Source organism: Mastigoproctus giganteus, chromosome 10 (genome assembly GCF_048544385.1).
Source record: "Mastigoproctus giganteus isolate SK-2022 chromosome 10, ASM4854438v1, whole genome shotgun sequence".
In the NCBI taxonomy this organism is placed as follows: Eukaryota; Metazoa; Arthropoda; class Arachnida; order Uropygi; family Thelyphonidae; genus Mastigoproctus; species Mastigoproctus giganteus.
In genome coordinates this window covers 143,674,727-144,251,442 of record NC_143584.1, presented here as the reverse complement: position 1 = coordinate 144,251,442, position 576,716 = coordinate 143,674,727, and the positions used below count along the sequence as shown (strand labels likewise).

The 576,716-nt window shown below is 38.3% G+C and overlaps 2 protein-coding genes across 2 annotated transcripts; one reads left to right on the top strand and one right to left on the bottom strand.

Moving 5' to 3' along the window:
- Window positions 1-33,639: 33,639 nt before the first annotated feature.
- Window positions 33,640-286,673, bottom strand: LOC150079334 (methylmalonyl-CoA mutase, mitochondrial-like). The gene is made up of 19 exons (XM_090383601.1): window positions 286,567-286,673; window positions 265,812-265,940; window positions 231,801-231,932; window positions 211,693-211,983; window positions 195,144-195,278; window positions 165,904-166,021; window positions 132,508-132,587; window positions 123,497-123,628; window positions 111,747-111,923; window positions 107,249-107,332; window positions 99,756-99,861; window positions 91,500-91,636; window positions 71,763-71,888; window positions 65,005-65,106; window positions 63,864-64,004; window positions 55,592-55,719; window positions 41,380-41,468; window positions 34,112-34,227; window positions 33,640-33,919 (listed from the first exon to the last, which is right to left on the bottom strand). Exons 1-18 carry the CDS (start codon window positions 286,606-286,608, stop codon window positions 34,145-34,147), a joined length of 2,232 nt encoding a protein of 743 aa, XP_090239727.1. The 5' UTR covers window positions 286,609-286,673; the 3' UTR covers window positions 33,640-33,919; window positions 34,112-34,144.
- A 37,610-nt stretch (window positions 286,674-324,283) lies between these two features.
- Window positions 324,284-573,974, top strand: LOC150079333 (corticotropin-releasing hormone receptor 1-like). Its single transcript, XM_090382550.1, has 13 exons — window positions 324,284-324,455; window positions 447,676-447,801; window positions 450,011-450,099; window positions 465,429-465,532; window positions 474,302-474,397; window positions 478,589-478,603; window positions 488,449-488,467; window positions 505,189-505,345; window positions 520,869-520,999; window positions 532,003-532,088; window positions 549,289-549,424; window positions 566,354-566,395; window positions 573,497-573,974. The coding sequence occupies exons 1-13, from the start codon at window positions 324,332-324,334 to the stop codon at window positions 573,773-573,775; spliced, it is 1,404 nt and encodes a 467-aa protein (XP_090238676.1). The 5' UTR covers window positions 324,284-324,331; the 3' UTR covers window positions 573,776-573,974.
- The last annotated feature ends 2,742 nt before the right edge of the window (window positions 573,975-576,716 follow it).

Sequence of the window (576,716 nt, the reverse complement as noted above, 5' to 3'; positions counted from 1 at the left end):
GCTAACTGTTGAGCCTGCATCTTCCCCAAGTATTTGTAGGCTTCTCCTTCTACCATGGCTTCGATCTCTTTACCAGTCTGCAGTTGGTAATTTCGGCTGACTAATTTTCCCTGGTAATCCGTGGGTCTTGCATTTGTCTAGACCAAATTTCATCCTAATATCATTGCTGTATTCTTCATTGATCTGGAGTAGTTGCTGGTGGTGTTTCTCGGTTCCCGCGTAGAGCTTGATGTCATCCATGTACACCTGGTGGGTAAGGGTGTGCAGGTTGTTCCTTCCTTCTTTGAGGTTATATCCGTACTTCCTACTGTTGAGCATGGTGGACAGTGGGTTAAGTGATAGACAGAATCATAATGGACTGAGGGCATCTCCATGAAAGATTCCTCTTCTGATGGGGATTGGCCTGGATGTGATGTTTTCGACCTTAATGGTGGTACTCCATTTCGCCATCGTTTCTCCTAGGAAGGTTGTCACTATCGGATTGACTTTGTAGATGTTCAGTGCCTCTATTAGCCAGCTATGAGGCACGGAGTCGAAGGGCTCGCGGTAATCGATGCAAGCTGTGTACATATTGCGGCGCCTCTTGTTGGTTTGCTCCATAACCGCCGCATCTATGGTTAATTGCTCCTTGCATCCTTTGCTCAGCCACTTTCATCCTTTCTTCTGTTCGGCCATTATGTTCTGCCTCTCTAGGTGGTCTGATATCTTCCTGGTTATGCAGCTGGTCAGGAACTTGTACATTGTTGGGAGGCATGTGATCGGCCTATATTTCGCCGGGTTTCTTGTATCTTCGTCTTTAGGCTTTAGATTAACCCCGGGGGCTCACATCTGGTGAGTATGGGATTGGCAAACCCAGGGTCCTGAGCTGGATATCATCATTCTTCTCTTTCTTGGTGATTCCTTTCTACTTCTCTCTCTCTCTCTCTCAGGGTAACTTGGGAATTTTTTTTTTTTTTTTTTTTTGGCTGGTGTAGCATAAGCCTCAGGCTTCCTTGTGCCGTGTGGCTAATAATAATAATAATAATATGTGATTCCTTGAGTAAGAAACTTCGGGACTGTCTCTGGGTTGGGTGCATTATCATTCGTGTGATCTGCTCTGCCAGGTACTTGTGTGTGTAAGTGAGCTTCTTGATCAGTAGTTGTAGACGTTATCTATTCCTTGAGTTCGCCATTTTTTAGAGTTCTTGATCGTCTGCTTTACTTCTTCTTCCGGAATCACCCACCCTCTCATTTGTTGTATGTCCTTGGTTTTTTGCGTTCTAGTTCTATCCAGGTGGCTCAGCTGTTATGTTTTACTTCCCTGCTCCATATATTTCCTCAGAACTCCTCAATTGTCTTCTTCTCGGGTGGACCGTTCCCTTCTTTCGTCTTCTTCGAGATTAAGCCTCTTTGGTCCTCATCGAAGAGTTCGTTGTTTATTTTCCTCTGGGAGCTCTCTTTGTATCGGCGTAGTCTCTTGCTGAGTGCAAGGAGGTTCTGCTTCAATGCGTCCAAGTACTCTCCTATTCTCTGATTTTTTGTCTCATGTTTGCTGTGGACTCTGTCTTAAATGTTTTAAATGCCTTGACTATGGGCATTCAGCTGTGTATTGTACTCATAAGCTGGTAGCCTGTGGACATTGCACACAAGGTGGACAAATATTTGTTGACTGTCCTAATAAAGAGTCAGAGGCTAAGTGTATTAACTGTAAGCGGAGGAGTGGAGATTGTGAGCCCTCTGCACGAGACAATAAATGTTCTGAATATATTAGGGCTTTAGAGTTAGCCAGTTAAAGGATTTGTAATGAATAATAATCATATAAATAGAAGGTTACAACCGAATAACATGTTAGATAAGGAGGTTATTGAGATTATGCAGCTGAATGGGCAAAAATTCAGATCTGTTATATATGAAGCTAGGGTGGTAGTGATCGAAACCGATTTTGATATTTTATGTTTGCAGGAACCATATGTAGGTACTTTTGGAGGAAATTTTAAAGTCACGTCTTATGTCAAACCTAAGACTGCAATAGTTGTCTTTAACAAAAATTTAAATATAACAGTCATTTCAAAATTATGTATTCAATGTGCTACATGCATACATGTTTCAACTGTTACAATTTCCTTTTACTTATTGTCAGTTTATTGTTCTCCAACAATGAGTATTGATGTATCTATCCGGTATTTGGAAAGAGTCATGGAGTTTATATCTGGCAGTAATATAGTTTTTACAATTTACAGTAATGCTAAATCATCTTTGTGGTACAGTAACACAACTGATAGTAGAGGTGTAGCTTTTGAGCAGTTTATTTTCTGCCATAACTTGACTGTTTTAAATGTCAGTGGTAAGCCAACCACTTTTGATAGTATTAGTAGTAGTAGTAGTAGTAGTAGTGGCATGTGATGCAAGAAAGCAAGTGTATGAGCTTATGCAGCATCAGCCAAACAAAAAAAAAAAAAAAAAAATCGCACCATTCCCTCCAAATGCCTGTACAGTTCCTCCTTAAATTTATTCAACCTATCAACTTCAACAATGACAGATGGAAGTTTGTTCCAGCAATTAACCACCAGCTAGCTAAAGGAAAATTTCCGCACATCTATTCTACATCTGTCCTTTCTTAATTTGAATTCATGCCCCCTTAGATTCGTAATCTGAACAAGTGGAAACATCCCATCAGATTTCAGCGTGCTCAACCCATTCAAGGCCTTATACACCTCAATCAGATCACCGCGCAAGTGCCTAGTCTCCAGCCACTGAAATTTGCAGAACTTAAGCCTCTCTTGGTAAGAGGAGCCCTTCATTCCCCTCACCAATCTTGTTGCCCTTCTCTATACATGCTCAACCAAATCTACATCCTTCCTAAAATGAGGCCTCCAGACCTGTACGCAGTACTCAAGGCGTGGCCTGACCATTGCCTTACACAGAGGGACAATCATCTCCTTCTCCCTGCTAGCAAAATTCCTATATATCATTGACAAAACCCCATGACCTGCCCTGGCAGCCTGGCTGCATTGCTCAGAAAATTTCATATCTGCCTGCACAATTACTCCCAGGTCTTTTTCATTTTCTACCACCTTAAGTGTAGTACCACGCAGTTGGTACGTTTCTCTGGGGTTACTTCTACCCATATGCAGTACTTTGCATTTGTCAAGGTTAAACTTCAGTTGCCACTTCTTAGCCCATCTGCCCAAATTATCTAGATCCTGTTGCAGTAGCACACTGCCATTACTGTCATTAACAACCCTGCCAACCTTTGTATCATATGCAAACTTCGACATTAAGCCTGATATACCTTCATCAATATCATTGATATATATACAAAACAACAGTGGACCCAACACCGAACGCTGTGGGACTCCACTAATAACATTAGTCCACGAAGAGCAGCACCCATTGATTACCACCCTCTGTCTGCTCCCACTTAACCATACTTTTATCCATTGTAGCAACTTACCATTAATACCATTCTGCTCCAATTTCTACAATAGTCTTTCATGCGCAACAGTGTCAAAAGCTTTCCTGAAATCCAAATATATGATATCAAAATTATTTTTTGCATCCAGTTCCTTTGTAACCACATCATAATATCCTATCAAATTTGTCAGACAAGACTTTCCCTTAACAAACCCATGCTGTGTCTGAATTATTGCTGCAGTCTTGTCTAGATGATCCTGCAATGCATCTTTAACCAGTGACTCCATTATTTTACCCGGAACAGAAGTTAAACTAACTGGTCTGTAGTTACTCGTCATCCTGCGATCCCCCTTTGTGAATTGGGGATATATTTCCACTTCTCCAGTCCGTGGAAAACTCCCCTGAGTCCAATGATGCTCTCATAATTATGGCTAAGGGTTTGCTTAGTTGCTTTGCCGTCTCCTTTAATATAACTGGATAGATCCCATCCACCCCAGGTGCCTTTCTTATGTTTAACTTCAACAATTTCTCCTCCACTTTGCTCTCAGTTATTACAAAATCATTAAGTATCCTGCTACAATTTGATAACCTTCTGCCATTTTCAAACCTTAATAATTCCTCATGTGTGAATGTAGATGCAAAATACTCATTCAGTTTGTTTGCTATCTGAGTAGGATCATCAACAGTTGAACCATCGATGTCAAGTGGACCATGGCTCTTCAAATATTGATATTATCTTGGTGTCTCAGCTTTTAGATAGAAAAAGTTTTCTGTGGGATATAGTCACTGATTACACTAACAGTGATCATAGAACTATTGTGTTCAATTTATCTTTGGTAAATAGATCTTGTGATCAGGAGGTATTTAATGAATGTAACAGATTTAATTACAAAAGAATAAATTGGGACGAATTTAAAATTTTCTTGAATGACAGGTTTTTTTATTCAGCTGATGATTTTAATAACCTAAGTGCAATAGAATACAGGCGCCCCCGTAGCCAGGTGGGAAGGAGCAGCAGTGCGTAGCACACGCTTCTTCATTAGACCGGGGTTCGAGCCCGTCACGACCAAATATGGAGGATGCTGACCTTTCCGCATCCTCTAAATATGGAGGATGCGGAAAGGTCAGGGAATGACTACCGCATATCCCGGAGCAATATGGCCTTAGTTGCTAATGCTCCTAAAAATCAAATAACAAACAAACAAACAAAAGACATGTAAGGCTTACTTTCGTTGTTATGTTAAATAAAACTGTCTGCTTCATTAATTCCATAGCCAGTATTCATTAATTCTGTAATAGTTTTTTTATTAAGTTTTATTATTATCAGTAATAGTTATTCTCTATTACTGATGAGAGTAGATTCAGTCTCAGCAGCGATTCTCGACGTCAGCTAAACTGGCGAGAGGTTGGCACACGGTATCACCCCGGAAACATCACTGAAAGGGATCGATATGACGGTCGAGGTGTCCTCGTATGGGAAGGCGTTATCTTCGATAGACGTACACAACTCCAGATACTGGAAGGCGGTACTGTAACCGGCGCACGCTATTGTACTGTTTGTTCCCCATGTTTGTTCCGAGGTGCCATTGGCCACGAGTTACTGTTTATGGATGATAACGCCACACCCCATCGCACTGCAGCTGTTGATATGCTTTTGGAAAGTTCGTATGGATTGGCCCGCCCGTTCCATCTCTCTAAATCCCTACAGGTGACGCCTACTAGTAGTATTACTTCACCAGAAAATGTTCACCAGCTGAAGATGGTGCAGACAGCGGAATGGACGATGTTACCGCAAGAATTTATCAACATTGTTTTAAGTATGGACAGGCGATGGAAAGCCTGCATCGACATTAGGGATGGCCATATCTCCTACTGAGACCACCTCTTCCCTTTATTCCATGTTTGTTTTGGCACTGATGCATCTATATCATGGCAGCCAGTGCTGTGTTGCCTTTTTTGAATCAAGTCCCTCTGTACCGTTTTGTTTCTGTCGTTCTGTCGGTGTTGTTTCCGTCATTTGTGTACCTCACGAGGTTCCTTTGGTATGCTTTTCTCATATCCAGGCCACTCCTATAGGAAGCTACAGATGAAAACCTGACTGGTCCTTAAGACCAGTAAGGTTTTCACCTGTAGCTAGAGTACTAAGTTTTATTTTCAAATGTGTTTCACATGAACGATTATCATTTCAGTTTGTCTGTTGTAGGGTTTTAGGCACATCAGTGACTTAGGCTGTATATATTATCCTTTTTTTTTTTAAATTTTTTTTTAGTTGTTTGCGTATTGGCTTCTGTAGCCATCATGCACCTCCCAAAGGTTTTGTATTTTTATTCTGATCCAAGCCCGAGACGGGATTCGAACCCGCGACCTTTGGGTTGCCAGGCAGGCACTTTACCCACCTGGCTAGCCCGGTCAGCATATCCTGTAAACTGAGTGTCCTCTCTGGTGAACTTGCTGTTTCCTGGACGAAAAAACCCAAGGTTCCGGGAGAAAAAATCGTGCTGCTCCCGCCGAAAGTTACGTAGTGAAAAAGGCACATGAAAATTGCTTACTTCATCAACGGGATTCAAACTCAGGTACTTGCAAAGAGGTGTGGGGGGAAGATGGCGATTCTACCAACTGTGAAACCCGCAATGACTTATCATTTCCGACATTAAGACAAGAGCCCACAGTAGACATATTCACCACACCTCAGAGCTTGTGGGTTAAACCGAAAAAGATAACAATCTAATATTCAAAAGAGACCTACTTAATGGTACATTCAACTTCCCTGATTTAAAATTGATTGTATAGTATGTAGAATGTCCAGTATGCTGACAGGCTGCAAGTAACAATCAGTTTCGTTCGCAATATTAACGTTCCTTCTCACAATTTTGCAATGGAGCAACAAAAAAATAATACACTGGTGTTCAAAGTGCATCTAGGATTGTCACATTTATAGCCCTTTTTCGCGATGATATGTTACATTAATGTCTAGCATTACAAATAGAAATATAAACAAAAGATATTTATTAATAGTTAAGGCAAAGCTAAGTAATACACTGTGCTGCCACATTAGTAGGTACACCTACCAAGTAGCGTTTTGAGCCTCCTTTAGCTTTCAAAACAGCCTTAATTTGTCTAGCCATGGATTGAAGAAGATGCTGAAAACGTTGTGCAGGAATGGAGTACCATGCAGACATTAGTGTTCATGGTACTCCATGCACACTAATCACGCACTTCGTCGAGATTCAACGGAGGTGTATGCCTGCAGTGAACAGCCCTTTCCAGCTAATCCCAAGATGTTCAATAGGATTGAGATCCCAGGACTGAGCGGTCCACCGCAGCACAGTAATACACTGTGCTGCCACATTAGTAGGTACACCTACCAAGTAGCGTTTTGAGCCTCCTTTAGCTTTCAAAACAGCCTTAATTTGTCTAGCCATGGATTGAAGAAGATGCTGAAAACGTTGTGCAGGAATGGAGTACCATGCAGACATTAGTGTTCATGGTACTCCATGCACACTAATCACGCACTTCGTCGAGATTCAACGGAGGTGTATGCCTGCAGTGAACAGCCCTTTCCAGCTAATCCCAAGATGTTCAATAGGATTGAGATCCCAGGACTGAGCGGTCCACCGCAGCAAAGAAAAGTCATTATGTTCCTGGAACCATTCCATAGTGATTCGGGCTTTGTGCACCGGCACATTATCCTGCTGGACGTAACAATCTGACTGAGGATAAACTGTCAACATGAACGGATGCACTTGGTCAGCAACGATGTTTAGGTACGATGTGGCATTCAGATGTGAATCTACGGGAATCATTGGACCCAAATGTGGCAAGAAAACATTCTCCACTCCATAACATTGCCCTCACCACCTTGCACAGTAGTCGTCAGACATGACGGGTCCCTGGATTCATGTTGTTTTCGCCAAATTCTGAGCCTTCCATCAACATGATGCACTAGGAACTTCGACTCGTCAGACCAAGCAATTGTTTTCCAATCCTCGATAGTTCAGTGCTGGTGTTGCTGTGCCCACAGGAGGCATGCTCTATTGTTCTTAATTGATAAAAACGGTACGCGATGGAGCCGTCGTCTGTTGTAGTCCATTCGCGACAAAGTGTGCGTAGTGGTCCGTTGCGATACTTTGTTCTGCGCACCAAGGTTATATTCTGACGTGATGTGCGACATTGTGGCCCGTTTGTTTGCTTGCACAATTCTAGCCATCCTGGTCTGACCTCTCTTGTTTTTATATTATAAAACAATATTTCTGCCAATAGTTTCATATGCGGCAAACATTTGGTATCACAGAGTCATAACGATTAAAATGAAAATGAAACTTTTTTCTCTTCAAAGATCCATGTTATTATCTGTTTTAAATTCACATAGAACTGTACCAAACAACACATTACAAGTCTTAGCAGGAACCATTCCCCCTGGATCAGACCAGAGCAGGAAAGCAAAAGGCTGAAGCTAATGGGAGTGCTGTGGCTCAGGGGAGAACTGAGAGGGATGGTTGCCCTCTGAACCACAGCCTTTTAAAATTCACTGCTTGCTTGTTTGTGGAGCAATCAAGTACGGGACATGATATTGCCGAGGGGGATGTCTTTGTGTGTGTGCGCACAATGTAAGGAGTTTGAGGAAATCAGGCGACAACTCAGCATTTTTATGGGTCTATATGAGAGCTTGAAGGACAGGGTGGGTGCCCTCGAAGGATTTAAATTGAGGGCCCATCAAGCCTCTCAGCTGCCCACATCAACGCCAGAGCTTGCACTTGATCATCACGCAACACAGCGGCAACCACCAAGGCAAAATGCGCTGGTTCCACAGGAACAAATAGTTGTCGGTGTCTCTATGTCAGGGAAACGGGGAACGTATTGTGCAAAAAGATATGTGGAACAGGAGTAGGGTATGTCTGTCAGGGGCAAAGGTTGATGACGTTGTAGAGCAGATATCATCTTTTAAGGGCACAAAAGGTGATATAGTTGTACACATTGGCACTAATGATATTAAGAGTAGTGCTCACCAGGCTTATTCACGGCCTACCTATTAACAGGACATGGTGCCATCAAGGCCAAGTTGACTCCACTCGAATTTACAGATGATCCCAACTGTACCTGGGGCGAGCAAGAAACCTGGCAGCAACTTATGTATGACTGCCACCAATATGATGACCTCCGTTGCCAAATGGTCACAAGAATACAATACTGTCCTAAGACCAAGAACAACGTCTCTCAGAAGGCAAGGAGACATACATCGCCTTTTCTGAATATTCACAGGAACTATTCGCGAGACGCCGAACCCTGCAACCCCAACAAGCGAACCAAACAACCTAACCAAGAGGAATAGGAGAAATCCGATACGGGGATCTGGACAACAACAAATCTGAGGCAAGAAACAACCACAAACAAAACGCACAATTGATTTAACCACAAAATATGGCAGGTGGACTAAGACTCACCCCTCCGGAAAACAGAATCCGAGCCACAACAAGAGACTGACTAACTGGACACTCTAAAACGACGCAAATCCACACTTAACAGAAGACAACATGAATGACCATAATCCTAGGACCGGACTGCTACACACTAAGCCTGGACTACGCAGCTTGCTGGCAATAGCCTTATTGGCGACCTGAATCGAGCACTCTAGCCCTTTTCACTTTAAACCACACTCCCCGGGGGAGAAGGGGAAGACAGCCTCCTGGCTCTCCCTTCCTCCGCCGATCCTCTATCGTCCCCATTCTTCTGCCTTTACCTCCTAGTCTTCAGCTTCCCCTCCCCCACTCTATCTGCAAACAAGCGAATGCCCCCACACATTAAATCCAATCTCGACAAAATTTAGAGTTTCCCCCAATCTCGGCCTATCCATTTCAAGCGATATCCCAACGCAATCGATAATTTTTTTCTTTTTATTTATTTTTTTTTTTAGGTCTAGCCGCTGAAATCTCAGGGAAGTAATCTGCCAGACTACCTATTTAAAATACTGGTGTACCTGGTCTGCCTCCACGGGGCGAAGTGTGGGCAACGTTGGGCCTCAGTAGGGGTATAGCGGCTAAATGGCTGAGGAACAAGGGCACATGACATTACGCATTTACAATGTCCAAACACTTTTAAATCTCTAGCCTTCCCGGTGAACTGGTTCACCTACAATGAAAGCAACACGGAGATGGGGGGAACCCCTGGTGCCGTTTGACCTCAACATAATTTACACACACACGATAGGAGGGACTATATGATGAGAGCCTTGTCAATCAATTCGGCCCTGGAAAGATTGCGCAAGGCTCAAGGGGTAGAATTTTTTTCAGCCTGGTCTGTACTTGTTAACAGGAGAGACTGCTTCTTCAGGGATGAGATACACTTAAATAAAAAGGGTTCAAGAATATTTGCTAATGCTATCGAGGCAGTGTTAGGTGAATCGCAAAACTGCTAGCTTGGAGTGATACAAGGACAAATAGATTAACAGTAGCCACTGGCAGAGGTGAAAGTGATTCTTGCACTGCTTCTATTGGAAAGAGCAGCCGCCTGGAAAACAAGATACAGGGTATTTCAGAGACTGCTGGAAGTCATTGCGGTACAAGTAAACACATGGGTTGTGTTATGGTAGCTAAGAATAGGAACAGGTGCATGTATACTTGCATGTACACCAATGCTAGGAGTTTGGTAAATAAATTTGATGAATTTGAGGTATTGCTCAAAACATCAAAGGCAGATATTGTTGGGATATCAGAGACGTGGTATTACACAGATATAAGGAATGCAGAACTGGAATTTTGGGAGTACAACTTCTAAAGAAAGGATAGACAGGATAGGAAGGGAGGAGGGGTTATGCTATTAGTTCAGAAACACATAAAATCCAAAGAAGTGAAGCCGGTCGACATCGCTGGTCAGTGCAGTGTCGAGTCAGTTTGGCGTGACATAAGCATTGGGAGAGCAAAATTGAGAGGAGGAGTGTGTTATAGGCCTAATGACTCTGATGAGTATAATAAGAAACTGTACAGGGAAATAGAGTGGGCCAGTAAAGCAGAGAGTCTTATAATGGGCGATTTTGTGATGACATTCCAGGCTTATTTTGGAAAAGGACTGTCACTACATTGAAACCCCTCATACTGCGGATCTTCAACCTGTCTCTCAGGCTGGGGAAGTATCCCAAGCACTTTAAGCAGGTCAATATAGTTCCTATTTTCAAAAAAGGTGATAAAAATGACGTATGCGATTACAGACCCATAACCTTGCAAAACAGCCTGGCTAACTCTTCGACACAGCAGTGCACAAATATCTCTTCGAATTCTTCAAGCCTTTTATCGATCAGAATCAACATGGTTTCTGCAGTGGCAAGTCAGTAGTCACAAATTTACTTCCTTTCTGGCAATACACCTCGGAAGCTCTTGATAACCACCTACAAGTTGATGCAGTCTACACAGACATATCCAAGGCATTTGATAAAGTCCCGCACGAACAACTTCTAGAAAAACTTAAGCTATATGGTATCCGTGACCCTTTGCTCTCATGGCTACGCAGTTATATTACGCATCGCTCCTTGAGCGTTATCATAGATCAAGTGAACTCAGACTGTTTTATACCACAAAGCGGAGTACCACAAGGCTCTCCCTTAGGTCCTCTTCTCTTCATTGTTTTCGTAAATGATCTTCCTTCTTTCATGTACACCTCCAATGTTCAAGTTGCTCTCTATGCAGATGATCTTAAGATCTACTCAGCAGTGAAGGAGACTACCGATTCTCAACAGCTTCAATGTGCTCTCAATAAATTCTCTCTGTGGCTATCTCTGAATGGCTTGTCTGCTAACCCCTCGAAGTGCAAAGTAATCTCTTTCTCATCTTGCAGATCTCCACAACTAATGAATACGGAGTATAGTATTAACTCTGTGATCATCGAAAGATGTGACCAAGTTAACGACTTAGGGATACTCTTTTCCAGCAGTGCTAAATTCGATGCCGATGTCCTTAAAATCACCAGCAAAGCATTCAAAACACTGGGATTCATCAAACGGAACACATACAAGTTCAAAAGCTACAGATATGCGGTTATCCTCTATAAAACTATTGTTCTGCCAATCCTTGAATTCAGTTCACCCATCTGGAATACTCACACAAAGACTTTAACTAACAAAATTGAAGCAGTCCAAAAAAACTTTGTCCGTTACCTTACGTACCGCAATCCTCTATTCTATCACTCAGTGTATTATGAATCGCTGTGTAATTACTTTCATCTGAGGCCTCTGTGCACTAGAAGAGTTACTGCTGACATCGCCCTTCTAGCCAAAGTAATCACTGGAATTTACGAAGCATCTGATATCCTGAGTAAAATAAACTTCAATGCTCCTTGTAGACAAGTCAGGAACCTTACACCGTTTCGCCTTGACTCTGCCAACACGGACTTAATGAAGTTCAGTCCACTGAACAGAATCAGCAAATGACTTTCGCATTGACTTCTTTGACAACTCCCAATCACTGATGAACTCCATCCACAAGTTTGCCTCTTCACTTAAACTGCAAAGTGACTAGCTCACATCTAATTATTGTAGCTTTTTATTTGTTATATTATTTTTCTATTCTCTAACGGATTAATTATTACTTGTTTTACCGGTAACTTAACTTAATACGATCCTCTTTTGTACATATGCTTTTATTGTTTGAATCTATATCAATGTTTATCGTCCTGTTGGATTTTATATTATTGTTATTATGTTTATTGATCTGATCTCAGATACACTGTTAATGGTTACCTGTTGTGTATCTTGTTATTAATAAAATAAAAAAAAAAATAAAATAAAAATTTTAATTTCCCAGATATTGACTGGAATTTGTGGGTTGGTCACTCACACACTAGCAAGGCTTTTGTGGATTTATTGGACGATTGTTTTCTATATTAGTATGTTCGGGAAGCAACTAGAGGGAGTAATACTCTTAATCTGATTATCAGTAGTGATTCTTCATGTATTAAGAATATGCAGATAAAGGAACCACTAGGTGGCAGTGATCACAGTGTGCTGAAGTGGGATTTACTCAGAGAGGTAACTACCATAAGGGGTTAAGGGAAGGTTTTGTGGTTTAGTAAAGGCGACTACGGTGGTCTGAGACAGTATTTAAATTCTACACGGTGGGACCATCTGATGATGTTACCAACAGCAAATTCAAAATGGGAAGCATTCAAAGAATTTATCTTGGATGCTACTAGGCTTTACATACCAACTAAGAAATATTGTTCAAGGTTTAGGCCTAAATGGATTTCAGATAAACTAATGAGACATGTGGCAAGAATAAAAATGCATGGGATATATATATATAAATTAATGGGTGACATGGAAGTCTATGATAGATATAAGCTGGTCTGTAAACCAAGTCCAAAGGAGATTAGGCAGGCAAAGGCAGATTATGAGAAATCCTTGGCAAAGGATGCAAAGAAAAACAGAAAGAGTTCTTTACTTATGTAAACTCTAGAAAGAAAGGGATGAATCCGTTTGGTCCACTGGATATTGATGGTTCAAATATTGATGATCCTGCTCAGGTGGATAACAAACTAAATGAATATTTTCCATCGACATTCACACATGAGGAGTTATTCAGCGAGGAGAATGCCAGAGGTGAAGTATACTCTGGCAGTGAGCTAGATGATTTTGTAATAACTGAGAGGAAAGTGGAGGAGAAATTGTTGAGGATAAACATAAAAAAGGCATCCGGGGTGTTATATTAAAGGTGCAGTAAAGGAAGTAAGCAAACCCTTAGCCATAATTATGAGAGCTTCTTTGGACTCAGGGGAGGTACCCATGGACTGAAGATGTATAAATGTGATCCCAATTTACAAAGGAGGATCAAAAGGTGACAAGTAATTAAAGACCTGTTAGTTTAACTTCTATTCCAGGAAAATTAATGGAGTCACTGCTTAAACAAGCACTGCAGGATCATCTAGACAAGACTTCAGTTATAGCTCGGTCACAGCATGGTTTTGGTAAGGGAAAGTCCTGCCTGACAAATTTGATTGGATACTATGATGTGGTCACAAAGGAACTGGATGCAGGGAATAACTTTGTTATTATATATTTGGATCTTAGAAAGGCTTTTGATACTGTTGCACATAAAAGCCTGCTGAACAAATTGGAGCAGTGTGGAATTGGAGGCAAATTGCTGCTATGGGTAAAGGGATGGTTGAGGTGGAGAAGACATTGTGTGGTAATCAATGCTGCTCATCGTGGACTAATGTTATTAGTGGAGTCCATTGTTGTTTTCTGTATTTATAAATGATATTGATGATGGTATATCAAGCTTAATGTCCAAGTTTGCAGACAATACAAAGGTTGGCAGTGTCGTTAAGGGTACTACTGACAGCACGCTGCTGCTACAGGATCTAGAAAAGTTGAGCAGCTAGGCAAAAGCTGAGAGGTGGCAAATGAGTATGCTCAGAGTAACGTATCAACTCTGTGGTTCTACACTGACAGTGATAGAGAACGAAAAGGATCTGGGGGTAATTGTGCAGACAGATATGAAGTTTTTCTGATCAGTGCAGACAGATCTGCAAGAGTAGCTTATGGTGTCTTGTCAATGATATACAGGAATTTTGTTAGGCTACACCTTGAGTACTGTATGCAGGTCTGGAGGCCTCATTTCAAGAAGGATGTAGAGCTGCTGGAACGAGTACAGAGAAGGGCAACAAGATTAGTGAATGGAACAAAGGGTTGCTCTTACGAAGAAAGGCTTAAGTTTTGCAAATTACAGTGTCTGGAGACTAAGCTCCTGCGAGGTGATGTGATTAAGGTGTATAAAGTTTTGAATGGTTTGAGCATGCTCAATGCTAATGAGATTCTTCCTCTTACTCAGAATAATCACCTGAGAGGGCATAAATTGAAATTGAGGAAAGACAGACGTAGGATAGATGTGCGGAAGTTTGCCTTTAGCGAGCGGGTAGTTGTTTGGTCGAACAGACTTCCATCTCTTGTTGTGAAAGTTGATTGCCTAAATAAATTTAAGGCTGAGGTGGACAGGTATTTGGAACGAACGGAGGGGTGAAATGGTGAAATGGAAGCGGGTTTTCTTTTTTTTTTTTTTTTTTTGGTTGATGTTGCATAAACTTGCTTTTTTGCATTATTTGCCCCTGATAATGCTAATCTGTATATCGTATTCAAGGGGATGACAGGTCGGTTTGGGAAAGGTTTGGCTTCGGAACTAATAGGAATAACATGTGCTCCAGTGAACGAGGTCAAACGAGAAGAAATGATTGTGGGAACATCTCACATCTGTGTGGCAGGATCGGTGGAATGCCAGAAAACATGGAATAATTACGAAGCAATTTATAACCAAAGTGGACTTTACTGCCGCCGAGGAAATCAATCCTTGGTTTGCTCCTTCGATGAATACAATGTACTTATTAACGGGACATGGCTTGCTCAGAGCCAAGTTACATGAAAGTGGACTTGAGCCAGATCCTTACTGCACTTGTGGGAGTCTGGAAACTTTCTGATGTTTTATTCGACTGCCCACAGTATCTTCAGGCACGTTTAGAGTTGTTTAGCAGTGTACCGGATCTGACAGAGGATAACAGAGGTAAGTCCCTTGGTCGAAAACTGTAGGAATTTTAATACTTTACAAACATTTTCAGTGACTGTTTTTAAAAGAAGGCTAGAAATATGATCCCTTCACCCTCGAGGAAATTAGATGTAGGAAGTACAGATGAATTATTAAAGAAACTTATACTAAGATTATTTGATTAGTTTCTCAGCTAGTTGGAAATCGCTGACCGGATGTTTGGATAGAACTCTAATGGGGGGATATACAGGGACCCTCAAGTGTTAACAGAATTCTCTAAAGAATGTTGATTGGCTCTGGGGCATGTTACCTGAAATTAAAAACTAAGGAACTAGATGGAAACATAGTTTACAAGCATAACTTCTTCTGAAACTTATGCAGTTATACCTTGTGTGGACTTAAGTGACATCTAGATTTGTGACCATATAGATATGAACTACCACATACATATACACTTGAACTTAATGAAACGTGTTTTTCACAACGAGAACTTTTGTAAGTGAAAATACTCCATTTGCTTGCCTGTGATTGGAATTCTAAATCATACACAAGTTAAGATTCTCTGGAAAAAGAGAATAATTAGAAGTCTTCAGCAACTAGAAGTGAAGAGTTTTTTAAGACTTATGCTGGCACAGAACGGAGAAGACTACTGGAACTGACTTCTTTCTTGAATGAAATCAAATTGGACAGTTCAACTTGTGACTTCATTTGAAAATAAGAAAATGTATTGAGAACATTTGGATTGTGGTGAAAAAAGACTAAGACCTTAGGAACTCACGTATATTTGTTAATATAATTGTTACAATTGTTTTGCCAGAACATCCTCCTAGCCTTGGAGTGGTTGGTCCTGGTGACTCGGGACCAAAATTACATATCTCCTAAGAACAAGAGTGTTTGGTCGAGATACTCAGACCATAAATGTATTTAACTATTAGTTTTTTTTTTTTTTTTTTTTTTGCTGCCTCTCAGGTATGGGCAACCTGGGAGCGAGATTGCAGGCACCCACCAGTTTTGCACTACCTCTGGCGGGTGCGAGATTTTCGGTGGTAATTACACCGGTACAGGATGACTGTTGACCCAGGCCCAGTACTAGAGATGGGCACCAGGCAGCAGCTGCCCATACGTTGGCTGCACCCTGGTGGCATAAGAGCTTGACACAAACAAAACAACACACATTAATATTGCACACATACACTGACACCTTTCAGGTCCATTATGCAGAGTTTCTGCACCATAACAGAGCACAAAGATGGAGGTGGGCTAATGCCTAGGAGCCACCCCGATTTAAGAACACACACACACACACACACACAGTACCTTGATTACCATTATATAGAATGGATATATATATATATATATATATATATATATATATATATATATATATATATATATATATATATATATATATATATATATATATATATATATATATATATATATCTGATAATGTCTATAAAACTGTATATAATCTTGTATATACATTATTTATATCACGAGAATGTACATAAAATTGTGTGTGAATAAATGGGAAAAGAAATGGAAAATATCATCAACAAGTGATTTTCTTCCACAGGAGTGCCGTTGAGAGGACGTTTTTTGTTCGTTGCACCATTCTCAATATGCCCTTGAAACTGTGGTGCGTGAAAAGTTCAGAACTGACGTTTCAGAGATGCTTTGTTCATCACGTTTTTCACCTACTACCATGCCACGTTCGAAGTCCGTTAGATCACTCCTTTACCCCATTCTTGCTATGGTTTGTATACTTAACTGATACTAGAAAGGTTGTTCTGCTGCATTTATATCCACAACTGTGGCCATGTGACTTGCCACTTTGTGGGACAAACCATTTGTGTGCACAGCAGGGGTGTACCTAATAAAGTGGCAGCAGTGTGTTTGACAAGTGCTCTCAAAATATTCCAAAATGAGCATTTGCAACCTTTATACAACAGTTTTGGTAAATAAACACGACAATTATAGGCTGAAATATTATCAGAAGACCTCAATTTGCTTCAGTTTATCCTTTTAAATGGAAAACAAAATGAAAAGTTAACCAGGTGGAAACTAATATTAGTCGAATCGCCTCTGACCCTGATGACAGCAGCAGCACACCATCGAGGCATTGATAAGATCAATTTCTTAAGATAATCAACTGAAAGTTTGTGGTTCCAAACACGAATTATGGCTTCCTCAAGTTCACGAAGGGTCTTTGGTCACTTTCTGGCAACTACAGATTCCACACGATGCCAACAGTTTTCTATAGGATTCATGTCCGGGCTGTTTCCTGGCCAGCTAAGAGTTGTAACGGACCGTTCTTCCATTTTTTTAACCTGTAACAAATGTAAACACGTTACTGTCGAACCACTAATGCAGAAATGAAGCTAAAGTAAGTACGGAAGTGCCCGCTTACTTTTCGACCGATGACAAGGAGCAGACTCGTCCTGAAAGAGGCAGTTACTTGATAGGTTAAAATGGTCTCTAATGGTTGGCAGCAATTTGCCTTCCAACATAGCCCATATCATTTGGCTGGTAGGGAATTTCACTGTAGACAGTGAAATGGCAAATCGTTTGCCTCCCACCAGAACCATGCAGGTTGAATTTCTTCTCATCGGAGAAAATAACTGACTTTCACTGCTTGGGGTCCATTTGACATGCTCCTTTCACCAAATTAATTGGGCCTTTTTAATTTTTTTTGTGTGAGGAGGGGCTTCTTCTTAGGACGACCGGCTACAAGTCTACTTTTGATGAGGCGTCTTCTGACTGTTACTGCACTTGCTACCACTCCTGTATGTTTTTTCCATTCATTCTCTTTTCAGCTCAGATGAAGCTTTACGGTTTTTAAGGCATAAGCGCTTCAAAACGCGGTCCTGTTTTGGCACAGAGACTTGTTTTCATTCGGTTCCTTTTTTCCTATAAGCAGAAACAGTATTCTTGAGTTTGGAAAGAAATCTATTCATAGTCGACTGATTACAAGACACTCTATAAGCAATGACGGGAAGAACATTCTTCCTCACGTAAAGAACAATAGCACTCTTTCTTTATGTCGTCAACTGCCTGTAACTTGCCATCCTGACACAAGCAAGGAATGACTACAACTCTTGCAGAGCGTGCTTATATAGTTGAAAGTAGCTGATGCAATATATTTCGTCATAATCTATGCGTGTCAATCTTATCTGATGTAATCTGTAAGAAATATTGCCATATACTTACTTTGTTCGGACAATTACAATTTTGAGGGTGATGCATTTTCTTTTAACACCAGTGTAAATTTTGCTTTAAAATTGGAAAAATCTGCAATAGAAACGTAATAAAGGTTAAAAACTGTTCATGGCGATGAAACATTAAGCCACACCAATGTTAATGAATGGCATAAGTGGTTCAAAGATGAATGTGAGGATGTATACAATGACCCAAAAAGTGGGTGTCTGCCAACTTCTCAAAATGAGGACTTTGCAGAGTTCTGGAAATTGTGGCAAGAGATGATTATTTGACCCTTAGAATGATGGTTTAGTTGGATATGAATAAAGAAACGATTCATCAAAGTCTGTATGAAGACTTAGGGAAAAGAAAGGCTTGTGCCAAATTTGTGCTGCACAGCCTCATGGATGAGCAGAAGCAATGAAGAGTGTCATCATGCAAAGACAGTCCCGATTTCCTTAACTGTTTTCACTGGACATGAGTGTTGAGAGTTTCAGTATGATCCAGAGATGAATTGTTCTGTGATGTTTCTGGGCTTTTAAGAGCTTCGGCGGCTAAGGCCATGTTGCTCAGTGTGTATTGTCTGAAAATTGCATGTTTTGAGGTCGATTTTTTTGTTTTGCTACACGAAAAATCCATTTCCTGGATTAAAAAAAAAACATGTTACCCTTGCGCAAGACCGACTAACTTAGCCACGTCATGAAAGACCCATAAAAATTCCTCCTGTCATCAATTCAAACTCAGATCTCTGATATCACAAACTCAGATTTCTTTCACCCAGTGTGGGGAGGATGGCGATCCTATGAACTGTGTTGCTCATGAGTACCCCAGAGATGAAGTGTCAGTGCATGCAGTGAACTGCAAAATCATCACCAAGGCCCAAAAAAGTTTTGTTTACAGAAGTCCAGGATGAAGATAATGTTGAACGTTTTATGACAAATGCCATGATTTACAAGGAATTTGTACCCGAGGGGAGAGTCAATGTTTTGTTCTGCATATAGATACTTCAGGCTGTTGAAGCACATTTCACAGGCAAGGATGCAATTTTAAATTGCAGTTGGTTCTTGTCGCCTTACAATGCCCCTGCCCATTCCGCACTTCTTGTGAAGACATTTCTCACAAAAGATGGCATTGTTTCCTCTTTCCCAATGTAAAAGCTGTCCTCTCAAAAGAGATTTGAAGATATTGAGGACACAAAGAAAAATGTAACCGCCGAACTAAACATTGTTTTGGATCCCTTTGCTGACTGATTTCAGAAACTTTGAGAATGATGTAATAAGTGCATATAATCAGGCGGTAATTATCTGAATTAAAAAAAAAAAAAAAAAAAAAAAAAAACTTTCTTGAGCTCCCTTCACCTTGTGTTCTTTTTATTGTACCAGTCCGGGAACTTCATTGCCGCACCTCGTACATTGAGATTACTCTTTCCAGGTCAGTATTCTGCATTTTACATCATAAGTCCTCTGGACATGGACAATGATGACATATTCTATATCATTCTCTGAGAATATAAAAAACAATTAAGAATGTGCCATTTGTTGAATAGGGAAAAGTAAACTTCTGGTCTTTAATTTCTTAAAGGAATACAGATAATTCTCAGATGTTTCAAAGTATTTCTTGTACTTTTTCAGCAAACGAATTGCTATCCTTATCAGTGTCAACAGAGGAGACTGTGTCAAGTGAGAAAAAATCACACCATTGCTTCTGTTCGAACTAATTCAATTAATAAACGGCACTAAACTCCTGAGAATTATTTGTATTCCTTTAAGAAATCAAAGGCACATTTTATTTACCACAGGTTAATGTGCTTAATTTTTTTTTTTTCTATTCTTGGTACATTCACTCACCACTATTATGGCTGCATCAGTATGAAAGTCAGTGGTGCAACTATGATATCACAAATGTTGTGATACACACTGTATGGAGTTAAAAAAAAAAACAAAACTTGTAATAATAACTTTATTTGTGATTTTTATATAAAAAAAACCGATTTTTATTAACTAAGTGAATTGTTATAAACTTGCGACTTTTAATATAAAACCTAGAGCATTTTTGATAATTTAGTAATTATAAAATGAAATAGCAAATGCTATTTGGCTATACTGAAATTATATGGAGTAATAAAGACTGTCCCATCCAGGATCAGTCCCAGATTTTTCTGAATGGTGGGGCTAAGGAAGTTATTTCTTTTTCCTAAAAAAAAATTATTTCTAAAGTTTGCAGCTGGCAGGATTTAAATTGCTTAGTTAATGCAATTTTAATGCTCCTCGCCAAAAAGTCTTTACATGGCCATTTGCAGAGCCTAGGGCAAGGGTACAAATGGAGGCCCTCACATATGTCTAAATATTTAAAAGTTATAAATCAAGCTAACAAACTGTTAAATAAAATACAGTAGGCTGTCAAAATAACGGCGCCCAAAACAACGGAACATTCGAGCTAACAGTACATTGAGATCGGATGTTTACATACAGTGCAGATGTCTTGCAGTGTGCTGAAAAAAGAAAATGGCAAGTCACATGATTACTGTATTTGTTTACGTTCGCCATTTTGAAAGTGAATTCTGTACTGTCACAGATTATACCGCTGTTTTACATTTATTTTAAATTAAAAAACCCTCACTGTGGATGGTGACGATACCAGTGCAGACTAAACTTGATATATCCTTCATCTTCGCCTTCTTCCCACGTTTATATGGGGTCGGCATTTCCGTCCTTAATTCTTTTCCTCCATTCCTCCCTATCCTGGGCTTCCTCTCTCCTCCATCCTCTCTCTTTTAAATCCTCTGCCACCTTGTCCTTCCATCTCAGCTTGTCTCCCCTCGTCCTCTTCCCTATCACCTCCAACTTTTCACACCTCTTCCCCACATACTCCTCACTTCCTCGTTCCACATGTCCAAGCCACCTCAACCTAGATTCCTGCATTTTTTTACTCAGAGGCCCCACCTTAACCGTACCTCTGATGTAGTCATTTCTTATCCTGTCCTTCCTCGTCACACCACACATCCATCTTAGCATCCTCATCTCTGCCACTTCCATCTTCTTCTACTGGGCCCTTGTAATCGCCCCTGTCTCAGCACCGTACATCAATGCCGGTTTACCCACTTTTATACACTCTTCCCTTCATTCTACAATTTACTTACTTATCACACAGCAGCCCACTCATCTTTCTCCAGTTCAACCATCCACATTGCACTCTATGCTGCATTTCCGCACTCAATCCTCCATCCCTCTCAACGTTCGATCCCAGATACTTAAATTTCGAAACTTATGGTAGCTTTTCCTCCTGCAATTTTATAGAACTCTCATCTTCTCTATTCAATACCATATATTCTGTCTTTGCTCTACTGATCCTCATGCCTCTCTCTTCCAACGCTTTCCTCCAATTTCATCTCTACCTTTCCTTGGGATGGTTCGCACAGTAGGATATCATCCGCAAACAGCATACTCCATGGTGCTCTACTCTTCACTTATCTCACTAACACATCCATTAGCATTAGTAGAGGCATATGATGCAAGAAAGCAAGCTTATTCAGCATCAGCCAAAAAAAAAAAAAAAAAAAAAAAAAAACACACACCACTCCCATTTCACCCCTCCGTTCGTTCGAAATACCTGTCCAGTTGAGATTTAAATTTGTTTAGGCTATCAACTTCAACAACAAGTGATGGAAGTCGGTTCCACCAACCAACCACCCGCTGGCCAAAGGCAAATTTCAGCACATCTATCCGACATCCGTCCTTCCTCAATTTGAATTTATGCCCTCTGAGGTGATTATTCTGAGCAAGATGAAGAATCCCATTGGCATTGAGCATGCTCAAACCATTCAAAGCCTTATACACCTCTATCAGATCATATCTCCGGTGCCTAGTCTCCAGACACTGTAATTTGCAAAACTTAAGCCTTTCTTCGTAAGAGCAACCCTTTGTTCCATTCACTAATCTTGTTGCCCTTCTCTGTACCCGTTCCAGCAGCTCCACATCCTTCCTGAAATGAGGCCTCCAGACCTGTATACAGTACTCAAGATATGGCCTAACCATTGCCTTATACAAGGGAATAATCACCTCCTTATCCCTGCTAGAAAAATTCCTCTTTATCATTGACAAGACACCATGAGCTACTCTTGCAGCTCGTCTGCACTGCTCAGAGAACTTCATATCTGCCTGCACAATTATCCCCAGGTCCTTTTCATTCTCCACCACTGTCAGTGTAGTACCGCAGAGTTGATACGTTGCTCTGGGGTTACTGTTTCCCATATGTAGTACTTTACATTTGTCAATGTTAAACTTCATTTGCCACCTCTCAGCCCATCTGTTCAACCTTTCCAGATCCTGTTGCAGCAGCATAGCGTCAGTAGTGTCCTTAACAACCCTGCCAACCTTTGTATCATCTGCAAACTTGGACATTAAACTTGATATCCCATCATCAATATCATTCATAAACACCGAAAACAACAACGGACCCAACACTGAACCCTGAGGAACTCCACTAATAACATTAGTCCACGTTGAGCAGTGTCCATTGATTACCACTCTCTGTCTTCTGCCACTCAACCATCCCCTTATCCATAGCAGCAATTTGCCTCCAGTGCCACACTGCTCCAATTTGTGCAGCAGTCTTCCATGTGCAACAGTATCAAAAGCCTTTCTAAGATCCAAATATATAATATCAAAGTTATTCCCTGCATCCAGTTCTTTTGTGACTACATCATAGTATCCAATCAAATTGGTCAGGCAAGACCTGCCCTTAACAAAACCATGCTGCGTCTGAGCTATAACTGAATTCTTGTCTAGATGATCCTGCAGTGCTTCTTTAACCAGTGCCTCCATTAATTTACCTGGAACAGAAGTTAAACTAACAGGTCTATAATTACTTGTGTCAGCCTTTGATCCTCCTTTGTGAATTGGGGTTACATTTGCACATCTCCAGTCTATGGGTACCTCCCCTGAGTCCAAAGAAGCTCTCATAATTATGGCTAGGGGCTTGCTTACTTCCTTTGCTGCCTCCTTTAATATAACTGGATAGATCCCATCCACCCCAGGTGCCTTTTTTATGTTTATCCTCAACAATCTCTCCTCCACTTTCCTCTCAGTTATTACAAAATCATCCAGCTCACTGCCAATGTTTACTTTACCTACATCATTCTCCTTCCTGAATAACTCCTCATGCGTGAATGTAGATGCAAAATACTCGTTTAAATTGTTAGCCACCTGAGCAGGATCCTCAACTGTTGAACCATCAATATCCAGTGGACCAATCTGATTCATCCCTTTCCTTCTTGAGTTTAAATATGTAAAGAACTCTTTTCTGTTTTTCTTTGCATCCTTTGCCAAGGATTTTTCGTAGCCTGCCTAATCTCCTTTGTGACTTGGTTACAGACCAACTTATATCTATCATAGGCTTCCATGTCACCCATTAATTTGTATGTATCCCATGCATTTTTCTTCTCTGCCACATGTCTCATTAGTTCCTCTGACAACCATTTAGGCCTAAACCTTGAACAATATTTCTTAGTTGGTATGTAAAGCCTGGTAGCCTCCAAGATTAGTTCCTTGAATGCCTCCCATTTTGAGTTTGCTGTTGGTAACATCATCAGTTGGTCCCACTGTATAGAATTTAAATACTGTCTCAGACGATCATAGTCACCTTTACGAAAACAAAAACCCTTCCCTTTACCCCTGATGGTAGTTACCTCCTTGAGTAAATCCCACTTCAACACACTGTGATCACTGCCACCTAGTGGTTCATTTACCTGCAGATTCTTAATGCATGAAGAATCACTACTGATAATCAGATCAAGAGTATTGCTCCCTCTTGTTGCCTCACGAACATGCTGATGTAGAAAACAATCATCCAATAAATCCACAAAAGCCTTGCTAGTGTGCGAGTGACCAACCCACAAATTCCAGTCAATATCTGGGAAATTAAAATCCCCCATTATAAGACTCTCTGATTTACTGGCCCACTCTATTTCCTTATACAATATCTTATTGTACTCATCAGAGTCATTAGGCCTATAGCACACTCCTACTCTCAATTTTGATTTCCCTATGCTTATGTCACACCAAACTGACTCGACACTGCCCTGTCTATCGATGTCAACTGGCTTCACTTCCTTGGACTTTATGTGTTTCTTAATTAATAGCATAACCCCTCCTCCCCTCCTGTCCTGTCTATCCTTTCTATACACATTGTATTCCCCAAATTCCAGTTCCGCATTACTTATATCTATGCGACACCACGTCTCTGATATCCCAACAATATCTGCCTTTGATGTTTTGAGCAATACCTCAAATTCATCAAATTTATTTACCAAACTCCTAGCATTGGTGTACACGCAGGTATACACGCACCTGTTTCTATTCTTAGCTACCCTAACACAACCCATGTGTTTACTTGTTCTGCAATGACTCCCAGCAGTCTCTGAAATATCCTGCATCTTGTTTTTCAGGCTTCTGCTCATTTCAATAGAAGCAGTGCAAGAATCACTTCCACCTCTGCCAGTGGCTACTGTTAATCTATTAGCCCTTGTATTCCCCCCAACTAGCAGTTTTCCGACCCACCTAACACTGCCTCGACAGCATCAGCAAAAATTCTTGCACCCTTTCTATTTAAGTGTATCCCATCCCTGTAGAAGCAATCTCTCCTGTTAACAAGTAGTCCAGGCTGAAATCCATTACATGGTACAATCCATTACCAGATCAAACAGATATGGGCTAAGAGCTGATCCCTGGTGCAGTCCAACGTCTACAGAGAACCCCCTCAGTCATACCTACACTACTCTTAACCTGAGTCACTGCTCCCTCGTACATTTCCTTCACAAGCCTTACGTACTTTTCTGATGCACCTTCTCCCTCATGCATCTGAATACTTCTTGTCTGGGCACGCTATCATATGCTTTTACCAGGTCTATGAACACCACATGCAACTCTACTTGCATCTCCCTGTATTTTTCCATCACCTGCCTTAAAGCAAAGATCACATCTGTTGTTCCTCTTCCTGGCATGAAACCAAACTATTCCTTTCCTATTTCCGTCTCCTGCTTTATCCTTCCTTCCACAATTCTTTCCCAGATCTTCATCGAATGAGACATTAACTTTATTCCCCTGTAGTTCCCACATTCCTGCACATCACCCTTTCCTCTATAGATTGGCAAAAGTATACTTTCCCTCCACTCATCGGGTATCCTCTCCTGCTGCCAGTTTTCCCATAAAATCCCATAGGATATCGATCCCTTCTTCTCCATACCTCTACTGGTATCTGATCAACACCTACTGCTTTCCTCTTCATTTTTCTGAGTGTGCCTTCCACTACTCTTTCATTCATCTCTCCGTCTTCACATAATGCTCTTGGGTTTTCCTCATTTAATAACTTCATAAAATAGTCTTTCCACTTTTCCTTAACCTTCTCCTGGTCCTGTATAACCACTCCCCTTTTATCTGTTTTATTGATGAGAAGTCCTTTGATGCCTTGTCTCTCGCTTTGGCTATTCTCATCAATTGCCTATCTCTATCTTTCCTTTCCAGTTCCCCATAGGCCTTGTCCACTGCCCTCGCCTTTGCTATTGACACCCTTTTTGCTTCCTTATTTGCTAATTTATATTCTTTATCTTCCTGGCTACATGTTAAATCCCATCTTTTCTTCATCTCCTTTTGTTTTATCACCGATTGCACTTCCTCATTCAAACACCAAGCCTCCTTTCCCTCCGGCACCCCCCCCCCCTTTTCCTGATGTTTTCCCCAACAACTCTTCTTATGATACAACTATTTAACTTCCACCATTCTTGCACGTCTTCCGGTAACTTATTCCTTTTAGTAACTTTTTCCTAAACTCCTTCCTCAAACCCTCCTCTTTCAATCTCCACCATTTTATCCTTTTCTCCCTCTGTCTTCAGTATTTCCTACTTTTGTCCACTGTAACCTCCCTATTGACCACAAGCAATCTATGTTGTGCAGACACACCTCCGTTTATCACCTTGCTGTTCCTCATTTCCTTTAGATGCCTCCTACGGCACATGATATAGTCAATCTGGCTTGTCCTTTGCCCACTCTTGTATGTTATCAGCTGGCTTTCTTTCTTTTCGAAGTTGGAGTTAACTATCGCCAGGTCGAATGCCACTGCTCCACAATACTCCACCTTCCATACACTCTTGCTTCTTCCTAAATGCCCCCAACAATCAACCTTTCTTTCTCAGGTATTGCCATGACCACTCGATCCATTTCCATCCAAAAACTGTCCTTTTCTTCTTCCCCGCATCCTACTTGTGGGGCATACACACATACTATTGTGGTCAAGTGCCCACCCACTTCCAGTTTGATGCTCATAATCCTATCACTCCTTCTGTTAATTTCACACACTTCATCTTTTAACTCCTTATCAACTACAATACCTACTCCATTTCTTCCTCTCTCATCTGCTCCCCTAAAGAACTTGTACCTTCACTGAGTTCTTTTGCTTTATTTCCCTTCCACCTCGTCTCTTGTAGGCATAGGATCTTCACTTTTCTTTGCATCAAATCCACAATCTCTCTACACTTTCCATTCATCGTCCCAATGTTCAATGTTCCTATTCTAACCCTTTTCATCCTCTTCTTCTTCTTCTCTAGCCGACTAATTTCTTTAACCGAACCCGTCCTTTGTTCGGTAGCCCTGACCCTTTTCTCAGTTTCCGGGCGACATGACTGCACGTCGCTTATGGGGTATGCCCTAGCCATTCCACATCTATTTTCCGTCATTCTATCATTTTCAGGAAGGGCATCCGGCCGCAAAAAACTATGCCAAAACAAAAGAAAATGATAGCAGACTAAACTTGATATAATAAAGAAAATAGAATGGGGCATAAGTAGAAGTGTATTAATGGCAGAATATAATATTGGATCATCAACATGTTTATGTTTTTTATGTGCAGTTAATAAAATTGCATTCTTAATCTCTCTATTTCTTATTTACCCTCATTATTTCTGCATTAAACATATTAAAAACAAAACTTTCTAGATAACGGAAAAATTAAAATAACGGCATCTTAAATCCCTGAAGGTGCTGTTATTCTGAAAGTCTACTGTATGCTCTATCCTCCTACCTTGATAAATATACCTTCATAATGACAAAATCAAAAAATATGTAAAGCTATGGTTTTTGACTGAAAGTCAACAAAATATCAAAGACGACTGAATATAATTAATATTGCACATATCTGGGTGTTCTGTTGATGGGCTGGTGATGTTTGTGTAAGTAATAAAATAAAGACATACATAATTCATAAATTATTATATATTTATTCCATTAAATTTATTTTTCTTGCCTTCATTTCAGCAAAATCATAATTATGTCGTGATAATCAAGATTTTCACATAATTTGTGTTCTATTGACAGTAATGCCAAATTAGACAACCTTTTTTGAGTCACTGTAGTTGTTAGATAGTTTTTATTAATTTCAATTTGGGAAAACAGCTCTGCTGAAGCAGTAGTAACTGGAATTGTCAATAAATTTCTAAAAGCAATACTTAGATTCCGAAATGAACCATGAATATTACATATGTTCAAATATTATAAGGGGGTGACATATGACAAATTATTGTGATAGCAGAAAATATTACAAAATATTTCAATTTCATCATTTAAATCGCTATCACTTATATCACGATTTTTCACAGTCTCTTAATATCTAGACCCGTGGTGGCGAACCCATGACAAGTGGGTCAGATACTGACCCACATGTCATAGGTTACTTATAAAGCCTTCGTGGGTCAGATACTGACCCACAAAGGCTTTGTAAGTAATCCACACGCACGCGTTTATTGTAACATTGGCCTACTTTTTTTTAAGTATAACAGAGAGAAAAGATAATCGAAAATATTAAACAATTATAAAATATAAATATATGTCATATTTATAAAAAAATAAAAATAAAATATATAAATAAAAAATAACAAAAATCCAAGTGGAATGTGGACATCGCGCGTCGGCAAACAGTGTTCTATTGTATTAAACTACGCATGTGGATGACTCATTACACTGTGACATAAACTTGGCGCGATTTGTCGTTGCATTGAAGAACGGAGATGTATCGGGCTAGTACAAAGTTACCAGCTCGCACTCTCGCAGTATTGGACTAAGAGGCAGACCTGACGTACGCATCTAGAAGTGTTAATAATAAATTGATTATAACTTAATTTTTCTATTGTCAAATTTTCTCATCTACATAACCGATGTAAGTATATTAAGTGGGCCTACGTTTATAAAAGTTCATCTAAAATTATTGCATCCTACATATATAATATATATGTAGGTTATAAAAATATGTATATTATATATATTCTTTGCAGGCGTAGCCCTGAATTATGTCAGTGGTTAAAAAAAAATGAAAACTAACGGTACAAGCTCCAGACCATATCAAACAGAATGGTCTGATAAATATGGTGTGATTGAAAAGAATAAAACAACTCTGTGTGTTATTTGTAACGAAAAAGTCACCTCTTGTACATTCAATGTAAAAAGACATTTTGAAAAGTTGCATTCAAATCTCGGCTTCTCAACAGACAAAAAAAGAGAGAATATTTTTTATAAAAGAAAAAACAGAATGATTCACAAACAAGTGTTTTAAAAACTTTTTTGACTCTGAAAAATAACATTACAGTTGCTAGTTTTCAAGTAGCCCATTGCATTGCTCACCATGGGAAACCACTTTCAGAAGGAGAGTTTGTAAAACAAGCATTTTTAGAATGTAGTGCTACTCTGTTTTCAGATTTTAAAGAAAAAGACTTGATTATAAAGCATATAAATGAGTTACCAATAAGTTGCAATACTATTAAAGATCAAGTAATAGAATTAGAAAGAAATATTTCTTCTCAAATACATAACAACTTAAAGTCTGTAGAAATATATTCAATTGCTTTAGTTGAGAGTACTGATGTAAATGGTTATGCACAACTAGCAGTTTTTGCTCGATATAATGCAGGCAATATAATGAAAGAAGAGTTAATAAAACTAATAACATTAAAAGGAAGGTGTACCGGTCTTCATATTTTTAAAGAATTTGATAATGCATTTAAAAAAATGGAAATTGACCTACAAAAAATTGTTTCTGTAACAACAGACAGTGCTCCCAATATGGTGGGAAAAATCATTGGTTTTATTCAGCAGCTTAAGCAAAATATTAGACATTCTCTGATAGAATTTCATTGTATAATACACCAGCAAGTTCTTTGTGCGAAGCAAGGTTTAAAAACATTTTCTAACGTAATGTCAGTTGTAATTAAAGTTATTAACTTTATAAACGCAAGAGGTCTTAATAAGCGAGAATTTGCACAATTATTAGAGGAAATTTTGAGTGCCAATATTCTGGAATTTTGATATACAACAATGTTCGATGGCTCAGTTGCGGCCAAGTTCTTAATCGGTTTGTCATTTTATTAGACGAAATAAAGCTCTTTGTCTAATGACAAAATTCTTTATGATGAATTTTCAAATATAGATTGGCTAAATGATTTAATGTTCTTATGCGATATCACTCAGCATTTCAATGAACTGAATTAAAAACTTCAGGGACATGGACAAATTGCATTAATGATGTTTGAAAATATCAAAATATTTATGAAAAAACTTGACATCTTTACTAAAGATTTGGAAATAAGCGCCATGAAATATTTTCCTCAATTACAAAAACATTTTCAAAACTAAAGATTTTGAAAATATTCTTGACATTCAAGAAAATGTAATTAAAAAATATTTAACCATTTTGCAAGAAATAAAACAAGCTTTCCATGAGAGATATAATCAATTTAAAAGTTTGTAAAATACATTTTGCTTTATTTTATGCCCACATAAAGCAGAGTACGATACAATGCAGCTAAACGATTTTATGTGGTGGCTAGGTATCACTAACTTAGAAATGGAATTAATTGAATTCCAAAGCAGCATAGTGTGGAAAAATAAATTTGAAAACTTGATTTTCGAAGTAGAAGGAAAAATTTCAGAAAGTAATGCAGATAGACCTAATGAAGATCCCACACTAAAAGTTCAAAATATTATATTAAACGCATGGTATTCTTTACTGAACAATTTTATATGTACGAGGAAACTGGCTAACGCTCTTCTCACAATGTTCGGGTCCACATATTCATGTGAAAAATTGTTTTCCTCAATGAATTTTGTTAAATCTTCCAACAGGAAAAAACTTGGAAATGAATTGACTGCAAAATGTATTAAAGTAATGAACATGAAGTATGTACCTAATATTAAGAAACTGTCTATAAGAAAGCAACAACAAATTTTGCATTAAATATACTTTTATCAACTTTATTACACATACTGTATCTGTAATTATGTTAATTATTAATGAAGAATATTTCAAAATAAAAGCATTTTCTTTTATTCCTTGCTCATTCAAATACTTTGTGCAGAGGCAATACTGGTCATGATGTCACCTGGTGCGGTACAAGGTATCAAATCAAGCTTCGATATCTACTTTTTTTTTAGCTCTTCACTTGCAAAAGTTAAAGTTATAAATGAAAAAGGAAACTAAAACCGTTTTTGGATTATTTCAAAAGTGAGAACCAAAAAGATTCAACTGTCAACTTTATCTCTTAACAAAATGTTTGATGTTTCCAAATAATTGGCACCCTTTTTACCCCCCCCCCCCCTTTCTAACTGAGGCCACTAACTTATGACTCACGGGCTAGTATTTAAAAAAGAAATAAAAATAATTGACCCACTCTTCAAAAAGGTTCGCCATCACTGATCTAGACCCATACAGTATTTCTGAAGTAGTTCTTTCAAATCTTTTAATGCTGGGATATAAAGAAAACCAAAAATAGCAGTATGTTGCTCAATTTGTTCAAGTCTCTTTTCAATCGAGACTATAACTTGATCTATACTGGTCAGAAAATAGTCTCTATAGATAGTTTTGGCATTATTTGTATGCAAATATTCTCCTTCATAGTTTTCGTTTCTCCTGCAAACATTTTCATTTCCTTTTTCTAATTTCCTTAATTTTATTAGAATTTCACTTTTGTAACAAATTTCTGCAACAATTTTTGCACATTTCTGGTAGCAAATGTCGTCAAGGATGTACATATCAATCAAAGAAAAGGCAGCACCTGGTTTCAGGGCATCAAAATACTGCATAACTTTACTTGTTGGCAGAAATGCAAATAGCAACAAAAAACTAAAGCCCTTTACTTGACTACAGGAGTTAAAATCTGAGAGCTTTAAAAATATACCAAAAAGTTTACTACTGATAATATGGAAGTCCCAACGAAAAGCATGGATTACGAAAAATAAATATTCCATGGCTGGTTTATTACTTTTTTTGTACCTGAAATGAAAAAATATTGAGAGGATTGGCACATCCAGGGTCCTGAGCTGGATATCATCATTCTTCTCTTTCTTTGTAATTTCCTTCTACTTTTGTGTCTCTCTCTCTCTCACACAGGGTAACTCAGGATTTTATTTTTTGGCTGGTTATAGCTAATAATAATAATACTAATAATCATATAGAGTTCAAGGTCATTCTTATTGTAGACAATGCCACAGCTCATAACATTGAAAACTTGTGCCCTAATGTTAAATGCTGTTTGTGACTATGAAGAATGCAATGTGACCGGATTACAAAATGAAATTGTTAGTCTTGCAAACGAAGCTGGAATCCATGTAAAATGAGGAGCTAGCAGAATGAGACCAACTACCCACAGAAGAGGAGGAAGCCAAAAATGATGATACAATGGAATCACCAAAGGATAAAGATTTGAAAATTAAAGAATTAAAGGAAGTGCTTAAGAAAATTGACCAAGCACTTGAATATTTTTGTGAGAATGACCATCTTCATGATTATGCAGCAATAATTAAGTGCAAAGGTAAAGACATAACTAAATGCTATGGCACAATTTTATCTGAAAAAAGTATGGCAAAAAAAAAATAAAATAAAATAAAACTAAACTCTGGATTCATTCTTTATTCATAAAACTGAAAAATAGTGTAACTTCAATAAACTTTACTTCACCTTACATTATTCAACATATTATAATAAAAAATGTCTATTAAAATAATTGCCCCATTTTTCATTTCCTTCAATCCATTTTTTACTATGTACAAGTACATAATACGCATTACGAAAATTTGGTCCTTGTTTTAAGTGGAATTTTCTGGAATCAATTATCCTTAGATAATAAGGACCCATGTAATGGAAAAATTCATTTTTGTTTAACACATTTTTGCTTAAAGACTGACTTTCATGGAGCACATCACTTTTGTAAAATGAGGAATTAGCATATAGCAGAAGTTCCCAAACTTTCTCGGTTCACGGTGTCCTTAGTATCTCAGTAATTTTTTCATGGTGCTCCTAGGCCATAAGAAACACCTAACTGTTCTGGTTATTAAATAGTTAGGTACAAACAACTTAATAAGTAATGTTGAAACTGTGAACTACCTCGAGCTAGTAGTTCACGTGGCGTCTGACAGATGTCGAGCATCACTGTGTTTCCCTCGAAAATTTAAATCCCACGGTGCCCCTGTGAGTTACCTGCAGCTCACAGTTTGGGAATCGCTGGCATATAGCATTTTTAAAATTATTTATACAAAAAACATTAGGAATTAATCAGTATTGTGATGGAATTAGTGTATAGCATTTAAGATTACTCACAGAAATACTAGGCAGGGCCAGATTAAGGATGAAAGAGGCCCCTTTAATATATATAGATCAAAAATGTTTTATGTTCTTAGACTAGAAAAATAAAGTAACAATAAAAACAATTTTAATAGAACCTTTTAACTTGTCTATTGTACAATAATAAGGTATAAGAATAAAATTTAAACACTTAACAAGTTAAGTTTAAGTATGCTTTTATATTACATATTTTCTTGGTTTATTATTATTATTATTAGAAATTTTTATCGATACTTTAGAAAATATTTACACTGAAAATGAGGCTCCCCTCTTTGGGTGAGGCCCCCGGCTATGCCCAGTTTGGCCATAGCATTAATGTGGCCCTGATACTAGGAATTAACCAATATGGTGGAACATCCTCAACTTTTCAGAACTTATCTTGTAAAATCTTGTGACATGGCACTCTAACTCATCTGAATTTTACATTAGCAAGACAAATTTTCTCAACTGTCTTCAAAAGTCATTGGTTTACAGTGCCAGACACAGTATAAAATACTGTATCACAGTGGAAACTCTGAACATCATGACATAATGCAATTTTTTTGTTGAGAACAAAAAAAAAAAAAAAAAAACCCTCATTTTTTTATAACTTACATAATACATGTGAAGCACAGTTGTCCAGATTTACATGACCTATACCAACTCCTTAAATACTGATCTCCATACACTTCTTCAGTGTGTGTGTGTGGGCAGAATAACTTAGTTAATTTCAAAACTTTTAAAATGATATCTGTCATATTTCCCATAAAAAATGTAAAAAAATAATTTATTTCTATTATATTTATCTTCAATAATACCCAAGCAGATTTTTCTAGTTGGAATAATGTTTTTTTGCATATTACTCCCAGAGTTATATTTCTTCTGGACAACTGTCCTAAACAATTCATTTAGGTGCTCTAGAAATCTCAGATCTATTTAAACATGGATACTCTTTTAACTTTTGGGACAGTGTTTCTAAAGATTCTCTAAAAGTCCTCAATGTAATTTGAAAAAAAAAAAAAAAAGAAAAAAAAAGTTAATTGAGACTTTTTTCCCCCCTCCACAACAAATGCACTCCATTCAAATGATGCAGTCCATCACACATCATCAAACTAATTAGTAGCTGTAGATAGAAGAAACTGTCATGCTTTGTGCAATGACAATATTAATGGCATCTGAAAATAAGATCAAAATCATTTATTAATGAGAAAATAATAAAATCTATTTAATATATCTGTGATTTCTTAAGAATTATTAATTAAATGCTTACACAAATTAAAAACATTTCATCTGAGAGTATTTTAAGAAGGATTTGTAAATGAATTCCATTGCATATATAGTGCCATATTTTAATTAATTTTACTTACAAATAAATATTAAAGGAAGCAATTTTTCATGAATTATTTCTTCTGTCTGGCAAATTCAGGAAAGGAACTGGTAATAAGATCTAAAACTTTCACTGCAGCATCAGTTAACTTAGTCCCTGTAAACAATGAAAATGAAATATCCACATTAATTCATTTGTTTGATTTTAAATAGGAAAACATATCTACAAATACATGTACTGATTATACTAAGAATATAATTCAAATAAAGTATCTGCTTTATTATAAAATAATATGTACATATGTAGACTAAGATAAAGTATAGACAATAAAATGTAATAAAGTAATAAGGAACTTCGTCTTCATGCAACTTCGTATGCAACTTTGTCAACCAAGAGAAGGATGAAGATGATTTGCTTATAGCACCATAGAAATGTCAAAAACTATGTGTGACTTAAGTCACAACACACATTTATAGAGAGAGAGGAGGAGGAGGAGGAGGAGAAGAAGAAGAAGAAGAAGGAGATGAAACAGGTTAGTAATGAGTTGGAAGCACAGGTAAGCACAGCTAGTAAAATGGTCTAAAAGTAAATACCAAGTAATGATCATTTTTGCAAAACAGAAGATTCCATAATCGAACACATATGGGCCCCTTCTGTAATGATTAAAACTGGGGACCTGATGTACGAATATGGAGGGCTGCAAGCCAAGAACTATGACAGGCATGAGGATGGCTGACTATTTCAAAATGGGAAGCAACACATTGCACTGTAGGTTGGGAAGAGGGAAGGGAGAATATTCTCAAATGCACTGCATCTGAAAAAATCATCTCTTCCCTCTCTCTACAATCTATGCAGCACTGCTTGTGGTACTTCTTGCATAGAGTGAAAAAATTATGGTGGATTCCATCTTTTTGGAATCATATGGTTACACATCTAATGAGTGATACATTTTCCAACAATCCTTGTAGACTGTTTCTCAAAAAATTAGTAAATTTCACAATTTAACCCTCTTCTGAAGGTACTAAGGGCATTTACTGTTATGGTTCTTACCACACTGGATTTTTTTCAGCTCACAAAACTTCATAAAAACCACGATAAGCAGAGGATCATCATCGTCTGTATTTACACACATCCAATTACAAAAAGGCATTAACAAAAAATAAAGTCCACAGATGCTGTTTACTATGATTCTATAGCAGTCGCTGAAGTTACAGAGTTCTACAAAACATCTGACAAACAGAATCTGTGTACATCTTTAGGGAATAAAAGAAAAAATTCATAATACCCACAGGAAGAAGTGTTTTAATATCTATTATTAATTGAAAGGGAAATTTCAAGATATTAAATGATGCCAGAACAAGGGGGCATAAATTCAAAATTCAAACTAAGGGGTAAGAATTATAGACTGCATTGTATGAAGTTTCTCTTTAGTCAGTAAGTCGTTAGTCATGGGAAGAAGTTGCTGCCAAAGGAAGTTGAGGAGGCAGATAGTTTGTGAAAATGTAAAAGCCTGCTGTATCAGTGTGGGTGGAGAGAAAATATACAGGATATATATATAGTTTTTTTTTTGCAGGTACAGCAAAAGTCTCTAACTTTCTTGTGCTGTTTGGTCAATACTAATGCCACTCACTCTCTCTCTCCCTCTCTCTCTCTCATTCTCCAATTTTTTATAGAATTTTTTTTTTATTATGGGTGAAACTTTGATATATGGAAAAGCACTTTGGAATCTGCTTTACGCCTTTCATATTTCATATAAAGATCAAAATATACTTTGTAGTGAAGAATAGCTAGTAAATGGGTGGAAGGTATATGCAGGTACATGCTGTATGCCCTCTGGATTTTTTTAGGTGAACAGTGTATACCTTCTGGTTTTTGAAAGGCATGAAAAAACAAATATTATTAAAATATTTACTGAACATTAAAAAGTAAATTTATTAGAATTTGATTCTTAGGCAATACTTATAGTTTTATGCGACCAAAGTGAATTCGATTAATAAGCCTGATATGCATAGTATGCTCTCTGCTTTTCATAACATTCATGGAGTATACCTTCTGCTAATTTTATAACTACATAAATGGCAGTACATTTATTTTATTTTTTTTTCCACCATATTTAAATCAAAGTGTTGAAAATTTGAATTAAATATGAAATAAATCTAAATAGGCTGCTCTTTACAGCTCTGTGTATAGCTATCATTTATCATCGTGTTCACATTATTGCCTCAGCTTATTTTAAGTTCAACATTATTCATCCTCTTTTGCTGAAAGTAAAGTAAAGTGTCTTATGTCAATAAATTTCAATAATAAAATTCTGGTCAATCATTTATACAGTAATACTCAAGATATGTTTAGTTTAATTTAATAACATCTTTTTAATAATCAACTTTCATATTAGAACCATTGCATTACAAGCACTGCAAAAAAAAAAAAAAAAAAGCTGAAAAATCAATGGTATCTATCAAAATATATATGAAAACTGAAAAAATGCAGGGCCCACTTATAATGCTCTCCCACTTAGTGCTCTTTGGGCTGGCCCTTCCAAAGTGCATCAAAGTTGGATGTTTTACAACAAATGTGGATAGTTTGCAATGTCTTTCACTGCAACAATCACGTGGTATATGGCTCTATTTATCTCAGCATTATGTTCAATTTTGCTAAGTACAATGCTAAATATTGCATTGCCAAGAGAACAGATGAATAACGTATTTAAAATTCAAAGAGTAATAATCTGTATTAGAAAAATTCCAACATTAGGATGTCTGGTTTTATTAGGGGACTGTAATCAGATAAAACAAATGGCATGTTGATTGCCAAATATTTTCTCATGACCAGCTCCATAACACACAGCAAACTGATCAATGGCACTTGATAGTTTTGTAAGTGCACTGTTTTCATTTAACTGCAAATTAAAAATAAAAATTTAATTAACTTATTCTCATTTTTCTATCCTAGCAGTTTTATTAAGATAAATCAGATTATGGAAGGTAAGGAATGAGGGAAAGAAGTATCAACAGATACCATTTACTCATGTTAAAAACTTTGCTTAGATCTTTTACTGCCAGAAATCTTTATTGGAGATATGATGCAATCAGGCCCATGACTTAGCCAATGTTAGCTTTTAGCGGCTTTCACTAATCAAAACTGACAGCTGGGCATCTCTTGTTCTAGGCTCCCAGTCTTTTATTGTTACAGAAACCTTTGCCATTGATCTCACATAATTGGCTGTGTAATGAAGCTGATGTTAGCTATCAGTGGCTTTCATTAATCATGAATGAATACTTGGCAGTTCTCTTGTTTTACTTAATGTGAAGTCAATACTTTTGGCAAGAATGCAATGGGGAGGGAGTGGGAATCCATTAAGTAGCTTTTAGAGCATTTTTTGAAACTTACAAAAATGATACACTTTCATATCAGGCAAAACCAAAACAAGCTTAATTCTATATGGAAATAAAGGACTGGAATGCTGACTTTACTGACAGCAATAAAAGTAACAAGACTCACTATAGCTCCCATTAAAGGATAAGTGTTAGATCAAGAGCAACAGCAATATGATGCCCTTTGTCAAGAATTGACACTTTCCTGACATATTTTCACATAAAAAAATAATAAATAAATAAAATAACAATTAAAGAAAGCCAAGCTCAGCTCTATACCAAAGTAAGGGCCCAAAACCCAAATTTACTGAAGGAGCTAGCTCCTGATGTGCTCTTCATATGTCATTATTGGTGTTTTCTCACATTTCCCCTCATTTCTTACTTTCCCCAACCTACGTTTTTTAAATAAAGCTTTTACATACAGTTATTACAGGAAAATGGAAATAAGTTAATTTTTATTTTTAATCATGACAGTGATTAAATCTTAACCATGAGATTAAAAATAAAAAAATAAAAATTATTTTTAATCTCATGGTTAAGAGAATAAAATGCACTAAGGAAATTATACATAAATAAATAAATAAATATGATCTTTATTGTAAGGTGAACAGTACATGCAGATACCCTGACTTTACAAAACCCTTCACGGCACTAAGCCAGGTGTTAAAATTCTGTGTGATGCCACAATGCTTGCTAGCATTTTCTAAAAAAACCTCCCTTTAGTATGATATTATTTTTCTTTTCATTATATTTTACCCAGACACGATATGAAGGATTATATGCTGAAAGCCTTGTGGAATAACCCAAGACTTGATGGAAACTGCAAGGCTCGAGGGGGGGTGGGGATTTCTATCAGCATGGCTCACATTTGTAGGGAGAAGGAATCTATTTTGTAGAGATGGTATTCATTTGAACAAAGATGGTGCAAGGATCTTTGCCTCTAAGATTTTTTCTACAACTGAAGTCAGGACTTACCAGTCTGTAGTTACAAATTTGACTCTTAGAACCACTTTTATGTATTGGCATTACATTGGCACTTCTCCAATCTAAAAGGAATCTCCCCTGAATCCAAAGATGCCCTTATAATTAACCTAAATGGTTCAATACACTCCCTCATGCTCTCCTCAAAACTACAGGGTATATGCCATCAGCTCCAGGATCCCTTACTTGCCTTGATGTTCAAAAGTTTTTCTAATAAACAATCATCTGTAATTACGACATCACTAATTTCATTTGGCTCAGCCTCACTCGCACAGCTTCTTCTCAGAGGCTGTGCGAGAAGGGTCTTTCATCAGTAAAGACAGATGCAAAGTACCTGTTGAATTCATTTGCAACATCAGCTGGGTTGTCTAAGACTTTCCCACACGCAATGCACAAGGGACCAATTTGATTTGCTTTTTTTTTTCTCTTGTATTCACATACATGAAAAATTCCTTGTTCCCATTCTTTGCTCTCTTAGCCAACATGTTCTCATTCCATACTTCAAATGTATTCACCATCCCTCAGCAAACCATCCAGTTCACAGATGATATATAGTGTAAAATAATAGTAGAACAAATAAGGTTAGGGAGGTTAAGGCTGCATAGGAGAAAGCATTGGCTAAAAGAGCAAAGAATGGGGACAAGGAATTTCTCACGTATGCAAAAACAACAAAGGAAAAAGCTAATCAGATCAGACCCTTGTGCACTGGGTGTGGGTAAGTCTAAGATAACCCATTTGATGTTGCAGATGAATTGAAGATGTTGTTGTTGTTATTTGGTTTTTAGGAGCATTAGCAACTAAGGCCATATTGCTCTGGGGTATGCGGTGGTCATTCCCTGACCTTTCCGCATCCTCAGTATTTGGTGGTTACGGGCTCGAACTCCGGTCTAATCAAGCAGCGTGTGCTACGCACTGCTGCTCCTGCCCACCTGACTTTGGAGGCGCCATGATGATGAATTGAATAGATGCTTTGCATCAGTCTTTACTGATGAAAGACACTTCATGCTGAGAAGAGGCTGTGTGAGTGAAGCTGAGCCACATGAAATTAGTGATTTCATAATTACAGATCATTGTTTATTAGAAAACTTTTGAGCATAAAGGCTGATGGCATATACCCAGCAGTTTTGAGGGAGACTGACAAGGAGTATATATAGCCATTGAGGTTAATTATGAGGGCATATCTGGACTTGGAGAAGATTCTTTTGGACTGGAGAAGTGCCAACATGTCATCAATACATAAAGGCAGCTTAAGAATGAAATTAGTAACCACAGATTGGTTAATCTGACTTCAGTAGTAGGAAAGATCTTAGAGACAATGATTAAGAGGGTAATCCAGGAACTTTTAGATATGGCAGATATGGCATTTCAGATTTCAGATATGGCATTTTGAAGAACACACAATATGTTTAACTAATTTAGTAGGCTATTTTTACACAGTTACTCATGAGCTGGATTTAGGAAACAATTTAAATATAGTTTATTTGAATTTTAGCAAAGCATTCGACTCGGTCCCTCGTGAGAGGTTACTGTATAACCTTGAACAGGTTGGGATTACTGGTAAGATTCTAGATGGATTGCTGGGTGGCTGCAAGGCAGAAGGTTGCGATTAATTGATATTCTTCAGATTGGTGTAACATCAGGAGTGGAGTCCCCAAAGGATCGGTTCTTGGACCACAATTTGTTTCTCATTTTCATAAATGACATTGAAAAGGGATAGAAGGCATAATGTTAAAAGTTTCAGCCAACGCAAAGGTTCGTAGATTCATTAATGATCAGTGCCAAGCAGCGCTCCTTCAGGATGACTTGATTTGACTTCAAAGATGGTCAGAGAAGTGGCAGCTATGTTTTAATGCAGCTAAATGCAAGGTCTTGTGCTTGGTGAATAGCAACCCCAAAGCACACTTGGTGGGAAGCATGTTGAATTAAAAGTAGTGGAGGAAGAAAGCAATCTGGTAGTTACAATACAGGCAGATATGAGTTTTCTGAACAGTGTAAACAGGCAGCCAGGAAAGCCCATGGTGTTCTATCGATTATTTATCAAATGTTATCCTGCAGAGATAGGGAGGTCATAATCCCACTACTTTTTAATCGATTGTAAGACCTCATTTGAAACACTTTTTTGAGATGAGTACGGAGACCGCATCTGAAAAAAAAAGACATTGAGCTTCTTGAAAGGGTACAAAGATGGGCAAATCGAATGGTGAGATCGACAAAAGGACGGCCATCAAGAAAAAACTCCAATTATGTGGGCTACAGCTTAGCACCTCAGGGGTGACCTGATTGAGGTTTATAAGGCTCTGAGAGGGATTAGTAAAATGAATGAAGATGGAATTTTCACTGTTATAACGAATTCCAGAACTAGGGACCATAAATTCAAATTGTAAGGGTTGAGGTTTAGATTAGACTGCAGGAAGTTTTCTTTTAGCCAGCAAGTCACTGATCATTGGAACAAGTTACCTCCATAGGTAGTTGAGGCCGATAGCTTGAATAAATTCAAAGGTCAACTGAATAATTACCTATGAGGTGGGAAGCATATAATTTGTATTTTCTTATCAACTTGGTGTTTTTTTTTTCCATCGCAGAAAAAGCCTGTGGCTTCCTTGCACTATATGGGGAATATTATTACTATTACTATATACTTTGTAAGTACAAATTCTTAAAACTGGCAAACCTTTAATTTATGTAACTGTCCACTGAAATTTGCTTAAATTACAATAACTGAATTAATATATTAACATAATCAATATATTAGCATGGTGATGCTTAAATTCCGCAGCTTAGCTAGAAATAGCAAGCAATATGGTTGTTCAAGAAAAATTGTATATTTCTGTATATAAGCCCTTGTATATTTCTGTCATTTTCAAAAGTCAGAAATATAGATTGAATGAAGTTGAAGCCTTTACCTCAGTATTTGAAATATAATAAAAGTTATCAACTATATTAAACATTTTACCTGGACCAAAGATTGCAGCTACACCAGCACTATAGAGAAAGTTATAATCTTGAGGAGGAATTACACCGCCAACAATTATCAGAATATCTCTATAAATAAATAAAAATATATAAATATGTGTATGATTTTCTTCCTGCTTCAAAGCAATGTTTTTTTTAAAGATATGGTCATTTTAAAGTGTCATAAAAAATAAAATATGGAGTAGGAAGGTAATTGTATATGAAAAAAAAAAAAAAAAAAAAAAGACTCAAATCTATATTTAAGATGAGAAAAATTAGCCACTTTAATGAATGTATAACTACTTTAAATGAATGAATGTAATATTCTTCATCAGTATGATATTATATTACAACCAATTTACCTAAATCTTCTAGTCAAGTAAACATATTTTATCAAGTAAATATATTTTACAGAAAGAAACCAATGTAGTAAAAACACTTATATAAAACTGAAATGTAATGACCAAATACACTAGAGACACCAAATGGGCTCTTAAATATGCCAAAGTTCCAATTTCAATAATGAACTTAATTAGCAATCAAACTAGATGGTTACCCAATAAGGATGATTAGTAAAATAATGAACAGCATTATGTGCAGAATGACCGAGAAAGATAAGGTTGAAAATAACTTTGAACATATTGTTCTTTCATACATCAGAGCTAATACATAAAAGCATTCAAAACATTAGAACCCTTTAAAAAGAGTTTACACTAGGGGATTAGTTTATCAATTATCATGCATGTGCAAGAAAAAATATACCAAAGACTGTGTTAATGACATTACATCAGTTAAGATGGATAGCAACAACCTTACCCACTAGTAATACTACCATGACCCATAAAATTGGACTATTAGATATTAAAATATTCTCCATGAATATATGCTGTGACAGGAGACTATTCAAAAAGCTTCTTGCTACAAGTCATGCAAAATAAGGTAACAGGAACTGTGGAGTGGGAATGAATCCATTATAGATATATATTTTTAAAGACAAGATAATTCTTAAAATTATAGTTACAACTACCAAAAATATTTTGCTTTACAGGAAGAAGATAATGTCACAAAGATTATGATGAAAGCAGCAACTCTATTCTGGCTCTCATAACATGGTCTAATGACATAAGTTCCTGTCTTAATCCTCTTAGTGAGGTGAATATCAACCAAAAATTATTAAGATATCCAGACCACGTAAGGAGATACTAAAATACTCACCTATACATTATCTTTCATCAGTTAAATGGGAGATTGTTTCCATTCTAAAGAAAATCTCTCATTTAACTGTCACTTAGGACAAGATTTTTTTTTTTTTTTAATGGAAACCCCAAACACGAGAGGTATTAGAACCTATAGTACTTAGTACAGTGCATGGGTTGGAGGTTGAGATGATGAAAGAAGATATTTGTTGACAGTAGACTGCAATTTTCAGTAAATATGTATGAAGGAAGGTTGTTCCAGAAAATGGCAGCTGAATGAATAAATGAGGAAGATGAAAAGTTGGTTCTCTGAGTTTGAAGTTGGACAGTAAATGGATGTTGGCTGGTGGTGGCACATGTTCAGCTGTTTTGAAAGAGACAGCGGGAATTATAGAAGCCAATTCAGAAAAACAGCCGAACAAACAGCCGAAGGAGAGACTGTGTTAGAGATGAGTCATTAGTTAACCTAACTGACCTCTTCTGAATGGAATCTAGAAGCCCGAGAGAGGTTTTGGGGGCACTGCTCCAGATGTGGGAACAATATTCCATGGTAGGGTGGATTTATGATTTGTACAGAGTGAACAGCTGCGTGGAAGAAAAGTAATGCTGAGAATAAAAGAGAAAACCAAGTTTTTAGATGCAGAGGAAGCAATATTTATAATGTGCTTGTGCCAAGAGAGAGATTAGAAGTCAGGGTAATCCCCAAAAGAGATATATCATCTTGCCTAGAAATCGGAGTGCACCAAAGACAAACACAAGAGCAGAAGAATCCTTTTTGCAAGATATAAGACAGGACTGAGTTTTCAAAGGATTGAAATCAACTACGTTGTCTCTGCCCCACTGGAGAATTATCTGGAGACGAACATTTAAGGAATTGGTAACAGATATTTGAGAAGTTGAAGCTGATTGAGCAGGGCAAGGTTTCTCAAACTGGAAAGTGGAATGCAATGTGATATCATCAGCAAAACTATGGATAGGATTTCCGGTCAATGGAAGGTTATTAATATACAAGAGGAAAAGAGTAGGGGGAAAGAACTGAACCTTGGGGAACACCAGCATTATTTTTGAAGTTAGATGCAGAGAGCCATCTACTATCACCCTCAGTGAGTGATCAGAGAGAAAACTGGATAACCAATTACAAAAAACAGATGTCAAACCATAAGATGGAAGCTTGTTTTGAATACCTTTATGCCAAACAAGATCGAAAGCCTTTGAGATGTCAAGAGCAACTGCTTGTGTTTCACTGAACTTTTCCATTGAATTTTTCCATAAATGGGTAACATAAGCCAGAATATCACCAGTGGATCGACACTGACAGAATCCATACTGGCGAACATTGATCAGATGGAAGGTTTCTAGATAGTTTAAGAGTTGGCGGTTAATTCATTTCTCCATTACTTTAGAAAGAGTAGAAGTAATTACAATGGGATGATAACTGGATGGGAGAGATTTGTTACCCTTTTTTAGGAACTGGCTGGATATGTGCAAATTTCCAAGCAGAAGGTTTGTTTGTTTGTTATTTGGTTTTTAGGAGCATTGGCAACTAAGGCCATATTGCTCCGCCAAGCAGAAGGAAAAACACCTTTGGAATAAGAAAATGAAAAAAAGGCGGCAAAGAACAGGAGTAAGTTCAGGAGTGCAGGTTTTGAGAACAAGTGGAGAAATACTATCAAAACCTGGAGATTTCTCAGCATTAAGATTCATCAAAATTCTTCTGATATCCTTTTGACAGAACATCATGGGAGGAAGGCATTGAATGGAGTGTGCTGGGAATGGTGGGAGGTGTTTTACCAATATCATTAATACATGAGTTGGAAGAAAAATGGGATGCTAGAAGGTCAGATTTATCCATGGCTGAAGTGACAATAGAACCATCTGGTTTTGACAGAGGTGGGAGCAGAGATGGGAAAAAGTTGTGGCCAATAGCTTTGGCAAGAGATCAGAGTGCTCAGCTACCATTGGGGCAAGAAGCAAGTTTTCTTCTCTTAGCCTGTTCAAAATCTAGTTTGGCTGATTAATAACTGCTTAACAATTGTTGCGAACTCTGGTGTAGGCAGAAAAATGAAGAATTGGAAACAAGCCAATTACAATATGCAACATTCTTCTCTTGAACAGCCTTAGCAAATTTATTGGAAAACCAAGGTGTAGATAAAGGATGAGATATTAAGGCGGAGTGTGGAATAAAGGATTCCATTCCTACAAGAATAAATTTTGCTGACACGATCTGAGCAAACGTTGACATCAGAAGTTTTGAAAAAATAATTTGACCAAGAAAAAGAAGAAAAGAAATCTTGCGAGATGCCTAAAGGACCACTCACTTCGACCATGTACTCAGAAGGGTTGTTTGTGAGAAAAAGATCATGTGTGTTGGATGTGTGGTTAGAATTGTCTAGTATTCTGGTAGGTAAATGAAAAATTTGTGCAAGGCCATTAGTAATTGCAAAAGCCTCAGCATCTCAACCAGCTGGGTGTGTGTGACTAGAAAATGGAAGCCAGCTGGAGTTGTGAATATTAAAATCACTAAGGAAAATTACCTCACTGTTAGACAAGTGTGACTGTAGAAAGTCAAGTTGCAAAGAGTTCCAAGTGATTAGTGGAGTTAGGAGAATGATAGAGGCAACAGATGAATTTGACAGAATGAAGTAGAGAGATTTTAAGCTAGAGAAGATCAAAAAGAGGAGATTCCAAATTACCAAGTCTCTGACAGAGAATATCGGAATGGACGTATGCACAAGTACCACCTTTGAGGCGAAAGGAATACAGTGAAAAATTTGGGCAAATGAGATGAGCAGTGTCAAAAAGTAAATGGCGTTTGGCAGACTGTAAGTGGACATCACTAGATTAAACCTGAGACCGTGCATATTTGTGAAATGAACTAGAAAGTGTTTGTGAGGCTTGGATCTTTTCACATATATACTTCTTAATAGAGGCAGAACAAAATTATGGGCATATATCAGTGCATTTATTCATTAAAGTATTACATTAAGGGTTTGTGTAGTACTAAATTGGTTTCTCTCTGTACAATATGTCAGTTTAACTACTAAGTTGCAGTTAAATTTGTTGTAATGTAATATCATGCTGATGAATATTGATATGTGGTAGAAATATCTATATATCCAACTTCATCATCATCATCAGCCATTTTCAATCCACTGCAGGATGACGGCCTCTCCAGCAACTTTCCAGTTCCTTCTGTTTTGAGCACTGGCCATCCATTTACTACCCACAAACTCATGAATTTCATCTATCCATCTCCGCCTTTGTCTTCAAGGTTTTCTTCTAGCTCCTCTTGGGTACCATTCTGTTATTTTCTTAGTCCATCTGTCATCATGTCTTCGAGCTATGTGTCCTGCCCAAGACCATTTTAGTTCTTTAGTTTTCATAAGTATGTCCTTTACTTGAGTTTGCTGCCTAATCCATGTATTTCTCTTCTTATCAGTCTGATTCCCAATATAATTCGTTCCATTCTTCACTGTGTAGTTCTCAGCTTCTCTTCCATTCTTTTGGTGAGTGCCAAAGTTTCTCTTCCATTCTTTTGGTGGGGAGTACACGTTGGTTCATTATTTTACATTTCAGACAAACTGGGATATTGCTCTTCAGTATGTGACTATATTTCCTGAATGCTATCCATCCAAAATTTATTCTTCTCTTGACTTCCAGCCATTTATCATTATTACAGCTAATAACTTGTCCCAGATAAGTATATGACTCCACCTTTTCAATTACTGCTCCTTCAATCATTATTTCCCTTTCTGTGGCATACTCGTTCATCATTACTTTTGTTTTCGCCATATTCATCTTTAGTCCAAAATCCTTACTAACTGTGCATAACTGATTAAGATTTTCCTCTAATTCTTTGGGATCGTGGCTTATGACCACAATGTCATTGCAAATCGTAAATGGTTTAGGAACTCTCCATTCACATTGACTCCTTTCTGCGACCAGTCTAATCTTCTGAAAGCTTCCTTAAGGGCAGCAGTAAACAGCTTTGGAGATATTGTGTCTCCTTGTCAAACTCTTTTCTCGATTTTAAATTTCCTACTGTCTTTGTCTGGTCTAATAAAGGAGGTAGCATTCTGATATATTTTCCTCAAAATCATAATATATGGGGTATCTATGCCTTGTCTTTCCAGTGCCCGAAACATTGCCTTATGCTGTATGGAGTCAAATGCCTTTTCATAATCCACAAATGCCAGGCATAATGGTGTTTTATATTCATTTGCTTTCTCCATTAGCTGTGATATTACGTGAAGGTGCTCCATCGTTGAGAATCCTGTCCTAAAGCCAGCTTGCTCTTTTGGTTGATTCTCATCAAGTATTCTTTCTAACCTCTTAGTAATGACCCTTGTGAACAACTTGTAGATGTGGGATAACAAGCTAATTGGTCTATAATTTCCAATTTCTAATTTATCTCCTTTCTTATGCAGCAAAACTATGATTGCATTATTCCACTGTTTAGGCGTCACACCTTTTCTAATGCACTTTGTGAAGAGCCTTGCCAGTTTTTGTGTTATGTCTCTTCCTCCCAATTTTAACAACTCTACAGTAACTTCATCTTCCCCCCAGGGCTTTCTGATTCTTCATTTTCTTCAATGCATGTTATACCTCATCAGGAAGAATATCGGGTATGTCGTGTGTTGCTAATTTGCAATCCATCTTCCTCACTACTGGCACCATTCCCTTGCTCCTTGTATAATTCTCTATAGTAGTCGTCTGCTATTTGAATTATGCCTTCTCTGCTGTTTATAAGTACACCATTGTTATTCTTCAGTTTCAGTATCATTTGTCTTTCTGTATTACTGCTCATGGCTGCTGATTTAAATCCTTTGTTTTCTCTTAATGCTTGTTCTACTTTTCTTGTGTTAAATCTTCTTATGTCCTCTCTGAGTCTCTTTCTAATGGCTTTGCATAACTCAGTATACTCAATTTTCTCCTTGTCAGTGTTTATCTTGCTCTTCATTTTTTGCCTTTGGTTCATCATAACAAGTGTTTCTTGACTAATTTTTTCTTCTTTGGATTTCTTTTTTCTTATAGGTTTCTTATTGGTCCTGAGCAATCTGCAGATGCTCAAACTTGTTCTTAAGTTCCAGCACATACTGCTTTTTCTCCTCTTCTGTTATCTCAAAGACCTTTGTATTAATTACTCCAGTCAGTTTTTTCCTTTCCTTTCCTTTCCTACATCTATATCAAGTGTACATCTTATCATTCTCTGATCACTTCCAACATTTACCTTATTCAGGACGGTAACATCATTCACAATATATCTTCTGTTAGTGAGGATGAAGTCGATTTCATCAGTTGTCAATCCATTTGGACTCTTCCATGTCCACTTTCTGTTCACCCTTTTCTTGAAAAAGTGTTCATTACTGACAATCCTTGAGATTCTGCAAATTCCACAAGTTTTTCGCCTATTTCATTTCTTTCACCAGTTCCAAAATTTCCTATAGTTCCCCTTTCTGCGCTGTTTTGTCTTTTTCCAACCTTACCATTGAAGTCCCCCATAATAATAGTGTAGTGGGTTTTCTGCTCATCTAGAAGACTCTCAATTTCAGTGTACATTTCTTCATCATCATGGCTCGATGTTGGTGCATAAATCATTATAACCTTTAGCTTGTACCTCTTAGAAATCTTGAGTATTAGTCTTGACACCCATGGTGATATACTTTTGAATTCCAAAATGTTGTTTTTTAAATCTTTATGGACCAGAAACCCAACTCCACCTTCACTCCTTTCACTGTTTCTATTGGTGTACGGCAGTTTTCCACTTGATAAACTTATAAGTGATTTATTTCTTCTTCTTGTTTCAGCCAAACTGATGATATTCCAATTCACATTTTCTTATTCCTTTTCCAGCTCTAATATCCTGTCTTCACCGATGAGTGATCTTATGTTGTAACAGGCCAAGTTCAGTTTCCGTACATGGCAGCCTGGTCGTACCCAGAGATTCTTAGCACCCTCTGCTTCCACTTTGATCCTCTCGCTGCCATAAGAGGGGGAGTGAAAGCTGCTGGGGACTGAGAAATTTGTTTTGTCGTGCTGTCATATACTGGAGGGTTTGGTCTTTTCCTCTTCATGCTGACCAGGCGTCTTGAAGAGAACCACTCTACATGTTCGTTGCCACCTAAGTGACGTAACAGGGCTTACCATCGAGAAGGTGTGCATGAGTGGATTTTAGGGAGGAAGGCCAATCGGACTTCTCCTAAATCTTCTGTAATAGAAAGATATTGGATCCATCAGTGTTTTAGACTGAGTGTCTGATAACACACAGGATACCTGTTCCCCTCCAAGCTAACTTAAGTACTTTTAATTTCAAAGTTGTATGTACTTTATTTCTTCAGATATTAATTAAAGTGAATAATTTGTCTCATTAGAGATGTAGATATGAGTCATCTTTCTTATATGATTTTCATTTATTATTTTCAGAAATTTTTATCTCTTCAAAGAACAAAATACTATTTTTTCAAATTACTTTTTTTCAACAAGTTTACATAATGTTTATTATTCTACACTTCCACAAGATTTTATTCCTTAATATAGTGAAAAGCAAGTAAAGATGTTTATTCAATATTTTGACAGGTTGGCAATTTTTAAAAATGCTGAATTAAATGAACAGTATCCTAGCAATACACTGGCTAATTACTATTATTATTTGTCTAATTATGTGAAAAATTCAACTATACCATTAATTTACATATATAACTACAGGGGATTTGTTTTTCAGGGATTTCATGTGTTGTTGTGGTGGACCCCAGGGTTTCCTCCCATTAGCCGCTGTGTACATCTTGTGAAGAAGCTTGCACCAAAGCCAGCCATTTGTATGTAGTGTGTTTAAGTGTAATGATATGTTCTGTTGTGTTATCATCCGGCACCTGCCTCTTAGCACCTGGTCACCGCATCCCACTCCCCGTTCATCATCCCGGCCACGTGAAGGCAGCCAGGATCTATTAACATCTATTAACAAAGTCCCAGGAAGGCACAGGAGAAGAAAATTAAATACAATTTATAGTAGGATAAGGAAGGGGTCTGATGAGGGAAGGATATAATTATAGTACAGAGGTGGATCAAACAGATGGATCCACCAGAAAGTTAGGAGACAAAAGTAAGACTAAAGTAGGAAAAAAAAAAAAAAAGATAAGGAGAGTTAAACTATCATCTCTGTCAACAGTCAGGTTCAAAAGATCCACATCTTCATGGAACCATCATCTTGAAAAGGAGACCATTGTCATGAAATAATATTAATTTCAACTGACCCTAATTAAGGGTGCCAATTAACTATACAGGTTTAAATACAGCAGGAAGTCTCAGAAACAATTATCACTGAGGAAATCTTTTTCCAAGTCTTTTCCCATCAGTCCCTTCAAGACAAAGCAGAAGAAGCAGGAAGCTAGGATAAAAGCATGTGCCAATTGAAGAGAACTTATTTTTGAACTTTCCTTTTCTTTTAACTATACAAAGAAAACACTACAAGTTGACAGTAGAATCCTCTCAGGAAACAAAGAAAACAATCATATATGAGCACAATATCTTTAGTGTGGGATACATCTTCCAAAACGTGAAAGTTCGTTTGAAGAACATATAGAAGGTCCTTAATTAAGAGATAACCCAAAAAATCATGATGACATGATGGGTGACAGAGCAATTCACACCAGGAAAAGATGAGCCTGAACACGATATTTTTATTTTCTTAAATATAAATACATGCAAGACTTAATCAAAAGGTTCTGTGACTAACAATTTCACTATCACATATCACATTCAAATGGTAAAAATGGTAGGTAGAATTTGTAGCGCCAACATTTATGTATGAGTATGTACAGTATCCATCTTAGGCTTTTATGAGTATAAATATTTTTATATAACTGCAACCAGCCTATTCTCTGATTTATCACCATGCACTGCAAGGTTGATCTGTGTAAGTGTTTGTGAGGCATGTGTGTATGTGTAAAAACGTAGAAATTTGTCCAATTTTTTTTATTTTTTTTATTACAACCTATAGTACTTAGTACTATGTGTGAGATGAAGGTTAGAAGACAGAAGATACTTGTAGACATTAGATTCTAATTTCTGTAGGTTGCAATTTTCAGAAAATCCATGTGAAGAAGGTTGTTCCAGAAAACTGCAGTCAATGGGATAAATGAGGAAGAAAAAAAGTCGGTTCTGTGAGTTTGAAGTTGGACAGTAAATGGATGCTGACTGATTGCAGCACACATTCAGATTGGTTTGGAAGAGAAATGAGGAATTACAGAAGACAATTCAGGAGAACAGTGCCCATGAAAGTCCCTATAGAAAAGGCATGTAGCAGGAAAAACTATAAGACATTGTGTCTCATACTATGTGTCTATGAGACAGAGTGGTGAGACTTTGCAAAAGACAGATTATTAATTAACCTGACTGCCCTCTTTTGAATGAAGTCTAGAAGCCTGAGAGAGGTTTTGGAGGACCACCCCAGGTGTGGGAATATTCCATGTTAGGGTGGATTTGAAATTTTTACTGAGTGAGTAGCTGTTTAGAAGAAAAGGAAGGCCAAGAACAAAAGAGAAAACTCAGTTTTTTAGATGCAGAAGACTCAACATCTGTGATGCTTATGCCAAGAGAGATTATAAGTCAAGGTAATCCCTAATAAAGATATGTGATCTTGTCCAAAAAATAAGCATAGGAGCAGAAGAATCCTTTTTGTGAGATATAAGACAGACTGAGTTTTAGGACTGAAATTAACTATGTTATTTCTGCCCCACTGGAGAATTACCTGGAAATCAACATTTAGGTAACTGGTAGTTGATATATGAGAAGTTGAAGCTGTTTGTGCAGGGCAAGGAAGGTGGAATGCAATGTAATATCAGAAAATCTATGGATAGGATTTCCAGTCAATGGAAAAAGGTCATTAATATTCAGGAGAAAAAGAGTCAGGGAAAGAACTGAACTTTGGTGAACACCAGCATTAGTGTAGAGAGAGAGAGAGAGAGAGAGAGAGAGAGAGAGAGAGAGAGAGAGAGAGAGAGAGAGAGAGAGAGAGAGAGAGAGAGAGCTGCTTAACATTACCCACAGTGAGCGGTCAGAAAAAAAAAAAACTGGAAATCCAATTACAAAAAACAGTTAGCAAACAATAAGATGGAAGCTTATTTAGAAGGTCATGCCACACACAATCAAAAGCCTATGAAATGTCAAGAGAAACGCTTGAGTTTAATCAAACTTATCAACTGCACTTATTCACAGATGGGTAACATAAGTCAATATATCAGTGGATTGAAAGTGGCAGAATCCATACTGACAATCAATGATCATATGTAAGGCTTTGAGATAATTCAGGAGCTGGCTTGATATGAGCAAATTTCCAAGCAGAAGGAAAAACAACACCAGTAAAATAAGAAAGTGAAAAAAAAAAAACAAAGACTAGGAGTAAGCTCAGGAGCACAGGTTTTGAGAACAAGTGGAGAAATACCATCAGGACCTGGCACTTTCTTAGCATCAAGACAATCCAAAATTCTACTGACACCCTTTTAATGGACAACCACAGGAGACACTGAATGGAATGGTAGAAGGTGGTTTGCCAAAATCGATACATGAGTTAGAAGTAAATTAGGATGCTAGCAGGTTGGCTTTATCTTTAGCTGAGGTGGCAATAGAACCATCAGGTTTTAAAAGGGGTGGAGTAGAGATGGGCAAAAGTTGCAGTCAACAGCTTTGGCAAGAGACCAGAATGCACAACTACCATTCGGAACAAGAAGTAAGTTTTCTACTCTTTGCCTGTACAAAATCTAGTTTGGACTTATTAATGACTGCTTTACACAATTGTTGCAAGCTTTAGTGTGGGCAGAAAATAAACCTGGAGATTTGAATGTGAGCCAATTGTGATATGCAATGTTCATATCTTGACCAGTCTTGATACATTTATTGAAGAAAGCAGGAGCGATTTCAGAAGACTGATGACATCATTTCCAAAATGATGCACCAATTGTGGATGACTCTGAATGATGACTTCCAGAAATATTCCAGCGGTGGTACAGTCAATGATACAAGCATGTGTGTGTGTAGAAGTGTATTTTAAAGGGGAATGATGTAAGCATCTACTCTCTAAACAGTGTCATAATTAATAAAGTTATTCTGTCATTCAGTAAATGTAGCTTTATTCAATTATGTTACAAATTGAGATTAAAATAAAATTAAAGATAAAGTTGTTGTAAAATAAAATAAAATAGAGTTTATATTTATTTGGTGTCATATGTTTGGCTAAACTGTAAAGCTGTTTGTGGAAAATGGCATTCTCGCGAAGTGTGATATTAATCCAAACAAAATATAATTCTGTATCATACAAGAGCATTTATTACATTATATCATACAAGAGCATTTATTACATTATAAAGGTATTATATCTGTTTCTTTGCTAATTCCATTGATTATAAGTCAGATTCTTTCTTTCCTCTCTTCTGCATTGTTTGCTTTTGTATGTGTACACTTGAACATAACCCGCATAGTGGTACAGTCAAATCAGGTCAGTGGCTGGAAAGGGAATTGGATCCCATGGAATTCAGCCCTTCATTAAAATTTTTGCCACATTAAGTTCATTACATTCCTTGTCACACGACATGTTTATCCATGTTTTTAGATCCTCGTAGAACTCCTTTTCTGTGAAGTTGGGGTTAAAAAAGAACTTCCAAGTGGTTTGTTTCAGTAACATTGCTTTGACTATTACAATGTCACTATGTTCTAAAAAAATGACTGCCAATTCATTCTGCAGATATAACACTAGCAGACCACAGCAAGGCACAACACAGCATGGCACACAATACTGTACCAAACAGTAAGGTGGTTTTGATGGACTTGTCTTTTCTGAATATCTGAGGATTTTTTGGTTTACACATGGCAATTCTGTTTGCTTACTTAGGCATTCATTGAGATGAGCCTCATTGGACACAAAGAGTGATTAATGAAATGTTGATTGCCTTCAAAGTTGTTTAACGCATTTTGACAGTAGATCATAGAATATAGTTTGCAAGATTCTCCTGCCATTTGTTCAACTAACATTTGTTGTTGCTAATAATTTTCTTGTGGAGCTTTAAGGGCTCTATTACATTAGAAAATTTATTGTTGCAGTTCTTTCTGGTGTTTTAACTGGAGGATGATGTTAACTTTTACTCTTTATGTCTATATTTGTGCAGAAACTGAGTTATAGACACTTCACCTCATTTAGCAAACTACTTCCAGAGCCCCTTATCCAGAAAGCTTGGGACCAAAGTGTTCCTGGATTTTGGGTTCTTAGCACAAAAAAGTAGTTTTTGATGAACCTTGGCATTTAGGGTAAATAAAGAATGTAGATTTTTAATGGTACTATTTATTTTTATTATTTCGTATGGCTAATAATAATAATCTCTCCCACTTGATTATTTCGTATGGCTAATAATAATAATCTCTCCCACTTGGCAATCTTACAGAGTTAGCAGAGAGAGAGAGAGAGAGAGAGAACATTGTGAAATATGAAAATTAGCCCACCCGCCCATAAACACATACATGTGCCTAAATGAAACTGCTTATAATAAAAGTGCTTGTTTTTAGATCATTACATATTCCTATTAAATATATTATGTTTCACCTGTCTTTCCTCAAATCAATTAGAGATGCAATAAAAAAAAATATATATTGATGGTAATTGTACACAAGAAATCACAAAAGGTAAAAAAATTTTTTATCCCTGAGAAAGGAAATGAAAACAAGCTACGAATTTTTAATTATTTGAATTTTTAATTAAAAATTAATAATTTTTAATTATTAACAAGGAAAAATATGAAAAATAAATAATTAAAAATCCTTTATTAAGATTTACTTTATCTAACAAGTATAAGTAAATACAAATTTTAATACCACTATAATCAACTCAACCAACCAAACAGTGGAATATAAAAATTAAAACAGTTTTTTTTATAAAATAAAAATACAATACTTATAAAATCCGAAAATTAAGTATAGAGAAGTTAAGTTCTAGTAACAATAATAAGTGTTCTAGTAACAAATGATACCAGAACCTCAGTATGGGGGGGGGGGAGGAATTCAAAATTTTTACTTTTACATTTACAGTAATTATTTCGGGATAAATCTTGTCATTTATAAAAATTTATTGATCAAACTGAAGAATATTCCCCACAAGGGAATACAGTAGCTCAATGATCCACATTTCGACACCAGAGGATTAGCTAATTTTCTCCCCTCCATGAGGTATGGAGTTTGCTGTTGTCAGTGTCTCTTGTGAAATTTGTGTGTTTGCCACAAATTGCATTTTTTTTTTTTTTTTTTTATATTCTTCTTCAGGGACATGGTCACACTGGTATTATATCTGAAACTATGGTATGATGAAGTGTAGAATATCATGATTGTACTGTATTTAATAGGGATGTTATTTGTCATAAAATCTCTAAACAGTGGAATATAAAAATTAAAACAGTTTTTTTTTATAAAATAAAAATACAATACTTATAAAATCCAAAAATTAAGTATAGAGAAGTTAAGTTCTAGTAACAATAATAAGTGTTCTAGAACAAAATCCCTTATTAAGATTTACTTTATCTAAAAAGTATAAGTAAATACAAATTTTAATACCACTATAATCAACATGAAATACAACAATATAACAACATGAAATAAAAATACGACATGAAAAATAAATAATTAAAAATCCTTTATTAAGATTTACTTTATCTAAAAAGTATAAGTAAATACAAATTTACTTATACTTTAAAGTAAAGTAAGAGTAAGTAAAAGTAAGGTATGGACCAAATACAGGGTCCATACCTTACTTTTATTTCTTTAGGTAGATGCTACTCTCCGTCTGCTGACAAGAAAGGTAATAATTTTAAACTTTTAATGGACTCAGAAAAGTATTTAAAAAACAGAAATAAGGCATGGGCTAGATTCTGTTATTGAAAACTGTATTAAAAAATTCAGAAGTTATATGTTTTAATATAAAATGCATGTTTAATGTATTCCCAAAGGCACAAAAAAACAAAGATGAGAACTGGATATACTTACTGCCTATCAAGATTTTTGAGAGCTTCAACTAACATTGGCACAAGAGTTCTGTGTGCTGCTGCTTGACTACTCACTCCAACAATATGCACATCTGCATCTACTGCTTGCTGTGCTACCTCTTCAGGTGTCTGAAAACATTTAGGAAATACTCATAAATATATAGTATTCTTATATACAGTGAGCTCAAAAGATAATGAACAAAAACAGAATCATGTATACATCTTTAAACACAAATAAAAAGAGAGCCAAATATCAAATATTTGTCATTTATGTCTTTCTCTGGCTGATCTCCATAAATAAACTTGTGTACAACCTAAATGGAATAAACCAGATAAAAGCAGCCTGTTTGCAGAACCTCTGTATTTTGCTTTTATTGCTCACACTATTGATTTTAACATAGCCATTGTTGTGAAAACATCACAATGACACTTAATCACAGATGGTTCACTTAAGGTGGAAAGTAATATGAAGAATGTAAGCAGGACAAAGTAGAGTCAAAGTGGCCAGGTAGTTGAATATGACCTGCAGTTTTTTTTTTTTTTAACAGATCAAAGCTTGTGGCTCATATCAGTGCATGTATATTTTTGTCTGTAAAAGTATGTGTTCACAGTCAATTTATGTTTTGAGGACTGAAAAACTCAGAATAGCTCAAAAGGAAAACCCTACTCTCACCATCTCAGATTGGCTAACAGCAGCAGCCTTGAATGAAGAAATCTTTTTAAATTATTCCAATCACTGACAAGAATCAAACTCAACCTCTCCAAACAAGTAGCAGACAGAGATGTATCGTGCCAACTAGGCCAGGGTGCCTCCGTAGCCAGGTGGGCAGGAGCAGCAGTGCATAGCACACGCTTCTTGATTAGACCGGGGGTTCGAGCCCGTGACCACCAAATACGGAGGATGCGGAAAGGTCAGGGAATGACCACTGCATATCCCCGGAGCAATATGGCCTTAGTTGCCAATGCTCCTAAAAAAAAAAAAAAAAACTAGGCCACCATGAATGCCACTCTAAGTGTCAAAACTGCATGATGATGCACATCATTTCAACGGTAATGAAAGGCATTACTTATCTGAAAGCCGTAGATGTAGTAGTGCATGACAACCCACTGGTAGGACTCAGTCAAAAACATAAAACATTTGTTTGTGTTTGCCTATACCAACGGCCAGTTAACACTTCTGTTCATCTCTCTTAATACATGAACAAAGTGTCAAATGGATGCATGATTTCCACCAACATAACCCTCACTTCTCCTCTTCTAAGTGGTAATTACATGGGCCAATTATTTAGGGGACAAATTAAAGGCCCAAATTTCTGCTGAATCACATGACCTGCAGTATTGTAACAGACTGCAGAACCAATTCCAAAGTTCATAAATGTCTCTCTTGAAGATCTGAGTGAGACTATTCTTCTCGGCAGTTGTGCTACAGGTTTTAAATGATTGCCTGCCTTTGGACTTCCAAATTGCTTATTAAAGTTTTTGCTATTATCTTAGCAAAAACCTGAATAAGCAATTAGATATGCCATTTCTATTGAATTTTTAGGCATAACTCAATATCCATTGTAATTCTAAAACCAAAAAGACTCATTGCTAGACCCACCTAGTCCAACTCTGGCAAGATTGGACATCTTCCAAAGGTAAGGTCACAAGAAAGTTTATTCCATATGTGTCCTTTGCCTTACAAAAGACTTTTCTAAAATGGTTAAGTCTGTCCAAGTCTCCATACTCCAAACTGGCCATGATTTCCTTCGCACTAAACTTGCTGTGTTTAATCTGCCTCATTCTTTCCTCTGTAACAGTGGCAGCCCAGAAGACTGGCAACATGTTCTTTTCACCTGTCCATATTACTTGGATCTTCATCAGCCTTTGTCTGCCATGTGCCAACCATTTTTTCAATGATTCATCTTTCTTGGACTCCAAAGAAAAATTTAATCTTCTACAAGATTTTGCACATAAAGCCTTCACCAGATGTGGACAACCCAACACTAGTGCTTCAGTTCCTGGTACTACTCCTATTCTGTCTCCACTTTCAGTCCAGGCCATAATCTCCATTTCATAATACCACCACTACCATCATCACTCCACCATCTTTAGCTCAAGTAACCATCTTCACCACCACCTTTGACTTGAACAGTTCTTAATAGTATTTGACAATGATGAAGGATCACTGTTTTCCTGTCTTCTATCTCCTGCTGGCCTCAGGCTGGTCCTCTATCCCTTTTTAATTCATGTCTTTTCCTTTTGTCCATCTATCAAATGTTTACTTCCTTACTTTTTAATTTTCCTCCTCCTTTTTTTCTTTTCTCTATTGTGTTCTTTTACATTTTTTTCTCTATTGTGTGCCCTTGCTGGCACCAGCCTTGCATTAGTGCAGGGCCTAACTCGAGAATATGTGGGCTCTAGGAAAAAGTATTTTTGGGGACGCCATAAAAATGTTTATTATGAAACGACATTGAATGTTTTTTGGATTAATAATAATAATGATAAATTGATAGGTTTTGGTGCCATTTTGTGAAGTCATGGCACCAATGGTGCATTCAAAGGCAAATATATGGGGTCGCATATGACTGTCATGTATTATTTTGGGGCCGTGGGTAGGAAAAAGGTGATACCCCTGGGCTAAAGTCTGATAATACCACTAGTGTATACAAGCATTCACACACAAGTAGTAATAACTCGGTTCGTGCACTTATCTAGACTCCAGTTGATTCACCGATGGCTAAAGCAAAATTGTGCAGCCATAATCACCAAGGAAGAACAGTTGGTGTCTCCTTATCCGTAGTTTTAAGGTTTTCACAGTGGAAGAGGGCACTATGGTAAAATTTTGTGTTTTTTTGAATTGTAAATAAAAAATTTTATTTTATAATTCAAGGGGACTTGGGCCCCATGATTTTACAGCCCTAGGCAATTGCCTTGTTTGCTCAGGGGTAAGATAGGCCTTGCACTGGCGCAGGAGTTTTTAAAATTTTATTTTATTTTCATCTTTTCTTCTATTTTCTTCTTGTTTTTGGTAGTTTGCTCGCAATTCTTTATTTTATTTTATTATTTTTTAAATTTTATTTTTAGTATTTTTATTACTTTATTACTATTTTTTTTATTTGCTCATTTTTATGAATGGTTTGAATACTTGTTACGTGAGGCTCAAGGTTTGCTGCACGTATGCTCAGTTGTGGCCCACCTCCTTGTGGTGTAGATGGGTATCAGGATGTATCTTCCTGGTAGCAAAGTGGCCGGAAACAACTAAACAACATAACAACACATGCACAGCATAAATATAGCACTGCAGACATTTCTGCTTTTCTGCAGAGTTGCTATATCACCACAGTGTATCCACTGCAAATGAATTAGCATTTGGGATCTGCCCTATATAAGGTATAATACATGTCTACATGAGACTATTCTTACATCACCTCCACATATAAGTTGACCATAGATCTGAGCAGCCAATAATTTCTTTTTTGAAGAGAAATTCCTCTTCGGGATGAATGTCTTCAAAAAAGAAATCATTAGGTGACATCTCTCCACCCACCGCCAAGTTTCTGCTGAAGTGGTTGTATTGATTGGACCACACATTAAAAAGCTTATATAAATTCAGATCTTCAAAGATTGGGATTCAACTGTAAGTATGTTGTGTCTTCAGGATGATGTTGTGGCTCTCATTTATGACATGGCCCTCAAAATATAAGTAAAAAGCATAAAAACTCAATACATATTCATAATTCACTAGATCTCATGTTCCCTAGACTAGTATTCCTGGCATATTAACTAATCCTGTCAATAATTTTTAGTAGGATTGTCTGATGCATAGTTACTTTCATATACAACCTAATAGATTATACCTCTTGTGTGAAGGGGAGGGGTGGGGAAGCTGTTCTAAAGATTTTCTTCAGTTTTAGGGCTTTCTGAAAGAAACTTGGAATATCATTCTTCATGGTAATCTTCAGAAAGATTTTTCCCAAATACTGGGATAACATGGAAGGTTGGTCCTGTTTGGGGAGGGAAAGCTAGAACTGACTTCCCTAGTCAGTGGCTCTGGGGGGGGGGGGAAGATTGTTATTTGGTTTTTAGGAGCATTAGCAACTAAGGCCATATTGCTCCGGTGCGGTGGTCATTCCCTGACCTTTCCGCATCCTCCGTATTTGGTGGTGACGGGCTCGAACCCCGGTCTAATCAAGAAGCGTGTGCTACGCACTGCTGCTCCTTCCCACCTGGCTACGGAGGCGCCAAGGGGGGGGAAGAGATGGTAACTGAAAACAGTGTCTATGTTTGTGTGTTTACAATATTGGAAATAAATATCTAATTGCCGAAAACCCTGAGATAGTAATCTTAAAAGTTATAATATTGTTAAGTGAACCATTTAAAATGATAAAATAAAGGAGCAGTAACTTTGAGTGGGGAAATAAGGGATTCACAATACTGATTAATGCAATACGTAACATCAAGAAAAAAAAAAAAAAAAAAAAAAAAATCTTATATGACAATACAGTCAAAAGGTAGAAAGAGTTTTCTTCATTTAGCTATGTTTTCTATAGTCAATATATTAATATCACAGTATTCAATGGGTTGCACATCTTTTCTCGAAGACTCCATCTAAAAAAAAAAAAAAAACAAGTATTGGTGATCATTGGGACCAGATGATATCAAGTAGAGATATTATTGTCTTATTTTACTGCATATAATTCAATAAGCAGCATACATAATATGATAGTTACTGTGTTGTGATGCCAAAAGTAATAAAAATTTGACAGAAAGGAAGACTACTGAGATATTTTGCAAAGATTGAGTGGATAAAAAAGAAAGAAAGAAAGAAAACGGCTTGTATCAAGGCCTTGTAGGCAAAGGCTAAAAGTCAATAGTCAGAAATTACTCAGTACAGGTTCTTAAGATTTAGTCAATATGCAACTGAAGAGCTGTCCAAATGGTTATCCTAAAAGCAAATAGTTATTTGGGGAAAAAAAACCTAATTAAAATCAATTTAAATCTCTTAAATAGATCACTAAAATGATTTAAATTCTACCAAATTACCAAATTCTTACCAAATCAGGTTCTTGAGGTTGTCACAGACATTCTCTCAGATATGCCAGACAAGCTGTACTTGCTACCCGGGAGTCTAAAACGCTGATGGAACTGATATCCGAGTGACATTCAAGTCAAGTGGACCCAATTTCAGTGAAGTCCGGACGGTCTGTGACAGCAAAATCCTCTGCTTGCACCTCCACGATGGTGGGACTGTTGGTAATCCTGGATATAACTTCCATGCACAAGCACACTATGCATGACCACCCAGGTGAGAACCAACGTAAGCAGGGGTCAAGGTGTGGCACCCACACCACATGGAGGGAATGCTGCCCCTTTGTGTTACCAGGCAATACTAGGTGATAGATGATTCTCATCAACCAGTGCAATACCACCACTTTCATTATTGGAGGCTTGAAGTGGTGGAACCCATGTTTAGTCTTCAGAGCTAAGTTCCGGTCAACTCTTCCCCATCTCTATCATGATGCAGTATGACTGATGACTTTTGAGGTTATGATGGACATCATGGAGAGATCCAATGTTCCCTACATTTTGAGGGTACAGCTCTAAAATGGTGTTCACAGGCCGGTCGCTAGTTAGTACACTGGACTGAACCTATTGGTAACCCTCTAGGAGGCTTCCAGATCAGCTAGCATATAATTTATAATCTTGCTACCTCTACTCTGCCAGATAATGACAAACACACTACTTGGAGGAAGTCCAAGTAGTGTGAATGCGGGGGCATTGTTGAGGCCACGTTATATTAAGGATGTGAGTATATTCTTACCATGTGTTCACCATATCCAAAAATTTCATTACTTCATACAGCATGTCCCCCCCCCCACTTTTTCTTACTACTGAATACACCATGAATTGTCAAACTAATAGAGCAAACTTATCTGTGAAAAGATCTAAACCTCCTAAACACTTTCTAGTTCATTTTACAAATATACGTGGTCTCATTTCTAATCTCAATGATGTCCATTTCCACTTAGTCTGCCAAACCCAATGTGCTTTTTCTGACAGAATCTCAGTTATCGGTTGATTCAACTACTGCTCATCTCAGTTATCCAAATTATTCGCTATATGATTCCTTTCACCTCAGAGGTGGTACTTGTGTATATGACCATTCCGATATTCCCTGTCAGAGACTTGGTAATTTGGAATCTCCTCTTTCTGATCTTCTCTGGTTTAAAATCTCTCTACCTCATTGTGTCAAATTCATCTGCTGTTTCTACTGTTCTCCCAACTCCATTAATCACTTGGAGTTCTTTGACTTCCTCTCTTTGCAACTTGACTTTCTCCAGTCCAACTTTCCTAACAATGAGATAATTTTCCTTGGTGATTTTAATGTTCACAACTCCAGCTGGCTTCTGTTTTCAAGTCACACAGACCCTTCTGGTTGAGATGCTCAGGTTTTTGGAATTACTAATGACATTGAATAGAATGTTCATTTACCTACAAGAATACCAGACATTCCTAACCATACAGCCAACACACTTGATCTTTTTCTCACAAACAACCCTTCTAAGTACACGGTTGAAGTGAGTGGTCCTTTAGGCACCTCAGATCACAACTTGGTGATTGTCTCTTCTCCAATGGAGCCTTTATCTCATGGCTATTCCCAACCTCATGTTGTTTGGCATTATAAGAATGCAAAATGGGATGACCTGCGAGATTTGTTTTCTTCTTTTCCATGGTCGGATTACTGTTTCAAAACTTCTGATGTTAACATTTGCTCAGATCATGTCAGTGAAATTATTCTTGTAGGAATGGAATCCTTTATTCCATTAGCCCAGGGGTACCAAATTAAACTTTAGCCCAGGGTACCAAATTAAACTGTGAATGTAGATGCAAAATTCTTATTCAGTTTGTTAGTAGCTTACAAACTGAACAAGCAGGATCATCAACAATCGAACCATTGATATCAAGTGGACCAATCTGATTCATTCTAGAGTGTACATAAGTAAAGAAGTCTTTGCTGTTTTTCTTTGCATTCTTTGCCAAAGATTTCTCATAATCTGCCTTAGCTTGCCTAACCTCCTTTGTGGCTTGATTACAGACTTAACCTATATCTATCATAGTCTTCTGTGTCTCCTGATGATTGAGATGTATCCCATGCATTTTTCTTCTCTGCCATGAGTCTCATTAGTTCATCTGACATCCATTTGGGCCTAAACCTTGAACAGTATTTCTTAGTTGGTATGAAAGGTCCAGTAGCTTCCACGATTAATTCCTTGAATGCTTCTCATTTAGAATTTGCTGTTGGTAACATTATTAGTTGGGCCCACTGTTGGAATTTAAAAAATCTCTGAGATCACTGTAGTCACCTTTATGAAAGCAAAAACCTTTCCCTTTACCTCTGATGGTACTTACATTTTTAAGTAAATCCCACATCAGCACAGTGATTACTGTCACCTACCGGTTACTTTATCTGCAGATTCTTAATGCATGAAGGATCATTACTGATAATCAGATCAAGAATATTACTGTCTAGTTGCCTCTCAAACATGCTGCTGTAGAAAACAATAATTCAAGAAATACACAAAAACTTTGCTAGGTTGATCTGCGAATGATCAACCCACAAGATCCAGTCAATATCTGGGAAATTAAAATTCCCCATTATAAGACAATCTGATTTACTGGCCCACTTTATTTCTCTGTACAGTTGTTCATTGTACTCATCAGAGTCATTAAGCCTATAACACACTCCTACTCTCAATTTTGCTTTCCTGTGCTTATGTGCCAAACTGACTCAACATTGCACTGTCCACCCATGTCAGCTGGATGCACTTCCTTAGATGTTGTGTGTTTCTTAACTAACAACATAACACCTCCTTCCTTCCTATCCTGTCTATCCTTTCTATACACATTGCACTCTCCAAATTCCAATTCTGCATTCCCTATATCTGTGTGACACCACGTCTCTGATATCCCAACAATATCTGCCTAAAGTAATGATGTCTTGACCAGCACCTCAAATTCATCAAATTTATTTACTAAACTTATTTTCCCAAATTTATTTACCTAGCATTGGTGTACATGCAAGTATACATGCACCTGTTCTTACTCTTAGTTATCCTAACACAGCCCATGTGTTAGGATAACTAAGCCCACTTGTTCCATGATGACTCCCAGCAGTCTTGATGTTATTGACAATATTTGTATGTTTAACATTTAATAATAAAATTTGTATGTTTAACATAAAATTTTGACCTTATCAGTAATAGTTTCATAGTTTAGCCTATTTAACTTACTTGAAATAAAGGGCCAATATCTACATCAAATCCCATGTCAGCAAATCCTGTAGCAATTACTTTTGCACCTCTGTCATGTCCATCCTGCCCCATTTTAGCTACCAATATACGAGGTGCTCTACCTTCAGCTTCTCTGAATTTCTGTAAGAAAATTTTTTATTTTTGTTATAAAAAGTATATATTACAATAAAACCTCTTAAGGTATTTCTGAATGGACCAATTACAGCGTTAGCCACAAATATATTTTAAGGTAAGAAGTGAAATTTACATGTGTAGCTAAGTGCTACTAGGAATCTTGTAGGAAACCAAAGAAATCAATTATAAACCATTGCAGAAATATAGACTGTTCCCATGTAACTATATGGGAAGAGTAAAAGAAAGAAACTAACAAGAAAGGCTTTAAATATATAAATGTATGAGCCAATACTGATAAATTTTTATTAAGTGACTGAGAAAATGCTACTTCAAGGTTATTCTTGCTGTCAATGGAGAATGTAAGGAAATATACCTAAAATGTAAGATAAAATAAATTAGTTTTTAATTTTTTAATCTCTATACACAGGGTATTCATCCTTATAGTCCTTCAGACTATTTTCATAATGTTAATATAATTTATCTAAATAAATAAATGCTTCAATTATACATGTATAAATGTAAATATTATACACATATGTCAATAAGAAAAGGTAAAAATTTCAAACTTAGTTAAGGAGAACACCATTTAAATGGTGTACTACATACAGTATCAAGAATGTCACTAACAGCATCTTGCTGGCTCTAATTCTTTTGAGTGTAGAAAGAGAGGCAGTTTCCTCAAAGAGTTAGTGATTTTAATAATGTTAATGATTTTAAATCACTGATTACCCTCTTCTTGTATACAGTTTTTTGGTCAGATTTAGTCTGCAAATTTATGAGAATGAAGATTGGATACAGCACCCCAAAGTATTACATAAGGGAACTAAGATCTAGGTACAGTGCACTGTAATCTTATCAATGTGCCACATGTAACATGCTCAAAATTTTACCCAATTACTTATATTGAATAGCTTTGGAATCATCAAATATTAAATAAAATATTTATTTGAATATTAGTTACTTAAATAAAATATCAGTGTTTTTTTATTTTAAAAATGATACCTACTGCAACTTTCTCACAGACCATCTCCAGCTCATCAGTATTCCCATATTCAGACTTATATGCTCCTGATACTATTCTGTCAGCAGCTACATGTCTTCCAAATATCTAAAAAAAAAAAAAAAAAAATCATAAAAATTTATAAATATTAAAAACTAATTCATTTCTCATACTCTTAAATTTTACCTTCTTTAAAATTGCATTTTAAAGAAGAAATGCAATTTTAAAGAAATTAAATGCAATATAAATAGGTACAATTATGCTGACTGTTATCCAGCTGGAGATAACAAGATTAAAAGAAAATAAATTGAAGGCCTACTCCGGACTTGTGATGTAATGTTATGAAAATATAGGTATGACAAAAGGGAATATATAATACGAGGTTTGTCAAATAGTCTTGCATAATCACTTCAGCATTTATACTGAAGAGACTATTCAAGGATTATGGAATGAAATTTTCTTATAGCTACACGATATGGAATAATGAATAATTATTCATTTGATGGAACACACATACTTCAATAAAGTATACTCCATCTCTACTTTAAGTCAGCTACTGAATCAACTTTGAGTGGAGTGTCCTGTGAAACTACTAGGATAATAATGTGTCTATTTCACTGGAATTTACTGACAATACAATATGGAAAGGAAATTAAAATTACAGAAGTTTTGGCATCGAATGCAATGATTTTCTAGCTGAGAATCGTATTGATAGGAAATTTGAATAATTAAAGGATGGCTAAAGTGGAAATTATATTAAAAGCATTGCAGCCATATATTAAAATTTACTAAAGGACTTGGGAAAAAAGTAATGGTTTAACAACATCAGCCATGCAGAGTTATAAAATAATCAACAATTATCCAGAATGTTAGAACTAATCACACTTCACCAGGAGTCCATTACAGTTTGTAAGCTTGAGTTTGGGAAGAAGTCTCTGTCAAGATCACACTTAGAAAAAGAAATTAAACAACTTTATTGGGTACCTAGCATATCTAAAATTTAATCATTTGATTAAATAGTAGATATTCCATCTTATGTGATTTTTGAAAGGCATTACATAGTGAAATCAAATAAAGGATGAAAAAAGCACTTCCCACACTACATGTTGATTTAATGCAAGTTTATTACCAGCAAGTTATATGGTAATTTAGACATGTATGATGGAGACTATGCAGAATTACAGAAAACATGCCAGGAATAACTGCATTAAAATTAAAGTTATATTACTAAATCAGATGTTTCATAAACTTTAATATTCCTTATTTACTTCATTAGTGGCAAATACTCAAAAACACTTCAAAACAAATCAAAAACAATTAAATAAGAGGAAACTTTGTTATTTCATGCAAATTCAAGAACATGACCCAAGTTAAAAATACATTATTTGAAATAACACAGTGTCATAAAGGGCTATGTGAATACAGACCATGCTGAGATCCATGTGGTTATCACATTTGCGGTAATTGTTAACAAAAATTAGTGTCCAAATTACTGGTAGCTGTCTGAGAGGAATCAAATTGAAAGTGAAAGCGGTGTTCTTCATGCTGAAGAAGAATAAATTTTACAATTTATGGCAGTAACATGAATGGATCATCTGAGTGAAATGTTTTTGGATATGTTGATATTTTACATAGCTGAAGATGGCTTGGCTGGTAGGATTATCTGTGTCAGTTCTGCTTGAAGAGCCTGTGAGGCTGGATCCATGTTGTTCGTAAACTGATAAAAAAATAATAAAACAAGATAATAAATTTATTATCTGTTTATTTATATATATTAATTTTATATTTAAATCATATCTTTACCAGGGATTACTCTGTTCTTTAGTTGCTTTTGGCATAAGCACATCACAAATATTGCTTCATTAAAAAGGCTGTTTTTCTCTTTTTCTCTTAGTATTACTTTTCTTTTAAACACCACTGACTCTATAAATTTAAAATTAACTCTATCAAAAAAAGCTATTCCCACATCTGAGTTGGTGACCTCAAAATCTCTCTCAAGCTTCTAGACTCTTATCCAAACAGGGCAGTCAAGTTAATTAATGATGTCTCTTAAACTCTCTCTATCACACAAATGTTTAGTTTCTGTTGCATGCCTTTTCTACAAATATTTCCATGGACACTATTCTTCTGAGTTAGTTAATTATTTGGTTTTAGGAGCATTAGCAACTAAGGCCATATTGCTCTGGGATATGCGGTAGTCATTCCCTGACCTTTCCACATCCTCCGTATTTGGTGGTGACGGGCTCGAACCCTGGTCTAATCAAGAAGCATGTGCTATGCACTGCTGCTCCTTCCCACCTGGCTACGGAGGCGCCTCTATTCTTCTGAACTGATATCTGTAATTCCATCACTCTCCAAACCAAACATGTGTTTCAAATAGTCAACATCCTTTCACTGTGCAACTCCAAACTCACAGAACTAACTTCCCTTTTTTATCGTTTCTACTTCTATTTTTTGGAATAACCTTCCTTCACACGTATTTCCCAAAATTTACAATTTACAGAAATTCAAGTGTAATGCCAATAAGAATCATTTGTCTTCATATCTTCAAAAACAACACAGTATTAAAGAAGTACCTACTTCCACGATACCACACAGAAGTTTATTCTAATAATCAGTTACTCTGAAAGTAAATTTTCTCACATCTATCCTGCAACATCCTTTTCCAATTTAAGTTTGTCACGTTGCATGTGCCACCTGAGAGAGTGTAAGAATGCCTATAGCATTTAGTTTACTCAACTCATTTAAAGCCTTAAACACTTCAATCAGGTCATCTTGCAGGTGCCTAGTTTCTAGGAAGCATAATTTTCTGTCAGAAAAGTTTCCTTTTGAGACAGATCTATAATCTTTTCACACTTGTATGCAAAAATGCAGCCTAGTCACTGTCTTATAATCACCTCTTTGTCCCTACTGCTCTAGCAGCCTATCTGCACTGCCCAGAGAATTTCATTTGTATAATTACCCCCTGGTCCACTTGATATCGACAGGTCGACTGTTAATGATCCGGTTCAGATAGCTGACAAACTGAACGAGTATTTTGCATCTACATTCAAACACAAGGAATTCTGTAGGGAAGTGGAGGACAGAAGCTTATTAAACTCTAATAGGGAGCTAAATGATTTTGTAACTTGAGGGCAAAGTGGAGGAAAAATTGTTAAAGTTGAACAAGAAAGGCACCCACTTGGGATAGATGGGATCTATCCAGTTATATTAACAGAGGTGGCAGAGGAAGTAAGAAAATCCTTAGGATACATTTGCACACCTCCAGTCCTTGGGGGCCTCCCCTGAGTCCAAGGATGGGAGGCGTACAAATGTATCCCTAATTCACAAAGGGGATCAAAGGTGACACGAGTAATTACAGACCTGTTAGTTTAACTTCTGCTCCGTGGAAGATAACGGAGTCACTGGTTAAAGAGGCATTGCAGGATCATCTAAATAAGACTGCAGTAATAATTCAAACACAGCATGGATTTATTAGAGGTATCCAATCAAATTGGTCTTGTCTGACCAAGGATGGGAGGCGTACAAATGTATCCCTAATTCACAAAGGGGATCAAAGGTGACACGAGTAATTACAGACCTGTTAGTTTAACTTCTGCTCCGTGGAAGATAACGGAGTCACTGGTTAAAGAGGCATTGCAGGATCATCTAAATAAGACTGCAGTAATAATTCAAACACAGCATGGATTTATTAGGGGTATCCAATCAAATTGGTCTTGTCTGACCAATTTGATTGGGATACTATGATGTGTTCACAAAGGAACCAGATGAAAAAAATAATTGTTATCATATACTTAAATTTCAGGAAAGCTTTTAATACTGTTGCACATGGAAGACTATTGTATAAATTGGAGCAATATGACATTAAGGACAATTTGTTACAATGAGAGAGAGAGAGAGAGAGAGAGAGAGAGAGAGAGAGAGAGAGAGTGTGAGTGAGTGAGTGAGTGAGTGAGTGAGTGAGTGAGTGAGTGAGTGAGTGATAATCAATGGACATTGCTCTTCATGGACTAAAGTTATTAGTGGAGTTCCCCAGGGTTGGGTGTTGGGCCAATTGTTGTTTTGTATATTTATCAATGATACTGATGCAGTTATATCAGGCTTAATGTCCAAGTTTGCAGATGATACAAAGGTTGGCAGGGTTGTTAATTACAGTATACTACTGCAACAGGATCTAGAAAAGTTGGGTAGATGGGCTGAGAAGTGCAACTGAAGTTTAACATTGACAAAGTACTGCACATGGGTAGCAGTAACCCCCAGAGAAACATATCAATTGTGTGGTTACTACACTCAGGGTGGTAAGAATGAAAGAGAATTGGGATAATTATGCAGGTAGATATGAAGTTTTCTGAGCAGTGCAGATAAGCTGCCAGAGCAGGTCATGGGGGTCTTGTCAATGATATAAAGGAATTCTGCTAGTAGGGAAAAGGAGGTGATTATCCCTTTGAATAAGGCAATAGTCAGGCCACACCTGGCATACTGCATACAGGTCTAGAGACCTCATTTTAGGAAGAATGTAGAGTTGCTAGAACGAGTACAGAGAAGGGCAACAAGATTGGTGAGGGGAATGAAGGAGTCGTGTTACCAAGAAAGGCTTAAGTTCGGCAAATGCAGCATCTGGAGACTAGGCAACTGCGAGGTGATCTGACTGAGGTGTGTAAGGCCTTGAATGGTTTGAACAGACTCAATGCTGATGGGATTCTTCCTCTTGCTCAGATTACAAACCTGAGGGGGCATAAATTCAAAGTGAGGGAAAACAGTTGTAGACTAGATGTGCAGAAATTTGCCTTTAGCCAGTGGGTAGTTAATTGCTGGAACAAACATCCATCTGTCATTGTGGAATTTCATAGTTTAAATAAAATCAAGGAAGAACTGGACAAACTTTCAGAGCGAATGGATGGGTGAGATGGGATTTTTTTTTTTTTCCTTTGGCTAATGCCATATAAGCATGGTTTCTTGCATCATATGCCTCTACTAATGCTAATACTATCTCATTTCAACTATCTTTAGTTTGATACTATCCAAATGGCGTGTTATTTTTGGATTATTAAAACCCAAATGCAATATTATATTTATCATTGTTAAATCTCACCTGCCATTTTTCATTCCATCAGCATAGTTATCCAGACCTTGTTGAAGTGGCATACCCTGATTACAGTCATTAACTACTCTGCCTACTTTTGTATCATCAGCAAACTCAGACATCAATTTCATTAATATATATTAAAAACAATAAGAGGCCCAGCACTAACCACTTTTGTCATTTACAAACCAAACCTTTAATACATAGCAGTAACTTGTTCTCAATGCGATATGGCATTGAGAACTTATACAGCAGTTATTCAGATGTAACAGTATCAAAAGCTTTACTGAAATCTAAGTACATGATGTAAAAATTATTTTTTTTGCATCTAGTTCCTTTGTAATTACCTTATAGTAGCTAATCAGAATCATTGCAAAAAACCGTGTCCCTTAAACAACCCCCATCCGCCGGGATTGTTGTATACCACATAATCAGGTTCCCAGAAAAAAAAGCTTATCCTAGATTTTCCGAGATTAGAAATAAAAAAGACATGCATTCCCTTCATAGTTCCTTTTTTCAAAGGCTGTGGCACAACCAGAAACTTATGCAATACCATAGCCAAAACGTTATGGTATTGTGTCAGTTTCTTCTGTATTGTAGTTTACTTATTTTAAGAATTAACTTGGTGTTAAATTTTTTTGATTACTGTAATTGTGCAGACATATTAAAATAATGCATTTAATACTAAAGAATGCAACGTTCAATGTTTGTTCCCACACTTGAACAACATTTCCAGACAGTTTTTCTCCAATTACTTTTAACCTATATCCTTCAGTTAATACCTGTTTTGTTTCATCTTTTTTTTTTTTACACTCTTTAATTCCAATGGAATTATTCCTGTTATAACAAAATTTCCATATATTAGTTTATTGCTTGAAAATAGGAGACATATTTGCCACCCAATTATTACCTTCAGAAATTTGTTATCACAAAAAATCTATTATCTCTCAATTCCTATATTATATCAAACTCTTCCAAATGATTGCCAATATGGCAATCAACCTTCCACTAGATCCCTAATAGATCAACAGTGATAGAATTATCACTGTTGATCTAATGGAAGACTTACTGTAATTAAGGCCTGCATCATTTGCTCATAACACAGAACAGATGCAGATGATTCCCTTACAAAACCTACCACAAGAACAGGAACCCTAGTCCTGCTCAATGTGAATTGATGGAGTAATATCATGCAAAGTGTGACACAGTCCTTTAATATAATGTATTAGCTGTTCTTGAGAATAGCTAATTTCTAACAATTTTAGGAGTGGCACTTCTCTGCCTGTCATAATTAAGAAACAGTGTGGTATGGTGCACCTGGATTGGGATGACTCTGTACATATATACCCCTACAGCCTCTGCTGCATTACCTCTGTCTAACAAAAATAAGCACATAAAAATACTCTATGAATGTATACTCTTGAATGGCAATTTATTCTTGAAACATGCACATAGTAGTAGATGCAATTTGTGTTACATATCAAGGTTATACCACAGTATAACCTCTTGATATGTAACACAAAGTTTTTTTTTTCTTTTTTTATGTTTTAAGAGAATGTTTGATGACATTTATTTAACAGAAATTTCCAATTAAAAATATTTCTTTTTTGAAATCATTCCCAAAGTTGATCATTTAACTAAATATGACCCTCTTTATGGTAGGATGTTTTATTATCTTTACCTTTTCCATTGCTTCGGTAATTTCCCCGACAGTAGCTCGAGCTCTAGCAGCCTCAATAGCCAGAGCAAGCAAATTCTTTTGTTTATTTTCAGCACACTCAGTTATAGCATGAAGTGCAGAGTTCACCTGAAATAAACATTAAACCCATAATCACAATTATTAAACAAAATACTTTTTTAAAATAAAACTAACAAACTTTCAACATAAAGTAGTTTCTGGAGCATATCAAGCTACATTGCTCTAGTATAACCTTTTTTTTTTTTTTTTTATGATAACCCCAAGCATGAGAGGTATTAGAATCTATAGAACTTAGGATTGTGCATGGGATGACAGTTGAGAAGATGAAAGAAGATACTTATTGACATTAAAATTGTCGGAAAACTGATAACTTGGGGAGGATACAAGGACTAATAGTTTAACAGTAGCTGTAGGCAGAGGTGAAGGTGATTCTTGCACAACTTCTATTAGAATAAGTAGCGACCTGGAGCGAGGGGTGTTGGGGGTTTCAGGGACGGATGGCAGTCATCCTGAAATAGGTGGGTATATGGGATGTGTTAGGGTAATTAGGAATAGGAGCATGTATACCAATGCTAGAAGTATAGTAAATAAATTTGATGAATTTGAAGTGTTGGTCAAGACATCAAAGGCAGATTTTGTTGGGATAGCAGAGACGTGGTGTCACACAGATATAAGGAATGCAGAACTGGAATTCGAGGAGTACAATTTGTATAGAAAGGATAGACAGGATAGAAAGGGAGGAGGTGTTATGCTGTTAATTAAGAAAAACATAAAATCGAAAGAAGTGCACCCAGTTGATATAGATGAACAGTCCACTATTGAGTCAGTTTAATGTGACATAAGCACTGCGAAAGCAAAAATAAGAGTAGGAGTGTGTTATAGGCTAATGACTCGAATGAGTACAATGAACAATTATACAGAGAAATAGAGTGGGCCAGTAATTCAGAATGTCTTATAATGGGGGAATTTAACTTCCCAGATATTGACTGGAACTTGTGGGTTGGTCACTCACACACTAGTCAGACTTTTGTGGATTTATTGGATGATTGTTTTCTGCAGCAGCATGTTCAAGAGGCAACCAGAGAGAGTAATACTCTTGATCTGGTTATCAGCAGTGATCAATTGTGTATTAAGAATTTGCAGATAAAGGAACCAGTAGGTGGCAGTGATCACAGCGTACTGATGTGGGATTTACTTAAAGATATAATTACCATCAGGGGTAAATAAAGGAAAGGGTTTTTGCTTCCGTAAAGGTGAGTACAGTGGTCTCAGAAAGTTTTTAAATTCTGTACAGTGGGATAAACTGACGATGTTACCAACAGTAAATTCTAAGTGGGAAGCATTCAAGGAATTAATCGTGGATGCTACTAAAAGTTTCATACCTATTAAGAAATATTGTTCAAGGTTTAGGCCTAAATGGTTATCTAATGAACTAATGAGACTCGTAACAGGGAAGAAAATTGCATGGGTTGCATATAAATTAAGCGACTCAGAAGCCTATGGCAGATATAAGCTAATCTGTAATCAGGTGACAAAGGAGGTTAGGCAGGCGAAGGCAGATTATGAGAAATCCTTGGCAAAAGATGCTAAGAAAAACAGCAAGAATTTCTTTACTTATATAAACTCTAAAAGGAAGGGGATGAATCTGATTGGTCCACTTGATATCGATGGATCCACTGTTGATGATCCTGCTCAGATAGTAAACAAACTGAATGAGTATTTTGCATCTACATTCACACATGAGGAATTATTAAGGTTTAAAAATGGCAGAAGGTTATCAAATTGTAGCAGGATACTTAATGATTTTGTAATAACTGAGAGCAAAGTGGAGGAGAAATTGTTGAAGTTAAACATAAGAAAAGCACCTGGGGTGGATGGGATCTATCCAGTTATATTAAAGGAGACGGCAAAGCAACTAAGCAAACCCTTAGCCATAATTATGAGAGCATTCTTGGACTCAGGGGAGGTTCCCACGGACTAGAGATGTGCAAATGTATCCCCAATTCACAAAGGGGGATCGAATTGTGACACGAGTAATTACAGACCAGTTAGTTTAACTTCTGTTCCGGGTAAAATAATGGAGTCACTGGTTAAAGATGCATTGCAGGATCATCTAGACAATAATTCAGACACAGCATGGGTTTGTTAAGGGAAAGTCTTGTCTGACAAATTTGATAGGATATTATGATGTGGTTACAAAGGAACTAGATGCAAAAAATAATTTTGATATCATATATTTGGATTTCAGGAAAGCTTTTGACACTTGCGCATGAAAGACTATTGTACAAATTGGAGCAGAATGGTATTAAGGGTAAGTTGCTACAAGGGATAAAAGGATGGTTACGTGGGAGAAGACAGAGGGTGGTAATCAATGGGTGCTACTCTTCGTGGACTAATGTTATTAGTGTAGTCCCATAGGGTTCGGTGTTGGGTCCACTGTTGTTTTGTATATTTATCAATGATATTGATGAAGGTATATCAGGCTTAATGTTGAAGTTTGCAGATGATACAAAGGTTGGCAGGGTTGTTAATTACAGTAATGGCAGTGTGCTACTGCAACAGGATCTAGATAATTTGGGCTGATGGGCTAAGAAGTGGCAACTGAAGTTTAACCTTGAGAAATGCAAAGTACTGCATATGGGTAGAAGTAACCCCAGAGAAACGTACCAACTGTGTGGTGATACTACACTTAAGGCGGTAGAAAATGAAAAAGACCTGGGAGTAATTGTGCAGGCAGATATGAAGTTTTCTAAGCAATGCAGACAGGCTGCCAGGGCAGGTCATGGGGTTTTGTCAATTATTATTATTATTAGCCATATGGTGCAAGGAAGCCTGAGGCTTATGCTGCACCAGCCAAAAAAAAAAAAAAAAAAATTCCCACATTACCCTGAGAGAGAGAGAGAGAGAGAGAGAGAGAGAGAGAGAGAGAGAGAGAGAGAGAGAGAGAGAGAGAGAGAGAGAGAGAGAGAGAGAGAGAGAGTAAAAGGGAATCAGCAAGAAATAGAAGAATGATGATATCCGGCTCAGGACCCTGGGTTTGCCAAGCCCATACTCACCAGATGTGAACCCCTGGGATGAATGATATATAGGAATTTGCTAACAGGGAAAAGGAGGTGATTATCCCTCTGTATAAGGCAATGGTCAGGCCAAGGCCTGAGTACTGTGTACAGGTCTGGAGGCTTCATTTTAGGATGGATGTAGATTTGGTTGAGCATGTATAGAGAAGGGCAACAAGATTGGTGAGGGGAATGAAGGGATCCTCTTACCAAGAGAGGCTTAAGTTCTGCAAATTGCAGTGGCTGGAGACTAGGCACCTGCGCAGTGGTCTGATTGAGGTGAAGGCCTTGAATGGGTTGAGCACGCTGAATTCTGATGGGATCCTTCCACTTGTTCAGATTACGAACCTAAGGGGGGCATAAATTCACATTACGAAAAGACAGATGTAGAATAGATGTGCGGAAATTTGCCTTTAGCCAGCGGGTGGTTAATTGCTGGAACAAACTTCCATCTGTCATTGTGGAAGTTGATAGGTTGAATAAATTTAAGGGGGAACTGGACAGGCATTTGGAGGGAATGGTGTGATTTTTTTTTTTTTTTGGCTGATGCTGCATAAGCTCATACACATGCTTTCTTGCATCACATGCCACTACTACTACTACTACTACTATTAGACTTGAATTTTTGTAGATTGTAATTTTCAGGAAAGTTGTTTCAGAAAATGGAAGTCGAAGGAATAAATAAGAAAGAAGAAAAGTTGCTTCTGTAAGTTTGACGTTGACTGGTTTGACTGAGAGACAGAGGAAATTATAGAAGCCAATTCAGAAAAACAGTGCCCATAAAATTATCTATAGAAAAGGCATACAGCAGAAACAGAACATCTATGAGACAGAGAGTGGAGAGATTTTGTTAGAGACGAGTCATTAATTAAATTAATCTAACTACCCTCTTTTGAATGGAATCTAGCAGCCTGAGAGAGAGAGAGATTATGTGGGAACTGCCCAAGATGTGGGAACAATATTCCATGGTAGAGCAGATTTGCAATTTGTACAGAGTAAACAGCTGTTTGGAAAAAAAAAATAATGCCAAGAACAAAGCATAAAACCTGGGTTTTTTTTAGATGCAGAGAAAGCAATATTTGTAATGTGCTTATGCGAAGAGAGATCAGAAGTCAGGATAATCCCCAAAAGAGATACGTGATCCTGTCAAGAAATCAGAGCGTTGTAGAAGATAAGCATAGGAGCAGAAGAATCTGTTTTGTGAGACATAAGACAGGACTGAGTTTAAAAAAGGATTGATATCAACTAAGTTATCTTTGCTCAACTGGAGAATTACCTGGAGATCAGCATTTCAGGAATTGGTAGCAGATATTCATGTAGTTGAAGCAGTTTGTGCAGGGCAAGGTTTCTTAAACTGGAAGGTGGAGTGCAATGTGCTATCATCAGCAAAACTATGGATAGGATTTCCAGTCAATGGAAGAAGGTCATTAATGTACAAGAGGAAAAGAGTGGGAGAAAGAACTGAACCTTGATAAACACCAGCATTAGTGGAAAAGTTAGAAGACAGAGAGCCATCTACCATCACCCGCAGTGAGCGGTCAGAGAGAAAACTGGATACCCAATTACAAAAAACAGTTGGCAAACCATAAGAGGGAACTTGTTTAGAAGACCTTTATGCCACACAAGATCAAGAACAACTGCTTGTGTTTCACCAAACCTTTCCATTGAATTGTTCCTTAGATGGGTAACATAAGCCAGAATATTACCAGTGGATCAACACTGATGGAATCCATACTGGTAATCATTAATCAGACGGAAGGTTTCTAGATAGTTTTAAGAGCTGGAGATTAACTGATTTCTCCATTATTTTAAAAAGACTAGAAGCAAATGCAATGGGACAATAACTTGATGGGAGGGATTTGTCACCCTTTTTAAGAATTGGATAGATATGAGCAAATTTCCAAGATGAAGGGAAAACACCTGTGGAATAAGAAAGTTAAAAAAAGGTGACACAGGACAGAACAGGAGTAAGGTCAAAAGCATGGGTTTTGAGAAGCGGAGAAATACTATCAGGACCTGGAGCTTTCTCAGCATCAAGATTATTCAAAATCTTTCTGACAACCTTTTGACGGAAGACCACAGGAGGCATTGAATGGAGTACACTGAAAATGGTAGGAGGTGGTTTACCAAAATCATCAATCCAAAAGTTAGAAGAAAAGTAGGATGCTAGCAGGTCAGCTTTATCTTTGGCTGAAGCGGCAATAAAACCATCTAGTTCTGACAGGTGGGAACAGAGATGGGCAACAGCCGCAGTCAACATTGCAAGAAACCAGAATGCTTGATTACCATTTGCACAAGAAGCTAGTTTTCTACTCTTAGCCTGTTCAAAATCTAGCCTGGACTGATTAATAACTGCTTTACAATTGTTGTGAGCTTTGGATACAAGCCATTCTTATCAACATTCTTATCTTGAACAACCTTACCACATTTAGGAAAACCAAGGTTGAGATACAGGATGAAATTTTAAGGTGGAATGTAGAATAAAGGATTTCATCCCTACAATAATAATTGTACTACACAATCTCAGCAAAAGCTAACGTCAGATCTGAAACAGTAATCCGACCAAGGAAAAGAAGAAAAGAAATCTTGCAGGTTATCCCATTTTGCATTCTTGTAATGTCACACAACAGGAAGTTCTGAGAGAAAGGCTCCATTGGAGAAGAGGCCATCACCAAATTGAGATGTGAGGTGTCTAGAAGACCACTCACTTCGATTGTATACTTAGAAGGGTTCTTTGTGAGAAAAAGATCAAGCATGTTGGCTGTGTGGTTAGGATTGTCTGGTTGGTAAATGAATAATCTGTGTGGGATCATTAGTAATTGCAAAGGCCTCAGAAACTCGACCAGCTGGGTCCATGTGAGTAGAAAATGAAAGCCAGCAGGAGTTGTGAACATTAAAATCACCAAGGAAAATTACTTCACTGTTAGGAAAGTATGACTGGAGAAAGTCAAGTTTCAAAGAGAGGAAGTCAAAGAGTTCCAAGTGATTAGTAGAGTTGGGAGAACAATAAAAGTAACTGATGAATTTGAAAGAATGTGGTGAAAAGAGGAAATTCCAAATTACTATTCTCTGACAGGGAATATCACAAAGGATATATGCACAAGTGCCACCTTTGAAGCGAAAGGAATCACACAGTGAATAATTTGGATAGCTGAGATGAGCAGTTTTTGAATCAACTGATAAATGGGATTCTGTCAGAAAAGGTTAGTTAGTTATTAGTTAGTTATTTGGTTTTTAGGAGCATTAGCAACTAAGGCCATATTGCTCCGTGAATATGCGGTGGTTATTCCCTGACCTTTCCGCATCCTCCATATTTGGTGGTGACGGGCTCGAACCCCGGTCTAATCAAGAAGCGTGTGCTATGCACTGCTGCTCCTTCCCACCCGGCTACGGAGGCGCCACTGTCAGAAAAAGTACATGGGGTTTGGCAGACTCTAAGTGGAAATGGATATCACTGAGATTGGAACTTAGACCACATATATTTGCAAAATTAATGAGGAAGTGTTTGGGATATTTAGATCTTTTCACAGATAAGTGTGTTCTATTAGTTTGACAATTCATGATGTATTCAGTAGTAAGAAAAGATGGGGAGGACATTCTGTATGAAAAATAAGGAATTTTTTTGGATATGGCAAGAATATACTCAGCTCCCTGACAAAACGTGGCCTCGACAATGCCCCCACATGCACACTACTTGGACTTCCTCCAGTTACTATTTGGCAGAGTAGAGGTAGCGAGATTATACACTTGCTGATCTGGAAGCCTCCTAGAGACTTACCAATAGGTTCGCCCAGTGGACTATCTAGCAGCCGGCCTGCAAACACTGTTTTAGAGCTGTATCCTTGAAACATAAGGAAGATTGGATCTCACCATAATGCCCATCTTAAACTCAAACTCAAAAGATATCAATCATGCTGCATAATAGAAGAGATGGGGGTGTAACTTGTGCAGTGTAACATGATATGCTTGATATTCTTAAAAAGACCTCTTCAACTGAGGCTGTAGTTAGGTACAGCCTTGGTCGAAGAGATCGTTTTAAAAATTCCTCCGTCCCTAACCTGATTAAAACCTAGACCTCTCAAAACAAGTGACAAAACACTATATTATTTGAATCAATGCACAATAAGAATAACTCAAAAGAACAAGTCATGATTCAAATAACTTACATCATTCATTTTATTCTAGCTTAAAGAAAGGAGATTTAATGACGACAAAGAATCAGATTATGAAAAATGTGAGCATGAAGTGGATTTGTTAGTCAACCCATGTGATAGCTTCCTTCAACTTAAATATTTTGGATGAAACATCAGAAGTATTAAAATATGTTGTGCATATAGGAGGACACACTATTCAAAACATATTTTGATATTGCATGCCGAACTGAGTACTGGTTCTTCAACCAATCTTTAGAATTAACTGTTCCAATATTATTGGGTTATAAATACTTTGTTATTGCTCATTGAAGAAAAAGGGTGGTATTATAACCTTATGTAACTCAGTTTAACTTTTTATTATTAAATTATAAAATCTGAGGCTGACATTTATGATAAACTGTTAACTGAAATTAAATTTGAGGTAGTTTATTTTATATAATTAACATTACAATTCCTCTTCCCTTTTTCAGTGAGGCTCAGTAGTTTCTTGACCAATATTTTTTAAATATTAAACCGAGTCAAATTATTAATACTCTGATTAGGGTCTCCAGGGTCTTAGAGTTTATCCACTTCTTTTTATGACTATATGCTTTTGCTCTTCTTTTCGGTATGGTTTTTCTTTTCAAGGTGATTCTTCCATGTGTACCAATACCAAATTCAAAAAAATTAAATCTACTTTCATTCATACTACACCTTCTTTTCTCACTCACTCACTCACTCCTCCATCAGAGATGGGTAGAGTTCCACCTTGATCAATAATCTTCATCTCTGTCTGTCTGTCTCTTGTCATGTATTTTAGTTCTTGAAACAGGATTCCAGCTATTCATTTAATTACCATTATCCATTTGTCTTTGGCAACCAGGGTTTCTTTTCCTTTCTATTGTATTGTTTAAAACCTGATATGAATATCTCAGTGAATCTGTACATTTCACATATCCATACCACAGGAGTTGCTTTCTGATTATTGTCAGTATGAAATTTAGTTCTGCTCTGTCACATTAATTTGTTCTCCATCCATTTTGTTTTATTATCTTCCTATTGACACTTCATTTCAAATGTCAATCATTTCTGTTCTTTTTCTTTAATCATCTAGGCCTTACATTTGTAAGTGACTATTGGTATTATGATGGTTTGGTATAGTTTTATTTTGTTACTTTTCCAGATTTTTCCAATTTGGTCAATGAAGACCAACCAACAACTATTCTCTGTTTAATAGTTTCAATGTTGTCTAATTTTTTTGATTAGTATGGTATTCAAATACTGTAGTTGAATTTTAAGTTTTTTTTAATAGTTGAATTCAAGTTTCTCTATGACCTACCCATCTATTTTAATTGTTTCTCATTTCTTTCCAATTTTTCTTATTTTAGTTTTGTTTATTTTTATTTGTCAGTTTGTAGCACAAACTATATAGTTTATTTATGAGGTTTTTTATGTTGTTTTTGTTATTAGGATGATATCATCAGCATTTTTCCTCTTTATCTGTTGCTGGTTTAAACATTTTGTCAAGGTAAACACTGAAAAGATAATATGTGAAATAGAGGATCCTTGGATCCCTTATTTTTATGTTTTATGCTGCTTATTATCAAATTTCCATTTTTCTTTGGTGTCTTAGCATTAGCATTAGCATTAGTAGAGGCATATGATGCAAGAAAGCAAGCTTATTCAGCATCAGCCAAAAAAAAAAAAAAAAAAAACACACCACTCCCATTTCACCCCTCCGTTCGCTCGAAATACCTGTCCAGTTGAGCCTTAAATTTGTTTAGGCTATCAACTTCAACAACAAGTGATGGAAGTCGGTTCCACCAACCAACCACCCGCTGGCCAAAGGCAAATTTCCGCACATCTATCCGACATCCGTCCTTCCTCAATTTGAATTTATGCCCTCTGAGGTGATTATTCTGAGCAAGATGAAGAATCCCATTGGCATTGAGCATGCTCAAACCATTCAAAGCCTTATACACCTCTATCAGATCACCTCGCCGGTGCCTAGTCTCCAGACTCCGTAATTTGCAAAACTTAAGCCTTTCTTCGTAAGAGCAACCCTTTGTTCCATTCACTAATCTTGTTGCCCTTCTCTGTACCCGTTCCAGCAGCTCTACATCCTTCTTGAAATGAGGCCTCCAGACCTGTATACAGTACTCAAGATGTGGCCTAACCATTGCCTTATACAAGGGAATAATCACCTCCTTATCCCTGCTAGAAAAATTCCTGTATATCATTGACAAGACACCATGAGCTACTCTTGCAGCTCATCTGCACTGCTCAGAGAACTTCATATCTGCCTGCACAATTACCCCCAGGTCCTTTTCATTCTCCACCACTGTCAGTGTAGTACTGCAGAGTTGATACGTTGCTCTGGGGTTACTGTTTCCCATATGTAGTACTTTACATTTGTCAATGTTAAACTTCATTTGCTACCTCTCAGCCCATCTGTTCAACCTTTCCAGATCCTGTTGCAGCAGCATAGCGTCAGTGGTGTCCTTAACAACCCTGCCAACCTTTGTATCATCTGCAAACTTGGACATTAAACTTGATATCCCATCATCAATATCATTCATAAACACCGAAAACAACAACGGACCCAACACTGAACCCTGAGGAACTCCACTAATAACATTAGTCCACGTTGAGCAGTGTCCATTGATTACCATTCTCTGTCTTCTGCCACTCAACCATCCCCTTATCCATAGCAGCAATTTGCCTCCAATGCCACACTGCTCCTAAAAGTCTTAAAAGTATCTGATGAAGCAATTTATTATTTCTGTGTGTAGATTTTAGCAAGTCAGAATGTCTATTTGTCCCTATTAATAAGAACAAACTAGATTAAATATTATTCCAATTTGTCCCTATTAACTGAGGTCAAATGCTTGTTTAAAGTCAATAAAAAAAAAAATCAATATCAAATGATTGTTTAAAGTAAATAAAAAAAAACAACAATATCAAATGTTTGTTTAAAGGTCAATACCAAAACAGTATATATTTTGTCTTTTATCCCATCACAGTTCTGCAAGTTGTTGTCTTGTGAAAATGTGATCTATTGTAGGGTAAGAGATAGTTTGCTTGTTCATACTTGGTGTTAGCTCATATGATTTTAAAAATCTGCTTTGGAGTACCTCTATGTGAATTTTCATATTGGTATATTGTTACATTTTGAATGCATGGTAATGGTTTTATTGGCATGTAATTCCTACATTTCTTGTTGCTTCCTTTTTTTGTGTATATAGGTATATACTTGTTCTTTTCTCCAGTCTTCTGATATCATTCCAGTAATGAGAATCTTATTGTAACTTTCCATGGTTCATTTGGTATTCTGTCAGATTCTAGTGATTTATTAGATGTGCTTGTTTAATTTATTCTACTTCTTTTAGTATTTCGTCTTTTAGATTTTTTTAGAAATTTTGTACTTTCATACTATATATTAATTCTTTAATTCTCTTCTTTGAGGACTTTATGAATTATTTCATATATTTTTTATAGTTTCTATGTTTCAGTCTCTTTGATTGTCTGAAATACTGTTTTCAAGTAGTTATGTTTATGGATTCTCTGACATTGGACTTCATCTGTTAGATTCAGTTCAATTTTCACCTGTGTTTTCTTTGTCAGTCAGAATGGATTTTACTATTCTCTTTTCTTTGCACCTTGATAGAATTTCTTGGTATTCCAATCATTATTTGGTTTCTGTAGCCTATCAAAAATATTTGTTCTAGCATCAGTTATTATTTCTTTTCCTTTTTTCCATAGTTCATGATTATTAATATTTAGGTCTATCTTTTTATTTTGATTTCACCATGTATGTATTTTTGTTTTTACAGTTTTAGTATTACTATTAGTATAAATGTAAGAATCACTGGCTTGTGCTACTGCTGCCAAATCTAATCTAAAATTTCTGTTTCTGCTGAATTTTCTGTTTTAAATGGGTCAACAAGAAGTCACTGGCTTTGAATTTTTCTGGTCCAGGTCTGTATTACTGCTGTCCCCCCTCTTCCTAATCTTTCTTAATGACATTGATGAGAGCTGTCAGTTTGCTGATGATTTTAAGGTAGGAAGGGTAATTAATAATCAGTAGCATGCTATGTTGGTTTAGAATAGCTTGGAACAGTTGCACGATAGTGATCTTAAAAGTTATAATTAGAATTTAATGTATGCTTCTAAATGTAAGGTTTTACATCTAGGGAACAGATATCCAGGCATTACTTACAAACTGGGGTGGGAGAAGAGAAATTAACAATGGTAAGAGATGAAAAGAATTAGGGATTATATCAGGATTAGATGTAAATTTACCACGTGGTGCAAAGATGTGGATAGGAAGAAACATGATGTTCTGTCTATGATTTATAGAATCATTGCAATTAGAGAGGGGGATGTCATTGTCCTTCCAAGGTGAGGGAGAGACCACATTTGGAATACTGTATTGAAATCTTAAGGTCATATCTAAAAAAAAGTTGAGCAGAAAAAAATAGCTTAGGATAATTACAGAGCAATGAAAAGTACCGAAGCCTACAACAGGTACAAGTTGATCTGTGATAGTACCACAAATAAGGCTAGGAAGGCCAAGGCTAGGTATAAGAAATCACTGGCTAAGAGCAAAGAATGGGGACAAGGAATTTTTTATGTATGTGAATACAATGAAGAAAGCTAATCAGATTGGACCCTTGTGCACTGGGTGTGGGAAGTCTTAGATAACTCAGCTGATGTTGTTGTGGACGAATTGAACAGGTACTTTGCATCGGTTTTTACTGATGAAAGGTAAATGGTCTTTCATCAGTAAAAACCGATGGATTTAGATAGACAGGCATTCTAGAGGACACACAACATGGTTTTGTTAAGGGAAAATCATATTTAACTAACTTAGTAGGCTATTTTGACACAGATACTCATGAGCTTGATTTAGGGAATAACTTTGACATCATTTATTTGGATTTTAGCAAAGCATTTGACTCGGTCCCTGGTGAGAGGTTAAGCTGGAACAGGTTAGGATTACTGGTAAGATTCAAAGGTCGATTCCTGGGTGGTTGCGGGGCAGAAGGCAGAGGGTTGTAATTAATGGATATTCTTCAGATTGGTGTAACATCAGGAGTGGGGTCCCCCAAGGATCGGTTCTTGGATCACTGTTGTTTCTCATTTTCATAAATGACAACGAAAAGGGGTAGAAGGCATGATGTCAAAATTTGCAGATGATGCAAAGGTTGGTAGAGTCGTTAATGATTGGTGCCAAGTGGTGCTACTTCAGGATGACTTGATTTGACTTCAAAGATAGCCAGAGAAGTGGCAGCTATGTTTTAATGCATAGCTGCCACTAAATGTGAGCTCTTTCACTTGGTGAATAGCAACCCCAAAATAATTATACACTTGGTGGGCAGCATGTTGAATTAAAAACAGTCATCTAGAGTTACAATACAGGCAGATATGAAGTTTACTGAACGGTGTAAACAGGCAGCCAGGAAAACCCATGGCGTCCTATCGATGATTTATCGAATGTTATCCTGTAAAGATAGAGAGGTCATAATCCCACCGTATAAGGAAATTGTAAGACCACATTTGGAATACTGTGTTCAGGAGAAATTGTTGAAGATAAATACAAGAAAGGCACCTGGGGTGGATGGAATCTATCCAGTTATATTAAAGGAGGCAGCAAAGGAAGTAAGCAATCAGTTAGCCTTAATTATGAGAGCTTCCTTGGACTCAGGGGAGGTACCCATAGACTGGAGAAGTGCAAATGTAATCCCAATTCACAAAGGAGGATCAAAGGCTGACACAAGTAATTATAGACCTGTGAGTTTAACTTCTATTCCAGGAAAATTAATGGAAGCACTGGTTAAAGAAGCACTGCAGGATCATCTTGACAAGAATTCAGTTATAGCTCAGACACAGCATGGTTTTGTTAAGGGAAGGTCTTGCCTGACCAATTTGATTGGATACTATGATGTAGTCAAAAAAGAATTGGATGCAGGGAATAACTTTGATATTATATATTTGGATCTTAGAAAGGCTTTTGATACTCTTGCACATGGAAGACTGCTGCTCAAATTGGAGCAGTGTGGCACTGGTGGCAAATTGTTGCTATGGATAAAGGGATGGTTGAGTGGCAGAAGACAGAGAGTGGTAATTAAGGGACACTGCTCATTGTGGACTAATGTTATTAGTGGAGTCCCTCAGGGTTCAGTGTTGGGTCCATTGTTGTTTTCTGTATTTATAAATAATATTGATGATGATATATCAAGCTTAATGTCCAAGTTTGCAGATGATACAAAGGTTGGCAGGGTTGTTAAGGACGCTACTGACACTATGCTGCTGCTGCAACAGGATCTGGAAAGGTTGAGCAGATGAGCTGAGAGATGGCAAATGAAGTTTAACATTGACAAATGTAAAGTACTACATATGGGAAACAGCAACCCCAGAGCAACGTATCAACTCTGTGGTACTACACTGACAGTGACAGTGGTAGAGAATGAAAAGGACCTGGGGGTAATTTTGCAGGCAGATATGAAGTTCTCTGAGCAGTGCAGATGGGCTGCAAGAGTAGCTCATGGTGTCATCAATGATATACAGGAATTTTTCTAGCAGGGATAGGGAGGTGATTATTCCCTTGTATAAGGCAATGGTCAGGCCACACCTTGAGTACTGTATACAAGTCTGGAGGCCTCATTTCAAGAAGGATGTAGAGCTGCTGGAACGAGTACAGAGAAGGGCAACAAGGTTAGTGAACGGAATAAAGGGTTGCTCTTGTGAAGAAAGGCTTAAGTATTGCAAATTACAGCGTCTGGAGACTAGGCACCGGCAAGGTGATCTGATAGAGGTGTACAAAGCCTTGAATGGTTTGAGCATGCTCAATGCTGATGGGATACTGCCTCTTGCTCAGAATAATCACCTGAGAGGGCATAAATTCAAATTGAGGAAAGACAGATGTAGGATAGATGTGCGGAAATTTGCCTTTAGCCAGCGAGTAGTTGGTTGGTGGAACAGACTTCCATCCCTTGTTGTGGAAGTTAACAGCCTAAATAAATTTAAGGCGCAGCTGGACAGGTATTTCGAACGAACGGAGGGGTGAAGTGGAAGGGTTTTTTTTTTTTTTTTTTTTTTTTTTGGCTGATGCTGCATAAGCTTGCTTTCTTGCATTATATGCCTCTACTAATGCTAATGCTAAAGTATGGGGACTTCATCTGAAAAAAGACAATTGAGCTCCAAAAACGGGCAACTCGAATGGTGAGAGTGGAAAAAGCACAACGGTACAAGCAAAGACAGACTCCGATTATGTGAGCTACAGTTTTGCAACCAGGCACCTGAGAGGTGTTGTTGTTATTTGGTTTTTAGGAGCATTAGCAACTAAGGCATTGCTCTGACATTTGGAATTGAGTTAGCTGCAATTTTTATTTCTAATGTGGTAAGGAATAAATTATTTGAGCAGATCTGTTTGCATTGACAGTCAGATTGAGTTCTTTCAGATACTTCATAATTCTATACATCTGTAAATTTGCATTGTGGCTAACTTAGCGAATATCATCGGAGACTTTGGAAATGATAAATAACTTTAAATCATCGCCACACGTATTGACAGCAGATTTGGATTTGCTTGCAAGAGTGGTTGTACTGGAGAATATACCTCCTTGAGCAATGCATGTTGTGGTTGTGATAAGAATATAATCGGTACTCGTGGAGTAGAGGAGATATCTGCGATTAGGCTGTACTGTGGAGAGGAGGTTACTACTGTCTCAATGAGAAAAGGTTTTTAATCTGAAAACATCTTTGGTGGCACCTACTAAATTTCGGACTGAATGCCTTTGCCATCATGAATGGAGTCGCACATAAATTCTCTAAAAATAGGAGCTCCACATATTTTTTTACTCTCTGGCATAAATTCTCTCTGAATGTCCAAGATAAATGCTAAGAAAGAATAGTTCATTTGCATGTTCATCAAACAGTAAACTCTGTGGTATATTAGTTTCTCCTGGGACTTTCCTCGATCAGAACCGCTTCGCTTGTTTGTTTTGGTTTTTAGAGGTATTAGCAACTAAGGCCATATTGCTATGGGATATGCGGTGGTCATTCCCTGACCTATCCGCATCCTCCGTATTTGGTGGTGACGGGTTCGAACCCTGGGCAAAAAACCGCTTTGCTTATATTGCATTTAGCCAAATTAATTTTCATGTGACTATCATCAAAGAATGACTGATCTATCGTGATTTAGTACAATCGATAGAGAGGCTTGTCAACCAAATATTGAAGCCACACTTTAACCACTTGCTTTCTTACTAACCCAATTGCTGGACTTGTGTATTTTCTTGCGTTTCATAATGCACGTTTATACAATGATCATCATTAATCTTCCTTAGCAAGTGATAGACCATAATGCTGACTGAAACAGGCACATTGATCACGTGGCCCAGAATGGCATATTGTCCGTATGCGTGTCTCAGGCACCTTATCTGCATGAACGGCAAGCGAGGTGAAATAAGCCTCTCTGTCACAAAATCCAACTTCAGTAAATGTAGTAGTAGTGGCATGTGATGCAAGGAAGCAGGTGTATGAGCTTATGCAGCATCAGCCAAAAAAAAACAAAAAAATCACACCATTCACCTCCAAATGCCTGCCCAGTTCCTCCTTAAATTTATTTAACCTATCAACTTCCACAACAACAGATGGAAATTTGTTCCAGCAATTAACCACCTGCTGGCTAAAGGCAAATTTCCGCACATATATTCTACACCTGTCTTTTCTTAATTTGAATTTATGCCCCCTTAGGTTTGTAATCTGAACAAGTGGAAGGATCCCATCAGAATCCAGTGTGCTCAATCTGCGCAGGTGCCTAGTCTCCAGCCACTGCAATTTGCAGAACTTAATCCTCTCTTGGTAAGAGGATCCCTTCATTCCCCTCACCAATCTTGTTGCCCTTCTCTGTACATGCTCAAGCAAATCTATATCCTTCCTAAAATGAGGCCTCCAGACCTGTATGCAGTACTCAAGGCATGGCCTGACCATTGTCTTATACAGAGGGACAATCACCTCCTTTTCCCTGCTAGCAAAATTCCTATATATCACTGACAAAACCCCATGACCTGCCTTGGCAGCCTGTCTGCATTGCTCAGAAAACTTCACATCTGACTGCACAATTACTCCCAGGTCTTTTTCATTTTCTACCACCTTAAGTGTAGTACCACACAGTTGGTACGTTTCTCTGGGGTTACTTCTACCCATATGCAATACTTTGCATTTGTCAAGGTTCGGTAGAGAGCTACTTAGATAGCACTGGAATGTGTGTGTTTTTAAGTGATCCTCTACAGCTATTATGCACAAGGATCCTGTAGATGTCAACACCAGGAAATGCAGTGCGTATCAATGGTGTATCTTTAGCAGCTGGTTTCTTTGTGTCATTTTTGAACCATAGACAATCACAAATGTAGTATACAGAACAGATATCATTTTTCATAAATATCTGTTGAAATGCTCGATGTGCATTCGTATGTAAATAGTAATCAGCATAAAGAAAAGGAGCTTGATCATTTAAACTCATCTGCTCCACGATTGGAGAAATCTTGCATTTTAAATAATTAATACTCATTTCAGGTACATCATTGTTAGATGGAGCAGCACCGATAGTTGAAGGCACTGCTAAATCCAACACTTGATTTTCTGTTTGTTTTTTACACAATCTTGATAGTCTTTTGTTATTCTCGGGCACTCATCGCTACTTCCGTCTTTATTTTCTTAGGTTGGTTTACTCTATATTCTCGACAACACTCTGAATTTGACTTCAGCATCGCTGAACAGTCAGCTATAGCAGTGTGGCATTCAGTTCCTTTCACTAATAAGAAAATTACTGATTGTGAAATTCACTGATATTGTGAAAACATCTGTAGTGGCACCTAACAGTGAAATGTGACGAAAATGTGGTTACAACAATACATGTATTCGTATTGTTGCAATCATATTATTCAACAAACATTGATTCAGTAGAGTAAGTAGTGGGTGAAAACATAAAATGTTACATAGTTCATACTACATATTTCAGACTGAAGTATGAAGTTAATGTCACTAACATTGATTCAGTAAAGCGTGAGCATAAAATGGTACTTGGTTCATAGCTTCAATTCTAGCTGTTCGATCTTAAAGTGGTTCTGATTTTCGTCAAAGATATTTTCACATAAAACATCTTTTGTGCATACAGGGTACAACATGCAATTTTCTTTTTTCTTTTGCCAGTGCAGCAAAAGCCTGTAGCTTCATTGTGCTATGTGATGAATACTGTTACTAAAAGACAAGAAACTTATGGGGACGGTTCAAAGAAGGGAGAAGATGTGGTTAAATTCAAAGAAGAATTGGATGGTCATTTTTTGGCAAGATGGAAAGGATGAGTGACTTTTATTTCTTTTCTTTTTTTTGGCAGGTGCAACAAAAGTTGGCTTCCTTGCATCATTTAGTCATTTTAATATTAATATTAATTAAATAAATGATTTATTTATTTACCAATGAACTTTTTAAAAAAATATTTTATATGTATTACTACAGTATTTTCTCTATTAGGGCTTGTTTATTGCTCGTTTACTTCAAGTTTGAAATAGTTGCTCACTACTACTCCTCAATTTGAAGTAGTTGTAAAGAGGCAAGGAAATTTCACATTACAGCCAAGAATTAATCCATGTTGAAAACCTAGCATTCAATTATGAAATATAATTTTCTGATAGCTCATATAATTCCAAAACTAAATTATAAAGCTTGTATAATTATATAAATAATTAAGTATCTGTAAATTATTTTTTACTATTAATAACTAGTTAAGTGAAAATAACAAATTTTCAATCCATTAACTGTATAAAATCATAATTAAATGATAAAGTTTTCTGATAATTTTCTTCTATCAAAATCTTAAATAAGTTTACTGATATATTTCTCTATTAATCAGTGACAGTTTATGAATATATTCTAAATTTTATTTTGAAAATTATACAGATTATGAATTTTCAAGTCTTTCTACTCAGGATACCACGAATTCTTTTGCAAGAATCAATATAATAAAATGCTTGATATATATGCATATTTCTTTCACAAATTCCACACTGCTGTGAAGTGCTTGTTCTCTAATGAGGATTTCAACATTTTTCTGGAGCCTGTGAGCTCAACAGAATCATTAATGCAGCACATAAATAAGCCTTTCTGAGTCTGACATTCCCTGAACTAAGTGAATTAATTAAATAAAAAATATATATCACCAAGAAAATAGTTTATATGTCAATGGATATTTATGAAAAGTTGACCAGAGTTTATGGAAATGATACCATGTCGAAACCACGCATTTTCAATTGGGCAAAACAGTTTCAAGAAGGATGTGAATCTGTCGAAGATGCTGAGCGTTCAGGGAATCCATCCACGACTTGACATGACAAAGACATTGTTCGTGTGCATGATCTTGTTCGAATTGATAGGTCGAACCACAAGAATGAGTGCCGAAAAACTAAACATTAATCGGGAAAGTATTAGATTAATTTTGACTGAAAATTTGTTGATGAGGAAAGTGTGTGCAAAGCTGGTACTGAAAAACCTCTATCATGAGCAGAAAGAAATTCGGTTGCGACATTCTCAGGAGATGTTGGAAAGCATTGAATGTTCCAGATCTGCTTTCTCACATGATTACAGGGGATGAAAGCTGGGTATCTGCTTACAACCCCAAAACAAAAAGGCAAAGTCAACAATGGAAGAGAGCTTCCTTGCCAAGACCCAAAAAAGCGAGAATGTCAAAGTCAAAAGCGAAAACCATGTTAATTTGCTTTTTTTGATCAAAAAGGAATCGTCCACAAAGAGTTTGTTCCACCTAACGAAACTGTCAATCGACAATTTTACCTTAAAGTTCTGGAGAGGCTTCACAAGCGAGTCAACCAAGTTTGACCTGAAATTGCTTTGTCGTGGATTTTGCATCATGACAATGCTCCTGCACATTCCGCCATTATAGTGAAAGAGTTTTTAACTTCAAAATTGATCACAACGTTGCAGCATCCTCTGTATTCGCCTGATTTGTCTCCTTGTGACTTCTTTTTATTTCCTTGACTAAAAGGAGTCATGAAAGGAACACATTTTCAGTCAGTTTCTGAAATTCAGAGTAATGTAACGTGGGTATTAAAACAGATACTAGAAAGTGAGTACCAGAAATGTTACGATTAATGGATCCTAAATTGGAATGCATGTGTACAGTCTAAATGGGACTACTTTGAAGGTGATGGCCTCACAATCTGTATAATTTTCAAAATAAAATTTTTAAATAAATTATTCTCGAAACTTTATTGTCATATCTCGTATAATTATATCAACTTTAAAATTTAGTTTTGGAATTACATGAGCTATCAGAATGTTGTATTGCATAACTGAATGTCAGGTTTTCAATATGGATGGATTCTTGGCCGTAATGTGAAATTTTCCTGCTTCTTTGCTCCTACTTCAAATTGAGTAGTAGTAGCGACAACTCTTCTAAAATACTCTTAACTCATTTTAAAAAAAAAATTTAAACAAAGTTAGTTTAATACCTTGTTCTCATCTCTTTTTTGCTTAATTGCTTTCAGTTTATTTATTTGCAAATTTCGAACTCTGTCATTGTCGACTACTAAGACATCTACCGTTTCCTGATTTTCTGGCTGATATTTATTAACTCCCACTATGGTTTCTAAACAAAAGAAAAAAATTCTTTTATTCTTTCTTTGGCACTAATTATATGTAATTTTACTATAATTAATTTTACTATAAAAATTATAATTATTATAATTATAATTTACTATCTATTATAATTATTACTATTATAATTTATTATAATTAGTTCATTAATTTATTGATTTATGAATATTTCAGATGATCAGGGCAAGTTCATACAGCACCGAAAAATGGGTTGTTAGTAAATGGGCTGATGAGAAGGTTAACACGATATCTTGCATAGCAAATTATGCAAATTATTTAAAAAGATTCCCTTGAAAGATCTGGCACAGAGGATTCACTAAAAATGAGCATCCCAGCATGGGATGCTCATTTTTAGTGAAGGGATCACATGCTGTTTCCAATGAGAAGTATTGGCAAATCCAAAACTGGAAGTCTCTAGAAAAAAAGTGCAACAAAGTTCACAAATGGCTGTATCAAATGAACAATTTCCCAGAAAGTCAGAGTAGCTGAACTTCATATTCCATTAACAACTGTAACTCAGACACATAAATTTGGATATAAATATGAAAGTATTTAGACTTCCATCTTTATATTCCATTTATTTGTGACAAAAATATGCATAAAAGAATTCAAGCTTACACCAAGTTTTGTGACATATCTTTAACACAACCTGGCTGGTAATGTCATTTTTTCAGATAAATGTGCTACTTCTGAAGTTTGCAGCATTGAAACGTTTATATCTGGACCAAAACATATTCTCACTACTATAAAGAATTAGAGCATAATCTACATTGCATTATGGTATGTAGTATCAAGTCATCATTTGTTTGGTTCACACTTTTTTGAAGGACCAATGAACCACAACTCTTATTTAGTTATGCTAAAGGATTTGATTATCCTCAACTTGAACAATTAAATCTCACTGGGGAGGTGTAGTTTCATCAAGATGGAACTCCAACCCATTATGCTTTCTGTGTCTACAAATGCTTTAATGAAATGCTTTCAGAGAGGTGAATAGGAAGTAGATCAGTTCATTTGCCAGCTCTGCTTGATTAAATGCCTAGGATTCCAGACCTGCTCTTTTGAAATAACGCATTTATAAAAATACTTTTAGAAATGTAAACTTTTCATATAACATAATCAATACAATACAATAACATATCACACAGAAAATTATGGTGTTCATTATCCTTTTCAGAAAACATCAAGGTGCCCATATAGATCACATTGGCCTATAAGGACAATATTGTTGATTATTTTATTCAATACAATATACCAATAAATATTTATCGTACTGCTCTATTTGCAATTCATTTTTGTGGATGGGTGGGAGGGGCAAGACATCTGTAAATCCTACTGTTTTGTCCCAAAGAAGTAGTGCAAGAGTTAATTTGTGGTGATAAAACAGTAAAGCATTTTACTCAATCCTCAAAATGCTTTACTAACTGTTCAGAGCTTCAGAAAATATAAAAAGAACAGTCCTGAGCTGTTCAGGGCCTGAGTACCTTCAAGAAAAACTGATAAATTTTTTGGTAATAATATTATTGCTTCATCTATTATTAGTATACAGGAAAACAAAGTCAAAAATAATTAAGACACTATTTCCAAATAGTCCAGTAGCTTTGAAAGAAACCATTATTTAGAAACTCACCACAAATTATTCAGAAGGCAATATAACGACTGTGTCAAGCCATGTGCAAAATGATCTGTCTATTCAACTAGCCAGAAGCTGGTGCTATAACACTTATCTCACCATTATTTATTTTGCTTCAATCTTCTTCTTTCATACTCCCATGAAGGGAAGGGGGGAGGCTAATGTAAAAAACTCAAAGTAGCTGCTTTTATTTGTTTATTTATGTAACAGCTCATTCTGCATAGGCATGCTATTGAAAGAGTACCAAATTAATTTTATTAAAAAATAAAATGGGATGATTTTAGAAATAATTCCTAAAAAATAACTATTGTAGCTGCAAACATGAAATTTTATATTTTTCAATGAGAGCACTATCCATGAAATTTTTTGTAAAAGTGAATAATCTGTATCATAACTGTTTGGTAAGATGTATATTTAAAAATTATATTAAACATAACTACTGTAATTAATCAGTTGATATTAAGACATTCTCAAAGATTTTACAGGCCAATTTACATGTTGTGTGGGCTGAATGTGGAATAACTCATGTACTTGCAGTCAGGGCTTAGCTAGAGATGTCATTTCGAAATTTCTGTTCCAGTTTCCTGGGAAAAATCATTGAGCAAGTATTAGTAGTAGTGGTATCTGATGCAAGAAAGCAAGCTTATATTTGGCACCTCCGTAGCCAGGTGGGCAGAAGAAGCAGTGTGTAGCACACGCTTCTTGATTAGACCAGGGTTCGAGCCCGTGACCACCAAATACGGAGGATGCGGAAAGGTCAGAGAATAACCACCGCATATCCCTGGAGCAATATGGCCTTAGTTGCTAATGCTCCTAAAAACCAAATAACAAACAAAACAACAAAACAGCAAGCTTATCAGCCAAAAAAAAAAAAAAAAAAAAAAAAAAAAAACCCTATAAACCTCCCACTTCACCTGTTCATCCTGTCCACTAATTTGTCTAGTTTTTCTTTGGATTTATTCAAACTTACAACTTCCACAAAAAAAGATGCAAGTTTGTTCCAATTGGTTGCATGATAAATATATGGCTCCATATATTTATCATACAACCATCCTTCCTCAATTTGAATTTGTCTGCTCATGTGTGTGTGGTCTGAGTAAGGGAAAGAATGCCATCAGCATTGTGTTTGCTCAATCCATTCAAAGCCTTAAAGACCTCAATCAGATCACCTCACAGGTGCCTAGTCTCCAGATGCTGCAATTTTCAGAAATGAAGTGTTTCTTGGTAAGAACACTCTTTTGTTCCCTTCACCAATCTTGTTGTCCTCCACACCTGTTCCAGCAGATCTACATCTTGCCTAAAATAAGGCCTCTAGACCTGTATGTAGTACTCAAGATGTGGCCTAACCATTACCTTATACAATGGGTCAATCACCTCCTTATTCCTGTTAGCAAAGTTCCTGTATATCACTGAACTGTCTTGGCAGTCTGGCCTGTCTGCACTGCTCAGAGAACTTCATATCAGACTGCACGATTCCCCCCCCCCCTAGGTCTTTTTCATTTCCCACTAACCTGAGTGTAGTACCACACAGCTGACACATTACTCTAGGGTTATGCAGCAACTCTCTGGGAATTACTGCAACTGTCAATGTTAAACTTCAACTGCCATTAATCATCCTGCCAACCTTTGTATCATCTGCAAACTTAGACATTAAGCTGATATGCCTTCATCAATATCATTGATAAATAGATAAAACAACAATGGGCCCAGCACTGAACTCTGGAGGACTCCACTAATAACACAAGTCCTTGAAGAGCCCATGTGGGGGGGGGAGGAAACCCTACTCCCTCTGCTAGAGATCAGTTAACTATAACCCCAAGCACTCATATTTACAAAGTATGGTATTTTCTTCTTTTGTATATCAATTTATTTATCTATTATTATTTTATTCAACTTAAGAATTATTCTCAATTCTATTTCAGGTTCTTTTACAAGTGTGATTATTCATTATTTCATTATTCTCTGGTTTCCTTCCCTGTAAAGTAAAGTGTTTTATCTAGTCTGTTTCAATTAATAAGTCTCTTTAATGATGCATTCAGCTTCAGCAACATTAACAGTAGTAATGGATGTTCATGGGAAAATATTTTTTACAGATATTGTTGAGTCACCATACACAGCCATAATTTCTTTGTGGATTTCTACTGGCTTCCTGCCTTTAGCTGCATAAGAAACAGACTCCTCACATTTTGTTTGCATATGTAACTGGCCATTTCTAATAAACTGCACAGTGATATTTGAAAGGAAGTCAATTCAATCAGTTTCATTTAAGCTGTCATACAGCATTCTATAAATGGTAAAAGTTACAATTCTAGTTTTCAAATTACAATATTGGAGGCCTTTCTGCTTTACCCCCATATAAAAAATTACTATCAGATTAATAAACACGATGTCTCTGTGATATCCCAGGTTATAAATTAAAAATTACAACAAAAGAGAGAAAAGCAAAGCTATAATCACGAATGAGAGAAAAACATGACCCACTAAACTGTATGTAATATACACAACACTAGGACTATCCAATTCGGTGCCTGCAGGTGCCATGGCACCCTTAGTAAGGTCAGTAATGTCCATGAATTGGCAACCATTTTTTATGAAAATGTGCTCAGAGAAAATTCTAAGATATGCAAGCATCAGAAATTAACCATTCTGAAATAAAATTAAATGTTTTTGGTATTTAAATTTCTATTTCTCCCCTTTCCTTTGTCTGTACTACTAAAATAATGCTTTATTACTGAAAATAATAAACTTAAAAACTCAAACTTAAAAAAATGGCCTATAAGCTTGCACAGGCAAATTTATTTATAATAGAGTCAGTTAAAGTTCATTTAATAATCTTAATTTCTATAAAGTATTTGCATAGAAAATTGCACATATTTTATTTTATGGATAATTACAGATGATTATACTGAATAAAACCAATATAATGTCAGAAGAAGCAAAATAGTAAATATGCATATGCTTATTTCTTGTGGATATTTCATATGTTTTTTTTTTTTTCCCAAAAAAGTGCTTGGCCAGCCAAAAAAGGTTGAAGGGTGTTGCACTACCCTGTACTGAATTAGAAGGAACAGTTTTTAAGGCCATCTAGTTAAACTCAACATGACTGTTCATTAAGCACCCTTTGTTCTGGAAGTTTCATTTTCAATGCAACAGAGATAACACAGTCCAGGGACAATAATCTCCCTTGAAAGCATGTTGCTATCTCATATATTTATTTATTTAAAAAAAAAAAAAATAAATGTATGGGATAGCAACCCCCTCTAACCCTTTGTGGCTGTTCTGAAGTTTATGAGTTGGAAGTCTATAAATATGAGCTGAAACACCCACCCCAATCAATAATTAGTAAAGACCATCTTCTCTGTCAATCACAATTATTAAAGACCAATTAGATATGTGTATAAAGATATGCTATGAACATGTGTTACTATAAACAAAATGTGGCTATGTCTCAGTATATATTGGGAACGAGAGTAGCGTTGTACAGGCAAAGTTTTTACGGCTCCAGAAAATAGAGAAGTTTTTTTTTAATTTTTTCTGTTTTATTAACTTAAATTGGCATATTAACTTATTTTCTAGAGTAGCTTAATTTAATTAACTTAATTTAATTTAATAAAAAATTAATTTAATTTTTAACTTCAATAGAGATTTTGTAGGTTATTACTTAGTATCGATAAGGGTATCCAATCCACATGTTTTACAAGTTTTGCAGCTCCGGCGAACATGAAGTTTTTAGCTATATTTAGCCGCTTTATTGACTTAATTGTTATATTAAATTATTTTCTATAAGTAGCTGATAGACCTAGTCAAGATGCTTGGTTTATTCTGAATTTAGATAGTGAGATTTTGGAAGTTAATTAATATTTAGTGTCTGTAGATTTACCGTTCGTAACTTGCCGCCATTGTTATATGATACAACGTTATACCTTGTACTAGATAGCATTATTATTATTATTATTAGCCATATGGTGCAAGGAAGCCTGAGGCTTATGCTGCACCAGCCAAAAAAAACATTCCCGCATTACCCTGAGAGAGAGAGAGACAGAAGTAGAAGGGAATCACCAAGAAAGCAAGAAAGAGAAGAATCATGATATCCAGCTCAGGACCCTGGGTTTGCTAAGCCCATACTCACCAGATATGAGCCCCTGAGGTAAATATTATATAGTACAGTATATAATATTATCAATTAATCATTAAAATTTATTAATCTTGTTAAACTTCATTGTCAATTAAATTGTACTTTTTTTAACTAAATACATATAACGACTTAGATTTAACAAACGTAACACTATTAAATAATACATAACTTGTTATGGAAGTTATATAATGAACTCGGAGATAATATTCGATACTGAAAAAAATATATATATAGATATATAGTGTTATAACTGCATTTTGATATAAGTTTAGGGTTATAATTTTGTACGGAAATTGAATCAAAATCATGACTCAGACCAGAGCAGCAAAGAAAAAGGCTCAAGCTAATGGGAGTGCTATGGCTCCGGGGAGAACTGGGGGGGGGGGGGGGCAGTTGCTCTCTGAATCACAGCCTTTTAAAATGCACTGCTTGTTTGAAGTTTGTGGAGCAATCAGGTACAGAACATGATATTGCCAAGGGGAATGTCTTTGTGAGTGCGCAATGTAAGGAGTGTGAGGAAATCGGGCAACAACTCAGCATTGTTATGGGCCTATATGGGCCTCAATTTAGATCCTTCGAGGGTGGATGCCCTCGAAGGATCTAAATTGAGGGGCCCATCAAGCTCTCACTGCCCACATCAATGCCAGAGCTTGCACTTGATTATCACGCAACACAGCGGCAACCCCCAAAGCAGAATGCGATGGTCCCACAGGAACTAGTAGTTGGAGACTAAATAGTCAGGGAAACGGGGAACATGGTGTGTAAAAAGGATAGGTGGAACAAGACCAGGGTATGTCAGCCAGGGGCAAAGGTTGATGATGTTGTAGAGCAGATATCATCTTTTAAGCCACAAAAGGTGATATTGTTGTACATGTTGGAACTAATGATATTAAGAGTAGGAGACCGAGGGAATTACTTAACAAGTACAGGTCACTGTTGAAAAAAAACCGTGAATTAGGGTTGAATTTGAAAGTGTCTGCAATTCTGCCCAGACACAATAGGAGGGAGTATATGATGAGAGCCTTGTCGATCAATTCGGCCCTGGAAAGATTGTACAAGGCTCAAGGGATAGAAATTTTTTCAGCCTGGTCTGTACTTGTTAACAGGAGAGACTGCTTCTACATGGATGGGATACACTTAAATAGAAAGGGAGCAAGAATATTTGCTGATGCTATCGAGGCAGTGTTAGGTGGGTCAGAAAACTGCTAGGTTGGGGGGGGATACATGGACTAATAGATTAAAAGTAGCCACTGGCAGAGGTGAAAGTGATTCTTGCACTGCTTCTATTGGAATGAGCAGCAGCCTGGAAAACAAGATGCAGGGTATTTCAGAGAGTGCTGGGAGTCATTGCGGTACAAGTAAACACATGGGTTGTGTTAGGGTAGCTAAGAATAGAAACAGGTGCATCTATACTTGCATATACACCAATGCTAGGAGTTTGGAAAATAAATTTTATGAATTTGAGGTGTTAGTCAAAACATCAAAGGCAGATATTGTTGGGATATCAGGGACGTGATGTCACACAGATATAAGGAATGCAGAACTGGAATTTGGGGAGTACAATATGTACAGGAAGGATAGACAGGATAGGAAGGGAGGAGGGGTTATGCTATTAGTTAAGAAACACATAAAATCCAAGGAAGTGCAGCCAGTCGACATTGTTGGACAGTGAAGTGTCATTGAGTATGCTCAAACCATTCAAAGCTTTATACACCTTAATCAGATCACCTCGCAGGTGCCTAGTATCCAGACACTGTAATCTGCAAAACTTAAGCCTTTCTTCGTAAGAACAACCCTTCGTTATATATATATATATATATATAACTGCAACCTCAATATCAAGATAAGTATATATATGAATGGGGTGGGAGTGGAAGAAAATATAGAATACAGATATAAATGAAATAATCACCCCTGTAATAGAAAACTACAAAATGTGGATATTACATTCACCAGTGTAGCCAGCAAAAAAAAAAAATAAATAAATAAATAAATGAAATACAGAAGAAGAAGAACATACCATACTGAAAATATGAGTGCTAAGCTGTTTATTTAAATCTACTGTACATTAATGAAGGGGAGAAAATGTATTCAAACCTACAAAATATGGTACCTGGTAATGTACTTCAATGTGGATAATACTGATTACAAAACTCAAAATGCATTACCATGGTACAATATTTTTTTGGGTAGGTTTTCCAATACTTATGACAAATCCATCACTGCATTTTTTACCCTACTCAGTTTGCTGTCTTTTTTTATTATATTTATATAATAATTTCTATGTACAATATATGCTATAGTTTTTTAGATAACTAATTTATACCAAAAGTATCAATTTACCATGTCCACTATCAATTCGAGCTTGTCGCTTTGCTGCACATTCTTCAATTTTTAGTTTGGGCATTCCACTGGCTACAGCTTTGGCCATTCCACCCATACTTTCAACCTATAACAGGAATGCAAAATTTGATTTTATTAGTGTTTCTTTTGTTTAACCATTTATGAAACAGTGAGTTTTTGATCACCACTTAATGATTTCAAGAAAAAGAAAATGTTCAGTGCAGACTGTATATGAGACAATCTCTGTTAATATGACATACTAGGTACCAAGAATAATCTAATTCTGTATAGAAATTTTTTTAATTTTTTTATAATTAAAAGTGAAACAGATGAGATAAAATTTATGCTGATTACTTTTACAAGGATCAGCAAAAAAAAACACCCTCCCACATCACCTGTCCATTCTCTCCAATAATTTGTCTAGTTCTTCCTAACTACCCACTTCAACAAAAGATGGAAGTTTGTCCAACAATCAACTACCTGCAGCCATCCTTCCTCAATTTGAATTTATGCCTTCTCATTTGTGTGTAGTCTGAGCAACAAGAAGAATGTCATCAGCATTGAGCTTGCTCAATCCGTTCAAATCCTTAAACAGCTCAATACGATCACCTTGCAGGTGTGTAATTTCCAGATTAGTGGCTTAGAGGGGGAACAGATATCCTGTGTGTTATCAGACACTCAGCCTAAAACACTGATGGATCCAATATCTCTCTATTACAGAAGATTTAGGAGAAGTCCGGTTGGCCTGCCTCCCTAAAATCCACTCATGCACACCTTCTCGATGGTAAGCCCTGTTACGTCACTTAGGTGGCAACGAACGTGTAGAGTGGTTCTCTTCAAGACGCCTGGTCAGCGTGAAGAGGAAAAGACCAAACCCTCCAGCATATGACAGCATGAGAAAACAAATGGCCCTCAGTCCCCAGCAGCTTTCACTCTCCCTCTTACGGCAGTGAGAGGATCAGAGTGGAAGCAGAGGGTGCTAAGAATCTCTGGGTACGACCAGGCTGCCATGTACGGAAACTGAACTTGGCCTGTTACAACATAAGATCACTCATCGGTGAAGACAGGATATTAGAGCTAGAAAAGAAATTAGAAAATGTGAATTGGAATATCATCGGTTTGGCTGAAACAAGAAGAAGAAATGAATCACTTATAAGTTTATCATGTGGAAATCTGCTGTACACCAATGGAAACAGTGAAAGGAGTGAAGGTGGAGGGGTTTCTGGTCCATAAAGATTTAAAAAAAAAAACATTTTGGAATTCAAAAGTGCATCACCAAGGGTGTCAAGACTAATACTCAAGATTTCTAAGAGGTACAAGCTAAAGATTATAATGATTTATGCACCAACATCGAGCCATGATGATGAAGAGGTTGAAGAAATGTACACCGAAATTGAGATTCTTCTAGATGAACAGAAAACCCACTACACTATTATTATGGGGGACTTCAATGCTAAAGTTGAAAAAAGACAAAACAGCACGGGGAACTATAGGAAATTTTGGAATTGGTGAAAGAAATGAAAGAGGTGAAAGACTTGTGGAATTTGCAGAATCTCAAGGACTGTCAGTAGTGAACACTTTTTTCAAGAAAAGGGCGAACAGAAAGTGGACTTGGAAGAGTCCAAATGGATTAACTATTAATGAAATCGACTTCATCCTCACTAACAGAAGATATATTGTGAATGATGTTACCGTCCTGAATAAGGTAAATGTTGGAAGTGATCACAGAATGGTAAGATGTACACTCGATATAGATGTAGGAAAGGAAAGTAAAAAAACTGACTCGAGTAAATAATACAAAGGTCTTTGAGATAACAGAGGAGGAGAAAAAGCAGTATGTACTGGAACTTAAGAACAAGTTTGAGCTTCTGCAGACTGCTCAGGACCAAGATATCGACGAGGAATATTACAACTTTCTGAAAGCGATAAAGCCCAAAAAACCTATAGGGAAAAAGAAATCCAAAGAAGAAAAAATTAGTCAAGAAACACTTGTCATAATGAACCGAAGATGACAAATGAAGAGCAAGAAAAACACTGACAGGGAGAAAATTGAGTATACTGAGTTATGCAAAGCCATTAGAAAGAGACTCAGAGAGGAGGCGCCTCCGTAGCCAGATGGGAAGGAGCAGCAGTGCGCAGCACACGCTTCTTGATTAGACCGGAGTTTGAGCCCGTCACCACCAAATACGGAGGATGCGGAAAGGTCAGGGAATGACCACTGCATATTCAAGGAGCAACATGGCCTTAGTTGCTAATGCCCCTAAAAAACCAAATAACAATAACTCAGAGAGGACATAAGATGCCCAACAACCCAAAGGTCGCGGGTTTGGATCAAAGTACTGCAAAAACCTTGGGAGGTGCAATATGGCCACAGAAGCCAATGCGCCAACAACTACCAAATCAAAAAAAAAAAAAAAAAAAAAGGACATAAGAAGATTTAACACAAGAAAAGTAGAACAAGCATTAAGAGAAAACAAAGGATTTAAATCAGCAGCCATGAGCAGTAATACAGAAAGACAAATGATACTGAAACTGAAGAATAGCGATGGTGTACTTATAAACAGCAGAGAAGGCATAATTCAAATAGCAGAAGACTACTATAGAGAATTATACAAGGAGCAGGGGAATTATGCCAGCAGTGGGGAAGATGGATTGCAAAGTAGCAACACATACAACATACCCGATATTCTTCCTGATGAGGTAGAACATGCATTGAAGAAAATGAAGAATCAGAAAGCCCCAGGGGAAAGATGAAGTTACTGTAGAATTGTTAAAATTGGGAGGAAGAGATATAACACAAAAACTGGCAAGACTCTTCACAAAATGCATTAAAAAAGGTGTGACGCCTAAGCAGAGGAATAATGCAATCATAGTTTTGTTGCATAAGAAAGGAGATAAATCAGAAATTAGAAATTATAGACCAATTAGCTTGTTATCCCACATCTACAAGTTGTTCACAAGGGTCATTACTAACAGATTAGAAAGAATACTTGATGAGAATCAACCGAAAGAGCAAGCTGGCTTTAGGACAAGATTCTAAACTATGGATGACCTTCATGTAATATCACAGCTAATGGAAAAAGCAAATGAATATAAAACACCATTATGCCTGGCATTTGTGGATTATGAAAAGGCATTTGACTCCATACAGCATAAGGAAATGTTTCGGGCACTGAAAAGACAAGGCATAGATACCCCATATATTATGATTTTTAAGAAAATATATGAGAGTGCTACCTCCTTTATTAGACTAGTAGGCAATTTAAAATCGAGAAAGGAGTTCAACAAGGAGACACAATATCTCTGAAGCTGTTTACTGCTGCCCTTGAGCAAGCTTTCAGAAGATTAGACTGGTCGCAGAAAGGAGTCAATGTGAATGGAGAGTTCCTAAACCATTTACGATTTGCAGATGACATTGTGGTCATAAGCCACGATCCCAAAGAATTAGAGGAAAATCTTAATCAGTTATGCACAGTTAGTAAGGATTTTGGACTAAAGATGAATATGACTAAAACAAAAGTAATGATGAACGAGTATGCCACAGAAAGGGAAATAATGATTGAAGGAGCAGTAATTGAAAAGGTGGAGTCATATACTTATCTGGGACAAGTTATTAGCTGTAATAATGATAAATGGCTGGAAGTCAAGAGAAGAATAAATTTTGGATGGATAGCATTCAGGAAATATAGTCACATACTGAAGAGCAATATCCCAGTTTGTCTGAAATGTAAAATAATGAACCAATGTATACTCCCGACCATGACTTATGGAAGTGAAACTTGGGCACTCACCAAAAGAATGGAAGAGAAGTTGAGAACTACACAGCGAAGAATGGAACAAATTATATTGGGAATCAGACTGTTAGATAAGAAGAGAAACACATGGATTAGGCAGCAAACTCAAGTAAAGGACATTCTTATCAAAACTAAAGAACTAAAATGGTCTTGGGCAGGACACATGGCTCGAAGACATGATGACAGATGAACTAAGAAAATAACAGAATGGTATCCAAGAGGAGACAGAAGAAAACCTGGAAGACAAAGGCGGAGATGGATAGATGAAATTCATGAGTTTGTGGGTAGTAAATGGATGGCCAGTGCTCAAAACAGAAGGAACTGGAAAGTTGCTGGAGAGGCCTTCATCCTGCAGTGGATTGAAAATGGCTCATGATGATGATGATGAATTTCCAGATGCTGCAATTTGCAGAATTGAAGGCTTTCTTGGTAAGACCACCTTTTTTGTTTCCTTCACAAATCTCACTGCTCTCTCCTGCACCCATTCCAACAGATCTGCATTCTTCCTAAAATGAGGTCTCCAGACCTGTATGCAGTACTCAAGATGTGGCCTAACCACTGCCTTGTAGATGGGACAATTATCTCCTTAATCCAGCTAACAAAGTTCCTGTATATCATGAACTGTCCTGGCAGTCTGGCCTGTCTACACTTCTCAGAGGACTTCATATCAGACTGCACTTTCATTTTCCACTACCCTGAGTGTAGTACCACACAGGCGGTATGTTAATTAGGAATTACTGCTACTCATATGCAGTACCTTGCATTTGTCAATGTTAAACTTCAATTGCCATTTCTCAGCCCATCAACCTAGTTTTTTTTAGCTCTTGTTGCAGTAGCTTAACTTGATTACTGTCATTACCACTCTGCGTGCAAACTTAGAAATACCTGAAATATCACGTGGAAATATCACGTGCAAACTCAGAAATACCTGATATACCTTCATCAATATTATTGGTTGCTGTGATTCTCTCTCTCTTGTTCCCCTCTCCATTCCTCCCTCTCATGAAGTGTGATATTCTTAAGCAATCTGGTGCACAAAATACCTCAAAGATCATACTTAATGCCTAAATAATCATTTTAATGTGTTTTTACAATGAAAGAAACTCCAAATAGCAACTGTTAAAAGTAATTGTGTACGTGGAAATGATTTTCTTATATTTTTGTATTTTAAGACACATGAATGTGCAAACATTTATTATGCAATTTGAGAAAATAATTTTATTTAATATTAGTAGTGACAAATGATGTGAGGAAGCAAGCTTGTACAGCATCAGCCAAAAAAAAAAAAAAAAAAACTCGAAATTTCTTCAGTTTTCCCTTAAATTTATTAAAACTACCTACTTCCACAACCATTGCACAAAACAGAAGGAACTGGAAAGTTGCTGGAGAGGCCTTCATCCTGCAGTGGATTGAAAATGGCTGATGATATAGTAGTTTATTCCCACAAGCCATTACTCTCTAGCTGAAAGCAAATTTTTATACATCTGTTCTGCAGCCACAGAAAATTTCATGTTAAACTGCACAACTTTTGTTCTCCATCACTTTGAGTATGATATCACCTAATTGGAAGGCTATTCTGGGATTACTGCTGCCCATTATGTAGTACACTTACATTTATCAGTGAATGTCCCCTTAGACTAGTTTGTACTTACTGTAGGTTTCACTGTTCCCTGCTAATTTATAACCACCCCACGCATTTTTCTTCTATGCCATCTGACATCTAATAAGATCTCAACCTTGAATAAAAATATAATAAACTTTTTTTCATTAACAAAATACTCTCTCTCTCTCTCTTTGTGTCTTGAACAAAATACTGCATTCTTACATTATGCAGAAATATTAAGACAAAAATACAAAAAGTGGGTAAAAATTCAATAAATTAAAATAATGTTCTTCTCTTATATACATTGTACAGTTTCACTTTCTCTTTACAAAAAACAACAATAATTATCCATCACAGATGAATCCCACCATATGGTCCAACTTCTGTCTTGGCCTTGCAAGTGCCATCGGAAGCACAGACACTAAACATGTTTAATCATTTTTTGTTATAAAATGACATTGTGATTTTGATGTATGTTTTCTATTCTGCCCAAACATAACAAAAATTATTGGCAAATTCACATAACTGTGGTGATGCCATCTCTCCCACTTAATTTCCAAAATCCACTTTTCTGGCAGTATGAGGGGTCGTATCTTTCTTTTCTTTGCTTACTCCCATTCTCCAACCATCTCTTTTATATTAGTTTTCTATTTTGTCCCCTCCCCTATCTCTTTTATGTTTGCCATTTACTATCCACAATGGCTTTCTTCCCATCATGTGGTTTTTCACTTACATCTCCCTATTATATAATGTGATGGTTGCCATACTAATTTTCATAATGGTGAGAAAAAAGCACATTGCTCTGGAAGCTGCTTTTTTTACACACACAATTATAAAATATAGGTATAAATACACCATAGTGAACTCATAATGAAAAACTACATAAGTAGTGTAAACGCATTGAAATTTTATTGTATGTCATATTGTGACTATCTTCACGAGTTACCATGAGAATAAGTAACAATAGTCTTCTCTATTAGTGAAGTGTTACTTATTCGAGGTAGTGCAATACATGGAACTCATTGTGACAGTAGTCACAATATGAGATACAATTAAATCGATACCTTTACATTACTTATGTAGTTTTTCATTATGAGTTCGCTATGGTGTATTTACACCTATATTTTATAATGTATTTTAAACTCATAATCTATTATGCCTTGGGCATTTATATTTTATTTAAGTATTATCTTGCACACCTTTTGGCATCTCTCATATTGTGGAAATAACTTCACAGTTGGGTTGGCATGATTATAATACCAGGGTGCCTGCCTGCCTGCCTGCCCACCCACCGGGGATAGGCCAACAAGCCTTGAAACAGTGCCATCTGGGTGGTGGTGGTGGTCTTGCCCCATGGGAATAAGTTACAATAGTCTTCTCTATTAGTGAAGCATTACTTATTCAAGGTAGTGCAATACATGGTAACTTGTTGTGAAGGTAGTCACAATATGAGATACAATTAAATCGATGCCTTTACACTACTTATGTAGTTTTTCATTATGAGTTCACTATGGTGTATTTACACTTATATTTTATAGTGTATTTTAAATTCATAATCAATTATGCTTTGAGCATTTATATTTTATTTAACTATTGTCACACACAGTTATGTATATTTTATTCTTTTTGGTGCTTTTATTATTCCTATGTGTATTCTAATCACTTTTAGTTTTTTATTCATTTCAGTTGCTTTATTTTATCAGTAAAATTTTTAATGAAGCTTCTTCAATTTTGTAAGTTGTGGCAAGATTATCTTATGCTTTTTCCCAATGCACAAGGCCTTTTTGCTAATGCATTGACCTATCATAACAGGTTCACATAGCAGATGATTCATGATTATAAATTATCCCCTCTTATTCCATCTACACCTCTGTTTCACCTTGTGTAAGTGTTGTTTATTTTCTAATATTGTTGTGATTAGTAACTGTAGTTTTAAATTTTTCATAAATGTTATGTGCTTGAAAATTTATATGGGCAGATTCAATATTAACATAACAATAATTTAAAAAGTCAGTTCTTTTATGTTACCAAAACTTTGTTAACATAAAAGGTCTAGTGTTATTGTGTGTTATTGTAAAATATTTACATGATATTACCTCATCTATTACTCGTTTAGCTTCTTCACATATTTCATTGGTGAGGGCTTCCATCATATATGATCCCCCCCATGGATCAATCACCTGTTGTTAAGAAATATGAAATAATTATCATTATAAAATATTCTGTCAATAACAAACTTATTTATTTTTATTTTAATAAAGTTTAAAAGAAATTTAAGGTATTGCAACTGGCACTGACATATCAAAGTAGAATAAAGCATAACAACAAAGACTGGAAATCAATGTTAAATTCATAAAACAGCATGAAACAAATATAAATTATTTTATATTCCATGTAAAAAAATCTATGAATTGAGAAGCTAATTTATAGTAATACTCCAAGAAGACTTGCAAAAATTAGGCAGAGTTGAAACAAAAGTTCCAACTCGCAGCTTACTACTTACCTTCTTTTATATAATATGTTTACATTTATTCAATAATGAGCCATTTCAGAACTTAAGATATCCATGCTCCATTATATTCATACTTAGTGGGCTGTCCTCCATCAGATGGGGATGGCATCAAATAGAAACCTTGTGTCAAATAGTAAATAATGTGCTGAGACAAAATGAGTAACTAAGCTATGTGGGGAAGTAAAATAACTGAATGAAAATGTAATAAAAGTTAAGAGTATACTTTAGTCCCTAATACTGAGATGTCTTTATTTTATTGCAGGCATTGAATTAAAACCCTGCAACTATTATCACAGAAACTGAATGTACATGCCTACATCACATCTACAGCTGTTATATATGGTATCAGTAGCATATTTAGTGTTCATTTATGGTATATACATGATGGCAAAACAGCCATCATGTATATACCATAAACATGATGGCTATTTTCCCTAATGAACACTGACTGAAATGACAGTATGGGCCAGTGAGCAGTTATCAGCATCATTATACCGCAACAGTGCATTCAAATATAATGGTAACATGGGTGTACAAAGAAAGGCTTTAACTGAGAAAATGAGCAGTCAGTGCCAAAAACACATGGGTTCCTGAGGCTTGTCACAGATATTCTTCCAGATAAGACAGCCAGAGCTTGTTTCCAGAGAGTCTAAAACACTGATGGAACCGAAATTTGGTTTCATTGTGAGTCAAGTGAACAGAATTTCAGGGAAGTCCAGTCATTCTGTGACAATCAAATCCTCTGCTTGCACCTTCACAATGTTATGAACACTGGATATACCCTGCCCCATGTGCAAGGTCTGAACCACTGCTACTAATATACTGGAGCTGACCACTCAGGAGTGAACCACATAAGCAGGAGTCGAGGTGTAGTGCCCACATCACACAGAGGAATGATACCACTCCGTTTCATGGCAATATTAAGTGACAGATAACTATCATCATATGGTGCAATACCACCACTTGGCTTACTAGAGGCTTGAAGTTACAAAATACATTTTTAGTCTTTAACAACCCCTTCTCTTGTACCATGTAGTGTGAGTGGTCTCTTGTGAGATTATGATGGGCATCATGGCAAGATCCAATATTCTTCACAATTTGAGGGTACAATTAAATGAATTTCATAGGCTGGCTACCAGATAGTTCATTGGATCACACCTATTGGCAACTGCATGGGAAAAATTCAAAGCAGCTAGTACAGCAGGCCCCCATTATAATGTGGTTCACTTTACTCTGATTCGCTATAACGCTGTTCTTATATTATAACCCGTATCTGACTATAACGCTGTCACTGATCACTATAACGCTCTTTTACAGATTGCATCTTTGGCATATTTAATGAAATCGTTTCATTTGATGGAGTCGATAGCTTGAAAATGAATACCAAAATAGCATTAAAACGTTTCTCACGCCGAATTGAGAAATTTTCCAACGCTCAGTGAAATTTTCTCACACGCTAAATTAATTGCAGTACAGTGACTTGTTACGTAGTTCCGAGATCAACATTTTAAAAAATGATCAAGTATATTGCTTGTAATATTTGCGTTATATGCATTTATCCGAAGTCTAGTCATCACTCAGTACAGTATTAGACATCGAGCGTAATGGACAGTTTACTTGAACATTGTATCGTAATTAATACAACCAATGCAGTTACATTTTCGAAGAGTTAATAATGGCTGATAAGAATGAAAAAGCAACAATGTCTGGGCGCAGTATGAAGACTATAAATGTAAGAAAAAGACTGAATTTGAAAATGAAATTAGACATTTTGAAGCGAATCGATTCTGGTCAACAACAAGCAGATGTGTGCCATAATTTAGGACTAGCAAGTTTAACTGTAAGAACAATTATAAAAAAATAAAGAATTAATTTTAGCAGAGGGGAAAGATAGCTGTTCCACTGCAAGCAACTAGGGCTAGGCCGACTATTAGAATTGAAATGGAAAGACTTTTAACTAATTTTATTGAAGATAATATCCAATGCAGAATTCAGTTAAGTTAAATATTATAAAGAGAGAGAGAGAGAGAGAGAGAGAGAGAGAGAGAGAGAGAGAGAGAGAGAGAGAGAGATTAGCCAATATGATGATCTGAAGAAAACTCAGAAAAAAAAAAAAAAAAAAGTGGAACCATTTAAAACTAGTAAGGGCTGGTTGAATAGATTTAAAATCCAGGGAGAAGCCGCAAGTGCAGATGAAGGAGCCGAAACTTTCAAAAAGGAACTTGTTAAAATTATTGAAGAGGTGTATTATGTGTTATACTTCTCAACAAGTTTTTAACATAGATAAAGCAGGACTTTTGTGGAAACAAATGCCTAAAAGAAGTTTCATATTGAAAGAAAAAAAAAAAAACATGCCAGGTTTCAAAGCGGAGAAGGATCGGTTGACTTTATTGTTGGGTGGTAACGCTGCGGGGGATTTAAAATTAATACCCCTTTCAGTTTATTTGGAAGAGGGCCAAAGTGCAACCCAAAATCAACACATTTTTCATGATTAAATTCATCAATTAAATTAAATCAATTTAGATCAATTAAATTCATGATTTTAATTGGAATTTTAAGTTTAATTTTGATACGTAAGTAGTTATCACATAATTATATATGTATGTAACGCAGAATATTTTATATTTGAATATTAAATATTTTGACCGACATTTGTGAATCTTTTCACTACCGTTTATTATTGATTAGGAAATATCCCTATGGCACCGCAACTTACAAATACATATGCTACCTTATGGGAATGTGGCGCTCGCTTAGTGTGGATTCACTCAGCACTCTGTTTTTCCAGAACGAATTGTCAGCATTAAGCAGGGGGTTACCTGTACATAATCTCGCTGCTTCTATTCTGCTAGCTAGTAAGTGAGGAGAGTCTGAATAGTGTTCATGTGGGAGGCAATATAGAGATCATGTTATGCCAAGGAACTGGATATATTTTTGTTTTGTGTACATCAGGTCCAAAAATTTCATTAATTCCTACAACATATTTATCCCTCTGCTTTTACTTTCTACTGAATGCATCATGAATAGTGAAATTAATAGAATAAATTATCTGCAAAAAGATCTTAAATTACCAAAAAATTCCTCATTCATTTCACAAATATATGCAGTTTCAGTTCCAATCTCAACAATGTCCAATCTCTACAATCTGCCAAGCCCCATTTACTTCTGACAGCCAATTATCATTGCATAAACATTCATCTCAGTAGCCCTAATTATTTGCTTTAAGGTTAATTTTGCTTCAAAGATGGTACTTGTTCACACTCCAATATTCCTCATCATTTCCTCTAGTTTAAAATCTTTCCATCACATTCTGTCAAGTTTCTGTTGCAGTCCTCTACTGTTCTCCCAACTTTATTAATTACTCAGAACTCTTTGACTTCCTTTCTTTAAAATTCTACTTCCTCCAGCCTAACTTTCCAAACAGTGACGTAATTTTCCTGGGTTTTTAATTTCACAACTCAAGCTGGCTTCAGTTTTCTAGTTACACAGACATAGACAGTCAAGATGCTGGACCGTGATTAATAATGACCTCACTCAGCTTGTTCATAATCCTAACTACACACCCGACATTCTTGATATTTTCCTCACCAATAACCCTTCAAAATATACAATCAATATTAGTGGTCCTCTTGGTACCTTAGAACACAATTCTTTCCTCCAATAGCCTCTCTCTCTCTCATGGCCATTCTCAGCTTTGTGTCATTTGGCATTACAATATGAAATAGGTTGAAATTAATGATTTCTACTCCTCAGTTCCTTGGATGGATTACTTTTTAAATATTCCAGTCATATTGTTTGCCCTGATTATGTCAGTGAACTTATTCTTATAGGGATGAAGTCCTTTGTTCTGCATTCCAACTTAAATTTCATCCTTTATCCAAACCTTGGTTTGTTTGATAAATAAGGCTGTTCAAGATAAGAATTTAGCATGTCACAATTTTGTGATATGCTTAAGTAACTGGCCTGTATCCAAATCTCCAGCTTATTTTGTCTACACTTAAAACAATTGCAAGATAGTTATTAATGCTTTAATATCAAAATTTAGCACAGTTTCATATTTCATTACACAGAAATCAACTCACATGAGGAATTCCAGTTTCTTCCTGTAAAATGATTTGTGTATTACGAGCAATTCGTGAACTAAACTTTGATGGTAATGCAAGTGCTTCATCAAATGAATTTGTATGAAGTGACTGAGTTCCTCCGAATACAGCTGCCATTGCTTCAATAGTTGTTCGAATAATGTTGTTATATGGATCCTGTAAAATAAATGAGTGAACAACTGTTTAAGGGTATGAATTTTGTAAGGTAGTATTTAAGACATATTTAGATGCAGTAGAATAATTATAACAAAAATAAGATACTGTATGCTAAGTTAATAATTTCTTAATCTAGAATTTGCAATTTTTTAATACAGGGAAAATTCTCACAACCCAAATATCACTAATTAAAATTTATTAATTCTTTTAATATAAGATTATGTAATAAAGTAATTATAAAAAATGTAATGATAATAAGTAATTATAAAAAATATTACAGGGTGATTATGTCCATCTTCTTCTGAATCATATTATATTTGATGATACCTTTTCTAATAGTTTTTTTTTTTTTTTTTTATGAAGACCCCCCCAAGCACAAGAGGTAATTAAACCTATAGTACTTAATGCCACACATGGCACCAAATATGACGGATGCGGAAACGTCAGGGAATGACCACCGCATATTCCCGGAGCAAATATGGCCTTAGTTGCTAATGCTCCTAAAAACCAAATAACGAACAACCACACATGGGTTGAAAGTTGAGAAGATGAAAGAAGATACTTGTTGACATTAGACTTGAATTTTTGTAGATTAAAATTTACAGGAAATATGTATGAAGAGAGGCTGTTCTAGAAAACAGAAGTTGAAGAAATAAATGAGGAAGAAGAAAAGTTGGGTCTGTGAGTTCGAAGTTGGACAGTAAAAAGGATGGTGACTGGTTGTGACACATGTTGGGACTGACTGATGAGAGAGAGAGAGAGAGAGAGAGAGAGAAGGAATTAAAGAAGCCAATTCAGAATAACAGTGCCAATGGAAGTATTTATAGAAAAGGCCTGCAGCAGAAACAGAATGTCTATAAGACAGAGTAGAGAGAGTTTGTTACAGATGTCATTAATTAACCTAATTGTCATCTTTTCAATGGAATCTAGAAGCCTGTGGGTGGATTTGTGATTTGTACAGAGTAAACAATTGTTTGGAAGAAAAGTAATGCTAAGAGCAAACAGAAAACCTAGTTTTTTAAATGCAGAGGAATTTATGATGTGCTTATGCCAAGAGAGATTAGAAGCCAGAGTAATCCTCAAAAGAGATATGGGATCCTGTCTAGAAATCAGAATGTCATCAAAGATAAGCACAGGAGCAGAAGAATCCTTTTGGCAAGATATAAGACAGGACTGAAGGATTGAAATCAACTAAGTTATTTTTGTCCAACTGGAGAATTAGCTGAAGATCAGCAATTAAGGAAGTGGTAGTGGAGGCCTCCACTGCCGAGTGGTCAAGAATGGGAGTGCAGTAGCACATGTTCCTTGAGTAGACTGGGCACAACCCACTGACTGCTACATATGGTTGATCTGTCAATCTGCACAGGACCAGCATGGCAGATTATGGTCCATTTCCCTCAACATGAATTGTCGAGGAGGCTTCCATCCTGCAGTGGATTGATAATGGCTGCAGTTTACATTTACTTTTCTTTTTATTTATTCAAGAAGTTGAAGCAGTTTATGCACAGCAAGGTTTCTCAAATTTGGAAATTAGAATGCAATGTGCTGTCGTCAGCAAAACTGTGGATAGGATTTCCAGTCAATGGAAGAAGGTCAATAATATACAAGAGGAAAAAGGTGGAGAAAGAACTGAACCTTGGGGAACACCTGCATTAGTGGAGAAGTTAGAAGACAGAGAGCTATCTACCATCACCCACATTGCAAATGGGTCTTCTCACTGAATTTCTGGTCAACAGAAATATACATTGATTAACACCTTCAAGTATTTCTTTGCTTTTTTTTTTTTTCTCTTTATGAACACCCCAAACACGAGAGGTATTAGAACCTATAGTACTTAGTACCGTGAATGGGTTGGAGGTTGAGAAGACGAAAGAAGATATTTGTTGACATTAGACTTGAACTTCTGTAGACTGCAATATTCGGGAAATATGTATGAAGGAAGGTTATTCCAGAAAATGGCAGTTGAATGAATAAAGGAGGAAGATGAAAAATTGGTTCTGTGAGTTGGAAGTTGGACAGTAAATGGAAGTTGGCTGGTGGCGGCACGTGTTCAGACTGTTTTAAAAGAGAGAGAAGGAATTATAGAAGCCAATTCAGAAGAACAGTGCTAGTGGAAGTATCTGTAGAAAAGGCATGTAGCAGAAAAACATCGATGAGACAGAGAATGGAGAGGGTCTGTTAGAGGAGTCATTAATTAACCAAATTGCCCTCTTCTGAACGGAATCTAGAAGCCTGAGAGAGGTTTTGGGAGCACCGCCCCGGATGTGGGAACAATATTCCACGGTAGAGGGGATTTGCAATTTGTACAAGTGTACAGCTGTTTGGAAGAAAAGTAACGCCAACAGCGAAAGAGAAAACCAAATTTTTTAGAAGCAGAGGAAGCAATATTTGTAATGTGCCTGTGCCAAGAGAGACTTTTGGTAATCCCCAAAAGAGATATATCATATGCCTAGAAATCGGAGTGTCACCAAAGACAGACACAGGAACAGATGAATCCTTTATGCAAGATATAAGACAAGACTGAGTTTTACAACAATTGAAATCAAGTACATTGTCTCTGCCCCACTGGAGAATCATCTGGAGATGAACATTTCAGGAATTGGTAGCAGACATTTGAGAAATTGAAGCTGATTGAGCAGGGCGAGGTTTCTCAAACTGGAAAGTGGAATGTAATGTGCTATTATCAACAAAACTATGGATAGATTTCCGGTCAATGGAAGGTTATTAATATACAAGAGGAAAAGAGTGGGGGAAAAGAACTGAACCTTCGGGGACAACACCAGCATTAGTGGAGAAGTTAGAAGACAGAAAGCCAGCTACCATCACCCTCAGTGAGCGATCAGAGAGAAAACTGGATAACCAATTAAAAAAACCAGTTGGCAAACCATAAGATGGAAGCTTGTTTAAAAGAACTTTATGCTAAACATGATCGAAAGCCTTTGACATGTCAAAAGCAACTCTTGTGTTTCACCAACCATTTCCATTGAATTTGTCAGCAAATGGGTAACATAAGCCAGAATATCAACAGTGAATCGACACTGATGGAATCCAGGTGCCTCCATAGCCAGATGGGAAGGAGCAGCAGTGTGTAGCACATGCTTCTTGATTAGAACGGGGTTCGAGCCCGTCACCACCAAATATGGAGGATGTGGAAAGGTCAGGGAATGACCACTGCATATCCCGGAGCAATATGGCCTTAGTTGCTAATGCTCCTAAAAACCAAAAACAACAACGACAGAATCCATGCTGGCGATTGTTGATCAGACGGAAGGTTTCTAGATAGTTTAAGAGTTGGCGGTTAATTGATTTCTCCATTACTTTAGAAAGAGTAGAAGTAATTGTAATGGGACGATAACTGGATGGGAGGGATTTGTCACCCTTTTTAGGAACTGGCTGGGTGTGAGCAAATTTCCAAGCAGAAGGAAAAACACGTTTGGAATAAGAAAGTGAAAAAAGGCGAAAAATAGGAGTAAGTTCAGGAGCACAGGTTTTGAGAACAAATGGAGAAATACCATCAGGACCTGGAGATTTCTCAGCATTAAGATTTATCAAAATCCTTCTGATATCCTTTTGACAGAACACTACGGAAGGGAGGCATTAAATGGAATGTGTTGGGAATGGTGAGAGGTGTTTTACCAAGATCATTAATACATGAATTGGAAGAAAAATGGGATGCTAGCAGGTCAGCTTTATCCTTGGCTGAAGTGACAACAGAACCATCTGGTTTTGAGAGAGGTGGGAGCAGAGATGGGTAAAAGTAGCATCCAATAGCTTTGGCAAGAGACCAGAATGCTCGGCCACCATTAGGGCAAGTAGCAAGTTTTCTACTCTTAGCCTGTTTAAAATACAGTTTGGAATGATTAACAATTGCTTTACAATTGTTGCGAGCTTTGGTGTAGGCAGAAAATGAAACTGAAGAATTGTAAACAAGCCAATTATGATATGCAACATTCTTCTCTTGAACTGCCTTAGCACATTTATTGGAAAACCAAGGTTTAGATAAAGGGCAAGATTTTAAAGTGGAGTGTGGAATAAAGGATTCCATTCCTACAAGAATAATTTCACTGACACGATCTGAGCAAACGTTAACATTAGAAGTTTTGAAACAGTAATCCAACCAAGGAAAAGAAGAAAAGAAATCTCACAGGTCATCCCATTTTGCATTCTTGTAATGCCAAACAACACGAGGTTGGGAATAGCCATGAGATAAAGGCTCCATTGGAGAAGAGACAATCACCAAGTTGTGATCTGAGGTGCCTAAAGGACCACTCACTTCGACAGTGTACTTAGAAAGATTGTTTGTGAGAAAAAGATGAAGCATGTTGACTGTATGGATAGGATTGTCCTGTATTCTTGTAGGTAAATGAACATTCTAATGCTGATGCTGACGATGCATCAGCATCGTCAGCATCTCAACCAGCTGGGTCTGTGTGACTAGAAAACAGAAGCCAGCTGGATTTGTGAACATTAAAATCACCAAGGAAAATTATCTCACTGTTAGGAAAGTTGGACTGGAGAAAGTCAAGTTGCAAAGAGAGGAAGTCAGAGAGCTCCAAGTGATTAATGGAGTTGGGAGAACGGTAGAGACAACAGATGAATTTGACACAATGAGGTAGTATGACACAATGAATTTGACACAATGAGGTAGTATGACACAATGAATTTGACACAATGAAATTTTAAGCCAGAGAAGATCAAAAAGAGGAGATTCCAAATTACCAAGTCTCTGACAGGGAATATCGGAATGGTCATATGCACAAGTACCACCTGTGAGGTAAAAGGAATCATATAGCGAATAATTTGGGCAACTGAGATGAGCAGTAGTTGAATCAACTGATAACTGAGATTCTGTCAGAAAAAAGCACATTGGGTTTGGCAGATTAAGTGGAAATGGACATCATTGAGATTAGAAATGAGACCACATATATTTGTAAAATGAACTAGGAAGTGTTTAGGAGGTTTAGATCTTTTCACAGCTAAGTTTGCTCTATTAGTTTGACAATTCATGGTATATTCAGTAGTAAGAAAAAGTGGGGGGGGGGGGGAGACATGCTGTATGAAGTTGTTGTTGTCGTTGTTGTTGTTTGGTTTTTAGGAGCATTAGCAACTTAAGGCCATATCGCTCCAGGATATGCGGTGGTCATTCCCTGACCTTTCCACATCCTCCGTATTTGGTGGTGACAGGCTCGAACCCCGGTCTAATCAAGAAGCGTGTGCTACGCACTGTTGCTCCTTCCCACCTGGCTACGGAGGTGCCCATGTGTATGAAGTAATGAAATTTTTGGATATGGCAAACACAGTAAGAATATACTCAGATCCTTAATATAACATGGCCAACAATGCTCCCTGCATACACACTACTTGGACTCCCTCCAGTCACTATCTGGCAGAGTAGAGGTAGCAAGATTATACACTAGCTGATCCGGAAGCTTCCTAGAGAGTTACCAATAGGTTCGGTCCGGTGTACTAACTAGCGGCCGGCCTGCGAACACCATTTTAGAGTTATATCCTTAAAATGTAAGGAAGTTTAGATCTTGCCATGTCATTCATCATAACTTCAAAGGACATCAAACATACTGCATGATGGAAGAGATATGGGGAGGGTTGACTGGAACTTTGCTCTGGACACTAAACATGGATTCGATCACTTCAAGCCTCCAATAGCAAAGTGGTGGTATTGCACTTGTTAATGGGAGGCATCTACCACCTAGTAGTGCTTAACAATGATGACAATCCTTTTTCTTTTTTTCGTGTACACTAACGTTTACAAAAATAGGTTACTAATTGTGAAATTGTTGATTCATTTGGTATTAAAGAATCAAGATATTTTGCTTAAAATTTGGTTTTGATATTCATATATGATTTTGAACAAAACCATTGTTTGACTATAAAAGATGTTCAAAGGAAATATGTTATGAGTGTTTCCCCTAGAACAATTTGGTGTGGATGAGTCTGTGTAACCTAACAATCACTATTCTGCATGCACATGTAGTATTGCCACCAATTTTGTTTTGTAAGAATTGCTTAAGCTTATATCAAAACAAGAGAAATAAACAATTTCTGAATAGCAAAACTGACTTATGCCACTTTATTTTAATTTTCACATGAAATGAGAAGATAAAAAAACTAATTAGAAAATAATGAAACTTTAATAGAAAAAATATTTAATATTTTTGAATAAAATATAAAGGAAACCACAACATAACTAAATTCTGTCTGATGACATTTAAATCTATTCTTCTTTACTTAAGTCTCAAGACCCCTCATCCTCTGTTTCCTCAACGGGTGTGCAACACAGAAGGAATAAATGGCAAGGATTTCTTAATATTCTTTTCCTTAAACTTTGTGACAGGTTATTTTGTTGTACATAATTTTTCATTTGCAATAAGTGAAATTTTATTTAACTTTTCAATTGAAAAGCTAACCAAAGTTTTCTTTTAAATTCCAAGTCTCAAACTTTGTAAAATCTTAAAGAGTCTCCTTTTACAGAGTTTCAAAAGGCTGATTTTTTCCATATCAAATCCATTGCATCTTTAACCAGTTGACTGAAAAAGTTTTCGTTCTCCCCCAACTAGTGATGCTCTTTTCTATGGTGTTACAGAAGAAAACTCTTCTGGGTTCACCTACAGTTAAATTTTTTTGTGATAAACAGAAGTCATCTTCTCTATTTTAATACACTGTTCATAGATGCCCAACCAGTAAAACTACATTTGAGATAATATGAATATTATCACCCTCGAGGTTATTCAAAGTAGCAATAATGAATTTAAAATTTTTAAAATTGGAAACGAACTACAGTTTCCAATACTGTAAACATAATCTGGCAGACTTACACCACCCTTTCTGAATAGTTTCTAATTTCCATTCAGTATGATAACGAGCATTGCTTGCTGTGGTCACTCATGGAACTAATGACTTAATTTAAATAATGCAAAATAAAAGGAAGTAAGGTAAAAAATATGTAGATGGGTGCAAGTCATTTTTTAAAAACTGATGATTTACAACCATTCTGATTTTTACTGTTCAGTTATGAAGTATAGTTTTTAAGTATTGTTATGATACTTCGCAATTCTTGTAAGTACAGGCAGTTCTCGCTTTACGAGTTCCTGGGTTCATGAGTTTTTTTTTTTTTTTTTCAAAGTATCAACAAAATCGAAAATATGAACATTAATTGCAAAAAATGAATGTTAAACATTCGTAAATACAGCATTTCAAACCACGCGCGTAGCTATACAATACAGTGTACCCAGCTTTACGATATTAATCTGTTCCAGAGACACCATCATATCGTGAAAATATCGTAATGTGTACCCAATAACACGTTGTTTTTTGGTAATTCTTTCCACAACCTCAGAAGTTGAAATTTTCGCTATGTAACTCTCTAAAAGGTCATTTTTATAGTGTAAATTGTATTAGTTACCAATTCAAATCAATAAGATGCACTACACTTTCATCATTATCATATGTTCTATTATAAGAACCAATTTTGAATGTCTTTGCGACATTTTTCTAAAGCACATTTCTGGAGGTCACGACCATAAAACAATAAAAACAATTTGCACTTTCCGGTTTATTGGGCTTTTCTGTTACTGCAAGCAATTATAAACGGGTAGTAAACTTGATGTTATTGCATTTGTGAAAATACCTATAGTTGGAATTGTGTGGTTTTTTGCGTTATTATGGTGAAATGTGTTTCCCCTTTACTGAAATCTTCAATCGTATAAAAAACCTAAATAAAATTTCAGAATCTTCTCTTCATTCTTTTTTTAAGCTTCGTAAACTTGTTACTCCGTGCAAATCATGTTAGTTGCAATTTTTGTTTTCCATTAAAAAATTCTTATGCATCTATTGAAATTTATAAAGAAAATAGAAGATTACCTTGGAAACAAACACCTCTCAAAGCATTTCTGAAGAAGACAACTACTTGTGCAACAAATCAATGAGTGCTGAGCCAATAATAAGTGATCAACGAGTGTGTATTTAGTCGATAATGAAGAATAAACATCTTTTAAAATTTGTAAGTCATAAATAATTTCTTTATTATTATAATTTGCTTGACTTTACAGGCTACATTTTAATTTATTGGATAAATCAATCATTGTTTAAACAAACTAATTAGCTAACTAATTTCATTGTTGAGAATGTAACCCCTATTTTTAACATTATGTCTATGGGATTTAATTCCTGCTTTACAAGTTAATTCGTTCCTAGCGTGCACGTGCTAGGAATGAATTAACTTGTAAAGTCGAGAACTACCTGTAGTTTTCTGTATTTATTATCATAATCTATTATGCATTATCAGAGCCATTCTTGAATATGGTTATCCATGATTATACCCTCACAGTTCGCATCTACAAAGGCATTTCATATCACTCAGAAGGCCTAAAGATGTTTCGAATGAGTGATTTTATAACATTAACCAGAATCAAATAAATTAATTTTTAATTATAAAATTGATAACTGAATGATACCTATATGAATGATATGAACTGAATGATAACTTTCAGCTAATTCAGGGAGTGTTTTAACCAGTTTAGTAACAAGTTATATAATATGTTGCATGGATACACAAATTCAATGCATGTATACAGTTTATTGATATATGGGATAAAATTCAATTAAGAACACTGAGGGGTTTCTTTTCTATTTTTTAATTATTTTTGATAAAAAATCAAAAACTGAAATAATGAAAATATTATGGGATATGCAAGAAAGCTTATCACCAGGAATTGAATTGACAGAATAAATTAAAACTACTGAATATTAAAATGTAACTTATTTTTTTTGAACAAATAAGAAATAAATGATGTAAGCAATTTAAAAATGCTAGACAGTTTATATTTGAAATATTGCTTGCAGTCTAATAAACTGGTCAGCATCAACTTCCACCCTGAAATAATTTCAACAGTTTCTCACAGGAAATATGTTCGAAAACTAAGATATGCGCTTAAAAAATTCTCATCACCCTTAGTTTACAAATATCATAGATTAATGGCCAAAAGCCACAACCTATAGTTGGTTTAATTATCTTTACCATCTATTTTATCTATTTTTTTTTTTTCTAGAATATTCAGGAGCTTTCTAGAACATTCAAGAATGCTCCAGAACATTCTAGAACATTTTTACATGTGAAAGAAAGGTCAGGATGTTAATGGAAGGTTCTAGAAATTTTGAAGGAGTTCTTTAGAAACATTATGAGCCTTCTAGAAACTTCTCTACCAGTATATAAGCAAGGTGCAGAACCCACTTGGTTCTGCAACTTGCTTGGTGCAGAACCAAGTGAGTTCTGCACCAAGCAAGCATTTTCGTATTTCAAGAAGTATGTGATTTGATTTGATTTTGATTTTATTGGCATAAAAACGACTACGGTTATACTGCACCAAGAAAATATTAAAATATCAACAAAAATAAATTCTGGTAACCTTTAAAAAGGTTACCAGAATTTATTTGACGAGGTAACCTTTAAAAAGGTTACCTCATCAAATTGTTATTTATATATATATATATATATATATAAGGCAGTATAAGTTTAAAAGAAAATTATCCAATTTATATATGTGTATATATATTAATAGCTTGTAAAAACTTAAAAACTGCTGACACGTGGTCGTTGTCTGATAAAATCTGACTGAGTGTATAAGGCTCAGTCGGATGAGTAAAAGCGGTAAAATATATATTGCGAACATGGGTAAAATTAACGCAATCTATTCAGAAGTATGTGTTTCAGAGAGCAAGCGGTGACCAAAGTGTAGTGAATTAGTGTTTATAAACGATTATTATGTGCATAAGTGTAAATCGTGAACTATGTTTAAATTACAAAAAAAAAAAAAAAAAAAATCTAAAATTTGTTAATTGTGTTCTTATGTGCGCACATCTCAACCATACATGAAATATGTTGCATTCTTGCCAAAATAAGTCTGATAGCTTTTGCTACATTTGTGGAGAAGTGTATTAAATTTGAAGCAGAAGTCACTCTCACAACTTGTGAGAAAAGCCTATGAACTTTATTTTGGATGTAAGGTCAGAGATCAAGATAAAGCATATGTACTCCAAAGATTTCCTGTAGCTTATGTTCAATGATATTAACAGGCTGGCTTAGATGTAGTCATAAATTGATGACTTTTGCTGTTCAGGTGATATGGCAGGAACATCAAGACCTAAACAATTGTTACTTTTGCATGACCAATATTTCTAGTTTTTCTAGGAAATCCAAGCATAAAGTAGAGTATCCCAACATACCTTCTGCTCTAAGGCCAGTTCTTTACAATGGTCCAATGCTAGTACCAAAGCCACCAGAAAGTTATGCACTTGATGCTGATTCAGAATTGGAAAAGGAGGCTCCAGAAGATGCAGAACCCAGAACAAGTTTGTTGTTTATTTTTTTTGGTTTTTAGGAGCATTAGCAACTAAGGCCATATTGCTCCAGGATATGCAGTGGTCATTCCTTAACCTTTCCGCATCCTCCGTATTTGGTGGCCCAGAACAAGTACAGGTCCAGAATTTTCAACTCTTGATACTGCATAACTTCATATAATCACTCAGGCAAGAATGAACGATTTGGTCAGAGATTTGGACCTCTCCAAAACCAAGACTCAATCACTAGGATCATGGCTTCAGCAGTGGAATCTTCTTGAAAAGGCTGTAAAGGTGTCTTTGGGCAAGAGGTAATCTAATGTAATGACCTATTACTCCATGGATGGTGGTTTGGTTTATTGAAACAATGTCCATGAATTAATGAAAGAGGTACATCTGGAGCACGTCCTCAAGTAGTGGAGGCTTTTCATTGATTCATCCAAGGTCATTATGAAAGCAGTTTTACTCCTTAATGAAAATAAGTATCCATCTATACCATTGGCCCAAAGCTTCATTTCCTACATTTCCATTTAGACTTTTTTTCCTGAAAACTTGGGAGCAATCTCCAATGAACATGGTGAAATGTTTCACCAAGATATATAATGTTTCACCAAGATTTTTTCATAAGGGAAAAAATACCAGGGAAAATACCAGGTAATCTTGTATGGGAGACACCAATGGACAATATAAAAGGACAACTATAAAATAAGTGTTTTGTTATATAGTTTTGTAAATAGAATACAGTTAATAGACCCATTGTTCAATATTTAGTACTGTATATAACATTTTGTTAAAATATATGAAATATTTTTTAGTTAGAAACTTAGTTTTTAACTTTAATCCTTTCTCCCTTAAAATTGGTGAGTGTTATAGTAATATGGTTGCCATATTTGAATTGAGCCACGTCAAATCTACAAGAATCACCTTAAATTTTAACAGGGAGCTAAAAAATGTGAAGGGTTCCCCCCCCCCCAACCAGTGCAACTAGCCTTCCCAACAGAATGTTGTGTATCTGTGATGTACTTGTTAATTCCAATTTTGAAATTTCATTTAACTATTTCTTATCAATAATTCACAGGCACTTCTCTTTAAAATTAGCACTGAATTTTCTAATTTCTTATTGATATTTCTTATCAATAATTCACAGGCACTTCTCTTTAAAATTAACACTGGATTTTCTAATTTGGGCTAATTATGATAAATCATTGAAATTTATTTACCTGTTCGGTAAGCGACCAGCCTGAGGTCTGCGAGTGAGTTCTGAGCATCATGGACTTTGTATTTTTGGGATTAAAGTGCTCTTTTATAAGATGAGCCCAAAGCCTACGAGCTGCCCTCATTTTAGCAATTTCCTAGAGGTTATAGAAACCCAACACACTTATTGTATTATGAACATTATAAGTGAATTTCTTTCACATAAAAAAAAAAAAAAAAATTAAACAGAGCATATACTCAAAATTAGCTATGAGAATTAAACAAATTAAAACTAATTTTACATAAGAAAGAAATCAAGACTTGGGCTGGGGCATTATAAACTTAATCTTGAGTGTTAATATTAATAAAATGCTCAATTTATTTTAAATGAATATTTCTGAATAGATTGGCAAGTGTATTCCAAAACATAAGCTAGTATTTGTATAGTTTATAGCATAGTATTTGTAAGCAATGAAGGTTTTTTTTGCCAAGGCTCTCCTAGATTTATATCAGCAATATGTAAATTCTGTCTTCAAAACTTATATGTTGTCTTATGTAAGGTGGCCATCTAAACATTAGTTCAACTCCACCATGGTTCTCTGTGATGATATACAAAACTCTGTACAATTGCCAGAAATTAGTGTAGTGCTATGTTTGCATAGTGTGCATGTTGTTATGCTGTTTCTGGTCACTTAGCTACCCGGAAGCAGTCACCAGGAAGGCTGTTTCCCAGTACCTGTCCACACCATGACTACACGCACACTAAACTAAATTTTATTATTACCAGCACCATAGGAGGAAGCACAAGTTGTATGAGTGCAGCAGTCTCATACAATCATGCACAGTGGTGAATGTGAACAGTTACGGTACTCAGGAAGCCCAAATCTGGGTATGAGCAAGTGAAAGGGACAAGGTATTCTTGTATTGATTACGGCCTCCAGGGTTACCCCTATATACCATGTAGCATCTGTAGGTTATTTATAGCCAGCAAGTGTGTGTAAATGTGTGTGTGTGTAAGTATATGTGTGTGTTGTGATGGTTGTTGTTTGCCGGCCCTGGAGTCTTAGCAGCCGAGAGGCAGAGGGAGCAAGCTACCTGCATCCCGACTCCCGTCCCTAGCCACGTGGAGGCGCTCCAGGAACTACTATATAATTACACTTATTGGAACCAGAAAAGAAAGGTTCGGGAAGGAGAAAAGTTGGAGAAAAGAGACAAGAAAAGTAACAGTAATAAATAGAAATAAAACTAGTAGAGAAACTTCAGTCCCTCTAAGGAGGAGCAATCTTAGAGGGACAAAAAAAAAGAAAAAAAAAAATCCTAAACAGGAGTATAGATAAGAGCCCTAACTAGCAAGGAAGATAGCCCAATCAACTCTGCTAGTAGGGAAAAGAACAGAAGGAATTAGATGCTTATAGTAAATAAATTAAATCAATAAGTTATATATAAAACCATAATATGTACAATTGCATCAACTTGAAGCAACCAACAAGCCCAATTTCACAAGCACAAAAGAGAATTACGGCGACTAAAACTTAGTCATGATTAAAGAAAATACATCAACTAAAAGGTGATTGGAAAAATCAATTAAAGCTTCTGAAAGCAGGCAACCACTCAAGAAATAACAACAAAAGAATAGCTACTATATACAATTAAAGGTAATAACAGAATCAATCAATTTAACTGATATTACTAATTGTAATAATCAAATAGACCAACAAAAACTTAATTTATCACCACAAGAAGTGAAATAATAATTCTACTAAATTAAAACAAGAGAGAGGATGAGTGCTAAGGCAATAACAAAAGAATTAACTTAGTGTACTTAAAGTGATCACTCACATTTGGAGTGAAAATTTTTAAATGGTATAATACAAAATTGTGAACAATACAATTAACATAAACACTCAGAAACACTTCTGAAGACTTCAATAAGGAGACCGCAACAACCAACAACGCTACAACAAAGGTATAGTCCACCAGCTGGAGCAATCCACCAAACAAAACTTAAACTATACTAGCATCTACTACAAAGTAGATGCTAGTTCGCCATTAAAAGGCACAATAGAGAATGTATTAATTACCACAACAGAGTGTTTAAGCAAGTGAAAATGAATATACAGTAGAGTTACACTAAATTATTAATTTATGAAACTTTACATATGCAATTATAATGCAATTCCATAAATGAAAGTAGCCACACTTTTGGTGGCTCAATAAAACAAATTCTAAATATTGTTTGCCATACATCTTTGGGATTCTGAGTGAAAGGGTTAAAGGTTTGTTGTTGGTGTTGGGTTTAATGAACAAGGGCTACTGATACCAAATTGTGCCTGTTCATAATTTATCTACAAGCAGCATAAAGGGTTAAAGGGTTCTTGATTGTTTTTAAATAAGGAGGGGAGGAACATGTCTTTTAACACAAAGTTTGATTTTGAGAGCTCCAAATTTCATGATACTGTAAGTGTAAATTTAGATTTTAAATAAGCATAGCACCTTGACATAGATAAGAAAAGTTTTCATATATTTCTGCAATATATTTAAGCTCCAACTACACTGAACTTTCAATACAGTCTTCTTATTAACTAATCATTAAAATACACATTAAAATTTTATATATATATATGATAAATTTATATATATATTACTTTAATTCTAAGATGCATATGTTGATAATAAAATACTGAATTGATACTAAAATGTAGCACTAATGCCATTGCATTGCAAATGGGCTCCCTACACATATAATGTTGCTTACATACAGGTTCTTTCAAGTAAAAAAGCATCAAAGTCTATGATTCTTATCTTTAGATTTAGACTTATTTGTTATCTGGATCCTTTTTGTTATAGTTCCTCAAATAGGCCTCTGGGTTGGGTAAATTCATATTGTGATTTTAAATGTTTCTCACCAACCATGTATTAAAATAAAACACGGAAACTGGAATTTTAAAAAACTATATGTTTACTACTATATATTTACAATTAAAATAACTTTAAAACTAAAAAGGATAAAATACATAAAATATATATATACATTGAATAAAATACATTAAAATATCGGGTTAAGAGAGATAAAACCGACCATAGCTTTCAAAGGCTCCTGCCTTCTTCTTCAGCGGTAGCTTCCTTGTACTGCAGTGCATCTTAAGCACCAGCAGGTTCACGGTCTAAATCACGTGTTTCATCGCCACGTGTTCTATTCTCCTGTGTACTGGGACTGGAAGCGGCTCGGGGAACGTGTCATATGAAATTGTTCATCCCTTCTGAGGATCGTAGCCTCAAAGAGGGGATGAATCCGCAAACACTTGTCTCTATTAATGTTCTCTGTCGAATTAATCCGCAAACTCTCGAGCCACTTGCGGTCCCAGAACCTATGCGCCCGATCAGTGATGATAGCTTCGTCTGGGGAGATCTGGTGTTGCTTCTCCCAAAAATGCTCAGCCACGTCGGACTTACCGTAATCTGCATTCCTTATTGCCTTAGTGTGCTCCCCCAGACGTTCTTTGAGATGGCACTTTGTTTCCCCTACATAACATTCCCCACAATCCGGGCATTTAATACTATACATGACCCCACTAGCATTCTCTTTTTGAATGGGGTCTTTTACTTGTGAAATGATTGTGTGCAGCTTCCGGCCTGGAATCTGCACACAACGTGTCTGATAATTTCTTAGTACCCTAGTTATATGCTCAGTTAAGCCCGGATAGTAGGGAATGTATGCAGTGGCTATTGGAGTGAAGAGTTCGCCTCTCCTCTGATTTTCTCCAATATACTTTTGTGTAATCCTCTGGGGGTAGTCACACTTTGTAAGATCTGCCGTGACACGTTCATATTCTTCTTTCCTATCCTCGGAGGTACTACAGCACAATTTTTCCCTGTCTATTAACGCTCTGACCATACTGTTCCTATGATGATTGTTCTGGGCAGAATTATAGTGAGTACTGGCCTTTACACATCGGTTTCCTGTAGACTTTAGTTTTTAATTGTTGGCAAAATTCCTTCTTCCTGTACCTCCGAGGTAAACTGTATGAATGGGGAGAAGCCATTTAAAAAATTCAACACTTCATTTTCACTTCCCTTTTGAATAACTGAGAATGTATCATCCACATATCTCTTCCATGGGTGCATAGGAAGATCTCGACCATTAAATATTCTAGCCTCGAGCTCCTCCATAACTAGATTGGCTATAATCGCACTAAGGGAGCCCATAGCTGTACCATTAACCTGCTTATACATAATATTACCAAAAATCATGGTGGTGCTTGAGAGGCATAGTTCTATACTTTTGCAAATATCTTCTAAGTTTAATTGCATTCTACTACTCAAGGTGGTATCATTCTGTAAGGCCATGTGTGCGCAAAGTACCCCATGGTGATGGGAATACACGTAAAAAGCGATGTCACATCGAAAGATATCATAGCTTCATTTTCTTCTATGTGCTGACTTCTTATGAAGCGCACAAAATCTTTACTATCTTTGAAGCTGAATTCGGAAGTTCCTACTAATGGAGACAGTATTTTGGCCAGGAAACCAGACAAGGCATATGTGGGATTGCCAATAAATGAAACTATAGGTCTAAGTGGTACACCCCCTTTGTGTGTTTTTGGTAAGCCATAAAATCTCGGTATCTGGCTCCCTGTAGCGTGTAATATCCAATACTGCTCTTTGGAAATTTTGTTGGACTTTAGCCAACTCTGAACCATTCTATTTACCTGATGTTCCAAATTCATCAATGGGCTTTTTTGAATAACCTTATAAGTTGTTTGATCATTCAATAGATCTAACGCTTTACCTTGGGAGAAGCAACACCAGATCTCCCCGGACGAAGCTATCATCACTGATCGGGCGCATTGGTTCTGGGACCGCAAGTGGCTCGAGAGTTTGCGGATTAATTCGACAGAGAACATTAATAGAGACAAATGTTTGTGGATTCATCCCCTCTTTGAGGCTACGATCCTCAGAAGGGATGAACAATTTCATATGACACGTTCCCGAGCCACTTCTGGTCCCAGTACACAGGAGAATAGAACACGTGGCGATGAAACACGTGATTCAGACCGTAAACCTGCTGGTACTTAAGATGCACTGCAGTACAAGGAAGCTACTGCTGAAGAAGACGGCAGGGGCCTTTGAAAGCGACAGTTGGTTTTATCGCTCTTAACCCGGTATTTTAATGTATTTTATTCGATGTATATATATATTTTATGTATTTTATCCTTTTTAGTTGTAAAGTTATTTTAATTGTAAATATATAGTAGTAAACATATAGTTTTTTAAAATTCCAGTTTCCGTGTTTTATTTTAATATGTGGTTGGTGAGAAATGTTTAAAATCACAATACCTTTTTGTTATATTTGAGCTGAAATTTTTGAATTTGATGTTAAAATTGGACTAAGTATTACAGTTTAGATTTTTATATGATGCCAAAATTTAAAATCTGTCTAATCAATTATTTTTGCTTTTTTTCTTCAACTGGAAAATTGAAGAAAAGGTCTTAGCATGTTTGTTAAGACCTTTTCTTCATGAGGAAACATGAAACAGATTTCCCTCTACAGCTGGCTGTTGGAAAGTAATTTGTGTCATGCACAGAAGAGCGAACATCACATATAATAAAATACTGATATTTTTAGACTAAATCAAGGACAGAAGATAACTCTGTCACTGTGAAAAAAAGTAGTTAATTAGACAAATTTTAAATTTAGAAATCATAAAAGCTAAGCTACACTCTTGTGCAATAATAATAAATGCCAACAGCCATTTATTATTAGTGAACAAATGGTGTCTGAAATTTTACTATGTTAGCACTGTGATAAATTAATATTAGATATATGTAAAAAGTACTCAGGATATAAAAATTTGACCAATAATGCAATTAAATTCCATGAAGCTAAACACATGTATATCATTTAGATTTTATATCTAAATCTGTCTGTTCTAAAAACATAATTTCCAAACTGAAGATGGAGAACAACTTTCCAGTTTGAGGGTGGAAAACAGATGATTTTGTATATTTTAAATTTATAAATCATAAAATTTAAGTGATAATAACCTTATCACTTAAATTCATTTTAACGGAATTTGATGTTAAAATGAGATTAATATATCTCATTTTAACATCAAATTCAGACATTCCAACATAAATACAACAAAAAAAGGTCCAGATGATAAATAGCCTGAACTTAAAAATAAATTATTTAGATCACAGTGCCTTTTAATTTAAACAACCTGTATATTGCTTATACATATACTGAGTTGGTTTTACAGTAGCAACACCCCATTGTGTATGAATGGACTGGTCCGTGAAGCCTCAAAGTCAGAAATGGCTGATATAAGAATGCAGTTTGTACATGTGGAGATCAGTTTAAGTGTCTAAAAGGAAGAATGGGTCAGTGTTGAGATCTCTCTGACTTCAAACATGGAATGAATATGTGGCAAGATGTACAGATGTGAATATCTTGACAACAGCATGGTCAAGTGCTCCCATTCTGGGTTACATGACTGAGCTCAACAGCAGTCAAACAACCAGCGAAAAGTCACATGCAAGAGACAGCCACATGGTCAACACCTGTGGTGAGTTTCACATGTCTCACGCCGACCAGGTGGATAAAGTGCCTGCCTGACAACCCAAAGGTCGCGGATTAGAATCAGAGTAGTGCAAAAACCTTGGGAGGTGCATTGTGGCCACAGAAGCCGATGCGTCAACAACTAACAAAAAAAAAAAAAAAAAACCACATCTCATAACACAGCAGCAACACAGCATACTGGCCCAGCTAACCTACAGCTAGTACAAAGTAGGAACAGTAAGATAATATTGACATGAACTATGCACTGGACATTAGCTCTTATAGGCTATGGCAATTGAGGACCACCATGGGTACCTGTGCCTTACACGGGCATGTTAGCACTAAAATTGGACCACTGACTTGTGGCAATCTGTCAGTCTGATGAATCCCATTTCCAACTCTATCATGTTGATGGGCATATCCACATTTAGAGAAAGAAACATGAGGCCATTGGCACCTGGATGCACTGGTGGTATGGCAGGCAGTAGTGTAATGGTTTGGGGACTGTTTTTGTTGTCTACTCTGGTTCTTCTGACCACCGTGGAATTCCACAGGGTTCGGTGTTGAGTCCTCTGTTGTTTTGTATATTTATCAATGATACTGATGAAGGTATATCTTGCTTAGTGTTGAAGTTTGCAGATGATACAAAGGTTGGCAGGGTTGTTAATGACAGTAATGGCAGTGTGCTACTGTAACAGGATCTAGATAATTTGGGCAGATGGGCTAAGAAGTGGCAACTGAAGTTTAACCTTGACAAATGCAAAGTACTGCATATGGGCAGAAGTAACCCCAGAGAAACGTACCAACTGTGTGGTACAACACTTAAGGTGGTAGAAAATGAAAAAGACCTGGGAGTAATTGTGCAGTCAGATATGAAGTTTTCTGAGCAATGCAGACAGGCTGCCAAGGCAGGTCATGGGGTTTTGTCAATGATATATGGGAATTTTGCTAGCAGGGAAAAGGAGGTGATTGTCCCTCTGTATAAGGCAATGGTCAGGCCACGTCTTGAGTACTGCGTACAAGTCTGGAGGTCTCATTTTAGGAAGGACGTAGATTTGCTTGAGCGTGTACAGAGAAGGACAAGATTGGTGAGGAGAATGAAGGGATCCTCTTACCAAGAGAGAAGTTTAAGTTCTGCAAATTGCAGTGGCTAGAGACTAGGAACCTGCGCGGAGATCTGATTGAGGTGTATAAGGCATTGAATGGGTTGAGCACGCTGAATTCTGATGGGATCCTTCCACTTGTTCAGATTATGAACCTAAGGGGGCATAAATTCAAATTAAGAAAAGACAGATGTAGAATAGATGTGTGGAAATTGCCTTTAGCCAGCAGGTGGTTAATTGCTGGAACAAACTTCCATCTGTCGATGTGGAAGTTGATAGGTTAAATAAATTTAAGGAGGAACTGGACAGGCATTTGGAGGGAATGGTGTGATTTTTTTTGGCTGATGCTGCATAAGCTCATACACTTGCTTTCTTGCATCACATGCCACTACTACTAACATTAATCAACAGCTCAATAAGAACACCTATCTTTCTATCATCACTAACTAAGTTCACCCATTCATGACAGTGTATCCAGGCACCTCCAGCAACTTATCAACAGGGCAACAAGCCAGGCCACCAGCCCAGGTGGGTTACTAACTGGTTGCAGGAACATGAAAACAAATTCTCTGTCTTCCCATGACTGCCCAACTCACCAATCTAATTGAGCATGTTTGCTAATACCTTCCACCTGACAATGTGCAGGCATTACATAGGACACCCTGCAACACCTTGTATAGCTCGTTTGAAGTGTGGGCTGTATTAAAGGTAAAAAGTGGCCCCATGAGGTAACAGGTAGGTATTGCTAATGCAAAGCCAACTCAGTGTATATAACAATATAGTTTATTAAGACTTCAAGATGTTTTTGGAATATAACTGGATGGATTTAATAACTGAAAATAATTTTTAAATGTTATTCTCAAAGTTAAGTAGACATGATCACTACAAGACACATGGACACTGATGTATCAGACAACATGAGCTGATCATAACACTATTCATGATGCAAACTTCCAGTCTTTCAAAATCTTTTTTTATCTACTCTTTGATGTTGTTTTCTATGAGATTTCTTCCTTGTTTAGAATATCCACTGCATCAGTAATGGTCAGTTTGATTCAGCTAGGTAGATGATTCACTTTCTGCTCCGTGGTTATTGTTAGTTCTTACTTGACATGAGTAAAGTGTAATAGTTTCTAAAATAACAAAAAATAAAACTAAATTTTTACAGTTATTCATATGTGAAAATTACTTGTATATATCATTTGATGTTGATCAGCTATCAATATTTCTCATCCTTCAGACACTTTCTGAGGCAGCTTAGTGGTGATATAGAAAAACAGAAACAGATACACAGAACTTAGTGTTTTTGTTTAACAAGAACCAAATGATTCAAAATTTTTTTTCTAAATAAGATGCATTAAATTAAATATCTTACCATGTAAAAATTCATTCCAATTCCCCAGAAAAATGACAAACGAGGTGCAAAGTCATCAATGTTAAGACCAGCTTTCAATCCTTGAGAACAAAATGATAACAGAAAGTAAACTTAAACTAAACTGGATATAATATAGTTTGTGTTATATAAAGGTTACTAAATATAGATAAAGCTAAATTTTAAATATAGAGTGGCCCTTCTTGATGCTGCATTACTTAATGCTATTTCAAAATTATATCATTCAAGAATTACATCTGTCTCTTTAACACTGCCACAGTATTTCAAAAAACAGTAATGACATCAATCTTAAACATTTGAATTAAGCAGCATCATTCACAGGAAAGAAAAGAAGGGACCTGAAACTTTTCAGCACATCTGAAAATTCCATTTATTGCAGTTCATTTTTATATTATTTAACTTTTTTAACAATCCAGATTTATTTTCAATATATACACCTAAACCTCTTTTTACGCGATAGATACGTTCCTAAAAATTACGCATAAAAAGAACTATTGACTCCATAGAAAAAGTGAAGATCGGTTCCAAATCTGAAATATAAGCAAAATAATGAAAAAAAAAAACAAACATTAAATTCGTTAGGATCATAAGATTTTTATTTACATTTCATGGAGAACACACATACATACATATAATGAATTTTAATAACTGTAAAAAAAATCATATTCATTTTAGTTGTTTGCTAAGGATTCTATAAAAAAATTATGTTATTCGCTATCAGTTTCTGACAATAAACGTGAAAGCTTTTGTTTTCGTGAGACTGTAACATCACTAGAACTACTAGATATGGTATTATCATCATCGATTTCCACCTCAACTTGTGGAATTCTTCTTGTCATGTCTTGAACAAAAGTACCACTGGTTGTTTCAGTAGTTTTAGGCATGAACTCAGTTATTAATCGCTGTGTTGATGATTTAGATAAGTCGCGATATAATTCTCTGTATGAAGACATTAACAACTTAAGCTCACGTGAAAACTTCCCAGCACTTTCTTCATTTGGATCATGTTGGGCAAAATAATTGCCTAAATTACTGGTTAGTTTAAAACCTTCTTTAATTATATCAGCAGTAAAAGTAGGATTATCATTAACTTCTTCGCTTTAAGGAGTCTCAAGAAACAATCTCAACTATTACGTCTTCTAAGAGGTTTTAACCTCTTAGCGAAGACGAAATAACAATTCAATTAACAATTCTTCGATATCTACCGACGTAAGATCATTGAATCCTTCTCCGCCAATTTCACATGCCAAACTTATTATACTGAGGAATTCTGCAGCATGATTGAAGGGAACAGGAGCATTCTCTTTAACACATGCGGGCCAAATAGCATTCCAGCATGCATTCATAGTTTCTGGTCTCAATTCAGATAACGAAAATCGAACCTGATCAATACAATCCATAATTGAAAATTTTTTCCCCACATCCATAACTGACAGTGTTTCATCATCATTTAACTTGTTCAAAACAAACTGAAATGTTCATCTGACATAATATGTTTTAAAAGTCGCAATTATACCCTGATCTAGAGGTTGTAGCAATGATGTGGTATTGGGCGGCAGAAAACAAAATTGCACATTTGGGTGTTCTATGGCAGGATGACCGGATGCATTATCAAGAATCAAAAGCACTTTAAATTCAAGACACTTTTCATTCAAATAGCGTCTAACTTCTGGCACAAAATGTTTGTGGAACCACTCAGTGAAAATATCAATGGTCACTCAAGCTTTTTTGTTGGCCAGCCAATAAACTGGCAATTTTTGAAAATCTACGCCTTTCATTGGCTGTGGTCTTAATGATCAATTTATGAGCAGTGGTTTTAACATCCGATCTCCTAAAGCGTTTGAACAAAATAGGAGTGTTACGCGATCCTTTGCTACTTTCAACCCACCAACAGTTTTTTGCATTTTTGATACGTAAGTTCTGTTTGGCATTTTTTTCCAGAAAAAGCCAGTTTCATCCATATTCCAAACTTGTTCACGAGTGTAACCTCCATCTTCAATTATTTTAGCAAGTTTTTGTGGAAATGCTTCAGCAGCTGTTTCATCAGCAGAAGCCATTTCACCTTTAATTTTTATATTATGAAGAGCATGTCTTTTAATAAACTTAGCCAGCCAACCATTGCTTGCATGAAATTCATATTTTTTTCTTGATTAAGTAACTGACTGCAGTTTTTTAATCTGTTCATAAACTCTCAATGCTGATTGCTTGATGGAATTTCCGTCAACTGGCATTCTTTTTTGTACATTATCTTCTATCCATATCACTAAAGCTTTTTCGGCTTTTTCTAGAACAACATCTCTTGTATATGATGATAATTTTGCACTCAATTTTGTACCAGAACATACCACTTTTCTAACAGCCTCTTCATTTTTCTTTATAGATCTGATAGTTGATTCACGGACTCCAAAATGCTTACCCACAGCCATCGCACCTTCCCCAGTTTTAAGACTATCTAAAATTTGAATTTTTATATCTAAGGAGACAGCTTTCCTTATTTTTTTGGTTATCGGCAACATCATGTGAGGGCTGGATTAAAATCTTCAGTTAATGAAATGAAAGTTTGAAAATTACATACAATGTAGCTTACCATTTATTATTTCTTGGCAAAATTATTAATTTTATAACGTGATTTTTATTTTGATTTCACTTAAAAAATGCAAATGCAAAAAGTGCAGTAACTGTGTTGTCTACTCAAACATCAAATTCAAACTGCTAAGAACTGCTTTTTTATGCGCAGTCAGTTATGTAATTCGAGGAATTCCCAATAAATGAAATTCGTAAGAATTTTCTAAGTTGATATGAGAAACCAAATTCAAACTGCAAACAACTGCTGTTTTTTTTTTGTTTATGCACAGTCAGTTATGTAATTTGGGGAATTTAGAATTTTCTTAATTGAAACAAGAATGCAATTCTACAAAATTCTCAGAGTTTTCTTGAATTACGGATTTTTTTCCTAACTTAGACCTTAGGTTGGTTGCATAAAAGTGAATAAAAATCGCGTAACTCCGAATTCGCATAAAAAAAAATCGCATAAAAAGAGGTTCATGTGTACACTGAGATAGCATTGCATTAGGAACCAATGCCTCGTTTCACCTTTAGTGTGCAGTATGGTCTGGATATGTCACAGCATAAACTCCAAGAGGTGCCTGGTGTCTGCAAGTATGCTAATGCACACAGACCACACTATATCCCACAGATGTTGAGAAGTTGATGGTACTGGATCACTGATGATGTCCCATGCATATTGAACTGAGCTAAGCCCAGTTTGATAGCCATCAGAGGATGGAGAGCTAGTCAGAATGTTTGTAAAATAAGTCCTGAGTTGTTGCAGCTCTGTAACACAGTGTTGTCTTGTTAAAAGCCTCTTTGGTGGTCCAGGAAGACAGTTATTATAAATGGGGGCATATGGGGTAAGAAACAATGGACCTGTATGCATCTCCAGTGAAGTGGTGATTGAAAGGTACTAGGGGGCTCAGTCTCCATCTAAGTACGCTACAGACTGTTACGCTACAGTCTCCATCTAAGTATGCTGTCCATATTATGCAACAGCAGTGCTTGTATCTTTGCATGGTACAGTTGGAAACATGATTTATCAAATCATGTTTCCATGTAACCCATTTCCAGTCATTCACTGTCCAGTAGTTCCACTTCTGTGCCCACTGTAGGTGTTTGTTATGGGACAACAGCAGAAAATAACTGAGATGGTGGTCCATCAGATGTGACAGCCCAGCCACAGCTAACACTGAAACAGGCCTTGCCACATCTGTTCTGTTCTGATGGATGGAATGCCAGATGTTTCTTTCATCTAGTCAGTAATGCATGGCCAATCTGCATAGGACCTCTTCATGGTGGTTCTAACATGGTGGGCTCTCTTGGTACATTGAATAAAGGAAGTTGTGTATGAGATAATCACTACCACTAGCTGGTCCCAATGATCTTTCCCCACTGGAACTCAGTAAGATCATGTTTCATCATGTGGGACACTAATCCATTGAAAGTAGTGCCAGGCTATGCTTTTATATAGAAAAAGTATGTTATGCTTTTATATAGAAAAAGTATGGTATAAAATAGATACTTTATATAGAAAAAGTATCTATTAATCTTGATAAACTTTATTGTCGATTAAATTGTATTTTTAACTCTATATATTTATAACGACTTAATCGTAACAAATGATTAATACATAACTATAGGGGTACACGTGATACGGAAGTTGTATAAAGGGAACTCGTAGAAAACACTAGATACCGAAAAAAAAAATAATAATAAAAAATAACATAACTGTTTTTGGATATAACTTAAGGATTTAATTTTTGTTTTGAAATTTTATTGAATTAAATCGGAATCATGACTCTGACCAGAGCAGCAAAGCAAAAGGCTCAAACTAATGGGAGTGCTGTGGTTCAGGGGAGAACTGAGGGGGGCAGTTGCCCTCTGAATCACAGTCTTTTAAAATGCACTGTTTGCTTGATGTTTGCGGAGCAGTCGGGTACTGGACATGATGCTGCCAAGGGGGATGTCTTTGTGTGTGCACGATGTAAGGAGTGCAGGGAAATCAGGCGACAACTCAGCGTTGTTATGGGCCTTTATGAGAGCTTGAAGGACAGGGTGGATGCCCTCGAAGGAAATAAATTGAGGGGCCCATCAGGCTCTCAGCTGCCCACATCAACGCCAGAGCTTGCACTTGGTCATCAGGCAACACAGAGGCAGCCCCCTAGGCAGAATGCGCTGGTCCCACAGGAACTAGTAGTTGTTGGTGACTCTATTGTCAGGGAAACGGGGAACATGCTTTGTAAAAAGGATAGGTGGAATAGGACCAGGGTATGTCTGCCAGGGGAAAAGGTTGATGATGTTGTAGAGCGGATATCATCTTTTAAGGGCACAAAAGGTGATATAGTTGTACACGTTGGCACTAATGACATTAAGAGTAGGAGACCGGCGGAATTACTTAGCAAGTACAGGTCACTGTTGAAAAAAAGCCGTGAATTAGGGTTGAATTTGAAAGTGTCTGCAATTCTGCCCAGACACGATAGGAGGGAGTATATGATGAGAGCCTTGTCGATCAATTCGGCCCTGGAGGGATTGTGCAAGGCTCAAGGGGTAGAATTTTTTTCAGCCTGGACTGTACTTGTTAACAGGAGAGATTGCTTCTACAGGGATGGGATACACTTAAATAGAAAGGGTGCAAGAATTTTTGCTGATGCTGTCGAGGCAGTGTTAGGTGGGTCGGAAAACTGCTAGTTGGGGGGGGATACAAGGACTAATAGATTAACAGTAGCCACTGGCAGAGGTGGAAGTGATTCTTGCACTGCTTCTATTGAAATGAGCAGAAGCCTGAAAAACAAGATTCAGGATATTTCAGAGACTGCTGGGAGTCATTGCGGTACAAGTAAACACATGGGTTGTGTTAGGGTAGCTAAGAATAGAAACAGGTGCATGTATACCTGTGTGTACACCAATGCTAGGAGTTTGGTAAATAAATTTGATGAATTTGAGGTATTGCTCAAAACATCAAAGGCAGATATTGTTGGGATATCAGAGACGTGGTGTCACACAGATATAAGTAATGCGGAACTGGAATTTGGGGAATACAATGTGTATAGAAAGGATAGACAGGATTACACTCATCAGAGTCAGTTTGGTGTGACATAAGCATAGGGGAATCAAAATTGCGAGTAGGAGTGTGCTATAGGCCTAATGACTCTGATGAGTATAATAAGATATTGTACAGGGAAATAGAGTGGGCCAGTAAATCAGAGAGTCTTATAATGGGGGATTTTAATTTCCCAGATACTGACTGGAATTTGTGGGTTGGTCACTCGCACACTAGCAAGGCTTTTGTGGATTTATTGGATGATTGTTTTCTACATCAGCATGTTCGTGAGGCAACAAGAGGGAGCAATACTCTTGATCTGATTATCAGTAGTGATTCTTCATGCATTAAGAATCTGCAGATAAATGAACCACTAGGTGGCAGTGATCACAGTGTGTTGAAGTGGGATTTACTCTAGGAGGTAACTACCATCAGAGGTAAAGGGAAGGGTTTTTGTTTTCGTAAAGGCGACTATGATGGTCTGAGACAGTATTTAAATTCTATACAGTGGGACCAACTGATGATGTTACCAACAGCAAACTCAAAATGGGAAGCATTCAAGGAACTAATCTTGGAGGCTACCAGGCTTTACATACCAACTAAGAAATATTGTTCAAGGTTTAGGCCTAAATGGTTGTCAGATGAACTAATGAGACAGGTGGCAGAGAAGAAAAATGCATGGGATACATACAAATTAATGGGTGACATGGAAGCCTATGATAGATATAAGTTGGTCTGTAACCAAGTCACAAAGGAGATTAGGCAGGCAGAGGCAGACTACGAAAAATCCTTGGCAAAGGATGCAAAGAAAAACAGAAAAGAGTTCTTTACATATTTAAACTCAAGAAGGAAAGGGATGAATCAGATTGGTCCACTGGATATTGATGGTTCAACAGTTGAGGATCCTGCTCAGGTGGCTAACAATCTAAACGAGTATTTTGCATCTACATTCACGCATGAGGAGTTATTCAGGAAGGAGAATGATGTAGGTAAAGTAAACATTGGCAGTGAGCTGGATGATTTTGTAATAACTGAGAAGAAAGTGGAGGAGAGATTGTTGAGGATAAACATAAAAAAGGCACCTGGGGTGGATGGGATCTATCCAGTTATATTAAAGGAGGCAGCAAAGGAAGTAAGCAAACCCCTAGCCATAATTATGAGAGCTTCTTTGGACTCAGGGGAGGTACCCATAGACTGGAGATGTGCAAATGTAACCCCAATTCACAAAGGAGGATCAAAGGCTGACACAAGTAATTATAGACCTGTTAGTTTAACTTCTGTTCCAGGTAAATTAATGGAGGCACTGGTTAAAGAAGCACTGCAGGATCATCTAGACAAGAATTCAGTTATAGCTCAGATGCAGCATGGTTTTGTTAAGGGAAGGTCTTGCCTGACCAATTTGATTGGATACTATGATGTAGTCACAAAAGAACTGGATACAGGGAATAACTTTGATATTATATATTTGGATCTTAGAAAGGCTTTTGATACTGTTGCACATGGAAGACTGCTGCACAAATTGGAGCAGTGTGGCATTGGAGGCAAATTGCTGCTATGGATAAGGGGATGGTTGAGTGGCAGAAGACAGAGAGTGGTAATCAATGGACACTGCTCAACGTGGACTAATGTTATTAGTGGAGTTCCTCAGGGTTCAGTGTTGGGTCCGTTGTTGTTTTCGGTGTTTATGAATGATATTGATGATGGGATATCAAGTTTAATGTCCAAGTTTGCAGATGATACAAAGGTTGGCAGGGTTGTTAAGGACACTACTGACGCTATGCTGCTGCAACAGGATCTGGAAAGGTTGAACAGATGGGCTGAGAGGTGGCAAATGAAGTTTAACATTGACAAATGTAAAGTACTACATATGGGAAACAGTAACCCCAGAGCAACGTATCAACTCTGCGGTACTACACTGACAGTGGTGGAGAGTGAAAAGGACCTGGGAGTAATTGTGCAGGCAGATATGAAGTTCTCTGAGCAGTGCAGACGAGCTGCAAGAGTAGCTCATGGTGTCTTGTCAATGATATACAGGAATTTTTCTAGCAGGGATAAGGAGGTGATTATTCCCTTGTATAAGGCAATGGTTAGGCCACATCTTGAGTACTGTATACAGGTCTGGAGGCCTCATTTCAAGAAGGATGTAGAGCTGCTGGAACGGGTACAGAGAAGGGCAACAAGATTAGTGAATGGAACAAAGGGTTGCTCTTACGAAGAAAGGCTTAAGTTTTGCAAATTACAGAGTCTGGAGACTAGGCACCGGCGAGGTGATCTGATAGAGGTGTATAAGGCTTTGAATGGTTTGAGCATGCTCAATGCCAATGGGATTCTTCATCTTGCTCAGAATAATCACCTCAGAGGGCATAAATTCAAATTGAGGAAGGACGGATGTCGGATAGATGTGCGGAAATTTGCCTTTGGCCAGCGGGTGGTTGGTTGGTGGAACCGACTTCCATCACTTGTTGTTGAAGTTGATAGCCTAAACAAATTTAAAGCTCAACTGGACAGGTATTTCGAACGAACGGAGGGGTGAAATGGGAGTGGTGTGTGTTTTTTTTTTTTTTTTTTTTTTTTTTTTTGTTGGCTGATGCTGAATAAGCTTGCTTTCTTGCATCATATGCCTCTACTAATACTAATGCTAATGCTAATGGTGGTTCTAACATGGTGGGCTCTCTTGGTACATTGAATAAAGGAAGTTGTGTATGAGATAATCACTACCACTAGCTGGTCCCAATGATCTTTCCCCACTGGAACTCAGTAAGATCATGTTTCATCATGTGGGACACTAATCCATTGAAAGTAGTGCCAGGCTATGCTTTTATATAGAAAAAGTATGTTATGCAATATCAGAAAATGCCATGCAAGGTAAAACAGCTTGTGTTCAGTAATAATAGGGAAAGAGGAAATTGCAGCATTAAAGGATATGAAGCAAAATAAGTCAGTAAGCACTGATGAAATTCCAGTAGAGTTTATAAGGTTGCTATGGAAAGTGGGATAAAAAAAAAATTAACAGAATTATGTAAGTTAATGTATGAGCAAGATGAATGGTCAGAAGATTTTAACACTACAGTAATGATACTAGCAGAAAAGAAAAGGCGTGCAGTGAAACGTAAAGATTTTAAAACTATAAGTTTGGTATCACATGTGACAGAGATAATACTAAGAATATTAAATAGAAAGATGACAAGAAGATGTGGAGGAAAACATGGGAGGAGGTTAGTTTAGTTTCGGGAGGTGGAACATGGGATGCAACAGACATGTAAGAATGTTGGTAGAAGTACATCAGAAAGTGAACAAAAGACGTATATACAGATTTGGAGAAGGCTTCTGATTGGGTAGACTGGGCAAAAGATTTAAGCAAAATGGAAGGACAGAAGTGACTAGCAATTGATATTGGAGATCAAAAAGTAATAGCTAGGATAGGAGAAGGTGACATTCAAAAATGTAGAAATTGGAAGAGCTATAAGATGAGGTGGGATCTGTCACCTTATTTTGTCAACTTTAATATATATATATATATATATATATATTAGTTAATTTTATTATATGGTATCTGTCTGTAGGGAATTAGGTATATAAGGACAAAACTAATAAGGTAGTAAAAGAAAACTAGCTTTAGTCTGGATGGCCTATATTATAAAGGTGAAAGCTAATAATAGAATGTAAAGGAAAATAGAATTTAGAATAGTGAATATAGCATTCTTCCACTTGGTCATTGGTCTGCTACTTCATCAGGGGCTTTGAGCAGACTGATAGCCAGACTAAAAGAATGTCTCATACAAACCCGTTTCTGTTTCCCACAAACCAGTTTTCCTGAGTTTAACTCTTAGGTAAAGAAAATAAATGCGAAATGGTAATATGTATTAAGTTTAAATTTTGTAAAATTATTGTCAGAATCAGCAAACTGGGATAGGCAACACAAAGCCCAACGGGTATGTATCAACTTAAATGCAAATAGGTCCCTACCTCCTGCTTGTTCTGTGGGGGGTCAGACTGAAAAAGAGATCATATTCCTGCCTTCAGGTCGTTTTGTGTGTGTTAATTAAATTGTAGTGCGCAGCCACACTCTTCATGAATTGCGGCATGATGGTGAAATTGCTATAAGCAATATGCCCTATGTCAATGCAAATGTTCTGATGGCCTTAAGAGGGTTTTTGGATGTTATTCTGAGTTAGTGGAGGGGAGTACTTATGAAGGCAGTAGGAACCTATATGAACAAAAAGATGTGTTAATGCAAATAAAAGAAGTTTGTTAATGAAAAAGTATGTTAATGAAAAAATAAATAAATAAAAAAAGGAAAATGCTATCCTCTGGACAAAGGCCGGTATAGCTTTTCTAAGGCATAGCGACCCATGTGTGTCCATGGGGATAACTATATACATATTTACAGCCTGTATCTCTATTAGTTTTAAACTGTGTTTGTAATTTACTGATATGAATGGTTAATACATGGTTAAAATAATACTGCGGGTGGGATTAATCTGCTGTTGGGAGGATTGGTGCAAGTTGTTAAATTGCCAGTTAATAGATTGTCTGTTTATTGGGGGAGGGAATTTTTGGTCAACCGGGTTACAGTGCAGTCAGACGACAAGCCTCCTCTGAGCGCAATAAACCTGGTGTTCAAAATAGGTTGTACCTGTCACTTATAATAATACTTTTATTAGCCTAATATTTGGGGGGTTATGTTTGGATATCCGGATTACAGTGCAGTCAGACAACGAGCCTTGTCTGAGCACAATAAACCTGAGAATCAAAAACGGGAAGTTATTTCTCTAGGTAATAACCTTAGTATTGGGTTCAGAATACAGTAAACCCCCGCTATTCGCGGGGGTTACGTTCCTGAGAAATGTCGCGAATACCGAAAACGCGAATACTGAGTTATGGCTCCCATAGTAATAAAGTGGTTCCGTTCCAAAGTATGAAATATATAAGAAAAACTAGTCTAAAATTTTGTCTATGTATGTATTATATGTACCTTCATAATATGACTATGTACATCGACAGTATACAGTGAAATGCAAGCATATGGCATCGAAATGAAAATAAGAAACAATTTAATATTAAATGTAATATTTATTAGAAATTTCAAACAAATCTTTCAATCCAGCGCCTTTGCTAGCTAAAAAACTTATCCTGCCAGTGTTATCACCAGTTTTGCTAAAAAGTGTTGATAAAGGAGTTTTGCCTTTTCACGAATGATGAGTGAACTTAACGGAATTTTATTTTGAGTTCGGTCTTCTATCCACAGATTTAAAGCTTTTTCCGTTTTCTCTAATTTAACATCACGAGTTACAGAGCAAATTTTTGAAGCAATTAGCGCATTTTCACGGACACTACGGCGGATTTTTTATTCCGATTTCTTGATTGATCGCACCGTTGACTCATTGATTTTATAATGTTTTGCCACTGAGGAGACACTTTCACCATTAGAAATTTTATCTAATAACTCAATTTTATTCGCTAATGTCATCACCTTCTTTGATATTTTCATATTTCTCTTGTTATTCGTAGCCATATTTTTGTAGGGGTTAGAAAGAACTTGTCCACAATAAAGTCACTTTCTTCCGTTAACACACTCGAAAAAGTTTGTTTTACACTGCAAAACGGTAGATTTATCATTTTTTAAGCATATCAATTTATAAATTGATACATTTATTCAATTTATAAGTATATAAATTAAAAACAAACGATGAAACCTTCCATGACAAGCGCATAACATATACTGAACAAGGATTAGCGAGAAACATACACGCTCGCGATTTTGTCACCTCTCTCCCCCACCCACTGAGCGCTGTTTTGACCGGGAAAGATAATTTTAGCCACGCCCATGTTTTTTTATGGCTGAAAACATTCACAGCGCTTTAAAATTCACATTTTTTTAGATTTCATTTTATATTAAATCGGCGATCACGAATACGCGAAACCGTGAATAGCGGGAGTTTACTGTATTTTCGATAACTCTATTAGGATTGGCATTGGGGTGGTGTAGGTTGAGGTTTGCAAGTATGGCCGCTTTAATATGATGTCTAATGTAATTGACAGGTATATTATTCTTGATGAGAGAATCTTTCAGTTTTTTTATTGCTTCCATCATGTTATCAAGATTATTACAGATGTGTATTATTCTGTTTTTTTTTTTTAAACTTTACTAAAAATCATTTTTATAGTCTTCAGTAAGAACACAATATATATATATTTACTGACACGAAAATGCAATAGTGTATTTAATGTTAGATATAAGTAATAAATTATATCAAAACCGATTAATGCCATCTGTATGAGATTAAACATTAAATCTGTCTGTAAATATATAATTATATATGGTAGTAGATAAAAAATGGCCCCTTGGGTATCAACTTTTGGAACTCTCATTTTTGTATACCACACTTGTGTATACTTTTTACTATCATTTGGATATTGTTGGACTGGATGATGATAACAGAAGCGGATAGCTCGTTAATTATGGTTGATTCATTGAAAGGGTTAGCCCTCGATAAAGTCCCTTTCAACGTATCTACACGTATAATTAACATGTTAATAATTTTTTATATGTTGCATGTGTATATATTATTATTTTTTCCAGTTTCCAGGCTACAATGGTTCTACACTATACCGACCTACATATACCTCACCTTCGAGGTACATTTAACTACTACCATATATATTATTATATATATATATTTGTATACTTTTAGTTTTGGTTTTGATTTCCCTTCTTTTCTACAAGCCTTTTCTACACCCATTTTTACTAACACTTGCTTATACCGGAACCCTTTCTTTAAGGTTGGGCCTTACACACCCAGTAAGTTCAATATTTTTAATGACTTTTTCTACACTTTTTTTCTTTATACTGTCCTTTTCTATCTTTTTCCCATTCGTAAAACTATTAGTACAGTACGAGGGTGATACGAACACTCAATCTATCCTTAATCCTATCGCTATCTTTGCCTTCTTTTGAACAACTTTTCTCCCCTGCCCCTCCCCTCCCCTAGAATTTACCATTCCCTATACCATTTGCTTGTCATTTTTTACATTGCGTAGGGACTACCTTGTCTACTAGTATTACGATAAAAGGCCGCATATTTGCCCCCCTTTTTCTAATACTACAGACAAGTTTGGAAACTGTGTTTCCAAACTTGTCTGTAGTATTAGAAAAAGACCATGTATCAGGCACATGTATCAGCATGTGCCTGATACATAGTCAGGAGTTATTTGGTTTTTTTTTTTTTTAGGAGCATTAGCAACTAGGGCCATATTACTCTGGGGATATGCAGTGGTCATTTCCTGAGCTTTCCGCATCCCCCGTATTTGTTGGTCATGGGCTCGAACCCCAGTCTAATCAAGAAGCATGTGCTAAGCACTGCTACTCCTGCCCACCTGGCTATGGAGGCACCATGGTCAGGAGTAGTCCCCTGTTGAATTTCCTAGCTATGTATAATTTTTTCATCTTCTATATTCAGATTCTGCATATTTTCCATCCCCTGATTCGACCTTCTATAGCGTTATTTATTTAATTATTTACTTGTATATTCCTTCTTTTTTTTTTTTTCCCCTTAGTCCCAGTTCATTTTTACACTAGGTTTTTCAAATTCTTTCACCTGTTTAACCACTACTTCACTTCCACTTTTTATTATCCCTTAAACTTCTCTTAGTTCTGGCAGCTTGTGTACTTTTCATTTCCATTTTCACAGACACTTTATTTATTCTACAAACCACACATTATTTATATCCTTTTGCTTCCTCTACAGCAGCACTGTGCATTTTGGAGCATTAGACAACTATAACTTTTGTTATTTCTCTTTTTCTGCTTATTTTGCTTCTTAACTGTTATATATTCCTACTATATACAGAAATCCCTCGATTAGCGTGATTAATTGGTTCCGCGAAAATGGTGCACTATGCGAAATCGCGCTAATTGAAGTTAATAATCAATACAAAATAGCCTAATTCATTCCAAGACCTACAACATATCAATCAATATTTTTAAAAATACGTTTTTTATGGCAATTTAATGTACAGCAGTATAAAAGCAAAGGATAATTATAAATATTTGCAGTACAGTAATCAAAAGGTTATTGAAATTAAAAAATTACAATATATAACTCACTTTATTTCTTTGTGAAATATTTCAAAAGGTTGGTTTGCGCAGAATTTTTTTTCTTCCTTTCAACCTAAATTCGCTTTTATGGATACACATCTTTTTCAACGTTCCTGTGAATTTGCATAATGCACTTGATATCTGGGTCTGCATCCATGATTAGTTGTTTCAAATTTTCAGCTGCATAAAATATTCCTTCAGGTTCTTTTAATGTCAACTTCTTTTCTCGAACATTTCCACCTTGTCATATGCTCATTGTTCATCAATATTAAGGAGGTCAGAATCACTTAATTGTTCTGAATGTGATTCCAGCAATTCGCAAACATCACACATCACTGTTGCCGATTTCATCAAAGCCTAGATCTCCTCCAATATTTGCTATTTCATCAATAATATTGTTGACATGAGTGAAACTACAGAAATTATTTGTGCAATGTGGCAAAATATGCTTCAAAACTGCTCTCATATTGCTAGATGTTACTTCTGACCGTGACTCATGAATATTGTCTATTGCTTTCCTGATGTAATTTCTCCAAAATTCAACTAAAGAAACTGTTGCCGATTTCATCACCATCTCCAGTTGCTGTTTCAATTGCATGCGCACATGTTCTGCATAAATAATAGGCCTTAAAAGTAGCAATTAAAAGTGTTATTCTATCTTTGGAAACTTTATAGCTTGGTTGAGCCTTTTCTTTTTTTGCTAGAAAGGTTTTTTTGACATTTGTTTCCAAAAAAAGGCCTGTTTCATTAACATTAAATATTTGTTGATTTGCATAACCGCCAACATCAACAATTTTCTTTAAATTTTGGGATATTTCATGGCTGCATCTTTATCTGCTGTTGTTGTTTGTTTGGTTTTTAGGAGCATTAGCAACTAAGGCCATATTGCTCTGGAGATATGCGGGTGGTCATTCCCTGACCTTTCTGCATCCGCCATATTTGGTGGTCACAGGCTCGAACCCCGGTTTAATCAAGAAGCGTGTGCTACGCACTGCTGCTCCTGCCCACCTGGCTATGGAGGCACCATCTTTATCTGCACTTGCTGCTTCTCCAGTCAATGCAACGTTATGGAGTCCTGTTCTTTTCTTAAAACGTTAAAACCAGCCTTTACTGGAAGTGAAATTTTCTTCCATTCCGCTTCAATCACTTTTTCTTTTGAAGAACTTGCTTGAACATTTTCTTCAGTTACTGCTGTACCCAAGTTTTCTATTGTTGACTTTTCCTTTAAAATTGCAAAAATACTCAAGGCTTTGGTTTTTATGGTCATTGTGCAGATTGGAATTCTTTTTTGATTGCAGTCTTCTAACCAACCCCAGGGGCTCACATCTGGTGAGTATGGGCTTGGCACACCCAGGGTCCTAAGCTGGATATCATCATTCTTCTCTTCCTTGGTGATTCCTTTCTACTTCTGACTGACTCTCTCTCTCTCTCTCTCTTTTTTGGCTGGTGCAGAATACGCCTTAGGCTGCCTTGCACCATATGGCTAATAATAATAATAAATGGCTAAAAGACATTCCATCTCAATCATCATGCATGAAGCAAGCGTACCTTTTTCCTTATATGCATGGGCTTCACTTAAAATCGTCCAAACCGTTGATCCAGGCTTTCCAAGATGTCGAGAAATTTGTATTTTACTATCATCATCTTCAAATCTTTTTATGACTTCAATTTTTTCATCTAATGTTCTTTTCTTTTCTTTTTATCAGAGGCACTGTCAGATACACTTTTCCTTTTATCCATAGTTAATAATTATGTAATATATAAAAAATTTAATAGAAATTAATGTAATTAATTAGTATCACAGTAATTAATGGTGGGAGATACACAAGAGTTTGCACGTTAACACACAGTGCAAGAACAACTGAAAGCAACTGATCTGCATGTAGGTAATAAATGCAGTGTGGCCAGTGTTGTTCTTCAGATTGCATAATGTTAGAAAATATTTCAATTGTTGTAGTAATATACATTTGAAATAATCCGTTTCTTTTTATTTTCTTATGTTATAATATCTTCATTGCAATCAGTGAAAATAAGTAAATTTTACATGTATGCATCAGGCATGTAAGGTAAAAAAACAAACTAGCTTCCCCCACTGTATCTTGCATTCATTTTTGTTTATTTCTCGATGGAGACGGTATGACACAAAGCAAAATAAACAGTAACTCCCTTTTGTGAACAGAGCCACGTGCTCACTAAGAAAATAAGCGATGTGTTTCTATAATGTTCTCTAATGTTATGCATATTTTAGCAGTGTATTTACACTCATAGCTTAGTACTAAGTTTCATAGCATCATCAGCTTCAATTTCTTTAGGCCAAGCCAAAATACCATGCTAATCGAAAATTGGTAGCTAAATATAAACTGTGCTAATTCAAGTCTCGTGCTAATGGAGGGATTTCTGTGTGTATATATATATATATATATATATATATATATATATATAAAGAAGGAATATGGAAATATTGATAAAGGAAATACGAATGAGGAAGAGTTGTATGAGTGAGGGTGGGAGGGGGGACAGTTTTGAGAGTATTAGATTCACAGATGATATTATACTGGCAATCGGGACAGATCTGCAATAGTGTTAGTTAATGAGGGGAAAAAAGGGCACCCTTACCAAAAAAGACTTCAATTCTGCAAATTGCAGCATGTAGAAACTAGGCAAATGCGAGGAGACTGATCGAGGTGTTTAAATGGATTGAGTATTTGACTGTTTGCTGTGGATAATAACAGATGGTTCTCTATCTTCTAACTTCTCTAATGTGGTGTTCTCATGGTTGAGTTCTTTCTCCCATTCTTTTCCCCTCCTGTATGTGATTCCAGGATTTTTTGAAAGACTGGAAATCCTATCCACAGTTCTGCTGATGGCAGCACATTGCATTACAATTTCCAGTGTGAGAATCCTTGCCCTGCACAAATAACTTCAACTTTTAATATATCCATTACCATTTCCCTAAATGCTGATCTCCAGGTAATTCTCCAGTGAGGCAAAAATAACTTAGTTAATTTCAATCCTTCTAACATTCAGTCCTGTCTTATAGCTCACAAAAAAGGATTCTTCTGATCCTAAGCTTGCCTTTGATGACACTCAGATTTCCAGACAAGATCACATATCTTTATTAGGGGACTACCCTGACCTATAATCTCTCTCTTGGAATAAGCAAAGCACAAATATTGATTACTCTGCATCTAAAAAACTGAGCTTTCTCTTTTGTTCTTGGCATTACTTTTCTTCTAAATAGTTATTCACTCTGTACAAATCTCAAATCCAACCTACCATAGAACATTGTTCCCACATCTGGACTGGTGCCCCTATAACCTCTCTTGGGCTCTTGTAGACTCCATTCAAATGAGGATAGTTAGGTCAATTAATGACTCATCTGTTACAAAGTCTCTACACTCTCTGTGTCACAAATTTTCTGTTTCTACTGCATGCCTTTTCTATAGATACTTCTATGGGCACTGTTCTTCTGAATTCGTTTCCATAATTCTTCCCCCCACACCCAAAATCAGTCCAAACATGTGCCCACAATTAGCATCCTTTTACTGTCCAACTTCAAACTCACAGAATCAACTTTTCTTCTTTGTAATTTATTCCTTCAACTTCAATTTTCTGGGATAACCTTTCTTCACATGTACAAGTAACCATCGTATAATGTGGTAGTTAGGTTCCTATAAAATGTTGTGTTGTGTGAAATTGTGTTATACGGGACTAAGAAAAAGTACAAAAAGGGGGGTTACATTTCAAAAGCTTACAACAGGGGCTCACATTTTGTGAGTATGGGCTTGGCACACCCAGGGTCCTGAGCTGGATATCATCATTCTTCTCTTTCTTGGTGATTCCCTTCTGTTTCTCTCTCTCTCTCTCTCTCTCTCTCTCTAGGTAACTCAGAAATTTTTTTTTTGGCTGGTGCAGCATAAATCTCAGGCTTCCTTACACCATATGGCTAATAATAATAATAATAATAATAATATAATACACTATTTTGTTAACAAAATGTTAACAAAACTAATAAAAATACACCATTCTAGATTTCACGTGTCTTCTGCTCTCTTTAAAAATCTGGATTTGTTTGCTTTTGCTTGATAAACCTTTGTGAATTTCATCGTATGGAACTAAGCATTTTTGAAGCTCCCCTTTGAACTTTGGTCTCCTTTCATTCAAGAATCTGCATTCAAAAAAAGATTCTAATTGCTCGGCTAACTTTATGCCTTTATGTATGCTTTTTAGTGTAAAATTTGGAAGTTTAGAACTTTCATCTGCGCTATCGTCCTCTGAATTGATTTGGTTTTACCTCCAATGCCATTTCCACCAAATCCACTTTTCCAGCCTCTTTTTCAACCAATAATCCTTGAATGTCTTCAGTCTTCAGTAATCATATCTTTTTTAAAATTTTTTTAGGAACATAGGCAACTAAGGCCATGTTACTCTGTGTATACTGTCTATAAATTGAGTGTGTACTGAAGTCGATTTTCTGTTTTGCTGGACGAAAAACCCAAGTTTCAGGGAGAAAAAACTATGCTACCCTCGCCTGAGCCCGACTAACTCAGCCACGTTTTGAAAAAAGAACCATAAAAATTCCTCCTGTCATTGATGGGATTCGAACACAGGTCTTTTCCACCCGGTGTGTGGAGGAGGGTGATTCTATCAACTGTGCTACCCACGAGGGCTTCAGTAGTCATATCATCAAAACCTTCCCCTCCTACCGACATAGCAAGTTCTACTATCGCACTGGTTCCGTTGTCTGCCGGTTCGACCATATTTTCTGAATGAACTGACTCTGGCCATACATTTTTCCACACCCATTTAATTTTGACTGTTTTACTTCTTTCAGCGATAAAGCTATGGTTCTGATGCAGTCGACAACTGAGAAATAGTTCCATGCCTCCATTACTTCAACAGTTCGGAATCATATTTTCCAAAATCCATTGTAACGATTTTCAGATGTAATGAGTTTTAAAGGTGGATATAATGCCTTGATCTAATGGCTGAATGAAAGAAGTTGTATTAACCTAGTACAACTGTGGTGGTAGGAACATAACTTCAACATTTCAGTGACTTAAATCTTTTGGATGGCCTGGTGTACTATCTAATAGTAATAAACTTTGAAATCTAGATTTTTCCACAAGATTGAGGGCTGGCCAGAACTGCAGAAAGTCTCTAGAAATGATACGATCATTTTCGAATGTTGAATGGAGCAGGTCCTTCACTTGTCGACCAACGTGGGGAGGGGTACCATCTTGCATGAACACTACGGTCTCCAAACATTGCAGAGCAGGAATAATGTGATCTCTTAGAAGAGCACAGTACCGTACACCTTATGGGGCCACAAGGTGTAGACTCTTCAAAGAAAAATGGTCTGATTATAAACTCTGCTGTGAATCCTCACCATACTGTAACATATGGACTTTGTAGTGGTCTTTCATGCACAGCAGATGGACGAGAAGTTCCCCATATTCGGCAGTTTGATGCATTTACAGCCCCATGAAGAGTGAAATGTTCCTTATCAGACCACAAGATCATTCGAGCCCACATATCGTCAAGTTCCATATGAGCCACAAATGGTAGAGCAAAGTTTTTCATTTATTCACTGTATGCTGCCACGGTAAACTCTGTCTTTCAGATATCCCCATAGCCAGATATCACAGAGATTGAGATTTGGTGGGATTGAGGGCTGGCCAGAACTGCGGAAAGTCTTTAGTTCTTGCACTACATGAATCTTGTACGACCAGCATAAAATTATTTGAACCACTTTACATACAGTACCAAGGAAGGTTCGTCTCTTGACACACCTCTGCCCCTACTGACTGGTAACGTTTCGCATTCTGACCAATGCAACCACCACTTCATCTACTACCTCAGTTCCGATACATGGTCATCCCCTGCCCGGAATTACATCTAACTTCCCACTCGCTTCAAATTTATTTATTAGTTTTCAAAGCCCCAATGACATCAAAGGTCCAAGGTCCTTTACGCAAACCTTTAAGTTTCCGATATTCACGTAGTGCTGCATTAGCATTACTATTATTCTAGTAGAACAGTTTTACTAAAAGAGCACGTTCCTTTTTTTGTAAGAGCCATAATGGTTTTTGACAGTGGTGTTGGCCTTTCTGCTTTTATCTAACAGGATGTCATTTGCGTAAGCAGTGTGTCTTCAAGTAAATGACAACTTTTACTTATGTGCAGCGCCCTTTTTTTCCTAGTAGCAGAAATTGGAACTAATTTTTTTTCTATTACAAATCACTTCCGCATACCTAAATGACATACCCACCAATTTTTACAGCGTTAACTCTAACCATTTTGACACTAGGGTCTTCTGAATAGGGAAACTTATTTTATAACCATCCAGTACATACATATATATACAGTTGCTCTTCAACTTATGACAGAGTTTCATTCCAATGACTATGTCATAAGTCCATTCAGTCGTAAGCCCATTTTTTTTATGTACATAACACATTTATTGTGTCTTTTTTATTTGTTTGTTTATTTATTTATTAAGCTATTCTTTTTATTTTATATTTTAGTTTTATGTTTTATTAGTTTAGTTTTTATGAATCTCTAAAATCTGTTTATTTACAGCACATAAAATTTCTGAACACCTGTCATCTAGGAGTGTCAGTTTTCATCATTTGATCAGATATTTCATGTTATATGCATTAAATAAGTTGCCAGAAGTTTCCTTGATAAGAATTAATACAGTTCAAATTCGTATTTTGTCTCAATATGTTGCTAGGCTTCAAAGCAGAATGATGTTTCTTCAATTTTTTTTTTTTTTTGTCCCTTTAGGCGTGATTTACATAGATAGATAGATAGGTAGACAGATTCGAATGCGGATACATATAATGAACGGTTAAAAAAAATGCACCTAACTCGAAACTGATGATTCTGAACAATTTTATGGGCTGTCTCTGTAGACACCATAGTTGTTTTTTTTCTGGAGATGACTGTCCTAAGTTGCATATATCATGAGTCGAGGAGAGACTGTATGTGTATATATATTTAAAATAAATAAATGCACAAGGCATAATACATTAAGAGTTTAATATCTATATAATATCGGTGTGTAGATACACCATAGACAACTCTTAAGAAACTACAAAGTTGTTGTTGCAGGCATCATTTGCTCTTTCTCATATTGTGCTCTGCCTTCACGACGAGTTGCCACGATATTGCACTACCTCGAATAAGTAACACTTCACTAATAGAGAAGACTATTGTTACTTATTCTCAGTGAGTACCACCACCCAGACATGTTTCAAGGCTACTGGCCTATCATAAGTGGGTGGGCGGTACCCTGGCATTGCAGACATGACGACCCAGTTGTGAAGATAATGACACAATATGAGAGATGCCAAAAGGTGTATATGACAATATTTAAAATAACTAAATGCACAAGGCATAATACATTAAGAGTCTAATATCTATATAATATCGGTGTGTAGATACACCATAGACAACTCTTAAGAAACTACAAAGTAGTTGTTGTAGGCAAGGTAGTGCAATATCATGGCAACTCGTCGTGAAGGCAGAGCACAATATGAGAAAGAGCAAATGATGCCTACAACAACTACTTTGTAGTTTCTTAAGGGTTGTCTCTGGTGTATCTACACACCGATATTATATAGATATTAGACTCTTAATGTATTATGCCTTGTGCATTTAGTTATTTTAAATATTGTCATCTCTCATATTGTGTGATTATCTTCACAACTGGGTCGTCATGTCTGCAATACCAGGGTACTTGCCCACCCACTGATGATAGGCCAATAGCCTTGAAACATGTCTGGGTGGTGGTACTCACTGAGAAATAAGTAACAATAGTCTTCTCTATTAGTGAAGCATTACTTATTCGAGGTAGTGCAATCATGGCAACTCGTCATGAAGGCAGAGCACAATATGAGAAAGAGCAAATGATGCCTACAACAACTACTTTGTAGTTTCTTAAGAGTTGTCTATGGTGTATCTACACACCGATAGTGTGTGTATATATATATAAATTTTCATTGAAATCCATCGACTGGAGTCAAATTGTTTCATCTGGTTGAAAAGACAAACAGATGGACAGGGTGAAGACAGTAGGCACTTCACACATTTGCAAATGCACCTAATGTTGTTTACTTATGTTATTAAATTGACATAATTTATGTCAATTCTATGAATTCCACGGCTTCTAATTTTTAAAGCTTAAGGCTTTGCCATAAAGACTAGTGTTACTTTATACTCATTACTATTACCTCAGAGCAGCATGGTCTCAGTCCAGGTCTCTCCCCCCCACCCACCTGTACATTCTGCCTTTGTCCAGTTTCAAGTTATTTATGAAACTCAGAACTCTGAACTTTGGATATACAGCATTATATGTTACTACTTAATAAAATTAATTATTTTTCTTTAATAACACAATTTAATTATAATTATGTATTGATAACAAAGTTATTAGTACATCATCACAGCTTTCAATCAAATTTTTACATGGATAACTCTGCATGATTTTTGATATTTGTAAAGTAATAGCTGCTTTTAACACAGTTTTTTTATGCTGATTTAGGAAATGTTATATGTTTTTCTCTATCATATACTGTTTGTTCAAAAATCATTTAAGCTGATGTCATGAATCGTATTACTGAATATATCAAGTTAATAAATGCTGGGAATTTGTAAACTAAATCTTCAAATGTTGGTAATACTGCCTTCAGTAATTTGTTTCTTGATCTTGAGAGCACTATGCAGCAGTGTTTATCAGTATGAGCTCAGTTATATTTGTGGAAGTTATGTAATCCTCAAGCAAAGACAAGATATTACAGGAATTTGTAAAAAATGTGTATTGTGCTCCATTGAAACTTGGTGACAAAGATAAAAAATGGGCTCCACCACATCAAGTTTTCCAAACCTGTGTTGAAGCATCAAGATTGTGGAAAAATTGTAAAAAGAAACTTATGCCATTTTTGCAATTCCCATATTTGGTGAGAGCCTACAAACCACTGTGATGACTGTTACTTTTGCTTAGTTAATGTAGAGGAATACAATGTAAAGAGTAAGAAGGGCAATGTGTATCCTAATATTCCATCTTCCATTAGACCAGTCCGACATGGAGATAACCTGCTGATTCCATGCCCTCCACTTATATTGGAGAACATAGCAGCAGAGAGTACTGAAAGCTTCTGAAAACAAAACTGAAGTCTACACACTGGAGACTGAGTCCAGCCCTCAACTATTTTCACAGCATGAACTTAATGCTCTGTTAAGAGATTTAAATTTACCAAAGGAATCTGCAGAACTCCTTGTTTAGATTAAGTCAAAAAATCTTCTAGCATTCATTCTTCATTCATGCTTCATTTTTCTCATGATACAGACATAGAGAATGAGAATGATTCCATGAATTTTTGCAATAATATAAATGACTTAATGAACTATTTAGGAATTAGTTGCAACCTACACAGTGGAGACTTTTTATTGACTCATCAAAGAGGAGTCTCAAAGGTGTGCTGCTCCACAATGGAAATAAATATGGGTCAATTCTAGTAGCTCATTCTATGAATTTGAAAGAAACACATGAGAAATTAAAAAAGTTGACAAATATTAAGTATGAAGAACATGGTTGGTTGGTTGGTCTGTGCTGACTCTTTAAAGTGATAGGCATATTACTGGAAAACAATCTGGGTACATACAAAGCAAGGCATTTTTGTGTATACCTTGCTTTTTGTACAAGTGGGCAAGGAGTAAGCACTGGGATGTCAAGGTCATCTGGCCAAAGAGGGGCAGTTTGCTGCCTAGATCAAAGAACACAATTCATAAACCATTGGTAGATACCAAAACTGTAATCCTTCCACCCTTGCATATCAAACTCACTTTGATAAAACAGTTTGTGAAATATTTACCTCAGAAAGGTCCCTGCTTCAACTACCTTTATACAAAATTCCCATCAATCACCAAAAGAGAAGCTAAAAGAAGGTATTTTTGTTGGACCTCAAATTCACAGACTATTTTTTTTTTTTTTTTTTATGTAAACCCCAAACACGAGAGGAATTAGAACCTATAGTACTTAGTACCATGCTTGGGTTGGAGGTTGAGAAGATGAAAGAAGATATTTGTTGACATTGAACTTGAACTTCTGTAGACTGTAATTTTCTGGAAATACGTATGAAGGAAAGTTGTTCCAGAAAACGGCAGTTGAATGAATAAACCAGGAAGATGAAAAGTTGGTTCTGTGAGTTTGAAGTTGGACAGTAAATGGATGTTGGCTGGTGGTGGCACGTGTTCGGATTGTTTTGAAAGAGAAAGCGGGAATTATAGAAGCCAATTCAGAAGAACAGTGCCCATGGAAGTAGCTGTAGAAAAGGCACGCAGCAGAAACAGTACGTCTATGAGATAGCGAGTGGAGAGACTCTGTTAGAGATGAATCATTAATTAACCTAACTGCCCTCTTCTGAATGGAATCAAGAAGCCTGAGAGAGGTTTTGGGGGCACCGCCCCAGATGTGGGAACAATATTCCATGGCAGGGCAGATTTGCGATTTATACAGAGTGAGCGGCCGTTCGGAAGAAAAGTAACGCCGAGAGCGAAAGAGAAAACCAAGTTTTTTAGATGCAGAGGAAGCAATATTTGTAATGAGCTTGTGCCAAGAGAGATTAGAAGTCAGGGTAATCTTGAAAAGAGATATATCATTTTGCCTAGAAATCGGAGTGTCACTAAAGATAAGTATAGGAGCAGAAGATTCCTTTTTGCGAGATATAAGAGAAGATTGAGTTTTAGAAGGGTTGAAATCAAATAAGTTGTCTTTGCCCCACTGGAGAATTACCTGAAGATCAGCATTCAAGGAATTGGTAGCAGATTTTCGAGAAGTTGAAGCTGATTGAGCAGTACAAGGTTTCTCAAAATGGAAAGTGAAATGCAATGTGCTATCATTGGCAAAACTATGGATAGGATTTCCAGTCAATGGAAGGAGGTCATTAATATACAAGAGGAAAAGAGTGGGGGAAAGAACTGAACCTTGGGGGACACCGGAATTAGTGGAGAAGTTAGAAGACAGAGAGCCATCTACCATCACCCTCAGTGAGTGATCAGAGAGAAAACTGGATAACCAATTACTAAAAACAGTTGGCAAACCATAAGATGGAAGCTTGTTAAGAAGACCTTTATGCCAAACACGATCAAAAGCCTTTGAGATGTCAAGAGCAACTACTTGTGTTTCATCGAACCTTTCCCTTGAATTAGTCAATAAATGGGTAACATAAGCCAGAATATCACCAGTGGATCGACACTGATGGAATCCATACTGGCGATCGTTGATCAGACGGAAGGTTTCTAGGTAGTTTAAGAGTTCGCGGTTAATTGATTTCTCCATTACTTTAGAAAGAGTAGAAGTAAAAGCATTGGGACGATAATTGGATGGGAGGGATTTGTCACCCTTTTTAGGAACTGGCTGGATATGAGCAAATTTCCATGCAGAAGGAAAAACACCTTTGGAATAAGAAAGTGAAAAAAGGTGGCAAAAAATAGGATTAAGTTCAGAAGCACAGGTTTTGAGAATAAGTGGAGAAATACCATCGGGACTGGAGCTTTAGCATTAGCATTAGTAGAGGCATTTGATGCAAGAAAGCAAGCTTATGCAGCATCAGCCAAAAAAAAAAAACCACTTCCACTTCACCCCTCTGTTCGTTCAAAATACCTGTCCAGCTGAGCCTTAAACTTATTTAGGCTATCAACCTCCACCACAAGGGATGGAAGTCTGTTCCACCAACCAACCACCCGCTGGCTAAAGGCAAATTTCCGCACATCTATCCTACATCTGTCTTTCCTCAATTTGAATTTATGCCCTCTCAGGTGATTTTTCTGAGCTAGAGGAAGAATCCCATCAGCATTGAGCATGCTTAAACCATTCAAGGCTTTATACACCTCTATCAGATCACCTCGCTGGTGCCTAGTCTCCAGACACTGTAATTTGCAAAACTTAAGCCTTTCTTCGTAAGAGCACCCCTTTGTTCCATTCACTAATCTTGTTGCACTTCTCTGTACTCGTTCCAGCAGCTCTACATCCTTCTTGAAATGAGGCCTCCAGACCTGTATACAGTACTCTAGTTGTGGCCTGACCATTGCCTTATACAATGGAATAATCACCTCCTTATCCCTGATAGAAAAATTCCTGTATATCATTGACAATACTCCATGAGCTACTCTTGCAGCCCGTCTGCACTGCTCAGAGAACTTCATATCTGCCTGCACAATCACCCCCAAGTCCCTTTCATTCTCTACCACTGTCAGTGTAGTACCACAGAGTTGATACGTTGCTCTGGGGTTGCTGTTTCCCATGTGTAGTACTTTACATTTGTCAATGTTAAACTTCATTTGCCACCTCTCAGCCCATCTGCTCAACCTTGCCAGATCCTGTTGCAGCAGCATAGTGTCAGTAGTGTCCTTGACAACCCTGCCAACCTTTGTATCGTCTGCAAACTTGGACATTAAGCTTGATATACCATCATCAATATCATTTATAAATACAGAAAACAATAATGGACCCAGCCCTGAGGGACTCCACTAATAACATTAGTCCACGATGAGCAGTGTCCATTGATTACCACTCTCTGTCTTCTCCCCCTCAACCACCCCTTTATCCATAGCAGCAATTTGCCTCCAATGTCACACTGCTCCAATTTGTGTAGCAGTCTTCCATGTGCAACAGTATCAAAAACCTTTCTAAGATCCAAGTACAGCAGGCCCCCGTTATAACGCGGTTCGCTTTACGCTGATTCGCTATAACGCTGTTCTTATATTATAACCCGTATCTGACTATAACGCTGTCACTGATCACTATAACGCTCTTTTACAGATTACATTTTTGACATATTTAACGAAATTGTTTCATCTGATGGAGTCGATATCTTGAAAATGAATAGCAAAACAACATTAAAACGTTTCCCACGCCGACTTGAGAAATTTTCCCACGCTTAGTAAAATTTTCTCGCACGCTAATTTAGTTTCAGTGCAGTGACTTGTTACGTAGTTCCGCGATCAACATTTTAAAAAATGATCAAGTATATTGCTTGTAATATTTGCGTTATATGCATTTATCCGAAGTCTAGTCATCACTCAGTACAGTATTAGACATCGCGCGTAACGGAAATTTTACTTGAACATTGTATCGTAATTAATTCAACCAACGCAGTTACATTTTCGAAGAACTAATAATGACTGATAGGAATGAAAAAGCAACAACGTCTGGGCGCAGTACGAAGACTATAAATGTAAGAAAAAGACTGAATTTGAAAAGTAAATTAGACGTTTTGAAGCGAATCGATTCCGGTCAACGACAAACGGATGTGTGCCATAATTTAGGACTTGCAACTTTAACTGTAAGAACAATTCTAAAAAAATAAAGAATTAATTTTTGCAGCGGGAAAGATAGCTGTTCCATTGCAAGCAACTAGGACTAGGCCGGCTATTAGGATTGAAATGGAAAGACTAATTTTATTGAGGATAATATTCCAATGCAGAATTCAGTTAAGTTAAATATTAAAAAAAGAGAGAGAGAGAGAGAAAGAAATTAGCCAATATGATGATCTGAAGAAAACTCGCCTAAAAAAAAAAAAAAAATGTGGAACCATTTAAAACTGGTAAGGGCTGGTTGAATAGATTTAAAATCAGGGGAGAAGCCGCAAGTGCAGATCAAGGAGCCGAAACTTTCAAAAAAGAACTTTTGTTAAAATTAGTGAAGAGGGGTATTATGTGTTATACTTCTCAACAAGTTTATAACATAGATGAAGCAGGACTTTTGTGGAAAGGAATGCCTAAAAGAAGTTTCATATTGAAAGAAGAAAAAAACATGCCAGGTTTCAAAGCGGTGAAGGATCGGTTGACTTTATTGTTGGTTGTAACGCTGTGGGGGATTTAAAATTAATATCCCTTTTAGTTTATTTGGAAGAGGGCCAAAGTTCAACTCAAAATCCACACATTTTTCATGATTAAATTCATCAATTAAATTAAATTCATTATTTTAATTGGAATTTTAAATTTACTTTTGATACGCAAGTAGTTACCACATAATTATACGTATGCAATGCAGAATATTTTATATGTGCAAATATTTGAATATTAAATATTTTGACCGACATTTGTGCATCTTTTCATTACTGTTTATTATTCATTAGGAAATATCCTATGGCACCGACCGTAGCTCATAAATACATGTTACCTTACGGAAAAGCGGCGCTCGCTTAGCGCGGATTCACTTAGCGCTGTGTTTTTCCGGAACTAATGATCAGCGTTAAGCGGGGGTCACCTGTATATAATATCAAAGTTATTCCCTGCATCCAGTTCTTTTGTGACTGCATCATAGTATCCAATCAAGTTGGTCAGGCAAGACTTCCTCTTAACAAAACCATGCTGTGTCTGAGCTATAACTGAAGTCTTGTCTAAATGATCCTGCAGTGCTTCTTTAACCAGTGCCTCCATTAATTTTCCTGGAACGAAAGTTAAGCTCACAGGTCTATAATTACTTGTGTCAGCCTTTGATCCTCCTTTGTGAATTGGGGTCACATTTGCACATTTCCAGTCTATGGGTACCTCCCCTGAGTTCAAGGAAGCTCTCCTAATTATGGCTAAGGGTTTGCTTACTTCCTTTGCTGCCTCCTTTAATATAACTGGATAGATCCCATCCACCCCGGGTGCCTTTCTTGTGTTTATCTTCAACAGTTTCTCCTCCACTTTACTCCCAGTTATTTCAAGATTCTGTAGCTTACTGCTAGAGTTGAATACACCTCTGGCATTCCCCTTGCTGAATAGCTCCTCATGTGTGAATGTCGATGCAAAATATTCATTTAGTCTGTTAGCTACCTGAGCAGGATCATCAACAGTTGACCCATCAATATCAAGTGGACCAATCTGATTCATCCCCTTCCTTCTAGAGTTTACATAAGTAAAGAACTCTTTGCTGTTTTTCTTTGCATCCCTTGCCAAGGATTTCTCGTAATCTGCCTTCGCCTGCCTAACCTCCTTTGCAACTTGGTTGCATATCAACTTGTATCTATCATAGGCTTCTGTGTCATGTGTTAATTTGTAAGTATCCCATGCATTTTTCTTCTCTGCCAAATGCTTCATTAGTTCATCTGACATCCATTTTGGCCTAAACCTTGAACAATATTTCTTAGTTGGTATGTAAAGCCTAGTAGCTTCCAAGATAAGTTCTTTGAATGCTTCCCATTTTGAATTTGCTGTTGGTAACATCATCAGTTGGTCCCACTGTATAGAGTTTAAATACTGTCTCAGTCCATCGTAGTCGCCTTTACAGAAGCAATAACCCTTCCCTTTACCCCTAATGGTAGTTACCTCTTTGAGTAAATCCCACTTCAGCACACTGTGATCACTGCCACCTAGTGGTTCATTTATCTGCAGATTCTTAATGCATGAAGAATCACTGGTGATAATCAAATCAAGAGTATTACTCCCTCTAGTTGCCTCCCGAACATGCTGATGTAGAAAACAACCATCCAATAAATCCACAAAAGCCCTGCTAGTGCGTGAGTAACCAGCCCCCAAATTCCAGTCAATATCTGGGAAATTAAAATCTCCCATTATAAGACTCTCTGATTTACTGGCCCACTCTATTTCCCTGTACAGTTTCTTATTATACTCATCAGAGTCATTAGGCCTATAGCACACTCCTACTCTCAATTTTGATCTCCCAATGCTTATGTCACACCAAACTGACTCAACACTGCACTGTCCAGTGATGTCGACTGGCTTCACTTCCTTGGTTTTTATGTGTTTCTTAACTAATAGCATAACCCCTCCCCCCTTCCTATCCTGTCTATCCTTTCTGTAGACGTTGTACTCCCCAAATTGCAGTTCTGCATCCCTTATATCTGTGTGACACCACGTCTCTGATATCCCAACAATATCTGCCTTTGATGTTTTGAGCAATACCTCAAATTCATCAAATTTATTTACTAAACTCCTAGCATTGGTGTACACGCAAGTATACCTGCACCTGTTTCTATTCTTAGCTACCCTAACACAACCCATGTGTTTACTTGTACCGCAATGGCTCCCAGCAGTCTCTGAAATACCATGCATCTTGTTTTTCAGGCTTCTGCTCATAATAGAAGCAGTGCAAGAATCTCTTTCACCTCTGCCAGTGGCTACTGTCAATCTATTGGTCTTTGTCTCCCCCCAAGCTAGCAGTTTTCCGACCCACCTAACACTGCCTCGATAGCATCAGCAAATATTCTTGCACCCTTTCTATTTAAGTGTATCCCATCCCTGTAGAAGCAATCTCTCCTGTTAACAAGTACAGTCCAGGCTGAAAAAAATTCTACCCCTTGAGCCTTGCACAATCTTTCCAGGGCCGAATTGATCGACAAGGCTCTCATCATATACTCCCTCCTATCGTGTCTGGGCAGAATTGCAGACACTTTCAAATTCAACCCTAATTCTCGGCTTTTGTTCAGCAGTGACCTGTACTTGTTAAGTAATTCTGCCTTTCTTAGCATCAAGATTTATCAAAATCCTTCTGACTTCTTTTTGACAGAAGACCACAGGAGGCATTGAATGGAGCGGGTTGGGAATGGTGGGAGGTGTTTTACCAAGATCATTAGTACATGAGTTGGAAGAAAAATGGGATGCCAGCAGGTCAGCTTTATCCTTGGCTGAAGTGACAACAGAACCATCTGGTTTGGACAGAGGCGGGAGCAGAGATGGGCAAGAGTTGCGGCCAATAGCTTTGGCAAGAGACCAGAATGCTCGGCTACCATTAGGGCAAGAAGAAAGTTTTCTACTCTTAGCCTGTTCAAACTCTAGTTTGGACTGATTAATAACTGCTTTACAATTGTTGCGAGCTTTGGTATAGGCAGAAAATGAAACTGAAGAATTAGAAACAAGCCAATTACGACATGCAACATTCTTTTCTTGAACAGCCTTAGCACATTAATTATTGGAAAACCAAGGTTTAGATAAAGGACAGGATTTTAAAGTGGAGTGTGGGATAAAGGATTACATTCCTGCAAGAATATTTTCACTGACACGATCTGAGCAGACGTTGACATCGGAAGTTTTGAAACAGTAATCCAACCAAGGAAAAGAAGAAAAGAAATCTCACAGGTCATCCCATTTTGCATTCTTGTAATGCCAAACAACACGAGGTTGGGAATAGCCATGAGATAAAGGCTCCATTGGAGAAGAGACAATCACCAAGTTGTGATCTGAGGTGCCTAAAGGACCACTCACTTCGACAGTGTACTTAGAAAGATTGTTTGTGAGAAAAAGATGAAGCATGTTGACTGTATGGTTAGGATTGTCCTGTATTCTTGTAGGTAAATGAACATTCTATGCAAGGTCATTAGTAATTGCAAAAGCCTCAGCATCTCGACCAGCTGGGTCAGTGTGACTAGAAAACGGAAGCCAGCTAGAGTTGTGAACATTAAAATCACCAAGGAAAATTACCTCACTGTTAGGAAAGTTGGACTGGAGAAAGTCAAGTTGCAAAGACTGATGAGACTGATGAATGACTGACATTTTTAGGAAATAATGAATAACAGGCATGAATTAGCTTCAGGTCTGTTGTTGATAACATCTTAGGGAGCCGACAAGGATCTAGACCACAAGAAAATAGTTGAAAATATATTCGCAAACTTAAAGAAGCTGGGCTGCAACATGAGCATTAAGGTACATTTTTAACACTCCCATATCAACTACTTCTCAGAAAATCTAGAAAGTGTTTGTGAAGAACAGGGTGAGAGGTTTCACCAGGACATTAAAGACATGGAAATGAGGTACCCAGGGAAGTGGAATGTCAATATAATAGCTGACTATTGCTGGATACTGAATAGTGACTGTAAAGTAGAAGGATCTGCAAGCAAATCAAAGGAACAAAAATTTGACCCAATTAGATCAGTTTTTAAAATGAGAGGTGAGTGTTTAGTGCATTTTTTACTACACTGTCCTTTTTAATAGTAGTTTCAACATGTATTTAAATATAAAAGTCTGGTAAAAGTAGAATTTTGTTATAATTTCAATGCACAAATTCTGCTAAAATTGATAAAAATTTGAGAAAAATCAAATTTTCTTTCATGATTTTTGAAAAAAAACCTGATAAGATGGACACAAACAGAAATCATTTTTGAAATCAGCATTATAAAATGATTCAGAAACACCCTTTTCTGAGAAAACATCAGTGAATTTTTTTTAAAAATGCAGAGTAGTTTAATTTTAAATGAATACTTTTCTCTTGGAGTGGAATATGGATGTATATACAGGGTGTCTCAAAAATATTGGTACAAACATTTAGGGGAGGAGGACATCCCTCCCCTAAATGTAACATCTAAAGTAATGTGAATCGCATTGGAACCTATAAACGTAACGGGAAATGACACATGACAGTAATTAGTGGCAAACATTTATTTGACATAATATTAACAATGGAGTACGAGATGGATGCATTTCATGATGTTACAACAGATGCTCAAAGGTTCCACCATGAGATGCGATGCATGCGTGACACCGACGCAGCATGGATTGGCGGACACGGTCAAACACACCTGGAGTTTCTTTGACAGTAGCAGCAGCGCAGACGAGATCCATTTCCGTCTCCACAGACGATTCATACACAATAGAATCAGGTGAGCATGGGGGCCAGGCAACGGGTCCACCCCAACCAATCCACTGATGCCCAAAACGCTAGTTCAAATAGTCACAAACAACATCATCGTCAAGTAACCCTGGTAGAACTTGTTCAAGAAAGATCTGATATTTAGCGGAGTTCATGCGGGATGGTAACAGGCATGGGCCGACTAAGCAGTCACCAACCATACCTGCCCACACATTTATTGCGAAGCGATGTTGGGCCACATGGGGGCACACACTGTGTGGGTTGTCGTGAGCCCACACATGAGCATTGTGCTGATTGAATAAGCCTTCCCGAGTGAAATAAGTCTCATCCGTGACCAAAACATAGGCTGGAAAATTCAAGCCTTGAACACTTTCTTGGAGAAACCACTGCACAAAAGCCACATGTGCAGGATGATCTTGGGGGAGCAGTAACTGAACCCTTTGGAGATGAAAGGGGTGTAAGGAATCGTCATGCCAGACATGCTGTACACTGCAACGAGACACTCTTAAGACAGAGACAATGGCACGTGTGCTGGTAGTAGGATTATTCTGGACGGCATTCAACACACTTTCTTCCATGGCAGGAGTTTGCGTCGAACATGGTCTGCCCACATTCGACGCGAGCAGACCACTTTAGAGGTAACCTCCTGTTACCTCTAAATGACCCGCAATTGCACACGCGCAAACAAAACGGTGGTCCGGTATAAATGTCTGTCTGGGAAGCGTTCTCCATAAATTTGTTGAGCGGCTTTCCACTGCCCTCTGTTAATCCATACACTAGGTGCATGTCTGCCAGCTCACAGTTCGTATATCGATGCATGCTCTTTGTGCGGCGACTACTGCTTGAATGAGTAAACCAGAAAATTTCCCTCTCGCGAACTGATGAACAGCGTTCTGTACCAACTTACTGTGATGTTTCCGGTTATGGGTTGCTATGCAATTCCCATTCCTTTAGATGTTACCTACCTCCCCTAAACGTTTGTACCAATATTTTTGAGACACCCTGTATATGTGTAGGTAGATTTTTAAGTATATAAGTATATATATATGTGTATGTAGATTTTTTTATATGAATAATGAAAAATATCACCTGTTCTGCAATATTCTAAACCATCAGCTATAGTGAAAGCTAATTCTAGAGTAGCTGTAGCTCCAGCTTCTTGTATGTGATAACCAGAAATAGAAATTGAGTTGAATTTTGGCATATTCTGGAAAAAAATTAAATAATAATTATATAATTTATTTGTGTAAAATGAATGTGAAGAGTAAGCTAGCTGTGTAACCATGAGTGCATTGCCTTTTGGGGAGGCATGCAAAGAGAAATATTTAGTGTTAATCTTTCTATTTGCATGATTTGCATAATATCAATCAGTGTAATGATAATCAAAAACAGTCACACATGAGAAAATGCATATAATTATAATATGAGGATGAGTTAAATCAAAGCACAAATTATATTTTTTTAACCAATAACGTATTTTATTTAAAAAAAAAAAAATCCACAACAGTTTAGACCAGGGGTGGGCAACTTTTTTCGTCAGCGGGCTGAATGAAATTTTCGTATCATGATGCGGGCCAAATGAAATTTTCGCATCATGATGCGGGCCGGAATAGATTGAACGATTTAATAAAAAAAATCAGAACCTAAAAAATGTTATATTACTTGAATTACCAAATTATTAATGTATTTTTAAAAAAAATATCTGAATGTCCAATTATCATTGAAAATGCGGCATTCGGCATCAATTTTTCTTTTTTTTTTAATTGGCTCATTTTATGGGCTATAAATTATATTAAATTAAAAATTGTAATAATTAGAAAAGGCATAAAACATAAAATATCTCGCACCAATATTATTTTTTTCAATAAGAAGTCAAACCCAAAGGAACTTTGTTCGATCGATGCTACAATAATAATTAGGAAATAACTCTTTGACGCTGCGTAGAATCACTTGGTTACTGTTGTACTGGCCGCGATTCCCGATTGAACCGAATTAAGCCGAATGTTTACGGCGAGTGTAGTCAGGTATGGATTTTCTATATTTATGCATTTACCGAGGGGGCCTGATTCAACATCGCCGCGGGCCGGATGTGGCCCGCGGGCCGGCTGTTGCCCATCCCTGGTTTAGACACTTATCCCATTTGCATTCCAGATTTCTTATAGCCTCATAAAAGTCTTTTGGTTTCCCAGTCACTTTCTCCCTGGCTCAAAGTGTCAGCACCATGTCTCCCATCCACAATCACTATGCAATCTGAGAAATCATTTCCTTCCTCTTCATATCACAATTGACCCTAAAAACAATCACATTTGCAAACCTGAAGATATCAAACTAATCAACAGCATAGAGGAAAGTGCAGAATCTCTGTTCATTACTAATTCACTTGGAAACCCACTTTTCACAGCTATTCTTGTATTACAATATTTCATGGATGATATAAATTATATAAATATAAATATAAATATAAATTATCAAATAAATTATATTATATTATATAAATGTAATATAAATTATCAAGCGACTCAGAAGCCTATGGCAGATATAAGTTAGTCTGTAATCAGGTCACAAAGGAGGTTAGGCAGGCGAAGGTAGATTACAAAAAATTCTTGACAAAAGATGCTAAGAAAAACAGCAAGGATTTCTTTACTTATGTAAACTCTAGAAGGAAGGGGATGAATCAGATTGGTCCACTTGATATCGATGGGTCAACTGTTGATGACCCTGCTCAGGTAGCTAACAAACTAAATGAATATTTTGCATCGACATTCACACATGAGGAGTTATTCAGCGAGGGGAATGCCAGAGGTGTATTCAACTCTAGCAGTAAGCTAGAGAATCTTGTAATAACTGAAAGTAAAGTGGAGGAGAAATTGTTGAACATAAACACAAGAAAGGCACCTGGGGTGGATGGGATCTATCCAGTTATATTAAAGGAGGCAGCAAAGGAAGTAAGCAAACCCTTAGCCATAATTATGAGAGCATCCTTGGATTGAGGGGAGGTTCCCACGGACTGGAGAGGTGCAAATGTATCCCCAATTCACAAAGGGGGATCGAAGGGTGACACGAGTAATTACAGACCCAGTTAGTTTAACTTCTGTTCCGGGTAAAATAATGGAGTCACTGGTTAAAGATGCATTGCAGGATTATCTAGACAAGGCTGCAGCAATAATTCAGACGCAGCATGGATTTGTTAAGGGAAAGTCTTGTCTGACAAATCTGATTGGTTATTATGATGTGGTTACAAAGGAACTGGATGCAAAAAATAATTTTGATATCATACATTTGGATTTCAGGAAAGCTTTTGACACTGTTGCGCATGGAAGACTATTGTACAAATTGGAGCAGAATAGTATTAAGGGTAAGTTGCTACAATGGATAAAAGGATGGTTAAGTGGGAGAAGACAGACGGTGGTAATCAATGGGTGCTGCTCTTCTTGGACTAATATTATTAGTGGAGTCCCACAGGGTTCGGTGTTAGGTCCACTGTTGTTTTGTATATTTATCAATGATATTGATGAAGGTATATCAGGCTTCATGTTGAAGTTTGCAGATGATACAAAGGTTGGCAGGGTTGTTAATGACAGTAATGGCAGTGTGCTACTGCAACAGGATCTAGATAATTTGGACAGATGGGCTAAGAAGTGGCAACTGAAGTTTAACCTTGACAAATGCAAAGTACTACATATGGGTAGAAGTAACCCGAGAGAAAAGTACCAACTGTGTGGTACTACACTTAAGGTGGTAGAAAATGAAAAAGACCTGGGAGTAATTGTGCAGGCAGATATGAAGTTTTCTGAGCAATGCAGACAGGCTGCAAGGGCAGGTCATGGGGTTTTGTCAATGATATATAGGAATTTTGCTAGAAGGGAAAAGGAGGTGATTGTCCCTCTGTATAAGGCAATGGTCAGGCCACGCCTTGAGTACTGCGTACAGGTCTGCAGTCTGCAGGATCCTTCCACTTGTTCAGATTACTAACCTAAGGGGGCATAAATTAAAATTAAGAAAAGACACGTGGAATAGATGTGCGGAAATTTGCCTTTAGCCAGCGGGTGGTTAACTGCTGGAAGAAACTTCCATCTGTCATTGTGGAAGTTGATAGGTTGAAAAAATTTAAGGAGGAACTGGACAGGCATTTGGAGGGAATGGTGCGATTCTTTTTTTTTTTTTTTTTTTTTGGCTGATGCTGCATAAGCTCATACACTTGCTTTCTTGCATCACATGCCACTATTACTACTACTACTACTACTACTATGACACAAACACTACACTGGCCTGCAAAAAACTTGCAGCTAGGCCTGCACCACAACTGAAGAATAACAGTAAGTTGAGGTGCCCAGAGAGTGCAGTGCAGAAAGCATGATTCAAATAAATGAAATAAAAGAGTCAGAAGAATGAGTGAGGGTGTAAGTGTGTGAGAAAAAGAAAACAAACCATAAATGTTACAGTTAAGTACACACTAACCCTAGTTTTATTCTTTTATATTCTTGCTTATTTAGCTTAACTATTGTGCATTAGTATTTAAAATTACATTACACACCATTCAACCCCGCCCCCCCGATGTGTGAGAAAAAGATGAATGAGTGAGTCAAAAAAAAATATATTATAAAATATAAGAAAAAAGTATAAAAATAGAATGCAAGTATAGTGAGAATGTAGAGTATGAAAGAAGGAAATGCATGTCTCTCCCACCCCCCTAGCAGTGGGGGGGGGAGATTGCTCCCCCCTCTGCCAGCAAACATATCCTACCATCCGGGGCAGGATGGACAGTTTCACCATCCTACCGGATTCAACACTTACATGGACCTGACAAAGATCACTGACAGAGATTTATTGCAGCTCTGCTGCTGACAAGCCATTTGGTGATCTGAACCAGGTACTCAAACCTGCTTCCCCTTTAAAATCCCATTCCCCCATGGGGGGAAGGAGCTAGGTATCTGACTCCTCCCCTCTCAGCTTACCCCATACATCGCCTGGTGGGGTTTGTCCCCAATGACCTCTTTGGGGATGCCTACTCTATTGTCCCCATCCTTCTACCTGTTTCTCCCACCTAACTAAATTGACTGAATACACCCTTAACAATGCCGCAAAATTTTAGTCACCGTCTAAATCCAACTGCTTTCTTGTAAACCTCTTAGTTGCTTTGCCGCCTCCTTTAATATAACTGGATAGATCCCATCCACCCCAGGTGCTTTTCTTATGTTTAACTTCAACAATTTCTCCTCCACTTTGCTTTCAGTTATTACAAAATCATTAAGTATCCTGCTACAATTTGATAACCTTCTGCCATTTTCAAACCTTAATAATTCCTCGTGTGTGAATGTAGATGCAAAATACTCATTCAGTTTGTTTGCTATCTGAGCAGGATCATCAACAGTCGAACCATCGATGTCAAGTGGACCAATCAGATTCATCCCCTTCCTTTTAGAGTTTATATAAGTAAAGAAATCCTTGCTGTTTTTCTTAGCATCTTTTGCCAAGGATTTCTCGTAATCTGCCTTCGCCTGCCTAACCTCCTTTGTCACCTGATTACAGACTAGCTTATATCTGCCATAGGCTTCTGAGTCGCTTGATGATTTATATGCATCCCATGCATTTTTCTTCTCTGTCACAACTCTCATTAGTTCATTAGATAACCATTTAAGCCTAAACCTTGAACAATATTTCTTAATAGGTATGAAATTTTTAGTAGCTTCCACGATTAATTCCTTGAATGCTTCCCACTTAGAATTTACTGTTGGTAACAGCGTCAGTTGATCCCACTGTACAGAATTTAAAAACTGTCGGAGACAACTGTACTCACCTTTACGGAAGCAAAAACCCTTTCCTTTACCCCTGATGGTAATTAAATCTTTAAGTAAATCCCGCATCAGTACACTGTGATCACTGCCACCTAGTGGTTCCTTTATCTGCAAATTCTTAATACACGAATGTTCACTGCTGATAACCAGATCAAGAGTATTACTTTCTATGGTTGCCTCTCGAACATGCTGCTGCAGAAAACAATCATCCAATAAATCCACAAAAGTCTAACTAGTGTGTGAGTGACCAACCCACAAGTTCCAGTCAATATCTGGGAAGTTAAAATCCCCCATTATAAGACATTCCGATTTACTAGCCCACTCTATTTCTCTGTACAATTGTTTATTGTACTCATTCGAGTCATTAGGCCTATAACACACTCCTACTCTTGTTTTTGCTTTCGCAGTGCTTATGCCACACCAAACTGACTCAACAGTGCACTGTTCATCTATATCAACTGGATGCACTTCTTTTGATTTTATGTTTTTCTTAATTAACAGCATAACACCTCCTCCCTTTCTATCCTTTCTGTACACATTGTACTCCCCAAATTCCAGTTCAGCATTCCTTATATCTGTGTGACACCACGTCTCTGCTATCCCAACAATATCCACCTTTGATGTCTTGACCAACACTTCAGATTTATCAAATTTATTTACTATACTTCTAGCATTGGTATACATGCAAGCATACATGCTCCTACACTTATTCTTAGTTATACTAACACATCCCGTATACCCACCTATTTCAGGATGACTGCCATCCATCCCTGAAATCCCTAACACCCCACGCTCCAGGTCGCTACTTAATCTAATAGAAGTTGTGCAAGAATCACCGTCACCTCTGCCTAAGGCTACTGTTAAACTATAAGTCCTTGTATCCCCCCCCAAGTTAGCAGTTTTCCGACCCACCTAACACTGCCTCGATAGCATTAGCAAATATTCTTGCACCCTTTCTATTTAAGTGTATCCCATCCCTATAGAAGCAGTCTCTCCTGCTAACAAGTACAGTCCAGGCTGAAAAAAATTCTACCCCTTGAACCTCGCACATTCTTTCCAGGGCCGAATTGATCGAGAAGGCTCTCATCATATACTCCCTTCTATCGTGTCTGGGCAGAATTGCAGACACTTTCAAATTCAACCATAATTCTCGGCTTTTGTTCAACAGTGACCTGTACTTGTTAAGTAAATTCTGCTGGTCTCCTACTCCTAATATCATTAGTGCCAACGTGTACAACTATATCACCTTTTGTGTCCTTAAAAGATGATATCCGCTCTACAACGTCATCAACCTTTGCCCCTGGCAGACATACCCTGGTCCTGTTCCACCTATCCTTTTTACAAAGCATGTTTCCCATTTCCCTGACAATAGAGTCTCCAAAAACTACTAGTTCCTGAGGGACCAGCGCATTCTGCCTTGGGGGTTGCCGCTGTGTTGCGTGATGACCAAGTGCAAGCTCTGGCGTTGATGTGGGCAGCTGAGAGCCTGATCGGCTCCTCAATTTAGATCTTTCGAATGCATCCACCCTGTCCTTCAAACTCTCATATAGACCCATAACAACGGTGACTTGTCGCCTGATTTCCTTACACGCCTTACATCGCGCACACACAAAGACATTCCCCATGGCAATGTCATGTTCCGCTCCAGAGAGTTCGGCAAACATTTCACAAGTTGCACATTTTTTTAGGCTGTGATGCGTTGGAGAATCGCACCCCTCAGTTTTCCCCCGAGCAATAATTCAGACACAGCATGGGTTTGTTAAGGGAAAGTCTTGTCTGACAAATTTGATAGGATATTATGATGTGGTTACAAAGGAACTGGATGCAAAAAATAATTTTGATATCATATATTTGGATTTCAGGAAAGCTTTTGACACTGTTGCGCATGGAAGACTATTGTACAAATTGGAGCAGAATGGTATTAAGGGTAAGTTGCTACAATGGATAAAAGGATGGTTAAGTGGGAGAAGACAGAGGGTGGTAATCAATGGGTGCTGCTCTTCGTGGACTAATGTTATTAGTGGAGTCCCACAGGGTTCGGTGTTAGGTCCACTGTTGTTTTGTATATTTATCAATGATATTGATGAAGGTATATCAGGCTTAATGTTGAAGTTTGCAGATGATACAAAGGTTGGAAGGGTTGTTAATGACAGTAATGGCAGTGTGCTACTGCAACAGGATCTAGATAATTTGGGCAGATGGGCTAAGAAGCGGCAACTGAAGTTTAACCTTGACAAATGCAAAGTACTGCATATGGGTAGAAGTAACCCCAGAGAAACGTACCAACTGTGTGGTACTACACTTAAGGTGGTAGAAAATGAAAAAGACCTGGGAGTAATTGTGCAGGCAGATATGAAGTTTTCTGAGCAATGCAGACAGGCTGCCAGGGCAGGTCATGGGGTTTTGTCAATGATATATAGGAATTTTGCTTGCAGGGAAAAGGAGGTGATTATCCCTCTGTATAAGGCAATGGTCAGGCCACGCCTTGAGTACTGCGTACAGGTCTGGAGGCCTCATTTTAGGAAGGATGTAGATTTACTTGAGCGTGTACAGAGAAGGGCAACAAGATTGGTGAGGGGAATGAAGGGATCCTCTTACCAAGAGAGGCTTAAGTTCTGCAAATTGCAGTGGCTGGAGACTAGGCACCTGCGTGGTGATCTGATTGAGGTATATAAGGCCTTGAATGGGTTGAGCACGCTGAATTCTGATGGGATCCTTCCACTTGTTCAGATTACGAACCTAAGGGGGCATAAATTCAAATTAAGAAAAGACAGATGTAGAATAGATGTGTGGAAATTTGCCATTAGCCATCGGGTGGTTAATTGCTGGAACAAACTTCCATCTGTCGTTGTGGAAGTTGATAGGTTGAATAAATTTAAGGAGGAACTGGACAGGCATTTGGGGGGGAATGGTGTGATTTTTTTTTTTTTTTTGGCTGATGCTGCATAAGCTCATACACTTGCTTTCTTGGCGCCTCCGTAGCCAGGTGGGAAGGAGCAGCAGTGCATAGCACAGGCTTCTTGATTAGACCGGGGTTCAAGCCTGTCACCACCAAATATGGAGGATGCGGAAAGGTCAGGGAATGACCACCGCATATTCCCGAAACAATATGGCCTTAGTTGCTAATGCTCCTAAAAACCAAAAAGAACAAAAATAACATATAACTTGCTTTCTTGCATCAAATGCCACTACTACTACTACTACTTTCCAAATTCAAGTGTTCATGCTTTTTTTTTATATAGGTCATGCCATGGAAATCCTAGGCAATTAGGTGGCTGGGCCTGCCAGAGTACTTAAATAATCTATTGGGTTCCTGACCTGCCTCCTCACGATAAGGTGTGGGCAATTGTGAGTCCCAATAAGGGCCCAACAGCTAAATGGTCAGAGAAACAACAGAACATAACACTACACAACAAACCACTCCCTACACACTTTTTAAATCTCTGGCCTCCACAGTGTTCTGTGTCACACGTACAATGAATACGTGGAGATGGAGGAAACCACTTGTGCCTTCAGACAACTAACACACTTTACATTTTACTTGAATCCTTTCTGAAATGGGATCTCCAAACCTAGCACTTAAGGTGTTGCCTAATCAATCCTTTGTATAATGAATGCATTATCTCTCTGTCCCTACGCAAAATTCCTGTATATCACAGATAAACAACAAGTGTTGGGAATCTGGATTACTATTACTGAAATGTAGAACATTATATTTATTAGCTACTTTAAGTACCACTAACTGCACTCATATTTACTGTACTCTAACTTCCATTTTTTAGAAAATAAATTTATCTAATTCTTGTTGAAGCAGCATACCTTGGTTATCAGTGTTAACCACACTGCTAAACTTCAACATTCAGCTTGTTTATACTTTCATCAATGTCAATAGCAAATATCAAAAGCAATAAGGAATCCACCGGTGAACCCTGCATGACCCTCAGACTTTGGTCCACTCAGGGCAATAGTCATTTATAAATACCCTTTTCTTTCTCTCCTTTCAACCGAAGTTTTATGCATTTTTATATCTTCTCACCAATGGCACAATGTTCCAATTTTTATATGAGGCACAGTCAGTAAGTCATCACAGCAAGGGAAAAAAAAAAAAAAAAGGAAAAAGAAAAGAGGTAAGCACAAAACTAACATGAACACAGCATTTATTTTTCAACATAATTACCAAAGACATTTATAGAGTTGTCATCACTTTATCAACTGTTGTATAATGTAAAAATTATTTTTAATCCCTGAATAACTAAAAAAACATTTTCCCTCAAAGCTGTTATTTAAATGAATGAAACAAATGGGAACTGCCAGAGGTGAGATCAGGGTTGAAAAAAAGATCATCAAGACATCCCTGCTCCAAATCATCGATGGTTGCTTAGGTGGCATGCAGTGTATGAGATGAGACTTTGTATTGTCATGCAACAGCAGTACTCCACATCTCAATAGCCCAGGCCATTTTCTGTGAATGAAGTCCCCTAAGTTCTTTCAGATGTGTGCAGTACAATGTTGTATTTATAACACTTCTAAGCTTTTAAAATGCACAAGAATGCCAACAGTCCTAGAAAAATCACCACTGACTTCCTCTGCTGATGGTATAGCCTTAACTTCTTTTTTTTGGGGGGGGGGTGAACCAGATGCATCTATTGCACTGATGAGTGTTTGGATTTGGATTGAAAGTAGTAGACTTGCAATTCATCCCAATTCAAAAATCCAAATTTGGATGATAATAAAGTGGTTGAAAAAATACACCAATGGTTACAACAGCAACCAACATTGTTCTGTGCAATGGGTTTCCAGATAAAGTAATAAGGCAAGTGTATAAATGTTTTAGTTGCAATGTTGAAAAATAAATGGTATGTTCAGGTCAGTTTCCTGTTTACTTCCTTCATTTCCTTACTTTATGACTTATTTACTGACTTACTCTCATAAAAGGTATTCATGTGAGATTATACCAAAAGCCTTACTAAAGTCTATAAAAATTAAGTCTATATTAAGTCTATAAATACCATGTCAAAATTTTCTTACATTTAGTTCTTTTATGACAACCCCATAATAGTTCACCATATTAGCTGGACATGTTTTCCCTATAACAAACCCATGTCATTTTTGTATAATTCCATTCTGTCCAGATGCTCCTGTAATACATTCTTAATCATGGACTCCATCATTTTCCCTGCTATAGGAACAAATTTACAAATCTGTAATTACATGTTTTACCCTTGAAATCACCATTGTAAACTGGAGTGGTATACAAAGAGAGTTCAAAAAATATTGTATCCACCCAGAAGCAGCTGTGATAGAAAGATGAAATTTTTTTTGTTTGATACCTTGAAATCTCTATAGCAACCATTCAAATTTTGGTTTTGATCTGGCAATTCATTTTTCTATGATTCAGTTCCTCTTTCTGCAAGGGAAAGCACCCAAAACAATCCATGAAAAAATGGTCACTGTTTATGGAGAAGAGTGCCCAGATTACAGTGCTGTTGCAATTGGTATAAACAATTGAAATGTAGAAGTACCTCAGTGCATGATGAAGAAATCCCAGGACATCCAAAAACAACTGTAAAAGAAGAATGCATTGCAAAAATTGAGCCATTAATCCTGGAATATCACATCACTGTATTAGCATCAAAGAACTAGCTGCAGAGCTCCAAATTAGTGTAGGGTAAATGGATGTTTGGTGGAGAACACCATCCATCAATGGCTGCACATGAGTAAAGTGTCTGACAGATGTGTTCCCAGATTTCTGACCTTTACTAAAAGAAGGAAAGATTACAATGTGCATATGACATGTTGAAATGTCAATGTGCAAGGAAAAGCAAGAGGAGTTTCTTTGTGGCTTGTCACCAATGAAACTTGGATCCATCACTACAGTTCCGAAACTAAACAAGTGTCAAAACAATTGAAGCATGCAGAATCACCACCTCCCAAAAAAGGCAAAGGTGCAATCAAGTGCTGGCAAGGTAAAGCTGTCAATTTTTTGGGATCAACATGGTGTAATACTAACAGATTACCTTCAAAAGAGCTGTACTGTGATGGCAAGGTATTATTACAATCTCCTCATAAAGTTGCATGCATCTATAAAAGAAAAAAGATGGGGAAAGCTGTCAAAAGGTGTGCACCTGCTCCATGATAATACCCCTGTGCATTCCTCACATGTTGCAGTGAGATGTACCCATGAATGTGGATTTAAAATAATGCCACATCCTGCTTATTCCCCCAAACTTGCATCATCAGATTTCTTCCTCTTTCCTGCCCCAAAGTCCTCTTTCTTCGTGAAAAACACTTTTGCTGCTGAGGTAATTTCTGCTGCTGAGTTGTGATTTGAAGGTAAGTCAGAGGGTTCTACAAAACTGGCCTGTGGAAGTGTATTGAAAGGTGGCAAAAATGTGTCATTTTGTCTGATGACTATGTTGAAAAAGTGTAATACATGGTGTTTATTTTAACCTTCTATCACAACTACTTTTGAGTGAATACAAATTTTTTCCCCCTCACATATACTGTATATTCAAGTGTATGTATTGACCTTTGATGCACTAAAAAATCAAAACTTTAAGATAAACTTACACATTAACTATAAAATTCAAAATTTTAAACTTGAATTAAAGGCATCTGGTTAGGATTAAGAAGATATGAATTAATACCACTGTATTTACAATTTATAATGTACTACATATTTTTTAATAAATACACATTGTTGTTCATATTTTAAAACCCAGCCACCAAAGGGGGCAAGCCAGCCTCAGTAGGTGCCGGTCCCAAGCCTGGATAAATGGTGAAGGTTGACATCAGGAAGGGCATCTGGCCGTAAAAAACTATGCCAAAACCATCTTTCTCCAGTTCAACCATTCAAATGTGGACTGAACTGGAAAAAGATGAGTGGGGTGTTGTGTGATAAGAAAGTAAATTGTAGAATGAAGGGAAGAGTGTATATGACTGTGGTTAGACCCGCATTGATGCATGGTGCTGAGACATAGGCGATTACAAGGGCCCAGGAGAAGAAGATGGAAGTGGCGGAGATGAGGATGCTAAGATGGATGTGTGGTGTGGTGTGACGAGGAAGGACAAGATAAGAAATGACTACATCAGAGGTACTGTTAAGGTGGGCCTCTGAGTAAAAAAAATGCAGGAATCTAGGTTGAGGTGGCTTGGACATGTGGAATGAAGAAGTGAGGAGTATGTGGGGAAGAAGAGTGAAAAGTTGGAGGTGATAGGGAAGAGGGGGAGACCTAAGCTGAGATGGAAGGAGAAGGTGGCAGAGGATTTAAAAGAGAGGATGGAGGAGAGAGGAAGCCCAGGATAGGGAGGAATGGAGGAAAAGAATTAAGGATGGAAATGCCAACCCCATATAAACATGGGAAGAAGGTAAAGATAAAGAAGTTCATCTTTTAAAACCCAAGAATTTGTCGCCTTCTTCACCAACCAAAAACAGTTCATGGAATTCATCAGGAGTTATTTTTTCAGGTTTACTTTTTGAGTTCTTGAAAAGTAAAAACTTTTGAAATTGTCACTTTTCATAGCAAACGAGTTTCCATAGTGAGGCACTATTTACAAAGAAACCAATTTGCAATACAGTAAAGTACCAAAAAAGACACAAGGAATGGCTTGGTTACTTAATCAAAGCATTCCATGAACAGATATACCATCAATAGGAACAATGTCACATCATCACCTATTCCTGTAGGTTTTGGTTTTGTGACCTTTTTTACATAAGGGAGTACTGTATATGTTTACTGCTTGCTTTACAGTGTAATAATATGTCACACTATAGACTTTTAACATAAACAGGAAAAATAACTGAATTAAAAGGTGAGTTATATTTATATTTTATAATTAAGCACAAATTTTCATGACAAAAAAACAAAACTCAACTTATATCCTGGAATATATATATATATATATATATATATATATATATATGGCACATTTCTAGTCTGTTGCAGGAATTCTGGGGTTTGGCAGAATTCCTGCAACATTATACTGGGGTTTGGCAAGCAATCAGTCCTACTAGCTACTTTTAATATCAGGGAATAAATCCCATTAGCACCTTATAACTTTTTTCAAATTCATTTTATATATTCTCTGACACCAAATTCATTAATAAAAGTTTAGTAATTAAATAAATATATACAATTCATATATAATTGTGAATTTCATAATTCACACTAGAACATCTCTTTTTTTTATTACCCTGTAAGGATTTCATCACATAATGATTGATTATATATTAAATAAACATTTAATATATTTAATAATCATCCATATGCATTTAATGCAATGTCATTTCAATATGTTTGGGGAAAAATTTTTCACATTTAAGAATGCACCTCAATACAAAATGGAATGCCATTGGAAAAATATGTCACTTAAAGTTTCCTTTAATGGAAAATGTTTGGAAATGTAGTTCTTTCATTAAATTATAGATACTTATATAGTCAATTGTTAGATAATTTTAGTATGTTTTAAGATATCTACCCTCAAAAATTAAAAAATTTATGAAACCAAGAGTTTGCAAAGCAAAACCTCTACAAATCTGTAAATATTAGTAGTTACTGTTGTGACTCTATTGTCAGAGAAATATACTCTGCAAAAAGGATAAGCGAAACAGGACCATGATATGTCTGCCAGGGACAAAAGTTAATGATGCTGTAAAACAGTTATCTTTTAAGGGCACAAAAGATGATATTGCTGTGCATCTTGGTACTAAATATTAGGAATAGGTCATCTGAGTCACTGAATGCAATGTTGAGAAAAATCCATGAATTAGATTAAATTTAATTTAATTCTTAACTTTTCTAAAGTATTTCTGCTAAGTTACATTCTTTCTGATAACTTTGGTAGCTTAATTTTAACTTCACTAGTGAATAAAGTTTCAGTAACAGTTTAATTGCTGTAATACTTGTTCATTTAAATTCTGTAATATATTGTACATTTAAATTCTGTAATGTTTCTTACGTTTGCATTTTACCTAAATAATAGTTGTTACATGATCCATTTTCAATATGTCATCTGAGGACACCATAACTCAGTCAGAAATGCCCGTAGGCATTTCTGGTGCGAGTCATGAGTTGACTTGTATAGCCTGTGGCATGTATTCTAAGATTCTAGTAGACAAATAAAGACAAATAAAATTCTAGTAATGCACCATTTGTCTAGTAGACAAATGGTGCATTACTAGAATTTGAGTTACTGAAGAAATGGGTACTTACCCTAGAAACAAAAGTACCTGGGAGCTCATTATGAACTCAAGTAACTCGTAACCTACCAAGTGATGCTCTCCCAATTCAGGTCCCAGAACAGAGTAGTCAAGTGCATGGTTCAAGATTTAGTTCTATCGGGAGACTCTATTATCAGAGAAATGGGTAACATTTTTGCAATAAAGACAGGCAGACTGGAACCAGGGTGTGTTTGCTAAGAGAAAACAATTGATGATGTTACTGAATTGTCAGATTTTAAGGGAGGATAAAGAGTATTATTATTCATTTGGAGACTAATGATATTAAATGAACATGAACTAACAATTTGCTAGATGAATTTGCAACATGCTGAAAAATGCTGCAATTTAGGTCAGAACTTGTATGTGTTTGCAATTTTTCCCAGACATGATAGGAGGGATTATATTCTGAAATCCTTGCAGATTAACTCAAGACTTCAGTTGCTCAGCAAGGCTTTTGGGTGGACATTTTTTATCAGCATGGCCAGCACTTTTAGGTAAAAGGTATCTATAGAGATGAAATTCGTTTGAACAAAGGTGGTGCAAGGGTTTTTGCCAGTATCATTGACAATAGTGTAAGGGTTCAGGAAAATTGCTAGTTAGGGAGGAAAAGGGTAATATAGATGCTTGTTTATTTAGTGATATGGGTCAAATTAATGCGGCACACATCTCAAGAATTCTAGTTTGTTGCTGCAAACAATGTTAGCAAGATGTTCTCAGGGTGGCAATGTTTCAAATGAGCAAGAAGATAAAGCAAGCCTAAATATCTTCACGGGATGTGTCAGGGTGGTAAACTATAGAATACAGCCAGGCCTCGCATAACGCGAGTTCGATTAACACGATTTTCAGTTAACGCTATTTGAAAAATTATAGCACTTTTCACTTTACACAATGCAATTTCCCGTTAATGCGATCTTTTTTTTTTTTTTTTTTTTTTTTTATGCGATAGTTGAAAAGGATTTGAATCGTGCGTTAAGCTTACGTTAATCACGCGTCGGACGGGCAATGAACAAACGTTTGCTTGCTGCCCACCTCGGTGTGTTCCATCAACCATCGGAAGAAGACCTGTTACTCGTTTGTCTCCCATTAATAAAGTCAATGCAGACTTGCATTTAAAAATTCAGATATTTAAATGAACTAGATGAAAATGTTACCGCGAAGGAAATAACGGTAAAAGAATTAGATGAAATCTTTTGTATCGCAGAGAATCTCAAAGAAAACGTTTGAGGTTCTCTGTGATATTTATTTCGCCAGGGTCCAGAGAAGATTGTTGTCAGCTATCGGAAATTGTTTGATGAAAAGAGAAAGTCAACACTGTTCAAATATTTCCGCAACAGTCATTTCTTCATTGTGTATTTTATGTCAGAGGTTCCCAAACTTTCTCGGTTCATGGTGCCCTTAGTGTCTCAGTAATTTTTTCAAGGCGCACCCAGACCAAAAGAAATACCTGACAGTTCCATTTAGTAGTTAGGTCCAAACAACTTAATAAGAAATGCTGAAACTGTGAACTACCTCGAGCTAGTAGTTCACGCGGTGTCCGACAGATGTCGAGTATCGCTGTGTTTCCCTCGAAAATTTAAAATATTTCGTGGCGCAGTTTGGGAACCGCTGTTTTATGCAATAAAAATTTAATTCCATAATTATTTTCATTATATTTTACATTGTATACAGTTAAAAAGTTATTTAAAAGGTATTTTTAAAATTCTTTATGGACATTCCAGAAGGTCAAGGACCAATTATAATTTTTTCTATTGATTATTATATTCGATTAACGTGTTTCTGTTTTGCGCGATGCGCTCACGGAACGAATTAATCACATTAATCGAGGCCAGCCTGTACTTAATTGTAACTGTGTCTACAGTAAATACAATGAGAGAATTTGAACTCCTGGCTAGGACAACTAACCAGGCATAAATAGTGCTAACCAGCATAGAAATAATAGGGCTAATGGAAATGGGGGTTTCACCTGTAAATTGGACATGATGAGTTTCATTGTGGTATGTATTAGTACAGTGTATTTAGGAGGGATAGGGATGATAGAATGGGTAGTAAGGTCATGCTTATCAGAAGTAGCCTGAGTGAGAAGTTATGCCTACTAGCATAGAATCTGTGTAGTGCGAGTTAGTTGGAAGTAAAGGTATAATGAGGATCTGTGTAGTGCGAGTTAGTTGGAAGTAAAGGTATAATGAGGATCTGTGTAGTGCGAGTTAGTTGGAAGCAAAGGTATAATGAGAGCAGGAGTAATCTACAGACTAGAAGATTGTGAAGAGTATGACGAGAGTCTCTACATGCAGGTAGAATTGGCAAGCAAGTATGAATGTCTTATTATAAGTGACTTCAATTCACCCCTAATTACTTGGAATAAATGGGGGAAACTCACCTTGGGGAAACAAAATTTTTAAATAAACTAGATTATTATTATTTGTACCAGCATGTTCAAGAAAACACTAGGAGCAGGAATATTCTAGGTCACATCATTACTCACAAATCAGATGAAATCACAGAGCTTACAGTACAGGAACCATTTGCAGGTAGTGAACATGCAGTCATTAGCTGGATGATGATAATGATGAAAAATGTAGTAGTAGTTAAAGGTAAAGGCAGAGGTTTTAATTTCAGAAAAGGGGATTATGACAGTTTAAGATGCAACACTTCATCTATAAATTGGGTGGATTGCAGAATGAGGACATATATATTAGTATCATGGAACACCTTTTTATAACAATAATCACAGAAGTCACAAATGCATATATACCATTAAGAAAATATAGCATGAGGATGATACCAAAATGGATGAATATGAAGCTGGCCAATCTAATATAGCATAAAAAAAATGGTATGGGAAAGATAAAAAGCAATGAAAAGTACCAATGCTTACAACAGCTATAAGTTAAACTGTTATAATACCCCAGAAAAGGTTAGGGTAGCCAAGGCAAAGCATGAGAAAGCACTGGCTAAAAATGCAAAGCATTCACACACATGATAAACAAGGAGTTTATCTCCTTGATAAACAGAGTTTATCATATACATGAACACAACTAGGAAAATTAATAAGACCAAACCCTTGTATATAGTGTAGGAAAGTCTCAGAAAATCCATCCGATGTTGCTGATGAATTAAATAAGTACTTTGCATTGATTCTTACCAATGAAATGGAGTATGGTGAGGAGAGGCTGTGCAAGTGTTGCTGTAAAGCACGAAATTAGCAATACTGAAACTTCAGAAGATTATTTATTAAAAACTTTTGAGCCTAAAGGCAAATAAGGCACCTGGATTTAATGATATATACCCAGTAATTTTGAGGGAGGTGGCCAGAGAATGCATTGATTGCTTGTTTGTTTGTTTGTTTTGGTTTTTAGGAGCATTAGCAACTAAGGCCATATTGCTCCAGGAATATGTGATAGCCATTCCCTGACCTTCCCGCATCCTCCGTTTTTGGTGGTGACAGGCTCGAACCCCGGTCTAATCAAGAGAATGCATTGAAACACAGAGTTTAATTATTAGGGCATCATTGGATTTGGGAGAGATTCCTTTGGATTGGAGGAGTGCAATGTATTGCCAATACATAACAGCAATTCTAAGAGTGAAATCAGTAAATATAGACCAGTTAGTCGGACTTCAATGGTAGGGAAAATCTTGGAAGCAATGATTAGCATTAGCATTAGTTGAGGCACACGTTGCAAGAAGGCAAGCTTATAGAGCATCAGACAAAAAAATAAAAATATAAAATAAATATATATATATATAAAAAAAAAAAAAAACCTTCCCATTTCACCCAAATGGTCACTCCAAATGTTTCTCTAGTTCAGCCTTAAATTTATTTAAGCTATCAACTTCCACAACAACAGACGGAAGTCTGTTCCAGCAATTAACTACCCACTGGCTAAAGGCAAACTTCCACACATCTATTCTACAACTGTCTTTCCTGAATTTGAATCCATGCCCCCTCAAGTTCTTAATCTGAGCAAGCAGAAGTATCCCATCATCATTGAGCCTGCTCAAACCATTAAAAGCCTTGTACACCTCAATCAGATCACCTCACACATGCCTAGTCTCCAGCCACTGCAATTTGAACAACTTAAGCCTTTCTTGGTAAGAGGACCCCTTCGTTCCCCTGATCAATCTTGTTGCCCTTCTCTGTACACACTCAAGTAACTCTACATCCTTCCTAAAATGAGGTCTCCAGACCTGTACGCAGTATTCAAAGTGTGACCTGAATACTGCGTACAGGTCTGGACGCGAATACTGCGTAAATGTATAATCACCTCCTTTTCCCTACTAGCAAAATTCCAATATATCATTGACAAAACCCCATTACCTGCTCTGGCAGCCCATCTGCACAGCTCAGAGAACTTCATATCTTTTTCATTCTCCACTTCACTCAGTGTAGTACCACACAATTGGTACATTTCTCTTGGGTTACTGCTACTCATATGCAGTATTTTGCATTTATCAATATTAAACTTCAGTTGCCATTTCAGCCCATCTACCTAACTTTTCTAGATCCTGTTGCAGTAGCATACTGTCTTTACTATCATTAACAATGCTGCCAACCTTTGTATCATCTGCAAACTTGGACAATGCTGATGAGATTCTTCCTCTTGCTCAGATTACAAACCTGAGGGAGAATAGATTCAAACTGAGGAAAGACAATTGTAGAATAAATGTGCGGAAGTTTGCCTTTAGCCAGCGGGTAGTTGATTGCTGGAACCAACTTCCATCTGTTGTTGTGAAAGTTGTTGGCCTAAATAAATTCAAGGCAGAAACAGACAAATGTTTGGAATGAATGGATCAGTGAAATGGGAAGGGTTTTTTTTTTTTTTTTGTTGGCTGATGCTGTATAAGCTTGTTTTCTTGCATCATGTGCCTCTACTAATGCTAAAAATGGTAATGCTAATTAAGCCTGATTTACATTCATCGAAATCATTAATAACTATACAAAACAACAATGGTCCCAGCACCACACTTTGGGGGACTCCACTAAGAACATTAGTCTGCGTAGAGCAATGTCCATTTATTACCACTCTCTGCCGTCTCCCACTCAACCCTCCCTTTATCCATTGCAGCAACTTGCCCTTAATGCCATATTGCTCTAATTTGTATAGCAGTCTTTCATGCACAACAGTATCAAAAGCTTTCCTAAAATCCAAGTATATGATATCAAAATTATTTTTTTCATCCAGTTCTTTTGTGACCACATCGTAATATCCAATCAAATTGGTCAGACAAGACTTCCCCTTAACACCCATGCTGTGTGAATTATTACTGCAGTCTTGTCTAGGTGATCCTGCATCACTTCTTTAACCAGTGACTCCATTATTTTCCCCTGAACAGAAGTTAAACTAACAGGTCTATAATTATTTGCATCACCCTTTGAATCCCCTTTGTGAATTGGGGATGTATTTGCACATCTCCAGTCCATGGGGACCTCCATTAAATCTAAAAATGCTCTCATAATTATGGCTAAGGGTTTGCTTACTTCCCTCACTACCTCCTTCAATATTACTGGATAGATTCCATCTGCCCCAGGTGCCTTTTTAATGTTTAACTTCAATGATTTCTCCTCCATTTTGCTCTCTGTTATTACAGAATTATTTACAGAGTTCCTCATGTGTGAATGTAGATGCAAAATACTCATTCAGTTTGTCAGCTATCTGAGCAGGATCATCAACAGTCAAACCACCAACATCGAGTGTACCAATCTGATTCATCCTCTTCCTTCTAGAGTTTAAATAAATAAAGAAGTCTTTGTTGTTTTTCTTTGCATCCTTTGCCAAGGATTTCTCGTGATCAGCCTTTCACTTGCCTAATCTGCTTTGTGACTTGATTACAGAGACAAATTATATTTGCCATAGGCTTCTGTCACCTGCTAATTTATATGCATCCCACACATTTTTCTTCTCAGCCACAAGCCTCATTAGTTCATGTGACATCCATTTAGGTCTAAATCTTGAATAGTATTTCTTAGTTGGTATGAATCGCCTAGTAGTTTCCAAGATTAATTCCTTGAAGGGTTCCTTGATCATTTAGAATTCATTGTTTTTAAGATCATCAGTTGATCCCACTGTACAGAATTTAAAAACTGCCTCAGTCCATTGTAGTCACCTTTCCAAAAACCCTTCCATTTACGCTTGATAGTAGTTACACCTTTAAGTAAGTCCCACATCAGTAGACTGTGATCACTGTCACCTATTGGTTCCTTTATATGCAAATTCCTAATGCATGAGTCAGCACTGCTGATAATCAGATCAAGAGTATTAACCCCCCCCCCCCCCGGTTGCCCCTCGAACATGTTGCTGTAAAAAACAATCCTCCAATAAATCCACAAAAGTCTTGTTAGTGTGCGAGTGACCTACCCACAAGTTCCAGTCAATATCTGGAAAGTTAAAATCCCCCATTACAAGACATTCTGATTTACTGGCCCACTCTATTTCTCTGCACAATTGTTTGTTGTATTCATCAGAGTCATTAGGCCTATAACACACTCCTACTCTCATTTTGCTTTTCCCAGTGTTTATGTCACACCAAATTGACTCAACATTGCACTGTCCACACAAATCAACTCGATGAACTTCCTTAGATGTTGTGTGTTTTTTAACTAACAGCATAACCCCTTCTCCCTTCCTACCTATCTATCCTTTCTGTACAAATTGTACTCCACAAATTTCAATTCTTCACTGCTTATACCTGTGTGACACCATGTCTCTGATATCCCAACAATATCTGCATTTGATGCCTTGATCGGCATTTAAAATTCATCAAATTTATTTACTATACTTCTAGCATTAGTGTTCATACTAGTATACATGCATCTGTTCTTACTCTTAGTTACCCTAACACAGCCCATGTATTTAATCGTTCCATGATGACTCCCAGCAGCTCTTGAAACCCTCAGCAACTTGCTTTCTAGGCTGCTGCTCATTACAATAGAAATAGCGCAAGAATCACTTTCACATCTGCCTGAGGCTACTGTTAACCTTTTAGTCTGCAAATCCCCCCAAGCTAGCAGTTTTCCGATCCACCTAACACTGCCTCAATAGCATCAGCAAATATTCTTGCAACCCTTTCCATTTAAGTGTATCCCATCCCTGTAGAAGCAGTCGCTCCTGTTAGCAAGCACAGACTATGCTGAAAAGAATTCTATCCAATGCACAATCTCTCTAGGGCCAAATTGAGTGACAAGGCTCTCATCATATACTCCTTTCTATCGTGTCTGGGCAGAATTGCAGACACTTTCAAATTCAACCTTAGCTCTCGAATTTTTTGAACATTGACCTGTACTTGTTAATTAAATCTGCAGATCTTTTACTCTTAAGGTCATTAGTGCCAACATGTACAACATCACCTTTTGTGCCCTTAAAAGATATCTGCTCTACATCATCAACTTTTGCCCCTGGCAGACATAAATTCAACATACCCTGGTCCTGTTTCACCTATCCTTTTTGCATAATATATTCCCCATCTTCCGACAATAGAGTCACCAACAATAAATAGTTCCTGTGGGAACAGTGCATTCTGCCTTGGAGATTGCCACTGTGCTGACTGATGCACAGGAGTGAGCTCTGGCATTGAGTTGGGCAGCTGAGAGCTTGATGGGTCCCTCTTATTAATTTCCTCGAGGGCAACTACCCTACACCTCAAACTCTCATAGATGCACATCAGAACACTTGAGTTGGCACCTAATTTCCTCACAGTCTCTGCACCTAGCTGTTGTTGTTGTTTGGGCTTTTAGGAGCATTAGCAACTAAAGTTCTATTGCTCTGGGGATATGCGGTGGTCATTCCTTGACCTTTCCGCATCCTCCGTATTTGGCGGTCACGGGCTCGAACCCTGGTCTAATCAAGAAGCGCGTGCTACACACTGCTGCTCCTGCCCACCTGGCTACGGAGGCACCTAGCACGCACAAAGACATCCTCCTTGGCTAAACCATATCCTGTTCTAGAAAGGTCTGCAAACATTTCACACTTCGCACATTTTTTTAGACTGTGATGCATTGGAGAATCGCCAACGCATCACAGATAGGAAAATTTGTAGATAGGAAAATAGACAAATTTTCCTATCTACTTTTTTTTTTGTCTAGTCCAGCCTGTGGTTTACTTGCACTATACGGCTAACACAAATATTAGTTTGAGTGTCTGGAATTTTTCCCTAACATGATGGGAATGAATACATGATGAAAGCCTTGTTCATCAATTAGGACCTGGACTGATTGTACAGAATGGGGTAAAATATTTTTCATCATGGCCTGTACTTGTACTTGTTAATAGAAAAGAGACCCTTCTACAACAATGTGACACTTTAGACAAAAGTGGTGCAAGAATATTTGCTGATGCTACTGAGCTACATTAGATAGCTGCTAGTCTGGAGGGGTGTGTAGGGGGAAGGAGAATACACTGACTAATAGTTTATCAGCAGCCAAAACGCAGGAAAAATTAATTGTTGCAGTGCTTCTAATAGGACTAGCAGCAGTCCGGAAGCAAGGTGCAAGGAATAAAAGACATGCACGGGTCATCAGCATCATCTTGTATATGAACCATGTTAGAGTTACTGAGAGCAAAAACAGGAGCTCATATATTGCTTGTACATTAATGCTGGGGGTCATAGTAAACAAATTTGACAAATCTGAAATATTGGGTGTCATCAAATGTGAACATTATAGGGATATCAGAAATATGTAGCAACTCAGACATAGGGGATGCAGAATTTGAATAAAGTACACAGCACACAGCACACAGAAAGGAGAGGCAGGACGAGATGTGTGAAGTTATGTTCTAAGGCTGTGCACTGTGGTGATGTGGGTTGCTAGTATAATGTTGAGTCATTCTGGCATCAGATAAGCACGGGGAGAGAACAGAAATGAGAGCAGGAGTAATTTATATACCAAAAAACTGTGATGAGTATGATCAAATGTACAGACAAAAAGAATGGTTAGAAAATCACAATACCTTATCATGACGGACTTTAACTTTTCAGATGTTAACTGGAACTAGCGGGTTGGTCACTCACTCAGTAGTAGAACACTTCTGGATTCAATGGATGATGTTTTCTGTACTATCATGTTTTCTATAGAAAGGCAAGAAGAGAAAGCAATACTCTTGATTTCATTATCATGAAGCATTAAAAATCTTCAGATAAAGGAACCACTAAGTAGCAGTGATCATAGTGTACTGATATGGGATTTATTTAAAGATAAAACTACTATCAAGGGTAAGGGGAAGGAATGATTTTGCTTTCAAAAAGGTGGCTACAGTGAACTCAGTTTTTAAATCCTTTTCAGTGGGCTAACTGATGCTAACTGTAAATTCTAAATCACAAGTGTTCAGGGAAGTAACTGAAGCACCTATTAAACTTTTTATACCAAATAAGAGATAATGTTCAAAGTTTAGACCTAAATGGATGTCAGATGAACTGATGAGACTAGTGGCAGAGAAGAAAAATGAATGGGATGATTATAAAATATCAGGGGATACAGAAACCTACAACAAGTATGAAACAGTTTTCGGTCAAATTACTAAGGGGAGTTGATTGAAGTAGATTAAGGCAGATTACGAGATCTTTGGCTAAGAATGCAAGGAAAGGAAGCAAAGAATTCTCTTTTTTTTTCTTTTTTTTATGTTAACATAAAAAAAACCATTCAAGTTGCTTATAAACTGAATAATTATGTTGGAGGTAAAATGATTTTATGACAACTGAAAGGAAAGTTGAATAAAAATTGTTGAAGCTAAAAATAAATAAGGAACTTGGGGTTGATGGAATTTATCCAATTATATTAAAAGAAGCAGCAAAAAAAGGTAAGCAAACCTTTACCTATAATTAAGGGAAGATCTCTCCTATTCACAAATGGAGTCAAAGGGCAAAGTGAGTACTTAGAGATCTGTTAACCTGAATTCTGTTCCAGGGGAGGAAAAATGGTTAAAAAAGTAATACATAATTATCTTAACAAGAATGCAGCTATATGGCAATCACAGCATGGATTTGTAAGAAGAGAAGCATGTATTTGTTAAGAAGATATTGTCTAATCAATTTTATAAACTATTATAATGCAGTCAGAAAGGAACAGGATGCAAAAAAAGAATTTTGGCACATACGAGGTCTGTGTGGAAAGTATCCAGCCATTTTGAATATCTTGATAACCAGTCGTGTGGCCTTGATGTAACTTGGCAGCTCATCAGAGGAGACCTTACTGAGCATGCGTGAACAGCCACTCTCTCATGGGACTAGTCAGTCGGCAGTAAGACGCCTTTGAGTGAATTTGTGTACTGTGTGATTGTCGCATTCACAACAATCAAGCGAGTAGATCAGCGAGTTGATTAAGGCAGATTATGAGGTCTTTGGCTAAGAATGCAAGGAAAGGAAGCAAAGAATTCTCTCTCTTTTTTTTTTTTTTTTTTTTTTTTATGTTAACATAAAAAAAACCATTCAAGTTGCTTATAAACTGAATAATTATGTTGCATCTACATTAACATGTGAAGAAGTTTTTAGGAATGAGACTACCAGAGGTATACCTACTTCTAAATGGAGGCAAAATGATTTGTGACAACTGAAAGGAAAGTTGAATAAAAATTGTTGAAGCTAAAAATAAATAAGGAACTTGGGGTTGATGGAATTTATCCAATTATATTAAAAGAAGCAGCAAAAAAAGGTAAGCAAACCTTTACCTATAATTAGCATTAGCATTAGTAGAGGCATTTGATGCAAGAAAGCAAGCTTATGCAGCATCAGCCAAAAAAAAATAATAATAAATAAATAATAATAAATAAATAAATAAAAAATAACCACTTTCACTTCACCCCTCTGTTCGTTCGAAATACCTGTCCAGCTGAGCCTTAAACTTATTTAGGATATCAACTTCTACGACAAGGGATGGAAGTCTGTTCCACCTACCAACCACCCGCTGGCTAAAGGCAAATTTCCACACATCTATCCTACATCTGTCTTTCCTCAATATGAATTTATGCCCTCTCAGGTGATTATTCTGAGCAAGAGGAAGAATCCCATCAGCATTGAGCATGCTCAAACCATTCAAGGCTTTGTACACCTCTATCAGATCACCTCGCTGGTGCCTAGTCTCCAGACACTGTAATTCTCAAAACTTAAGCCTTTCTTCGTAAAAGCACCCCTTTGTTCCATTAACTAATCTTGTTGCCCTTCTCTGTACTCATTCCAGCAGCTCTACATCCCTCCAGGCCTGTATACAGTACTCTAGGTGTGGCCTGACCATTGCCTTATACAAGGGAATAATCACCTCCTTATCCCTGCTAGAAAAGTTCCTATATATCATTGACAATACACCATGAGCTACTCTTGCAGCCCGTCTGCACTGCTCAGAGAACTTCATATCTGCCTGCACAACCACCCCCAGGTCCCTTTCATTCTCTACCACTGTCAGTGTAGTACCACAGATTTGATATGTTGCTCTGGGGTTGCTGTTTCCCATATGTGGTACTTTACATTTGTCAATGTTAAACTTCATTTGCCACCTCTCAGCCCATCTGCTCAACCTTTCCAGATCCTGTTGCAGCAGCATAGTGTCAGTAGTATCCTTGACAACCCTGCCAACCTTCGTATCGTCTGCAAACTTGGACATTAAGCTTGATATACCATCATCAATATCATTTATAAATACAGAAAACAATAAAGGACCCAATACTGAACCCTGAGGGACTCCACTAATAACATTAGTCCACGATGAGCAGTGTCCATTGATTACCACTCTCTGTCTTCTCCCCCTCAACCACCCCTTTATCCATAGCAACAATTTGCCTCCAATGCCACACTGCTCCAATTTGTGCAGCAGTCTTCCATGTGCAACAGTATCAAAAGCCTTTCTAAGATCCAAGTATATAATATCAAAGTTATTCCCTGCATCCAGTTCTTTTGTGACTGCATCATAGTATCCAATCAAATTGGTCAGGCAAGACTTCCCCTTAACAAAACCATGCTGTGTCCGAGCTATAACTGAAGTCTTGTCTAGATGATCCTGCAGTGCTTCTTTAACCAGTGCCTCCATTAATTTTCGGGGAACAGAAGTTAAATTCACAGGTCTATAATTACTTGTGTCAGCCTTTGATCCTCCCTTGTGAATTGGGGTCACATTTGCACATCTCCAGTCCATGGGTACCTCCCCTGAGTCCAAGGAAGCTCTCATAATTATGGCTAAGGGTTTGCTTACTTCCTTTGCTGCCTCCTTTAATATAACTGGATAGATCCCATCCACCTCAGGTGCCTTTCTTGTGTTTATCTTCAACAATTTCTCCTCCACTTTATTTTCAGTTATCACAAGATTCTCTAGCTTACTGCTAGAGTTGAATACACCTCTGGCATTCCCCTCGCTGAATAACTCCTCATGTGTGAATGTCGATGCAAAATATTCATTTAGTTTGTTAGCTACCTGAGCAGGGTCATCAACAGTTGACCCATCGATATCAAGTGGACCAATCTGATTCATCCCCTTCCTTCTAGAGTTTACATAAGTAAAGAACTCTTTGCTGTTTTTCTTTGCATCCCTTGCCAAGGATCTCTTGTAATCTGCTTTAAGGGAAGATCTCTCCTATTCACAAATGGAGTCAAAGGGCAAAGTGAGTACTTAGAGATCTGTTAACCTGAATTCTGTTCCAGGGGGGAAAAAATGGATTTGTTAAGAAGAGATATTGTCTAATCAATTTTATAAACTATTATAATGCAGTCAGAAAGGAACAGGATGCAAAAAACAGAATTTTGGCACATACGAGGTGTGTGTGGAAAGTATCCAGCCATTTTGAATATCTTGATAACCAGTCGTGTGGCCTTGATGTAACTTGGCAGCTCATCAGAGGAGACCTTACTGAGCATGACGTGAACAGCCACTCTCTCATGGGACTAGTCAGTCGGCAGTAAGATGCCTTTGAATGAGCTTGTGTACTGTGTGACTGTCGCATTCACAATGACCTAGCGAGTAGATCAGCTAATCTGCATCAAGTTTTGCTTCAAACTCGGACATTCGTCCGTGGAAACTATTTGAATTATTTCACCCTAGGGGCTCACATCTGGTGAGTATGGGCTTGGCACACCCAGGGTTCTGAGCTGGATATCATCATTCTTCTCTTTCTTGGTGATTCCCTTCTACTTCTCTCTCTCTCTCTCTCTCTCTCTCTCACAGGGTAACTCGGGAATTTTTTTTGGCTGGTGCAGCATAAGTCTCAGGCTTCCTTGCACCATGTGGCTAAGTAGTAATAGTAATAAGGCTTTCAGGAATGATTCAATGAGTGAAACCCAGATAAAAATGTAGTACTGATGCTTCAAAGATGGGCAGAATCCGTTGAAAGAGATCCACATTCTGGAAGGCCTTCAACAAACAGAACACCCGAAAATGTTGAACGCGTGTGGGCTGCAATCAACAAAAATCGGCGATTGACAGTGAGAGAATTAGAAGATGTGGAGATTCCACAGACTATTGTTTCAGAGATTCTGATGGAGGATCTTGGCATGAAACGTGGCCGTAAAATTTGTTCCGCGGCTCCTGTCACAAGGTCAGAAGGAATTTTGTGCTGAAGTTGCACAGGACTTGCTTGAAACCGCTAACAATGACCCAGATTTCCTCAAAAAGGTTATAACTGGAGATGAGTCATGGATCTATGGCTATGACCCTGAAACAAAAGCCCAGTCTTCCCAATGGAAGTGGCCTGGTTCTCCACGTCCAAAGAAGGCATGGCAAAGTCGTAGCAACTTCAAGGCCATGTTGACGGGTGTTTTTGATCACGAAGGTGTTGTCCACCATGAATACGCCCCTCCAGGTCAGACAATAACTAAGGAGTACTACATCAAAGTCCTTCGCTGGCTGAGGGATGCAGTAAGAAGAAAATGGCAGCAGCTGTGGACAAGTGGTGACTGGCAGCTTTTTTGGCAAAAAATCGCAACACCCAGGTCTGTCAGCCCCCTACAGTACAGATTTGGCTCCCTGCGAATTCTGGCTTTTCCCAAAGCTAAAATCGCTGTTAAAAGGGAGGAGATTTCAGATCATGGATGAGATTAAGAAGAATTTGACGAGGCAGCTGATGGTGATCCCAAAAAAGGACTTTGCAGATTGTTTTGACAAGTGGAAGCAATACTGGGATAAGTGTGTGAGGTCCCAAGGGGAATACTTTGAAGGGGACTAAGGCACCATTGTCGCAGGTAAGTTACTTTTTTTTATATATTACATGGCTCAATACTTTCCAGACAGACCTTGTATACACAGATTTCAGTAAAGTTTTTGACATGGTCCACATGAAAGACTGCTGTGAAAATTGGAAGTGTAATATCAGGGGAAAGGTACTACTATGGATAAAGTGACAATTGTATGGCAAAAGATAAGGAGTGGCTATTAATGGGCACTGCTTTTCATGGATAAATATTATTAGTGGAGTCCTTCTGGGTTTGGTGCTGGGTCCCTCACTGTTTTCTTTATTTATAATATAGAGAAAGACAGATCAAGTTAATGTCTCAGTTTACTAATGATACAAAGATTAGTAGAGTAGTTAATGACAGCAATCAGGGTATGCTACTCCAACATAACCTGGTAGCTGAAAGTGGCAAATGAAGTTTGACATTGATAAATGCAAGGTATTGCATTTATCAATTTCCCAGAATAACATAACAATTAAGTGTTACCACACTCAAGGTAGTGGAGAACAAAAAGAGACCTGGAATTAACCGATAAGTCTGACACTGAGTTTTCTGAGAAGTGCTAGGATAGCTTATGGGAGTTTTGTCAATGATACATAGGAATTTTGTCAGCAGGGACAAGGAGGTGATTATGTACAAGGGAATTTTTAAGCTGCACCTTGGGTACTGCATACAGAGTCTGAAGTCTCATTTCAGGAAGAATGTTGAGCTTGGTAAATTACAGCATCTGGAAACTAAGCACCTGTGGGGAGACCTGATTGAAGTTTTGAAGACTTTAAATGGATTGAATAAACTAAATGCTGATGGTATCCTTACTCTTCCTTGGACAATGGGGGCATACACTTAAATTGAAAAGGATGGTTGCAGGATACAGGGGCAAAAATCTGTTTCAGCCAGAGAGTGGGAGCAAATAATGTGCGTAATCTTTTTTCCTTTGGTTGTTCCATATAAGCTTGCTTCTTTGCATTGTTTGTCACTACTGATACTAATACTACATGCTTAAAGTTAGTACACAATATTGGACAACAATTTTTTTAAAGTTTTTTCTTTAAAGTTATAATTTAAAAGAAATGTTTCATGAGAAATCATAAAGAAAACTGTAAAGAATAAAATGAAGAGTAAAAAGAAAAATATAAAGTTTTTCTTTTTTTACTTAAATCAGATATATAACTTACTTTTGAGATATATTCAAAAATATCACCAATAATTCTCATAGAATGTTCAGGAGGGTATATATAAGTATTGCGTACCATAAATTCTTTTAAAATGTCATTCTGAATGGTACCTGATAACTGATTTGTCTTTAGTCCCTGAAATAAAAACATTAAAGAAAGATAATGACACTTGTTAAAATGCAGCAATGCATGGTATTATTTCTAGCCTGCTTCATATAAAGAACATTATCAGTAAACAGGATTTAAATTTTTTTTTTTTTTTTTAAATAGTGATAGAATATTTATTAAATATGAAACTACAAGGGAATGGGGTGGAGTGTGCTACAAATAGGTTTCAATAAAAACTCATTTGTAGCACCCTTTTGTCTTTTTATGTAGCATTTAAGAACATTACATCATCAGCAGGGTAGAAGTAAAATGTCAATTAACTGTCGTGACATATTCAAAAGCAAATGATTGAGTGACCTGCAGGAGTTCATAAATTATATGCATATCAGATTCCTTTACTGTCCAATCAGGATCAACATGCTGCTAAACAGTTCTTGAATGGAGTGAACTGTCAGAGGAGGATATAAGCAGCATATAGCAACTCCTGTTTTAAAACCAAGCAGAGTGGACTGGTATAGGGCCAATAGTCAATTGAGGATACACTAATCACTATCATGCAGCAAGCCAACGATTGTTTGTTTGTTTGTTTCAGGATTTATTGGGCGCATTGGCAACTATGACCATAGCGCGCCATCAAGCCAACAAAACATATACTATGTGATGAGAGGCACTGAAGCAGCTTCCTGCCCCCAGTGAGATGATCTTTCTCTCCCCACCTGTGGATTTCATATGCTCAGGCCTCTAAGTGCAGTAGAATGTTTATGGTTCAGTTTCATCAGCTGCTAAAGGAATTCTACAAGGAAGGCATCCTGGTGAAACACTATAAAACAATGGAATGTATGTCTTAATACTAAGGGTGACTGAGTTACTTTAACAGATTACAGGCAAGTGCCCCCAAAAAAAAGATTTCTACTGAATTTACCTCATATAAAGAATTCTGTTAATTACAATTTGGCATTAATTACTACTATAGAACTATTAAAATCTCTCTAAAAACAAAATAAATTAAATGTAATATAGCAAAAAAAATGTTCTTCTATTGTACTGCGCCAAGATAGAAGGAAATGATTAACAAAAGTATGCGCAGCTTGCTGAAACAACTCTCTCTCCTCTTTAGCACATGTTTTCATTCCCTTTGCTTGCACACTTTTGAAATAATTGTGCTCTTCTGTTTGAGTGTTCCCCCCAGGGTATACTTGGTGTAGTTACCTATCTGTCTATTTTACACCCAAGTAAGCTCATTATTCCATAGGTGTGATTTTTTTTTCTTCTCAAAGTAATAATGTCCCTTGTTCTAAGGCAATGCTCTCAAATGTCTGCTACATCAAAACCTCTTTCTTTTAAATAAAACCTAGTATCCCAATATGTAACTAATTTAACCTTTTCTGGAATACACACATATACTACAAGCCCTCTTGAGTGATCTCTGCTTAGTCAACTCGCTGGATTTACCGTCGCCCTCTTTAAAACATACCATCAGATGTCCATGACACACTACAGCATGCCATGGGCATTGGTCCGGTATGCTTGTAACTAGTGTAGTATACCACATCTGCCTATTGAGTTGTACACTTCTGAGAGGCTGTGTGTTCCAAACTTTGTTTTCACCAGTAAAATTATTTATTATTATAATTACAGTATGCAATTTAATCAAATATTATAAATTAATGAAATATGGGTGAAAAATGAGGGTTTTTTTGCTATGAAAATAAAGTTGAATGCTCTGAAAAGACTCAATGAAGCTGAGTCTCTAAAAAAACTGCTATTGAACAGGTATGGGTGAGCAAACTGTAGGAGGCCACATATTTTAAGGTGGCTACATGTGCTCAAACCAAGAGTCAAACTTGTAATTCATACCTTTGTCTCAGTTAGGGTGCACACACACTCTGCAGCAATTAAGTGACCTTGTTGGTCAGTTAAAAACTCAAACAGCATAATAAAAAAATTTCAGTATACTTATATATGTTAAATATTGACATAATGGTTGCAATATATCACTAATATTTTTATATGGTTTTCAACTGTCATACAACCAATATATCAACTTTATTATTATTATTTTTTTTTTTTTGCCACCTCTACTTCCAACCAGTGCCGGTTGACTTGTTTGTCTTCAGTATGGTTGGATTAAACCCTTGAGGTCTCAATTAGGAGATGTAGGCTGTAAAAGAAATCCTCAGATTGGGTTGATGTAAGAAGTGGGGTTCCCCAAGGATCAGTATTAGGACCACTGTTGTTTTTAATTTTCATAAACGACATTGATGAAGGGATAGAGGGCGTGATGTCTAAATTTGCAGATGATGTTAAAATTGGTAGAGTAGTTAATGATCACTGTCAAGCTGAGCTTCTTCAGAGAGACCTAGATAGACTTCAGGAATGGCCAGAAAAATGGCAGCTGTGCTTTAATCCAACAAAGTGTTAGGTATTACACCTGGGAAACAGTAATCCCAAAATAACTTATTCACTTGGTGGAGTTCAACTAAACCCAGTACTGGAGAAAAGGGACTTGGGTGTTACGATACGGTCAGACATGAAATTCTCTGAGCATTGTAAACAGGTTGCAAGGAAGGCCCAAGGTGTCCTATCGATGATCTATCGAACTTTTGCAAGTAGAGATAGGGACATGATAATCCCATTATATAAGGCTTATGTTAGACCACATTTGGAATACTGTGTTCAAGTATGGAGACCACACCTAAAGAAAGACATCGAGCTTCTTGAAAGGGTGCAAAGAAGGGTAACTCGCCTGGTGAGATCGGCAAAAGGGCGTCCTTATGAAGAAAGACTTCGAATATGTGGGTTGCAGAGTTTGGAAACTAGACACCTTAGAGGAGATTTGATTGAGGTGTTTAAGGCTCTGAGAGGCATCAGTAAAATGAATGAGGACAAAATTTTCAAGATTATAAATGATGCTAGAACTAGGGGACATAAATTCAAGTTACGGGGGGAAATGTTTAGATTGGACTGCAGGAAGTTTTATTTTAGCCAGTGAGTTATAAATTACTGGAATAAGTTGCCTTCATGGGTGGTAGAGGCCGACAGTTTGGGGAAATTCAAAGGTCATCTGGATAGTACTTTCGGGTAAGGAAAGCACATAGGATGATAGGTTTAATTTCCTTTTTTTTTTTTTTTTAGTAATTATTATTATTTAGTTATTTATTTCATTTTTTTTTGTTTTTGTTTTTATCATTGTTTTGTTCGAATTTTTTTTTTTTTTTTTTTTTGGCTGGTGCAGCATAAGCCATAGGCTTTCTTGCACCATGCGGCCATTACTAATACTAATACTAAAGGAATTACCAAGGTGCGAATCTTTGAGAACTGGTAACCCACAAGTATGAAAAGTGAAAGCAAATGGAAATGTGAAAATATCATTCAAAGCTGATATTCTCATGCTAACTCATTCTGCGAAAATACCAACTTAAGTGTCCACCCATGTGTCTTTGAGCATTCCTACTATACTATTTCAAATTAATTACCAAAGTTAGTTTGGCTGTCTACTTGTAAAAGACTAGAAAAACAAATCATAAAAAATATGAAGAATTTTACATTCAGTTTGTTTTAAGACTAAGTTTCACTCCACTTCAAAGAGCCACTGAAGAGAATGTCATAAACAAAACCACACAAGGACAAGACATCCCAAGAGACATCGAGTATAACTCAACTACAATGATCAATTCTCCTGAGCACTCAATGAATGAGATGAGACCCTGCTCTTATGTGCGACCTAAGCACATGAGGCACCGACGACCAGTCAAACTCTACAACCCAGGATTGGAACGTACCCCTTATGTGACCTAGGACTGAAAACATTCCACAGTTCATTATTACAAAATAGCAGCCATGGAAATCACGGCTGGGACACTGTCCCAGATATGGTCATTACTGAACTGATAAAAGGTACCATCCTCTGAGCGACACCTGAGCACCGAGAACTAGGTGCTTCCGTAGCCAGGTGGGCAGGAGCAGCAGTGCATAGCTCATGCTTCTTGATTAGACCGGGGTTCGAGCCCGTGAGCCACCAAATACGGAGGATGCGGAAAGGTCAGGGAATGACCATCGCATATCCCGGAGCAATACGGCTCCGGAAATTGAACATTACCAACTAATTTAACCAAACAACAACAACAACCGAGAACTAATGTGACGACTTGCAAAGCAACTGATAAGACAACTGACTGAAGACAAACTGAGATAACCTGACCCAGCCAAACAACAATGGTGGGCACAGTGCCTGGCTGACAGTGATTCACCACCAGCTCTGACAAATAAGGAATCAATCCCCCCAAAGAAAATGCCGAAGCAGGAATAAGAAAATACAAGGACGGGGGTAGCCCCGTAAATGATCCAACTAGAAATGGTGAAACAAAGTGCAGCTTAGATGCCAAATGCCATATAGCAACCTGAAGAGGACACCTTAGCCCCCTTCATCTTTGAATTACATTTCCCTGGGGGAACAGTTTTACCTGTCTCCTCCCCCTCCTTGCCACCCCCACTTTTCCCCTCTGGTGGGGAATGGGCCTGTCTCACTGAAACCTGGGGCCACCTTCTCTACTGGCCCCATACTTCTGCCTTTCTCTCTCCCAGTCTTCAGTCTCCCTTCCCCTCTCCATCTATACGCAACGAAAGCCCCACACACCTAAACTTAAACATGTCCAAATCACCTTTCGCCCATATATCAGCCTTTCAAATTCAAGCGACACCACCCTCAAGCAATCGATTAGTTAAATTTTTTTTTTCATAGGTCCTAACCGCCGAAATCTCAGGAAATTATGTGGCAGGACCTGCCAGAGTAACTTAACTCTACTGGGTTCCTGGTCTTCCACGGGGCAAAAGTGGGGCAACGTTGGGCCTCAGCAGTAGTCCAGCGGCTAATGGACTTGAACAATGGTACACGACCGCACACAAATACAAAGCCCACACATTTTTAAATCTCTGGCATTCCCAGTGAACTGGTACACCCACAATTAAAGCAATGCAGAGATGGGGAAAACCCCTGGTGCCGCTAGGCATCAATATACTTTCATTTTCCACTTCAAAGAAGCCAAAATTAGAGATAGTAGAAAATGCATTTGGCTGTGGTTTGTGCAAGAAAGACAGCAGAGAATTCCAACCAGTGAACCCATAAAAGCAGCATCAAATAAAAGGGATTGGTTATTGTCAAAAGACTGATGGTGCAAAAAGTTTTATAGTAAGTGACAGATGGCTTTGATGTCAGAAAAATGTAATGCTATTCATATATTGGGTATTAGCAGAGAGAGAGAGAGAGAGAGAGAGAGAGAGAGAGAGAGAGAGAGATCACCCACTGATCAGCCTGCTGCTCAAAACTTTACAGAAGATTAAGGTCATTTATCAACAGAGAAAAAATTTATTGGAAACAAAACAGCTCTACAATGTGGACAAAACAAGTCTGAAATATAAAATTCTGTGTACAAAAATAATTGAAAAAGAAAAAAAAAAAAGAAGCAGAGCCAGCTGCACCAAGATATAAAAAATCCAAAGAGAGAAAATCATAGTAACCATTAGCAGTAATACAACTGGATTTCACAAATTACCACTTTTTCTTGTTGGTAAATCAACTAATCCCAGAGCTTTTATAAAAAAATGTTCATCTTTCCCAACTTATTACTGTTCACAAAAATCAGATTTTCCTTATTTTATTTTTTTTATGAAAACCCCCAAACACGAAAGGTACCTATAGTCCTTAGTACTGTGTGTGTGTGCATTGAAGGTTGAGAAGAGAGTAAATACTTGATATCAGACTTAAATGTTTGTAGATTTATTCAGGATATACATGTGAAGGAATTTGTTACAGAAAACTGAAGTTGAAAGGTTAAATGAGGAAGAAAAAAAGTTGGTTCCATTAGTTTGAAATCGTACAGTAAATGGATGCTAACTGGTTTGGAAAAGAGATGAGGAATTAGAAGCCAATTCAAAAGAACAGTGCCTATGGAAGTATCTATAGAAAGAGTATGAAGTAGAAACAGAATGGCTAGGAGACAAGAGAGTGGAGACACTTTGTAAGAGACAGGTCACTAATCAACCTAACTGCCCTCTTTTGGAGTTCAAATGCCTGAGAGAGGTTTTAGCATTAGTACAAGCATATGATGCAAGAAAGCAAGTTTATACAGCATCAGCCATAAAAAAAAAGAAAAATAATAACAAAACACTTGTCATTTCACTCATTCATTCACTCCAAAGTTTGTCTAGTTCTTCCTTGAATTTATTTATGCTATTAACTTCTGCAAGATAAATGGAAGTTTGTTCCAGCAAGCAACAATATAGGCAAATTTGTACACATCTATTCTACAACTGTATTTCCTCAATTTGAGTTTATGCTCCCCTCCCTCCCTCCTTAGGTTCATAATCTGAGCAAGAGGAAGAATCCCATCAGCATTGAGCCTGCTCAAACCATTCAAGGTCTTATACACCTCAATCAGATCACCTCCCAGGTGCCTAGTCTCCAGACACTGCAATTTGTAGAATTTAAGCCTTTCTTGGTAAGAGCACCCCTTCATTTCCCTCGCCAACCTTGTTACCCTTTTCTGTACTCGTTCTAGTAGCTCTACATCCTTCCTAAACACACTTTGAGTACTGCATACAGGCCTCCAGACCTGTATGCAGTACTCAAAGTGTGGCCGGACCACTGCCTTATAGAAAAGAATAATCATCTCTTTCTCCCTCCTAGCAAAATTCCTATATATCATTGACAGGACCTCATGATTCTGGCAGCCTGTCTGAACTGCTAAGAAAACAAAAATTTCACATCTGACTGCACAATTAACCCAAGGTCTTTTTCATTCTCCACTACCCTGAGTGTAGTACCACACAGATGGTACATTTCTCTTGAGTTACTGCTATTCATATGCAGTACTGTGCATTTGTAAATTATAAACTTCAGTTGCCACCTTTCAGCACATCTGCCCAACTTTTTCTAGATCCTGTTGCAGTAGTATACTGGCATTACCAACCGTACCACCTTTGTATCATCTACAAACGTGGACATTAAGCCTAACACACCTTCATCAATATCATTCATAAATACAGAAAACAACAATTGGACCAACACTGAACCCTGGGGGACTCCACTAATAGCATTAGTCCATGAAGAAGCAGTGTCTACTTACCATTCTGCTTCTCCCATTCAACCATCCTTTTAACCATTGTAGTGACTTTCCGTTAATATCATACTGCTCCAATTCGTACAGTCTTTCATGTGCAACAGTATCAAAAGCTTTCCTGAAATCCAAGTATATAATATCAAAAATATTTTTTGCATCCAGTTCCTTTGCGATCACATGATAGTGTCCAATCAAATAAACCAGAGAAGACTTCCACTTAACAAACCCGTGCTGTGTCTGATTTATTGCTGCTGTCTTGTCTATGATCCTGCAATGCTTCTTTTGATTCCATTATTTTCCCTGTAACAGAAGACAAACTAACAGGTCTGTAATTACTCTTGTCACCCTTGGATCTATCCAAGGATATTCTCAAAATCATGGCTAAGGGTTTGCTTACTTCCTCTGCCACCTCCTTTGATATAATTGGATAGATCCCATCTATCCCAGATGCCTTTCTTATGTTTAACTTCAACAACTTCTCCCCCACTTTTCTCTCAGTTTTACAAATTTATTTAGCTCCTTGTTAGAGTTTGATAAACTTCTGGCCTCTACTTTCCCACAGAATTTGCCATGCGTGAATGTAGATGCAAAATACTCATTCAGTTTGTCAGCTACCTGAGCAGGATCATCAACAGTCAAACCATCGATATCAAGAGAACCATTCTGATTCATTCCCTTCCTTCTAGAGTTTACATAAGTAAAGAAGTCTTTTTTGTTTTTCTTTGCATTCTTTGCTAAAGATTTCTCATAGTCTGCCTTCACCTGCCTAATCTCCTTTGTGACTTGATTACAGACTACCTTATATCTACCATAGGCTTCTGTGTTACCTGACAATTTATATGCATCCCATGTATTTTTCTTCTCTACCACAAGTCTCATTAGTTCATCTGAGATACATTTAGGCCTAAACCTTGAACAGTTTTTCTTAGTTGGCATGAAAAGTGTAGTAGCTTCCAAGATTAATTCCTTGAATGCTTCCCATTTATAATTTGCTGTTGGTAACATCAGTTAGTTCCACTGTATAGAATTTAAAAACTATATGAGACCACTGTAATCATCTTTATGAAAGCAAAAACCCTTCCCTTTACTACTGATGGTCATTACATCTTTAAGTAAATACCCCATCAGTGCACTGTAATCACTGCCACTGGTTCCTTTATCTGCAAATTCTTAATGCATGAATGATCACTGCTGATAATCAGATCAAGAGTATTACTCCCTCTGGTTGCCTCTAGAAGATGCTGCTGTAGAAAACAATCATCCAATAAATCCACAAAAGTCTTGCTAGTGTGCGAGTGACCATACACAAGTTCCGATCAATATTTGGGAAGTTAAAATCCCCCATTATAAGACATTCTAATTTACTGGAGTATTCTATTTCTCTGTATAGTTGTTGATTGTACTCATCAGTCATTAGGCCTATAACACATTCCTACCATCATCTGTGCTTTTCTAGTGCTTATGGCACACAAAACTGACTCAACATTGTACTGTCCACCAATGTCAACTGGATGCACTTACTCAGATTTTTTGTGTTTCTTAACTAACAGCATAACCACTTCTCCCTTCCTACCCTGTCTATCCTTTCTGTACACACTGTACTCCCTAAATTCCAATTCTGCATTTCTTATATCTGTGTGACACCACGTCTCTGATATCCCAACAATATCTACCTTTAATGTCTTGACCAGCACTTCAAATTCATTAAATTTTACTATACCCCTAGCATTGGTGTACATGCAAGTACAAGTATACATGCACCTGTTCTTACTCTTAGTTACCCTAATACAGCCAATATATTTACTTGTTTCGTGATGACTCCCAGCAGTTCTTGAAATCCCGAGCAACTTGCTTTCCAAGCTGCTGCTCATTCCAATAGAATCAGTGCAAGAGTCACTTCCCCTCTGCCTGTGGCTACTGTTAATCTATTAGTTTGTGAATCTCCCTCAACCTAGCAGTTTTCTGACCCACCTAACACTGCCTTGATAGCATCAGCAAATATTCTTGCACCTTTTCTATTTAAGTGTATCCCATCCCTGTAGAAGCAGTCTCTCCTGTTAGCAAGCACAGATCATGCTGAGAAAAATTCTATCCCAAGAGTCAGCAGAATCTCTCCAGGGTCAAACTGATTGACAAGGATCTCATCATATACTCCCTCCTATTGTGTCTGGGCAGAATTGCAGACACTTTCAACTTTAATCCTAAATCACAACTTTTTTCTACATTGAATTGTACTTGTTAAGTAAGCTCATAGATCTCCTAGCTTTAATGTCATTAGTCTACAACAATGTACTGATGTGGGATTTACTAAAGATATAATTACATCAGGGGTAAAGAAAAGGGTTTTTGCTTCCATAAAGGTGAATACAGTGGTCTCATACAGTTTTTAAATTCTGTACAGTGGAATCAACTGATGATGTTACCAACAGCAAATTCTAAGTGGGAAACATTCAAGGAATTAATCGTGGAAGCTACTAAAAGTTTCATACCTATTAAGAAATATTGTTAGAGGTTTAGGCTTAAATGGTTATGGAATGAACTAATGAGACTTGTGACAGAGAATAAAAATGCATGGGATGCATATAAATTATCCTGTGACATAGAAACCTATGGAAGATATAAGCTAGTCTATAATCAAGTCACAAAGGAGGTTAGGCAGGCGAAGGCAGATTACGAGAAATCTTTGGCAAAGGATGCTAAGAAAAACTGCAAGGATTTCTTTACTTATATAAACACTAAAAGGAAGGAGATGAATCTGATTGGTCCACTTGATATCAATGGTTCAACTGTTGATGATCCTGCTCAGATAGCAAACGAACTGAATAAGTATTTTGCATCTACATTCACACATGAGGAGTTATTAAGGTTTGAAAATGGCAGAAGGTTATCAAATTGTAGCAGGGTGCTTAATGATTTTGTAATAACTGAGAGCAAAGTGGAGGAGAAATTGTTGAAGTTAAACATAAGAAGGGCACCTGGGGTTGATGGGATCTATCCAGTTATATTAAAGGAGGCGGCAAAGCAACTAAGCAAACCCTTAGCCATAATTATGAGAGCGTCCTTGGACTCAGGGGAGGTTCCCACGGACTGGAGATGTGCAAATGTATCCCCAATTCGCGAAGGGTGACACGAGTAATTACAGACCCAGTTAGTTTAACTTCTATTCTGGGTAAAATAAGAAGAACTCTTTATTGCATACAAAATGCACATGCCGCACACAATACCCTTCATGGCTAAAAGCCAGGGGTCCTTTGTAACATCATAATAACCAATCAAATTTGTCAGACAAGAATAATGGAATCACTAGTTAAAGATGCATTGCAGGATCATCTAGACAAGACTGCAGCAATAATTCAGACACAGCATGGATTTTTTAAGGAAAAGTCTTGTCTGACAAATTTGATTGGTTATTATGATGTTACAAAGGAACTGGAGACGCAAAAAATAATTTTGATATCATATACTTGGATTTCAGGAAAGATTTTGACACTGTTACACATGGAAGATAACTATACAAATTGGAGCAGAAGGGGTATTAAGGGTAAATTGCTACAATGGATAAAAGGATGGTTGAGTGAGAGAAGACAGAGGGTGGCAAGCAATGGGTGCTGCTCTTCGTGGACTAATGTTATTAGTGGAGTCCCCCACAGGGTTCAGTGTTGGGTCCACTGTTATTTCGTATATTTATCAATGATATTGATGAAGGTATATCAGGCTTAGTGTCGAAGTTTACAGATGATACAAAGGTTGGCAGGGTTGTTAATATCAGTAATGGCAGTGTGCTACTGCAACAGGATCTAGAAAATTTGGGCAGATGGGCTGAGAAGTGGCAACTGAAGTTTAACCTTGACAAATGCAAAGTACTGCATATGGGTAGAAGTAACCCCAGAGAAACGCACCAACTGTGTGTGGTACTACACTTAAGGTGGTAGAAAATGAAAAAGACCTGGGAGTAATTGTGCAGTCAGATCTGAAGTTTTCTGAGCAATGCAGACAGGCTGCCAGAGCAGGTAATTGGGTTTTGTTAATGATATATAGGAATTTTACTAGCAGGGAAAGGAGGTGATTGTCCCTCTGTATAAGGCAATGGTCAGGCCACACCTTGAGTACTGTGTACAGGTCTGGAGGCCTCATTTTAGGAAGGATGTAGATTTGCTTGAGCGTATACAGAGAAGGGCAACAAGATTGGTGAAGGGAATGAAGGGATCCCCTTACCAAGAGAGAGACTTACGTTCTGCAAATTGCAGCGGCTGGAGACTAGACACCTGCGTGGAGATCTGAATGAGGTGTATAAGGCCTTGAATGGGTTGAGCACGCTGAATTCTGATGGGATTCTTCCACTTGTTCAGATTACAAACCTAAGGGAGCATAAATTCAAATTAAGGAAAGACAGAAGTAGAATAGATGTGCAGAAATTTGCCTTTAGCCAGCGAGTGGTTAATTGCTGGAACAAATTTCCATCTGTAGTTGTGGAAATTGATAGGTTAAATAAATTTAAGGAGGAACTGGACAAACATTTAGAGAGAATTATTTTTAAATTTTTTTTTTTTGGCTGATGCTGCATAAGCTCATACACTTGCTTTCTTGCATCACATGCCACTACTACTACTACTACTAATATCACCTCTTCGTGCCCTTAAAAGATGATGTCATCAACTTTTCCCTCTGGCAGACATACTCTGGTCCTACTCTACCTATTCTTTTTGCCCAATACACAGGGTGATTCAAAAAGTACTTTACAACTTCGTAAGTGTATAGAAATTTATTCAGGAGACTTATATTATTTATTGAACTGTCATATTGTAGCAAAAAACATCAAGTTTTACCTAGAACAGTCATTTTGGTTCGATGTGACTGCCATTGGTGATACGGCAGACATCCCATCTGAACTGAATTTCCTTACAAATGCAACATAACATATCCGGCAAATTCAAATCCGGAAAATAAATTCAATATCTAGAAAATAAATTAATATGACAATCAAGTCAATAAAATGGCAAAAATCTATCAAAAACATCCATTTGCTGGAGCTGAAAATTCTTTTCCCACACATTCTTAACCTCATTACCTCAGATGCGGGAACAATATTCCATGGTAGGGCAGATTTGAGATATGTACAGAGCAAGTAGATGTTTAGAAGAAAAGCAATGCCAAGAATGAAAGAGAAACCCAGTTTTTTTGATGTAAAAGAAGTAATATTTGTGGGGTACTTATGGAAAGAGAGATTAAAAGTCAGGGTAGAGAAATCCGTAATAGATATGTGATCTTGTCTAGAAATCTCAGTGTTATCGAAGATAAGCATAGGAGCAGAAGAATCTTGTTTTGTGAGATATGACAGTCTGAGTTTTAGAAGGATTGAAATTAACTGTTATTTTTGCTACATGGAGAATTATCTGCATTTAGAAATTGGAAGTGGATATTTGAGAAGTTGAAGCTGTTTGTGCAGGGCAAAATTTCTCACGGCAAAACTATGGATAGGATTTCTAATTAGTGGAAGAAAGTCTTTAATATACAAGAGGAAAAGAGTGGGAGAAAGAACTGAACATTGGAGAACACCTGCATTAGTGGGGAAGTTATAACACAGAGCCATCTACCATCACCAACAGCAAGTGGTCAAATAGAAAACTGGATAGCCAAATTAAAAAAAAAAACCGACAATCAATAAGACGGCAGCTTGTTTGATTACCTTTATACCAAACACGATCAAAAGTCTTAGATATGTCAAGAGGAACTTCCTGAGTTTTAGCAAACTTTTCCACTGAATTTGTCCATAAGTCACAATATCACAAATGGATTGAGACAGTAACAGAATTAATATTGATGGTCACTGATCAGATGGAAAGTTTCAAGGTAGTTTAGGACTGGCACTTAATGGATTTCTCCATTACTTTGGAAAGAGAAGAGGTAACTGCAATGAGATGATTATTGGATGGGAGGGATTTGTCACCCCTTTTTAGGAACTGGCTGGATATGAGCAAATTTCCAAGAAGGAAAAAAACACCAGTGGAATAAGAAAGTGTAAAGAGGGGACAAAGAACAAGAGTAAGCTCAGAAGCACACATTTTGAGAGAAAGTGGAGAAAAACCACCAGGAACTAGTACTTCCTTGACATCGAGACTGTTTAAAATTTTTCAGACATCTTTTTGATGGGAGACCACAAGAGGCATTCAGTGAAGTGTACCGGGAATGGTAGGAGGTCGTTTACCTATATTTCTGATAAAAGAATTAGAAGAGTAGGATGAAAGTAAATTGGCTTCATCTTTAGCTGAGGCGGCAATAAAACCATTTGTTTTTAACAGAGGTGGGAATATAGATGGGCAAAAGTTGCAGCTAACAGTTTTGGTAAAAGACCAGAATGCTCAACTACCGTTTAAACAAACAGCAGCTTTTCGATACTTAGCACGTTCAAAATCTAATTTGGACTGATTAATAACTGCTTTACAATTGTTGTAAGCTTTAGCATAGGAAGAAAATGAATCTGGAGATTTAGATGTGAGCCAATTGTTAGAGGCAATATTCTTTTCTTGAACAGCCTTAGTACATTCTTATATACTAGAAATTACTTTTATTAGTAATTAGAAATTACTATGTACTTAAATTACTAGAAAATGAAGAAATGAATTGAGTATATTATAAACAGAAAACATTAATTTAGTGTACAGACCATTAGTTACAAAATACATAACATAAGAATTAGTTACAAAATACATAACATTCTTATGTTATGTATTTTGTAACTAATGGTCTATACACTAAATTAATGTTTTCTGTTTATAATATACTCAATTCATTTCTTCATTTTCTAGTAATTTATTTTACTTACTTATTATTTTATTTTATTTTTTTGGTTTATTCCAGCAACCTTGTCTTTATAGTACATTGTTAACTCCTGGCCACTGTACCGTGACGGGCAGTTGCAACTGCACTATAATGTAAATCATCGTCTATGTGTTGTAATAAAGATTCTTTCTTATACTTATTGGAAAATCAAGGTTTAGATAAAAGACAAAATTTTAAGGTGGAGTGTGGAATAAAGGATTTTATGTATTTTGTAACTAATGGTCTATACACTAAATTAATGTTTTCTGTTTATAATATACTCAATTCACTTCTTCATTTTCTAGTAATTTATTTTACTTACTTATTATTTTATTTTATTTTTTTGGTTTATTCCAGCAACCTTGTCTTTATAGTACATTGTTAACTCCTGGCCACTGTACCGTGACAGGCAGTTGCAACTGCACTATAATGTAAATCATCGTCTATGTGTTTTAATAAAGATTCTTTCTTATACTTATCGGAAAATCAAGGTTTAGATAAAAGACAAAATTTTAAGGTGGAGTGTGGAATAAAGGATTTCATCCCTACAAGAATAATTTCACTGACAGGATTTGAACAAACATTGCCATCAGAAGATTTAAAACAGTAATGGAACCAAGGAAAAGAAGAACAGAAAGATAGCAGATCACCCCAATTTGCATTCTTTTAATGCCAAACAACACAATTCTGAGAATGGCCACAACAGAAAGGTTCCATTGGAGAAGAGACCATATCAAGTTGTGATTGAAGGGTTGTTCGTGAGAAAAAAGATCAAAAGCATTGACTTTGTGGTTAGAATTGTCTGGTATTAAGGAAGCTAAATGAACAATCTGTGAGGTCATTAGTAATTGCAAAGGCCTCAGCACCTTGACTAGTTGGGTCTGCGTGACTAGGAAATGGAAGCCAGCTGGATTGGATTGGATTGGTTTGGAGTTTATTGGCGCATCAGCAACTGAGGCTATAATGCGCCGGAAGCCAGCTGGAGTTGTTGAACGTTAAAATCACTGCAGAAAATTACCTCACTGTTGGAAAAGTTGGACTAGAGAAAGTTGAATTTTAAAGAAAGGAAGTCAAAGATTTCCAAGTGGTTAGTGGATTTGAGAGAACAACAGCGGCAACAGATGAATTTGACAGAATGGGATAGAGAGATTTTAAGCCAGAGAAGACTGAAAAGAGGAGATTCCAAATTACCAAATCCCTGACAAGGAATGTCAGAGCAGATAAATGCAAAAGTACCACCTTTAAACGAATGGAATCACACAGCAAATAATTAGGGCAACTGAGATGAGCAGTGGTTGAGGGAAACAATAATTGGGATTCTGTCAAAAAAGAATGGATAGACTTTGCATTATTAAAAGAATGATTTCTTTCATGAATTTGTAACCTTTTGCAAAGAAACACTTAAGTGAAAATAAATTTATCCAAAAAGACTATTCTCTTTCTGAGTAAATGCTCCTTCACATCCCAATTGTGAGGAACTCAAAGAAGAGGATATAAAGGCTATGTTTTTACCACCAACTGTAACATCCTTGATCCAAACTATGGATCAAGGGATTCTAGAATATCGAGAGAGAGAGAAAGAGAGAGAGAGAGTGTTCAATTTTGAAAAAGATAGAAGATATGAATACAGGTTCTATAAAATTGTTAAAAGCCATCACCGTCAAAGAAGTGCAAACAATTAGTAACTAGCATGGAATGAAATTTAAAGTTCAACATTTACTCTTGGAGAAATCCTTCACCTAACTTTGACAGTACTAACAAAAGTCACGAATAACAAGAAGATAATAAAGAACATAATTTATTAACCAATTTCGGGCAAATTAAAGTTCTCAAGATTTATAGCAAGACATAAAAGTGGATTATTCAAAAATGTTTTACAAAAAATCTGTGAAAGTTTGTTGGAAAATGAAATTATGGATGAAGCAGAAATCAGGCACACAGTGATGGAAGCAGATGGACCTAAATATGAAGAAGAGACTGAATCAAATTCAGAGCCAAAAATTTCTCATGTAGCCGTGAAAAACACCATAGATACAGCTTTACATTATACTGAACAAAAACCTGATTCAACAGTCATTGATGTGATGTTTATTAAAAAAAAAAAAAAAAAAAAAAAGTGGTGGGGTTATACTGCAAAATGTCACATTTCATCATCTTAAACAGATGAAACTTACCAATTTTATGTATATGTATATTTCACTTAAAACATGAATGTACATGTTTTAAGTGAAAATAAAATTCGATTTTATTTTCAATAAAATCGAATTTTATTTCGATTTTATTGAAAATAAAATGTAAGTGTGAAAAAAGCTAATAAAAATTCCTTCCACCTTGTAGGAATTTGAACCTAGGGCTTTTCTACATGGTGTTGAAGCATAGCAGTTTTAACCACTATGCCCCCTACAAGAGTCTAATTCAATTAAATTATAATAAATTAAAATAAACAGTCAAATACAATTGATGCTGCTCTTCTAACACTGGAATAAGAAAATGCTTGAACTTACCTGCTCTATACCAGCTACAATAAACATTGCTAATACCGGAATAACTGCACCATTCATTGTCATAGACACAGAAATTTTATCTAGAGGAATACCATCAAACAGAGCTTTCATGTCTTCCACTGTATCCACAGCAACACCAGCCATACCAACATCTCCCTGAACTCTAATGTTGTCTGAATCATATCCACAGTGGGTAGCTAGATCAAAAGCTACAGATAGGCCTTGTTGGCCCATCCTGATATTTTCTTTATAAAAGGAATTGCTTTCTTCTACAGTGCTAAATCCTGAATACTAAAAAATAGAAAAAAAAAAAAATATTATCAAAATATTAAACATAAGAATAATACCACACTTTTTTTTTCCCAATTATATGTTTGTTTGTTTGTTATTTGGTTTTTAGGAGCATTAGCAACTAAGGCCATATTGTTCCGGGGATATGCGGTGGTCATTCCCTGACCTTTCCGCATCCTCCGTATTTGGTGGTCATGGGCTCGAACCCCGGTCTAATCAAGAAGCGTGTGCTACACACTTGCTGCTCCTGCCCACCTGGCTACGGAGGCACCTCCAATTATATGGACGAGTGACTAAAACAAATGTAATGACTTTATTCTTATTAGATTAGTATGAAAATAAGTTAATTGGTCTGCTTAAAAAATCATACCAAAATGATATAGATTAAAGGATAAGTCACAAACAACTATATTACGAGTTACAAATAATTATATATAATAAGCAAAAATAATTATAACACACAATGTATGCCATGTACTCCACTAAATAAAAATACAAAAGTATGCATTAAAAATTAGTAATTGATGTTAAATCTTTTTTTTTTTTTTCATAATAAAATTTAATGCTGCTATTTCCACCTAATAATAATACCAGGATTATCTGTTTGAATAACTATAATTTCAAAGCTTTGAATGAAAGTTCAACCATTCATTGAAAGATAGTGAATGTCTTAGCATGGTAGTTCTGTTTTTATAACTATGGGGGCTCCAGCACAGCACACATACCTGCTACCTATTAAATTTTTCTGATTTTTTATTTATTATATTTATATTTTTTAATTTTCAAATTAAATCAAATCCTCCTCTGTACCTTTGCTCATCATTATTCTCTAACTGATCATACAGTACTTTGTTTTCATTTTAACATACTATGAATTATTAGAAATTAATTTTTTGTTTGGCATTCAACACATACCAAGCAAGCAAAAGTCTCTTCTAAGCAACTTTGAGACAACTACACATTGAGACAGAGCAAAGCTGTAACTTAGCCATAGAACTTTGGTTTTATGAGCAAAATGTGAACAAGTGAAAAATACACAGCCATTCACATTACGTCTGCCAGACACCCATGAATATCTATGTTTAAATTTGGAAGATGACCTTGAAAATTCAAAAAAATACAATAAGAAGTCATTATTATTATATGATTCACTTGTTTCATTTTTTTTTTTTTTTTTTTTTTGATATATTGTTATTGAATTTAGCATATCATAATAGAACACCATTTTGAATTCAGTAAAAAAGTTTTTATTTTTTATTTTTATAAATAAAACAAAGTGCAGTATCTCATAGACCATCAGGGTGAATTTTTCCGTATGGGGTGCAAGTAACGGAAGACTAATAACAAGCAGATCAAGCTAATAGACCTTTCACATTAGTTTACACTGATTAGTGTATTTAAATACTTAGAAATGTAGATATTTTTAAAAATGTTCTGCTGAAAGAATTAAATTCATCAATGTTTATGCTAGCTACTGCTGACTTGAAACAGTGTACCCTGTACTGTCTTAAAGTAATGTTAACATAAGATACGGCCTAGGAAGACTCAGCTGTTGCAGTTTAACCAATGACAGCTGAGTCAGTATTTCCTGTATGCAAAAAAAAAAATAAAATAAAATAAATAAAATAAAAATAAAATAGCTATCAGAGTAATGCAAGTGTGAATTCTAATATTTATTCCTTCAGTTCTGACCAGCATCCCCAATTTTGTTGAAATTTGAGAAGTATGTCTTAAAAAAAAAATCAATTTGAATTGGTGAACAATCTGAATTGGAGAATGCACCCACTCATATAACAATAAGATTAAGCATTTGTTAAGAATGTTGAGTTTGTAAGAAAAAAGAAGGCCAAGGGTCAGAAAATTACCTCTAGAGGAATATAAATGCCTAGCATTAATTTATTTTTGATTTTGAATAACAATGGAACATTAAGTATAAAACTTTTACTTTAAAACATTTGAAAAACTTAAAAATATATTTCTGTCATATAAAAAACATATACTGTATTCCATATATGCTTATGGAAATATCTATTAGAACAATAGTTAACAATAAATTCCAAGTCTTTATTAGATACTTGGGATTTATTGTTACGCCATTTGATCTATGGTCTCTCACTTTAATCCAGGTGCTGAACTCTTTCCTCTTCAGTTTATTGGTTAACAACTGGTATATATGAAATCAAGTCATATTCAATTTCATATAAACCATGACTGTGGACCTGCCCTGTACAACAAAATGCCAGAGAGGCTTAGAGAATGAAAATAATTAGAAATCAATAAAAAGTAAAATGTTTACAACTCAGACATACATGCTAACAAACAAACAATTAATAAATACAATTTAGCTCATATTTTAGTCTTAAATACTATAAACTATTGTAATCTTAACTAAAAATGAGAATGAGACAACTTCCAGTTGTAATATGGGAGTGAAACCGGTCAACAGTCAGAAGACAGAATTTTATTTAGTATTTTTTTGAAGCATTTGGTATCATAATGAAAATAGGTAAGGCCAACTTCTTTCTCATTTATAAATTTTAATTCATTGTTTTGGAAAAACTGATTAAGCAGCATAACCTTAGAATGAAGTAAGAAGAACATAGGTTTTAACCTTGTACCCTTTAGTTAGGGGAATTCTGATATTTTCTATTTGAAACTAATTGACAGCACTGAGACAGTGATGTTAATCATTTTCACAGCATCTGAAAAATTAGTTTTGACCAAGGGATATAATTTAAATCACTTTACAAGATGGAACGTGACCAGAAGAACAACTCACTTTAACATTGGCCCACTTTAAGTTCCACAGAAATTAAAAATTTTAAGTTGGCATATGCAGCAGCAGACCAGATGACTGACCTATACATTATTACAGGTAGAATAAATGATGTAATACATTTTTATTTAATAATATAAAGTTTTACTGTGTCCCTTGAACATTGATGTTAACGTGCTTTCTTCCAAAGCCAGCTCATAAATAAATAAAAAAAATGTTCAAATATAAGGTCACCTCATGTAAATAAAAAAAAAAAAGGTGCCACTTAAAATCAAGTGCTGATTTAAGCATCACCTTTAAGGGGAAAAATGCGACAATTTATTCTCAGAGCAATACAGTACATGTTTATTTGTCAAGCAAGCATACTTTTAGCTCCACATGAAAACATGAAAGTTAAATAAGTTTCATATTTAATGTGCTTAAAATAAGTAAAATCAATAACAATAAGAAGACAGAGGTTAGTTAGAACACAGAATTTTCTCGATCGTGATTAATTTGGGTGGTACTTATTCCAGTTATATAAATCGGGCATAAGGAAATTTCAAATGGAACATAAGCTGGAATATTCATTTATTTAACTGATGCTAGAAAATAAAAGTTATCACAATTTCTTTTTGTTTCTTTCTTCAAGAAGCAGAGATAAAATAAAATATATTCTAATTACGTTAAACCAGTGTTTCTCAAATTTTAGTAGACCATGCACCATAAAGTATTCCCTAATCTAAGCAGAGCACCAGAACAAATATGTATATATATATTTGTATAATTTACTGTATATAAATATTATATTTGTATAATTTACTGTATAAAAATATTATATTTGTATAATTTACTGAATATAAATATTATATTTGTATAATTTACTGTATATAAATATTATATTAGCATAAACATGATCCAGAAAATTAACTAAATAGGATCTGGCTTACATTTGCACACAAGAAAATACCTGTAAATAAATTATATAAATATTTGTTCCTCAGCACAGAATCCCAAGTGATGAGTATTAATAGAGTACTGGTTGAGAAGCACTACTGATTCAGGACAGTACCAATTATTTCAAAAGTCACCTTTTTGAACTTAAACTGGGTTTTAATTAGTGCTGAGGAAAATGAAATACAAAACATACTACACTGCATCTGAAAACTGAATGTAGTCTATGGTTGGTTTGGTTGCTTTGGAGAATGAAAATCAAAGTGCACTTTTGGAAAAACTCTTTGGAAATTACTACCATCTTGAGTGGCAATAAATTGTTCTCTTGTCTGTTAGACTTATATGGATATGAGAAATCTGGTACAAAGTTAATTTGATTATAAACTGCAGCCATTATCAATCCACTACAGGACGAAAGAATCCTCAACAATTCACGTTGAGGGAAATGAACCATAATCTACCACGCTAGTCCAGTGTAGGTTGGCAGATTGACCATATTTAGTGTGTGTGTGGTATGGGTGTTTAATGGCGCACAAGCTGCTGTGGCTATAGTGCGCCTATTCGTAGTATGTTGAAAAGATAAAATAAATAATTAATTAATGTGAACACGGTTCAATCTCATTTCATGCTAGAAACTAATCATAGTCGCTTATACATTCCTATTTGTTTCAAATAACAGAAAAGTTCATTAATATTGGCATTTTCACCAATGATATCTTTTAATGTTATCCGTTCCTGGAAATTAGCCAGAGAATGAAATATTGAAGTTTGATGTTGTTGATAATGTGGACAGTCAATCAAAATATGTTTGACTGTTAGATGCTCATAGCACTGTGAACAATGAGGAGGATCATCGCCTGTCAGTAGATGGAGGTGAGTCAGATGAGTATGTCCTATTCTAATCCGTGCAAGTACCACTTCTTCTCACCGAACTGTCTGAATGCATGAGGGCCAAAATTTTGGGTCCTGTTTCAACTGGAAAAGTTTTTGTTATTTGTTTGTTTATGCCATAGCTTTGTCAATTGTTCATGGTATGCTGTTTTAATTATAATATTATAATCAGAAACAGGAATAAAAACAGAGGTTAAGTCTAGTGTTGACGGATTTTTAGCAGAAATATCAGCCAACTCGTTCCCTTTGATGCCTGAATGTGCTGGAATCCAGCAGAAGTTCACTCGTTGCTGACGATCTTCAATTTTCAACAGCAAATACTTGATTTGATTTAATATAGGGTGATCCTTATTAGAGAAATTCTGCATTGCTCTAATTGAGCTGAGAGAGTCGGTGTAAATTAAATATTTAGCAGATGGGTGAAGAGTCAAATTTTCTAGAGCTAATTGAATTGCATATAATTCCGCTGAAAAGCTGCTGTACTCAGGTGGAAGAGAGGCTGATATGATAGCAGAGGGAAACACTGCTGCCGCTCCAACAGTTGAATGAGTTTTGGAACCATCAGTATATATCGGTAAGAAGTCAAAATAGTTTTGAATATGGCTAGCATGGAGTTGCTGCACATTCAAAGTCGGTAAACAATTCTTTCCCCATTGGAGAAAATAATTCTTTCTGTGCTGCCTACTCTGGAGAGGAACATTCCAATTTTGTGCTATTTCAAGGAGCCGTAGGCCTGCTGGTCGTATTTTATTTGGTTTATTTCTATAGAGATTATGAAATGGTGGATTAAAGAGATATGGTTGGATGGGGTGCAGAGAACAGTTTTGTATTCTGGCTGCATATTTAAGTAGTAACAGTTTTCTGTGGAGGTACAGAGGGGGCTCATGGGCTTCAATATATAGACTATAGGTTGGTGAAGTCCTATAAGCACCAAGGGCAATCCTCAGTGCCATGTGTTGTACAGGATCGAGCCAGCGCAATACACTCTTTCGGGCAGAATCATAAACTGGGGCACCGTAATCCAACCGAGATCTAATCAGTGCTCTGTATAAGAGCAGCAAAGTTGTACGATCTGCTCCCCAAGACTGGGCAGATAGAGCTCTTAGCATGTTCAGCTTTTTCAGACATGTAGTACGTATTACTTTAATGTGCTCAAAGAAATTTAACTTGCTGTCTAATATTAATCCCAAGAATCTAATATTGTTGGCAATCGGGATGGTGGAATTTGATATCCTAAGTTCAGGGTCTATATGTAATTTACGTTGATTACAAAAGTGGATTGCAACTGTTTTCTGATGGGAAAGCCGATATCCATTGAAATCAGCCCATTTTTGAATTTTATTGAGGGACAATTGCAATTGCGTTCAATAGATCTCATGCTCTGAGAATGGCAAGAAATGGATAGATCGTCAGCATAAAGATAGGCTTCTACAGTATTTGGAAGTTCTTTTGAAATGGAATCAATTCTAAGGGCAAATAGGGCTGCACTCAAAACCGACCCCTGTGGTACTCCTTCTTCCTGCAAGAATGTAGAAGAAAGGGAGTTTTGGTATCGAACCTGGAAAGAACGGCTCTGGAGGAAGTTCCTAATAAATATAGGCAGGTTGCCTCGTAAATCAAGATTATGTAGGTCACTGAGAATGCCATACCGCCAGGTAGTATCGAATGCCTTTTCTATATCAATGGAGACCATCACAAGGTGTTCGTTTTTCACAAAGGCATTGCGAATTTCAGATTCGGCCTTGATCATCAGATCTAGAGATGACCTATTTTTGCGAAAGCCATGTTGACAATTACTCAGTAGTTGTTCAGTTTCAATGATCCAGCTGAGTCGACTGTGGATAATTTTTTCAAGAATTTTACCAAGGCAACTTGACAGAGAGATTGGCCTGTAACTATTAGGATTGGAAGGATCTTTTCCAGGTTTCAAAAAGGGCAAAACTGTAGCATGGTGCCAAGAGGTTGGATAAATATTTTCCAGGAAGATCCGGTTAAAGAAGACTAGCAGCATTTGTAAGTTTTGCTCATCGAGATGCTGCAGCATGACATAATATATGCCATCTGGCCCAGCTGCACTGTTTCGTGTTGTTCTGATGGCTTGTAAAAGTTCACAATATTCAAGAGGCTGATTATACGGAAGTGATAGTGAGGTTCTAAAGTTGATGGGACTCTGTTCGGTGGAGGTCTTAATTTTTTGGAATTTCGGAGTGTAATTTGATGCAGCAGAGACTTCGGCAAAGGTTTTACCCAAGGCATTCGCTATATCTAGACGACCAGAGAGTTCTTGCCCATTGTATGAAAGAATTGAGGAAGGGATGTTTGGAAACTTCCCAGAAAGCTGTCTAATTTTCTTCCATATTAATCTGGAGTCGGTATTTCTGTTGATAGTACATGCAAACCGAGTCCAAGAATCTTTCTTGGCTTGCCTGTGAATGAACCGCACTTTTGCCCTTAACTTCTTGTAACTAATTAAATTAACTGTCGGAAATCGACGGAATAAATTGAATGTTTTATTTTTTTCCTTCTTTGCTTTTGTGCACTCTTCGTTCCACCAGTAGTTGAAGTGCCGTCGGGTTTGGGGGTTTGATAATGGAATTGAGTATTTTGCTGCAACTAAAAGACGGGATGTGATATAATCAGTTACTTTGTCTATAGGTTGTAGCTGAATAGTTTCTTTGTCCAGAATTATTGCTGATTGAAATTTGTCCCATTTGGCTTTAGAAAATTTCCATTTTCTGCAGGGTTGGTCTAATGGTGATTGTGTAGTGAGCAGGTTACAGACAATTGGAAAATAGTCACTTCCCATTGGATCATCCATAGCGGACCACTGAATGATTGGAAACAGTATCGGAGAACAAATCGAGAGGTCAATTGCAGAAGTCTGTCCAGTAGGTAATTGTATGTGGGTGTGTGTACCACTGTTAAGAATGGTAAGGTTCTGTTTATCTAGTAGGGTTTCAATCAGTCGGCCCTGTCTATCTAATTTAGAGGATCCCCATAAAGGGTGGTGGCCATTGAAATCCCCTAGCAAGCAGATTGGGGAGGGTAGCTGTACTAAAAGTTCTTCGATATCTTTATAAGAGTAGGTATTGTTTGGTGGGAGATAGACTGAGACAATCTCAGCAATCAGACACACAGCAACGGCTTCAATTTGGGTTTGAAGAATGATTTGACTAGTGGGGATCTTTGAGTTAATCAAAATAGCTACACCACCACGAGCAGAGTCAGATGTATTCCGATCAGTTCGATAGACTGAGTAGTTTTTTATAGAAACAGAAATTTTAGCAGTTAAATAGGTTTCCTGCAGACAGAAACCCACTGGAGAGTAGCGTCTAATTAAGTACTGAATGTCATCAATGTTGCCTCTAAAGCCTCTACAATTCCACTGTAAAATATAAGGCATTATTTGAGTTTAGAAGAAGTTGTACCTGACGTGGCTGTCTTGTGGCGTTCTGGCTTTGGTTTATTTCTTTTTGGAAAGGTGGGTCGACCTGTGTCCATATCTTCTTCTTCCGCAAATATTTCAAGAATCGGATCTTCCTGTTTAGATGAGTACTCTTGATCCATCGATGTTTCCTGAACACTCTGTTTTGAAGTTGAACTGGGATTATTTGGAGTAGTAGCAATCACTGGCGAATGAGGAGATTTTGCTGGAATCGTAAGAGGCGTATTACTTGCTTGGTCTGAGTGTTTCTGGATATTGGACTGCTGCTGAGAAAGAACAGCTCGAGCCCAGTCAGAGATTGATATGTTGGATGGAACAGTAACATCAGTTTGCGTGGCTATTGTTTGATATTTTTTTGCAATACTGGCATAGCTATGGTTAGATATACTGGGTGCAATTAATTTTCTTGCTTCCTGATAAGTAACTTTGTTTTCGACTTTATATTTTACAATTTTTTTCTCAATTTTCCACTTCTCACATGTTTTAGAGTAAGCAGGATGGTTACATTTGCAATTAGGACAAGTCATTTCTTTTGCCGAACAGTCATTTTGACTGTGATCAGAAGATCCACAGTTAGGACAAGCTGGGTTCCCTCTGCATGCCGTCTGAGAGTGGCCATACTTTTGGCATTTATAGCATCTCAATGGATTAGGAATATAAGGACGAATGCGACAGAGTAGATATCCTGCTTTTACTGATGAGGGTAGATTTGGACTGCTAAAGGTGAGAATGATATTTCTGGTGGGTGTGAGTATATTGTCCCTTTTAGTCATAATTCTTTTGACAGCAATTACATTTTGTTCATTTAGCTCTTCTTTAATTTCTTCTTCTGTCACATTCAAAAGGTCCCAACTAGATATAACACCCTTAGATGTATTTAGGGTTGCATGGGCAGTTACCTTTACTGGAATTTTAGCAAAGTTTGTCACTTTCAAGAGTTTTTCAGAATGCCTGCAGTTGACAGTTTCTACTAGTAAGCCCCCCGATTGCAATCTCTTAACCATCTTGGGAGACCCTGCAATACTTTCTAAGTGTTTTTGGATAAGAAAGGGGGATAGCTTACTAAGAGGCTGTTCTGATAATGAATGCATTATTAAAAATGCAGGAAACTCGGTCGCAGAGGAAATGGTTTTTAACCTCTTTGCTTGCGAAGAGTCATGTTCGTGCTCTGTGTCTAGCCGACTGCTTGTCGGTTCTAAACAAGGAAACATATTTTGTTCCATCTTGGCTCCTTTTAGCCCCTGGCAGATGAACTTTTCTGCCAAGGTTACTGGCCACGCCACGGGGAGGCAGGAGCAGTGCCTGGAGTGACCAAGCGAAATTAGTAGGAGTTAGTCTATTAGATGTGAAAAATAAAGAAAGGTTACTTTTCTTCCTTGCTCTCTACCAGTACTTTTGATACAAGAGCTACTAAATTAAAGTATTTCTCAAAGAAAGGAACGTAAAAGAGAACGCAGAATTCACCTATCAAAAAGTCGCAGTGAAAGCACAAAGAGAAATCGCTCAGTCAATCGCTTGGCACCCGGGGCCACCATATTTAGTAGTCAGGGACTTGAACCCCAGTCTCCTCAAAGAGCGTGTGCTACTGCACTCCCACTCCTGATCACTCAGCTACAGAAACCTCAATTTGATTATACACATTTTCCATTATGGAAAATAATTATAAAAAAAAAAAAAATCGGTTCATTAGTATTGTATTGCATACTATCTAAATCTATTCCATATACTACACACATATATACTTTATTATATTTTTTAATACAACTAAATAATTCAATTTATTACGGCTAAGATCATTAAGGATGTCTATTAGTGTGTGGCATTAATGCTACTGCTACATTAATAAATATACATACATGATTTAACTTAATTCCTTTGTATGTACCATGGATTGAGTCAGTTTGGTGTGACATAAGCACTGGGAAAGTAAAAATAAGAGCAGGAGTGTGTTATAGGCCTTGAATGAGTATAACGAAGAATTGTACAGAGAAATAGAGTGGGCTAGTAAAGCAGAATGTCTTATAATGGGGGATTTTAACTTCCCAGATATTGACTGGAACTTCTGGTTTCAATCACACACTAGCAAGAATTTTGTGGATTTATTGGATGATTGTTTTCTGCAGCAGCATGTTCAAGAGGCAACCAGAGAGGGTAATAATCTTGATCTGGTTATCAGCAGTGATCATTCGTGTATTAAGAATTTGCAGATAAAGGAACCACTAGGTGGCAGTGATCAAAATGTACTGATTTGGGATTTACTTAAAGATATAATTATCATCAGGGGTAAAGGAAAGGATTTTTCTTCCGTAAAGGTTACTACAGTGGTCTCAGACAGTTTTTAAATTCTGTACAGTGGGACCATCTGATGATGTTAAAAACAGTGAATTCTAAATGGGAAGCATTTGAGGAATTAATCGTGGAAGCTACTAGACGTTTCATACCTATTAAGAAATATTGTTCAAGGTTTAGGCCTAAATGGTTGTCAAATGAACTAATGAGACTATTGGCACATATAAGCTAGTCTGTAACCAAGTCACAAAGGAGATTAGGCAAGCAAAGGCAGATTACGAGAAATCTCTGGCAAAGGATGCTAAGAACTTCTTTACTTATATAAACTCTAAAAGGAAGGGGATGAATCAGATTGGTCCAATGTAGATGATCCTGCTCAGATAGCAAACAAACTGAATGAATATTTTGCATCTACCTTCACACATGAGGAGTTATTAAGGAAGGAAAACGTCAGAAGGTTATCAAATTGTAGCAGGGTACTTAATGATTTTTTAATAACTGAGAGCAAAGTGGAGGAGAAATTGTTGAAGTTAAACATAAGAAAGGCACCTGGGGTTGATGGGATCTATCCAGTTATATTAAAGGAGGCAGTAAAAGAACTAAGCAAACCCTTAGCCATAATTATGAAAGCATCCTTGGACTCAGGGGAGGGAGGTCCCCAAAGACTGGAGATGTGCAAATGTATCCCAAATTCACAAAGGGGGATTGAAGGGTGACACGAGTAATTACAGACCAGTTAGACTGACTTTTGTTTTGGGTAAAATAATGGAGTCACTGGTTAAAGATACAAGGCAGGATCATGTAGACAAGACTGCAGCAATAATTCAGACACAGCATGAGTTTGTTAAGGGAAAGTCTTGTCTGGCAAATTTGATTAGATACTATGATGTGGTTACAAAGGAACTAGATTCCAAAAATAATTTTGATATCATATATTGGATTTCAGGAAAGCTTTTGACACTGTTGCATATGGAAAACTACTGTACAAAGTGGAGCACAATGGTATTAAGGGTAAGTTGCTACAATGGATAAAAGGATGGTCGAGTGGGAGAAGACAGCGGGTGGCAATCAATGGGTGCTGCTCTTCGTGGACTAATGTTATTAGTGGAGTCCCCCACAGGGTTCAGTGTTGGGTCCACTTTTGTTTTGTATATTTATCAATGATATTGATGAAGGTATATCAGGCTTAGTGTCGAAGTTTACAGATGATACAAAGGTTGGCAGGGTTGTTAATGACGGTAACGGCAGTGTGCTACTGCAACAGGATCTAGAAAATTTGGAAAGATGGGCTAAGAAGTGGCAACTGAAGTTTAACATTGACAAAAAGCAAAGTACTGCATATGGTTACAAGTAACCCCAGAGGAACATACCACCTGTGTGGTACTACACTTAGGGTGGTAGAAAATGAAAAAGACCTGGAAGTAATTGTGCAGTCAGATACAAATTTTCTGAGCAATGCAGACAGGCTGCAAAAGCAGGTAATAGGGTTTCGTCAATGATATGCAGGAATTTTGCTAGCAGGGAAAAGGAGGTGATTGTCCCTTTGTACAAGGCAATGGTTAGGTCAGGCCATGCCTTGAGTACTGATATGTAATGAGCCTCCAGACCTGCGTACAGGTCTGGAGGCTCATTTTAGGAAGGATATAGAAGGGCAAAAAGACTGGTGAGGGGAATGAAGGGATCCTCTTATCAAGAGAGCCTTAAGTTATGTCAATTGCAGTGGCTGGAGACTAGGCACCTGCGAGGTGATCTGATAGAGGTGTTTAAGGCCTTGAATGGATTGGGTGTATAAGGCTGAATTCTGATGGGATTCTTCCACTTGCTCAGATTATGAACCTAAGGGGGCATAAATTCAAATTGAGGAAAGACAGTTATAGAATACATGTGCAGAAATTTGCCTTCAGCCATCGGGTGGTTAATTGCTGGAACAAAGTTCCATCTGTCGTTGTGGAAGTTGATAGGTTAAATAAATTCAAGGAGGAACTGGACAAACATTTAGAAGGAATGGTTGTGTGAATTTTTTTTTTTTTTTTTGGCTGATGCTACATAAGCTTATACGCTTGCTTTCTTGCATCACATGCCAATATTATTATTACCATCGATCCTATATAATTAACAATGGATCCAATTTCTATGAGAGAATGCAGATATATCATGGTTGTATTTCAGGGATTTTTAGCCTAAAGGTGATGACTAACAAATTTAGTGACTGTTGGTAGCAACATATTTTCCTAGATTTAAAAATGACTTTATTGCTAATGCTACAGATATACAGAGTGGACAGAAATCATGAGATACCTATTTAGTAACAGGTAGACCCACCTTCTTGTCCATATAACGGCAATCACATGGCAAGGCATTGAGTCCACTAGTTCATGAAAGTGTTCCACAGGTATTTCCATCCATGCTTGCTGCACCGCTTTCCATAATTCCATCACATTCCTGGGTGGAGGATCCAAAGCTCGAAAGGACCTTTCCAAAGCATCCAAAAGATGCTTCACAGGGTTCACAACTGGTGAATGGGGAGGCCATTCCATGACGATAAAATCTGTGGAATGATCTTCAAACCATGTTCTAGTCACCACATCTCTGTGGGGAGGCACATTGTCCTGTTGGAATATGCATCCTCTCATCCGCTCGAAATAACTGGAAACAGGACTCATTGGACCAGGAGACCAATTTTTAATCATCCAAGGTCCAGTGCCGATGTTCTTTTGCCCAGTTGAGGCGTAGAGTCCTGTGTCATGGTGTTAACAATGAAACTCTGGTGGGTCAGCGGCTCCCATAACCTATTGCAGGTAATGATCGCCTGATGGTCTTGGTGGAGACCTTTCTGGCACCTCCCTCGCTGAAATCAGCGGTGATTTGTGCCGCCATTCCTCTCCAGTTGGCTGAAACAATGCGAGATAGATTTCAATAGCCACATTCATCCACCACCTTTCTTTGCATGCAGGGCTGTTCATGATGAGATGTTATTCCAGAAATGGCGTATTCCTGATACACTCTTCATACTGTTGAATGGGGATAGTGCAATTTCTGTACCACCTCCACAATAGAGTGACACATGCATCGGGTACCCACTACCATTCCTCTTTCAAAGTCAATTAACTCACGATGTTTATCAATAGTGACATCGAATTACCATCTACATGAATGCAGCGAACCTATATACCTGCCAAGCGGTGGGTTCATCCACTAGCAAGAGGGGTAACAGCATCACATTTCCTAGGAACGCCATGAATTCTGTCCTTTCAGTGCACTAAACTAAACAATTATATCAAAAATTAATAATTACTGTTAAATCTAGTTATTATTAATAATAAGATTATTATCAATAATAACTTTGTCCACATGGCCATCTCTCTGTTACTTTTCAGGAGCTTTGAGTGGACACATAGCCAATTGGAGGGTGGGGGTGTTTGTGTGAGAAAGAGAGATATTTGGGATTAAACAAAATGTGAAAAAAGTATGTGCGATGTTCAATATATAAATTGACAAAACTAGAACAGGTATAGGAAAGTAGGAGGAATAATACGAAAAGAAGAATGAAAGTATCAATAAAATTAAAAACTAAATATGCTACATACATAAAAAAATAAATAAAAAAACTGTGTATAAATCTAATCTGGGACAGAGCATTTTGAACATACACACCATACCATTGTAGAAAGAGAGACTAAATGGTAACTAGCAATTTGGCTAGTTGTAGAGGTTTGGGTTAGTATCAGCAGTAGTATGGATGGATGGTAATATTAACATTACATAAACAATAATAAATTTTAATTAATTAGGTTGATTAAACTAGATAAATGATTAGGTAAGGCAACTTTGTGGTTGGGCATCTACACTTTTCTATATACTGTCCTGATTTCTTTTTTCATTAACCTGCATATTAGAGTAATTTGATGGACACTATTTCTTTACTTCCTTCTTTTATTTTCTACTTTTCCCATGTCTTTCCATCTTCCTTATTCTCAAAATCATCTCCCATACCTTACACTTTTACCATACCTTATTTCTACACTAGAACACCATTAACTGCCTATTTTCTACTTATTACTTTAACATTGGATCTTACATGCCAACCTCTATTTAGAGGTTGCATCTTACACTCCCAGTAAGCCTGAGTACTTATCTTTATTAACAGTGGACTGTCTACTTTAGCAAAGTTTGCTACAACTTCATTCTTTGCCTTCTCTCACATCTTGGTTTGCTACCTCCTCATTTTTCAACAATACAAATACAGGCAGTTCCCGGGTTTACGATTTTTTTTTTTTTTCAAGTATGAATGTTAATCTCAAAAAAATGAAGGTTAAACAGTCATAAATACCGCATTTCAAACCACACACATAGCTATACAATACAGTGTTCCCCGCTTTAGGATATTAATCCATTCCAGAGACACCATTCTATCATGAAAATATCATAATGTGAATCCAATAACACATTGTTTTTTTGGTAATTCATTCCACAACCTCAGAAATCAGAAATTTTTGCTATATAACTCTTTAAAAGGTCGTTTTTATAGTGTAAATTGTATTAGTTACCAATTCAAATCATTAAAATGTACTACACTTTCATCGTTATCATATGTTCTGTTATAATAACCAATTTTGAACGCCTTTGTGATATTTTTCGAAAACATATTTCAGGAGGTCCCTATCATAAAACAATAAAAAACAATTTGCACTTTCTGGTTTATTGGGCTTTTCTATTACTGCAAGCAGTTATAAATGGGTAGTAAACTCGATCTTATTGCATTTTCGAAAATACTGATAGCTGGAATTTTGTGGTTGTTTACAATATTATGGTGAAATGTGTTTCCTCTTTACTGAAACCTTCAATCGTGTAAAAAAATATAAATAAATTTTCAGAATCTTCTCTTCATTCCCTTTTTTTTAAGCTTCGTAAACTTGTTACTCAGCACAAATCATGTTAGTTGCTATTTGTGTGTTCCGTTAAAAAATGCTTATGCATGCTATTGAAATTTATAAAGAAAACAGAAGATTATCTTGGAACCAAACACCTCTTGAAGCATTTCTGAAGAAGACAACTCCTTGTGCAACAAACCAACAAGTGCTGAGCCAATAATGAGTGCTCAATGAGTGTGCATTTAGTCAATGATGATGATGAAGAATAAACATTTTAACATTTGTAAGTAATAAATCATTTCTTTATTATCATAATCTGCTTGATTTTACAGGCTACGTTTTCATTTCTTTGGATAAATCAATCATTGTTTAAACATAAACTAATTAGCTAACTAATTTCATTGTTGAGAACGTAACCCCTATTTTTAACATTATGTCTATGGGAAATAAATTGCTGCTTTACGAGTTTTCGCTTTATGAGCGCGCGACAGGAATGAATTAACTCGTAAAGTTGGGAACTACCTGTTTACAATGTTATGTACCTTACCTAATCATTATATCTAATGTAATCAACCTAATCAATTAAAATTTATTATCATTTACACAGCAACAAGACTACTTTCCATACTAGCCTTCAGGCTTCAGTTCTGCAAACTGTAGCAAGTAGAGACTAGGTCTTGCAAGGCGATCTCAATGCTGGTAGGATTCTTCCTTTTACTCAGACTATGCACAAATCTTGTCATATTGGAGAAGATTTTGCAGCTCTGGCAAATGCTAAGTTTTTAATTATATTTAGCCATTTTATTGACTTAATTGTTATATTAAATTATTTTCTATAAGTAGCTTATAGTACTAGTCAAGCTCCTTGGTTTATTTTGAATTTAGGTAGGGATCCTGTTACCAAGGGAGAGGCTTAAGTTATGCAAATTGCAGCATCTGGAGACTAGGCACCAGGTGATCTGAATGAGGTGTACAAGGCCTTGAACAGTAAAGGTTCGAGCAGGCTCAATGCTGATGAGATATTTCCTCTTGCTCAGATTAAGAATCTGAGGGGGCATAGATTCAAACCAAGAAAAGGCAGCTGTAGAACAGATGTGCAGAAGTTTGCCTTTGGCCAGTGGGTAGTTGATTTCTGGAACAGACGTCCATTTGTTGTTGTGGAAGTTGATAGCTTAAATAAATTTAAGGCTGAACTAGATGACAAACATTTGGAGTGACCAGATGAGTGAAATGGGAAGGTTTTTTTTTTTTGGCTGATGTTCTATAAGCTTGCTTTCTTGCATAATATGCTTCAACTAATGCTAATACAAATGAGAGGGACATAAATTTAAACTGAGGAAAGATGACTGCAGAAACAGATGTGTGGAAGTTTGCTTTCAGCCAATAGGTGGTTAATTGCTGGAACAGGTTTCAATCCACTGATGTAGAAGCATATAGTTTGAATAAATTCAAGGAAGAACTATACAAACTACTGGATAGCTGAAAAATGGGATTTTTTTTTTTTTTTTGGCTGATGCAATATTAGCTTGCTTTCTTACATCATTTCTTTCTTTCACTACTGATACTACTACTACTATTGATATTAATCCAAACCTCATACAATTAGCCAAATTGTTAGATACCATTTAGACTCTCTTTCTACATCCGTCAGGAAGTCCGAAACACTGTCTCCTGGACAGACACCACAACAGCCAAGTCCCTTGAAGACGTGGCTATAACACTGGTCGGCAAAAAGAACATTTTTTTTTGCATCCTGTTAAAATTCAGGGTGATTCTTGTAGATCTGACGTTGCTGAATTCAAATATAGCAACCATATTCCTGTAAAGCCTACCAGTTTTAAGGGAGAAGGAATTAAAGTCAAAAACTAAGTTTCTAGTAAAAAAGATTTCGTACTAAATATTGAATGATGGGTCTATTAACCTTATTCTATTTACAAAAATGTTTATCTGATAACACATGACTTATTTTATCATTTTTTGCCTTTTATAATCATTCGTTGGCCTCCCACATGAGATTCCAACAGTAGTCTGCCAACATGTTTGGACTCCATTTTCTCTGGTATCTTTTTTCCATTTGAGAAATATCTTGGTGAAACTTTCAACTTGTTCACTGGAGACCACCCCCCAAGTTTTCAGGAAAAAAGTCTATATGGGAAAGTAGAAAATAAGGCTTTAACAACATGCTGCAGCCCAGCTCTCTGTACGCTAAAATTAGCATATCCACAATTTCAATGTAATTTTGTGATTTCTTATTTCTGAAAAAGTTACGGCAGATGTTTCTGAATGTCTTCCAGCCTCTTATTTCGGTAGAATTTAATTTTTTAATGAATCGAACTGCTATTCCTCAACTTGGAATAGCAGTTCGATTTGAAGACCCACAAAAGTTCCCTCTTTTATTTTGGTCTCACTGATTTGAGGAAACTTTTGCCTTAAAACATAGAAAATCCTTCTCCTTTTTGGTTCATCGCCTTCACAAATATTTTTATCTAACTTAGCTCGATGTGCAATGGAGGTAAACAGATTTTTGACTTATCCACCAAAGGAGGATGTGCTACATTTTTCTGACCTGGTGTAGTATCTGAACAGTCTGGTCATTTTTTTACTGTGTAGTGGCAATCCTTCATTCAGCTGTCCCACTCGCACAAAAAAGCAGCAGCATTTAGTGTATCCACCTTGCAATCCAGTCAGCAAAGCTACCACTATTCCATTTGCATTCTTGATATCATATTTTTTGTAAAACAACCTCTTGCTCTTGTACATTAACTTCATGTGAACTGCAAAGGCCAATGGTATAGATGGATACTTATTTCAATTATGGAGTAAAAATGCTTTCAAACTGACCTTGTATTAATCAATGAAAAGCATCCACTGCTCAGGGACGTGCTCCAGATGTAACTTTTTCATTAATTCCTGGACATTGTTACAATAAATAAAAGCACCATCCATGGAGTAACAAGTCGGTACGTTAGATTGCCTCTTCCTATAAAAAGACACCTTGACACCCTTTTCAAGATTCCAGTAATTGAGTCTTGGTTTTGGTGAGATACAAATCTCAGATGAAACTGTTCAATTCTGCCTAAGTGATTATATGTGGCTTTGCACACTATCAAGAGTTGAAAAGATTGGATCTGTAGTTGTTCTGGGTTCTGCATCTTCTGGAGAAGAGATTCCTTTTCTGATCCTGAATCAGAGTCAAGTCGATAAACTTTTAGTGGCTTTGGCATTGTATCATTGTGAGGTATGTTGGGATACTCTACTTTATGTGCTTGGATTTCCTAGAAAAACCAGAAATATCTGTAAGGCAAAAAAAAACACTTGTTTATGTGGTCTAGAAGTTCATCATCTGAACCTTATTATCCGAACAACAAAAGTCATCAATTTATGACTACCTCCAAGCTAGCCTGTTATATCCTTGAACATAAGCTACAGGAAATCTTTGGAGTCCATGCTTTATCTTGATCTCTGACCTTATACCAAAATAGAGTTCATACGCTTTTCTCACAAGTTGTGACAGTAGTTTCTGCTGTGATTTTAATACCACTTCTCTGCAAATGTAGAAAAAGCTATCAGGCTTATTTCAGCAAGAACATAACATATTTAATGTATGGTTGAGGTATGCACACATAAGAACACAATTAAGAAGTTGTAGATTTTTATTTCTTATTTAAACACAGTTTACAATTTCCACTAATGAAAACAACATTTGTTTATAAACACTAATTCACTAAAATACTTGTTCACAACTCGCTCTCTGAAACACACACACATTTTTAAATATGAAAATGCTTGCTTAGTGTGGAACTCACTCGTATATACAGGGTGATTCACTACCAGTGCGACAAACTTGCAGGAGGTGTAGGGGACACAAAGACGAATCGGAATCACATAGCATTGCAGGGTCCGAAATGCCTTCGTCATGCGGTAGAGGACGTTGAATGGGAGTTCGCGTGAACAGCGATCCCGCTGGAAGTCAGCATTTGCGAACCGTTTCTGTTGAAGAAACCAAGTAGAAAAGTCCTCCGGAGTGGATAATCCGCAGGCTCCAATGATTGGACGCGTTGCTGGCGTCCTCGTTGTTCACTCTCGATTCATGGTACCTCTCTTGAAACAACCAGTCTCACGTAACCTTCTGTGCACACGTGCGAAAATCGTATGATGAGGAGCACGCCTGTGCGGGAAATATTCCTGGTACAAGCGCAGAGCGGCGCGCCCATTACAGTCCGCAGCTCCATACGCGAGGTGCATGTCAGCCAGTTCAATGTTTGAATACTCGTCCATCCTACTGCCTCAGGAACCGGTTCGCAAATGATGACTTCCAGAGGGATCGCTGTTCATGCGACCTCCCATTCAACGTCCTCTACCGCATGACGAAGGCATTTCGGACCCTGCAATGCTATGTGATTCCGATTCGTCTTTGTGACCCCTACACCTCCTGCAAGTTTGTCGCACTGATAGTGAATCACCCTGTATAGCATAAGAATATTAAATCCTTGTAAGCTTCATTTTATAACCTTGCAAGTTGTTACTATGGCAGTTTAAAGAAAAACAATGACTTTTGAAACATTCATTAATTGTATTTAATATCTTTTAGAAATCAATAAAATAGGTTTACTTGTCTTATTGTCCAGGGTCTTTGAGCATACATGGTAGGATATGGTCCACGAGTATACGGGTACTTTCCAGGTATTTCATCTAGCACATTTTCAACATCATGTTGTGTATATAATGGCTTGATTGCAATATTCTGTAATAAAAAAATATCAAAAACATTCAATTTTATCTTAGGAAAAATGTAGAAATCAAATATTTGATTTCTACTTTATCTTAATTACTATTACACTAAAATTAAACAATTAGTTTTTGATTGAAATATACAGTCGGACTTCTATATAACAAAATTGATCATTTGCTTGAAAAAATTCATTAAACAGAAATTTTGTTATAGAGATATATGACCTTTTCAACAATGAAAAATACTGCAATTCAACATTCAGAAATATAGAAAAAAATTTGGGAAATAAATTAGAAATAAATGGAAAATGACTACATTTTCTAACATTTTAAAATAATTAATTTATTAACACATACATATTAAGAAATTACTACTTGCATGATGCACACAATATATTAGTACACTTTTAATAATTATTTCGTAAAATATTTGGTTACTTCTTTGTTGTACAGTGGATTTTACTGTACATTGTTCATAAAAATATTTGCATTTGTTTAAACACTCAAATATATTTTTGGCATATTTCCTTTACCCTAAAGGCCTCGATGCAAAGTTTCAAATGCTGGCAACATTTTATGTTTGGAAGGTTTAATATTGTCCTCATTTTCATCCAATTCATTGTCAATATTGCCACTAGTTCTTTGAGAACTCTCCAAAATGTTGTAGTCACTCGGATATTCAGGCACTATGACATCGTTATCAACTAAAAATTCGTCAAGAACAATTTCTCCACTGATCAAACCTTTTGCTTAGAGTTCTTCCCAAGATTGTTCAAAACCTTGTAGTAGTTCATCACTGTTAATTGGTGTTTTAGCAAAACCTGCTTTTGCAAAACAATTGCTAGCATTAGTATTAGTAGAGGCATACAAGGAAGCAAGCTTATGCAGCATCAACCAAAAAAAAAAAAAACCTCCCATTCCCCCCCCACCATTAGTTCCAAATGCCTGTCCAGCTCAGCCTTAAATTTATTTAGGCTGAGCTGGACAAAAAAAAAATTGTCAAAAAAAAAGAATAAAGGCAAATTTCTGCACATCTATTCTACAACTATCTTTCCTCAATTTGAAACTGTGCCCCCTCAGGTTCTTAGTCTGAGCAAGAGGAAGAATCCTGTCAGCATTCAGCTTACTCAACCCATTCAAGGTCTTTGACACCTCAACCAGATCACCTTGCAGGTGTCCACTCTCCAGGCACTGCAATTTGCAGAACTTAAGCCTCTCTTGATAACAGCACCCCTTTGTTCCCCTCACCAATCTTGTTGCCCTTCTTTGTAATCATTCTAGCAACTATACGTGCTTCCTAAAATGAAGCCTCCAGACCTGTACTCTAGGTGTTGCCTGACCATTGCCTTGTATAACAGGATAATCACCTCCCTGTCCCTGCTAGCAAAATTCCAATATATCATTGACAAGACTCCATAACCTGTCCTGGCAACCCGTATGCACTGTCAGCAAACTTCATATTTGATTGCACAATTACCTCCAGGTCTTTTTCACTTTTCACTTCCCTGAGTGTAGTACCACACAGTTGGTACGCTATTGCTCCCCATATGCAGTAATTTGCATTTTTCAATGTTAAACTTCAGTTACCACTTCTCAGCCCATTTTCCCAACTTATCTAGATCCAGTTGGAGTAGCATACTGTCGTTAACAACCCTGCCAACCTTTGTATCATCTGCAAACTTGGACATTAAACCTGATATACCTTCATCAATATCATTGATAAATATACAAAACAACAATGGGGCCAACACCAAACCCTGGGGAACTCCACTAATAACATTTCTTCCCAAAGAGCAGTGTCCATTGATTACCACTCTCTGTCGTCTCCCACCTAATCATCCCTTTATCCATTGTAGCAACTTACCCCTAATGCTATACCTCTCCAATTTGTACAGTAGTCTTCCATGTGCAACAGTATCAAAAGCTTTCCTGAAATCCAAGTATATGACATCAAAATTATTTTTGGTATTCAGTCCCTTTGTAACCACATCGTAGTATCCGATCAAATTGGTCAGACAAGACCTCCCTTTAACAAACCCATGCTGTGTGTTAATTATTACTGCAGTCTTGTCTAGATGATCCTGCAATGCTTCTTTAACCAGTGATTCCATTATTTTCTCCAAAACACAAGTTAAACTAACAGGTCTGTAGTTACTTCTGTCACCTTTTAAATCCCTTTTGTGAATTGGTGACACATTTGCACACCTCCAGTCCATGGGGATCTCCCCTGAGTCCAAGGAAGCTCTCATAATTAGTATTAGCATTAGTAGAGGCATATGATGCAAGAAAGCAAGCTTATTCAGCATCAGCCAAAAAAAAAAAACACGCCACTCTCATTTCACCCCTCCGTTCGTTCGAAATACCTGTCCAGTTGAGCCTTAAATTTGTTTAGGCTTTCAACTTCAACAACAAGTGATGGAAGTCGGTTCCACCAACCAACCACCCGCTGGCCAAAGGCAAATTTCCGCACATCTATCCGACATCCGTCCTTCCTCAATTTGAAATTATGCCGAGCAAGAGGAAGAATCCCATTGGCATTGAGCATGCTCAAACCATTCAAAGCCTTATACACCTCTATCAGATCACCTCGCCGGTGCCTAGTCTCCAGACTCTGTAATTTGCAAAACTTAAGCCTTTCTTCGTAAGAGCAACCCTTTGTTCCATTCACTAATCTTGTTGCCCTTCTCTGTACCCGTTCCAGCAGCTCTACATCCTTCTTGAAATGAGGCCTCCAGACCTGTATACAGTACTCAAGATGTGGCCTAACCATTGCCTTATACAAGGGAATAATCACCTCCTTATCCCTGCTAGAAAATTTTCTGTATATCATTGACAAGACACCATGAGCTACTCTTGCAGCTCGTCTGCACTGCTCAGAGAACTTCATATCTGCCTGCACAATTACCCCCAGGTCCTTTTCATTCACCACCACTGTCCGTGTAGTACCGCAGAGTTGATACGTTGCTCTGGGGTTACTGTTTCCCATATGTAGTACTTTACATTTGTCAATGTTAAACTTCATTTGCCACCTCTCAGCCCATCTGTTCAACCTTTCCAGATCCTGTTGCAGCAGCATAGCGTCAGTAGTGTCCTTAACAACCCTGCCAACCTTTGTATCATCTGCAAACGTGGACACTAAACTTGATATACCATCATCAATATCATTCATAAACACCGAAAACAACAACGGACCCAACACTGAACCCTGAGGAACTCCACTAATAACATTAGTCCACGTTGAGCAGTGTCCATGATTACCACTCTCTGTCTTCTGCCACTCAACCATCCCCTTATCCATAGCAGTAATTTGCCTCCAATGCCACACTGCTCCAATTTGTGCAGCAGGCTTCCATCTGCAACACTATCAAAAGCCTTTCTAAGATCCAAATATATAATATCAAGGTTATTCCCTGCATCCAGTTCTTTTGTGACTACATCATAGTATCCAATCAAATTGGTCAGGCAAGACCTGCCCTTAACAAAACCATGATGCGTCTGAGCTATAACTGAATTCTTGTCTAGATGATCCTGCAGTGCTTCTTTAACCAGTGTCTCCATTAATTTTCCTGGAACAGAAGTTAAACTAACAGGTCTATAATTACTTGTGTCAGCCTTTGATCCTCCTTTGTGAATTGGGGTTACATTTGCACATCTCCAGTCTATGGGTACCTCCCCTGAGTCCAACGAAGCTCTCATAATTATGGCTAGGGGTTTGCTTACTTCCTTTGCTGCCTCCTTTAATATAACTGGATAGATCCCATCCACCCCAGGTGTCTTTTTTTGTTTATCCTCAACAATCTCTCCTCCACTTTCCTCTCAGTTATTACAAAATCATCTAGCTCACTGCCAATGTTTACTTTACCTACGTCATTCTCCTTCCTGAATAACTCCTCATGCGTGAATGTAGATGCAAAATACTCGTTTAGATTGTTAGCCACCTGAGCAGGATCCTCAACTGTTGAACCATCAATATCCAGTGGACCAATCTGATTCATCCCTTTCCTTCTTGAGTTTAAATAGGTAAAGAACTCTTTTCTGTTTTTCTTTGCATCCTTTGCCAAAGATTTTTCGTAGTCTGCCTTTGCCTGCCTAATCTCCTTTGTGACTTGGTTACAGACCAACTTATATCTATCATAGGCTTCCATGTCGCCCATTAATTTGTATGTATCCCATGCATTTTTCTTCTCTGCCACATGTCTCATTAGTTCATCTGACAACCATTTAGGCCTAAACCTTGAACAATATTTCTTGGTATGTAAAGCCTGGTAGCTTCCAATATTAGTTCCTTGAATGCTTCCCATTTTGAGTTTGCTGTTGGTAACATCATCAGTTGGTCCCACTGTATAGAATTTAGATACTGTCTCAGACCATCATAGTCGCCTTTACGAAAACAAAAACCCTTCCCTTTACCTCTGATGGTAGTTACCTCCTTGAGTAAATCCCACTTCAACACACTGTGATCACTGCCACCTAGTGGTTCATTTATCTGCAGATTCTTAATGCATGAAGAATCACAACTGATAATCAGATCAAGAATATTGCTCCCTCTTGTTGCCTCACGAACATGCTGATGTAGAAAACAATCATCCAATAAATCCACAAAAGCCTGGCTAGTGTGTGAGTGACCAACCCACAAATTCCAGTCAATATCTGGGAAATTAAAATCCCCCATTATAAGACTCTCTGATTTACTGGCCCACTCCATTTCCCTGTACAATATCTTATTATACTCATCAGAGTCATTAGGCCTATAGCACACTCCTACTCTCAATTTTGATTTCCCTATGCTTATGTCACACCAAACTGACTCGACACTGCCCTGTCCATCGATGTCGACTGGCTTCACTTCCTTGGATTTTATGTGTTTCTTAAATAATAGCATAACCCCTCCTCCCCTCCTGTCCTGTCTATCCTTTCTATACACATTGTATTCCCCAATTCCAGTTCTGCATTCCTTATATCTGTGTGACACCACGTCTCTGATATCCCAACAATATCTGCCTTTGATGTTTTAAGCAATACCTCAAATTCATCAAATTTATTTACCAAACTCCTAGCATTGGTGTACACGCAAGTATGCATGCACCTGTTTCTATTCTTAGCTACCCTAACACAACCCATGTGTTTACTTGTACCGCAATGACTCCCAGCAGTCTCTGAAATATCCTGCATCTTGTTTTTCAGGCTTCTGCTCGTTTCAATAGAAGCAGTGCAAGAATCACTTCCACCTCTGCCAGTGGCTACTGTTAATCTATTAGTCCTTGTATCCCCCCCAACTAGCAGTTTTCTGACCTACCTAACACTGCCTCGACAGCATCAGCAAAAATTCTTGCACCCTTTCTATTTAAGTGTATCCCATCCCTGTAGAAGCAGTCCCTCCTGTTACCAAGTACAGACCAGGCTGAAAAAAATTCTACCCCTTGAGCCTTGCACAATAACTCCAGGGCCGAATTGATCGACAAGGCTCCCATCATATACTCCCTCCTATCATGTCTGGGCAGAATTGCAGACACTTTCAAATTCAACCCTAATTCACGGCAATTATGGCTAAGGGTTTGCTTACTTCTTTTGCTGCCTACTTTAATATAACTGGATAGATCCAATCAACCCCAGGTACATTCCTTATGTTTAACTTCAACAATTTCTCCTCCACTTTGTTCTCAGTTATTACAAAATCACTTAGCTCTCTGTTAGCATTTTATAAACCTCTGGCACTCCCCTCATTAAGTAACTCCTTATGTGTGAATGTACATGCAAAATACTCATTTAGTTTATCAGTTACCTGAGCATGATCATCAATAGTCAAGCCATCTATGTTAAGTGGTCCAATCTGATTTTTCTTAGTTTTTCTTAGCATCCTTTGCCAAAGATTTCTTGTAATCTGCCTTTGCCTGCCTAACCTCCTTTGTGACTTGATTACAGACTAGTTTATACCTGCCATAGGCTTCTGTATCAACTAATACTTTATATGCATCCCATACATTTTTCTTCTCTGCCACGAGCCTCATTAATTCATCTGACATCCATTTAGGCCTAAACCTTGAACAGTATTTCTTAGTTGGAATGAAAAGCCTAGTAGCCTCCAAAATTAAGTCCCTGAAGACTTCCCATTTAGAATTCAACATTGGTAACATCATCAGTTGATCCCACTGTACGGAATTTAAGAACTGTCTGAGACCTCTGTAGTCACCTTTACGAAAGCAAAAGCCCTTCCCTTTAGCCTTGATGGTAGTTACATCTTTAAGTAATTCCCACATCAGTACATTGTGATCACTGTCACCCAGCAGTTCCTTTATTTGCAAATTCTTAATGCATGAATAATCACTGCTGATAATCAGATCAAGAATAGTACTCCCTTTGATTGACTCTCGAACATGTTTCTGTAGAAAACAGTCATCTAATAAATCCACAAAAGTCTTGCTAGTGTGCGAGTGACCAATCCAAAAGTTCCAGTCAATATCTGGAAAGTTGAAATCAGATATTATAAGACATTCTGATTTACTGGCCCACTCTATTTCTCTGCACAATTGCTCATTATACTCATCAGATTCATTAGGCCTATAACACACACCTACTCTCATTTTTCCTTTCCCAGTGGTTATTTCACACCAAAAAGACTCAACACTGCATTGTCCACCAACGTCAATTTGATGCACTTCCTTAGATTTTATGTGTTTCTTAACTAACAGTATAACCCTTCCTCCCTTCCTGTCTATCCTTCCTGTACACATTGTACTCCGCAAATCCTAATTCTGCACTGCTTATATCTGTGTGACACCACGTCTCTGAAATCCCAACAATATCTGCCTTTGATGTCTTGACTGGCACTTCAAGCTCATCGAATTTATCAACTATACTCCTAACATTGGTGTACATGCAAGTATACATGCATGCACCTGTTTCTACTCTTAGTTCCCCTAACACAGCCCATGTATTTATTTGTTCCACTATGACTCCCAACAGGCCTGGAAATCTCCATTGCCTTGCTTTCCAGGCTCCTGCTCATTCTAATAGATGCAGTGCAAGAATCACTTTTGCCTCTGCCTACGGCCATTGTTAACCTTTTAGTCTGTGTATCCCCCCCCCCAAGCTAGTTTTCCAACCCACCTAACACTGCCTCAATAGCATCAGCAAATATTCTTGCACCCTCTCTATTTAAGTGTATCCCATCCCTGTAGAAGCAGTCTCTCCGGTCAACAAGCACAGACCAGGCTGAAAAGAATTATACCCCTTGAGCCTTGCACAATCTCTCCAGGGCCGACTTGATCGATAAGGCTCTCATCATATACTGCCTTCTACTGTGTCTGGGCAGAATTGCAGACACTTTCACATTCAACCCTAACTCGCAACTTTTTTTCAACAATTTTTTCAACTTGTCAAGTAAATCTGCAGATCTCTTACTACTTCTTAATCATTGTTTCCATCACATCTTGACTCTATGCCATTTGTGGATGTGATATGCACATCCGCAAATGACTTTACCCCTTTAAAACATCTGGGTTGTTTACTTTTGCCTATTACCAAAAGCTTCAGTTTTTCATTACCAGCCATATTTGTACCAACCAAGACTGTAATTCTCTCCTTACTATTTTTACCACCTAAACGTTTATCATCTTTAAAAGTTAGTATCTTGTTTGGCAAATATTTAAAAAAAGAGACCTGTTTCACCAACGTTGAACATATCTTTAGGCTCATAGTCCTCCATAATTTTCTTCAAAAACATTTCTTTCCAATGGGTAGCGTCTTCTTCGATTACAATTACTCTTCACCAAAAACAACTTTTCAAGTAAGCCATGGCATTTTTAAATTTGTCCAGCCAACTAGGACTGGCTTGGAATGTTTTATGTTCCAGAAAAGATACATACTCCATAGTCTTTTCTTTTATTAAATGGCCCTGATATCGGCATGTTTTGGTCTTGAATCAACTTTACTTGCTTATAAACGGCTTCATCTACAACTTCATACAGGCATAATATCATGTGCTTCTGACTGGGTCCCATTTCCTCAAAACAATTTGAGAATCAAAACACGATTTTTCAGAATGGTTGACACTACTGGCAGGGATACCAAATTTTAAAGGAATTTATTTTTTTTTTAACATCCCCATCTACACTATTAAGCACTTCAATTTTTTCCATTACATTCAAGGATTTCCTCTTAGAGATTGTAAGGTTACTTGCACAGCAGCTAAAACAAAACTGATTTAGGGACCATTTGTGCCTACCATGTAAACAAAGACAGGTGAAATTTAGAGAAAATGTGGATGACTCATTTTTGCAAATCAACAGTTGAAATTTATTTCTGGGATAAAGGAAAATCACTTTCTCCTAATTCTCTAATAGGGTGCTTATAGCAGAAAACAGGTTGACCAGAACCAATGTCTGCGTCGGGAATATGTCTTAATCTTTGCCAATGGGTGTGGACACAAAAGACAGCAGTTGACCAGTGCGAATTCTCGGTACAGTAGAGGCGATTGTATGGGTTTTACTCGCACCATGAAATTGTGGAATGTTTCAACTCTTAATTTGTACTTTCTACAGCATCAGCTCGATTGCCCAAAGGCCAGAGGTGCGAACAATGCATACCCAGGTATCTCCAAATCAGTTCGTTATATGGAAATTTTCTTCATTATAAGGAAACTATTTTCGATGTAATGACCAAGGGGAAATCAAGAAATTTTGCTAAATAAAAAAATTCGCTTTACATGGAAGTTCATTAAAGAGAGATCTGACTGTATTTGAAACTGTAATACGTATTATTTGAAAATCACAAAATGCCATTAAAATAAAAATGAAACTCATAATAAAGTTAACTGCTCTATAATTTGAAAACTTTTGTAAAATGAACATAGAATCATTTAATCACGTATTAAACCCCTAATCATCTGTGTACAGATTATCCAGAATGTAGATAATTCAAGCACAATTTTTTCTTTTAATTTTTATTAATTAAAGGTAATAAATCTTTATGAACCCCTTCCCCATTAATGTATCTACATGTTATCTTCATACCTGGCAACGTTGAGAAATTTGTATCAGTAAAACGTTTTGCAAACAGGAACAGATATCTGGTTTCCTGCTATAAAACACTACAGCTTTATTGCAAAAAAATACAGCTTTCTTCCAAATTAATAATAACGGTAATAATAATAATTCATTAATGTATATTATTGATGCCATGGGAAATTATGTGTCAATATAAAAAAACAACAAATATGTTTTTAAGTTATTTGCTTCTTTTGAATGTTCTAAAATCACACTTTGTTTTGTTCTATTACAAATATAGAACATGTGTTGCAGAACAGACTTTCATCCCTTGTTGTGGAAGTTGATAGCCTATATAAATTTAAGGCTCAGCTAGACAGGTATTTCAAATGAACGGAGGGGTGAAATGGGAGTTGTTTTCTTTTTTTTTTTTGGCTGATGCTGCATAAGCTTGCTTTCTTGCATCATATGCCTCTACTAATGCTAATGCTAAAAAATATAGGATGCAATATCCAAATATATAGGAAAATACAGAACAAAAAAACATAAAAAGATATATGTTGACAAAGTACATGACACAGTACAATGAACACACAAAAATATCACCCAACAGCAAATACTTTATTGTGTTAATCTAAATTAAAATTAACACTATTCAGCTGACTAGGATCATTTCTCCACATTGCTCCTCACCTCTTCTTGCATCTTCTTCTTCTTCTAGGCCTTTCTTCTTGATCTTTTATCCTTCATTTTCATTTATAACATCCTCTTTGGCAGTCTGTTATCCTCCATTCTCTTTACATGACTAAACCTCAGTCTAAATCTCAATCTGTTCCACTCAACCATTTCTCATATTGTTCTTCATCAACTTTTTCCCACATGACTATGTTTCTTACTTTATCTCTCCCAGTCTTTCTGCACACATCCCAGCAACTTCACTGCCATCACCTATATTCTGATTATATCCTTCTCCCAAATCAGAATCATCTCATGATTCCAAACTATAGGTTATTATTTTACATAATAAGCTTTATAGAGAACCATTTTGCACTTCTCAGGTACCTCCTTTCTCCAGACTAGATCTTTTACACAGTTATAAAACATTCCTCCCTGGTCTGCTCTTCTACATATCTCTTTATCAATTCTTCTTTCTTTATCCACTGTACTCCCTAAATATCTGAAACTATCCACTTCTTCTACCTTCTTTCCCTCGATAAAGATGTTAATCCTTTCCTCCATTGTCACTCTCAGTGTGTTACTCTTAGCATCACTAAACTTTAAATTGTATCTCTTTGCCTCCACCCACATTTCCACCTGTTCTTGTAACTCCTCCTCCCCATTCCCATAAATCAAAAAAATCATTAGTAAACATTATCACTTTCATTTTTTGTTCCAACCCTTTTCTCCACAGCAACATTTGCTATATCATCCATTACTATTATGAACGTCAAGTGAGAGTGCACTACCCTGACTCAGTCCATTATTAATTTCAAACCAGCCTGTGCTTCCAACCATTGTTTTCATACAGTTTTTCAGTCCCTCTGTATAGATTTTTAATACTCTATACCAACAACTTTCCTACTCCCTGTTTCCTTTAACATTTTCCATACCTTTCTTCAATATCCAAAAAAGCCATGCACAGATCCCTTCCATACTTTTAATCTTCATCCAATATTTGTCTCACAGAAAAAATTAGATCCGTGGTTGCTCTACCTTTTCTGAAGGCACTCTGCTCTTCCCTCACCTTACTTTCGATCTTTTCTTGTACTCTCCTCTCCACTTTTCTTTTGTACAATTTCCCTATGTAACCTGGTCAGGGTGATCCCTCTATAATTCTCAGACATTTTCCTGTCCACTTTTTTTATATCTAGGCACAATCGATGCTCTTTTCCAGCCCTCTTGATATGCTTTTCTTCTGACATACTACTGTCATGTCATATACATCATGGAAACTTAAATTGAAAATCTTAAAATGGAATTATGAGAAATTAAAAAACAATTTAAAAAATGAATTTAAAAATAGTAATAGTAACAGCCATATAGTACAAGGAAGCCACAAGCTTTTGCTGCACTGGCTGGGGAAGAGAGGGGAACCCAAGAAGATAAGAAAATACAAATTATTTGCTTCTCTCCTCACACAGGTAACTATCCAGTTGACCTTTAAATTTATTCAAACTTTCAGCTCAATTACCTGTGAAAGCAACCTGTTCTAGCAATCAGCAACTCACTGGCTAAAACAAAACTTCCTACAATTTAGCCTAAACCTCTTCCACTGTAATTTTAATTTATGCCCCTGAGTTCTGGAATTCTCTATATTAGTGAAAATTCCACTTTCATTAATTTTATTAACCCCTCTCAGAGCCTCATAAACCTCAATCAGGTCACCCCTAAGGTACCTGGTTGCCAAGCACAAAGGTGGCGCAATAATTTTTGCTGGTATCGTTGAGGGTACCTTAAGGGGAAACTGCTAGTTAGGGGGAAAAGGGTAATATAGATCTTGTTTGTTTGTTGCCACAACAGCCAATGTTCACAAGATGTTCCGAGTGTAGCAACATTCCAAATGAGCAGAATGTGAAAGATAGGGAAACAAGCTTAAATAACTTCAAGGGGTGTGTCAGGGTAGTAAATTATAGAATGATACTTAGTCTTAATTGTGTCTACAGCAATGTCAGGAGGTTTGTTGTTAAAATGGGAGAGTCTGAACTCCTGGTTAGGACAACTAATGCTGATATAATAGGGCTAACAGAAACAGAGTTCCACCAGGAAATTGGTGATAATGAGTTCTGCTATGGTATGTATAATGTATTTAGGAAAGACAGGAGGAGTGGTGGTGTCATGCTTCTTATCAAAAGCAGCCTGAGCGCAAAAAGAGCATTTGCTGAGTCTGAAGTTCCGTCTGCCAGCATAGAATTTGTGTGGTGGGAGTTAGTTGGATGCAAAGGTATAATGAGAGTGGGAGTAATCTACAGACCAGAAGTGTGAAGGGTATAACGAGAGTCTTTACACGAAAATGAAATGGGCATGCGAGTGCAAATGTCTTATTATGGGCAACTTCAGCCTGCCCAAGATTGGAATAGTGGGCGGGGAACTCACCTTAGGGAAAAAGTTTTCTAAATAAACTAGATGATTATTATTACCAGCATGTCAGAGATAATACTATGGGTGAGAATATTCTTGACCTTATCATTACTCACGAATTAGATGACATCACAGGGTTTAAAATTCAAGAATCATTGGCAGGCAGTAATCATGAAGCTGTCAGTTGGAAGATGAAGAAAAATGTTGCAGTAGTAAAAGGTAAAGGTTTAATTTCATAAGAGGGGACTTTGAGGCACTATATGGCATCTATTAATTGAGCAGGTTGCAGAGTGAGAACGAATACAGTTGAATTATGGAATACCTTTCAAGAGAAAATCACAGAAGCCATGAATGCATACATACCATTAAGAAAATATTGCTGGAGGAGGATGTTGAAATGGACAAATGCGGAGCTGGCTGGTCAAATAGAGCAGAAAAAGCTAGCATGGGACAGTTACAAAGCAATGAAAATTACTGAAGCCTATAACAGCTGCAAGTTTATCTGTAATAGTACCACAGATAAAGTTAGATGGGCCAAGTACGTGTATGAGAAAGCTCTGGCAAATAGAGCAAAGAATAGGAACAAGGAATTCTTCATGTACGTGAATACAAAGACAAAAACAGATCAGATCAGACCCTTGTACACTGAGTGTGGAAGTCTTAGACAATGCAGGTGATGTTGCTTGTTATTTTTTATTTGGTTTTTTAGGAGCATTAGCAACTAAGGCCATATTGCTCTGGGATATGTGGTAGTCATTCCCTGGCCTTTCCGCATCCTCCGTATTTGGTGGTGACGGGCTCGAACCCCGGTCTAATCAAGAAGGTGTGCTACGCACTGCTGCTTCTGCCCACCTGGCTACGAAGGCGCCAGGTGATGTTGCGGATGAATTGCAGAAATACTTTGCATCTGTCTTTACTGAAGAAAGACCGTTTGTGCTGAAAAGAGGCTGTGCAAGTGAGGCAGAGTCACACAAACTTAGTGATTTCGAAATTAAAAAATGGAACTGATTTAACAAGAATGATGTAACTAATTCACTGCTGCAAATATACAGTTGATAGTTTAGCCACCATTTCCAGAGTCTGAGTATCATTCATATATACCAGTGTTTTTTATAACTTTGAGACTGGTCATTTTGAATGGATTTAAATTCCAACAGGTGGTTGATTGCTAGAACAAGCCTCCATCCATTGTTGTGGAAGTGGATAGTTTGAATAAATTCAAGGAAGAACTAGACAAATTATCGGAAAGGATGGATATCACATTAATGATACAATAAATTAGGAATGCACTGATTAATCAGTAGATAATCTGTAATTGGACATATCGGCTCTTTTGCTGATTAATCAGTTCTCATTAAATTTTCACTTATATTTCTGCCATTTCATCTCTTCCAAGAGAATTATCAGTTAGTTTTGCCAATGGATTGGATTACAGCAATAGTTTTACTTTCTTCACTGTTACCTTCATTTTCAGTGTCTGGCTACTTATTTGACTATTTATTGATACAACAAATGCAAAAAATGAAATAGTAATTTTGATAAACACATAGCTTCATTAATAAAAAACACAAAAATGAAATAACTTTGATAAACAAATAGCTTCTTTAATACAAAAACACAAAAAATTAAGGCATCTCCATAGCCAGGTGGGCAGGAGCAGCAGTGCGTAGAATACGCTTCTTGATTAGACTGGGGTTCGAGCCCGTGACCACCAAATACGAAGGATGTGGAAAGGTCAGGTAATGACCACCGCATATCCCCGGAGCAATATGGCCTTAGTTGCTAATGCTCCTAAAAAAAAAAAAAAAAAACAACCAAATAACAAAAAATTAAATAATTTTGATACACAAATGCTTAGCTTTTGAACTATTGTACTATAATTAAGAAAAACATCTTGGAACATTTAAAAAAGTAAATAACTTAAAACAGTTTTACTGAATATAATCAAATTCCATTACTCTTAAATTATAATATAGGAGCATAAGAGTTTTTCCATTTTAGGGCATAACCTATTTCTTGCAGGCTCATATATATTTCCACCTGTACTGAATATTCTTTCACTCTCGACTGAAGAATGTGGTGCACTTAAATATTTTAAAGCTAATTTACCCAAAAGAGGAAAGGTTTCTTGTAAAATTTTTCCACCACAAGAAAGGGTCATCAGTTTTTGGTAGTAATGGTAAATTCAAATAATGATGCATTTCTCTTGAACAAGTATGATTAATGCTTGTTCTTTTCCTTTTAGATTCCTTTTCTTTTGATATTGCTGATTCTTCATTCTTCTCCGTCTTAGCAGAATTCATCACACAATTTTGAAAAAGTCAGTGCATTGTCACTTGAGGATTCTTGATCTTCTCCAGAACTGGATGAACATGAAATATCTTCTCTGAATTCTCCTTTATGTTCCATTTTGCCCACAGCTTCTAATACCTATTCCTTTATTTTGGCTTCCATATCACTTTTCTGAAATCTCATCTTGAATCTAGGATTTATGAAAGAACTAGGATCCCCGGTGCATATGGACCAATGTGTCACTGGTGAAGCCTACCGGCAGCTGTTTAGAGACCACATGCACCCTGCCAAGTTGCATTTTTTCCTGGACAGAAACGGGACCTTCCAAGATTAATACACTGTATCATCAGGTCCGCACCATGCACAAGTGGCTTGAGGAATATAGTGAAGATATCACCCATCCTAACTGGCCTCCAAATTCACCTGACCTCAATCCAACTGAACACCTGTGGGACATCTTGGAACAGGAAATGAGGCATGGACATGCAACCATCATCTACTCCAAAGTTGTGGAAGGCACAGGCAGCTTGGCTGCAGATCCCTACAGACATCTTCACACATCTAGTGGAGTCAATGCCTAAGTGAATGGTGGCTGTTATCCAGAAAAGTGGCCCAACACAGTATTAGGTAGGTGGTCACAGTTTGGTATTCACTGAGTGTATTGTAATGGGCAATGCATACTCTCTCCTATCTATTTATTTTGAAAAAAGAACTCTTAGTATATTTTTCTGAACTGTGAAACAGAATTTGGAAGAAAGTCAAATAGCTGAACAATAACATGTTCTTGACCATTGTATTATGTAGTTACCTATGTTTCTCTTTTACTGTGAATTATCTGTTTGATTATATGCGAATTAAATAATTTTGTTAAACATAAAAGCAAAGAAAAAATTACATAAAAACTGTTATCTTCTTAACTGAATTTAGTGTAAAGTGTGTTAATTGTCTGATGGCATCAGGGGTTCCCCCATCTCCACGTTATTGTTGTTATTTGGTTTTTAGGAGCATTAACAACTAAGGCCATATTGCTCAGGGATATGCGGTGGTCATTCCCCGACCTTTCCGCATCCCCCATATTTGGTGGTGACGGGCTCGAACCCCGGTCTAATCAAGAAGCGTGTGCTACGCACTGCTGCTCCTTCCCACCTGGCTACGGAGGTGCCTCTCCACATTGTGTACTCTGTTTTTGTGACACAGAATTCTGTGGAGGCCAGATATTTAAAAAGTGTGTGGGGAGTAGAATGTCGTGAAGTGTTATGTTCTGTTGTGTCTCTGACCATTTAGCCATTGGGGCCCCTATTGGGACCCACCGTTGCCCACACTTTGCCATGAGAAGGCAGGTCAGGCATTCAGTAGATTATTTAAGTACTTTGGCAGGCCCTGCCACCTAATTTCCAAGGATTTATATATATATATGTATATACAAAAAAAAGGGGGTGAGGATGTACACTAGAATTTGGAAAGGCCAAAAGAAATTTTCAAGAAAGCGGTTGAATTTAGATGTTGATTAGAATTTGGCGGCATTGTTATGGGGACATACTCGGTCAGCTTAGTTAGAGTGGGGGAGACAGAGACCTATCTCCTCCCCCTGCCCGGGGATGGGGTTTTAAAGAGAACTGGGTTTGAGTACCCAGTTCAGATTGCCAAATGTGGAATATTGTGTCAATTCCAGTGGGAGGGTCAAACTACCCATCCTACTCCAGGGGTGGGATATGATATGTTCGCTGACAGTGGGGAGTGGGAGAGACAGACATTTACTTCATTCATAATCTGCATTCTCACTCTACTTGCATTCTATTTTTATATTTTTTTCTTATATTTTATAATAATTTTTTTTCTGTTAGATTATACTGTGTGTGTATATATATACACACACACATATATATATATATATATATGTGTGTGTGTGTATAACCAAATTAAAAGCGGGAAATTCCCTTTTCGACTCCACGACCTCCACTGGACCACATTTAAGTAAGTAGTTGTAGTATAACAATGTAAAAAATTAACTAATTCATAATTAATACTAATTTAGGTAACAATAATTAAGAAAATTAATATAAACATAAGTCCTTAGTATCCAGAATTAAATAAAATAGCAAAGCTGTGATAGATACAAACAGAAACAGGTAAGTATAAAAGCATTACATCGAATGGGCTGTTAATCCACTCAAAGCCCCCGATGAAGTAGGGGATTGACGGCCACGTGATGTAGAGCAAAAATGTATAAATTGTATAAATATTATTATATAGTTATAAAATAGTATTGATGATTACCTATTGCTACAGATACATAAAAAATTTTCATCAGTAATTATCATGAAAATTTCTTTAGCAATACGCAATAAGTTTCTAAATCCTAAATGTATAGGCCATGTGAATTTAAGATAACCGAGACAAGGCTAACTTAAAGACCAGTATTGTATTAGCGCCAATACCTATAGGTATAAGACACCAGTACTTAAGAAAATCGAACTATTGTAAACGTATATATATATACACATGTACATATATATATCTTCATTCTTCTCTTCCTTGGTGATTCCCTTCTACTTTTGACTCTCTCTCTCTCTCTCTCTCTCTCTCTCTCTCTCTCTCTCTCTCTCTCTCTCTCTCAGGTAACTCGGGTAATTTTTTTTTTTTTTTTGCTGGTGCAGCATAAGCTTCAGGCTTCTTTGCACCATGTAGCTAATAATAATAATAATATATACATACAGGAACTCCCCGACTTACGTAATACTCGACTTACGGAAATTCGACTTTCAGCAAGTTTTTGCCGGCCGGTGCAAACTGAAAAAAATATAGAAACGTATTTTGCATCTGTAGGGATAAGTGGAGGCATTGTGAAAATATCGTAATGTGAACCCAATAACATATTATGGGTTTTTTTTTTTTTTTTTTTTTTTTTGTAAATTTTTTCTAAGTCCTTGGAAGTTGAACATTTTGTTATATTACTAAGCTATTTATCTCTCTAAAAGGTCATATTTATAATGGAAATTGCACTACACTTTAATCATTATCATATGTTCCGTTATAAGAATCAATTTTGAATGCCTTTGTGATATTGTTTTAAAGCACATTTCTGGAGGTCACGACCAGAAAACAACAAAAGCAATTTGCACTTTCTGGTTTGTTGGGCTTTTCTGTTAGCACAATCTATTATAAATGGGTAGTAAACTCAATCTTATTGCATTTGCGATAATCCTGATAATTGGAATTTTATGTGGGTTTTTATGTTACGGTATTATGGTGAAAAGTGTTCCCCTTCACTGAAATCTTCAATCATATAAAAAACAAATTTTCAGAAACTTCTATTCATTCCTATTTACGTATTACATGTATGGTGAAGGGAAAGGGACCAACAGAAAGTGAGACTGCTGAATTTAGTGTTTCATTTCTAAATCAATTTTGTTTTGTTTCCTGGCAGTGCCAGGAAACAAAACAAAATTGATTTAGAAATGAAGATGATTAAGAAGTACAAAGCAGGAGAAAGTTTGTCATCTATTGCAAGGGATTAGGTCTCGCTGCTTTATCAATACTATTTTAAGGGACAGTGCATGTATAAATGAACATGTTAAAGGATCAATGCACTTAAGATCAACAGTGATCTTAAGTGATCAAAAAACAGCATTCAGGTGCTATATTGAAAATGGAAGAGCTATTATTATTATGTTATTATTTGGTTTTTAGGAGCATTAGCAACTAAGGCCATATTGCTCCGGGATATGCGGTGGTCATTCCCTGACCTTTCCGCATCCTCCGTATTTGGTGGTGACGGGCTCGAACCCTGGTCTAATCAAGAAGCGTGTGCTACGCACTGCTGCTCCTTCCCACCTGGCTACGGAGGCGCCGGAAGAGCTATTAATAATATGGATGGAAAATCAGATTCAGAAGCAAGTGCCCCTGATGGCCAAATGGCCATTCAAGGAAAAGCAAGAAGTATATATGAAGATATTAAGGATAAGTATGGCAAACCACAAGCCAAGTTCGCGGCAAGCAATGGGTGGTTTAATAGGTTCAAGCAATGCGTTGGTTTCTACAACGTTAAAGTATGCAGTGAAGTTGCCAGTGCTGATTCTGCAGCTGCAGAGAAATTTTGTGATGTGTTGCAAAAAATTATTGATGAAGACGGCTATTCAACGCAGCAAATTTTTAACGTTGTTGAGACTACTCTTTATGGGAAAGAAAATGCTGGATTGAATATACCTTGCCAAAGAGGAAAAGACAGTGCCAGGTTTCAAGGCTTCAAAAGATAGGGCTACGTTCTTGCTTGGAGCTAATGCAGCGGAAGATTACAGATTAATACCACTGCTTGTGCACCATTCTGGAAATCCTCATTTGTTTAAGGGCATCAGTAAAGCCACCCTACCTGTACATTTCCGATTGAACCAGAGAGCATGCATAACAATATCTCTCTCTTTGAGGATTGGTTTAAATGCTGCTTCATTCCCTAGGTTGAAAAATATTGTAAAGACAACGACGTTACAATATTTTGGACATCCTATGCATCTAGATAATTTCAATTCGAATGTGAGAGTCATATTTCTACCGCCAAACATGACTTCACTCATCCAACCCATGGATCAGGGTGTTATTTCGAATTTAAAAGCATACTATTTACGCACAACATTTGCTCAGGCTTTGTTTGCAGTAGACGGTTGGAAAAATTTTACGTTAAGAGGCCTTTTGAAATCTTACAGTATTTATCACACCATCTTAAACATCAATAAGGCCTGGGTGGAAAATACTAAAAGTTGTTTAAATGGCGAATGGAAGAAAATATGCCCACGGCATGTAAAAGGCTTCAAAGGGTTTGAAAAAGACGAATCATATGATGAGGTTACAGATAAGACTGTAAACGTTGCAGAGCTACTTCAGTTGGAGGTTGCCAAAGACATGGAGGAGTTAATAGAGGAAGAAAAGGAATTATCTAAAGAACTTACTGACTTGCAGGCAGCGAAAGAAAAAAATACTGACGAAGCTCAAGATGAACCAAATGAGGACTCGAGAAGCTTCATCACCAGAGAGATGGCAATGGCAAGGTTTGAGAAGATGGATCCTGACAGAGAACAATTCTTAAAAGTTAACAGAGGGGTAAATGATATGCTTGCTTGCTACAAAAAATCTACGATGTAAAGAAAAAAAGCCACTGTCCAGTCATCCATTAATATGTTCTTTTGTAAGGTCGAGCGGCTGACCGCTTCTAAATCTTCACAGCCCTCAACCTCCGAAGTGGCGTACTTATCAGCTGAAGATGTCGATTCTGGCGATGCTCAAGAGGTAAAACTTACTTACGTTATACCTGTCTCCTCTTTTTGTTGTAATTTTATGATTTTGAAGTTTTTTTTAAATTGCACGCTTTTGTAATTTTTCCTGCACATGATATAAAAAATTGAATAAATACAATAAATAATTCTATTCACATGTTCGTCAAACATTTCTTTTTTTTATTCAATCAACCCAGTGAGCACAGTTGGGAGTGCTGCACAAGCGTGGGGAAATTCCGACTTATATATATATATATATATTATTTTTTTTTTTTTCGCTTACTCATTCATCTTTTTTTCTCACACAGCAGGGGGGGATGCAATGGTGTGTAATATAAATTTAATACTAATGCATAAGAGTTAAATAAGTAAGAATATAAATGATTGAAACTAGGGTTGAAACTTAACTGTAACATTTATAGTTTGTGTTCTTTTTCTCAAACAGTTACACTCATTCATCCTTCTGACATTCATTTCATTTGTTCGACTCTTGCACTCTGCACTGCACTCTCTGGGCACCTCAACTTAGTGTTATTCTTCAGCTATGGTGTAGGCCTAGCTGCAAGTTTTCTGCAGGCCAGGGGAGAATGCAGTGACAGAATTTGGAATAAAGTCAAATAGCTGAACAATAACATGTTGTTGACCATTGCATTATATAGTTACCTATGTTTCTCTTTTACTGTGAATTATCTGTTTGATTATATGCAAGTTAAATAATAATTTTGTTAAACATAAAAGCAAAGAAAAAATTATATAAAAACTGTTATCTTCTTAACTGAACTTAATATAAAAAGGGCAATTTTCTTCCTTTCACTACTACTATTATGTTGCTATACAAAGAGAGCACAAGTTTATATAGCAACAATGACAAGCTGAAAGAGAGAGAGAGGAAACAAAGAAAAAGATGGTGGTGTATTAATGGTTTTAGTTCCAGTTTCTGCTATTATAAGCAAGACTGAATAAATGAGAAGAGATATTATCAAGGATTTTGGTTTGTTTTCCATCAAGTTATAGCATTTGATGAGTTATTTAGCATTTTGGTTCTGCTGTGTTTGTGTTTTAATGATTATCTCAATAAATTAGTATTAGTAATGGCCAGATGGTGCAAGAAAGTCTATGGCTTATGCTGCACCAGCCAAAAAAAATAATAATGAAATAATAATAATAAATAAAAAAATTAAATAATAATAAAATAAAATAACAAAAAAACAAATAAAATAAAATAATAAGAACAAAAACAAATTAATAATAAGAAGAAATTAAAAAAATAATAATAATAAAAATTAATAAGAGAAAAGGAAATGGATAACCTATGCATTTCCCTCCACCCTTTTTATCCAGCTGACCTTTGAATTTCCCCAGACTGTCAACCTCTACCACTTATGTAAGTAACTTATTCCAGTAATTTATAACTCACTGGCTGAAATAAAACTTGCTGCAATCCAGTCTAAACAACTTCCCTGTAACTTGAAATTATGGCCCCTAGTTCTAGAATCATTTATAACCGTGAAAATTTCGCCTTATTCATTTTGCTTATGCCTCTCAGAGCCTTAAACCCCTCAATCAAGTCTCCTCTAAGGTGCCTAGTTTCCAAGCTCTGCAACCCACATATTCAAAGTCTTTCTTCATATGGATGCCCTTTTGCCGATCTCACCAGGCGAGTTACCCATCTTTGGAGCCTTTCAAGAAGAACAATGTCTTTCTTTAGGTGCAGTCTCCATACCTGAACACAGTATTCCAAGTGTGGTCTAACGATAGCCTCATATAATGGGATTATGACGTCTTTTTCTCTACTAGCGATTGTTCGATAAATCATTGATAGGACACCATGGGCCCCTCCTTACAATCAGTCTACAATGCTCAGAGAACTTCATATCTGACTGTATCATAATACCAAAGTCCCTTTCCTCCACTACCGGCTTTAGTTCAACTCCACCAAGTGTATAAGTTATTTTGGGGTTACTTAAATTATTTCCCATGTGAAATACTTTACACTTTGCTGGATTAAAGCATAGCTGCCATTTTTCTAACCATCTCTGAAGTCTATCTAGGTCATTCTCAAGAAGCTCTGCTTGGCAGCAATCATTAACTACTCTACCAATTTTACATCATCTGCAAATTTAGATATCATGCCCTCTATCCCTTCATCGATATCATTTATGAAAATCAAAAACAACAGTGGTCCTAATACTGATCCTTGGGGAACCTCACTTCTTACATCAACCCAATCTGAGGAATAACCAGTGGTGAGCTATAGTGGGCTCGCGAGAGGCCCATTGTTATTTTTTTTGAAAATTTGCGAGCCCATTGTTGAGACAATCATTTCATTTATTTTACAAATGAAATCCTGGATGCAATTATTGCGTATCCAGAGCCGAAACCACGATGGGGTGAATGGGGGCCCATTCCCAGCATTTTAATGGCACAATCGATCGGTTATGTATTTTAAAATTGCTTCATTTTTGATTTAATTACTGTTGGACCTCTGTTTAACCAACTTTTTTATACCGAATTTTTTAAAATTCCCCTTTGTAATTACATTTAAAATACAGTAGTTTCCGTAGAACGAAAATTATTTCCAAAAAACGAACAGATTAGGAGAGACAACTTTGTATGCATTGTTCTCATCTCTGGCCTTTAGGTATGTAATTAGAAAGAGCGAATTAAGGGTGAAAGGGGTTACCGTTCCACAACGGTGGCCGTAAAACTTATGCAGCCACATTCCGCGATGTCGCAATAGTCAATATGCTTTCCATAGCCAGTCAGAGGATTAAGAAGATTCCCAACATGGATTATAGCCTCTGGTCACCCTGTGTTGTGGTTCCCCTTTACTCCGACAAATGGGTGTATGTTTTTTGGAGAAGTAAGTGATCCATGCCTTCCAGTAAATTTCTCCTGTCTATGTTTACATGGTCATCACAGTAGCTGAATATCTGAGTGATTCTGATATTTTGCAGTATTCAAAGAACTAGTGACAGTACCAACGTAAGGGGGGGATTGAGGAAACTAAGATATTATATAAACTTTACGAAGATGAAATGTTGACAGATTTTGAAACTTTGTCGAGCCTTTCACTGTATAGAAAATGTTCTAAAATATAATAATGGTATACAGGCAATAATTAAAAAAAAAAAAACTATTACCAATCTCCAAAAAAACTAGTGCGAATTGAGGATGATTGCTAAAGAACTTGATGTGGAAACTACAAAGATCGGTCGTGTGTTCGGGCTACGAAGAGCAGCTTGTAGCTTGCGGATGGTAATTGCAAGTTAAGGGAATTATCCTGCATTGTGCAAACATTTTGAATCAGAGGCCGCCATAGCCCAGTGGTCAGGCGCGCGAGTGCATAAATATACGTGCCTTGAGTGACCCGGTTTCAAGCATCGTGACTGCTGAATACGGTGCTGTTTCTTGTATTCTCTCTACCTTGTGAACTCCTCTGACCGTGTGGTCTCCCTGGAGTATAAACAGAAAATTTACTTTTATTTGGGATTGTTAAAGCGACTTTTAAATCTGGAATTTCTTAACCATTTAGCACTTATGATCGACATCCTGCAGGGGTTCTCTTACATTTCAGAAGCTTTACAGATTCACTATGGCAAAAGCAGATAAATTAATTATTCAAGATATCAATGCTATTGCTAATTTGAAAACTTCTGAAGGAAAATATGAAGCTAAAATTGAGAGCACGTTGAAGTGGAAAGAATTTGAAGGAATCAAAAGTAAGAACAGTAAAATTACCTCATGACAAGTTATTAAATGCATTGTTTTATCCAGGATAAGTTATTAATGCAACAGGGTGATTTTAAATTAAATAAAGATTGATTTGATTTTTTGATTTTTTATTGGCGCATTAGCTTCCAAGGCTATAATGCGCCAAGACCAGGTCATATATAAAGAATTTTAAACATTCAGTGACCTAATTAGTTAGGTCACTATGTCAAAATGTATAAAAGGTATAAAAAATAAATCAATAAAAATCACAGTAAAATATAAATTTTATACAAGAGCAAAAACGTTTATTGATTTTAAAAAGCTAAAAACAGCAGACACATTGTCATTGTCGGATAAAATCTGACTGAGTGTATAAGGCTCAGTCAGATGGTTAAAAGCGATAAAACGAGCATTACTAAAACTGGAACAGTTACATAAAATATGTTTAACGGATAAAATGGTGTCGCATTGCTCACACTTAGGAGGATCATCCGCCCTCAGCAGAAACGAATGTGTCAGATGACTGTGTCCTATGCGGAGTCGAGCAAGAACAACTTCCTCGCTCCGATTCCTGCGCAGACTGGACTGCCATGTTTGTATTAGAGGCTTTATTTGGTATAATTTATTTGTTCTCTCTCTATGCCATAGTTCTTGCCATTGGGAATATATCTTTTGGTGTATTATTTGTCTGTAGTCTGTATAGGGGACTGACAGGCAACAATTGTTAGTGGGGGCTGCTGATTTGGCTGCAGTGTCAGCCAAATCATTTCCCTTTATCCCAATGTGGCTAGGAATCCAGCAGAAGCAGATATCAAATTTGTATTTATGAAGAGAATATATCTTCTGCTGAACCCGAGAGAGAACTGGATGACAGTTGTGTCTCAAAGATAATAAAGCCTGTAATACACTCAAAGAATCAGAATATATTATTGACCTTTGGCATTGAGAAGTTCGAATGTGATCCAAGGCTAACTCCATAGCATGCAGCTCTGCAGTGTATATGCTGGATTCAGGAAGAATCTGCTGAGATATTATAGTGTCCCGAAAGACAGCAGCAGATCCTACGCACAATTCAGACTTCGAGCCATCTGTGTAGACGGGCAGGAAGTCGGAATACTCAGCTCGGTGTGCGGAAAAGAGCTGATGGTAGACAGATGACGAGGTTTCAGATTTTACCCATTTCTTAAGGGAGAAGTCGCACGATGGAGTATGAGCATGCCAGGGTGGAAGAGTCTCTTTTGGTGTTTGTGCAACCTTGTCTACCATGATGTTAAACTCTCTTGGACACGAATACCAAAAGGTCGATTGGCAGTCTGACGGGTATTGTACAAGTTTTCCCAACGTGGCTCAAAGACAGATGTCCATGTAGGATGGTCTGGCAGGGATTTCAGCTTTAAAGCATAGCTTAAAGACAACTACTTACGTCGAAGGGATAACGGTGGTTCGTTTGCTTCGACGTATAAGCTCTGGACAGGAGATGTTCGAAATGCTCCAGTAGCGATATGGATAGCCTGATGGTGGACGGGATCCAACCATCGAAGGACACTGTCTCTAGCTGAGGAGTATACCTGGGCCCCGTAGTCCAATTTGGATCGTACAAGTGCACGATAAATACGTAGTAGGGTGCACCTATCTGCTCCCCAACGCGTAGACGAGAGAGAGCGAAGAATATTTAGTCCCTTCGTGCACTTTGTACGAAGTTGACGAATATGTTCAAGAAAGGTCAACTTTTTGTCGAACACAAGTCCCAAGAATTTTGTGCTTGACACTACTGGAATAGCATTTTGTCCGAGCATTAATTCAGGTTTAGGATGAAGATTACGCTTACGACAAAAATGTACGCAAACGGTCTTCTCCAGCGAGAACCTGAAGCCATTAGCAAGTGCCCAGGAATTGAGTCGATCAACGGCTTTCTGCAGTTGTCTTTCAATAACCCTCATGTTGCATGACTGACAAAAAATGCTATCAACATAGAGGGCACTGTTTACAGTTGGAGGAAGTTGTTCTGTGATGGAATTTATTTTGATGGCGAAAAGCGTGACACTTAAAACTGATCCTTGTGGTACTCCCTCCTCTTGGCTAAAGGAACGAGAGAGTGAGGATCCCACACGAACTTGGAAAGATCGATTGGCTAAAAAGTTTTGAATAAACACAGGAAGATGCCCTCTAAGGCCTAGGCTGTGCAAATCTTTTAATATGCCAAATCTCCAAGCTGTGTCATACACTTTCTCCATGTCAAAGAACATCGACACCAAGTGTTCGCGTTTTAAGAAAGCATCCCGGATGGATGTTTCCAGTCTAATAAGATGGTCCAAAGTGGACCGGTTCCTTCGGAAGCCGCACTGGATGTTGGAGAGAAGGTCATTTGATTCTAAATACCAGATTAAACGAGAATTAACCATTCTCTCCAGGATTTTGCACAAACAGCTAGTCAGAGCAACGGGACGATAATTTCTAGTGACTTTTTGATCCTTTCCTGGCTTAGCAAAAGCAAGAACGGTTGCCTTGTGCCAGGAATCCGGAAACTGCCCTTCGATAAAGATTCTGTTATACAGAGTGAGCAGATAATCCATAGATTTTGGTGAAAGATGTTTAATCATTTCATAATGGATGCCATCTGGTCCAACAGCACTTGCTTTGGAAAGAGTGAGGGCTCTTTTCAGTTCGTGTATAGTGAATTCCCCGTTATAGGGACAGTCACTCTTACACTTAAAATTAAGTGCCTGTTTTTCTATTTTATGTTTCAGGACCAGGAACTCTGGGGAATACGAAGATGTTGCACAGATGTTAGAGAATGTTTCCCAAAGAGAGTTGGCTATTGCAGTTGGATCTGCAATAGCGCATCCATTATAATCTAAGATTGAAGTAGGGTGGGACGTATGTTTTCCCTTCATTTTCCGGATTTTATCCCAGACTACCTTAGAGTTGGTAGACTGGGTAACAGATGATGTAAAGCGGATCCACGATTCCCTTTGACTCTGACAGCGGATGTAGCGTGCTTTGGCTCATGCACGTTTAAATGCTATAAGGTTGTTCGTGGTAGGATATCGGCGGAATATCCCCCATGCTTTGTTTTGAGCCTTTTTTGCTGCTGTGCATTGGGAATTCCACCAAGGTTTGGGAAATGGTGGAAACCAGGCAGATGTTTTTGGAACAGCATTCGCAGCTGCTTGGACCATAACCTCTGTGATGCACGTTACTGCATCATTGATAGGCTCCTGACTGACTGTATTCAGGTGGAAATTTGCCTGATGTTGGAAGGCAGTCCAGTCAGCCTGATCAATTTTCCACTGTGGTAACCTGAAGGGAAGACATGGTCTCCCACTGTGTAGCGAGGTTATCACAGGGAAGTGATCACTTCCGAATGGGTTCTCCTCCACTTCCCAGGTGAGTGAGGGGAGTAGAGAAGGGGAGCAGATAGAGAGATCAATGGCAGAAAAGGTACGGGTAGGCATGTGGAAGAAGGTGTTTGTTCCAGTATTTAGAAGGGAAAGGTCATTGTCATTGAGCGTGCGCTCTATGACTCGTCCCCTTGCATTAAGGTTAGCACTACCCCACAGGGTGTTATGTCCATTAAAATCCCTGAGAAGTAAGAAAGGGGGAGGCAACTGCGTTACAAGATCATCAAGGTCTTCCTGGGAGATGTCAGTCCCAGGTGGCAAATAAATAGAACAGACGGTTAATAAAAATCCCACTGAAAGGCGAATTGCAACAGCCTCTATGCTGGTTGTAATGTGCAATGGCTGAACTGGGGTCTGGTTGCCCACAAGGATAGCCACTCCTCCATGAGCAAGACCATCCGCAATTCTATCCTTTCGAAAAATTGCGATGTTGTGCATGGTGGCATCATCATTTGCCTTCAGATAAGTCTCCTGCAAGCAAAAGCAAACTGGCTCGTGCTTTTGCAGGAGGGCCTTGATGTCGTCAGTATTTTGCCGGAATCCACGACAATTCCATTGTAGGAATTTAGCCATTATTTTGGCTTGGTGGGTCCGTCAGGCGGCTTCCGAGGTGCTGAGGGCTTACCTTTTTCAGTTTTTGTTTTATCCTTCCTAGGGAAGTGCGGACGCTGACCAGTGTCCATTTCCTCCTCAGCAAAGAGCTCCAAAACTGAATCTTCGTGTACCTCCTTCTGCTCAACCTCCATGTTTTCTTGGGTAGTAGGAGGTTCTTCACCTTTCTTATTTTTTTCTTTGGTGATTGCCTTTGTTACTTCTGGAGCATTAGGAGGTACATATATCGGAGTGGCAGCTGATTGGTAATTCTGTACAGGTTTTTGGGAGCTTAAAAGATAACGTGCGATGGGCGTAAATGATTCTTTTGGAGGGATGGACATGTCCGTCTGTGTTCCGATGGAACACCTCCCTGCTACCTTCTGGGCGTAGGTAGGTTTGTTGATGTTGAGAGGTTTAACCGCTTTCCTTGCCTCCTGGTACGATATGTTTAGCTCTGCCTTCCGTTGTATTTCTTTTTCTTCTTTCCACCTCTGGCATGCTCGTGAGTAGGCCGGGTGTTCTCCCTCACAGTTAATACAGGTGGGTTTTGCGGCTGAACATGCTGTTGTTTCGTGGTCCTTTGCACCGCATTGGGCGCATGCAAGGACTCCACGGCAGGCCATTTGAGAATGTCCGTACTTCTGGCATTTAAAACACCGTAAAGGGTTCGGTACGTATGGACGCACTGAACAGTTGATGTATCCAGCTTTAATCTCATCAGGAGGTTTGGGAGAGTTAAAAGTCAGGATAACACTCCTGGTTTTAACAAGTTTCCCATCCCTACGCGCACTAATTCTCTTGACGGCTATAACTCCCTGAGGTTTCAGTTCCAAGCAGATTTCCTCCTCGGTTACGTCGAGAAGGTCCCATTCCGAAATGACACCTCTCGATGAGTTTAGTGTTCTATGTGGTGATACTGTTATGGGTATTCCTCCGATTGATGTTGCACGGAGTAGCTGCTCAGACTGCCTGTCAGTTTTGGTTTCAATTAAGAGGTCTCCAGAACGGAGCCTCTTAACTGATTTGGGTGACCCTATTAACCCATCTAGCCCTTTCTGTATAAAGAAGGGTGACATTTTGCCAATCGGTTTTTCATTCGTCGAGTGTATAATTAAAAATCTTGGGACAGGCCCTGATGATGATGTTTCAGTTCGCTGTCTCTTTTTCGAAATAATATCTGCCTCTCCGTCTGTATTTTCAGATAGGGACCGGGTTGGGGCCCCTGAAGGAATAAGTTTATCAGGATTCATAGAAATTTTAAATTGTTCAGTGCCCGGGCTCCCCACCCACCACGGAGCCCAAAGGGACGCCCACTACCCGGCATGCAATAAATGCGCTCAGGAGTGGAACGCCAGGGCTACCCAGACACTATACCCGCACCGCCGCCAGCCTGAATTCTGTCCCTCGGACCATGAGGGTAGGGGCGTGGCATTGACACGGTTGACCCTCGCAGGCGAGCCTACTAGCCGACTGATCCTAGCCGGGCCTTCCAGGACCACCCGTCTTGTCGAAGCAGGGGCCAAAGTGGTGTATTGAAGCTGGGCCCCTCAACCACCAGGATCCCCCTTTCCGAATTTCCACGGGTCGCAGCGCACAGCAAACACGCCGGATTCCATTGATGTAAGCCTGGAACCTGGGCTGTGGGCGTTGGATCCCAGTGATGCTAGTATGGAAGTCCAGCAGCGTCACTGGGAGGTCCCCTCACCACGTACAGGTGCCCACGTCGAGGGGAAATTAAATAAAGAAAATAATCATACCACTGAAAGAAATTTTAAACATATTCTACTGGAAATCGTGGAAGAACTTTCGTCTCGGTGGCAAGACTGTGAAAACCGAATAAGAAATTTGTTTTCTGATAAAATATGAAATAAAAATTAATGATTTTAGAGATTTTGTCGAAGACAGTTTATCTATAAAATCAAGTGAAATTCCCTTTACAATTAAGAAAGCCAGAAATATCTTTGAAACCATTGCGATTAGCAGTGCTTAAACTGAGCGAGCTTTCAGCGTAATGAACAATATCGTATGAATAAATGAATGAATAATGTTGAAAATTAAACACGTTGCAGATTATGATAACCATACATCTAAACGGAAAACCATTGCTTCAATTTGATCCAGATCGTTAGGTCAAATCATTCCTCTGTAATCATCGCTCAGCTATTAAGCAAAGAAGAATCAGAAACAAATATTAATAAAGAAGTAAATTTCATATGGCAATTTTTAAAAGAAAATTTTCTTGAATATTTGTGCAATATTTTTTTCATGTAATCTGTGATTTTTGTGTACCTTTTCTAGAACAGTTTGTTTTTTATGTAATATTTGTTTTTATATTCTAGAATGTTTTGTGATAATTTGTTATTTGTAATATGGGAAATATTTTTGTTATTTTTTATTCGCAATATTAAAATTTTATCATGAAAAAAAATGTATCCATTATATTTCCCTAGTTGTAAAAAAAAGAATAAAAAAGTTGCGCATCTGCTGCGCACGAACTGTAGATGGTTTTATGTGAAACATCCTTGGGGGTGGGGGTGGGGAGTACCAACCGAGTAAATCTGATTGGTCACGGAAGTGACGTCACTTCTGTGACTGATCAGATTTACTCAGGAGGTATACCCCCCCCTCCAAAAGGATGTTTCACATCAAAAAGTCGGCAAAAGTGCGAGTCCATTGTTAAAATATTCACAGCTCACCACTGGGAATAACCATTTATCACAACCCTCTGCCTCCTGACCTGAAGCCACCCCGCTATCCTCTAAGGATTTTCCTTGTGATTCCAACCTGTTCCAGCTTATAAAGAAACCGCTCATGTGGGGCTGAGTCAAATGCTTTGCTGAAATCCAAATAAACAATGCCGAAATTATTCCTTGAGTCCAGCTCTTGAGTCTTTCAAGACTGAAAGACTTGAAAGGCTGTTGAAATAGCTAACCAGATTAGTTAAACATGATTTTCCCTTTACAAAACCATGTTGAGTATCCTTTAGAATTCCATTTCTATCTAAGTGATCCTGAATTCCACCCTTGATTGTAGTCTCCATGACTTTACCTATTACTGAAGTTAGACTAACCAGCAGGTAATTTCCCACTTCACTCTTAGAACCGCCCTTATATATTGGAGATACATTGGCACTTTTCCAATCCAAAGTAATCACTCCTGAGTCCAGTGATGCTCTCATAATTAGTCTCAATGGTTCAATGCACTCACTTGGTTTTTAAGAGCATTAGCAACTAAAGCCATATTTCTCCGGGGATATGCGGTGGTCATTCCCTGACCTTTCCGCATCCTCCATATTTGGTTGTTGTGGTTATTTCGTTTTTTTTTTTTAGGAGCATTAGCAACTAAGGCCATATTGCTCCGGGATATGCGGTGGTCATTCCCTGACCCTTCCGCATCCTCCGTATTTGGTGGTGACTGGCTCGAACGCCAGTCTAATCAAGAAGCGTGTGCTACGCACTGCTGCTCCTTCCCACCTGGCTACGGAGGCGCCTTCGTATTTGGTGGTCACGGGCTCGAACCCCGGTCTAATCAAGAAGTGTGTGCTACGCACTGCTGCTCCTGCCCACCTGGCTACGGAGGCGCCTTCGTATTTGGTGATCACGGGCTCGAACCCCGGTCTAATCAAGAAGTGTGTGCTACGCACTGCTGCTCCTGCCCACCGGGCTACGGAGGTGCCGCACTCACTTGGTGCCTCCCTTAAGATTATAGGGTATATGCCATCAACCCCAGGAGCCTTACTGGCCTGTAGGCTCGAAAGTTTTTTTATTAAATAAACATGTGAAATTTCAACATCATTAATTACATTTTTTTCAACTTCACTCCCATAATTTCTCATTGACATGAAGGGTTTTTCTTCTGTAAATATCAATGTAAAGTAACTGTTGAGTTTATCTGCAACTTCAGCTGGGGTATCTAATACAATCCCATGACCATTACATAAGGGTCCGATCTGGTTTGTCCTTCTCTTATTTGCATTTATATATGTGAAGAATTCCTTATCCCCCACACCTCTGCTCTCTTTGTCAGCAATTTCTCATAATCTGCCTTTGCCAGCCTAACCCCTTCAGTGGCATTATTACAGATCAATTTGTATCTGTTATAGGCTTCAGTACTTTTTATTGCTCCGTAACTTTTCTATGCCGTCTTTTTCTGCTTAAGTAATTTGGCAACTTCATTATTCTTCCAACTTGGAATTCTCCTTGTGGAGTATTTTTTAATGGTTTATAAGCATTCAAGGCTTCTGTGATTAATGTTTTAAAGGTATACCATAATTCAATTGTATTCGCTCTCTGTGAGATATCTACTCAGTTAAGATGCCATGTAGCACCTTAAGGCATTGTAATTTTCTTTCTTCAAATTACAACCCATTCCTTTGCCTTATACAAATAACAATCATCTAGTTGATTTAAAAATTTTGTCCCCTATGTGGAGTTTCCTTTCCATTTGTGCCAATCAATTAGAGGAAAATTGAAATCACCCATAATATTGTAGGTGGTAGATGATTTCATCAACCGGTGAAATACCACCGCTTTGCTTATTGGAGGCTTGAAGTGGTGAAACCCATGTTTAGTCTCTAGAGCAAAGTTTCCGGCTTCCCCCTCCCCCCATACTTATCCTTCAACCCATGCACGGTACTAGGTACTATAGGTTTTGATACCTTTCGTGTTTGGGGTTTTCATAAAAAAAAAAAAAAAAAAAGAAGAGATTCACGCTTACTTGCCCATTCCATTTGCATGTAGAGGCTCTCATCATAATCTTCACAATCACCTGGCTTGTAGATTACTCCTACTCTCATTATACCTTTGCTTCCAACTATTTCACACCATACAGATTCTATACTAGCATGCAAAATGTCTGAATCTAGGAAAGCTTTCATCGTGCTCAGGCTGCTTTTGATAAGAAGCATGACCCCACCACCCCTTTGATCATTCATGTCCTTCCTAAATACATTATACATACTGTACTGAAACTTATCATCCTTTATCTCCAGGTGGCACCATATTTCTGTAAGCCTTATTATGTCAGCATTACCTGTCCTAACCAGCAGTTCGAATTCACTCATTTTATTAACGACACTTCTGACATTACTGTATAAACAATTAAGATTTAGTGTTCTTGTATAGTTTACTACCCTGACACACCCCTTAAAGTTATTTAAGCTCGCTTCCCTGGCATTTGCTACCCGCTCATTTGAAATGCTTTTGCCCTCAGAACATCTTGCTACTATGTTCTGTTGTGGTAACAAACAAATTCTAAACAATGGAGTGAATTAGTCAGTTCAACTGTTAAAGAACATTACCTGAAGTGTTTCAACAATCACGGAAAAATTTTTCTTTAAAAATAGAGACGCAATTGAATAGAAAGACGGAAAGTAAGCATTTTTATTTCTGTAGTAAAATCAGGGCAATTATTTGAAACAGCAAAGAAAAAAAATAAATAAGAACAAATTTAAATCTGTGTGTTTACTCTATTTTACAAGTTTTCCAAATACATAAAGTGTTCTTGCTGGGAAAAGCTAATAAAACTTGAATCTATTGTAAAATGAGAAAAGAACAGTAAAGAAATATTTATTTCTCAACACTCCCAACTTTGTAATTTTGAAATAAGGAATACTAAATCTGTAACAGAAACTTCCATTTGTTACAACGAGAATGTGAAAATACTGTTAGTTATGAGAATAGATTCTTTTATAAGAAAACTAGTTGCATATGTAACATTTAGTTTTAATTTAGTAGTCACCATAGTATAATTTTATTTGGCTTTTTGAAAACCTGATTTTTAGGAAAACTTTTATGAAACTGTAAAATTGAATGCTCCAAAAATTTTGTATACACCAGAAAATATTTTCTAATGGTTAAGTTTGTTGTGTCTGAGATATTAACACCAGGTTCAAAGTCAATCACTGTTAATCAGTCAGCTGAAACTTAGTGGTTCACACTTTTGACATGTGGAAATCTTTTTTCAGTCACTATAAAACAGTTGCCGTAATATATTAATTTCAGATCTTAGTTTAAGTGGCACAATAGTTTCTAAAGAACTTACGTTGGAAAATGTTCTGCGTAAATGGCTGTTGCTCTCTTCTTCTAGTCTTACTAATAATGCTTATGTTGTGATAAGTGCAATCGAAAATTAGGTTGGTAAGTCAGAGAGTAACAAGAACAAATCCTATGTTTACTTGATATTTCTTGGTCATTTTATTAGCTTTAAAAACGCCATACAACTTGACAGTATTATTATTTCTTGAGTTTTTCATGGTGAATCACCTTGTCTCTTCTGCTAGCCATGTGCATTCAAAAAGTACAAACATTTGTAAAAATACATTAAAACTAGCTGTAGTTGGAAGGAAAGACAAGGTAGTCTCATTAGGCAAAAAGTGACTTTGCTGGTGCTTTCCTAAATTTCTAATTGAATAATCCAGTACAGTATTCAAATAACAATGTTTAATCCCTGCATTACACTAATTTTACTGTATTATTTCATTTAAAATTCATTCTTTAAAAGTTCACATACTCCAGAATGTCAGACTATTTGAATTATAAAATTTTTAGAAATCTTTTTTTACCTCTGGAGTATTCCATATTAAAGTATCTTCAGGATTCTTTCCCTTCAGAACTTTTTTTGCTATTGCAGCCCATTCTGGATGTAGAGGAGTATGATAAAACTGCAATCCACTTAACTGACCTCTGAAGACCTTAAAATATTAAAAAAATATCATGTTGCAAAGTTATTCTTACACAAAATTTATGAAATGTCACTTAGTATTAACTTTTTAGTATTTTTCCTTTGGAATTTGATAATTTTTGCTGAATGTATTTTACACAACATATTTAAATTCCTAAAGGTTTCAAGCAAGAGTCTGATATTGTTGCATTACTATGCATACCACCAGTGGTATGCATAGTAATGCACCAGTGGTATGCATTTTCAAATGGTAAACTATTTGAAAATGATACGTAAACATACATTATATGACCAAAATATTCTGATACATATTGTGTACTATGGAAGATTTGATTTTGGTTTTTATGGTGCAAGGGCGACTACTATTAGTATTAGTAATGGCCGCATGGTGCAAGAAAGCCTATGGCTTATGCTGCACCAGCCAAAAAAAAAAAAAAAAAAATCCGAACAAAACAATGATAAAAAAAAAAAAAAACCTAATTAATAATAATAATTAATAAAAAAAAAAAAAGGAAATTAAACCTATCATCCCATGCGCTTCCCTTACCCGAAAGTACTATCCAGATGACCTTTGAATTTCCCCAAACTGTCGGCCTCTACCACCCATGAAGGCAACAAGTAATTTATAACTCACTGGCTAAAATAAAACTTCCTGCAGTCCAATCTAAACATTTCCCCCCGTAACTTGAATTTATGTCCCCTAGTTCTAGCATCATTTATAATCTTGAAAATTTTGTCCTCATTCATTTTACTGATGCCTCTCAGAGCCTTAAACACCTCAATCAAATCTCCTCTAAGGTGTCTAGTTTCCAAACTCTGCAACACACATATTCAAAGTCTTTCTTCATAAGGACGCCCTTCTGCCGATCTCACCAGGTGAGTTACCCTTCTTTGCACCCTTTCAAGAAGCTCGATGTCTTTCTTTAGGTGCGGTCTCCATACTTGAACACAGTATTCCAAGTGTGGTCTAACATAAGCCTTATACAAAGGGTACTAGGAAAGTTTTGCAATATGACACAACAATGAATCACAGGAAGCTGCTTGTTGCTGCATGTTGAGACATGTTCATACGTGCATAGTAGCCGCCGCGCCAAGTCGATGGGCTCAGTTATTCATTAGTAGTGAGAGTGTAAAGTGTTTGCGATGGCATCGTGGTCACGAAATGAGATAAGGACAGTTTTGCGGTATAATTTCGTGCGTGGTTTAACCATAGACCAGTGCTTAGAAGAAATGACTCTTGCACTAGATGATGATTGTCCACATCGTACAACGATATTCAGGTGGTATAGAGAATTCCAAAGGGGAAATTTCATTCTGGAGGATTCTGAGAGGCCGGGAAGGCCACGAACGTCAGTTACGGAGGAAAACGTTACTGCTGTGAGGAAAATGCTTGACGAAAACAGGCGAGTGACCTACCAACAGATAGAGGATACTTTGGGCCTAAATGCACCAGCAATTCGTTCGATTCTGCAAGATCATTTGCACGTGAAGAAACTTTGTTCTCTCTGGGTGCTGCATCAACTGACTGAAGAGCAGATGACACGACGTGTGACTTGGTGCCGGGAGATGTTAAAAAAGTTTGATAAGGGACAATCTCGGTATGTGAACAACATCGTGACAGGTGACGAGACTTGGCTGTACTATTACGATCTGCCGACCAAGGCTCAAAACAAAGTTTGGGTCTTTGATGATGACGACACACCCGTAATTGTCAGAAAATACCGATCTGTAAAGAAGAAAATGATAGCTGTATTTTTCAAATCGAGTGGAATTGTGGAACGTGTCGTTTTGGACACACAGAAGACAGTCACAGCTAAGTGGTATACTGAACAATGCCTGCCTAAAGTCATTGGATCTATGAAGAACCTGCGGCCAAAGTCAAGAATGGACACCTGGTACCTCCATCACGAAAATGCTCCAGCTCACCGCGCCAAAGCCTGCACCGAATATTTGACCACGACAGGACTGAAACTTCTCGAGCACCCTCCCTACAGTCCAGACCTTGCTCCCTGCGACTTTGCACTGTTCCCGCATGTGAAAATGAAGCTGAAAGGGAGGCGGTTTTCCAGTGATGAGGACCTTCTACGGGCTTGGGACAACGAGTGTGCTTTACTCCCTAGTGAAACTTGGCAGAACTGGTTTAAAGATTGGTTTCGGAGGATGGAGAGGTGTATTGAATGTAGAGGAAATTACTTTGAAAAAATTAAATAAACAAAGCTGTATTGCAAAACTTTCCTAGTACCCTTTGTATAATGGGATTATCACATCCCTATCTCTACTTGTAAAAGTTCGATAGATCATCGATAGGACACCATGGGTCTTCCTTGCAACCTGTTTACAATGCTCAGAGAATTTCATGTCTGACCGTATCGTAACACCCAAGTCCCTTTCCTCCAGTACTGGGTTTAGTTGAACTCCACCAAGTGAATAAGTTATTTTGGGATTACTGTTTCCCAGGTGTAATACCTTACACTTTGTTGAATTAAAGCACAGCTGCCATTTTTCTGACAATTCCAGAAGTCTATCTAGGTCTCTCTGAAGAAGCTCAGCTTGACAGTGATCATTAACTACTCTACCAATTTTAACATCATCTGCAAATTTAGACATCACGCCCTCTATCCCTTCATCAATGTCGTTTATGAAAATTAAAAACAACAGTGGTCCTAATACTGATCCTTGGGGAACCCCACTTCTTACATCAACCCAATCTGAGGAATAGCCATTTATCACAACCCTCTGCCTCCTGCCTTGAAGCCATCCTTCTATCCATCTAAGGATTTTCCCAGTGATTCCAACCTGTTCCAGCTTATAAAGCAACCGCTCATGTGGGACTGAGTCAAAAGCTTTGCTGAAATCTAAATAAACAATGTCGAAATTATTCCCTAAATCCAGCTCGTGAGTGACCCTTTCGAAATAGCGAAGCAGATTTGTTAAACATGATTTTCCCTTTATAAAACCATGCTGAGTATCCTTGAGAATTTCAATTCGATCCAAATGATCCTAAATTCCACCCTTGATCATTGCCTCCATGATTTTCCCTACTACTGAAGTCAGACTGACATGTCGATAATTTCCAACTTCACTTTTAGAGCCACCCTTATGTATGGGAGATACATTTGCACTTTTCCAATCCAAGGGAATCTCCCCAGAGTCTAGTGATGCTCGCATATTTGGGGTTTTCATTAAAAAAAAAAAAAAAAAAAATTAGCCTCAATGGTTCAATGCACTCGCTTGCCGCCTCTCTTAAGATTATAGGGTATATTCCATCAACTCCAGGAGCCTTATTGGTCTGTAGGCTCGAAAGTTTTTTCATTAAATAATCTTGTGAAATTTCAATATCATTAATTACATATTTTTTAACTTCGCTCCCACAATTTCCCATTGCCACAAAAGGCTTTTCATTTGTAAATATCGATGCAAAATAACTGTTGAGTTCATCTGCAACGGCAGCTGGTGTATTTATTACTATCCCCTTTCCCTTACGTAAAGGTCCGATCTGGTTTGTCCTGCTCTTCTTGGCATTTATATATGTGAAGAATTCTTTATCCCCCCTCTTTGCTCTGTTTGCTAGTGATTTTTCATAAACTGCCTTTGGCTGTCGAACCTTTTCTGTGGCTCTATTACACATCACCTTGTAGCTGTTATAGGCTTCAGTACTTTTTATTGCTCTGTAACCTTTCCATGCCACCTTTTTCTGCTCAAGTAATGTGGCAACTTCCCTATTCATCCAACTTGGAACCCTTCTCGTGGAGTATTTTTTTAATGGTATATACGCATTCAAGGCAACTGTGATTAATGTTTTAATGTTTTCGGTGTTTGACGCAGCATGGTTTTGTTAAGGGCAGGTCTTGCCTGACCAATTTGATTGGATACTATGATGTAGTCACAAAAGAACTGGATGCAGGGAATAACTTTGATATTATATATTTGGATCTTAGAAAGGCTTTTGATACTGTTGCACATGGAAGACTGCTGCACAAATTGGAGCAGTGTGGCATTGGAGGCAAATTGCTGCTATGGATAAGGGGATGGTTGAGTGGCAGAAGACAGAGAGTGGTAATCAATGGACACTGCTCAACGTGGACTAATGTTATTAGTGGAGTTCCTCAAGGTTCAGTGTTGGGTCCATTGTTGTTTTCGGTGTTTATGAATGATATTGATGATGGGATATCAAGTTTAATGTCTAAGTTTGCAGATGATACAAAGGTTGGCAGGGTCGTTAAGGACACTACTGACGCTATGCTGCTGCAACAGGATCTGGAAAGGTTGAACAGATGGGCTGAGAGGTGGCAAATGAAGTTTAACATTGACAAATGTAAAGTACTACATATGGGTAACAGTAACCCCAGAGCAATGTATCAACTCTGCGGTACTACACTGACAGTGGTGGAGAATGAAAAGGACCTGGGGTAATTGTGCAGGCAGATATGAAGTTCTCTGAGCAGTGCAGACGAGCTGCAAGAGTAGCTCATGGTGTCTTGTCAATGATATACAGGAATTTTTCTAGCAGGGATAAGGAGGTGATTATATCTTCAAAAAGGCCTCTAAGGTTGGGAGAGTACATATCCAGAATTTAAAACAAATACACCAACCGTTTAATTAAAATGGTTTAATACCAGAAAATAAAATGAACCAAACGATATTACACTGTAAAATGATATATGCAAGATTTTACTTATTTGTTACTTAAGGATGTGTTGATTTAACATCATTGTTGTTGAGAAAGGAGGCGGAAGCCTCCGAAAGCTTCAGTCAATGTTTTATCGCTTTTAGCTTTATTGTATTTTAAATATTTTATTTATTTATTTATTTTATTGTATATTAAAGTTTCATCGTATATATTTATTTTGTAAATCTTGCATATATCATTTTACAGTGTAATATCGTTTGGTTCATTTTAGTTTCTGGTATTAAACCATTTTAATTAAACGGTTGGTGTATTTGTTTTAAATTCTGGATAAGGAGGTGATTATTCCCTTGTATAAGGCAATGGTTAGGCCACATCTTGAGTACTGTATACAGGTCTGGAGGACTCATTTCAAGAAGGATGTAGAGCTGCTGGAATGGGTACAGAGAAGGGCAACAAGATTAGTAAATGGAACAAAGGGTTGCTCTTACGAAGAAAAGCTTAAGTTTTGCAAATTACAGAGTCTGGAGACTAGGCACCGGCGAGGTGATCTGATAGAGGTGTATAAGGCTTTGAATGGTTTGAGCATGCTCAATGCCAATGGGATTCTTCATCTTTCTCAGAATAATCACCTCAGAGGGCATAAATTCAAATTGAGGAAGGACGGATGTCGGATAGATGTGCGGAAATTTGCCTTTGGCCAGCGGGTGGTTGGTTGGTGGAACCGACTTCCATCACTTGTTGTTGAAGTTGATAGCCTAAACAAATTTAAAGCTCAACTGGACAGGTATTTCGAACGAACGGAGGGGTGAAATGGGAGTGGTGTGTTTTTTTTTTTTTTTTTTTTTTTGGCTGATGCTGAATAAGCTTGCTTTCTTGCATCATATGCCTCTACTAATGCTAATGCTAATGCTAAAAGCGTACCACAGTTCAATTGTATTCACTCTCTGAGCGATATCTACCCAGTTAATAGAGGCCATGTAGTACCTTAAGGCATCGTAATTTCCTTTTCTGAAATTAAAACCCATTCCTTTGCCTTTTACTTCTGCTACCTCTCTCGTCATCATCCACTGTAGAACTCAGTGATCACTTCCTGCTACTGGTTCCTCTACTATCAGCCCTGTTATGTCATCTGATTCATGTGTGATGATGAGGTCTAGGATATTCTTTTCTCTAGTACTTTCCCTGACATGTTGATACAAATAACAGTCATCTAGTTGATTTAAAAATTTTGTGCCCCATGTCGAGTTTCCTTCCCATTTACTCCAATCAATTAGAGGCAAATTGAAATCACCCATAATAAGGCATTGACGCTTACTTGCCCATTCCATTTGCATGTAGAGGCTTTTGTCATAATCTTCACAATCACCTGGTCTGTAGATTACTCCTACTTGCATTATACCTTTGTTTCCAACTATCTCACACCATACAGACTCTATACTAGCATGTGAAATGTCTGAATCCGGGAAAGCTATCGTTGCACTCAGGCTGCTTCTGATAAGAAGCATTACCCCACCACCCCTTCTATCTAACCTATCCTTCCTAAATACATTATACAAGCCGTACTGAAACTCATCATCCCCAAGGCCATGACTAAGGCCATGATGCACCGTACTATGGAAGAAGTTCACACACATGTACTGGCTCAGGCATACCAATATAAATCACATGGGTCTGTATGTGTAGCAGTACATTAGAAGATAGTATTGGTCATGAATCAGAACTTGCAAACTTTTGTCTGAATTTGCCCCCCCCCCCAATATTCCATTGAAAAAAAGATCTGGATGGCCTCCTAAACTCACAAAACATGTCTGACAAATCATAGCAGGCATTTCTTCTGTAGAAAACATCATAGGGAATGTCCAAGAGGCAATAATAACAACCATCAGTACGATACAATTTAGAGGGAATTGCACAGCTTTGGGTTTGTGCATGAGCCCAATATCAAAGTCACTGAAGAAAAATGACATGGAGTGGTGTCACTGACAATATTCATGGACTTAAGAACAGTGGTATCTGGCTGTTTGAGGTGGAAGCAGACCCTTGCCATCAGACCAAGCTGGAAAAACTGACACAGATCTAATGCAGCCCATGTCCTATCTGAAACAATAAAGTTCATTACCTATTTAGACAATTATGCACTGCCTATTCTGTGGAAGTACTATGGAAATGGGGCTCCATCAATATTGGCATTACAATATTCCATATCAGACAGGGAGGACTGTGTACAACTGGCTTGTGACTCATCCCCTTACTTAATTAGGTAGTAGTCAAAACAGCCTTCTTCCAAACCAACACCAGCAGCTGCTTTGCTGGAGGAATAGAGACAAATTCTGGCTGACACTTATTGGAAGTTGGTAGAAAATATATATGTATGAAAGCCTCAGCCCCAGCCCCAGGAGGACTGAGTCTGTCACATACAGGCCAAAGATGGTTCTATTATATAATTCTATTTTAAAAGTCACTCCTTGCCTCACGATAAAGTTCTGTTCCATCAACCAGATCACAAGTCGATTTGGTTGTAAGTCAGACATGAGCCCATTTTTTTATATACATAACACATTTATTATTATTATTTTTGTTTAAGTGTTTATTTATTTATTTATTAAACTACTTGTCTCTTTATTCTATATTTTTTATCTTTATGTTATAGTAGTTTTATATTTTATTAATCACTAAAATCCATTTCTTTACAGCACATATAATTTCCAAACACCAATCATCAAGGAGTGTCAGTTTTATCACCATTTGATCAGATAATTCATGTTATATGCATTAAATAAGTTACCAGAAATCTCCCTGATATGAATTAATACACCTGGAATTCATATTTCGTCTCAGTCTGCTGCTTCAAAGGATGTTTCTCCAGTTTCTCTGTAGGCATGATTTATTACATAGATAGATGGGTTTTTGAATGCGGATACATACAATGAACTGTTAGACGAAATGCATCTAACTCGAAATTGATGATTTTGAGAAATTTCATGGGCTATCTATGCGACGTTCCCTTCAATACCACTGCACAAGTAGCTGAGGTAGTCATATGGCAGACTCACAGCTGTGTAAAATATTTTAAATTTTTAAAAAATATTTTAGACAGTTGTGACACTGTGTAAATGACCGTGTAAGTCCGGATTGTCGTAAGTCACATATGTAAGTCAAAGAGAGATGGTAGTGTACCAAAAAGTAAAGGACCCATTAATAGAACCTTCATGAGACAGTGAACTTCAAAAAGGAAAATGTACAGTTTTTTGTCTAAAGGATGAAACAAACACATAGTTATTTCCCAGTGTTGAAATTTTTACTGCCTTTTCTGAAAATCATGCCATGCCCATCATTAGAAAGAAATATAGAACCAAACTGCAGTTATTTTTTCTTAAAATGAATCAAGGTGAATACATATGTGACAAAATTATGTTCAATGAAATAAAGTCATCCCTAGAATTTAAAGTTTTAATAATATTGTAATTACTGTAACAATAATAATAGTGTAACATAATTATAAGTAATTAAACAACTTTTTCTTTTGTTAACATTTAATTTTAAACTGAGACCTTAATCCTGTAGTGCTCTATTTATCTTCACTATGGTAGTATGAAAACTTTTGTATTTTCAAATTTGGTGCTACAAAATGAAAACAATTGAGAGTGATGATTTAGAGCATATTAGCTTCAATGACAACCCAATTAACTCATTCTTGTTATATGCATCAAATAGCAGATTACAAAAAAAAGATTTTTACACACACACACTCCTATATAAAAAAGATTACAGTATATACCAAAGTTTGCTGCTAAAAAGGGAAAAGTCTTCTTAGATGGCACTCACGCTCATATTATGAAGCTTGATTTGATTTTGATTTTATTGGTGCAAAAACGACTGCGGTTATACTGCACCCATATTATGAAGCTATCCCTATGAACTGTCTATATTGTACCAGAGATAAACAGTAATCTAAAGAGAAATATAATGCCATTTATTTATTTTTTAAACTTGTCTTAAACTTATAACTTGTAACCTGTAAAAAATAAAAACTCTAATGTTACTATATGCATGCAGTGTACTCATTCATTATTATCTAAATTTTTTTTCCTGAAATGCTTTTATCCCACCACCCAAATTTCATTCAAAGAAATATATACATTTATTTTATGTGTAAGAAACAAAACTATTATATAAATATAATAGTTTTAATATTATAATATTTATTATATTTATTATATAAATATAATAAATCATGATTTCACTTATATAAAGCCTTATGGATGAAACAAAGAAGAGTAAATTTCATCTGTCAATTCTGCATAAATACTAACCACACTGCTATGATGCATACAAACTTTACTGTAAAAAAGGAAAAAAGTCATTACACAAATTACTACAAATAATATTTATGTAGCAGTCAATTTATGACAGTGAATTATTTTTCAGCTGACATTTTATGCATTCGATTAGTGTGTTTGGTGTTAAATAGGAGTGGCATGGATAATCTATCCAGCTTCCTTGACTTTTTTCATAAACACATCAAACTTTTTACTTTTTTTTTATATGCCTTGCCCTTAAATTTGAAGTTTTCTTTTTTTTAATTAACAGCATAGTTCCTTGATTTAGGTTTTCATAAAAATAAAACTACAGTCTGCACAACTTGATAAATTCTAAATAAATTCTTTGGACATTTTAATAGTAATGCACAAAACTAGAGACAAAGAATATGACCTGCATGCTTGCTGTAGTTGAAAAAACAGTTTCATCAAGTTAAATATTCCTCTGAATCTGAGATAAATTAAAAGTGCAGAGGAATATTATGATAAATATACACTTGGTGAAGAATTTAGCAGCTTTCAGTTCATTACTAGTTTGCCAAATTGAAAGAAGAATTGGATGAAAATCAATTTATATTGAATATTGAAGAAAGTACAGAATCTTAAGTTGGAAAAAAGGGCTATCTTTCAAGCAGCAAAACAGTGAAAATTATTTTAAAGTGTAGTATGTAATTAATTTGCATTAATTAATGCAAATTAATGTAATTTTCTTTTTGTTATCATTTGAACTATATACAAATTGCACATAAAATTGATTATTTGAAAAACATCCAAGTCTAACTGTTTCAGATAACTGGGATTTGAAAGGTTATTTGTAATACAGTCCTTCTTTCCCCTCCCCCATCATTCCAACAGACTGCTGTTTCATTGATTGCTGAAATTCTGTGAGAGAACAGATTTCCCATCAGTTCAGCAACTGGCAAGCCAGTTGATGAGGAGCACAATAAACCTCAAAGAATTCCTAGGTACAATCTGAGCTGCAACATCAGTGTCTGTCATGAAGATCACCAAAGTGTGACCTATTCACACACAGTATAACCTTTGCATGTTGTTTTACATGCTACAATTCTGAGGTGAAAGCACATTAATATTTTGTTTGGGATAATGTAATCACATCAATTTTCCCATGGCAACAGAAAGCTTAGAAATTAGAAACAAACTGTAGATTTATTATAGTACTGTTATTTCACATGAAAAAATTCATAGAGATTTTTTTGTTGTTGTTCTAATAGTTTTTCTTTGGGTGGGGAATGTCTTTGTGTGCGCACAATGTAAGGAGTGTGAGGAAATCAGGCGCCAACTCAGCATTGTTATGGGCCTATATGAGAGCTTGAACGACAGGGTAGATGCCCTCGAAGGATTTAAATTGGGGGACCATCGAGCTCTCAGCTGCCCACATCAATGCAAGAACTTACACTTGAACATCACACAACACACAGCAACCCCCAAGGCAAAATACGCTGGTTCAACAGGAACTGGTTGTTGTCGGTGACTCTACTGTTAGGAAAATGGGGAATATATCATATAAAAAGGTGGAACAGGACCAGGGTATGTCTGTCAGGGGCAAAGGTTGATGATGTTGTAGAGCAGTTATCTTTTAAGGGCACAAAAGGTGATAATGTTGTACACGTTAGCACTAATGATATTAATAGTAGCAGACCAGCGGAATTACTTAGCAAGTACAGGTCAATGTTGAAAAAAAGCCGTGAGTTAGGGTTGAATTTGAAAGTGTCTGCAATTCTGCCCAGACACGATAGGGAAGAGTATATGATGAGAGCCTTGTTGATCAATTCGGCCCTGGAGAGATTGTGCAAGGCTCAAGGGGTAGAATTTTTCTCAGCCTCGTCTGTGCTTGTTAACAGGAGAGACTACATCTACAGGGATGGGATACACTTAAATAGAAAGGGTGCAAGAATATTTGCTGATGCTACTAATGCAGTATTAGGTGGGTCTGAAAACTACTAGCTTGGGGGAATACACAGACTAATAGATTAACAGTAGCAGCTGGTAGAGGCGAAAGTGATTCTTGCACTGCTTCTATTGGAATGAGCAGCAGTCTGAAAAACATGGTGCAGGGGATTTCAGAGACTGCTGGGAGCCATTGCAGAAAAAGTAAATACATGGGCTGTGTTATGGTAGCTAAGAATAGAAACAGGTGCATGTATACTTGTCTGTACACCAAGGCTAGGAGTTTGGTAAATAAATATGATGAATTTAAGGTGTTGTCACAAAGATATAAGAAATGCAGAAATGGAATTTGGGGAGTACAATGTTTACAGGAAGGATAGACAGGATAGGAAGGGAGGAGGGGTTATACTATTAGTTAAGAAACACAAAATCCAAGGAAATACAGCCAGTCGATATGGGTGGACAAAGCAGTGTTGAATCAATTTGGTGAGACATAAGTACTGGGAAAGGAAAATTGAGAGTAGGAGTGTATTATAGGCCTAATGTATCTGATGAGTATAATAAACAACTGTACTGAGAAATAGAGAAAGCTAGTAAACCAGAGTGTTTTATAATGAGGAATTTCAATTTCCCAGATACTGACTGGAATTTGTGGATTGGTCACTCACACACTAGCAAGTCTTTTGTGGATTTATTAGATGATTGTGTTCCACAGCAGCATGTTTGGGAGGCAACTAGAGGGAGTAATACTCTTGATCTGATTATCAGTAGTGATTCTTCATGCATTAAGAATCTACAGATAAAGGAACCACTAGGTGGCAGTGATCACAGTGTGCTGAAGTGGAATTTACTCCAAGAGGTAACTACTATTGGGAGAAAGGGAAGGCTTTTTGCTTTCGTAAAGGTGACTACGGTGCTCTGAGAAGGTATTTAAATTGGGACCAACGGTGGGACTAACTGTTGATGTTACCAACAACAACGCAAATTCAAAATGGGAAGCATTCAAAGAATTAATATTGGAAGCTACTAGGCTTTTCATACCAACTAAGAAATATTGTTCAAAGTTTACGCCTAAATGGATGTCAGGTGAACTAATGAGACATGTTGCAGAGAAGAAAAATGCATGGAATACAAATAAATTAACAGGTGGCACGGAAGCCTATGATAGACATAAGCTAGTCTGTAACAAAGTCACAAAGGAGGTTAGGCAGGCAAAGGCAGATTACGAGAAATCTTTGGCAAAGGATGCAAAGAAAAACAACAAAGAGTTCTTTATTTATGTAAACTCTAGAAGGAAGGGGATGAATCGGATTGGTCCGCTTAATATTGATGGTTCAACTGTTGATGATTCTGCTCAGGTAGCTAACAAACTAAATGAGTATTTTGTATCTACATTCACACATGAGGAGTTATTCAAGGAGGAGAGGTCCAGATGTTTATCAAATTCTAACAGGGAGTTAAATGATTTTGTAATACCTGAGAGCAAAGTGGAGGAGAAGTTGTTGAAGATAAACATAGGAAAAGCATCTGGGGTGGATGGGATCTATCCAGTTATATTAAAGGAGGTAGCAACGAAAGTAAGCAAAACCCTTAGCCATAATTATGAGAGCTTCCTTGAACTCGAGAGGTACCCATGGACTGGAGATGTGCAAATATCACTCCAATTCACAGAGGAGGATCAAAAAGAGCGACACAAGTAATTACAGATCTGTTAGTTTAACTCTGTTTCAGAGAAATTAATGGAAGCACTGGTTAAAGAAGCACTGCAGGATCATCTAGACAAGACTTTAGTTATAGCTTGGACACAGCATGGGTTTGTTAAGGGGAAGTTTTGTCTGACCAATTTCATTGGATACTATGATGTGGTCACAAAGGAACTGGATGGAAGTTTTATATCATATATCTGGATCTTAGAAAGGCTTTTGATACTGTTGCACATGGAATGCTGCACAAATTGGAGCAGTGTGGCATTGGGGGCAAATTACTGCAATGTATAAAGGGATTGTTGAGTGGGAGAAGACAGAGTGTGGATAATCAATGGACACTGCTCTTCGTTAACAAATGTTATTAGTGGAGTCCCCCAGGATTCAGTGTCGGGTCCATTGTTGTTATCTGTATTGATTAATGATATTGATGATGGTATATTAGGCTTAATGTCCAAGTTTGTAGATGATACGAAAGTTGGCAGGGTTGTTAATGACAGCACGCTGCAACAGGATCTAGAAATGTTGAGCAGATGGGCTGAGAGGTGGCAACTGAAGTTTAACTTTGACAAATGTGAGATACTGCATATGGGAAGTTGATACAGTTGATACGTTACCAGAGTAACGTATCAACTGTGTGGTACTACACTGACAGTAGTAGAGAATATAAAGGACCAGGGGGTAATTGTGCAGGCAAATATGAAGTTTTCTAAGCAGTACAGATGGCGTGTAAGAGTAGCTCATGGTGTCTTGTCAATGATATACAGGAATTTTTCTAGTAGGGATAAGGAGGTGATTATCCCCTTGTATAAGGCAATGGTCAGGCCTCACCTTGAGTACTGTATACAGGTCTGGAGGCCTCATTTTAAGAAGAATGTAGAGCTGCCAGAATGAGTACAGAGAAGGGCAACAATATTAGTGAATGGAACAAAAAGGTTGCTCTTACAAAGAAAGGCTTAAGTTTTGCAAATTACAGTGTCTGGAGACTAGGCACCTGTGAGGTGATCTGATTGAGGTGTATAAGGCCCTGAATGGTTTGAGCATGCTCAATGCTGATGAGATTCTTCCTTTTGCTCAGAATAATTGCCTGAGAAGGCATAAATTCAAATTGAGGAAAGACAGTTGTAGGATATGCGCACGGAAGTTTGCCTTTAGCACAGTGGATGGATGAAATGAGAAGGGTGTTTTTTTTTTTTTTTTGCTGATGCTGTATAAGCTTGCTTTCTTGCATCAATGCCTTTACTAATACTATTCACATACAGTATAAACTATTTGGAAAATTAAATGCACAGGGCATAATCCTTATGGGTTTTAATAATTAACCATATAGTATCGGTGTAAATACACCATAGTTAACCCACATATTTGAACTACATATGTAGTTCAAATATGGGTTCAAATATGAGATACAATTAAAACGATGCCCTCTACGCTACATATGCAGTTCAAATATATGGGTTAACTATGGTGTATTTACGCCGATACTATATAGTATAAACTATGCATGCTGTTTTACATGCTACAGTTGTGAGGTGCAAGCACTTTAATATTTTGTTTGGGTTAGTGTAAAAGGTAAGTGCGGCCATTATCAACCTACTGCAGGATGGAAGCCTCCTCAACAATTCATGCTGAGGGAAATGGACCATAATCTGCCACGCTGGTCCAGTGCGGGTTGGCAGTCAGGGGCTTGAACCCCGGTCTACTCAAAGAGCGTGTGCTACTGCACTCCCGCTCCTGACCACTCGGCTACGCCGATACTATATAGTATAAACTATGCATGCTGTTTTACATGCTACAGTTGTGAGGTGCAAGCACTTTAATATTTTGTTTGGGTTAATGTAGTCACATCATTTTTCTCATGGCAACAGAAAGCTTAGAAATTAGAAACAAACTGTAGATTTATTATAGTACTAAGTTATTTCACATGAAAAAATTCCTCGAGTTTTTTCTGTTGTTGTTCTGATAGATTTTCTTTGCGAGGGGAAGCCCTCAATTATGTTTGCCCTTAATGGTACCACATCATAAAAGCATATGTGAAAAAAGTGTAATAATGTATGCCAGTGGTTTTCAACCTTTTTTCAATAACAGCACCCCTAGGTAATTTATTTTATTTTGTGGCATCCCCACTCAATTTTCTAATATTAAAAAATATATATGTTATTTATTATAATATAATTATAAAAATTACATTTCACAATACAAATTATATATATACAGTTTATTTTATTCTTTGTATAGAGGTACTAAGTAAACATCAATTATAGACCACCACAAAATTAAAAAGATACTGTACACCTTTTTATAATGAAATAACCATATAAATTAAGTAACTTAAGTAAATTAAGTAACTACCATTAGGGGTAAAGGGAAGGGTTATTGCTTCCGTAAAGGCGACTACGATGGACTGAGACAGTATTTAAATTCTATACAGTGGGACCAACTGATGATGTTACCAACAGCAAATTCAAAATGGGAAGCATTCAAAGAACTTATCTTGGAAGCTACTAGGCTTTACATACCAACTAAGAAATATTGTTCAAGGTTTAGGCCAAAATGGATGTCAGATGAACTAATGAGGCATTTGGCAGAGAAGAAAAATGCATGGGATACTTACAAATTAACACATGACACAGAAGCCTATGATAGATACAAGTTGATATGCAACCAGGTTACAAAGGAGGTTAGGCAGGCAAAGGCAGATTACGAGAAATCCTTGGCAAGGGATGCAAAGAAAAACAGCAAAGAGTTCTTTACTTATGTAAACTCTAGAAGGAAGGGGATGAATCAGATTGGTCCACTTGATATTGATGGGTCAACTGTTGATGATCCTGCTCAGGTAGCTAACAAACTAAATGAATATTTTGCATCGACATTCACACATGAGGAGTTATTCAGCAAGGGGAATGCCAGAGCTGTATTCAACTCTAGCAGTAAGCTACAGAATCTTGAAATAACTGGGAGTAAAGTGGAGGAGAAACTGTTGAAGATAAACACAAGAAAGGCACCTGGGGTGGATGGGATCTATCCAGTTATATTAAAGGAGGCAGCAAAGGAGGTAAGCAGACCCTTAGCCATAATTATGAGAGCTTCCTTGGACTCAGGGGAGGTACCCATAGACTGGAAATGTGCAAATGTGACCCCAATTCACAAAGGAGGATCAAAGGCTGACACAAGTAATTATAGACCTGTGAGCTTAACTTCTGTTCCAGGAAAATTAATGGAGGCACTGGTCAAAGAAGCACTGCAGGATCATTTAGACAAGACTTCAGTTATAGCTCAGACACAGCATGGTTTTGTTAAGGGGAAGTCTTGCCTGACAAACTTGATTGGATACTATGATGCAGTCACAAAAGAACTGGATGCAGGGAATAACTTTGATATTATATACTTGGATCTTAGAAAGGCTTTTGATACTGTTGCACATGGAAGACTGCTACACAAATTGGAGCAGTGTGACATTGGAGGCAAATTGCTGCTATGGATAAAGGGGTGGTTGAGGGGGAGAAGACAGAGAGTGGTAATCAATGGACACTGCTCATCGTGGACTAATGTTATTAGTGGAGTCCCTCAGGGCTCAGTGTTGGGTCCATTATTGTTTTCTCTATTTATAAATGATATTGATGATGGTATATCAAGCTTAATGTCCAAGTTTGCAGATGATACAAATGTTGGCAGGGTTGTCAAGGACACTACTGACACTATGCTGCTGCAACAGGATCTGGAAAGGTTGAGCAGATGGGCTGAGAGGTGGCAAATGAAGTTTAACATTGACAAATGTAAAGTACTACACATGGGAAACAGCAACCCCAGAGCAACGTATCAACTCTGTGGTACAACACTGACAGTGGTGGAGAATGAAAGGGACTTGGGGGTGGTTGTGCAGGCAGATATGAAGTTCTCTGAGCAGTGCAGATGGGCTGCAAGAGTAGCTCATGGAGTATTGTCAATGATAAAGAGGAATTTTTCTAGCAGGGATAAGGAGGTGATTATTCCATTGTATAAGGCAATGGTCAGGCCACACCTAGAGTACTGTATACAGGTCTGGAGGCCTCATTTCAAGAAGGATGTAGAGCTGCTGGAACGAGTACAGAGAAGGGCAACAAGATTAGTGAATGGAACAATGGGGTGCTCTTACGAAGAAAGGCTTAAGTTTTGCAAATTACAGTGTCTGGAGACTAGGCACCAGCGAGGTGATCTGATAGAGGTGTATAAAGCCTTGAATGGTTTAAGCATGCTCAATGCTGATGGGATTCTTCCTCTAGCTCAGAAAAATCACCTGAGAGGGCATAAATTCAAATTGAGGAAAGACAGATGTAGGATAGACGTGCGGAAATTTGCCTTTAGCCAGCGGGTGGTTGGTTGGTGGAACAGACTGCCATCCCTTGTGGTGGAGGTTGATAGCCTAAATAAGTTTAAGGCTCAGCTGGACAGGTATTTTGAACGAACAGAGGGGTGAAGTGGAAGTGGGTTTTTTTTTTTTTTTGGCTGATGCTGCATAAGCTTGCTTTCTTGCATCAAATGCCTCTACTAATGCTAATGTTAATGCTAATGCTAACTTAAACCCAAATTATGTGGCACCACGAGAAGGTTGTTGCGGTGCCCTAAGGTGACATCACACCCCGGTTGAAAACCACTGATGCATGCATTATTACAACAGGCATAATTTCATCACAGAATATATAGCAGAAATCAATCATATCTTCCTGACCACTCCACATGTTAGCCATATTTTTGTTTTCCCAGTAAAAAAATTTCATAGAAAGCCCTCCTAGGCCTTTTCCCATGGTTCTTCACATCAGCGTGGGTGCACTCTGTACTCTCACTGTACTGAAACCATAACTACTCACCCACCTGAACCTATAAATTCGAAAAAAAAAAAATATATATATATATACAGAAACCAATTTTGCTAAACTTTAGTATAGTGTACCCCTCGTGTTATATGACGAGTTACGGAGAAAGGCAACGCAACCAACAGAATGTCACATGAAGAATGTGAACTCAGAAAAATAGTTGCAATTAGAAGAGAAAAAACACTTGTAGGAAGGGGTCATGTTTTTAATTGACTTTTATTTTTGTTTAGTGATAAAAGGTTAGGTTAGTTAAGCTACTAATTCGGAATAGATTCAGGCAAAAGAAGTGTGGTGTTTTAATGGATTTTCATTTTAGTGAAAAAAGGATCTATGCTTTTTTCACTAAAATGAAAAAAGTGGCATAAAATAACCTATAGTTTAGTTTATGCCACTATTAGTTAGTAGCATAAACTACCTATATGTTAGTTTATGCCAATAGTAGCATAAACTAACCTATAGGTTAGTTTATGCTACTATTCCAAGCAAAAGGAGTGTGGGTTTTTTGAGTCTTTCAATTTCATTTATTAGTTCTTCCCTCACTTTCACCTTTACTACCTTGATTTTGTCAATGAGTCGAAAGTATATTACAGAGAAATGTCACTTGATGAACACAGGGTCATGTGGTGTTAATATTTTTCTCTAGAGTTCTGTGATTTGTTGATAATTGGAAATGCATAGTTTCTTGTATTTGCATTTTGGATTATTTGCTAATATGCTTGTGAGTTTAGTGGCAAGTTTATTTGTTTGTGTTTGCTGTATATGTCCTTGTTCTGGTGCTGTGAGTTTTTTTATTTTGTTGCTTTTGTTCTTCGTCCTGCTGCTGTGATTTTTTGCTTCCTTGTGTTTGTTCTCTGTTCAACCCAAATGGAGTGATTAACTGTGAAAATGTTGTATCTTTTGGAAAACGATGATTGTAAGAATGTGACTGATTGCTGTGTTAAAGTGAAATTGATATCTTCGTAATATAAGTGTTTTTGGTGTGGAAGTATGTTGAAGCTGACCAAGCGCAAGGATCATACAGATGGTTTTGAGTGGGTTTGTAGAAAGAAAGGGGACAATCCTCATCAGGTTAAAAGGTGTGTGCAGAACGGGTTGTGGTGGTTCTCAGAGAGAAATCTAAGCATTACTAAAGTGCACCTTTTGACCCATTTTTTGGTTAGGAAGGTACCATGTGAATTTTTGATGAATCAGTTGGATGTGAGTTCCTTGACTGTGTGTGACTAGAGGAGTTTTTGTAGGAGGTATATGTTCATACTTGTGTGAAAGAAAGTCGTTGTTGAAATTTATGAAAGCAAGTTTGATAAAAGGAAGTATAACAGAGGTAAAGGAGTGAATGGAAAATGGGTGTATGGTGGGGTTGAACATGGATCAGTAAGGTGTTTTTTCCGAGTTGCTGGAAATAGATAAAGAAGTTGAAACTTCTTTATCTATTTCCAATAGATAAAGAAGATAAAGAAAATAAAGAAGATAAAGAAAAGGAAATAGATAAAGATGCTGCTGCAACAGGATCTGGAAAGGTTGAGCAGATGGGCTGAGAGGTGGCAAATGAAGTTTAACATTGACAAATGTAAAGTACTACACATGGGAAACAGCAACCCCAGAGCAACGTATCAACTCTGTGGTACTACACTGACAGTGGTAGAGAATGAAAGGGACTTGGGGGTGGTTGTGCAGGCAGATATGAAGTTCTCTGAGCAGTGCAGACGGGCTGCAAGAGTAGCTCATGGAGTATTGTCAATGATATACAGGAATTTTTCCAGCAGGGATAAGGAGGTGATTATTCCATTTTATAAGGCGATGGTCAGGCCACACCTAGAGTACTGTATACAGGTCTGGAGGCCTCATTTCAAGAAGGATGTAGAGCTGCTGGAACGAGTACAGAGAAGGGCAACAAGATTAGTGAATGGAACAAAGGGGTGCTCTTACGAAGAAAGGCTTAAGTTTTGCAAATTACAGTGTCTGGAGACTAGGCACTAGCGAGGTGATCTGATAGAGGTGTATAAAGCCTTGAATGGTTCAAGCATGCTCAATGCTGATGGGATTCTTCCTCTAGATCAGAAAAATCACCTGAGAGGGCATAAATTCAAATTGAGGAAAGACAGATGTAGGATAGACATGCGGAAATTTGCCTTTAGCCAGCGGGTGGTTGGTTGGTGGAACAGACTTCCATCCCTTGTGGTGGAGGTTGATAGCCTAAATAAGTTTAAGGCTCAGCTGGACAGGTATTTTGAACGAACAGAGGGGTGAAGTGGAAGTGGTTTTTTTTTTTTTTTTTTTGGCTGATGCTGCATAAGCTTGCTTTCTTGCATCAAATGCCTCTACTAATGCTAAGTTCTCCTAGACATTATTAAGATTTCCATTTTACCCTGTACTATTATAGTATCAGACTGCTGAAAGTCTTGTGATTGTCTACATGACAAAGGGTTTAAGCATATCGCTGTAAACCACTCACTTCATTTCAGCAACCCTGAAACTGGCACCAACAGTATTGAGGATACGTGGAGTGCTATTAAGGGCAACTTTCATCGAGAACAATCAATGATCAGTTCGACCCTTACTTCACAAAATATACATGGAGATGCTACACCCCTTAACAGACTTGATATTTCTTAATGCAGTTAGTGAAGTTTACAAGCTGGCAAGTAAGGGCAGCAGTTGATTGCATTAAAGTGATCAGGTAATCGTTTTTGTTTGTTTTCTTGGTGTTTATGTGGTTTTTTGATGATTTTAATTATTGTATTTCTTTGATTATATGATTTGGTAGTTTCTAATTTTAGCAAGACCACTAGAAAATTGTGTTGTTGTTTTTTTATTAGTTTTTATGTTATTTCTGCGTTTTTTCTTCTTGTTTTTTTAATTGCACCTATTTTTGTCAGTTTAGGCGTACCACGTGACTTGTTCGTCGGGAGGCTTTTCTCTGACTTGCGACAAGACAGGAGCAATCACGTGATTAATTTCGACCATTCGATGGTCGGGCCGAAGGTTATACTATTCCAGTTTTCCCATCAACTTTTTTCAAATAAAGCACTTTTGCTGAGCAATACTGCATATATTAACACCTATGATTTACTGAAAGCATTCCAAGTTATCTTTCTTATTTTGAAACGAAATGAAATATTCTTTTAAGAAAAGTTACCAGACCAGAACTACTACACTGACTGTGCGATATTAAGAACTACCGAAAACAAATATTTTATTCTGCAAAAATCACAAACTTACTAACATAACAATTAAGCAACCTTCGAGTTAACCTCCACATTTTCATATTGCTGAAACACGATAACACGCACAGAGTATATTACTACTCTGATAACGCGAACTTCCCAACAAGTCAAATACTTGTTTATACATCCAATGCACCCTAGCGTTAGACATAAGAAAGACAAATATATTCTCTGCTAAACTACTGTGGCTGAACGATATGTAGCACGGGATTTGGACGCACCAGCAAACTTAGGCCATATTGCGCTATACATAATATTCCTGTAAACTGTGTGTTCTGTGGTCGATTTTGCTGTTTTCTCAACGAAAAATCTGAGTTTCCGGGAGAAAAACCACGCTATCCTGGCACGAGACCGAACTAACTAAGACAAGTTGTGAAAAAGATACTTAAATATTCCTCGCGTCATTGATGGGATTCGAACCAAGGAAGTCTTTTTTCACCTGGTGGGGATGGATGGTGATTATACCAACTAGGGGCATGCAAAGGTACTTGGGGTCCCTGATGCAAAAGGCAAAAGGAATCTCGTTTATTTATGTTGAAACCTTGACGGCTACCACAATTGACCCCCTAGATCGGAGGCTCTGGTGCTACCCCCATTTGCACAGCGCATACATTGCTACTCCCATTTGCATGACCCTGATACTAACTGTGCTATCCACGAGGACAATGCCTTTTTTAAAATATGTAATATTTTAATTTCATTAATTTTGTTTTATATGAAAATTAATTTCATTTATTTGTTATTTTATGCTGTGCCAGGATCTATTCTGCGATGAGACACTAGCATATTTTACTGCACTGTGTGGACACTATTAAATAAAGAAATAAATATCAGCTTCCTGGTCAACCAGCTCAACGTAGATATGAAAACAACAGAAGAACAAGGGGGATCTGCCTTGTGCCCTCAAGGCAGATCCAGAAAACAACCGAATCTTCGATGAGGACCAAAGAGGCTACTACAGGAATCTCGGAGAAGACGGGAAAGAAGGGAACGGACCATCCGAGAAGAAGACGATTGAGGAGTTCTGGGGAAACATATGTAGCAGGGAAGTAAGACATAACAGCCGAGCCACCTGGATAGAACTAGAACGGAAGAAAACCAAGCACGTACAAGAAATGAGAGGGTGGGACATTCGGGAAGAAGAAGTAAAACAGGCGATCAAGAATTCTCACAACTGGCGAACTCCAGGAATAAATAAGGTCCACAACTACTCGTACAAGAAGCGCTCTTGCACACACAAGCAACTGGCAGAGCAATTCACCCGAATGATAAGGCACCCATTGGCAATCCCGACATTTCTCACTCAAGGAATCGCATATCTGAAGTCGAAAGACGAAGATACAAGAAACCCGGCGAAATATAGGCCAATCGACTGCCTTCCAACAATGTAAGAGATATCTCATGAGATATAACCTAAAACGATGCCACCTTAAAAATTTTCTGTTTATTCAGAAATGGCTGTGTATTATGATGCTAAGCACTTTATATACATAGTCTAAATTTGTTCGCAGCTTGAGGCTCTAGCCCTAAATGCGCCTTTGTCTAAATACATCATACACCATCAGGCATCTCTCATATTGTGGAGTTATACTTCATAACTGTTTTTGCCATCATTGCATCACTTGGGTACCTACCCACTCACTGACGAAGGGCCAAATAGCCCTGAAACAGTGCTGTCTGGGTGGTGGTACCTATCTGAGAATAAGTAACACTAGTCTTCTCCTTAGGTGAAGCGTTACTTATTCGAAGTAGTGCAATATCATGGCAACTCGTTGTGAAGGCATTCACAATATGAGATATAACCTAAAACGATGCCACCTTAAAAATTTTCTGTTTATTCAGAAATGGCTGTGTATTATGATGCTAAGCACTTTATATACATACATAATCACTATGAAGTTATTGTTGTTTAAATGTAAGTTAAAAGAATCCACTAATAAGGTCTGTGTGCTCTTACCTTCTGATATGAAGGTAAGAGCACACAGTAAGAGCATACTGAACGTTTATAACGAGGGTACTGAGCGTTTATAATGAGCGTATTGCAAGCGAAACTTAAAAGTATTTGTAAATTGTATGTATACACTTTGCTGCCACTTTATCAGGTACCCCTAACTAGTAGTGTGTTGAGTCTCCTTTAGCCTTCAAAACAGCCTGAACTCGTCTAGGCATGGATTGAACAAGATGCTGAAAACATTCTGAAGGAATGGAGTACAATGCAGACATGAGTGTGTCACGCAGTTCCTTGAGATTCGATAGAGGTGTAGGCCTGCAGCAAACAGCCTTTTCCAGCTCAGCCCAAAGATGTTCAATAGGATCGAGATCCGAAGACTGAGCGGACAACTGCAGCAAAGAAAAGTCATTGTCATGTTCATTGGAACCATTCCATAGTGATTCGGATTTTGTACACTGGCGCATTATCCTGCTGGAAGTAACCATCTGACTGAGGATACATTGTCAACATGAACGGATGCACTTGGTCAGCAACGATGTTTAGATACGATGTGGCATTCAGACGTGAATCTATGGGTATCAATGGACCCAACGTGTGCCAAGAAAACATTCCCCACACCATAACACTGTCCCCACCACCTTGCACAGTAGTCATCAGACATGACGGATCCATGGATTCATGTTGTTTTTGCCAAATTCTGAGTCTTCCATCAAAATGATGCACCAGGAACATCGACCCGTCAGACCAAGCAACTGTTTTCCAATCCTCGATAGTCCAGTGCTGGTGTTGCTGTGCCCGCAGGAGGCGCTCTCTCTTGTTCTTCATTGATAACAAAGGTACGCGATGTGGCCGTGGGCTGTTGTAGCCCATTCGTGACAACGTGCGAGTATTGGTCCGTTGCGATATTTTGTTCTGCGCACCAAGGTTGTATTATTATGTGATGTGCGACATTGTGGCCCGTCTGTTTGCTTGCGCAATTCTAGCCATCCTCCTCTGACCTCTCTCGTCAACAAGCGATTTTCTTCCATAGGTGTGCCGTTGAGAGGATGTTTCCTGTTCATTGCACCATTCTCGATACACCCTTGAAACTGGTGAATGAAAAGTTCAGGAGAACTGCCGTTTCATAGATGCTTTGTCCAGCACGTCTTGCACCTACTACCATGCCACGTTCGAAGTACGTTAGATCACTCCTTTTCCCCATTCTTACTACGGTTTGTACACTTAACTGATACTAGAAAGATTGTTCTGCTGCATTTATATCCACAACTGTGGTCATCTGACTTGCAATGTTGTGAGAAAAATCATATGTGTGCACAGCAGGGGTGTACCTAATAAAGTGGCAGCACAATGTATATTAATGTCTATATATGTATGTGTGCATGCACATGTATGCGTTCTTATCACTGACAGCTTTTTTCAAAAAATGGTACTTCCTTTTATTTATAAAAGCAATACGAATTTATTACTTCTATTATTTAATATAAATCTTTCAAAACTTTTTTTTTTTTTTTACAAAAGAACAAAGCATGTACACATTTCCAAAGCATTAATTATGTACCTAAATATTATGCAGCACGTTATGCAGCTAAACATTATGCAGCATGTAGTTTTGAATGATTTTTTACTCACTGTACCTCGGCTGTCGTCCCTAATATGTAATGAATAAAATAAATGAATACGAGTGTAAAAACAAAAACCGAGTTTTAATGGCGACCTCTACACTAAAAAACTGTTAACGACACTATTGTAGAAGTTGCCTTGAATTGTGTTAGTGTGTTTGCATTGTGCATTTGCTATTTTTGGATTTAAGTGCGAATAGTCGAATAAAGGAATATGTCGTCGTACTGCGGAAATCAAGAGGGGTAAGTCGTCAAATTTTTATGTCGATTGGAAAAGCGGTTGTCTTGTTATTAACGATTTTATGTTTGGGTTATTAGTTCACATTGAACTAGGTAGCCATCTTGGCGTTATTGTTTACGTTTCTAAACTAAAACAAGTTGAAAAAATAAATAAATAAAAACACAAACTCTCTTGATCGTTATCTAATGAGATATATTGATTCTTGTGGGGAAAGAATCCTTTTTTTTTTGCCCTGAGCAAGGTTTCTACTCTTCAAAAATTGGACGTTTTATCTAATTGTTGCTTGTATAATTTGCTTTAATTAAGTAAGTTGGTTTATTTAGGTTATTTAATTTTGTAGATAACAAGCCGCCATTGCTTCTTCCCCAAATTTGTGACGGTAAGTCATCGGTTTTTCTTTTAGAGGGAGCTGTGTTTATGGCGGTCATTATTTACCAGTGAGAATTACTCTAAAGTAATTTAGTGTGAACCCTCTGGAACACCCAACCGGTGTTCCAGAGGGGGTTCACATTAAAAATTCTGTAATGGCGTCTGCTTAGATTTACGTAGGTACTGTATATTATTGTGAACTACAAAATATAACTAATAAAGTAAAATAAAAATTAAAGAATTGCCAAGGAAAGAAACCACATCTCCCACAATTCCTTATAATTACTTTACTATCTTACAGTATATCATGTTAAATTAATATATAAAATTATATCTTGCCTAAATGTCTAAGAGAATGAAAAAATTTGTTTATTGATGGGTACTGCACTTCCATCATTTCTACTAATCAGGTAGTATGCATGCATTGTTTGATTACATCTCATATTATGAATACCTTCACAACGAGTTGTCGCGGTATTGTACTGCTTTGAATAAGTAACGCTTCACCAGTGGAGAAATGTCACTTATTCTCGGCGGATGCCACCACCCAGACGGCACCGTTTCTAATCTTGTTGGCTTACTCGTCGGTGGGTGGGTGGGCAGGTACCCTGTTGTTGCAATAGTGACAACCCAATTATGAAGTATAACTCCACAATATGAGAGATGCTTGATGGCGTGCATGGTTTAATCTAAATATATTTCTTGAGTAAATTTCTAAAAGTATGTAAAAGGTTGTTTATGCATGGGTAATGCGAGATATAATCAACCGATGCATGTATAATACCTAGGTAGTAGAAATGATGGAAGTGCATTACCCATAAACAACCTTTTTTCATACTCTTGCACATTTAGTCAAGAAATAGCTTTAGATTAAACCATACCCATCATCAAGCATCTCTCATATTGTGGAGTTATACTTCGTAACTGGGTTGTCACTATTGCAACACCAGGGTGCCTGCCCACCCACCGAAGAGGAGCCAATCAGATCCGAAGCGGTGGCGTCTGTGGGTCTTGATGAGGCCGTCATTACCACGAATAGGTAACAACAATCTTCCCTAAATGGGGAAGCATTGCCTATTCGGGGGCTTCGTGAATGTTTGAGTTCCGTGAGTGTGAGGAGTAACTGCTCCATTCCTCTTTCTCGCCTACTCACTTTCCTACACCTTTTTTTGCTTTTGAAAGTCTAATAGGGACAGTATGTGGATAACACAGTATTTTATCCCATACCATTCTTCAAATTGTGCGGTCTGGGCGGTGGTATCCGCCGAGAATAAGTAACATTAGTCTTCTCCATAGCTGAAGCGTTAGTTATTCGAGGAAGTGCAATACCTCGGAAACTCGTTGTGAAGGTATTCACAATATGAGATATAATCTAAAGATGTATGCACACTACCTGGGTAGCAGAAATGATGGAAGCTCATTACCCATGCAAAAACAACCTTTTTTAAATAAATATGTTTTCAATACTACTTTTTTTCATTCTCAAGGATCATTGTTATGTATGGGTACTTTTTTTTTAGAAACTATAGTACTTAGTACCGTAGGTTGAAAAAATGAAAGAAGATACTTATTGTCATTAAACTTGAACTTCTGTAGACTGTAATTTTTAAAAAATACGTATGAAGGAAGGTTGTTCAAGAAAACAGAAGTTGAATGAATAAATGAGGAAGAAGAAACGTTGGTTCTGTGGGATTGAACTTGGACAGTAAAAGGATGTTCACTGGTTGCGGCACGTGTTCGGACTGCTTTGAACGAGAGAGCGGGATATTATATAAGCCATTTCAGAAGAACAGTGCCATGGAAGTAGCCATCGATAGAAAAGACATGCGGCAGAAACAGTACGTCTGTGAGACAAAGAGTGGAGAGACTGTTACAGATGAGTCATTAATTAACCTAACTGGCCTCTTCTGAATGGAATCTAGAAACCTGAGAGAGGTTTTGGGGGCATCGCCCCAGATGTGGGAACAATATTGCATGGTAGGGCGGATTTGCGATTTATACAGAGTGAACAACTGTTTGGAAGAAAAGTAACGTCGTGAGGAAAAGAGAAAACCCAGTTTTTTGGATGCAGAGGAAGCAATATTTGTAATATGTTTGTAGACAAGAGAGATTAGAAGTCGGGGTAATTCCCAAGATCTTGCCTAGAAATCGGAGCGTAATCGAAGATAAGCATAGGAGCAAAGGAATCCTTTTTGCGAGATATAAGATGGGACTGAGTTTTTGGAAGTTTTCGTTGCCCCACTGTCGAATTACCTTGAAATCGGCATTTAAGAATTGGCAGTGGATACTCAAAAAGTTGAAGCTCTTTGAGCAGGGCAGGACTTTTCAAACTGGATGGTGGAAAGCAATGTGCTATCATCAGCAAAATTTAGGATTTCCGATCAATGGAAGAATATCATTAATATACAAGAGGAAAAGAGTGGGAGAAAGAACTGAACCTTGGGAGACACCAGCATTAGTGGAGAAGTTAGAAGACATAGAGCCGTCTACCATCACCTGGTGAGGAGCGGTCAGAGGGAAAATTGGATACCCACTTACAAAGAACACCTGGCAAACCATAGGATGGAAGCTTATTTAAAAGACCGTTATGTAAAACACGATCTAGAGCTTTTGAAATGTCAGGAGCAATGGCTTGAGTTTCAGCAAACGTTTCCATTGAATTTGTACATAGGTGGGTAACATAACCAAGAATATCACCAGTGGATCGACACTGACGGAATCCATACTGGCAATCGTTGATCAGATGAAAGATTTCCAGATAGTTTAAGAGTTGGCAGTTAATTGATTTCTCCATTTCTTTGGAAAGTGTAGAAGGGATTTGGCACTCAACTGGCTGGATTTGAGCAAACTTCCAAGCAGAAAGAAAAACCTTTGGAAGAAGGTGAAACAAGACAACACAAAACAGGAGTAAGTTCGGAGTGGAGAAATACCATCGGGACCTGGCGCTTTCTTAGCATCAGATTCATAAAAATCCTTCTGACATCCTGTTGACGGAAAACCACAGGAGGCCTTGATTGGAATGTACTGGGAACGGTTTGAGGTGATTTACCAAGATCATCAATACATGAGTTGGAAGAAAAATACGATGCTAGTAGGTCAGCTCTATCTTTGGCTGACGTGGCAACAGAATTATCTGGTTTTGACAGTGGTGGGAACAGAGATGGGTAAAAATTGGGGCTAATAGCTTTGGCAAGAGGCCAGAATGCTCGGCTACTATTTGGACTAGAAGCAAGTTTTCTTCTCTTAGCCTGTTCTAAATCTAGTTTGTACTTATTAATGACTGCTTTACAAAACATAAATAATACTTATTAATAGTTTTGATTATTACGCAAGGTCGCTTATAGAAACGTAGTACTGGAAATATTTTATAATAAAAATTCAGAAATATTATACTATTTCAGAGATTAGTAAAATAATAAGAGGAGTTTACCTCAATGTAGTACGTAGAACACTTCCGTATGATACCCTCCAGAAATTAAAACGGAAAAAACGAAAAAAATCAATTTAAATAATCAACTTAACACAATTCAAATCAATTTAAAACAATTAAAAATCAAATTAACGCAATGAAAAGAATAACGAAAATATGCAAAACGATTTTACTTCCTTCCTTTCCTTCCAGGAAGGAAAATCGTTTTGAATATTTTCGATAGATTCTTTTAATTGCGTTAATTTGATTTTTAATTGTTTTAAATTGATTTGAATTGTGTTAAATTGATTATTTAATTCTTTATATTTTACTCTAATGTACCGGTAAGTTGTCGATTTTTTTCGTTTTTTTCCGTTTTAATTTCTGGAGGGTATCATACGGAAGTGTTCTACGTACTATATTGAGGTAACTCCTCTTATTATTTTACTAATATTATTATAAACGTAGAACATATTGAGTAGTACAGCTCTGATTCATACTATCTAAACGATTTCAGAGAATACGGTCTTAGTGGTTCGCGATAAAAAATATGTTGAAAGGGGTTCGCGATAAAAAATATTACGTTGAAAGGGATTCGCGAGTCAAAAAATGTTGGGAACCGCTGCTCTAGAGCGAAATTGGGTCGCTAGTCAGCAGTGGTTCCCGAACTTTCTCGGTTTACGGCGCTCTTAGTGTCTCAGTAATTTTTTCACGGCACCCCTAGGCCAAAAGAAATACAAAACAGTATCCTTTATTAAGTAGTTAGGGCCAAAAACTTAATAAGTAACGTTGAAACTGTGCACTACATCGAGCTAGTAGTTCGCGCTGTGTCCCACGAACTATTACCAAACCAAACTATTATTTTAAGGCCACCCGAATACAGTAATTAAATTCATCTTCCGTGCCTTGTGTATAATGTCTCTAAATTGCGTGTGTTCTCTGGTCAATTTGCCTGTGTTGCGTGACGAAAAACCCGAGTTGGCGAGGGGAAGAAATTTTGCTATCTACTCCTGAGATCGATTAACTCAGCCACGGAGTGAAAAAAGCCCACTAAAGTTAATCGCGTCATCGACGGGATTCAAACCCGGGCCTTTTCCACCCGGTGTGAGGAGAACGGTGACGATACTACTGTGCTACCGCGCAGACTCAGTGTTCGACAGATATTGAGTATCGCTGTTTTCCTCGAAAATTTAAAATATTCCGCGGCGCTTCTGTGCGTTCTTAGGCGCCGCGGCGCACAGTTTGGGAACCACTGCGCTAGTGGTTTAATTCCAGGAGGACCACCTTGTGGTCTTTATTAATTATTGCAAAAAAATAAATAAAACTTATTTCAGATATTATCATGTAATAACCTGTTATTTGAGTCACATTATACAACTGTGAATATTTCCCTGAGATAAGTGATAATCACCATTTCATGGTCACATTTGGAATTCAATATTTGTGCTCCTTTTGCTTGTTTTTTAAACTCATATATCTCCACAACCATTAGGCCAACTGTATTCAAAATTTGTAGCTATTCAGCCCAATGGCGCACTATGGCCATTGTTGCCGATGCGCCCAATAAATTCCGAAACAAACAAACAAACTATTCAGCCCAATACTAAAACGATTTCGTCATATATTCAGCAGCGCCACCCATCAAATATTCATGCTTGTTGTGCTGTTTAAAGTTGATCAACGTAAAAATGTGTATCTTGCCGAAATATCCATTAGAAATTTCTGGAGAAAAAAAAATCAATGAAAATCTTGAAAGAGAGAGAGAGAGAGATAATCTTTAATGCCCTTCACGGCCAAAAAGCCAGGGGTTTACATTTTTACAACCTCCCGCAACTTCCGGGAAAATAGAACAATTAATTTACAAAAACAGGTAATTTTACAAAAGAAAACATATTTTATACAAAGGAGAGAACTTTTTATAAAAAATTACTTGTAACTTCCTACATACAGTGGAACTTTAATCATCATTCACTTTAATTCTTGTGCGATATTAAGTTGCATCATACAGTATGATATGGCTAGAATCAATCCAAATCATGATCTGCCAGATAATGGGGAATTTTCTCCTTTCCTCTGATTCTCAGTTAGATGCCACTCCTAGGGTTGGTGGTTTGTCTTTCCATGAACATCAATATTCCTTACAGGTAAGTTGTGAATCTGTGAGAGAACATGAAAGCTCTATAAGTAAAGGAACTCATTCTGAGAAAATGATAAAAATATCTAACCAAAAAAGGTTTTATTTCTGGAAAAGATTTTTTTTATAAAGAAGTACAGTACAGTACAGTACAGTACAGTAATAATATTTTCACGGAAGGAAATAGAAGTTCGTATTTAACGAAAACAATATCCCAAACACTTTTTCTCATATCATTCCACAATCATGGAGTAGAGAACAAGTTGCCAACTCTTTAGTTACTAAACTTGCCAAACGAGAAACTAAGATCGAAGTACAGGAGAAGAGAAAAGGAACATGACCTTAAAACCTTTCATATCCATCACGTGAAGCAGAAAACATTTGCTAGTGTATTGAATGACAGCATCTTCAATTCTACTACCCGATATTCAATCTTCTTTCTCAGTAGCTCTGCCTATTAAGGTTAAGAATTCTGTTTTGTTTAAGCCAACTCCAATGAAAAAAAAAACAATCACCTATTCTGTTAATAAAGGTCGCTGATTCCTCTATGTTGGAAACAAGCCAGGATGTTGAGATTCAAGTCGCAAGAGCTTTAAACGACAGAAGAACTTAAAATCCCTTTGTCTGATTCAAAACGGATATCACCATCGAAACGAGTTTCAAGGGTGACTTACAGTTTCATTGTAATTCTCGGCATCTCTCTGGTGTGGGCCTTTTTTCTGGACTATCGAAGAAAATGAATTCATGTATTTTAGTTTTTGACATTCTTAGCGACATGAGTAAGAATTGACATCCTTCTTGACATTAATTATAAAAAATTGTAGAACATTAATTCACCATGAGGTGTTGAAAAACAGTATCATCTTTCACTTCAAAACTTCAAGTAGAGGAACTCATCTAGTCGGGTGTCAGTGCCCCCCCTTCTTTACGGTGCTGCTGTGTATTTGGGTAGATTATTTGTAGGCTGCACTTCTCACTGTGTTAAGCTATTTTCGATTCTATTAAAGCGTTTCAGTTGTTTGGATCATCTTGCGGCCATTGTTCCAAAAATGGGCACGTTTTTGCAGTGTCTTTACAAAGAAGAAAATTCTACTTGCATTAACTGTAGTCCTTCTGGGTAGCACAGTTGGAAGGATTGCGTCCTCCCCACACCGGCTGGAAAAGATCTGAGTTCGAATCCCGTGATCATCGTGGCTGAGTTAGTTGCTCTCAGGCCAGGGTAGTATGATTTTTCTCCTGGAAACTCGGGTTTTTCGTCCAACACACAGAAATCGGCTTCAGAATACGCGATTTACAGACAATATGCACGGAGCAACAAGGTTTTAGTTACCGATGCTCCTAAAACCCAACAACAACAACAGCATTAACTGTAATTAGGACAAAGGGACTCCAAATACTCTGTGTCGGATGTCAACTGGCCAGAGTATGTTAGGCTTTAGAAAAAGTACATCAAGGACCGTTCTCGCCTAATATACAAGCTTCTGCCAGATCACCAGTTTCGATAAGTTTGTCACATTATTTTTTTATTAAATCCACATTCACATAACATATTTTATATTACATTATGTATTGCCCTTACATAATTTATTGGATTGAATGATTTTCTTAAACGTCAAGTATGTTCTCTATCCCGTTTGAAAATTTTACAGCTAAAAGCTTAGTGGTTTTATTGCTGTTGTCAAAGTCTGCCGTTTATGTTGATGATCATCATGTCCTCGATATTGTAGCTCTACAAGAGCCCTATCTTCACAAAGGCACTATTGGTAAGGATATCTCATTATGTATAAGACCATTCATCCTGATCACCTATACCTTAAAGTCGGCTTTCGTATTTTTAATGGTTCTTTTGACATTTTGGTAATCTGCTGCATAGCTCAATTTGTATTCAAGTCAGTCTTCAACATGCATTCTGCTTGCTCTAACTATACTGTCCATCAATGGACATAATTCCTTTTTTAAACTACTGACTTTTCGGTCTACTAGGCCAGGCTTCGTTATTTATTTTAATGGACTGTAATTCAAAATCTTCATTTTGGAACAGCTCTTCTGCTGACTCCTCTGCTTTATAGGAATTTATTTTTTTTAGCAGTTAACTGTTTTAAATCATCCTAACTAACTAAGTACCTTCCATAGGTCTTTGGTTTAATCTAATATTGAACTTTTACTCGCTGCCGACAGTGTAGTCCTTATATTGGACATGATGTGTAATGCGATGCCAGTGGTTGCCAACAACACATTTTTGTCTCTGCAATGAAGTAAAAACTCTGCCAAGGCTAAATTGTGTGTGTGAGTAATGTGAGGCACCATGAGTAATATGTTGTGTTGTTAATCAGGCCACTTATTTACTGGAAGGCTATCTTACCATGGACTGTCTTCCAACATTCGCTCATCACACTAGCTGGGCCAGGACAGTAGAGGGACGTCTGTTTGGGCCACCTCCAGCTGAGGTATTTGGGATAAATTGGAGATTGGAGTAAAAGAAGATAAAGAGGGGTATTTATATGAGGAATTCCCCTAGGCAAAGGGAGCAGGAAACCACTGGTGGGAGTACGTCCTACAGGAGGGAGGGTATGGTTGAGAACAGAGAGCAAAGTGGAAAGAGCAGAGAGGTAGGGATCACCAGTCGGCCACCTCAAGAAGAGATTAGTAGTGGACACATTTTCTGCAGACTGGGAAGGGTTGTTGTTGGGTTTAGGAGCATCGGCTACTAAGGCTATGTTGTTCCGAGTATATTGTCTGTGAATTGTTTCTGTTTGCTGGACGAAAAACCCGAGTTTCCGGGTTTTTCGTCCAGCCTGAGACTAACTCAGCCACGCTGTGAAAAAGACCCATAAGAATTCCTCCCGTCATCGACAGGATTCGAACTCAGGCCTTTTCTACTCTGTGTGGGGACCTGGGAAAGTTCAAAGGTGTGTCATCACTGACAAGTTCGGCAAGATGTTTAATCGGTGAATAATGCTGATGATTTATTTAAAATAAGGATTCAGGAATAATCTGTGGTTATGGTTGTTCAGATCTGTTGATAGTATTTAACAGACTCCTCCTCCTCTCCTCTGAAATAGATGAGTAGAGTATGCCAAAAAGGTCGCAAATGTGATCCTGTTAGATATTAAAGTGAGGATTAGCATTAGCATTAGTAGAGGCATTTGATGCAAGAAAGCAAGCTTATGCAGCATCAGCCAAAAAAAAAAAAAAAAAAACCCACTTCCACTTCACCCCTCTGTTCGTTCAAAATACCTGTCCAGCTGAGCCTTAAACTTATTTAGGCTATCAACCTCCACCACAAGGGATGGCAGTCTGTTCCACCAACCAACCACCCGCTGGCTAAAGGCAAATTTCCGCACGTCTATCCTACATCTGTCTTTCCTCAATTTGAATTTATGCCCTCTCAGGTGATTTTTCTGAGCTAGAGGAAGAATCCCATCAGCATTGAGCATGCTTAAACCATTCAAGGCTTTATACACCTCTATCAGATCACCTCGCTGGTGCCTAGTCTCCAGACACTGTAATTTGCAAAACTTAAGCCTTTCTTCGTAAGAGCACCCCTTTGTTCCATTCACTAATCTTGTTGCCCTTCTCTGTACTCGTTCCAGCAGCTCTACATCCTTCTTGAAATGAGGCCTCCAGACCTGTATACAGTACTCTAGGTGTGGCCTGACCATTGCCTTATACAATGGAATAATCTCTAAAAATTCTAGAGAATCTGGAAGGATTCTCTAGAAACATTGAAGGTTGCATATGAGCAAAAGTTGTTGCCTTAGGTCCAAGTACACATTACATTCTCAGAAAAGATGTTCCCATGTCTGAGTGTGACTGTTGATGCATTGATCATCATCATCAGTAAGCCCGAGATCTTTCAGTTTGGCATCTATAGCTCTGTATCTAGTGAGCACGTATGTTCTCAGGGGTGCTGTCAGGAATAAATTTCTTGGTTATTTTGCCATTGGTGCCTTCTGTACCTCTGGCAGACCACCCAGTCTGCTGGTGGTTATTTATCCCAGCCTAAGGCCTTTTCTTGGTATCACAGTTTTTGTTAGAATTCCCTGAAATTAAGTTTGTCGGTTTCCCTTCACGCAGTGAGCAAGTCCTATAAAAGCAATATGTGGGTCCAGGGGAGAATTTCAGAGATTATTTGAAGGAGCTAGGTGGAGAGGAGCCTTGCCAATAGCATAGCCGGCAGAATTGCCGTCCTCACTACGCTGGTTGGTGGTAAAGATCTCAATACGAGTCCCGTGGATGACGTCATTAATTTTTATATCCTTTTTCACAATGAGGTATTTGGTCTCAGCTGAGGACAGCATAGTTTTTTGTGGACGGGCATTTAATGGAGTTCCCATTTATCTTGATAATGTGGCCGAGTTAGTTGGCCTGAGTTGAGGACAGCATGGTTTTGTTTGTTTGTTTGTTTATGTGTGTGTATATGGGCATTAAATGGAGTTACTATTTATATTGATAACCAGAAGTGTGTGGATATTTAGGGAACCCTTGCCAAGTAGCATCTTTGTTTTGCTAGGAGAGAGAGTAAATTTATGTACCTTGGCAAGGATATGCTTGCCTGACTCATCCGGCTAGTTGAATGTAGAATATTTTAGGCCATATTGTGCCGTATATAATATATCTGTAAATTGCGTGTGTTCTGTGGCTGATTTGCTGTTTGCTGGACGAAAAACAATGCTACCCTTGCCTGAGACTGTGTAGCTTAGGGAAAAAGTGAAAAAGGCCTATAAAATTTCATCGTGCCTTACTCGTCTGAAAACACTAGGCCACCAGATCAAGTCAAAGGAACATTTAAAATTAATGAAATTGCAACTTCGTATTTGAAGGGAGAATCTTCACAGGATTTAGATAACTGGTGGAGTGCATCAGTGGTTGAGCATCCTGCTCTGAAGCCATACCGATTCTTTGCATCAAGACCTTTTGCAACATATGATGACTATTCTGTTGAGAATCCTCTCTAAGACCTTCTGAAAGAAAGGGAGAAGTGTGATGGGACGATAGGTTGTTGAGATTTTCATGGTGGCAGATCGGGGTTTAGGAATAAGAGAATGTGATGTGCTCCTATCTGATCGGTGGAGTTCTTTGAGGCAGATGTTGAAAATATCTTGAAGAACACCTAGGGTAAGAAACCGGTCTTTTCCCAGCTTCGCCCGCGATCGTACCGAGGCGAGGGGCCTTGCCTCCTTTGATCTTCGTCGCCTCTTCTATTGTATGGGTAATAAAATTGTCTTCCGAGTCAGAAACAGCAAATCATAGCTTTTCCAGACTAATTTCCTGCTGTGGTGATATGTTAAACGTCGGATCATCTTCAATTATTAATTTGCTAATTATTTTTTCAGTTGTGTCTTGTCATAAGAGGATTTGAAGTTAACTGTCTTCAATTATAGAGTTTATGATACCTGGAGTTCTTTGCTTCTGGTGAACCAACTTGTGAATCAGGTTCTAGGGATGATTGATTCCTTCTCCTTATGTAGCCGGTTGTCTGTACATATCGACATTCCTACTAGTGACCACTTTCATCATCTTTGCTGTTGACTAATTGCCAAACTACTTATGGGCTTAAACAGGTTTCACTTCATAACATTTCTTGGAACAGGTTCCCGCAGTCTATTGCACATAAATTTCTACAGATGAAATCTCACAGACTATTGACGTTGAGTGCTCTGCTCTTTTTCGAGAAGTGCTATATCCCGCCCTCCAAGCAAAAAGAAGCTTATTAATAAATGCCTTTGTGTGTAGCACAATTGATATAATCGCCATTCTTCCCACACCAGGTGGAAAAAGGCATGATTTCGAATCGAGAATTTTTATGAGTATGTTCCACGTAGCACAATTAGTCGGCCTCAGGAGTGGATGGCATGGTGTTTTCGTCAAGCAAACAGCAAATCAGTCACAGTACAATCAAAATTTATGGACATTGTATACGGCGCAATATGGCCTAGGTTGCGTATACACCTAAAACCTTACAACGACCAACCAACCAACCGGAACTAACGAATAAATGTACACCTTAGTGGTTACACAAACTACGCTGCTCGATAAAATTAACACAACAAAATGCTTTTCATGAATATTTTATTATGCTGATGGTACAGCACTCGTGGTTTGTGGTGAGCAGGATTGACCTCTGGATGGTTTCCAGTGTTTTCCCACCTGTCACAGTGGCAACCTTTTGGTACCAAATTCCAGAGGCATATGAGATGATTGAGATGAACCCCGCTTCGTAGAGGGGCGAGAGTGTATGTCTATTCAGTCCCTAGTCGCGCCTGGAGACCTTGGCAATGAGTGCAATGTAGTTCCTGATCTTGATTTTAAGGTACTTGAGATGCGGTTGGAAAATTCAGCTTGGTGTCGAGGATCATCCTAGGTGTTTGAGCTCTGTTGAGAATTTGATTGTTTTGTTATCGATTTTGACCTGCGATGGTCGGGAATTATTCAACTTTCCTTTTAGTAGGATGGAATCTGTTTTGGTTTGAGAAATCTTGAGTTATGAAGGTTCGCCCAAGCCTGTAGTTTGGTGAGTTTATCATTAGGAAGGGTCTCCGGTTGGGCTCTAGAGTCAGGAGCCACAGTGAGGATGAGGTCATCCGTGCAGGCCTGGGAGGGGTCTTTCCCAGGTAAATGTGGAGAAAGCTATCCATAACAAGGTTCCAAATGAAGGGGCCAAGACGAGTCCTGTGGGCAGCCTCTATATGCTTGTATAATTACCCGCTGGTAGGTGGCGTGTACACTAATGGACTTGCCGTAGCTTTTAAACGTGTTGTACAGGTTCACTGGTATCTCTACTTCTCGCAGTCTGCTGAGAACACTCGGCCACCAAAGTGAGTCGAACACTCCGGCGAAATCAACTGCTATATCCAGAAACTGTTTCTTTTCAGATCTGTCAACTGCAGTTGGTAGGTTTGGAGGACATCCACTGTGGAGTTCCCCGGTTTAAAGCCAAATTGTTTGTGAGAGGAGAGATTTGAGCCATCATAGTGTCTGGCGCCTGGTGTGTAGGAGACGTACATAGAGCTTGCTGAGTACTGTGAGGAGCGCAATCGGACGGTGGGAGTAGGGAAAGTCAGGGGGCTTCCGTAGATATTTCAGTATAGGCTTCAGATTTTCCTGCTTCCATTTAGATGGGAAGGTGCCACAGCGAAGGCAGCAGTTGTACAGATTGAGGATGCTTTCACGGATGATTTCCAAGACTTCCTTCACTACTACTGGCTCCAACAAGTCAGGTCCTGGGCACTTACTGTTCCTGATGTCGGACGAATGGTGGTTCGAGGTTGTCTGTGGTATAGTTCTCGTTCTTTATGCAGAAAGTTATTTGATCGTGTGTGGTTGGGTCTATATTTTGTTGGAAAGTAGCATCTAATATATATTCGACAGTTTGCTTCCAAGTGGTTGCTATTGTGCCTTGCGGGGGTCTTCTCAAGATTAGGACTTCACCTCTGGGGAGCTTGTTGGTGGTGATTTTATACACCACTCCCCAGGCGTCGGCATTGCCTATGGTTGTGATAAGGTGTTGAACTCCTTGATTATTATTTTTTTTTTTTTGGTTTTGTATGGGCGGCTCCAAGAACAAAAGTTCATCTCCGCCTTGTTGCTCTGTTCAGTTTTCACAGACTCTGTTCAGGTAAGTCCAGTGTTTGTTGTGTAAAAAAAAAATTCATACCTCCATAGGAATATCCCATTCTGGATGAAGATAGATGAAAAGGAAGGCAAGAGAGAAAAAAAGTTTTTCATCCTGCGCGGGAGAAAGTGACAGGAAAAAAAACTTTGTGAGCTTGTGTGTGTGTTCTGTAGTGTGATGTTGCCTTTTGGCTACCTGGAAGACCACCTCCAGGTACCCGTCCCTAGCCGCGGGACAAAATAGGACTTTCCCGGCTCAGGGAAGCCCCAATCCAGGACGGATTGCTACACACACACACACACACACACACACACACACATATCGACGTTAACTAAAGTGGGATACATAGTTGAAACAGTTGAAACTATTAACATTGCAAGTCGATACACGATTGACCATCCGTAGTAGATTTTGTAGGATCTAATGTGAGTTTAAGATCGAATGTTGATTCCATGAAGTCGAGAAATGTGTTTGCTTTTCAATGTTAGATTTGTGATTTTATCGAAATCTTTGAACACGTTTAGTTGATGTAACTTTCGGCATCGTCACAACTTAATTAAATGAAACACAACCGCACTGATGAACAAATGCGAAGTCGAAATAGCTACTTTAACGAGTTCAACTCTCGAAAACTAAAAACCCAATTTGAGATAAATCTAGTTATACAGGGTGTCTCTAAAATACACGGCAACACTTCTGGAATGAGTTCCTCATATGTAGACAATAAAAATATTTTATATCAACATAGTTCCCGAAATGCTTGGTTTCCGCGTTATTAACCGGAATGTCTTATCTCCCGCAGGTGATTTCCTTCATCACACAGTACTGACAGGATCTTTTGGTTTCCCTTTCCGACCATGTACTCAAATCATGAACAAGCGGATATGCACTTTATGTGTGGTTTGGCGGACGGCAATGCTCTGGAGACGTCGTTTGTACAACGAAAGGTTCCCAGAACGCAGATGTCCAGACAGGTAAACGTTTGTGAACATTGGGCCTTTGTGAACAGTAAAAGGCATTTATGAACATGGGGCGTTAACACCTCGTGCTGCCGACAGAGGACGACCAAGACGATGACAGGAATTTGGCAATCGTCTTCGCGAGTCCATGATCCATGAGACGTCGATGTGATGTCTGTATTCAGGCAGAAGGTGGACATTTTGAACAATTACTATAAGGTGATGTGAACAATTAAGTGTCATTGACAGACCTTCAAAACTCGAAAACCAAGCAGTTCCGGAACTATGTTGATATAAAATATATTTATTGTCTGTATATGAGGAACTCATCCCTGAAGTTATGCCGTGTATTTTTGAGACACCCTGTATATCCTTTTAGAGCTACCAAAGGGCAACTTGAACGCAACTTGTTGCGTCGCTGCTATTGCGAGTGAAAGTAATCAAGGCGCAACGGGAAATGACCAAAATGTGAACTTTTTAGTTTTTTCGAAAAAAATGATATTAAATATCAAAATTTCTAATTTTTTCTTGCATATTCGTCGACGGCATTATATACTCGACAAAATAAGTATAAATTGTTTATACGTGTGCCTATTAGTTTTGGAGATATAACAGCGGTTAGGCGTTTCACTTTTCGTGACACCCTGAGCACCCTAGGGTACCCCCAGTATAGACGTTATTCACGTCAAAAAAAAAGAAATGGTGAGAGAGGAGCTAGTCTGGAAAGGAAGAGAGCATCAGCCAGGATGCCAACAGACAGGATGATAGAGAGAAAAAAAGTTTTTCATCCCGAACGGGATGGATAAAGAAAGACTAGCAGGAGAGTGCTAGGGCTATTCCAAGTCAGGAAACACTCCTCACACCCAGTGCAGAGCGCGAGAAGGGGAGAAGAGAGAGAGAGAGAGAGAGGGAAAAAAAAAAAGGAAAACTCATTTCTTCCCGTGCGATATGAAAGAAGTGGTGAGTCGGCGTTAAGCCAAGCACCCACTAGTTTACTGATTTGCAGAAGCTGCTAGGATGACCCTCCTTCTACGCTTGAATACCTCTGCCGCAAAGTGCTGTAGTGCACCTTAGTTCTTTTGGGATTGTACCAGGAGTTCTACTTGGTCAGGAAAAAATCCCGAAATTGCTGCCTGGAGTTGTGTATGGTCCTTGTAGATAGTACATTCAAAGAGTAGATGTGCTCAGCTCTCGAGAGACCCACAGAAACCGAGATCTGTATTTAATAGACCTAGTTGGTGGAGTTTCTGGTTGAGGAACCTGTGCCCAGTGACCAGAAAGGTGGTCTCCATGCTGAGGGAAAACCACTTGTTGACCGCTTTTGCTGGTTGCGAATGGGGCTTCCGGTATAAATGTTCTTGTAAGAAGTCCTTTTGTGGTCGTGTACCATCTAGTCTGCCAGACAGTGATTAGCTCATTATGGCAACGAACCCTTTCCTGTTTGGTATCACTGTCCAAGTTGAGTTCGAAAACCAGTACAGGCAATCCCCGTATAACACGGTACTTCTACAACACTGTTTCGTTCTAACACCGGTTTCAATACCGTATTTTTGAGCTTTTGTGCTGAGAAAACCCTGCTATTATGTTAGATGTAATTTTCAACCTTTCCTTTCTTTGTTTTTTTGTGAATCCCTGCTGTTCGCTCGCTATTTGTTATCGCCTTCGTGATATGTTTCTAAAGCACGTTTCTGGAGGTCACTACTATAAAAAATAAAAACAATTTACACTTTCCGGTTTATTGGTGTTTTCTGTTGGTGTAATCAATTATAAACGGGTAGTAAACTCAATCTTCTTGCATTTGCTATCGTACCTAGAGCTGGACTCGTATGGGTTTTCACATTATTATGGTGAAATGTATTTTCCCTTCCATGAAATATTCAATCATATAAAAAACATAAAGAAATTTTCAGAAACTCGTTACTCCGTATCGTGTTTGTTGCAACTTGTGCGTGCCCTATTCTTTTGTTATCCTTTTTACTGTTCTAAATTTTACAACCAAAAAAAAAAAAAGAAAAGTCAATGAACAGAAATATCAATTAGTATGTACATATTACAGTACGTATTAATTAAGCTAAGTATGTAACGGTTTCCAGTTAGGAAATATTTTTATTTGCTAACTGTAAACCGTTCTTCCAATTTTAACGTATCATTTAAAGTGGGGGTCCACTGTATGGACTAGTGACGTCAATGGACTAGTGACGTCAATGGACTAGTGACGGTCGTGTTCCAAGCCGCTAAGTGGATTTTTCTTATTTATTGATTTGAAATTATTGTTTTTCTAAAACTTTTGATTTTAATTTAGTAGTATAACATTATTTTGTGATTTTTTGATTAATTTGGTGTATTTATTCTTTACTCGGCCTTGTAAAAGTATCGGTAAGGGTTTCCACGTGTTCGTAACTACCGCTACCGTTAGTAACTTTCCCGCCATTGTGATACCGTACTAGATATACCGTAGGTTATATACCGTACTAGATAGCGTTAGTTGAACTTCGTTAGCAGTTAAATTGTACGTTTAAATAAATACATATAACGACTTAGATTACAAACGTAATATAATTAATAAATTAATAGAATCATGATTCAGACCAGAGCAGCAAAGCAAAAGGCTCAAGCTAATGGAAGTGCTGTGGCTCAGAGCAGAACTGAGGGGGGGCAGTTGTCCTCTGACTCACAACCTTATAAAATGCACTGTTTGCTTGATGTTTGCAGAGCAATTGGGTACGGGACATGATACTGCCAAGGGGGATGTCTTTGTGTGTGCGCGATGCAAGGAGTGTATCGATATCAGACAACAACTCGGCGTTCTTATGGGCCTATATGAGAGCTTGAAGGACAGGGTGGATGCCCTCGTAGAAACTAAATTGAGGGGCCCATCAAGCTCTCAGCTGCCCACATCAACGCCAGAGCTTGCACTTGGGCATCGCGTGACACAGAGACGGCGCCTCCGTAGCCAGGTGGGAAGGAGCAGCAGTGTGCAGCACACGCTTCTTGATTAGACCGGGGTTCGAGCCCGTCACCACCAAATACGAAGGATGCGGAAAGGTCAGGGACTGACCACCGCATATCCCGGAGCAATATGGCCTTAGTTGCTAATGCTCCTAAAAATCAAACAACAACAACAACAACGACACAGAGACAACCCCCAAGGCAGAATGCGCTGGTCCCGCAGGAACTAGTAGTTGTTGGTGACTCTATGTCAGGGAAACGGGGAACATGCTTTGTAAAAAAGATAGGTGGAACAGGACCAGGGTATGTCTGCCAGGGGCAAAGGTTGATGACGTTGTAGAGCGAATCTCATCGTTTAAGGGCACAAAAGGTAATATAGTTGTACACGTTGGCACTAATAATATTAAGAGCAGGAGACCGGCAGAATTACTTAACAAGTACAGGTCACTGTTTAACAAAAGCCGAGAATTAGGGTTGAATTTGAAAGTGTCTGCAATTCTGCCCAGACACGATAGGAGGGAGTATATGATGAGAGCCTTGTCGATCAATTCGGCCCTGGAAAGATTGTGCAAAGCTCAAGGGGTAGAATTTTTTTCAGCCTGGACTGTACTTGTTAACAGGAGAGATTGCTTCTACAGGGATGGGATACACTTAAATAGAAAGGGTGCAAGAATATTTGCTGATGCTATCGAGGCAGTGTTAGGTGGGTCGGAAAACTGCTAGCTTGGGGGGAGACAAAGCCCAATAGATTGACAGTAGCCACTGGCAGAGGTGAAAGAGATTCTTGCACTGCTTCTATTAGAATGAGCAGAAGCCTGAAAAACAAGATGCATGGTATTTCAGAGACTGCTGGGAGCCATTGTGGTACAGGTAAACACATGGGTTGTGTTAGGGTAGCTAAGAATAGAAACAGGTGCAGGTATACTTGCGTGTACACCAATGCTAGGAGTTTAGTAAATAAATTTGATGAATTTGAGGTATTGCTCAAAACATCGAAGGCAGATATTGTTGGGATATCAGAGATGTGGTGTCACACAGATATAAGGGATGTGGAACTGCAATTTGGGGAGTACAACGTCTACAGAAAGGATAGGAAGGGGGGAGGTGTTATGCTATTAGTTAAGAAACACATAAAAACCAAGGAAGTGAAGCCAGTCGACATCGCTGGACAGTGCAGTGTGGAGTCAGTTTGGTGTGACATAAACATTGGGAGATCAAAATTGAGAGTAGGAGTGTGCTATAGGCCTAATGACTCTGATGAGTATAATAAGGAACTGTACAGGGAAATAGAGTGGGCCAGTAAATCAGAGTGTCTTATAATGGGAGATTTTAATTTCCCAGATATTGACTGGATTTTGGGGGCTGGTTACACACACACTAGCAGGGCTTTTGTGGATTTATTGGATGATCGTTTTCTACATCAGCATGTTCGGGAGGCAACTAGAGGGAGTAATACTCTTGATTTGATTATCAGCAGTGATTCTTCATGCATTAAGAATCTGCAGATAAATGAACCACTAGGTGGCAGTGATCACAGTGTGCTGAAGTGGGATTTACTCAAAGAGGTAACTACCATTAGGGGTAAAGGGAAGGGTTATTGCTTCCGTAAAGGCGACTACGATGGACTGAGACAGTATTTAAATTCTATACAGTGGGACCAACTGATGATGTTACCAACAGCAAATTCAAAATGGGAAGCATTCAAAGAACTTATCTTGGAAGCTACTAGGCTTTACATACCAACTAAGAAATATTGTTCAAGGTTTAGGCCAAAATGGATGTCAGATGAACTAATGAGGCATATGGCAGAGAAGAAAAATGCATGGGATACATACAAATTAACACATGACACAGAAGCCTATGATAGATACAAGTTGATATGCAACCAAGTTACAAAGGAGGTTAGGCAGGCGAAGGCGGATTACGAGAAATCCTTGGCAAGGGATGCAAAGAAAAACAGCAAAGAGTTCTTTACTTATGTAAACTCTAGAAGGAAGGGGATGAATCAGATTGGTCCACTTGATATTGATGGGTCAAGTGTTGATGATTCTACTCAGGTAGCTAACAAACTAAATGAATATTTTACATCGACATTCACACATGAGGAGTTATTCAGCGAGGGGAATGCCAGAGGTGTATTCAACTCTAGCAGTAAGCTACAGAATCTTGAAATAACTGGGAGTAAAGTGGAGGAGAAACTGTTGAAGATAAACACAAGAAAGGCACCCGGGGTGGATGGGATCTATCCAGTTATATTAAAGGAGGCAGCAAAGGAAGTAAGCAAACCCTTAGCCATAATTATGAGAGCTTCCTTGGACTCAGGGGAGGTACCCATAGATTGGAAATGTGCAAATGTGACCCCAATTCACAAAGGAGGATCAAAGGCTGACACAAGTAATTATAGACCTGTGAGCTTAACTTCTGTTTCAGGAAAATTAATGGAGGCACTGGTTAAAGAAACACTGCAGGATCATTTAGACAAGATTTCAGTTATAGCTCAGACACAGCATGGTTTTGTTAAGGGGAAGTCTTGCCTGACCAACTTGATTGGATACTATGATGCAGTCACAAAAGAACTGTATGCAGGGAATAACTTTGATATTATATACTTGGATCTTAGAAAGGCTTTTGATACTGTTGCACATGGAAGACTGCTACACAAATTGGAGCAGTGTGACATTGGAGGCAAATTGCTGCTATGGATAAAGGGGTGGTTGAGGGGGAGAAGACAGAGAGTGGTAATCAATGGACACTGCTCATCGTGGACTGATGTTATTAGTGGAGTCCCTCAGTGTTGGGTCCATTATTGTTTTCTGTATTTATAAATGATATTGATGATGGTATATCGGGCTTAATGTCCAAGTTTGCAGACGATACAAAGGTTGGCAGGGTTGTCAAGGACACTACTGACACTATGCTGCTGCAACAGGATCTGGAAAGGTTGAGCAGATGGGCTGAGAGGTGGCAAATGAAGTTTAACATTGACAAATGTAAGGTGCTGCACATGGGAAACAGCAACCCCAGAGCAACGTATCAACTCTGTGGTACAACACTGACAGTGGTGGAGAATGAAAGGGACTTGGGGGTGGTTGTGCAGGCAGATATGAAGTTCTCTGAGCAGTGCAGACGGGCTGCAAGAGTAGCTCATGGAGTATTGTCAATGATATACAGGAATTTTTCTAGCAGGGATAAGGAGGTGATTATTCCCTTGTATAAGGCAATGGTCAGGCCACACCTAGAGTACTGTATACAGGTTTGGGGCCTCATTTCAAGAAGGATGTAGAGCTGCTGGAACGAGTACAGAGAAGGGCAACAAGATTAGTGAATGGAACAAAGGGGTGCTCTTACGAAGAAAGGCTTAAGTTTTGCAAATTACAGTGTGTGGAGACTAGGCACCAGCGAGGTGATCTGATAGAGGTGTATAAAGCCTTGAATGGTTTAAGCATGCTCAATGCTGATGGGATTCTTCCTCTAGCTCAGAAAAATCACCTGAGAGGGCATAAATTCAAATTGAGGAAAGACAGATGTAGGATGGACGTGCGGAAATTTGCCTTTAGCCAGCGGGTGGTTGGTTGGTGGAACAGACTTCCATCCCTTGTGGTGGAGGTTGATAGCCCAAATAAGTTTAAGGCTCAGCTGGACAGGTATTTTGAACGAACAGAGGGGTGAAGTGGAAGTGGTTTTTTTTTTTTTTTTTGGCTGATGCTGCATAAGCTTGCTTTCTTGCATCAAATGCCTCTACTAATGCTAATGCTAAAAGTCAATGAACAGAAATATCAATTAGTATGTACATATTACAGTACGTATTAATTAAGCTAAGTATGTAACGGTTTCCAGTTAGGAAATATTTTTATTTGCTAACTGTAAACCGTTCTTCCAATTTTAACGTATCATTTAAAGTGGGGGTCCACTGTATTTTGTTGGGAGATCCCTGGGTTAGGTTCTGTTCTATTGAACTTGTGCTTGTATGAGACCATAAAAAATAATTGTGACTTCGAAGAGTGTAGTTCGTGACTTTTAAAGAGAGCAGAAGGTACACGAAATCTAGATGCTGCAGAAGAGATTGTGTTTAGCAGCGATTAAGAGGAAGAAAATTAAAAATGAACGTACATTATCTCACATATAGTTTGTAAGGTAAGACGTTTGTTCAGTTATTACTATTAAAGTGGCGCCTCCGTAGCCAGGTGGGCAGGAGCAGCAGTGCGTAGCACACGCTTCTTGATTAGACTCGGGGTTCGAGCCCATGACCACCAAATGCGGAAAGGTCAGGGAATGACCACTCCATATTCCTGGAGCAATATGGCCTTAGTTGGTAATGCTCCTAAAAACCAAAACAACTATTTAAGTTACTACTATTATAAAAATTAAGTTTCCGATTGTTATAAAAAAAAAAGTTGTATTTTTGTTAGGTTTTGGAACGTAATTTCCATTTCCCCATTTGTACTGGTTCTTAGTCCCGTATAACACAGTTTCGCATTAAACGAGATTTTGTAGGAACCAAACTACCGTGTTATACGAGGGTTACCTATATTTCAGTTGGCATTCTTTTCTTCAGGCGGTAGGTAAGTCCTCTATAGATGAGGAAGAGATCCAGGGGGATGTTTCTAGATATTACTTGCAATGCTGCCGTTGACACTGTTCTGTTGACAAGCACGACGGGTAGCAAGAATAATGCTTCTCTAGATGGAGTTAAGCTTCTCCCTGATTTTGCTATTGGTCGCTCGGTGAAACCACGCACCTGCAGCATAGGTGGTTATAGTATAACTGTAGGGTACCCTCATTGGTCACTTAGAGAGTTAAGGTTTGCGCTGGTAGAAGAATGGAATTTTTGAATGTTAAAAGACACCCTTATATCGATTATGATTTGCAGCTGTCAGGCCTGTTTAGCCGTTGGAGGGAGATCATACGACCATATTTTCATTCAAATTTAGATAGCGCGATTTTGAAAGTTAATTAATACTTTGTGTCCGTAGATTTACCGTTATTATTATTATTATGAGACCGCCGTAGCCTAGTGGTTAGGCGCGTGGGTGCATAAGTACACGTGCCTTGAGTGACCGGGGTTCAAGCCCGTGACTGCTGAATGCGGTGCTGTTTCTTGTATTCTGTCTATCTTGTGAACTCCTCTGACCGTTTGGTCGTCCCGGAGTATAAACAGAAAATTTATTTTTTTTTTTATTTTATTATCATCTGTTTATTAACTTTAGGTTCACCTCCTGAACAGCCAGTGGGCTAGGAGGGTGTACAAATATATATTTTTTAAATATAGTGTACAATTTTATATAATTTTTGATATTTAAAATAATGAAATTGTTTAGAAAATTACATTCACTTAATAGCAGTAACTTTAAAATAAAATTGATATTAAATTAATATTGCAATTACAAATACAGGTTGTCCAACATATTTTTTCTGTCATTATAGTTTGCTTTGCTTTATATTTTTGCATTAAATTATTTACATTTCTCATATAAATAAAGCTCGAATTTTATAGTAATTCTGGTGATTTGGTCAAGATTTCATCGATAATTTCGCTTCTGTATCTTCTGTTTTCTCCAAACTTATTTGGATCTATGGAGAAGGTGTTGAAATGTTGAATCGTGTTACACGGGAACATTCCTTTCAGGGAGTCCAGTTAGTGAGCTTCATCCGAAGGGGACGTTGCCCGCCCTGGTGGTTTCTATTACTTGCTTTGGGAAGTGAGATAATATCCTCTATCGATGGAACATCAATCTGACGGGTTAGCAGCTTAGAGAATGTGGACACTTTTTTTTTGAGAACAGTGAGCTTCCAGGGGGTCATGGCTAGATTGACTAGAAGAAGAGATTTGGAGAGAGTGAACGGGTTCCTTCCTAAACGGTTCAGCCACCGCAGAATCCAGTATTCCATCGCCAAGAATCTGTTACGCAGAGAGGCAGGCAGTGCTGAGGACCAGATTTCAGATGCATGTAAAGGTATAGGAGTGAGATACCGATCAATGTATTGACAAAGCAGATTGATGTTGTGGCAGCCTACGAGCTCCTGGCGGATAGCCCAGAATGCAGCATAGGTATTCTTCTTTGTCTTCAGGAAGTGATCTTTGAAATGTAAACTTCATCCCACGTTAACCCTAGGTCAGTATGCGATGGTACTTTTGGAATCGTCTCGCCATTAACTACAACTCGGATGTCATACCTGAACTTCCTCTTCGTAATTGTCATGTGGGCTGACTTCGCATTGTTTAGTTGGAGTCCAGCTAGCTGTAAATAATCTGTTAATTGTTGAATTTGATTGGAGGTTTGATTATTAATTTCTTGAATCTGTTTGGGATCTTTTGAAATAATAAAAAAATTTAAATTATCGGCGAAGGAGCAAAATTTGGATGTGGAGCAAGGAATGGTTCAAGAAGAATTGCAAAGAGGGTGGTTGACATCACCCAACCCTGAGGCACCCTCTCGTTGCATAAATAGTTTTACGGTGAGATCCATTTTCTATAATTGGCTCTCTCCGGTGAGTAAAGACTCCAGAATGCTGACTATTTGATTTGATGCCTTGAAATATTCTTTTAGGATGTATAAAAGGCTAGGGATTGACACAGTATCATAAGCAGATTTAATATAAAAAAATAGTGTCCAGTTGAGCTCTGTCATTCAGGGCCTTTTGTGCTCTGAAGAGAGTATCGAGGAGATTTGAGGCCGTGGACTTGTAGTGTAGGACTGTGTGGAGGTAAGGTGGTCGGTGAGAAAAACAGTTCTGGATAATTACTGGATGTATTAGTTTTTCAAAAACCTTTAACAAACTACATCCTATGGCAATTGGACGGAAGTCTTTAGCATTCTTGGGGTTTCCAATTTTAGGTACTGGTTTGACATAATAAGATTTCCAGAGTTCAGGTATGGCGCCTGTATTTAGAATCTTCCAGAAGATGTTAAGGAGGAGATCCGCAATGTACACAGAGCACACCTTGACCATAAACAGCGGAAAGCCATCGTCCAGTTGTAGCCTTGTTGCGCAGGCTATTTATCACGTCAATGAGCTGTTGCTTAGTAACTATTATATCATCCATAGAATTTACGGTTTTTCCCAGTTAGGCTAGGCAGGATTGCGGTTTCTTTGGTCGCATCTGGATGGACAAAATATATGCGCGTCCACTCCTTAAATAGCTTTCCTTCCATATTAAAGTGATCTTTGTATTTCTAGGAAATTCTCCGGGACTTCTTAATTTTGGACACGATATACTGTTAATGTGCTCCTCTCTTGAGGCGCAGGAAGTGAGCTCTTCCCCTTTTGAAGGTTTCGTGGTCTGTACTGTTTCTGAATCTTATCCATTTTCTGTATGCCCTCTGCTTACGTCTAAAGGCGGTTTTCATGTCCGAATGAAACCATCGCTGGGTTCTCTCGCTAATTCTGACTTGTTTAGATGCCCCAATCATGGCCATATGTCTCAACTGCTCAGCTAAGGATTGGATTGCCTCTTCAGTGCATAATGAAAATAAATTATTCCAATTAATGGTGGAAAGATGGTTGATGACTATTTCAGGTTTCAAGAATTTTGTAGAAAATATTAGTTGAGAGTGGGTATCTGAATTATAATTTCTAACTTGAGTTCCTGATAGCGTTGATAAAGAGAAGCACAGATAATAGGTGAGTGATCAGAAAAAAATGCGAAAGAGTTTGGCAGGTTGTTAGAGTTAGGAAAGTTGTGGAAAACAAGGTCTAAAGCTTGACCTGCTCTCGTTGGCTGTGTGATATGTCTTCTGAGGTCCAAAGAGTTCAAGGCCCAAAGATGTTAAGTCTTGCAAAGCTAACATGTCTTGGGACATGCATATTGAAGTCTCCTCCCACAACTGTTTGTTGAGCAGGGGGCTAGGCTATCAACTAGCCAGGTCTGATCAATCCGTGTTTCTTCAGTGTGGCCAGGAGGGAGGTAGACCAAACAGAGTTTCATCCTCACTTGCCGGTTCACCAGTGTTACACATAAAGCTTCAAAGTTGTTAGATTGACTTAATATAACTCTTGTCGCCCGCCATTGTATTGAGAAGAATAATTGAGCATCCCCTCCGCTTCTCAATCCCCTGCAGTTTCCGATACTTCTTGAAGGGGTACCTTGAAGAAGTATATCGATTTGTCTATCTCTTGATAGCCAGGATTCCGTTAAACAGATGAGGTCAGTTTCTCTGAGAGATAAAAGTGTTAGGAGCGTATGGAGCTTATTAGATAAACTCCTGACATTTTGTAGAAAATATCGTATTTGCACGGTATTTGATTCGGTATCCATACCAGCCATTAGTTGCTATTTTGGATTGGGTTGCAAGTTTTGTCTGTGTCTTTGTGACTCCATGGGACACCTTTCGTTAAAATGCTTAACCACTGTTCCAGGCGGCCAGTTTTTCTGGTTCAATACAGTGTTAGTGGCGTTAGTTGGGCATATCAATAGGAAGGAGGCATAGGATGGGGGTTTGGTTCTTAATTTCTTCACGTCCACTTCTAACCCATATTCCATCAAGAAAAAGGTTTTGATACTCTCGGCTTTTGTCTCAAGGCCAATTCTGGATAAAAGGATGATCCTTTCTTTGGTGCGAACAGCTGAAATTTGGTATATCTCTTTAAGTCTTCTTGCCTGGGAAATTGGTGAGGGGTTCTTGTCAACAGACACTTTTGTAGTTCCCATAGCGAAACTAGGGTTAGAAGCATCATGTGTCTGTTGGATGTTCTGGTTTTCATCCAGAGAAGTTGCAATTGACTCCATAAATGTGGCACCCACAGTAAAAGTCGAAGTAGTTGGACATTTTTCTGGGCCTACAGAGGTCAGGGTGGTTCTGGTTACACAAGGTACCTCGGCAACTGCAGGGGAAACATGTGATTCACGTATTGGCGGAAATAGCAGCTTATTAGAGTTGCATTTCTCCTGAAGGACTTGCTTTAGATAGGGAGTTGCTTTTTTCTGAAGTTCTACACATTCATTTGTTTTCTCTTCTTCACACATATGAGATGGGGTCACAGTGGAAGCAGGTTTACTCCCCAGAGTGGCCTCTTCGGAAGAAGTATTGGGAGAAGGGTGGTGCAATATTGGTTCCATGAATGAACTTGTTGGTATTTCGACTTCACTAACATACTGTTTCAAGTCATGCAGATGTGTTTCTACGTCATCGTATTTCTCTATTACTTTGTTTTGAGAAGTGTCTAATGTTACTTTTCTCTTCTTCACACATATGAGGTGGGGTCACAGTGGAAGGAGGTCCTTTCTGATCTGTAATTACAGATCTGTTAGTTTAACTTCTGTTCCAGGAAAATTAATGGAAGCACTGCGGGATTATCTGGACAAGACTTCTATTATGGCTTAGACACAGCATGGGTTTTTTAAGGGGAAATCTTGTCTGACCAATTTCATTGGATACTATGATGTGGTCACAAAGAAACTGGATGCAAAGAATAAGTTTGATATCATATATTTGGATCTTAGAAAGGCTTTTGATACTACTGCACATGGAAAACTGCTGCACAAATTGGAGCAGTGTGGCATTGGAGGCAAATTGCTTCTATGTATAAAGGGACTGTTGAGTGGGAGAAGACAGATTGTGGTAATCAATGGACACTTCTCTTCGTTGACTAATGTTATGAGTCGAGTTCCCCAGGGTTCATTGTTGTTTTCTCTATTTATTAATGATATTGATGATATATCAGGCTTAATGTCCAAGATTTCAGACGATACGAAGGTTGGCAGGGTTGTGAATGACACTAATGACAGTACGCTGCCGCAACAGGATCTAGAAAAGTTGAGCGGATGGGCTGAGAGGTGGCAACTGAAGTTTAACATTGACAAATATAAAGTACTGCATATGGGGATCGGTAACCCCAGAGTAACGTATCAACTGTGTGGTACTACACTGACAGTGGTAGAGAATGAAAAGAAACTGGGGTAATTCTGCAGGCAGATATAAAGTTTTCTGAACAGTGCAGACGGTCTGCAAGAGTAGCTCATGGTGTCTTGTCAATGATATACAGGAATTTTTCTAGTAGGGATAAGGAGGTGATTAACCCCTCGTATAAGGCAATGGTCAGGCCACACCTTGAGTATTCTATACAGATCTGGAGGCCTCGTTTTAAGAAGGATGTAGAGCTGCTGGAACAAGTACAGAGAAGGCAACAAGATTAGTGAATGGAACAAAGTGTTTCACTTACGAAGAAAGGATTTAGTTTTGCAAATTACAGTGTCTGGAGACTAGGCACCTGCGAGGTGATCTAATTGATGTGTATAAGGCCTTGGATGGTTTTAGCATGTTCACTGCTGATGGGATTCTTCCTCTTGCTCAGAATAATCGCCTGAGAGCGCATAAATTCAAATTGAGGAAAGACAGTTGTAGGATAGATGCGCTGAAGTTTGCCTTTAGCCAGCTGGTGGTTGATTGCTGGGACAAACTTCTATCTGTCGTTGTAGAAGTCGATAGCTTAAATAGATTCAAGGCAGAACTAGACAAACATTTGGAGTGAGTGGGTGGGTGAAATGAGAAGATTTTTAACTGATGCAATATTAGCTTGCTTTATTGCATCATGTGCGTATGCTAATACTAATGGTAACAAACTCCTACCCTTATTTTTCCTTTCCCAGTGCTTATGTTACACTAAACTGACTCAACATTGCATTGTCCATCTATGTCAACTGGATGTACTTCCTCTGGTTTTTCGTGTTTCTTAACTAACAGCATAACCCCCTCCTCCCTGTCTATCCTTTCTGTACACATGACCTTTCCGTAGCTAGAGGTGGGAAGGAGCAGTAGTGCGTAGCACCTGCTTCTTGATTAGACCGGGGTTCGAGCCCGTCACCACCAAATACGGAGGATGCGGAAACGTCAAGGGAATGACCACCGCATATTCCCGGAGCAATATGGCCTTAGTTGCTAATGCTCCTAAAAACCAAAATAACAGACATCATCTGTACACATTGTACTCATGACTCCCAGCAACTGGCTTTCCGGGCTCATTCCAATAGAAGCAGTGCAAGAATCATTGCAAGAATCATTTCCACCTCTGCCTGCGGATACTGTTAATCTATTATTTTGTGAATTACCCCCAAGCTACCAGTTTTCCGACCCACCTAACATTGCCTCGATTGTATCAGCAAATATTTTTGCACCCCTTCTATTTAAGGTATCCCATCCCTGTAGAAACAGTCTCTTCTCTTGACAAGCATAGAACACGTGGAGAAAAATTCATATAATAAAAGATCAATAATTACAAGATTGACAAAATAAGGATGCTGCCACATAACTTACAAGCCGACTGGGCTAGCCAGGTGGGTAAAGTGCCTGCCTCGCAACCCAAAGGTCGCGGGTTCGAATGCCGCCTCGGGCTTGAATCAAAGTATTGCAAAAACCTTGGGAGGTGCACTATGGCCACAGAAGCCGATGCGCCAACAACTACCAAAAAATAAAAAATAAATAATAATAATAAAATAAAATTAAATTAAAAAAAATAAATAACTTACAAAACCGGCCTCTCATCAGGTGCCAGGATTGCAAGCAAACTAGCATTGTGTGTCATCATTTTTGATGTAAACCACAAGCCAAAGGGTAAAAAGCATAAACATAAGTGAAAATTAGAATAAAATTTTGTTACCGAAAAAATTAAAATTAAAGTAATTTTTTTTTTTTTTGTAAGCGTTTTTTTTTTAAATGGCTTGTGAACTTTACAATTGACACTACGAAGACGATAAATTAAATACTGGAATCGACACAGACTAGTTTTGTAAGTTGTGTGGCAACATTCTTATTTTGTCAATATTGTAATTATTTTTATCGATTTTGTAATTATTTACCTCTTATTATAAATATTTTTGTTGCCTTCCATCTCCCTTCAATCACTCTTTATCGCCCTCTTTTTTTTTTTTCACTTTATTGTCCTTGCTCTGCATAGGTTTAGCATTTGCTGCCTTTTGACTGCACGACATTGTTGTCCTTTTACACCGTATAAAAACGACCAGTGTTTGAATTCTGTCAAAAAGGGACATTTTATGGATTTTTAACGTCTTTAACAATCTTGTAGGACTTCTGTAATCTTGATGCTTACACTACACTACTAAAAGTATTAGTACCATGTTCTTTGCTTACGAGTTTTAATGAAGTAATCAATAACATATAGGCTCGCCTTTGAACTCCATGAGAGCGTCAATCTGCAATGATACCCTTTCCACCAGTAACTCGCATCAATCAACAGGAATTTGTCCGTTCCTCTTCAGTTCTTGTTGGGTTTTAGGCGACTTCACTATGTTGCGCTGTTGTACACTGAGTGATCACTGAATTATGACCACGCCTATGAAAACTGAATGCGACCCGTTGACCACGTGAGGTACGAGAGTGCGCAGTTAGTCGAGCTACGTAGCATAGATAAGGTGTCAGTGGTTCAGTAGATAGTAAAATTCCGAGCGCGATAGGTAAAAGGAAGGATCTATCGGACTTTGATAAAGGACAGATTGTGGGTGCTTGACGAGCTGGTGCCTCGATTTCCAGGCGCCTCCGTAGCCAGGTGGGAAGGAGCAGCAGTGCATAGCACACGCTTCTTGATTAGACCGGGGTTCGAGCCCGTCACCACCAAATACGGAGGATGCGGAAAGGTCAGGGAATGATCACCGCATATCCCGGAGCAATATGGCCTTAGTTGCTAATGCTCCTAAAAACCAAATAACATAACAAACAAGCCTCGATTTCCCAAACGGCTGAACAGATGGGGTGTTCGAGAGCCGCCGTAGTTAAAGTGTACCAGGACTGGCGCCAAACTGGTCAAACAACGACCAGACGGTAAAACTACAAAGGTCAGCGAAAGGTCGATGTTAGAGACGAGCGCCGGGTCCGACGACTCGTACAGGCGAACAGGCGCAGCACTGTTGAAGAGTTCACTACCCAATACAAGATGGGCCAACCCCGAACAGTATCTGGCATGACCATGTGTCGCACGAATGGGCTATACCAGCAAACGACTCCTACGGCATCCTGTCCTAACCGAGGTTTATTGGCGTAAAATACTTGCCTGGTGCAAAGAGCATGCAAGTTGGACTTTAGAAGATTGGAAGGTGTGCTGGTCGGATAAGTCACGTTATTTAGTCCACATCGTGGATGGTCGTGTATGGATTTGGCGTCAACAACATGTCGCTCTTGATCCATCATGCATGTTATCAAAAGTGCAGGCCGGTGGAAGCGGTTGTATGGTATGGGGCATGTTTCACTGGCATGAACTTGGAACCCTGATGCATGTGAAACAGCGTATCAGTGTCTCCGCTATCGTCAGCTGCTTGCAGACTGCGTACACCCGTCTATGTTACACTCTTTCCTGAATGGCGATGGTGTCTTCCAAGATGACAATGTGCCGAGCCATTGGGCACTTGTGCAGGAATGGTTTGAGGAATACAGTTCTGACTTCCGCCATATCGATATCAGTCCCATAGAGCACTTATGAGACACTATGGAAAGGCATATCAGGGGTTTGGATATACCAATCACCTCCATACCTGCATTGCTGACCGCATTACACACAGCTTGGTGGCCATACCTCCCGAACGCTTCCTTGTTGATTTCAATGCCACGTCGGACAGCTGCTGTACTGAGGGCAAAAGGAGGATCTACGAAGTATTAGGCAGGTCATAATTCAGTGATCACTAAGTGTATATTATATCTGTACACGTGTGTGTTTACGGGCCAATTTGCATGTTGTGCGGGCGGGCTGAAAAACCCCAAACTCACGGGGAACCCAACTTCTCCCGCAAGGGTCGACTAACTACAGCCTTGATTGAAGAGGACTTTAAAAACATTCCTCTAATCAGAGACTGGAATCGAAGTCAGATCTCTCCAGATTCTCCTTTAGTGCAGTCGCCATGTCCTCCAGAGAACATATCGGTATTGGTCGCGCCCTCTATATGTTCAGGGTTGTATATGATCCATTAGAAATCGCACTAGGGGGCTCTTTATGGCTTGAATTTGTTATTTGAATAGTTCTTGAAGATCGAGGCCTTCGTAGCTGAGCGGTCATGGGCGAGAGTGCAGTTGCGCAAGCTCTTTGAGTGGGCCGTCGTCTAAGCCTTGACTGCCAAATATGATTAACAAATAAAATACTAATACAAATTCATGATTTTTTGTAAACTCTTCTGACCTGGTGGTTATGCTGGAGTATAAACATTTTAAACTTTATGATTCAAGTGATGGTCGAAAGGCCACTATTTTTGTATTTTCACGAGGAATAGAATTAGTCGGTTCTCAAGAGAAACTAATAGTAGCCAGATTTTTACAGATGAGAACGAAATTAGCTTCTGTAAAAGTGATACTGTTAACCTATAAAACACGCACAATTTAAAGCGCCAAATTCTACACAAGAACATTAGCCCTCCTGCTACATTACAGTTGAAGCTACTGCACCAGAAAGCCGTGTGTGTGCTTGTTGTTTATTTGGTTCTGGTCACTTTGGTACCAGGAAGCATCGATCACTAGGATGGCTGCTTCTCAGTACCCGTCCACACCATGAGGAGATGGGTCACAACTGTACACATATTCTCCTTAGTGGACCAAATCCCGTACCCATAGGCAGTATTGCAAGTTCTCTGTGTTCCACCATTCTGGCATCGGTGGTGCCCAACCAATGGTACCAATAAAATATCTTGGCGCTCTCCCCTTCAAGATAACACACTGTTTAACTTCACGTTCATCACCGAATTGGTTCCCTGCCAAATGCATTTCAAAGGTCCAAATAGATGAAAGTCAAAAAGGACAGAATCGAGGCTGTGTGGTGAATGAGCAATCACCTCCATCCGTAACTCTACAAAACTACTGTCGTGTGTAAACAGCTGTATGGGAACGTTGTATTAACAATGCAACGAATGCAGAGAAAAAAAAAACACCTCTCCTCAAAGAAACTCGTGACACCTTTTACAAAGGGTCAATACACAGTTTGTAATGAATCTCTGTAGGCTTATTGCCCTTGCCATGCAGAAATCGAATAACTGTGTGCACTTCTTCATTTGTCCAAGTTTTAGCTACAAGCCATTTCGACCTTTTATTTATTTTGCTTCAAAGCAATTAAGGCCATTAGGTCTCAATGTATTGTTTCCATAAATTGTGTATTCTGTAGTCGGTTGCTTGTTTTTTTTTTTTTTTTGTATTGAAAACCCTTTTGGGGGGGGGGGTGATGTGTGTAGCTCTCTTCCGAGCCCTAATGATATAACAGTACAACGGCATGTAACAACGCACGAACTTGTTGCTTAGTTCATTTTCACTATTAGGCAAGGTTTTTTCCCTTAAACCGCCTTACTTACCTTACGTTTCAAACGACACTTGTGTTACCCAATTAATTTGATAAACATATTAATGTTTATAATTAACAAATACATATTAAATAGGACAAACGTTTTACAGACTATGCGGTACTTTCACATGAAATTGTAATTTTTTGTTATGTTCTTTGATTTAATACAAAATGTACAGTATTATTTCAATCTATATTAAAATAATGAATCTAATAATGTTTACTTTGAAATAGATTATTTGATACTGTCTTATTTTTGTTGTTCATTAATTTCATCATCTTTCCTTCCTTATTTTACGAAGTCTTTAAATCATAACTTTGAGCAAATATTAAATAATGTCTAACAATAGTATCCATAATTCACTAATTGCTCCTTACATTTCAGTCTAAGAGGAGAACGTCTTTTTTTTTTTTTTTTTTTTTTTTTAATTTCCTTCTTAAAAAGAAAAGTGACATGCGTGATAAATTGCCCGTGTCTCGTTGGGCGAGTAGCATACACAATGAGTTCCACACAGAAAGAATCGCTCAGAGAGAGAGACCATACAGGCAAGACAAGAAAGTACGTTTGTGATGGCTACCAGACTATCACGTCAAATATGTCTTACTGCTCGTCAAACTAATTAACAAGACACGTTATATATGACTGACCCTGTATATTTCGTAAATATCAAATTCTCCTTGAAATTTGAGGTTTCAAAAGCTCTTAGGGAAGAGAAATGATATATCGTTATAAGTTGCTTTATTTTTAGACCACTCAAGACAAAGTATCCGGCATCTCTTCTTATGATTGGTAGCGGCTCCCGAGAAAAAGCTGAGATAATTTCCTCCCTTTTTAAGCAGCTGTCCATTGAATTTGTCAACACTACCGTGTTTCTCTGTAAGCAGCCTTAGAATGATCTGCATAATCTCCGTGGTGAGCTGTCTTGGGTGATATAGAACATTTATTGTCTCATTAACTTTTACTACAAAGGAAGGTGCGTACACTGAAGTTCCTTTTTATCTACTAGGTGGCGTGCTGTGTGTAACGTTACAGGCGATAGGGCCGAGAGAGAGAGAGAGGGGGGTTTCACGAAAAAAAAAAAAAAAAAATGAAATCAATATCCGCCCGAATCATTTGGCTGTAGATGCAAGGACACTTAGAGCAATAAGGTGTTTCGTAACGCGTGCAACAAGAAACGGGGATAAATATTCCGCAGCATGTGCTGTACGAGCAGAACGCAGTCCGTTACGTGACAAAATTACTTTCCTGATACGATGGATTCTACAAACAACTCCGTATCGGACCTTCCTGCAGACCCTGTAGAACAGTATGGAACTGTAATACTTCAGAGTCAAGGCGATTGTTTGGATTTGTATGAAAATATTTCTAATGTCAGTGGTAAGTAGATTGCACATTGGGTTTAGTTAGCCTTCCTCTTATAAATAGGAAAACATAAATTGGAATCTAATGAGCGATCGAAAGAATCGTTTATATAGAGGTATAATTTTCTTGCAAGAGGAATTTTAATGCTAAACATTTGAAGTTGACGTAACTGTTTGATGCATTAGCCTATTAAAAAAAAATAAAAAACAAACACGGGGATTTATTAATGGATAATAATGGGTAGTCTTAATTTATTTATGTACCAATTAATGGCACGTTGACTGCCCCAAAAGGAAAAACATGTATACATCTCTCTTTCTCTCTCTCTCTTGGTTTTGGATCTCATCAGAATTTCTCACATAGTGATGTCACTCATAAGTGACATCATTATGTGAGAATACAAAAATAGTAGGAGTATAGATCATTACAATAATTACCAGTAAAATATTAAATAGATAAATGAAAATTTAATTTATGAATGTGTTACGTTCCGTCTATACTGTTAGAGACGTAAATCAACATAGGGATGACACTTAGATGCTTTGTGAAAATTAATTTTATAGATTTTCTACGTTACGTGCAGTAGGGTGTTGAGTTAAATATTACAGGCAGCTAACTAGTGAACATCCGTGTTAACTAGGTAGCTGCCTCTGATATTTAACTCAACCCTTAACAAGGCCTGCCTATTGACAAGTCTGCCTGTTAAGATAATACTTTTTCATGGCACCCGAAAAATTGCATTGGAGCTAAAATCTTCGATGACTTTCACCATTTGAATAAAATGAAACTTATGGAGTCATGCACTTTCATAGTGTACTTTTCCCCAACTTGTTACATTCAACATCAGAGATCCTGGTAAGTCCGTTTAGTCCATAAAAGATAGATGTGTAAGTTAATTTTTCTGTCCCTTGAATGCAAGGTTGTTGTTGTTGTTATTTGGAGCATTAGCAACTAAGGCCATATTGCTCCAGTGATATGCGTTGGTCATTCCCTGACCTTTCCGCACCCCCCGTATTTGGTGGTCACGGGCTTGAACCCCGGTCTAATCAAGAAGCGTGTGCTACGCACTGTTGCTTCTGGCTACGGAGGCGGCCGCATGCAAGGTGAAGGAAACAATAGCTAATAGCTGAATACAGCAATAAGTTTGGATTTTTAAACCCTGACTTCGGGTTCCGTTTAAAACCGCCATTTTGTGTATTTAACCAAAGAATATAAATAAATTCACAGATATGTGCTTATGGCCAAAGCACATTAAGCAAAAAATAGATATTAGCCCAGTAAACACCACTGTAGCGCATAGTTGAAGCGTGATTCGTGAAAAGACTAAATATGGCGACTCCAAACGCGAAAGTTGTTAGTAACTGTAGTACTCAAATATAGTGTAGGGGATGAAGGTTTATTTAATAAAAAAACAGATACTTTTTGATGTTGGACTTAAATTTCTGTAGAGTATTATTTTCAGGAAATACACTGAAGGAAGATTGTTCTGGAAAGATTGTTCCAGAAAGCAGAAGTTGAAGCACATGTTCGGACTGATGGAATTGCAAATGATAATTCAGAAGAACAGTGCCCATTGAAATATCTGTAGAAAAGACAAGCAGCACTAACTGAATGGCTGTTGTGACAAGAAGTGCAGTAAGTTTGTTAGTGAAGAATCATTGATTAACCTGACATCCCTGTTCTCGTTAAAGTCTAAATAATAAATATCACACTAAGGATACCCTGAACTTTAGTTCAACTATCCAAGTATATTACGTTCGATTTGCCTGCTTTGCTGGACGAAAATCGCGGGTTATTGGGAAAGGGTTGGAGGCCGGAACCTTGCTATCTACGCCTGAGACCGACTATCCCAGCCACGGACCTTTTCCATGAGGTGTGGGAAGGACGGTAACGATGCCACTGTAACATACCCGATAAAGTCTAGGAGTTTAATAGAAGTTTTTTAAAACACCACAAACGTTACTGTTGTTTGGTTTCCGATGCATCAGTGACTTAGACCATATTGCACCACATCTGTTATGTCTCTACAAGGTGTGTTTGCGGACCGATTTGCACTGTAGCAATTATGGCTTCTGATTCGAAAAAATCCATATAAACAAATAGCCGATTTGCACGTTGTGCGGGCTGAAAAACTCGGAATAACGCCGGGAAACCCACTTGAGATTGGCTAACTACGGCGGCGATTGAAGAAGCCTTTAGAAATTCTCCCGTCTACGACGGGACTATAACCCTGACCAGTGGCGGATTCAGGGTAAGGGCACTGGGGAATGTGTACCCCTGTCGTTTTTCGGAAAATATACTCCAATCGTTTAAATTCCCTTTAACTATAATTTGGCAACACTGATGCTAATGTGATTGCCATTCTAAGGCACAAAATTGTGCCCCTTATATCATTTTTTTTTTCTGGATCCGCCACTGACCCTGACCTCTTCAAACTGGTGACAGATGGCAAAACCACTATACCCCAAATGTGGAAATAATATTCCAAGGTGGAGCGGACTTGTGATACAGAATCAATAGCTGTTTAGAAGAAACGCAACGCTGAAAACAAAAGTTTTTTCGATATAGAGAAACAATATTCTTGATATTCTTAAGCCAAGAAAGGTAAGAAATCAAAGTTATAAATCTGAGTGTTATTGACGATGACGCAGTATAAGCAGATGGTTTTTTTTTTCCCCCCTTTATTGTATGTAGAAAATGAAGCTGGAGATTTGGATATTAGCCAATTCTGATATTTTACATTTCTTATCATAGAATGTGTTGCAATTTAAAGATACCTGCATCTACTCACTTATTTTTAGGTTTAGATTTGTCATCCAGACCTACAGTATTTTGTCATAATCATGTTGAAATTCTTTTATTTAATATTAAATCAGTGTTAAATATTATCGTATCGATTTTCAGTTGTTCTTTGTCAATAGGAAATTTAATTCTTGTTAAACTTTATTAGTTTTTGGAAAGAATTTTATTTGGAAAAAAAAAAAAACACTTATGTCTAAGAAGTGTGTTTTCCACCTGTGTATGAAAACACAGCTGGAAGTCCGAACTGTTCTCACTGAAATAGTCAAAATGGCTAGTGTTTTTTTTGCAAATAAAATCATTGAAATAGGAATGTTTATAATTTTGACATAAATTCAAAAATTACATGACAAATATGGCAAAAAAGATCAACAAATTTTCGAAATCTAAAATAAGAAAGGTAGCTCTGCTTTACCATCATCTTCAGCCTTTTCCAACCCACTACGGAACCATCGACATCCTATTTGAGAGGAAGAGGGGGAATGAATATTGGTCATAAGTTCTCACGCTGACCACAAAAACCAGAAACTGCAAGTCTCCTGATTGTGTATTATCTCTGCCCTTCCATACTGTGTAGAAAAGGTGTAGGCTTGAATTCCAAAAACACACGAGGAATTTTTTTTTTTTTTTTTGATGAAAACTCAAGTTTTCATAAAGAAAACAGAAAGGGGCAAAAATACCATAGTATACATGCTGTTACAGGCAGGAGTTAGAGGTGATGCGGCATAGCCTTTCATACTTTGGCGTAGAAGTAAACAGCAAAAAGAAGCCTTTAAGAATTTCTCCGAGCTCTGTCGGGATTTCCAGATTGACTAACTCAGCTGTGATTTTGAAGATACCTTTAGATATTCCTCCTCTCAATCATGGAATTGTAATCCAGACCTCTCCAAACGAGGACAGAGCCATTATTCTCTCATCGACAAGGAGATAGACCTGCATAGATTTAAATTGTAACACGAAATATATGCCTTCGTGAGTAGGCACATTTGATATAACCACCGTCCTCCCCAGCCCGAATGGAGAAAAGACTTGAGTTGGAATCCCGTCAGTGACTCGAGAAATTTTTATGGGCTTTTTTCACAACGTGGCTGTTAGTCGGTCTCGGGCGAGGGTCGCGTGGTTTCTTCTCTCGGAAATTAGGGTTTTACGTCCAGAAAACAGCAAACACTGCAGAACACACGAAATGTAACAGATAAAATATATACGGCGCATGGTCTAAGTCACTGATGGTCCTAAAACTCAACAACGAGGTATATGACGTAGTGGAACATACCATTTCCCAATCAACTCACCTTTATATTTTGCTTACTAACAATAATTCAAAGCAAACAGTCGAAATTAAATGCCTTCTAGAAAGAGCAGCTTCTGTCATGGAATGCTTTCTCATAGTCCTTTTCAGCTTTGTGTTTTTTGATCTTATAATAACGCCCATTAGGAAAAAGCAGCTCCGACTGCAAGATCGTAAAAATGAAATTATGCCTTTCTCCTTATGTTGTTGTTTATCCAGATATTGGTTTTCCAACAAACATGTTGAGACCGTTCAAGTTAAAAGAAAAAGAATATCAAAACTGGCTTGCGTCAACATCTCCAGCTTATTTTTCTGCATGTACTCGCCTTTAAACAAGTACCAACAAATTATTAAAAAATCTAATCTCTCTATACATTAAAAAAGTTTTTCTCCTAGTGATATTTATTCGAGCCAATGGGAGAAGAGGAGCGAGGAAATTACGCTAATATAAATGCAATTAATTATTGACAACTGTCTCCATAACGTTCACCAACGTCGTGCACATGCTTCGCTGTCTAACATTTGATGTTCCATTATAACGTTTTTTTGTATATTAATGAATTAAATAGTTTAGTCATTTTTAAATATTTGTATAGTTTGTAAATATTTTAGTCCTGATCTTTCGGATGCAACAATATTCCTCATGCATTATGGGAACCCGAAGCAAAAAGTGACCTATGTGAATGCAGGTAAATAATTACATAGTGATATTTATTGGACCTTGAAAATGCACAGGTAAATAATTACATAGGTCATTTCCTGATTAGACGTCGACCACAGTGACATATTGTTTTTTTGTCTGGCAGCACCGGGGGTCTGCCCAAACTCTGGGCAGACTATGTATTTTTACTATGTGTAGAATACAATACTCTGCATAAGGCCAGGGTATGTGTTTTGTGAAGTATTAGTGTGGGTTGTGTTGTTCATCTGGCCACTTAGCCTGGAGAGGGCTGTGGAGAGCCATTAACAACCCCAGTTTCCGTCGCCGCCACGAGGAAGCGGGCCAGGACATATTAGGAGAGAAGAAAGCTCTGGCGGGGTGAACCCTGGGGTAGCCTAGGCATCCAAGGAGGGCCAATTTTTTTTTTATTGGAAAGGGAAGATAGAAAGAGGATGAGATAAAAGGGGTAGAGAACAGAGGGGGTAGTGTTGAGACACTCGCCTGATTTAAAACGGAAGACAATAAGGGGGCCCTGGTACAGGACACCCATCCTGGTCCAGAGGGTGAGAGTTGAAATTGGGTGGTAGGGTGAGCTACCAGGCAAAAGGGGAAGGAGATTCAACCACCTCAGGTGGTAGGAATAAAAGAACATTGGGAAAGCGATTCCTATGGTGGAGCATACTTTTTGCAACTCTGTCCCACACTGGCCTAGGGGTTACCCTAGTAGCCAGTATCAGCATCCGACACCGTGCCAGCTAGGAAAAGCTACAGCATGGTGTTAGCTTGGATAACCATGAGGCCCCTGAGGGCTTGCATAGCCATCAGTCTGTCCGGTGAAGAGGCTACGATAGAACATGCAATTAATAATAACTTTCACTCACTTAACATTCACAAAATTTTACTTTTTATAGTTTTTCTTACGCTTTCTATTTTCTTTTATATATTAGATTAAATATTGATCACTGCGTTTCGACAGTTGTGTCTTATACGTAGAAAAGGTTTGACTTACTCCGTCATACTTCTACATATAAGATCTTTATTGTAAGGTTCACAGGTACATGCAGGTACCACGACACTACAATACCCTTCACGGCATCATGCCAGGGGTTAAATAAATGAGTTTTCTGTTTATACTCCGGGTCGACCAAACGGTCAGAGGGGTTCACAAGATAGACAGAATACAAGAAACAGCACCGTATTCAGCAGTCACGGTCTTGAACTCCCGTTACTCAAGGCACTTGTACTTATGCACCCGTGCGCTTGATCACTCAGCTACGGCGGCCTATAATACGTAGAAAGGCATGCGCGGGGGTTCGCGAGCAGGGGGGGCGGTTCCCCCTAGTGCATTATTGAAAATGATGTTTTGAAGTAGAATTTTGCCAACTTTCCGGCAATACCAATCACGTGGAACTCTAAAAGTAAAATTCGCTATGCATCTGGGACGGACACTAATATAACTATCGTGTTCGGAGACCTTATAAACCTACTAAAGAAAGTAACCCCAGCCTTCTGAGTGAATTTTGAATTCTGGTGTCCCCCCCCCCCGCTGCGTGATCTGTGGGGTGAGCCAAATCTCTGATTTCGTAATTTCTTGGCATAGAAATACGCTACGAACTTGTAGTTACCTTCTTTCTCCATATTTTTGATAGCCCTTTACATAGGCAGCCAGTACATCCGTTTATCCCGAACTTTTCGCTGATCCGAACCTTATGAAAATGCCACAAGACACTGAAAACACAGCTCTGCTGAACACTATAGCACAGGTGCTGCGGCATTTCCTCCTTTTGGTGCAGACCAACCTGAGGCTGCAGATGAAGTGAAATTCACACCCCAAACCAAGCGGAAGTCCAGAAAACAAAGGGCCCAAAAAAACGACAAAGGAGAAGTCAACAAGAAAATCGGGACACTCAGGAACCTCCCAGCTCCCAGGTGGACCATACAGATAAAAAAAAAAAAAAAAAAACAGGAACACAACCTAGAGCCGCTATACCCGATTCTCCCTGAAGGACGGTCCTTGAAAAGACCTTATCCCCAGAAATGCGCTTGAGGACCTGCTGAAGGACTCCAGCACTAGGATCACTACTGGGCTCCGAGGCAAAATTGTGAATATTTGGAACAAACTTGAAATAAATAAATTTTCTGTTTATACTCCGGCACGACAACTAAGTCAGTAGAGTTTACAATAAATCGTCAATACAAATATTTACCGTATTTAGTAATCACGGACTTAACCCCGGTGCACTCAAGGAACGCACGCTATGCATTCTCGTTCCTGACCACTGGGCTACGTCAGGCCCTACTGTCCTACTCAAGACAAATCTCGACTGTGAATGTGCTAAAGCCAGACTTGAAGCTCTACAGTCAAGGGGAGCTAACTAAATGCAACAGCGTGCTCCCTCATATGCACAAGCGCTGAGGACCTCGCCTAAGGAGGACCAACTTGCAACTTTGGTAACTTCAACAGGGTGCAAGACTCTCCTGCCCACACCACATCTAGTTATACTCCGCCCTACCAATATGGACGAGCACACTACCAGCGAACAAGTAAAAACCTGGTAATAACCAATTTGGCGGATGACTTTAAACAAACCAAAATTAAGTCAGTCAGGAAGACACAAAATGTCGGCCTCATTATAGAGACGCAAACAAAAAAGGACGCCCCCAAAATAATGTTCAACGAGAAAATCCAAACACTTGGATTAGAAACCCTGCCTCCCAAACGCAAGGGCCCCCAGCATAATCAATTTCAACGTTGACAAGGATCTCACCCCAGCTGCCCTCCAAGATGAGCTGTACTGCAGAAACCCCCAACTGACCCATCCGGCAGAGGACCCAGCGAGCTTAGTCATCCCCAAATTCAGCACAAAGGCCAAATCAGGAAACTTCAACAACTGGACAGTAGAATTGTCACCAGTGGCATGGAACACCTTGAAACAGCAAGACAGGGTATTTATAAACTGGGGCAGCCACCACTTTAGAGAGCATGTGGCTATCCCCAAATGTTTCCAGTGCTGCCGGTTTGGGCACACTACACACACCTGTGCCCAAAGCCAGCCCACCTGTGGTCACTGTGCGGAACGTGGCCACGACTTCAACTCGTGCACAAAAAGGAATCCTCACCAATCTGTGCAAACTGCAAGGCACAGAAGCTACCGACGGACCATTCTAACATGGACAGCAAATGCCCCGTGTATTGTAAAGTAAAGGGAACATACCAACTGAGACCCAACTATGGCAGTACGCCTTAAACCGTTCAACTTAAACAGAGTAAACTTCATACAGCGAAACGCTCAACGTTCAAAAGCAGTTGCCGCACAACTTACCAAAAAGGCAAAAGAAGAAAACTTGGACATCTTCCTTATCCAGGAACCGTATGCATACAACAGAGAGGTAAGGTATATTGATGTCATGCGGCACCAGGAGTTTCCCCCATCTCCGCGTTGCTTTCATAGTGGGTGTACCAGTTTGCTGGGAATGCCTGAGATTTAAAAGTGTGTGAGTATTGTACATGTGTAATGTCATGTACCGTTGTTCATCTGGTCATTTATATATTTAGCCGCTGGACCTCTGCTGGAGCCCAACGTTGCCCCACCTTCGCCCCGTGGAGGCAGACCAGGAACCCAGTAGACTTAGTTACTCTGGCAGGTCCTGCCGCTTAGTTTCCTGAGATTTCGGCGGCTAGGACCTATAAAAAAAAATCATAATATGTATGTGTATATACACATGTATATACTAATTTCGCTTGTCTGCATACAACATACGTTGTATGCCCGTACACACCGCTGCGGGGTTTGATATTACGTAGATGGATAGGCCAAGACTGGGCGAAGATTATTTTGAGTATTGTTAAATTTAGTGTGTGGGGCGTTCGCATTGTATATAAATAGAGTAGGAGGGGAGACAGAAGACTGGGGGGTAAAGATAGAAGTATGGGAGCGATAGAGGAGGTGGACATGTGTTTATGTAAGGGGCGGCTCCTAGAACGTCAGTTCAACCCCGCCTCGTATCTCTGTGAAGAACAGTATTACTACAAATGGGCCAGATATGTGTGTGACGTCGGTTTGTGTGTGTTCTGTTGTTATGTTCTGATCGCTTGGCTACCCAGAAGCATCAGTCACCTGGACAGATGATTCTGGATACTCGTCCACACCACGGGAAGGCGGGCCAGTTCCAGTAGATGGGACACCTATGGTCTCAGAGTATGAGACAAAAAAAATTTAAAAAAAAAATTTTTTTTTCCTCTCTGGGCCCCACTCCAGAGGAAAAAAAAAAAAACTCGAAAGGAAGAAAAAGAAATGAATAAAAATAATTAACTAAGATAACAAAAAAATAAATAAATAATAATAACAAAAATAAAAAAAAAAAATAATAAATAATAATAACAAAAATAAAAAAAAAATAAATAATTTAAAAAAATGATAAATAAATAAATAAAATAAATAAATAAATAGAAAAAAAAACAAAAATAATAAAAATAAATATATATATATATATACAGTATATATATATATATATATATATATATATATACAGTATATACTAAGTATATATATATATATATATATTGGTTTTTAGCATATATACGCAAACATACATACATATATATATATCAAAAAGTGAAAAGGGAAAACCAAGGGGGTGGGGAAAAGAGAGATCAAGAAAAGCATAGATCTTCCAGTTGTGCAGCCAGCAAGAACGGCAGCATAAAAACACTTCGGTGCCTCCAGCCAGATGAATTTGATCAACCTCGTATCACTGGAATCATACTTTTCCTTAGTTCAAACACTTCTTTAGCAAATACCTGGAGCATCTGAAACTTACTACAGTCTCTTAAAAATATAGCTTCTTCTCCTGGAGCTATACTCCCAAGAATTTCACGTATCGCTGTCCTAGCATTGTCATATATTCGACAACCATATAGTATGTGCCGCCAGCCTTCCCTGGCCCCGCAAAAACAAAGGTCCGTGTTACTTAATCCTAATGCATATAATTTTTCATTCATTGATCCGTGCTCTGTTAACAAAAATAACGACTGTAAACTAGGTGTAAACCAATTGCGAACCTTTTAATCATTCAGAAAAGTCACGTTCGGGATAAACAAGTTGGTCACGCTTCCAGTAGTTATGGTATCCCATCTTGTCTGCCATAAATTGATTATTTCATTCATACATCTTTTCTTTTCGCCTCTGCAGTCAGAACGAATATTTATCTCTATACCAAAAAGTTCTGTAGGAATTTCCCTCTTAATACGGTAGCAAAAACCGTATTAAGAGGGCAACAAATGTAGATCCAAGGGTAGCGCTCCGGCCAACACCTGCAGCGCGGCAGTGGACACCGTTCTGCACACTCTTACAGTACCGAGAAGCATGATGCGTTGTATGGAATTTAGTTTAGCCCGAAACGTAGCTATTTTAACTCTATGGAATCAGGCTCCTGCAGCGTACGTAGTTATAGGAAGGAATACTGCCTTGTAATACAGAAACAATGTTTTATGTGATAGGCCCCAGTCAGACTTTGAAATTCTAATGATAGCACCAGAAAACTTCCTGATTTTATTGCTTAAATATAATAAGTGCTGGTGAAATGATAACTTACGGTCCACAATAATTCCCAGGTATTTGGTATCAAGGACCATAGGTAACTGTACACCATTCAACTTGATCTGAGGAGGTCGATTTATATCTAAAGCTGTTTTAAATAACATCATTTTAGTTTTGTAAGGACTAATAGCAAGCTTAAAGCTTTGAGCCCAAGAACTTAAGTCTGTCAGCACACTACTAGCTCTCTGTTCTAAGAGTGAGCGAGATCGTCCTGCAGTTATAATTGTCAGATCGTCTGCAAATGACAGCACCTTACAATTAGGGAATGTGCGAACCAACCAATTCTGTAAAACTAGGTTCCAAATAAGGGGATCCCAAGACGGAGCCTTGAGGACATCCTCTCACAACCTGTTTTCGTAGTTCAGAGTGCTTGGACTTCACTAGCACATATCTGTTTGAAAAGTAACTCTTGAAAAGCATATATAATTCCTTGGAAAAATCAGCGTTTCTTAACTGAGCCATCGCTACCTCCCACCAAACAGTATCAAATGCCCTTCGAAATCCACGTACATTGCTAATTCATATTTGGATGTAGAATTCTCAATATGCGTTCGAAATGCTACTAGACAATCTTCACAGGATTTCCCAGGAGTGAACCCATATTGCTGAGGCGATATCATATCCTGTTGCACTAGCAGGTCGGTTACCCGTAATGCCATTAACCTTTCAAGGATTTTACCGAGGTTTGCCAAAATAGCGATAGGGCGATATGATTTAGGTTCAGTTAGTGGCTTCCCAGGTTTTCTAACTAACTTCAATAATGCAATCTTGCACTGCGTTGGAAACAGCCCTTCTGTTAGACATTTGTTAAACATTAATAAAAGGATATTAGGTAACGACTTATAGAACCTCGTTATAAATATATTCTCGACTAAATCAATTCCAGGACATTTTTTGAGATTAAGCTTCTTCAAAACTCTTGTAAGTTCTTCCGTCGTAAATTCAGCAGTATTTTCTCTAGCTACATAGAGCCGATTATCTCTACGTATACCAGTTTGATACTCAGGATCTTCCTGAGGATCGTCAGTTGGAAATAACTTACTAAAATTATCTCAACGGAGTCCTTTCAACCAATAGTCTCACTGATATCCGTGGTTACAGTATTAAACACTTCCCCATACCTGAATTTGTCACGTGACAGTTTATATAGTAAACCCCACGGGTTAGAATTTCCCGATTATTTGTGTCCATGTAGCCCGTTTCTGATAGGAGGTGCCCCAGTTGGTCAGTGAGGCATACCCATGCCTCACCAGAGAGGAAAGGGGGAGTTCGGCGGGGGGGGGAGACAAGGTGTCTCCTCCCGCCGAACTGTTAAACAGTTTCTGTGAAAATTCGGTGAATGCCATATATGGTTCTTTATCGTCCAGGATGAATTGTTCCTGGTCCTTGGGTGAATGTTGTAGTCTTGTCACCAGCTGGCAGCGGATGTCGTCGTATTGGTGGCAGTCATACATTAGGTGCGACTAGGTTTCTGGAGCGCCACAAGTACAATTTGGAATTTCATTTATTCTCAGAGTTGTTAGTTTGGCGTTTAAGGCGCCATGTCCTGTGAGTAGGTACGTCACAAACAGACCAGGTGCGTACCAGGTTGGTAATTTAGGTTGGAATCTTATGTACATTTGGAAAGAGTTTCTTTGTTATCCGACCTTTGATGGAGACATCCCATCGTGCCTGCCACGCCTGCAGCAACTGGGTCTGGAGTCTTCTTTTTCTCGTAATGCTGTTATTTCCTGTATCTCCGTTGAAGTCAAGGTGTGTACAAGCATTGCCTTTAGCGAGCTAGTGGAGGATGCCTCTCCTCACCACCTCTAGGTCTAAGGGGGGGGGGTTCCAGCGATGACTTGCAGAGCGTGTGTGCTCACTGTGTTACAGGCGCGAGTAGCAGTGAGTAGCATGATTCTCTGTATGGAATCAAGTATTCTTAGGTTTGCAGCGGTGCTGGCCTTTTTGTACCAGGCACCAGCTGCGTATGTCGCGATTGGTAAGAAGGCCGCTTTATAATAAAACATCATCGTTTTCTGTTTCAATCCCCAGTCTCTTTGGCAATTCTGTTTATTAAGGCAGTGCAGTTTCTTATTTTTCTTCTTACGTATTTTAGGTGCGGTTTGAAGGAAAAGCGGGTATCCAAGATGACGCCCAGGTATTTGAGCTCTGTGCTGAGCCTTATTGTTCTAGCCAGTTTTAATTTGGGGTGGTCTGTGGATGTTCAGTGTTCCCTTTAAGAGTATGGAGTTGGTCTTCGTCGGTGAGACTTATAGTAAATGGTGTGTAGCCCAGTCTTGGAGAATTTGCACAGCGCGGTTTGCCAGTATTTCCAGTTGTGCCCTGGAGTTAGCTTCTATTGTTAGGATGAGGTCGTCCGCGAAGGCTTGTGAGCGGACCCCTTCCAGATCCTTGTTTAGAATCTGGTCCATCAGGAGGTTCCACATTGTTGGTCCAAATACTGACCCAACAGAGAGGTCAGGGGATATCCCCTGGTCTATAAGATTGTTCAGGACAGCAGTGAGACACCTTGGGTCTGCATTCTAGTGGGGAATCCCAGTATCGCCGCTACAAAAATCTCCAATTACTGCACGCCATGGGCTGTTTGTGCCCACATCATCACCTCCCTGGGAGATTTCTATTCAGTTTCGCTATATCGTCGCCCGGAAGAGGATAGCTTACTTGCAAAGCTCATATACTGACTTCCTGAATAGGAAGATCATCGTGGGAGCGGATGTCAATTGTCAATCCCCGGCGTGGTTCTTCATCATCATCATATCTATACTCATTGGAGGGTTTCCGGAGCAGTAAGCTCAACAACGCAATTTAACTATTTACATCGACCTATTTAGCCTTCCATGCTGGAATCCAGCAGGGAAGTTTACCATCCCTAGCCCCGTGGAGGCAGGTCGCTACTACCCTTAAAATTTAGATCTTTGTACACTATGTTTATAGAGATCAGATTGCTTTGATCAAACCACAATAAGAAATCTAAATTAGTTTAAAATAAACTAAAATTGTACATCAATTTAGAGGTCAATTGCACCATATTTTTACATAAATCAATATGTACGACAAGCAGTTGCAACATAATGCTAACATCCACTAGCATGCAGGAATAAATAACACTTAAATCTGGTAATGCACCAAGCACTGCCAGAAATTACATATCTGTACACTTATATGAACAACCCATGGATCATGAGGAAGCTCGAACCTTATCATTCGCCATGAATGGCCCACAACGGGAGAAAGCCAGCAACACATAGAGAGCACAACACCGACTGTCGAGCAAAGGAGAGGGCTCCGACCCACAATAAGGCTGAACCCTTTAGGACAGTTGTAGCAGAGAACTATCCATAAACAACCTTACTTTTAATTAACTCGGACAGTCCCCACTACGAACAGAATGGTCAGAGACACTTTCGCACTTCAGACAGTTCACACAGGTAGGTTTCTCGGCCTTCTTTGGGCACTCCTTAAGGAAGTGGCCCTCCCCAGCACAGTGGCCACACACAGCCTTGAATTTACAGTTCTTTGCCTGGTGCCCGAAGGCTAGACATTTAAAACACTTTACTGTGAAGTATATATCTCGGACTTTGTAGGATGACCAGTGCAGAAACACTCTGCCTTTCTCGATCAGGATATTCCGCAACTCTGTGGGAACCTCGATGATCCAGTTCCTGGTGTTCTTATTTGCAACCTTTGCCACCGACCGAACAATGGTACTCGACTGGAAAAGAGATCTGCTCACACTGTAAGAACTAAAATTCCGCTCACAGAAAGAAAATCTTCTTTTTCGACATCAGTATCTACATTGTAGATTATGAGACGTTTACCAAGCTTCTTGGGGACCTCAGTTTTCATTCCCTTTGCCGTTATGGTTTCACAGTTAAGTACCCTCTGGGCGTCCTCTTTGCTGGTCACCTCCAGCACGACTCCATTGTCCTTGATTGTTCTCATTCGGCGAACGTTCACGCCCTTCAGAACAGACTTCACAAACTGCAAAACGATCTGTTTTACAGCCTCACTGGTCTTTAGAGTATCTGAGTCCGACTTTATCAGAACGGCGTGCGCCTCCGTCTTCTTAGGAACTGAGCTCTTCTGGCTTCACACGAAATCCGCGTACGACGTGGGCACGACGTTTGACAGAGGACTGACTCTTCAACGTGAATAGAGACCGCTAGAGGGATTGTTGGTTGGATTAATCGTTAAAATGTGCTCCTGTTCTTAAGATTATTTAAAGTTTTTTAAGCCTCCCCCTGCTATAAAATTATGTGCTTCTTAAAGACGAAGAGTTGGTGAGTTGTTCTGTTAAATTTTGGGTGTCGGAATCGTGGGGTTGTGCTGATATCATCGAGTGAAGTATTCTCTTTCATTATTTGAATACTATACATAGGAATACATAGAGTTAACACTGGAATATATACCGTTCTGAAATTTCCCATAGACTTAGCATTAGCCCATAGACTTTTCATGGGAGAAAATGGCTACCTGAGAAATTTTGTTTAAAAATATCCATGGAGATGGAAAACAATAACTAGTGCCATCTCAGTAAATACATAGTACTGAATAATATTAAATATAATATAATTCAAAATATACATATTTTGAAGTTGTGTGATTATTTTCGGGATATTTTGAAGAAGAGAAATCTATCCAGCTATAAGATTATTTATTTATGGCTTTTGTTTCTTCACTGAAACATACACTCTTAAACATGGATACGGATTTAGAAAAAACTTTAACTAGACATTCTGAAGCAGAGAATTCGTCTTCCGGATCGGAGTTAGTGGATTCGGGGAGGAGAAAGAAATCTTCAGACAATGTAAAAATGTCTAGAGGTAAAAAAACACCTAAAACGCCCAGAGTGCTTGCTCCTCGGTTGGACAAAGATAAAGACAAGGATAAGGATAAAAATCCTCAGGTGTGGGTGGAAGAGTCTACCCCATCAATAGAAATGGATGTTAATCTAATTACTACTACGATTAATACGGATAATCAAAATAGTTCTAATGAAAATGATGTGGTTCGGGATTCGTCATTTACCGAGGGTTTGGACCTTGGTGGGTCCATAGAGGCTTCTGCTGTGTATTCAGCGGTAGCCAAAATCCGAAAGGCTTTGGGTGAGGTAATGTCAGCTGATTCAAGCAAAGTAACAAAGTTGGCCTCAAATCGCATCCATAGTTTGTGGGCAGATTTGGAGGCAGTCACAACAGCTTTATTGATTGACAATGAGCGATTAAAAGCTAAATCAGTTGAACTAGAAATTCGAGCAAATCATTTTAATCAGCTAATGGAGAAACGGGCAGCTCCTCATAGATTTTTTGCTGATGCTGTTAGGCAGAATTTGGTTTGTGAGAATTTAAATGGTGATACTATTGTTAGAGAGGCTACTGAGAGGCGCGCAATGGGTGTTGCAGCTGCAGATAAGGTTGTGCATGTGTCCTCGGTTAGTCCTCGTGGTATTTCGGACCCTAAAAATATTGTTATACTTAGACCAACAGAGAATTCTGCTTTGGATTCAAGCCAAGACGTCAGGAATGCGGTGGTAGACGCAATTAAGAAGGATTATAAGAATATGAAAATTAAAAATATTCGTCTCCTGAGGAATAAAGGGGTTTTATTAGAAACCACAAACTCAGAAGATGCAACTAGGATAGGGAACGTTTCAGCTTTAAAGGAGGTTGGTATATCGATCGAGAGGCCTAAAATGTCAGATCCAACAGTGCTTGTATACGGGGTGCCCAAGGAGTTTACAAAGGATGAAATCCTGGAGGATTTATATTATAAAAATTTTAAAGATTATGAATTTACTCAGGATGAGGTAAAAGATGAAGTAACATTCAGATTTAGTTCTGGATCTGGAACTAATGCAACTAATTGGGTCATTGGTTTCAGCCCTCGATTATATAAATGCTTGTTTCATAATGAAAGAATTTTCCTTGGATTCGGTTCACATAGGTTTCGGAAATTCACGGTGGTGAACAAGTGTTTTAGATGTCTGGGTTTTGGACATGGTGCACAGTCATGTTCACACAAAACTGTTTCTTGTGGTCACTGTGCTAATGGGGGTCATGTTTTCGCTGAGTGCCCTCACAAGGAGGATCCTCCACAATGTATTAATTGTAAGAGAAGAAACAGAGATTGTAATCACTCCGTAAGGGACATTAAGTGTCCTGAGTACATGAGAGCAGTGGAATTAGCAAACATGCGCATCAATCATGGATAATAACTCCTCTGATTTTACCTCTGGAGCTTTGCAAGGACATAGAGATTTAAAAATTTTGCAAATAAATGGTCAGCGCTGTCGGGCAGTTGCTGATGAAATAAGGGTGATTGCCTTGGAGCATTGTATAGATATTGTTTGTATACAGGAGTCATTTTATTCCTCACAAGTGGGAGGGGCAGCTCATAAGATTATGGGTTTTCCTTCTTCTACTAGAATAGTAGCAGCTGTGGATGTTCCTCCAAAATCCGCTGTTGTAATTTTTAATCAAGACCTTGTTGTAACGTCAATCACGGGTTTGTGCTCGGCGTGTATGACAAGCATTATTGTGTCTTCACAAGTTTCTTCTTTCTGCCTAGTGTCACTGTATTGTCCTCCATCGGAAAATATTCAGATAGCGCTTCATAATTTGGAAAATATTTGTTTAAGATATGCATCCCATAATCTCATTGTGACTGCTGATTTTAATGCAAAATCACATTTTTGGCACAGTGGATATACTGATGTGAGAGGGAACCAATTTGAAGACCTCTTATTATCTCATAATCTTGTTGTTCAAAACCTTCCAAATAAGCCGTTCACCTTTTCAACTGTAAATGGAGAGTCTAATATTGACGTAACTGTGACATCTCTTCACATGTGCGATTCTATTTTGAATTGGGAAGTCAATTCTGGTTTAGTAAATAGTGATCACCGTGCAATTTCATTTGATCTCTGTTTCGAAGTAAGGGAAAAGAGCTTCGCTACGAGTGATCTGTCTAGATTTTCTATGGACCGTGTTAACTGGAACAATTTTAAAAATTATTTGACTACAGTTTTCGATAGTGATAATTGTGCGATACCTTGAGAGAGTTTAAATGGTATGACAGCTTATGAATATGTAAACTATGTACAGTATCATATTTTCCAGGCTTGTGTGCACTCTACGAGGAGAAAAAGGACTAAAAAGTTGTCTGTGCCGTGGTGGACTCCTGCTTTGTCTTCTCTGAGGTCTCAGGTATGCCAGGCTAGGAAAGTATACCAAAGAAATAGACATCTCTCTAGTGTTGATGTGGAATCGTTTAAAAATGCCTATAAAGAGAGAAGAAAGGCCTTTCATAAGGCTATTGCTGAGAGCAAGAGAACTTGTTGGCAAAATTTGGTTAATGAAGTTGGTAACAGAGATCCCTGGGGTCTCGTGTATAAAATCTCTCGTAATAAGTTGCTTTGTGGAGAAATATACAACACTGTATTGAACAATAATGATGAGACATTGGATTGGTTTTCTACTGTGGAAACGATTGTTAGAAGACTATTTCCTCAGGATCTTCCTCAAGATGATTCACCTGAACAAACGGAGATACGCCGGATGAACTCTGAGTTTACAGGAGCAGGTGACGCTGAAGCTGAACTCTTCAGTTTGGTGGAGTTGGGTGCAGCAGTAGCTAAATTGAACGTTAAGAAATGTCCAGGTTTGGACTTAATTGAAAATCAAGTAATCATTAAGTTTTATGATTACTTTCCTCAAATTATGTTAAATTTGTTTAATAAATGTTTCACTGAAGGTACTTTTCCAAGACCGTGGAAGATGGCACTGCTAAAGATATTGCATAAGCCTGGTAAGCCCAGGACTGATCCGAGAGCATACAGACCAATTTCTCTCTTGGCGAACATGGGTAAGGTTTATGAAAGGTTACTTGCTCCCAGAATTTCTGCGATGTTAGAGGATAAGCATCTGTGTTCTGCTGATCAGCATGGATTTAAGAAGGGGCACTCTACAGAGGACGCCATAACATCTCTTTTAAAGTACATTAAGGATTCTTCTGAGAAATATGTTCTTATGGTCTTTATAGACTTCGAAGGAGCATTTGATTCGGTATGGTGGGAAAGTGCCCTTCGATCTCTAGTGCTTGCAGAGTGTAATAGTTACATATTTAACACTATAAGGTCATACTTTCAGGACAGATTTATTACTGTGCGTTCACGTCATCTGTCATATAGTGCCAGTGTCTCGAGAGGCTGTCCTCAAGGTTCGGTTTTGGGACCTCTCTTTTGGAATGCAGTTTTAGATCAGTGGCTTGTTAAGGAGAGTACAGAGGTTGCTAAGATAGCTTATGCTGATGACCTTGTGATTGGAGTTTCTGGGCGCTCCAGACTTATATTGGAAAGAAAAATACAGTCAGTTTTAGATGATTTAACGGAGTGGGCCAATTTGAACAAATTGAAGATCTCTGCAAGTAAGACCTGTTTTATGGTTTTTAAGAAACAATTTGATTACGGCAGGCCTCCAAGAGTTCTTTTAGGTGGTGTTCAAATTCCTTATGTTGCTAAAACTAAGTATTTGGGATTAATCATAGATGACAAACTTTCCTTTTTCCCACATGTTTCACACCTAAATGTAGTAAAAGTAAGACACTTTACAGGCTCCATTGCTAGGATTTCTCGTAAGGAGTGGGGATTGAATAAGAGAGTGTTGTCATTGTATTATAAGACTATTTTTCTCCAGATAGTGGCATATGCGGCTGTTGTTTGGTTTTCTGTGGTAACTAAAACTAGGATTCGATCGAAACTTTTATCGCTTCAGCGCTCTGTGTTATTAACTTTATTGAAAGTACCTAGAACAGCGTCTACAAACGCCCTACAGGTAATTGCTGGTACCATGCCATTGGATTTATTTATTGTCTACAGAGGGTTTTTGTACAAATTGAAAAAGGGTAGATCAATAACGTTTTTGGATATTACAATTGATTTGGAGAATAATATTAAAGAAGAAAAACAACGAATATGGAACAAATTAATGGATTTATGGGAGACCAGATGGGAAAGTGGTGATGTTGGAGCTGTGACGAGGAAATATATTCCCCAGGTGAACTATGCATTGGCAAAAACCGTGGCATCTTGGTTTACGCCTTCTATGTACACTTCTTATTTGTTAACAGGACACGGCTCACTTAGGGCAAAATTATATGAGAGAGGGTTGGAGACAGATCCTTTCTGTACATGTGGCGAGCAGGAGACTTGGATGCATGTAATTTTTTTATGTCGGGAGTATGAAGACCAAAGGCGGATTTTGATGGCGCATATTCCTGACTTATCATTTGATACAGTGCATTTGCTTATTGCAAATCGTGACTGTTTTAATTTATTTCAGGAGTTTTCAGCTGCTGTTTTTGCAAGAAGAACTGTTCTCAGAGCCTTTCTTCAGAGGCAAACCTAGTGTCTTAATTGTCTTCATGGAGTTTCACTATTGGTTTCTACATCTGGCTGGCGGCTGGGGTGCTGGACCTGATTCATGGTGTTGGGTCTGGTGCTCTGGTTGGTTGTCTTTTGTGCTGCTATCATGAATACTCCATTCTGGATTCTGCCGTGCTGGATCAGATTCATTGCGTCGGGTCTGGTGGTCTAAAGCGTCTATTATCCATGGCGTACAGTTGGAGATTGCTGGATAGTACTGTTATTGGTTTTGGAGGTTCCAGTGCATGTGAAACAGCAGCTGAGGAAATATTCAGTTGAACTGTGATTTTTGAAGTTTATAGTTGTGCCATCCAGACTATTGAATATTATTGTTGTTTTATTATATATATATATATTTTTTTTTTTTTTTTTCCCTGCTGGCTCCCTGGTATGGGCAACCCGGGGCGCGGGATTGCTGGCACTCACTGGTATTGCACTACCTCCAGTGGGTGCGGGATTTCGAGTGCGAATAGCGCTACAGTAAAATCAGACTCAAGTAATTTAACATACTTTTTAAGGACTGCTTTGTAAAGACTATATATTCCCAAGTTCTCAAGGTAGATTTGGGCTTATGCCTGGGAGCTACCCTGAATAAGAACACACTTGCACACACACACACGAGAGTTTAATGTTTGTCAGAGCATATAATTATATGTAAATATATCTTGTATATAAATCATGTATATACTTTTATGTACATAATGTTGAGACTATATTGTGTGTAATTAATAAATGAATGAAGGAAAAATGAATGACTCTTCAACGTCGCATTTAGCGACTGGTTCTCGGCATATAATAAATAAATAAATTTTCTGTTTATACTCCGGGACGACCAAACGGTCAGAGGAGTTTACAAGATACACAGAATACAAGAAACAGCACCGTATTCAGCAGTCACGGGCTTGAACCCCGGTCACTCAAGGCACGTGTACTTATGCACCCGCGCGCCTGACCACTAGGCTACGGCAGCCTTGGCTTCCAGCTGATCCCACATTCCCAGAATGGCATACATAGCCGCTCTGTTGACTTTGTTCGAGTCATTAAACATGTTGTTATGGAGTCGCTGACGCACAATTTTCATGTCTTTGAAGTTTTCTTGTGGATCTCCTTCGTCTTCGTCGGAGTCCTGTCTGAGGCGCTTCGCGGCAGTTCTCTGGGATGATTCAACAACCGTCGAGTCATTAGAGGAATCCCCTTCCATCAAAACTTCTTGGTCAGTAACAAGCTCTACTTGTACACTGAGATCACTATAATAAACGCTAGATCAAAGCAATAAGAACACTGTGCACCCGGAACGCCAAAATGGTACCGGGGTGCCGCGTGGTTCATCGAGATCCCGGAGAGACGTGGCGAACACAATGGACTGTAACTGGAGAACTACTTGGCAAGTAGCCCATACATAATAAATTTATTTACAAATAAATACATACAAATAAATACATACAAAATACATACAAGCACTACTTGTGCCGTACCTGACGTTCCAGTCCTAGCTCTGCCGTCCGCAATGCCAGAACCGCCAGGAACAACAACGTCCATCACCTCACTGTCGAATATCTTTGAAACCAGTTTTCCTTTGTGCTGTGTAGACTTGGTCAGGCAATTATACAGATTTGCAACAGTACACCATATTTTCACACAATGCTATGGACTTATGGAAACACAATGTTCGATTCCAAGAGAGTCCGCACTACACTAGTCACTTTTGACCGACAATAGTCCGTCGATCAGACCTACTTAGCCGACCAGGAATTTCCTAGTCGCCTACCCCGGACTGCGTGGAAGTTAGGCCAACCAGACAGCAGTAGTTTTTTTTTTTTTTTTTGGTAGTTGTTGGCGCATAGGCTTCCGTGGCCATAATGCACCTCCCAAGGTTTTTGCAGTACATTGATCCAAGCCCGAGGCGGGAATCGAACCCGCGACCTTTGGGTTGCCAGGCAGGCACTTTACTCACCCGGCTAGCCCGGTCGGCGACAGCAGTAGTCACCGCACAGGTCAGTAAGAAGTCTCTTATTGGAAAACACTGAGATCACTATAATAAACGCTAGATCAAAGCAATAAGAACACTGTGCACCCGGATCGCCAAAATGGTACCGGGGTGCCGGCGTGGTTCATCGAGATCCCGGAGAGACGTGGCGAACACAATGGACTGTAACTGGAGAACTACCTGGCAAGTAGCCCATACATAATACTAAACCAGCCAAATAACCCGATCACCTTTTCCAGCTCGATGTGGGAGCTACTATTGATGTCTCCCTTGCCTCAAGATCTATTGCTGGACACCTAACTTCTTGGACCGTCCAAGACTACTGGACCACGTCCGACCATAGGGCAATCACATTAGAGCTCAGACGCTCTCTGACCCGACAGCCTGCGATTAGATACATCCAACCTAGATACGCTGTTGATAAGGCGGACTGACATCTATTCCAAACCTCCCTGACCACTGCAGCCTAATCCCTGTGTGTTGCTGGATTAACCCCAGATCACCACCAGATTGCAGTGGTTGACCTCATCACGGCAGCTGAAAACAGCTCTGTTAAAAAGAAAAATATTTCCCCGGTGGTCCCCGGACCTACAACGCCTGAGGAAAGAAGTCATTAGGACAAGAAAACTCTTGCAGCGAGCGCGGCGCTCCTGGCCAGCTGCTGAGATAAAGGCACTGAGACAAAACTTCCGCGCGGCCCGAAATCAGTACACCACCACTATCCATCAGCGCAAACAACGCTGCTGGGAGAACTTTGTATCTGCAACTGGGAACGATGATCCCTGGGGTGTTGTCTACAGGGTAACCACAAAAAAAAAAAAAGAAAAAAAAACTCCCTAGTGGTGAAGCTATCCCTGCTACAAAAACGTCCCAAGGAACTTATACCCGAACTTGGCAAGATGCTGTGACAAACATCCTGGATACTCTGGTTTTGGAATCCCTAGCTCCTTCCAGTCAGGAACAGAAAATCCTCTGTCAGGATAATGACACCTGTCAAACAACTACCTACGAAGAATCTCTCACCAAAATAGAACTAGACATAGCAGCACTGAAACAGGAAATCTCCTGGCATTGACCTCCTAGAGCCAGAGATCATTAAAAGGGCCGTCGAAGCCATTCCAGAGGTGATACTCAATCTGTTCAATCACTGCTTTAGGGAGGGCCTCTTCTCGCAGTCTTGGAAAACTGCAAACCTACGACTCATTCTCAAAAATCCCAGTAGGAAACAGGACGTTTCCGGAGTCGTACAGACCAATCGCACTCATTTCCGTACTGAGCAAGCTGTTCCAAAAAACTTCTGAAAAATCGGATTGAAACTCATTACAATGCAGCGGGCCTACAGTCGCAAAATCAGTTTGGCCTTAAGAAAAGCTGTACAACCCTAAATGTCCTCGAAAACATCAATGAAGCTGCAACCTCAAAAAATCGCAAATATTTCCTTGTTATTGCAATAGACTTTGCCGGGGCGTTTCACACCTTATGGTGGCCAAGTGTCCTCGGCCGACTCCGATAGGCCAACCTTCCAAAAAATCTGTTCCAATGTATGAAATCATACTTATCTAACAGATATGTAACTGTTCGAGCTCCATACTCTTCCGTGACAAAAAAATGTGTTCAGAGGCTGCCCACAGGGCTGCCCCTTCCTCTGGAACATGGTTCTCGACGACTTCCTGAACCTGGATCTCGGCGACGTCGTTTTCTTGGCCTATGGTGGATGAATTTGTTCTGATGCTTCCTGGCGATTCCAGAGCCCAACTGGAGACTACCGCTACTCTGGCAATTGACACCCTCGAGAACTGGGCTGCAAGCAATAACTTAAAAATTTCATCAGAGAAAACAAGATCCATTCTGCTCAGAGGAACCTTGGATATAGGACGACCGCCCCAAATCAGGATTCAGGGTGTAACTATCTAGATGACCACTGAATTGAAACACCTCGGAGTGATTCTTGATAAAAATCTATCGTATAAAAAAAAAGAAAAAAAAAGTGCAGCCATTATCAACCCACTGCAGGATGGAAGCCTCCTCAACAATTCATGCTGAGGGAAATGGACCATAATCTGCCACGCTGGTCCAGTGCGGGTTGGCAGATCGACCATATTCAGCAGTCAGGGGCTTGAACCCCGGTCTACTCAAAGAGCGTGTGCTACTGCACTCCCGCTCATGACCACTCGGCTACGGAGGCACTATACACACAAGAAAATCAGAGTGTACTCCGCACTGTTTACAAGAATCGCACGCAAGGGCTGGGGTCTGAGGAGAAAAACCCTCCGCCTCTACTATAAAGCCTACATCTTTCTACTGGTAATATCGTACGCAGCTGGAATCTGCTTCCACAAGGCCACAACAGCTGTAAACAGGAGAAAGCTGGAGGCAATACAAAGGTGTATATTACTGACCGCCTCAAGAGATTGTAACACAGTCAGTACTCACGCACTCCAAGCCTTTACAGGATCCCTCCCCGTGGACCTGGAGATCATCCAACGTGGACTACTTTATCAGCTGGCAAAAGGCCGGGTGACCATTTGCCTTGACTTTACGACCAACCCTTTAAATGATCTTAAAAGTGAAAGGAAACTCCTCTCTGCTCACCTCCAGCTGACCTGACAAGCCCGCTTGGAAGCATCCAGCAAAGGACAAATCACGAGCAAATTTTTGCCTACAATACAAATGGTATATCCTAAATACCCGTCATGGCTCGCTGGGCTCTATACCACCTATCTGCTCACTGGCCATGAGGCCTATAGAGACAAGCTTCAGGGTTTTGGACTCAGCGATACCCCACTGTGTCATTGTGGCTCCCGAGAAACGTGGGAACATTTACTTTACACCTGCTCTCTCTGTGAGGACCTGCACCGCAGGCTAATCACTAGGATCTGTCTCTTCCTCCGAGACCAGAAGCATCTTTTAATAACAGAGGACACATACCGGGCATTTGCTCAGTTTACCAAATATCTCTTTGAAAGGAGAAGGACATTCCCGCAACCTGAACTGCAGCAGTGACCAAAAGACTGAAACCTTCCAACAAGAAATGCAAACATGAAAACATCATCTGGGTCTGCCCTGCCTTCTGCTGGTAGCAAGAAAACTCAAATGTGGCAAATGACCTAATCCTAACATCAAGGAATGCAAAAATGTGAAATGCACTTTCTGGACTTGTTCCTGCATACCATTGGGACCATCTCAACGCAAGAAAACTGGAAAATGACAATACAATGACTAAAACTTAATCTCCTCAAATATAAATGCAAGCTATGAGAGGATTGCCATACACAAGAGCCCACACATTGACGCTATTGTGCCATCACCAGGAGCTAGACAAAATACCATCCTAGAGCAAGAAAAACGAAATGTGACAAACTAGGACCGAACTGGACCAATACTTGGCCATGACTGCAGCAATTGGCTGCCACCAAGCCATTAGGCGACCCAAGGCTGAAAATCTGGCTCAACCTGCTTTCACTCCTTTCCCTGGCAGGGGGGAGGTGAAATTTTGCTGTCTCCTCCTCTCCTGCCACCACCCACCTTTCCTTCTGGTGGGGTATGGGCATGCCCCACTGCCTCATGGGGGGGTCTTCTTTTATGGACCCCTTTCTTCTGTCCCCCCCAGTTTTCCGCCTCCCCTCCCAGCACTTTTTCCTTACACAGTGTATTGCCCCACGAGTCCAAGTTTAAATAAGATAAAAATTCCTGCCCAACCTTTTAGGCTCTTAAAATTTATAATTTTAGCGTACAACCCCGTCTGGTGTTTCTAATAACTACTTACTACAAAACCAACTGCGATCATTTTATTTTCGTTTTATTTTATTTAGGTCCTAGCCACCGAAATCTCAGGAAAATAGGTGGCAGGACCTGCCAGAGTAATATATTGACAACTGGTACACCTGGCTAGCCTCCCCGCGGCGAAGTATGGAAACGTTGCATACAACACAACACATGATCCACATACACTTTTAAATCTCTGGCTTTGACAGCGTACTGTCCTCGATACAATGAACATATACTCCTCAGGGGTACCCTTGACCCTGGTAGACCTCCACTAATCAAAATAAATGGAGCGACCATCAAACTCAAACAGGAACTAAAATACTTAGGAATAACACTAGACCGAAACTTGAACTTCACATCTCATCTCTGTTATCTCAGAACGAAAACAAGAAGGCTCTCGGCCCTGATAACCAAAATTACCAGGAGGGACTGGGGACTAAAGAAGAGGGCCCTCTCTCTTCTATACAAAGCCCTCTTCATCCCTATCCTTTCCTATGGTGCAGGTGCCTGGTATCAGAAAGCAAACACAGCAGTCAACAAGAAAAAGCTGGAGTCGATCCACCGATCCATACTTTTGACAACAACTAGAGCCTGCTGCACGGTAAGCACCCATGCGCTCCAGGTCCTGGCAGGCTTCCTTCCCTTGGACCTGGAGATTGTGCGCTGTGGGCTGCTACACCAACATTCGAAATCAAGAACCACAACTTATCTAGGTTACACAACAGATCCACAAAAAAGCAAATCCTCAGAAAATAAGAGGTTAACGGAACACCTGCAATCTATCTGGCAAAATAGATGGAATCTTACCACAAAAGGGCAAGTCACCAAAAAAATTATACCCGATATCAGCAGGGTATATCCTATTTCCCCGTCCTGGTTTTCCGCTGGCTTGCACACCACCTTCCTTCTTACGGGACATGGCTCCTTCAGAGGAAAACTCCACGAGCTGGGAATCTCTGACAACCCGAGCTGTAACTGCGGTCAGGAGGAAACATGGGACATCTTATCCATGACTGTGACAACTACGAGGACCTCAGATGTCAGCTATATACACGCATCAACTCCTTGCTAAAAAACCAAGAAGAAATAATATTGCAAGAAGAAGATAATTACCGGACTTTCACCGTCTTTGCCCGCGAACTCTTTGAAAGACAAAGATCCCTGCCACATATCACTAACCTATGAAAGACTGCGAAACTCTGAACTAGTGACCACCTGAGGCAGATACAACACATGAGCGTGACGAACTGGACCTGTCTTCTGGACTTGGACCACCACTGAACCAATGCAAAGACGAAGATTGCAACTTGGACTCGGACCTTGAAGATTACATCTTATGATGCCATACAGCCATAGTGCCCTGGCTCTGTCTAGCCTGCTTTTTACTCCTCTTTCCCTAGCAAGGGGGGAGAGGGGACGGCCTGCTGTCTCCTCCCCCTCCTGCCATCCCTCTTTCTCCTCTGGTGGGGCATGGGCATGCCCCACTATTTCAACAGGGGTCATCTTCCCTATAAACCCCTTACTTCCAATTTCCAACCCCCCAGTCTTCCACCTCCCCTCCCATCTTTCTCTTTATAACAAACAGCGCTTGCCCCACACGTACAAATTTAAAACACTAAAATTCATGCCCGATCCATTAGGAAATATTATTACCTCCAGCGCTTATCCCTTATAGCCCCTCTAAGTTGCGTATAATGTACCATCTGTGCCCAAAAGAAAAGAAGAATTATTATTTTAATGTTTTTTTTTTTTTTTTTTTTTTTTCTTTATTATTATTATTTTATTTTCTATTTTTTTTTTTTTTATTTATTTATTTTTATTATTTTTATTTTATTTTATTTTTTTTTTTTTTTTTAGGTCCTAGCCACTGAAATCTCAGGAAAATAGGTGGTAGGACCTGCCAGAGCAAACTATAAGGGAACACATGGCTGGCCTCCACGTGGCGGAGTACATAAACGACAGGTCCCATCTGGGGCCTGGCGGCTAACAAGCCAGAGGAACAAGGGGCACAACATATTACACAATACATGATCCACACACTTTTAAACCTCTGGCCTTGACAGCGTACTGTCCTCGATACAAAGAACGTACGCGGAGATGGGGTAAATCCCTGGTGCCGTTAGACCCAAAAAATACTCTGTACTCTGTACAATGAACATATGTGGAGATGGGAGAAGTCTCTGGTGCCGTTAGCCCCGAAATACTTCATACTTCATTATAATATTCAGTTCATCCTTCCAACGCTTTTGTAACTTATGGTTTTATTTCGATTTCATCCAAAAAAAGAAAGAAAGGGGGGAAAAAAAGCTAGCAGTCTACTTTTCCTCGAACGTAAATAAACAATGTTTATTGTTGTTAAATAGGTCAATCACTTCCTGCCAAATACATAATGTGGAATATCCATTTTATCAGTCTTTCTTCTTTTATTCCATACTGCCTCTTTAAACTCTTCTACTGGTGTTTTTTTCTTTTTTTTTTCTTCTCTTTTGTGTGCTGCATGGAAATTTGATCAACAGAGATGACCGGACTAGCCAGGTGGGTAAAGTGCCTCCTGGTAACCCAAAGGTCGCGGGCTCGAATCCCCCCCCCCTCAGGCTTGGATCAGAGTAAAATGCAAAAACTTTGGGAGGTGCATTATGGCCACAGAAGCCGATGCGCCAATAAAAACAGAATCGAACCGTTTCCATCCAGTTATCGTTGCTCCTAACTTACTTTTTTTTTATGTAAACATATGCGGAGTAATGTAAAAATATTTTTTTAATGTAAAAATATTAAGACGCAACCATATTTTTATTTAAAAATAACATAATTGTGCAAACAATACAAAATTTACAAAAAAGTTAACATCCTGGCGTAATTCAACACGATAAATTCGAATATCACATCAGAATACGCATTTATAATTCCGAATGGGCAAATATGGGTGCAGTAAAAGTTCGCGTCACAATAGCACCGCCCATTTTAAACCTAACACAGCAAAGAACGCGTCCGACTAGATTTTCTCTTTTGTCGAATACGTGCCTAACGTTTAGATCAGGACTGGCAGATTGCTATTGGTAAAATGATGGCAGGACAGTTGTAAGCTGAGATGTCCAAAGCCCTAAATGTGTCAGGAATAAGTTTTTATTTTTAAGGAAGCAGCTAAAGCTATGAGGAACATCAGTGTGTTCCGTGTGTGTAAACTGTATTATTCTACGCCTGTTTGCCTGTTTTATTGGGTGAAAACTGAGTTTATAGGAAAAAGTTGTTTACTCTTGTCCATCTTCAATTAACTCAGCCACAATGTGGAAAAAGCCCATAAAAATTTCTCCACCCGTCTTTGAAGGTATTGAAATCCAGACTTTTTATACATGGCGTGGAAGGACAGCGATCGTAATTACTATGCCATCTGCGAGGATGTTTCAAAACTAGCAATTTCGAGATTACGGAAAAACCTACCTTCATATAAGACTCCTAAGCACGAGAGGTATTAGAACCTATAGCTTAGTACCGTGCACGGGTTGAAGGCTGAGAAGATCAAAGAAGATACTTGTTTACATTAGACTTGAATTTTTGTAGATTATAATTTTCAGGAAATAGATATGAAGGTAGTTTTTCCAGAAAACGGAAATTGGGTGAATAAATTAGGAAGAAGAAAGGTTGGTTCTGTGAGTTTGAAGTTGGACAGTTGAAGGATGTTGACTGGTTGCGGCACGTGTTCGCACTGATTTGGAAGAGAGAGCAGGAATGATAGAAGTCAACTGAGAAGAACAGTGACCATGGAAGTTTCTATAGAAAAGGCGAGCAGCAGAAACAGAACGTCAATGAGACAGAGAGTTGTTAGAGATGAGTCATTAATTAACATAACTGCCCTCTTTTGAAATGTATCTAGAAATCTGAGAGAAGTTTTAGAGGCACCGCCCCAGATTTGGAAACAATATTCCATAGTAGGGCAGATTTGTGATTTGTACAGAGTAAACAGCTGTTTGGAAGAAAAGTAACGCCGAGAGCGAAAGAGAAAACCGAGAATTTTAGATGCTGTTGTTATTTGGTTTTTAGGAGCATTAGTAACTAAGGCCATATTGCTCCGAGGATATGCGGTGGTCATTCCCTGACCTTTCCGCATCCTCCGTATTTGGTGGTCATGGGCTTGAATCCCGGTCTAATCAAGAAGCGTGTGCTACGCACTGCTGCTCCTGCCCACCTGGCTACGGAGGCGCAAATTTTAGATGCAGAGGAATCAATATTTGTAATGTCCTTATACCAAGAGAGATTATAAGTCAGGAGAATCCCCAATAGAGATATATGATTTTGCCTAGAAATCAGAGTGCCATCGAAACAGGCATAGGAGCAGAAGAATCCTTTTGGCGAGATATAAGACAGGACTGAGTTTTACAACGATTGAAATCAACTAAGTTATATTTGTCCTACTGGAGAATTACCTGGCCATTAGCATTTAAGGAATTGGCAATGGATATTGAAGAGGTTGAAGTTGTTTGTGCAGGAAAAGGTCTCGCAAACTGGAAGGTGGAATGCAGTTTGCTGTTATCACTAGAACTGTGGATAGGATTTCCAGTAAATGGAAGAAGGTCATTAATATACAAAAGGAAATCGGCGGGAGAAAGAACCAAACCTTTTGGAACACCAGCATTATTGGAGAAGTTAGAAGGCACAGAGCCATCTATCATTACCCGCAGTGAGCGGTCAGACAGAAAACTGAATACCCAATTACAAAAAACAATTGGCAAACCATAAGGTGGAAGCTTATTTAGACCTTTATGGCAAACACGATCAAAAACCTTTGAAATGTCAAGAGCAACTGTTTTAAGTTTCACCAAGCTTTACTATTGAATTTGTCCATAAGCTAGTATATCACCAGTGGATATACTAGTATATCCACTGGTGATATACTGGCTTATCACCAGTGGATCGACGCTGACAGAATCCATATCGATTTACACGGAGTCCTTGGGTTTACTTATTCATACGTTGACAAATTTCCACAAAAACTTTTGAAGCGGCTGAAGTAATTGCTCGACACTTCTAAGAATTTGAGCATTTTAATTACTGGTTATATTTCCTCCTTGCTTCTCTGCTGTTGTAAGAGTAAGATGGCTGATGGCTTATTTTATTCAGATTTCTCATCTAATACCAGAGTATTTCAAGATTGTTTTATTTTCCTTTTTTTTTTCTGCTTTTATACGTTCTTTTCTGTTTATTGAAAAACCTATCGTTTTGCTTATAAATAGCAGTCTACACTCCCCTTTCCTGTTTGACACCACTTTGTACTGCAAAAATAACCACAGCTATTTGAGATAGACTATCAGCTTTTTAGAGGCCGATACCCAGGTTATTCACCAGTCGGGATGGGACAGCTTAATTATCCTGTCCCTGCTGAAGAATATTAATCATTTATAGAGATGCCATGTGCCTTTTTCCCAGTGTAGATACAAGTATTTAGTTTCCTGCAGTAACTTACTCACCCAGAAAGAAAGCATACAACTTTAGAAAGCCCCGAGTGTATTTCATTTTATCTCTTTTAATAATAGTTTATTAATTTCGGATACAAGTGAACCACTTTAAACTATTAAAGTTCTATTATCCCACATAGCCTGCCCTCGTGGGTAGCACAGTTGGTAGGATTGCTGGCCTTCCCACACCGAATGGAAAAGATTTGAGTTTGAGTCCCGTCGATGACGTGAGGAATTTTATGGGCCTTTTTCATAACATGGCTGAATTAGTCCGTCTCAGGGCAAGGTTGGCATTTTTTTCTTCTCTCGGAAACTCGGGTTTTTCGTCCAGCAAACAGAAAATCGACCATAGAACACATGGAATTTACAGATATATACGGAGCAATATGGCCTTTGTCGCTGATGCTCCTAAAACCCTGTTACAATAACAACAACAACAACCAAATAGGCTATTTTATTCATTAATGTCGGTGTGTTTCCATCTCCGGCGCCGGACGAAGGATACGTCCCGTTGGGAATGGGTGGAGGGGTTTCATAAAGCATTATCATTCCATGGATCTTGAGGATGAAGAATAAGACTAATGAGCAACACTTGAATTTTCTGATCCCAGAGTCTATCCTTTTTATTAGTATTAGCTACATGGTGCAAGAAAGCCTATGGCTTATGCTGCACCAGCCCAAAAAAAAAAAAAAATAATAATATAAATAAATAAAAAATAACAACAATAATAAAATAACAGAAAAATAAATAAAATAAAATGATAATAATAAGAAAAAATTAAAATATAATAATTAATAAATAAGAGAAAAGGAAATGGACAACTTAAGCGTTTCCCTCCTTTCGTAGGTAGACATGTATAGTATCTTATGTTGGACAGCATCTGAACGTCTGTTCAACTCCGCCTTTGTACACTGTGATGAATACAGAGCACTGTAGAAAGCCAGAAATGTGTGTAATATCATGTTCGTGCAGTGTGTGTGTTGTTTCCGGCCGTTTTGTCATCATGCAGGCGATCACCTGGAAAGCCTGCCCAGTGTCCGTCTACATCACGGGGAGGCCACAACTACACATGTATCGCGACCGCCTTCCGAACCTTCTGGTTTACCAGCTCTTACTGCCTTAATATCAGAGCAAAAAAAATAATAATAATAAATATATATATATATATATATATATATATATATATATATATAATAAATAAATAAATATATATATATATATATATATATATATATATATATAATAAATAAATAAATAATAATAATAATAAATATGTAAGTAAATAATAAAATCCCGTCCCTCGGGCAGCCCAAACCCAGGGCACCAGCAAAAAATAAATAAAAATAAAAAGTTAAATAAAAAAAATTAATAAAAAAAATAAATAAAAAATTAAAATAAGAGAAAAGAGAAAAAAAATTATATATATATATAATTTTTTTTGAATAATTTATAATTTTGATCCGGCCTCGGGCTTGGATCAAAGTACTACAAAAACCTTGGGAGGTGCATTATGGCCATAGAAGCCGATGCGCCAACAACTACAAAAAAAAAAAAAAAAAAAAGTCTCCACTAGGAAGGCTAGGAGGTATTTCGTAGTTGAGTGAGAAGGCATCTCCGGCGATCAAAAGCATGACGAGCAAATTCTTGCAGGGACTGGAAATTTTCTTTTCTCTGCCTTAGGATCCACAGTGATATCGATAGTTATACCAAGGCAGTATTTAATGTCCAAATTCCTTATGTTTCTCAAAATAAATATCTTGGTCTCATAATTGATGATAAATTTTCTTTTATCCCCCACGTAAAGAACTTAGCTGAAAAGATTAACAAGTTTACTGCGAATGTGATTAGGCTCTCAAGAGCTGAATGGGGTATAAAGCACAAAACTTTGGCATTATATTATAAGGCTATATTTTTGCCAATTGTAGTATATGCGGATGCCATATGGTTTCCTAGGGTTACTCACGTCACAGTGAAGGCCAAACTCTTATCATTACACAGATGCTGCAGAACGACATCAACCAATGTTTTACAAGTGATCTCAGGTTGTATTCCGATTGACCTTTATGTGGCATACCGAGGCATAATTTCTAACTTAAAGAAAGGTTTGGCAACTCAAATCCTCGACATTGCAAGTAATCCGGCCACGGACATTTGGCAGGAGAAAATTAATCTTTGGACAAAATTCACTGAGAAGTGGAAATACAGATGGCAATCCAGTGAAACAGGACTCACTACCAGGGAGTTCATTGAAGATGCAACATTTGCTGTAAATAAGAAAGTTATGGGATGGTTTTATCCTTCAATGACAACGTCGTATTTAATTACTGGACATGGTTCACTAGGGGATAAATTGTGTAAATTTGGACTTGAACCTGACCCTTTGTGTTTTTGTGGGGCTGTAGAAGATTGGAGGCATGTTCTGCTTTACTGCCCGGCTTATGACGACTTCAGACAAGAACTATTTAACAGCACTCAACCTATTAGAACTGACGACCTCGATATTTTGATTCAAGATGCCAAGAACTTTGCAGCATTCCAATCCTTTTCTGACAAGGTGTTTAAAAGAAGACGTACCTTGTTTACTAATTCTAGAAGTGGACAGTAGAGTGATGTGTTCATGAACTTATATTTCTACCTTACTAGGTCAAACAGCTGTTAACTTAGAAACTAACTGTTGTGTTCTTAAATTAGTAATAACATTCAATGTATATAATGGTATTAACTATACATATTTTTATTTTATTTTAACTTTTTTTTTATTACTATTATTATTATTTTTATTTTTATTTATTTCTTTTATCTTATTTATTTACTTTTATTTATTTTTTATTATTTATTTATTTATTATTATTTTTTTCCCCTCGGGTTGGGCAGCCTGAGAGCTCCTGTCCTTTGGTATTGCACTCCTTCCACTGGACGACAAATTAGTGCAGCAGCACTAGATAATAGAAGCAGGCACAACTACTCAAGCCTAGAAATGGGCAGTGATTGACAGGGTGTTGATCGCTGTAGAGTGTAGACAGTTTCTCTCTCTCTCTCTCTCTCTCTCTCTCTCTCTCTCTCTCTCTCTCTCTCTCAACACAGATTTTGCAAGGTGGAGTTCGACTAAACGTCTAGGTGCCACCCAAAACAAGTACATCCGCATACATACCAAGGCAGTTAACAAGGACAGCGTTCCTAATGTAAAAGCACAGGCCTCAGTACAGACGAAAGAGTTCGAGGAGCAGACAGCCGTTAAAAAGCTGCAAAGCAGGAGTAGACACAGTCCTACAGGCCCTGCACATTGCTAAAAGCATTTTACGTTGAATGCTATGAAGGTTAGTCTGGACTGAAGCCTTTTTAACATGCCAGAACCAGGCGGCCGCGCCATAGGAACAAATTGGTAGAAACACAGCTTTGAAATATAACCGTAGAGAGCGAGAATTAAGACCCCAAGGTTGTTTATAGACACGCAGAAGTGAGAAGGTAAGTTCTTTGACTTTCTCTGAGAGATCTTCCAAGTGTTTAGTAAACGTAAGTTTACTATCAATGATCAGACCAAGAAATTTTAGGGAAGAAACTATGGAAAGTGATTTGTTTTAAAGTTTTACAACAGATGGCCGTGAAATATTAAGCGAACCCTTAACCACCATCATCATCATCATTTTCGTTTTTGTGAAGGATATGGATAATTTATTTATGGTGGACTATTGAGAGAGATCTAACATGGCTAAATTGTCAGTACTTTCAAGAGAGGCACGGGAATTGCCCCTGGATCAGCATGGTGAGATCGTCTGCATAAGCCAATTTGGAAGTATAAGGAATAGTTTTAAGGAGCCATTCGTCAAGAACGATATTCCAGACGAGTGGTCCAAGAACAGAACCCTGTTGGCAACCCCCTATGACAAAGCAGGAGACGGAGTTAGATCCAGAAATAACAGAAACTGTACGATTTTCACACCTTTTATAGGTTATAAAGAGGAAGAGGACAATCGGCAGCACGTAAGCGAGCAAACAAACTAGACCATTATAACAGATCAACCGCAGAGAAATCACAACAAAAATAGCAACAACGTATTATTATCTTGCAGAGTTAACTCGAGAAAGGAATTCAATGACTGCTTCTTCAGTTCCTCGTCCAGTTCGGAAACTATATTGATCATCTGATACAAGAGAGGTGTTAGTGAAAAGAGAAGTGAGTCTTATAGCAATCAGTCTTCCAAGTGTTTTGGCCAAATGCGATAACAGAGCAATAGGACGGAAGGACTTGCCACTCGGGGTGTTTGAAGTTTTAGGAATTAGTTTAAGAAGAGCTTTCTTCGAGATAACAGGGAAAGTGCTTTTATTCAGACATTTGTTGAATAGAGTAGGAAGAACCGTTGGACGTAGCTTGTGGAATTGTTTGATAAAGATGCCATCATGAAGATCGAGGCCTGGACAACCTCCCGTAGGTAATTATCCAGCTGACCTTTGAATTTCCTCAAACTGGCAGCCTCTACCACCCATGTAGGTAATTTATTCCAGTAATTTATAACTCGCTGGCTAAAATAAAACTTCCTGCAATCCAGTCTAAACATCTCCCTCGTTAACTTGAAATTATGGCCCCTAGTTCTAGAATCATTTATAACCGTGAAAATTTCGTCATCGTTTATTTTGCTTATGCCACTTAGAGCCTTAAACATCTCAATCAAGTCCTCTGTAAGGTGCCTAGTTTCCAAGCTCTGCAACCCACATATTCGAAGTTTTTCCTCATATGGACGCCCTTTTGCCGATCTGACCAGGCGAGTTACCCGTGTCTGGACCCTTTCAAGAAGAACAATGTCTTTCTTTAGGTGCGGTCTCCATACCTGAACACAGTATTTCAAGTCTGGCCTAACAATAGCCTTATACAATGGGATTATGACGTCCTTATCTCTACTAGAAATTGTTCGATACGTAATCGATAGGACACCATGGGCCTTCCTTGCAACCTGTCAACAATGCTCAGAGAACTTAAAGTCTGACCGTATCGTAACACCCAAGTCCCTTTCCTCCACTACCGGCTTTAGTTCAACTCCACCAAGTGTATAAGTTATTTTGGGGTTACTGGGCCCCATGTGCAATACTTTACACTCTGCTGGATTAAAGCATAGCTGCCATTTTTCTGACCATCCCTAAAGTCTATCTGGATCATTCTGAAGAAGCTCTGCTTGGCGACGATCATTAACTACTCTACCAATCTTTACATCATCTGCAAATTTAGACATCACGCCCTCTCTCCCTTCATCGATGTCATTTATGAAAATCAAAAACAACAGTGGCCCTAATACTGATCCATGGGAAACCTCACTTCTTACATCCCAATATGAGGAACAACCATTTATCACAACCCTCTGCTTTCTGCCCTGAAGCCATCCATCTAACCTGTTCCAGCTTATAAAGTAACCGCTCATGTGAGGCTGAGTCAAATGCTTCGCTGAAATCTAAATAAACAATGTTGAAGTTATTCAAAAAGTCCAGCTCTTGAGTGACCCTGTTAAATAGCTAACCAGATTAGTTAAACATGATTTTTCCTTTACAAAACCATGCTGTGTATCCTTCAGAATTCCATTTCAATCTAAATGATCCTGAATTCCAACTTCATTGTCTCCATGAATTTCCCCGCTACTGAAGTAAGTGTAAGTGTAAGTGTGTTTAGGGTCAAACGGCACAAGGGGTTCCCCCCATCTCCGCGTAGTTTACATTGTGGGTGAACCAGTTGACTGGAAAAGCCAGAGATTTAAAAGTGTATGGACTTTGTATATGTGTGATGCCTTGTACCGTTGTTCATCTGGTCATTTAGCCGCTGGGCCCCTATTGAGGCCCAACGTTGCCCCACTTACGCCCCGTGGAGGCAGACCAGGAACCCAGTAGTCTGTTTCACTCTGGCAGGTCCTGCCACTTAATTTCCTGAGATTTCGGCGGCTAGGACCTTAAAAAAAAAATAAATAAAAATAAATAAATAAATAAAAAAAATAAAAAAAGAAAGACAGAAACGCGTCGACGTAGGGGTAGAATCGCTTAGTTTTGCTAGGCCAAGTTATGGGCGTAAGGTAATTTAGATATGTTAAGTTTTTGGGTAGGGCTTTCGCTAGCGTATAGATAGAGAGGGGGGGAGGCAGAAGGCTGGGGGGAGAAAGACAGAAATATGGGGCCAATAGAGTAGGTAGCCCCAGTTTTCAGTGGGACATGCCCATGTCCCACCAGAGTAGAAGATATAGGGTGGAGAGGAGAGGAGGACGAAAATGTCCCCCCTCCCCCCAAGGAAGTAGGTTTAAAGGTGAAGGGGGCTAGAGTGCCCTCTTCAGATCGCCATATGGCTATTGGCAGCTATTGTTTCAAGTTTCTTTACTCATGGGGCAAGCTCCGTCCTTGTGCTTGTGTCACTCATCTTTAGTTGCAGCCTTTACATTGTGCTGGCTGGTGTCTCAATAGTAGTACTTGATGTCAGTCATTGTAGATGGTGATTAATGTCCTTCTCCTGATGAAGAGGTCTTGTGCGAACTGGGATAATGCTCTATATTCATCCTCAGTATCTATGAAATGGGATTCCAATCCTTTTGGTAGGTATCTTATTTTTGTTATAAGTACCTCTCTGAGGTCTTCATATTGTGGGCACTCGTACACTATGTGATTCCAGCTTTCTGTCTCCCCGCACGTACAGTTTGGGTCCTCTGTGAGTCCGAATCCGTGCAGCTTCTCATTGTAGGGTCCGTGTCCTGTTATTAGAGATGTCAAATAGTACCCTGGGAAGTACCAGGTCGGCTGTTTTGGGTAGATTTTCTGGAGGTCAGGCAGATATCTTCTGGTTATCTCACCCTTGGTGGTCTCCGTCCATCTTCTCTGCCATAATTTTAGCAGGTGGTTCTGTAATCTAGTTTTTTCCGTTTTTAGGTTGTTCGTTGGGTCAGTTGTGTAGTCCAGATGTGTGGCCGCCACTCCCCTGGATAGCAAGTATAGCAGACCTGTGCGAACAACCTCCAGGTCCAAAGGAAGCGCTCCAGCGAGTACCTGTAGTGCTGGAGTACTCACTGTACTACACGCACGCGTCGTAGTTAAGAGTATGGTCCTTTGGATCATGTCCAGAATTCTTCTATTCACTGCCAGTGCAGTTTTTGGGAACCAAATTGCTGAGGCGTAAGTAATTGCTGGGAGAAACGTTGTCCTGTAATATAGCGTCAGGGCTCTTTTTTTGAGTCCCCAATCTTTCCTAGTAACTCTGGCTACCAGTGCAGAATAGCTCCTGATTTTTTTTCTTATGTACTTTAGGTGCAGCTGGAACGAGAGGTTGTTGTCCAGTACCACGCCTAGGTACTTAAGTTGGTTTACAAACTTAATGGTGACATTGTCAATTTTTATTTGCGGTGGTCGTCGCAATTGCAGGGTTCCTTTAAGCAGGATTGAAGAGGTCTTTATGGGTGAAATTGTTAGCTGGTGTTTTGTGGCCCATTGCTGGAGTTGCTGCGGTGCTTGGTTTGCTTGGGTTTCCAACTGGGCCCGGGAATCCGCTCCCACGGTCAATATCAGGTCATCAGCGAATGCTTGTGTCCTGACGGGTCCCAGATCCATCACTAAGAACTCATCTAACACCATATTCCACAGGAGTGGTCCCAGCACCGACCCCTGCGGACAGCCTCTGTGTACTTCTCTTGTGATCTTATGGTATTCTACATTGATCTCCACTTTTCTATGTGATAAATAGTTTTCCATGACCTTGAATAGGTTTGTTGGCACCCGTGCCTCCCTCAACCTCGCCAGGACGCTTGGCCACCAAAGTGAGTCAAACGCCCCAGCAAAGTCAACCGAGATGAGAAGCAGGTACTTGTTTCTACATTCTTGTACCGTCCTGAGTAGGTTTCCCAGTGCGTCCACTGTCGAGGTCCCTGGCTTGAAGCCATACTGATTCGCGGCATGGAGTCCAGCTTTTCCATAGTGAGCAATTATTCTTCTGTGAAGTAGTCTTTCGAATACTTTACTTACCACCGAGAGCAGTGCGATGGGTCGATATGCATCTGGGCTTTCTGGGTTTTTTTGGGGTTTTTTTGGAATTAGTTTTAAGTTGGCCGTTTTCCATGCCTTTGGAAAGTGGCCGGCTTCCAGGCATCTGTTGTATAGGGTGAGCAATAGGTACGGTGCGTATTCAACAGTTTTCTTTAAGATTTCAGGCTCAATCATGTCGAGACCTGGGCATTTCTTGCTTCTTACTCGACTAGCTGCCACGCTGAGCTCGTCATTGGTAAAGGGGGGCTCCATTGCCTGATTGGTGTAACTGGCATTGCTCTCGCATATTTCGCTCTGTGCTGGTAGTATCGGCATCGCTGGTTTCTGGTAGATTGTGTCCAGTATATTGTCCATCGACTGCTCCCAGGTCGTGGTATACTGAAGTTAGACTAACCGGCCTGTAATATCCCACTTCACTCTTAGAGCCGCCCTTATGTATTGGATATGCATAGTGTTTTGTGGAAGGCGCCACCGGTGGTTTCCCACATCTGCACCATAGTACTCTGTGAAGAATTTACAGAATCTCTGTAAAAGCCAGAAAAAGTGTGGTGTCTGGTTTGTGACAGAGTTGTGCTGTGTTCTGTTGTTCTGTCTCTGGCTGCTTAGCCGCAAGGCCCCTAAGGGAACCCCACGTTGCCCGCCACCACCACTGGGAGGTGAGCAGGCTGCCCATTATACTCTGGCTGGCCTCCGCCAGGGTTGCCTGAGCTTCCTGACGGAGACAAAAAAAAAAAAAAAAAAAAAAATATATATATATATATATATATAATAATAATAAAAAAAAAAAAAATATATATATATATATATATATATATAAAATAAGTTAATAGAAATAAGTAAAAAAGTAATAGATTAAAAAAAAAAAAAAAAAAGGGGGAGAGAGAGGGGCAGGCACTATGCCCCTGTGTAATTGTCAATGGCATAGTGCCTGTAGATCCCGCACTGAGGTCAGTGCCAGCAATCCCGCACCTAGATCGGTGCCAGCAGTATATCCTACCCATTTCGGGTTTGCGATGACTTAAATCCCGCACTCCGAGGAGTGCCAGCAACCCGCACCTTGGATGGTGCCTGCAATAGATCCTACCCTATTAGGGTTTGCATGATTATGTCTGCGTTTTCCGGGGGAATAGAGAGTTATCCCACGCCGGTCCGGTTTAGTTCTTGGGCTCTGAGTTCTGCAATCTTAGCTCGCCTAAGAGCAAATGTTTCCTGCGCGTAGGTGGTTAATGCCTTATAGGTATGTTCCTCGAGTAGCAGAGTGGATTCTTGATTACGAGGGTTTCTCTGTATCGTGGTGAGGAATTTAAGCCTAATGTTGTCGTAGCTAGGGCACTCATACATGAGGTGCCCCCAGGACTCCTCTTCGCCGCAGTGGCAACGTGGATCATTCTCGATTCCCATGGCGGTCAGTTTTTGTTGGAAGGATCCATGGCCGGTGATGATAAAGGTCACATGGAGGCCAGGCGAAAACCAGGGTGGAGGTTCTGGGTGAGTTGAGCTTATGGATGGAAGGAATCGTTTTGTGATGGCCCCTTTTGTTGTAGTGTCCCAGTCATGTTGCCATATCTCTTGTAGATGTTGGGTTATCCGTTGTCTTTCCTGCCTGATGCCATTTGTGGTGTCAAGTTGAAAATTTAGCAGTTGGGTTGGAATTCCCTTCCTTAAGTGATAAAAAAGCCCTCTTTTAACCACTTCTAAGTATAGTGGCTGACATCCAGTTAATACCTGCAGAGCAGGGGTGCTGACGGTGCGGCACGCCCTGCAAATTGAAAGAAGCATGAATCTCTGGGTTGAATCCAGCTTACGTTTATTTCTTGCTAGGATTGCTTTTCGGTACCAGATAGAGGCACCATAACACACAATTGGCACGTATGCCGCTTGGTATATCAGAGTAAGAGCTTTGTGCTTCAGCCCCCAGTCTGCCCTGCTGACTCGCCTTATCATGGCACTGTACCTTTGAATTTTGTTGGCTAGATACTTTAGGTGGTGGTGGAAGGTAAGCCCCGAGTCTAAGAAGATACCTAGGAGCTTGACTTCAGTGTGCAGCCGTATGGGCATAAAGTTTAATTTTATTGTAGGTGGTCTTGTGATTTGTAGCCTGCCTTTAAGGAGTATGGACTTTGTTTTCTCCCCTGAAATGGTAAGGTTGTGCAGGGCTGCCCAGTTCTGAAGTTTTGCCAGTGCTCCATTTGCCATTTTCTCCAGGTTCGTCCTGGTGTTAGCACATACCAAAAGGACAAGATCATCCGCAAAGGCCAAGGACTCAACACCTCCCAGGTCCATGCCCAGGAACTCATCCAGGACAATAGACCAGAGGAAAGGGCCAAGCACAGAGCCCTGCGGACAGCCTCGATCGATGTACCTAGTCACTGTCTGGAATCTGTTGGTAACTTGGACTTTTCTACCAGTTAAATATGACCTTAAACTGTTGTATAGATTGTTGGAAACATTTGTTTGCCGAAGCCTTCGAAGAACACTGGGCCACCATAGTCGATCAAAGGCCCCAGCGAAGTCTACCATGATTGCAAGGGAGTATTTAAAGGCTGTGTGAGTTGCTTGAGTGATTAAACTGTTAATAGCATCTTCTGTGCTACTACCTACTTTGAATCCAAATTGCTTGTCACTTGGAAGTTTTTGTTCTTCATATCTGGCGGTTAAGCGAAATAGGAGTAGGCGTTCTTGTAGCTTGGCCATTACAGAGAGCAAGGCAATCGGGCGGTAGGAGGTTGGAATTTGTGGTGGCTTGTCGGGATTTTTCAATATAAATTTCAGGGTTGCCGTTTTCCAGGATGTTGGAAAGGTGCCTTCTGTCAGGCACCTATTTAGAAGGCTTAGGAGAGTAACAGGATAGCATTCTGCAAATTTTTTAACCACATCCACTTCCAGCAGATCAGCACCAGGTGTTTTTCCTAGTTTCATTTTGGTTATTGCCAAGTCCATCTCAATGTTAGTGAAGGGGGATTCCACAGAGGCAGGATGATAGTTGTGATTTTCATCTACTATTTCTTGTTGTTGTTGAGTCATAGCTGCAGCTTCAATGGGATAAATGGTGTCTAGAATATTGTTAATGCTATTGGATATACATTGGCATTTTTCCAATCCAATGGAATCACTCCAGTCCAGTGATGCTCGCATAATTAGCCTCAATGGTTCAATGCACTCACTTGCCGCCTCCCTTAAGATTATAGGACATGTGCCATAAACCCCAGGAGCCTTACTGGCCTGTAGGCTCGAACGTTTTTTCGTTAAATGAATGTGTGAAATTTCAACATCATTAATTACATTTTTTCGACTTCACCTCCATTATTTCTCATTGACGTAAAGCGTTTTTCTTCTGTAAATATCGATGCAAAGTAACTGTTGAGTTCATCTGCAACTTGAGCTGGGGTATCTAACACTATCTCACGTCCATTACATAAGGGTTCAATCTGGTTTGTTCTCTTTTTTGAATTTAGATATGTGAAGATCCCCCCCCCCACTTTGCTCTCTTTACCAGCTATTTCTCATAATCTGCCTTTGCCATCCTAACCTTTTCTGTGTCACTATTACAGATCAATTTGTAGCTGTTATACGCTTCTGTACTTTTTATTGCTCTGTAACTTTTCCATGCTGTCTTTTTCTACTCAAGTAATCTAGCAACTTCATTATTCATCCAACTTGGAATCCTCCTCCTGGAGTATTTTTTAATGGCATATACGCATTGAAGACTTCTGTGATTAATGTTTTAAAGGTATACCATAGTTCGATTGTATTCGCACTGTGTGAGATATCTACCCAGTTAATAGAGGCCATGTAGCACCTTAAGCCGTCGTAATTTCCTTTCCTGAAATTATAACCCATTCCTTTGCCTTTAACTACTGCTACCTCCCTCTCTTCATCGTCCACCGTAGAATTCCATGATCACTTCCTGCTACTGGTTCCTGTACTGTCAGCCCTATTATGTCATCTGGTTCATGGATGATGATGTCTAGAGTATTGTTTTCTCTAGTACTTTCTCTGACATGTTGATACAAATAGCAGTCATGTAGTTGATTTAAAAATTTTGTCCCCCATATGGAGTTTCCCTACCATTTGCTCCAATCAATTAGAGGCAAATTAAAATCGCCCATAATAACACATTCATGCTTACTTGCCCATTCCATTTGCACGTAGAGGCTCTTATCATAATCTTCACAATCGCCTGGCCTGTAGATTACTCCCACTCTCATTATACCTTTGTTTCCAACTATCTCACACCATACAGATTCTATATTAGCATGCGAAACGTCTGAATCCGGGAAGGCTTTCGTCGCGCTCAGGCTGCTTGCGATAAGAAGCATGACCCCACCACCCCTTCTATCTCTTCCATATCCTTCCTAAATACATTATACATACCGTACTGAAACTCGTCATCCCCTATATCCGGGTGACACCACTTTTCCGTAAGCCCTATTATGTCAGTGTTATTTGTCCTAACGAGCACTTCGAATTCATTCATTTTATTGACGACACTTCTGACATTACTGTACAAACAATTAAGACTTCGTGTTCTTGTATAGTTAACTACCCTGACACATCCCTTAAAGTTATTTAAGCTCGTGTCCCTGGTATTAGCTGACCGCTCATTTGAAACGTTTCTGCTCTCAGAACAACTTGCTACTATATTCTGTTGTCTTCTTCTTCTTCTTCTTCTTTGGTCCTTAGCTGGCAGCTGGGGGAGGCGGTTGGCCACGCAACCAGTATGCTGCTGTAGGTGCCGCAGGGTTTCGGACTTGCTCTGTGATGTTCTTCCATACCTTACGATCAATGGCGTCAGTCCTGGCCTGGTTAAGGTCGAGACGTCGGCTCTTCAAGTCATTTTCCACTTGCTTGGCCCACGTTTTCCTAGGCGCGGTCCGTTGGATGCTCCATTGGGTGGGTCGTTGTCTCCAAAGGAGTCTGGATGGTATTCTGTTCGTGCCCATTCTACATACGTGGCCAAACCATCTAAGCCTTCGCTTCTGGATTTGGTCGGCAATGGTTGGTTGCTGTTGGCATCTGGCGCGGATGGTATCATTAGTGATGCGGTCGCGAAGAGAGATGCCCAAGATCTGCCGCAGGCATCGCATTTGGAATACCTCAAGTTTGTTCAAATCTAACTTGAGACAAATCCATGTTTCCGATCCGTAAAGAAGAATGGGCAGAATCAAAGTCCGGAAGAGTCGGATTTTAGTCTTTGTGGAAATGTTGGTCCTCTTCCACAGACACCATTTGAGCGAGGCGAACGCAGTGGCCGCCTGTCCAATTCTGCTGTGGATTTCCATGGTGGATGCAACTTTCTTCTCCTGGACTTGCTCGATCTGGACGCCTTCGAGATAGATGGTGGCTTGCGACCCATCTGTTGTCAGGGCCTTTGTCTTACCAGCATTGATCTTCAAACCGTATGGCCGGGCAATGCGGGCAATGTCGTAGAGGATGTCCGTGGCTTCAGCGTCGTTACTGGCAAGGATAGCACTATCATCAGCAAACATCAGGTCAGTCACATAGTGATCCTTGTCATATTGTATGCCCTGTCTGTTTCTGAATGCTTGCCTCATAATGGCGTCGACCACGATGTTGAAAAGCAACGGGGAGGCTACATCCCCTTGGCGGACTCCAGTTTGGATGGTAAATTCCTCAGATAAATCGTTCTGGATGCGCACCTGGCTGGTTAAACCGTTGTATGCAGTTTGGAGGAGTGTGATGACTTTTCGAGGTACATGTTCAAACTCTAGTAATTTACATAAGGCAGGCCGGTGGACACAGTCGAAAGCAGACTTAAAGTCAATGAAAACAATGACGGTTCGCTGTCCACACCGGATCCTCTCCTCCATCAGCTGACGAATGGCAAAGATTTGATCACAGCATCCTCGCCCTGGTCTAAATCCTGCCTGTTCTTCTCGACTGGTTTGCTCGCGATGTTTTTGCAGTCTTGACTGGATGATCTTCATAAAGACCTTTCCAATGATGGAAAGGAGGCTGATGCCACGGTAGTTCTTGCAGTCCCGGTTATCACCTTTCTTGTGGATCGGTACGATAATGGCTTTCCTCCATGTTAGCAGAAATATTCTGTTGTGGTAACAAACAAGAACTCCTTGAAGTATGTGCAAGCGTTAATTTGACCAATATTATCAGATAAACACGTATCTATATTATCCTTGTCGAAAAGCTGAATTCTTTATTGGAATGAATAAATCACTTAGTCTCCTGGCGGTAAATTTTCCAACTATTTTTATTATTTAAAAACCTCATACATATACTATACTGATTGCGATGCAAATACCGTTCTTCAGTACGTCCTATAAGTTTTCGGGTTGTTAATTTTTAGACGTTGGAAAGGACTTGATAACCACCCTGTACTTTTCCAAAGAAAATGATTAACAGAATTTCTGCAAGTGCGCGCAACTAGTGTCTTATAATGGGGGATTTTAACTTCCCAGATATTGACTGGAACTTGTGGGTTGGGCACTCACACGCTAGTCAGACTTTTGTGGATTTATTGGATGATTGTTTTCTGCAGCAGCATGTTCGAGAGGCAACCAGAGAAAGTAATACTCTTGATCTGGTTATCAGCAGTGATCATTCATGTATTAGGAATTTGCAGATAAAAGAACCACTAGGTGGCAGTGATCACAGTGTACTGACGTGGGATTTACTTAAAGATTTAACTACTATCAGGGGTAAAGGAAAGGGTTTTTGCTTCCGTAAAGGCGAGTACAGTGGTCTCCGACAGTTTTTAAATTCTGTACAGTGGGATCAACTGACGATGTTACCAACAGTAAATTCTAAGTGGGAAGCATTCAAGGAATTAATCGTGGAAGCTACTAAAAGTTTCATACCTATTAAGAAATATTGTTCAAGGTTTAGGCCTAAATGGTTGTCAAATGAACTAATGAGACTCGTAACAGAGAAGAAAAATGCATGGGATGCATATAAATGATCAAGCGACTCAGAAGCATATGGCAGATATAAGTTAATCTGTAATTAGGTCACAAAGGAGGTTCGGCAGGCGAAGGCAGATTACGAGAAATCCTTGGCAAAAGATGCTAAGAAAAACAGCAAGGATTTCTTTACTTATATAAACTCTAAAAGGAAGGGGATGAATCTGATCGGTCCACTTGACATCGATGGTTCGACTGTTGATGATCCTGCTCAGATAGCAAACAAACTGAATGAGTATTTTGCATCTACATTCACACGTGAGGAATTATTAAGGTTTGAAAATGGCAGAAGGTTATCAAATTGTAGCAAGATAATTAATGATTTTGTAATAACCGAGAGCAAAGTGGAAGAGAAATTGTTGAAGTTAAACGTAAGAAAAGCACCCGGGGTTGGATGGGATCTATCCAGTTATATTAAAGGAGACGGCAAAGCAACTAAGCAAACCCTTAGCCATAATTATGAGAGCATCCTTGGACTCAGGGGAGGTTCCCACGGACTGGAGATGTGCAAATGTATCCCCAATTCACAAAGGGGGATCGCTGGATGACGAGTAACTACAGACCAGTTAGTTTAACTTCTTTTCCGGGTAAAATAATGGAGTCGCTGGTTAAAGATGCATTGCAGGATCATCTAGACAAGACTGCAGCAATAATTCAGATACAGCATGGGTTTGTTAAGGGAAAGTCTTGTCTGACAAATTTGATAGGATATTATGATGTGGTTACAAAGGAACTGGATGCGAAAAATAATTTTGATATCATATATTTGGATTTCAGGAAAGCGTTTGACACTGTTGCGCATGGAAGACTATTGTACAAATTGGAGCAGAATGGTATTAAGGGTAAGTTGCTACAATGGATAAAAGGATGGTTAAGTGCTAGAAGACAGAGGGTGGTAATCAATGGGTGCTGCTCTTCTTGGACTAATGTTATTAGTGGAGTCCCACAGGGTTCGGTGTTAGGTCCACTGTTGTTTTGTATATTTATCAATGATATTGATGAAGGTATATCAGGCTTAATGTCGAAGTTTGCAGATGATACAAAGGTTGGCAGGGTTGTTAATGACAGTAATGGCAGTGTGCTACTGCAACAGGATCTAGATAATTTGGGCAGATGGGCTAAGAAGTGGCAACTGAAGTTTAACCTTGACAAATGCAAAGTACTACATATGGGTAGAAGTAACCCCAGAGAAACGTACCAACTGTGTGGTACTACACTTAAGGTGGTAGAAAATGAAAAAGACCTGGGAGTAATTGTGCAGGCAGATATGAAGTTTTCTGAGCAATGCAGACAGGCTGCCAGGGCAGGTCATGGGGTTTTGTCAATGATATATAGGAATTTTGCTAGCAGGGAAAAGGAGGTAATTATCCCTCTGTATAAGGCAATGGTCAGGCCACGGCTTGAGTACTGCGTACAGGTCTGGAGGCCTCATTTTAGGAAGGATGAAGGATGAAATTATCACTAATTTCATTCATGACTCAGATGTACAGAAACCAAGTAGGTTTGCATTCCCCAGTAAGTAAAAGTATGAGCGTGTACAGAGAAGGGCAACAAGATTGGTGAGGGGAATGAAGGGATCCTCTTACCAAGAGAGGCTTAAGTTCTGCAAATTGCAGTGGCTGGAGATTAGGCACCTGCGCGGTGATCTGATTGAGGTATATAAGGCCTTGAATGGGTTGAGCACGCTGAATTCTGATGGGATCCTTCCACTTGTTCAGATTACGAATCTAAGGGGGCATAAATTCAAATTAAGAAAAGACAGATGTAGAATAGATGTGCGGAAATTTTCCTTTAGCCAGCGGGTGGTTAATTGCTGGAACAAACTTCCATCTGTCGTTGTGGAAGTTGATAGGTTGAATAAATTTAAGGAGGAACTGGAGAGGCATTTGGAGGGAATGGTGTGATTTTTTTTTTTGGCTGATGCTGCATAAGCTCATACATTTGCTTTCTTGCATCACATGCCACTACTACTACTATTACGAGACAGAAAGCTTAAACACGAACGCAATACAATAGTTACTTTAGTCTATATCGGTAATCTTATTTGGAAGACTTTCAGTATTTTATTAGACAGGAAAACCTAAAACTGAGTATCTCACCGATAAATTATGAGCCTATGCGGAATACGATTATTAGTAACCTTGAGGAACTAATTTCATTCATGACTCAGATGTACAGAAACCAAGTAGGTTTGCATTCCCCAGTAAGTAAAAGTATTCGATTAATAGAAAAAGTGCGGTTCACGATCACATTTTAACACTGCAGATTTTGTTGTTTGCAGTTTTAGTTCACAGAGCAACTAAGCTTCCTAAACGGAACTTCTCCCTTATTATGGATGCTGACCTAACTATCTAATGTGATTTTAGTTATTTTATGCGTAAAAGTTTAATGTGTAATCCCGGAAATTTTCGCAATTTATTTTTAGTTGTGGTTTTGGCAAAGAAAGAGACTAAATAATCTTTATGCTTGAGTTTGAACTAATTGTGGACGTAAATACAGTAATTTATTATTCTCTTGAGTACCGTAAAAAACTAAAAAAAAATAAAAACGTGGAAGGAAAATTTCAAGAAACGCATAATAATTAATTTCGGAGCTACCTCTGTATTCACTTTCTTAGAGATCATGGTCGATACGAAAACTTCTCGTGGGTGGGTAATGAATAGCCTCTACTGGCAACTGTCTATCTGTGACTCTGACCACTTAATTACAAATAAATTTCCAAATAAGATCCTAAATAAAACCAAAACGTCTTGTGATTGTGAGATGATGTTAAGAAACCCATAGATTCAAAACTAATCATATTTGAAAGTTCAAGTACAGTATTCTAGACTTGATATGACTTGTGGCTAAAGTTATATTTCAATTATTTTTTGGTGTGCGATATTTTGTACTGAATGTGACCATGTTTCTTAACAATGTGAAGTGAAAAAGAACCCTTTAATATTTGATGAAATTAATACTTTGTTTCATCATCCTGCGCTTCAGTTTCTTTATTGTACAAGGAGCACTATTTGCATCCACCCTGTTCTTATCAAATGATGAACAAAGCAAATATTTTTGAGATTACGAAGTTGCGTTACTCAAGAAATAAAATAATCAGCCAGCTTGTTATTCTTCTGTGTGTGTGTATTATTTATTTATTTATTTATATTTTACTGAAATTATGAATTTTTACTATTTTAGCGATGGTAGCGTGCGTGTGTACAATCATAGACGCTGCTAATGCGAATCCGCATAATGTGGTGAAAAATTCGGGGCTAGATCGGAGGGTAAAGGTGGGGATTATTATTATTTATTTATTTTACTGTGAGCTCACAGCCAGGTCGTTAATCTCTGTTGATTGTTTGTGGTATATTAAGCTAATTTATAGACGTCCTGTCTGATTTCTTTTACATGACGTGTATTATTTTAGGGGCATGTTATGCCTGTTGTTCTAGATGCACTACCACAGTTAATTTCTGTAGTGTAGATTTTTGGCTGACTTTCCAGTCATCTGATAGTTGCGTTTTTAGTTTTTTGACGGTTTATGGCCTGCCAACATTGCAATCAGTTTTATAATTTTTACTCTCTTCTGACGTACAGTACTGGAGGTGCAAAGGGTCTGGCAATATTTTCAGTGAGTTTGGAGCATAGTGACTGCCTTTTGATTCGACTGTTACCCTCCTCCCTTGGGTAGGGGGATAACAGGCCGCCGTAGCCTAATGGTCAGGCGCGCGGGTGCATAAGTACACGTGCTTTGAGTGACCGGGGGTTCAAGCCCGTGACTACTGAATACGGTGCTGTTTCTTGTTTCTGTCTATCTTGTGAACTTCTCTGACCGTTTGGTCGTCCCGGAGTATAAACAGAAAATTTATGTATTATTTATTAATAGTTGGATCCGATCTTTTGGCTGCTGTTGATATTCCCTGAAAACTTGCGTTGAAAACAGGAGCGAAATAAGGCTGAATAGAAACCCTCACGGTAGTACAGGGCTTACAATGGCAGTGCTTTTACACCGTGTGAAAAAGGCATAGGTTGGAGTCCCGCCTAAATGGGAAGAACTAACTTTAATGAGACTTTTTCCCCATTTTTTCCCCATCTTGGTCGGGTTAGCCTGTTTCGAGAAGGAGTTACAGGATTTCTTCTTTCGAAAAATCGGTTTTTCATCCAGACAAGGGAAAAGGGAAATCGGTGCTAGAATATACTCAATTTTTGGACATATAATGTATTGACGCTTCATGACCCCCTTGCCTTGGGTAAGATCAAACAGTACTTGCAGAGAAAATAGAGACATCTGGTTTAAAAGCAGTTTACTCTTGTGAAATTTGGGGGGGTCTGATTTTGAGTACACAACCCCAATCTATTCCCCAGTGATAATACAAATTTGTGTGCTGCAACTGTAGGAATAAAATGAATGTAATTAATATAATTTGGAAATGACACTACTGGTGAAATCCATGGATTCATTTTTGAAATAAACCACTCTTTTAACACTTATATAATGAAAATTAGTTTATTAATTAAGGCTTTGACCTAATTCTTAAACTTATTACAAAGGTGACGTTTCAGGATCTTTGCCGGATCTCATCATCGGACCAGACCGGACTTTTAACAGCTCCTCACCCTGGCTTGTCTAAGACTGCTCTGTTAGACAAGCCAGAATGAGGAGCGTTAAGTCTTGTATGGTCTGATGATGGGATCTGGCAATGATCCTGAAACGTCACCTTTCTAATAAGTTTAGGAATTAGGTCAAAGCATTTAATTAATAAACTGATTTGTGGTAAAATAGTGATTCATTTCAAAAATTAATCCAGTGTAATTTAATTTCTACCTGTGACTATACAGCAGGATTGCATCTGGATCAGTAATTTGAAAAGTATTGTTATGGAGAAAAATTACCATTTTTAGTAGTCCACTTTTTTTTTTCAACGAATATCGAGTTACGGCTGTTTGTGGGTTATGTATGATACTCGATGATCAACTACGCAGTCACGAGGCAGAAGAGTTTATATACTCTAAAGTTTAAACTTCAGGGCACGCAACTTTGTTCGTGTTATAAATATCTATTTAAGGTATTCTGATAAGGAGCGTTATTCATTTTGTTTTACAGTTGTGAATCGAATGAGTCAAGGTGCGGCTGATAAAACCTTTCTTTCCTCCTTCCGACGCTCAGCATGTGTATTGTCCTGAACATCTGGTCTCATATAAACCAGATGTTCAGGACAATAAAGACTCCATTATCTGCGGATCATTTAGCCCAAGGTTTTCCGTTGGTGTTCGATATGATCACATTTGCTGGAAAATAAGCGAAACCACAGATATGCAAGAAATGTTGCATTTTCGCTGAAGTAGATCGGATATTTTCTGTTTGTGGCATTTAGAGCCTTTGAGACCTCAAGGCTTTATACACATTATCTTGGCATCTTTCTTAACCCATCTATTTTTTCTTAGGTTGTTGACAGATACTTCCATAATCTTCACTTACCAATTCAGTTTCATAACGTGGGAGTATGGTCTCTTAGTCCTTCAACCAATGAGAATTCAGTATCAGGCGTAGTTTTTTTTTTCTCAACACATAAATTTAGTATAGTGTGTGCATCTTCAAAGAAAAAAGCTAACATGGAATATTTCCTAGTACACTAGCTTCAAATTCGCCTAATAAACAGGTTTACCTCCAAAAGTAACCTGAGGCTTTTCACAAGGGAGAGAGAATCCGTGCATCTTCAAAAGTACTCTGATCTCCGCTTCAGCATTTCTACGTCTAATCCCTAGATGCTATGACTTTGTTGAAGGTTGCCAGCATTACTAATGAAAGCATCGTAAGCACTGACATCTACAAGAGAATCCGCTGCGCTCATCGACATATGAATTTGGCCTCCTCGGTAGTAGACAAATTGAAGTATCGAGATGGAGGCAGCAGACTTCCACGTGATTCTTTCCTCGACGACCCCATCTCCTGTTACTAATCTGCTTCACTCAACATTCATGCAGGCAGAGAAGGCGCCACACACACACACACACACACACACACACACACACACACACACACACACACACACACACACACACAAAATGATTGGTTTATAAAGGAAATTTATTTGCGTGGTGGATCATGTAGGTAGGCGTGGAATTTTTATAACTGCTAAGAAAATACGATGAAGCTTGCAGCAAAGAAAAGAAAAGAAAATGAGAGGCTCTTCCGAAGTTGTGTTAAAAGTGGAAGTGGTTTCAACTTCAAGAGATGCTATCCACATAAGGTCATCAATTTTTATTCTGTGGTAATTAAAAAATAAATAAATAAGAGCTTAAGCTTTTCTTTAAACTTTTTTTTTGTTCTAAGGATTTTTTTTGGCAAAAAATGACTTCGGCAGCATTCAGTGAATAGTGTCTCAAACTGAAACTTCGGCAACATTCAGTGAACAGTGTCTCAAACTATTCAGTTCGAATTTTTATAAAGTATCCAGTGTTCATCTTTTTCATGTTTTTAGCTTATCCATGCATAACTCGGGTTTTATTATGTCTTCATACATTTTACATATCATATCTATCACGCATCTTCTCTATAACTATACTTCTAACTTTATTATCTCGAAGCTAGTCGGTCTCTCGTCATAACCACTCGGCCACCTTGCTGTTTAATTAGTTCTGGTTTCTACTTTCTGTTTCAAGTCCACTGATAACATTAACGTGTCTTTGACACAGCACATTGCCTCCATCATAGGACAATGGCTGTCTCTTGTCACCAGACTTAGAATACAAAAAAAAAAAAAAAAAAAAAAAACTTGAGAATGGGGAATAAGTTTTGAATATCTTGTTTGATCCATAATAGAATATCCCTTGAAACCGACTGAACACTTAAAAGTTTAATATAAAAATTATAATAAATTGAATATGATAGAAAGAGCAAAATTATTAAATTATGTACAAATAAAATTGGGTACATATAAATATAAAAGCACAAAAATAATAAAATACGATTCAAGCTATCGGCAGGAAATTCATTCCCAAATATTCGAATGCCACCGAATACAGAGGAACGTACGCCTTTTCAATCACAGCTGAGGGAGATCTTATCTTAGGCATCAGTATCGGTGAAGAGGCATGGGCAGTCCTCAAATATTCGAAAACCACCACCCCATGCACTCCATCTCATGCTTTTTCATTCCTTGTAGCATTTACCATCAGCAGTAGAGAATGCGAATGCATTCTAGTTGACTGCTTAGAATTTGACCGATATCTAAATCCATGGTGTTGAGTATCTTGGTTTCAGTTGTATTCTGTGATCAGTTTTGTTTGCTAGACGAAAATCTGAATTTATAGATTGAGAAACAAGTGATATCATCTCTGGAAATCGATTAAATCCGTCATGGTGCGAAAAAAGCTTATAAAAGAAATTGTTGTGCTTTTTTATTTTTTTTCACTTGGGCCTGCGACTAGAATCGAACCTAAGGCCTTTATCAGATTACATGAGAGATCAACGGCATATCCACTGTGTTACCGCGAACGCTCATGCTAGTAAATAATCCTTTCTACACCAAAAAAAAAAAAGACCCGTTGAAAAACTATTTTATCAATGAAGTAAAATATCAATGAAGTAAAATATCACTGAATATATGATGCTGTTCTTAAAAAATTAAGGTTGAAAGAATTTCATCCAACTTGTTTTAAGGAAAGTGTTACGCAGTATATTCATTTCAACAAGCTAAACCGTTATACGAACTTTAACACCGACATCGATTGACAAAAGTCTCAACTGTCTCTTCATATCATTGAAGAACAAGTGCTAAATTGATGTAAGGTAAAAACTTGCGCAGGTAACTTATGATAACTGGAAGTGTAAAGTATGTTCGTGTCAAACGGCACCAGGGGTTTCCCCCATCTCCGTGTTGCTTTCATTGTGGGTGTAGTAGAGTTCACTGCAAAGGCCATAGGTTTAAAAGTGCATGGGTATTGTATATGCATAGTGTTGTGTATCGTTGTTCATCTGGCCCCCATTTAGCTGCTGGACCCCCTGTGGGGCCCAAGTTGCCTACACTTGGCCCGTGGAGGCAGACCAGGTACCCAGCAGTTTAAATTTTACTATGGCAGGTCTTGCCACCTAATTTCCTGAGATTTCAGTGGCTAAGAGCTATTAAAAAAAATCGCTCGGTGGGGGTTAAGAAAATTGAGTAGAAAAGCCAAATGAGGTTATTGTGAACGCAATTAAATTTAGGCGTTATGAAATTTTGCAACTTATGTTGGAGTATACGCTAGCGTATTAGGTAGAATGGGGGAGGAGACAGAAGGCTGGGGGGGAAAGACAGAAATATGGGGACGATATAGAAGGCGACCCCAGATAATCTGTGGGGCAGGCTATGCCCCACCCGGCGAAGAGAGGAGCGGCGGGGAGGAGAAAAGATAGGACCACGCAAGGGAGCATGGTTTGAGAGCCAAGATGGTCAGCAGGAAGCTGCAGTTGGTCTTCGGTCGTATTGGTGTTCCCATTTTGAATATCATTCGTGGGACCAGGTCCGGTCCAGTTCAGTTAAGTCAGTGAGTCCTGTTTTGATAAATGTCAAGTCCGGTGGTTTGTCACTGTTGGTCAAGTCCTGTCCGAGTAGTAGAGGTGTCAGTTCCGGGTTTCATATCAAGTGCAGTGATCAGGTTCCTTCAGGGCCAAGTTGCATCCGGGAATGACAGTGTCTGCTAAGATTTCAGGAGTTAGGAGAAGAAAAAAACACTGTCTTTCCCTTATTCTTTGTGCTTTGTCACAGAGGATTGCCGGTCGTTGCATCCGGGTTGTTCCGGTGGAATTTGCTAGTTCCAGTTATGGTCCATTCCCTTGCTCAGTTTGTGCCGTTATCTGGTATTTCTTCTACTACGCAGTTTTTGTCATTTAATAGGCATATTCAGTTGTCGTTCCTGATTGTCATGTGTAGGGTTCAGTTGCGCTCCATCGCAGTGAGCACTCGTCTTTTTGCAAAGAGCTCTTGGGCGTAACAGGAGAAAGCCTGGTACTCCTCTTTTGTATCCAGTGCGTTATGCTCCTGTCCTCTGGGGCAATATAGGATCTTTGTTATTAGGATGTTGCGGAGGTCGTCATAAGTACGGAAGTAGTGGCATGAGTCAGGAGTAACATTGAGAAAATAGACTTATATCAGCTTAAGAAAGCTGGCAGAACCGCTGTCTCCGCAGTTGTTTAGAACTTCGAATAAATCAATCATAAGCTCTGTTGTTATATGCTTAAAATTTTCTTTAAATCACAGACATAAATTCGCCATTTAGCGAAGCAAGTATTAGTGCAGGGCATGATGGCATCCCAGTCGTACACAAATAATCAACATCATTTTTTTACATTGCTTGGATATTGTCCGAATTTTTTGAAGGGAGGAATTTGAGTAGTTCCTTTCACTGAAATGCCGCTGAGACTGGGTTCGTTTCATTCCATATTTCATTCAGCTCGATTATGTACTTTAGAGAACATCTTCCCTCCTGTAACGTTCAAGACATACTCTGGAAACTTCGTAATGATATTGCCTCTGGTCATCAGTGAGGAACAGGTACACATCAGTACCGCGTGCTTCCCGCAAACCACAAAAATATATCCATCCTTGCGTCTCATCCCCCTGAGACTTCAGTCTTTATTTAAGTGTTAATCTTATTTCGTAAACGAAGTTCGGAGTATCTTCAGCAAGAAGGTTTATCTTCTTACAGCGAAAAGGCTTTTCCATTCACGAACGCTAACGAAACAGTCCTCTAGCTGGATAGCTGTAAAGGGACATTTCTTTGGAAATAAATTGATATTAATAAGAAGTACATACTGCTATTAAACTGTACCGAACCGTCGTGTTATTCCTACTCACAAACTTATGTACACGGCAGTGTCACCACTGTTTTTTGAATAACCGTCCTATGTCTTTAGTCCGCACTGATTTCTAAGTAGATCTTTCAAATTAGCGATCATTTTTCCTCGTAGATTTGAGCAGGACCTATCAAGCAGAATTTTGTAAGTGCATTTGAAGTTCTGCTTAAGCCTCTATCATCCCACATCTTCCCCACACCGGGTGGAAAAGGCCCGGGTTTGAATCCCGTCGATGACGCGAGGAACTTTAATGGGCTTTTTTCACTCAATGGCTGAGTTAGTCGGTCTCAGGCGTAGATAGAAAGATTCCCCCCACCCAGAAACTGGGGATTTTTCGTCCAGCAAACAGGCAAATCGACCAGAGAACACACGCAATTTACAGACAAAATAAATATATGGGTAGATGTTATCATTTACGGAGGACCCTAATATCATAATTTGGTTTGTTTTTTTTACAGCCCACATCTCCAATATGCGATGTGAAAAGTATCGCGTTTCCTCATTGCCGTTTAAATGCAACGTTGGTTGAACCTAACGGACTGACTATAACTTTGTTACTTCAGTTTAAAAAATAAAGTTTTTTTTTTCCATGGAAATAATAGTATTAATAATCTCATATTACAATTTCTCTAATCCTTGATTTCAAGTTTTTTCCTTCTTTGGATCACCACCTCTCTTCTGTTGACATTGAGCTTGGAAGTAGGAAGAGAAATGAGAACGGGCCACCGCTTCATCAACACTATTGATCGAGTTGTTGTTGGCTGTCAGTTTCTTCTTGTTTTTATCCAGTCGACAGTAGGTTTTAACGTGTATCACTTGAAGCATAATGATGTGCATGACAGCATGAGAGAATGGACTTAACACATAGATCCCAGAAGACAGACAGGCACAGAGAGAGAGAGAGAGAGAGAGGGGTGATAGATTTATTTTGTAATAAGCGATACAGTGTGCATAAAAAGCTGAAAATGTTACAGATAAAGTATGGGTACAGCGATAATGTTAATATTTTTTAATATGAAATAAATGTTTATAAAAACCATGCCACAGCAATATAAAAAATAAAATAAATAACTTTTTTGTTTATACTCCGGGACGACAAAACGGTAAGAGGAGTTCACAAGGTAGACAGAATACAAGAAACAGCACCGTATTCAGTAGTCACGGGCTTGAACTCCGGTCACTCAAGGCACATGTACTTATGCACCCGCGCGCCTGACCACTAGGCTACGGCGGCCTTTAAAAAAATTTTTCTGTTTATATTCCTGCACGACAACCAAGTCAGTAGAGTTTACAATAAATTGTCAATACAAATAATTATTGTATTTAGTAGTCACGGGCTTGAACCCCGGTCCACTCAAGGAACGCTTGCTATGCACTCTCGCTCCTGACCATTCGGCTACGTCAGGCAACTTTATTTTAACTTAATTTCGTAATGTTTGTTGAAAAAACCTTATCTGAAGACTTAAAAGAAGTATTCCTTTTACATTTTCAGGTGATGGCCCAAGTTTTAGAAGTACTAATAATTTAGTTGATGAAATACCTCACAGGAGTGTATCGGATTACAAGAATGCCTACTCTTCAAATTGATAAGAGGAAGAGGAGGAGGAGGAAGAGGATCGATAATGTGTTTTTTTCTCCCGCGTTATGTGAACATTCTAACCGAAAATACTTTCTGCTTTCTTTGCAGGTGCATAATTACTAGCTATTCTCTTTCAAATAGACTAGGCGAAGGAGACTTCAAAATTAAATAGAAACGCGAAAAGAAGTACACAGCAAGAACGTGTTTTGTTTGTTTGGAAAATATCGATTTTCTTTTTTGGAAAGAAAAGTAGAATTATAAGAAATAGAATTTGTAGAAAAACGAGTAGCCATCAAGGAGTGCAAAGTAAGGTTGGTATTGTGAAATGCAACTTGATCAAAAGAAGCCTCGAGCAATAGTGACGAAATACCTGGTGAAAAACTCAAACTAGTAGAACAATAAAGATGGCGACAGCACATTCTCTTCCAGCTCCAGATGATTGCCTTCGGGGGTAAGAGAGAGAGAGAATTTCAGATTATCAAAGAATATTGAGATGCATTCGAGGTCTCTCCGAATGCTTCAGTTGTTTTTTTAAACAAAACAACATTGTTGATTTCCGGAATTTGGAATTCCAAAAATATATGAAAAAAAAATTATAAAAACGAAGAATAACGTGTTATTAACTTATCTGCCCCTTTTCTGTTGTTCCATTTTCTTGTAATTGTAGGCGCATCAGCAACTTAGATCATATTGCGCTGTAAATTGCGTGTGTTTTGTGGTAGATTTACTGTTCCATGAGAAAAAGCCATGCAACACTCGCTTGAGGCCGACTAACTCAGTTACCTTGTGAAAAAGTCCCTAAAAATTCCTCCAGTCATTTACGGGACTCGAACATGGGCCTTTTTCACCCGTGTAGGGAGGACCGTGCTTATATGAACTATGCAAGCCGCAAGGGCCACCATAAGTTGCAGACATCAGTTACATGGCCTCATCATGACTGGCTATGGACGCTGGGGAGTAGCCGTAAAGATACAGGCTCCGGAAGTTGAAGATAGGCTTAGGCGTAGATCTTGTAGAGATTTTCTTTTAAAAAATTTAGATTAGGCAATTTTTAGATATTTTAGATTAGATAATTCTTAGATATTTTAGATTAGATAATTCTTAGATGTTTTAGATTAGATAATTCTTAAATATTTTAGATAATTTTAAAATATCTTAGATATTTTATTATTTTTTTATAACAAAAATTCTTGAATATTATAAATAGATCTTACTTATACAAGTATTATTGCTGTAAAGTAAAAATCCCGTATTCCATCTGAAGAATGCGTTCTGTAATGCTTATCATAATGTCAATACACTGGCATTCGTATCATCATTAACACAATCATTACCTTGATTTTCATTCATTACCATATGGTGTGTTTCACTGTCTGCTAGCTAGAGGATAAATGAAGAATCTTTAAATATTGATGCACACTTTTACTGCCTTTTCATCCAGCATCTGGGCTCACCACTCACCAACACTCAGCGTTAATTTTCTTGTTTTCTGGTACTTTAAAGCTAGGTGAATCAAAATGTTGCTTATTTTCACCATTTAAAATTGATATATCCGTACTTGTAGACTGCTCCAATTAAAGCGTTTTGATCAATGTTTTCTAAACCTTTCCAGATGTTTGACATTAATTTAAATAAAATTCCTTTATTCCTATACCTCTTTGTTGTATCCTGCCAACATTTTTGTTTTTCAGAAATTTTCATATAGTGAGACTAGAACGACCGCAGAATTCCTTGATTGAGATCGAGATCAAGGAGTTAGGAGGAAAATACACAACAAGCACATATTTTAATGTAATGTACAAAGTTATACAAATAATGTGAACCAACCGGCCACAGTGTGAAAAGAGAAATTATTTTTTTCAAGCATTGTGTGGTTCTTGATGAAGTCAAACAGATGCTGAACAGCAGAACATCCAAGCTCAACTCTGCATCAATTCTGTATTGCGATCATATGTTAGTGTCATTTTAATATTTGTCTAAATGCTCAAAAGGACAATTTTGTCACTACCTCATCAAAACTGCGCTTAGCCAACCGTTAAATATGGCGGTAGTCCTATCTATTAGTTTTCAAACGCGACGAGCCACCAACGGTGTGTCAACAAAGTTACCGTCACGGTAATATAGTTCAGAAACACCCTATCTTAATAAAGTAGGGACTTATTAGAGATCTAGAGATGACTTTTTCTTGTCAAATAAAGCGCTAATCTCTATGCGAATGTTGCATCATTCTGATATTCTTTAACATCGAATAGTTTTTTTGTTTCCCGCTAAATTAGTGCTTGAAAGAGTTATCTTCCAGGAAGTTAACCTACTCATCTCCTCGGACTGAAGCTTTGTCTCGATAATTCTGTGTGACACTGGCGGTCTGTTTATGTTTTATCTTTATTTAAGTTTCGTAATTAAAGAACATCAATTTTTATTCTACGGCAGGCTTTTTTGGACCTATTAACTTATCCACATTTATCTCATTACTAACCGGCAGGAAGTCCAAATTACGGTGCTGTCATGCTAGTACATGCTAAAATTAAAAGGTGGATTATCACCATGGTGCTGCTTGGTTATCTCTCTCTTCAGGATGTTCTGTTATGGAAAAGTAAACAAAATCAATCAAAGTGCGAAACGGCTGCTACAATTGGAGCTTCTTGTCTGATACCATTAGGTTAATAATGCATCCTGTGGAGAAGTCTTTAGTTGTTACGCAACCTCTGGAACTCAAAAGGTCGTTTCTTTGGGGAATAAAGAGTAATGCTTTCTCTGAACTGAAGACAAGCTAATTAATGGAAAAACCCAGAATAGAAATAAAAGCTTTCTCTAGTTATATGTCACATGTATAACATTGAGTATATCGGACTTGTTGCTGTTGTCAGTTCATAAATAAAGACAGAAGACTCGTCAGAAACTTAAAACTTTGATAGTAAACAATTTTTTTTTTAAAACAAAACGTAGAACAGATTTACACACGAGAGTCATATTTGCATACAATAGACATACGATTCTCTTATGTCTATTTTATACATTGGGAATTTTATCTGAATAATATCGAATGCAGTTAATGTGCCTTGTCCCCTCCAATGTTATACAATCTTGAACACGCTGAATGAAATTCATCATATTTTGCGAAGCATTTCTTAATTTATCCCAGCAATTTCTTCAGGGATATACGTCTTGAGCTCTTCTGTAATTCGTGGCTTTGTTGAGTACATACGACTCCTGAGGTAGCTCCTTTGACGTGGCAATGGCACACCTCAAAGCGAGAAATAACCGATACCTGGAATGGTTTCTTGTAAAAGATTAATTTACATGAAGAAGTGTTTATTCTGAGTATGACATAGCCGAGTAGTATTGGTCTCCCTGCTACGTCAATAAAAATATTTTCAAAATGATTAGTTATAAACTTCTCTAATTTATGTGGCCGTGCTGTGAAGTATAAATAAAACATTAAATGTTATATTGTTTCGTTATGAAGGTAGAAAGTAGAGGCATTTACAGTCATCATATTACAAGAAAATGAGCTCAGAAAATAAGCAAATTTAAACATGAACATGCAGCTATAATAAGGGAATGTAAAATGGTTTTTAAAAGTGACTAATGTGTCTGTTCGAAAGATGAAAATTCCATTAAAAGCAGTGAAAATTCAAAACAATTATAATGATTTGATATGTCTCTATTTTTATATAAAATATTGCAATATTGCTTTTATTTGGAAAATTTACCTGGACAGTGCATACGTATGCTATTCGAAAGAAATAGCTAATTGTATAACATAGTAATTGGTTAGAGTTTGAAAAACCAGTAGATCAGAATTTTTTTTAACAATATTAATGAATTTGGATTGAGCAGTATTGGCTGGTATTACTAGCCAAGACGATTATTGTGGTTTCAGTGGTTAAGTAATGTTCAAATTAAATTGCTGCACTGTTTTACTTGTTCTTTTAAGTAAGTAGTTTTTGTAATAGTAGTTCTGCTGCATGCCTTTTCTACAGATACTTCCACGGGCACTGTTCTTCTGAATTGGCTTCTAAATTCCCGCTCTCTCTCTCTCTCTCTTTCAAAACAGTCCGAACACGTGCCGCCACGAGCCAACCATTTACTGTCCAACGTCAAACTCACAGAACCAACTTTCATCTTCCTCGTTTATTCATTCAACTCCCGTTTTCTGGAACAACCTTCCTTCATACGTATTTCCTGAAAATTACAGTCTACAGAAGTTCAAGTCTAATGTCAACAAATATTTTCTTTCGTCTTCTCAACCTCCAATCCATGCACGGTACTAAGTACTATAGGTTCTAATACCCCTAGTGTTTGGGATTTTCATAAAAAAAAAAAAGAAAAAAGTAAACTTATAAAATTATTGTCACCAAACTAACTGCAGTGCAGTTGAGAAATATAAATATTAAACTTAAATTATGACAAATTTCATTATTTTCAGGATAACACGAGCTATGAAGTGTCAGGTTGGATTAGATACATTTTGAAGCGAGAACTGGTTTTATGATTGATTTATTTGACAAACAACTAAAAATATCAACAGTTGTATGTAATATAAAGAAAACTAACTTCGAAGCATGCATCTTACATTTCAGCCACAGGTTCGTTTATAAACCTGTGGCTGAAAGGGTGATTAACAATAAGAACAATTAATTGGATCGCTATGCCTGATGGATTGGTTGGTTGGTTATTAGAAGTTTTATGGCGCATCAGCATCTAAGGCTATTATGCGCCATGCCTGATGGATTCGGCACGATCCATTAGGATGTAAGATTCTATGGATTAAATGTCTATTACAGCTACACACCACTCAGACTCAGAGATAAAACTTATTAAACTACTCAGTTATTTTTACAAAAATACAGGAAATAATTAAACTGGCACATAAGAACAATATGATGTCAAAAAGTTAATTTCTTTCCACGAGCTTTATGGGAGAACACCGGAACGTCATGGAAAAGAGAGCACGCCATTGGTCAGATGAATATAGCGAATTTTGAAACAGAAGCAGCGTTGAATGAGGCAAGTTTTGGGTTGGAACAGTATTTTGAACATAGTTTTTTGTATGCGTGAGCGAGTTTAAGTCTATTCTGGTTTCAGATTAGGACAGAGCCAAATTTGAATAAGACCAGCGTGATAACTCAATTTTGGTCTTGGGTGTAGAATAAGATGCCTGGATCCCAGCTGCCATGAGACCTTTCCAGTCTTCATGAATTTCTTACCACTGACGTATCGAAGGTCTACTTGGTGGCATCATGAATTTCTTACCACTGACTTATCGGAGGTCTACTTGGTGGTAACCTCTGTTATTTTGTCTCAAATGTGTGTTTAGCCTGAATGTTTATTTCAGATGTTTTACAATATTCTGCACCTCCATTTGAAGGTTATATTTATTCCGAGATGTAAAGTTTCCATGTATACATCCTGTACATATCAACTTTCCGTAAGATATACTTCGACTGTCGTGCTTATTATTTGAAAAGTGAGAGAGAGAGAGAGAGAGTTTCCAGCAATTCTTTTAAAGAATTGTATTTGGTAATAAAGATCAACATTGATAAACCTTTGAAAGGATAATTTACAAAAAAAAAAAAAGAAGCCTTTGTGCATAGATTTTGCATTAAAAATTGTAAAAAATCACATATTTAGACGTTTAAAATCAATTTATCTTCATAAATGAAAAATATGTTTCTAACACTTCTGTTAATTTGACTTCATGAAAATTCACATAATAAGAACAGAATTCAAATAAAATGTGTAATGATATGTATCATATTAAAATTAAATAATAAAAGTTTGGACGTATTTTTGGATTATGCCAAGAGTGGCTTAATAATACTCCTTGCAATTTTTGATTTAAAGTAAACAAGCACATAGAATAGTAACGAGAAACAGTAAGTTACATATTTATTTGCCTCGATTCAAAGAGCATGGTGTCAAATTTTCCTGACGTCGCACTGTGGTCTATATGTCTTCATCAGTCACTGGCAAAAAATGCCTTGGCCTTCAGGAAACGTCTGTTTGTGATGTGTCCATTGAAGCCTTTGACACGTTAATCAAAAGCGATAGACGGGTGACATTTTGCTAAATTGCAGAAAAAATTTGACAATTTGAATGGCTCCGCCTTCTCATTGTCAGTGAGAAGTTTCGATACAGAAAAGTGGCAGACTGGTTTACATCCAGGCACAAACTTCTATTAAAAAAGTGTAAAGTCTTCTGTTGTTCCGGGACAGGTTTCTGAATAATGAGGCTCAGTAATTATGTTGGAAAGTATAGCGATCAATACTTATATAGGTATCCTTCGTTAATTTTGATTCCCAGGTTTTTCCGAAAATAGCGTTCATATTACTTTATGCTGAGACTCAGATTTCGTTCTTTGAAGGGGGGTTGGGAGGACGAATATTAAAAATAGATAAATATATTAACCTGGATTAGGTATCAGGTCCCGAGGTTAATTTTTTTTTTTGCTAATTTCCGAAACTGCTTTATCAGAGCCATATCGAAGGACGTGCAGCGGAAAGAGTAACCCGGACACTATGTTCATGAAGTCCTGACCTAGTCTACACGTACAGAAATTCAGAGGCATTTTTCGGTGAAACCCATTTTGTTGTTAAAATTCTCCGTGTCATTGAGGACTGATCATAAACTACAGGAATTAATGGCATTCTTTAACATGTGATAAAAATGCATCTAAGTTTATCATAAATTTTAATGTAATGTGCGCTAATGAGCTTGAACCCTAGTCTCGAGCGTCGAACTACTAGGCATGATGCTGCATTAAAATAGGATGTATCCTTGATATTTAACACGCACTTATATATTGGCTCTTTGCCAAAACCTTTCCTTCAGTTTTTACTGCCCGAAGTTATGATTCCTTTTGGCTGCTCCGATTGCTCTGAACTGTAATACATCAGATAAATTAACCAATTAATATTATTAAAAATAATTTAAAAAAAAAAAAAAAAAAAAAAAGAGACGAAATGACATCCTTTTATTATCATTAGAATTTTGCTTTTATGAAGCCTTTTTACAATATATGTATTTGTTTCGGGTAGCGATTATTAAATATTTTGACAATCGCAGAAGAAATTGATGGAAGATTGATCCATGTTGTTTTACAGCTTGAAGTGATTTTTCTAGCTAAAATATATAAAATATGTTGCTAATTCCTTTATCGATAATGTTTTAATTACTTTTCTGCCAAGTTTGAGAACGTCAGAAGCATTATTTTAGTTAAATCCAAAAAGACATTCAGGTATTTTCAGCTACTGATATGTCTGCTAAGAAAGTGCTTGAACAAAGCGCACTTTAGAGAAAATTCTGATTTTATCACGAACGTAGAGATTTTATGTGACCCGAAAAAGTCTGTTTGAAGATATTGAATAAATCAGTGTTGGCAGCACGGTTTCCTTCTGTCAACTCTTATGATGTTCGAAAGAATCTTTAAGAGTGGTAATATTTTCAGCAACATGGAAGTGAAAGTTTTTGGAAATATTTTGAAATGTTTTGAAAATATTTTGAAATGTTTTGAAAATATTTTGCATTCTGGTAAACATTTTCATAAAGCATTCTTAAATGGTTGTTTATTTAGCTGTTAACTAGTATTTGTATCGTTTAATATCTGTAGTATAATACACTAGCGCAGTGTGGTCAAAGCTTTAGATCTTCTTTTCCACAACTTTCCTAACTGTAATAACTTTCCCAACTCTTTCGCAGTCTCTTCAGATCATTCATCTATTACCTGTGCCTTCTCGTTATCAACGGTATCAGGAATTCAAGTTAGAAATTATAATTCAGATACCCACTCTCAACTGATATTTTCTACAACATTTTTGAAACCTGAAATAGTCCTCAACCATCTCTCCACCATTAATTGGGATAATTTATTTTCATTATCTACTGAAGAGGCAATCCAATCCTTAGCTGAGCAGCTGAGACACATGGCCATGATTAGTGCATGTAAACAAGTCAGAATTAGCGAGAGAACCCAGTGATGGTTTCATCCGGGTATGAAAATCGCCTTTAGACGTAAGCAGAGGGCATATAGAAAATGGATAAGATCCAGAAACAGTACAGACCACGAAACCTTTAAAAGGGAGAGAGCTCACTTTCTGCGCCTCAAGAGAGGAGTACATCAACAGTACATCTTGTCCCAAATTAAGAAGTCCCGGAGAATTTCCTCGAAATACAACAATCACTTTAACATGGAAGGAAAGCTATTTGAGGAGTGGACGCGCATATCTTTTGATTATCCAGATGCGACCACAATCCTGCCTAGTCTAACTGGGAAAACCATGAATGATATGGGTGATATAATAGTTACTAAGCAACAGCTCATTGACGTGATAAATGGCCTGCCCAACAAGGCTACAACTGGACCTGAGGGCTTTTCACTGTTTATGGTCAGGGTGTGCTCTGTGTACATTGTGGATCTCCTCCTTAACATCTTCCGGAAGATTCTAAAGACAGGCGCCATATCTGAACTCTGGAAATCTTATTATGTCAAACCAATCCCTAAAGTTGGAAAACCCAAAACTGCTAAAGACTTCCATCCAATTGCCATAGGATGTACTTTATTAAAGGTTTTTGAAAAACTAATACATCCAGTAATTATCCAGAACTGTTTTTCTCACCGATCACCTTACCTCCACACAGTCCTACACCACAGGTCCACGACCTCAAATCACCTCGATACTCTCTTCAGAGCACAAAAAGGCCCTGAACGACAGAGCTCAACTGGACATTATTTTTTTATATTAAATCTGCTTATGATACTGTGTCAATCCCTAGCCTTTTATACATCCTAAAAGAATATTTCAAGGCATCAAATCAAATATTCAGCATTCTGAAGTCTAGTACACAGGTTTTTTTTTTTTTTTTTTTGTTTTGGTAGCTGTTGGCGCATCGGCTTCTGTGACCATAATGCACCTCCCAAGGTGTTTGCAGTACTTTGATCCAAGCCCGAGGCGGGATTCGAACCCGCGACCTTTGGGTTTCCAGGCAGGCACTTTTACCCACCCGGCTAGCCCGGTCGGCCTAGTACACAGGAGAGAGTTAATTATAGAAAATGGATCTCACCAAAAACTATCTATGTAACGAGGGGGTGCCTCACGGTGGGGTGATGTCGACCACCCTCATTGCAATTCTACTGGAACCATTCCTTGCTGCACATCCAAATTTCTGCTCCTTCGCCGATGATTTAAATTTTTTTATTATTTCAAAAGACTCCAAACAGATTCAAGAAATTAATAATCAAACCTCCAATCAAATTCAACAATTAATAGATTATTTACAGTTAGCTGGACTCCAACTAAACAATGCGAAGTCAGCCCACATGACAATTACGAAGAAGTTCAGGAATGATATCTGAGTTGTAGTTAATGGCGAGACTATTCCAAAAGTATCATCGCATATTGATCTAGGGTTAACGTGGGATGAAGATTTAAATTTCAAAGATCACTTCCTCAAGACAAAGAAGAAGACTTATGCTGCATTCTGGGCTATCCACCAGGAGCTCGTAGGCTGCCACAACATTAATCTGCTTTGTCAATACATTGATAGGTGTCTCACGCCTATACCTTGATATGCATCTGAAATCTGGTCCTCAGCACCTGCCTCTCTGCGTAATAGATTCTTGGCGATGGAATACTGGATTCTGCGGTGGCAGAACCGTCTGGGAGGAAACCCGTTCACCATTTCCAAATCTATTCTTCTAGTCAATCTAGGCGCGACTCCCTGGAAGCTCACTGTTCTTAAAAAAAAATCTGTCCACATTCTCTAAGCTGTTAACCCGTCAGATTGATGTCCCATCGATAGAGGATATTATCTCACTTCCCAAAGCAAGCAATAGAAACCATCAGAGCAGATTGAAAATACACAACAAAATAAAAATCAATAAATAAAATAATAAAAATAAAAAATGAAATAAATAAATAACAAACAATAAAAAACACAACGGTGAATCCAGGAAAGCCTTTGCAGGGAACTATTTTCACATAATGCTTATTGTTCGTGTTTATAGAGCTCTTTCACTATGTCCTGTCTGTAGCGCTTCGAGCTGCAGAAAGATGAGGCATCAATTCCCAGGGTGATATATATTTCGAACGTATTCGCCGGAAACACTGACCTAAGGTATTGCATGTTTTGCAGAGAAGATTGTACACAAGGTGTTGAACTGCACTGAGTTATTTCTGAGGTCCGAGGGTTTTGAAGAAACATCCCCGATGTCAGGCGAATCCATTTGGCCGCATAGAAGTTGTGGCAAGGTGTGTAGATTCCTCTATTTGACGATGGTTTCCCAGGGTTTCATGCCAAGGTTTGCATAGAGCACGCTCCTAGAGATGATGAAAGGGTAGTCCATGAGATGGCTAAACTCCCTGTTTAGCCATCTCAGGAGCCAATAATCAACCCCCAGAAATCTCTTTAGTTGAATAGAAGAGGCTCCTGACCAGAGTACCGAAGCGTAGAGCGGTACAGGTGTTAATTTTCTTCGGACGTATTCCAGAAGGAACTCTCGAGGCCCAGAACGCCGCAAGCGTTTTTAGCCTGGCCATCTTGAGGTGGTCTTAGAATGTAAGCCTGTCATCCCACCTCAACCCCAAATCCGTGTGGGAGTGAACCTTTTTAATGGCGGTTCCATTTATTGTAAGTATGATTTCATTGATTAGTCTTCCTTTTTGTGAAGGTTATCTGAGCTGCTTTCTGAGGATGCAGTTTAAGTCCCAGACGGTTGCTGATGAGCTACTTTTCGCAGCGCTCGCTTGTTATTAAGAGTGGTTCCATTCAAGTGTCAAGAAAAGTTACCAGAGGATGCCCACAGGGGTCTATTCTTGGGCCCCTGTACTGGAACTTAGTGTTCGACTCCTAGTTAAATAAACATTTTGATGCAACAACCATGATCTCATATGCAGACGACCTAACGATCATGGTCCAAGGAAACTCCAGGAAGTCTCTTTAAGATGTTGCCAACTGGGTACTGCAGGAGCTGTCTGTGTGGTCTGACGAGCATAAACTCCAGATATCTACAAGCAAAACGTCCCAGATGTTGCTTAAAGGCAGGTTAGACAGAGGCCGTCCCCCTCAAATAAAACATAAAGGACAAGCTATTAAATACAGTTCAACCACAAAATACTTGGGAATTATTCTGGATGATGGTTTGAGTTTTATACCCCATGCAAAATACATTAAAGAAAAATGCAAGTCATTATTATCTAGATTGAGACAAGTAACACGACAAGAGTGGGGCCTTAAAGGTCACTCACTGAGATTGTATTATAACTGTATATTCCTGCCCATTATCACATATGGTGCTGGCGCCTGGGGTTATAGGGCAACCAAGTGTGCCATTGTCAAACAGCTATTGCAAGCACAGCGTGCTGCCCTTATGTTATCCAGAGCTTGTAGGACAATTTCTACTGCAGCTTTACAGCTCCTGACAGGAAGGATGCCAATACAATATGAGGTCCAGTATAGATATTTGAGATACCACCTGAAAAAGGCACATCCTACTTCTCTTGATAACGTGGAACTTGACCTGAATGTTCCAATAACAACTGAAAAGGAAAGATCGCGCACTATTTATGTTAATAAGTGGCAGGCTGACTGGTCTGTATCGGAGACAGGAAAGGTGACAAGAGAGTATTTGCCGAAGGTGAGGGAATTCAGGAAAAAGGAACTATTGTGGTTTGCTCCTGGACTATATGGAACATACCTTTTGTCAGGTCACGGCAGCCTCAATAGCAAGCTGTATAAACTTGGACTGTCTCCTTCCCCTCTTTGTCTCTGTGGAGGTGAAGAGGACGCAGATCATATCCTTTTGGAGTGTCACTATTATACCGACTTACGGAATGAACTACAACTAATTACTGGTTCTTACGACAGGGAGAATAAGCCTTTTCTGATTCAATCACAAGATGCATTTGAAGCTTTTAACTTATTTGCAACACGAGCATTTAAACGACGAGAGGAAACGAGAGCTGCTGCCCTGAGATAGCCTGAATCCGGTTCAAGAGAAAGACTTGAACAACGACTGACATTATTTCTGAAGACTTGATCAAAGACTGAGATCCTCTCTGCAAACTTTCTAAAGAACTGCTATCCAGAAAGAATTGATTAATATATTGTATTTCAATATTTCAAAGAAGCTTCAACTGCTACTTCCTGCATTTTGTCTCACGAACTTGAGGTGATACATCGTGATGGAAATTAAATCCTTATTGATTGGAGTGACGAACCTACTGTGTTATAAATCGTAAATAGTGTATATAGTATGTAGTCTGACTCTAGTGCTACAGCTGTGCCATGCCATTGGATACCTATCTAACAATGAAATTAAGGTTTGCTGCAACTACTGAACCTTCTGGGCGCCTCCGTAGCCAGGTGGGAAGGAGCAGCACTGCGTAGCACACGCTTCTTGATTAGACCGGGGTTCGAGCCTGTCACCACCAAATACGGAGGATGCGGAAAGGTCAAGGGAATGACCACCGCATATTCCCGGAGCAATATGGCCTTAGTTGCTAATGCTCCTAAAAACCAAATAACAAACAAACAAAGCGAACTTTCTCCTGGTCCGCTGTAGAGTTCTGATATGCCTTTGCTCTAAGAGGATTTCCTATAAAACGATGGCAGTGCCAAAGAAATCTTCAACGTTGGAAGAACTACCCTTGAAGCTGAAGGATCTATTGAGGATGCGCCTCGACATCTCCTAATCCTGCTCACAGGATAGGAATTGCTAATCCTAAATTAGGATAGGATTGCACCACGACATGTGGCTTCTACAAAGGCTGAAAATTGCCTCCACCTCTTTTTTTTTCTTTTTTTTAATCTTTTCTCAATTTCTCTTAACTTCCTTTTATTACGGCGGGTCCCTTCTCTGACCCCCCCGCTGCACTTCTTTCCTTCCCCACCACCCCTAACTTTTCCAGCTATTTTTTATTTATTTTTTTTTTCCATTTTCCTTTTCTCCTAACTTTGCCTATCCTGGAACTTTGTTCCGGTATAGACTAGCATGAAGGTAGTAGATCCTGGCCGGGGGGGGGGGATGGGATGCCGTGACCAGGTGTTGCTGCTTCCCACTTGCTAAGAGCCAGGTACCGGCCGACTACATAACAACAGAACACATCATAACATTTACACCCAACACACTACATACAAATGGCCGGTCTTAGTGTGAGCCTCAACACAAGGAGTATAATAGCGGCTAATGGGGGAAACCCTGGGGTCCGCCACAACAACACATGAATATCCCCTGAATCAGTCCCAGACATCGTGCTGGCGGAGTTGAACACACACACACAAAGTCCCAGACGTTCTAGATAATCCTGGAGGTCAAACAGTACTATCTGGTTTTCATAGGCGATTGCCTCAGCTTTTGCTGGATCATCGGATGTGATCAGCATCTTAAGATCATCAGCGTATGAAATGAAGTTTGCGTGCTTCGTAAGGAAGGGCTCTAGTACGTGGCAACAGAAGGGCGACTGTGGCGCAACTCACCGGTAATTGGAATGCTGGTGATGGGGGTAATGTGTCACAACGCACAGTACTGTACATCGAACCCTGCTGAAAATGGGGCTGCGTAGCTGCAGGCCTCTCCGAGCGCTCTTGCTAACCACAGTTCACCGGCGACAGCGCCTACAATGGGCACGCGAGGATCGAAACTGGACCTTGAGTGATTGGAAGAAGGTCGTCTGGTCTGATGAATCACGTTTCCTATTGCACCATGCGGACGGCCGAGTACCTGTGCGTCGTCTACCTGGGGTAGTGATGGCGCCTGGATGCACCGTGGGTCGTAAACAAGCCGGTGGCGGCTGTGTCATGCTTTGGGCGATGTTCTGCTGGGATACGTTGGGTTCAGTCATCCTTGTGCCGGGCACTCTGATGGCAATTGTAATCAGGAGTTGTTTAGGTAGGTGGTCAGAGTGCCGGGCACTCTGACCACCTACCTAAACAACTACGGATTACAATCGCCAAACCAGATCGGCTTCCGGAAGAGACACTCGACTGTAGATGCCCTGGAGAATATCGTCAAAGCGGCTACAACAGCAAACAAAAATACTTTCTTGTCATCGCAATGGATTTTTCCCGGGCGTTTGACACCCCCTGGTGGACAAACGTCCTCGGCAGGCTCCGAGAGGCTAACCTGCCAACCAATCTTTATAAGTGCCTCACCGCCTACCTCTCAAATAGATCCATCGCTGTCACAGCCCCGTACTGCTCAGTCTCAAGATCAGTCCATAGAGGATGCCTACAGGGCTCCGTCCTTAACCCACATTCTCTGGAATGTGGTCCTGGACGGTTTCCTGAATCTCAAACTCGGAAATGCCAAGACGCAAGCGTTCGCAGATGATCTTGTCCTGATGCTTGCTGAGGATAGTAGAGCTCAATTAGAAAACACTGCAAACCGGGCGCTTGCTGCCCTACAACAATGGGCCAGTCAAAACAATCTGACAATATCCCCAACAAAGACAAGTTCCATACTACTTCGGGGGACCCTGGACATCAGAAGGCCTCCCAAATAAACGTTCAGGGGACCACAGTGAAACTAACAACAGAGTTAAAGTATCTCGGTGTCATCTTAGACAAGAACTTATCCTTCACCTCCCACATTAACTATATCCGGAACAAAATTAGAAAATATACCTCTCTCTTCACAAGAATTACTCGCAAGGAGTGGGGCCTGAGAAAGAAGACCCTAGCCCTTTAACACGAATCCATCTTGCTGCCAGTCATCCTAAATGCATCGGGAGTCTGGTATCCAAAAGCAACAACCGCAACTAACAGAAGAAAGCTAGAAACAACGCAACGATACATCCTATCCAGAGCCTGCAATACAGTCAGCACCCACGCACTCCAGGTCCTCATTGGCGCTTTTCTCCTGGACTTGGAAGTCGTTCGATGTGGACTCCTCTACCATCTCTCCAAAGGCCAAACTGCTACCTGCCAGAACTTTACGATAGATCTGACAAATGACACAAAAACAGAAAAGAAGAGACTTACCCTGCACCTCCAACAAACCTGGCAAATTTGACTTTTTTGATAATTCTTATGCATTGCTTATAAATGTCCCTCATACCTGTCCGAAGTTTCTCGCTGTCTCCTAATTTCACTTTTATTTTATGTTAAAATTTTGCCATGCTCCTTCGCAAGTTGCATGAGTCACACCACATTTTCTACTTGTTCTGTTAATTTTGTAGAGCAGTGTAGTTGTATCTAGTGTTTGGTGCTGGGGTACAATGTGGCTAACAATGAACGGAGCGATAGCCGGTTATTAATGGTAGGACAGTGTATATCATAATATGTAATGCGTTTATTTCCAAATAAACATTGCTTCCTGCGAAGTCAACAGTCTTTTAAAGACAGGACTACACCTTAGATACCATCCAAAGTGAATTTAAGAAAGTATATTGCCATTTAATTTTTAACTGTGGCAGTGATTCGTCTTTATATGTAGACAATTGAGATATTTTTATTTTAGCTGGCTGGTGACATAAACGTACATAGTTCCGCAAGTCCCAGGATCGAGCTTGTAAAACACCACAAGTACGCTTTCTGCCGGGTGGTGTGTTATAGAACGACTGGCAAACCAGATGTGTTCGTTACAGAGAATAGCCTATTTAATAGGCAGTAATTCCCTCAGATTAGCAGTCAACGTTCTGGTAAGTGGATACAAACTAAAAATTAGCAATCTGAATCTTCAAAGTTTATGAACTGTCCGCGTGACTCCTTTAGCAATAAGTGCCATGAACTGTTAACAACTAGCCAGTTAGTGGTTTGGTAAAGCACTATACAGTACTTGTAGCGCTGAATTGGAAGGAGGGAAAATAAGTGAGCGTGTTGTTGTGTACAAACTCTGCACTGCCGCAAGCGAACAGTATAGCTTCTTCCATTGATCCTTTTTACACAACGTTCACTTTCTGCTTAACGTAGTACTTTCACTTCGTTGTAACGAAGTCTTCTCTAGTATTAAAACGAAAACTGGTAAGCCATCGCAGGAAAGCAAAAAGAATTCCACTCTTATTAACTCAAGGCAGCATAACTTTAAATGACAAAGCACTTTTACGTACAACCTATCAACTACACTGTTTAATTAATTTTTCAAACCAGTCACGATTAAGCACATTTTTATAAAGCTTTCATTGTTTATGGTACTTATCTAAGCATATTATCCAGCTGTTTATGCGTTCTTATGTAACTCTTGTCCTTGAGGTCAACTTCTGTTTTCTCCTACTTCCTTAATTCATACAGAAAATAAACTTCTTATCAATTTTGTACAGCTGTAGATCTTTCGAATAGACTTCCGTCTAATACATTTTTTCTAATTTTTTTATGTTGTCATTCGTTTTTTTTTTTTAGATAATACGTTGTGTGATTAACAACTCACTGGCTTTTTTTTAATTAAGGTTTTAAAGAGCGAAATATCGCATTATGTGAAATACATTTACTAATGTAATGAAGACTTATCGTGATATGATGAGTCCTTACTATGCGTGGATAAATCTGGACAAACACGAATATACAGAAACTCTGAATAAATTAATATTACCGTATTTACTCACAACGTTTCCCTTTTTTTGACTGATTTTTTAAATTCTAAAATTGGTAACAAAAAATCTCGTAATTATCCACACTGAGAAGCTGCAGACATTCCAAACGAAATGATCAGTCTAGTCCACATATGTGATAGTGAGTGAAAAAGAATAAAACTGGAGTTTTTTCAAAGTTCACTGGAGAGTAGCTGCTATGCTTTACAGTAGGAATGAAATTAGTTTCATTCCTATTAAATATACGGGGAATCTGTTAAAAGAAAAGTTAATATCCTTGAACGATATTTTTCTGCAATGTCTCGATAATTAACTTTCAAGCAGCTCTCTGGAATTTATCCGACAGCTGTTTGAAAAGCGAACTGGAAATTCAGTGCAGTATATTTTTATTGATAAGTTGCGGAAATAGTTTTTGCTCCATTGGGTTTTGTCTTTCCGTTGTTATGTATTGTAAAGGCAAAACAACAATAGTAGTGGATGGAAATCATTTATTGCATAAATTTGTGAGAAACAGTTAGTTATGTAGGCAGTGCATTACATTTCAGGCGCATTCGATTTTTTCCCTTAAAATGGAACTAAACTATTTCTTTTTCTATGTTTAATAAAAGGAAAAAGTAAATATATTTATTTTCTTATTAATTGTAAATTAATTACTAAGATTATAACTTTATGGAATACTCAATAAAATTGTATAGTTTTAGGTTTTCTGAAATTAGCCGTAACTAAATTTCTGAAATTAATTTAATTACAACTGTAAAATATTTATTACTGTTCTTCCATATGCTTATATATATATTTATTTGTTTATTTTTAATAAAAATAAATGAAACAGATGCCAGTATCATAGCAAACCAGCAAGAGTAAGAAATAAACCACCACATAATAAAATAAAAAGGGGAGAAGGGAATCAAAATAAAGGGTATTGCAGAAGGAATGCTCCTAAGATAATTTAGAAAAAAAAGCCAATTAATAAAATGAAAAATAACATAAATTTATAAAATGCCAATTATATAAATACGGTTGGAACTAAAAACGGAACCGAAAACCAACTACAATACGTGACCAACAAAATGAAAATAAATAAATAAAATAGACCGACCATTATGCCCCAGCTCGGCGGAGGACTACAAGACCAATGACCAATAATGGTCAGAGAATCGCTACATTTCGAACATAAGACAAATCCATGCATTGCCAAACCGATAAACCCGCAAATGCAATGAATCTGAATAATGGCCCTTATGCAGTGAAAAATTATAATAGAACAGATCCTAGCACTCACATGGCAACACCATACCACTGACAAAGTCACAGTTAAATGAGAATTAGTTAAATTCACAGTTCAATTTTTCTATTCTAAATTTTTTCTATTTTTGTGCATATTTAGTTTATTTTACGTTACACAGTTTATTCTATATAGTATCGGTGTAAATACACCATAGTTAACCCATAAATTTGAACTACGTAAGTAGCGTTGAAGGCATCGTTTTAATTGTATCTCATATTGTGGTTGCCTTCACAACGAGATAGCGGTATTGCACTACTTCAAATAAATAACGCTTCTCTAGTAGAGAAGACTACTGTTATTTATTTTCAGAGGATACCACCACCCAGACGATCGTTTCGAAACTAGTGGGCTTCATCATCAGTGGGCGGGCAGGTACCCTAGAGCAGTGGAAAACAGTCCTATGCACAGACGAGTCGTGGTTCGCACTCTACCAGTCTGATGGCCGTTCCTGTGTATAGCGAATGCGTAGGGAACAGTTCCTTCCTGATTGTATCCTCCCAACAATGAAGTTTGGTGGCGGCAGTGTCATGGTATGGGGCTCCTTTATGGTTTGGCTTCGGCCCATTAGTTATCGACAAAACCATGAATGCGTGTAATACTAGGATATCCTGGACAAAATTATGCACTTCCAACATTATGGCAATACTTCGGGGAAGGCCCATACCTGTATCAGCAAGACAACGCGCCAGGCTATACTGCGCTGATCTGAACCCTATCCAGCATCTTTGGGATGTATTGGATCGTCAGGTATGTGCACATCGAGATTGCCCAAAGAACAAGGCCGAACTGGCGGCTGCGTTAAAGGCCGAGTGGAGGAACAGATCACCTGACATTTATAAAAAGCTGGATGAGAGCATACCGTGAAGATCGAAGGCCCCATAAAAGCAAAAGGTTTCAGCACAAAATATTAAATGACACAATAAAAGCTTTTTTTTTTTGTCTAAAGGCAGGTGTCCGGATATTAATGATAGGGCAGTGTATACAGTGTGTTTCAAAAGTGATGGTCAATAATTTAAAGGTGAACTGCACAGATTACAATATGCAAAAAAAGCCTAGTAAACATCCTTAAATGAATCGTTTTCGAGATATTGCACATTTCTAGTTGGGATCCACCACTGACTTGTTTGTTTAGGTTAGGTTATGCTCATACTCTCCGTTTCTCCTCTCTCAACGCTCTGAGATGTGGCAGGCATACTAGTACTTGTCAAAGGATGGTCAACATGGAAAGAAGTTAGAGCGACAAAGAGTATGCGGACATGCACTTCATGTATGGTAAAGCCAACGGCAGTGCACTCAAGGCTGCACGTTTGTACCAAGAAGCATTTCCCCGCCGAAGGTAGCCCAACAGGCGCACATCAACGCCTTCGAGAACATGGGCGCTTCGCACATGGAGTACGAGCAGTTAGGCCCAGAAGCATAACACCTGATGTTGAGGAAAGGAAAGGGCGTTACAAAGAACATCGTGTAACATGTAACATCTGTAAAATCCTGTGGTGTTGAAATCAAAAATTAAAAATGCATTATATTATGTTTAATAAAACCACCCTTAGCAAAGGATTCACAGCTTTTTGCAAAACTAGTGCTCCCATAGTCAGTGGTGGATCTTAACAGAAAATGTGCATTATCTCGAAAACGGTTCATTTGCAGCCCAATATTCACTGGGACTTTTTTGCTTATTTTAGTTTGTACTTTTCAAGATGCCAAGAACTTTGCAGCATTTTTCTGACAAGGTGTTTAAAAGACGCACCTTGTTTACTAATTCTAGAAGTGGACAGTAGACTGATGTATTCATGAACTTATATTTCTACCTTACTAGGTAAAACAGCTGTTAACTTAGAAACTAAATGTTGTTTTCTTAAATTAGTAATAATATAGAATGTATATAATGGTATTAACTATACATAGAATTTTTTTTTTATTATTATTTTATTTATTTGTTTTCCCCTCGGGTTGGCCAGCTGGGGCTCCTGTCTTTTGGTATTGCACTCCTTCCACTGGATGACAAATTGATGCAGCAGCACTAGATAATAGAACCAGGCACAACTCCTCATGCTTAGAAATGGGCAGTGATTGAGCGGGTGCTGATCGCTGTAGAGTGTAGACATTAGAGTTACTTTTTCAACACAGATTTTCAAAGGTGGAGTTCGACTAAACATCTAGGTGCCACCCAAAACAAGTACACACGCATACGGATGCACTTTTCACTTTTAAATTATTGACAATCATTTTTGAAACACCCTGTATACATACATACTCAGTTATAACTAAATTATGATCACCTACCTAATGCAGTGTTGGGCCACCATTCACATGAATAACAGCCGCTGTTCACCTAGACATTGACTCCACTAGATGTCTGAAGACGAAGTATCGGAATAGCTAACGGTTGCGTATTCGTACTCCTCGCTTCCCATTCGAAACATCCCACAGGTGTTCAATTGGATTGAAGTTAATCGAATTTCAAGGCCAATCAAGATGGGTGATATCTTCAGTGTTCCACGAACTACTCGGGTGTCATCGCCATGTCATTGGGTTCGCACTGTGAAATTTTCACAGTGTTGAACTCGATGACACGGCGCATTATTGTCTTGTAAAATCCTATTTCTGTCCAGGAAAAAAATGCAACATGGCAAGTTACACGTGGTTTTCTCCTTTAGTAGTAGTAGGGTTTTAGTAGCATCAGCGACTAAGGCCATATTGCTCCGTATATGCTGTCTGTAAATTTAGAATTCTTTATTGTAATAATAATAGTAATACAATGGATACATTGCAATAAGCCCTGGGGTTAACAGTAATATTACAATATATAAGAAAAATAAATTATTAAATTAAATATAAAAATGCATATGTGAACGAATAAAAGTAAATACAGCTCAACACTCAAAGAATAATACAATTATAAACATCACAATGTACAAAGAATATATAGGTGGAAAACTGCAAAGTTGGTTGGTAAGCCATCTTCATGTCATATTGCTGGATTGCGGCATTAAGGCGAGCTTCAAGGAGAAGGATCAGGGACAGGGAAGTACAATTCACGGATGCGGCGTCTGTACTCCTTATCACAAGAAAACTTATTAAGGTCAGCATCCAAAGACTGGGCACATGAAAGCAGCTGATATGGCAGAAACCCATCAGATAGGTGGAAACGGCTGAGATATGGGCACAGAGTTGGAGTCGCTCTGAGGGAAGACTGAGGGACTCTCCAAGAGCACAGATCCCAGAATGATGGTGCCGAGATCTTGCCAGTGATCATTTTTACAGTTGTGGTAAGGCATTTCACCCTAATCAGCTTGGGAAGCCTGTGAATTTTTATCAAACTGGCCATTTCAGTTGTCCTTAACTGTGGAGGAAGTTTGTTTGTTTGTTTATGGCCCATTTTAAGAGCCAAAACTCAGTAGAAAAGAGTGGTTGGTCGAATTGTGCTAGGGGCAGCAGATGCCCATACTTCTGCAGCATGTAGAAGCGGAGAGTATACTGTGCTTTTTATATATCTTCTGGTGGTCGTTACTTCATTACTATAATGCAAATGCCGTTTAGCCATCCATCGGAGTCGAGCTGCCTGGGTGAGCAGCTTTTCCATGTGGTTACCAAAGCAGAGCTTAGGATCAAAAACAACCCCCAAATCAGCATGTTTCTTGACGATGTGAATAGGCGAATTGTATAGTGTTGGCTGAATATAGGAAGGCGTTTTCTTTAATGAGAATATCATAAATTCAGACTTTTCTGGATTTATTTTTAGTCCAAACTGGTTGAGTTAGTTTGCAAATTCCAGGAGCATATTGTTAATTGATGCTGTTATCATGAGAAGATTATCATATGGAGAAATCAGTGTGAGGAGTTTCATATCATCAGCATACCATAGAGTATCATGCCTGGACTCAACAAGCGGCGAGATAAGCGCTGTAAACAAGAGCCCAGATAAGACATCACCCTGTGGCACCCCTGAAGAGACACATCGCTCGTATGTTTGGCCGTGGACAGTAAGCCGGATTATTCTATTTTGAAGGAGTGAAGTGAGGAACTGTAGAGTGTCTCCCTTGATTTGATAATGGTCTGAAAGGAGCTTCAGCATTGCAGGAACGTTTATTGAGTCGATAGCCGCTTCGAGGTCTACATAGGTGACTGAAAGCTCTGCATGAGATTCAAACGCAGAGAGGATAGCGCTGCTGGTGGCTAAGAGATTAGTCACAGTGGATCTATGAGGAAGAGAGTAGTGGATTTGATGAGGCTGATGTGGAAGAAGTTGTTTAGTTAGAATGGGGAGAAGTACCTTCTTTAGGAGTTTTAGAAGACTTGAGGCGGTGGAGATTGGCCGGTAATGCTTAAAAAGATCAGGAGATTGAATTTTTGGTATAGGTTTCACAAGGTAGATATTCCACTGCTGGGGAAAGAAATGACTTGACAAAATAGCATTAAAATAGTTATAAGGGGACCCAAAATGTATGGGCTAAGACATTTAATAACGAATTGGGGTATTTCATCTGCACATGCCTTAGCAGAAGCCGGTGTAGGGTTTATGGCAGCAATAAGCTGTTCCCTGGAAATTGATACTGCAGATAGCGTGTCAGGTGGGATTTCAGTTGTTGGTGTCTGAAGATCAGCACATTGTTCCGAGTCGAGGCAAATCTAGATATAAAGTCTAGCCACTGATCAGGTTCAAGTTTTAGGGGGAAATCAGAAGGCCGTTCAAAGTATGGGGTTTTTCCTCAATGAAGGGTGGTGTCCATATAATTCTTAATTGCTTGAGATTTCAGCTTGTTGAATGTTGCACGGGTGCTAGAGTAGGCTATCCTGTCTTGAACACTTTGCGACTGCTTCCATATTTTTTGCAGTTGTTGTTTTAATCTGAAGCTCATATTAAGATGGGGAGTCCACCGTGCTCTGGACCGAGGCATAATAGAAATTCTCTTTGATGTTGCAAATGTCGCAATCGTCTTAAGCAAATTAGTAAGCAGATTTACTGCAATTTCAAGATCACAGTTTTCTAGGACTGACCACGGGATTGCAGAGGCAGCCTCAACACATTTAGCAATGCTCAAAAATCTGGGACTAACTATTACTCTGGTGTTAGTTGAATTTACAACATTGAAGTTTGGAGCAGGTATCTGTAAAAGAACAATAATTGGCTTGTGGTCCGAATTAAAATAAGTCTCTGGCATGTAATCAAGCGTGCAAGGAAAGAAGGCAAGGATGAGATCTAGTTGATTGTTACTTCTGGTCGGGAGGTCGTTGATCATTTGTAACCCTGTACAAGATAGGTTTGACAGGAGCATTTGCTGAAAGTTAGCTAGTTGCGGAGGAAGATTAAAGTCTCCACAGACAAAGTGCAAGGCTGAAGGATGAAGCTGGTTAATGATCCAGTTTGATATTTCATCGATGGCGTCATATGAAGGTGCTGGGGGTATATATATATGGCAGTTACATCTATAAGGATGCTATGGTAGCTGAGAGTAACAGTGAGAGCTTCGTATGCTGGTGTTTGGCTAGAAACTTGATGAACAAGTGAGGCCTGTGAGCTCTTAAAGAAAATGGCAACACCGCTTCCTCTTTGGCCAACTCTAGAAGTAAACGCTGATTTATATCCAGCTGGAGTACAAGATGTAAAAAATTCTTGGTCTTTATCAAGCCAGGTTTCTGTGACACAGAGAATATCAATATCACTAGCGAGCAGAATTTGATCAATGGTATCCAGTTTCTTGCGGAGGCTTCTAACATTCTGGTACAAGACTCTGATATGCAAGTTTTGTGGATCTTTTTAAGGCAGGTGTCTCTAGTATTTTTATTCAAGGCAGGCTTTCGAGTTTGTCGATTCGTGACCCACATTGGGATGAGCATTCCTGAACTGTTATTCATTGGTGGTTGAAGGCTGATGGTACCAATTTGATGATGCCGCTGTTTGTCTCCACTGGTATAATTTTGAATTATGCTGCGCACATTTTGAGAAATTGCCCGGAATGTGGGGCATTCATGCTTGTTCCCTAGCATTGATTGCTATCGAGGAGGGTGAATTAGTTGAGGTCGTTGATGGGGGCTCTTTTTCTCAGAAAATGGTCTGATATATATACCTTGGGGATCTATAACCTTTTGATAGACAGCGGGAGAACACATTATAAGGAAAGAAGCATAGCGTGTTTGCCGGCCTTTAAGCCGTTTAACCTGAACTGAGAGGCTATGTTCCTCGTTAAACATTCTCATTATAGATTCGGGAGATGTTCTAGGTCCAAATCTGGATGCAAAAATCTTGGCTTTGGTGGAAACTACCGAGATGTTATATTTCTCGGCCAGTGTCAGACGAGATTTGGAGGCTGTTACTAAGCGGGGCAAGGAGATCTGGTTTATGAATATTAGCGTGATGGGAGAGGCAATCAATATTGATATCAGGAAGGCATCCAGAGGAATTTGAGGCAGGGTTAGCTGTGGTAATGAGGGAATTTTGTGTATCTCTAGATGGGACGTAAGTATCGCTAGAAGGGCTGTTGGTAAGCATACCAACATATGACGTGCGCAGAGCTTGACGGGCGTTAATTGAATTACTGTTTAGTTCTGGGGTTTGTAGGGAGTATTTATTATTTTCTGGTGGGTTCTCTGGTTGGGATACTTCTTCGTAAGATTGCAGCTGTGGTTGGTCACCAGCCTTCTGCTGAGTGAATGACTGGGCCCTGCTAATGTGCTCAGTTGGAGTGTCTGGAGATCTATCTACTAATTGTCTCAAGTGAATTTGAGCGTGGGAGCTAGGCTTTATACGGCTAGGAGGTTTGAGTTTGAGTAGTTTTTGTCCGTTTAGGTATTATTGGTGGCTGAGATGTCAGCTTTCCATTTTCGCTCACCAAAGAGCAGAGGTCGGAGAGCATATGTGTGATATGTTTATCTTGGTTCCTCAGCGAGTAAACTTCATCCTTCAGATCCTCAATTTGGGACCTCAGCTGGTGAATTAGGAGGACCAAGAAGTCTACGCTGTCTGGCTGTAGAGGAGGGGTCGGCACTGTAGCTTCGGCGTTAATTCTTGGACATTCATCTTCACGTTTCTGGTTTGAGGTGGAGGACACGTTAACGACCGAGGCACGATTTTGATCATTAATTTCCGATGGAGAATTGGACTGATTAGCGCTGCATATATCGTGGTTGGCAATCCCCTCAGGTGGTGTTCCGTTGACCACTGTTTCGTTGCATGCGATGGTCATAAGTTCAGGCAAACCAGTATTTGAATGTTGAATGAGATTAGTTAACATCTGGTCGATAGGGCTAGTTTCAGTCTGGGATAGAGTAAGTTCAGATATTTCAGAGTCTTCTCCAAGACATTTGTCACATGCGAACCTTCTCCAATGTAGTTTTAAAAGATGTGCGATGTCTGTTTTAACTGAGTGGGCACAAAAGTTTAATTTGCATACATGACATCGAATGGTTGGTCCCCGTCGTGGCAGGCTAGGCAGACGATTTTGTTGCAAGTTACCGGTATTGTGTTTCTGTGACATGCCTGATTTCGGGTCTTTAAATCACTTGGAAGTAGTGAACAATGTTCAGTTTTATTTGTTAGTCTTTAATTCCGAGTAGTTTGTTTGCTCTGGCACTATTAAGCTTGCAGCTTTTATATTCGCGTTTCCAAAGAGATTACGGAGAAAACACAGGAAAGCATAAATGGTTGTGACAGGTGTGCTAAGCACAAAAGACAGAAGAGAGGGAGAATTTCCCTAGGGAACTCAGTAGCGGCGATGCTTTGTGACTCGGTCATGGTTGACTCGTTGTCCACTTAAGCCTTTAGGGTAGTGGGGCGTTTTCTAAATTCTTGAGGGCTAAAGCGCTGTGCATACATCGTAATGAAGGACTTCAAACGTGAGCAGGAATAATTAAAAAATCAGAAATACCTGTTTTTCATATCACGAAGATGATACCACATCAAGCTTGAGCAGAGGAAGAGGAATTCATTGGTAGGCGAATCACTTCATAACGTTAAGTATAACTACAGCTAGGCCTCGCATAACGCTAGTTCGATTACCGCGATATTCAGTTAACGCTATTTGAAAAATGATACCACTTTTCACTTTACACGATGCAAATTTCCAGTTAACACGATGTTTTTTTTTTTTTTATGCGATAGTTGAAAAAGATTTGAATCGCGTGTTAAGCTTACCGCGAGTCGTACGGTCAATAAACAAACGTTTGCCTGCTGCCTGCTTCGGTGTGTTCCATCAACCATCGGAAGAAGACGTGTTTGTCTCCTGCTAATAAAGTCAATGCAGACTTGCATTTAAAAATCCAAATTTTTAAATGAGCTAGATGAAAATGTTACCGCGAAGGAGATAACGGTAAAAGAATTAGATGAAATCTTTCATATCGCATAGATCCTCCATCAAAATGTTTGATGTTCTCTGCGATATTTATTTCGCCAGGGCCCAGAGAAGATTGTTGTCGGCTATCGGAAATTGATTGATGAAAAGAGAAAGTCAACACTGTTCAAATATTTCCGTAACAGTAATTTCTTCATTGTGTATTTTATGTCAGAGGTTCCCAAAGTTTCTCGGTTCACGGCGCCTTTAATGTCTCAGTAATTTTTTCAAGGCGCACCCAGACCAAAAGAAATACCTAACAGTTGCGTTTAGTAGTTAGGTCCAAACAACTTAGCAAGAAATGCTGAAACTGTGAACTACCTCGAGCTAGTAGTTCGCGCAGTGTCCGACAGATGTCGAGTATCGCTGTGTTTCCCTCGAAATTTTAAAATATTCCGCGGCGCACAGTTTAAGAACCGCTGTTTTATGCAATAAACATTTAATTCCATAATTATTTTCATTATCTTTTAAAGTACAGTTAAAAAGTTATTAAAAGGTATTTTTAAAATTCTTTATGGATATTTCAGAAGGTCAAGGACCAATTATAATTTTTCCTATTGGTTATGATATGCCGCTAGGGGGATGATTGTGTCCGGCTGTCTGTATGATATGCTCCGTAAACTTTTCTTGTTTTGTGTGTTTTTTATTTAAAGTATTAAGTTCCTATTAGTGCCACCACATAAGGATAGGCCCTTGGATTGCCAGGTGCAAGTACTGTATTATTTGAACGGACAACAGATAAGTATTAAATGAATTTCTGCATGTTCATTCCGCTACTCCATACAAGCGCTTTCAGCCATTATCTTGTAGTTCAACTTATACATGTGTCCAACAGACACTTGACCTTGACCAGGCATTAGAGTTTTGCCTAGCCGCTCTGTTCTTCCCTCCCTACTTAGTCCCCTGCTCCCTGTGGATTTCACTGCAGGGCAACTAAGGCGACCGGCTGGTCACAGTGCCTATTGCTTGCTAAACCACAACTGTAGTGATATTAAATTATCTAGTAAAACTACAGTAACTGAATTCAATATGACAAATACTACCTCCTGTCAAAATTCTTACGTCTGCACCATCTGTGGGACCAGCTCTGACCCCATTGTCCAATGTATTGAGTGCAAACAATTAATATGCAATGACTGTACACATTCTGACCTGAAAAAGTTAAATAAAAGTCGGCGGAAATCATTCTGTTGTGATAGATGTCGACTCAGAAATTCTCAGAAAAGCCCTATAACTGTTGCAACGCCAAACAGCACGGAACCTGAGTCACTTTCCTCCTCTTCGGCTAACAAAGTTGAAATGCCGTACTCTAGTACATTTGAGACAAATATCATGCCAATAACTAGAAATACCGACTCTGAATCGTACATGGATGAAGCCTCTGATCCTTCTTTGTTGTCGCATCAAATCTCAGATGCATCAACTCAAACACATATATCTGTGCTGTCAGAAGATCTCAGCGCTAACTCCTTCCCTACGGAAACTCTGAATCCAACCTTTGGTATTCTGCAATCAACTGAATTCCAGGAACTACTCTTTAACACTATGCAGAAAATCCTCATTCAAACTCATCTAATCAGCGCACCTCATACTGCAAACTCTGAAATTCTCCTGGATTCTAATACACTCAATGAAGAAAACAGCGAGCTATACACGGAGATTTGTGGTATAAAAACAATATTAGCTAATCAACAGGCTGAAATTTCTGACATTAACGCCCAAATTAAAAATCTCACATCAGTTATGTCTTGCCACTTAAGGGAAGCTAGGAAGAATTCTGAACCTACTCTCGACACCAATGGGCTCAAAGTGAATACGAATTCTTCATTAACTGACGATGTCCTCAGTACTGAGACCAGATCTTCACCTTCCACCGGCCTCAATACTTCTACTGCTGCAAATATTAATTTGCCCAAGCCTGCTAACATTCATGATTCAAGTCATTCAACTGAGCAATTTATTGCCAAACAGACTCTGTTAGATGATTCTTCTGATGTAAATAGAACCACTCCTCCCACCTACTCTCCTCTGCGGAACAGTTCTGTCTGTACTTCTATTTCACAAGCTCAGAGTCACCAAGCAGAATCCTCTTCAACATCAGTTAAGGCAACATATGCAAAAATAACTGCTGCCACATCTAATGAGGTCTGCAAACCTGTCTGTAGATCTGCCGCCACAGTGAGTAAACCTGTTTCTGATTGCCAGTCTCAAATATCGCACCAAAGATCAAAACAGAACAAACCGTCAGAAAATATTAAAGCATCTATATCTCAAGGTACTTTCTCCAAGCTTCCAGCCATAACTCATCAAACACAGAATGTAACTACTGCAGAAAAATCTCAGTTACTCAAACACAAGTATAATATCACAATTATTCCCACAAAAGACCGAATTTTTCTTTCTAGACTTGGACCCTCCACTAAATCTGAAGATCTTATCAACCTAATTAAAGAAGAATATGGTTTCGGAGTAGATGTCCGTTCTCTGAAGACACGATGTCCCGCCTACTCATCTTTTATAATAACATGCCTTCCATCACAAACAGAAAAAGTGTTGAATCTAAGATCCCTTTTATCAGGGGCTCTAGTAAAACGCTTCATGGACAGACCATTAAGGGAGTCCAAAATCTCCTCTCCACAGGCATAGCAATCAGATACCCTGCTCTCTACACATACTACGTTCTCCTCTCGTCATAGAATCCCCAGATCCCAACTGTTCAGTGTTTACCTTCAGAATTGCAGGAGTATAATTAGCAACCTAAACCACTTCAGAGCAATCCAAGGCTCACATATTTACGACATTTACCTGCTCACTGAAACCTGGCTCTCCATTGATATTGATGATCAGGAGATTATAGATGGACAATATACAATCCATAGAAAGGACAGAGGATCTCGTGGAGGCGGAGTAGCTATTATACATTCTAACCATATACTCTGTGAAACTGCATCAAATTTCACAAATATTGAATCAGTATACTGCCTTCTTCATCTTGGCAAGTTAAAGGTTTTAATAGTATTGCTTTATTTTCCACCTCCCTTAACTAATATAGACCTCCAGTACTTAGAAAGCTCGCTGGAATCAATCTTCCCACTAATTCAATCTGCCGACATAGCAATGGTTTTGGGTGACTTTAACTGTCAAATGGCCAATTTAGAATCTTCTTCTCCATCACTGCAGACTAGGGCTCTCTTTAATATGCTTCACAGCTATGGTCTGGAACAAATTTGCAACTTTCCAACCAGAGAAAATGCCTACCTCAACCTAATATTTTCCTCTACTCATATAGATGTTCACACCGACAACCCCATATTTCACTCGGATCATTCACCAATTACTTTTGACATCACAGTGACTTCTCATAACTTCAAATGCAGCTCCCGTACTCCTCGATTCAATTTCAGAAAGGCTGACTGGCCTCTGCTCAACCTAGCTCTAAGAAACGTAGACAAGCAGCTCGCTGACGCTATGGATGACATCGATGTGCTCACCAACAACCTGATTAACTGTGTCCATTCAGTTATATCTGACATTGTTCCTCAATCCCATCTTACCGCACGCTCTACCTACCCGCACTGGTATAATAGTGAACTAATACGTAAAATTAAATCCAAAGAATTCTACAGAAACAAATATAAGCAAACAGGTGACAGTCAATACTATGAAATATTCAGCCAACTCCGCAAAGAAGTGAAAACTCTCATATTAAACTCCTACAACATGTATACAGAGTCAGTTCAGGATAGTCTGCTTACTCACAGAGATATCAAACCATTCTGGAATTTCATGAAGCATAAGAACATAACCAGTAGAAAGTTACAACTCCGAAACGCAGATGGAATTCTCTTATCTGACGAATTCAGTATTGCTCAAGAGTTTGCCAAACACTTTTCTAGAATTCAAACAAATGATACATTGAGACCTGCCTCATTTCCTGACTTCACACCTGTTAAAGATGATATCCTCATTAATCTCTTTATCACTGATGAAGATTTAAATTCGGCATTAAAAAGCATGAAAAATGACTATACTAGAGGCCCAGATGACATTCCAGGCTTATTTTGGAAAAGGACTGTCACTACATTGAAACCCCTCATACTGCGGATCTTCAACCTGTCTCTCAGGCTGGGGAAGTATCCTAAGCACTTTAAGCAGGTCAATATAGTTCCTATTTTCAAAAAAGGTGATAAAAATGACGTATGCGATTACAGACCCATAACCTTGCAAAACAGCCTGGCTAAACTCTTCGACACAGCAGTGCACAAACATCTCTTCGAATTCTTTAAGCCTTTTATCGATCAGAATCAACATGGTTTCTGCAGTGGCAAGTCAGTAGTCACAAATTTACTTCCTTTCTGGCAATACACCTCTGAAGCTCTTGATAACCACCTACAAGTTGATGCAGTCTACACAGACATATCTAAGGCATTTGATAAAGTCCCGCACGAACAACTTCTGGAAAAACTTAAGCTATATGGCATCCGTGACCCTTTGCTCTCATGGCTACGCAGCTATATTACGCATCGTTCCTTGAGCGTTATCATCGATCAAGTGAACTCAGACTGTTTTATACCACTAAGCGGAGTACCACAAGGCTCTCCCTTAGGTCCTCTTCTCTTCATTGTTTTCGTAAATGATCTTCCTTCTTTCATCTACACCTCCAATGTTCAAGTTGCTCTCTATGCAGATGATCTTAAGATCTACTCAGCAGTGAAGGAGACTACCGATTCTCAACAACTTCAATGTGCTCTCAATAAATTCTCTCTGTGGCTATCTCTGAATGGCTTGTCTGCTAACCCCTCGAAGTGCAAAGTTATCTCTTTCTCATCTTGCAGATCTCCACAACTAATGAATACGAAGTATAGTATTAACTCTGTGATCATCGAAAGGTGTGACCAAGTTAACGACTTAGGGATTCTCTTTTCCAGCAGTGCTAAATTCGATGCCCATGTCCTTAAAATCACCAGCAAAGCATTCAAAACACTGGGATTCATCAAACGGAACACATACAAGTTCAAAAACTACAGATATGCGGTTATCCTTTATAAAACTATTGTTCTGCCAATCCTTGAATTCAGTTCACCCATCTGGAATCCTCACACAAAGACTTTAACTAACAAAATTGAAGCAGTCCAAAAAAACTTTATCCGTTACCTTACGTACCGCAATCCTCTATTCTATCACTCAGTGTATTATGAATCGCTGTGTGATTACTTTCATTTAAGGCCTCTGTGCACTAGAAGAGTTACTGCTGACATTGCCCTCCTAGCCAAAGTAATCACTGGAATTTATGAAGCATCTGATATCCTGAGTAAAATAAACTTCAATGCTCCCTGTAGACAAGTCAGGAACCTTACACCGTTTCGCCTTGACTCTGCCAACACGGACTTAATGAAGTTCAGTTTGCTGATTCTGTTCAGTCCACTGAACAGAATCAGCAAATCAGCAAATGACTCTCGCATTGACTTCTTTGACAACTCCCAATCACTGATGAACTCCATCCACAAGTTTGCCTCTTCACTTAAACTGCAAAGTGACTAGCTCACATCTAATTATTGTAGCTTATTATTTGTTATATTATTTTTCTATTCACTAACGGATTAATTATTACTTGTTTTACCGGTAACTTAACTTAATACAATCCTCTTTTGTACATATGCTTTTATTGTTTGAATCTATATCAATGTTTATCGTCCTGTAGGATTTCACATTATTGTTATTATGTTTATTGATCTGATCTCAGATACACTGTTAATGGTTACCTGTTGTGTATCTTTTTATTAATAAAATAAAAAATAAAATAAAATAAAATAAAATATTCTATTTACGCGTTTCCGTTTTGCGCGATGCGCTCGCGGGACGAATTAATCGCGTTAATCGAGGCCCGCTTGTAATCTAAAACTGAATTAATATCAAGAGCGTAAACGAACACCGTATGCCACAACTCGCGCATGCGCGTAATTTCTGCGTGTTCTGTTGTCGATTTTCTGTTTTGCTGGAGAAACAAGCCGAGGAAAAAAAAATATGCGCCCTCGCTTGAGACCGACTAACCCAGTCACGTTGAGAAAAAGGACAATAAAAATTCCTCACGTCATCTTCGGGACTCGAACTCCGGCCTTTTCATCTGGTGTGGGGAGGACGCTGCTCCTAAGAGCTGTCAGTAAACCTCATCACTGAAACGTTAGTCCATACGCACCAGAGGCCCTAGTTCTTGCCATAAAAACATACCTATAAAGCAACCACTGCCACCTGCCTATATTGCGGGCACCGTGCACGATGGGTCCATGTACTTGTGTTGCTTGCGCTACACACGACGAAGGCGGCCGTCGGCGCGTGGCACCAGTTATTTGGATTCATCCCAACCAACGCACTCGTTTACAGTCCCCCAGTGTTATTGACACCACAACATTCGCCGTCGGCGATGATTACAAGTGAGGACAGTTTGTTTACTGTGGAACCTAAAAAAAAATATTTTTACGCCACCCGAATAATTAAATTCATCTGCCGTGCATTGTGTATTGTGTCTGTAAATTGCGTGTGTTCTATGGTCAATTTGCCTGTTTTGCTGGACGAAAAACCCGAGTTGCCGGAGGAAAAAACCTTGCTATCTACGCCTGAGACCGACTAACTGAGCCACGGAGTGAAAAAAGCCCATTAAAATTCCTCGTGCCATCGACGGGATTCGAACTCGGGCCTTTTCCAACGGGTGTGGGGAGGACGGTAACGATACCACTGTGCTACCCGTGCAGTCTACTGTGGAACCCCTTACGGCTGAGTGTGCGGCGCATCGCCATTTGCGAAATTGTTCTTGCATTCCTGATATTGTATTGCGATGTCATCTGTCGGACGCTGATCTGACGTTGACCCCGTACAACGCGCTGCACTCTTTGCTAACCACGAAAATCTACAGTAATCCTTTACAGTTCTGTCGGCGAGAGGTGGTTTCACCTGTTCGACACTATTCTTTGTTCACCTTAACTTCAGTGGGCAGTGAGTAACCGACAAGACATGCCATTTTCGATATGGAAGCACCCACACACAGTTCCCGCAATCATACCCTTTTTAAACTCCGTGGATATCTTTACTATGTCCAGTAACTGCTACTTTACCACTTTGACTTGCACAACCAGATGCAAATTACCACTATTCTAGCGTACAAAGCTATTCGGTTTTTTATACTGCGAGCTATGCGGCATTAGGGTGGGGTTATTAGAATTTAGTGAAAACTGAGTGTACACATTGGATACACCCTCTTCTATAAGGCTATGTTCACCCCCATATTTACTTATGCATCTGGTATCTGGTTTTCAAAGGCTACCACAGCAGTTAACAAGAGGAAGCTTGACTTGATTCAGCGCGTCATCCTGCTCACCATCACCCGGGCCTGCTGCACAGTCAGCACACATGCCTTGCAAGTGTTGGCCGGCGTGCTACCTCTAGATCTAGAAATAATCGAATGTGGTTTGCTTTACATGCTTTCCAAAGGTAAAGCCATCTCCTGTCTGGATTTTACCACCGACCCCTCAAATAACACCAAGGCCGAGAAGAAGCGCCTCACTGCATACTTGCAGCAGGTCTGGCAGTCTAGGTGGACAGTCTACAATAGGAGAAGTCCCCAGAAAATTCATTCCTGCAATAGCAACAGTATACCCAAAATCTCCCACATGGTTCTTCCCTGGCCTACACGTCACTTTTTTATTAACTGGCCATGGATTTATCAGAGGAAAGCTCACTGCACTCGGGATCACCGAAAACCCACAATGCCTCTGTGGTTCCCTCGAAAGTTGAGACCACCTGATGTACGAGTGCGAAATATATGAAGATTTGAAATGCCTCCTCCTGACTAGGATACATTACCTTCCTAAAAACCAAGAAGAGTACATCCTTGAAAGAGAAGAAGACTATGTCGCCTTTACGCGCTACGCACAAGACATTCGCACGACGGAAGACCCTACCATGGATATAGTCATATCCCGATCATCATCAAAACCAAGGGAAGACAACCACCTATATTTTGGGAATCAGTATTTCTATTTATATCCCTACTGACTTAGACACAGATCACCGGATGGCATCACCACTGAAATTGACATCAGGACCGGACCTGAATGAGACGAGCAAGAAGATTCTGCCAAATGGCGATCACACTTGTGCTTTCTTGCACGGCAACTTTTGTCCCACTTCCATCCCTTACTTTCGCCTGATGGATGTATTCCATTGTACCTGGGGGATGCCTTTTTCTTCATCCTCCATATTTCTATCTGTTCCCCCTCCCCCCTTGACTCTAAAGTCCACCCGCTCTAACTCTCCTTTTTTTTTTTTTTTTGTACATTGGTCTCTGTCGGGAAGCTTAGGCAACCCTGCAGAGACTAGCCAGAGAATAATGGGCAGCCTGGCTACCTTCTAGCGGTGTGTGCGGGCAACATGGGGGTTTCACCAGGGGCCCTGCGACCAAATGCCAGGACACCCAACAGAACCCAAAACAAAACTACGTATTCAACACAGAACACTTTTCTAGCATTTACAGTAGTTCTGCATTTCTTCAGTGTACATATGGCGCAGATGTGGGAAACCATAGGAGGCGCCTGACCCTAATACTATGCACACTATGTATGCACTGGATGATCCAACCGTTGTCGTTGTTATTGTTGTAATAGGGTTTTAGGGCATCGGTGACTAAGGCCATGTTGCTCCTTATCTACTTTCTGTAAATTGCTTGTGTTCCATGGTCAATTTTTTGTTTGCTGGACGAAAAAACCCGAGTTTCCGGGAGAAAAACCATGTTACTCTCCCCTGAGACCGGCTAACTCAACCACATTGTGAAAAGGGCCGATAAAAATTCCTCACTTCATCGGGACTAGAACTCAGGTCATTTCCACCCGGTGTGGGAAGGACGGCGATTCTAAAAACTGCGTACCCACGATGGCAATCTAACTGCTATTTCTATACTGTATATACTCGTATATGCGAACGCCTGAGAAAAGGACAAGAGACGTTGTTTGGATTCGAACTTTAGGGCGGAATTTTGTTGTGTGTCGTAAGAAAATTTACCTCTTATAATGAAATTTGGTTTGTGCAGTCTTCATTATCTTGAAAGGTATGAGGAATGAACGACATCGTTGTAATCTCCAAGATAGCGCCACTTTTATTAATAGCTAGTGGCATTCGTTTTGACAGAAAAACTTGCGGACAATTTATTTCCGTTGTATTGTTAAATGAGCCATAGCTCTTTCAACTTTCCCAACACGGTCGTGGTCATTCTTCAGCTCTTACAGCTTCTGTAACACCAATCGAGATAACACCAGTTCATTGTCAGTAGTGCTGTCAGTGCACTGCGGACTTAATTTATGGCTTCTTGTAGGTGTGTGCTTATCAATGGCTAGGGCAGAGTACTTCATGCGACATGATTTGTAACTTCCGTCCTTATTCTCTCTCTCTTATGGAGATGCTTAGAGTATGTCTCCATTAATTTGTATTTTTTTGCTACTGTGAGAATTTGATATGCATTATTTCTTATCTATGTGGTTTCAAGTTACGTAATATCACGCTCCATAAAATTTAATAAGGATTTTAATGTGGCTGTATTAACTATACGAGTAAAGTATGATGATTCTTCATGAATATTTCTAATTCTGCGGAAGTAATGGTCTCTTATTTGGTTTTTGCAGCTGCATATCGGCAACACTTTTTAAAGTGTTCTTCAGTCGCATATTTAACTTAGAGTTTAAAATATTTTCGTGGGTTCGCAAGATAAATTAGAGAGGAGTGGAAATTGAGAAATATAAAAACGAAATCTACTTAGAATACTCAACAGCGTATGTTGGTCATAATTGTAGTAACAGGGACTCGTGACGTGTTATTATATATTTAAACTACAGTAATTATTAGCAGACAACTTGGATTTTAGTTCTGGAACTTGTTGTAACCCGCATGAAAGAGAACTCAAGGAAAGCTCTTGCTGAAATGTGCATTTTCACTCTCAGAGAATGCATTTTGAATAGGACAGTACATTTCCTTGCGTGTTTGCATCAAAAAGTTGTGGCACACCTATTGAGCCTGTTTTCAGTGAAAGACTTTTCTTGGAAGAAAAAATCTTACCACAACATAGTAACTGTAGCTAATTAATTTATTTTTGATGGAATTTAATAATACAGTATTAGTCTTACGTGTGTTGTCTAAGCCGTCACAGCGATACGTTTTGAGAGATCACACGTTCAACACCTGTTACCCTTATTACCATCGCGTTTGTTTGTCACGCGATGTACTGTATTAGCGGCGAATCAGGAAAAAGCGAAAGCGACTGGATCGTAGTTCTGTATTCTGTACCTTTCCCATATGACCTTTATTCTATTTGCCAGTTCGGCGCCGCTAGTAACATACAGACGCCCCTGTGTGTAGACGGATTCGCTTTTTTTCGGCTGTGTGAAAAATTGACTACTTACACGATGCTCAAGTACGATGAACTTTAAACTTCTTTCTGGAAGATTGAATTCGGCACAGAAATGAAGGTGGGTTGGCTTTGTACGCATTTATTTCACGTGCTTTTATTTAAATCATAGTAACTGAATAACCTTAATAAGGCGAGCTTCTCATATGCTTATGAAATAATGTTCACATTTGGAATTTGTTTTTTATATTTCGATGGTGAATATTTTGAAACTTTCTTTCGCTGAGTGGACTTTACTTTTCCTACTTTAATTTAGTTTTGGCTCTAAAATCAATAAAATTCGCAGTGAACGATCATTGGACAAATTGCTTTTCTGATAAGAATTAAATATTGTCAAAGAACATTGTCGAAATATATTTTTTCCCCCTTTGTGAGCGATTTGGGCGTAATTCCACTTTACATCTAATTTATTGCAACGGTTCCCGTCCTATGAGTAATAGCCCAATCGGGGTAATTTCACATTTTTCAAGGGGTCTGTACATTGGCCGTCTGTCATTATTCCAAACAAGTAAACATTTTAGCAACCAGTTTCGCATTCTCTTACTGCATCCTAGTCTTTCAACATCTGCGTTGAGGTTGGGTAATTACGGATTTACCTGATGGCTGGTGACAGTGTCGGATTTATGTGTGAGCGGCTGCTTTAGATTCTACCAGTTGGAGGGAGGTTAAAATTAAGGCACAATGGCAAGAGAAGTCTTGACATAAATCATCCGTCACAAAGCATTTCAAAGTTCACGGTTCATTATTAAAAAGGTTAAATTCTAGAATATGGGTAAACCTCCAGAGAAAGTGGCTTTTTTGGCTTGAATCCGTCCCCAATTATTATTGGCATAAACTAACGTAACCTTTTTTCATTAGCCAAAAATTAAAGTATATTAAAAAGCCCACACTTCTTTTGCTTGAATCCGTCCCGAATTTGGCCATGCCGCAGCGCGGTAAGAAGATGTATCCATAATCTGGAGTCAGCCAAAAAAAAAAAAAAAAAAACTGCTGTTATGTTTTATGCAAATAGATGTATGCAAAAATTGTAAAAATGTGTACAATTTTTGCGCAATATGACTCCTGAAGTATTAAATCCGCTAATGGTTAAAGAATACTGGCACGAGGAAGGCAGGGAAGAAACACCCAAATTCATTGAGTCCTTGGACTCTAGCTGAGGATTGTTCCTCTTCTGCTCCGCCGAACCGGAGTTCGGCAGGAAATGCTCTTCTCACTCATTTGCCTTGCACGCTGCCAATCAGACATGCAGGTTCTCTCATTATAGCTAATCCTGAATATTTGGTAGATAACAATAACAAATACAATACGTGTTCATTCTTATTTATTTAAATCAGTTCACGGTACCTCGCCCCAGAAACGGTTTACATTTCGGGGAGGGTGGGGGTAAAGTTATGTTTATTCTCTGGGACAACCACATAAGATCAGGGGAGTTCACAAGAAGATAGAGAATACAAGAATATTATACCGTATTTAGTATCCACAATTCCGACACTGTTATCTTAACCTTACAATTGACCTAAATGCATCTAATACAATTAACTTAACGTAATCACAAAGTTTAGGTTGTGTTAGATAAGGTTTTTATTTAAACTAATGGAATCGATTCACCAAGTGAGATTTAAGTAATCTTATCCAAGTATTTGTTAAATTTCGATATTTCATAACAAACACGACAAAACGTTATTTTTTATGAGCCTGTATTACATAAATAGTTATGCTAATCATATTGGAGAGTTCATTTGTCAGTATGGAGAACCAACCGACTAGAACAATGTTTCCCAACCTTTTTCGTGTCGCGACCCCTTTTATAATAGCCAAGTAACCTACGACCCCCGCACATTTGCATAAAAAGGCATTTTTAATAGGGCAAAGAAAACACATTAAAAATAGATTTTTCAGAATATAATTCTAACTTAATATTTAATGCGATGGTTGTACTTGCATCCGGGCAACCAGCTTAAAACTTCGCGGCTGAGTGTTTGTTAAAGCCAACCTCATGTCATCCTCAGCATTCAATCTGTTTCTTGCCTTTGTTTTGATATGAAGAAGTGTTGAAAATCCACTCTCGCAGAGATATGTAGAGGCAAATGGAAGTAAAACTCGAAAGGCAAGCTGATGACATTTGGATTTGACTGATACATAGCACACCAGAACTGAGTCAACAATTTTTCATAAGACAAATTAAATACCGAGGAATCGTTACGCAGATCCAAGAATTCATCGGGAATGCTGGCTTCATTCAGGGAAGCAGAGAGTGGGTTTCGTACCAGTGCAGCTTCTTCTGTAAGCTCAGGGAAGTACCGTTGAAATTCCTTTTCAAGGTGCCCAGTAATCTCTTCCTTCAGATTCTCATCCAGTTCACCTTCAGATTCCTCTACCACTCTGCAGAGTTTTTCAAACATGGCAATGTTTCCAAGAGTTACTTTCCGACGCCAGTTTTGCAGCTTGGATACAAATGCCTGAAGATTGTCTTGAAATTGGATAACGTGTTTCGTTTCCCTAAAGTTTCAGGTTTAGCTTATTTAGCTGGTCTAAAATGTCTGCTGAGTAAGCAACTCTTTTTTTTTCCAAGCTTCATCATTAAAGTAAGCTTCAACTCAGACACGACTGACAACATTTCCTTTCGACAACCAGCGTACAGCAGTGTAGAAAAGAACCTCGTGATCAGAATTCATGTCTTTACAGAGTTCTTCAAACAAACTGGTGTTGAGGGCTACATTTGATGTAATTCATGATTTTGATCAGAGAATCAAGTATCTCTTGCAGAGGAGCTGGAAGAGTCTTACTGGCAAGAGCATATCGGTAAATCATGCAGTGATCCCCTTTGCTTCAAGGGATCAAGTTCTTTCACTTTTGTCTGAAAGCCCGACTTCGACCCTAGCATAGCTGCTGCTCCAGCTGTACAAACCCCACAGACGTTATTCCACTGTAGTCCTTCAGTTTCAAAAAAAGGTATTTATCTTCTCCATAATGTCTTCACCTTTTGTAGTAGATTCAAGTGCACTACAAAACAGGAACTCTTCTTTGATGTGATCTGAATGAATATATTTCACGAAGACAACCACTGAGAATATGAACTTACGTCCATTGATTCATCAACTTAAAAAGAAAACAATGGAGAAACTTGGATTTCATTCAAAACCCGCTCTTTCACATGTACGGACGTATCTGAAATGCGCCCCTGAATAGTGTTTATTGGACAGAGATATTTGTCGCATCTTTATCTCGCTGGCTTCCCCAAGAATTAACTTTACCTTCTTCAACATGCAGGATTTGATGACAGTTTCTCCAATCGTGTAAGGTTTTTTTGTTTGGCAATTTCCAATGTGACTTCATATGATGCTTGCACTGCTGCTATGCTTTGTTCCTGAAAACTTCCTGTAGGATCAAGTCTCAGACCAGTTTCATGGCGTCAAAAGAACTCCAAATCCTTTTTAGTATGTTCTGAATGCTTTGTCTCTAAGTGATGTTTCAGTTTTGAAGGTTTCATAGATTCAGCACTGAGAACGACATTGCACAAAACGCATTGTGGCTTCTCTATGCCATTACTAATCAAGGTGGTAAAGCCAGATTTTAGATAGTGTTCTGAATATTTACGTTTTTTTCTCCATGGGTACGGATTTAGCACGGACTGATGACGACCTACTGACGCTCTTTAGATTTTAGAAAGTGCAAGCAGTAGCTAACCCGCACTCGACAGTGAGTGACTGGTTTCTATCATGCGCCAACTAAAGGTGGTTGACTATTGGCGAACTAAGTTCGCGCCTGTTTGCATTAGACGACCCATCGCGGACATTGTCGAATTACATCATTGCAAACATGGCGGCGTCAGCAAAACATACAGGGTGATCTTCAACTGCGTTAAGAGAGCAACTCACTTTTATTCGACAGTCTGTTATTCACACATTGAGACACCGATTAAAAATGAATTTTGATATTGAATTTTGCATCATAGTGAATATTTTTTCCAGTTTACTATTTGTAACATAGAATTTTATTCTAATGATAACACTGCATTTGTATATTTTATTTTTTGGGAGTGAATCAAGGTCCGCCGCGGCGGAAATTTGAAAAAATATTAAAAGCCCGCCATTGCAATTAATTAAAATAATATAATTAATATATATGAACACGGCGGGCTTTTAATATCTTTTAAGTATCCGCTACGGTGGACCTTAAGTCACTTCCTTTCATTTATCAAAAATCAGTGTTACCACCACTAGTAGAAGCCATCCCCTGTTTCCTCTCTGGTGGGGCATAGGCTTGCTCCACTGAAACTGGGGCCGCCTTCTCTATTGGCTCCATACTTGTACCTTCCCCCTCAGTCTTCTGCCTCCCCCGTCTATCTTCACGCTAGCGAAAGTCCCACACATCAAAATTAATACATCAAAACCGCCATACGCCCAGCATTCGGCCGAAAAAATTAAAGCGATAATACCCCCACATCAACGCAAATAATAAAAATCACTTTATTTTATTTTCTTGATGATCATTGGAATATGCCACCCAAATTTTTTTTTTTTTTTTTTTTTTTTTGTCCTAACCGCCGAAATCTCAGGAAACTAAGCGGCAGGACCTGCCAGAGTAAGCTAAGTCTACTGTGTTCCTGGCCTGCCTCCACTGGGTGTAAGTGGGGCCATGTTGTATCCCAACATGGGTCCAGCGGCTAAATGACCAGAAGAACAACGGTACACGACATTACACGATCCAAGATCCATACACTTTTAAATCTCTGGCATTTACAGTGTACTGTAGTACACCACAACGTAAACTACGCGGAGATGGGGGGGAACCCCTGGTGCCGCTTGACCCTAAAAACACTTACACTTACTTACTAGTAGAATACTGCAGTGTAGCCATATTGAAATAAATAAGTGTTGAAAACCTTCGTGGTGAAATTTCCTATAAAAATAATTGCAACTAAAAATAACCGCGACGACCCACAGGTTGGGAAACCGGGGACTAGAAGAACACAACATTCCGATTAACAACAAGTCAGGCCTATGAACTAGTGTTCAGTCATCGCGAATACGACTCTGGTGGATCGTTAACTTTATGGGATTGGTTACCGAATAGGCGCATGTTTCGTATGAACAGATTAGGGTTCCGGTTGTTCATTATTATTCCGCCCCTACATGAGAACAGCGCCTCTACCGTAAGTGTCCGGATCTCTGATGTTGGAGGGATGTTACTGCATTCCTCGTTGTCTCCAGATGAAATAACGTCTAGAATCTGTTTCTTGGCCTCATCAGAGAAAAGAACTCTACTCCGTTTGTCAGAGCTTCAAGTCAAATGTTCATGACACCAATTTCGACGAACTCTGTTTTGTTCTGGGGGTTAATGGGATTTAAGTATAATTTTAATTTTCTGCCGGTGTCCAGTTCCCCTATATGCAGGGTTAATGGGATTTTTGTACTTTGTTGCGGCCTCCAGGGTTTCTCCTATACTCCGGGGGTTAATGGGATCAAATCAAATTATAATATTAGGGCCACCCATTATTTCTAATATATATCCATATATGTATTTTGTATGTAAATTGCCTGTTTTGCTGAACGAAAAAAACTCCAGTTTCTGGGGAAAAAGTCTCTACTCCTGAGAACGACTAACTCAGCCACGGAGTGTAAAAAGCCCATTATAGTTCCTCGCGTCATCGACGGGATTGGAACCCAGGCCTTTTCGTTACATAATTTTTATCACATTTCTTGAAAACTGGAACTATATTGACCTGCTTAAAGTGCTTAGGATACTTCCCCAGCTTTGAGACAAGTTGAAGATCCCAGGTATGAGGGATTTTAACGTAGTGACAGTCATTTTCCAAAATAAGGCACGAATGGCGTCCGGACCTCTAGTATAGTCATTTTTCATGCTTTTTAATGCTGACTTTAAATCATTATCTGTGATATGGAGGTTGATGAGGATATCATCTTTAGTAGGTATCATTTGTTTGGATTCCGGAAAAATGTTTGGCAAACTCTTGAGCAATACTGAATTCGTCCGATAAGAGAATTCCATCTGTGTTATGGAGTTGTAACTTTCTACTGGTTATATTCTTGTGCTACATGAAATTCTAGAATGGTTTAATATCTCTGAATTTTTTCGAGCGGTGTAATTTTTTCAAAGATTATAAGAGGATACAGGAAGTTGTGGGGAAATTTGGTTTTCGCAAAGTTACTTTTCGGTGATATACCAATAATTTATATCATCTACTATATATAATGTTTGTATATAATACACTATTACTTGACAAAATGCAAGATTTTATTCAACAAAAAGTCTAAAATGGCACACCTAATAAACACGAGTCAGTGCAGTAGTATTGAGTCAATCTGATATAAGTATTTCCCCACACTTACGCCATGCATAAGCTTGAACTAAGTATCGGGAAAAATGAATTGAAGTATGTCACAAACAAATGACTGTGTTATGTATTTGTACAGACAAATAGTAAACCGATAAATCGGATTGTCTTCAGGGGGTCGTTCCGGATGCTGATTGGAACTTGTAGGTTGATTGCTCTCTGTGACTGAACAGTTCAGATTTATTGGATGTCTTTTCCACACCAGCATGTTAGGGAGGCAACAAGAGAAAGTAATATTCTTAATTTGATTACGAGAAGTGCATTATGACTCTTCATGCATTTTCAGGTAAAGAAACCACTAGCAGTGCTCATAATCGATTGATGTTGGATTTACTTAAAGATATAACTACTGTCAAATGTAAAGAGGAGGGATTTTACTTTCGCCTAGGCGATTACAATGGCCTTAGTCAGTTTTTAAATTTTTCTCAGTGGGACCGACTGATGTGCTGAACAAATTCTAAGATTATAGAAGTGATCATAGAAGCTACCGAGCTGTTTATACCAACAAAGAGATACAGTTTAAGATTTAGACCAAAATAGAGGCTAAATGAACTGATGGGGTTAGTGGCCGTGAAGAAAAGTGCATGGGATGATTATAAAGAAAGTTTGTTAGAGGGTTAAACATGCTAAGATTACGAGAAGGTTTTGGCTAAGAGTGAAGAAGAAAGTTAGCAGATGATTTTTTTTATCTGTGTTAAGGAAGTGGATGGTCTACTGGATAATAGCATAACTATTGATGATCCTGCATAGATTGCTACAAACTGAATAAATAGTTTGCTTCTACATTCACGCGCGAAGTGATGGGAATACAAGCAGTTCATCTAATGCTGACTGCAATTTGTATGATTTCATGATAACTGAAACGAAGCTGGAGGAAAGATGGCTGCAACTAAAAGTTAAAAGGTTACCTGGTGCTGATGAAATCTGTCGTCATAAGCAAACCTTTAGCTATAGTAATAAAAGGTTCCTTGGATTCAGAGGAAGACTGCAGATCGGAGATGTGCAATTGTATCTCGTATTCACTAGAGCAGTTCAGCGGATGAAGTGGTTTAACTTCAGATCTGCAAGATTGACTTCTGTGTTAGGGAAAATTATGGAATCAGTAGTTAAAGAACTAGGACGGACAATCTGGATAAGAACAATGCTATAAGACAATCACAGCATGGATTTGTTAAAAAAAAAAAAAAAAAAAAAAGAGCTAATACTTGAACCATCTGAATACCTGCTATGAGGTTGTCACGTAAGAATTGAATGCGAAGAATAACTTTGACATAATTTATTTTGATTTCAATTAAGCTTTTGAAACGACTATTCTCGCATAAACTACTGTTGCATAAATAGAGGCTATGCGGCATTTGGAGATTGTGTAGGAGTTAGATTAAAAAAGAAATTTTCACCTAATGTTCGGTAAGTAGGAAGTTTGAAGGAATAAAAAAAAATGATTGGATAAATTATTAGAATGAGTATACAAATGACGTAAATATTGTGCTTTTGCTGACAACGCTGTGTAAGCTTGCTTTCTTTCATCATATTGCTAATACGGTACTGTAGTGTTGGAAGATTATTCTAAACGCAGTGTTAGAATAATCATCCAGCTCATCTCAAACATACAAAACTTATTTTGTCACCAATGGCATAGAAAAGCAATAGTAATAATAAAATTAAGAAGAATTGGTTTCTTTAAACCACTTATTTCGTTCGACGTACGAATTTCAAATATACTTTAAAACAAATTGCAATTTGTGAAAAAATAGTAGCTGCTTGGCAAGCAATATAATCCGGCCAAACAGGTAGTGATTTTTTTAATTGAAGGCACAAAAATGAAATCTTAAAATTAATTAAACTACAGCGGTTAGACTCGGCTTTTAATTTAGAATACGCACCCGCTAATACAAATGATATTTAAACGTTGCTTTGATTGAGCAACACATTCATTAATTCTGACCTTGCAGGTGTTTTTCTTTCTGCATCTTTAATTAACTAGCTGCAGTTAATTCCAGAAAGGTGGGTGTGCTGAATATCTTATTTACGAAGATTGCTTGCGCCATGTATTGTTTACAGGAGGCAGTTTGTGGTCAACAAACTTATTTTTAGGTATAATTTTAGCCATCCAGTCTGTGTTGTACCAGTGAATTTCGCAAGAATTGTTTAACTGTGTCCATTTTCTCGTAATAGGGATGATTGATGTTGACATCCATCTGATTTATGTTACTAAATAGAAACAACTTCACTGCCACTCGTATGGAAATATGAGGTAGAGGTAGTCATCTTGTTCTGAGCTCCTTATGGGAGTTCCCATCAAGATTATTCTAGAGTATTCGAATTTTTGTTATTAATATATATATATATATCTGATAATTAAAATAAATATGATATTTAAAATAAAAAAACATCAGCCAGTAGTACGGCAAAAATGCAGAGCGAAACGAAACGCAAAATAATATAAAATAAACAAACAGGGAAGGGAAAGTAGAGATAATAAGACAAAAAGGTAGTCGACAATCCCCTGTATAATTTAGTCATTAAACCCAATTAATAAAAGCGATGTAAATTTAAAATAATGCCAATTATATATAATTTAGCGGTACCCCCCTCGAAGGTACTAGTTCCAAAAGACGTGAAATATCACCAAAAAGGGGTTCAAGAAACTACAAAAACTAAAATATCAAAATGATAGACTGACCATTATGCCCCATATCGACAGAGGACCACGAGGCCAATAATGGTCATGGAATCGCTGCATTTCAATCGTCATACAAATCATCGCAAAGGCGGAAATATCGAAGAACCAAACCACCCTTCCATTCACCCTTCCAATGGTTACTAACACGGACGGGAAATTGCGCTCCTGGATAACCTGAGCACCAGCTTTATATTCTTCAGTCATATACATTTTACTTTCCTTCAACCAAAATTCCCCCACACTCTTAGCGTAATACGAGGGCAGGAGTGTCTATTTCTATCCTAATTACCTTCCTAGCTTTGCCTCTCATTAGCTAAACAGCCAGATAATGACTTAACTAAATTACATAGTATTTACATAAAATAAATATAAACTTACTAGCTCTATCTATGAAGCCAGTCGCAAGATTGGCGAGTAATTTCATACAAATTATTCACGTAAATTAAGATGTCCAAGCGATATATTGAATTTTCGTCCAAGTGATCTCCAGCATTTGCGGTCTAATTATTTCGATCGCAGCAAGAATTCTGAGCTTCAGTTCATCGAGGGAGGTCATAGGGGTCTTGAACACAATCCCCACAGGAAGAAATCAAGCGGCGTAAGATCGGGTGAGCGCGGAGGCCACGGAATCGATCCACACGCCCAACCCAGCGCCCAGGAAAATGCATGTCAAGAAATTCTCGGACAATAAAAGCCCAATGTGGCGGTGCACCATTTTGCTGGAACACGACATTTGGCTGATGATTTTCCAACTGGGGTATCAGATACAGCTCTAGCATGTCCAGATAGGTCACCGCTGTCACTTTTTTCCGCAAAGAAAAAGGGCCCCAAAATTTCCGAACATGACGAAGCACACCAGACATTGACCTTTGGACCAGCTCTTTCGAATTCTCGAATTGTGTGAGGGTTTTCTGATCCCCATATTCTGCAGTTATGACGACTTACCCTCCCTGATATGTAAAACGTTGCTTCATCACTAAATCTCTATCTCCGAAGATAATTTCATCAGCTTGGACGTTTGACATCTTGGGCAAATTGGAAACGGCGGGGTTTATCGTTCGGCTTTAAAGCCTGCGCAATCTGCAGTTTGTAGGCATGGAGATGAAGGCGGTTATGAACAACCCTCCAAACAGTCGTTTGTGGTATACCTAACTGCAAAGAAGCTCGTCTAGTTGATTTTTGTGGGCTTCGAGAAAACGTTTCGAGGATTCTATCAATATCTCCTCGCTCCTTTTCGGTGCAGAACCCTACCAGTCTCTTGAAATTGCTTTAACCATCGTCTTATAGCATTATCTGAAGGTGAATCTTTTCCATACTGTGTTGTGTAACGCCATTGCGTTTCGAAAAACCAAAGTACGCACATTGCCTTCTCTTGAACAGTCGCCATTTTGAAGTAATGCCGTCAATATCTCCCAGACATCAATGCGGCGAGTACAGCGTTGCCAAATAAAACTTTAATGGGATTAAAGCGTTGCCAAATAAAACAAAAGAAAGATATTATAAATGTAAACATATATTGATCATCGTTGATCCGACAGAGAACGCAATTTAATAATTAAAATAAGAACAAATGCAAAGGCATATATACACTTTCCAGGACATAATGTAACAACTAGTCGTTATGAAATAATAATCCCTCTAGTGAGTTAATATATATGTGGTGACTCCTATGTGATAGATATGGTAAAAATAAAAAATAATTAATCAATTAATTAAAGTTAACGCAAAGAGAAACATGCAGATAGTAAGAAGAATAAAAACTAAAGAGTAGGAATAATAGAACGGTGAAATACCACCACTTTGCTTATTGGAGGTGAAACCCATGTTTAGTCTCTAGAGCAGAGTTTCCGGCATCCCCCTCCCCCCATACTTCTCCTTCAACCCATGCACAGTACTAAGTACTATAGGTTTTGATACCTTTCGTGTTTGGGGTTTCATAAAAAAAAAAAACCTGAACTCCATAAAGACGAAAATATAGTAGTACAGATAAGAAATAGTTTCTCCTACATCCTCTGATTACCCTAATAATTTCGGCGAAATAAGAACAAAGTGTAGGACAGCTTAAAGACAATACAAGAGATAAGTTGTAGCTCGGGTATGCCCGGGATCGCAAAACCGTTCCTATAGTAGGACCCTGAGCTGGATTTGCATGTCACCTTAGCGTGAACTTAAGTACAGTATATACAGTGTGATAATAAAATAAAATAAAATAAATGATACACTATAATTTACAGGCCGGTGGGTACAAGTTTTATCATTTTATCCCAATCCTCAGGCATTGGGATAAAATGATATTATCATGCACTGATTTCGATATATTAGATCTCCAGTTTTTAAGACCGACTACATTGAAATTAAATGCGTCTCTTTTATTATATACGTTTACATCTATATTATTATTATGGAATATTTCTATATGAAGATCCAAGTAAATTATTTTATTTTATTTTACAAAAAAAAAAAAAAAAAAAAAAAAAAAAAAGATACGCTTTGCTTTCTTGGTGCCTTACGGCTTAGAAAACTTGTACCCATCGGCCTGAAAATTTAGTGTATCATTAATTTTATTTTATGTTATTTTATCTTATCTTATTTTATAATCACACTGTATATACTTAACTTCACGCTAAGGTGACATCCAGGTTTCTATGTATATCGAAATGAATAGGTGATTTATAAAAAAAAAAAAAAAAAAAATATATATATATATTTTTTTTTTTTTTAGTTTGTTTTTCAATAGTGAAAAATTATGAATAAACAATTTGTTTCACTTCGAATGTGTGCCACCGCTTCGATCAGCGCAAATAATGCGTTCCTGAATTAGCAGAATGTTATAATAGTAGGTCACATTCCTAAGAGACTTCAGGATACCGCATTTTTATCACAGAAAATAAATTTGAACTGCATGAAATTCATTGGAATATAAATTCAAGTCGAAATGGTTTAAACTTTACCTCCAAAAACGCTATCCTAAAAGATTTATCTGATCCCTCAACCCGTTGGTTCTTTATCTTAATTCGACTACAGAGCCCCAAGCATATCGATGCTATTTAAGCCTAGGTTTAGGGACCTCCAAACTTAACGATATTTGTTTTAAAGCTTATCAAATTGTTTAAATTTTAAACAATTCTGACATTTTGTTTTTTAATTCAAATGTTAATTATTTTTCATTTTGTTTATTTGTTTTCTTTTTTTTTAATATAAAGAGTCGAAGGGGAGGTCATAAGTATTACACAAATTGCCTTAAAAAAACCCAGCAAGGAACAGATTCCCCTCTTCTGGCAGCCATACTCTTGAGAAGTGTGCGAAAGTTCGTTAAATAAAACTCTAATAGATAAAAACGAAACTAAATATGCGGCAAATATAAATTCCTAAAAGAACTTGAATAATCTTCAGTTTAATGTTTCACATTGGGACAGGTCTAGGCGCCTTCATAATTGAAGAAAGCAGCGTGGTGCTTAAAAAAAAAAAGCAAGTTTTCAAAGAAGGGAGGCAGGAGTCTACGCAGGTTAAAGTAGGTTCTATTTAATTCTTAATTGCTGTTCTAAAATCAGTTAGTAAAATTTCCACAATTACTATTATAATTAAAATTGAATTATCCATAGACATTTCTCATAGATGAGTAAAAACCCATTTAGCATAAAAAATATTTGCCACAAAGGTCTGTAGACGGTTGCCAATGTCAGGCGAAGTATGAGAATTTGTGGGTTCTTGGCCCACAAATTCTCCACAAATTTTTCCTCCCTTCCACGCGAGACGGCTTCAAATTCTGTTGTTTTCTTCGGGATGACAGCTAATTAATCTTAGTCAGGCGAGGCATAGCTGTATAGACTTCGCTTGTCGTCCCGCTGCCTGTAATAGCGGCCTGCGAACTGTGGTGAATGCTTCCCCTCAGAGCTCGGACATTAAAGAATTTAACGCAAGAAAAGAAGCAGTGGAAAAAAATTTTAATGAATGAAGTAACGCAGAAGAACACGCTATGTAATGAATGAGGCAAATATTGCTTCTGTGTACAGCCGTGAGGACCAAAGATTTTGCAATTTCTACCCTGTTCCTTGAGAATGAAAATTCTCTTACGCTTGTTGGAAATGAACCTTGATGTCCTCTTTTTGTAATTAAAATCGTCAGTGTATTGTGTTGTTGTTATTATTGTTTTTTTAGTTTAAACATTATCCTCACGAACACCATTTAGAAACCTGACTGATCGCAATTAACAACTTCTAAACCCTGAATCTGCCCTGTGTTCGGTAATAATTTTGAAATCCTCCAAAAGGCACTTACAGTTACAACAGCTCAACTTTTTCACTGCCGTTCGAATAGACTGACGATCACTCTTATTTGTATAACATTCTTCAAGTTAAACAATATTTTAAAAATAAATTTCAACTCGATTTCTTGTGCTACCTATTTGACTCTGTTCCCTCCCAACTCACAAGTATTATTCTTAGATATTTGTCTCATTCGACGTTTGGGGTAAGTACATCAAGGATCAGTTTGCTCTTCGTTATTTTGGTCTTTTATTATAAACTAATGTTGTCATAATACAGTGATGTCAAGAAACAGGATTTTTTCTGACTACTATGAAATATCTAATTTAATGTTTTTGATTACCTTAACACACCCCTAAGTCTATAAAAGCGTGTGCAATTTTACAGATAGCAAAGCTTGGAATATCTTATTGGAAAACGATACACTTCCTCCTAAGACTAGAAAAATAGTTGTCTAGGAGAATTAAACTAAGACTTTATTCTTTTCTTTTGAAAAGAATAATGAATTCATGTATTTTTGTATGATCGTGAATATTCTTTTGACAAAGAATGGTGAAGGCGAAGCCACTATGCCCTCACGGAGTATAATATGTTAAAGCCTGCTAAGCTCTAAAATATTATTGTTTACATTATAAAGAACTCATTCCACCGTGTAAGCTTATCCGGCAAGGTATACCGCCCGTTTTTCTGAACATCGAGCACAGCGTCATTGGGCTGAGGCTTATGCTTGAGTTCAACTGAGACAAATACTGTTATCCACGATTCTGCCTAAGTTGTCAATATCTTAAATTGTATAACATTTTCAGAATAAATGAATCCTCAATATCTTTAAAAATCTGAGACGCCACACGAACAGCTGTTTCGAAGCTTGCTGGTTTTGGTATCGGCGATTTTAAAATTTATAGCGAATTCACCTATTCTGGTAATGCTGTACAATTTAAAAAATATATATATATTAACAGCTTAGACAAATACCGTTATCCGCGTTTCTTCCTAAGTTGAACATAACTGCTGTGTTGAAATACCTTTGAAATCCCAGTTGGGGATTGCAAGGGTATCGTTAAAGAGTAATTCGGGTTAAAGAGAAGTTAGACAAGTTCGGCTGTCGTTAAAACAATAATTTCTGTACTTTATTTCATAAAGAACTCGTAGACAAAAAGACATCTAATTTTAATGATACAGTGCATTTCTGAATAGCCAGGTGCTCGTGTTGGATCCCTTAGGCATGTTCAGAAGCACAAACGTCTACCATGACATTTGGGAGACACAATCGCATACATGCAACATACTGGCATCTCATGGCTTTAGTCACCTCTGCTAAAATGAAAAGAAATCAATCCAACTACACATAGCAGCGGAGAGTGAGCAGTTAAAGTTCAACAAAATGCGAGCTCATCCATCGTTGCATTTAAGAATAGAAACATTCAGCTCGATTAGCAATGGAATGATTTTGGAGTTTGAAAGAGAAATGATTATTGGTGTCAGGAAAGCACACGTAAGTTTTTCTCCAGCACCCACTTTGACAATATCATGGCCTCTAGGGGTGAACTTGGCGCACCATAGCCTTAGTCACTCTTGCGGCATAATAACTAAAACCAAACTAAGTCTCTAGGGCATCTGTAAGATTGGGACATTCTCTTCCCCCCCCCCCCCCATTACCTTCAACTGCAATCTTAGAAACTTAACATTTTCGGGGCGTAATGCAGTTAAAGACCGCTGCCTCTCCTCGTTAATGGCTGATTCCAAAAGCATACATTAAATTCCGGTAACTTCCTTTTAAGTTAAGCGGATTTATGAGAATTGCAACAAAACTTCTATTGATAATGCCTCAAGCACCTTTCTAAATCCGTTTATCCATAATACTTTATTCATCTAAAGTTTGATTGCCACGTCATGCTTACTTAAAAAATTAACACGCGCAGAAACGATTTATCAAGCACATTGTATCAAAAGCCACAAAAACTAGAGGAAACTGTGGGAAAGCAAATAACCATTTTTTTCCCCTTCTCAGTTTCTTATAGATGGTAGATTTTATTTTTTTAAAGTTACACAGCCACGTCATAGTCAATCGACTGGTAATCCATCATGCTTGGTATTTATTCTTACCAGCGTTAGTAATTGCCACTGGAATCTTTTTGTGAATCTTGGCAAAAATAATAAGGCACTTAACATTAAATTATTCAAATAGATAGTAATGACTTGGGTCATCTTTAAAATGTAATTTGTTTCTTTTATATCGGCTTATTTTGTTTGTTTTGCAAGTTCGCGTTAAGCTTAATTTGCTAATGAGTTTGAAATTTTCCGCGGTTGGTTGGTGCTAAGGGAATATTCTATTTGGTTTGGCTCCAGAATATAGGCTATTTATTATAGGTTTATACTACTTGTATTGTCGCAATATAATGATGGCAATTAATAATAATGTTACTTCTTATAAATATAATTTTATGTATTGTAAAAGTAGGCTTCGTAACATTTTACCCATCAGCACCTAAAACCATATTGCGCTGTGTATTATGTCTATACAAGTGTGTGTTACGAGTCGATTTGCATTTTGTGTGACTGAAACATCTGGACTAATTCACGTTGAAAAATCCTACTCCTTCAACTAAAGATTGGCTAACTACAATCTCAGTTGAAGAATTCTAACAGCATTTGAACCCAAACCTCTCCAACCGAGTCACAAGTGGCAGAACCACTGTACTGTCTCTGATTGCATGATTTTTTTCCTCCGGGAAACTTCCTTTTTCTTTCATCCAGAGAATAAGCAAACTGACTACAGAATCTAGTTCATTCAAGATACGATATGTCCTCCTTCATCTTTAGCTATTTAAAAAATCGTTGAACTGGTCCATGCTTTCTCTATTGCTGAAAGCACAATAGGCCTTTTTACCTTTGCATCTTTCACTATTCAGAAGAACAATACACTTAGAAGGGAATAAATGAAATAAGAGCCAGACAAAAGTAAGATGATATAGTTTCAGAATACGACAGCACGCAAGATCTTTGACAAGAAGTTTCAGAGACGCTGATTTTAAAACAATTTCGAATCTCACTGCACATTGGTTGTAAAGTTTAAGAATGAAAATTTGTTGTCAGCATGCAGACTATTTAAGTAGCGCAAGGTCTGCTGCATTTCTGCCCATAACGAGGTAACGTGGCATATGTAGACTCTATAGCGAATTCTATTTGGAGAGTGCAGCTCCTGCACTTTATGCGAAATCAGTCAACTATTTGGAACTATAAAGTGTCAAACAGTTGAATGATTTTTTTTTTTTTTTTTTTTTTGAGCACAGCCATATTTGGCTTTTGACAGAAAACAATTTTAGATAAACGTGATAGAAATGAAACACCTGAAGTGTCGTACCTCAAAATTCAAGGAACGTACTAAATATTCTCGAACTGTACATCCTGTCATATTCATTGAAATTTGAGGAAAGATAATGTTCTGGAGAGATATCCAACAAATGACACATCGAACCACTCTAAAGCGGAAATTCTTTTTAAGACAAGTATGCATTTATTATCTCTCTTTTTCAAGAAAAGTAGCAGTTTTGTTCGATTTAATCGAGTGCGCAAGATTCAATTTTTGGTTTCCTTATGGTTTTACCAATCTCACGCACACCACGAAAATATCTTGCAGCATGCTTGTTGCTTTAATGAAGTTATTTTTTAATTTATATATTGTGAATTCTAATATATATATATATATATATATTGAGAATTGAACAAAGTGGATTTAGGTCTGGTCGCTCTTGTGTGGACAATTTGTTTGTACTACAACAGCCAGTGAAGAAAAGCAAAGAATAAAGATATCTTCTTTGCCTTCATCGAAATCTTATGACTCATTCCAAGAAAGGAATTATGGAAATCCCTTCAAAATGAGCCAGTTGATCCAGAGCTTGTGGAACTGATTAGGGAATTGTACGATGACAACCTCGCATATATTGAAGTTGGGAATACTTTATCTAACCCAATCTATCCAACAAAGGGACTGAGACAAGGATCTAGCCTATCACCTTTATTGTTTAATATTTCTTGGAATGTGCTTTACAAGAATGGAAAAGAAGCTGTTATGGAATGGAAGTACCAGTTAACGAGAGATATCTTTGAAGTCTAAATTTTACCGATGATCAGGTTCTCATTGCACAAGAAGCTTATGATTTAGAATACATGTTGAGAAAATTGCACCTTACATATGACCAATGGAGCCTCAATATCAATTTTACAAAAACATAATACCTAAGCACAGCGGAACATCCTGATGAATTGGAAGAAACTCTTGACTTTTTCAAATATCTGGGATGTAGATTAACTGAGGAAGTTTACATACGAATTCATCAAAGTAGGAAGATTCTTAGTGTCCTCGACTAGATATGGTTGGACAATTTCTCCCGTAGAACAAAAAAAAAAAAAAAAAAAAAAAAACATTGGAGAGTCGTTAGTGGAGTCGGTACTTTGCTACGGCTGTGAGGTGTGGACACCGAAAGAGGGTGTGAAAAGAAGCTTAGGGCCCTAGAGATGGGCTACCTACGTCGGAGTACTAGGGTTTCTAGGCTAGAGAGGATAACGAACGAGGAAATAAGAAGACGTATGCACACAGATGAAGATATTATAGAACGAATAGAAAATAAGAGGATGAGATGGTTTGGACGTCTGCTGCGCATGAATGAAGAGAGATGGCTTAAAATTATATATGAGTGGATACCACAAGGGAAGAGAAGACGAGGACGCCCTAGAAAAACATGGAAGGAAAGTGCACTATCAGCCATGAGAAAGAAATTTGAAAGCTGAAGATGCCTATGTCCGGCGACTTTGGAAAATGGGAACGACAAGGGGGCGATCTGCCGTATTAAGTCGAACATAGATATATTGAGAATTCAATGTAATAAACTTACGTTAGTAGCTTAAATACCATATTCCATATTGGCCATCTAGTCAATAATAATTATTCGTTCTTTTTATACTTATTAGCTATATACGTTATTACCATGCCTTAGTTTCTCCCTTTATGAACACAGGAGGTCACTATTGGTTCTTGGTATTCATGTGCTGTTGTCTTCAGTTGAATACCGCTCTCTTTAAATTATTTTGAATTATTAATAATGGCCCATAGCCATCCATCAGTGAAAGAAAGGGAGTTTTGCTGTATACATTGTTAGAGCTTTGTATACTCCATTCTTTAACTATTGCATGTCATTTATATAACAATGAAATACATGAAAGACTGCACAGTCTCGTGCGCCTTTTGTTTCGGTAAACTGTGATACAGTAATCCTTCTGGTGATTTTGATAGTTAAACTGTGTAAATATATTTGAGCGCTAGTAGAAATTGCAAAGAGTTTTTAATGGGCGTACACAATTTCAAATTCTCGTAACTCTTTTCTTGTTAACTTTGTCGAGTACTTCATCCCCCTCCCCTTTTTATATAATCGTAACTACATCAATAAAGGAGCCCCCAGTCCTAAAATCTGTTTTTTCTTCAGTATAATGTAGTGCATATGATATATTTACAATCATATTTAGTCACTATTAGGGCGCCACGTGTGGCTGAAATCCGTGATTTCAGCCATGACAGTTTTTCCGTTCGTTTTGAGAGAGAGAGGTTTAGGGTCCCGTCATAGACTGGAGGAATTTCTAGAGGCTTCTTCAATTGAGGCTAAGGCGAAGGGAGTAGGGCTCCACATTTAAGTTATTTCGAGCCTGCACAATATGTAAAATCGGCCTGTGAACACACTTGTGCACAGATGATACATAATTTCTCAATATTGCCAAAATATAATGAAATATCTGATTTTTAATAATCAAGTATGTAAATGACCTTACACCGATGCTTGTGCCATATCTCCAGGGGCACCTTGGAGACCTTATTTCTCTTACATTTCTATATGGGTATTGTTGGTTCCATCGAATTTCCCATTACACACATCAGTAACGTTACCTACTGTGTCTTATAAAACTGTCTCTTTTATAGTTGCCTGTAGGCATCGTTGGTATTTGAAAGCGACTTACAAGGGATTGTATATTCTCTCTGTAACTCGTGTTTCATCAGATAATGGAATACATCTGTCTTCTGCGAAATTACTTGACTTTTATTGGCAACAGAATTCATCTCTTACATAACTGAAGTGTGCCCGGACACAAATCATTACGATCGACCAAGAAAATAACTTTTCTACGTGGTGCTTCAACCGGGAGAAATGTAACTGTTGCGGATAGCTGCCTACTAATAACCATGCCCCTCGCGTTCAGATGCTCAAGATGACAAAGAAATGTATGCTTCGGGAGCATCAGAAATGATATAACACTCTTTTTAGATAGACGGCAATTTTAAACTTTTTTATGTAGTTATTGCTGAAGAAACTTGTAATTCTGTTAACAGGGTCAGCTGTACCTGTACTAGATGTGAAAAAATAATAATAATAATAAATAAATAAAGCGTTTGAGATAAATATAAGTACATAACATTTCATTGTAACCGTATTTTTGAGGATAGTCTAGAGATGCATGGTTAACCATAAGAAAGAAAGGGACGGGCTCCTCGGGTATAGCCATTGTTTTTGTATGCTACTGGACGAATAGATTGTCAAAATAAAATGCGTATCTTTTGTCGTCATATATACCTGCAATACACCACGTCACATATTGGCTATTGTGTCACGAAGCAACTAGTATACGTGATATTTTAATATGAAAGATGCTGCCTAGGGCTATATATATATAGGGGCTGACAAAAAAACTGCATCACTTGTGAATTTTGCGCTGTTGAATTTTGTTTTGCGCTGCATTGTGGGTTGCAGAAATATTCAAAATGCATTTGTTAGGTGGGATATATATCTCTGTGAACGAAATCCAATAAAATACTCCACCTGATATACCTAATTGACATAAATATCTTCCCAAAGGTTAAAATGGTAATTAATGGAATTATGAGAAATCATGCAAATGACAACAGACATACATTTTATTGTAATTTACGTGTGCAAAGAAATAACAAGTTAACGTAATAGTATTATGTACTGTAAATCAGCAAAATAAGTCCACAATATTGTGTTGTTCCTCCTCGAGCTGCAATTACAGCCTTGCAACATCTGGCATAGAGTTAATCAACTTCTAGATGTACGGTTGCCCAATTTTGTGGTACTACACCCTTACAGTGCTCTCGTGCAGCTGAATCTTACTTGTTGGCTTCTTCTGAGCAATTTTAGACGACGACATATACCATCAATTTTCAACAGGGTTCAAATCTGGACTGTTGGCAGTCCAGTCCAACACTGTAATTCAGCATTTCTGAGGTATGACTGCACCTGAAGGGAGAAAAACGAGGGAAAACATTGGTGTATGTTTTAAGCCTTGTGAGACAAGAAGACAAACTCGTCATTAAATCTAAATAGCATAAAACTTGTGGCAAGGTGCTGAGTCCTCCTTGAAAAATGCAGTTTTGGACGTCTGTGTGGGTGATCCTTAATAACGGGTTTCAGGCACTCCTACAAGCTAGCAGTTTGGTTAGCTAGGTTTCGGCATTCACCGTTCCATTAATAAACTTAATTCGCCCCACCCCTTTGCTTGTTATATATCCCCCAGACCATCTGACCGGCGGGAAACTTTACAGTCGGTGTTATGCAGTCAGGATGGTATGCCTCCGATTTTCGTCTTCTGACGTATCGCTTCCCATCCGAGCCATGCAAGTTGGATTTAGATTCGTCAGAAAAGATGACGGTGTCTCATTGCTCTTTTGTCCATGAAACATGTGTTTTAGCCTAAGCAAGTCGCTTCTTTCTTCTTTGTTGGGTCAACAAATGCTTCTTCTTGGGCCGATAGGCATGCAGACCACATTCTGAAAACTGTCTTTGGATAATTCGTGCACTTGTTTCAACGCCAGAGGCCATCTCAAAGTCTAGTTTTTTGAGATCAGTAGCACTAGCATAGCCGTGGATTACAAAGCCATAGCTGTTTCAAACATCGATCTTGGGAAGGCATAGTTACTCTCTTACGGCCTGATCCAGCTCTTCTCTTCATATCACCGGTTTCACGTTTTAATTTCAGCACCCGGGATACTGTTGACTGGTGGCGGCCTATTTTATCAGCGATAGCACGCTTTAAGTTAAAGTGTGTTTAGGGCCAAGCGGCACCAGGGGTTTCCCCATCTCCGCATTAGTAGAGGCATTTGATGCAAGAAAGCAAGCTTATGCAGCATCAGCCAAAAAAAAAACAAAACCCACTTCCACTTCACCCCTCTTCGTTCAAAATACCTGTCCAGCTGAGCCTTAAACTTATTTAGGCTATCAACCTCCACCACAAGGAATGGAAGTCTGTTCCACCAACCAACCACCCGCTGGCTAAAGGCAAATTTCTGCACGTCTATCCTACATCTGTCTTTCCTCAATTTGAATTTATGCCCTCTCAGGTGATTTTTCTGAGCTAGAGGAAGAATCCCATCAGCATTGAGCATGCTTAAACCATTCAAGGCTTTATACACCTCTATCAGATCACCTCGCTGGTGCCTAGTCACCAGACACTGTAATTTGCAAAACTTAAGCCTTTCTTCGTAAGAGCACCCCTTTGTTCCATTCACTAATCTTGTTGCCCTTCTCTGTACTCGTTCCAGCAGCTCTACATCCTTCTTGAAATGAGGCCTCCAGACCTGTATACAGTACTCTAGGTGTGGCCTGACCATTGCCTTATACAAGGGAATAATCACCTCCTTATCCCTGCTGGAAAAATTCCTCTATATCATTGACAATACTCCATGAGCTACTCTTGCAGCCCGTCTGCACTGCTCAGAGAACTTCATATCTGCCTGCACAACCACCCCCAAGTCCCTTTCATTCTCTACCACTGTCCGTGTAGTACCACAGAGTTGATACGTTGCTCTGGGGTTGCTGTTTCATATCTGCCTGCACAACCACCCCCAAGTCCCTTTCATTCTCTACCACTGTCAGTGTAGTACCACAGAGTTGATACGTTGCTCTGGGGTTGCTGTTTCCCATGTGTAGTACTTTACATTTGCCAATGTTAAACTTCATTTGCCACCTCCCAGCCCATCTGCTCATAGTTTGCATTGTCAGGTGATACAGTACACTGTAAAGGCCAGAGACTTAAAAGTTTGTGGATCTTGCGGTGTGTAATGTCATATACCGTTGTTTTTTCTGATAATTTAGCCGCCAGACCCGACTGAGGCCCGACGTTGCCCACACTTCGCCCCTTGGAGGCAGACCAGGTACCCAGTAGTTAGTTTACTCTGGCAGGTCCTGCCACCTAGTTTCCTGAGATTTCAGTGGCGAGGACCTAAAAAAAAAAAAAAAATAAATAAATAAATTTCGTTCGATTGCGAAGGGAGAGCGCTTAAAGTATGAAGAGCCGAAAAAGTGGGCGAGAGTTATTTGGGTAAAGTTAGATTTTGACGTGTGGGCGTACGCTAGCTTGCAGATAGAGAAGGTGGGGGAGACTGAAGGATGGTGGGGGGGGGAGAAAGACAGAAGTATGGGGTCGATAGTGAAGGCGACTCCAATCACACGTCAGTGGGGCGTGCCCATGCCCCACCATAGGGAAGGAGAGGGTTAGCGTGCAGGGGAGAGACAGGGAGAACGTCATCCCTCTTCCTGCCGGGGAGGGGAGAGACAGTGAGCCAGGCAAGGGAGCTGACTCAGATCGCCAGTATGGCTCTGCAGTAGCATTTCTGCTATTTGTTATAGGCGCCTCCGTAGCCAGGTGGGAAGGAGCAGCAGTGCGTAGCACACGCCTCTTGATTATACCGGGGTTCGAGCCCGTCACCACCAAATACGGAGGATGCGGAAAGGTCAGGGAATGACCACCGCATATCCCGGAGCAATATGGCCTTAGTTGCTAATGCTCCTAAAAAACCAAATAACAAACAAACAAACAACAAGCTATTTGTTATATCATGGGTAGAAATGTCCAGGCAGGTTCCAGTGCCAGGGCTGGCTGTCCATTCAGTACATATGTCATTCCCAGGATCGGGTCTCATCAAGGTAATTTTGGTTAGCTAGGTTTCCAGCTGAGCCCAGTGCTTTCTAGTTGTCTGTCAGGTGCAGATTTTCACTTACAGTCCCACTGTGTCAGGCCAGCGTTTTAGTAATTTATAGAAAACAGCTCCGTCTTGGTTAGTTGTCATATCTAAATGTCCATATGGACAGTGTCTTTGCCAGTTGTCCATTCCGTGGATTTCAAGTTCGGGAAAGAAAGTCTCTTTAGGTTTTGTCTCTTCTATGTTTTAGCTATTCCTGGGGTGAGGTTTCTTCCAGATAGATGAGTCTTAATAGGCGGGTATCCGTGTGATCGAGCTTCTCTCTGGGTCTGGTGAGGGCGGCGATTACTGTGTTCGCGGTTGCCTTGGTTGTGGCACAGGGAAGGTCCTTCTTCTGACGAAGAGGTCTTGCGCGTATTTGGTCAAAGCTTTGTAGCTGTATTCCTCTTCCAGTACACGGTCCTCCTGATTTAGTAATACATATTGGGTCTCTGTAATTAGACGGCACGTGTAGAAAGCCTTTCATGGGACAGAGCAACAGCTACAGTTTTTTTTTTGTTTTTGTTTTTTGTCTTGGTGTCAACTGAACATATGGAGCCATGCTTACACCGCCGCAAAACAGGATACTAATGAGTGCGTATACCCTTCCAACGCTGTATTTACAGAAACGGCGATGCAATACGTTGCAATTACTGTCTGATGCAATAGAAGCGTTATCTGATGCAATACATTTTGCTTTGCGACAAACAAAATGACTGTAATCAAACAAAATCTTGTACATTTCACTACAAATGTTACGTTTTTAAGGTGATGCAGTTTTTTGTCCTCGACTGTATATTGAAATTAGTTGCACACTGAACAATCCATCCCATGAAGAAGCTTAGGAAAATTGGAATCTCCAAGTCAGAGGTATGTACCCAGCTGTCTTTCCGTAATGTTTGCGAAGGCAGACAAAAATATTCCCGAACGAATAACCTGGTCGTCTGTCGAGTAGGAGCTTTTCAGTATTTTTGAAGTAACTTCTTTAAGCGCTCTCCAGGCGGGAGTAACTTGCGTTCGAGGACTGCCAAAAAACGCAACAAAAATGCGACAGTAGCCATAAATGCATTACAGGCACTCTGAACAGCTAACTATCCTACTAGAATAAATGTCCCGGTTTTCGTACGATCACCGAAGTTAATTAAAAATATTTCGACGGAAAAAATTTATAATTCAACGTGCCGAAGACTAATAGTGAGCGTTGTAAGGCGTATAAAGCACGTATACGGACGATGCGACTACCGAAACCACCTCCATTGAGTACAAAGGAGTGTTCTAAGCTATTTCGACAGCGGAAGAAATTGAACAAAGAAACCAGAAGGCCTATCCACATCTTCAGAGCCCTACATCTCCCCAGAAACGTTAGAAGTGAATTTGGAAGGAGTCATGGAAGTTGATACTGCAAATGAAAACGATGAAGATTTGGCTTTTTTTTTTTTTTTTAGGAGCATCAGCAACTAAGGCCATATTTCTCTGGGGATATGCGGTGGTCATTTCCTGACCTTTCCGCATCCTCCGTATTTGGTGGTCACGGGCTCGAACCCCGGTCTAATCAAGAAGCGTGTGCTACGCACTGCTGCTCCTGCGCACCTGGCTACGGAGGCTCCAAAAACGATGAAGAGTACTCGAAGCCCAGTCGCAAACGAAAAGTGAAGATGCCAAAACCGGCTGACTCCATCAAATCGTTCAACACGTAATATACAGCTGGAGCAGCAACAGGATTTTAAGAAAAAACGAAAGCATGCACGCACAGTTTAAACGTACATTCGTGGATAATGAATTTCGGTTCAGTCTGTTCCGTGTGCCATCGGCTTTGGTTCAACTACGATGCGAAGATTGTAGCAGCTTGAGCTCTTCAAACAGTATTTTCAAGTGAGGAAGTCAAATGTCGGCCTGTAACAAAGTGATTCCGGCTCTGTCGAAGTCAAAGGTTTTAAATATCATCCGATGCCACAGCACTTCCGAAACTTGATTTGGTTACCGAACGTCTCATATTTCTGAGGCTCCCATTCATACGGTCAATACGGGATCCTCGCTCAAGTAATAAATGTTCGCCTAAAGAAGTTTCACTTAACTTCCACTATGCATGCTCGGTACATACATTTTTTTTTTTCAAGACTAGTACAACTAAGTTATTCAGGAAACTCGCAAAAAACGCCTTCACCTTATGCATAAAGTTATTAGAGGAAGATTTTACCTGCTAAACTAGACTAATCGGGACTTCCTTAATTTTCGAACGATGCATTACACCAATGGAAACAGAGAAAGGATTGAAGGTAGAGTTGGATTTCTGGCCCATAAAGATTTTAAAAACAACATTTTGGAATTCAAAAGTACATCGCCAAGGGTGTCAAGACTAATACTCAAGATTTCTAAGAGGTACAAGCTAAAGATTATAATGATTTATGCACCAACATCGAGCCATGATGATGAAGAGGTTGAAGAAATGTACACCGAAATTGAGAGTCTTCTAGATGAGCAGAAAACCCACTACACTATTATTATGGGGGACTTCAATGCTAAGGTTGGAAAAAGACAAAACAGCGCAGAAAGGGGAACTATAGGAAATTTTGGAATTGGTGAAAGAAATGAAAGAGGTGAAAGACTTGTGGAATTTGCAGAATCTCAAGGACTGTCAGTAATGAACACTTTTTTCAAGAAAAGGGTGAACAGAAAGTGGACATGAAAGAGTCCAAATGGATTAACTACTAATGAAATCGACTTCATCCTCACTAACAGAAGATATATTGTGAATGATGTTACCGTCCTGAATAAGGTAAATGTTGGAAGGGATCACAGAATGGTAAGATGTACACTTGATATAGATGTATGAAAGTAAAGGAAAAAAACTGACTCGAATAAATAATACAAAGGTCTTTGAGATAACAGAAGAGGAGAAAAAGCAGTATGTACTGGAACTTAAGAACAAGTTTGAGCTTCTGCAGACTGCTCAGGACCAAGATATCGACGAGGAATATTACAACTTTCTGAAAGTGATGAGCCCAAGAAACCTATAGGGAAAAAGTATTCCAAAGAAGAAAAAATTAGTCAAGAAACACTTGTCATGATGAACCGAAGACGACAAATGAAAAGCAAGAAAAACACTGACAGGGAGAAAATTGAGTATACTGAGTTATGCAAAGCCATTAGAAAGAGACTCAGAGAGGACATAAGAAGATTTAACACAAGAAAAGTAGAACAAGCATTAAGGGAAAACAAAGGATTTAAATCAGCAGCCATGAGCAGTAATACAGAAAGACAAATGATACTGAAACTAAAGGATAGCGATGGTGTACTTATAAACAGCAGAGATGGCATAATTCAAATAGCAGAAGACTACTATAGAGGATTATACAAGGAGCAGGGGAATGATGCCAGCAGTGGGGAAGGTGGATTGCAAAGTAGCAACACATACGATATACCCGATATTCTTCCTGATTGAAGAAAATGAAGAATCATAAAGCCCCGGGGGGAAGATGAAGTTACTGTAGAGTTGTTAAAATTGGGAGGAAGAGATATAACACAAAAACTGGCAAGGCTCTTCACAAAGTGCATTAGAAAAGGTGTGACGCCTAAGCAGTGGAATAATGCAATCATAGTTTTGCTGCATAAGAAAGGAGATAAATCAGAAATTGGAAATTATAGAACAATTAGCTTGTTATCCCACATCTACAAGTTGTTCACAAGGATCATTACTAATAGATTAGAAAGAATACTTGATGAGAATCAACCGAAAGAGCAAGCTGGCTTTAGGACAGGATTCTCAACTATGGATCACCTTCACGTAATATCACAACTAATGGAGAAAGCAAATGAATATAAAACACCATTATGCCTGGCATTTGACTCCATACAGCATAAGGCAATGTTTCGGGCACTGCAAAGACAAGGCATAGATACCCATATATTATGATTTTGAAGAAAATATATGAGAGTGCTACCTCCTTTATGAGACTAGACCAAGACAGTAGGAAATTTAAAATCGAGAAAGGAGTTCGACAAGGAGACACAATATCTCCGAAGCTGTTTACTTCTGCCCTTGAGGAAGCTTTCAGAAGATTAGACTGGTCACAGAAAGGAGTCAATGTGAACGGAGAGTACCTAAACCATTTACGATTTGCAGATGACATTGTGGTCATAAGCCACGATCCCAAATAATTAGAGGAAAATCTTTATCAGTTATGCACAGTTAGTAAGGATTTTGGACTAAAGATGAATATGGCTAAAACAAAAGTAATGATGAACAAGTATGCCACAGAAAGGGAAATAATGATTGAAGGAGCAGTAATTGAAAAGGTGGAGTCATACTTATCTGGGACAAGTCATTAGCTGTAATAATGATAAATGGCTGGAAGTCAAGAGAAGAATAAATTTTGGATGGATAGCATTCAGGAAATATAGTCACATACTGAAGCAATATCCCAGTTTGTCTGAAACGTAAAATAATGAACCAATGCATACTCCCCACCATGACTTATGGAAGTGAAACTTGGGCACTCACCAAAAGAATGGAAGAGAAACTGAGAACTACACAGCGAAGAATGGAACGAATTATATTGGGAATCAGACTGTTAGATAAGAAGAGAAACACATGGATTAGGCAGCAAACTCAAGTAAAGGACATTCTTATCAAAACTAAAGAACTAAAATGGTCTTGGGCAGGACACATAGCTCGAAGACATGATGACAGATGGACTAAGAAAATAACAGAATGGTATCCAAGAGGAGCTAGAAGAAAACCTCTAAGACAGAGACGGAGATGGATAGATGAAATTCATGAGTTTGTGGGTAGTAAATGGATGGCCAGTGCTCAAAACAGAAGGAACTGGAAAGGTGCTGGAGAGGCCTTCATCCTGCAGTGGATTGAAAATGGCTGATGATGATGATAGAGATAAAATTAGTTTATGGGCACAATACGTGGATGATATTATTGGCAATATGGGCCCCCAGAAACCTTGTAAGTGAATTATTTAATTTCATTGATCAGCCACACCCACCAATTAAACTTCAAATTGAGAAGGAAGATAATCAATTGCTTCCATTCTTAGATCATCTTATTATCATAGAAGATAATCGATTGAAACACACAGAAATCTACAGAAAACTAACCAATAAACATTAAAGATTTCTGAACCCGCTCTAAGTAAAGCGGTTCATGGCCGGCCCTGGTATTCAAAAGTAACTGAACGGAACATTAGTATAAAAAAAAAAAGTAGTGTAAAAATAAAATTATTCATAAGTATTATCATAATCAGAACAAAAACAGAGGAAGAAATTATTTACGGTACTCACATACTGACACATTTTTATTTTTCTCAAAAATAAGACCGAATATTTGCGCATTTTTTTTTTTTTTTTTTTTTTTAATTCTGAAATTAATCGTGCACTTTAACTCTACAATATGAAAAAGATCCTCTGCGACTGTTAATCATCGCACCAAATAATCGTGCCATATAAACACACTAGTGTAGAGGAGAGTTTCCCAAACTTTTTCGGTTCACGGTGCCCTTAGTGTCTCCGTAATTTTTTTCACGGCTCCTCTAGACCAAAAGAAATACCTAACTCTTCCGTTCATTAAGTAGTTAGGTCCAAACAACTTTAATAAGTAATATTGAAACTGTGAACTATCTCGAGCTAGTCGTTCGCGCTGTGTCCGACAGATGTTGAGTATCCCTGTGTTTCCCTCGAAAATTTAAAATATCCCGCGGCATCCCTGTGAGTTAGCTGCGGCTAACTGGGGCGCTGCGGCCCACGGTTTGGGAACCATTGCATTAGTGGGTTTTTTATGGTGTTGGTTGTTGTAGGGTTTAGACGCATCAGCGACTTAGACCATATTAAGCCTTGTTCTGTTGTCGATTTGTTATTTACTGAACGAAATTTTTCCGCCTAGAACTGATTTATTTAAAGAAATATTGAAAATTTTATTTCACAGTTGGTGATTAGTACAAAGTATTATTAGTTTGTTCTTGGTGTTGTCCATGCCTCATGTATATCTTTTCCTTTCTAGAGCCATACTGCGAACCGTCGTGGGATGGCATATTCTGCTGGCCTCCGACTCCTGCTGCTCATCTTGTATCCGAAGAGTGTCGAGTTATATTCCCATTTCTTGAACCCTATATGAAAATTGAAGATGGTAACTATGAATTAAAACTTACTTCTCTAATAATTTCTTTATCTTTACCTCAATTTCTAACATTTGCAATGGAAAAGAAAGTGTTTTGAAAGAGAACAATGTCTGATACACTGCGTGCGAATAGAAACAAGTACATGTCTTTGAAAAGTGTGTTCTTCAGTTTTCAAAGGCACTGGAGACATCGAGTTTACCTAAACGTACAAGCAGAAAAATTTAATAATAATCTTTTGCAATCATAAAACTGAGGTTGCTTGCCAATTAAAATTCGATTTCTTATTAATGCGCAATATGTCTGTAAAATTTCCTTTCCCAGTTCAGACGAAAACTTCATGGACACGTTCGTTCGATAGATTATGTTGAAACATGAAGATTTCTACATGGTAGAGATAACCTTTCGGAACTTCATCTAGAATAATTCGGAATTTTCGCCACACCTTTCTCGAGGTATGCTCCATTCATCTATTACGGTTCTGTCCTATCGTAAAAAGCTCAGGGAACAATTAGTTGTGAGGAAGAGTAAGTGAATTAAATGAATCATTATCGTATAAATTAAACCTATATTTGGGATTTTATTGGTTTTCTTTCATTTCATCCAGTTGGTATATATATTGAAGAACTAGTTAAAAGTTCATTATTTTATTTAGCATTTATCTTAGTTTTCAAATAAGTAAGACTTTATTCATGCAGAATATTCAACCTAATGGATCCTGTTCATTCATATGTGAATATGGGAAATGGAGCCAACTTAAAAGACCCTGAATTTTCCAGATCTGGAGTCTGATAGGTAATCAATGCGGCGAGTTTTGCAATATTGCTTACCTAATAGGGACCACAGTTTTGCCCTGAAAGTAGATATAGCTTGCCCGATTCCGAAAGTAAACCATTGAATTCTTCTTTTAAGAACACAAACCATAAATGCTACAGTCAAGTACACACTAACTCTAGTTTTAATTAGTATTTAAATTTACATTATACACATTGCATCCCCCCCTGGTGTGAGAAAAGATGAATGAGTGTGAGTGGGAAAAAAAAAATATATATATATATATATATAAAAAATATATATATATATAAAATATAAGAAAAAAGTATAAAAAAAAAACAGAATGCAAGTAGAGTGAGAATGCAGATTATGAATGAAGCAAATATCTCTCTCTCCCACTCCTTCGCCTGGTGGGTTCCCCACTGCCAACTAACATATCCCACCCCCGGAGCGGGATGGGCAGTTTGACCTTCCTACTGGATTTGGTACTACTTTGGACATGACACCGACGAAGACATTCTGTGGCTTTGCTGCCAACGTCGATCTGAACTGGGTACTCTAACCCGGTTCTCTTTAAAACCCAATCCCCGGGCAGGGGAGGGAGGAGCCAGGTCTCTGTCTCCTCACCTCCCTGCCTACCCCCATACTTCGCCTGGTGGGGCTTGTCTCCAGTTTGTTTGTTTGTTATTTGGTTTTTAGGAGCATTAGCAACTAAGGCCATATTGCTCCGGGATATGCGGTGGTCATTCCCTGACCTTTCCGCATCCTCCGTATTTGGTGGTGACCGGCTCGAACCCCGGTCTAATCAAGAAGCGTGTACTACGCACTGCTGCTCCTTCCCACCTGGCTACGGAGACGCCTCTTGTCTCCAGTGATCTCTTTGGGGATGCCTACTCTATCGTCCCTATTCTTCTATCTGTTTTCCCTCCAGTCTTCAGTTTCTCCCCCTTCTCTCACTAAACCGACCGAGTACACCCCTTAACAATGCCGCTAAATTCTAATCAGCGTCTAAATTCTACAGTTTTCTTGTAAATATCTTTTGGCCAAATTCTAGTGTGCCCCCCCCCCCTTTCTTTTCTTTTTTTTTTTTTTTTTTTTTTTATAGGCCTTGCCACTGAAATCCTTAGAAATTAGGTGGTGGAGCCTGCCAGAGTACTTAAATAATCTACTGGGTGCCTGATCTGCCTCCTCATGGCAAAGTGTGGGCAATGGTGGGTCTCAATAGGGGCCCAAAGGCTAAATGGTCAGAGAAACAACAGAAAATAACGCTACAAAACAGACCACTCCCCACACACTTTTTAAATCTCTGGCCTCCACAGAGTTCTGTGTCACTCACAAAGAATACAACGAGGAGATGGGGGGAACCCTTGGTGCCGTCAGACAACTAACACACTTTACTGAACTCTTCTTTTAATTCATCACTTTTTTTTTTTTTTTTCTCTCCAGGGTATGCGTATAGGTGGTGTGGAGAAGAAGGTGAATGGTTATGGGGAAACTGGACCAACTATACGGAGTGCATGAACTTACTTCATTCGGTGAGTAAAAGAAATAGAACAGATTTCCTACATACACTTTTAGAATAATATATGAGTATATCACGAGTATGCTATGGTGAAACGTTTTGCTTTGATTATTATCCATAAGTGAGAAGGTCTTTGCTATTTTACGAATAGAGGCAAAGAATTTTTAACCGGCGAAACTTGCTTACCTTTATCACCAGGTTGGAAAGTATCTGTAATATTAATTTCAGTTCCTGATTTGTCATTTAGCAAGGATTAGCCAAAAAATAAAACAGATTATTCATACCATTCCCATTCTCACAATGTAACCGTCCAATTCTGCTTTGAAATTATTCAGACTCCACACTGCCTCTGCCACTTTCGGAGGTAACTTGCTCCACTGTCTGATAATCTGTTGCCCATATATGAATTTCATAGGCTACAATCTTCTATTTTTTGAGATTTTATATTTGCGTCCCCTGATTCTCATTTCACCAATGATGAGGAACAAATCTTCCTTATTCATTTTACTCAATCCCCTTCAGCACTTTAGATATCTAGTTGCCAAACTTTTCACATCACACCATCTAAGCTGTTTTCCATTTGCCTCGAACTGCCTTCTTTGAGCCCTCTCCAGAAGTTCGATAGCACTGCATTAGAGGCCATAGTATATATTAGATCAAGGCGACATAACAGGGAAGATCAGTCAGTTTCTTTGGATGTACTCTGTTATTCAGTGGATTAGGAATTGGTTGAAATATAAGAGATGGAGGAGGATGATCATAAATGGGTATTCTTCGCAGAGGACTGGAGTAGCAAGTGGGGGTCTCTCAGTGATTGTTGCTGGAACAAATACAAGAAAGCTGTCAAAGTTTGCTGACGATTTAGTTTGGGGGAGCGGAGGAATGTTAACGATCAGAATCAGGTTTTGATGTTTCAAAAGGATTTGGACGAACTGCAAGTATGGGCTAAAATATGGCAGCTGAAGTTTAATACTACTAATGTCAAGTATTGCGCTTGGGTAACAGAAAGCCAAGAGAATTTTATAGGGGGATGGAAATGAAGGATATTCAGAATAAGAAAGACTTGGATTACAGTATAGAAAGACACGAATTCAACATACAGTATAAGCAGGCGGCAAGAATATTCTGTGCATGATTTACAGAAATTTTGCAAGTAAAGAGAAGTTCATTATCCTCTGTAAGAAGATGGTGTGACTACATTTGAACCTGTTTGATTCTCCCCTCTGTAACTGTGGCAGCCGAGAAGACTGGCAGCATGTTCTTTTCACCTGTTCATATTACTTGGATCCTCGTCAGCCTCTGTCTGCTGTGTGTCAACCATTTTCTCCAGGCGATGAATCGTCTCTCTTGGACTCCAAAGAAAAATTTCATCTTCTGCAAGCAAAGCCTTTGCCAGATGTGGACAATTCATCAGTAGGGCCCCAATTTCAGGAACTACTCCTATTCCAGCATCTCCATCGTCGCCAGCTCGTAATACCACCACCATCGTCACTACCATCATTTTTTTAGCTCAAGCACCATATTCACCACATTGGACAGTTGGTAATCATACTTGTATGATGCCGAATGATATCACTATGTCTTCTTGACTTCTATCTCCTGCTTGCCGGCCTCAGGCTGGTCCTGAAGCGGGATAATCTGCTTGAACTTTGCACTGGTGCGGTATTTTTATTCATTTTATTAACTTATTTTTATCTTTATTTCATTTTTATTTTGTTTTATTTACTTATTTTTCTGTTTATCTTTTTGAATTTTTTTCAAATTTATTTTTACTTTAAATTTTTAATTTCTTTAACTTTTAATTCCTTTTATTTTTATAATTTTTATTGATTTAATGTTTTATTTTATTGTTCATATTTTGAATGGTTTGGACATTCAGTACGTGACACTCGAGGTTTTCTGCGGTTCGCGCTCAGTTGTGGCCCGTCTCCTCGCGGCGTAGGGGGTATCAGGACGCACCTCCCTTGGTGCTTGTTGCTTCCTGATAGCAAAGCGGTCAAAAACAACTAAACAACATAACAAACACATACATGGCACAAACATAGCATTACACACATTTATGGATTTTCTGCAGAGTTTTTGTAACGTCAGTGTACCACGACCGAGTTGAACTAGCATTTTGGAGCCGCCGTACATAAGATACTATACATGTCTACACTTTCAATATCGTGTTTTGAAGGCCATTTTTAACGAAATACAGGATCTGTGGAAAAGGCACGAAGAAGTGCGATTATATTGGAGAAAAACGCTAGGCATTATCCCTATTAGAAACGACTGAGGTATAGTCTGCAGAACTTGGCAACAACTAGAAACCTTGGGATGGGATCTTATTGCAGTTTGTCTCAGAGGCGGAGAGAGAGATTAGAAAAAATGAATGGAGAGAAATATTCTCACTTGTGAGACAAGAACAAGGGACACAACGATAAAATCTCAGTGATTGATCTTGTTACTTCTCAAGGAGTAGCAGTATACTAGACTTTATGAAGTTTATCTTCGGGCAGCGTATTGTGAAATGTGGTCGTGTCGGATAGTTTGGCAAAATTCAAGGAAGCACTTTTAGACTTTGGGAATAATGAGTTTTGTTTTGTTTGGCAGATTCAGAATAAGTTCGCTCTCTTCCATCATTATGCCATTTTAATACTGAGATATACTTCTGCATCACTACGCAAACATTTTTGGATTTTTCATTACGAGATATTGCCGAATTTGGTTGACTCTGCTTGAAAGGAGATCAAAGTAGAATGTTCGATCCACTCTTGAAATAAGACCTTCCATACTGATTTTTCTCTCGATGCCCATCACTTGACTGTTTGACAGCTCTCCTTATTGTGGAATCCGTGGATTTTACAGATTGGTTTTGTCCATATCAGTTAATGCTCTGTTTATTTATTGCGATTTAGATAATTGACTAAGATACCCGTTTTCGGTCCCTTAAGTGTTCTGGCGAAACCCAGGCGCATAGTGTAACGTATGTGTAGTTTGCGCATATTTACAGGGCGAGTTCCATGGCATGGACTAAAAAATATGCCTGAGAGCTAACTACAGCCTGATTGAAGAGGGCCTTTAAAAATTTGAACCAATCCTAATGAGCAACAAGTGTGAAACCACTATATTTTCATGTAGAACATGTTCTACAATTAGTGTTTAAGTTCATTAATATTTTCGAAAACTTAAAGCATTTACGGAAAGCATTTATGTTACGTTTGTCGATGAGGTAAAACTCTTGCACTCGTTAGCAAAAAGCAGCACTGTGCAAGATCTAAAGGGGGATAATAGGCTGACGAATTCCGTGCTCTGGGATTTGTTAGCCAAAATCTGATGCTATGGCTTTCTCCCGTGGAAGGTGCAAAACTGTAGGTTTTAATTATACAGTGAATAATGTTAAACTCAAAAAGATGGTCAAGAGAAGTAATTGGATTTGTTTTCCAAGCTGACTCCCATTTCTTGATTAGCCCTTGATGTCTTGTGGAAACAACATTACCTGGAATCTTAAGATTTTAGCTCATCGATGTTCAGATTTTAATTTTTCTCAAGTGATTTGCTAATTTCAGTTTTAAAGAAATTAGAATCGAAATATGGACAAAGTTGTATTTCGCCAATTTTTATTTAAATTAAAAACGAAAAGACGAATACTGTGTGATCGAAATAAAGCAGATATTCTGCACGAATTTCTAAAATTTCTGGATTTCTAACAGTTTCTGGATTCTGCAAGAATTCAGAAATTGTTAGAAATTTTTTCCTGGGCCGTGGTGTACCCTTCTCATTTCGTGAAATAATGAACTAAAATTTGATTATCACGTGATTTTATTTAATGAAACCAAAACTAACCTAGCCCTCTGAACATTTTAAGGTTTCCTTTTTGCCCACTTTCTCTTCACTGATGTAATCACGTCTAGAATAAACCGTCACCGATTCAGAATCCCAATCACCAACGAAGAATCATCTGTAATAGAAATTACTTTGAATATTACAAAGATCAACAACTGGAAACGCAGAAAATACGCAAGTGGTATCTTTCTGCACACAACGTAGTCAAAAATGCTATTAAAAATACTAAGCTGCTTTTCAATTGAAGATTATATGAAAGAAGAGTGAGGTCAAGGACAGGCTGGGCAGAATTCTTTGCCATGTAGAGAACGATAAATACACTTAAGAGTTGATTTACAGTATACTTGAAACACAGACAACCTAAGTTTCAAGATGGATGATCACCTCTATCATTCAGTGTCGAGCTTGAACATATTTGTCAGTGTGTATTTTATGAATTGTATCAGTACTTGTAAAAGCTAAGGAAAATGTTTAATGTTGTTCCGTCATTTCTCTGACATGGTTCACTTCGTTATTCCCCCTTACCTGTTCAATTCCAAAGATATTAGAGTGTATTGCTGATAGTTCACTATTATAATATGTCAATACGCCGATATCAGTTAACTGAAATGATGAAAGGAAACGGACTCCTTTCTGCATTAGCCAAAAATAAATTTTTACTGGTTAGTGGAATCTCTGTACCCTTTTGCTTCGTGAAAGAGTGGACTAACATTGAATCATTTCATTTTATTTTATTATTATTTTTTTGTAAATAAAAATTATAAGTAAACCGCAAAATCTGCTCCAAGGTAATTCTCCACCCGAAATACATGCGGTTCCACAGGTGCGCTAATATTAAATTTAGCAAGTGAGTTTAGGTTAGATTTTGATATTCTTGGCAGTGAATTAAAAATAAAAACACTTAGTCATAGGATAGTACTTTTTATACAACCAAATGAATACATGGATGCAATTAATATGAAAGCATTTGTTATTTTTTTGTAATCTCAGAGGCAGTGAAAAACAAACGTTTCAGCCGGGTTCGACATATATCTGTACTTGTGCCAGTATGTACAGTTGGCTCGCCACTTTGTTATTAATTTGGAGAGGAGTGGGTTTGAATCCATCAGAGTGAAGGAATTCCTAAAGATTCTGTTAATGTCCGACTAGTCAACTGATCTTAGGCAGTGCCCCCCCATCCACGTAAGTTTTAAGAATTTTACAGCCCAAAAAAAAAAAAAAAAAACACAATCACACTTATACAGACATTATACGCAGTCAAGATAGTGTGTACTGTATTATGCCTGTATAAATTGGCGAAACTACGACCAAAATGGGCTAATCGCCACATTTCTGGCATGAATATTTACGGTCTTCGAATTTCGAGTTTCTTCACTGGCGTCTAAAGGTTTGACAAGTTCCACAAAAGACCTTTATCAAATGCGATCAGCTCTTTATGCTGGTGGAAGTTTACACTTACGATTCCCATCCAATTTGAACTAAGGTTTAACGTTCTGCTATATTTAATCTTCAAATTGCAATCCGATTTTTATTTTATTTTATTATTTTTTTCTTATCAGATTCGAAAATCGCATATGTCGAAGGGCGTTATTTTAACAGAAAGAGATTGGATGATGCTACTTCACTAAGAAGGTTTAGGCTTAAAAATATATTAAATACTTACAACATCGAAAATATGATAATGAATTGTCTAAATATCCATTGATTTAAAAGGATAAGAGTTAACTAGTAAAATTAAAATATATTTCTCGATGTTGGAATAATGCATTGTTTTAGAAAATGCGATGGGCAAGGTTGTTTCTCATGCCCATGAAATTAGTTAAGGAAATAAGAGATACACATGAACTAAGGTAAATAGTCACAATTCAGTGAATTATACGATATAATGCAGTCCTTTTCCGCACAATATGCAAGAAAGTGGTTTTAGCGACTGTGCTAACAGCGATGATCCTTAAATATATTAGTAATGCAATGTTTAGGACTGAACTCAGAAAAATTTTATAAAACTGAAAAAATAATTTATGTACGAGTATGCTTAGTTCTTGGGATTTGAAATCGCATTACTCAAGCTGAAATGCTGAAAGGGAGGTTTCCGGAAATTTTCTGAAACACAAGTTTCAGATAAATAATCAAATATTGGAAAATTCCTACCCCTCTCTCTGCAAGTTTATTGTTTCCATTAAACAAGTTCCACAAAAGACCTTTATCAAGAGAACTGGCCAAAGTGGAATAAATTTCCCCGTCATGATTAACATAATAGACAATTGTTTTGACTAATATTTTAATTTAAATAAATTATTTTCAATTATCTGTATATTAATCGACATTTACCCATCGGATATGAATACTATTCTTTCCATTATTAGAAATGTTTAGTTGGGCTAGTTTGTTTGCCTTCCTTTTCGCCTTTCAGTGGTTTAGATATTCCATTATATAAAACCTGTATAAGAAGTCCTTAGTACTTAAACCAGCTGATTACATTTCATCAGAAACTTAACGCCGAAAATAAATAAATAAATAAATATTCATTTATTGCAAATACAGCAAGCCCATCACAGCACATGGCTAGAGGCAGGTAAAAATACAACGGGAATGACATAAAATAATCGAGTATATGTACATAGCAGATTTTATATATATATTAACAATGCCTAGGAATTTTAGTTATGAATTTAAAAATTGCAGAACAGGACAAATGATGTGCTCAAACCAAAAAACCATCACAAGGCGCACTTATATTTCAAAAAAATTGTTCATTCGTTAGTGAGGCTCCACGAAAGGAATCTCCTTAGGATTTATCTTTTAAACATTTATATTCTTGTTGAATAAATAACATAATAAATTGATAATGAAAAGATAAGGTGTTTGATTGCTAATATCTGTAAGCCTATTTTTAGTCCAAACTGAGAAGAGTTAGTTAATTTTAAAGATTGTCATTTGCTTGTCCCAATTGGCTAATATACACTAATTACTAGGCAATCGTATAGTGATAATACGATAGGGTGTTTTCTTAACCTTTTCATGTTAAAATGAGCATGACTAGTAGTTACATATTGCAAAATGGATATTATACTTGCGTTGATGGACTGCTGTACGTCTACAGTCTGTTGTCTTTCTAAGTGCATAACAGAGGTTGCAGTGTTAGGGTCAGCTATATGACCACACAACGATGGATCGCATTACGCTTCGAACAAAGCCCAACATTCATCTTGTTGTCAGTGTAGCCGACGTAAGCCGCGACAGAATGCCCTAATTATAGTTTCGAATAAAATAACCGATTTTCTGTTTGCATGTTGCCACTAACAAATGACTATCTCGTTTGTCGTTGCACGCATTTCGAAAGATTTATAGGGATCGTAGTGATACAGATTAGCCGATGCATACTTGTCTTCGGGTAGCCTTACCTCTAGTTCCATGCAGTAACGAAATCGCAACTACTTCTCGGATGCATTTTTCACCTTTGAGTGGTGTTTATGACATATTCAATCTAACGGAGATTGCATTACAAGAGGAGACAGTGTGACGAATGATTGCACGGATATTGCATTTACTTCATGCTCTTGTATTTCTCGTGACCATCTTATATCTGGGAACAGCTTGTTAAAGCATATTTCTTTTGTCATCATTATTCCCACATTTAGGGCTGACGCGAAAAAAGCAACTTTACTTTAAAAGCTCGATAACTCTAAAAAATAAATTAAGGTGGTGACTGTCGAAGTGTAGACAATTTTGTTGTTATAGTCTTATACGTTTCATTATTTCATAATTATGATTTGAATGGCATAAATCTAGACGATTAACAGTAATTTACGTACTTAATACCTGAACTGATCCTTCACTCAACTTTTTCTAAATTAATTTTATTGAAAGAAATAAGGTAACGTCACGCCATGACTAAAACTTGACCATAAACATTATATTAAGATAGCGAAAGAAAGAATGTTTAAACGAAAAAAGTACGTAATTAACAGCATTTATATGTCGTAACTTCTATTTAGTAAACTTTTATTAGTTTTTTAAAAGAAAGCACTGAACTGCCAAAAACCCAATTTTTTTGAATCAGAAGTTGTAGCTATTCTTCTGTAAAAGTTTAAGACATGCATAAAACCATGTAGTGTGTAATTATTTACAGCTTTGCATGAAGCGCCCTTCCAGTAAAAGCGTCACATGTTCACCCCATGATATAAAAAGCAGGTGGACAGACGCGTAGAAATATTGAATTTGAGAAATTCAGAGCAAGAATGGGCAAAATGAAAGATTTAACTGACTTTGAACGCTGGCATGAATATCTCGGAAACTGCAACCCCAACAGGGTTGTAGCTGTGAATATGCTGATACAGTACGTATTCACTTAAAACTGCATTAGGATGTATTAAGATTGATCCAAGAGCCAAATAGCATCCAGTCAATCCTGCATTTGGAAACAGCTCGTTAACACGAGAGGATAAAGACTGACAAGGTGCAGGGTAACAGAGAAAGGCTACAGTCAGTCAATAACAATTAACTGCAGCAGTGGTAACCAGAGAGGCTTTTCAGAACGCACAACTCGTCTTACGTTGTTGTTACGGATGGGGTATCGCAGACGACGACCGAACCAGGTTCTGCTATCAGCAAAAAACAAATAAGTTCGGTCCAATTATGCCAGATGTTAATGGTGGCTGTGTTTACTGATGTGGGGAATGCTTTCATAATAAGTATTGGACCTCTTGATACTAGTGGCGCAGCATTTGGATGCCAGAGGTTATCTGGAAATTGTTTCCGACCAGGTTCATCTCTTCATTACTGCAGTGTATTCATCTGCAAATGGGTCCTTCCAACAGGATAATTCGTCATGTCACAAGACCAGTATTGTAGAGAATTGGAAGTAGGCTGAATTCACTCTTATGTTCGTTAGTATCACGAACATAAGAGTGAATTCAGCCTACTTCTTTGGCCTTCCCGGTCACAGATCTCGATCACAATTGAGTACCTGTGGAATGAGGCTGAACAGTTTGTAACAACTGTGTGGGAAGCAATTGAGTCAAGATGGAGCAGTATCTCTGTGTGCACGTTTTCGGCACCTTAATGAATTTTTGGATTTTTTTTTAATTTCTGATATTCAATTGTTTTAAATTGAACCATTCGGGATGCTAATAATTTCCTTAATATACTGACAGAGTTCCCTCTGTCAACCTCCTTTGTTCAACTGATGTGTTATGCCAGCTTTATCGCGATGACCTTCCACTGCTGCTGAGTGTCACGAACAATTGTGCTGCCAAAGGCTTGGTTGACTTCACTTTGACTCTGGATGTCAATTCACTGAAAAGACAACGAAAACGTCTCTAACAGTGCACTTTAAAGGTACTCTAATTTCTTTCAATTAGAACAGTTTTTATTTAAAACCAGTTCAGTAAAATGATACTGTGTTTATCTGCCAATTTCATGTAGCACTGACATCAACTAGTGCCTTTCACAACCTGGTCTAATTTTCACGAGGATGAACCTGTTGACCAATTGGGTTTACTCCTCACAAGGATGACCACAAATACCTTTGCACCAAATTCAAGTATAGCATAGTCCTCCTTCGGAACTGCATAGTAACTTATGGTCTGCACTTCCTTTTTAAGTTAACCAGTGGGGTCGATTAATTGTTTGAAGTTCCTTGAGGAAGTATATTCAGGTGACGAAGTAAGAAACATATCAATTACAGAAATGCTAACGGTTAAGATTTTATTAGAATGTGATTAGCAGAACGATTTTGGATGCTAATAATTTCACATATTAATATGTGACCGTTTCTTAATTTTGTCTTGAAAGTCTTGAGAATTTTATATCAACTCTTTTGTTTCAAACGACCATATGTTAAACAGATGTACATTTTCTTGTCATTAAAATCTTCACTCTATTTATTGCATGTCTTTAGCTTTCACATAAGCAAGATGCCAGTTAGTAAGAGGTATCGCTGCCGCTTTCTTTGTTATCATTTTTATAAAGGTTTAATATTAATAACGATTTTGATATTTACAGAGCACAAATTTTTCAGGCACTCCTTCTGTTTCTGAGATGGCGCTTTTAACTAACTGTAAGATACTGCTTGTTTGAAATTTATAATCCTATAATTAATATCAATTATCATCAGTCTTTCAAAGTTCAAAAAGTACATTAATTAATAACAAGATATTTTTACCCGTTTGATGTATTTAGTTTTGGATCACATTTAGCTTAAAATAATTTGGGTTTCAGTTTCTGTAATCATGATTTTTCGCATAAGCAAAATATCCTAATTACTGTTTACATGTTTGACTAAACAAATAAGCGCGATCCAGAAATACGTATCTCCAATTTGCTGTAGAAAAGAGAGAGAGAGACGGACAATCAATATCCCTTTTCTGTTTTATCACGTCATCCGAGTTAGGTGCAACTCATTTTCATTCAACTATTAGTTACGGTTAAAGTGAGCAGATCCTTAGTACAGTATTCCAATGCGGGACATCGATTTTATAACCCCCCCCCTTTAAAAACAATATACACATATATATTTTTTTAAATTTTTATTCACATACAAAATATAAATTTGAATATTTGAACTAAACTTATAAAATAAAATATCACACTTCTTAAAAGAAAATTAAAGCGTGCGTACCCTATACGCACGAAAGATGTTTTTTGTGAAAATATCCTTGACTTGGAAGAGGTTAGTGAAATTCATTTGTAGAATAGTATGACGTCAAATCGTACTTCCTGCAGTTACTACTGCAAGAATACAAATATTGATTATACGAATACAAACATTGAGTATTTCCTGCAGTTGCGATTGCAAGAATACAAATATTTGACCAGAACATTTGCATTTCCGTTACATTCCATTGTTAGGTGCTACTATAGATGTTTTCTCATCAAAAATAAATAGCCCACGAACCAGAACAATGCAATTAATTTCCTGATTTGTAAAATATGGTCCCGTTTTTAATAACATTAGCATATATGCATAATGCGCCTATTGCCTTCACCACACCTGCCACCAGGTAGCATGTAACAAATAAACTATCAGATGGATTTTCATGAAATTTATATTTGGACCTTTTTAGAAAGACCTGCTGAGCATTCCAAATATCATTAAAATCGGACTAATGGAAATGTTATGATTATATCTTTGTCCGTCCGTAATGTAATTACTCTTCCCAGTGAATAGATTTTAAGGAAATTTTATATTTCGCTCTTTTGATTTGTCGACCCGTCCTATGTTTCATTAAAACCACACCAATAGAATTCCAGCAATTATTATTTTCTTTTTCTTTTTTTTTTTTTGGAATATCTATATCACATGGGCTATCTATGTACTGTAGCTGAAGCACTGGATATTATGCTTGCTGACATGTTCAGAAACGAAATTTTCTCTGTTCGCACAGAAATATGTAGTGTTTTTTGCTGTAAATCGTGAATTATTATTAACATCAATTTATTTCCGAAGAAATGTCCCTTTACAGCTATGCAGCTAGAGGACACGAGTTACATACAGAGATTAAATAAAAAAGACAAATGCATTATGTACAGAGCCCAGATACAATACACGGCTTTAAACAACCTCTGGTGAAGATACATAAACATAAAGATACAACAGAGCGTGGATAGCGCGGCATCTCAGAGTCCACCTAGAGCATGACGAGAGCATACATGTCTGCAAGAATGGAAGATCTGTAGGTTCTGTCCTTGCAGAGCTTCTCAACGTCCATGGCTAATCTATTCAATATTTGAACGGAGTTATGTGGAAACGTAGTCCAGGGAGGATATGCTATGCAGCTTCGATCTGTATGGGGATGTGTTGGTCTGGCATCTTTTCCTATCTGACGGTCTGGCGATGATATCCCATATATCAGGTGAGCTCAGTTATCCAGATAGAAGCTGAGAGAGGATAAGAAGGTTCCTAGAGATGTGATACCTCCAAGGAAGCATATTAAGATTATTGACCAGAACAGATTTTGAGATTGTAGGTGTTAGCCAGGCAACCCTATTTAGCCACTTCAAAATCTGGTATTCCAGGAACAGGAACTTGGCTTGGTATGATGAGGGTGCTAAGGGCCATATAGTCGAGGCATATAAAGGAATTGGGATTATGCATCGAAGAATGTATTTGATGATAAGGTGCGGGTTATGGAAGTTGGAGATCTCCTGTTTTACTGCCCATAAAGCCGAATATGTTTTCATTCGAGTGGCATTAAAGTGAGAATTGCTAACGCGCCTGAAATGAAATGCTCTGCGCACATTAAACTACTTTTTTTTTTTTTTTTTTTTGTAATGAACTTATTTTTGTAGCAGGTGCAAACCCCAGCAATTGATTTTTGCTGAACAGCATAATTCCGCTCCTTAAAAGAATGCATGCAGTGCATTCTTTTAAGGAGCAGAACACTCTGTTAAATAGACTGCCCGCAACCCACCTTATTATGGGGGCGAGGCTGCCCCACTAACCCCTTTCCTCAAGAGTAAAGTCCGCTGCGAAGTTTACTTTACATGCGCCCCTATCCCTATCGAATTTTCGTGTACCCCTCGTCGCGAAGAGCGGTTTGTCTGTTGTGAGGGGGAAAAACGGAGTCAATCCCGGTGAAAAACCTCACGACCACGGTTTGAGACCGCCAAACTCGACGCTGAATGGAAAACCCTGGGAAAATTCCCATAAAGGTAGCAGCTGGAATCGAACCTTGACCAGATTCAGCAAGTCAGCAATGTTGCTACAAGGCTACCATATATTCCCCGTGGTTCTGTATGCTGTCGCTTTAATTTTAGTATTTCACATCACATTTCTCACCAGTCATGTGAGTAGTGTGACGTCATTGCTAAAATTCTATTACATTCCATTGTTAGGCGCTGCTATAGATGTTTTCATATCAAAAACAAATATAGCCTATATTTGTTTTATTTCACAGAAATATCTATATTATATTAGGTATTTCTGTTAAATAAAAATATTTATTTTAACAATAGAAATTAAATAATATAATTAAATATATTTTTCTGCTAAGTGAATTTTTCTTAATAATCTCTTCATTATTTTCTATTTCTTCTTAAAATTTCATTCAACTTGCACTATTTGTGAGACAAAAGATGTCGCAAGGATGCAGAATAAAATAAAAATGCAAAATCGTGATTTATGATATAAGTAAAAGGCCTCCGTAGCCGAGTGGTCAGGAGCGGGGGTGCAGTAGTACACGCTCTTTGAGTAGACCGGGGTTCAAGCCCCTGACTGCTGAATACGGTCGCTCTGCCAACCCGCACTGGACCAGCGTGGCAGATTATGGTCCATTTCCCTCACCATGAATTGTTGAGGAGGCTTCCATCCTGCAGTGGGTTGATAATAGCTGCACTTTTATGGAGGCTACATGTCCAATCAGGAACTTGCGGGACAGTCTGCAATGCAGGGCATACGACTTAAATCAGGGACTGTCCCGCATAATCCGGGACGTCTCCTCACTTTAGTTATGATTCGGAAGTAAGTCAAAAAAAGTCATGTTTTTTCGCTGTATACCACTTTTTTGTTTTGATTAACTTTCGGTCTCTGAGAGAGACAAGCCGAAACTATCTGCATCTGATTTAACCATTCTGGTAAATCGGATTCAGACAGTTCTATGAAACATGAAAATTCACTTTATTTCAGATGCACTTTAACTCTTCTTTCTGGAACAATGTATGTGTAGACACTTGCCTACTTGCGCTGGCTTTTCTTTTTATCCAGTTCGTTTTATGACTTTTAGAAACGGATGATAGCTATAGGATTGTTCTTATAGCTTGTCTTAGCACCGTCGTAAGTCATCGAAGCGAGCATCTGTTCCATACACGTGGGAACAAACAAAATGCTGCCGAGAAATGAAGAAAAATGAAATCGCACAAGCGTTTACTTTTTTTCAAAATACGACGTATTTCGAGAAGTAACGTTAATAAAAAGCCACCTAGGTTTTTTTTTTTTTTTTTCATTTTCTTTCAATCAGAAAATATGGAATTCCCTTAAGACAAATTGGGTAATCAAAAAAAAAAAAAAAAAAACACAATGCGCTCTTATTCTCGAAGCAGGTCTCGGCCATTGTGCGTACTACTGTATAGCGGCTGACCCAACTTTTCTGCTGCCAGTGTGATTGAAACTTCTTTAATTTATTAAAGAAATTTCAACCACGCTGAGAAATGAAGATTAAGGCAATTAATGCAATGCACATTAATTTTATTATTGTTAAATCATGTTATTGCAATTTTCTTCACATGCTCCGAATTAATATACTGTAGTTTCCAGTGTTCTACGAAGAAAATTAATAGTGTTACTTTTTTGCCTGCTTTTCTATATATTTTTTTATCTTATGATGTGAGCAATACACGAAGGAACCAGTGTTTCCTTCGTGTATCGTGGCCGTGAGGTCCAAGCGAAAAGTACCGCACCATCGTAATAACCAAGCCCGAGGCGGGATTCGAACCCGCGCCCTTTGGGTTGCCAGGCTGGCAGGCACTTTACCCACCCGGCTAGCCCGGTCGGTTTTCTAAAATTGAAATTTAAGCACTGATCATGATAGATATATGATACATTTCGTTTTCCAACTTTCCCGTCAATGGAAACTTTGTGGTGGGGGAGTGAATCAAACCAGAACATTAATTTACCAGTTTGCAAACAACGCGTTTTGCTTTGTTTGTATGTGATGTGTCCTTGAGGTAATCTTGTCTCCCATTCATCTGTAAGAATAAAACTGAAGGCAGTGAGAAACCAGGTTGTTGTTGTGTGTGTGTGTGTGTGTGTGTGTGTGTGTGTGTGTGTGTGTGTGTGTGTGTGTGTGTGTGTGTGTGTGTGTGTGTGTTTTTACGGTAGGGATAAACAAATCGACTTAACGAACATGCAATTTTAAAGACGCTCAAGAAGCTTACTGTTCGAGACGTTTATGAAGGGCATCTTTCTAATTCTTGTCCTTTGCTGTTCATATTTCGTGACTCATATGATATATTTCTTTATTAAAAGCGAAAATATGGCTATCGTATAGTCAAAATAAACATAATCTGTAATAGTATTCTACTAAACATTCTGCAAAATGCAACGGCTAGAGATTAGTTCAATAGTTCCTCCACTCTGACAGAATCTACGCGCAAAATTCCACAGACAACACTGCAGCATTTTGAGATTTCTGCTTTTTATTGCAGAAATTCAGTTTAAGCAAAAATTAAAGATGAAATTTTTATGTAGTTTAAATTTTAATATGCTGTGATTTGCTGCAAGTGTATTACGAATTTGTAGAAAGCTTTCTGTTTTTAACATTAGAATACGTGTAACACCTAAATTTCTCAATGGAACGTTTTTTGTTTGGCATTACAGATTGTTCTTAAAAACAGCTCTTCCATCAATGAAACGTTGTTCTTGTAAATATGACCATCCAACACGTGTCAAACTGTCAAATTATTTCAGAAGGTTGAATAAAACTTGAGAATATGAGAAGCGCGCTTTACAGTTATGTGATATAGTATAGTATTTGTTTTGTTTACCTTGGCCTAACACAGTCTTCTTTCTTCCAGGAAGTTCCACTAATGCCTCTAACTGTAAGTTACATTTTGTTTGTGGGCTCCATAGTGTCCTTGGCCGCTCTACTGATGAGCCTCTTCATCTTTTGCTACTTCAAGTAAGTGCCGCTTCTATTTCTGTTTTCTTGCACAAAGTAAATTAAAGCTAGTGGCGTGTGCCGAAGAATTTTGTGCGTGGATTCTGTCAAAGTGGAGGAACTATTGAACTAATCTCTAGCCGTCGCATTTTGCATAATGCACATGGAGAAGTGTACAAACTTCTTGAGCAAGTGTACAAACTTAGTTGAGCAAGTGCGCTACTTAAGTTTAAAAGAATTTTCTTTATTTTTTGATTGTTTAATCATGAACAGCATTTCTGCTATGAACTAAAGTTTTTCACATTTTAAAATGGACAATCATTTATAATTCGAGTTTAGAGGTAGCTTGGCAGCATCGGCAAGCCTTAACGACGCACGGGTGTAAAAGTGGGGACTGGGTTTTCTTTTTCGCAAGATATTTTTGTATAAAATATGAAAAATTTATTTAACCAATATAATGTAAATACTTCAATGCTAAGGTTGGAAAAAGACAAAACAGCACAGAAAGGGGAACTATAGGAAATTTTGGAATTGGTGAAAGAAATGAAAGAGGTGAAAGACTTGTGGAATTTGCAGAATCTCAAGGACTGTCAGTAATGAACACTTTTTTCAAGAAAAGGGTGAACAGAAAGTGGACATGGAAGAGTCCAAATGGATTAACTACTAATGAAATCGACTTCATCCTCACTAACAGAAGATATATTGTGAATGATGTTACCGTCCTGAATAAGGTAAATGTTGGAAGTGATCACAGAATGGTAAGATGTACACTTGATATAGATGTAGGAAAGGAAAGGAAAAAACTGACTCGAGTAAATAATACAAAGGTCTTTGAAATAACAGAGGAGGAGAAAAAGCAGTATGTACTGGAAATTAAGAACAAGTTTGAGCTTCTGCAGACTGCTCAGAACCAAGATATCGACGAGGAATATTACAACTTTTTGAAAGTGATAAAGCCCAAGAAACCTATAGGGAAACAGAAATCCAAAGAAGAAAAAATTAGTCAAGAAACACTTGTCATGATGAACCAAAGACGACAAATGAAGAGCAAGAAAAACACTGACAGGGAGAAAATTGAGTATACTGAGTTATGCAAAGCCATTAGAAAGAGACTCAGAGAGTACATAAGAAGATTTAACACAAGAAAAGTAGAACAAGCATTAAGGGAAAACAAAGGATTTAAATCAGCAGCCATGAGCAGTAATACAGAAAGACAAATGATACTTAAACTGAAGAATAGTGATGGAGTACTTATAAACAGCAGAGAAGGCATAATTCAAATAGCAGAAGACTACTATAGAGAATTATACAAGGAGCAGGGGAATGATGCCAGCAGTGGGGAAGATGGATTGCAACGTAGCAACACATACGACATACCCAATATTCTTCCTGATGAGGTAGAGCATGCATTGAAGAAAATGAAGAATCAGAAAGCCCCGGGGGAAGATGAAGTTACTGTAGAGTTGTTAAAATTGGGAGGAAGAGACATAACACAAAAACTGGCAAGGCTCTTCACAAAGTGCATTAGAAAAGGTGTGACGCCTAAGCAGTGGAATAATGCAATCATAGTTTTGCTGCATAAGAAAGGAGATAAATCAGAAATTGGAAATTATAGACCAATTAGCTTGTTATCCCACATCTACAAGTTGTTCACAAGGGTCATTACTAACAGATTAGAAAGAATACTGGATGAGAATCAACCGAAAGAGCAAGCTGGCTTTAGGGCAGGATTCTCAACTATGGATCACCTTCATGTAATATCACAGCTAATGGAGAAAGCAAATGAATATAAAACACCATTATGCCTGGCATTTGTGGATTATGAAAAGGCATTTGACTCCATACAGCATAAGGCAATGTTTCGGGCACTGGAAAGACAAGGCATTGATACCCCATATATTATGATTTTGAAGAAAATATACAAGAGTGCTACCTCCTTTATTAGACTAGACAAAGACAGTAGGAAATTTAAAATTGAGAAAGGAATTCGACAAGGAGACACAATATCTCCGAAGCTGTTTACTGCTGCCCTTGAGGAATCTTTCAGAAGATTAGACTGGTCGCAGAAAGGAGTCAATGTGAATAGAGAGTACCTAAACCATTTACGATTTGCAGATGACATTGTGGTCATAAGCCATGATCCCAAAGAATTAGAGGAAAATCTTAATCAGTTATGCACAGCTAGTAAGGATTTTGGACTAAAGATGAATATGGCTAAAACAAAAGTAATGATGAACAAGTATGCCACAGAAAGGGAAATAATGATTGAAGGAGCAGTAATTGAAAAGGTGGAGTCATATACGTATCTGGGACAAGTCATTAGCTGTAATAATGATAAATGGCTGGAAGTCAAGAGAAGAATAAATTTTGGATGGATAGCATTCAGGAAATATAGTCACATACTGAAGAGCAATATCCCAGTTTGTCTGAAACGTAAAATAATGGACCAATGTATACTCCCCATCATGACTTATGGAAGTGAAACTTGGGCACTCACCAAAAGAATGGAAGAGAAGCTGAGAACTACACAGCGAAAAATGGAACGAATCATATTGGGAATAAGACTGTTAGATAAGAAGAGAAACACATGGATTAGGCAACAAACTCAAGTAAAGGACATTCTTATCAAAACTAAAGAACTAAAATGGTCTTGGGCAGGACACATAGCTCGAAGACATGATGACAGATGGACTAAGAAAATAACAGAATGGTATCCAAGAGGAGCTAGAAGAAAACCTGGAAGACAAAGGCGGAGATGGATAGATGAAATTCATGAGTTTGTGGGTAGTAAATGGATGTCCAGTGCTCAAAACAGAAGGAACTGGAAAGTTGCTGGAGAGGCCTTCATCCTGCAGTGGATTGAAAATGGCTGATGATGATGAATGTAAATACATGTATATTGACGGTTTAAATCAATAAATAAGTAATGAAACCATGTGTAAAATAAAACTGGAAATCACAATGCACAGAAAAAAATTATGAACTAAAGGAAAAACCAATAATTGAAAACCTCCAAAATACAGAAAACGGAGAGAGATCATGTACAGAGAACATCAAAGCTTAATATATTAAATTATATCCAGCACTTTATAAACCAACTAGAAAGAGACCTCTCAAGACCTTTTGTCTCAGGGCATGAGACACAACAGGCCTCGAGGCATAATACAGTACTTATAAAGCAGAAGATAAGAAAAAGGATTATTCAAGCAACAAATGGCGCCTTCTGAATTGATTTCTATATGCATTACGGTCTATGTTATTTTAATTCGACTGTAGTAAGATGCAAATTCTCGGCGCGGATAGTCAGTTTTTGGAGATCAAGATCGTTTGAAAGAAGGATCAAGAACGGTGCCTGTGGGCCACGAGAATGGGCGAAATATGGGCTTAGTTTTATTGAATAGACAAATTGTAAACCCGATTAACGAGAACCTAATTTTTTTAATGAAGAGATTTCAAGCTTGACATTCGATCTGCGCATCTGTTTTTGATGTTTTTCTTCTTAAGTTTTTAAGATCAAAAAGAGTGATATTAAGCCTCGAAAAGACGTTATCCAGTTGTTAAAAACAATAGGATTTGTTTGCTTTACATTCTAGTGAAGTTTATGTTCTAAGCATTTATCAAGTGACTTTTTTGTACGGTCGTTAGTGGTGGAGGATAAATGTGACCTCTGACCAGCTGTCAGGGACAAGTTAAATATCTGTACAGGTAGCGAAAACCGCTTATAAATTGATGCAAATACTTTAGTTCTTGCCCTCAGGCTAGAGCTTACTGAAATTCCTTTAGCTTTTGGTTAAAAAAAAGACAGGATATTGATGTTCACTTCACACAAACAACTTGATTTAGCTTATATTATTTAAAGAAAATATGGGGGTTATTTTTATTTAATAACTTCTTATTCGGTTATTATTATCATATCGAATATTGTCGTGATTAAATGATAATATCATTTGAAGATAGAGTTCAACAGCACCTGTTTACTAGATGCCACTAAAGCCAATTTAAAGGATTTTCCACTTTGGTCCTTTTTTTGTTTTCACTTTGACTTGCTGAAATATGCGAAGGACATCTACGCCCGAAAAAGGATGAAACAACAAAAAAAAAAAAAAAAAAGAGGAGGGGAGGGGAAGGCTTTGGTCATTGACTGAAAGAAAATAGGTTGCTTATAAACTAAAGAAATCCATATATTTTCAAAGTAGACTCTGATCATAACGGTATCTAACGCGAATGTAAGAGCAAAACTAGGACCGGGTTAACATGCTTATTTTGGAAGTGACGTATGGGAGTAACCAGTGAAAAAGATCAGTTTACGGCCATTTCAGTTGAAAAGAATGTTTTGATGTCTTGAAAATGAAAATTCTTATTTTGAGGAAATGAAAGTCAAAGAGGATGGGTTATTAATTGCCCGTTACTGTCTGCTACTGTCACATAATGATCCCACGAAGTAATAGTGGCAACGATAGTGAGAGAAATTGGACATCCCAACACGATTCTATTTAAAGGAAATTGTGTATAACTTGGCTAAGACAAAACCTCGTTAGAAACCGTTTGACTTGAAGTTTTCACAAAAAAAATTGGAATAAAAGTTATTTTTATTTATTTTTTTACAGAATTTATAGCAAATATTACGCATAAACGGAACCGGGAATTGCTGCCTAAATATTTCTTTTTTCCTTGTGGTACTTTCCGTACCTAACCATTTAAAACAACCAAGATGAGAATTATATATCTGGTATTTATATAGAACAAGAATTTCTTGCTTCTGTTGGTTTAATAATATTGTATAATTATATAAACTCTAGCACATTAAAATGTTTTGTGCCCAAGACGTACCAAGAGATATTATTTTTATACATAGAATTTATTAATATCGTGTTTTTCCATATTAAACAAAACTACGAGGTATTTGATTACACACCTTATAGACAGAATTTTCGAATTTCTAGCGGACTTTTAAATTAAAGTCGCCCCCCCTGCTTTAATTAAATTTTCTCTATGTATACTCAAAAGGATTCTCCAGTAGTATTATACGTTGGAGATGTATCAGCTTAATGGCGACATGATCTCTTCTTTATAGCAGCGGACTCTGTGGAGTGAGTTTCTTTAAAGAATTTTGAAGTTTTGTAAGAATGTAAAATTTGTATATATATACTCACTTTTAAATATTAATATGTTCTATAACTATTAATAAATATTTATTTAATTATGTTCTTATTTTTACTTGATCCCAGCCATAAAGGAAAACTATCAAAAATGACATCAGACTTAAAAAAAAAAAAATCTTTAAAATTCATTCGTCCTTGCTGTTTAGATGTAATGATATATTTTTAATATATTTATGTTCCGCTTGATTCAGTTTTGATCCGTATTTTGAAGAATTTCAATTTTAGATATGTAAGTCCAAATTACATCTGAAAACAGTGTGATCTCCTCTTGGAATTTTCAAAGTTGTGTGTGTGTGTGTGTGTGTGTGTGTGTTTTTTTTTTTTTTTTGTGTGTTCTGCCATCTGTTATAAATTGCATAGTTACGGTAGTTTAAAACAGAGGTGAGAGATTGAAGCACGTACTGGAAAAATTTACAGGCAATCGGCATATTAGTGGACACATTATTGGAAGTGACCTTCCAAACTTAGATTTACTTAGTTATCCAAAACTCGTACATGAACGCGGTACATAAACGTATTTACTGGCGAGGGAATTAAAGGTAGTGGCATAGTGTTAAATGTCTTGCGGCACCTGGGTTTCCCCTCCAACTCCGCGTGGTATCTCTGTGATACATAGTGTTCACTGTTAAGACCAGATTGTATATATTTGGGGTTGTATTGTTATGTTCCTCTGGCTTCTTAGCTACGGGGAGCTTGGAAATCAAGACATCCCCCCCCCCCTCGTTGCCCGTCACTACCTCGGGGAGGTGGATCAGGGCAGTAGGTAACGTATGAATACTCTGAGGGCGAACCTGGAACGTCGCCTGAGCTTGTCAGGGTGGGCCCCGATAGAAAAAAAAAAAAATACGGATGAAACAGGAAGAAATGGAAGGGATGAAGGGGTAAAAGCGGAAAAGAAAATAAATAAATCTGGAGGGGAGCATAGGGGTTGATAGTTTGAATTTGGAACAAAAGAAGGCACAGGAGGTGGATGATAGGAAGACTTCCACCTGGAAATAGGAAGAACAAGGGGATAGGGGGCTCCCCTGCAGAAGCAACCCACATTCTTCTGGGGGGGGTCGTTAAGAGCTAGACACAGAATTAGGGTGGTAGGTCCTACCAGGCGAAAAGTATGGGAGAGAGGTGCCCTTGGGAGGTGGAGAGGTGAATGTCATGTGGCTAGAGTGCCCTATGTGGGAGGAGGATTTGCTGTGTTCGTTAGTTAGTGAAACTTCACTGGGGTAAGAAATTACGTCTTGATTAATACTGAATTGCCATTGAAAGTACAAATTTTTTTCCGATAAATATGATATCGATATTGAGTTCATATCAGCGTTGTATGGTTTAAGTGTAGTGCTTGTGAAAATTGCCCAATGATGGAGTGCATTATTCCATTGAAATTAATCATAACCAAAAAATTCCCCCAGTACTTCTGGAATAAGTTTTGTAATTAGTGGGTCTGTTTGGGGAAATACTCTTAACATTGAAACTTATTGATTCACTTATAAATAGACAGAATTAGTAAAAATTCTGGAGAGGAATTGAACACTATTGTCATATATAGGCGTACGATTATTTTTGATAGACGCATATATAAGCTGAAACAGTAGAAGGTAATACCAGTAATTTGTTTTTTATACTATTTTTCTAAGTACTCGTAATAACATCTTTATCCAAAATTTACGTTTTTTTTTTTTTTTTTTTTTTACTCGAAACACCACTTATTTTTAACAGTTTTTTTCTCGCTGTGCCCTTACTTTCAAAGGTTAAAAAAGTTTAAAACTTGTAGTTAGAGTATTCATACTTTTTTTTTTGCCCGTGCATTTCAGTATAAAAAAAAGACCAGATCGCATAAATCATGTAAGATTCTTAATCGGCCACGTAAGATATGTCATGTAAGATGCTTTCTCGGCCATTACAAGCATCAACTGGATAAAAGACTGGCAACTTCCATTATGTCCCATCTGTGAAGCGGCTCTTCCTTAGATTTTAGCTTCCCTCAAGATAAGTTTATCTCTTACTTTGCTATTTTCTGCGAAGCTACACAGACTTTGTGTTCGGTAAAGGATACCGATTTAGCTATTGTTAGTAACTGAGTTATGATTCGCATGAAATATTACTAAAAACAGCTTTCCAAACCGGGGAAATTATTGGAATTTCTTTTATATTCTTATGAAATATCAAAGAAATACCACTATTGTGATAGTAGCAAATGGGTACAAGGAAGCAATGCTCTTATATAACACCAAATCTTGGTGTTATATAAGAGCATTGCTTCTTTCTATCCACCTTTCTGAAGATACAAATCTTAAAAACGTTTAATCTGCATTTTACTTGAAAAAAAAAAAAAAAAAAAAAAAACCTTTGCTTATTGTAATTTAAACCTTCCATGTATAAAAGACTGGCTAATCTCTGGCTGAAGATTTTACTTTATCCGAGTTTTTAAATTCAGTGATCTGCGATTAATTCCGTCACTGGTTGTCAAGTAGATGCTAATAGAGTGCAAAAAAAAAAAAAAAAAAAAAAAACCCTGTGAGACTAATAATTCTCTAAACTGCTGTTATGGTAATGGTGATACATTACAAATAAACTTTTTCTGCACCAGATCAAAAGAGGAAAGTGGTCCGTGACAGTGTAGTGGTGTCATGCTGTTACTGGATTCAAATATACATATCTATACATATACATGTATAGATATGTATATTTGAATCCCGTCGAAGACTGGAGGAATTCTTATAGGCCTCTTCAGTTAGCAGGTCTCAAGCGGAGAAATTAGGGTTTCCTCTCTACTCGCACCTTGCAATTTTTCAGTCCCGCAAAACATGCAAATGGTCCCTGTACAGACATATGGACAATATGCTGATCCAATCTCTCGGAGATTGCTGTACGCATACCTCGGCATGAAACCAACATCAAGGAGAGGAATTTGCACACTTTGGCACAACTATTTTGTGGCCGAATGGATTCACCTGACATTTGGGAAGTGACGACGAATGGATTCACCTGACATTTGGGAAGTGACGACAAACCGTCGAACTAACTCGGTGCAGTGCACACCGAGTTAGTTCGACGCAATACCTAGAATCAGTGTTTCCGGCGAATACGTTAGGACCATATAACTCCCTTGGAATTGATGCCTCAGCTTTCTACAGCTTGAAGTGCTACAGACAGGACATCCTGAAAGAAGTGTATAAAGTTAGAACTGTTGACAGTACCACTTTCACAGTTTTGAATTTCAGTGTCTCTTCTGAGCTAACTTGTAAATACAGTACGTTTTTCCTTTTTTTAATTCAATCAATGTAATGCCCTTGAATATTTATAATGTACACCCATCTAGCGAAACCAGCTGTTTCGGAGGTGCCTACTGATGTGGAAATAAAGATGTTAATAATAATAACACGTGCCATGCAGCAACTTGTGACGGTAGCATCGCGATTTCTTCTCCTAGATCTTTGTTTCAAAGCTTCTGTGTGTATGGTGTAAAATTATGTAAATAGACTTCTTGTTATTAAATATTGTATGGAAAATTTATTTTCTGGCTTTTGTTTTTTTAAATTGACATAGCGAACAAACGGTACCAAAATGTGTAAATTTTTTGACCTTCTGATTTGGATGGCAGAAAATAATTAACAAACTAATTTATTTGTAGGTCTCTCCAGTGCTCCAGGATACAAGTTCATCGGAATCTGGTCATATCTCTGGTCCTTCATACAGTGCTGTTAATCATCATTCCTTTGCCTATCTTGTTTGAGAACATCGACACAGCCTTTCAGCGAAATAGTGAGTTCTCATCTATCTTTCTGAAGATACAAATCTTAAGACGTTTAATCTGAATTTTACACCTTTCAGTGATTACTTGTGTGTCCTAGAATATCCTCAAGGAATAATTATAATTTCAATATGCAGAACCGAACACTGATCGAGCGTTGAAGGGTTGTACGGAATAGAATTACCAATAAGGATAAATTCATCGGTGACAGCAGCAACTAAATTATATTATATCTTCTTTTTCCTCTGCCTGTGTGTGTGTGGTGTTTTTATTTATTTATTATTTATTTATTTATTATTATTTTTTTGTAAAAAGTACTTCGGGAACGCAGTGTAGATCGATACGTATGGAATGTCCTCCAAGGAAATTGTGAATTGGTTAATCAGTAGTATTTATCTATTCTCTTATATGTACAAGAGAAAAACAAATTTTATAAACATTTGCACAATATTAATTATAAATTAATAAATATTAATTTGCATACAGTGTTAATTATAAATATAATTTTTTTTTTACAAGTTTACAACTTGCGGAACAGCGTTTCGGCAGAAAGAAATGTGTAAAAGGAAAACGTATTATACACACGTTTTTCTTTTGCACATTATCCGTCGTAGTCGTATAAGGTCGCAATAAGTAATCTGCCCTTCATGGACTGTTTTGAGCCTTCAGAATTCAATATTAGCCGATGCCGTTTAACTATTGTACATTATCCCCAAAGCCGGACATCGGAGCGCCAGGTGAAAACCATCAATAACACCAAATTGAGAATAGGAACCGAGTGTAATGTTGCGAATGACTGTTACCAGTAGGACTGGTCATGGCCTATTTCTAATTTTGTGGAAGAGGTCTTCATTGTTCGAGTACGATATCTTCCCTTTCCGCAAAGCCTTATTTGTACTCACCTAGTCCCACAAGACCACATTTCAATGAAACTGAGTTCCACAGCGTGGACATCCTGTTCTGAATTTCAAAGAACATTTTGCACACTAGTTAGAATATTGGATCAGAGTGAAACCAGTACGACTTGCTGCAGCTGCACTGAAATAGTAATGTCGCCAAATCCCAGTTGGCTGCTGTTTGCGAACTAGTTGAAAGTCTTCTGTGAAAGGCCAATGGCTATCATTTAAGCCAAAGGTAGGCTCACATGCTATTAATTTCATAAATAAAAAATTTCTTAATCGCCTTCGTTATTTTGAACTTCTAGATATAAATGAAAAACCTCGTTACTCTGAACTTGTACCTTTAAGATTATAGTTGTAATTCTGATGTCGATTACACACTTCTCAACTTATGTAATAAGATAAATGCTATAAGGGAAAAACTCTGACTAAAGTTTTCTTTTGAATTAAGTTCAATTAGTCTAGACTTATCCAATTGGGCGATTCTTTGCGAAGAAAAGCTCGCTCAGCCGTTGGCAAAAGGGAAATGCGATGGATGGGAGAATTACATTAATTTCTTAAATGGCTATGCTCATTACTTTATGGACTCTTAAAAGCAGTTACTCTAAATTAGTTTCCTTAAATTATGTATAATGCCCTAAAGAAATTAAATTCTTCGTTGGCTATAATACCAATCGTCAGGAATTAAATTACTTGCACCGCAGCAAAAGTAATTAGTTTTATTCCAATCTTTACATAAAAATATATTGAATTTTAAAATTCATGACAGTTTCTGAGTGGGTACAAAATAGACAGAGAAAATCGACTAACATCAATTGATTAGTGGTGAACTGCGAGTTTCAACTTCCTTTTAAGTATAGTGTGTTTAGGGTCTAACGGCACCAGGGGTTTCCCCCATCTCCGCGTAATATACATTGTGGTGTGATACAGAACACTGTAGAGGCCAGAGGTTTAAAAGTGTATGGAAATTGTGGTGTGTAATGTTTTGTACCGTTGTTCATCTGGTCTTTTAGCCGTTGGGTCTCAAATGAGACCCACCGTTGCCCACACTATACCTCGTGGAGGCAGACCAGGTACACCAGTATTTTAGAAATTTACTATTTACTCTGGCAGGTCCTGACACCTAATTTCCTGAGATTTCAGTGGCTAGGACCTAAAAAAAAAAGTGGAGGGGGGGGGGGGGAAAGAAACGCTAGAAATTGGGTCAGGCCGAAAGAGATATCAGTTATACGAGTTATAATTCTTTTTTTTTTTTTTTTTTTTTTTTTTTTTTGTGTGGGGCTTGTGTAGTTTTGGCAAGGGTCAAACGCTAGTCGCAAGATAGCTAGAGAGGGAAGGGAGACTGAAGACTGGGGGGTGAAAGACAGAAATATGGAGTCAATAGTGAAGATAACCCCAAAAGTCGGCGGGGCAGGCCCATGCCTCACCAGGTGAAGATAGGGGAGGGCAGGGGGGTACTTCGCTTTCTTTCCCTTCCCTGCCAAGGGAAGGGAAAGAAAGCGAAGCGAGTGAGGGTACCCGGTTCAGGTCGCCTAATGATGTTTCGGCAGCAAACTGCATAATGTCTTTGTCAGGTCTTCGTATGCCATTCCTGGGACATTCCTGTTGTCCCGTCCGTGTGAGTGGTCAAGTCCAGATAATGACTCCAGTTTAAGCCAGTGGTCAGATCCAGGTTATGTTAATGATTAGTTTTTCAGATTGTAGCTGTTAGGTTTTTGTTTGGTTGACACATCTAAGGATCTTTATTATGGATGACGAGTGGTTAGTTTGTGGGAAAATTCCTGCTAAGGTTGTGGGTATGTTCTTCTTCTAGTAAAAAGATCCTGCGCAAACTGCGTTAAGGCTTTATAGTTGTCCTCGCTTTCCAGGAGATATTGTTCTTGGTTTATTGGCGAGAAAAATTCGAGTAGGAGAACGGCGGAATTACTTAGCAAGTACAGGTCACTGTTGAAAAAAAGCCGTGAATTAGGGTTGAACTTGAAAGTGTCTGCAATTCTGCCCAGACACGATAGGAGGGAGTATATGATGAGAGCCTTGTCGATCAATTCGGCCCTGGAGGGATTGTGCAAGGCTCAAGGGGTAGAATTTTTTTCAGCCTGGACTGTACTTGTTAACAGGAGAGATTGCTTCTACAGGGATGGGATACACTTAAATAGAAAGGGTGCAAGAATTTTTGCTGATGCTGTCGAGGCAGTGTTAGGTGTGTCGGAAAACTGCTAGTTGGGGGGGATACAAGGACTAATAGATTGACAGTAGCCACTGGCAGAGGTGGAAGTGATTCTTGCACTGCTTCTATTCAAATGAGCAGAAGTCTGAAAAACAAGATGCAGGATATTTCAGAGACTGCTGGTAGTCATTGCGTTACAAGTAAACACATGGGTTGTGTTAGGGTAGCTAAGAATAGAAACAGGTGCATGTATACCTGCGTGTACACCAATGCTAGGAGTTTGGTAAATAAATTTGATGAATTTGAGGTATTGCTCAAAACATCAAAGGCAGATATTGTTGGGATATCAGAGACGTGGTGTCACAAAGATATAAGTAATGCGGAACTGGAATTTGGGGAATACAATGTATATAGAAAGGATAGACAGGACAGGAGGGGAGGAGGGGTTATGCTATTAATTAAGAAACACATAAAGTCAAAGGAAGTGAAGCCAGTTGACATCGATGGACAGGGCAGTGTCGAGTCAGTTTGGTGTGACATAAGCATAGGGAAATCAAAATTGAGAGTAGGAGTGTGCTATAGGCCTAATGACTCTGATGAGTATAATAATATATTGTACAGGGAAATAGAGTGGGCCAGTAAATCAGAGAGTCTTATAATGGGGGATTTTAATTTCCCAGATATTGACTAGAATTTGTGGGTTGGTCACTCGCACACTAGCAAGGCTTTTGTGGATTTATTGGATGATTGTTTTCTACATCAGCATGTTCGTGAGGCAACAAGAGGGAGCAATACTCTTGATCTGATTATCAGTAGTGATTCTTCATGCATTAAGAACCTGCAGATAAATGAACCACTAGGTGGCAGTGATCACAGTGTGTTGAAGTGGGATTTACTCAAGGAGGTAACTACCATCAGAGGTAAAGGGAAGGGTTTTTGTTTTCGTAAAGGCGACTATGATGGTCTGAGACAGTATTTAAATTCTATACAGTGGGACCAACTGATGATGTTACCAACAGCAAACTCAAAATGGGAAGCATTCAAGGAACTAATCTTGGTGGCTACCAGGCTTTACATACCAACTAAGAAATATTGTTCAAGGTTTAGGCCTAAATGGTTGTCAGATGGACTAATGAGACATGTGGCAGAGAAGAAAAATGCATGGGATACATACAAATTAATGGGTGACATGGAAGCCTATGATAGATATAAGTTGGTCTGTAACCAAGTCACAAAGGAGATTAGGCAGGCAAAGGCAGACTACGAAAAATCCTTGGCAAAGGATGCAAAGAAAAACAGAAAGGAGTTCTTTACATACTTGAACTCGAGAAGGAAAGGGATGAATCAGATTGGTCCACTGGATATTGATGGTTCAACAGTTGAGGATCCTGCTCAGGTGGCTAACAATCTAAACGAGTATTTTGCATCTACATTCACGCATGAGGAGTTATTCAGGAAGGAGAATGATGTAGGTAAAGTAAACATTGGCAGTGAGCTGGATGATTTTGTAATAACTGAGAGGAAAGTGGAGGAGAGATTGTTGAGGATAAACATAAAAAAGGCACCTGGGGTGGATGGGATCTATCCAGTTATATTAAAGGAGGCAGCAAAGGAAGTATGCAAACCCCTAGCCATAATTATGAGAGCTTCGTTGGACTCAGGGGAGGTACCCATAGACTGGAGATGTGCAAATGTAACCCCAATTCACAAAGGAGGGTCAAAGGCTGACACAAGTAATTATAGACCTGTTAGTTTAACTTCTGTTCCAGGTAAATTAATGTAGGCACTGGTTAAAGAAGCACTGCAGGATCATCTAGACAAGAATTCAGTTATAGCTCAGACGCAGCATGGTTTTGTTAAGGGCAGGTCTTGCCTGACCAATTTGATTGGATACTATGATGTAGTCACAAAAGAACTGGATGCAGGGAATAACTTTGATATTATATATTTGGATCTTAGAAAGGCTTTTGATACTGTTGCACATGGAAGACTGCTGCACAAATTGGAGCAGTGTGGCATTGGAGGCAAATTGCTGCTATGGATAAGGGGATGGTTGAGTGGCAGAAGACAGAGAGTGGTAATCAATGGACACTGCTCAACGTGGACTAATGTTATTAGTGGAGTTCCTCAAGGTTCAGTGTTGGGTCCATTGTTGTTTTCGGTGTTTATGAATGATATTGATGATGGGATATCAAGTTTAATGTCTAAGTTTGCAGATGATACAAAGGTTGGCAGGGTCGTTAAGGACACTACTGACGCTATGCTGCTGCAACAGGATCTGGAAAGGTTGAACAGATGGGCTGAGAGGTGGCAAATGAAGTTTAACATTGACAAATGTAAAGTACTACATATGGGTAACAGTAACCCCAGAGCAATGTATCAACTCTGCGGTACTACACTGACAGTGGTGGAGAATGAAAAGGACCTGGGGGTAATTCTGCAGGCAGATATGAAGTTCTCTGAGCAGTGCAGACGAGCTGCAAGAGTAGCTCATGGTGTCTTGTCAATGATATACAGGAATTTTTCTAGCAGGGATAAGGAGGTGATTATTCCCTTGTATAAGGCAATGGTTAGGCCACATCTTGAGTACTGTATACAGGTCTGGAGGCCTCATTTCAAGAAGGATGTAGAGCTGCTGGAACGGGTACAGAGAAGGGCAACAAGATTAGTAAATGGAACAAAGGGTTGCTCTTACGAAGAAAGGCTTAAGTTTTGCAAATTACAGAGTCTGGAGACTAGGCACCGGCGAGGTGATCTGATAGAGGTGTATAAGGCTTTGAATGGTTTGAGCATGCTCAATGCCAATGGGATTCTTCATCTTTCTCAGAATAATCACCTCAGAGGGCATAAATTCAAATTGAGGAAGGACGGATGTCGGATAGATGTGCGGAAATTTGCCTTTGGCCAGCGGGTGGTTGGTTGGTGGAACCGACTTCCATCACTTGTTGTTTAAGTTGATAGCCTAAACAAATTTAAAGCTCAACTGGACAGGTATTTCGAACGAACGGAGGGGTGAAATGGGAGAGGGTTTTTTTTTTTTTTTTTGGCTGATGCTGAATAAGCTTGCTTTCTTGCATCATATGCCTCTGCTAATGCTAATGAAACGTATTCTAGTTATGAAGAGGCAGCGGAGGTCTTCGTATAGTTGGCAGTGGTGCATGAGATGCTCCCACGTCTCTGGCTGTCCACAGTGGCAGAGAGGGGTGTCACTCAGGCCGAAACTGGAGAGTTTTGCTATTATTGCGCCATGTCCCGTGAGCAGGTAAGATGTCAGCAGTCCCGGTGAAAACCAGTTTGGGCTTTTGGGAAACACTAGTTGATTATCCGGTATGAATCTTCGGGTGACTTCCCCTTTTGTCGAAGTCGTCCAGCGGGTTTGCCAGGCCTGCTGTAGGTGGGTGAGAAGGCGTTTTTTCTCGAGTTTACGATCGTTCGCTGGATCAGTTGTGTAGTCTAGGCAGGTGATTGATTTGCCTTTGGATAGTTGATAAAGCAACCCACAGCGGACGATCTCCAGGTCCAGGGGGAGAGCACCCAAGAGGACCTGGAGGGCGTGGGTGCTTACAGTACAGCAGGCTCTCGAGATTGTCAGTAGGACTGAACGATATCCTGAAAATGGTCTCCAGCTTCCTTTTGTTTACTGCTGTTACCGCCTTGTGGAACCAGACTCCTGATGCGTATGTTATTTTTGGTAAGAAGACTGCCTTATAGAAGAGGGCTAGAGTCCTCTTCTTAAGTCCCCAGTCGCGACGAGTGACTCTAGCTATAAGTGCGGAGTATTTTTTGATTTTGCTTCGGAGGTAAGTAAGATGGGGTGTGAATGACAGATTTTTATCCAGCAGAATACCAAGATATTTAAGTTCGGTGGAAAGCTTAATTGTTGTTTCCTGAATGTTTATCTGGGGATGCCTTCTGATATTGAGAGAACCTTTAAGTAGGATGGAGCAGGTTTTTCTTGGGGATATCTTTAAGTGGTTTTGGGTGGCCCAGTCTTGTAGGATATTTATAGCACGGTTTGCAGAGATCTCTAGTTGAGTTCTTGAGTCTGCCGCCAGCATAAGGATCAGGTCATCCGCATAGGCCTGCGATCTCACATTCCAAGGTCGAGGTTTAGAAAGCTGTCGAGCACCACGTGCCAGAGAAGTGGGCCAAGTACTGAGCCTTGTGGGCATCCTCTATAGACTGGTCGTGTGACTGAACAGTACGGAGCACTGACGGTTACTGTTCTGTTTGCAAGATAGGTTTTTATACAATTGTACAAATTAGCTGGTAGTTTTGCTTTCCGGAGTCTGCCGAGGACGCTTGGCCACCAGAGGGAGTCAAACGCCCCGGCAAAATCCACTGAAATGACAAGGAAGTATTTATGGCTGGTAGTGGTAGCTGCTTTGACGATATTCTCTAAGGCGTCCACCGTGGAGCATCCCCTTCTAAAGCCGTATTGGTTGTCAGAGTGAAGGCCAGCCTTGGAATAATGAATTTCTATTCTATTGCTTAGAAGATGTTCTAGGAGTTTGCTTAGTATGGATAGAAGAGCGATGGGCCGGTATGACTCCGGAAGGTCTTGTGGTTTCGTCGGATTCTTGAGAATAAGCCTTAATTTTGCAGATCTCCATACTACTGGGAAATGGCCTGCTTCAAGGCAATGGTTGAAGAGGTTTAGGATCTCATTTGGGATGGTTTCAACAGCCTTCTTTACGATCTCGGGCTCCAGCATATCTTCTCCTGGAGATTTCTTGTTTTTTATTTTTGCTGCAGCGGAGTCCAGTTCTTCCTTGAAGCTGTCTTCCACTTGGGCCGTGGTGTATGTGCTGTTTTCCTCACATAGTAGTATTTGCTCTGGGGTACTTGGTGGCATGTGTTGATGGAACATGGCGTCAAGGATGTTATTTATAGATTCGGACCATGTCTTTGTATACGTGCCTTGTGGCGTCTTGGTGGCTGGGATGACTTCTCCCCTGGGGAGTTTGTTTGTGATTACTCTGTAGACCACTCCCCATGGAGCAGAATTTCCAACTGTGGAGACTAGGTGCTCCCAGGAGCGCTTCTTCCTTTGTTGAATCAGGGCTGTGTATTCGTTTCTTGCCGTTCGGTACTGCTGCTTGAGATACTCTACTTCCGCTTCCGGCCATGTCCGTCTTGCGCGTTGAAAATTTTTCCGTCGGGTGTAAACCTCCCGTCGCAGTTGTTGGAGCTCTAATTGAGCTTTCGGTGACTAGGCTTACAATTGCCCTTTGGTGCTGGTCTGGGTTCAGTCCAACTATGCTGAGAGAGTGGGCGGCCATGATCAGTGAATCCCTAAATTCCTGCCAGTTTGCCTTGTCAATTGCAAATCTATGTAGAGTTTGCCTCATAATTGGTTGTCGGCTTACTGATCGGTGCAGTTGGAAAGTTATTACACGGTGGTCCGAAGTGGTCCAGCTTTCTCTAACTGTCCAGGATGAAAGGTGTTGTGCAACGGATCTTGTGGCCAGGGTGATATCAATTGTGGCTTCCCACATTGTACTAGAGAAGGTCGGTAGGTTATTTGGTTGGTTGAGAATTGAGAAAGAACTGTTTGAGAGATATTCTTCCAGTCTTTGTCCGTTGTTTGTGCCTCGTCTATCTTGAGTTTCACTGAACCACGCTGGCGACCTGCAGTTTACGTCGGCGGCAACGATGATTTTTGCATTTGGAAATTCCAGAGAGATGCTTTGTAAGTATCTAATAATCAGGAGAATATCCTTACCCGGCCGAGAGTAGAGAGAAACTGCATAAAATTCCCCCAAAGGGGTGTGTGCATAGTGTGCATAGTTTTGGGGGAAAGGCGCCTCCGGTGGCTTCCCACATCTGCGCCATATATACTCTATGGAGATAAACAGTATAACTGTGAAAGCCAGAAAAAAATTTTTGTGTTGTAAATGAAGTATTGTGCTGGGTTCTGTTGGGTGTCCTGGCTTTTGGCCGCAGGGCCCCTGATGGGACCCCACGTTGCCCGCACACACCACTAGGAGGTAGCCAGGCTGCCCATAATTCTCTGGCTAGTCTCCTCCAGGTCACCTGAGCTTCCTGGAAAGAGACCAAGTAAAAAAAAGATATATATAACATAATATAATAGGGTACAGGGAGTACAGGATGTACTGGAGGGGGTAAAGGAAGGAGGTATAGACAGAGCGACGGAGGATGTAAGGGAAGGCATCCTCCACAGGTTGGGTTGGAATTCTCTCACCTAAGCGGAAGTGGAAGAAGAGGACCCTCGAGAGGGTGGGAAGGCAATCACGTATCAAGAGAGACACGGATGAAACAATTCAAGCGACCTGAGTGTCAAGTCCAGTAGCTAGAAGTGGTCACAATCTAGGTGAAGATGTTCAGTATATGAGAAAGAGTGTTCATCAATGTGCATCAGTTCCAGGACGTTGTACCAGTGATCTTCTTCTGGTGAAGAGATCATGGGCGAAGGCAGAAAAAGCGTGGTACTGGTCTTCCTCATTGATCAGAAAATGTTCATTTCCTCGAGGCAAGGCATGTATTTTTGATATGAGCAACGTTCGCAGGTCCTCCTAGAGCGGGCAAACATAGAATAGGTGATCCCAGTCTTCGTTTTCACCACCAAGACAGCGAGGATCATCCACGATGTTCATAGAGGCAAGTTTGTGATTTATAGATCCATGGCCTGTAATCAGGAAAGTGGTATATAACCCTGGGCTGTACCATGCTGGAGCTTTAGGGTAGATCTGGGCTATTTCAGGTAAGAATTTTTTAGTGATGGAACCTTTGGGGGTAGTATTCCATCTGTTTTTCCAGGCGTTAAGAAGGTAGACTGCAAGGCGCTTTTTTTCTTCTTTGATGGTGTTTGCTGGGTTTGTAGTGAAATCCAGGATGGTGGTAGGGAATCCCTTTGTGAGCCGGTAGTGCACACCTTTGCGAATTATCTGCAGGTCCAGAAGGAGAACTCCTGAAAAGACTTGGAGCGCTGGGTTGCTTACTGTGCAGCAGGCACGGGTGATAGTGAGAAGGATATTACGCTGGATGGAGGTGAGCTTCCTTTGGTTACGAACAATGAGTGCACGATGATACCAGACACCTGCACAGTAGGTTATAGTGGGAATGAATACAGCTTTGTATAGCATGTGCAGCGAGCGGCGATTTAGGCCCCAGTCAGACCTGCTGATCCTCACTACCATTGCCGTGTAGTTCCTGACTTTGCGATGAAGGTAGTCTATATGCGGGTAAAATGTGAGCTTGGGGTCGAGAATTACCCCAAGGTACTTCATCTCAGTTGTCAGTTTGATAGTTCTACCAGCAATTTTAATCTGCGGCGGCCTGCTTATTTGAAGGGTTCCTCTGAGTAGAATTGAAGTAGTTTTCTCAGTGGATATATGGAGTTTATGGAGGCTGGCCCATTCTTCTAGCTTTGTAAGGGCTCCGTTGGCTGTTGTTTCCAGGGAAGCTCTGGAGTTTCCAGTGACTGTCAGTATCAAGTCGTCTGCGAAGGCTTGGGTGGAAACATCCCCCAGGTCTAGGTTCAGGAACATGGGCACAGGCTGCCCAGGGAAGGCAGTAATGTGGTATTTTGGTAGCAGTGAGATCAGAGTTTCTGACCAGAATAGCCGCCCATGGGGTCTCCCCGTCCACTTGAACGATCTTATAAGTCAACGGATACCCTCTGTGACTGCCTTACTATGCGAATATGGCTCTTGAAGAAAGAGGATATCGAGGTTCTCCTCATCTGCCTTTTTCCTCAACTGCGCTGCAACTGCTTTAGCTCGCTGGGCATTAATTTGTGCAAATTTTACAGTGGTAGTATTAAATGGTTTAAGGTAAGTCCCCATAATCGAGCCTTAGTTGGCACGTGCTCTTAGCTTTTGTGTAGACAGGGCATTTATTGTCCCGGATGGAATGATCTGCCTGCATTTTCATTGATTTGCAGTTTGTGCAAGTGGGTGGGTCTTCTTTTTTAGTGCACGAGTTAAAGTCGTGGCCTCTCTCAGCACAGTGTCCACGACAACACTTGTAGCATTTGGGGACAGCCACATGCTCCTTGAAGCGGTGACTGCCCCAATTTATGAACGCTCTATTTTGTTGACTTATTGTTCTCCAGGCTGCGGGGGGAAAGCTCCACTACCCAGTTGGTAGAATTTCCCACTCTGCCATTTTTTTGGAATTTCGGGAAAACGAGGTTATTTGGTTCAACATCTGGGTGGTCCTGCTGGAGGTTTCTTCTGTATAGTTCATCCTGGAGTGTTGCTGGGGTTAGGTCCTTTTCGGTATCATAAATTATTATGCTGGGCCCCTTTCTTTTCGCTGGTGCAGCCTATAAGTGTTTGTATTTTGGAGTTACTAATGATTTTGTTAGCGTCTTCTTTCGTCTCAGTTTCAATGATGACACCAATATAGTGTCTTACGCACAGATTTAATTTTTGCCATTTTCAGGTCTTCTGCTAAATTTGCGACCACTATATTTTTTACTTCCTCACTTGTGTGATGATCTTCTGTGGAAGTAGATCTAACAATTACCAGATATGGTTTTTGTAGGAGAGTTTTCCTTTTGGTTGAGTTTCCTGATTCAGTTGTTTGTTCAGCATTTCTGGGAATCCTCAGCGCGTCTGCATAGGTAGGGGCGCGCTGTTGCATTTGACTATCCCTACCGACAAGATATGCCTCGAGTTTAGCCACTGCTTTCTCGCGTTCGAGGTGCGTTGTAAGTAAAATGGTTTCCAACTTCGTCCATAGGGAAACTGTCTGCGCGCAGAGCTGTACTGACTCTGCTGTTGGTTGTCTTCATTAAAGTTTCTAGTGCAGTTCTCAGGTACAGAACCTGCTCTAAAACGGGACCCTCAGGCAGAGTGGGATCCAATGGTGTCTCTTCATCATCATTTTCTCCTTGCTGGGAAGATCGGTCTTGTAGTTCCTTTCGTTCACTTTGGGATCTGGTTTCCATTTCTGATTTCGGAAATGATTTTTTATTATGTTTCTTGGAGGCTGGAGTAGGCCTGGAGGCCTCAGTATCACCCCGTAGGCCTAGAGTTTGGATAGTTTCAGGAGTCAAGTCCTGGCATTCATCAATATTGTTATAGTCTGCAGTGGACATGATTTTCGAAAAACGGAAAACAGGGGTTTCCAGATAATCGGGTCGCCGTTAATATTCTCCTTAAAAGTAGCAACATGATGGTTGAAACAAGTCTATGATAAACAGGAACCGGGCATTGGGTTGTAGCCTTCTGGTCACGTGGGAAAAATAGGAAAAGCTCACGCGGAAAAACCTCTAAATGAACAGAACAAGGTTTTATTATTATAAGTTTTTGGGGACCATAAATACGATGACAGTCTTCATTTTCTTGCAGGATAAGCCCGGGGGAAGTTTCACATCTGCCACAAAAAGTTTGGAGACGTGTGGGGAACACACAGAGAAAACATGGTAAAGTTAGTTTAAATCAGGCGAAAAGGTTCAGAGACGTTGTGCCTGTGGGCATAAGAGGAGAAAAGTGCAATTAGGGTGGAAGAGGTATAATCCCTAACCTTATCACCACGTGACGTTATTCTTGACCTTGTTAAGCGACAATCACTAAGCAACGTAAGCAGACAATTGCTGACACACAGCGGGTAGTCCCCTGCCCAGTCACAATTTGCTAGATATTAGCGTGGCAGCTCCGAAAAGACCGAAAACTGCTCTCTTCAATTTCCTGCCAATGGCGGCATGGCGACCTAACCATTGACAAAGACGTTGAATAATTAACGTTAAGATCTAGCAGAAAGATCCCAGAAAACACCAAAAAAGTCTCACCAACGGAATCCTCTTCTAAACTTGTCTATGGAGAACATAATTCCAGAAGTATGGGGCACTTGAAGCACTTAAATTAAACAAAATATCAGGAGCTCGAATTATTGCGTCTGCATGCCGAGACTATACCGCCTGACCCCTTTCTTTTAAGTAGAGATTATCCTTTGTAAAGAAGTACACTGAGTGAGTGGACAGAAATCATGGGATGCCTACCTAGTAACGGGTAGGCCCATCTTTCGCCCGGATAAGGGCAGTCACACTACAAGGCATTCAGTCCACTAGTTCACGAAAGCGTTCCACAGTTATTTCTATCCGTGCTTGCTGCACCGCTGTCCATAATTCCGTCGCAATCCTGGGTGGAGGATCCAAAGCTCGAACGGACTTTTCCACAGCATCTCTCTTTCATCCAAAAGTGTGTATCGGGAGTATCAAGAGTGTATCGGGAATACGCCGGAAATGGCGTATTCCCGATACACTCTTGATACTGTCGAACGGGGATAGTGCAAAATCTGCGCAATAGAGTGACCCAATCGTCGGTCACCCACTATCATCCCTCTTTCAAAGTCGGTTAACTCACGACGTTTATCCATATTGATATCGAATTACCGTCTACGTGAATGCAGTGTACCTATATACCTGCCAAGCGGTGTGTTCGTCCACTAGCGAGAGAGGTGACAGTGTTGCATTGCCCAGGAACCAGGTATCCCATGAATTCTGTCTTTTCAGTGTGATGTCTTAGGTGGCTTTAAATTTCTCGGTATCAGTCTTCATTGCAAAAATCTGGCTATAATACCCTGTTCTTATGGAGTCTATTTACTTTACATCGGGATCAACGCCAGGCATTATGTGAAGCACAAGTTTTCAAAAATCTCCGTGAGTCCCCATGCACAGATGTAGCCCCACTGTATGGCTTTGCTGCTGTGTTGGGTAGCGTACCTCTTGTTAAGGTATTAGTATAGCCATATAATTCAAGGAAGCCACAGGCTTTTGTTGCAAAAAAAAAAAAAAATCACAAATTCTGCCTTTATTCATTTTACTAACCCCTCTCACTCAGAGCCATAAAAACCTCAGTCAGGCCTTATAAGGTGCTTGGTTGCCAAGCTCTGTAGCCCACATAATCGAAGTTTTTCCTCGAACGGTTGACCCTACGAGTTGCCAGTCTTTGGATCCTTTCAATATTGCTTATAGTTTCTTTTTTTAAGAGGTCTTCATACTTAGACACAGTATTCCAGATGCAGCCTTACAATTGCCTTAGAGAGTGGTATTATGACCTTCCTATCTCTATAGGATAATGTTAGATAAATCACCGATAGGACACTATGGGCTTTTCTGGCTGCCTGTTTAAACTTCCCAGAAAACTTCATATCTGCCCATACTGTAACTCCCAGATCTATTTATTTCCCTCTACTGTTTTTAATTCAATTCCACTAAGTATAAGTTATTTTGGGATTGCTATTTAGTGTAACACCTTGTATTTTGCTGCAGTAAAACATAGCTGCCACTTTTCTGACATCATTCTTAAAGCATGTTCAAATCGTTCTGAAAGATCGTTGCTTGGCACTGATCATTAACGACTCTGCCAATCTTTACGTCGTCTGAAAAGTTTGACATTGCTCCCTTTATCCCTTCGTCAATGTCGTTTATGAAAATCAGAAACAAGAGTGGTTCAAGAACCGATCCTTGGGAGATTCCACTTCTGACGTTATACCAATCTAAAAAATATCCATTGAGGACAGCCTTCTGCCCTGCAGCCACCCTTTAATCCATCTTAGAATCATTCAACATGTTCCAGCTTATAGAGTAACTTCTCATGAGGGACTGAGTCAAATGTTTTTCTAATCCAAACAAACCAGGTCGAACTTGTTCTCTACATCCTGTTCATGAGCAACTATGTCAAAATAGCCTTCTAAGTTGGATAAACTTGATTTTCCCTTAACAAAACCATGTTGTGTGTCCTTAATAATGTCATTTCTTTCTAAATATCCTTGGACTGCTCTCTATATCATCTATGCTTTAAGACTTTCCTTACCACTGAAGTCAGACTAACCGGTATGTAGTTACTGACTTCACTTTTAGAACCACCTTCATGTAATGGTAATACGTTGAAATTTCTTCCAAGTTCAAAGATGCCCTCATAATTAAACAGGTCTACGAGTAAGTAATGTATCACCAGCAAACAGAAAGCGATGATTTATTATCATTTTTATCGCTTTTAACAGTTATTAATAATATAATAATTGGCTTTTTTGATAGCGTTATTATTACTACTTTTTACTGTAAATCGGGAATAATTACATAGAATCTTTATTGTACAGTTACTATAGCATATACAGTATCCCATAGCTGTGCAGCTAAGGTTTTACAAATTACTAAAAAAAAAAAAAAATATCACAATAGCATAATTTCTGATAGGATAGTCCTCCTATATTTGTTCTTTTCCACAAAGCATTTCAGATCAACATCCAGGCCTTGGGCTGCCCTAAGCATTCAGCAGGGATCTGCAGTATGGAGGCGATCAAGATTTGATCCAAAGGATGGCAGGGCCCTTAGGGTGTGAAGAGGGATCCTCCAGTGGTATAAATTCTAGATTTTTGGGGAGCTAATATGCCCTATCATCGTTACTGTGGTAGAGTCTTTTCGCGTAGATATTATGGTGTAGCCTGGTACACCATAATATATGCAGTGCAACTCTGTAGTTCTGACTTGGGATGGCAGCGTGTGCTTGAAGTTCAGCTATTTCAGAAGCCAATGCTCATCTGCAGAGAGAGAGAGAGAGAGAGAGAGAGAGAGAGAGAGCGCGCGCAGAAGCCCAAATTCCTCAGGCATACAACAGTACTGGGTGAATCATCCTGTAAATATATTTGGAATGACGTTTCCCGATCTCTGACATTTCAGCAGATGTTTCTTTGCAGTCCATCTCAGTTGACTAAATCTTTGATGAATGGACTGCAATCGGGTACGAAAGTTAAGTTTGGGATCAAATATTTCTCCAAGATCCTTGTGTTGAGTCACTTGAGGAATGCCAACGCTGTTTGTTTGTTATTTGGTTTTTAGGAGCATTAGCAACTAAGGCCATATTGCTCCGGGAAATGCGGTGGTCATTCCCTGACCTTTCCGCATCCTCCGTATTTGGTGGTGACAGGCTCGAACCCCGGTCTAATCAAGAAGCGTGTGCTATGCACTGCTGCTCCTTCCCACCTGGCTACAGAGGCGCCGCCAACGCTGTTGAGAGATGGTTGTATCTGTGAAGGTTGTTTTTTGGAGGAGAAAACTATGATGGCAAATTTGGCAGATTTGATAGCGATAGTGTTGTTATGTAGCGATGTTGCTGAGAACTCGTTTTATTCTGTTGGTAACAAATTGATAAGCATTAGTAAGAAATTTGATGTCATCTGTGTGTCACAAGCACTGTTCCCTCTAAAGGTCGGTAAAATGGAAAGATTAATGCAGTGAACAGAAACCGAGAGAGAACTTTTCCCTGGGGAATGCCAGCAGTGACACAGCAAGAGAATGACAGGCATCCAGCAGAATGATGGGCAACGCTGGAGGTCAGAAATGAGCGTAGGAATCCCAGGGCATTTCATTTAACCTGAGAGAACCTTTTCAGTAGCTGGAGAATAGCTCCAATATTAACAGCATCAAATTCCCATTGAATGTCAAGATACACAGCAGCAATTTCATAATTATTCTCAAAAGCCTGTTGAATATTTGAGGATGCTGGTAGGCGGTTGGTGACTTTGGATCTCTGCTTGAGGGCATAGTGAAATTGGGGAAGCATCTCAGGAAGTAAATGGTTGAAGAAAACTGGTAACAGTATTTTTTCAAGACGTTAGGTAGATTAGCGCCTTAGATATGAGCCTTTAGTGACTGATTGAGTTGGTCCACTTGATTTTGGAACGGCCACTGCTTTATAAATATACAGTTGCTGTAGAGTGTAGTTTTCTTTTATCACAGTATTATGTATTGTTAATAGGTCATCTGCAATATACAGACTTAAGAATTTAGCACGAAGTACGGCACTTTATCATGGCCCGCAGTATCTGAGAGCGGTAATGCTATGATAGCATTTAACAGTTGCTGCTTTGTGATGACGATCAGGTTAAGGATATGCTGCTATTTGGAATTCTTCGTGACATGGAGATTGGTGGGTACAGCATTTGAGAACCGAGTGATATGGTCTAACCACTCCTCTGGGTTAAGATCTACGGAAAGCTTGACACATAGGGAATTTTCCCTTTATCCAAAGTGGCACTGAAGTAGTCCTTGATGGCTTGCGACTTGGCCCGATTAAAGATTGCTCTAGATCTGCAGTAGTTTATTCTGTGGAGTGGGTCGCCAGTCTCATTCCAGATGGCATGCAGATGTTACTTAAGCATGAAGTCATAGTGAACAGATGGTGTCCACCATGCACTGAATCTTGAGGTAATAACCCTTTTTGAGACTGTATATCTCACAATGGTGTTATGTCATCTCGTGCGGAGGCCAATAGCCAAGTCTGCAAGAGAAGTTGTTAACATATCTCATGGAATTGTAGAGGCAGCAAGGATATACTTTTAGATGTTCAAGTAGTTGTGACTAACACTAATTTTACTGTAGTTCTTGTTCTTTTTTATACTCCGGCACGACCACCAGGTCAGAGGAGTTTACAATAAATCATGAATACAATCATTAATCGTATTTGGCAGTTACTGGCTTGAACCACGGTCCACTCAAAGGGTGTGTGCTACTGCACTCGCCCTCCCCTCCTGACCACTTGACTATGTGAGGCCTCTACTTGCGGAGTGGCTGGCTGAAGCTTATCAAGGGCACTGGAAGAAATAATGTTACTGGCAAGTGGTCTGAATCAAAATGTGTTTCTGGAGGGAGCAACAGGTTGGTGTGTTTTGACGCAAAGGTAAGATCCAGCTGATTGAAGCTCCGGGTTGGGAATTCTGTGACATTTTCTATCCCAGTTGCCCCCCGTGCTCGTGGGTAACACGGTTGGTAGAATCGCCGTGCAACCCGCACCGGGTGGAAAAGACCTGAGTTCCAGTCCCGTCGATGTGAGAAGTTTTTATGGGCCTTTTTCACAACGTGGCTAAGTTAGGCGGTCTCAGTCGAGGGCAGCATGGTTTTTCTCCCGGAAACTCGGATTTTTCGTCCAGCAATAAGAAATCGACCAGAGAACACACACACACGCAACAGACAATACATACGGAGCAATTTGCCTTAGTCGCAGATGCTCCTAAAACCAAACAACAACGACGACGACAACAACAACAACTATTCCAGTTGCCTTAAGATCCTGTGTTAGCATTTTTCTGGGACTACCAAATTGATGAGGAAGATTAAAGTTTCCACAAATCTAGCGTATAGCATTTTTATGCATTTGGTTCACCAAATGCACCAAATACAGTTGGTGGCACACCGAGAATCAGAGCTTGATCAGAGCTGGTGGAGGGATATAAATAGAGCAAATAACAATATTCATGTTGCCAGACTTGAGTGATTCGCAAGGCTTCGAAAAGTTGATTTTGGCTGGACTCTGACTAATCACGATAAAGGGGTTTAACTTGTACAATATGCAGACATATCCTCTTCCAATAGATCTAGATGCAAATGCTGTAGCATATTGTGCAGCTTTAGCCACATTTTCTTCAGTCTGGTGGACGAACCAGGTTTTCGTAATAAACACAATAGCATACTGCTGTGATAGCAGAATCTACTCGAGCATATAAATGTAACCAATGGATTTTGACATGTTATGCAAATTCCGAGATATGCAAAAATTGTTATTCCGAGGGACGACGAACTGAAGTTTTAACCTGTATATTTCTTCCCTCTGCATCACCTTGTGATACCATTCGCACTTGAAGACAGAGATTGCAGGTTGGTAATCTGGTTGGAGTGGATGGGATATGCAGGGTCTTATGGCCACAGGAAACAGCTGGGATTCCATTTTCCAACAGCAGTCCTGTTGTTTTCAGATGGTGGCACCAGTTTTAGATTCTTGGAAGGTAGAAGGGAATGGCCTCCTAGGGTTGGCATAGAATAGGCCAGATGGTGGGATCACAAACAGCATCATGATGATCGCTTGGCAGGCAGGTGGCGAACCTCCACTTGGATCTTTAGTTCCTGGTAACACGTAATCAGCAATCTGTTATGAGGTAGTGCTGGGAGAAATCCTTGATGAACAGGCTTTTCTTTTCTGATGTCCTGTTTGGTTGACTTACGAATAGACTTTATATTTTAGAGGTTCCAAAAGCTATGTTACACCTGGACATAGCTACTCTCGATCTGGCATGAGGATTAATAGAGGTAGGGCAGCAAGAGGCGAGTGGCACTCTATTCCTAGCTGGCGTATGTGAGATGCGACAAGTTGGTAGCATGGGTGTCTTCCAGATCTTCTCAGAGCATGTATCAACAGTGATGGTTTTAAATTCTCTCCGCTGGCAGTTGGTTCTTAATCTGCGGGGAGAGAACCACGGTGAGATTGGGCACATGGGCCACATGGTGGAGTGTATTCGTGCCTTGCACCTGTGTAAGTATGCTTAGTGTGGCGAACTGGATTGGAGGTCTCACACTGGCTGTCAACCACCCAAATAAATGTCAGTTGTAGAGTGTGTTTTATCAGACTCTCCAACCTAATCACTGAATGCAGGCTGTTTTGTACGTTCCATTGGTGGTGTCGGTAACCTTGACAGAATTTCTTTCTGCGTTAGTTGAATTATTTCCAGCATTATATTTTTAATTAGCAGATGCAGATCAGTTACTGAGCCACAGGGACTTGGAAAGGATTGATTAAACGGATGAGTGCTCTGAAATTGGCAGTGAGTGCAGACGGGAATCACACACTCTTGTGACACCTGGCACCCAGTTTGGGTTGACTTTTCAAGGGTTAACATCTAGCACTCGGTTTGAGTTGACTTTTCGTATACACCGGTGCTGTACCCAAAAGAGGTAATATGTGATAGGACACTCAGCCCGACTGGTGACATGTGTATGTCATTATTACGTTCGTATTGGTTGGATTGATGTCTGCAGGAGGAGGCACTATAGAATATTGACTATTTGTAGTCGGAATAGCCGGGAAATTGGGAACACACTTCGTTTGAAAGAACTTCATTATTAGGCGTAGTATAGCTGCTCACATGCATTTTCAAGTAATATTACTCCGGATAATCTTGTTTAGTTTAGTCTCTCCTGCTTCATGGTAGTCCATCAATAAGTATTGGGCTTCCTTTGCCTCGCGTGCATCTTTCGTTTCGGATTCAGTACTTGCACTAGTAGTGTAGTCCGTTGCGCTACATACGGGACAAATAAATTTTCTTCGACGAAGATTGGGCATCTGGGATAAAGATTTTACAGCTGAACAGAGTTCACATCGGGGTGTCTTTACGGATGCAACATACAAGAAACAGACTTTTGTCAAACATCTGTTGCAGATAACCACTGCTGTCAGAGTTAGAGTTTAATTTAAATTATTCCAAAAATTTTGTGAAATTTCTCTGCTATCGAAAAGCATAAGGAGCGCACAATTGTGCGCGTAGGTAACTTCGAAACGCATATTCGGCCATTTATTGTTAGAAGACAATACGATAGGCATGTCTGTTTGGTTCTTTGGTACATATCGTATTCTTTGTTTCAAAATTAGGATACTATCTGTCTTGCCAACGTTCCCATTATGCTAGAGTATTGCATGTAATAACAGATAGTATTTCCACTAATTACTTTTGCATTAATAGTGTCTCCGTCGAAATAATTATCAATGTTTAATGATTTTAATTACTTTTCTGTATTAGCATTAGTAGAGGCATTTGATGCAAGAAAGCAAGTTTATGCAGCATCAGCCAAAAAAAAAAAAAAATAAATAAATAAAAAATAACCACTTCCACTTCACCCCTCTGTTCGTTCGAAATACCTGTCCAGCTGAGCCTTAAACTTATTTAGGCTATCAACTTCCACGACAAGGGATGGAAGTCTGTTCCACCAACCAACCACCCGCTGGCTAAAGGCAAATTTCCGCACGTCTATCCTACATCTGTCTTTCCTAAATTTGAATTTATGCCCTCTCAGGTGATTATTCTGAGCGAGAGGAAGAATCCCATCAGCACTGAGCATGCTCAAACCATTCAAGGCTTTATACACCTCTATCAGATCACCTCGCTGGTGCCTAGTCTCCAGACACTGTAATTTGCAAAACTTAAGCCTTTCTTCGTAAGAGCACCCCTTTGTTCCATTCACTAATCTTGTTGCCCTTCTCTGTACTCGTTGCAGCAGCTCTACATCCTTCTTGAAATGAGGCCTCCAGACCTGTATACAGTACTCTAGGTGTGGCCTGACCATTGCCTTATACAAGGGAATAATCACCTCCTTATCCCTGCTAGAAATATTCCTATATATCATTGACAATACACCATGAGCTACTCTTGCAGCCCATCTGCACTGCTCAGAGAACTTCATATCTGCCTGCACAACCACTCCCAGGTCCCTTTCATTCTCTACCACTGTCAGTGTTGATACATTGCTCTGGGGTTGCTGTTTCCCATATGTAGTACTTTACATTTGTCAATGTTAAACTTCATTTTCCACCTCTCAGCCCATCTGCTCAACCTTTCCAGATCCTGTTGCAGCAGCATAGTGTCAGTAGTGTCCTTGACAACCCTGCCTACCTTTGTATCGTCTGCAAACTTCGACATTAAGCTTGATATACCATCATCAATATCATTTATAAATACAGAAAACAATAATGGACCCAACACTGAGCCCTGAGGGACTCCACTAATAACATTAGTCCACGACGAGCAGTGTCCATTGATTACCACTCTGTCTTCTCCCCCTCAGCCACCCCTTTATCCACAGCAGCAATTTGCCTCCAATGTCACACTGCTCCAATCTGTGCAGCAGTCTTCCATGTGCAACAGTATCAAAAGCCTTTCTAAGATGCAAGTATATAATATCAAAGTTATTCCCTGCATCCAGTTCCTTTGTGACTGCATCATAGTATCCAATCAAATTGGTATTTATATAATATATTTATTTATGCCGACCGGGCTAGGCGCCTCCGTAGCCAGGTGGGCAGGAGCAGCAGTGCGTAGCACACGCTTCTTGATTAGACCGGGATTCGAGCCCGTGACCACCAAATACGGAGGATGCAGAAGGTCAGGGAATGACCACCGCATATCCCCGGAGCAATATGGCCTTAGTCGCTAATGCTCCTAAAAACCAAATAACAACAACAACCGACCGGGCTAGCCGGGTGAGTAAAGTGCCTGCCTGGCAACCCAAAGGTCGTGGGTTCGTATCCCGCCTCGGGCTTGGATCAGAGTAGTGCAAAAACCTTGGGAGGTGCATTATGGCCACAGAAGCCGATGCGCCAACAACTAACAAAAAAAAAAAAATATATATATATATATTTATAATTTGATTAATCTAATTTCATTTTGTTTAATATACATAGAATCATGTCATTGCTTATTGCGGTTCAACATAATCAGTATCACTTTGTTTACTAGCTGGTGATTTATATATAATTTTCTATGTATGAAATTTAGGAACTAATGGATTTTTCTACAATTCTAATAAATATGTGTACTTGCATTTCGTAATATTAATTTTTTTTTTTTTTTTTGCTCTATTAGTGATCGCTATCATTAGTTAAATCGCTATTATTTTTAGTTAAATTAAAAATAGCTATAACTACATTTGTGTGGGGGGGGGATACATTACATTCTTATTTTATGATAGGAGATTTTAAATAATAATGAACCTGCTCCGCTGTTGCAGTCTGATTTAACGCTTCGCGTGGAAGCGAAGATGTCCCTCATAGAGCTGACAGAGAAGCAACTATGAGAAAACGATTGGAAAATGAAGTTTGACTGAAGCTACTTATCCGACTGACAGTTTGGGAAATTCTCAAGATCGATATACACGTCCAGAGTTCTGCTTCAGTGGTCTTCAGAAAGTATATTAAAAACTTTCAGTGTAAATACGCAATAATTTGTTCGTAATAGTAAACTATAGCGGTAGTGTGAACGGCATCGATTTAATTGAATCTCATATTGTGACTACCTTCACAACGAATTACCATGTATTGCACTACCTCGAATAAGTAACGCTTCACCAATTGAGAAGGCTATTGTTACTTATTCTCAGTGGATACCACCACCCAGACGGCACAATATGAGATAAAATTAAATCGATGCCGTTCACACTACTACTGTAGTTTACTATTACGAACAAAGTATTGTGTATTTACACTGATAGTTTTTAGTAAATTGCAAGTTTGTAGTATAATTATGCCTTGTGCATTTATTTTCATTACTAAAAATTACTATGTAGACCTTTTGGCAACTGTCATATTGTGGAGTTATACAGTACTTCATAACTGGGTTGGCATGATTGTAACACCAGGGTACTTGCCTACCCACCGATGATGAAGCCAACTAGCTTCGAACCGGTGCTGCGAGGGGGGGGTACCTGATATTGACGAAGTTTCCGAGAATAGGTAACAACAGTCTTCCCCACTGGAGAGGCGCTGCCTATTCAAGGAGTTTTTGAGTGGTGTGAGTATGAGGAGTTACTGTCCCTTTTTTTTCTTTCGACGGCATTCCTTCTTCCTCTTCTAGTATTACTTTCTTAATTTTTTTTTACCTGCTTTACTAAGTCTAATAGGATCAGTATGTGGATAACAGAGTATATTATCCCATACCATTTTTCAAACGGTGCCATCTGGGTGGTGGTATCCACTGAGAATAAGTAACAATAGCCTTCTCCATTCGATGTAGTGCAATACATGGTTAACTCGTTGTGAAGGTAGTCACAATTAAATCGATTCCGTTCACACTACTACTGTAGTTTACTATTACGAACAAAATATTATTTATGTATTTACATTGATGGTTCTTTAGTAAATTTCAGAAAGTGTATGAACACATAAGAGGACGGATTGAAGAACTGTCGAAAGACAAGTTCAATGCAATATGCTCAGCTAAGGCTTTCCGGGGTGTGTAAAATAAATTTAATTATAAAAATATTTTTGCAAAGTTCGTATACATATTTATGATAAGATTTTAGTGAAGGTTCTTTTATTTCTTCTTAATTTAGTAATGTGTGAAGATTGCATTTTAATTCTGATATTTTAATATCAGAATTAAAATATCTGATATCAGATAATATCAGAATGTTGACATTCTCTTTTTTTCTTTTCTTTTTTTTTACCTGCTTGGAAATTTGCTGGCATCCTAAAAAGGGGAGACCAGCCCTCCCTTACAATTATCAACCTGTTGCATTTATCTCTTCTTTCCAAAGTAATACAGAAATCTATCAACCGCCAAATCCATCGCGAAACCTTCCATTCGATCAGTGATTGCCAATTTGGAATCTGGCAGTGTCAATCAATTGCCGATATAGTTTGTGTTAATTAATTTTTGGAAAAATAGATGGAAAAAAATTCGAAAAGTTTTCGTGAAACTTGCAAAGTGACGCAGTTGATTTTGACATTTTCAAGGCTTTGGTTCGCGTTTGGCATAAGGTCTTATAAACCTGATCCCACCGTACACAGTGAGTGCCGACCCTGCTTTGCAAGTGGTTTGTTTGTTTGTTATTTGGTTTTTAGGAGCATTAGCAACTAGGCCATATTGCTCCGGGATATGCGGTGGTCATTCCCTTGACCTTTCCACATCCTCCGTATTTGGTGGTGACGGGTTCGAACCCCGGTCTAATCAAGAAGCGTGTGCTACGCACTACTGCTCCTTCCCACCTGGCTACGGAGGCGCACAAGTGGTGTTCTCTCTGACTGTTCACTATGTGGTATAATATCTAGGCCAAAGCAACTAAGGAAATGAGGGACGTTAGTATGTATAATTGGCACAATCGGTTTGTCTCTTTTGGTGGATGAAAAACGAACGACGTAATTATTTCCAGTTCACAGTACTCTGCGTTCAATATAAGTGCTTCGATTTTCATAAACAACAGAGAAAGCTAGAAATAGAAGAAAACATTTCATTACGTGTACTGTATATATTTATCCGTGCCTTCTTATTTATTCTTGTCTTGAGCATATGTACTCCTCATTTATCCTTCCTTTGTGCAAATATCAATTCATTATGTTGAATTTCATTGATTACCGCATAACTCAGGATGGTCCCTTTCGCACTGGTACCAACTGTCCTCAGTTATTCCGGTTTATTGTTAGTTGAGCATATGAAAAATCCTGAAGAATTTCAATAAAACCAGATTGTTTATCGCATGATGCTTAAATAATACTAATATGCAAAGCTCAATATGCGGTATATTATCCTCCAATGTGTCAGGATACCAGATGAAAAAATATCTATTTATAAAAAAAAAAAAAAAAAAAAATTAAAATTAATATCGAGTATGATTCCCATGTGCACTAATGACATCAATTACCCTCTGGGAAAAATTTAAAATATAGAGTTTTTTCGTTATATAGAAAATAAAAATTGCAATCAATTTTTCTTGTCTGTATGACGAAAAGAAAAATCGATTCCAGAATTGACTTCGATGTGCATCTTATGTCTGCATTATAACCTTGACAAAGTGACGGAATGCAGTCTCCAAACGTTTCTTTAGAAAAAGTTCCGCTGTCTGCCTTCAAATGCGAAAACAACGTTTATTATTACAATTTTTCAACGGAAAATGGGCCATGTGCAAGGAATTTGTTGGATACGTTGTCTGTAATTTGATTATTTTCAACGATCTTCATTAGGGAGGAAAGTAAGCAAAAGTTAGTGTATTTTCGCTGGCCATTGAAAATTTTTACAAGCTTTTTTATTTATTTTTCGGTTTTGCATGTTGTAACAAGTTGCATACGACCTTGTTTATTAGGTCAGCGGATATTGTTTTCTATGTTTACTTTTTATATTCAATTTTTATCTAAAAAAGAAAAATTGTGTGTGCCGAGCACGCATAGCTCAAGTTAAGTGAAACTTCTTTAAGCGAACATTTATCACTTTGACCGAGGATCCCGTATTGAATGCCGCAGGCGACGAATCTGCAAGAATCGGACCCTGGGAGATATGAGACGTTCCATTACCAAATCTAGTTTCGGCAAGTGCCGTGGCATCCTGATGATATTTAAAACCATTTAATTGAGGTAGAGCTGGAATCACTTTGTTCTTGAGCCACGACAGCTGTTACAGGCCGACATTTGACTTGCATCCTCATTTGGAAATGCTGTTTGAAGAGCGTGATCTCGAGCTGCTACTATTTTACATCGTTCTTGAACCAAAGCCGATCACGCACGGAACAGACTGAACCGAAATCATTATCCAGGAATGTACGTTTAAACTGTGCGTAGATGCTTCGCACAGAATTGACTTGAATATGCTTCGGTGTTTCTTAAAATCCTGTTATGTATGCCCGCTACGTGTTGAACGATTTGATAGAGTACTTCTGGCAGTCGGTTTTGGCTTCTTCGCTTTTCGTTTACGACTGGGCTTCGAGGATGCTTCATCATTTTCATTTGCAGTATCAACTTCTATGACTCCTTCTTCCAAATTTACTTCTAACATTTCTGGCGAGATGTAAAGCTCTGAAGATGTGGATGGACCTCCGGCTTCTTTGTTCAACTCCATCGCACGCTGTAATTTCTTCCGTTGTCGAAATAGCTTAGATCTCTCCTTTGTGCTCAGTGGAGGTGGTTTTGGTGGTCGCATTGCAGGTATACGTGCTCTATACGCCTTACAGCGCTGACTAGTCTTCGACATGATGTTGAATTATAATTTTTTTTTTCCGTCGAAAATTTTTATTAAATACGGTGGAGAATGACGAAAGAAATAGCATGACGCAATCAGTAGGGGTACTGATTGGGTCGTGCGTCGCTCGTGCATGGTACGGAGTGGAATAAATGGTGGGGGATGAATAATTTCGTGCCCGCTTTACGACTGGTTCACTGTACACTCAAATCGCTTTACGATGAATTGGACACTCAGTAACAAAATACCGTTCACTATAAGATATGTAGTAAGCGCCGGTTATTGTGATCGCATTTACGAATTGAATTTTAATTCTATTAACGGCGATTCTAATAAGCGAAAATAGGAGGAATATTATTTACAGGCTATAAAAGTAAAGATATAAAGCACAGATTTGCACTTTATTATCTTACCAATTAACACAATTAAATGATACGGAAAGTCGGAAGAATATTTTTACAGGTTAACAAAAGAAAGGAAGGCAAAAAGTCCACTACACGGGGTATTCCCAGGTAGCCACCCTCTCAATTATGAACCGGGCATAACATTGCTTAACTTCAGTGAACGAAACTGGGATATTTAACCTAGTACGATAATTGGCTGTTCGGAGTGCCTGTATGCGTTTATATGGCTACCATCGCATTTTCGTTGCGTTTTTTTTTTTTTTTTTTTTTTTTCAATCCACAAACGCAAGTTACTCCCATCTGAAAACTGCCAGGGCCTTAGCTTTTGAACACCAGGGTACTTTGATGGTAAGACATGCCAGTAGCTGTTAATGTATTTTTTATTCTTTATCATGCAGTCAGTTCGGAAACTTTTCAGCCATGGCTTGTATTTCATTTCATGATTTCCATACAAGACCTCCTTGTAGACTTTTTTTTTTTTTTTCCCCTCTCACGAACTGAGCATAACAAAACAACTTTAATCTTTTTTTTTTCCCCTCGAAGAAATGAAGTTAACTGATGATGGATAAGCCACTGGTTTATTTTTAAATTGTGCATGTACTTTATGAGAACCGGAAATGTTCGAGTGGCTGCAATTAAAATCAAATAAATCTTGAAAATGATCTTAGAACTGTGCAAGGAAATTCATACATAATTAATTTGAATTTCAAACTACTGCTTAAACCATAAGAAAATGATTTTAGTATTTCAAAATTGCGTAAAATAAAATTTAAAATGACTTAATAGACATTTAGAGCACTATCCGTCAACGGTTATTAATTTTACATCAACTACTACGTCAGCAGTTTACGTATTTCAGTTTTATAAATAGTCTAAACAGAAATAGCGAGCAGTACTAATAAAATCAAGTAAAATCAAATTAACTGAGTTAACAAACAATCGAAAATGCAGACAAAAAAATGTGCAGCATTTCTTAATTATCAGAAATACTTTTGCTATGAATAGTTTGAAAGCCAGCTGCCAAAAAAAAAAAAAATCCCTAACGCTCGCTTGAAAGCTGAAAAGGAAATAATACAAACGAAATAATTTCCGGCGTATGATAAATCTTTGAACTTTACTTTTCTATATGTCTGCTTTATTTGTTGTTAGGAACACTACTAAGATGTGGCGCTTTGGAAAACCGACATATGTTCTAAACCTAAACCAACCCAAAAGTTAAGCTTTCTCAGCGCATTTTAGAAATTCACAAAAAATCAGATATTAGCACTGACTCTTATACAATAACAGAAAGAGAATTTCCTTCAGTAGAGAGGGTGGGCTCTCTCACACAACTTTTGTACGTCTAACCCACAGCAACTATATACAGAATATAGATTACATATTTCCATTGAACTGTTTCATCAGACTATAACTGAAATGAAAACACTTTAATATACGAGGGCGACTTGAAATTAATGTTTTGTAGTTTGCAATCTCGCCGCGAGGTGGCGGACCGAGTTCCAACTACTGTAGGTTCTTCATGTAGCTAATAGTTTCTAGTTAGTCACGTGCAGTAGCATTTCTTTATGCTTGTTCGTTTACAAAAATTACCCTTTTTAAATGCCGAGATTCTGACTGTCGAAAATGTAATTAGATTTTATATTATCGTGACTGGGGATTAATCTAGATTCACGGTATGATCCAGTAAATAGACGTTTCAAGGAATTTGGCCATTAAACATCTCCATATAAAAAATAATAATAATAAATAAATAAAATCAATCTTCAAAATAAGCAATAACAGTGCAAAATCAAAATAAGCAATAACAGTGTAATTAATGCAAAATGATATTAACCATTTTTGGAACTGTGTTTGTGTTATACACATCAGCTTTTTAGAAAAAGAGACCACAATCAAATCAGTTCGGTGCCTTGACATTAACAATCTCAAAAAAAAAAAAAAAAAGGAAAAGAAACGAGTAAGGTCTGGCAATACGGCAGTGTTGCTTCAACACGACAATGCGCTACTTCATTCCATTAAGTTATTCCGTATCCTCTCTATAAATCGTATTTGGCCCCTAGCGACTTTTTTTTCTTTTCCCTGAGCTTGAAGATCTCCGAGGCAACATATGACTATAATTAGGAGTTTAAAGAACTCCCTGAAGAGATGCTGGGCCTGTCAGCTGAAATAATTTTACTTGAACGTTGTACAAAAGCTCATTTAGAGCTGGAAGAAATGCACTGAGTTAGGCGGGGCATGTATAGAAAAATCTTACATAAAGGTAAAGACAACTTATTATTTATAAGTGTTGTTCTTCTTTTTGATTTATCTCTATCTTTAAATTTTCTTCAGAAATGATGAAATAAGACTCATTACTTTACAGGCCACTATCATAACCTATATACATAACTACAGTACTCTTCATTTTAATATTCGATTTAATTAATTAATTGGAACTTACACGCTTGTTCTCTGATTTATTCTAATTTCCAAATTGCAGTTATTGCTTATGAAGGCTCTCGCATCTGTCAGTAAGGATTTGTGTGGCATGTGTTAAAACTGCATAAGAATGAATAGATTTTAGTGGTCTTCCTAAACACTTTCTTCGTCAGTTATGTAGGACTGCTGACATTAACGTAAATTGTGTCTCTGTCTTGTAGTAGTAGTAGTAGTGGCACTTGATGCAAGAAAGCAGTGTAGGAGCTTATGCAGCATCAGCCAAAAAAAAAAAAAAAAAAAAATCACACCATACCCTCCAATTGCCTGTCCAGTTCCTCCTTAAATTGTACCTGCCCAGAGATGAACTGATTGGTTTAGTTTACATTCTCGCAACGAATTCAATTAAAAATTGTGCAGCTTTCTGCCATTTGAAAAGGCCTGAACTTGATTCTTATCGGTGGCAAAGTAGGTCGGAGGTGTAAGGATTTTCCTCATGGCAATTCAGACATTTCAGCTGAGGTTAGTCTGTAGAACACAAACAATTTTTATACATAATATATTCACTTCTTATTATTTTAATTGCCTTGCCGCTTATTCAAAACAACAAATTATAAAAAAATATGCCCAATGCCCAAACAGAAAATAATTATTAGCAATTAAAATTCCAAAGATTTCATCCAAATATCATCATTGAGCGATCAGAGAAAAATGCCAAAACGCATGTGATCTCTTTTGTTACTTGTAAATTCATAGTAAAAATTACTTGTAAGGTGAAATATGGAAAAAATAAATTCAATTGTTAATTCTTTAAATCCTTTCTTCCCTGAGTCTAAAAAACAATTAATGCTAGTTGAGATGTTTGGTAGATACTTCAATAATATATCGGCTTAGTATTTTGTAACACTTTTAATATTTCTCTAGTGTACGATTCACTTCTACTCTTTCTTCATAAAATACTACAGAGTCGATTTTACACATAAATGAACAGTTACGAAAGATAATCTGGAATCAAATGGCTTAGAGAAGGCATTCAGTGCTAGTGTTTTTAAAAGTGCCAATAATTGACGTCTTAAGGATATATATGAGTTTGATATTCCCTTTAAATTTTTAACTGTGATTCTGGACCAGTTTTATTCCTATTTTATCACCAAGGATCCTTGGAGGGTCGCAATATCATAGCTTCTAACAAAGATGGGAATAGCATCTTTATTGTGAATGGCAAGGATGCTTAAGATTTATTTACGCTCAAAAAGAGGTGGCTAGAAGTAGAAGCTTATAAAAACATTACCCCAGGTGAATTTATATTCTCCATTCAAATAATCTTATACGTATCAAAATTAAGCTTGATAAAATTCTTGACTCTCAAGAGTCTTGTTTTGTTATCTTTAAATGTGAAGCGTAATATATCATTTTATTTCCTAGCCATGGCTCTGCAAAGTGTGTTTGGCTCTGAAGATGTACGCTGCTATGGCTTGCATAAACTGGATGTTTGTTGAAGGACTGGTACTTCATAATAGTATCACGGTCTCTGTATTTCAGCACGACGCTCCTTTCAAGTGGTATTACGTCATCGGATGGGGTAAGTCGATTTACTTTTGGATGTATTTACATTTATAGCATTGTTATTAGACTGTATTTTAGTGCAATTGCATCATTTATACACAGCTGCATTGTTATTTGTAATTTCGAGGAAAATATCAATGAGTTGGTTTATGAAAAGAAACATTTTCCTATAATCATACACTTCAAGTTTATATGTAATGCAAGAGAGGGAACGTAAATATAAAGTTGATTTAATTTGAAGAGCCACAGTAAACATCAGTTGGACTAAGTAGCGGCTAAAAATATTTGTATTCCCTCGCATAATTTAAGAAGGTCAGTATTTTCTTAAAATCTTTTCTTCGAATGTGATAACTATTTCAAAAGTATTGTTTAAATCGATTTTTGACTGTAATCAAAAATGGACTGTTGGATTACGAAAGCTGATTTCACGATAATTTTATTAATATACCAAGAATAAAATTTCTTTTTTTAAAACAATGATAGTAATTAATAACAGAAAACGTAACATAGATATGGTTATTTTTATTATTATTTTTTTTGCTATAAAGATTTTGGCGATAAATCTTACATGATAAACATACACGTTAGAACTTTTGTAATTCCTAACCTTCTTATCCTTTAATTCAAAAATAAAATAGTTCTTAAATAGGTTACAACAAAAACGTGTCAAATGGCCTCCAAAGATGTTATGCAGTTCAGTTGTTTTGAATAACGCAGTTGCCAACGCCTGCCCAATCACACCATGAAAATTATGAGTTCGGTCCGATCGAAGTCGAGAATTAATACGAAATGGGATGAACTCTGTGGGTTTTTTTCTCCTCCTCAAACCGTTGCGGAGAATCGTATTTTCCTTCCTGAAATTTTGACTTTTCATTTCATAAAACAAGAAAACCGACCAAAGAACTCCCGCAATTTACAGATACTATATATTTACGAATGGCTTGGTTTGGTTTGGTTTTGGTTTTATTGGCGCATTAGCTACTAAGGCTATAATGCGCCAAGACCATGTCATTTATAAAATAATTTAAACTTTCAGTGACCTAATTAGTTAGGTCACTATGTCAAGAAGTATAAGTAAAATGTAAATTTTATAAACGAGTAAAAATATTTATTGACTTTAAAAATCTAAAAATAGCAGACACATTGTCATTGTCGGATAAAATCTGACTGAGTCTATATGGCTCAGTCAGATGATTAAAAGCGGTAAGACGGATACTGCTAAAAACTGGACATTCGATTAAAATGTGTCTAATTGATAAAACTGTGCCACAAGACTCACACATAGGAGGGTCATCAGCCCTCATACGAATGGCATCATGGCCTTAGTTTCCCCAGTGAAAATTCTAAAAAACCCAATCCTGTGCAGTTCATAACTTCCACCTTGCAACCAGATTTTAAAAGGTCGAGTATTATTTAATATCTGGCATGATTTAGATAACATTTTCTTACATGTATTAACTAAACTGAGAAAGAGGTTTTATTATTATGAATAAGCAGTTTTATAGCATAGCTTTTAGTCTCAAAGAAGTGCCATTCCATAAATTAACATTTCTTCTAAATGTGTATATAAAGCTTGTCGCCAAACACCTATGGTTTAATGTGTTGTAGAGTTGAAAAAATTACAATTTTAAGTACACTAAAAAAAGTACTATTTCCCGACCGTTCATCATTGTAAAAATAAATTAAAACATATGGAAGCAAGAAATTGTAAGACCACATTTGGAATACTATTTTCAAGTATGGAGATCTCATCTGAAAAAAATGACACTGAGCTTCTAGAAAGGGTCCAAAGACGGGCAGCTAGCATGGTGCGATCGGAAAAAAAGTGATCATATAAGGAAAGCCTCTGTATATGTGGGCTACAGAGCTTGGCAACCAGGCACCTCAGAGGCGACCTGATTGAGGTTTATAAGGCTCTGAAAGGGATTAGTAAAATGAATGAAGGCGAAATTTTCACTGTTATAGAATTCTGGAACTTGACTCGGAGGCATAAATTCAAATTACAGGGGAAGAGATTTAGACTAGATTGTAGGAAGGTTACTTTTAGTCAGCGACTTGTTGATTGCTGGAACAGGTTGCTTTCACGGGTAGTTGATGCTGACAGTTCGAATAAATTCAAAGGTGATTTGGATAGTTGCCTATGTGAGGAGAGAAGTAAATAATTTGTATTTTTTTATCTGCTTTTTGTTTTTCTGGCCAGTGCAGCAAACGCCTCTGGCTTACTTGCACTGTATGGCTGTCACTATGATGGAAGCTAAAGTCCTAACATCGGACTTTGGTAATCGTAATGAGTTGGTGGTAAATAGTGTGAATGCAAAGAAAACATTTAAGTTGAGCTTGGTTCATATGATCGATCTGTGATGCGTGAATTGAAAATCGGATATTTCTCAGCTGCTATATCTGCTTAAAGTTGTTACATTAAGTGGCGAGTTCTGCCGAAACCATTCAATTGCAAACGCTTCATATATCAGCCACTCGTAACTTAATTTGAATTTTAATAGGATTTGAGCAAAGTAAACGAGGGGAAGGTGAATGCACCTGTTCACTAATTTCTGTGCTAAAATAATTAATGCGGAAACTGGTCCGATTATAATACGCTCAGGTACTTGATGTTGTAATTGATTCATGGTGCTGCTGATATAGCAAGCATCGCAACCTGATTGATGTTGGATTAAATAGACTATGTCGCTATCTTGAATGCTGTATTTAAAGGCATCTTTGTAATAATTAAACTGCGCACTAAATTTATAATATGAGGAAAAAAATTGTCTAAGGCAATAGGATAATTGGCTGTGATAAGGAAGAACAAATGTAATACTTTTGAGTAAGAGATTGTTTCGATGTAGGAAAGTTTTCAGACCTGTTTTTAATCTCTGATAGCGTTGTGAATCAAGTGAGACTGACACTTCCTCTTAAAGAGGATATTAGCTTCTAGATCATAGATTCCTCAATTCAGCTTCTAGATCATCTGTTTTTAATACTTTACTTTATAGCACTGTAAACTTGTGTGTCACTACAGATTTTGTTGACGCTTTTTGGCTTATATGAATTAAAGTAGAGAAATTTACTTGTACGTGTGATATTTTTTACTATAAATGCAAACGCTTCATATATCAGCCACTTGATATATGAAGTGGCTGATATATGATAATCAAGATTAAATCTTGGTTATCATATATATCTTGATTATCATGCTTAAAAATATTTAAGAAGTTATGCTGTGATTAAATTATAATTATAATGTATATTTTAATCTGTTTTGAACGGTTAAGTTGCTGAAACAGGTTATTATGGTTTGCCGATCTGATACCAACAGCACATCGTCTTCATAGCCAATAATTAGTTTAACAGTCAAAGAGGATAAGATATTCTAAGATTTTCTGTTGAAGCCAGATATATTTCTGAGGGGGCTCAAAATTCCTAATCCCATCGGAAACCCATATATTGCTGATCTGAAGGAATCTGAATGTTTAGCTTGAATGAGAAACGAAGTTAAACTTAAAAATGATATCTGGGATAAGAGTTGTAAGGTGGTTTTTTTTTTGGTTTTTTTTTTGTTTTTTAGGTATTAAAATTATCTTGCACAAGCAGTTCGCTTAACTTAACTTAATCATGGTGTATATATATGCGTATTATAAAAATAAAGATGGTGGTAGTACGAAATTCCCGGAAAGCCAAAGGCCAAAAAAGAAAGATAGCCGAAAATGTAGCTTTAAAATAAAAAGAAAAATTGCATTAAAATGTCAAAAGAAAGTAACGGCAGCCTGCATCAGATAAAGGCGGGAAATTTTTTTTGCAAAAATACTTCAAAACGGGGAAGAAAAGCAAATATGCAATTAATAAAAATAAATCTGATGACGGTAAAGTGAATATTGATACATGATCAGGTATTTCAACGGGGACTAACCGTGCATCAAAGGACTGCGTTTCCATACTTGCCAATAGCTATGCAAGAGAAAATTTTAAAAATGTAAACGGAACGGAAAGATATCTCTTACATAATATGAACAAGGTAGTCCCCTAAGCAGTTTTTAAAAAGGAGATACAATTAAGTAAAATTAGTAAAATACAAAGCTGGAAGTTTAAACAATTTTATATATACAGTATATAAAAAGACACGACATAAAATGTCGCTAAATGTCATTATCATCCAATATACTTACTATTTAACTTATGTAGATGAACAGTGTTCAGAGCTCTAAACTTTTAAAATTTCATCTTAATTAAATGTAAAATAATAGTTTATTTTCCATATGAAGCGTGTCTTTTGTGGATCTGTTATTCAAACTAGATATTTTATCAGAGATTATAAAATAGGACCAGGGTATGTCTGCCAGGGGCAAAGGTAGATGACGTAGAGCAGATGTCATCTTTTAAAGGCACGAAAGGTGATATATTGTACACGTTGGTATTAATGATATTAAGAACAGGAGAGCTGAGTATTACTTAAAGGGATGCAGAGTGGGAGAAGACAAAGAGTGGTTAGTAATGGACATCTCTTCATGGACTAATATTATTAGGCATGTTCCCCAGGATTTAATATTGCTCATTGTTGTTTTCTATATTTGTTAATGATATTGATGAAGTATAACGCACTTAATGTCTAAGTTTGCAGATATGATATAAAGGTTGCTAATTAATGACAGTAATCAAGGTATGCTACTGCAAAAAGACCTAGAAAAATTAGGCATGGGTAGAGAAATGGTAGTTGATGTTTAACATTGATAAATGCAAGGTAATGCATATGGGTAGCCTTAATCCCAAATTAACGTACCAACTGTGTGGAACTACACTCAGGTTAGTGGAAAATGTAAAAAAAAGAAAGAAAAAAAAACGTGGGGGTTAATTGTGCATCATATATGAAGTCTCTGAGCAATGCAGATACGCTGCTAGGACAGCTCGTGGAATTCTGATATCAGGGATAAAGAGGTGATTATCACATTATACAAGGCAATAGGGTTAAGCTGCAACTTAAGTACTGTACTGCATACAAGTCTGGAAGCCTCATTTTAGGAAGGATGTAGAGCTGTTGGAGTGGGTGCATAGAAATACAACGAGATTGGTTGGTGGAAACCAAAGGATTGCTTACCAAAACGGCCTCAGTTCTGCAAATTGCAGCATCTGGAGACTTGGCACCTGCGAGGAGAGCTGATTGAGGTGTTTAAGGTTTTCAATGGATTGAGCAGGAGCAGTGCTGATAACATTCTTCCTCTTGCTCAGATTATATACATGACTGACATGAATTGAGGAAGGATGGTTGAGGTTAGATGTGCAATAGTTTGTCTTCAGTCAGCGGGTGGTTGATTGTTGGAACACACTTCCATCATTGTTGTGGAAGTGTTTAGTTTGAATAAATTCAAGGAAGAACCAGGCAAATTATTGGAGGGGATGGGTAGGCAATGTGGGATTTTTTTTTTTTTTTTTTTTTTTTTTTGATGCTTTATAAGTTTGCTTTCTTGCATCATATTCCACTACTAATACCAGTACTAAATGGTAGTTAAGCTCAATGTTAACTCTTATTCCTTATGCTGCAGTGTCGTCTATTGTTCCTGTATATGGGGGAATATCTCAGTTAATTTTTAAAAATAATATAGTCCTGTGTGATATAAAACACAACAGAATGAATACAATTGAACTGTGGTACGCTTTTAAAACATTAATCACAGATGCCTTGAATGCGTATATACCATTAAAAAAATACTCCACGAGAAGGGTTCCAAGTTGGATGAATAGTGAAGTTGCCACATTACTTGAGCAGAAAAAGGTGGCATGGAAACGTTACAGAGCAATAAAAAGTACTGAAGCCTATAACAGCTACAAGGTGGTGTGTAATAGAGCCACAGAAAAGGTTCGACAGGCAAAGGCAGTTTATGAGAAATCACTAGCAAACAGAGCAAAGAGGGGGGATAAAGAATTCTTCACATATATAAATGCCAAGAAGAGCAGGACAAACCAGATCGGACCTTTACGTAAGGGAAAGGGGATAGTAATAAATACACCAGCTGCCGTTGCAGATGAACTCAAGTTATTTTGCATCGATATTTACAAATGAAAAGCCTTTTGTGGCAATGGGAAATTGTGGGAGCGAAGTTAAAAAATATGTAATTAATGATATTGAAATTTCGCAAGATTATTTAATGAAAAAACTTTCAAGCCTACAGACTAGTAAGGCTCCTGGAGTTGATGGAATATACCCTATAATCTTGAGAGAGGCGGCAAGCGAGTGCATTGAACCACTGAGGCTGGTTATGCGAGCATCACTAGACTCTGGGGAGATTCCCTTGGATTGGAAAAGTGCAAATGTATCTCCCATACATAAGGGTGGCTCTAAAAGTGAAGTGGGAAATTATCGACCTGTCAGTCTGACTTCAGTAGTAGGGAAAATCATGGAGGCATTGATCAAGGGTGGAATTCAGGATCATTTGGATCGAATTGAAATTCTCAAGGATACTCAGCATGGTTTTGTAAAGGGAAAATCATGTTTAACAAATCTGGTTCGCTATTTCGAAAGGGTCACTCACGAGCTGGATTTAGGGAATAATTTCGACATTGTTTATTTAGATTTCAGCAAAGCTTTTGACTCAGTCCCACATGAGCGGTTGCTTTATAAGTTGGAACAGGTTGGAATCACTGGGAAAATCCTTAGATGGATAGAAGGATGGCTTCAGGGCAGGAGGCAGAGGGTTGTGATAAATGGCTATTCCTCAGATTGGGTTGATGTAAGAAGTGGGGTTCCCCAAGGATCAGTATTAGGACCACTGTTGTTTTTAATTTTCATAAACGACATTGATGAAGGGATAGAGGGCGTGATGTCTAAATTTGCAGATGATGTTAAAATTGGTAGAGTAGTTAATGATCACTGTCAAGCTGAGCTTCTTCAGAGAGACCTAGATAGACTTCAAGAATGGTCAGAAAAATGGCAGCTGTGCTTTAATCCAACAAAGTGTAAGGTATTACACCTGGGAAACAGTAATCCCAAAATAACTTATTCACTTGGTGGAGTTCAACTAAACCCAGTACTGGAGGAAAGGGACTTGGGTGTTACGATACGGTCAGACATGAAATTCTCTGAGCATTGTAAACAGGTTGCAAGGAAGGCCCATGGTGTCCTATCGATGATCTATCGAACTTTTGCAAGTAGAGATAGGGACGTGATAATCCCATTATATAAGGCCTATGTTAGACCACACTTGGAATACTGTGTTCAAGTATGGAGACCGCACCTAAAGAAAGACATCGAGCTTCTTGAAAGGGTGCAAAGAAGGGTAACTCGCCTGGTGAGATCGGCAAAAGGGCGTCCTTATGAAGAAAGACTTCGAATATGTGGGTTGCAGAGTTTGGAAACTAGACACCTTAGAGGAGATTTGATTGAGGTGTTTAAGGCTCTGAGAGGCATCAGTAAAATGAATGAGGACAAAATTTTCAATATTATAAATGATGCTAGAACTAGGGGACATAAATTCAAGTTACGGGGGGAAATGTTTAGATTGGACTGCAGGAAGTTTTATTTTAGCCAGCGAGTTATAAATTACTGGAATAAGTTGCCTTCATGGGTGGTAGAGGCCGACAGTTTGGGGAAATTCAAAGGTCATCTGGATAGTACTTTCGGGTAAGGGAAGCGCATAGGATGATAGGATTAATTTCCTTTTTATTTAATTTTTAATTTCATTTTATTATTTTTATTTATTTCTTAATTATTATTATTTATTTATTTAATTTTTGTTTTTATCATTGTTTTGTTCGGATTTTTTTTTTTTTTTTTTTTTTTTTGGCTGGTGCAGCATAAGCCATAGGCTTTCTTGCACCATACGGCCGTTACTAATACTAATACTAAAACGTTAATTAAATTTTATTCATGAACAAAAGCGGATAAAATATTTTATTACGATGTCAGAAATTCTTTAATGTCAATGGCAAGTGAATAGTTTAAGAAACTTCCTTTAGTGTTGCATCTTTCCTCCATCTTTCCCTACTTTGTTATTCTCTATTTTCATTTTATTTTGTTTTATTTATTTGTTTTGTGTTCTCTTTTATATTTTTACTTCGATGCAGAGCTGTTTTTATGAACTATTACAATATGCAGTGTATGTCTACCATATGTATATGAGAATGGTGTGATAATGCATTACATCATACGTAATGCATGCATACGCATTTGTTTTACAAGAAGTAAACCTTGTCCTTATAGCACTAAACCTCGTCTTAAATATGGGAAGCGGATTTATCAGATTACCGTATCTGTGTGTGCGATCCAATCCAAAACAGTACAATATATGGAGAGTCATAGGGTACCCCAAAGGGGAGAGAGTATTGTTTATGTTAATTTTGCTTTGCCATCTGGAAACAGGATGACGGTTGGTTAAATTATGAACATCACTATTGCCAGTTTAGAACTTCTGCTTTTACATTCCAGTTCAAACAAAATTTATAATGCATTATGGGAGTTCTGAGATATTCTGATGGAGGTGTTTTTTAATTTCTTTTCGCCGTCTTGAAACAAAATGGTTCTCAACAAAATACGCATCACCCAATCAGAACTCGGTGTTTATAATTTGAAAAATATGAGAGGATCCAAGAATAGCCTGATGGAAGATGTTTTTAATTCTATCGACGGCCTTCGAGTACGACCGATATAGGCGCCACTATTTGCCATATTGAAAGAAATGGAAAGAGAAGCTCCATTAGTTCTAATATAAAACTCTTTGTTTCATTTCAGATTCAATTTGTGGAAAACCGTGTTAGGTATTAACAAATAACTTGGAGACTAGATCTTTATTGTCGATGGCAAGTGAATAGTTTAAGAAACTTCCATCTTTCATCTTTCCTCCATCTTTCCCTACTTTGTTTACTAGAGTCTTTTCCACTTGTTTTATTCACAAGTTAGCAGTATTGATTGTACACCCGACGGTAACTGTTAAGTGAGCGCCTTTCAAATTCTGAATTTGTTACCTAACACTGGCAACAAAATATTTCCACGGTAACTGAATAACTTAGCCTTAATTTTTTACTGGGTTTGTTGCAGGCTATTAAAGGTAATTTTTGTTTGGATATTTTTCTTTTATTCGCTCTCAGATTTCTGGTAAAAACTCTTAATTCAGAATTCTCAGCAGAATATCCAAAATAATAATTTTGCTTCTGGTCCGCGTGCAGTTCTCAAAGCGTGGATAATAACGCCGGTAATATGTCAGAGCCGAAGTTGGAGAGGATGATTATTTTATCAAATTACTTTAATGCTAGTTCTAAACCGAAACGTCCAAGAGATGGCTTTCTCCGCAGAGATAATTAGTGAAATCTCTTGAGTAATGGACTTAGTATACGTCTCTGCCTTCTGTTTCTCCAAAATAACAAATGGTCGAGACGCACGTAGGAAGGGTTCTGTAAAGATAACAACAGATAATAATGATCGTCGAGGTGTTTTAAAGAAATAAGAATATCTTTTGGACTGGTGTCTTCCAGCAATAATTCTTTTAAATATTTAATAAACTACAGCCCAGAATACAACAGAAGGTCCATTTTTCTCAGTGTAATTATGGCTTGACGTTTGCGAGTAATAGTTAATTTTAGGATCCTTTAAAATGGCTTCCTTGCAAATTTTCGTTTATTCTAGCGAATAATACAAAGGTCTACTAAGTAAGGTTAGACGGTATATGCCCTGCCTTTAATCTAATCTTTACTTAACATTCTGATTCTACTACAATCAGAAATGATATGATGGTATCGAAAACCAAGTGGTGATAATTGGAGGTATTTTAAACTTATATGACCCGTGGAAATTTTAGCGTTGAAGCCTGTTTCATATTCTTTTTGCAGGTACTTTCGTCGAGGATTCTATATATATATATATATATATTAAAGCGCGTCTTATTCAGATAAGCGTGACCCAAATTATCAGATTCATCCTCACCGGATGAAGAAGAGCTATCATTAGACGTCCAGTAGAGTACATTGACCCATTTGCATAGTTTGTTTCTGAAAAACTCGGATTTGTCTTGGAATGTGTTCATCACAGTTCATCTTATGCACCCCCCCCCCATACGATACGAATTTAAATTTTCTTGGATAAGTGCAGAATGAAGCACACCTTTCTTTACATCGTTTAGAGCTTCATCTGTTAATGAATGGGGGGGCACAAACGCTTTATATCAGAAGACTTATTATCAATTGGCAGTGTTTATATTATATATTACAAATACGTTGAATATTTTCGAGATCATGCTTACTTCTCTAGTGCTTCTGGAAAAATTAGTCCAAATGCAAGACTTAGATATAATCGCTGATTGCACAAATGAAAAATCCCCTTCACTTTCTCGAATAAATCGAATCATACAATTTCACTTTCACATCATCACCTCTAAGTATGGAAATTTTCTTTTTTGTCGTGCACGTAGCAGGTTACGTGATGACTATTTTTAGAAGGCCTTCCTCGCTTTGGTGTCTTGATTTAAGGCGACACAGTTTTTCTTTTAGTACTTCAAGTGTGCGATTACGTTGCCTCACTCCTTTAACAACAACCTTTGATGTCTGATTTTCCTACGCCTGTCAATTTATCGGAGTCGTTTTCTCATGTATTGGTACTCTTGCGTTGGGCTTATCGTATTGATCTTCTACGCTCGTCAGCAGAGTTTGTAGTGCCGAGTATCTCCCCTATTTCTTGGGTAATTTTCAAACAAATCTATAACATTATACCCTGTGGTTGTTTTTATACCACTGCATTGTTTATCTGCTAAAAAAGCAAAAAGTTTTATTTGTTTAATTTATTAATTATGTGGAGTTCTACTTATTTTTAGCCTTACATTCAGTTTTATGGTATGGAATTGTGTGATTCCTTTCATGGTTAGTTTGTTAAAATTATTTTCATTTTAATTCAGAGATATAAATATCCACAAAATATGATATATGAAATTAATCATTTGAAAAACAAAATCTGCAACTTTATTATTCTACTGAATAGAATCGTATTCGGGCAAAATATTTCTATACTTGTACTATTTTGTTTAAATTACCTCCCCCCCCCCCCCCCATTTTTTAAAAAAAAAATCCCAATCATTCAGTTCTGTTGAAAACGAGCTACATAGGAGGCGCTACCCAAAAGTTAATGAAACTGCACCTTAACAACACTACCGAAATAGTACTCACTTTTCCAGAAAGATGACTACAGTGTACATTCTAAGTCATTCCGGTCTGCGCGGTAGCGCAGTGGTATCGTCAGTGTCCTCCCCACACCGGGCTTGAACCCCATCGATGACGCGAGGAACTTTTATGGGCTTTTTCACTCCGTGACTGAGTTAGTCGATGTCAGGCGTAGACAGCAAGGTTGTTTCCCAGAGAAACTAAGGTTTTTCATCCAGCGAAGCAGCCAAATCTGCCAGAGAACACAGGCAATTTACAGACACAATATACATGGGTAGTTTAAGTGACTTTCTAGGTGAACCTAATATAATAGTTTAGTTTTTCGAAGTCATTCCCCTTCTCATACGCTATTCTACATTTCTCTGAAGCTCTTAAGATTGAGACATGTACAATAATTGACAAACCGAAGATCTCAAATGCAATAACACTACACGCAACATTATAAAGATTTTTTATCAGGGAATAAAATTTTCAAATGTCTATTTATCCCTACTGTCTGGAGAAGGGAAAATTACCGGTGTCTGCTAATCACTGTGAGGACCGTGAGGTGTTAAATTACACCAGCTCCATTAGAGGATTATGGCTGAATAAGCAACCTGGTTTGGATCAAGACGCAGGGGTGCCTGTGTCTTCATCCAAACGCGGTTGTTAAATGCTGGTCCCAGCAGGTTGGATGACATAGGCAACTGCTGTAGCGACCTGGAGTATTAAGAAAGAGCAGGAACGACTTAGAACCGTACGGAGAACATTTGCTCTGCCGACCATGTCTATGGAAATTAGTGTTGAAGAGATCAGTATATTTAGAACTATGTTCGGTCCCCAAAAGAGGGATTCATTTAAAACGAGTTTTTATATCAAACCTGCCATTAATTCTGCGAAGTTTCCCCTAAAATATTCCAAGACATGGGAGAACCATATATGGACTTTGTTCCCGATGTTTATAAAGCTGATTGAATTTTTTTTTTTTTTTTTTTTTTTGTTTGCTCTATTCGCGGTTATGCTTTGCGGATGGATACTTTTTTTCTTGAACAAGGATAATTTCCTGAAGCTCTTATTTAGAACTTATAATTATTGTCAAAAATGGTGAGAATTCGCTTAACTAGGATCAGATAGCACCGTTTTCGTGCAGGTAAACTATTTTACCCCGATGGAGTTTCTTTAGCTACTGCTTTTAATGGTTAATCGATTTGAAATCTTTGTTTAGTAAACTGCTGTTTGATTTCTATATATGTGTAAAAGCTTGCTTTTACTTACTTTCTTAGGTATTTTTATTTAATGAATTACACTAACGAACCCATGGTTTCTTTAGGTGAATTTTATTGTTTTTTTTGAAAAAAAAAAAGTACCACATACATTAAGCCAAACTCCTAACAATACAATTGCATAAATACCACTGGTCAACAGCTAAAATGTTTCGGTAATAAAATTAGTCAATTTATTAATGTACTAAATACGAATATGACAATTAAAAATAAATTATTAGCTCTAGTTTTGATGATGTCACTTGTAGCGCGCATTTGCTTGATTTTTGGGAAATTTGGCCTTGAGGTACGGTTTATATTGCAACACTGCAGCCAGTGGCGAATTAAGGATAGTTGGGGCCCCTAGGCAAATTATATTATTGGGAACCCCCCCAAAAATAATAATAATAAAAAAAAGAATAAAAAATAAATAAAGGTTCGGTGGCAAATAAATGAAATTTTGTACTTTTGAATTTTTTGCTTAAATTAATCAAGATTTTCGCTTAAATTAATCAAGATTTTTATGATGTTTACTGAAAACATTAATCTATTTTAGAACACTATAGGATAGGAAAATGTCTTGGCTTGGAGGCCCCGAAAGCCGGGGCCCCTAGGCATTGCCTTAATGGGTAATATGCCACTGACTGCAGCCATTGGTCCTGAGTCACACTATTTCCTGTCTAGACAGGTCAGTCAGTTTGTGAGTTTGTCCAGGCATCTGTCCGTGCTGCAGTTGTTTTCGACAAAGCAAAAACTTATTAGCATACCAAGTAAGTGTGTAAATAGTGCAGATGATTTTTGTTATGTCTGTGGTGAAGTGCTATTTGCATCACAGAAACGTGCCATTACTCCGATAATAAACATTATAACTATTATTTTGGCTGAATGGTTGGGGGAACCAAGACAAAAGTTGGGCGCCTCAGATTTGCTACAGTACTTGTCGTTTTAATCTCAGCAGCCGGTTAAATCACGAAGGCCGCTCAGTGCCTTTCGCCGTGTCTATGATATGGAAAGAGCCTTCAGATCATATAACGGACTGTTATTGTTGTATGGTACCACTTATTTAGCATAGGATTTCCAAGAAGAAGTGGACCTTAAGCTACTGAATATACCATCTTCTATTCGATCGGTACTCCACGGAGAAGGACTTCCCGTTCGTGAGCCACCAGCTGAATATGTTTTATAATCTAATGAAGAGTCAGGTGATGGGCGTGATAAATTACCTGAGCCCTCCACATCAGCAGGTCCTGATTTTATTTCCAATTTCTGCTCTGCACAGCCACACAATTTTACGCAAAATCAATTAAATGATCTTTATCAGAGATCTTGATTTGCCAAAAAATAAGGCATACCTTTAGGCTCAAGACTGCCAAAGTGGAATCTCCTTCAAGATATTGTTAAAGCGTCTATATAGAGGTGCTGCCAAAAGTATTTAACCCAGATTTTTAAAATGGAAGCCGACCTGGCTAGCCGAGTGGGTAAAGTGCCTGCCCGGCAACCCAAAGGTCGCGGGTTTGAATCCCACCTCGGGCTTGAATCAGAGTAGTGCAAAACCTTGGGAGGTGCATTATGGTCACAGAAGCCGATGCGCCAACAAAAAAAAAAAAAAAAAAAGGAAAATAACTTTCTCGCCTGCACTTGACATCAGTGGTTTAATAGGCTCACTTAACATTGACCACAACCCTTAAGACTGAGGACTCTTCATATTCTTCTAAATTGAGTTTAAAAACAGTGCTACTACATAATGGCAACGTACTACCATCAATTCCAGTAGGCATGCAGTTCGTATGAAATAATCATATGATAACATGAAACTCCTTATTGAACACAATCAACTCTAAGGAGTACCAGTGGCAGATTTGAGGTGACCTAAACGTTATTGTTAGGAATGCATTAGGAAACACAAAATTTTGCTGTTTTCTTTGTGAATGGGACAGTAGAACACGGTCTTCTCATTACACAAGAAATGAATGGCCTTCAAGGCAATCACGCGATCCAGGGATAAAAAATGTCCATTACAATCAACTAGTTCATCCAAGCAAAATCCTACTACCTCCCCTACACGTAAAATTGGGCCTTATGAAACAATTTAAGGCCATGGATCAAGATGGACCAGCTTTCAAACGCCTTAAGGAAAATTTCCAAGACTCACTGAGGCTGAAATAAAGGAAAGCGTGTTCACTGGCTCACAGATACTGGATTTTCTCAAGTGAGAACACTTTGACCAGATACTCCATGGTGTTGAGAAAGCGGCCTGGGATGCTTTCAAACCTGTAGCAACAAACTTTCTGGGAAACAAAGCAGATAACTTTGAACAGCTTGTGATAAACCTTCTGTCATCATACCATAAATTAGGCTGCAAAATGTGATTAAAAGTACTTTATTCATTCGCATTTGGATTTTTCCCCCGCACAAGTGTGGCTCATTAAGTAATGAGCATGGCGAGAGATTCCATCAGCTCGGCGATGGAGAAGCGATAACAAGGCAAATGAACTCTGTAATGCTAGCTGACTATTGCTAGAGGTGCCTCCGTAGCCAGGTGGAAAGGAGCAGCAGTGCGTAGCACACGCTTCTTGATTAGACCGGGGTTCGAGCCCGTCACCACCAAATACGGAGGATGCGGAAAGGTCAGGGAATGACCACCGCATATTCCCCGAGCAATATGGCCTTAGTTGCTAATGCTCCTAAAAACCAAATAACAACAACAACAACTATTGCTAGATTATGACAAGAGGTGCTCAGATGTGGGATACAAACCACAGGCGAAGAAGAAGCGTAAAATATGAATCTTCAAGTAATTTTATATATTTTGTTGATTAATTTGAATTAATATGTTTTAAATAACTAAATATGTATCATTACCGTTTTGTAATTTTTTTAATAATATCGCATGTTTTTCAATATAAGATATATTAAAACTATATGGTAGATGTTCTTTATTTATCCCGTTTTAGTCTACATAGCGTATTTTACAGAATATAAGACATAGCATGTATTTTCAAACCTTGAGCAAAATAATTTTTTAACGCTGATTTCTACATGCAAAATAATACAAAAAAATATATTTTCAACCAAAAAACTGAAAAAATATTAAATTTGTTTAATAGTTATATCAACCTTTCATTTATTAAGTAGACAAAAAAAATATCCCTCCTTTCTGTATTCAAGGTGTTCCACTAGGGTGTGTTCTGGTATGGGTTGTGCTTGTGTCGCTACTTCTAGACACGCCTTGTTGGAAAGGTTATGGAAAATCGCCCTTTACGTGGATAATTACTGGTCCAATGATGCTGGCAATATTGGTGAGTATTCTGTCATTGAGCATTCTGTTTGCATGATACAGTTGCATGAATGAAAGTAGGACGCCTTAAACATATCTATACAGACTGTTCTAATTATAAGTCGTATGTTTTAGACGACTAGTACCTTGTCTATCGTAGACAATGTACTAGTATAATGTTAAAATTAATTACATAGATAATAACAATAATTAGGTAACAAAATTCTACTACACAAATCGTGATCATCTATTAGTGCAATGTATTATATACACAGCGCTTAGCAAGCAAATCATCCCATGAGAGCTACACACCCATCAGCAGGCGTAGGCTCTCTCTTGTTGTGGATGACCATTTAGGTTAGCCACCAGAGCTCCTCCTTAATGTTTATATAGCGCATCTAATCTCTGTTTAAACTTGCTCTGCTACATCAAAAGGTCATTGCAAATGATCTCTCTCTCTCTCATATTTTAAAATAAATGAATAAATTAAAAAAGACATAGTGAAAAGCAATTCAAAAGATAAAAAAAAAGCAATTTGCATTAAATTTTATTTATTTATTTTAAATAATGGTGAAATGTCGGAAAGTGCTTTTTTGGATGTAAACTTACATACTGAAGTATGTTTAGTGTTTCGTGCTGCTACGACTTGAACATGTTCATTACTCTTTAGGATATTATCACTGTTGAGCAACATGCAGAATTCGAATAATTTTGTGGGCTAAAACAAACACTCGTTTGTGAGCCTCCGACGTAATCCTCGGAGGCTCACAAACGAATATTGGCTAGTACTAGGGGAGGAGCTGCATTACACAACTAAAGGTGTACGATATAAAAATGACATCGAGAGAACAGACGGGTTATCGTCCTTGATACAGATGAAATATGGGTTTTGCCCATCTGATTTTCAACGAAGGAGCAGTGCGAGTTCTTATCCATACCTGATTTCAGGCGCCGCCGAATACGTTCTTCACGCACACCATCAATAAGATAGTGAAACGTTGTAACAGTGTTTGAGAAGAAAGAATAGATCGAAATGTGATGGTACCTGTTTGTCAGTATTTCTTTTATAATTTATTATAACGGTAAATTACTTTGACTTTTTTATGAGTTGCCTTCATATATTTCGGTAACTTAGACGAACTCCCGCTTACACACCTTAAGAGAGTTATTTTAGACTATAAAGCGTTTAGGGCGTAAGTCTCAAGCTATGGAAAAGTCTAGACTATGTATAAGTATAGTGCGAAAGCATCAATAATACATAGCCAAATCTCAATGAACAGAATATTAGTCTTCTCCTCAGGTGAAGCGTTACTTATTCGAAGTAATGCAATATCATGGCAACTCGTTGTGAAGGTATTCACAATATGAGATATAACTTAAAACGATGCCGCTTTGCTAATATTCTGTTCATTCAGATTTAGCTATGTATTACTGATGCTTTCGCACTATACTTATACATAGTCTGGACTTTTCCATATGGCGCCTCCGTAGCCAGGTGCGCAGGAGCAGCAGTGCGTAGCACCGCTTCTTGATTATACCGGGGTTCGAGCCCGTCACCACCAAATACAGAGGACGCGAAAAGGTCAGGGAATGACCACTGCATATCCCGGAGCAATATGGCCTTAGTTGCTAATGCTCCTAAAAACCAAATAAACAAACTTTTCTATAGCTTGAGGCTTATGCCCTAAACGCTTTATAGTCTAAATACATTATACACCATCAGGCATCTCTCATATTGTGGAGTTATACTTCATAGCCCTGTTTTCCCATCATTGCATCACTCGGATACCTACCCACCCACCGAAGATGGGCCAAATAGCCCTGAAACGGCACCAGGGGGAGCCTGATGATGTCCGGAGTTTCCAACACTAGGTAACAACAGCCTTCTCCATTGGGGAAGCGTTGCCTATTCGTGGAGTTTATATGAGTTTTTGAGTGGTGTGAGTTGAAGGAGTTACTATCCCTTTCATTCTTCTACACCGTTTCTTTTCCTCTTCCACTCCTACTATTACTTTCCCTCTACCTTTTTGCTTTTCTAAGTCTAATAGGGACAAGTGGATAGTCGAGTTATTATCCCACACATATACAAAATAGCCCTGAAACGGCAACAGGGGGAGCCTGATGATGTCCGGAGTTTCCAAGAATAGGTAACAACAGCCTTCTCCACTGGGGAAGCGTTGCCTATTCTAGGAGGTTGAGTTTTTGAGTGGTGTGAGTTGAAGGAGTTACTGTCCCTTTCATTCTTCTACACCATGTCTTTTCCCTCTTCCTTTCCTACTATTACTTTCTCTCTACCTTTTTGGTTTTCTAAGTCTAATAGGGACAACTGGATAGTCGAGTTATTATCCCACACATATACAAAATAGCCCTGAAACGGTGCCGTCTGGGGGGGGCCTGATGGCCACTGAATTTCCTCGAATAGGTAACAACAATCTTCTTTACTGGGGAAGCGTTGCCTATTCGAGGAATATATGAGCTTTGAGTGTGAGTTGAAGGACCAACTGTCCCTTTCTTCCTTCTACGGCATTTCCTTCCTCTACCTCTCCTGCTCTCACCTTCCTACATCTTTATCTCTTTTCTAAGTCTAATAGGGATAGTATGAGGATAACCGAGAACTTTATCCCATACCATATTTCAAAGCTGTGCCGTCTGGGTGGTGGTATCCATCTGAGAATAAGCAACATTAGTCTTCTCCTCGGGTGAAGCGTTACTTATTCGAAGTAGTGCAATATCATGGCAACTCGTTGTGAAGGTATTCACAATATGAGATATAACTTAAAACGATGCCGCTTTGCTAATATTCTGTTCATTCATATTTGGCTATGTATTATTGATGCTTTCGTACTATACTTATACATAGCCGAGAGTTATTTTAAAAATCAAGAAAAGGTGTCGGAATAAATTAGTCTTTTAAAACTATTATTACTTTATAATAAATACCTAGTAAATTTAAGAATTTAAATTTCATTGTTAAAATCTTTTTATAGAAATCCTTATAAATTTCTTAATGCAAATTTTTTTATGTAAAAGATTTTGCTCTAATCCTATATATAGTAAATTATATGAAAACTTTGCAGAGGACAGGAAAGGTCACGCCTTAAAAAACAATTTCCTTTTCTGACGCTGCAATACCCGCTCATTCTTTTATAAGTACAGTATGTAATGGTATTTTTGATGTGAAAACATCTATAGAGGCACCTAACAACGGAATGAAACGGAAGTTTGGCAATCACGTGACACTACCCACGCGACTGGTGGGAAATGTGAAATACTGAAATTAAAGCGATAGCATACGGGGCCACGGTAGGCTTGTGGCAACGTTGCCGCTACCCTTATGGGAACTTTCCCACAGGTTTTACATTCAGCACTGAGTTTGGCGGTCTCAAACCGTGGGCGTGAGGTTTTTCACCGGGACTGATCCGGTTTTCCCCTCACAGCAGACAAACCGCCCCTTCTCGACGAGGGGTACGCGAAAATTTGTTAGGGCTAGGGACGCGCGTAGACTAAACTTCGCAGCGTTTTCGCTGCGAAGTTTAGGGAAGGGGGCTGGTGGGGCAGCGGCGCCACCATCATAAGGTGGGTTGTGGGCAGTCTATTTAACAGACATGTTCTGCTCCTTAAAAGAATGTATTGCATGCACTACGGCAGTGAATTTCAGCTGCAGCTAAAATCCATCGATTAAAATGCGAATAATTACGCTGTTCAGTAAAAATCAATTGCTGAGGTTTGCACCTATTGCACAATAAGTTCATTACAAAAATAAATAAATAATAAAAAAAATATGTTGATGTGCACAGAACATTACGTTCAGGCGCGTTAGCAAAGGTTTACAGCAAAAAGCTACTTATCTGCAAACAGAGAAAATTTCGTTTCTGTGCATGTCAGCAAGCATAATATCCAATGTTTCAGCTACAGTATATGGATAGCCTATGTGATATATATTCCAAAAAAAGAAAATAATAATAATTGCCGGAATTCTATTGGTGTGATTTTAATGAACTGTATTTGTTAGGGCTAGGGACGCGCGTAGATTTGCCGATGTTAAGGATCGGCAAATCTTTCTTACAGAGCTAAATATAAAATTTCCTTAAAATCCATCCACTGGGAAGAGTTATTACATGCAGACGGACAGACAAAGAAATAAATAATTGTAGCATTTCTAAATGATATTTGCTCAACAAATCATTCTAAAAGATCCAAATATAAATTTCTTATAAATCCGTTCTGGAAGTTGAGTTGTTAACAATCATACTATTATACAAATGGATTTTGCTAACCTCTTCCAAGCCAAGGATGTTTTCACATTAAACATATTTCGTGCGTACAGGGTACATATGAAGAATGGCACACACACACTTTAATTTTTTTAAGATATGTATAGTCTTCTTCGTAGACAGAACGTTCCATGTTTATGTGCTTTTGCATATGCCTAAAGTACCTGTTCTCCACCATGTTTGTCCATTCTTGTGTAACATTTTTTTTTCCTCCATAAAATTTCGAGATCTCTATATATAAATGAACGTATATTTTAGATGCTTGGTTATTACGCAATAAAGAAAAGTTATCTTGACACTAAATTTTCAATGTGCTTTTAGTCACTTTAGGATCAGTTTCTCTTCGTTTCCTACGTAAAACTATATTTATTAGTATAATGGCAAATATAAGTATTATAAATGATGCAAGAAAGGGGACTTTTACTGCATCTACCAAAAAAGATGGGAAAAAAATCTCAATCACTCACACACACCCCATTTCCAAAACAGTAACTATCAAATGCCGCTTTTAACTTCAACAAACTCTCCGCCTTCGGCACTGGCAGGAAATTTTATTCTAGTTGTCTACAAAAACTGCCGGAATGTGTTTGGGCAGCATTTGTAGACCATTCTGGGAATATGTTTTCAGTGGGAATAGTTCCTAGTGAAAACTTACCTTCCTCGGTCATTTTACTAAGATCCTTCAATGTCTTATATAACTTTATCTAGTCCCCCTCCCCCAAGGTGTCTAGTTGCCAAGATTTGCAAATTCCACCTTTTAAGCCGTTCTACATATGGACATCAATTAGCACACTCACCAATCTGGTAAAGATTCTTTGATCCCTTTCTACAAGTTCTCCATCTTTCTTTTTTAAGAGATGGAGAACGTTTTTCTCCTTCTTTTTTTCTGCGGTCTCCAGAGTTAAATACAATATTCTAAATAATATCACCGCTGTCTTATCTTTTTATATAAAACCTTTTCCCCACTTGCAAAGGTTATGTATATCGCAGACAGGACACTATGCATCTTCCTAGCTGCCTGTTTACACTGGATGGTAAGTTTCATATCCGATTGTACTATAACCCATAAATCATTTTCATTCTGAACCGTTTTAATTCCTCTGCCTCTTAGTTTACAAGTAACTTCTGGATTTCTGTTTCCAGGTGCAATCAGTCAAAGCAAAATGGCCTTGTTGTGGTCGTTAAACACCCTTCGTACCTTTAATTAATCAGCCAAGTTTGGCATCATTCTTTGCATTTCTTCATCAGTGAAAAATAAGAAACATACGTTGCCACAATACTGATCCCTGAAGGTGTCATTTGCTACAACGGTCCACTCTGAGGAATATCCATTTATGATCACTGTCTTTTAGCCACCTTTTTATTCATACACACACATACATACATTATATTGTACATTTAATGAGATAAGAGAAAGGGCGAAGTGGTAAAAATATGTTCAAAATTGGCAATTGAGAACGTTTTGAGTAAATTTATCTGAAAAAGGATCTTACCAGTAAACCACATTTACTCCAGTATTTCATGGGGAAGTATTAAAAGCTTTACTGAAATCAAAATAAATCGGAAGTGGTTTCTTGCATCCAAGTGTTTTATGACTTCGTCATAATAATTAACTAGATTGGGTAAGCAAGACCGCTTTTCATAAACCCATACTCTGATCCATTAAGGATAGCATGCATATTGAGTTTGTTCTAAACATCTGTGACTTTCCCACTACTGAAGTCACTCACTGGTATATAGTTGCCCATCACGCCTTCTGCACCTCCTTGAATTGGGGATATGTCAGCAATTCCCAGTCCAGAGGGATCAGCCTAGGGTCTAATAATTGTTCTCATTAACACCCCTCCCCAACAGAATTATGCAATGACATGTAAACGTTTTTTTTTTTTTTTTTTTTTTGGTACAACAGGATGTACACTGTCCACGCCTTCACTCAGCTTCAGTAGTTTCCCCCATATACATCTCTCCCAGATGGATAGATATATCACTTAATTTACAGCAGTCTACTTCCTTGACACTGTTGCCTTGTGGTCGAAAAGTCTTTCAACTGTAAAGATCTTTGCAAAGTATCAATTCGACTCATCTGCCACTTCTGGAAATTCTAAGGGGTATATCTGATTCACTCTCTTCTTTTTATATTTATTTAAACAGAATTTTTTTGTCTCCATTTTTAGCTCTCTATGCTAGTTATTTCCAGTATTCAACTTTCTCTTGTCTTAGCCCATCGGTGATTTTTTTACATATAGCAAATGCGTAAATACGTTTCATATCAATATATGAAGTATATAAAATACAATATTTCATTAAACACAGTAACAAATACAGTAAAATGCTATTTTCTTTTTTTTTTTTAACTTCTTTACTGGAACAGATGCATTGGTAGTTTCCAGGATAAACCCCTTGAATACCAAAGCCCAAGAAATACTCATTACATTATAGTCCTCTTCAAATAGAAGCTTTTCGCTTGATCACAGAAATCTTTTTGAACACTACTTATTTTCTGCTGTTGGTTCTTGCACTGTCAAATTTTGGATTCTTGGTGAGAACCAAATCGAGGATATTAAAGCCCCTTGCACTTTTTCTCACATGTTAGAATAAATAATAGTGATCCAGATGGCCCAAAAACCTGTTTCCTCGACGTATTGCTGAGCAGGATTTCCAAATAAGAGGTAGACAAGTCGCCCATAATGAGTCAGTCACGCTTGGTCGCCCATTCAAGTTGCCTATAGAGATTTTTATCATAATCCTCAGAATCGTTTGGCATGTAACATACCCGACTCTTATCTTGCACCACACATTCAACGTGTATCTGAACTTCATCCGACTCCAGCTTAGATTAAGTCCAGTGTGTGTGTTCGTTTTATCGTTTCAGGGCTTTAGCAACTTCCAAAATGCAATTTCTGAATTTTTGCGTATACAGTACGTAGTTCCTGTACAGATGTACTGTAAAATAGATACAATTACGGTTCATGTAATGTCCTTCATTCGCTTGCAAATGAAAACGTTTACACTACCAGACAACCTTATGGTACTTGTGATAGGATATATAGAGTTATTAAAATTAAAGTATCCCTATGTAGAGGGCTCTGGAGCAAATTCTAAGGCTCGTACTGAAGAGAAATTTGGACAGCAGGTACAATAAAGAATGGCTCACCATTTATTGGGAAAAAATTAGTTACAAAATTTGTTACTGTATGGCCCGTAACTATCTTAGTTACCGTTATTCAAATAAACTTACGTTATTTGCTTAATCGTAAGTTATTGCCACAGCGCCACTACTCAGCTCTACTGTACTGTATAAAAGCAATGCAGTCTCTTCAAAATTATACAGTAGATGTTTGTCTGCACTACAGCAGCAATGCCAACAACGTTGCAGGAAAAGGCGCTATTAGTGATGCTGTACTATCAGAACAGCGACAATGCAGCTGCGTCTATCAGAGAATTCCGGCGTCAGAAGAGCATAAGGCCTACGTGGACCTATGACTGTTTGTGCTGCCGCAAAATGATTGCGAAATTTGAAGCGACAGGACATCTTGGTGTTCAAGCAGGTAGAGGTAGAAAACGAGTGGACTCCTCTCGTGTTGAAGATGTGGCTATGGTTGTCGTGGATTTATCAAGTCAATCTCCATTTGGTAGCGCAAGTGTACCAGCTGTTTCTCGTGTAATGCGTTAGGTGTTGCAGTACTATCCTTACAAGATGCACATGCTACAGCAGCTAAAGCATGGTGATGCAGATATTCGTTTCGCATACGCACTTGGCGCCTCCGTATCCAGGTGGCAGGAGCAGCAGTGCGTAGCACACGCTTCTTGATTAGACCGGGGTTCGAGCCCATGACCACCAAATACGGAGGATGCAGAAAGGTCAGGGTATGACCACCGCATATCCCCGGAGCAATATGGCCTTAGTTGCTAATGCTCCTAAAAACCAAATAACAAACAAACAAACGCACTTCAGTTTCTGGCGCGAATGAGAGTGGATATTACTTGGCCATGGAACATCCTTTGGAGTGATGAAGCCCACTTCTGCTTAAATAGACAAGTGAATACGCACAACTGTAGCATTTGGGCAATAGAAAACCCTCGAGTTATCCAAGAGGTCCCGTTGCATTCTCCAAAAGTAACAGTGTGGTGTGGATTTACAGCCACATTCATGATTGGGCCATATTTTTTTTGAACAGGTAACACCGACTGGACCCCGCACCTGTTCCGTCACTGGACAGCGATATTATGAAATGTTGGCAAATTTCGCAATACCAGAGCTGCAACAACGTGGGTGTCTTCAGGATACCATATTCATGCAAGATGGTGCGCCACCCAACATCCACCGTTGTGCCCAAAGATTGCTAAGGTACCACTTTACAACGGCGACCCGTTCGTCTGTAAAGACGAACGGGTCATTAGCTGTTGTTTCCAAACATCTTGACCACCCTGATCACCGGATCTCACCCCGTGCGACTTCTGGTTGTGGGTTTTTTTGAAGAACCAGGTGTATCGGGAAGGATGTCAAACTCTGGCAGATCTGAAGGACAGCATTAGACGTCATGTGCTGGCTATTCCAGTTGACATGTTACGTTCTGCTGTAGAAAATGCTGTTCTTCGAATGTAAACTATTGTTGACCAAATTGGAGGACACATTGAACAATTGTAGCGCTGTTCAAGTGATTTATATTTCCACAGCGCCATATAGTGGCAAATTTTGTAACTAATTTTTTTTCCAATAAATGGCGAGCGCATTCTTTATTGTACTTGTCCAAATTTCTCTTCAGTACGAGCCTTAGAACTCGCTCCAAAGCCCTCTACATAGGGATATTTAAATTTTAACAACCCTGTACGTTATTTACAGTTCGTTGAAATCTCTCGCCTACCAGCGTTTACTCGTAATGGTTTCAGTATTCCTGTTTTTCTACACGACTTTCCATAACAGCAAATATTTTAGATTTTTCTTCTTCTTCGATGATAAGCATTTTCACTGAAATTTATACTGTATATGAATTTCATTTCATTGTTGAAACATGGAAGTTTTTATAAAGATGCATTTTTCTGGATAAGACATCAGAAATGTACATTTACCCAGCTCTAGTTAAGGACTGAGTAAACTTATAAACTGGGAATCTGCTCCAAATCTGACAGCAAACTGATACTCCAATTCCGGCGGTGTCACAAGACACTGATTTCGTAAAATTTCGCTAGTGGCAGAGTCTTCTGATACTTTAAGCTCTCTCACACATATTTAATATATATGTTTATTCAGAGTTGCGTATTTTATTTTGCATCACTGTAAACATATGTTTATTCAGAGTTACGAGTGGATATTTCCATTAATAGTGAACTATTAACTGCAACTTGCTGTAAATATTAATGGGAATACAATTGAATCCATTGCATAATATTCATTGGGTCATAAGCATTGCAAAGTGATAACTTTATTTTTTCTTGAAGTTTGGTGTCAAAGAGTTAAGCAACGGTAAAGCAAGAGATTAATGTTAGTTTCCCCCCCCCCCCCCGCACACACACCGGAGTTGAAAATATTCGGCGTATTTGCGAAGAGCAACCACAGAATTCTTATGAACCTCACCAAAAATTAAAATCATGTCAATTAATTTGGCAAAAGTAAAGAGAAATTGTAGTGTCTCCCATAATATCAGTTTAACAAATGCTGTACTGTAAACAACGAGGCAGTCATTGTGGAACTTAACGCAAGCAACACACATTGGCACTGCACTATATTTTTTTACTGAGAACTCGAATAGTCGGTATCATTCCATGTAGTAGAACAACACTATTTATGTCAGTGTTGGTACCCAGTGCAGATTCAGGGTAGGGGCACCGGGACACGTGCCCGCTGACTTTTTTCGGAAAATATACACGAATCGTTTAAATTCCCTTTAGCTACAAAAAAAAAATCTTTTTTTTCATTGTTAACATAGGATTTTATCCATTTTTGCGTTGTGTTTCAGCTATTTTCAACTGACTACAGTTGGAAACACTGATGCTAAAGTGATCGCCATTCTAGTACACAAAATGGTAACCCCCTGTCATTTTTTTCTGGATCCGCCACTGTTGGTACTTTTGTGCTGTTTAAAGCCTATTTTACACACCTTTTGTAATTTATGATTAATGTCTCGGAAATGTCTTTTGAAACATATGTTTATAGGAGGAACTTTATTTGTAGCTTAGAATGTGCTCCTGCATTTGTTCCGTACAGTTTTGTAACGCTGTGTATAATCAAACGTTTCGGGTATTACCCGAGAGGGAAAGTTGGTTGGATATTTTCAGTGAGTAGGTTTTAAATCCAGTTCCGGTTCCATAGGTCCCAGTCCGAGAGAAACAGTACAGTAAATCTGAAAAGCAGCTCCGATCCTTTTTAAAAAAATTCAGAACTTATGAAATTTTTAAAGGTCGGATACTCGTATTTAGAATATTCTTCTAAACCTCTGTATCAAATATCATGTTAATAAGTTTATCCATATCAACTATGCAATCGTACTCCCCCTCCCACATAAAAAAAAAATAATAATAACTGTTGCGCAGTATGCATCTCACAACTACCCATCACTTGAACATCATGTGATGGAATGAGGTTTTAATAAACACTGAGTACAACATAGAAATTTTTATTCCCTAAGATACATTATTTGATAAAATAAACCGCCTGAAATGTAACGTAATGCGTATACTGCCTCACTTTCAGAAATGGCATTGACATCTTTAATAACATGAATTATTGTTTATATATAGTCTAATTTTGCAGGTAAATGCTTCATTCTTGGTCAATATAATCCGAATCCTCGTCACAAAAATGAAGACTAGCGTATCTTTGGAAACAAAGCAAGTAAGGTAAGTTTTATCCCCTTATTTCTCCACTTCAGAAAGGAAGTGAAATTATTAATATTTAACAAGATAAGAAAACAAATTGTAATATTTCGTGCATATACAAGCATCTTTGGAATGTCCTCTTCTCCTTTTGTAGAAATGAAGTTTCTTTTTCAGTGTTTAAACATTTCATTGAAACGAAGGCCAACGTAACGCAAATACGAGAAACTAAGTAGAGACATGAAATCTCTTGTGGCAATTAAAATGTGACGATCATAAATTTAAGAGAAGTGGATAGATTTTTAGTTCTGCGTCGAAAGTACTCAAAACAACATTCTTCTGGCAATTTAAACTTACAAATTGGGGTCTATTCATTGAGCACCCTTTAAGTATCTTTATACGAATTCCATTATTAATGAAATTATTACAAGCGAAAAGTTTAATTGGAACATCGTAGATTTATAAATCTCTTTGAAACTGAGAAATTTGACAGATCCACAAAAACAAGATTAAATTCTAGTGTTGCATATTTGTGATGGTTTCGAAGTATATACTCGTCCCATAATTCATATGATGGCACAATGTAATAATTATTTTAAAACGATCATGTTCTAACGAACATATTCTCTTTCCGTTTCGGTTACTTTTTCGAACCCACATCACAAAGATAAAGACCGAGGTGTCTCATCTTCATTCAAGTGTCTGTATGTGTGTTCCTTTTCTCTGAAATTAAACATTCCCAACGAAACTATAGAGACCGAAAAGTAACACTAAGCTCAAGAAACAACTAAGTAGACTGGACCATAATTTCCTAGAGCAGTGATGGCTGAACTCTCCCCAAAATAATTCGGGTTCTATCCATAAAAAAGATATTTTTGCTAAAAAAAAAAAAAAAAAAAAAACTTATATTTTACTACAATGTACTTTTAAATTATTCGTTGAGGGAAAGGTAACAGATAAAAAAATAATTAATTATCCAATAAAATTAGTGGTAATCTGAAAATGTAAATCACTTCGTATTTTCAAATAATTAGAATAAGTTTCCCAGATGATTATCGGTCTAATGTATCTGGTATTTAGATTTAATAGACAATTAAATTATGTAAATGCTACTGAAGTGAGACAAAGGTGATTGCAGGACACTTGTTAGCAAAGCCACAAACAAGCTTGGACAATCACGTGAAGCGAAGATTATTAGACACTCTGGCGGACGGTTCGGCTAACTATCCTGGAGGTTCCAAACACTTGGTTTTCTTCTTTTCAATAACTTTTATTGGTCACTTCTACTAATTTATTTCGAATTATATCGAGCAAAAATGTTTTCGCATGGTAATGCAGCTAGAAATTATTAGTTATCAAGGCTTTCGAATCAATGAAGCATTTCTGCGCGAAATTTGGTGTTTTCGGTCTCAGAATATTTTAAACATTCGAAAAATTCGAGATTCGAATTAACAAGACATTATTGTATTTACTACACTTTCACTTTTAAGAAAATATTTTGCAAATAAATAGAGATCGATGAAAAGTACTGCGGGATCGACCAGTCGATCGCGACCGACTGGGTGGCGACCCTTGCCCGAGTTTGTGGCCATAGGAAAAACTTATTGGTCCCACTACATGTGGAGAGCGGTAAGCCATGAATTTTCACGAAATAGCTGCAGCCAGCAAAGCTTTGATAACAAAAACAAAAGATCCCTGTCGATTAGCTTGGCGAAAGGCACACTGAACGTGGACTGTAGATCAATAGAAATCGGTCCCGTAATGCGATGAATCACGGTATGCTCGCTTTGATGGACGTATTTGGATAGCAAGAAAATTCTGCTGGCTAGCATAGGCTCCGACCTGAACATAGGTTGAACGTATTTGGAATAAATTTGAACGAAGATCGAAGAATTGTGGCAAGGCCAAGCCCTCTTCGTTAGTGAAGCTCAAAAATTCTTTAAATGAGGAGAGGAGTTATAGTACTTGTAGTTATGAATAAAATATTTATTTCTTCAATAGTGGTTTTGTTCATAACTACAAGTGTCCTGTGACTTTTGGTAGGGATCATAGCATATGAATTCAAAAGAACTGACGTGGAACACGTGAGAAAAGTTGCCTATCTACATTGAACAATCTAGGAATACAGAGGGTTCACACATAAAGAGTAAATTCTTCAGTTTTTAATATAAGGATCTACATCTAACTAACAAACTTCTCAGCGACTCGTGGCATTATTATCAACTAAAACAAAATACAAGATAGCAAAGTACTACGTGCCGAAAAAACTGTACCAACTAATACATTAATAGAGCAGCTGTCTGTACAGTTAGAAATGGAGTAACTAAACATTAATAGAAAATGTAAGCAACTCTTTGACACTGATGCTGGCTATTGCCATTGTAGCTCGGGGAGGGTTGAAGAAGCAAAACCACCTAAGTTGGTGTGCATCAGCCAGCGCTGCTTGTTCGGCACATCCTGAGGTGTATTACGCCGATTCCTCTCTATGCTTCAGAAATTTGGTCATCTGCCCCTGCCTCATACCTTCAGAAGTATCTCAGTTTAGAGTACTGGTTGCTTAGATGGATGAACAGGGTGGTAGGCCACCCCCTAACTATCTCCAGATCTATCCTACAAGCAAATCTGGGCACCACTCCCTGGAGACATATCATCATGACAAAAAATGTCTTCACGCTCGCACGGCTTCTAACGAGGCGAATTGATGCTCCATCAGTATCCACATTAATCTCTGGCCCGAGGAGGGCAAGGGGGGAGCACCCCGACTCCTGTCTCCCTCTACGCCTTATGCTGTCAAACATTGATTCCCTGAGGAACATGTTTCCAGCCAATTGTCTTTGGATCTTCAATAAATTTAGGATCCACCCTGATAGGTTCTGTGAAGACAAGCCCTACAGGAAGGAAATCCTCAAGAACTGCTACCAGATTATGAAATTATAATACTCACCTGCTCCTGGATGTGACAGACTGGTTTTTTTTTTTTTTTATATTACTGTATATCTTGTATATTATTGTATATTTAATCCTGTAAATGTCTCGGGTCGAGCACGCATGTACTCTTGTTTATTGTGCATGTGTTCCTCGCACCTTAGTCTGTAAACATTCACACCCTTCTGGCACAGAGCCGTCCCAGGGTGACGCAAGGTTTCTTGGGAAATAAACTGATTTAATAATAATAATAAGTCGACTATGTGGTTTGTGGATGATGTTTCTTAATTTGGGAACATTGCTTAGAGAAGAATTGTACAAATTTAAAGGTTGCCTTAACAAATCAATGATATGATTTAAGCTGGAATTAGAAGAGAATAACAGTCTGTTGTTCTTAAACCTTTTTTTTTTTATTAAAAAAAAGGAATCTGGACACAAATTAACAAACAGTTCACTGATTCAGGAACGCGTATTTTTACGAATCTTGTTTTACTGTAAAACAAGGGGTAGCCTGACTTCTAGTTCATAAAGCACGAATTAAAATAAATATGATATGGCGAATTAATAAATTTAAAAATTCACTAAAAAAGCAAACAAAGGAAAAACTAAGGAGAAAAGAACTATTTACCGACATCAAAATTTGAATTGGACAAAGGAGAATAATCGAGGGTTGAACTCTCAATTCTCGGTTACGAAAGCGAATACTAAATGGCGGAAGGAAGGTTTAAATTGTAGGTACCATGATAATATGAGTAAACGGAGAGCATTTTACATAAATAACAGGATGTTAGCAATTAGTTGTAATAGAGAAAAGTAGTTCGGTAAAAACTGGTGCGTTTATTTGATAATATGATCGCAGGGAAACTTTAAATCGTGAGAAATGATTATAGGATGTTTACTCCAGTAATTAGTGGTGATATAAAAACAAGAGAAACGCATAGCAGCAGTTCACAGATATTTAATTAGCTTAATCTTTAATTAGCTTAATCTTTAAAGCAATTTAATCATAATAAGGATGACTTAGCTGTTCCCGTGGGGTGCAACCTTTTTGATGTGCGACCCCATAATTAAGTAGGAAGTACTGTCGCGATCTCTACTCCCCATATACCGCCAGAATGATTGTGTGCGCGCGATGTTTAAATGTTAGCAAAATATGATAACAAACTTCAGCATATAAAATGATAATGAATAAATAATAATAATTACTCAGGCAGTGAAGGGCTCTTTATTTAATATGAACAGCAGAAAACTGAACCTACTACGCAGGCGAACGAATTATGGCCAGCCTTTAGCATATTGTGGAGAAGCGAATGGAATTCGTAACACGAAATTATATATCAATGAAGTTGCGTATGAAAATTGTGAATTAACAGGTGAATCATATCAGAATAGCTAGTGAGCCGACCTTCTTCGTGAAAAGCCAGGCTATCGAAAAACCCAAACTGCTAAATGCATACCAATTTTTTTTCTTAGATGATGTAAAAAATTAACCATTTCACATAACTTGTAAATGGTGATCAAACATTTCACTGGTTTTCCTTTTCATGCTTATCGTAGACAAAATGCCTATACTGAATTGACACAACTAGGAGATGCAAAGATTTTTTTTCATTCTCTTAAAAGGTTTTTTTTTTTTTTTTTTTTACGTCTTTTCATTTTTAATGCAGTGCACACCATTGAAGGCGGTTCGAGATTCTTTAAAATAATTGAGGGCACGCATACCGTGCCCTCATTTATTTTCAACATGAAAGGATGCAAACTTTAGGTATCTAAACCATTGACAATTGGAAAAAAAGTTTCCTTTGCCCATGAATAACGTTTCCTGCTATATCGTTTGGACGGGAGATGGATGGTACGGCAACAAACTACGGAGAGGAATCACTTCGACATCCTGGTCCAACAGAAACAGGTGGCGGTACTGTTTTAGTATGGGGGAATCTCTTGGAGTCCTCATATCCGTAGACCGCACTCTGAATGCTAAAAACTACCTATCCATTGTAGTTAATCAAGTATATCTCGTCATAGTGTTAGGGTCGCGTGCCACCTGGGGTTTCCCACATCTGTGCCATATGTACGCTGTGAAGAAATACAGTACCACTGTAAATGGCAGAAAAGTGTTGTGTATTGAATGCGTAGTATTATGCTTGTTCTGTTGTGTGTTGAATGCGTAGTATTCTGTTGTGTGTCCTGGCATTTGGTCGCAAGGCCCCTGGTGGGGACCCCACGTTGCCTGCACACACACACCACTAGGAGGAAGCCAGGCTGCCCATTATTCTCTGGCAGGTCTCTGTCAGGGTTAATTAACGGTCGCCTGAGCTACCTGAACGGAGACCAATTAAAAAAAAAATAATAAGGTAGAGTGCGGTAGTACATGGTGTATGGAAGAAGGAGGGGTGAAAATAAGAGTATGGGGATGTAGATGAAGGCATCCTCTAAGTTGATAATGGAGTGTTTGCCTCACCAGGCGAAAAGGGTGAGGGGGATAACCCCAGGAAGGGTAGAGAAGCCATGCAGCGAGAGTGCTGAGTATGACCGACAGTTGGCGGTGGAGTGGGCAAGACCACTGGGGCCTACAGACCCATGTAGGTGAGTTAGCAGGTAATCCTACCGTGGATGTTCCAGGGTTAGCAAGTCGATGTTGGTAAAACGGTCAAGCAGGCATTTTATTTCCGATTTGGGCAAGTCCCTCACGGGTTTGTATCCATAGCTTGAGTTGGTCGTTAGTCTTGCGCCTAGCAAAAAGGTTCTGTGCGTACTCCGTTAGTAATTTGCAGGAGCACCTGTTCGTCAGAAATGAACAGGTGCTCCTGTCCTTGAAGTATCCGTTGGAGTCCGGTGTATAGTATTCCTCGAAGATCGTCATAAATTGGGCAGTTGTAAAGAAGATGGTTCCAATCTTCAATTTCTCCACATATACAGTAGGGGGTCATTGTTGATTCCTAAGGTTAATATAAATCAACTTATGATTTATAGAGCCGTGTCCAGTTATAATATATGTACAGTAGAGGCCAGGAGAGAACCAAGGCAACGACTTTAGATAAACAAATTTGACGCACGGGATGAATTTCTTAGTTGGCCTTTGTCCGTCTCTTCCCATCTTGTCTGCCAGATTTGTAGTAATAAATAATAAATTTTCTGTTTATACTCCGGGATCAGAGGAGTTCACAAGATAGACAGAATACAAGAAACAGCACCGTATTCAGCAGTCACGGGCTTGAACCCCGGTCACTCAAGGCACGTGTACTTATGCACCCGCGCGCCTGACCACTAGGCTACGGCGGCCTATAGCATGGCAGCTAGTTTCTTCTTTTCTTGCTTACAGTCATTGTGGGTTTCGATGGTATGTCCAAGGATGGTAAAACGCTGGGATGTCCCGCGACAAGCAGTAGTGCAATTCTTGACAGATAACCGTCAGTATATCTCGTCCTGATGACACGGATGTGTTCAAGCTTGAGAATGCGCCATGCCACGTTGCCTGTATTGCTCGAAGTGGTACGCCGAACACGAAAGCGGCTAATTTGGCCGCCGAATTCGCTGGATATGAATTTATAGACCATCTCCGGGATTATGTGGATCGAGAGATCCGGGTTTTGGATCTTCGACCACGTACTACGAAATGCAATCCTGGTGACATTGGCGCACTATGGTCATAGTTGCCGATGCGCCCAATAAATCCCAAAACAAACAAACAAAACAAACCTGGTGACATGATACAACATACTTATCTCCTGCAACGTTCAGAAGCCTTATAGAGTCCATGTCTCGCCATGTGACATCGGTAATGGCGGCAAGAGGAGAGCATACCTACTATTAGAAAGTTGGTATTAATGTTTTGACTCAATAGTTGTATAGGACCCTCAAAAGTAGGAAACATTCTACTGTCCATTTGTATAAGACTATGGTGAGATAGCGTTTAGAACATTGCGTTCGGGTCTCGAGACCACGACTTCAAGAAAGGGTTTAGAAAAAGGCAAGCAGATTGGTGAGGGATGCTAATCGATATCCATGGTCCACGTCAATTCGTTGTAGGACAGTTCGATACATGACAGTTCGCTGTACGCGACAGTTAGATGGATGACCGTTCGGTGTACATGACAATTTGGTGAAAGACAATTGGTGGCTGCAACAATTCGGTGTATCATAGAGATCAGAAATTAATAAAATCAGCGAAATAAAAGGCTTAGGAAAGGAGAGAAATTTTGGCGACTTAGAAAGGAGGAATGTAGAAAGAGTCTAAAAAAAATGCTAATCATACTTTTTTCCTTTCTTCTAGTTTACAATAATAAATTTGTTTACATCTTGTTTTTTTTTTTTTTTTTTTTTGATTTTGGTAGTTGTTGGCGCATCGGCTTCTGTGGCCATATTGCACCTCCCAAGGTTTTTGCAGTACTTTGATCCAAGCCCGAGGCGGGAATCGAACCCGCGACCTTTGGGTTGCCGGGCAGGTACTTTACCCACTCGGCTAATTACATCTTGTCTCCATACCAAAGGCCTTTCAGGTAGCATTGTGGTTATGATCCACGCCGCGTGGAAAAAAAAAATGAAGTGGTTCGAATCCCATCACAGATTAATTTTTCTGGGTGGATTCTTGGTTCCCTTCCCCACCTCTGAATTCGAATTTGTTATGAAGCAAGCAAGGCAAACAGACAACACAATATATGCAATTCACAGACGACTCACAACCTTAGTTGTTCGGCGCAAAAATAAACGCTCTTTTACCTACCGTCCTCCATGGTAAGTGTCTTTTGGCACACCAACCCATAGTCAGAAGCGTGGAGAACCGTTACGGGGCCCTGGTGAAAAGCCTCCCTGGACCAGAACGCTTTTCCACGTAAGAGACTCGGACTTCAATTCCAAACCCTACACAATCTCCAGGGAAGCGTACCCGCCTACCCTTAATTCATCCACGGTGTTAGCCTACTACTAATTTCGGCGAGGGTAAAGAAAGCCCACACGAGAAGCACGCAAAAGTTCGATAAATTTACCGGTAAAAGTACTTTGCCGTAAGGGCATTTGTATTGTTGCCCGCTCAGTAAACATACAGTGGGTGTTATCGGTCAGGAGTAGAAATTGAATCCCATGGGAGATTGAAACCTTCCCGAAGTGGAGGGGGTAATCTGGCCTTTTTTCTTTAGAACGCTGGTGGACTAGTGGATAAATTATTAAGAAAAAAAAAAAAGGTAAAGGAAGCCCAGACGAGAAGCACGGCAAACTTGGAAAAAGTTTACCGGTGAAACTACGTTTTACGACGTCAGAACTTCCAATATGACTCTGTTCGTGATTCAATTAGTGATTCTAAAGAAAAAAGGTCAGGTTATCCCCCTCCACTTCGGGAGGGTTTCAACTTCTACTCCAGACCGATAACACCCACCGTATGTTTACCGAGCGAGCAACAATACAAATGCCGTTACGGCAAAGTACTTTTAGCGGTAAATTTCAACTAACTTTTGCATGCTTCTCGTGTGGGCTTTCTTTACCTTAGCCCTAATTTCTTTCAATAAAAACTATAACGCGGGTTGCAAACCGAACATCAGAAGATGCTCATCATTAGTGATCTCTGGAACAACTCTCCCCCTCCCCTGTGTATTTCCTATAAAAAAAAAAAAGCAACTTACTGAAGTGAAGTGTGAACAAGGTTCTTTTGTATCCCAATCTTTGACTGTGGTATTTTTTAATAGGATCTCCTAAAAAAGTAGCATATGCATTAAAAAACGAAATTGTACAATCTACCAAAAATATAAAATATCAAAAATGGTATCGTGATAACTAAATTACCATTTACAGCAAAGTATTATGTTAAAAGTTTGCATTTTCTGTCTTGCTTTGCTATCTGAATTGTCGTAGCCACCAACTGGTTTTCTCCGAATTGTCACACACTGTATAGCGAAATATCATTTACCAGATTGTCTCATACACCGTGCAACGAATTGACGTGATGTCGATATTCGTATGAAGAATGGTTTAAAGTGCAGACCTCAAGTCCCGGCAATCAGACATCTTGTGAGAGGGACCTGATAGAAGTATATAATGCCATGAAGGAAATCAGTAAAGTGAACGAGTTAGATATATTTTCAGTGAAAGAAAAGAGAACTACGTGGACAAATACGGGATTTTGGACAGTAACGGAAGGTTGGATCTCATGAAGTTTAATTTCGGGCAGCGTATTGTGTGGAATGAATTGCCTGCTACAATGGTCGAAGCAGAAAGTATAACTAAGTTCAATTGGACAGCCAAGTTTTGGCGACGGTCAGTGCATAGCGACATTTTTCTTTTTTTTGGCAGGTGCAGGAAAAGTCCGCTTATTTACATCATTTATAATACCAATTTAGATTTGCCGTACATTCCAATTGACAATTGACAATTGGAATGTACGGCAGTGGGTTATGAACTGGAAGGTTTTAAAAAGAGGAAATTCATCTTTTTAATTGTTATTCACACGGAGCAGTGATTTTTCTAGGAGGGGGAAAGAACCGTCTTTTCCCCCAAGAAATACGGAACTGTTTTAGTAGATATTTGTGGTAGAAGGATGGAATAAAATGCTAAATACTATAAAGAAAATTATAGTACTGTATAGCTAAAACCATGAAAGTTCCCCGGGGCGGAGTTCTTTCAGGGCTCCTCTTTACGGTTGCCATCCACCCATTCCTGTGCCAGCAAACAGAATTTATCAGTTATGCAGACGACTTGAAGCTCCTCTATCGGATCAACGGGACCGCCCGACCTGATTCTATTTCTGAAACCATTATCAACAGCTTTAAGGATCTGATTACATACTTGGCACAGTTTTCTCTTAAGATAAATCCAAACAAATCTGCACAAATGGTGTTCTCGCTAAAATCAAACCCAACGCAACTAAACCTGGAAATCCACGGAAACTCCATCACCCCAGTCACCAAGCACAAAGATCTCAGCGTTATATTCTATCTTAAACTCAGTTTCAAACATCATGTTGCAGACATTCACAACAAAGTCTGCAGATCAAGATGGCTTACCAAACAACACCTCCATGTCACAGAGCCTGAGTATACATACCGGTTTCTGCAGCCAGTCATCACCTACGGTTCAGAAATCTGAGCGTCGGCAACGGAAACGAACCATTGCAACCGATGAGTACTGGCTTCTTCGGTGGGTTCTCTACAAGCATAAACTGCCACCACTCACGCATACTTCAGATATCACCCAACTTCTAAATTACAGAAAAATCTCCAAACGGATATTCACCCTCCGCTTGTTCGTGTCGGTTAAAATGATAGCGGGTGAAGTCAATACGCCAAGTTTTTGGCAGATGTGCAATTGGAGGATCCCACCGAAACCCTTAATAGCCCCCCTCTCTGCAGTCTGTAGCGTGGAGGCTCAGGATAGGAGATAGATTCTTGCTCCACAACATCCAGGAGATGGATGTGGACTACAAAAAGTTCATAGAGGACAAATCGTACAGAAGACGCATCATCAGGGAACAGCTTTCGTCTTCAGCCGAGTGACTGCCATCGTATTTTCATCGCTTTTCATGTTCTTTCATTTCCCATGTTAATATCAATTTTATATGTAAAATATGTAATTATACGTTTTATGTTCTAATATATGTTTTATGTAATTTTTCCTGTATTAATTATTTCATGTTAAACCCCTAGCATTGTCGCTGTTGTGGGTATTATTGCATCAGGCAATCATGTAACCATTCACTGCCTGCAATAAAGATATTATTATATAAAAGTACACCAATTTTTTTTTATAAGAATATGATCCATGGCATTGCATCCTACAGGAGAAGAAAAACGTATATCACACAACCTTGGAAACTTTAAAAAATCAAGTATGTGTAATGAAGCCTCTTATATTGCATACGCTTAACGCAGCTGGGTTCTACGGAAAAACAACGCGTGTTTTATGTTTAAATGGAAATTTTTGTTCCATTTCCCGCTTGGCTGTTTACCTAGACAAAATATTTTTCACTCTGTTCGGCATACTTTCTTTTAATAGCAACCAGCAAGCTTTGAAACGGCTGGCTTGGTATCATCTCAGGTGATTCATCTATTCAGGTAATGCTGTCCAATTTAAAACTACCGGGTATTAAAACTAAACCCACGTTATTTGTATTAAGTACAACGCTACCAAGTGACGATCGTTAGAGAAATTGTGTGAGGCGCTAGTGGAAAGTGTTACACATTGAAGGAAGTGATAGTTTTGAATTTCAAGTGTTTGTCACATCCATGTTTGAAGTGAGACGCGTGATTACTGGTAAATAAACGGTATGTCGTATACCATCGAGCAACGCGTGTTTTAGTGAAATCTTACTTCGAAACGAAGTCTTACAGTGACGGTGACTGTCAACAAAAATTTGTTGAAAAATTCTTAACACTAACCGTTCATGCGAAGCTACAATTTTAAAGATAATAAACGAGTTTCGCGAGTGCAGATCAGTTGGGAATAACGAATGAGAAAGAAATGTTCCTTCACATGACACTTTAGGCCACATTAGACAAACAATTTTTGCAATCCCTAAACAAATCTCTACAGAAACGGCATTCAAAGGAGATGTCACTTGGTTCAGCTCATTTCCCTTTGAGTAAACACCTTAAACTTTTTCCATCTTGGGCTTCAGTTTCTGAATAATGTTAAAAGATTACGGTACTGTCGCTGATTTAAAAGTTTGCTATTCCATGAAGCCATTAACAATTTTGAATAAATTTTATTTCATTGACAAAGCGTGGTTCCACCTTAACTACAACAGTTAAAACTGGAGAATATGAAACTCTGAAAATCCACACAATTTTTTGCGAAACCTTACATGCCCAAAATGTCGGTGTTTGGTGTGATATATCTTGAAGGATAAGTTGAGCCCACATTTTTTGAACAAACTGCACCCATAATGTTTGCCCAGGCATCATAATCAAAAGGACTTTCATCACCTAGATCCCCTGATTTAACATCTTCAGACTTTTTATAGGAGTTATTAAATCAGAAAGCCTTAACTCTCACGAAGCATTCAGCAGCTCAAAGCGAGCATTGAAAAGTCAGGAGTGGATTGCTGAACTAAAGAAACAACAGAACGGGCGTAAAGATCACGCAAATACTTTGCTTACTAAATGTAATCAAATGACAGCCACCGTGATATATATTTTGGCGTAGGCGGAAAGTCCACTCCACTGAACCAAAATGGCTCCGGCCTATTCCTTATTAGGGGTTTTTTTTTTTTTTTTTTTTTTTGACTAATACATACTCAGGTCTTGCTTTCCCCGGGCCTGCTGTCCTCATACCTACTCACTGGGCATGGGGCCATCAGAGGAAAGTTAATAACAATGGGATTAACAGACAACCCCCTATGCTTCTGCGCGCTCCCAGAGAATTGGGAGCACCTAATGTATACTTGCCCAATCTACGAAGACCTAAAATGTGTATTAATTACCAAAATACAATTTAATCAAAAGGACCAAGAGCATTACTTCTTGGAATCCAGCGAGACCTATGATGCTTTTACAAACTTCGCACAGGAACTCTTTTACAGACGAAGGACCCTCCCACCGCCATAATCTTGGCTTATATCACCACTGTTCATCAGAACTGAGGACAGAGCACAATCCCAACATGTCCTTGAGGGAGGGACCAGAGGGAGCCCTGGTCCCTCCCTCAAGGACTAAAGAATAAACCATTTTAAAAATCACAACATGAAACCAAAGATGAGACTCTGTCCCAAAGGAAGCCACAGACAGGACATCTAACAAATGGCCCACTCCACCAACGAAAACTCCAGCAATGGACCCAAGTACAGAATCTTGTTTATCCCACGGAATACTGGACTATCTCCGAACCTCACTACTTTTATTTTACTATTGACTCTCGGACCGGACTCCCCAGTTCCCTTTCCCCCTCCAAATGGACAAGACCTGGACATGGATCACTATGGTGGCCCTGATTATAGAGACGACCTATTGGCGACTCTTAATTCGCTCTCCCTTGAGCTGATCTTTCCTTCCAACTCCCCTGGGTGGGAGGAGAGGGGTTCCCTCTTCTCGCCTCCCCAAATTTTCATTCTGGTGGGGCATGCCCCACTGAAAAAAAAAAAAAAAAAAAAAAAAAAAAAAAAAACGGGGTCACCTTCACTATCGACTTCCTACTTCAGCACCCCCAGTCTTTAGTCTCCCCTCCCAGTACTTTCTCTACTTTCTCTTATACAGCGTTCGTCCCATACGTCCAAACTTAAATTACAACAAAATTTTGCCAGACCTTTTAGGCTCCTAGAACTTGTCCTTTCAGAGTACAACCCCACGCAGCGCTCTTTAACGAAATCTTACCTAAATCAACCGCGATCACTTCAACTAACTGGTTTTTTTTTTTTTTTAGGGCTCTAAAAGTGTGTGGGTCGTGGGTAATAGGGACCCGGTGGCCAATAAGCCAGAGGAACAATGGGCACAACATCTTACACAACCCACGATCCACACACTTTTAAATCTCTGGCTTGACAGTGTTCTGTTTCCGATACAATGTGCATACGCTGAGATGGGAGAAACTGCAGGTGCCGTTTGACCCGAATATACCTTATACATATTCAGTAGTGCACCAAGACATTTTTACACAATAAACTCAAAGATGGAAACCAAGTTTGCAAAACGGCATCATTACTATAACGTCTCATTGTGAGATCCTTCTCAACGAGATGGTTAGCATTACACTTTCGAATAAATAATGCTTCTCAAATCGGAAAGACTATCTGGGAACCGCACTGTGCAAGAAAAACTGTTGTGGAAAAAGCCATTGCGAAGAATGAATTTCACAATGTGAGATGTTACATTAATAATGCCGTTTTTTGCTTCTTTGAGGTTAACAGATTTTACGTGTTAAAATGACATCGTGGTGCTGCACTACTCAATACCCATTAGTAAATTCTAGCGGTCAGAGGCCTTAAAGGCCGTAACTTGCATTATTTTCTAGACTGTAATCTTCTTACTTTCAGTGTTTAATTTTCGGAACGACCAGAAAGTAGCAGGAAACCCATCCAAGGAATTAAATCTTCATTATTTATTGAAATGAACTTGGAAAAAAAGAGTGATTATCTCCTCTTTTCGTACAGGCTTAAAATATTTCTGTTTGCTCAAAAGTAGCCGTCACAGGGCAGTGAAGCGTAGCATTACTTTATAAAAGAAAGCGGGCTTTGATATATTAAAGATGAGATTGCGCTCTTGACTGAATAGTTGAAACAAGAATTTCAAATTTTCTTTCAAGAAAGGAACGAATTTAAAAATTCCATCCTTTTGTATCAGACCCCCGACGGATGTGTTTCTAATTACATTTTATTTTTCCTGCAATAAAAGTAGCCGAAGAATACGAGAATTCACAGTGATATCTAATCAAAAAAGAAAAAAGTGCAGTAAAATAAACGTGTAATCAAAGCATACTGTTTCATATTATAAATTGCGATGTTTCTTTGGTAATTATACAAACATGACATTCAAATTCAATGAAGAAATGCAGAGGTGTCTTTATTGGTGGGTTTTACATCAGTCATTTTAATTTGAACTACAATTATTCATTAAAGCAAAGCAACCTGTAAAAACGAATTTAGCATGACTTGCACACACCAAATAGCCACATTTTTTTTTTTTATTAGGTACGCCTAATTAAAAAAAAGCAACCTGTAAAAACGAATTCAGCATGACTTGCACACACCAAATAGCCACATTTTTTTTAATTAGGTACGCCTACCCTTTTTAAGAAATGGAGCTCACCTTCACTGACAGCATAATGGATACCATGCGATATAAAAAAGGGGAAGGGATACGTAATAAATGCTGCATGTATTCGGCTTAGTACGAAAATGAACAAAGCTAAAGGTTTAAATGACTTTTTTTCTGGCGCCTACTACCATGACTCCGTGACATGGTAGTAGGCGCCAGACTTGCTGATATGAGTATCTACAAAACGGCAATCGTAACTTGGGGATTGTGAAACTGAACTCTTTTCATTTCATAACGGATGAGACTTTTGTCGATGTCATTCGATCTTTATTAGATTCTATTCCCCCCCCCCCCTGCCATATCATTATAAACTGCGATAAAATTTCGTTTTCAACTATCAGAAGACTTTCTGGTTCTTGAAGGATCCAGAATCCTCCAAGAACTATCGGAATTACAGTAAAGCATATACACTGAGTGGACAGAAATCATGGGATACCTACCTAGTAACGGGTAGGCTTACCTTTCGCCCGGATAACGGCAGTCACACGGCGAGGCATTGAGTCCACCAGTTCACAAAAGCGTTCCACAGGTATTTCCATCCATGCTTGTTGCACGGTTGTCCATAATTCGTGGGACGGTGCATTGTCCTGCTGGAAAAGTCCATTACCCTGTGGGTGCACGATGACCATTTGATTTGATGACATTTGAAGGGATGCAGATGGTCTGCAAGGATGGACACGTAATGTGGACCGTTCAGAGATGCGTCTATACATACTAGAGGTCCCAACGTGTGCCAGTTGAACAAGCCCTAGACCATTACCGATGTCCGCCTCCTTGAACAGTTCCTTGTTGACATGACGGGTGCATAGTTTCAAAACGGGACGGTGCAATCCGGTTGGTTTCCGCCAGATACGCACCCTTCTGTCCGCTCGAAATAACTGGAAACGGTATTCATCGGACCAGGAGACCCGTCTCCAATCATCCAAGATCCATTGCCGATGTTCTTTCGCCCAGTTAAGGCGTAGAGTGTGTCGCTGTGTTAGCAATGGGACTTTGGTGGGTCCCATAACCTATTTGCCGACCGGGCTAGCCGAGTGGGTAAAGTACCTGCCCGGCAACCCAAAGGTCGCGGGTTCGATTCCCGCCTCGGGCTTGGATCAAAGTACTGCAAAAACCTTGGGAGGTGCAATATGGCCACAGAAGCCGATGCGCCAACAACTACCAAATCAAAAAAAAAAAAAAATAAATAAAATAACCTATTTGCAGCTAATGATTGCCTGATGGTCTTGGTGGAGATGTTTCTGGCACCTCCCTCGTTGAAGTCGGCGGTGATTGCTACTGTCGCTTTCGGGTTGGTTGTTGTTTGTTTGTTTGTTTGTTATTTGGTTTTTTAGGAGCATTAGCAACTAAGGCCATATTGCTCCGAGGATATGCGGTGGTCATTCCCTGACCTTTCCGCCTCTTCCGTATTGGGTGGGCACAGGCTCGAACCTCGGTCTAATCAAGAAGCGTGTGCTACGCACTGCTGCTCCTGCTCACCTGGCTACGGAGGCGCCGGTCCGGTTGGTTGAAATAATGCGAGACAGACGCCGACGACCACGTTCATCCACAACCTTTCTCCACCCACAGCGCTGTCCACGATGAGATGTTATTCCGGAAATGGCATATTCCCGGTACACTCTTGATACTGTCGAACGGGGATAGTGCAATTTCTGTACCACCTCCGCGATAGTGATCCGTGCCTCGGGCACCCACTATCATCCCTCTTTCAAAGTCGACGACGTTTATCCATACTGGCATCGAATTATCGTCTACGTGAATGCACTGTACCTATGTACCTGCCAAGCGGTGGGTTCGTCCACTAGCGAGAGGGGTGACAGCATCGCGTTACCCAGGAACCAGATATCCCATAAATTTTGTCCTTTCAGTGTACGGTGAATGTAGCTTATTCAACAATGCCCGACGCACTTCTTTTAGTTTCGTTTCAAATCTGCAAGAACCTTTGTCTCTCAATGGCATCATAAGTAAAGAAGCAAATCTCTCTCTATTTAAAACAAATTCAAATGTATGTCCTTTTCTAACTGCTCTACAGGCAGTTCTCATATTTAAAATCAATTGATTTGGAAGGCGCAATATGGCCTAATTAGCCCTTGCGCCAGAAACTACCACGACAACAAGCATCAGAAACTTCAAGTTCATCTCCTAATGAATTAGAGAAACAGAAGAAAAATTATTAAAACAAAAGCTGCTGCTATATTCATATTAAAAATCAAATGAAATCGTTTATAAAAAAAATATTATTCTACACATTGTATTAGTGAATGAATAAAATGGCATTTTGAATTAGGTAATACAACAAAATTAAATCGTAGTTCAGCAAATCATAACAATCCTATCGTTCTAAAGACACCTATTCTGCCACTTAAGAATATTAAATAATCATATTTCTAAATTACATCAATTTTTTTTTCTCTCTCTCTCTCAATACAACTATCTTAACAAATTATTCAATAAATAAAAAAAAAATTCCTGGTTTGTTTCTATGTCAAAATGAACTTTACTTTTAGCTGGCCACTTTTTATAGCATCAAAAATATTTGCTTAAAAATAAATATGGTTTCTTTGCAGAAAGGCTGTTAGAGCAACTGCACTGCTCTTCCCCTTGCTCGGGATCACACATCTCCTTTTCTGTATAAACCCACAAGATGACGCTCACTTTGAAGGTGCCTACATGATTACGAATGCCCTCTTGCAGGCTTCGCAGGTGAGTTCAGAAATTAATTCTTTCTACCCCAAACCAATGTTTTGTCTAATTGCAAAAACAAATACATTTTCATATGATTTAATTTCGTCGCTAGTAGAAGATATTATGTACTTTTTCACTGGATTACTTCATCACATTTTACAGGAAATATTTTTTAACAGAACTTTTCCCGAAAACTGCAAACTTCTCTTGGGCAAAAGTGGCGCTATTGTCCAGCAGCGGCATTATTTTTTCCCAATATAATGTTCCCTTAATTATTCAGGCTATTTGCCCCAATATACTATTTATTAAATACACTTTAATATTTAAATACGTTTGCCTTTGTGTTATAAACACCTGCTTTCCATGAGGAATGTTAAAATGGGCTGCTGTGGCAAAATTTCTCAGGGCAAACTGATACGTATACAAGGTATCATTTTGATGCTTAGTTTTAATAACATGGTTTTATTATTATTATGGACAGTCATTACTGAGTGGGTGCCCCAAGATAGCTAATATGTTTTAAATGCTATACTATGCTTAGCTATTTAAAACAGCAAGACATTCCTTCTTTCCACCAAAACGTAATTAGTAAGGAAACAATCTCAGTATTTCAGTTGGGGTTCCTGAATGCGCGATTAAAAAATAAATTCCAGAAGAGAATAATTGTAACAAAAAAGAATATCATAGCGGCTATCCCATCCCATCCCATCTCTTTGGAATAGTCTGGAGTCGACTCTTGTTAACGACAGAGAATTTCTAACGCCCTTTTTTGTCCAGAGCGAAAATGTTTGGGTTCAGGGGGAGAGGTGAGCTTTTCAACCAGCCTTAGAACACGTGAAAATTACAGATGCGATACACCTTGGTAATAATTAAAACGATCAAACCAAACTTTTTAAATCTATCCCATGTTCAGATAGATTTCAAGAATGTTATAACCAAACAAATTCGACACCAGCGCGAAAATAACAGATCTGGACCTACTAATTTACTTTAGTATTTAATGTGACACATAGGGATAAGAAAAAGCTGAAGTCATCGTGGGAATCAATCTGTGGACTTAGTACCTTGTTCATCAGTATTATGAAATCCAGTGTTTCTTGACATCATCGCCTGAACGAAATGAACTGGGGGAGGACCTCCTTCGCCAAGTAGTTTGCTCAGAGTGAAGAAGTTTCAGGACAAAGATGTGTTGTCCCTGGCGAAAGAAAGAGAGAGAGAGAGTGGGCACAAGTTTCGGGGCCGTTTCTCAAGAGATCGTTTGTTGCGACCAAGTCTACCATAAGAATTTGATTTTCTTCCGTTGGTGTTAACGATAGTTTTTTAACAACTTATCGTTCCCTAAGTGCTAAGGCGTCCATGCAAAAGGTGCATGAAGTGATACATGCACATTGATTCAGAAGAGTAGCGCATGCTCACAGTTCTGCTCAGGATGGAAGTGGATGAAGCAGCTTTGGCAACCCAGTATTCAGACAAGGGACATTTACAGTTAAGTAACATGGTTTGTTTGTTTTCTTGTTATTTGGAGCATTAGCAACTAAGGCCATATTGCTCCGGGGATATGCGGTGGTCATTCCCTGACCTTATCGCATCCTCCGTATTTGGTGGCTCACGGGCTGGAACCCCGGTCTAATCAAAAAGCATGTGCTACGCACTGCTGCTCTGCCCACCTGGCTACGGAGGCGCCGAAAGTAACATGGTGAATGCTTATAGTATGTCGTATGTCATATACGCATGTCAACAAAATACTGACTCAGACTTTGTGTTGCTTGTAGCGTTGATTCAGACGGATATCATCATTCGAAATCAGAGTAATAGCCTAGTGCAGGGTCGGCAACCTTTTTGAGTGAAGAGCCATTTTGATCTAATTAAAAAAGAAAGAGAATCCGAAGAGCCGCGCTTCAGCTCAAGCTGGGGGGGGGAAGGGATAGGGGAGTTTTTTTAAAGAAATGGAATAGAGTGGAAAGGTTTTGTTTTTTTTTTAAATATATTTTGAAATATTATTTATTAATAATATTTCTAATTAATGTGACTTTTGCTACTGAACTTCTTGAGAAAGTCTCTCAACATCAGGGAAGCATGCCGTAATTTTCATCTTTAAGCATGCTGAGAGACTCGCATTGTTCAGACTGTTTCTTGATTTATTTTTAATAAAGTTCATGTTCGAAAATATTTGCCCGCAGAAATTCGTCGAACCAAAAACTGAGAGAAGTCCAAACGCAAATATTTTTAAATTTAATACGTGTCCGGTAAGCTACACCACTCATCGAACACAATTTGGTCCTGCTTTTTCAGCTCATCTACGGTATCCATTTATGTAGAATTGCAAGGGCAGCCTTTTGCCTCTCCAAATCCTCAATTTCAGTTTTAAGGTATTTTAGTCTTGCACTCCACAAGAGCCACAGTTACATGCTCAAAATACCGCAGGTTGCCGACCCCCTGCCCTAGTGCACATAGTCTGGGATGACGGTGCGCTGTAAACAAACAACAGCCAATTTAATCACTGGACTGTTCTTTTAAAAATGATTAAACATTCAAATGATGTTAAACCTTCATGAAGTTGGCATGCATCAGTTCCTACTTTTGCTGTGAAAAAGGTTGCTTCACAACGAGTGCACTAGTAATGGCATAATTCTTTCACTTTGATAAATGTTTGGCCACTTCGTTAATCGAATCGCAATATGATGATGATGTCTGAAAGGTAGTGTATTAAGGAAACAATAGAGTTCTGGCAGACTTGAACGATCGTATTACAAGGCATGTTGGCAATATTCCCTACGCCACTTTGTACACACCCACTGATAACGTAGTTGATTTCTAGTACATCGTAGACAACGACAGCCATCAACCTGAACAATTAGATCGACAATACATGCGATGGTATCTTTACTGGGCTTTAATTAGTTGCTACATCGTGTTTGCACTGGAAAGCATCATTTTCACCGCGACGTTTAGTGAGACCTTACGAGTACGTATTAAATAGGTCATATATCATGGTGGTAACGTATTTAAAAGTATTATCTATAGTGGTACTCAAAAGCTAACGTTTTCCAACAAAAAAAAAAAAAAAACCAACAACCACTGAATTAATTACGACATAACAGCAATGAGACATTCATTTTAAATTATATTAAATAATGCACATACTGGAGAAATTTTAAAAACAATTGCAGTTAGGCAGCTGAGTTAATGATGGTTGATCCATAACGTAAGGCTAGACAAAAACCACCAGCTTCCGTGATAACCATAATGGCTTGATATCGACTCTTTTTGCTGGAGGCATAAATTCCCATTCTTGACTAAGGCCTGACTCAAGCTGCAGAACATCTCAGGAATGTTCCAATCAGTTGAGTTTATAGCTTGTTGGAGTACTGTTTGCTAGGGAAGAGCTCTGTGAGGACATGAATTATCGTTAATTAAAAGAAAGTTAAATCAATTACTTCTCAAAGGGGTGGCTTAAGGATCAACGATCTAATTGCAATATCTTATAGCCGTGAGAGATACGCATGAGAACACATAGGGATTCGTGTGGTGTGGCAATTGACAATGACTCAGCCCATATTCTTAAAACACTACGTTCAAATGTTTCTCTTGCGGCGAAGTTTACTGGCTGCAATCTGTTTTTACGCCCTCTTCGAATAAAAATGCGTCGATAATCCAGTTGAAAAATTAATTCATCGGTTAAGAGAACCGGAACATTGTTCCTAGGTTTAGTCGACTCACTTTTGGCACTAATTCAGATACTCTTTTTTTTTTGCTTAAGGGGATCATGGAAACAAACATTTGATAATCGTAAATAAAAATCGTAATTTTTTTTTTTTTTGATGGCTTTATACATCCAGTAAGCCCTGAATCAAGTTGCCGTGCTATGAAATCTCTGTGACACCTCGGAGTTAGGGCCCGGTAGCAGTCATCTTGTGGATGTTACAGGAACACGGCCTGAGATATACTTCTTAATACTGTATGCAGCTAGTGACATTCAGTCACCAGACCACTTCGGCTTGACTTTGTCTATTTCCATCTTTTCTATTGCTGACCACCTCAAAGAATCATCCAAAGGGTGTCTGTGACACTTCCACAACACTATCACGAGCGATGAACCTGGAATACATAGATTACGAAATCAGGCGATGTTTATCTGATTACTTAACTTGAATGTTGTAATAGATTGTATGCGACTTTGTTTGCCAGACAGTTGAGGCTGCCGTAGCCTAGTGGTTAGGCGCGTTGTGCATGAGTACGTGCCTTGAGTGACCGGGGTTCAAGCCCGTGACTGCTGAATACAGTGCTGTTTCTTGTATTCAATCTATCTTGCGAACTCCTCTGACCGTTTGGTCGTCCCGGAGTATAAACAGAAAAAATATTTATTTATTTTAATATTGTTTTTTTTTTCCTCCTTAATGACGGAATGTTATTCATGTTTAAATATATATTCACATTTTTGTTCCTTAGCATATGAGCACCAGTGTACTCCTCCTCCATGCCATTTATTATGAAAAATTTTAAACAACTCATCCGCATGAGTTTCGAATTGTGCCGCCGAGGAATAGCATATCGTGTCTGCAAATTACGCATATGGTACGGCCCTTCTGCCTGTTTGTTAAGTGAAAAACCCGCGTCTCAGAGAGAAAGAGAGAGAGCACAACCATAAATAAAATTCTTCCCTACTCGAACGTAATAAAACCAACGCCTTTTGCTCACGGTATGAAAGAATATAGATCTTAGCCACCGTGCTATCCACGAGGTCTTTTCGAGTGATGCGGATTGCTGCTTCTACCTATTACCTATAGGTAGAAGAAAATTTTTTTTTTTTGTAGAGGCGGAATACATTTGAACAAAGATGGTGCAAAGTTTTTGCAAATGTCACTGATGATAACAAGAGTTCAGGAGAATTGTTTTTTTGGGGAGAAGGCACAAAGGTAATAAGATATGTGTTTATCTAATGATATGGGTCAAAGTCACTTGAACATCCCAAACGTTTGTTGCCGCAACAGCCTATATTGGCAAGATGTTCTGAGGGTAGCGACGTTTCATATGAATGGGAAGCTAATAGTAGATAAAGAAGCTTAAATAACTTTAAGGAATGTGTCAAGGTAGTAAAATATACAAGAATTCTTAATTTTTGTATACGGTAATGAATGTCGTCATAAGATAAACTAATTCGAACTCTGATTAGGACAACTAATGCTGACATATTACAGCTAAAGGAAATAGTGTTACACGGAAATAAGGAATGATGAGTTTCCCTATAGTACGCACAACCTATTTAAGCAAGATAGAAAAAAAATATAGAAGGGTAGCGGGGTCATGCTTCTAATCAAAAGCAGCTTCAGCACAACAAAAAGCTTTCGCAGATTTTTATCAACCATACTGAAACCTCACCCTTCCAGTGATCTGTTGTTTCGGTGATATGTTGTTTCGGCTAGCGCATACCAGTTCTGTGTGGGGACGACTGACATGACAGAATTGTGGGCTCGCCACCCCTTTCTATTCGTCCCATTTGTGGGTTGCTGTTCCCCTTGCATTTAGCAGCATTAAAACATAGCTGCCACTTCTCTGACCATCTTTTAAGTCTGTTCACGTCATCCTGAAGGAGCGCTGCTTCGCATTGATCATTAATGACTGCCAATCTTTACGTCATCTGCAAATTTTGACATCACGCCTTCTGTCCCTTCGATGTCATTTATGAAAATGAGAAACAACAATGGTCTAAGAATCGATCCTTGTTTGATCCCATTCCTGACATTACATCAATCTGAAGAATATCCGTTAATCACAACCATCTGCCCTGCAGCCACCCAGCAAGGCATCTTAGAATCTCACCAGTAATCTCAACCTGTTCAAGGTTATGCAGTAACCTCTCGTGAGGGACCAAGTCAAATGCGTTGCTAAAATCGAAATAAACTGTCGAAATTATTCCTGAAATCCAGCATATGGGTAACTGTGTCAAAATAGCCTACTAAGTAAGTCACGCATGATTTACCCTTAACAAAGCCACGTTGTGTGTCCTTCAGAATGCTATATCTATCTTCTATCTAAATCTACCTGGATTGCACTCTTAATCACTGCCTCTAATATTTTCACTACCACTGAAGTCAGACTAACCGATCTGTAGCTACCAACTTCTCTCTTAGAACCGCTTTTATGTATTGGCGATACACTGGCAGTTCTCCAATCCAACGGTGCCCTCATAATTAACCTCATTGGTTCAGCACACTTCCTCGCACTTTTCTTTTATTTCCCCCTTCTTTTTTTCCCTCTCTTTTCTCATCTTTTCCTCTTCTTTTTTTGTTTTAAATACACACCACGAGAACCCTTTTTTAATTTTTTTTTATTATAAATACACCACCGAAACCTTTTCTTATTTTTTTTTCTCCTCTGAAGTGGGCCCCGGAGAAATTTGGCCCACTTTTTGTCAATATCAGGTGGGTCAGAGTCTCGAATTGACATCACGCCTTCATCGAGCACAATTGGAACTGGCCCACCTTCCCATGGTATGGATGAGTGCCCAGAATCATCTCTCCAGGTGATTGATGCTCTGGGTAGCCAAGCGACTAGACACAACAACAGAACACACACATAATACACACAAAGCTGGCCCAGTTGCAGTGATACTGTTCTTCACAGAGATACAAGGCGGAGTTGAACCGACCGTTCTAGGAGCCACCCTTTACTAAAATGCATGTCCTCGCACTCTCTCTCAAAACTACAGGGTAAAAAAAGGTAAAGCAGCCATTATCAACCCACTGTAGGATGGAAGCCTCATCAGTAGTTCATGCTGAGGGAAATGGACCATAATCTGCCACGCTGGTCCAGTGCGGGTTGGCAAATCGACCATATTTAGCAGTCAGGGACTTGAACCCGGGTCTACTCAAGGAACGTGTGCTACTGCATTCCCGCTCCTGACCACTCGGCTACGGAGGTATATGTCATCAACTCCTGGAATCATACTTGCCTATATGCTGAAAATTTTTTTTTTAATAAACAATCATCTGTAATTAACACATCGCTAATTTCATATGGCTCAGCCTCACTTGCACAACCTCTTCTCAGCATGAAGGGGCCTTTTTGTCAGTAAAGACAGATGCAAAGTATTATTCAATTCATCTGAAATATCAGCCGTGTTTTCTAAGACTTTCTCACACCCAGTGACCAAGAGTCCGTTCTGGTTAGCTTTCTTCTTTATTGTATTCACATAGATGAAAAATTCCTTATCCTTATTCTCTGATCTCCTAGTCAATGCTTTCTCATACGCATAGTTGGCCTTCCTGGCCTTATTTGTCGCTCTGTAACTATCCCATCCTATCTTTTTCTGCTCTCTTTGATCAGCCAGCTCCGCATTCATCCATTTCGGCATACTCCTCCTACAATATTTTATTAAAGGTATGTATGCTTTCATGGCTTCTGTAATTTTTATTAATTATTATTATTAATATCAATTTATTTCCGAAGAACTGTCCTTTTACAGCTATGCAGCTAGAGGACATGAGTTATATACAGAGAAAAAAACATAAAATACAGACATATGCATTGCATACAGAGCCAGATACAATATACGGCCTTAAACAGCCACTGGTGAAGATACAAAAACATAAAGTTATAAGAAATACAAAAACATAAAGTTACAACAAGTACAAAAACATAAAGTTACAACAAATAAAAGTGCATCCGGATACATCGAAGCGTGGATATTGCGGTATCACAGAGAGTCCACCTAGAGCTTGACTAAGGCATACATGTCTGCAAGAATGGAAGATCTGTAGGTTCTGTCCTTGCAAAGTTTCTCAGCGTCTATGGCTAATCTGTTAAATATTTGGAAGGAGTTGTGTGGAAACATGTTGTCCAAGGAGGACATGCTACGCAGCTTAGACCTGTATGGGGAGGTGTTGGACTGGCATCTTCTACTGTCGGACGGTCTGGCGATGATATCCCAAATATCGGGTGACTTCAGTTTTCCGGATAGAAGCTGAGAGAGGGTAAGAAGGTTCCTAGAGATGATGTGATACCTCCAAGGAAGCGTATTAAGATTGGTGACCAGAACAGATTTTGAGATTGTAGGTGTTAGCCCAGCAACCCTATTTAGCCATTTCAAGATCCAGAATTCCAGGGAGAGGAACCTGGCTTGGTATGATGAGGGTGCTGAGGACCATATAGTCGAGGCATATAATGGAATTGGGAAAATACAACGAAGAATGTATTTGATGATAAGGTCCGGGTTATGGAAGTTGGAGATCTCTTGTTTTACTGCCCATAAAGCCGAATATGTTTTCGTTCGAGTGGCATTAAAGTGAGGCAAGAAGGTGAGGTCTTTGTCCCAGATGATACCCAAATCTTTATGTTGGGTGACTTTTTTAACTGGAGAATTCGCAATAATGATGTCCACCTCGTTGGTATTTTTCTTCTTGGTGATAGAGAGTTGTGCAGTTTTCTCTTTATTAATGGAGAGCCCAATCGCATGAAGGTAGTTTTCCAGTTCATGTAGCTGTCGGTTGGAGCTCACAGTAATAGACTGGAGAGACTGAGGGCATTTTGTGATGACGAAGAACTTAATATCATCTGCGTAGGTGGTAAAATTAGTACGGTTTGATAGGAAGGGTTCTAAAGATGCGGCGAAGAGGGCGGCAGAGAGAACGCCCCCTTGGGGGAGCCCTCTGGAGCAGAGAATGTGGTGATTATGGTTTTGATTTCTGATCCATAGGATCCTGGACTGAAGGAGTTTCCTAAGGAGAACTAAGATGTTGCCAGAGATTTTGAAAAATTTTGGTGTAAAAGTGTTCAGTAATTCAAATATATTCGGCAATCCGCCAAATTCACAGATGCCATATAGCGCCTTAAACTCAAAACCCCCTCTTCTCAAGTTAAAACTCATGCCCTTGCTTTTAATTACTGCAACATCTTTCTTCATCTTCCAACTGACAATTGCATGATCACTTCCGTACAGATGTTACTGTACCTTAAGCCTTGCGATGTCATCTGAATCGTTTGTAACGATGAGATCAAGAATATTCTTATCCCTAGTACTTTAACATGCTGGCACAAATAATCATGTAGTTTATTTAAATTTTTTCCCTGTGGTAAGTTTCCCTCCCATTTATTCCGATCAGTCTGGGGCAGACTAAAGTCACCCATAATAAGACATTCATGCTTGCTTGCCCGTTCCATCTCCATGTAAAGATTCTCGTTATATTCTTCACAATCTTCTGGCCTGTAGAGTACTCCCACTCTCATTGTCTCTTTGCTTCCAAATAATTTATACCACACAGATTCTATGCTGGTAGACGTAATTTAAAACTCATCAAAGGCTCTTTTTGCACTCCGGTTGCTTTTGATAAGAATCATGACCCCTCCACCCGTTCTATTTTTCCTAAAAATATTATACATACCTTGGTGGAACTCATCAACCCCCAATTTCCGAGTGGCATCACGTTTCTGTTAGCCCTATTATATCAGCATTAGTTGTCCTAACCAGGAGTTCAAATTCAGCCATTTTATTTACAGCACTCCTGGCATTAATCTAGACACGGTTGAAACTAAGTAATCTTCTATAGTAGTTTACTACCTCGACGTACCCCCTTGAAGTTATTTAGATTTGTATCCTAGGCTTTATATTCTCTCTCATTTGAAACCTTGCTACCCTCAGAACATCGGCTGTTGTTGCAACAAACAAGAATTCATGAGGTGAATGTAAGCATTACTTTGATCCATATCATCCGATAGACGCAGATCTAATTGTCTGTACATTTCGTGTGTTCTGTGGTAGATTTGCCTGCTTGCTGGACAAAAAAACTGAGTTTCCGGAGGGAAAAACCATGCTACCTCCGCCTGAGATAAACTAACTCAGCCACGTTATGAAAAAGCCTATAAAAATTCCTCGCGCCATCGACGGGATTCGAACTTGGGTCTTTTCCACCTGGTGTGGCGAAGACTGATTCTACCAACTGTGCTACACACAAGAGCAAGGCCTCTTCAGTCCTGGCTCTAGTAAGCTTACTACAGCTACAAAGGAGGAAGTATGGTTCCTTGTAAGTTATTCTTGGTTTTCAGTCTGCAGATCAGTCGAACATACTTGTACATATATAATACGCAATAAACTATATGAAGTAGTGCACTACTTCATATGGTTTATATGTAAAATTACCTAAGGCAATTATTTTGTATGAAGCATGGGACTACGCTTAAGATTCACTATTAAAAGGGTCAGTGCCTTTGCACCATGTTTTGTTCGTAGTGAACTGTCCAAGTCGATAATTGGCAGCGTTTTAATTGTATCTCATATTGTGGATACCTTCACGAGTGGCCGAGGTAGTAGTAGTAGTAGTAGTAAAACTCCACATGGGGTTTTGTACTGCTTTGAATAAGAAACCTTCACCGGTGGAGAAGATTAATGTTACTTATTCTCGGCGGATACCACCACCCAGACAGCACCGTTTCGAAGCTTGTTGGCTTACTTATCGGATATCAGATATTCCTGATGGTGTGTAATAGTATAAACTAAGGCAATTATTTTGCTTGAGGCATGGGGCTACGCTTATGATTCACTATTGAACGGATTAGTGCCTTTGCACAATGTTTTGTTCGTAGTCATCTGTCCAAGTCGATAAATCTCTCATATTGTGGACTTATACTTCATAACTGGATTGTCATTATTGCAACAACAGGATACCTGCCCACCCACCGATGAGTAAGCCAACAAGCTTCGAACGGTGCCGTCTGGGTGGTGTTATCCGCCGGGAATAAGTAACAATAATCTTTTCCACCGGTGAAGCGTTACTTATCCAAAGCAGTGCAATACCTTGGCCACTCGTTGTGAAGGTATCCACAATATGAGATACAATTAAAACGATGCCAATTATCGACTTGGACAGTTCACTACGAACAAAACATGGTGCGAAGGCACTGACTCGTTCAATAATAAAAAATTTAAGAATTAACCAAACTGTGCTGGGAAATCCTGGACTTGTAATGGGAGGAGAACTGTTTTGAAATCTACTGTCTGCTGGATATTTTGAAGAACTGTTATACTCTACTGCCTAACCTGTTATTTTGGATATATTTGAAAGTGTATACCTGTCCTCTCTGACTCTCACATAGCCGTTTTCTTATTCAGAGCCACTGATTGGGAAGAGCGGATACTGAATGCTTCTTTGTGTTGTTTTCTGTGCAATTAGATAAAGTTTCTTGATAAGATATATACATTAACGAAATCAATGTGTTGGACATGGACTCACTTTTGTTACCTCGCAGAATAATAGGCATTTTTAGTCCATGCTTGATCATCTTTTCTTTCTTCCAGCGCCAATACGTTTAACTGAAGAAAGATTTTTGGCATTCGCACGTGATTACTGGACTTTTAGTTTCTTCTGAAGACAATTCTTACAGTGATCTGACCAGTTCGCATAATTTCTTCTGCTTTGATAAAATGTGGCAATAACTATCTTTCACTGTTCTGTTGACTCACAAAATGTATGGAATTATGCTTTGCACGTCATTAAGAATGTGGTTTTGATTTTTGATTTGGTAGTTGTTGGCGCATCGGCTTCTGTGGCCATATTGCACCTCCCAAGGTTTTTGCAGTACTTTGATCCAAGCCCGAGGCGGGAATCGAACCCGCGACCTTTGGGTTGCCGGGCAGGTACTTTACCCACTCGGCTAGCCCGGTCGGCTTAAGAATGTGGAGGAAAGACATTAGGAGCGATTGCTGCATTACCGAAGGCTATGAAATTTTATGATATTTTGTTTATGAAACAGGCAAAGTTCATAAGCAAACTTCCTCTTTCAGAATGGATATCCACCGAACGTGATTGTCTGTTTGAAGTTTTAACCGTTGTAGACTATGGGAAGGCCCATGGCAGCGTTGAGTCGTTAATAGCACAGTTTTTTTTTTCCGTGTGACGATGTGTTTATGTAAATTGTTGTATAGACAGTGTTGTGTGCTGTTCACAGTAGTTTTGATTCTCAAGTTCTGTGGCAAAGGGAAAATAAATATTTTAGACAAAAAATAATATATCAGACGGTACAGAACAAAGCGGCCTGAATGAATCCCCCAATTAAACAGGTCTCCACAATGAGAAGCAATCCGAAGGCATTTGTAAATGCCTTCGAATTGCTTCTCAAGAAACACTATCTATACATTAAAAAAGTTTTCCTCCTAGTAGAACATTAAAATTATAATAGACTTCTCATAGGTATGGTTTCAATTTTTGGCAAAACCGTTGCCCTACAACTGCTAGTTGTAGGCCCAGCAAGAACTGCGGAAATAACAAACTTGTTCGAGGCCACAATATTTAAAATTTACAGTATAAGAAATGATCGAAAGACTCTTGTAAAGAGTAATGACCGCGGCAAAAAAAAGAGGATATTACAGCAGACGAATCAAAGAGCGTTGAACAGATTGAACTGATTTGCATTTACTCCTCAAGAAGGTGAGAAGTGGATGTGGTTTTCAATGAGGTTCATATCTAGTTACTGTGGAGGAAGATGATCAAATCGCCGTCACCTACTCACTAACCGAACTAGCACGACGAATAATTTTGGCAGCCTTTTAGACGTTAATGTACTCGATGCATACCAAAAGAACATTCCACACAATTATTATTCCACCTGCAGCATGTACAGTAAGGGCAACACATGATAGACTCATCGCCTCATGTGGCTGTCACGCTCCAGCCCTGCTGTCTGAAGAGTGTAAGTGGGACGGCCTTTTTCCAATCTTCTACAATCCAATACCTTGGAATCTGTTTCGGATTTCTGGAGGAAGCGAGTGGTTTATCGACAGGGACCGATGACTTGATACTACTAACAGAACGCATTAGAACATGGTATATGATTGAGCAGTCCAGTATCCTTATCGCGGATATTGCAAGAGAACTATAACAGTTATGATTAAAGAGGCTTGTGCGCTCTGGATTCATTATTAATATCGAATTACTGTGGACACAGAGCGAAACGGAGGCAGAATAAATTATGACAAGTTTAATAATAGGAAAAACACATACCGGTACATATATTAGATCAGATACTTACAAAAAGCTTTCGGTTATTTTTGTTAACCTTCCTCAGTCAAACTGACAGTTAAAGAGTGGAACATGAGTTAGCAAAGTTCTTGCCACTGCACGAACCTTGCTAACTCGTGCCTGGACCCACTCTAGTTCTGTAGATGAAAGGCACGCCAAAATTGCTAAAGTCAAGGCGGATCTTGCGAGGTGTGGCTATCCCACCAAACTCTTGACAGGTGTGACCTACAGACACATGGCCACGTAGCGACCAACAAAAACATCCAAGGTAATGACTCAACCGCGAGCGCCTTTATCCCATACTACCAAACCTATCAAAACAGGTTTCTAGGGTCCTAAATCACATGGGATAAAATGCGTACAACTCTCAGGCAGAAAGTTAAGATCCCTCGTCTCTAAAGTGAAAACACCGGTTCCCACCTTACTACAAAGTGGTCTGGTCTACCGCATCTCTTGCCGTGACTGCACTAACTGCTACATTGGGGAAACTGGGAGACAGCTCGGAAAACGTCTTTCGGAACACAAAAGAGCAATCCGCTTAGTGGATGTAGAACACTCGGTGCCGACCGGGCTAGCCGAGTGGGTAAAGTACCTGCTCGGCAACCCAAATGTCGCGGGTTCGATTCCCGCCTCGGGCTTGGATCAAAGTACTGCAAAAACCTTGGGAGGTGCAATATGGCCACAGAAGCCGATGCGCCAACAACTACCAAATCAAAAAAAAAAAAAAAAAAAAGAACACTCGGTCATTGCCGAACACGACATTAACCCACACCGCGTTGTCGTGATTGTGGATAGGTCCCGCCACTATCGACTACGCGCCTGGTTGGAGTCGTTGAACATCACATGCTCCAATACCTCGGTCAACAGGAGCAGTGGATGTCGTGTCCACCCTATAATCGAAACAACCATTTTGATTAATGACAAACGCTGGCAACGTCCACATACATCACAGCCACAGGCTGAAACATCCAACTATTAATCCCGCAGTTCATGAACATGATTGGCAGTACACTCCCTCATGTTCCACTCTTAACTGCCAGTTTGACTGAGGAAGGTTAACAAAAATAACCGAAAGCTTTTTGTATGCATCTAATCTAATATATGTATGTGTTTTTCCTATTATTAAACTTGTCATAATTTATTCTGTCTCCGTTTCGCTGTGTCCACAGTAATTCGATATTAACCATAACAGTTAATGGCTTAGAATTATACTAGATACCTTTGGCCACCAATAAATTCATTCTACCTCGAATTTAGATTGTAATTCACCTACGTGGAAGTCCCACAGCATATTGTTTAGTGTTTATTACACGGTTCAGTTTCTAATATTTGGTCGGCCATTGCATGTTTGTATTTATATTATTACAGGTATGTGACAATTACCGTTATAACACATTTCTGACTTTTACTTCATCGCCTTCCCACCCACGATCATATTTACCGATTAACCGTTGCAATGCACCATCTACTGAACACATGAATGACATTTATTGTTCTCCAATTTTGATAATATTCCATAAGTAATCCTGCTTGGCCTTCTAAATGTCTGAAATGCACACCAGACTAGTGACAGTAAACTTAACAAGGTTACAAAATTATTAACTCATCGCTAAATGCATTTTATGCGACACAGCCAATGCCCATTATTGTCTAGGTGCGCGAAAAACTACCTATTTAATAAAATAAACATTGATACCACCGAACGAGTTTTCTGTGGTGTTTCTAAAATCCTGTCTATAGTATAAAAATGCTTTGCGAAGAGGTAACGTGTTTCAGACAAAATCTAAGAAGCCTAGGCGTATATCTGATATTTTTATTTATCCAAAGACGACACACTTTTCATCGTGTGCAAAACCCTTCAATATCTCGTATTTCCGGACGGTGTTCTTAATGATTAGATGCTCAGACTTTGGAAATACGCCAATTAGTGTCAAGGAATCAATTTTCTCAAATATCCTGTTATCTTTTGCTGGCGTCATCGCTGATTATTTTTTCACTAAAGCTTTTCATGAAGTGCATTTCATTACCACGTTAAACTTAATTACCCTGAGTGAGTGGATGATTAGAAAGCTTAATTTGACATTCACCTGCAGTGCGTTGCTTTTAATCGGAGAACAAAAACTTAATCGCTTTAATTTGAATTTAAATACTCCTTTATTGTGGTGCTGTTAATCATTGCGCCGATGATAAAGTTAGCTCTTCACTTAAACTTTTGACAAAGAATTCCTTCGCCTTTAGCTTCTTCTCCCTTCTAATGAACTCATAGCACGCATGTAAACTAATTATTGCTTTGTCAACCATTCGCATAGCTTCCAATAAGTTGATTCGAATTTCCCGGCCACCATTAATCATTCAGACATTTATAATTAAACCTTATTTAAGGATAATTTCTTTATTTTACATTTACCACTAGTGATGCATCTTTGTCGAGTAGGAAGGTCTACGGTCCAGTTTCTCAAACTAATCCCGGAGCAACTCCGAAATCTGTTATTAACTAGATGGAAACGCCTAGATGGAAATGATGGGATAGTAAGAAACAATGTTTGAATTTATAGTTTGCCACAAAACAAAGTGATGAAAAATTATTTTTCTTAGTTTTTCTGTATATTCTATCTGATAATAACGATCAATTAATGTCGATTGCGAAAAAACAGGCTCGCTTTTTATTCAAAAATAAAATAAATTATTAAATATTTAAGGATCGTAGGAAATTTTTTTAATAAAAAAAAATGGGATCATTATGTCACTAAACTGAACCTTACCGGACTGTGGTTCGAAGACGACAATATTTTTTTTTCTAGGAGCTTTCTCCTATAACCGAATTAATCTGTCACAGTAAAACTTGCAAGATATTTTCATCTTTCACTTTACTAAAATAAATTATTTGCATCATAGCCGGAGTTTAGCGTTAGGGCCTTTGTTTTCCCTGTGCCCAGTGAAAACAAAGGATGTGTGACCATTCGTCCATTGATATATCCTTGTCATATTTTGGTATGACTGAGGATGGGAGCTAGTCAGTTGTGTTTATAGAGTATTAGAGAATAGATTTAAATTTAGATCACCGTCGTATTAGTCAAAAAAAACTTTCGCTTGTACCAAGTAACATTAACATGCACGCTTTTCTCAAATGATAGAAGTTAAAAATACTCAATTTTTTTGTCCGTTATTTTTCCTGTCGTCCTTAAACATAGGCTTCAGGATAACCCGTGAAGACTATATTTCATTTGTTAAAATACATGATTTTAATGAAAAATGCACTTAACACCGTTATTGATTTCCTCGAACGAAAAGTGAAGTTCAGGCAATTCGAGTGTATATGTACATCTCAAAACAATGAAAAACATTTGAATTTAAAATACGCTTGGGCTAGTGACGCGTTAGATATCATTCCGTGTCATCTTTTTCTGAGAAATTTGCGAACTTCGCTCAACACGAACTCGCTGTCAGTCATAAAGCATTCTAAGAATCTTGAAAGAGCGTGGTTACTAAATGTTCCCTGTAGCGAAACCAAATCATCGCACGACACTGAGTAATGAGATTTTGACAGACGGTAAGATGTCGGAGGACAGCATCACAAAAATCATACTTGTTTATACTTAATATTTCCATTACTGAATCGAAACTGACAGATAGTTAATGTGGTGAATCCTTCAAGTTTAGCTGCGAGGGAAAATGAAATTTGCTTCATTATAAACATTCCAGAAAGTTGTTGACGGGTGTATGATACCGCAAACTACTAGAATTAACCCATTTAGAGTGCACAACAAAACCCGGAAAAGTAAACAGTCAATACAATTGAGGCACTCTTAATTTGGACGAGCAATTCCAGGCGTCAGAGGAATAGTAGTATATGAATATAGATTATGCTTATGTTTTTCTTCTTATATTCACCAAATATATTTGATTTTAATTTCTTCTTTTTTTTTTTTTTTTTAAGGGGGTCTTCGTTGCTCTTCTATACTGTTTTTTCAATTCAGAGGTAAGAAAAGCTCAGTATATTTATAAGTTTATCAGTTGCTTAATTTTTGTAAGGAAACCAAACCATTTCGATATATATTTATATTATTATTTATTTATTTATTTATTTTTTTGGTTTGGAATAAGTGGACCCAGCATATATATGAAAAATCCTGTTTATATACCGGAGGAAGAAGTTTGGAGATCTTATTCTTATTACACTGCGTATTGAAGATGCTTTGAGTGCCATATTACACAATATGAACAAAATCTACCTGGAATACAAGGTGAACGAAAAAAAAAAAAAAAACCCTGATATAAAAAAGCCAATATGAGATATGACTTTTTCGCATTTATTAAGAGCAGCTATGGGTACACTTAAAACTCAAAACAAGTTTTCCATGCAGAGATGACACTGTTTTGAGGGTGCCACTCCCATGACTACTGAAGTGTTCTCGCGAAAATCTTTGAGAATTTAGGGAACGAATCCGAAACATTTCAGTTTTAAGTTGGCATAGGTATGAATCGGGCAAACACGGGCCAGAGTTGTTGATAGGATATCGAAAAGTAACTGCTCCCGAGACCAAACAGCCAGGAAAGTTCTTCCGTGATCGTCAGGTTTTTGTACCCATCTTACAGTATAATCTGCCACACTTTCTAAGTCGCCTTGGAAATGTTCTGTAATCTGTAACGCTGTTTGACACCACCAGTTATGTAGTGGAGATCTATCCTCCCAAAGGCTGAAATATTTTGGTTCTGAAATATTTAGACTTGGGGAAGTTGCATACTATACTGAAACGTTCCCTGTTATTTATCGTTTTTCTTTGATAATTGACATTTACTGTTATATTCAAGAGATTGTAGAATCTTTCCAACACCCTGACCATAATGGCATTTGTTGCCGAAACTTCACCTGTTTGGTATCTTGTCATTCTAATTCGCCTGTGAAAAGACATTAAATTAAATTAAACTTCGCGCAACACGAACGAATGATCCGATGGCGTCTATCAGACCCCAGCAGTTGCTTCTTTGCTTGGTAATTTTAACATTGTTAACCATGTAGTGCATCTGGGTATTCTCCTTAGTACTGAAGCTTTAGCTATCAGTGTACTTTACAGTTTTGAATTTCATTTTGCAGTTTTGAATTTTATATAAAGCTCCCCAGCTTTTAAATGTTAGTGTTTTTGAGGCTTTTTTTGGAGGTTAGGGTACTTTTTAATTTTTCAATAACATAATAAACGATTAACATAATAACGACCACCAATCCTTTTTCAGCTGCCCCATCTAACTACAAAGACAATTTTGAAAGTGATGCGGAAGGTGCATGGAAACAGTATTTCGATGGAGAGATTTTTCTATATATTGCGGACAATACAAATGTGAAAATAGAAGAAATGTAGCCGACCCGGCTAGCCAGGTTGGTAAAGTGTCTGTCTGGCAACCCAAAGGTCGCGGGTTCGAATCCCGCCTCGGGCTTGGATCAAAGTACTGCAAAAACCTTGGGAGGTGCATTATGGCCCCAGAAGCCAATGCGCCAACAACTACCAAAAAAAAAAAAAAAAAAAAAAGAAGAAATGTAAAGCTTATATACAAGGCATTTTATCCTTCCTATACAAAAGGAATTGAGATAACTGAAATGAACGCAGTTATAAGTTTGCTACACTTTTCAGGAATCATAAGGAAGAGATCACTAATCTGTTTCAGATGGCACAGGAAGAGGTTTTTTTTTTTTTGTGTGTGTGTTATGGAATTTTGGTGCTCGGATTTTACTCTGCTTCATTGAGTTTTTAGAAAAATTTCTCACAGGAATTCAAACCTCGTCGAAATCAAGTAATTTGATCAATTTAATGTGTTGTTTTTTTTTTTTATTAAATTTTCATCATTCCAAACATTACAGCGTGTATTTATTGCAATAGTCAACAAAGATTTGATTGTTGTGATCACCAAATGAAATTCATAAATAAGTTTTCAACATTTTTCTGATATTTGCCTTGCACGTGGCATAATTATTGTATGTACGTATGTATATATACTCTTTAGGTGTGACAGGCAAAAGAGCATCTAAATGCCATATTTTCTCTATTGCGCAGTTAAGTTAGTTGTCTTGGGTATACCTTAATTTTTTTATTATTTTTTATTTTTTTATTTATTGAGGCATGCCTGTACCTGTACCTATATTCTTGTTGAAGAAAACAATTCCTGAGAACAACTCATCTGGGGATAATTAGTTACTTTCCAGAGTGGGCGGCTGATTAATATTTCACAAGAACGTTTACAAATTAGTATCTTAATCAAATTTGGTTTCTTTCTTGCGCCTTTTTTATTAAACGGGCCGCCATGGAAGATGCACTCTGTTTGTAAATGTTGAGCTTTTCGTCAAATATTTTTTCTATCTTCCCGATCAATTACCTTTTCAAGATAAAAAAAAAAAATCGGTACAATTGGAATTTTGTATTCCGTTCCGTTTATTTAAACACGACATACATAATTCGAAAAAAAAAGGTTCTTGACACTTAAATTTCCTCTTCTTTTTTTAATTTAATTCCAAACAAATATTGCTTCACCACCTTCAAGGAAATGAGAAACTTAATACATGGTTTGAATGTCCGGAAATCGTAAAATTTGAAACGAGCTCCCCAAGTTTAATTTAAGGCCAAAAGCGAAAGAAAAATACTTCAGGTCGAGAAATGCAATTCTGTTCCAGGAGATTCAGTCGAAATAGCGAAGGTTGTCAAGCTTAGGAGACGTTGATACAATAGCTTCCTTAGTCTCAACGCTCAAGTAATGATAACCGTCAGTAATATATAATTTTAGACTTGCACAGATAGTACCAATTACATTAAGTTCTGGATATAGTAACACACAAAAAATTATTTCATGGCACTTTCGATTATTATCAGTTTATTAAAGCATTTAGTTTACACTTAGTCATAATGTAGGTAAAGGAAGGCTTATATCGATCAACATATAAACTTGTATGTTTCTATATATATATATTTAAGATACACATATATCTGTAGGAATAGCAGAGGAAATTTAAGAGTCAAGATATTTATGATATTTTTTTTCATAATAATAGTATTACATTTACAAAAATGTGTCTTGGTTCACATCCTCTTTTTCTTTTTTTTCTTTTTTGATAAGACTGAGCATTATTTCTTGTAATGCTCCATTAGCATGGTTTTGCCTGAACAGACTTATTGTCACTCATGGCACACACACACAGTTATTGGATTCAGTTTGATTTCCAGTATTTGGAATTATGTCATGTTTCATCAAGTCATATTTTATTGATGCAGATTTTCAAAAGCCATTTATGTTATGAATAAATCTTTCATTAGCGATCGCCAGACAATAGAAGTTGTCTCCTTTCTTGTCTCTGTATTTTTAGTAGTTACTCGATTATGTTTCTTTCAAATATGTCATTGATATATATTTCCTAGTATTTATTTCCTCTAGTATAACTACTGAATTCGGTTCCAGGCTATGAAATAAAGGCGAAGAATTTTGAGTTCTTGGAAACATAATTTTATTGAAAATATTGGAGTTTTTTTCGAGTTAATTAACATATTAAATTCTGTTCAGTAAATAGTTTAAATGTCCTTGTCACGTTTCATAACTTATTTTTAAATTTCATTAAATAGTTACTTGAAATTTTGAGATTTTGTAAGTTGCGACTTGATATTCATGAAACTTTTGTATCGGTGATTTGTAGTGTAGTTTAGGGTTTTAATTATGGTAAATAACTAGCTCGTAGGTTCTAATTACGTAGGTTGGCGTACATATATATTTTTTTTAGATAATATAAGATGGATCAGAAACTGTTCGCCTTGGGGTGGGGGGGATAACAGACTAATAGACTAACTATAGCCGCAGTCAGAGATGAAAATGATCCTTGCACTGCTTCTCTTAGAATATACAGCAACCTGGAAAGCAAGGTGTCGGGGATTTCAAGTGCCCGCTGTGGGTTATCAAGGAAGAAATAAATATATCAGCTGTGTTAGGATAACTAAGAGTAAGAATAGGTGCATGTACACTAATTCTAGGAGCATTGTAAATAAATTTGAATTTTAAGTACTGATTAAATCATCAAATGGAGACAGTGTCACTCAGACCTAAGGGATCCAGAGTTTGAACGTGGGAAATACAACGTGTACAGAAAGGATACACAGGGTAGGAATAGAAGCGTTTACGCTCTTAGTTAAGAAGCATATTAAATCTAAGGCAGTGCATCCGGTCGACATGCGTAGCCAGCGTAATGTATCGGTCGATATGGGCGGCCAGTGCAATTTTAAGTCAGTTTGGTGTGATCTACTGGAAAAACGAAAATGAGACGGAGTGTGTTATAGGTTAAATAACTGTGATGAGTATACTAAACTGCTATACAGGGAAATAGCAAATCAGAATATCTTATAACTGGGAATTTTAACTTTCCAGGTATTGATTAAAACTTGTGGATTGGTCACTCATACATTAGCATGACGTTTGTGGATTTATTGGATGACTGTTTTCTATAGCAGCATGTTAGGGAGGCAACAAGAGGAAGCGATATTCTTGATCTGATTATCAGCAGCGATTCTTCGTGCATTAAGAATCTGCAGGTAAAAGACTCACGGGATGGCAATAATCAGTGTAATGATGTGGAATTTACTTAAACACAACTACTGGCGAGGACAAAGGGAAAAAAAGGCTTTTGCTTTCGTAAGGAAGCTGGTCTCATTCAATTGACAAACTGATGATGTTACGAATAGCAAATTCTAAACCGAAAGCATTTAGGAAGAGCTCTTTGAAGCTACTACCAGACCTGTTAGCTTAACATCTGTTCCAGGGAAAATAATGGAATCGGTTGTTGTTGTTATTTGGTTTTTAGGAGCATTAGCAACTAAGGCCATATTGCTCCGTGATTATGGCGGTGGTCATTCCCTGACCTTTCCGCATCCTCCGTATTTGGTGGTGACGGGCTCGAACCCCTGTCTGATTAAGAAGCGTGTGCTACGCACTGCTGCTCCTGCCCACCTGGCTACGAAGGCGCCATGGAATCGGTGATTAAAGAAGTAATGCAAGACCGTCTCGACATGAGTGCAATTATACTTTAGTCACAGCATGCATTTGTTAAGGGGAAATCTTGTGTGGTCAATCTGATGAGTCTTATTAGATACTATGATGCAATAAGAGAGGAGCTGGATGCAGGAAATAATTTTGATATCTTATACTTGGATTTATTTTGTCTGATGCTTTATAAGCTTGCATCACACGCCATTGCTAATAGTACTGTTGTTCCTGAATGATGCCTATCAGAGAAGTCTTGGGCCTAGTTTATGCTTACTTCCCTAGAAGGAAGGCGGACACTAAAACAGTATTTTAAGTATTGTTTTATGATGTTGTCAGTAGATGGCGCATCAATCTATCTAGTAAAGAGTCTTGCTGGTATTAATATTAGTAGCCACAACCAGTAGTTTCTAAGATTGTGGATTGGTGACTGGCACACTAGCAAGACTGTTGTGGGTTTATTAGATAAATGTTTTCTACAGCAACATGTTGGAGAGGCAACCAGAGGAAGTAATATCTGATTCTCTTGATCTGATTATCAGCAGCGAAATGGAATAAAAATTGTAGAAGTTAAACTTAAGAATGAAATCCAGTGTTTCTTCAAACTTTAATCTTATTTACATTAAAACTAAATATCCAGTCTTAATACTTACTATCTTTAACTTAATACTCCCTTTCCATCACCCTTCCTGGATTTATTTTAGCTAAATGTATCTATTATATTTGTAAGATCTACTCTTACAGTTTGCTTATTTGCTTTGTAGCAGAAATGGGGTAATTTATGGGAGGGGGGGATGGAAGGCTTAATTTCGAATCTCGTCAATGACGCCAGGAAGTTTTGTGAACTTTTTTAAACATCATAGGTGAGTCTCAAGCGAGGATTACTTGGTTTTTCGACAGAAGAATACAGGTAATTCACAGACACAGAACTACGGTTTTAATTAGTAAGGCTAAATGTGCAAGCAAGCGGACTTTTTTTAGCCAAAACAAAAATAAATTAATAAAATAAAACAAAATAGAATATTTATACTATTTACATTCGGACAAGGTTGCCCATCTTATTCTGTTTTGAATTTATTCACTCTCATTGCCTGTGGCCACGTTCGGAGACAACTTATTCCAGTGTTCGATAACCCGCTGCTGGTAAGTGATCTTCATGAGATCCAATCTTTTATTATTCCCTGATATTTTATATTTATGCCTCCCGGTTCTTGTTTCACCTTCCTCAATCAATTCACCCAATCTTTGCATCTCCTATAAACCTCAATCAGATCCCCTCTCTTGTATTCACGTATGAGAATTCTTGATTCCTCTTCTTAGCTTTGCTAATGTTTTCTACCCTTATTCAGGATCATCACAAAGAAACTCAAGTGTATTATTAGAAATGATATTAAGAAATAGTACAATGAATATAACAAGGAAAGATGAGTGTATGGAAAATGGTAATTGAATTGTAATATCATGGAAAATTTCATATCAGATGGAATCGCAACAAATTTTTATTTATTATTATTTACATAATTACCTACCTATTCTCCCTGATGATATTACAATTCAATTACCGTTCAATAGCCTACTACTCTTTCTCTAAAGATTGACTTCATGTCAATTTTTAGAGGAAAGAGTAGTGGGGCTATTGAAACTACTAGTCTTCTGAAAGTTGAGTATATTTATGGAAGAATTATATAAATAATTGATGAAACGAAGGAAGAATACATAAGTTACATTTGGCACTCCGTTTTATTATTTCTAAGCCTGATTTTACACAAGTGGCTTTGTTGCATCATTTATTAATATGGATACTAAAAAGTTGTTATTTATATTGAACGACGGACATTCCTTTATAAAGAAAGAAAATCATGAGATAGAAAGGAAAAGGGCTTCGGTGATTTTAGTGTAGTCTCCGGATAGCTATTTTGATTGTCGTATTGCATATCATGATTTACTTAAGTTTTGAAAATGTCACTGAAAATCAGTTAGTCGTACTAAAAATGAAATGCACAAACAAGAATTATTACATTAATTTCTTTATAAATACATCGACAATAATTGCTCTTTTATTATTCTACCTTAGGTTCAGACCGTTCTTAAGGCATCTTATGCACGTTACTACCTCCGAAGGCATCCTGCTAGTTCTTATCGTCACCAGTTCAGCGTTTCTGGAACGACAACGGTAACTTCTTATGTATCGAAAGGGAATTCCCAAGAGCTCGAGCAGCTAAAGGCAAACGGCTGCGAGGCATTATCTCCTCTCAATACAGTAGAAGAGAACCGTGTGGATGAAGCAGAGGAAGCTAACAAATCATTGCTTGTTGATATAACTCTTAACAACTGCGCAGAATCAGAACTTTAGTATTTTGTAAGTGGGCAGATGCATTAACAACACCAAACACTTTAGTTTGACTTCTCAAGCACGCTGATCATCACAGCTAATTTAAATGAGCGGAAGATGCGCGAATTCATATAGTTAAACAATAGTCACTGATAAAAGATAACATCCTGCAGCATTTATATTTCAGACATCATCATCAGTATTTTAGTGCAGTCCTTGATCTCGTTAGTGCAATTATATGTAAAATATGTCCGTGTTAATAAATGTGGTAAATGAGAACATCAAATAGGTTTTCTTTAACAATACGTTTTTTTTCCCTCTTTACCCCTGAAGTACGAAAACTATTTATAGTAGAAAAATGACTTCATAGCATCAGTTAGCATGATAAGAATCAAAATGGCTTGTCAGCGCAATGGTAGCATTAGCATTAATAGTAGCAAAAAAAAAAAAAAAAAAAAAAAGTACTGCAGTACACGCGTTTGAGTTGACAAGTGGCTGGAGCCTACGTGACTGCCAAATACGGTAATGGTCTTATATTTATCTTGTAAACTCCTGCGACTTTTTGTGGCCATTCCTGTGCATAAACAGTAGTCTGAAGAGGCATATTCAGTAACTCTTAACAGGGGCGAAAGGTTTTTTTAATGGTATTTTTTTTAAACCCAGTCTCCTAGCTTTTTTCGTTACTTTGCTAATTCCTTTTTACAGCAGAAAGTGCGGAGACTACTCGAAAAGCGATTAAATGGATGTGAAGGATCTGATCAATCAACCGGGCAGCATCATATTCCAGAGCAATTTTAATTCCTCCCACAGAATTTTTCATCCAGGCTGATTAACTTTAATATTATTTTACGGTAGACTGTCGAAATAATGATACTCCAAATAACGGCACATTGAGATCGGATGTATACATACAGAGCAGATGTCTTGCAGTGCCGAAAAAAAGAAAACGGCAAGTCATGTGATTACTGTTTTGTTTACGTTCGCCATTTTACAAGTGGATTCTGTACTGATATCACCGGTTATACCGCTGTTTTACATTTATTTTAAATTAAAAACACCTCACTATGGCTTCTATAGTTAATAAACCTCATACAGAGAAGGAAAGAAGAATAACATTAAAACTTAGTGACAAACTTGATATAATCCAAACTATTACATTAGGATCACTCGGAATGTTAATTCCATGTACCCATGTGTATTGTGTGTAAATCGAATGTTTTCTGCTCGATTTCCCTGTTTTTCCGCACGAAAAACCCCAGTTTCTAGGGGAAAAAAAACCTTACTCTCTACGCCAGAGACCTACTAACTCAGCCACGGAGTGAAAACGCCTATAAAAGTTCCTGGCGTCATCGACGGGATTCGAACCCGGCCTTTTCCACCCTGTGTGGGAAGGACGGTGACGATATCATTGTGCTACACGCGCAGACTAAACTTGATACAATAAAGAAAATCGAACGGGGCGTAAGTAGAAGTGTATTAATGGCAGAATATTACATTGGATCGTCTACATATTTGGTTTTTATATGCAGTTAATAAAATTGCATTCTTAATCTCTCCATTTCTTATTTGGCCACATTATTTCTGCATTAAATACATTAAAAATAAAACTTTCTAGATAACGGAAAAATCGAAATAACGGCACCTTGAGTCCCCGAAGATGCCGATATTTCGAAAATCCAATGTACTAACATACTTTACATTATTTTAAAATTAAACTAGGGAACTTCACCCCCTGCTCGCCAACACCCGCGCGCTTTTCTACGTAAAATGTAGAGGTATGACGGAGTAAGTCAAACCTGTCGAAGTCGAAACACACTGATGTTCTTCTTCCCCCCTTTTACTCCCATCCTTCAGCTACTCCCTCACTCATGCTGTTTTTTTTTTTTTTTTTTGTTCTCTGTCAGGAAGCTCAGGCGACCCCTGATGGAGAGCAGCCAGAGTACTGTGGACAGCCTGGCTCACCTCGCAGTGGTGGTGACTTGCAATGTGGAGTTCCACTAGGGGCCCTGCAACCAAGAAGCCAACAGAACCCAACACTAAATTACACGTGCAAGACACAACAGTTTTCTGGCTTTTAAAGAGGTTCTGTATTCATCACAAGAGTACTGATGGCGCAAATGTGAGAAACAACAGGTGGCACCTTACCCGAACCTATGCCACCATGATCGATATCTAATCAGGAACTGATCTATGTACATTCTTTACCTGCGCAATTGTATTGACGCAATTGCCCCATCCACTTATACCACGTGACCAGCATCCCTCTTCTCCCGTTCGCTATCCACTCCCAACCACGCGGTATTCTCAATGTGGAATAAATATCACTATGTAATTATTTACCTGCATTTACATAGGTCACTTAGGAAGAGGCCTTTTGCTTCGGGTTCCATATTGCGCCAATAAAAATAAAAATCAAATCAAATCGGGTTCCATAATGCATGAGGAATATTGTTGCCTCCGAAAGAGCAGGACTAAAATAATTACAAACTATACAAATATTTAATATAATGTATTTACAAAATACTAAACTAATTACAAATAATATCGGGTCCCTTCTTCAGCTGACATTACATGGAACATCAAATGATGCCGCGCATGGTCATGTATTACAGAGCGAAGCACGTGCACGAGGTTGGTGAATGTTATGTAGGCAGTTGTCTTTCAATGTAATTATTTACCTGCGCATTTGTAGTGAAGTAATTGCCCCTCCCTCTTCTCCCATTGGCTCGAATAAATAGCATTAGGAGGAAAAGTTTTGTAATGTATAGAGAGATAAATTATTAAATATTATTTTGCTAACATACTTAGCACTCTCAAACTTACGGTTTCGCCCTTAAACATTCTTACCACCTGTACTTATCTGAGTAGTTCTGCCCCTCCTATACTACGCCCATACTTTACTGGATATCTTGAAAATGGCAAAGCAGTAAAGGAGGAGATAACGTGTATGGACATAAAACTA

Bases quoted from the DNA above. Each gene is read 5' to 3' on its own strand.
- LOC150079333 (XM_090382550.1), top strand. From the start codon at position 324,332: ATGGATTCTACAAACAACTCCGTATCGGACCTTCCTGCAGACCCTGTA. The intron at 450,100-465,428 runs GTGAGTAAAAGA...TCTTTCTTCCAG, and splicing joins GCATGAACTTACTTCATTCG to GAAGTTCCACTAATGCCTCT. The intron at 505,346-520,868 runs GTAAGTCGATTT...TCTGTATTCAAG, and splicing joins GTATTACGTCATCGGATGGG to GTGTTCCACTAGGGTGTGTT.
- LOC150079334 (XM_090383601.1), bottom strand. From the start codon at position 286,608: ATGAAAATGTGGAGGTTAACTCGAAGGTTGCTTAATTGTTAT. The intron at 166,022-195,143 runs GTAAGTTATATA...ATTTTTTTCCAG, and splicing joins TTTTTGAATATATCTCAAAA to AATATGCCAAAATTCAACTC. The intron at 65,107-71,762 runs GTAAAGATAATA...TTTTTTTTTTAG, and splicing joins TTACCGAAGCAATGGAAAAG to ATATTTGGAAGACATGTAGC.